This window comes from Oryctolagus cuniculus, chromosome 7 (genome assembly GCF_051225735.1).
Source record: "Oryctolagus cuniculus isolate XC-2025 breed Fujian yellow rabbit chromosome 7, ASM5122573v1, whole genome shotgun sequence".
Lineage (NCBI taxonomy): Eukaryota > Metazoa > Chordata > Mammalia > Lagomorpha > Leporidae > Oryctolagus > Oryctolagus cuniculus.
The window spans coordinates 128,358,489-128,824,543 of NC_142873.1; the positions used below are offsets into that span (position 1 = coordinate 128,358,489).

The following is a 466,055-nucleotide window of genomic DNA, read 5'->3' on the forward strand; positions in this document are numbered from 1 at the left end:
GGAGACCCGGGTGGGGCCCTGGAGACCCGGGTGGGGCCCTGGGGACCCGGGTGGAGCCCTGGAGACCCGGATGTGGCCCTGGGGACCCGGATGTGGCCCTGGGGACCCGGGTGGAGCCCTGGGGACCCGGGTGGAGCCCTGGAGACCCGGATGTGGCCCTGGGGACCCGGGTGGAGCCCTGGGGACCCGGATGTGGCCCTGGGGACCCGGGTGGGGCCCTGGGGACCCGGATGTGGCCCTGGGGACCCGGGTGGAGCCCTGGGGACCCGGATGTGGCCCTGGGGACCCGGGTGGAGCCCTGGGGACCTGGATGTGGCCCTGGGGACCCGGGTGGAGCCCTGGGGACCCGGGTGGAGCCCAGAGACACGGATGTGGCCCTGGGGACCCGGATGTGGCCCTGGGGACCCGGGTGGAGCCCTGGAGACCCGGGTGTGGCCCGGAGTCCCGGGTGGAGCCCAGAGACCCGGATGTGGCCCTGGGGACCTGGATGTGGCCCTGGGGACCCGGGTGGGGCCCTGGAGACCCGGGTGGGGCCCTGGGGACCCGGGTGGAGCCCAGAGACCCAGATGTGGCCTGGGGACCCGAGTGGGGCCCTGGAGACCCGGGTGGGGCCCTGGGGACCCGGGTGGGGCCCAGAGACCCTGATGTGGCCCTGGGGACCCGGATGTGGCCCTGGGGACCCGGGTGGAGTCCTGGAGACCAGGATGTGGCCCTGGAGACCCGGATGTGGCCTTGGGGACCCGGATGTGGCCCTGGGGATCCGGGCGGAGCCCTGGGGACCCGGATGTGGCCCTGGGGACCCGGGTGGAGCCCTGGGGTTCCGGGTGGAGCCCTGGAGACCCGGATGTGGCCCTGGAGACCCGGGTGGAGCCCTGGGGACCCGGATGTGGCCCTGGGGACCCGGGTGGAGCCCTGGAGACCCGGATGTGGCCCTGGAGACCCGGATGTGGCCCTGGAGACCCGTGTGGAGCCCTGGGGACTGACTCCCAGAGAGCAGGGTGTGGAGAGGAGTTGTGGGCAGGGTTAGCGTATCAGTCAGCTGCAATGGCTACAGTGTTTCCTGTAGGTACAATGGTGGCTCACTCTCCCACAGGCACCCGCCTCCATCCCCTGCAGCCTTGGAGCCCCACCCTCACATGGGAGACCAGGAGAAACACCTGGCTCCTGCCATCAGATCAGCGCGGCTGCGGTGGCCATTGGAGGGTGAACCAACGGCAAAGGAAGACCTTTGTCTCTCTCTCTCTCCCTGTCCACTCTGCTGTGGCCTGGGAGGTGGCCATCTTGGGAGGGAGGTGGTGGCCATCTTGGGAGACAGTGGCCATCTTGGGAGAGAGACGGTGGCCATGTTGGTAGTGAGATAGTGGCCATTTTGTGAGGGAGATGGTGGCCATCTTGGGAGGGAGATGGTGGCCATCTTGGGAGGGAGACAGTGGCCATCTTGGAGGGTGAACCCACGGCAAAGGAAGACCTTTCTCTCTGTCTCTCTCACTGTCCACTCTGCCTGTCTGCCAGAGCAGTCTGGCTGTGGGTGGAACCCGGGTCAGCCTGAGCTGGGGTCCCAGAGCCTCAGACTCAAAGACGAGCCCCAGGGAGCCATCGCTGGCGTTGCCAAAAGTCTTTCCCTTTGGAGAACTGACAGTTTAGACTACTGCCATTTTCCTCCAATAGGCCCCAGGGCGTGCAGTGCCTTTCCCAGTGGCGTGGACTGAGTCTCCCTGGCGACTTTGGAGCCGAAGCGATGGGGGCGGCCAGCATAGCGCCGCGGGGCCTCCAGCCCAGAGCCGCCAGGGGCAGCGGCCAAGCTGAGGGGAGGAGGAGGGGCGCAGCCACGGGAGCCATCACAGGAGCAGTCACTTCCTCTTCCTGTGGGCCCTGGGCCTGAGGCAATGTCGTTGTTTTATGTGACAGGTAGAGTGGGGGGAGAGAGAGAGAGACAGGAGAGAGAGAGGGGAGAGAGAGAGGAGAGAAAGGAAAGAGAGGAGAGAGGAGAGAGAGAGAAAGGAAAGAGAGGAGAGAGAGAGGAGAGAAGAGGGAGAGAGAGAGAGGAGAGAGGAAAGGAAAGAGAGAGGAGAGGAGAGAGAGAGAGGGGAGAGAGAGGAGAGAGACGAGGAGAGAGAGGAAAGAGAGGAGAGAGCGAGATAAGAGAGGAGAGAGAGAGAGGAGAAAGAGAGATAGGAGAGAGAGAGAGGAGAGAGAGAACCGCAAGAAGCTCCGGGCTTGGGGCGGCCCAGCTCTGACTGCTGCCGCCATTGTCCCCCCACTCTATCCCCCGAATTCCTGAGCCCCAGAGTCGCTAAGGAATGAATTCCCCCAACAGTTGGAATGAGCGTAGCAGCGCCCTCACCCCTGCCCCCCAGGCAAGCCTTTGGTTGTAGCCTCATGAGGCCCTCGGCCGGGCTTTGCCCGACTCACGGAGACTGGGAAGAGAAGTGTGCGTTGTCGCCCGTCACTGGATTTGTCTTATTTTTTTTCACACAGGAACGGAAAAGTAATGCAAAGGGATGGACACCACTCAGCCCCATTCCACTGCTTTATCTTCCTTTGCAGAGTGACAGTGAGAGAAAGAGAGACAGAGAGAAAAGTCTTCCTTTTGCCGTTCATTCACCCTCCAAGATGGCCACTGTCTCCCTCCCAAGATGGCTGCCGTCTCCCTCCAAAGATGGCCACTGTCTCACTCCCAAGATGGCTGCCACCTCACTCCCAAGATGGCCACTGTCTCCCTCCCAAGATGGCCATCTCACTCCCAAGATGGCCACCATCTCCCTCCCAAGATGGCTGCCTGAAATGAAGGTTTTTGGGTTTTTTTGCCCCACATTTCATGATTGTATCAGCCAATCCAGACAGAGGACGTAATTAAGGAACTATTTAATGACAACTTCTCTCGCAGCAGCCATCTTGCCCCCTGGCTTTCCGGAACATTCCAGATCTAAAATTCCTCAGATATTCCATTAACCTCAGCTCGCGGTGTTGCCCAGGAACCTGGCCATGATTCCTCACCGAAATCTTCCATGCGGTCAGTTTTTCATTCTATAAACACTGGCGAGAGCATTTGTGCCGACACAGCAGAATCCATGCCCCACCCCCCACCCCCGCACACCCATTCGCAACCCAAAACAGGAAAAAAACAGAATTAAAGACGTTGGATTCCTGGAACTTTGAGGTGGTGGCCATGATGGTCGGAGGTTGCACGCTAGGGAACCCCCCCGGGGGCGTGACTCCTCAGAACCTGGGGGAGGGTAGCTCAACGGCCAGGGGTGGGCTGGCTACTCGCGTGGGGGTCTCAGTTTGGGACCCCCCCCAAGAGCCAGTGACCGCTGACTCTCGTGAGGGTCTTGGTTTGGAATTGGCCCCCCCCTCGAATCCGGTGACCACCGACTCTCACGCGGGTCTCGGTCTGGAGTTGGCACCTTTGATTCCGAGTGAATGTTTGATGGTAGCAGGGCGGGGTCCACTACAGGAAGTTGAGACCCCGCCGAAGGCCCGCCTCCTTGCCTCTCCTTCCCAGGCTCGGTCAAGGCTACATTAGGGGGCAGCGGAGAACACAGAGAGAGAATCATTTAGAACCCAGGCGGCCACGTCTGACCACGTCTCCATGCAGTGTCTTCCCTTGCACAGGAGGCTGTGCTCACCGCTCGCGACAGGGAGGACGGTGGCTGCACAAAGCGGCTGCGCTCCGGCATCTGCGAGGCTCTAGGATTTGTCATAAAATAAGAAGAAAAACCGCACACACAGGCCGGTACCGCGGCTCAACAGGCGAATCCTCCACCTGGTGGCGCCGGCACACCGGGTTCTGGTCCTGGTTGGGGCGCCGGGTTCTGTCCCAGTTGCCCCTCTTCCAGGCCAGCTCTCTGCTGTGTGGCCTGGGAGGCGGCTGTCTTGGAAGGAAGACGGCGGCCATCTTGGGAGTGAGATGGAGGCCATCTTGGAAGGTGACTCAACAGTGAAGGAAGACCTTTCTCTCTGTCTCTCTCTCTCTCTCTCTCTCTCACTGTCTAACTCTGCTGTGGCCCAGGAGGTGGCCATCTTCGGAGGGAGACGGCAGCCATCTTGGGAGGGAGGTGGTGGCCATCTTGGGAGACTGGCCATCTTGGTAGTGAGATAGTGGCCATCCTGTGAGGGAGACGGTGACCATCTTGGGAGGGAGACGGTGGCCATCTTGGGAGGTGAAGCAACGGCAAAGGAAGACCTTTTTCTCTGTCTCTCTCTCTCTCTCTCTCTCTCTCTCTCACTGTCTAACTCTGCTGTGGCCTGGGAGGTGGCCATCTTCGGAGGGAGACGGTGGCCATCTTGGGAGGGAGGTGGTGGCCATCTTGGGAGACTGGCCATCTTGGTAGTGAGATAGTGGCCATCCTGTGAGGGAGACGGTGACCATCTTGGGAGGTGAAGCAACGGCAAAGGAAGACCTTTTTCTCTGTCTCTCTCTCTCTCTCTCACTGTCTAACTCTGCTGTGGCCTGGGAGGCGGCCATCTTGGGAGTGAGATGGTGGCCATCTTGGAAGGGAGGCGGCGGCCATCTTGGGAGAGAGACGGCAGCCATCTTGGGAGGGAGACAGCAAAAAATAAATAAAAAAAGATTATAAAAAGAGAAAAACGCCATTTTCGCCACTGCTCTAGACTCACACATTCTAGAATTTATTCACGACCAGGGGGTTCAACGGCTTCTCCTTCACAGCTGGGCGGCTTTTTTGCGGCCTCAATTGTGACCTTTTCTCATCCCCGCTCTATCTGCCGTTTGGTTGTGCAGGGGCTCGGCATGCGGTCAGCATGTCGTGCAAAGCGCCAAATCCATCATGGCCGTACCTGCGGTCTCCTTCATCTTGAGCAGCCGGTGGCATCCGTCTCGTGCTGTGCCAAACAGGGGCTCGGCAGGTGTGGCTGGGAGGAGAGGCGGCGGCGCTGTCAACCGCGGTGGACACACCCCTGCGGCCATAAAGATGGCTGCTCCGCGGCCGGGCAGCCCTGCTGCTCCCGCCGCCTCTGAAAAACGGCCTTCCTCTGGGTCCGCGAAGTCTTTCATGGAGTCGCTCAACAAACGCTCCCCTCGGCCAGGCTCTGCAATGTCCGGGGAGGCGGGGAACGCCGTCTGTTCTTCGGCCGGCGGCAAGCAACCTGCCACAGCGGCCAGGGGCACGCGGGGGGTGGGGCTGCCTGGCGGTCTGTGTGCCGCGGCCACTTCCGAGCCCTCAGTCGTTTCGGAAGAGTTTGTTTCGTTGCCCAAGTCTGACGAGGGCTTGGGGCTGTGAGCCCGTGGGACGGCTACATGTGCATGCCGTGAAACACAAAACAAGAACGGTTAATGGGCATGTCCCGGCACGCGGGGATGGGCGGGACAACGGGGCGCACGGCCGGCGCTGCGGCTCTCTGGGCTCATCCTCCGCCGTGTGGCGCCAGCACCCCGGGTTCTAGTCCCGGTCGGGGCGCCGGAGTCTGTCCTGGTGGCCCCTCTTCCAGGCCAGCTCTCTGCTGTGTCGCCTGGGAGGCGGCCATTTTGGATGTGAGACGGCGGCCATCTTGGGAGTGAAACAGCCATCTTGGGAGTGAGACGGCCATCTTGGGAGGGAGATGGCCATCTTGGGAGTGAACATCACAGGTCTATGGGGGAAAGGCTGAATTATTTGTCCAATGGTTTTAGAACAAGTAACTGATTTTCTTATAGAAAAAATTAAAATCAGATTCATAGAAAAAATTCCATATGAGAAAAAAAGACCCAAAGATGGAAAAACTCCAAAACTACTAGAAGAAAATACACTATGAAAGCCTTTTTTAAATAAGATAATATGTGCAGGGGCTGGCACTGTGGCATAGCAGGTAAAGCTGCTGCCCGCAGTGCTGGCATCCTATATGGGTGCTGGTTCGAGTCCCAGCTGCTCCACTTCTGATCCAGCTCTCTGCTATGGCCTGGGAAAGCAGTGGAAGATGGCCCAACTGGTTGGGCCCCTGCACCCAAGTGGGAGACCCGGAAGAAGCTCCTGGCTCCTGGCTTTGGATTGGTGCAGCTCTGGCCGTTGCAGCCATCTGAGGAGTGAACCAGCAGATAGAAGACCTCTCTCTCTCTCTCTCTCTCTCAGTCTCTGTAACTCTGGTTTTCAAATAAGTAAACAAATATTAAAAAAAGAAAAAAGTGACAAGGGAAGAACTAAGTCACCAGCTGCACTTAAAAAAAAAAAAGTTAGGCATTTGACCTCATCAAAATTTAAAAACTTTAGTATTGCAAAATATAGTAGAAGATTAAAAAGACATTAAAAAGACAAGAGACATACCAGAAGATATTTGTATTGCATATAATGAAGTAGTACTACCCAGAAGAAATAAGGTATTACAAATTAGGAAAATGTTTAACAATCCAGTGGGAAAAAAAAGATGTAATTAGACAATTAATAGGAGGACATTTGATGAACAAAAATACATTAAATGATGCTCAACCTTACCAGTAACTGAAGAAAAATAAAGAAAAACATTTATTGTTTACTAGACTGTTAAAAATGTGTAAGTCTGACACACTGCTTATTGGTGAGGATGTGCAGAAAATAGTACTCTTATTCAGTGCTGATGGAAGTTGGTTGTGGTAGGCAATATCCAACATGCTTCTGGTAATCTTTACCTATTTTTGTGTTAGTTTTGTATAATCTTCTCCAGCATTAAATCAGGACTGGCCTGATAGCATAAGAGTATAGTAGAAGTGATGGTATGTGACTCCTGAGGCTAGACCATAAAAAGCATTGCAGATTCTGCTTTGCTCTCTTGATTCCTTTTGGAGAAAACCAGCCATGTTGTGAAAATACTCATGTTGGGAGGGAACTGAGGCCAGCAAGGGCCAGCAATAATTTACCAGCAGTGTGAGTGAGCCACGTTGGAAGAGGATCTGTCCGTCTGTCAAATCTTTGGATGATTGCAGCTTCAGCCAATATGTGTAGCCAACTTCATGAGAGATCCTGAACCATAACAACACAGCCAAGCTGTTCCAAATTCCATACTCATATATACTGTGAGAGATAATAAACTGCTATTGTTTGGAAGCTCTAGGTTTTTTAAAAGAGTAATTTCTTTCTCAGCATAAGAAAACTGATGCATTGATCAAGCTACATTGCAACACACATTGGCAGCATTTAGTAAAACTGAAAGTGTTCATATTCCATAATCAGCAATTCCATTCTAGCTATATAACTGAGAATTCTGGAATATATGCATAAGGGGATCAAAGATGCTCAGTGTAGCACTATATGTTCATTGACGTAGTGTTGGTTGTAAGTGCTTTATACAATTCACATATATGAAATACAAAACAACTTTACTGGGGCCAGTGTTGTGGAAACACTGAGGTGGATAAAGCTGTAGCCTGCACTGCTGGCATCCCATGTGAGTACCAGATTGAGCCCTGCTGCTCCACTTCCCATCCCTGCTAATGGTCGGGAAAGCAGCTGAAGATGGCCCAAGTGCTTGGGCCCCTGCCACTTACTTGGAAGACCTCCTGGCCTCAGACTGACTCAGCTCCAGTGGTTGCAGCCATTTGAGGAGTGAACAAGTGGGGTGGATGGACTCTCTCTCTCTAAAACTTAGCCTTTCAAATAAATCTTTAAAAATATGAATATACAAAGAATATAACACCACAATAAAGTGGGTTTTCTCCCACGAATGCAAGGCTGCATCAATATTTGAAAATCAGTTCATGTAATCTACATAAAAACAGTCTGGAGAAGAAAAAAATAAATGATCCTACCAACTGATACAGAAAAAAGCATTTATTTATTTCTTTTGTATTTATTGAAAGGCAGTTATGGAGAGATCTTCCATCTGCTGGTTCACTTCCCAGATGACCTGAACAGCCAGGCCAAAGCCAGGAAGCAGGAGCTTTATCTGGGTCTCCCACGTGGGTGCAGGGGCCCGAGGACTTGGGCCACCTTCTGCTGCTTTCCCAGGAGCATTCACAAGGAACTGGATTGGAAGTAGAAATACCAGGATTCAAATTGGCTCTCATCACAGGCAGTGGCTTAACACTCTGTGCCACCATGCCAACTCCTAGGTAAGTATTCTTTTTTTTTGCTTTCTCATTTATTTGAGAGGCCGATAGAGAGTAGGCTCCTATTTGTTGATTGACTCTTCAAATGCCCACAGTAGCTGGAGGGCTGAAGCCAGGAACTCAATCCAAGTCTCCTATTTGGGTGGCAATTTCTTGAGCCCTCATTGCTGCCTCCCAGGGTGCACATTAGCAGGAAGCTAGAATCAGGAGCCAGAGGCAGGTAATAAATGTAGGCACTTCAATATGGGATGCTGGTATCCCAACAGGGATTTTTTTTTTTTTAAGATTTTATTTATTTATTTGAGAGGTAGAGTTAGAGAGAGAGGGAGAGAGAGGGAGAGACAGAGAGAGAATCTCCCATCTGCTGGTCCACTCCCCCTAAATGGTTGCAATGGCCAGAGCTGGGCCGATCTGAAGCCAGGAGCATGGAGCTTCTTCCAAAGCTCCCGTGCAGGCACAGGGGCCCAAGCACCTGAGCCATCCTCTGCTACTTTCCCAGGCCATAGCAGAGAGCTGGATCGGAAGAGGAGTAGCTGAGACATGAATGGGTGCCCATATGGGATGACAGTGCTGCAGGCAGAGGCTTAGCCTACTATGCCACAGCACTGACCTCATTTTATTTATTTATTTGAAAGGCAGAGTTACAGAGTGGGAGAGGCAGATGGAGGGAGAGAGAGAGAGAGAGAGAGAGAGAGAGAGAGAGAGAGAGATCTTCCATTGGTTCCCTAATTGGCTGCAACAGCCGGAGCTGCACTGATCCGAAGCCAGGAGCTTCTTCCGGGTCTCCCACGCAGGTGCAGAGACCGGAGGACTTGGGCCATCTTCCCCTGCTTTCCCAGGTCATAGCAGAGAGCTGGATTGGAAATGGAGCAGCCAGGACTTAAATCGGCGTCCATATGGGATGCCGGAACTGCAGGCGGCAGCTTTACCCGCAATGCCACAGCGCCGACCCAAATTTAACTCTTATGTTTAGGTAACATTTCTTCCTGTCAACTTTGCATGCCAGCAATTGATTAAATCAGAATAACATACTCATTGATTGAATGGAAATTTTTTTTAGTATCTTCCATATGCAGGCTTTATGGGAGGTGTTGGGGAGATGCCCTTACACAGAAATGCTTCCTGTCATCTAGTCAGCCAGATGGGCATTAAAGGAATACTCATGCCCCAAATAAACTCTGCTAAGTTCTGGGAGGAAAAAGGATGGTGTCATGAAAACCTATCAGTGTGGTACCAGATTCAAGGGGAAGTTGGGATCATGCTACATCGTGGTAATCCACTTACAGGTATTTACAGATAGAAATCCATTTACAGATATAAACAGGTGTTGAGTACCTATTACACTGAATAAGCACTCAATTTTAATTGTTTCTAACTCTTCTCAGTTGTTCGTTGAGGCACAATTACTAGCTTCCTTTTACAAGTGATTTAACTTAGTCAAGATTAGCATCACACAAGGAGCAAACGTGATTCAAACCCAATTCTTTTTAGCCAGTGCTCTTTAATTGTGAGATTGCAGCAAAACCAAACTCCTTGACCTCCACTCTGCCTCCCATCAGACTACATTCTTACTCTTACCTGATGCTACATTCTAGGACTCATTCATTTTGAAGGGCTACCTCAACTATAGGAACCCTTCTATCAGAGTTCTTGGAACACTTTAAAGTTGTAGAGATTAATTTGTCAGCAATTAATCTGAAATATGCTGAGTCTTCTGGAATGAGCAAGAGACATCTCAGTGTTTTCTTTATGAAGGAGTTAGTGATGAAGTTGCCATCCAGTAGCAGACAGACATGTTCCTCGCTGTCACCGAGTTTACCGTCAGTAGGGCATTAAATATAAAAGTATTTATACCGCTCTACTAGTAATGTAAATGTGAAGAAGACTGAGCCAAGTGAGGAAAATAAGACCTAATTTAAACTGGGGGCGGGGTATCCCAGAATTCTACCAAAACGCACACACAAAGTGTCTTGTTCTTGGGATGCAAGATGCTGAACCATCCGGAAAACCCCGCGAGGGTCTGCAGCGCCCCAGTCTGGAGCGAGGGCTGGAGCGACTTCGCCGGGTTGTGGTGGGGATGGCGGACGGGGACCGCTGACCTTATCCCACACTATGGCATGAGGAGCGTTTCCATGACTCGAACTTGCTGATTTTTGCCCTACAGTCTGCCTTCCTAGTGCATTTTTGCCAGAGCCTCGTTCTGCCGTCTCCCGGCAGGCCAGCCTACCGCAGGAGCCTGATTTTGAGTTTTCCTGTTCTTGGGGCTTGCGGCTCCTCGGAGGCTCTCGGCCTCGCCATTTCACTCGGTCACACAGTCCATCGCTCTCTGGCCAGGCTGCAGTCAGTCGCGCTGCAGGCGAGGATGCCCGGCGCTGCTCTCCTCCTCGCCCTTTCGCGGCCGGCCGCCCCGAGCGAGCGAGCGAGCGAGCGCTCGGCGCGCGCTCCGGGCCGTCAGCGCCTGGAGCGCGCGCCGCGGGCCCGCGCTCGCTCCCGCGCCTCCTCGCGCCCGCGGCGGCCCGGACGGCGCGCGCCGCCTCACGCTGGCCCTGAGGTCGCCGGCGTCGGCTCTCTGCGCGCGCACAGCGGCCCGGCCCAGGCTCCCCACTCGGGCCGGCGGGCTCGCGAGCTCGCTCGCCCCGCCCCCCTCTCCGGCGCCGCCGCCAGGCGCTTGCGCGGGGCGCGTGGCCGTGGCTGGGGTCTCCGCCGCCGCCGCCGCCGCCGCCGCCACCGCCGCCTCAGTCAGTCCGTCCGTCCCCAGCAATGGCGGAAGGCGGTGAGCGAGAGGAGCTGCTCTCGCCGCCGCCGGTCTCTCCGGCCAAGCGGCTGTGCTCGTGGCCCAGCCCACAGGCTCACCACCCTCGCGGTTCTCCCGGGGCGGCCCGCGGAGGGGCGGGAGGCGCCGGCAGCAGCTGCCTGGCCCCCGGGGCCCGCCCCCACCTGCAGCCCGAGTCCCTGCTGGACTGCGCCGCCAAGACGGTGGCGGAAAAGTGGGCGTACGAGCGGGTGGAGGAGCGCTTCGAGCGGATCCCGGAGCCCGTGCAGCGCCGCATCGTCTACTGGTCCTTCCCGCGGAATGAGCGGGAGATCTGCATGTACTCCAGCTTCCAGGACCGCGGCGGCGCCGCGGGGTCCTCGCCGGCCGAGGAGGGGCCGCCGCCACCCCCCGGGGCCGCCGCTCCGGCCGGCTCCGCCCCCGGGGCGGCCGCGGCGGGGACGTCCCCCGGGCTGGGCGCCGGGGCCGGCGCGACCGGCGGCGGCGAGGGGCTGCCGTTCCGCCGGGGCATCCGTCTGCTGGACAGCGGCTCCGTGGAGAACGTGCTGCAAGTCGGTAGGTGCCCTCCCGCTGCGCTCTGTCCCTGGCCGCCGCCTCTGCAGGTGCTTCCTTGCTGCTCCGTCGGCTTTCGGCCCAACTCCGTACCCCTGCCAAGGACAAACCAGTCACATCGAAAACTTTTCCTCGGCGTTGCTTTCAGGTTCACTACCGCTCTTCCCTCCGCTGGCCCTCTCCTCTGCCCCATTGGTTTTTTTTTGTTTGGAGAGCGACTAGGTGTCTCTCTCTCTTTCTCTCTCTCTCTCTTTTTTTACACTCTCTCCATTTCCCTATATGAAAGGCAATAAGGAAGGGGCGGCATACCTTTCGGGATGCAATAATTGAGGAAATGGCGTTCTTCTGATTTAAGTTTAGAAAGGAGAGGACGTCAGTGATCTGGAGCAAGCAGTATTAGAGTGTTTGAAGGACAGGCTGTCACGGGCAAATCTGTAGTGGTAGCTGATTGAATCTGAGTGTAATTAACTTTTCACGTTGGGGTAAAAAATACGACAAATCGCTGTGCATTGTAGAAAATTTTGATTGTCTGCTTTAATATTGTTTCCCCCTGGACCAGTGGTGCTTGGGAATCTAGGCTGCAGACTAACAATAACCGAAGATGGAAATGTGACAGCTTCTCTTCTCCACACCCCCACCCAAGGAAAAAAAACCCACACAATCTGGAGTGGGGGTGGGGTCTGTCTTCCTTGTCAGACTAGGGTAAATCAAAAGCTGGTCACGTTGGGTTTTTCAAATGCGTCTCATTTAACTAGTCTTCGTATTTGCTTTTGTTTTAGCTTTTTGTGTGCAGGAAGATGAAAAACGATTTCTTTCTTATTCCTTCTCTGGAGCTTCTAGTCAGTTTGTTAATCTTATTAAGTATATAAATACAGTGCTTCTGATTTGTGGAGTGGTTGGGGAAAGAGAAAAAATGACAGTAATTAACGTTGACTTGTTATGTGGAAAATTAAAACATTGATTTTTTTCTATTTGGATTATATAGTATTCTGGAAGTACATATTTATGCATTTTGTTGTATAATGTATACTCATTTATTGAAGAAAATACCGATTTTTGAAAGGAGTTGGAAGAAGGTGGTTTTTAGAATTAAAAACAAGCACAGGCACATGTACAAACCCCAGACATCCAGCTCTCTTCTTCCCAGGTAAAACCAACATATTTGGGTAATTTTTTTCTTTAAACTGTGCTACATCATGATGTTTTTTAGAAAGTAATCTGCTTGTGGTTGAGAATCATAGAATCCCTTGTTTCTTGTTGGAAGAACAGCATACCACCATTTGTTTTGCAAAGGTGAAATGCAGATTTATCCTGTGCCAGAATACATGACAGTAAATTGAGAAAGTTTTGCTCATTTGAAAGGGTTAGTTCTTTGTGTATTTGTATATATTTTTGAAAGAATGAATTGAATAAAAGGGTAATTAAGGTATGCAGCTTTAATGCTGAAATATTGAAAACATGAAAATGAATATATTTTACCCTAATTTTTCTGTGAGTTTAGATCCTTTTAAGATTCTTTAAAGTATTTTAAATTGAAAATACTTGTGTTTTTTAGTAAGAGATGAATTTGAAAGGATTTTCAAACTTTTGGGGACAAATGAGGAAAGAGTTTTGAACAGGTATCTGTTTTTAAAGAAACTCAAATGTTAAATTCCAAATGAAGATTTTGTAGGTTGTACAGATTATGATAATTGGTGTGTTTATGGGATGGTAGGCTCTTCTGTGATTTCAGGGACCTTGAGAAAATATACATATAAATATATTTTTCAGATTGACTTTGGATTTCAAATATTGATAGGAGAATGAATTACTCACTCTTAAGTATTGCTATTTGAGAACTAGGAGTTAAGTAATCTTTATTTTTTCTGACCTTACTTTATGCTAATAAGATTGGGAGAGAAGGATACTCCATTCTGTATCATTTTGAGTTTTGCATTTTAACACGAATCATCTTGTAATATGTATAACTAGAGATCTTCCCTCAGCTTCTAATCTTAAAATTGTGAGTATAATGACTTCATCTAGATGATAGGTTCTATAAAAGTGTTGCCAAGAGATGAGTGAGGAAGTGATTTGTATATAGTAAGATAGCAATCATGTTCTTCAGTTTATAATATCACTTCAACCTTGATTTAATTACTAAGCGGTGCTAATTAAGAATTCTGCATATTTCCTTACCAAGCTATATAATAAGTGCAGAATTGGGTGGTTTACTGAAGGCTGATGGTTTAGAAAAGGACAGTTGGCATATTTCTTTAACATTATCCTTTTAAATAAAAAAAATTGTAAGGGAATTTAACTGGAAAAGTGCAGCACAACACACAAGTTTTGAAAGAAAATAAATTAAAAATAAACACTTGTACAAAGAGTAGATAGATTAAATTCTGTAATTGCTGGGTACATTCCAGTGGAATCTGGTAATGGGAAGATACTGGTTGAAAAGCAATACTGTGTTGAAGAACATCAGATTTTGAATCAGATCTAAAACTTCCCCAATTTGCTGTAAATAAAACTATAGGTTTGTTATGCTCAAAGGATACATTTCTTTTCCATATTAGTACTGAATTGTAATAGTACTGAATTTTCCTTTTAAGAAGTGAAAATTGCACACTAGTCTTCTTGATATCTGTAAGCTTGAGGCGGTGCCAGTATATTTACAGTCTGTTCTTTTGGTGTTGTTGAGGTAATAAGAGTATAGATGTTTTAAGCAACTGCATTTTTAACCTGTTTAGAAGCCATAGAAATAGTGATGTGAACCTTGAGAGAATATTCAAGAGTCTGCAGATGGTCTCAGAATGGGACAAATGTAATTTATTACTAGTTTTAAGATTTTGACCCCTGTTTTTGCTATCTGATTTCTCTGTGTTTGGTAAGACTTGAAAGAGGCTTGTGCCTTTTCAGAGACCTGAATAGAAGGGTTAATAGTTTCCCTTTTTTAAATGCAGATATATTTATTTGTATATTTTGGTTTTTAAAAATTGGGTAAAGACATGCAGGAGCCTCTGCACCTGCTGTATCTTAACTATATAGATATCTACAAATTTTCAGTAGATTCTTATAGGTAGCTTACTAAATCTCCTGTTTTCAGTCCAAACATTTTCCAGTAAGCACATAATTTTCCCTTGGATAGTCTTTAATACTAGAGCCACAGTGCTGAGTACTACTTTGTGTGAAAGAGGTACAACTGCAAAGTCAATAACAATGACAACAATAATTATTGGTCAATTTCAGGAAGTAATCCATAACTTGAATATCAAGTAATAACTTTATGTGCATTTGTACATCATTAATAAAAGTGTGAACTTCTTATATAGTATAACTGCTGTGAAATGGCAGCAGTAACAAGCATTACAGTTGCTTTTTTTTTTTTTTTTTTAAGATTTATTTATTTATTTATCTGAAAGAGTTAGAAAGAGGGAGAGACAGAGAGATCCTCCATCCACTGGTTAACTCCCTGAATGGCTGCAACAGTCAGGGCTGGGCCAGTGCGGAGCCAGGAGCTTCTTTCAGGTCTCCCACGTGGGTGCAGGGACCCAAGGACTTGGGCCATCTTCTGCTGCTTTCCCAGGTACATTAGCAGGGAGTTGAATTGGAAGTGGAGTCGCTGGAACTCAAACCCATGCCACAGATGGCGGATTTACCCACTATGCCTGTAACAGTTGCTGCTTTTAATATGTAATTCATTTTAATCTATATTGTTCTGGGGTACAAAAGTAATCCACATCTCAAAAGATAATTAATGTGGGGAAAATGACTCAATTTATGTATGTGTGTGTACACACACACACACAGTCTGTCATAGAAGGCAGCTGCTTTCCTTTAAGGGATAAGTGGTAATCTTTTTTTAGTGTAGAAAGTTATCAAGTTTTCAATTACTTCTTTTTTTGAGCAGTGAGTTCTCTTTCTCCTCCTCTACTCCAACAGATCACACACAAACATATCTTAAAATTCAGTAAATGTTTTTGAATGAATGTTATGGATGGACTGATCAGTGTTGTCATACACAAACACACAGGAAGAACACTACATTTTTGGTATGAATCTGGTACTGGAAGACACAGGGAGAGTACTAGACTTGTGCATATAATAATGTTACTATGATAAGGTAATGTTAAGTAGTCATTAATGTTACAACATGTGTGTATCTTCTATGTTGATTTATCAATTTCTTCAAATGAAAGCCTACAGTTTAAGGTGAAAAGCCTAGAAAGTTATTTATGTCTGTGCAAAACAATTTTTTTCTCATTTAAACATTGGCTGTGAATAAATAAAGGCACTAGTGATGGGAATTATGGTGTAGCAGGTTAAGCCGCTGCTTGAGATTTCCATATGCCATATCAAAGTACGTGAGATCAAATCCCACCTCTGCTTGCTTGCTTGCTTGCTTTTTTAATATTTATTTATTTACTTGACAGAGGTACACAGAGAGAGAGGGGAAGGCAGAGAGAGAAAGAGAGAGAGGTCTTCCATCTGCTGGTTCACCCCCCAAATGGCTGTAATGGCTGGCTGATGCTGGGACTCAAACTGGCCCCCATATGGGAGGCCAGCACTACAGGCAGCAGCTTTACCTGCTATGCCACAGCGCCAGCCCCCTGCTCTTCTTTCAATCTAGTTTTTCTCTAATACACATGCTAAGAGGCAACAGAGGATGGTTCAAGTGGAGAACCCCGTTAGAGTTCCTGGATATTGTGGGCATTTGGGGAATGAGCCAGTGGGTGGAAGATGGATCTTTCTCTAAAAAATAAAAAATGAATAAATAAAACATTATAAAAGAAAGAGAAATAGACATTAGCAGTATCCTATTATAGTGAGGGTTATAGAAATATATACGACTATATGTATTAAACTAGATAGAACTGTATAATAATTCATTGTAAACTACTTTTTTTTGAGTTTTTTTTTTTTTTTTTTTTTTTTTTTTACAGGCAGAGTGGACAGTGAGAGAGAGAGACAGAGAGAAAGGTCTTCCTTTGCCGTTGGTTCACCCTCCAATGGCCGCCGCTGCAGCCGGCGCACCGCGCTGATCCTGGCAGGAGCCAGGAGCCAGGTGCTTTTCCTGGTCTCCCATGGGGTGCAGGGCCCAAGCACCTGGGCCATCCTCCACTGCACTCCCTGGCCATAGCAGAGAGCTGGCCTGGAAGAGGGGCAACCGGGACAGAATCCGGCGCCCCGACCGGGACTAGAACCCGGTGTGCCGGCGCCGCAAGGTGGAGGATTAGCCTATTGAGCCACGGCGCCGGCCATTGTAAACTACTTTTATGTGAATATCCTACCTTGTAATTTATTTATGGACTCATTTCTTTCCTGATATAAGCCACTTTGAGCCCATTATTGAGCTGGTTTGCTAAAGAAATCACACTAATTTTTATATTGCTTTAGCATATATGATCATATATGCTAAATTACTGTGTGATTGAGGTAATAATCATAGATAGCCAACTGATAACTTTTTTGGTTTTAAGTATAATTGTTCTCCTCCTCAGAATGTGTAATATGATTTTCCCTAAACTGGTATCCGATAAGTACTTATTAAATGAATGAGGAACTTGTCATGTAACTTAATATTTGCATAGTGTGGATGTATCTCTTGATTGATTATATATGACTGGAGGCTAGAAGATAGACTGGCATTTTGTGACTTAATTTGTGGATATTTTTGATTTCTGAAGTGCTACAAAGATAAAAATAATCTTGAAGTGTATTATTAATTAGTTCATTATTATTAGTTCATAATTATTCATTAAATGAGCATTTAGTCATTTGTTATGTATTAGACTCAGTAAATAATTGTTTACCTGTTTTTGGTGTGAGTCTTTCTAAAATCCTTTGTATTTGCTATCTTAGAGTACAAACCCATGTTGGACACTGAAGCCTAATGATATCTTGTCTTTATGTAGGGTGAGATTATAAACTGAGTAGGTACTTGATTCCGAAATCTTAGTCTTTGAAACCTGTGTTTGAAAAGTTCTGTGAATGCATATTTTTGGGTCATTTGCTTGTTTCTCTTTATTATAGAGTAATGAATGTGGTACTCAGTAGAGTATAACATTGTTACTTCTTTAAAAATAGACTATTGATGCAAAAGGTGAAGTATACCTCTTTTTAGAATTTTTCTTGCCTTAAGAGTAGTTGTCTAGACCGGCGCCGCGGCTCACTTGGTTAACCCTCCGCCTGTGGCGCTGGCACCCCGGGTGCTAGTCCCGGTTGGGGCGCTGGATTCTGTCCCGGTTGCTCCTCTTCCAGTCCAGCTCTCTGCTGTGGCCCGGGAGTGCAGTGGAGGATGGTCCAAGTCCTTGGGCCCTGCACCCGCATGGGAGACCAGGAGGAGGTACCTGGTTCCTGGCTTCAGATCAGCACAGTGTGCTGGTCGTAGCAGCCATTTTGGGGGGGGGGGTGAACCAATGGAAAAGGAAGAAAAAAAAGAGTAGTTGTCTATATATTTATTATTTATTTCTTACAGAAATGCAAATTAAAACTGAAGGAAATACCTACACTATGCACATAATAGAATAGCTAAAAATAAAAAGACTTGCAGCCCCAAGTACTGACAAGAATATGCAACAACTGGAACTTTCATACATTGCTGGTGAAATGCAAAACGATACATTTACTTTTGAAAATGATTTCTTTTTAAAAAACTTTTTAATAATGATTTATTTATTTGAAAAGAAGACAGAGAAAGAGAGAGAGAGAGAGAGAGAGAGAGATCAGTCTATCTTCCATCTGCTGGTTCACTCTCACAAATGGCTACAACACCTAGGTACAGTTGGCTGGGCCAACTGAAGTCAGGAACCTGGAACTCCATCCTGGTCTCCTGCATGGGTGACAGGGACCCAAGCACTTAGACCGTCTGCTGCTGCCTTCCTAGGTGCTCTGATATATTATGCCAGTGGTCACAGGCAGCAGCTTAACCCACTGCACCACAACTCTGCCCGGAACAGTTTCTTTCTTAAAAATTTGCTTATTTACCCTCCCTCCCTCCCTCCCTCCCTTCCTTCCTTCCTTCCTTTACAGTGAAAGAGAGAGACAGAGAAAAAGGTCTTCCTTTTTTGCCGTTGGTTCACCCTCCAATGGCCGCCGCGGCCGGTGTGCTGTGGCCAGCGCACTGTGCTGATCCGATGGCAGGAGCCAGGTACTTATCCTGGTCTCCCATGGGGTGCAGGGCCCAAGCACTTGGGCCATCCTCCACTGCACTCCCTGGCCACAGCAGAGAGCTGGCCTGGAAGAGGAGCAACCGGGACAGAATCCGGCGCCCCAACCGGGACTAGAACCCGGTGTGCCGGTGCCGCAAGGCGGAGGATTAGCCTGTTGAGCCACAGCGCCAGCCCAAACTATTTCTTATAATCATGCGCTTAATCATAAGATTCAACAATTTTACTCCTAAATGCTTACCTGATATGAATCAAAACTTTGGTTTGTATAAACACTTATATTTGAATATTTATAACAGCTTTATTCATTATAGTAGCAAACTGGAAACAACCCAGATGCCTATCAAATGGGTAATTGTCAAAGAGATTATTGTATAGTCAAGTAATGGAATACTTTTCAGCAATAAAAAGGAAGATGCCATTGATAGCCTAGCAACATAGGTGAATCTAAATAAAAAGAAGCCAGACATAAAAGACTACATATAATACGATTCAGTGTATATGAAATTTTAGAAAGGCAAAAGTTGGAGCGACAGAAGGTATATCAGGGGCAGGAATTGTGGCACATGGGGTTAAGCCACTGCTGGGGATGCCTACGTCCCATATTGGAGTGTGGGTTTGGGTCTTGGCTCTTCAGCTTCCAAACCAGCTTCTTGCTGATGCATCTTAGGAGGCAGTGGATGATACCCAGAGTGCTTCAACCCCTGCCACCCACATGGGAGACGTGGATGGAGTTCTGGGCGCCTGGCTTCTGCCTGACTCAGCCCTGGATGTTGTGGGCATTTGAGGAGTGAACTAGTGAAGGTCTCTCTGTCAGTCTGCTTTTCAAGAATATGAAAATAGGACTGGTGCCGTGGCTCACTTGGTTAATCCTCTGCCTGCAGCACCGGCATCCCATGTGGGCTCTGGGTTCTTGTCCAGGTTGCTTCTCTTCCAGTCCAGCTCTCTGCTATGGCCCGGGAAGGCAATGGAGGATGGCCCAAGTGCTTGGGCCCTGCATGGGAGACCAGGAGGAAGCACCTGGCTCCTGGCTTTGGATCAGCGTAGCTCCGGCTGTAGCGGCCATTTCGGGGGTGAACCAACGGAAGGAAGACCTTTCTCTCTGTCTCTCTCTCACTGTGTAACTCTGTCAAATAAGAAAAAAGAATATGAAAATGAATAAACAAACATTAAAATTTTCTAAAAAGAAAGGAAATTAGAACTAATGATTGGTAAAAGTGTTCTACATTATGATTTGGTGGTTACATGATTATATTAATTTGTCAGAACTTATCAGATATGTGCTTACATTAGTAAATTTTATGAATGTTAATTATACCTCAACAATTTGATTTAAAGAAAAGAATTGGGCCCTGCACCTGCATGGGAGACCGGGAGGAAGCACCTGGCTCCTGGCTTCGGATCAGCGCAGCACACGGGCCGTAGTGGCCATTTGCGGGGGTGATCCAACGGAAGGAAGACCTTTCTCTCTGTCTCTCTCTCTCTCTCAATAATTCTGCCTGTCAAAAAAAAAAAAAAAAAAAAGAAAGAAAGAAAGAAAAAGAAAAGAATTATGGTTTCTCATCTTGGCTTCAGATTTAACAAAAATAATAGTATTTAGAACTCACCCCAAATTAATTCAGAATCTGTTGAGAATGAGGACAAAATGTTTTTTTAAAGCTCTTAGCTAGTTTTATGGTTAGTGTCTAAGGTTGAGAAATGCTGCTTTAGAAAAATGATCATCTTTTTTAGTGTTATCAACATTTCTGAATTTATTGTTGGCAATCAAAGCATTATGTAATTCTTACTACACAAATGCTGTATACCTTGTCAACTTTCTTTTCTACTTGCATCTGCTCTGTTTCACCTATTTTAAGGCTATTAATGGATCTCAAAGAAATCTATTCTCTTATCATTTAAAAATTTTTTTCCGCTTGTATTTTGGAAAGCTCTTATTCCAAAGTATATAAATTGTCATTGTTACCATAATCAAAAGACACTTGAATTAGTGTAATGCCATGCTATAATTTTCTTCATATTTGTTCACTCATTGATTCATTTATAAAACTTGATATATTTTTTAATGTTCTGTGCAAAATACAACATAATTCCTATATTTAAGGAGTACACAATTTAATATAAGATATACATATAAAATAGCATTTAGCACAATGTTTTGAATAATAAAGGTAGTTACTATGGAGATTATGAATAGGAAGTGATTAACTAGGAAAATGGAGACAGTTGGAAATATTGTTCTACTTTAATATAATCCAAATTGTAAGGAATATTAAAATTACATCTAATACTTACAGTAGAGATTGAAAACACAATTTACTGCTTGCAAGTTAGATGAACCTTTCATGAGATTCCTTCTGTTTGAACATTTCATATGCCTGTAATACTCTAGTGCATAGTTGATTCAAAGAAAATATTGGTAGGCAGGAAGATGACAAAAGTATTCCATGTACTAATCCTTTTTTTTCCCTCTCAGAATAGGCCTTATAGATTTCTGGCTTTAGGATAGCTTTGTTACTGTCAGATAATAATTTTTCTTTCTTTTAAAAAGTTGTTGCTCTGATATAAAGCTAATCAGCAGAATAGCTTTTTGTCTATTCATTTGTTATATTGTTGTGGTCTGTAAGCAACAGGAATATATATTCTGTCTTTGAAAGCCTTGGTGACATTTTCCCCCTACTTATTCATGGTTTTATCAAATGGAAGCCTGTAGCATTAATAGATTCAGGAAAAGCTAGCGTATTCTTATTTTGCTTAAATCTATCAACACTTGATAAACTGACACAGCTGGCAAGCATCACCAGTATACATGGACATCATTAGTAATATAAAGTTCTTCCCCATGTTATGGCTCCTTATTGTGAAAAAAATTAAATCATACAAATCTTTTCTTTCACTCAATATTATATTATTATACTCTTTACTATTATGTGTATTTATCTACCGTGTGTGTGTGTACATACACACATTCATACCATCATATATATATGTGTGTGTGTGTGTGCGCATGCATGTGTGTATAAAATTTTGGCTTATTATGTCTCACTTTCCTCCACTGTGATTGGACTGAATAATGGTACTTACTTCATAGGTTGTTTTGTAAATTAAATTTGTCAATATGTAAAGCATTTAGAATGAGGCCTAGTACATATTAAGTATGTAAATATTCACTATTAACATACCTTTACCCAAGTGTATTGTGTATTGTTACCTTCCCTTCCTCAACCTCCAGCTCACCTCCAAGCCATTACAGTCTGATTTGTGCTTTTACTTACTGAGTTAAAATTGATCTTTTAAGGGTTAGCTAGTGACCTCATAATTCCCAAGCACTGCTATCCTTTTTTCAGTCTTCATTCTTTATGATTTCTGTATAGAATTTTCTGTAGTTTACTGCACCTTCCTATTGAAATGCTCCTCCCTAATTTTTTTTTTTAAATTTCAACTTTCTGGTTTTCTGTCTTCCTTCTTTCTCTGTTATCCCACAAAAATGGGATGTACCTTCTTGCTTCAAGTCTTCTAATTTAGCAATTTAATTTATTTTTGTTGTTTCAATTACTGTTTTATAAACATAAAATAACATGGTGCACCTGTTTAGTGTTATAAAATTTGATTAAAACAACTGTAGTCTCATTTTCAAATGAAGTATTAGAATTCTAGTTTTTGCAGCAGATAAAATCTGTGCTGCTTTGGTGATTGGGAATAGAGTCCAGAACTATCAGTTTGGCCATGTAGTACTTCCTTTTGAAAATCTGAAGCACTTCCAAGTTATTATTATTTTTATTTTTTTGACAGGCAGAGTGGACAGTGAGAGAGAGACAGAGAGAAAGGTTTTCCTTTGCTGTTGGCTCACCCTCCAATGGCCACCACGGCTGGCCCGCTGCGGCCGGCGCACCGCGCTGATCCGATGGCAGGAGCCATGTGCTTATCCTGATCTCCCATGGGGTGCAGGGCCCAAGTACTTGGGCCATCCTCCACTGCACTCCCTGGCCACAGCAGAGAGCTGGCCTGGAAGAGGGGCAACCGGGACAGAATCCGGCGCCCCGACTGGGACTAGAACCCAGTGTGCCGGTGCCGCAAGGCGGAGGATTAGCCTAGTGAGCCGCGGCGCCGGCCCCAAGTTATCTTAATGTTGAGATTCTGAGTCAGGAAATCTGCCTTAGTTTTCTCATCTGTAAAAGTGTCAGGTTTTTTGTGAGATTCTAAGTAAGCTAATATATGTGAAAGTACTTTGTAAATGTCGCTGTACAAATGATGTGATTGTGAAGTCTGCCTCTTTGGTTCTATCTCTGCAGTTTTAGATCAACAGTATATTTGCCTGCTCACAGGTATCTTTAAATAGATATTTACTAGGTACTCAAAATAAACATGCCCAACAGGAGTCCAGTTACTTGAGCCATCATTGCTGCTTCCCAGATTTTGCATTGGTGGGAACCTGGAGTCACGAGTCAGAGAGAGAAATTGAACCTAGGCACTCTGTTGTAGGACATGGGCAACTTAACCAGTAGGCTAAAGGCCCACTCATACTCATCTATTTTTAAAACTGCCATTTCCTTATCTACTTAGTTGAAATTAAAGTTTCCTTTGACTTCAGTCCTGGGCATTATTCAGTGTTTATTTATTGGGTGTCTTTGTGCCAGTGTGTGGGCTGGTCATTGGAAATAGAGCAGAGAATGAAAAAAAAATCCTACTTTCATAGGCCATACTTTTTTTTTTTTTTAAGATTTATTTATTATTTGAGAGGCAGAATCACGGAGAGGGAGAGACAGAGAGAGAGGTCTTCCATTGCTGGGTGGAAGTAGGTTGATCTGAAGCCAGGAGCCTGGAGCTTCCTGTGGGTCTCCCACATGGGTGCAGGGGCCCAATCATTTGGGCCATCCTCCATTGCTTTCTCAGGCCACAAGCCGAGAGCTGGATCAAAAGTGGAGCAGCCAGGACTCAAATTAGCACCCATATGGGATGCCAGCACCTCAAGTGGAGGCTTAACCTACTAAGCCACAGAGCTGGCCCCTGGAGCATACTTTTTAGTGAGAGGATAGATGGAGCACTTTTCCTTTTGAGCTTATGTTATAATATAGTGTTACAAGTTATTACCTCCCTTCCAGTCTGTGCTCTTCCAGGGCAAGCATTCTATCCTGCAATCTACTGGTATTCAGCACAACATCTAATAGGTTTTATAATGGACTTTTAAGAGGTTGTTGAAGTGAATCAAGAACATTATCTTGTTCATTTGTATAATTTTCAAAATAGTGATTCCCAGTCTTGACTGCTTTACAGAGTAATTTGAAGAGCTTTGGTAAAAGAAAGGTCTTAGGGCTTCACTTTTGGAAATTCTGGTTAACTAAGATTACCGTGGGGCTCAGAAACTGTTTGTGACAACTTTCCTAGGTTTAAATGTGTGGTAACCACTGCTCTGTAGTGTTTAGCACATTGACTTATATATAAAGAGCTTAGTAATTGTTGGCTGACTTGATTATTTTTTTTAAAAAAGATTTATTTATTTGAAAGGCAGAGTTACAGAGAGGCAGAGGCAGAAAGAAAGAGAGAGAGAGAGAGAGAGAGAGAGAGAGAGAGAGGTCTTCCATCAGTTGGTTCACTCACCAGATGGCCACAATGGCTGGAGCCTTGCCGATCCAAAGCCAGGAGCCAGGAGCTTTTTCTGAGTCTCCCATGTGGATGCAGGGGCCTGAGGACTTGTACCATCTTCTGTGTTGGCCCATAAATTGATTATTGATTAATACCATAGCTTATTCCAAACAGGATTTGGAATTTGTGGTCAAATTGAATTTAATAGATAGGCCAGATTCAGTAAAATTAATGTGAAAAGTCACTAAGCTCAGCAACACTATAATTTGCTAATATTAGTGAAAATCACTAGTACTGAATCTATCCTTTGATATTTTAGAATGCTAGTTCTTGGGGTGGGTGTTTGGCACAGCAGGTTTGTTGCCATGTCCACATCCCATATAAAATTCAGGTCCTGACTCCTCCACCACCAGTCCAGCCTCTTGCTAATGTGCACCCTGGGAGGCAGCAGATTATGGCTCAAGTACTTGGGTCCCTGCCACCATGTTGGAGACCCAGATGGAGTTCTCAGCTCCGTGGCTTTGGCCCTACTGCTGTGGGCATTTGGGGAGTTCAAGCAGTAAACCAGCTACTGGAAGATCTCTGTCTGTCTTTCTCACCCTCTGTCTGTAACTTTTCTCCCTGTCACTCTTTCAAATAAATATTTTTTAAAAAAAGCTTTACAATTTGCTGCTTTTCCTAATTAAATATTTCCATTCTATATATCTGATAAAGTCATCCTTTGTGCTACTTATCTAAATGCTGTATAAATTGCTTTTTTTGTTTCAAAAGAATGATGACTTGACATTATTATGCTATAGACAACTGAGTTTTAATTGTTTGCACTAGCAGAAATAAAATAATATGCTATGAGGTTACAGAACAGAGTAGGCCATAGCTGCTTCTTAATTGACTTTTTCTGTGGAATTGGATTTTTAAGGTTATGTTCCCTGGGAAATAGACACTCAGATGGAAATTTGCATCCAGAAGGTTTATTAGAGAATGCTTTTAGGATGAACATTTACAAGAGAGTATGGGAAACAAGATAGAGCAGAGAGATCAAATTAATACAATTGCAACAGGACTTTATTCAGTGCCATCGAGAGCTCTGGAGCTGGAATGGCACTTCAAGTTGTCTGGAATTGGATGTAGTCTGACCTGAAGGGAAGAGACATAACGTTGGATGGGGTGTGTTTCTTTATGTGGTAGAGATGGAGATTACCCACACAGTTCTTTAAGGAACTGCTTATTTCTGAGCTGTAGTCTGTCTCAGCTGCAGAGGTCACTGTCGTCTAAGATCAGCTTCCAAATGACTGAACATGGTGAGGAATATAAATGTCCAGCTCTTTAGCCTAACAAAGAACTCTGATAGGTAATACTAGCTCAGACAGCCAAACCTAGTTGGCTGAAAGGTGATGGGGGGGTGGGAGTGGGAGAGATGAAGAGGGAGGGAGGGACAGAGAGGTATCTTCCATCTTCTGGTTCACATGGCAGAAAAGCCAGGGCAGGACTAAGCCAATACCAAGAGCCTACAGCTCCTTTTGTGTCTTCCACTTGGTTGGCTGGTATGCAAATACTTGAGCCATCATCTACTGCTTCCTGGGATGCATTAGCTGGAAGCTGTATCAGAAGCAGAGTAGTCAGGGCTTGAATTGGTACTCTGATATGGAGTGTGTTTATCCTGAACCTTGGCTTAACCCTCTGTGTGTGTGTTTTAAATTTATTTATTTTGGAAGAATTACTGAGAGAGGGGGAGATCTTCCATGTGCTGGTTCACTCTCTAGGTGATGGCATGACAAGTTCAGGGCCAGGCTGAAGCCGGGAGCCAGGAGCTTTATCCTGGCTCAAATAAAAAAATGGAACCACTTTAAAAAGAGAAGCCAGGATGGAACTGGCATTGTGGCTAGCTGGTAAGTTACTATCTGTGATAGCGACATCCAGGTACTGGTTCGTGTCCTGGCTGCTCCACTTCAGCTCCAGCTCCCTGCTAATGACCTAGGAAAAGCAGCAGAAGATGGCCAAAGTGCTGGATGGCAAGGACCCAAACACCTTGGCTACCTGCTTTTCCTGGACCATTTGCAGGGAGCTGGATTGGAAGTGGAGCAGCCGGGACACAAACCAGGGCTCATACGGGATGCCAGCCGCACAGGCAGTGGCTTTACACATTTGCAGTGCCTGACTTCTTACTCTTCTCAATCTTCCTGCTGCCTTTCCTTCACAGGAAACCTCTAATCTGATCTCTAATAGGTATTAGGGTACTTCAGTAACTTTGTGTAAAATGGAAATCAAAAATAAGTTTATTTTGGTGCAAAAAGTTTTTAAATCTGTACATAGTTTTTTCATAATATGAATTTTCATGAACTATTTTTTTTTTTTTTTTAGACAGGCAGAGTTAGAGAGAGACAGAAAGGTCTTCCTTCCGTTGGTTCACCCCCTAAATGGCTGCTACAGCCAGCGCACTGCGCTGATCCGAAGCCAGGAGCCAGGTGCTTCCTCCTGGTCTCCCATGCGGGTGCAGGGCCCAAGGACCTGGGCCATCCTCCACTGCCTTCCAGGGCCACAGCAGAGAGCTGGACTGGAAGAGGAGCAACTGGGACAGAATCCGGCGCCCCGACCGGGACTAGAACCCGGGGTGCTGGCACCGCAGGCGGAGGATTAGCCTAGTGAGCTGCAGCGCCGGCCAATTTTCATGAACTTTTAAGAAAAGATTTATTTACTTGAAAGAGTTAGAGAGAGCAACCGCTTCCATCTGCTAGTTCACTCCCTAAATGGCTGGGGCCCATGCAGCCAGTACTCAAATTGGTGCCCATGTGGGATGCCAGCACTGCAAGTGGCCGCTTTTTTTTACCCACTACACCACAGCACTGGTCTCTCAAAAAGCTTTTTAAAAATGTATTTGAGATGGGGAGAGATAGAGACACAGAGAGAGAGAAAGAGAGTGCTCCCATCTGAATTTTCTCTGCAAATGACTGCAGTGGCCAAGGCTGGGGTGTGGCCAGGGCTCGGAGTCTATGTGTATGATAGGAACCCAATTACTTGAACCCATCACTACTGCCTTGGAGGATGCACATTAGCAGGAAGCTGGAGTCAGGAGCTGGAGCTGGGAATTGAACCCAGGTACATGGGCACCTTAACTGTGAGGATAAATGCCTATTCTTCCATGAACTTTTTTTTTTTATGATTTATTTATTTACTTGAAAGTCAGAGTTACAAAGAGAGAGAAGGAGAGGCAGAAAGAGAAAGATCTTCCATCCACTGGTTCACTCCCCAGTTGGCCACAACGGCTGGAGCTGTGCCTATCCGAAGCCAGGAGCTATGAGCTTCTTCGGGGTCTCCCACGCAGGTGCAAGAGCCCAGGGATTTGGGCCATCTTCTACTGCTTTCCCAGGCACAGCAGAGAGCTGGATCAGAAGTGGAGCAGCCGGGACTTGAACTGGTGCCCATATGGGATGCCCATATGGCGGCTTTACCTGCTACGCCACTGTGCCAGTCCCTTCCATGAACTTTTTTAAGTCCCTTTGTATCTATGCTAAACTCCATCTTGGTATCTATTTTCAGAAAACTGGACTTGTGATACTTTGAGTTAAGAGCAGCCTGTTAAGGAGGACATAACTGTGAGCTGTTCCTGAAGGAAGGATTGAGACAATGCATTCCTGTGACCCTTGAATTTTTTCCTTCTCCCTCCCTCCCTCCTTCCCTCTGTCCCTTTCTTCTTCTCTTTCTCTCTCCCCCTCCCTCTCTCCCTTCCTTCCTTCTAAAATATTTTATTTATTTTTTTTGAGAGGTAGAGTTACAGACAGAGAGGGAGAGACAGAGAGAAAGGTCTTTCATCCTCTGGTTCACTCCCCGAATGGCTACAGTGACTGGAACTGGGTCAATCTGAAGTCTGGAGCCAGGAGCTTCTTTCATGTCTCTCATGTGGGTACAGGAGCCCAAGCACTTGGACAATCTTCCGTTGCTTTCCCAGGCCAAAGCAGAGAGCTGGATTGGAAGAGGAGCAGCTGGGACTAGAACCGGTGCCCATATGGGATACTGGTGCTGGTGGAGGCTTAGCCCACTATGCCGCAGCGCTGGCCCTGTCTCTTTCTTCAATAACATTTATTTATTTGAAAGAGAGAGTGATGAAGGGAGACAGACTGAGAGAAAAAAATCCTCCACCAACTGGTTCACTCCCCAAATGACCTCAATGGCCAGGTCTGGACCAGTCAGAATCCAAGAGCCTTGAATTCCATCTATGCCTTCTGAACTCCATCTGGGTCTTTCACATAGATAACAAGTACTTGGACCATCTTCCACTGCTTTCCCAGGTGCATTAACAGGGAGCTGGATCAGAAGCAGAGGAACTGGGACTTGAAACAGCGCTCTGATATGGGATGGTGGTTTTGCAGGCAGCAGCTTAACCTACTGTGTCACAAAGCCAGCCCCTTGGATTCATTTCACCTAGTAAATTCATTTCACCTAATAAATTCTTTCTGGGAACAGCTCCTCCAAGATTCTATCATTTATTTTTCCAATAAAACAAGAGTAAGATTAGTGGATGAAAAGCTTTCAAAGGGTGTATATCTTTAAAATAGTCTCTTTTCAGCTATGCTAATAGAAATATATTGTTAGTAGAGTCCTCCAAGATGGCGGGATAGTGAGGGTGTGCACTGATAGTCCAGGAAAAGATAGTTTAATAAAAGTGGAGATACTGTAGTTTCAGGGAAAAGTTAGGGGAAAAAAACTGCAGAGGAAACTCTTCCAGAACTAGTGGGACATGGTGGACCTATGTGGAGGGCAAGGGTGCCCACAGCTCAGGACCCCAGTCATGGAGTCTATGCACCAGCGCTGGAAAGGGAGGTGAGGTGAAACCTCAGTAGCCCGAGACATTGGCAGGAAGAGCCTAGAGGGAATGAGGCTTGAAGCCCTGTTGGGAAAAGTTCACCAGGCTAACTAGAGGAGAGAAAAATAAATAAATAAAAGGGACCAGTATGGACACGAGTCTCTCTCTCCACTCACCTTATGAAAGCGAGTAAGAAAAAGAGCAGGCGCCATTTTGGACATATGTAAAAGCTGCGCCCACCATCAGCCAAGCAGAAAAACCTGACTCTGGTGGGGAGAAATAACAGGAGGTTAGGACCTAGTGAATGTGTGGAGCTAATGAACTGAGACTGTGAAAAACTGAGGGTGTGGGAGAGAACTCACGGAGTACCCGAGACATGAGTACTCTCGGGAGAGTACACAAACTCAGTAACCTTGGCAAATCGGTGGGAGACTGCAAGGAATTTGAGCTTACACTGAGATCTGCACAGATCCTTTGTGTGGTCCTTGGGGTAGAGCAGACGAATATTATACCCACACGGGCCAGAGCTCAGACATTGACTACCTTTAGTTCCACTCAGCTGTGAGGAATTACTTCCCTTCTGAATAAAAAAAAAAAAGAGAGAGAGAGAGAGAGAGAGAAAGAACAACCTGGGTGAGTCACCTTTGGCATACCCTTAACCCTGAAGAACCAAACAGAGCTCTCTGGCCACACCCATCACAAGCCTCTAAGGATCCATCAAAAACAGTCCACTTAATCTGGAGTCATAGTATAATGAGAAAAACCACTACAGCGAAGAAACCAAAGAATATCTCCACAATGCAAAGCAACAAACACAGAAACTGAGGAAACAAGAACAAGGAAGACATTATGTTGCCCCCAAATGAACAAGACACCCAATTCAAGATTATGATGAGACAGAAGAAATGCAAGATACGGATCTCAAAAAATTTATAAGAACATTAAGAAGTTCTCAAAAACAAATTCTTGAGCTAAAGAAATCTTTACTAGACAGGATAGAAATTCTCTCACGAAAATGAAATATTAAGGAGGAATCAAAATGGAATGAAGCAACTAGTAGAACATGAAACTGTGATAGTGATGAGAAATCATAATGAAATGAAGAATTCAACAGATCAAATGACAAACGCATTAGAGAGCCTTAAAAACAGAATCAGTGAAGCAGAAGAGAGAATATCGGACTTAGAAGACAGAGCACAGGATAGTATACAGTCAAACCAAAGAAAAGAAGAGGAAATTAGAAATCTGAAAAATATTGTCGGGAATCTACAGGATACTATTAAAAAAGTCAACATTCGGGTTCTAGGAGTTCCTAAAGGCATGGAGAGAGAGAAAGGATTAGAAGGCCTTTTTAGTGAAATACTAGCAGAAAACTTCCTGGGTGTGGAGGGGGACAGAGACATCCTAGTACAGGAAGCTGGTAGAACCCCTAATAAACATGACAAAAGAGATCCTCACCACGACACATTGTAATTAAACTCAACAAAGTAAACATAAAGATCCTAAAATGTGCAAGAGAGAAACGTCAGATTACTCTCAGAGGATCTCCAATTAGACTCACAGCAGACTTCTCATCAGAAACCCTACAGGCTAGGAGGGAATGGTGAGACATAGCCCAGATGCTAAGAGAGAAAAACTGCCAGCCCAGAATATTATATCCTGCAAAGCTCTCATTTGTGAATGAAGGTGAAATAAAGACCTTTCATAGCAAACAGAAATTGAAAGAATTTGTCGCCACTCATCCAACCCTCTAAAAAATGCATAAAGATGTGTTACACACAGAAACACGGCCATCAATATCAAAGAAGGTAAAGGAAGAAAACCTCCCAGTAAAAGATCATAGGAAGCTCAAAACATATACTAGAAAACATCTTTGGGAAAATGGCAGGGCAAAGTTACTACTTATTAATAGTCACATTGAATGTTAATGGCGTCAACTCTCCAGTTAAAAGACACAGACTGGCTGAATGGATTAAGGAATAAAACCCATCTATTTGCTGCCTACAAGAAACACATCTTTCCAACATAGATGTATGCAGACTGAAAGTGCAAGGTTGGAAAAAGATATTCCTGCCAACAGAAACAAACAAACAAAAAGCTGGTGTAGCCATATTAATATCAGACAAAATAAACTTTTTATTTTTAACAGGCAGAGTGGACAGTGAGAGAGAGAGAGAAAGAGGGAGAAAGGTCTTCCTTTGCCATTGGTTCACCCTCCAGTGGCCGCCGCAGCCGGCGCATTGCACTGATCTGAAGGCAGGAGCCAGGTGCTTCTCCTGGTCTCCCATGGGGTGCAGGGCCCAAGGATTTGGGCCATCCTCCACTGCACTCCCTGGCCACAGCAGAGAGCTGGCCTGGAAAAGGGGCAACTGGGACAGAATCCGGCACCCTGACTGGGACTAGAACCTGGTGTGCCAGTGCCGCAGGTGGAGGATTAGCCTAGTGAGCCGGGGCACCTGCCCTACAAAATAAACTTTTAACACAAAAACTGTTAAGAGAGACAAAGAGGGGCACTATATAATGATTAAGGGTTCAATTTAACAGGAAGATGTATCTATTATAAATGTATATGCACCTAATTACAGAGCACCGGTTTGTTTAAAAGATATGTTAAGGGACTTAAAGGGAGACTTAGATTCCAATACAGTAGTACTGGGGGACTTCAATATTCCATTCTCAGAAATGGACAGGTCAGCCGGACAGAAGATCAACAAGGAAATAGCAGATTTAATTGACACTGTAGCCCAAATGGGTCTAACAGATATCTACAGAACTTTCAATCCTACATTTAAAGAATTTACGTTCTTCTCAGCAGTGCATGAAACCTTCTCTAGGATTGACCACATACTAGGCCATAAAGCAAGTCTCAGCAAATTCAAAAGAATTAGAATCATACCATGCAGCTTCTCAGACCACAGTGGAATGAAGGTGGAAATTAGCAACTCAGGAATCCCTAGAGTGTATGCACACACATGGAGACTGAACAACATGCTCCTGAATGAACACTGCGTCATAGAAGAAATCAAAAGAGAAATCAAAAACTTTCTGGAAGTAAATGAGGATAACAACACAGCATATCAAAACTTATGGGATACAGCAAAAGCAGTGTTGAGAGGAAAGTTTATAGCAATAGGTGCCTACATCAAGAAATTGGAAAGGCACCAAATAAATGAGCTTTCTTTTTTATTATTTATTTATTATTATTTAATAAATGTGAATTTACAAAGCACAACTTTTGCATTGTTGTGGCTTCCCTCCCCAACCTCCCTCCCTCCCACAACCCTCCCTTCTCCCACTCCCTCTCCCATTCCACTCTTCATCAAGTTCCACCAAATAAATGAGCTTTCAGTGCACCTCAAGGATCTAGAAAAACTGCAGCAAACCAGACCCAAATCTAGTAGGAGAAGAGAAATAATTAAAATCAGAGGAAAAATCAACAGGATTGAATAAAAAATTACAAAAAATCAGCCAAACGAAGAGCTGTTTTTTTTTTTTGAAAAAATGAATAAAATTGACACACCATTGGCTCAACTAACTAAAAAAAGACCCAACTCAATAAAATCAAAGATGAAAAGGAAATGTAACAACAGACACCACAGAAATAAAAAGAATCATCAGAAATTACTACAAAGAGTTGTATGCCAGCAAACAGGGAAATCTTTCAGAAATGGATAGATTCCTGGACACATGCAATCTACCTAAATTGAACCATGAAGACATAGAAAACCTGAGACAGAAATTGAAACAGTAATAAAGGCCCTCTCAACAAAGAAAAGCCCAGGACCAGATGGATTCACTGCAGAATTCTACCAGAAATTTAAAGAAGAACTAACTCCAATTCTTCTCAAACTATTCAGAACAATCGAAAAAGAGGGAATCCTCCCAAATTCTTTCTATGAAGCCAGCATCATCTTAATCCCTAAGCCAGAGAAAGATGCAGCATTGAAAGAAAATTACAGACCAATATCCCTGATGAACATAGATGCAAAAATTCTTAATAAAATTCTCACCAGTAGAATACAACAACACATCAGAAAGATCATCCACCCAGACCAAGTAGGATTTATCTTTGGTATGTAGGGATGGTTCCATGTTTGCAAATCAATCAATGTGATGTACCACATTAACAAACTGCAGAATAAAAACCATATGATTATCTCAATAGATGCTAGAAAGCATTCGATAAAATTCAACACCCTTTCATGATAAAAACTCTAAGCAAATTGGGTATAGAAGGAACATTCCTCAATACAATCAAAGCAATTTATGAAAAACCCACGGCCAGCATCCTATTGAATAGGGAAAAGTTGGAAGCGTTTGCACTGAGATCTGGTACCAGACAGGGATGCCCACTCTTACCACTGCTATTCAATATAGTTCTGGACGTTTTAGCCAGAACTATTAGGCAAGAAAAAGAAATTAAAGGGATACAAATTGGGAAGGAAGAAGTCAAACTATCCATCTTTGCAGACAATATGATTCTTTATTTAGGAGATCCAAAGAACTCTACTAAGAGACTATTGGAACTCATAGAAGAGTTTGGTAAAGTAGCAGGATATAAAATCAGGGCACAAAAATCAACAGCCTTTGTATACACAGGCAATGCCACGGCTGAGGAAGAACTGCTAAGATCAATCCCATTCACAATAGCTACAAAAACAATCAAATACCTTGGAATAAACTTAACCAAGGACGTTAAAGATCTCTACGATGAGAATTACAAAATCTTAAAGAAAGAAATAGAAGAGGAAACCAAAAAATGGAAAAATCTTCCATGCTCATGGATTGGAAGAATCAATATCATCAAAATGTCCATTCTCACGAAAGCCATTTATAGATTCAATGCGATACCAATCAAGATACCAAAGACATTCTTCTCAGATCTAGAAAAAATGATGCTGAAATTCATATGGAGACGCAGGAGACCTCGAATAGCTAAAGCAATTTTGTACAACAAAAACAAAGCCGGAGGCATCACAATACCAGATTTCAGGACATACTACGGGGCAGTTGTAATCAAAACAGCATGGTACTGGTACAGAAACAGATGGATAGACCAATGGAACAGAATAGAAACACAAGAAATCAATCTAAACATCTACAACCAACTTATATTTGATCAAGGATCTAAAACCAATTCCTGGAGCAAGGTCAGTCTATTCAATAAATGGTGCTGGGAAAATTGGATTTCCACGTGCAGAAGCATGAAGCAAGACCCCTACCTTACACCTTACACAAAAATCCACTCAACATGGATTAAAGGCCTAAATCTACGACCCAACACCATCAAATTATTAGAGAACATTGGAGAAACCCTGCAAGATATTGGGACCGGCCAAGACTTCTTGAAAAAGACCCCAGAAGCATAGGCAGTCAAAGCCAAAATTAACTATTGGGATTGCATCAAATTGAGAAGTTTCTGTACTGCAAAAGAAACAAGAAAGTGAAGAGGCAACCGACAGAATGGGAAAAAATATTTGCAAACTATACTACAGATAAAGGATTAATAACCAGAGTCTACAAAGAGATCAAGAAACTCCACAACAACAAAACAAACAACCCACTTAAGAGATGGGCCAAGGACCTCAATAGACAGTTTTCAAAAGAGGAAATCCAAATGGCCAACAGGCACATGAAAAAATGTTCAAGATCACTAGCAATCACGGAAATGCAAATCAAAACCACAATGAGGTTTCACCTCACCCCAGTTAGAATGGCTCACATACAGAAATCTGCCAACAATAGATGCTGGCGAGGATGTGGGGAAAAAGGGACACTAACCTACTGTTGGTGGGAATGCAAACTGGTAAAGCCACTATGGAAGTTAGTCTGGAGATTCCTCAGAAACCTGAATATAACCCTACCATACAACCCAGCCATCCCACTCCTTGGAATTTACCCAAAGGAAATTAAATTGGCAAATAAAAAAGCTGTCTGCACCTTAATGTTTATTGCAGCTCAATTTACAATAGCTAAGACCTGAAATCTACCTAAATGCCCATCATCAGTAGACTGGATAAAGAAATTATGGGATATGTACTCTATAGAACACTATACAGCAGTAAAAAAAAAAAAAAAAAAAAACAAAAAACAAAAAACAGTGAAATCTGGTCATTTGCAACAAAATGGAGGAATCTGGAACACATCATGCTCAGTGAAATGAGCCAGTCCCAAAGGGACAAATATCATATGTTCTCCCTGATCAGTGACAACTAACCGAGCACCAAAAAGGAAACCTATTGAAATGAAATGGACACTATGGGAAAGAATGACTTGATCGGCCCTTGTCCTGACTGTTGATGTACAACTTAATACTTTATCCCTTTTAGTATTTTGTTCTACTTAATACTAGTGGTTGAACTCTGTAATCAACACACAGTTATTCTTAGGTGTTTAAATTTAACTGAAAAGTGATCTCTGTTAAATATAAGAGTGGGAATAAGAGAGGGAGGAGATGTACAATTTGGGACATGCTCAAGCTGACTTGCCCCAAATGGTAGAGTTAGAAACATGCCAGGGGATTCCAATTCAATCCCATCAAGATGGCATGTACCAATGCCATCTCACTAGTCCAACTGATCAATTTATGTTCACAATTGATCATACTGAGATGTCTAAGAGTCAAAGGGATCATATAAACAAGTCTAGTGTCTGCTAATACTAACTGATAGAATAAAAAAGGGAGAGAACGATCCAACATGGGAAGCAGGATATACAGCAGACTCTGGCAAAAAAAAATAAAAAAACAACAACAAAAAAACCACAACTATATGAAAGATCTCTGTGAGTGAGATCCCAGTGCAAAGAACTGGTCATCAAAGAAGGAGGTACCTTTCTCTGAAGGGAGGAGTGAACCTCCACTTTGATTATGACCTTGTCTAAATAAGATCGAAGTCAGTGAACTCAAAAAGCTTCCATAGCCTTGGCAACTCATGAGAAGAGCCTAGGGAGATTACTGGTGCCATAAACAAGAGTGTCAATTTGTTAAGTCAACAACAGGAGTCACTGTGCACTTACTCCTCATGTAGAATCTCTGTCCTTAATGTGTTGTACATTGTGAATTAATGCTATAACTAGTACTCAAACAGTATTTTACACTTTGTGTTTCTATGTGGGTGCAAACTGTTGAAATCTTTACTTAATATATGCTAAATTGATCTTCTGTATATAAAGATAATTGAAAATGAATCTTGATGTGAATGGAAGAGGGGAGGAAGAGGGAAAGGGGAGGGTTGCAGGTGGGAGGGAAGTTATGGGGCGGAAAAGCTATTGTAATCTATAAGCTGTACTTTGGAAATTTATATTCATTAAATAAAAGTTAAAAAAAGAAATATATTGTTAGTTTGAAACCATTCATCTGTCAGTTTAGACAGTAATTTACCCAAACATTTAAAATAGATTTTCAAGATACCTTGAGTAGACCACTATATACTGTTCTCTTAGAGAAAAAAAAATTGTCTGGTTGTTCATTTTTAATCTGACCAAAATGAAATAAATGTTCATTAAAATAAAAAAGATTAGTGAGTGAATTAGAATCTCTTGCACTGTAGCTAGTCTGCAGAGTACAGCTGATACTGTCTTTCTTCTCCAGTCTCCATAATTGCAGAGATTTGTAGATTGTCAATTACAAATAATTGTTAATTTGTAATTGTTAATTACAAATAATTAACTTAGCATTAGGGTAATTAGCAACAAAAGAAGCCGCTCAACCAAAATCTTACATTTTCATATTTTATTTTAGTGTTTCATGATCAAACATGTTTTCATAATTTATTTCATTTAGAACTCGAGTGGTACATGGTTTTCCAGTATCTATTCCCTATTACCTATTCACTTTGAAATTAAAATTGATTATCGAGAAAGAGCTGGATTTTAACCTATTGCAGTTATATAGCCATGTGGTAGATATGTCTTCTAGCCGGCCATCAAGACAAGTTAGCAATACTGGAGGATTTTATTAAGAAAGTCACCTTCTCTCTGCTTTGAATTCAAAGCTGTCCAGCGAGGCCTTAAAGACTAAAGTCTCAGCAAGTTCTTTCACTCACCGTGTTTTCTAGGTGCACCCATGTTGTGGCAGGTATCAATAACTCATTTCTTTTTATTGGTGAAAAATATTCCACTGTATGGATGTAATGCATTTTGTTTATCCATTCATCATTTGTTACATATTTGTTGTTTTCCTTTTTTTTTTTTTTTTTTTTTTTTACTGTGAATAGTGCTGTTATATGTGTTTTCATTTCTCTTGGGTATATACCTGTGAGTAGATTGTTGTGTCATATGATAACTACATTTAACATTCTGAGTCGCTTCCAGAATATTTTCCAAAGTGGCTCCACTATTTTTCAATCTTACCAGCAATGTATGAGTTCTGTTTCCTCCATATCTTTGCCAACATATGTTATTTATCATTTTCATTATTGCCATCCTCGTACAAGGGTAGGAGGAGTAGTGTTTACTTGTGGCTGGTTTTGACTTGTATTTTACCAATGGCTGATGATAAGTATATTTTCATGTATTCAAATCTCTGTATTGAGATCCTTTGCCCAGTTTTAAATTGGGTTATTGGTCTTTATATTACTGAGTTGTACGAGTTTTTTATTTTAAGCAGTAGTCCATTATCAGGTATATGGTTTACAAATATATTCTTACATTTAACCCCCAAATGCTCAGAACAGCTGGACATGGGCCAGGCTGAAGCTAAGAGCCATTAACACAATCCATGTCTCCCAGATGGGTGGCAGGGACTCCCAGAGTGTACATTGGTAGTAAGCTGGACTTGGGTGTGGAGCTGGGACTTGAACCCAGGCAGTCTAATATAAGATGCTAATATAACTGGTATCTTTTTTTAAAAAAGTTTTATTTTATTTATTTTAAAGGCAGAGTTAGAAAGAAATAAGGAAAGAAGGACAGAGAGGGAGAGAGAATCTTCCATCCACTAGTTGATTTCCTAAATGACTGCAATGGCCAGGTCTGAGCCAAGAAGAAGCCATGAACCGGGAGCTTCATCTGGGTCTCCCACGTGGGCCATCTTTTGCTGCTTTCCCAGGCACATTAGCAAAGATGTGGATTGGAAGTGGTGCAGCTAAGACCCAAACTGGCACCCATATGGGATGCTGGTGTTACAGGTGGTGGCCCAACCTGCTACTCCACAGTGCCAGACCCCCAACTGGTATCTTTTTTTTTTTTAAAGATTTATTTATTTGTTTGAAAGTCAGAGTTACAGAGAGGCAGAGGCAGAGGCAGAGGCAGAGGCAGAGAGAGAGAGAGAGAGAGAGAGAGGCTTCCATTCACTAGTTCACTCCCCAGATGGCCGTTAATAGCCAGAACTGTGCCAATCCGAAGCCAGGAGCCAGGAGCTTCTCACAGGGCTCCCGCATGGGTGCAGAGGCCCAAGGACTTGGGCCATCTTCTACTGCTTTCCCAGGCCATAGCAGAGAGCTAGGTCGGAAGTGGAGCAGCCGGGACTCGAATCATGGCACTGCAGGTGGCAACCTCACCTGCTGTGCCACAGCATCGGCCCCTCCAGCTAGTATCTTAATGATGAAGCTAAATGTCTGCCTCCGAAGATTTATTTTTAAAAAAGATTTATATATTTATTCGTTTACTTAAAAGGCACAGTGACAGAGAGAAAGGGAGAGATGGGGGTGGGAGAAAGGTTAGAGAGCAAACGAGAAAAAGAACTCCATCCCCAAAATGTATGCAACAAGCCAGGAGGCTGGAACTCCATCTGGGTCTCCCACATGGGTAGGAGAGTTCCCAAATACTTGGACTGTCATCTGCTGCTTTCCCAAGTGCATTAGCAGGGAATTGAATTGGAAGTCGAGCAGCTGGAACTTTGAACCAGCACTCTGATATTGAGATACCAGCATGACAAGTGGCAGCTTAACCTGCTGTACTATAACACCAGCCTCAAAGCTTTTAAAATTTTTTTAAAAATATTTGTTTATTTATTTGAAAGGCAGAGTTACAGAGAGAGGGAAACACAGAGAAAGACATATCTTCCATCTGCTGGTTGACTCCACAAGTGGCTTCAATGGCTGGGTTTTCTGCAGGTCTCTGATGTGGTTGCAGGGTCCCAAGCACTTGGGCCATTCTCTGCTGCTTTCCCAGACACATTAGTAGGCAGCTGGAATGGAAGTGGAGCAGCCGGGAAACAACTGGCACCCAAATGGGAGGCCAGCCTTGCAGGTAGCAGCTTACCCCACTGTGCCACAGTGCTTGCCCCCAAAGTTTTAAATTTTGATAAAGTAAGTTCATCTGTTTTTCTTTTTTTGTGTGTGTTTTTAAACAAATGGCATAGCTAAGAAACCATTATCCAAACCAAGATCAGGAAGATTAATTTCTGTGTTTTCTTCTAAAAGTTTTAACTCTTACATTTAGTCCTTTTTTAAAATTTAAATTTGAGGAGTGGAGAGACAGTGAGAAAGAGACAGGCTTTGAAAGAGAGTTCCCACCAAATGGTTTAATGCTTACAATGGCTGAGGCTGGGCCAATGCCAAAGCCAAGAACCATGATATCAATTCAGTTCTGTCATCACATGGCTGTATGGAATCCATTACTATTGCCTCTCTGGTTCTGCATTAGCTGGAAATTGGTGGCAGGAGCTTGGGCCTTGTGTTGATTCCAGGCACTCTAGAGTGGGACACATGCATCTTAACCCATGTCCTAACTGCTAGGCTAAATGTCCACCCCGTGTTCTATTTCAAATTGATATTTGTGGCATTAGAAAGGACTCCAGCTTCAATCTTTTGTATGTAAGTATCCAGTTGTCTCTATTATTTGTTAAAATGACTATTATTTCCTTGTTAAATGGTCTTGACATCTTTGTTGAAAATCAACTGATCATAGATGGACTTCAGTTCTATTCCATTGATCTGTATAATCTATTCATACGTGAGTACCAGTAATACACTGTTTGGATTCCTATTGCACTGAGTAAGTTTTGAAACTGAGAAGTGTGAGTCCTTCCTCAACTTTGTTCTTTTTCTTTTTTTTTTTTTTAATGTTTTTTGTTTGTTTGTTTTTTGACAGGCAGAGTGGACAGTGAGAGAGAGAGACAGAGAGAAAGGTCTTCCTTTGTCATTGGTTCACCCTCCAATGGTTGCCGTGGCCGGCGCACTGCGCGGATCCAAAGCCAGGAGCCAGGTGCTTCTCCTGGTCTCCCATGGGGTGCAGGGCCCAAGCACTTGGGCCATCCTCCACTGCACTCCCGGGCCACAGCAGAGAGCTGGCCTGGAAGAGGGGCACCGGGACAGAATCCGGCGCCCCGACCAGGACTAGAACCTGGTGTGCCGGCGCCGCAAGGTGGAGGATTAGCCTAGTGAGCCGCGGTGCCGTCTAAACTTTGTTCTTTTTCAAGGTTGACCTGACTATTCTGGTTCCCTTGAGTTTGCAAGTGAATTTGAGGATTAACTTGTCAGTATTTTACAAAAAAAGCCAGTTGAGATTCTGATAGGAGCTACATTGATATATAGATGAGTAGTTTCATCTCTATTAGTTCTATAACAAAAGTAGCACTGTAACCAATTACTACAAAATTATTGGCTTGAAACAATAGAGATTTAAAATTTTATGCTTCTGGAGATCAGAAGTCTGAAATATTGGACAAAAATCAAGTTGTAGGTAGACCTGTGTTCCATATAGAGGATCTTGGAGAAGAATCTTTCTGTGCTTTTTCTGCAGCTTCTAAAAGCTGTCTGTGTTCCTTGGCTCATGGCCCCTTCCTCCTTTTTTAATACCATATCATTCCAGCCTTTCCTTCTACTGTTGTATTTCTTTTTTATGACTTTAAACCTCTTGCCTTCCTCTTAAAAGGACCCTATGATTACTTTGAGCTCCCTCAGATAATCCAGGATAATCTCCACATCTCAAGAACTTTTAGTCACATCTGTGGAGTCCCTTTTGTCAGATTTTAGGGACATGGACATACTTGGAAATGAAGAAGCCAATACCATTTTTTTTTTTAAGATTTATTTATTTGTTTGGAAAGCAGAGTTACAGAGAAGCAGAGGCAGAGAGAGAGAGAGGTCTTCCATCCACTGGATCACTCCCCAAATGGCTGCAAGGGCCGGAGCTGGGCTGATGCAAAGCCAGGAGCCAGAGGCTTCTTCTGGATCTTCCAGCTTCCTGAGAGTACACAGCTTGAGAGTCAGTAGATGATGACTTAAGTGCTTGGGTTGCTGCTGTCCATGTGGGATACTTGGAATGGGTTCTGGGCTCCTGACTTTTGCCTGGTTCAGCTCTGGTTGCTGCTGGCATTTGGGGAGTGGACCAGCACATGGAAAATCTCTCTTTTTGTCTCTCTCTCTGTCCCTCTGCCTTTCAAATAAAATGAAAATAAATAATATTTTAAAATATTAAAAATCCTTAAAAACAAGGATTCAATATTTTTAAGAAAAATTTTTTTCTTTTTCAGTATCATAATTTTTCTATCTTCCTATTTTCTATATTGCTTATTATTTTGTGAAGAAGTTCTGGGAGTATAGGGAGTAATTGTGTAGTAAAATCGCTAATTGTAACATAATATGATAATTACTCTTTTTCCTCTTTTCTCTAGATCCTTAATTATTACTCTTTTTCTCTTTTGACATCCCTTCCTAAATAATTCAGATAGAACCTGGAAGAACAAGAGAGAAAAGGAAACAAGATGGAGAAAGGAGGAAGAGTAAGAGAGAAGAAAGGGGTTGTTGGAGCCCACTGCTGACTTTTGCAAAAGGGTGAGAAGGAGAACAGGGGAGTTCAGGTGAGGCGAGGAGCGTGTGGCCACAGTAGGTACAGGCTTTCTGAGCTGGAGCAGTGTGAAGATACTGACCTTTGGGAAGGGGCTTGCTGTGACCAGGGAAGCTTTGTTCCTTACCATAATTGATTCAGTAAAGTAAGTGGGGTTAATGGGAGCCAATTTTCTCATCTCAGAGGAGGGAGTTGAAATACAGAGAAGGAGAAAAGGAGAGTAAATCTGGGGTACTGGATTGTACTTGGAGATACCTATGTGAGCTCATGGTTTTTAATATATAATATGTATGTTTATATTCTGTTTGCTGAGAGCAATGACATTTCAGTAACTATAAGCATTACTAATGTCCAGATCTGTGTTTCCAAGTACTTTCCTCCACTAAAAGGAACTGGGTTTATTTTTTTTTCTTTTTGTTTGTTTTTGAAAAATGGCTGAATTTAGGGATAGGGCAGAGCAAGTACCACATGAGACTTGAACATCAAGGAATGGTGGCAGCATATCAAAAGATTAAGTTGGAAATTTTGTGATCATATTTGTACATGGGCTATTCAAAAAGTTTATGGAAAGTGCATATTATGAAAAAACTATGTATGACTTTGAAAGTTTTTTGTACCAAAATAAACATAACTTTAAATTTTCTGTTTCCATGAACTTTTTGAAGTCCCCTCATATAAGGTCAATGTAACTTCCCATAGATACTTTAATTATAGGAGGGCAGAGAGTAATTTTATAATGGGGAAGGCTGGCAAACATTATTGTGATCAAATAAGCAAGGTTAACGTCTTTTAAAAAATGTTTATTTATTTGAAAGAGTTAACACAAAAAGAGAAGGAGAGTCAAAGAGAGACGTCTTCCATCCTCGGGTTCATTCCTCAATTGGCTGCAATGGCCAGAGCTGCGCTGATCTGAAGCCAGGAGCCAGGAGCTTCTGCCAGGTCTCCCATGTGGGTGCAGGAGCCCAGGACTTGGGCCTTCTTCTACCTCTTTCCCAGGCCATAGCAGAGAGCTAGATCGAAAGTGGAGCAGCTGGGACTTGAACCAGCACCCATATGGAGTGCCAGCACTGCAGGCTGCAGCTTTACTTGCTATGCCACAGTGCCAGCCCCAGCAAGGTTAACTTCACCAGTTGTGGTACAAAGTGAAATTAAGTGCTACCTGATAGGATAAAATATGAATATAGCACCACTTCTATGATATTTTTGCCAAAGATGTATAACTAGAATTTAATTGAAATAATGAGGACATTATGTTGGGGAACATTCTTCAAAATAGGTGGCTTTAGACTTAAAAGTGTCAAAGTCATAAAAGTCAAGGATAGGGGTTGGCGTTGTGATGCAGAATTAAGCTGTAGCTTATGATTTTGACATTCCATATTGGAGTTTTGTTTTGAGTCCTGGCTGGTTTTCAGATCTAGCTTCCTTCTGATGTGACTGGGAGGCAGGGAAGATGACCCAGGTATTTGGGCCCCTGCCACCCATGTTGGAGACCAGGATGAATTTCCTGGCTCCTGGCTTTGCCTAGCTCAGACCTGACTATTATAGCCATTTGGGGAGTGAACCAGTGGATGGAAGACTTTCTTTCTCTCTCTCTCTTTCTCTCTTTCTGTCTCCCTCTCTTTCTGTCACTGTGCCTTTGAAATAAATAAATAGATCTTTAAAAAAAAAAAGTCAAGGAAAGACTACAGATGGTTGCAGATTGAAGGAGAGTAAGGAGCTATAAAAACTAAACAAAATGTATGACTTTGGGCAGAATCCTTATTGGAACAATTGACAAAATGTTTTGATGTTTTGGTGTTGATTTCTAATTTTGATTGTTTTATGGTTATGTAGGAGAACATTTTTTTTTTTTTTTTGACAGGCAGAGTGGACAGTGAGAGAGAGAGAGAGAGAAAGGTCTTCCTTTTGCCATTGGTTCACCCTCCAATGGCCGCTGCAGCCGGCGCGCTGCAGCTGGCGCACCGTGCTGATCCGATGGCAGGAGCCAGGTACTTCTCCTGGTCTCCCATGGGGTGCAGGGCCCAAGTACTTGGGCCATCCTCCACTGCACTCCCAGGCCACAGCAGAGAGCTGGCCTGGAAGAGGGGCAACCAGGACAGAATCCGGCGCCCCGACCAGGACTAGAAGCCGGTGTGCCGGCGCCACAGGGCGGAGGATTAGCCTAATGAGCCGCGGCGCTGGCTCTTTTTTCCCTTTCATTTTAAAGATTTGTTTATTTATTTGAAGGGTAGAGAAAGAAGGAGAGAGCTGTGGCTGTGCCACAATGCTGGCCTTAGGGAAATGTTCTTATTTGAAGGAAATATACATAGAAATATTCTGGGGTAATGAGGTGACATGTTGACAACTCACTCTTAAATGGCTCATAAGAAGTTGTTTTGTTTTGTTTTGTTTTGTTTTGACAGGCAAAGTTAGACAGTGAGAGAGAGAGACAGAAAGAAAGGTCTTCCTTCCGTTGGTTCACCCCCCAAATGGCTGCTACGGCCGGCACACTGCGCAGATCAGAAGCCAGGAGCCAGGTGCTTCTCCTGGACTCCCATGCGGGTGCAGGTCCCAAGCACTTGGGCCATCCTCTGCTGCCTTCTCCAGTCACAGCAGAGAGCTGGACTGGAAGAGGAGCAACCGTGACATAATCCGGCACCCCAACCAGGACTAGAACCTGGGGTGCCGGCGCCGCAGGTGGAGGATTAGCCTAGTGAGCCGCGGCACTGGCCCATAAAAAGTTTTTTATTTTTGTAAGTTTGAGATTATTTGAAAATAAAAGGAATACATATGACATTCTTTTTTTTTTTTTTTTTTTTTTTTTTAAGATTTATTTATTTGAAAGGCAGAGTTTCAGAGACAGAGAGGGAGCAATGCAGAGAGTGTTCCATCCACTGATTCACTCCCCAAACGACCATATGGCAGGAGCTTGGCTAGGCCAAAACCAGGAGCCGAGAACTTCATCTGGGTCTCCCACATGGGTCCAGAGGTCCAAGGATTTGGGCCATGTTCTGCTGCTTTCGCAAGCTGTTAGCAGGGAAGGTGGATCAGAAGCAGAGCAGCTAGGACTTGAACCAGTGCCCATATGGGATGCTGGCATTGCAGGTGGTGGCTTAACCCATTATACCATAATGCCAGCCCCAACGTTCGTTCTTTTTTTTTTTTTTTATTTTTTTTGACAGGCAGAGTGGACAGTGAGAGAGAGAGACAGAGAGAAAGGTCTTCCTTTGCCGTTGGTTCACCCTCCAATGGCCGCCACGGCCGGCGCACCGCGCTGATCCGATGGCAGGAGCCAGGAGCCAGGTGCTTTTCCTGGTCTCCCATGGGGTGCAGGGCCCAAGCACTTGGGCCATCCTCCACTGCACTCCCTGGCCACAGCAGAGAGCTGGCCTGGAAGAGGGGCAACCGGGACAGAATCTGGCGCCCCAACCGGGACTAGAACCCGGTGTGCCGTCGCCGCTAGGCGGAGGATTAGCCTAGTGAGCCGCGGCGCCGGCCCCCAACGTTCATTCTTGAATGAACTTAAATTAATAGTGAATACCCTTCCATTTACCTGTTTACTTTGAATTGTTTAATAGAATGTTTTCTTGACTTAAATTTCAAATCCCTAGTTATTTGAATAAGAATCATTTTTAGTGTTTTAGTTTATGTTCATTTTAAAGATTAAATTATTAATAGCATAAACGTATAAACACCTATAGTTCATTTAACTTCATTTTAAAGGATATTTTGTTTCTTGTTTAAAAGTTAAAATTTTGAAGTTTTTTTTTTTTTTTTTTAAATGCTGGTTATAAGAGCGGGCAGTTGGCCTTACAGTGAAGACATTAACTTCTCATATCTGAGCTCTTGAGTTTGATGCTTGCTTCTAGCTTCTGCCTCCATCTTTCTTCTAGTGCAGAACCTGGGAGGTGGTGATAGCTCAAGTTATTGGGTTCCTGTCACCCAGATGGAAGATCTGGATAGGTTTCCTGGCTCCCAGCTTTGGCCTCAGCCCAGCATTTGGCTATCACGGGCTTTTGGGAATTGAACCATTAGATGGGAGTTCTATTTGTGTTTTTGCCTCTCAAAAATTTTTTAAAAAGATTTATTGTTTATTTGAAAGGCAGAGTTACAGAGAGAGAGGTCTTCCATCCTCTGGTTCACTCCTCAAATGGCTGCCATGACCAGGGCTGGGCCAGGTTGAAGCTGGGAGCTAAGAGCTTCTTCCAGGTCTCTCACGTGGGTGCAGGGCCAACATCCCCGGCTGCTTTCCCAGGCGCGTTAACAGGGAGCTGGATTGGAAGTGCAGCAGCTGGGACTCTCACCGGTACCCATATAGGATATCAGTGCTTCAGGCTGGGGCTTTAACTCACTGTACCACAGTGCCAGCACCTCCCCCAATTTTTTTTAATATACAAAATAAGTATACTTTTCTTGGCTATATAAACTTATAGTGTTCTAATTTTTTAAAGGTTTAATAACAAGATTCTTTTATTTATCTTGTTATTATTTATCTTTATTGCCTGAAAGATTCATTCTTGTCTTCTGTGTTTCAACTATCACATTTTAAAGTCTGAGACTTTTTCCTTTAACTAAGTAGCAGGTGCTGTACTAGAACAATAACACCATTGTTGAGCCTGATATATTTTTATTTTCATATATTGCAGAACTTTTATGTATTCATTTAAATTAACCTTTTCTCCAGGGGTACAGATGATTTAAATTGGTGCTGATTATGTTTTTTTTTTTTAATATTTATTTTATTTATTTGAAACAGAGTTATAGAGAGAGGTCTTCTACCTGCTGGTTCACTCCCCAAATGGCTGCAATGGACAGAGCTGGGCCAATCTGAAACCAGGAGTCGGGAGCTTCTTCCAGGGCTCCCACTGGGGTGCAGGGTCCCAAGCACCTGGGCCATCCTACACTGCCTTCCAAGGCGCATTAGCAGGGAGCTGGATTGGAAGTGGAGCAGCTGGGACCCAAACCAGCACTCATATTGGGTGCCGGCACTGCAGGCTAGGGCTTTAACTTGCTGCTCCATAGTGCCAGTCCCTGCTTTGTTTATTATGGGATAATATTTTTCACAAAAAATTTAGCTCCAGGTGGTAATGCATCTGAAGTACTTACTGAAGTATAAAGTTTTGTGTTGACATTATCTTATTTGCTGCAGAACTATCCATTTTAGCAGTCATTCATTATCATGTTGGCAAATATACAATTCAAAATGTAAATTAGTAATTTTTTTCAGCTCTCTGAAAATTTAGCATAGTAAACTATTTCAGCTTAAAAAATTTTTTGTCCATTTCAGCTAAATTCACTAGTAGTATATCTGTAGTACTAATAGCTGTGTTATTTATATATATTTATTTATTATATACCATGTATTGTGCTTATAAATATATAATTCCTATTATAATAATAACTGCATAATTCAGTTGTTATGTTGCCTTTGGCCATTATATTTGCTATGATCAGTTAAATTTGGTACTTTATCTTCTTTTCTTGGGGCAAGTTACCTTTTTTTCAGAGAAAAGTACAATGATTAATACTTGTTCAACAATTATAGTAAAAAAAAAAAGTATAGAGTAGCCCCCAAACAGAATTCTGTTTGTTGAATTTCACAACCATGAATCACATTTTGGTTTTAGTACTGAAGGGATCATCTTTATTTTGAACATAACATCTAAGTTCAGATCCATATACATTCCTTTGATATTAGTAGATTTTCCTCTGTACTTTGGACATATGTGGAGTTGAGAAGATATTAGATAAAGTTTTTAGGTTTAAAAATTCATATAAAGAATTATGATTCTTTAAAGTAATTGGTAGTGAATAAAAGTGAATTGTCAATTGAATAGCTTCATTTTTTTCCAGTGAAACTTTTTATTTAAGGAATAAAAACTTCATGTATTTCATAAGTACAACTTTAGGAATATAGTGATTGTTCCCACCATACCTGCCCTCCCACCCACCCCACCCCCCCGCCACCTTCCTCTCCCATTCCCAGTCCCATTCTCCACTAAGATCCATTATCAGTTAACTTTATACACAGAACCAACTCTATACTAAGTAAAGAAGAGTTAAACAATTTGCATGAAAACAACACAACAAAAACTTGTTCCTCAACAGTCAAGGGCTGTTCAAAGTCATTGCATCTCAAAGTTAATTAACTTTTTTTTTTATAAGCTTAGTTAACTTTAAAAAAGCACTGAAGAATGATATATCTTTTTTGAGCACTCAGACATAACTTTAACTTATGGGACATAAGAATATCCTCCCCTTAATACACTAAAATGAAATAAATCTTTGAGAACAAGTTTTACTGTTAACACATAATACAACTCTTTGAGAACAGAGGTCCTATATGGGAAGTTAGTGCACAGTGACTCTGGTTGTTAATTTAATAATTAACACTCTTATGTATGACTTTAATGTTTACCTGAGGCTCTTGACATGAGCTGCCTAGGCTGTGGAAGACTTTTGAATCCAGAGACTCCTTCAGTATTTAGACAAGGTCATAAGCAAAGTGGAACTTCTCTCCTCCCTTCAGAGAAAAGTACCTCCCTCTTTGATGACCACTTCTTTCCACTGGGGTCTCACCCACCAAGGTCCTTCATTAGTAGGACATTTTTTGCCACAGTGTCTCGGCTTTCCATTCCTGAAATGCTCTTGTGGGCTTTTCAGTCAGACCAGAATGCCTTAAGGACTATGAATAGCTTCGTTTAAACCTCATTTTGGGGGGGTTGGTGCTGTAGTATGGCAGGTAAAGCCACTGCTTGCCATGCCAACAACCCAGATGGGTGTTGGTTCATGTCCTGGCTGCTCCACTTCCCATCTAGCTCCCTGCTGATAGCCTGTGAAGAGCAGTGGAGGATGGCCCAGGTGCTTAGGCCCCTGTACCCACATGGTAGACCTGGAGGAAACTCCTGGCTCCTGGTTTCAACATGACCCAGCCCTGACCCTAGCAGCCATCTGGGGAGTGAATCAGAAGATAGAAAATCTCTCTCTCTCTCTCTCTCTCTCTGTAATTCTGACTTTCCAACAAACAAATACATCTTTGAAATAAATAAGTAAAATAAGTATCTTCTTTTACTTTCTACATTTTTATAGAAATAGTTGTAGTTATAAAGTATTTTGTAAATATTTCACAAAAATAATTGATGGTCAAAAGGTTAAATTTCTTTAAAGGTTTATTTGTTTTTTGTAATTAATAAAAATTGGTTACAGTGATGTAATGTTCTATACAATATTTTCCTAGCATTATTCTTGATAATATTGGTTAATGTTCATTTTCACAAAGCCCCTTTGGCCATACATTATTTCTTTATGAGCTTTGTGGGGTTTGGAATGTAATAACATGACCTGTGACTTGTGAAATAGGCCAAACTATTCCTGAAAGAAGTGTAATAGCAGAGCTACAGCAAGAAAGACTTTTTACATGATTGATGGGCTGTGAAACTGTTCATTAGATGTTGATTTCTGAGACAGCATCAGTTTTAAATAGATTTTTGTCAGAAACATCATTGTAGATGATTCAAATTTAGTTGAGTTTCTGATCTTATAACAAAGAAATACCATACTCTAGTTTTTTTCAATAAAAAATTAAATTTTTGGTCATAGTTACTTTGGTATCATGCAGGAGCCTGTTGAAAAGGTGACAGAAATGTATATTTGGCATTTATTATGTTTTTTCATTTATTTTCATTTTATTAGAAAGAGAGAGAGATCTTTCCCATCTACTGGTTCACTCCCTAAATGCCCTCAACTAGCTAGAGTAGGGCTAGGCTGAAGTTAGGAACCAGGAAGTCAATCTGGGATGCTCACATAGATAGCAGGAACCCAAATACTTGAGCCATCATCTGCTGCCACTCAGGGTGAACATTAGCAGGAAACTGGAATTGGAAGCAGAGCCAGGACCCCAACCCAGGCACTCTAATATAGGATGCAGACATCCCATGTGATGACTTAACTGCTGATTTAAATACTTACTTCAGTAATTACTTCTTTTTTTTTTTTTAAAGATTTATTTTATTTATTTGAAAGTCAAGAGTTATAGAGAGAAGGGAAGAGACAGAGACAGATCTTCTGTCAGCTGTTTCACTTCCCTGATGTCTGCAATGGCTGCACTTGGGCCAGGTCAAAGCCAGGAGCCAGGCGCTTTTTCCAGCTCTCCCATGTGGATGCAGGGGCCCAAGGACTTGGACCATCCTCTGGTGCTTTCCCAGGTGCATTAGCAGAAAGCTGGATTGGAAGTGGAGCAGCTGAGACTAGAACTGGTGCCCACATGGGATGCCAACATTGCCCACAGCAGCTTAACTCATTACACCATGATGTCGGCCCCAGTAATTACTTTTCAATAAATATGTGGAAGAAGGTAAATTCAGTGCTGTGCTGAATATTGTAATTTTCTAGTCATTTTCTATTTAATAAGAAGTCATTTCAGAGCCTTTGTTTGAGTGTATTGCATGTCTTTCTAGGGGCTGGCACTGTTGTGTAGTGGGTAAAGCTGCTGCTTGCGGCACCAGTATCTCATGTGGGTGGCTGACCGAAGTTCCAGCTGCTCCACTTCCAATCCAGCTCCCCACTAATGTATCAGGGAAAGCTGCAGAACATGGTCCAATTATGGCCTCTTGCACCCACGTGGGAGACCCGGAAGAAGCTCCTGGCTCCTGACTCCTGGCTTTGGATCAGCCCAGCTCCTGCTGTTGTGGCCATTTGGGGAGTGAACCAGTGGATGGAAGATCTCTGTCTCTGTCTCTCCCTCTCTCTTTCTGTCTGTCTGTAACTCTGCTTTTCAAATAAATAAATAAATCTTTTAAAAAATATTTATTTATCTGAAAGAGTCACACAGAGAGAAGGATAGACAGATCGATCTTCTACCTGCTGGCCAATTCCCCAAATAGCTGCAATGACCATGGCTGGGCCAGCTGAAGTCAGAAGCCAAGAGCTTCATCCAGGTTTCCCATGTAGGTATCAGGGGCCCAATCACTTGGGCCATCTTCCTTGGCTCTTCCCAGGCCATTAGCAGGGAGCTGGATTGGAAGTGGAGCAGTCAGGACTCAAACTGGTGTTTATTTGGGATGATGGCATGGCAGGTGGCAGGTTTACCTGCTATGCCACAACACCATCCCTAATAAATCTTTAAAAAACAAAAAAACCTTTTCTTTCTAAAATAAATTTTAGAAATAAATAAAAGTTATTTTAAATTTATATAATTCTCAAATGTGATTCCATAGGTTTTTGCCTGAGATGAGAGAGAATGTGATTAATACAATTACTATTGGTTCAAAAAAAATTATTTCTTGGGGCCGGCACTGTGGCATAGCGGGTAAAGCCACTGCCTGCAGTGCTAGCATCCTATTTGGGTGCTGGTTCAAGTCCTGGCTGCTCCACTTCTGATCCAGCTCTCTACTATGGCCTGGGAAAGCAGTGGAGGATGACCCAAATCCTTGGACCCCTGCACCCACATGGGAGACCTGGCAGAAACTCCTGGTTCCTGGTTTTGGATCAGCACAGCTCCAGCCATTGCGGCCATCTGAGGAGTGAACCAGTAGATGGAAGACCTCTCTCTCTCTGTGTAACTCTGACTTTCAGATAAATAACTAAATCTTTAAGAAAAAAAGAATTATTTCTTAAAAGAACTTACATAGCTTTTTAGTTTTAAAAAATGACATAATTATTTATAAATTAAAATAATTGTATAAAAGTTTAGAGAAAAATATAAAAGTCATCTGGATATATTATTATATTCCAGAAAACTTTCCCAGAATGGTTGTGCAGAGAGATATGTGTATAACATTATGTAAATAGGCTCATAATGTGTGTTAATCTGTAGCCCTTAAAATTTTTTTAACTTTAAAGTGAAATAAAATAGCAGCCTCTCTCTTGTCTCTCCACAAGGTTGTTTCTAGTTCTGGTATTTTATCTGTTTAGAGGCATGGCGGTGGGGGGGCAGGGGGTGTTAAAAAGCAAGATAACATTTTTAACACAGTGTATATATGTGTATCATATTTTTTTTAATGAAGATTTATTTATTTATTTTAAAGTCATAGTTACAGGGGTTGGGAAGATTGATCTTCTATCTGTTGGTTTACTCCCTAAATGGCCACAGTGGCCAGGACTGAGCCAAGCTGGAACCGGGAGTTTGGCGTTTCATCTGGGACTCCCATATGGGTGACAGGGGCCCAAACACTTGGACCAAATTCTGCTGTTTCTTCCAGGCCATTAGCAGGGAGCTGGATCCGAAGTGGAAAAGCTAGGACCTGAACACATGCCCATATGGGATGCTAGTGTTTCAGGTGGTAGCTTTACCTGTTATGCCATAATCCTGACTCCTGAACATTTTAAGTGTTTTTTTTTTCCAATGCATATGGTATATATTAAGATAGGTGATTTGGAAAATGCTAAAGAAAGTATTTGGATCCTACCATCTAATACAGATTTCAGTACAGTAAAAGTTTTGCTTATGCAATGAGCCAGTTCTAGTCCTGGCTGTTCTTCTTCTGATCCAGCTCTCTGCTATGGCCTGGGAAAGCAGTGGAGGATGGCCCAAGTCCTTGGGCCCCTGCACCCACGTGGGAGACCTGGGTTAAGCTCCTGGCTTCCTGGCTTTGGATCAGCGCAGCTCTGGCACTGCAGCCAATTGGGGAGTGAACCAGCGGATGGAAGACCTCTCTCTCTCTCTCTGCCTCTCCTTCTCTCTGTGTAACTCTGACTTTCAAGTAAATAAATAAATCTTTAAAAAAACTTCTATTGTTAGCTTAGCTATGAAAGGTAATTGGGGTTACAAAGGTAGAATAGTTTGGATATGTTGAGAGTATGTAACTGTTGGAGATATCTGAATAGAAGAGTGCTGTGATGAGATGTATTATGAAACTTAGGGGGCCGGTGCTATGGCGCAGTAGGTTAATCCTCCGCGTGCGGTGCCGGCATCCCATATGGGTACTGGTTCTAGTCCTGGCTGTTAGATGATGAAGATGGCCCAAGTGCTTGGGTTCCTGCACCTGCATGGGAGACCTGGAAGAAGCTCTTGGCTCCTGGCTTCAGATTGGCGCAGCTCTGGCTGTTGTGGCCATTTGGGGAGTAAACTAACAGAAGGAAGACCTCTCTGTCTCTCCCTCTCACTGTCTGTAACTCTACCTCTCAAATAAATAAATAAAATCTTATTAAAAAAAAGAAACTTAGTCTGGCAGTTTTATGTCATATGAATTGCTTGGGAAGAGGTGGTATAGCCTGGTAATAATAACATGGGCCTTAGAATCAATCAGAGAAATTAGTGACCATATTCCAACTGTGTCACTCACTAGCTCCTTGGTCTTAAGGTTCATATCTTCCTTAAGTAATAAAATTGTTGTTTCTAATACGGTAGTAGTATCTGTCTCTTAGAGTTGTAAGGACATTTAATGAGTGCTTATTCCATGTCAGACTCTGTGCTAAATGTTTACATGTGTTATCTCATTTATATAAGATTATGTTTCCCAACCTTTCTGTATAGGTGGGTTTTGAAGAAGGAGTAGAGGACTTCTTCAGATGCCTTGATAGTTGGGGAAAGGAATGTAGGAAGGACATTCCAAGCAAAAGGAACTATTTGTACACATTGGAAATGTAAAAGAATGCATAAAAGAACCCATTGTGTTTAGGAATAATGAGTGTGTATGTGAAGGGAGCACATAAGAGATGAGAACTGAGAGTGGAAAAGTTAACTTGATCCAGATTATTAAGGGTCTTTCCTCTCTGTCTAAAGAGTTTGGGCTTTACCTTGTTAAACAAATAGCAAAAATTCAATTATTTATGAGAAGCCAGGCAGGTCAGGTAACCGATTGAATTGGACTGGGTAAGAACTGTGGTAAACTGGATATTGCAAATCACATATGCCCTTTCTTACCTAAATGTCTTTTCCTCTGTTCCGTCTGAGTTTTCCTATGTGAAAATTTGGGCCTAGTATTGGCTAAATTTTATAATTTTTAAAAGTGAAGCCAGATACTCATATTTGTAAATGTAAATTTTTTTGAAGATTTTTGTTTAAATTTATCTGAAAAGCAGAGTTACAGAGAGAGGAGGAGACAGAGAGAAATATATATCCTCCGTCCACTGGTTTATGCCCCAAATGGCCACTATGGCTGGGCCAGGCCAGGCCAAAGCTAGGAGCCTGGAGCTTACTTTGGGTCTCCCACGTGGGTACAGGGGTTCAAGCACTTGGGCCATCTTCTCCTGTCCTCCCATGCACATTATCAGGGAGCTGGATTGGAAGTGGAGCAGCCAGGTGTCAAACTGATGCCTATATGGGATGCCAGCATCACAGGTGGAGGCCTAACCTGCTAAGCCACAACACTGCCCCCAGTGTAAAATCTTATTTAAAGTATTATTAACATCCTGAAGTTATTGCTATAAAAATGCTGTTGTGTTAAACTTATTTTTTAATGAATCTCTGGAAGAGACAGAATGCAGCTAATTCTGGTATAGATGGGATTCAGTACAATTACGTGTGCAACCACATGTCATTTAAAATTTCCACATGCTATAGTGGGTGACTTAACATAATATGATTTCTTCACCTTTTTGTTTTCATTGTTACTTTCAGCTGAATTTCATATGATTTGACTACTTCTAGATTCAGCTTTATTTTACATATTGCTGAACTAGAATAAAAGCAAGACTTATTTATCTCTTCCCAGGAGTCCTAATTCTTTATGGTCTCTTCTATGGCAATGATTTGTTCCACTGTAAAAATTCATATTTTTATATAGTTTTGTGGTCTTAAGAATTTTAGTTCAGCTATTCAAGGCACCAACTGCTATATCATCATAGAACTAAAATCAGAAAAGGATGGAAGTAACAATTATTGAGGACCCTTTTTGTGCTAGACACATTGAAATTCATTATCTAAGTCATCACAACAACCCTAGAAATGTAAGTATTAGCTTTATTTTATGGATGTGAGAAAAGTGCCCACAGACATTACATACCTTGCTTAAACTCCCATAGCTAGTTATATATAGAGCCAACAGTTAAATCTAATTTTAGGGGTGGTTATTATGGCACAGCAGTTAAACTGCCACTTGGGACACCCATATCCCATATTTGTGTGTCCGGAATTAAGTTCCACCTCTGCTTCCAATCCAGCTTTCTGCTTCTGTGTACCTTGGAGGCAGCAGATGTTGGCTCAAATACTTGGGTTCCTGTCACCCACGTGAGAGACCTGGATTGAGTTTCTGGCTCCTGACTTCAGCCTGGCCCAAAATTGGCTGTTGTGGACATTTGAGAAGTGAGTCACCAGATGAAAGATCAATCTCTCTCTCTCTCTCTTTCCCTGTTTCTCTCTCTCTCCCACTCTGCCTTTCAAATAATTGAAAAAAATTTTAAAAATTAAAAAGCAAATCTAAGCTTATTTTATTTTAAAGAGTGGAATTAAGTAACACTTAAAATCTCTAAGTAGTACAGTCAATAAATACTTGACCTCGTGAGAAAATATTAGATAGTTGATATCTAAGATTGATATCTAAAATATATAAAGAATGTTTACAGTGCAGTAAAGGACAACCCAATAAAATATGGGCAAAAGATATGAACAGACATGTTACAAAAATTATGTACAGGCTGGCGCCACGGCTCAATAGGCTAATCCTCCACCTAGTGGCGTCGGCACACCGGGTTCTAGTCCTGGTCGGGGCGCTGGATTCTGTCCTGGTTGCCCCTCTTCCAGGCCAGCTCTCTGCTGTGGCCCGGGAAGGCAGTGGAGGATGGCTCAAGTGCTTGGGCCCTGCACCTCATGGGAGACCAGGAGAAGCACCTGGCTCCTGCCTTCAGATCAGCGCGGTGCACCAGCTGCAGCGCGCCAGCCATGGCAGCCATTGGAGGGTGAACCAAAGGCAAAAGGAAGACCTTTCTCTCTCTCTCTCTCACTATCCACTCTGCCTGTCCAAAAAAAAAAAAAAAAAAAAATTATGTACAAATGACTAAAACACATGGAAAAACACTCAACATTATTAATCATCAGGGAAATAGAAATTAAAACTACAATGAAATGTTACTGTATTCCCACTAGAGTGGCTAAAATTAAAAAGCCAAATATTGGTAAAGATGTAGAGCAAATAAACTCTCAGACATAAATTGTTGTTGGGAATATAAAATAATATAAGCACTTGAGAAAAGATGTATACATACACCTACCTATGACCCAGAAATTCCACTCCTGAGTATTTACCCAAGATAAATTAAAGTGCATCTCAACAATGTCAATTTAAAAAAAGCCTTGTACAGGAAAGTTCATAGCAGCTTCAGTCATAAATGTCTCAATATGGAAACAGCTTAGTTGTACATGAACAGGAGAATGGCTAAAGAAACTGGTATATACATATAATGAACAATATAATTATTCAGTTAAAAGGACCATACTCCTAATACACATGAACACCTTGAATACTCACATATCTTGAAATACTTGTATGCTGTGTGAAAAAGCATCATCACTCAAGATTACATATTATATGATTTAATTACATGAAGTTCTAGAAGGGGCAAAACTAATAAACAAATAGTTTAGTTAAACGATCCAACATGGGAAGTGAGATACACAGTAGACCCATAGAATGGCAGATGTCCTAAACAGCACTCTGGCCTCAGAATCAGCCTTTAAGGCACATGGATCTGGCTGAAAAGCCCATGAGAGTATTACAGGCATGGAAAGCCAAAACACTCTGGCAAAAAACAAACAAACAAACAAACAAAAAACCTAAATGAAAGATCTCCGCGAGTGAGATCCCAGTGAAAAGAACAGGTCATCAAAGAAGGAGGTATCTTTCTCTGAAGGGAGGAGAGAACTTCCACTTTGACTACGACCTTGTCTAAATATGATCAGAGTCGGTGAACTCAAAAGGCTTCCATAGCCTTGGCAACTCATGACAAGAGCCTAGGGTGATTACTGATGCCATAAACAAGAGTGTCAATTTGTTAAGTCAACAATAGGAGTCACTGTGCACTTACTCCTCATGTAGGATCTCTGTCCTTAATGTGCTGTACATTGTGTTTTAATGCTATAACAGTACTCAAACAGTATTTTTCACTTTGTGTTTCTATGTGGGTGCAAACTGTTGAAATCTTTACTTAATATATGCTAAACTGATCTTCTGTATATAGAGATAATTGAAAATGAATCTTGATGTGAATGGAAGAGGGGAGGAAGAGGGAAAGGGGAGGGTTGCAGGTGGGAGGGAAGTTATGGGGGTGGGGGAAGCCATTGTAATCCATAAGCTGTACTTTGGAAATTTATATTCATTAAATAAAAGTTAAAAAAAATAAATTTCTTAAATTAATTAAAGTAATTAAATATTAATTAAGTTAAATTTCATTGGTTAAATTTGATTAGATATGGTTAAATTTAAATTAGTTTAATAATAAATTAATAAGAAATAAGTAAATCTTTCAAAAAAAGACTTATTTATTTATTTGAAAGGCAGAGTTACAGAGGGGCACAGGAAGAGAGAGAGAGAGAGAGAGAGAGAGGTCCTCCATCACTGGTTCACTCCCCAAATGACTGCAATGTCCAGAGCTGAGCCAATCCAAAGCCAAGAGACAGCAGCTTCTTCCGGGTCTCCCACGTGAGTGCAGGGGCACAAGGACTTGGGCCATCTTCTACTGCTTTCACAGGCCGTAGCAGAGAACTGGATTGGAAGTGGAGCATCTGGGCCTCAAACCGGTGCCCATAAAGGATGCTGGCACTGCAGGCAGTGGCTTTACCCGCTGTACCACAACCAGGCCCCCTAGTAAAGGTCATATGCCAATTAGAATGTTAATTGCAGCTTGGAGAAGGAATTAGAATTAGGCAAAGGGTGAAGGCCAGGAGAGTAGGTTTTGAAAACTACAGCTATTATTGATGTGGAATAGTGGGTAACATGAAAAAAGTGTTTGATTGCAGGCATATTATAAAAAATAGTAGAGAGCCGGCGCCGTGGCTCAATAGGCTAATCCTCCACCTTGCGGCGCCGGCACACCGGGTTCTAGTCCCGGTTGGGGCGCCGGATTCTGTCCCGGTTGCCCCTCTTCCAGGCCAGCTCTCTGCTATGGCCAGGGAGTGCAGTGGAGGATGGCCCAGGTGCTTGGGCCCTGCACCCCATGGGAGACCAGGAAAAGCACCTGGCTCCTGGTTCCTGCCAGGATCAGCGCGGTGCGCCGGCTGCAGCGGCGGCCATTGGAGGGTGAACCAGCGGCAAAGGAAGACCTTTCTCTCTCTGTCTCTCTCTCTCACTGTCCACTCTGCCTGTCAAAAAAAAAAAAAAAAAAAAAAAAAAAATAGTAGAAATGGCTTGGTGATTAGATACTGGGTGGATGGCTGGTGAGGCAGCAGTTAGAGACAAGGATGAGTCCCAGATTTCAGTCCCTCGGTGGTGGTGGTGGAGGCTAGAGAAGGGCATGAATGTATTTAGATGGTTGAAGACTGAACCCAACCCAACACTACCTTCAACATATTGAATTGGAAATGTCTGTGAGACATCCAAGTGTAGAAAACAAATGGAATTTTGAAGGAAGAGGTTTGATTCAATGTAGGTATCATTAAGAACAGAGATTGACTGATAAAGAAGAATGCCTGACAGTATCGTGGGCCTAAATGCAGTTGGCAAACCTAGTTTTGTTTTTTAAGGTTTATTTATTTATTTGAAAGGCAGAGGCAAAGAGAGAGAAAGAGAAAGAGGTCTTCCATTCATGGTTCACTCCCCAAATGGTCATAATGGCCAGAGTTGCACCGTTCCGAAGCCAGGAGCCAGGAGCTTCCTCATGGATGCAGGGGCTCAGGGACTTGGAACATTGTCTACTGCTTTTCCAGGCCATAGCAGAGAGCTGGATCGGAAGCAGAGCATCTGGGACTCGAACTGTCACCCATATGGGATGCCAGCACTGCAGGCGATGGCTTAACATGCTATGCCATAGTGCTGGCCCCCCAAACCTAATTTTTAGTACCATCATTCAGCCTAATTGTGTGATTTTTATTCAGCTGTGTTTGTTAGTCTGGGTATAGACGTAGAGAAAGTAGATACTTCTGAGATTAAGGTTTTGCCAGCTGATTGTCAAATAAGGACATTTGAGGTTTTATGATATTGATGAGAGTAAATTAATATAATGGGATCTAAGCTGGATAATAATGATAATTTTATTATTATTTATTAAATGATAACTTGATGGTAGGCACCCAAGAGAGTGAATAGAGACCATTAATATGCTGGTTAGTATACTGAAGGTCCAAATGAGGTAGAAACATGGAATAACTAAGTAAGCACTTATGAAGGAGAGGAGTTAGGAGTGAGTGGGATATGAGTCTTAGTAGTTTCAAAAGTGGAACAGTTTGTGGTGGATACTAAGCTCTAGTAGGAATGGGAACTTTTTTTTTTTTTTTTTTTTGCTAACAGAGATTTGGATATTTATAATATCATTTGCAGGGCTTACAAAGTTACCAGCTTAAAAATTAGCCTGCTAGGGGTGGCCTTGTGGCGTAGAGGGTAAGGTCACCACCTGTAGTCCTAGCATGCTTCATGGGCACCAGTTTGTATCCTGGCTGTTCTGCTTCTGATCCAGCTTCCTGCTGATGACCTGGGAAAAGCAGCAGAAGATGGAAAGGTGTTTGGACTCTGGCCACCCACGTGGGAGATCTGATTGAAGTTCCTGGCTCTTGGCTTCGGCCTAGCCTAGCCCTGGCAGTTACGACCATCTGAGGAGTGAACCAGTGGATGGAAGGTCTCTCTCTCTCTCTGTAATGCTAACTTTCAAAATAAATAAATCTTTTTTTTTTTTTTTTTTTTTTTAAATATACTACTTGGGCCAGCGCCGCAGCTCACTAGGCTAATCCTCTGCCTGCAGCACCGGCACACCAGGTTCTAGTCCTGGTCGGGGCGCCGGATTCTGTCCCAGTTGCCCCTCTTCCAGGCCAGCTCTCTGCTGTGGCCCGGGAAGGCAGTGGAGGATGGCTCAAGTGCTTGGGCCCTGTACCCCATGGGAGACCAAGAGGAGGCACCTGACTCATAGCTTCGGATCAGCACGGTGCACCGGTCGCAGTACGCCGGCCACAGCGGCCATTGGAAGGTGAACCAACGGTAAAGGAAGACCTTTCTCTCTGTCTCTCTCTCTCTCTCTCTCTCTCTCACTGTCCACTCTGCCTGTCAAAAAAAAAAAAAAAAAAAAAAAACAAAACAAACAAACAAAAATACTACTTCAATTTTTTAAATTGAAATAGTAATTTTTAAAAAAATATAGCAGCTTTACCTTTGTTGGTTAATTTTTTTATTGAAATGAAATTCATAGAACATAATTCACTGTTTTAAAGTATACAATTTAGTGGCATTTGATTCATTCATAATATTATATACCATCACTTTCTAATTTTAAAATTTTTTTACCCCTAAGAATTCCCTATACCCATTAAATAATCATTCCCCATTTCTTTCTCCACCCATCCCTTGGCAACTTCTAATCTGCTTTTATTCTCTGGATTTGCTTATTCTGAATATTTCATATAAAAGAAATCATGTAATATGTGACCTTTCATGTATGGCATCTGTTTCTTAGTTTAATATTTTCTAGACTCATCTAAGTTATAAGGTGATCAGCACTTCCTTCCTATTTATGGCCAAATAATATTCTAATTGAATATACTACAATTTGTTCATCCATTCATCAGTTGATAGACATGTTGTTTCTACCTCTTGGCTATTAGGAATAATGCAACTATAAACATGTTTTTGTGTGGACATATGTTTTCATTTCTCTTGGGGATATACCTAGGGGTAGAATTGCTAGTTCCTATGGTAATCCTGTGATCAGTTTTTACATTACCAAAATGTTTTCCATAGTAGTGACATCATTTTGCATTCCTACAATTGATGTACAAGGGTTTCATTTTCTTCGTATCTTTGCCCAACGCTTGTTATTTGTGTTATTGTTAAGATAGCCATCCTTATGGGTGTGAAATATCTCATTGAGGTTTTGATTTGCATCTTCTTAATATATCTTTTCATGTGCTCATTGGCCATTTGTATATCTCTTTTACAGCTACTTTTCTATGGTAGTCTGAAAATTACTAGGTGGTTAATCTTTGTTTTAACACGGTCTATGGAGGAAAATGTACAAAGTACTGTTTTATGAAGAATATGACAAGTTTGAAATAGATTTATATAAAGATACCTGCTATTTTTCTGTAAAAACAGATGTTTAGTTCTATTTGTGTTCTGTACTCTTATGGATTCCATGGGTGATGAGCCTGTTATGAATAAATGAAGCAAAATTTAACTCACATAATACTCTTATGTAAGTCCTTTCATCCTCAGATCCTTGATTTTACTTGGTTCCCTAGTGCATTTTGTTGGGTAGTTTTTTAAAGACTATGTGTTCAGTCTCTATAAATATAGGTATTGTTATGTAACGTATGCACTAATGTGTAAAATTGCCTTCATCTACAAATTATAAATTTAACAGTGTATAGTATTTACGTATGCCTTATGTGAGCATAGTTAGCCCATAGAGATTTATGCTAAATTGTACACTCAGCTGATGACATTTATCTTTAAGTCTGAGAACGTAGTATTATTTTTCAGATTATTTTTAGATTATTTTACTGTTTTATAATAGTTATGTATTTTGAAGAGTTCTCTTTTGTCTCTCCCTTAAGTAGCTATGATCTTGTATGTTGATTCAAATTAAAAGGAGAAAAGTTTACTATAAATATTATAGGACAAGTACATAAGAAAAAGTATCTGTATTCATGGTATTATAGAACGATTCAATGTTTACCTTTGAGAAATGAGAGGCCACTAAATATTAGCTACCCGAGAGAGCCTATCACTATGTATAGCTTTGTCTGCTCCTTTTAGAGAAACTTCATGATGCTCTAGAATATGCAGTTACAAAGCTTTGGATCTCACAAAAGCCTGAATACATCTTTGATTGGTTATATATTAAGGGAAATAGCCCTCAGCGTGGTGCCAGACAAGTGTAGAGCCCAACCAGTTTGATGCTTAAGCAGGGAGAAGAATTCTATTCATCATTAAGAGGATAGATTGTAAAATGTTGTAATTATTTTGGCCTAAATTGGTTTCCAGCTATTTTTTTTTTTTCAATAAAACTTCTTTTCAAATTGTAAGGCAAGAAGACAGTTTTCATTTTGACGACCTTTCCTGCATTGTATTTTTCTTCAAGTCCTCCCGCCCTACCCTGTGGCCTACTCTGTTTACTGTTCCAATCTGAATCATAATGTGCATCTGGAGGGATCGTGGATCATGTGACTAACTGAAGTGTCTCTTGTCATTTATTAACACTCTTTCAATGTCTAATTTTGACATAGTATTTAGTTATATAATGAAGAAACTTGCTCCTGCTCTTGATGGCTGTAGGGGTTTGTGGGTATGTCGCATTATTTTTTTGCTTTTTTGTCTTTATACAATTTTTTTAAAAATTACAAAATGGAACAAAGAATGACAGCTATATTGGGCTTGACAGGGATCCTTTCACTTGAAGGACCACTCCTATAATGAATGATTTTTATTCAAGTGAATATTCATATATTTCTCTGATTCCAATTTGTATGAAATGACAGCCTGCAAACTGTGTTGTTGATTACAATCCCTTCACCTTCATTATCTTTTATGTCTATTTAAACTCTGGACTTGCCATTTCCATCTTGACCCTCCCCCACATCTCTCTGTGTTTTCTTTCATTGCAATTTTCTTCTTTTTCTTCTGTAGGCATTCACAGATTGTTTTTGGAGTTCATTAAAAGGGAGTGTGTTGTCTGGGCAGAAAATTACATTTGCATGCTTGAGAGGGACCTAAAGGTTTATGTGAGGTTTGGCAAGGATTTTCTTTTTCTTCTTCTTCATCTTCTTTTTTAATAGGTAGGAAGAAATGAGAAAAGGGAGGAATAACAAGGGATTTTTATAAAGGAGAAAAGTAAGAGATGTTGAGGTGATTTCTCCTCTTCTCACTTTTTTCATTCCATATTATATATGTCTGATTTTCTTTTTTTTTCCTGCATATATAAACCACTTGACTAACAATGGAACAGATTAGGAGCCTTTCTTAGAACTGTTTTTGAATGCGTAGTTGAATTCTACAAAGCAAAAACCTTTCCTATGATAGTAATTGTACATTTACAAGTGAAGCTGACAAGTTGTTATATTATATTATATTATATTATATTATATTATATTATATTATATTATATTATATATTCTTTTCCTTTGTGGTAATTGGAGTGGCTTTTTAGGAAAATAATTTCCTGAATTAATGAGACATTTCATCTAAACATATCTACATATAAGTTGAACCATGTTTTGAATTAGGATTTCCTACTTTGAAACTTTAGATTTTTAGATATAAATTTGAAGTTGGTGTTCATCTTTTCTTTTGTTAAAGGTGATATTATTTGTTATCCCGAGCATGTCATTTGTGCCCATTGGAACATCGGAAAACCTAGAACAGTTATAATAAAAAGGTTATATTTCACAGTAGTGAAAATGTAGGACTCAGTTAAGTTCTTAGTTCATACTGGAAATGTGGATAGTATAGGACTGAAGATGGTCATGTAAGGAGAGGGCAGGGAAGTCAGGGAGTAACTTTGTGCTTTAAAGAATATGCGTAGGAAACTAAGTTGATCTATCATAGAGCTTGTTAGTGGGATTAAGTGTTTTTTTTTTTTTTTAAAGCATGATTTATTAACTATTACTGCCATTCAGCAAATACTTTTTTTTTTTTTTTTTTTTTTTTTTGGACAGGTAGAGTTAGACAGTGAGAGAGAGAGAGACGTTGGTTCACCCCTCAAATGGCCGCCATGGCCAGCGCTGTGCTGATCCAAAGCCAGGAGCCAGGTGTTTCCTCCTGGTCTCCAATGTGGGTGCAGGAGCTCAAGCACTTGGGCCATCCTCCAATGAACTCCCAGGCCACAGCAGAGAGCTGGACTGGAAGAGGAGCAACCGGGACAGAATCTGGCGCCCCGACCGGGACTAGAACCCGGTGTGCTGGCCCCGCAGGTGGAGGATTAGCCTATTGAGCTGTGGCGCCAGCCATATTTCTAGAATTAATAGTTACCCAATAGTAGATGTATGTGAAAGCAAATAGTTTCAAGTGCTGAAAAAAAAAGTATGAAAAATACATTTGGGCTATATCATCAATATTTCATTCTCTTCATACTTTTATTTCTTCTTAAAAAATCTTCTCAACTCTGTTTCTGTCAACTATTGTATTTCTTTACTCTCCTTTGTAACAAAACTTCATTGTCTATACTTGTTAACTCGAATTTCTCTCCTTTTATTTTGTCTTAAACCTGATTCAACCAGTTATTTACCATACTATTCCAAATCAGTTCTCATGAGAGTCACCAGTGACCATTGGTAATTGTCATTTCTCAGTCCTTGTCTTATTGGCTATCAGCAGTTTTTTTTTTCTTAATATTTATTTATTTATTTATTTTTTGAAAGAGGTAGAGACAAAAAGAGAGGTGTTCCATCTGCTGGTTCATTCCCTTGATGGCCATGATGGTTGGATCTGCGCCGATCTGAAGCCAGGAGCTAGGAGCTTCTTCTGGGTCTCTGACGTGGGTGCAGGGGCCCAAGGACTTGGGCCATCTTCTACTGCTCTCCCAGGCCATAGCAGAAAGCTGGATTGGAAGAGGAGCAGCCAGGACTAGAACCGGTGCCCATATGGGGTGTTGCACTCAGGCCAGGGCTTCAACCTGCTGCGCCACAGCACTGGCACCTATCAGCAGTGTTTGGTACAGTTGATCACTCTTATCTTGATTCATTCCTTTTTTCACAGGGCTCCTAGATCAACACATTGTGTTTCTTTGCTACTTGCATCTTAGTCTCCTTTGTTCATTCTTCCTATTCTCTGACTGCCCCCCTCCCCACCAGCTGTAAAAGAAATAATATTTTTTAAATGTCACACAGTAAAACTGACTTTTAAAAATATATAGTTCTATAAATTTTAACACAAGTATAGTTTCATATAATTAATACCATAATCAGGATGCAGAATAGTTCTACCACTCCAAAAAACTGTTTTCTGCTCTCCCTTTGTAGTAACACCTGAAATGCCTGGCAGCCAACTGATCTATTTCTCCATCACTGTGGTTTTGTCTTTTTGAGAATGATATATAAATAGAATTTAAATATCAATAATAAGCCTTCCAAATGTTCTTTTACGTAGCATAATGTCTTTGATATTTCTCTTAAGCTGTTGTGTTTATCTATGGTTTGGTGCTTCTTCTTGCCAAGTAGTATTGCATTCTGTAGATGTAACACAAATTGTTTATCTTGTTAAAGGATGTTTGGGCTGTCTCCAGTTTTTGGCAACTGTGATTAGAGCTGCTGTAAACATTGACAACCAGGTTTTTGTGTTAACATTAGTTTTCATTTCTCTAGGGAGAAATCCCAGGAGTGGGATTGCTGGGTAATATGGTAAGTGTATGTTTAACTTTTTAAGAAATTGCTAAATGCTTTTCCAGAGTGCCTGTATCATTTTGTATTTCCACCAGCAATGCATGAGAATCCCAGTTGTTCTGCATCCTCACTAGCACTTGGAATTGTCAGTGTTTTTATTTTACCCATTCTCATAGGTATGTAGTGATATCTAATCATGATTTTAAGTTGCATTTTCCTAATAGCTAGTGATATTGAACATCTTTTTATGTTTTACTTGCCATTTCTATATTCTCTTTGAAGAAATATCCAACTCTTTTGCCTATTTTTAAATTGAGTTGTTTGTTTTCTTTTTGATTTTTAGAGTTCATTATATATTCTGGACACAAGTCCTTGGTTGGATATGTGTTTTGCAAGTATTTTCTCCCAGTCTGTGGTTTATTCTTTTCAATCTGCCTAGTCCTGGGTCAAAAGATTTGCTGTTGCATTTTATTCAAAAACATTTTATTCTTTAAAATTTTACATTTAGACTGTGATTCATTTTGAGTTAATTTTTGTACAAAATGTGAAGTTTAGGTTAGGACTTATTTTTTTGTTTTAACATATGGATATTCAATGTTTAGTATTGAATGTCCAATCTTGTATGTTAAAAAGACTTTGAATTATTCTATTAAATTGCTTTTGTATCTGTAAAAAATCAGTTGGCCATATTTGTGTGGATATATTTCTAGACTTGTCTGTTTATTTATTTATTTGTTTATTTTTATTTTTGACAGGCAGAGTTAGTGAGAGAGTGAGACAGAGAGAAAGGTCTTCCTTCCATTGTTTCATCCCCCAAATGGCCACTACGGCCGGCGCAAACTGCGCCAATCCAAAGCCAGGAGCCGGGTGCTTCCTCCTGGTTTCTCATGCAGGTGCAGGGCCCAAGCACTTGGGCCATCCTCCACTGCACTCCCGAGCCACAGCAGAGAGCTGGACTGGAGGAGGAGCAACCCGGACAGAACCGGTGCCCCAACTGGGACCAGAACCCAGTGTGCCGGCACCGCAGGCGGAGCATTAGCCTAGTGAGCCATGGCGTCGACCTTGTCTGTTTTATTGATTTATACATTTATCCCTTTCTATTGCCACTCTATCTTGATTACTTTATTAATCTTTTGTTTAATTTTTATTGATATAGAGAACAGACTTCTTGTATTTCATAGGTACAATTTTAAGACGATAACCATAGTTCCCTTCCTTTTTCCCTTCCTCAATCTCACTTTATTAATCTTTTAAGTTTTTTTTTCTTTAAATTTTTATTTATTTGTGTGAGAGAGATAGTCACACAGAGAGAGCACCCATCCACTAGTTTATTCCCCAAATGCCTGCCCTTGCCAGGGGCTTGAAGCAAGGAGCTTGGTACTCAGTCCAGGCCTCCCACATGGGCAGCAGGAACCCAACCACTTGGGTCCTCACTGTTTCTTTCTGTTGTCTGTGCTAGCCGGAAACTGGAATCAGGAGCTAGAGCCGAGGATAGCATCCAGCCAATCTGATCATGGGATTTAGGTGTCTCCAACTGCTAGGCTAAACACCCAACCCTATAGAAGTCTTCAAATTAGTATGATTCCTCTAACTTTAGTCTTCTATTTCAGAATTGTTTTTATTTGTAATTTTTTAAAATATTTTTATTTATTTGAGAGGTAGAGCCACAGACAGTGAGAGGGAGAGACAGAGAGAAAGGCCCTCCATCTGCTGGTTCACTCCCTAAACGGCTGCAACGGCTGAAGCCGTGCCAATCCAAAGCCAGGAGCCAGGAGCCTTCTCCCAGTTTCCCATGTGGGTGCAGGAGCCCGAGGACTTGGGCCATCTTCTACTGCTTTCCTAGGCCATAGCAGAGAGCTGGATCAGAAGTGGGGCAGCCGGGACTAGAACCAGCACCCATATGGGATTCCAGCGCCGGCCTCTCAGAATTGTTTTAATTGTTCCAGTTCCTTTGCCTTTCTATATAAGTTTTAAAATATACGTGTCGGTATTAAAATAAAAACTGCTTAGAATTTGATTGATATTGTATTAAACTTGCATATAAATTTTAGGAAAATTGAAAGCTTTACTATATGAGACTTCAATTCATGACACGATAGGTTTTGATCTTCCTGGATTTATTTCATCAGTTTTTTAGCTTTTAGCATATAGCTTCTGTACATACTTTGTTAGATTTATACTTAAATATTTTAATTTTTGAAAATAAATATTCTATAACTTGTTATTTAAAAAATTGTTTTCATTTGGATATTAGTAGAATTGGTTGATTTTGATATGATAATCCTTGTATTCCAGTCCCTGCTAAATACATTCTTAGTTTTAGAATTTTTTTGGTAAATTTGTTGGGAGTATCTGTGTAGACAAGTATGACCTATCTGAGTAAGTTATGCTTTATATCTGCCTTTGCAATCTCTTTGCTTTTTGTTACTGCTTCTTCCCGTGTTGTACCATCTAAGGCTTCTAGTATGATATTGAGTATCTTTTTTTAAAAAATATTTTTTATTTATTTGAAATGCGGAGCTACAGAGAGGCAGAGGCAGAGAAACTGAGAGAGAGAGACAGAGAGAGAGAGAGAGAGAGAGAGAGGTCTTCCATCTGCTGGTTCACTCTCCAGATGGCTGCAGTGGCTGGAGCTGAACTCATATGAAGCCGGCAGCCAGGAGTTTCTTCCAGGTCTCCCACATGGGTGCCGGGGCCCAAGGGCTTGGGCCATCTTATATAGCTTTCTCAGGCCATAGCAGAGAGCTGGATTGGAAGTGGAGCAGTTGGGATTAGAACCGGTGCCCATATGGCATGCCGACGCTGCAGGTGGTGGCTTTACCTGCTGTGCCACAGCACCAGCCCCAATAAATAAATATTTTTTTAAAAATGTGTTATGTTTCACTTTTATATTTGTATTGTGGTCATAATTTTACCTGCAGCTTTACCTGCTATGCCACAGTGCCAGGCCAGATATTGAATATCTTAACCTTGTTCCAGATCTGGGGAAGGAGGCATTGAGTCTTTAACCATTTTATCATTTTATATGATAATAGATGAATAGATAATAGATGAATGATTTCTTACTCTTTATCAGACTTATAAATTTTTTTCTTTTTTCTTTTTTATTTCTTGACAGACAGAGTGGACAGTGAGAGAGAGAGACAGAGAGAAAGGTCTTCCTTTTGCCATTGGTTCACCCTCCAATGGCTGCCACGGCCGGTGCGCTGCTGCCGGTGCACCGTGCTGATCCTATGGCAGGAGCCAGGTGCTTCTCCTGGTCTCCCCTGAGGGTGCAGGGCCCAAGCACTTGGGCCATCCTCCACTGCACTCCCGGGCCACAGCAGAGAGCTGGCCTGGAAGAGGGGCAACCAGGACAGAATCCGGCACCCCGACTGGGACTAGAACCCGGTGTGCTGGCGCCGCAAGGCGGAGGATTAGCCTAGTGAGCCGCAGCGCCGGCCATAAAATTTTTTCTGTTACTTGTTTACTAAGTATTCTTTTTAATTATGAATGGATGTTGTATTTATTTTATTTTAAAATTTTTAAAAATTTATTTGACAGATAGAATTAGACAGTGAGAGAGAGAGACAGAAAGGTCTTCCTTCCATTGGTTCACTCCCCAAATGGCTGCTACATCCGGAGCTACGCCAATCTGAAGCCAGGAGTCAGGAGCCAAGCGCTTCCTCCTGGTCTCCCATGCAGGTGCAGGGACCCAAGCACTTGGGCCATCCTCCACTGCCTTCCTGGGCCACAGCAGAGAGCTGGACTGGAAGAGGAGCAACAGGGACTAGAATCTGGCGCCCATATGGGATGCGGGCACTGCAGGTGGAGGATTAACCAAGTCAGCCACGGTGCCGGCCCCTGGACGTTGTATTTTATTAAGTGTTTTTTTTCTGTCAATTGGTATGGTCATTTGGTTGTTTTTCTTCTCCAGACTGTTTTTATATTAGATTACATGAATTGATTTTCAAATATTGAAGCAGCCTTGCATTCACAGGATAAAACTCACTTTGTTGTGGTGTAGTATTCTTTGTATATTTGTATTTTTTTAAGATTTATTTATTTATTTGAAATTACACATACAGAGAGAGAAAGAGAGTTTGTGTTCTTCCATCCAGTGGTTCACACCCCAGATGGCTGCAACCACTTGAATTGGACCATTCCGAAGCTAGGAGGTCTCACCTGGGTAGCAGGGGCCCAAGCTCTTGGGCTATCTTCTGTTGCTTTCTCAGGCACGTTAGCAGGGAAGTAGAGCAGCTGTGACTTGAACTGGCACCCACATGGGATGCTGGCAAGCATATTGGGGCTTTAACCTACTCCACCATAGCATCGGTCCCCTAATATTCTTATTTATTTATTTATGTATCTATTTAGGTCCAAAGTATGTTTGTGTGTCATAATATTATAGCCATTACAGCTTTATTTTGATTAGTGTTTGCATAGTATAACTCATATCTGTTTTTCATTCTCTTACTTTTTTTTAAGAGGTGGTGGCAGTCTGGGCCTGGCACTGTGGCACAATGGGCCAAGCCTTCGCCTGCAGTGTCAGGATCCCATATGGGCGCTGGTTTGTGTTCTGGCTGCTCCACTTCTGATCCAACTCTCTACTATGGGCTGGGAAAGCAGTAGAAGATGGCCCAAATGCTTGGGCCCCTGCACGTGTTTGGGAGACCCAGATGAAGCTCCTGGCTTCCAATCAGGCCCTCTCCAGCCATTGCAGCCAATTAGGGAGTGAACCAGCAGATGGGAAACCTTTCTCTCTGTCTCTCCCTCTCTTTGTTCGTAACTCTACTTCTCAAATAAATAAATAAAAATATTAAAAAAAAAAAAAGAGGTGGTGACAGTCTGCAAAGAGACTGCACTGCATACAGGGCATGTGTAAGGCTGGGCTTTTTTTTTTTTTTTTTTTTTTTTTTTTTTGAAAGAGTTACAGAGAGAGGTAGAGATAGAGAGAGAAACATCTTTCATCTGCTGGTTCACTCCCCAATGGCCACAACAACTGGAGCTGAACCAATCTGAAGCCATGAGCCAGGAGCTTCTTCTGGGTCTCCTATGTGGGTGCAGGGGCCCATAGACTTGGGCCATCATCCACTGCTTTCCCAGGCACATTAGCACGGAGCTGGATGGGAAGTGGAGCAGTCAGGACTTAAACTGGTTCCCATATGGGATGCTGATGCTGCAGGCTGGGGCTTTAACCTGCTGTGCCACAACATTGGCCTCATTCTCTTACTTTTATTTTTTTAATTAATCTATTTGTTTAAAGATTTATTTATTTATTTGAAAGAGTTACACAGAGAGAAGGAGAGGCACAGAGAGAGAGTTCTTCCATCCACTAGTTTACTCCCCAGTTGGCCGCAATGGCTAGAGCTGCGCTGATCCGAAGCCAGGAGCTTCTTCCAGGTCTCCCACATGGGTGCAGGGGCCCAAGACCTTGGACCATCTTGTACTGCTTTCCCAGGCCATAGCAGAGAGCTGGATAGGAAGTGGAGCAGCAGGAACTTGAACTGGCACCCATATGGGATGCCAGCACTTCTGGTGGTGGCTTTTACCCACTTGGCCACAGCGCCAGCCCTTCTCTTACTTTTTATTTTTATTTTTATTTTTATTTTTATTAGACAATTAGAGTTATAGACAGTGAGAGAGAGACAGAGAGAAAGGTCTTCCTTCCATTGGTTCACTCCTCTAATGGCTGCTACGGCCAGCGCTGCACCAATCCAAAGCCAGGAGCCAGGTGCTTCCTCCCAGTCTCCCATGCAGGTACAGGGACTCAAGCACTTGGGCCATCCTCCACTGCTTTCCCGGTGGCTCACTTGGTTAATTCTCTTCCTGCCGCGCCGGCATCCCATATGGGTGCCGGGTTCTAGTCCAGGCTGCTCCTCTTCCAGTCCAGTTCTCTGCTGTGGCCCAGAAGGGCAGTGGAGGATGGCCCAAGTGCGTGGGCCCCTGCACCCACATGGGAGACCAGGAAGAAGCACCTGGCTCCTGGCTTCGGATCGGTATAGCTCTGGCTTAGCAGCCATTTGGGGAGTGAACCAACGGAAGGAAGACCTTTCTCTCTGTCTCTCTCACTGTCTATAACTCCACCTGTCTAATAATAATTAAAAAATTAAAAAAAAAGAAATTTAGAAATGATGTACTTTAGTGTAGTTTTTTTCATATTTTATTTTTAAAATTCATTTAGCTTCTTGGATATATCATTTTAAGTAAATGTAGTAAGATTTTAGCCATCATTTCTTCAAATATTTTTTCTGTATCCTGCTGCTCAGTCATTCCACAGCTCACTGAGGCTCTATTCATTTTTTTCGCCTCATGTTCTGTGTTTTCAGAATGTCCTTAAGCAATTATTTTAGAGCTGTTCTAAATCCCCTTAATTTGTCCTTTTCTTTCCATAATTACTGAAAGATATATGTAATGGATGTACAATTCTAGATTGACAATTCTTTTGTGTCTAAAGACTTCGTTACATACTGATTAAATATTTTTGGCGGGGTCCTGAGTTGCAGTGCAGCAGGTTAAACTGCTGTCTGTAGTGCCAACATCCCATATGGGCACTGGATCGAGTCCTGGGTCCTCTGCTTCCCATCCAGCTCCCTGCTAATGGGCCTGAGAAAGCAGCAGAAGATGGCTCAAGTGCTAGGCCCCTGTACCCAATGGGAAGCCCAAAAGAAGCTGGCTCAGCCCTGGCCATTACAGCCATTTGGGGAGGGAACTAATGGATGGAAGATTGCTCTCTTTCTCTCCTTCTCCCTTTCTCTCTGTAACTCTGGCTTTCAAATGAATAAACAGATATTTAAAAAAATTTTTGGCAGGCTGGCAATGTGGCATAGTAGGCTAAACCTCTGTCTGTGGTGCTGGCATCCCATAACGGCGCCAGTTTGCATCCCGACTGCTCCTCTTCCCATCCAGTTCTCTGCTTGTGACCTGGGAATGCAGTAGAAGGTGGCCCAAGTTCCTGCACCCCTGTAGGAGACCTGGAAAAAGCTTCTGGCTCCTGGCTTTGGATAGGCACAACTTCAGCCATTGTGGTCATTTGGGGATTAAACCAGCCGATGGAAGACCTTTCTATCTCTCCCCCTCTGCCTGTAATTCTACCTCTCAAATAAATAAAAAATAAAAATAAAATATATTTTTGGCAAGGATAATTGGTAATAATAAATGATGTTGTATGTGATATCATGATACATAGTAAGAACTATGTATTTGGCTTTCATCATTGGTTTCTGACCAGAACTCCCACACAGGTGCAGGGGCCCAAGGACTTTGGCCATCTTCCACTGCTTTCCCACGCCATAACAGAGAGCTGGATTAGAAGTGGAGCAGCCAGGTCTCGAATTAGTGCCCATATGGGATGCCTGAGCTGCAGGCCAGGGGCTGTACATTTCTATGAAGATACAGTTCCATATTTCAGCACATAATCAGAATGTAAGCCAATCAAATCGGCATCTAGCCTTTCAATTTCCTTGTTTTCTTTGTGTTTGGAGCCTACCAGCTCTTCTTTTCCAGTTCTTTATAGAGTACATAGTACATTATTATGAGCCATAGTTGCCCACTGTACTATGGAATACTAGGATTTGTTACCTCAATCTGACTGTGTTTTGTTTTCCCAACCTCCTTCTTAACCCACTCTCCCCACCCTTCCCATCCTCCAGTAGTCACTGTTTTAAGTTTAGATTGACTTATTTTTTTTTAACTTCCACATAAGAAAGAGAATATAAAGTATTTGAATTTCTGTGCCTGGCTTATTTTACTTAAAATAATTATCTCCAGTATCCTTTGTAGTGTAAACAAGATTTAATTTTTAATGGCTGAATAATATTCTATTTTTATATGTGCTACATTTTTATCCATTTATCTATGAATGGACATTAATCTATTGTGAGTAGTGCTACAGTGAACATGGGAGTGCAGGTTTCTCTTTCAGATGCTTGTTTAATTTCCTTTGGCTATATACCCAGAGGTGTGATATTTGGTTTGTATGGTAGATCTATTTCTAGTTTTTGAGCACCCTCCATACTATTCTCCATAATGACTATATTAGTTTACATTCCTACAGGCAGTTGTGTATAGGTTCAGTTTTCCCCACATTCTTGTCAATATTTGTTACTTTTTTTTTTTTTTTTTTTTTGGACAGGCAGAGTTAGACAGTGAGAGAGAGAGAGAGAGAGAGAGAGAAAGGTCTTCCTTCCGTTGGTTCACCCCCCAAATGGCTGCTACAGCCGGCACACTGCGCAGATCAGAAGCCAGGAGCCAGGTGCTTCTCCTGGACTCCCATGCGGGTGCAGGGCCCAAGGATTTGGGCCATCCTCTACTGCCTTCCCCAGCCACAGCAGAGAGCTGGACTGGAAGAGGAGCAACCGGGACAGAATCCGGCGCCCCAACCAGGACTAGAACCTGGGGTGCCGGTGCTGCAGGCGGAGGATTAGCCTAGTGAGCCGCGGCGCCGGCCACGTTTTTTTCTTTTTGAGAATAGCTATTCTACTAGAGTAAAATGATACCTTATCGTGCTTTTGATTTGTGTTTCTCCAGGCTAGTAATATTGAAACTTTTTCATGTATTTGTTGCCTATTTGTATTTGCTCTAAGAACTATCTATTCAGATCCTTTGCCCATTTCTTAACTACATTGTTATTTTGTTGAGTTTTTCAAGTTCATTACATATTCTTCATATTAATCTTTTTTATTAAATTTTATTTATTTGAAAATCAGAGTGACAGGAGAGACAGAGAGAGAAAGAGATCTTCCATCTGCTGCTCCAGTCCCCAGATGGCTGCAACAGCCACTGGGCGAGACTGAAGCCAGGAGCCTGGAATTCCACTGAGTCTCCCATGTCAGTGGCAGGGACCTAGGTAGTTGGGCCATCTTTTGCTGCTTTCCCAGGCATGTTAGTGGGACCTGGATTGGAAGCATAGCAGCTGGGACTCAAACCAGCTGGCAACATAGGTGGTGGCTTAACTTGCTTTGCCACAGTACCATCCCCTCTGTGTATTAATTTTATGTCAGATGCTATAGTTTGCAAATGTCTTCTCCCATTCTATGTTTTCTGTTTACTCTGTTGATTGTTTCTCTTACTGTGCAGGTTGCTTAGTTTGATACAATCTCTTTTATCTATTTTTGCTTTTGGGGTCTTATCCCAAAAATCATTGTTTATGCCAATGTCTTGAGGTGTTTTACTTCTAGTAGTTTCATGATATGAGGTCTGACATTTAGGCTTTATTTTGAGTTGATTTTTGTATAGGATGAGAGGTTGGGGTGTATTAAGTTTTAAGTTATATATTGATACCCAGTTTTCCTAATGCCATTTAGTGAAAAGATTATCTTTTCTCCAGTTTTTTATTTCAAATACAGATGTGTGAATTAATTTCTGGAATCTTTGTTCTGTGTGTCTGTTTTTATGCCAACACCTTGATGTTTTGGTTACAATAGCTCTATAGTGTATATATATATATATATTTTTTTTTTTTTAAGATTTTATTGATTTGAAAGGCAGAGTTATGGAGAGAGAGGGAGAGACAGTGAGAGAAAGTTCTTCTATCCACTAGTTCACTCCCCAAATGGCCACAACAGCCAGGACTGGGCCAGGCTGAAGCCAGAAACCAGGAGCTTCTCCTAGGTCTCCCATGTATATGCAGTAGCCCCAGCACTTGGGCCATCCTCTGCTGCTTTCCCAGGCACATTGGCAGGGAGCTAGATTGGAAGTGGAGCAGCCAGACTTGAACCAGCAGTCATATGGGATCCTGGTGCTACAGGCAGTGGCTTATTCTGCTCTGCTACAACGCTGGCCTCCTGTAGTATGTCATAAAAATCTGGTATTGTGGTGCATTCAGCTTTGGTTTTTGTTGTTGTTGAAAATTGCTTTGGCTACTAGAGGTCTTTTATACTTCCATATGAATTTTGGAATTTTTTTCTATTTCGGCAAAGAATGATATTAGCATTTTTATGGCATTGAATCTGTAAATCATTTTGAGTTACAGGGAGATTTTAATAGCATTAATTCTTCCCACTCATAAACATGGAAAATTTTTAATTTTTTTGTGTCTTTCTACACTATTTTGTACTTTTCATTATAAAGGTCTTTTACATCCTTGGTTGAATTTACTATAAGGTAATTCTTTGTGTAGCTATTGTGAATTAATTTTTTTTATTTCTTCTTCAGTGAGTTCATTGTTATATAAAAATGGTATTGATTTTTCTGTATTGATTTTGTATTCTGCAACTTTACTGTATTTATAAATTCTAACAGTCACTTGGTAGAATCTTTAGGTTTCTCTCTATATAGAATTTTTCATCTACAAATAGGGATAATTTGACTTCCTTTTTTTCCTATTTACATACCTTTTATTTTTTTCTCTTTTCTAATGACCGGCTAAAGCATCCAGTGCTATATTGAATAAGAGCATTGAAAACAGACATCCTTTTAAAAAAAATATTTATTTATTTATTTGAAAAGCAGAGTTACAGAGAGACAGAGAGCAAGCGAGAGGGAGAACCTTTCTTTTTTTTTTAACTTTTATTTAATGAATATAAATTTCCAAAGTACAGCTTATGGATTACAGTGGCTCCCCCCGCCCCAATAACTTCCATCTCACCTGCAATCCTCCCCTCTCCTGCTCCCTCTCCCCTTCCATTCACATCAGGATTCATTTTCAATTATCTTTATATACAGAAGATCAATTTAGCATATATTAAGCAAAGCTTTCAACAGTTTGCACCCACACAGAGACACAAAGTGTAAAATACTGTTTGAGTACTAGTTATAGCATTAAATCACAATGTACAGCACATTAAGGACAGAGATCCTACATGATGAGGGAGAACCTTTCATCTGCTGGTTCAGTCCCTAAATGGCTCCAACAAACGGAGCAGGGCCAAGCCAAAACCAGAAGCCAAAAATTCTATCCTGGTCTCCCATTGAGTGGCAAGGGCACAGTAACATAGACCATCCTGTACTGATTTCCCAGGCACAGTAATAGGAAGTTGACTTGGAGACAGACTAGCCAGATCTTGAACCCGCACCCTGATATAAGATGCCAGTGTTGTAAGCAGCGACTTAACCTGCTATGCCACAGTGCTGATCCCTAGAGAAAGTATTCTTGATTGCCAGTTATTTTCTTTCAGAGATTGGATTTCATCATCACATTCTCTCCCGTAATATAAGGTTTCTGTTCAAAAACCTGCTGTTAATCTAAGTGACCTAATACTTTTCCCTTACAAATTTTATTTTATTTTTAAGTTTTTATTTTATTTACTTGAAAGGCAGAGAAACAGATCTCTCATCCACTAGTTTACTCCTTAAGGGCCCACAATAGCCAGGACTGGGCCAAACTAAAGTCAGGTGCTGGGTCTCTCACATGGATGGCAGGGACTCAACTACTTAAGCCATCATCTGCTGCCTTTGAGAGTGCATACTAGCAGGAAAACTGGAACTGAGAACAGAGCAAGTACTTAAACTCAAGTATTCTTATATAGAATGCAGGATTCCTAAGTGGTATCTTAACAGCTATACCAAAACCCACCCCTCTTGCAAATTTTAGAGTTCTCTTTGTGCTGTGTCTTTGAGACTGTGACTATTATATGTTGTAGTGAGGATATTTTTTGGTCATGTCTATTTGGGTTCCTGTGTGCCTTCTGTACTTGGATTTCATATTTCTCCAGATTAGGGAACTTTCTATTAGTGTTTCATTGAATACATTTTCTTTTTTTTAAAGATTTATTTATTCATTTGAAAGTCAGAGTTAACACAGAGGAGAGGCAGAGAGAGAGAGAAAGAGAGAGAGAGAGAGAGAGAGGTCTTTCATCTGCTGGTTCACTCCCCAGATGGCCGCCAATGGCTAGAGCTGCGAAGATCCGAAGCCAGGAGCCAGGAGCTTCTTCCAGGTCTCCCATGTGGGTGCAGGATCCCAAACACTTGGGCCATCTTCTACTGCTTTCCCAGGCTATAGCAGAGAGCTGGATTGGAAGTGAAACAGCCAGGACTCGAATCAGCCCCCATTAGATACATTTTCTAAGCCTCTTCTCTCTTCACTCTCATCAGTACCCACAATTGGAATGCTTTATTGTGTCTGCTCCCTCCCTCCCTCTCTTATTCCCTCCCTCCCTCCCTTCTTCCCTTCCTTGCTTCCTTCCTTCCTTCCTTCCTTCCTTCCTTCCTTCCTTCCTTCCTTCCGTGTACCCACTATGCCATGATGCACACCCTCCTCAACTGTATTTTTATTACTGGACTTATTGAGGTCTTCATTTCCAGGATTTCTGTTTGGTTCTTTTTAAAGATTCCATTGCTAAATTTCTCATTCATACCTACTTTGTTTCTTGATGTCATTCAGCTGGCTGTCTGCCCATATTCTCTTGTATGTCTTTGAACGTCCTTACAATCATACTGAATTCTTTTTCAGGCACTTTGTTAATCTCCTTTTCTTTGGAGTCTGTGCATAAAACTTTATTGTGTCCTTCATGGGCACATACTTCATGTGTTCCTATGTTGATATTTGTGCATCTGGTGGATTACGTTTTCTATCACCTTTTTTTTTTTTTTTTTTTTTTTGGACAGGCAGAGTTAGACAGTGAGAGAGAGACAGACAGAAAGGTCTTCCTTCTGTTGGTTCACCCTGAAAATGGCTGCTACAGCAGGTGCGTTACGGCCGGCACACCGCGCTGATCCGAAGCCAGGAGCCAGGTGCTTCTCCTGGTCTCCCCTGAGGGTGCAGGGCCCAAGCACTTGGGCCATCCTCCACTGTACTCCTGGGCCACAGCAGAGAGCTGGCCTGGAAGAGGAGCAACCCGGACAGAATCTGGTGCCCCGACTGGGACTAGAACCCGGTGTGCCGGTGCCGCAAGGCAGAGGATTAGCCTAGTGAGCTGCGGTGCCGGCCTTCTATCACTTTTTAACAAGTGGCTTTTGTGGTTAGAGTTTTTTTCCTGAAGATGTGTCTTCAGTTGTTGGATTAGTAGGCTATTTTGGCTTTATTTCCAGTTAGATGCTGTAGCCGCAACAAATCTTCTGACAGCAGTTGATCCCAGCAGCAGTGAGGGCATGGTGGTGCACCACTGAGACCCAGCATGAGTGCATAGGTTTTGGTAGAATCCTGTGGGGTACAGTCTAGGGATGAGGGGGCACTAGCCTAGAGTCCTGATGGGGTTACTTGAGTACCCATGTTAGTAGTGGTATGTATGGTTGGGCAGTAGTGCTGGCCCAAAATCTGGCAGGAACATACAAGTCCCTGCAGTGCCAGCCCCAGATTTCTTTGCAGTATCTTGACATGCAACTCCTTTTTCTTTCCTTGAGACAGTGACTTTTTCTATGTTATGCTGCCTGGGGTTGGAAGAGGAATGAATGAACAGTCCTGTGAGCTGCCTGTACTACAAAGCTAGATTACACCAGAGCCCACAGTCCTCAAGACTAGCACAGAATGGAATAGGGCCAGGTTCTGCTTTGCTAAATCCTGCCTGCTACTGAGGTAGGCGTATAGCTTGAGGTCACCATAAGCAATCAAAAATAATGCTGGACAACATGTAAGTCTAATTTGCTGGGTTCACAGGTCTCTACTTGGGAATAGGCCAAGTCTATGGGCTCTATCCACAGGCACTGTTCTAGGGACAGCAGTTGTTAATATTTACCCAGCGAGCCGGCGCCGTGGCTCAATAGGCTAATCCTCCACCTTGCGGCGCCGGCACACCGGGTTCTAGTCCCGGTTAGGGCGCCGGATTCTGTCCCGGTCGCCCCTCTTCCAGGCCAGCTCTCTGCTATGGCCAGGGAGTGCAGTGGAGGATGGCCCAGGTGCTTGGGCCCTGCACCCCATGGGAGACCAGGAAAAGCACCTGGCTCCTGGCTCCTGCCAGGATCAGCGCGGTGCGCCGGCTGCAGCGGCGGCCATTGGAGGGTGAACCAACGGCAAAAGGAAGACCTTTCTCTCTCTGTCTCTCTCTCTCACTGTCCACTCTGCCTGTAAAAAAAAAAAAAAAAAAAAAAAAAAATATTTACCCAGCGATGGTTAAATCCATCCAAGATATAGTCCTGTGCTCACTTTGATACCCTGCTCCCCAGTGACTGAAATCCTGCTCCTTGCTGTCTGCCCATTGTTGGGGGATGGGTGTGAAGGCAATCCCTTGGCTGCCCAGGCTGACACTAACCCAGGTTGCGGCTTAGTATTGCATCGATAGGGGCCTTGCCCTGTGCTATCTTGTGGATGCATGCCAAGCCCATGAGAGGTTGGGTGTCATGTAGGCTGAAACACTCATCTGTTCTGCCAGAGTACAGGTCTCTACCTGATGCAGGGGCATATCTATAGGCTGCATCTGTTAGAACTAGCTTGGGGCTGGTGCTGCGGCTCACTAATCCAATACTCCACCTGCGGCGCCAGCACACCGGGTTCTAGTCCCAGTTGGGGCACAGGATTCTGTCCCGGTTGCTCCTCTTCCAGTCCAGCTCTCTGCTGTGGCCCGGGAGTGCAGTGGAGGATGGCCCAAGTGCTTGGGCCCTGCACCCACATGGGAGACCAGGAGGAAGCACCTGGCTCCTGGCTCCTGGCTTCAGATCGGCACAGCACACTGGCCATAGCAGCCATTTGGGGGGTGAACCAATGGAAAGAAGACCTTTCTCTCTGTCTCTCTCTCTCACTGTCCAACTCTGCCTGTCCAAAAAAAAAAAAAAAAAAGAACTAGCTTGGGGATAGAATCCTTTGGGCTTTATCTCTTGCTGGGTCTCACTGCAGCAGGCCAAGCTCTGAACTTCCTAGCAATGTTCTCCAATGTCTGCTGGAGGTTGGGGGAGAAGTGGTGAAAGTGGTCCCTTGGCCAAAGGCTTAGTTTGCAGAAATTGACTCTTGGTTTCACTGTAGCGGGCCTGGTACTGAATTTTAAATCTAAGGTCTGGATTTTATTCCCTTTCTGTACCCTAAGTGGGAGATGTCTCTCTTCCAGCTCCACTAATTGGAGCAGGGACACATAACAACTTTTTCCTTCCTGCCTTCTTCAGAGAGTCTTTTCTTATTATCATCTAAAACCAGGAACTGTGGTCTCCTACCTGGCTTCCTTGACTCTTGGGAAAGTGACTTGATATGTGAATAGCTGTTCAAGTTGGTGTCTAGGTGGGGAGATTGCCAGAGCATTTTAATCAGCTGCCATCTTGCTCTGCCTCCTGCTGCCACTGTATTTAAAATTAAAGCTGAATGGGGCAGACATTTAGCCTAGCAGTTAAGACATTTGTGTCACACATCAGAGTGTCTCTCTGCCTCTCCAAAAATTTTTTAACTTACCTTCAAGCTCTTTATTCTTACCCCAGTTCTTTTCTTTTCTTCTATACTTCTACTTACCATCTTCGAAGATACTGAAGTTTACCTTTTTTATTGCCAGTCTTCTACTAAAATGGAAGCATTACAAGAATTGGATAACATATTTCTTAACAATTTATTTGAAGGCAACAGAAAGTACACAGGTGATGAGGCAGTGAGAAAAGGCATCAAAGTACCAGGGCAATGAAAATTTGTAGAGCTAATATCTTGTAGGAGAGAGAAGCCAAGGGAGGTGAACCCAAGATTTGGGACCACTGCAGTGATTTTGAAGTCAGTGGCAAAGAGGATGAGAAACTAAAAAGAGCTTTCAGTACTTTTGTAGGACTAAAAGGGCAAAAATTAGAGAGATGCTTACAAGGAGAGGCCTGGCAAACACCTCTGGTTTATGGTCAGAACCATGAAGAGCTACACTCTGAAAGACTACGGATGAATCAGAAATAGGTTAGTATTGAAAAGGACTGAAATCAAATTCTTAATCCTCTCAATCCTGATGGGCTTAAAATGATCCCCTCTTTGCTTAACTGCCTGCCAGAAAAACAGATCTCTGGAAGAAGGTAAAATGTTCTAGAGCTCAAATTATTTCTACAATTTTTCATATCCAATAACTGGAAGTTAGTAAAAAAATAGGCAATTATGTAAATAAACAAGAACTAACCACTCACCAAGCACTAAGAGGAAAAAAAAAAGAATAAAGTAAATAGGCTCATAGGAGGGCCAAACAACAGACATCACTTATCAGAGGTACACTATAAAATTATAAAACAGAGGCCAGCATTGTGGCACAGTGGATAAAGCCACTACTTGTGATGTGGGTATACCATATGGGGTCTGGTTCCTGTGCTGGCTGCTCCACTTCTGATCTAGCTCCTTGCTAATGTCCTGGGAAAAGCAGTAGAAGACAGTCCAAGTATTTGGGCCTCTGCACCACATCCAAGACCCTAATAGTGCTCCTGGCTTCCACTTGGTCTTTGCTGGCCATTGTGGCCATCTGGGGAGTGAGCCAGTGGATGGAAGACTCCCTTCCTCCCTCCCTCCCTCCCTCCCTTCCTTCCTTCCTTCCTCCCTATTTTTTTTTTTTTTTTTTTTGACAGGCAGAGTTAGACAGTGAGAGAGGCAGAGAGAAAGGTCTTCCTCGTCGGTGCCGCGGCTCATTAGGCTAATCCTCTGCCTGCAGTGCTGGCATCCCAGGTTCTAGTCCCAGTCGGGGTTCCGGATTCTGTCTTGGTTGCTCCTCTTCCAGGCCAGCTCTCTGCTGTGGCCCAGGAAGGCAGTAGAGGATGGCCCAAGTGCTTGGGCCCTGCACCCCATGGGAGACCAGGAGAAGCACCTGGCTCCTGGCTTCGGATCGACATAGTGCGCTGGCCGCAGCAGCCATTGCAGGGTGAACCAACAGAAGGAAGACCTTTCTCTCTGTCTCTCTCTCTCTCTCACTGTCCACTCTGCCTGTCAATAAAAAGAAAAAAAGAAAGAAAGGTCTTCCTTCCGTTGGTTCACCCCCCAAATGGCTGCTATGGCCGGCGCGCTGCACGAATCTGAAGCCAGGAGCCTGGTGCTTCCTCCTGGTCTCCCATGTGGGTGCAGGGCCCAAGCACTTGGGCAATCCTCCACTGCCTTCCCAGGCCACAGCAGAGAGCTGGACTGGAAGAGGAGCAGCCGGGACAGAATCTGGTGCCCCAACTGGGACTAGAACCCGGGGTACTGGCGCCACAGGCGGAGTATTGGCCTAGTGAGCTGCAGCGCAGGCAGAAGATTCTCTTTTCTCTCCCTTTTTCTGTAACTTTGACTTTCAAAATAAAAAAATCTTTAAAATAAAATATAAAACAAAAAGAATTATAAAACATTGTTAAGAGAAATGAATAAAGACCCAGAATGTTTGGTCTTTATTATGATGTCAGATGTATCCAAATTGATTTCTAAATTCAGTGCAGTCCCAATCAAAATTCCCAGCAGGATTTAAAAAATTATAGAAATTGGTAAGCCACGGGCCAGCATTGTGACATACCAGGCTAAGCCATTACCTGTGATGCCTGCATCCCATATGGACACTGTTTTTGAGTGTCAGCTGCTCTACTTCCAACCCAGCTCCTTGCTGATGTACCTGGGAAAGCAGCAGAGGATTACCCAAGTACTTGGGCCCCTGAACCCACGTGAGAGACCCAGAGAAGCTCCTGGTTTCTGGCTTTGGCCTGGACCAGCCTGGCCATTGCAGCCATGTGGAGAATGAGTCAGCCAATGGAAAATTTCTCTCTCTCTCTCTCTCTCTCTCTCTCTCTCTGTAAAGCTGCCTTTCAAATAAATAATAAGCAAATCTTTACACATAAATAAAGAGAGAGAAAGAAATTAGCAAGCTAAATTTATAATGCAAAGGCCCAGACAAGACAGTCTTGAAGAATAAATTTGAGAATTTAACCTGCCATATTCAAAACATATTCTAGATTTAGTGTGTGTATTTAAGACAGCATGATAGTAGCACAAGGGAAATAAGCCAGCATTGTAGAATAGAGTGTCTAAAAGTGAATTCACAAGTGATCACTTTTCACTTTTCCCACTGCAGAACTGTGAGTTAAAATAGCCCTTTCAAGAAATTATTCTAAATGAAATCAATATCTTTAAGGAAAAAAATGAATCTTGACACTATATATAACTATTAAATCAAGATTATAGATATAAATAATGGACTAAATCAGGAAAGTTTCTAGAAAATAACATAAACTATATTGCTGAAATACTGGCTCTTAGAGATGTAGAAATAAGCTCCCACTTTACCTGAGAGAGTATTAGAAATAGTCTTTCTGTGGCTGCTGCTGTGGCGTGACACGTGTAGCCATCTCCTGCAGCAGTGGCATCCCAAGTCTCAACTGCTCTACCTCTGATCTGGCTCCCTGCTAATGCTCCTGGGAGAGCAGTGGAGGATGGCCCAAGTACTCCATGCACCCTTGTTGGGAACCTGGAAGAAGCTCCTGGCCCTTGACTTCAGATTGGCCCAGCTCTGGCCATTGTGACCATTTAGGAGTGAACCAGCAGATGGAAGACCTGTCTCTGTCTCTCTGTCCCCTCCACCCCCCCATAACTGTGCCTTTCAAATAAATTAATGAATGTTTAAAGAAATAGTCTGTCTGTAGTCCAGGAGAATAAGTTGCCTTCTCTAGCCTATAGGTAGAAACACCATCAAGCATGAGATCCAGATTTGCACTTTCCAATGCTATGAAAGCTGTGAGCCAAGAACTACTGTAAAATTTGGAGAGACAATACTTGAAGAGATAATGCTTGTGGGTTTTCCAGAGTTGAAGACATAAATTCTCAAGTTGAAAGAACACAGAGTACTGAGCAGGAAAAATAGAAACAAAGACACATGGTAATAAATATGCAGGTCACACAATAAATGAGAAAACTGGCATTATAAAGAATCTCTGTCCCAAGTCTATTTTCTTGAAAATACTTTTTTTCTCCTACATCTTAAATTTATAAAGCTCATTGCCCTGAATCTCCAGCTCATTTCTTGAACTCTAGGATTTTTTAAAAAATCGTATCCATTCTAATATATTATGAAAAAATCAGTTCATGTGTATTATGTCACATCTCAAAACTTTTAACAATTTTTAAAAATGTTTATTTGAGAGGCAGAGTGACAGAGAGAGATCTTCAGTCTATTAATTCATTCCCCAAATGACCACAAAAGCCAGGTTTGGGACTTTATTTCTATATTAAGCAAATACGGAGAAATGTAAAAAAGTTCATGGAAAATGAAATTAAAAAATAAGTTTATTTGGGCCCAAAAGTTTTTGAAATCTGTGCGTATTTTATATAATACACATTTTCTGTGAACTTCTTGAAGTCCCCCCCGCATACTTGTAGGCTGCCATGTGCCAGTCACTGGAGACATAACAATGAAGATAACAATGAATAAATCAGATTCCCTCACTGTTAACTTATTTCAAGCAGGGGAACTTAGATAATAAACAGGAATGCAAATTTTATATTTATAATAAGAAATAAGCTGCAAGAAAAATAAAAGTAGATAATGGTTAGAGTTACTATGGAAAGGATTTTAAATTAGATTGCTAAGGAACAAGGTTTTTTTAAAGTAATTATTATTTATTTGAGCAAATGAGCATGCTCTCACATCATTTTCTTTCCTTTTTTTAAAAGATTTATTTATTTATTTATTTCTCTCTCTACCTGTCTCTTCCTTTCAAATAAAAAGATAAATCTTTATGGCCGGCGCCGCGGCTCACTAGGCTAATCCTCCGCCTTGCGGCGCCGGCACACCAGGTTCTAGTCCTGGTCGGGGCGCCGGATTCTGTCCCGGTTGCCCCTCTTCCAGGCCAGCTCTCTGCTGTGGCCAGGGAGTGCAGTGGAGGATGGCCCAAGTACTTGGGCCCTGCACCCCATGGGAGACCAGGATAAGTACCTGGCTCCTGGCTTCGGATCAGCGCAGTGCGCTGGCCGCAGCGCGCCGACCGTGACGGCCATTGGAGGGTGAACCAAAGGCAAAAGGAAGACCTTTCTCTCTGTCTCTCTCTCTCACTGTCCACTCTGCCTGTCAAAAAAAAAAAAAAAAAAAAAAGATAAATCTTTATTTTCAAAAAAGAAAAAGAAAGTGGATCAGCTGGGGCCAGCACTGTGGCACAGCAGGAAAGGCCGCCGCTTGTGATGCTGACATAAAATATGGGCACAGGTATCCAACATGGGTACCTGTGTGTATGTAAGTCCTGGCAGCTCTGCCTCTAACCAGCTCCCTGCTAATAGCCTGAGAAAGCAGCAGATGAGGGTCTAAGTACCTGGGTCCCTGACACCCACATGGGAGACCTGGATGAAGCTCCTGGATCTTGGCTTCAGCATGGCACAAGGGTGCTACTGGTTCACTCCCCAAATGACCACAATGGCCAGGGCTGGGCCAGGTGAAACCAGGAGCCAGGGTCGTCTTCTGGGTCTCACATGTAGATCCAGGAGCCCAAGTATCTGGACCTTCCTCCACTGCTTTTCCAGACATATTAACAAGGAGCTGTATCAGAAGTGGAGCAGCTGGGACTCAAACCCATATGGGATGCTGGCACTGCAGGAGGAGGCTTAACTTTCTATGCCTCAACACCCCAGATGCATCACTTTCTTTTTCTTTATTTTTTTAAAAGATTTATTCATTTTACTTGAAAGTCACAGTTACACAGAGAGAGGAGAGGCAGAGAGAGAGAGAGAGAGAGAGAGTCTGCATCCTCTAGTTCACTCCCCAGATAGCCACATAAGCCGGAGCTGCACCGATGCGAAGCTGGGAGCCAGGAGCTTCTTCCAGGTCTCCCACATAGATGCAGGGGCCCAAGGACTTGGGCCATCTTCTACTGCTTTCCCAGGCCATAGCAGAGAGCTGGATCAGAAGTGGAGCAGCCAAGTCTCGAACCAGCGCCCATATGGATGCTGGCACTGCAGGCGGCGGCTTTACCCACTACGCCACAGTACCAGCCCTAATGCATCACTTTCAATCCAGCTTCCTACTAATGCATCATGGGAAGCAGTTGATGATGGCGTAGTATTTGGATTCTGCCATTCACATGGGAAACCGGATGGAGTTCCAGGCTCCCGGCTTTGGCCTGGCCCAGCCCTGCGTGTTATAGCTATTGGGAAGTGAACCAGTGGGTGGAAGATTTCTCTCTCTCTCTTTCTCTCTCCGCGTTTCACATAGATGAAAATGAATAAATGAACATTTTTAAAAATGAGAGTATTAAAAGACATTGTTTCAGTATGATATATTACAATCCATAATCGATCTTTAATTATCAGTTCATGGAATAATCATTCTGTTTGTGGACTGTAGTTGTCATCAGAAAACTTGTTTCTAATTTCCTTTTACTTTACCTTCCTTATGCTTTGTACAATTTGCTTATTTCATTCCTCTGAAAGAGTTTGTGCAGAAAAAGAGATGAATGGAAATCAAATTAGATAGCTTTTTTTTTTTTTAATTTTACAAGGGGACATCAAAAATTTTATGGAGGGATGGGTGTCGGTTCAGTGGTTAAGTTGCCACTTAGAGACACCTGCTTCCTCTTTCTGAGTGCCTGGTCCAAGTTCTGGCTGCTCCACTTCCAGACTATCTTCCTGCTATTGCACATCGTGGGAAGCAGCAGCTGATGGCTCATGCACTTGGATCCCTGCCACCCACATGGAAGACCTAGACTGAGCTCTGGGCTCCTTGCTTCCACCTGGCCCAGCTGTGGCTGATGCAGGCATTTGGGGAGTGAACCAGTAGATTGAAGAGCCACCTGTCTCTGTCTCTCTCTCTCTCTTTCACTCTCTCTCTCTCTCTCTGTCTTTCAAATAAAATGAAACTAGATTTTTAAAAAGTTTAAGTTTCTGGAAAGTAAAATTAAAAGATAATTATTTTGATGCAAAAATTTTAAATCCATGCATATTTTTAATAACATACATTTTCTGTGGACTTTATATTTTTTGAGAGAGAATGAGAGACAGATAGGCAAAGAAATCCCCCATTTTCTGCCTCACTCCCCAAATGCCCAAAATGGCTGGGGCTGTATCAGGGTGAAATCTAGGAGTTGGAAACTCAACCCAGGTCTCCCATATTATTGGCAGGAACCCAACTTCTTGAGCTATCACTACTGCTTCCCAGGATCCATATTAGCAGGAAGCTGGAATCAGGAGCTTGAACCTATATGTCCTAGCTGGCATATAAACTGCTAAAAATGCCTGCCCCTTGTGAACTTTTGGAAGACTACTCTGTAAGTTCAAGTAATTTAGACTATAACTAAAGTTAGATTTTTTTTGAAGTGCCAGTGGTTTTCAGTATTTGCCATTTTAATATTCATTTCAGAGATAATTGAATTTTTATTATAAAGGGGAGGGTATTAGAATTTCAGATTATAAAATGGAAGTAACAGTGATCATTCTATATTTTTCATCTTCTCTGGTTGGTAAATATCAGTGTTGTATTATTATAAAATAAGAATAGGATAGATTCAAGCAAACATCAATATTGTAATAGCTCTGTTTTTGGATAGTGCCAATAAATGGAATTTTGATTTATCATTTTCATTCCTGTGTGTAATATTTTATTTTAAAGTATTATTTAAAAGGTTTCTCTTATTCATCTATGATCTGCCTAGGAGTTAAATGTGAATATGTTTGATAGACTTTCACTTGATAATCTTACTGTAGAGGCAGAAATTCAGAATAGCACTAATGTCATGAAGATGATTCAGCCACATCAACACCACAGTTTTTTTTTTTTTTAAGATTTATTTATTTATTTGAAAGTCAGAGTTACACAGAGAGAAGGAGAGACAGAAGGAGAGAGAGATCCTCCATCCGCTGATTCACTCCTCAATTGCCACAACAGCCAGAGCTGTGCCGATCTGAAGCCAGAAGCTTCTCCTGGGTCTCCCATGTGGTGCAGGGGCCCAAGGACTTGGGCCATCTTCTACTGCTTTCCCAGGCCATTGCAGAGAACTGGATCAGAAGTAGAGCAGGGGCCAGCACTGTGGGGCAGTGGGTTGACGCCCTGGCCTGAAGCGCCGGCATCCCATATGGGTGCCAGTTTTAGTCCTCGCTGCTCCTCTTCTGATCCAGCTCTCTGCTATGGCCTGGGAAAGCAGTAGAAGATGGTCCAAGTCCTTGGGCCACTGCACTCGTGTGGGAGACCTGGAAGAAACCCTAACTCCTGGCTTCGAATCCATGGCCATCTGGGGAGTGAACCAGTGGATGGAAGACCTCTCTCTCTCTCTCTCTCTGCCTCTCCTCTCTCTGTGTAACTCTGACCTTGAAATAAATAAATAAATAAATAAATCTTAAAAAAAAAATGGAGCAACCAGGACTTGAACCAGCACCCATATGGGATGCCAGTACTGCAGGCGGACCTTTGTCCATTACGCCACAGTGCTGGCCCCAACACCACAATTTATATTACCTAGATAACCTATTTTGCCATTTGCTAACACTTAATCTCTTAAAATGTCCTCCCTTAAAAACATGACTAATTTTAAGCCTGTTAAAATTTAATCTCTAAAGGAACTAATATTTACATATGAATTTCTCCTATAGCGTGCTTCACTTTTCATTAGAAGACCCTAGTACTCTAAACTTCTCTATGTGTAACTGTTCACAAAAGGCATGTAATATCTTCTTTTTGTGAAGGATGCTTTTGGATTCTGAATATTAGCATAATCAAGAATTGCATATACTTGTAGACTGAATGTGATTTACTAAATTTTTGGAAAATAACAGACTGAATTTAGTATGCTGCTGTATTCTTTTGCAAGTAAATTCACTTCTTTTCTAAACAACTGGAACCAGCAGCTAGATTACTTAAACAAAAGTTTTTACTTTTAGAATAGTTTTACATTTACAGAAAAATGGGAAGATAGTACAGAGTTTCCATAAACTTCACACCAGTTCCTTTCTTAATAATATTTTTCACCTGTATAAGACTTTGTTACAATTAAGGAGCTATTATTTACATTATTAATTAAAGGCAAACTTTATTCAGATTTCCTTTTACCTAACTTCCTTTTTCTGTTCTTGAATCCCATTCATGATACTAAATTACTTTTAATCATCAGATGTCCTTAGGCTCTTCTTAGCTGTGACAATTTGTCTAACTTTCCTTGGTGACTTTGACAGTTTTGATGACTATTAGATGTTTTGTAGAATGTCTTTCAATTGGGTTTTTTGTTTGTTTGTTTTTTTTTTTTTTTTTTTTTTTTTTTTTTTTTTTTTTTTGACAGGCAGAGTGGACAGTGAGAGAGAGAGAGAGAGAGACAGAGAGAAAGGTCTTCCTTTGCCGTTGGTTCACCCTCCAATGGCCGCCGCGGCCGGCGCGCTGCGGCCGGCGCACCGCGCTGATCCGATGGCAGGAGCCAGGAGCCAGGTGCTTCTCCTGGTCTCCCATGGGGTGCAGGGCCCAAGCACCTGGGCCATCCTCCACTGCACTCCCTGGCCACAGCAGAGGGCTGGCCTGGAAGAGGGGCAACCGGGACAGAATCCGGCGCCCCGACCGGGACTAGAACCCGGTGTGCCAGCGCCGCTAGGTGGAGGATTAGCCTATTGAGCCGCGGCGCCGGCCTCAATTGGGTTTTGTCTGATATTTTTCTCATGATTAGACTGGGGTTATGGGTTTTTGGAAGGAAGACTACAGAGGTAAAATGCCATCCAAGCTCATCACACTGTCAAGGGTATGGCTATGGGGGCTGTTAACATGATATTAACCATGATCACCTGGGTAAAGTAGTGATCAGGTTTCTCCACTGTAAAAGTGCTTTTGTAAAAATTTGAAATTCTTTTGCAAAGAAAATTACCTGTTCTCCCCTACTTAGTTATTCAATATCCATTTATTATTAATAGTGTGGATTCAAGGACATTTATTTAAGTATGGACACACGGACATATGATTTATACTTTAGGTTATAATTCAGTATTCCCTTGTTTTCCTGATCAAATTATTCCTTTTTTTTTTTTTTTTTTGACAGGCAGAGTGGACAGTGAGAGAGAGAGACAGAGAGAAAGGTCTTCCTTTGCCGTTGGTTCACCCTCCAATGGCCGCCGCGGCCGGCGCGCTGCGGCCGGCGCACCGCGCTGATCCGATGGCAGGAGCCAGGAGCCAGGTGCTTCTCCTGGTCTCCCATGGGGTGCAGGGCCCAAGCACCTGGGCCATCCTCCACTGCACTCCCTGGCCACAGCAGAGAGCTGGCCTGGAAGAGGGGCAACCGGGACAGAATCCGGCGCCCCAACCGGGACTAGAACCTGGTGTGCCGGCGCCGCTAGGCGGAGGATTAGCCTAGTGAGCCGCGGCACCGGCCAAATTATTCCTATTTTTAAAAATATTTATTTATTTATTTGAAAGTCAGAGCTGCATAGAGAGAGGAGTGGCAGAGAGAGAGAGGTCTTCCATCTGCTGATTCACTCCCCAGTTGGCCGCAACGACTGGAGCTGTACCAATCCGAAGCCAGGAGCCAGGAGCTTCTGGGTCTCCCTTGTGGGTGCAGGGGCCCAAGGACTTGGGCCATCTTCTACTGCTTTCCCAGGCCATAGCAGAGAGCTGGGTTGGAAGTAGAGCAGCTGGGTCTTGAACCAGCACCCATTTGGGATGCCAGGCTTCAAGAAAGAGCATTAACCCATTGCGCCACAGCACCAGCCCCATCCAGTTTTGACCAGTGGGACTTTTTTCAGTTAGACATATACCCTATCAGTATATCAGTTTCTTAGAGCATTTCCACCAAGTCCCTTTTTGATGCAGATCTTTCTTTTCATATGTGAGTCTTTTGCATTTGGTTTTCACTTTTAAAATATGCAGTTTCTCTGTGCAGTTTTACAAACATGATATTATTTTCATGTATTAAGAATTTGATATACCATTTGATATGTGAACTAAATTATAGAGTTAATATTAATGAAGATTGCTAGAAGGAAATATTAAATCTCCCATGCTCCTTTATGAACTGCAATATTTCTAGTTTGTCTAATAAGTTATATATTTTATTTTTAAATTTTGTTATTTAATAAGAAAATCTTAACTAAGATTGCACACCTTGGGAAGTCCATCCAAATTGAACAGTTGTTCAAGTGAAAAGTCTTGAAAAACATCTACCCCAAAGTAGTAAGTAAATGGGAGGCATAGGTAGGTACTATACCTGACAGTGGTAGTTGGTTGTTCTGATGATAGATTAACAGTCAAAGAAAAAGTAGATTATAGTTTTTCAGTTTTTTTAAATCAGGATTAAGTCTTAAACTCAATAGACATATATCTCTTTGAAGATAAAAAATGTTTCAAAAGTATTCAAGTCATGTCAATGTAAATCAACACAGTTGAAGCTGTTAAGGTATTCTCTAAGAATAGATAATGAAATATAAGATTTAATAAATAGTTTCAGCTCTTCATATAAAACTAAACTCTTAGAAAATATCAGTGACATGATCTAATTTTTGTGGAAAAAAATTAATATTAAACTTACCATTTAAGTCATTTTAAGTGTCTAGTTCAGTAAGGTTAAGTGTATCATTGCACAACAGTAGGCAAAACTTTTTCATCTCATAAAACTGAAACTATACCCATAAAACATTAATTTGCTGTTTCCCCTCATTCCTTGATAACCTCATTTCTACTTTTTGCTTCTATAACTTTTTTTTTTTTAGTTTGTGAAATGTTTTATTTCAGGATACTTTTTTAAAAATGAATAAAACAGCAATGATGAACAAATAATACAAAGAATTCCCATATGCCTCCTTACCCTATTACCCCATTAGCATCTCATATTAGTATCTGTGTCACAATTAGGAAGCTACACCTACTGTCCCCTATTTTTATTTTTTTAAATTTTCTAATAGAAAGCTTTTATTTAATAAATATAAATTTCATAAGTACAACTTTTGGATTATAGCAGTTCTTCCCCCCATACCTGCCCTCCCACCCCCAAACCATCCCACCTCCTGCTCCTTCTCCCATCCCATTCTTCATTAAGATTCATTTTTCATTATTTTTATATACAGAAGATCAACTCTATACTAAGTAAAGATTTCAACAGTTTGCACCCACACACACAAAGAATAAAGTACTGTTTGAAGACTAGTTTTACTGTTAATTCTCAGTATAACACATTAAGGACAGAGGTCCTACATGGGGAGCAAGTGCACAGTGACTCCTGTTGTTCACTTAACAATTGACAGTCTTATTTATGACGTCAGTGATCACCTGAGGCTCTTGTAATGAGCTGCCAAGGCTATGGAAGCCTCTTCAGTCCACAAACTCTGACATTATTTAGACAAGGCCATAACCAAAGTGGAAGGTTTCTCCTCTCTTAAGAGAAAGGTACATTCTTCTTTGATGGCCCATTCTTTCCACCGGGATCTCATTCACAGAGATCTTTCATGTAGATCATTTTTTGCCACAGTGTCTTGGCTTTCCATGCCTGAAATGCTCTCGTGGGCTTTTTTGCCAGATCTGAATGCCTTAAGGGCTGATTCTGAGGCCAGAGTGCTGTTTAGGGCATTTGTCATTCCATGTGTCTGCTGTGTGTCCTGCTTCCCATGTTGAAGCTATATTCAGATTTCTGAGGTATCTCAAAAGTGTATTTCATAGTGGCTTTACCAGTTTGCATCCCTACCAACAGTGCATTACGGTACCTTTTTCCTCACATCCTCACCAGCATCTCTTGTTTGTTGGTTTCTGTATGAAAGCCATATTGGGTCCGGCGCTGTGGTGCAGCGGGTTAACACCCTGACCTGAAGCGCCGTCATCCCATATGGGCGCCCGTTCGAGTCCTAGTTGCTCCACTTCCAATCCAGCTCTCTGCTATGGCCTGCGAAAGGAGTAGAAGATGGCCCAAGTCTTTGGACCCCTGCACCCACGTGGGAGACCTAGAAGAGGCTCCTGGCTCCTGACTTCGGATCAGCGCAGCTCCGGCCAGTGAGGCCATCTGGGGAGTGAACCAGCAGATGGAAGACCTCTGTCTCTGCCTCTCTCTCTCTCTCTCTGTAACTCTGACTTTCAAATAAGTAAATGAATCTTAAAAACAAAAAAAGGGCCGGCACCGCGGCTCAATAGGCTAATCATCTGCCTGCGGAGCCGGCATACCAGGTTCTAGTCCCTGTTGGGGTGCCGGATTCTGTCCCGGTTGCCCCTCTTCCGGGCCAGCTCTCTGCTGTGGCCGGGGAGTGCAGTGGAGGATGGCCCAGGTGCTTGGGCCCTGCACCCGCATGGGAGACCAGGAGAAGCACCTGGCTCCTGGCTTCGGATCAGTGCAGTGCGCAAGCCGTACCGTGCTGGCCGCAGCGGCCATTGGAGGGTGAACCAACGGCAAAGGAAGACCTTTCTCCCTGTCTCTCTCTCACTGTCCACTCTGCCCGTCTTAAAAAAAAAAAAAAAAAAAAAAAAAAAAAAACACTTTGTATTGTTTGAAAAAAAAAAAGCTATCCTTTTTTTTTTTTTTTTTTTTTTTGACAGAGAGTTAGACAGTGAGAGAGACAGAGAGAAAGGTCTTCCTTCCATTGGTTCACCCCCCAAACGGCCGCCACGGTCAGAGCTACACCGATCTGTTGCAGGCGCCCAAGCACTTGGGCCATCCTCCACTGCCCTCCCGGGTCACAGCAGAGAGCTGGACTGGAAGAGGAGCAACTGGGACTAGAACCCTGCACCCATATGGGATGCGGCGCCACAAGCAGAGGATTAGCCATGTGAGTCACAGCACAGCCCACCCCCCCTTTTTTTTAAAGAAAGCCATTCTAACCAGGGTAAGGTGAAACCTCATTGTGGTTTTGATTTGAATTTCCCTGATGGCTAGTGATCCCAAACATTTTTTCTTGTGTCTGTTGGCCATTTGGATATCCTCTTTTGAAAAATGTCTATTGAGGTCCTTGGCCCATTTCTTAAGTGGGTTGTTTGTTGTTTGTTTTGTTGTTATGGAGTTTCTTGATCTCTTTGTAGATTCTGGTTATTAATCCTTTATTGGCTGCATAATTTGCAAATATTTTTCCCATTCTGTTGGTTGCCTCTTCATTTTCCTGTTTCTTTTGCAGTGCAGAAACTTCTCAAGTTGATGTAATCCCAATTGTTAATTTTGGCTTTAACTGCCTATGCCTCTGGGTCTTTTCCAAGGAATCTTTGCCTGTGCCTTTATCTTGCAGGGTTTCTCCAATGTTCTCTAATAATTTGATGGTGTTGGGTCGTAGATTTAGATCTTTAATCCATGTTGAGTGGATTTTTGTGTAAGGTGTAAGGTAGGGGTCTTGCTTCATACTTCTGCATGTGGAAATCCAGTTTTCCCAGCACCATTTATTGGATAAACTGTCCTTGCTCCAGGAATTGGTTTTTGCTCCTTGGTAAAGTATAAGGCTCATCCATATTGTAACATGTGGTAGGATTTTCTCCTTTTTATTTCTTCTTTTTAAAAGATTTATGTATTTGAGAAGCAGAGAGAGAGAGAGAGGTCTTCCATCGCTGGTTTACTCCCCAGATGGCTGCAACATCTGGAGCTAGGCTGATCTGAAGCTAGGAACCAAGAGCTTCTTTGGGTCTCCCATGTGGCTGCAGAGGCCCAAGCACTTTCCTAGGCCATAGCAGAGAGCTGGATCAGAAGTGGAGCAGCTGGGATTCAAACCAGCCATATGGGATGCCAGCACTGCAGGTGGCAGCTTTACCTGCTACGCCACAGCTCCGGCCCCAGAATTTTCTTCTTTTTAAGTCTGTACAAATTCCATTGTATGTACAAGGGTACTTCAAAAAGTTCATGGAAAAATGGAGTCAAAAGATAAGTTTTTCTTGGTTTAAAAATTTTTGAAATCCATACATACAAGTAGGCACTTGATTGTAAGCATTTCAAATGTAGGGAAGTATCCTGAACTATAAATATAAATATTTGGAATTGTCAGTGCACAACCTGGGACTTCAATTTAAAATACACAATTCATAAGTATACTTGTGGACTTCACCATAACAGGACTCCCACTGTTGTGATTTAATCTTGGCTTTATTTTGGCTTAATAAGAATTATAGCTTTTCTTCTTTCTTGTAATAAAAAGCTAAATGAAAATACTTGCAGTGATGAAAAGCTAAGAGAAAGTACTTCTACGGTCACTAAAGGGTATTTCATTCTGCCATCCTAGCTCAGGTGTCGTTTGCCGCCTTGTATTTTTCACTGTCCTGTGTTTTTCCAATTTGAACTAAAAGGAAAGGAAAATGTTCTACTAATACATGCCCTGTTTCCCTAGGATTACCCTCTGCTCCTTTTTTCAGTCTAGGTGGAAATTCTCCTCTTCTGCTTCCTTTTCTTTGAAGGCCGAAACTGCTATAAAAGCTAGTTGGCATCAGACACAAAACATTATTCATTAACTTTTCTCTGAGACCCACAGTTCCTTCTAAGCCTCATTCTAATATATTTGAAGGACTGTCTCTTTCTTGTCTTTAATTATTTTAAAATACATTTGAACACAGTATGCACAATTTTTAAATAATTACTTTATATTTCATATTTAATTTAAAAGTTATTTTCCCATAGACATTATAAACGGTGATTCAGTTTCCATAACTAATTCCAAAGCTTTTTTAACTTGTGTCAAAATAGAATTTCATTTCTCAGTGACAGTACCTACATCCTTGTTTCTAGGACACAGGGACCTATTTCCCATGAGTTATTCTAGTATTGCATAGAAACAAGTACTGCGCCTAGAGGGCTCCAATAATTTAACTTTCTACACTAGCAGCTTATAATCACCGGCTATATGAGCTTAAAGGAATTTCAGATATTAAATAGTAAAATAATCAGAACTGCTTATTTTATGAGGGAGAAACAGGAAAGGCAAATGATTTCTCCATTGATGTCTCCCTGCACATCAGTGAAATTTGCATATTTTTTCTTATTTATTTATTTATTTATTTTAGATTTGTTTATTTGAAAGAGTTGCACAGAGAGGAGAGGCAGAGAGAGATAGAGAGAGGTCTTCCATCCACTGGTTCACTCCCCAATTGGCCACAATGGCTGGAGCTGTGCCGATCCAAAGCCAGGAACCAGGCGCTTCTTCTGAGTCTCTCACACAGGTACAGGGACCCAAGGACTTGGGCCATTTTCTACTGCTTTCCCAGGCCATAGCAGAGAGCTGGACAGGAAGTGGAGCAGCCAGGACTCAAACTGGTGCCCATATGGGATGCCGGTACTGCAGGCGGCAGCTTTTACCCACTACGCCACAGCACCAGCCCCTATTTTTATTTTAGAAATGTAAGATGTACAGTGTAATATTTTAATAATCAAATACCAAAGTGAAGTGATTGCTATTTAATTTGCATCCTGCTTAAAATCCTGGCAGAATATTTAGTATTGATCAAGATACAGTTCTGGGAAGCTTTCTGTGTCAACCCTAGCTCCCTTGGGTATAGCTGTTCACACCACTCTCATATTTCTCTCCCTATATATATTGGATGTAATTTTCTTACCAGTTGTTAGGTACAAGTGACTTTTGCAACAAGTCAACAAGCATCTCTATACTGTACTTGAGTTTGTTAATCTGTAAAATAAGAGTAGTACCTCATAAGATTGTTGTGAAGAGAAAAATTAGTAAATATGTATAGTTTGTGACAGTGTATAGTGCTTAGACATGCTATATAATTAGTAGCGATTATTTTCATTAATGAATTGTGATGTTTGACTTAAAAGCTTATCTTCCCCATTGGTCTGAGTTAATCAACTTATCAAGATCATGAATATTATATATTATTCAACTTTGTAAGCATTGTATGTGTTCTTATTAAACTTTTAATTTTGAGATAAGTGTAAATTCACACGCAGTTGTAAGAAATAATATATAGAGATCTCATGTGCTCTTTACTTAATTTCTCCAATGATAACACCTTTTAAAACTATAGTAGAGGGATCAGCACTGTGGCATAGAGAATAAAGCCACTGCCTGCAATTACGGCATCCCACATAGGTACTGGTTTGAGTCCCAGCTGCTCCACTTCCGATCCTGCTCCTTGCTAATGTGCCTGGGAAAGCAGTAGCAGATGGCCCCAGTCATTGGGCCTCTGCACATACATGGGAGACCTGGAAGAAGCTCCAGATTCCTGGCTTTGGATTGGCCCAACTCCTGCCATTGCAGCTATTTGGAGAATGACTCCAAATGTCATTCTGCAACTCTGCCTTTGAAATAAATAAATCTTAAAAAAAAAAAAAAGTTTGCTCCAAGCACTTTTAAAAAAAGAAAACATAGTAGAATATCACCTTCAGGATGTTGACATTGATAGAGTTAATATTCAAAGTATTTGAACCACCACAACTATCCATCATATTGCCCTTTTATAGCCACACTCACTTCTGTACGTACTGCTGTCAACCAACAATTGAGAAATACTATTTTTTATTCCTATAATTTAAAAAATATTATGTAAGTGGAGTGATATAATGTGTAACTTTTGGGAGTTCATTTTACTCAGTATAATTCTCTGGAGACTGAAGTTGTGTGCTACTGTTGTTGTGTTATTGTTTTTTTTATTGTTGAGTAGTATTCCATGGTATGAGTGTACACTGCTGTCCATTCATTGAAGGACATCTGAATTGTTTCCAGTTTTAACTATTATGAACAAAGCTCCTTTGAAGATTCATGTACAAGGTTATTTGTAAACAAATTTTAATTTCCCAGAATGCCCAGATTACTAAGTCATACAGTAGTTGTATGTATACTTTTTTTTAGAGATTTATTTATTTGAAAGGCAAAGGGGGCAGGGAAAGAAAGAGAGATGGAGAGAGTCCATACAGTGGTTTACTCCCCAAATGGCTGCAACAGCCTGGTCTGGGTCAGACTGAAGCCAGGAGCCATGTACCCTATCTGGGTCTTCCACATAGGTGTCAGGGGCCTAAGCACATGAACTATCTTCTGCTGCCTTCCCAGGTACCTTAGCAAGAAACTGGATCAGAACCAGAATAGCCAGGACTCCAACCAGCACTCCAGTATGGGATGCTAACATCATAAGTGGACACAATCTGCTGTGCTGTAGTGCTAGCCCAATGTATGTTTAAGAAACTAATGGGGCCGGCTCTGTGGTACAGCGGGTTAAAGCCCTGGCCTAAAGCACTACCATCCCATAAGGACACCGGTTCTAGTCCCGGCTGCTCCACTTCTGATCCAGCTCTCTGCTATGGCCTGGGAAAGCAGTGGAAGATGGCCCCCTGCACCCACGTGGGAGACCTGGAAGAAGCTCCTGGCTTCTGGCTTCAGATTGGCGCAGCTCCGGCCGTTGCGGCCATCTGGGGAGTGAACCAGCGGATGGAAGATCTCTCTCTCTCTCTGTCTCTACCTCTCTCTGTAACTCTATCTTTCAAATAAATAAAGTAAGTCTTTAAAAAAAAAAAGAAAGAAACTGCCAGTCTTTTTCCAGAGTGCTTTGACAGTTTACATTCTCACCAGCAATTTGCAGTTGGTTCAGTTTTTCCACATCCTTAGCAGTGTTTGCTGTTGTTGCCTTTTTTTTTTTTTTTTTAAATCATTCTGATAGGTATGTGGTAATACCTCATTGTGGCATGTCTCTTCATGTCTTTTGCTCATTTGCTAATTGGATTGTTTGCTTTCTTACTATTCAGTTTTTTTAAAAAGATTTATTTATTTATTTGAAAGTCAAAATTATAGAGAGAGAGGAGAGGCGAGGGGGAGAGAGAGAGAGAGAGAGAGAGAGAGAGAGAGAATGAACCATCCAATGGTTCACTCCCCAATTGGCTGCAACAGCCAGAGCTGTGCCGATCCGGAGCCAGGAGCCTCTTTCAGGTCTCCCACGTGGGTGTAGGGTCCCAAACACTTGGGCCATCTTCTACTGCTTTCTCAGGCCACAGCAGAGAGCTGGATCAGGAGTGGAACAGCCAGATCTCAAACCAGTGCCCATATGGGATGCCAGTGCTTCAGGCCAGGACATTAACCCACTGCACCACAGCACTGGCCTCCTTACTATTCAATTTTAAGAGTTCCTTATATAAATATGAAATAGTAGTAATTTGCTTGATATGAGGTTGGTTTTTTTTTTTTTTTTTTTTTACTTTTTAAAGGTTGACTTGATTTATTTGAAAGAGTTACAGAGAGAGGCAGGAAGGGAGGGAAGAAGAGAGAGCAAGAGAGAAAACGAGTAAGCAAATGAGTTGGTTAACTCCCCAAATGTCTAGTGGCTGGGCCTGGAACTCTCTCTGGGCTCCCACATAAGGGGCAGGGGTCCAAGTATTTGGGCCATCTTCCACTGCTTTCCCAGGTGCATTATCAGGGAGCTGGATCAGAAGTGGGACTCGAACTGATGCTCAAGTGGATGTCACCAAGGCCATGACTGTTTAGCTTGCTGCACCACAATGCCGGTCTGTGATACATAATTTTAAAATATTTTCTACTAGTCTGTAACTTGTCTTTTCAAGTCTTTTTTGGTTTTTGAAGATTTATTTAGTTAGTTACTTAGTTTAAAGGTAGAGTTACTGAGGGGGGGATAGGCAGAGCCAGAGAGAAGTCCTCAGTCTTCTGGTTCACTCCCAAAAATGGCCACAACGGCACTCCCCGAAATGGCTACAATGACTGGAGCTGGGCCAATCCAGAGCCAGGAGCCCAGAACTTCATCTAGGTTTTCTATGTGAGTGCAGGAACCCAAGCACTTGGACTATCTTCCACTGCTTTTCCCAGGCCATTAGCAGGGAGCTGGATTGGAAATGGAACAACCATGACTCAAACTGGTTCCCATATGGGGTGCCAATACTGCAGTGTGGTTTAACTTGCTACCCCACAGTGCCAGCCCCATCTTTTCATCTTATAAATAGGTTATTCAATATAGCAAGAGTATATTTTTGATGAAATCAGGCTTATAATATTTCCCTCTATGGATTATATTTTTGGTGTCAAATCTGAGAATTCTTTACCCAGCCCTTGATTTTTTTTTTTTTTTTTTTTTTGACAGGCAGAGTGGACAGTGAGAGAGAGAGACAGAGAGAGAAAGGTCTTCCTTTTGCCGTTGGTTCACCCTCCAATGGCCGCCACGGCTGGTGCGCTGCGGCCGGCGCACCGCGCTGATCTGAAGGCAGGAGCCAGGTGCTTCTCCTGGTCTCCCATGGGGTGCAGGGCCCAAGTACTTGGGCCGTCTTCCACTGCACTCCCTGGCCACAGCAGAGAGCTGGCCTGGAAGAGGAGCAACCGGGACAGAATCTGGCGCCCCGACTGGGACTAGAACCCAGTGTGCCGGCGCCGCTAGGTGGAGGATTAGCCTATTGAGCCGCAGCGCCGGCCAAGCCCTTGATCTTCTAAAAGTTTTACATTTTGCATTCAAGTCCATGATCCATTTTGAATTTTTTAAAGGCATAAGGTTGTAATTTTCAATACACAAATTCCGTCTGTTTTGTTAGGTTTATGTCTGTTTCTTTTTTTAGTGATTGTAGATAGTTTTATATTTTTAGCTTTGCTTTCTGCATGTCCATTGCCAATATATAGAAATAGAGTTGATTTTTATGTTTACTTTGTGTCATGTGACCTGGCTGAACTTAGGTAGTCATCTTTACTTTTTCAAAAAGAGTGATGAGAGCATCACTCTTGTCTGTTCTCTGTCATGGGCGAAAGTGTTTGTTTTTTTTTTACCATTAAATATTAACTATAGATTTTTATAGATGCTCATTATCAAAGTATTTTCCTCTATTCCTACATTTGCTATGAATTTTAGTGTGAATGTGTGTTGAATTTTGTCAGATGTTCTTGCTATATCAATTGCTATAACTGTGACTTATTTAACCCATTGATAGGATAAATTGCATTGAGTTTTAAATATTATATCAGCTTTGTATACCTGAAGTAAACTCTGCTTTGCCAGGGTGTACAGTTCTTTTTATATATTGTTGACTTCTAAGTCTCGTGTTTTGTTAAAGAGCTTATTTATGAGGGATACTGGTGTTCTGTATTTTAGTACTATCTTTTGATTTGGTATCAGGGTAATACTAGCTTAATGAAATGATTTGGGAAGTAGTCTGTTCTCTTACATTGTCTTTAAGAGATTGCACAGAGGGGTCAAGATTGCACAGAATTGATGTTAATTCATTTTTATTTGTTTTTTTAAATATTTATTTATTTATTTGAAAGTCAGAGAGAGAGGAAGAACTTCCATTTGTTGGTTTACTCTCCAAGATGGCCACAATGGCCAGGGCTAGGGCAGGCCAAAGCCAGGAGCCAGGAGCCAGGAGCTTTATCTGGGTCTCCCATGTGGGTGGTAGGGCTCAAGTACTTGGGCCGTCTTCTGCTTCTTTTCCCAGGGTGTTAGCAAGGAGCTGGATCAGAGGTGGAACACCCATTTCCACTAGGATCCGGAACCAGGCAAGGATGCCTGCTTTCACCATTGCTGTCCAATATAGTTCTGGAAGTTGTAGCCAGAACCATTAGGCAAAAAAAGAAGGAAAAGGAGAAGGAGAAGGAGGAGGAGGAGGAGGAGGAGGAGGAGGAGGGAGAGAGGGAGAGAGGGAGAGAGGGAGAGAGGGAAGGAAGGAAGGAAATCAAAGGGATACAAATTGGAAAGGAGGAAGTAAAATTATCCCTGTTTGCAGATGACCTGATCCTATATATAGGAGATCCAAAAGACTCACTAGGAGACTATTGGTGTTCACAAGAGAGTTTGGAAAAGTGGCAGGACATAAAATCAGCACATAAAAATCAATAGCCTTTGTATATACAGACATTATATGACTGAAAAAAACTTGTAATATCAGTACAATTCACAAAAGCTACAAAAATTTTAAATACATTGGAATAAATTTAACTAAAGATGTGAAAGATCTCTACAATGAAAATTAAAAATGTTAAAGAATAAAAGGAGACACAAAAAAATGGAAAAATCTTCCATGTTTATGGATTGGAAGAATTAATATCATCAGAAAATCCATACTACCCAAAGCAGTTTACAGATTCAATGTGATACTAATCAAAATATGAAGGACATTCTTCTCAGGTCTAGAAAAAATGATGCTAAATTCATATGGAAACACAAATGACCCCGAATAGATAAAGCAATGTTAAACAACAACAACAAAAAAAAGCAGGAGGCATCACATTACCAGGTTTCACGATATACTATAGGCCAATTACAATGAGAAGAGCCTGGTACTGGCACAAAAATAGACATGTAGACCGATGGAACAGAATAGAAATCCCAGAAATTAATCACACATCTACAACCAACTAACCTTTTACAAATGAGCTAAAATCATTCCCTGGAGAAAGGACAGTCTCTTCAACAAATAGTATTGGAAAAATTGAATCTACACATGCAGAAGTATGAAACAAGACCCCTACCTTACACCTTATACAAAAACCAATTCAAAATGGATCAAGGATCTAAATCTATGACCCAATACCATCAAATTACAATTTATGTAGAGGTAGGGGCTCAAAACTTACAATTGTTCTCTTCTTTATCCACTGTTGGACACAGATTGGTGGAAGGGAGAGAAATAGGGATGTTAGCTAAGATTTTACAAGTTTGCAAATAAGAACATAGATCAGAAGGCTGGCACTGTGGCTCAGTGGGTTAAAGCCATGGCCTGAAGCTCTGGCATCCCATGCAGGTGCCCATTCTAATCCTGGCTGCTCCACTTTCAATTCAGTTCCTTGCTAATGTGCCTAGGAAAGCAGCAGCAGATGGCTCAAGTCCTTGGGTCCCTGCACCCATGTGGGAGTCCCTGCAGAAGCTCCTGGCTTCTGGCTTTGGCCTGGCCCAGCCCTGGCCATTGTGGCCATTTGGGGAGTGAATCAGTGGATGGAAGATCTTTCTCTGTCTCTCCTCTCTCTCTCTAACTCTGCCTCTCAAATAAATAAATAAATCTTAAAAAAAGGAAAGAAGGTTGGTACGGTTCATTATATAATGACTTTGTGTTTATGTAGATAGAAGTTTTATATATCTCTATAGGCATTAAGTTTCATATGTTTCCACAAAGGTATAAATAGATATATGTACCTAGAAAATATTTTTAGTAAATATGACATGACTATATAAATATATCACTCAAATTGATAAGAAAATCACTAAGCCTAAAGTAACATATTTGAATAGCAAATATTTTAGAAGAAGAAATAAAACACAAAAATCACAAAAGAATATTCAAATTTGCTAGAAATCAACTGTTGACTAAACTTGAAATGTTGTCTCCCCACTAAATTAGTAAGTTAGTGGAATATATGTGTATAACATGCAGATGTGCACATATGTGAGTATGTGTACATATATATATATTCTACCCTGCCAGGTTACAAAAGTTTTATGAAGGCTAAAACTTTCTATGTAATTAATTGCTTTATACTGAGTACCCAGATTGGTGATTAAAACTGAGAATTTAATAAACATCTGTTGAATAAACAAATACTAGTGAAGTTATGGTGAAACTGATGTACCTTTTTTTTTCTGATGTAGCTTTAAAAGGAACATTTTCTGCTATTGTATCTTATTTACAAAATATTTAAGAATTATTATTTTATATATTTTAAACTTTTCCATTTTATAAACATAATAAAATGTGTATATGGATTCAGTTTTTTTGGGGGGATAAAACTTACTTATTCTGATTCTAGTTTATTTTACTGTTTTTTCTGTCCTTTATTTAATAATGTAGTCTACTGATTAACATATTTGATAACATGCCAGAGAAAATTGCTTTTAATGTAAAAATGTAAATCAAATAAAAATTCTGTTGCAAGTAAAAAAAAGAATTGATAAAGGTTGGCAGATTCTGAGGGAGATAGTTTGAGGGAATATATAAGAAGCTTAGCAGATTTGTTTTCTTTTTATGTGGAACAATGGAAAGAAAAAGGTCTTGAAAAATGGATGAGAATCAGAGCATGATCTGTGCCATGCTAATGAACTTGGACTTGATCTTAGGGCTATGAGGAGCCTCACAGATTTTTAAGAAGTTACATGATCATCATCTTGCTCTTAATGTAAAATACTGGAGAGAGGTTTTGTCCCGTGTGTCAGCGCTCAACAAATCGTAGTGAGTGCCAGGAATGCTAGGTTGAGTTGGGTTTTGAAACTGTGTTTGGGCTCAGAGGAGGGTGGTGACATGTTTTTCACATTTTTCCCATTCTTGAGCTAAGGGCTTGAAGACTAGTTAGGAGGCTATTGAAATATTTCTCACAAAGACGTTTGAGAGCCTGAGAGTACTAGCAGTGAGAATGAAGAGGACAGAACAGACTTGAGAATGTTTATATTTAAGAATAAAGTATCGGCCGGCGCCGCAGCTTACTAGGCTAATCCTCCGCCTGCGGCACTGGCACTCCAGGTTCTAGTCCCAGTTGGGGCGCTGGTTCTGTCCCAGTTGCTCCTCTTCCAGTCCAGCTCTCTGCTGTGGCCCAGGAGTGTAGTGGAGGATGGCCCAAGTCCTTGGGCCCTGTACCCGCATGGGAGACCAGGAGGAAGCACCTGGCTCCTGGCTTTGGATCGGCGCAGCACGCCAGCCATAGTGGCCATTAGGGGAGTGAACCAATGGAAGGAAGACCTTTCTCTCTGTCTCTCTCTCTAACTCTGCCTGTCAAAAAAAAGAAAAGAGAAGAGAAGAGAAAAAGGAAGGAAGGAAGGAAGGAAAAAAAAAAGAATGTAGTATCAAGAACTTGGTAATCAACTAGAGTTGGGGAAGAAGAGAAGAAGGGAGCTGATGTGGCATAGTGGGTAAAGCCACCACCTACGATGCTATATGGGCAATGGTTCGAGTCCCTACCGCTCCACTTCTGATCCAGCTCCCTGCTAATGGCCTGGGAAAGCAACAGAAAATAGCCCAGGTATTTGGGCCTCTGCACCCACATGTGAGACCCAGAAGTTCCTGGCTCATGGCTTTGGCCTGGCCCAGCCCTGGCCGATGATAGCCATTTGGGGACTGAACCAGTGGATGGCAGATCACTCTCTTGGTTTCTGTCTGTATCTCTCCTTCTTTCTCTCTATTTAACATGGACTTTCAAATAAATAAATAAAATATTTTTAAACAGAAGAAGAATATGAATACCAGATTTCTGAGTGAATGGTGATGTTACCAACTGAAATAGAAATCATTCTGTAAAATAGTATGAAATTGCCAGTTTTATGGGTCAGAAATCTCATATGATTCATCCTCTTATTGGAATACTAATGAGTTCAGATATAAGGAAGATGAGAATGGGACAAATGCCTATGGGCCTTAGGGGAGAATGCCCATTTGATAGTTATCTGTATTAATATGCAGCTCAATTAAGAGTTCTATTATATTATCAGCTTATAAAAGTATTTCAAAAAGTTTGTGGAGGGGCCAGCATTGTGGTGCTGCGAGGTAAGCTGCCACCTATGATGCTGACATCCCATATCAGAGCAATGGTTGAAACCCTGGCTACTGCACTAGGGATCCAGCTTACTGCTGATGCACCTGGGAAGGCAACAAAGGATGGCCCCAGTGTTTGGGCCCCCTACAACCCAAATGGGAGACCAGGATGGCATTCCTGCCTCCTGGCTTCAGCCTGGCACAGCTCTGGCTGTTTTGGCCATTTGGGGAGAGAATCAAGAGATGGAAGAACTTTCTCTCTATGTCCTTCCTTCTCTCTCTGTTGTTCTGTCTTTCATATAAATAGATAATTAAATGTTTTTTGTAAGTTCATGGAAGATGGAACTAAAAGAGGTTTTTTGGTACAGAAAATTTTTAAATCCATACATACTTGTATATGAGTGTTTCGATAAGACTAGAAAAAAAGTCAAGAGGCAGGTATTTGGTGAAGTGGTTAACTTGCTTCTGGAGATGCCTATATCCCATATCAGAGAGACTGCTTCACATCCTGGTGCCTTTGCTTCCAATCCAGCTTCCTGCTAATGTGTATCCTGGGGGACAGCAGATGATGACTCTAGTAGCTGGGTCCCTGCCACCCACTTGGGGAACCAGATAGAATTCCTGGCCCTGACTTCAGCCAGGCCCAACCCCAACTGTTGCTGGCATTTGGAATGTAAGCCAGTAAGTGGAAAGCCTGCCTGCCTGCCGGCCTGCCTCTTTTTCACTTTCTGCCTTTCAGATAAAACTAAACTAAATAAACATTTTTAAAAATGAGGGACTAGAGTGAGAAGTTAAGAGGGTCAAAAACAAAATGTGAAGAAATGCCAGTATTTAAAGAGTGGATAGAAGATAATTGTACAGAGAGAAAAATGGGGAATGGAGGTGAAGAATCACATATGAAGAAACAGATTTAGATGAGAGATAGCATGGAAATCTAGAGAGAAGAGAAGTTATAAAGAAGGAGGGGAGGGCTGGCGCCACAGCTCAATAGGCTAATCCTCCGCCTGCGGCGCTGGCACACCAGGTTCTAGTCCCAGTTGGGGCCCCGGATTCTGTCCCGGTTGCCCCTCTTCCAGGCCAGCTCTCTGCTGTGGCCCGGGAGTGCAGTGGAGGATGGCCCACGTGCTTGGGCCCTGCACCCCATGGGAGATCAGGATAAGCACCTGGCTCCTACCTTCGGATCAGTGCGGTGCGCTGGCCCCAGTGCGCTGGCCGCGGCAGCCATTGGAAGGTGAACCAACGGCAAAAGGAAGACCTTTCTCTCTATCTCTCTCTCTCACTGTCCACTCTGCCTGTCAAAAAAAAAAAAAAAAAAAAAAAAAGAAGAAGAAGAAGAAGAAGGAGGAGGAGGAGGAGGAGGAGGAGGAGGAAGGGGGGAATTGGTAACAGTATTAAATGCCACAAACAGGTCAAGTAAAGTAAAGGTTATCCAAATACTTTTTTACTTAGAAAGAGAGATCATTAGTGACTTTTGTAAATCTAATGAGGTAGAGTAACTAGATGCCAGATTACAGTTGATTGAAAAGTATAGGTGAGGGGCCAGCACTGTGGCGTAGTGGGTAAGGCCACCGCCTGCAGTGCCAGTATCCCATATGGGTGCCGGTTTAAGTCCCAGCTGCTCCACTTCCGATCCAGTTCTCTGCTATGACCAGGGAAAGCAATAGAAGATGGCCCAAGTCCTTGGGCCCCTGCACCCGCGTGGGAGACTTGGAAGAAGCTCCTGGCTCCTGGCTTCAGATCAGTGGCAGCTCCAGCTGTTGCATCCAATTGGGGAGTGAACCAGTGGATGGAAGACCTCTCTCTGCACCTCCTCCTTTCTCTGTGTAATTCTGACTTTCAAATAAATAAATAAATCTTTTAAAAAAGAAAAGTAGAGATGAAGTGAAGAATTGGTGATATTACATATAGAATAAAAATTTAAGAAGCTTTGTTAAAATTACATTTATTGGGGGTGGATGTTTAGTTTAGGAATTAAGATGCACACATCTCACATCAGAGTGCCTGAGTTCAGGACCCAGTTCTTTTTTTTTTTTTTTTTTTTTTTTGACAGGCAGAGTGGACAGTGAGAGAGAGAGAGACAGAGAGAAAGGTCTTCCTTTTTGCCGTTGGTTCACCCTCCAATGGCCGCCGCGGCCGGCGCGCTGTTGCTGGCGCACCGCGCTGATCTGAAAGCAGGAGCCAGGTGCTTCTCCTGGTCTCTCATGTCGGTGCAGGGCCCAAGGACCTGGGCCATCCTCCACTGCACTCCCGGGCCACAGCAGAGAGCTGGCCTGGAAGAGGGGCAACCGGGACAGAATCCGGCGCCCTGACCGGGACTAGAACCCTGTGTTCTGGCGCCGCAAGGTGGAGGATTAGCCTGTTGAGCCGCGGCGCCGGCCCCCAGTTCTTATTCTTGACTCCAGTTTCCTGCTGTTGTGGACTCAGGGAGATAGTGGTGATGGCTGAAGTAATTGGGTTCCTGCCATTTACGTGGGAGACCTGGATTGAGTTCCCAGCACCTGGTTTCACCTGGTGCAGCCCGACTGTCCCAGGCGTTTGGGGAGTAAACTTGTAGTTGGGCCCTCTCTCTTTCTTTTTATTTTATTTTATTTTGTTTATTTTTTTATTTGACAGGTAGAGTTAGAGAGAGAGAGAGAGAGCGAGAGAGAGAAAAGTCTTCCTTCCGTTGGTTCACTCCCCAGATGGCTGCTACGGCTGGCACTGCACCAATACGAAGCCAGGAGCCAGGTGTTTCTTCCTGGTCTCCCATTCAAGTGCAGGGACCCAAGCACTTGGGCCATCTTCCACTGCCCTCCCGGGCCCCTCTCTCTGTCTGTCTTTCTACTTCTCTTTCCCCCTCTCTCCCTCCAATAAATAAAAATAGACTAAATTTTACAATAATATTTATTGGTTTTTTAGTATAAGTAGGCACTGTATTAAGTACTAGGGATACAAAGATAAATGCAGTTGAGTTACTTCTATAATAATCTCTTTGAGAAAAGAGACAATCAGATCATTTTAGAGCAACATGAAATGTATATACAGAGTGATGGACAAGACATTTTGGGAGTACTGAGCGGGTGAGTGGGAGGGGAAGAGCATTCTGGGAAAGCTCCCAGGAATGAATGACACCAATGTAAATTTAGAGTTAATAAGAAATTCTAAAACAGAGAAAAGGAGAAAGTATTCTAAGCAGAAACGAAAGCATGAACAAAGAGATATAAGAAAAAAAAGCAACCTAGATTTTGTGGGAGAAGTGAAAGCAGTTAGGTGTAGTTGGGATATTCAACACTGAGAAGTTAAGATGCATAAGGCTGAAGAGCAAGTGCAGGTCACGGGTCAAGGGCCCCTTGATTTTCAGTCATATCCTGGAAGTGTGCAAGGAGTAATTCAATGTTTTTGCTAGGAAGTAAGATGTAAGGTTACTGTTTTAAATAAATTACTTAGGTGCTTCTGTGGTGAATAGATTTTAGGGGAAAGAGCCTTGAGGCAAGAAGACTAATTTCAGGGTTTTTACTGTAGTTTCAGCAAGAGATAATCAGTAAACTGATTAGAGAAGTGAAATTAGGGGTGGAGAAGAAAGAATGGAAGTGAGAAATAGTCATGACTTGGTAGATTGGGCATAGAGGACATGGGAAAAGAGAAATTTGGAATAGCTTCCAGATTACAACCATGAGTAGGACAAAGTCTTTTCCTTCATGGACCGTATAGTCTAGTGCTGGTGGGATCATAGGGGTGAAGTCTGGGTAGTTAATAGCAATTATAAAGTATAAAAAGTTCCATGGTAGTGAAAAATGTAGAATACAGTGGAAGCACATAGTAGAGACAGCTAAACTCTCTGGTATAGCTTCTCAAGAGAATAACATTTAGCTAAATATTGAATCGGTAGCCTGAGTTAGCCAGGCAAAGAGATTGGAGGGAGAGAACTTTCCTAGAGAAGAAAAAGCTTATGTGATGTCCTGGAAGCAAGACAAAGATAAAGTTTTTGTGGAACTGAAAAATGTTAGGTAAGCTGGCGCACTGAATTTTAGGAAGGAAGTGGGGCTGGTGCTGTGATGTAGTGGGTAAAGCTGCCACCTGCATCCCACTTGCATGCCACCTGCTGGTGTCCCATGTGGGCGATTTGAGTCCCAGCTGCTCCACTTCTGATCCAGCTCCCTGCTAATGTGCCTGCCAAAGCAGCAAGTCCTTGGGCCCCTGCACCCACATGGGAGACCCAGAAGAAATTCCTGGCTCCTGGTTTTGGATTGGCCCAGCCCAGGCCATTGTGGCCATCTGGGGAGTGAACCAGCAGATGGAAGATCTCTCTCTCTCTCTCTCTCTCTCTCTCTGGACCAGCACTGTGGCATAGCAGATAAAGCCGCCACCTACAGTGCTGGCATCTCATATGGATGCCGCCAATTCGCCAATTTGAGTCCCTGCTGTTCCATTTCTGATCCGTCTCCCTTCTGTGGCCTGGGAAAGCAGTAGAAGATGGCCCAAGCCTTTGTGATTGTCTCCATCTAGAAATTGCTGTTGGGGGCAGTGCAATGGCACAGTAGGTTAATCCTCTACTTGGTCCCATATGGGCACCAGTTCTAGTCCTGGCTGCTCCTCTTCCACTCCAGCTCTCTGCTGTGGCCTGGGAAAGCATTGGAGGATGGGCCAAGTGCTTGGGCCCCTGCACCCGCATGGGAGACCGGGAGGAGGCACCTGGCTCTTGGCTTGGGATTGACGCAGCTCCGGCCGTTGCAGCCATTTAGGGGGTGAACCAACAGAGGGAAGACCTTTCTCTCTGTCTCTCCCTCTCAATGTCTGTAACTCTACTCTCAAATAAATAAATAAAATCTTTAAAAAAGAAATTACTGTTAAATTTAGTGGTGTAATATACACTTAAATTTCCTCATTTTGCTTTTTGTTTTGGAGGTTAAGATAATCATCTTGGTATTTATTTATTTATTTATTTGAAAGGCAGAGATACAGAGAGGGAGAGACAGAGTAAAATTTTCCATCCTCTCGTTTACTCCCCAAATGGCCACAACAGCTGTGGCTGGGCCAGGCTGAAGCCAAGAATCAGGTACTCCATCTGGGTCTCTACTGGTAGCAGGAGCCCAAGTACTTGGGCCATCTTCTGCTGCTTTCCCAAGTGCATTAACAGGGAAGTGGATCTGAAGTGGAACAGCCAAGATTCTAACAGAGGCTCATATGGGATGCCAGTTTTGCAGTTGACTGCTTAGTGTGCCATGCCACAATGCCAGCCCCACAATTTCTGTTTTTTAAAAAAAATTTTTTTAAAGATTTATTTATTTATTTGAAAGGCAAAGTTATAGAGAGGCAGAGGCAGAGAGAGAAAGAGAAAGAAAGAGGTCTTCCAACTACTGGTTCACTCCCCCAATGGCCGCAATGGGCAGAGCTGGGCTGATCTAGCCTGGAGCTTCCAGGTCTCTGATGCAGGTGCAGGGACCCAAAGACTTGGGCCATCTTCCACTGCTTTCCCTGGCCATAGCAGAGAACTGGATTGGAAGCAGAGCAGCTGGGACTCAAACCAGCACCCATATGGATGCTGGCACTACAGGTGGCACCTTTACCCACTATACCACAGCACCAGCTCCCCCCCCCCCAATTTATTTCTTAATGGTTGTTCTGGAAATACTTGTGAGGTTAGTTACACTTTAAAGCCTTAATATAAATAAATCTTCAAGTGTGAATATCCTAAAAGGGATATTGATTCACAGCTGATTGTTATAGATTTAGAATAAGAATTTGGAAACATCTAATGCTGCAAATGTGAAGAATGATAATAGTATGAGTATTTTAATTAATATTTTTCTAGTGTTGTTTTCTATTTTATTTTGGCAAGGCACTGTATAACAGTGCAAGTTACAAATTGATAGCAACTGAGAACCCATGATACAGCACTTCATACTATACTCTATACTTTGTCATTCACATAAAATTGTTTGATGTAAGTTATGATCTCAGTTCAATAGTCTGTGAAAGTAAATAAATTGTTTTATTATTGTGCAGGGAGACTGAATGCTCAATAAGCTGATGAGCTGCACCATCCCTTAAAATTTGTAATGATCTTAGCCGGTAGTGTTACCCAGACACTTGTAATGCCTGTTTTTCTAGGTAGTATTGCCTCAAAGTTCTTTGCACCCATCTGCCTGTCTCTCATAATTGATAGTTACACTTCCTCAACTGCTGATTGAATACTTCCACCTGCATTTCTGCCTACCAAAGCCACTGTATTCTTGGTTATAGCCCTCAAAGATTCTGACCCTGAATGATTCCCACCTACTTTTTCACACAAGCTAGTGTAAATTGATGTGCCACTCTTTTATAAGAACTACTGGACATTTTTCCCATCTTTGCTGAATTTGAACAAGGCTACTTAAGTTAAAGCAGCCGGTCTTTCTGCATCACTGTATGTTCATACATCCCAACCCCACTGGTTTAAACAATTGTAGCTGATGATGGAGGGTGTAATCCCTAAGATACTTTTATGAAGCAACTGGGCAACCATATAACCAGGGCAAGTTTCCTATGATTTGACCCCTCAACTACCACATTTGGAACTATTTGCTAAACAGTCCTTTCTCTAGATGTTAGAGGACAGTTTTCCAGTAATTAGATACAAACCTTGTGCTGCATTACCCTAACTTCACCTTAATACTCCATTCTTTTGTACCATGTTCCTTCTGATAGAAGTCTTGGTCATGAGCATTAGTTATGAAACTTATAAAAATTCCAGTTATTTTTTCTGCCTTTTGAGCTTCCTTTGGCCTTTGAACAAATAAAGCACAGCCTGCCTTCTATGTAGTCTCCTGCTGTGGATCTCCAACTACTACATAATAAAATGACTTGAATTTACCCAGTGAGTCAAGAGTCAGGCATTTTGTTGTGTTTCCTTTGGGTGACTTAATTGTAAACAATCAAACTACACTAATACTCTCTGTATAGTTCCTCAAATTAAGATCTTTTGTATCTCTTTCTCTTTTAAGATTTATTTATTTTTTTTATTTGAGAGGTAGAGTTACAGAGAGAAAGAGGAGGAGACAGAGAGAAAGGTCTTCCATCCACTGATTCGCTCCCCAAGTGGTTGCAACAGCTAGAGCTGGGCCGATCTGAAGCCAGGAGCCAGGAGCTGCTTCCAGATCTCCTACGTGGGGGCAGGGGCCCAAGCACTTGGGCCATCTTCCACTGCTTTTCCAGGTTATTACCAGAAGAGCTAGATCAGAAGAGGAACAGCTGGGACAAGAACCAGCACCCATATGGGATATCGGCACAGCAGGCAGAGGCCTAGTGTACTGTGCCACAAGGCTGTGGCCCCTCTTTTGGATTTTACACACATTCTTCCTCCTATACAAGGAGGACGAGTAACATATATAACACTGAGTCCTGAATTTCTAACCTATCCCTTGGAATTTTTTGTGTTGCTAAGCACTAAATCTTTGCTGATGACACTGAACAGTATCATCCTTTTAAAAAGAGAAAAAAGAAAAACATAGCCCTAGACAGTCAAAGTCCATTACTGTCTTTTTTATTTATTTAAAGATTTATTTATTTTATTTGAAAGAGTTACACAGAGAGAGAAGGAGAGGCAGAGAAAGAGAGAGGGAGGTGTTCCATTGCTGGTTCACTCCCCAATGGGGCTGCAATAGCTGGAGCTGTGCCAACCCAAAGCCAGGAGCCAGGAACTTCTTCTGGGTCTCCCAAGTGGGTGCAGGGGCACAAGGGCTTGGGCCATGTTCTACTGCTTTCCCAGGCCGTAGCAGATAGCTGGATCAGAAGTGGAGCAGCCGGGACTCAAACTGGTGCCCATATGGGATGCCAGCACTGCAGGCTGCAGCTTAACCTGCTACACCACAGCACCAGCACCCTATTATTTTTTTAAATTGTCCAAGGTAGTTAGGTCACTACCACCCAAGTGGGAAACCCACACTGAATTCCAGACTCCTGACTTTGGCCTGACCCAGCCTTCACTATTGCAGACATTTGGGGAGTGACTTAGCAAATGGGAGAGCTCTCATTGTCTCACTTTCTCTCTGCCTTTCAAATAAATAAAATAATTTTAAAATATTTTTAATGCTACATGAAGTAGGACAGAAAAGAACAGGTATATGATTCCATTTTTATGTGGACTCTAGAAGAAAAGTTTCATAGAGACAGTAAGAGACTACTATATTTTGGGAAGAATGAAGATTGATGATTATTGCTTACTGAGTACAAAGTTTTTGTTTGGGATGATAAAATTTCTGTGTAGATTGATAGTTACACAACATTATATACTTAATGTCACTAAACTGTTCACTTCAAAGTGGTTAATTTTGTTATATGAATTTTACCTCAATTAACACAACAATTTCTTGAAAAAGGAAGGGAATAGGACTGAGATGTTATATGCTATGAGAAGAATGAACCTTAAAAACATTATGCTTAGTGAAAGACATAAAATGTCATATTTTATATGATTTCATTTATGTGAAATGTCAAGAATAGGCGAATCCACAGAGAAAGAAAACAGCAACTGAATTGTACACTTTTCTTTTTTTGGTTTGTTTGTTTATTGAGAGTCAGAGAAACACCCAAAGAGAGTGAGCTTGAAAGCACTCTCATCCACTGTTTTATTCCCCAGTGCCCCCACAAATGCTGGGGCTGGGCAGAGGATGGAGCCAGGATCCAGATACATACACAACCCAGGTCTCCATATGGTTGGGAGGAACCCAATTACTTGAGCCAGGATCACTGCCTCCCAGGGACTGCATTTTCAAGAAGCTGGAGTCAGAAACCAGAACCCAGAATCAAAACTAAGTAGTCTGATGTGGGATGGGCATCTAGCTAAAAGCTCATTCCTGAATTGTATACTTTAATGATTAATTTTTATGTTATTTGAAGTTTATCTCAATAAAACATCTTAAAAGAATATAAATTATAGGCCAATTAATATTTATAAAAAAGTATCAAGTTAATTCACCATATAACATACTAAAAAAGAAAAACCATATGACCATCTCAGTAGATTCAGAAAAAGCATTTGATAAAATCTGTTTTTTTTCATTTAAAACCCTCTACTTCTCCTCTTCCTTCTTGCATCCCTCTCAAACACTAGGACTAGAGTAGAACTTCCTCAGCCTGTTACAGTATATCTACAAAAAAATTACAGCTAACATCATGCTTCATGTTCAAAACCTGAGTGCTTTCTCCTCAAGGTCAGGAAGAAGACGAGAATCTGTGCTCTCAGTTTTTATTTAATGTTGTATAGATGGGTTCAGAGAAAATGGGAGAAAAAAATTAGAAACTATCAAATAAGAGAAAAGAAATTAGAAAATATCAGCATCTTTAATTTTGTACCAAAGGAGCAAAGAAACAGAGTGACGAATAGCAGAGGAAGTGGAGTCAATAGGAGATACTTTTTCTTTTTTTTTTTTTCTTTTTTTTTTTTTGACAGGCAGTTAGAGAGAAAGAAAGGTCTTCCCTCTGTTGGTTCACCCCCCAAATGGCCGCTAAGGCCGGCGCAAACTGTGCCAATCCGAAGCCAGAAGCCAGGTGCTTCCTCCTGGTCTCCCATGCGGGTGCAGGGCCCAAGCACTTGGGCCATCCTCCACTGTCCTTTGGGGCCACAGCAGAGAGCTGGACTGGAAGAGGAGCAACCGGGACAGAATCCGGCACCCCAACCGGGACTAGAAGGGGGGTGGGGCGGGGGGGGGGTGCCAGTGCCACAGGCAGAGGATTAGCCAAGTGAGCCAAGGTGCCGGCCGATACTGTTGCTTTTAAAGGTGGGAGAAATAATATGTTTTTTATTTTGGTGGGAATGATACAACTTTGTCATCGTGTAAATAAATCTCTGAGAATGAGGCCTTAAGATACAGGAAAGCAGAGCGAATACATTTTCCTTGACAGCGTTTGAATTACTGCACCTAACCATGCCTAACTTTGAGGTCAACCCACTTAAATTTCTTAATTAAATGAGCTAAGACATTCCTTTTTTTTGTTGAAGTAGTTTGAGTCGTATGACTCATTTTCAGCAGAGTCCTAAATCACCTTTTCTTTCCAATTTCAGGGTAGTCTCCAGACTACTTTTAAAGTCAACTTTCCCTGGTTTCTATTATTATTTACATTATTTATTTATTATACATACAATAATCTTCCTGCAGATGAATAATATCCAGCATTTTTGTACATTGAAAAAATAAATTATAGGAAAGCTTGGAAAACTTAGCTGCTATCTTGTATTTAATTAAAATATACTATTTTACCATGGTTTTATTTTATATAGCTCCATGTTGTATCAGAAAGCAAATGTTTATGTAATCACTGCCATAACAAGAAACACAACATTGCGAACTCCCTGTAAGTCTCATTCATGCCATCTCTCAGTCACCATCTCCTCTCTAAACAAATATAACCACTATTCTGGTAATCAATTTTTTGCTTTTCTTTATTTTGCTACATAAACACCATACTTTAAATTTGCATGTTTTTAACTCTATATAATGTAATCATGCTGTGTTCTTTTATATTTTCCTTATTTTCCTTAACATTATGAGATTTATCCATGTTGAGCATGATAATAATTTAGTTCACAAGTTATCATGAACATTCTCGCATCTCCAAAAGTTTCTCTCAGCGAGCTTCTATTCAGCTCCCCTTACTGCCAAGAGGCAACCACTGTTTTAATATGTTTTCTCTTGGATTCGTTTTCCTGTTCCAGAATATAATTTAAGTAGGATTTTAAGTGTGTGTTTGTGTTGTGCATTATGTTTGTGAGATTCATGTTATTTTGTGTATCAGTATATATTTTTTAAATACCAAGTGTATTTAATTATAAATCTACCATCGGTCCATTGTCTGAATTATTTCAGGTTTTTGGCTATTGTGAATATAACTGCTAATATATTTCTTATACAAGATTTGTTGAACTCATTAATTTTAATAATTTACCTGTAGATTCTTTTTGATTTTCTGCCTCCAAAATTACATCATCTATAAATAATGAGAGCTTTTTTCTTCTTTTTTAAAAAATTTTTTATTTGAAAGGCATTAGTTATTGTAAAACAAAAGGGTTTATCTGCCCACTTAATGTTCTGTTTTGCAGAATTCACTTACCTAATTTTTAAGTTGTCATAAAATCTTCAATGAAACTACCCCTCCAAAAAAAAAAAAAAAAAGCAAGAAAAAAGAATATAGGTAAATATATTCTAGGTAAATACCTAGAATGAATTGAAGCCTCTGATTCTTGCAATTGAGATTTTAATGTCTGAGATTTAGGTGTTTGATGTTTGGGAACCATCTAGGATATTGTACCAGCAGGTTATTGTTAAGCAGACTCACTTTAGGATAAACTTTTATTTTATATAAGCCTCATTTGTAACCCAATAAATAGATTAGAATCATTAAGGATAAGGACAGTGTGATGGAGACCCTGATAAGAGCTTGCCTAAAATAACTCAGCTAGTAAGTGGCAAGACCCAGACTAAAATATATAGGTTTTGATTTAAAGTATAGAGTACTCTCTGCATTATACCACAGCTTTATCTTCTTGTGCCTGAGTGTGTGTTATTTTGGAGGAGATTAGAGGTTTGGAGACCCTTGGGAGTAATATCTAGATAAGCAGTAATGAGAGCCTGAACTAAAGTAGTAGTGATGAGAATGGAAAAGGAGATAGAATGCAAATTTTGTTTTCTTTTTTGCCATTCCCTTTGCTATTTTTCTGTAGTTCTTACACAATCACATTACAGAAGCCTTTTGTTTAAACTTTGAATCCTGTTTACATGTCTCTCTCTTCAGATTATAATATGCTCAAGAACTATGTATTATTTATCTTCACTGTTCAACTTTAACACTGTTCCAAAGATGTTATTTCATTGTTCTGATGGTTAGCTGAGGGGATGAATGGATGGCTCATGGAATCATTTTCCGAGAATTTGTAAACTATGTGTGTGGGAGGCAATGAAGAGTACAAGTGTAGAACATTAGATCAGGGTTCAACGCTAAGTGACCTGAGTATTTTCTTCAGTAAGATCAGGGAAATCAGGGGAGCATAATTTTTAGGAGAAAGATGATTAGCTCAGTTTAGAACATGTTGAGTTTGAAGTTATATTCCTGAAAGATATCTAGTAGACGGTTGGAAATGTTGGAAATGTAGGTCTGGAACTTAAATTTCTAGAGCTGGCCTTCTGAGTATTATGAGTAAAGAAAAAAAATCATTGGAATTACTTGAAATAATCCTAGTTCTCACCATTATTTCCTTTCCTATAAATAACCTTGTAGTCTCCTGACTAATTTCTCTGCTTCTATTCCAATCCTTGTCTTCCAATCCATTCTCCACATTCTTATAAGAATGATCTAGGGGGCTGGTGCAGTAGCACACTAGGTTAATCCTCCGCCTGTGGTGCTGGCATCCCATGTGGGTGCCAGTTCTGGTCCCGGTTGCTCCTCTTCCGGTCCAGCTCTCTGCTATGGCCTGGGAGAGCGGTGGAGGATGGCCCAAGTACTTGGGCCCCTGCGCCCACATGGGAGACCAGGAGGAGTCTCCTGGCTCCTGGCTCCTGGCTCCTGGCTTTGGATCAGCGCAGTTCCGGTTGTACCATTTGGGGAGTGAACCAACAGAGAGAAGACCTTTCTCTCTCTCTCTCTCTCTCACTGTCTGTAACTCTACCTGTCAAATAAATAAAATTTTTTTTTAAAAAAAGAATGATCTAAAACATAGATCTGATCAGGTTACTTTCTATTTAAAATAAATTTTTAAAACCTGTATTATTTATTTGAAGGGAGAAGGACAAAGAGTAAGCCAGAGAGAGATCTCTGATTTACTTGTTCACTCCCCAAATGCCTGCAACACCAAGGCTGGGTCAGGCCAAAGCCAGGAGCCCAGAACTCCATCTAGGTCTCTCATGTGGGTGGCGGGGTTGCAAATACTTGAGCCATCATCTGCTGCCTCCAGGGGTACATATTAACAGGAAGCTAGGATTGAAAGTGGAGCTTGAACTTGAACCCAGGCACTCCAGTGGCATCTAACCACTACACCAACACACCCCTAAACCACCCCGACATAACTTTTTAATGACTCTTCCTTCAGAAGAGAATAAGACCATTGTTCACCTTTCTCTTCACACATACTCAAGGGTCACAGCATCTCTTAGAAATTAACTTCAAAATGACATTTCAATAGTTAAAAAGGTGACAAGAGAAACCAAGATGGTGGAATAGGGAGGGCGCTTACTGCTCTAGTCTAGGGGAAGATAATTAAAAAAATATGGAGAGAGTGCGCTCTCAGGGAAGAGTTAGGGAGAAAACAGCAGAGGAAACTCCATGCAAATTAGAGGGACACTGTGCCTCTATGTGGAGGATGTGGATGCATACAACTCAGGACCCTAGTAGCTGACAACCTCAGCACCAGCTCTGGGGAGTGAGGTGAGACCAGACTGCCACAGTCCAAGCCACTGGCAAGAAAGCCGCAGGAAGCGCCTGGCGTGAGTCAGACTTGGAGTCTTGTGGGGGACAGTATACCTGCCAACCTAGAGAGAAAGGTGGGGACACGTTTCTCTCTACCTGCTCACCCAGCACCAGTGTCCTGAAACTAGCCGAGAGAGGGCAGGTGCCATTTTGGACATATGTAACCACTGCGCCAGCTTGTGTCTGTGTGCCCAGCAACCAGCTAAGAGGAGACACCTGAGTCTGGAAGGGAGAACTGATAGGGAGCTGGGTGCCCGTGATGTGGGAGTCCTGTGTGCTGGGACTATGAAAACACTGGCTGCGTATGAGGGCGCAGGGTATGGCTAAGACTTTGGGCAGCCACTGTGGGTGGCTCCACATTCTCCGGACTCCCTGATTCCCTGGCAAGGATCATTGATATGACAGAGGACTGCACAGATCCTTTGAGTGGTTCTTGTGGCAGCATGAATGAATATTATACCCACTGGGGCTAGCAATCAGGCATTGGTCTCATTGGAGGAGAGGAGGTGAGTATGAGACTATGTCAACGGAGAGGATCCCCTCTGATTTAAAAAAAAAAAATTTACTGTGCCCAATTTGGGTGTCACCTTGGATACTCCCCTCACCCTGGAGCACTGAACAGAATCAATCCAGGATTCTATCCCTTGAAATTACTGTTGGGCCGGCGCCGCGGCTCACTAGGCTAATCCTCCACCTAGTGGCACCGGCATACCAGGTTCTAGTCCCGGTCGGGGCGCTGGATTCTGTCCCGGTTGCCCCTCTTCCAGGCCAGCTCTCTGCTGTGGCCCGGGAGTGCAGTGGAGGATGGCCCAAGTGCTTGGGCCCTGCACCCACATGGGAGACCAGGAGAAGCACCTGGCTCCTACCTTCAGATCAGTGCCGTGCGCCAGCTGCAGCGCGCCGGCCGCAGCAGCCATTGGAGGGTGAACCAACAGCAAAGGAAGACCTTTCTCTCTGTCTCTCTCTCTCACTATCCACTCTGCCTATCAAAAAAAAAAAAAAAAAGAAATTACTGTTGGAATATTACTGTTGGAATATTATATTCAACCCCAGCTTAAACAATCAACTTTTCCTCCTGTTAGAGTACAAAAAAAACTCTTAACTCCTGTACAAAATACAAGAAAAAGAGCTTCCTGGGGCCACCATAAAGATATAAGAGCTCTAACCCTGCTGATTAGAGGTTTATCTCTTTCGCCATTCATTCTTTTTTTTTTTTTTTTTTGACAGGCAGAGGTAGAGAGGTATAGACAGTGAGAGAGAGACGGAAAGAAAGGTCTTCCTTCCGTTGGTTCACTCCCCTAATGGGATAGGCTGGCACTGCGCTGATCCGAAACCAGGAGCCAGGTACTTCCTCCCGGTCTCCCATGCAGGTGCAGGGACCCAAGCACTTGGGCCATCCTCCACTGCCTTCCCGGGCCACAGCAGAGAGCTGGACTGGAAGAGGAGCAACCGGGACAGAATCCGGCGCCCCAACCAGGACTAGAACCCGTGATGCCGGCACTGCAGGCAGAGGATTAGCCTAGTGAGCCATGGCACCGGCCATTCATTCTTTCAGATGATTATTAAATTTCAGCAGTATTTCTATGGATAGTAACCTGGTTATTTTTCCCATTAGTTTTGTATGAGAAAAGATCATATACTTTAGTTGGCTTAATATGTTGGTGCAGAGACTGGATTCTACTATGTAGTCCTAGGCATTAGATTTTTATCTTTAGCTACCATTGAAGACTCTTAATAATATCCCTTACCTGGAAAAACATTGCAGACCCCTCTTCACCCACATTCTTCCCTTTGTGAACCATGGAAGGATGCTAGAATATAGATCTGAATTGGATGGAAGAACTCTTTGTGCAGCTTTTTTGTTTCTCCTACAGACTCCCTAATAAGCAAATTTAATTCTTAGAATTATAGAATAAAATTTTATTTATTTTTTGATATCTCTGTATTTTCTGAGCTCCACAATGCTTTAATTCTTAGATCAGGCTTGAGTACATTGAGCTTTCCCTCAAATCATGACTGTTTTAAAATAAATTTAAACTTGTTTTAAAGAAAAGAAGAATAAATCATATCCACAGAACATGAAATCCGTAAATGCCTACCTTCCAGTTTAGATTTTCTAAAGATGTTCAAGAAATCTTACTGAAGTAGTAGTATACATGAGGAGGAACATTCTATCTGTCAGTTCAGTTTCCTGCCTTTACTGTTAGAGCAACAAAGGAGTTGAAAGTCTCATAAGGAGCAGATTTTCAGCCTAGCAATTAAAGCATGGCATCTCATGTTGGAGTGCCTGGGTTCAGTTCCTTGCTTTGGCCTCTGACTCCAACTTTCTACCAGTGCAGACCCTGGAGGCAATGGTGATAAGCAATTAAGTTCCTGCCACCCACATGGGAGACCTGGGTTGCATTCCCAGCTTCTGGCTCCAGCTCCAGCTCAGTCTCAAGCACTGGAAACATCTGGGAGGTGGGCCAGCAGATAAGATCTCTTTCTCTTTCTCTGTTTGTCTTTGTCTTTCTACCTCTCAAATACATAAATTTTTTTAAAGATTTATTTATTTATTTATTTATTTGGAAGTTACTGAGAGAGGGAGAGACAGAGAGAGATCTCTGTCCACTGGTCCACTCCCCAGATGGCCACAGCAGGAACTTCTTTCGGGTCTCCATGCAGGTGACAGGGACCCAAGCACGTGGGCCATTTTCTGTTGCTTTTTCTATGCCATTAGCATGGAGCTGGATCCAGAGTGGAGCAGCCAGGACATAAACCGGTGCCTATGTGGGATGCCAGCATTGAAGGTGAGCCTTACTTTTATTTGCTATGCCACAATGTCAGCCTCATAAATAATTTTTTAAAGATTTATTTTATTTATTTGAAAGAGTTAGAGAGAGAGGTAGAGACAGAAAGAGAGAGGGAGAGAGGGAGAGGGAGAGGTCTTCCATCTGCTGGTTCACTCCCCAAATGGCTGCAGTGGCCAGAGCTGAACCGATCCAAAGCCAAGAGCCAGGAGCCTCTTCTCAGTCTCCCATGTGGGTGCAGGGGCCCAAGGACTTGGGCTATCCTCTGCTTTCCCAGGCACATTAGCAGGGAACTGGATTGGAAGCGGAGCAGCCGGGACTTGAACTGATACCATATGGGATACCAGTGCTTCAGGCCAGGGCTTTAACCTGCTGTACCACAGCACCAGCCCCATAAATAATTTTTTAAGTCATATAAGAACTGACCAATTGATGGGATTGTACAATAATCCCATTTTGATTCAAAAAGTTGCTGATATCAGAGACTTGTCCTATGAAGAACCATTTCTCAGATCTAATGGATAATGTGAATGAATTTAAAATTCTGAGTTGATGGCTGGCGTTGCGGCTCACTTGGCTAATCCTCCGCCTGTGGCACCGGCACCCCGGGTTCTAGTCCCAGTTGGGGCACCGGATTCTGTCCCAGTTGCTCCTCTTCCAGTCCAACTCTCTGCTGTGGCCCGGGAGTGCAGTGGAGGATGGCCCAAGTGCTTGGGCCCTGCATCCGCATGGGAGACCAGGAGGAAGCACCTGGCTCCTGGCTTCGGATCAGCATGGCCCGCTAGCTGTAGCGGCCATTTTGGGGGTGAACCAGCGGAAGGAAGACCTTTCTCTCTCTCTCTCTCTCTCTCTCTCTCTCTCTGTCTAACTCTGCCTGTCAAAAAAAAAAAAAAATGAGTTGAATACTTAATGAGAGTGTCTTCTGTCTGATTGATGTTTACATGGAATCAGATTACTGCAGTATATGGAAAAATGGTTTTGCTCCAGTTTCTAAACAAAATGAAAAGTATTGTCCTAATTGAATTTGTTTTGACATTCTTGCTACCCCACACAATTCAAGTTGCAAAGTGGAACAGAAGAATAAAGCTAGAAGGTGATATGAGGCCTTGACCTAAATACTATAAATGTTAAGAATGGTGTTCTTACTAGTACATGAACTTTTAAATAATGTTATGTGGAATGTGCATTCATCTCCATATTAAAAAGGCCAACATGGAAATAAAATGTCATGGAGTTTAGAAAATATGAGGATTAGGAGTGCCTGAAAATTAGTCTTTTGATTACTCTAAGAATTGATTACAGTTCATATGATATTTATGCATAGCCATTTTTCTTGAGATCATTTGAAGTTAGGCTATGGTTGAAGTGAGGAGATGTTTGAGTATTGAAATAAGGGCTTTACTCTAGCTAGAGTTATATTTGGAACCCTAACAGAATAATAATATTTTTGAAGTACTTACCATATGCCAAACACTATTCTAAGTGGATTATATGTGATATATATTATACAAAAACATTTAAATGTAATTGCAATAGATTCTGATGACTTGATTCAGTGTACAGTCTCACAGAAGTAACTAAATCTTTCTCCTCCTAGAAAAGAATTCCTAGGTAATTTTTATAATGCTTTAAAGTAAATCTGACTACTATGAAGCACCTCAAAAAAAATGATCACTCAATAATTTGGTTGATCAAAAATAGTTAGGCATATCCTTGTTCTTTTGAAAAGTAGTTCATTGTTTAGTTTTTTCTCTCCCCCACTGAGGTAAGCTGCTAAATAGAGCAGAGTAATTTCTGAAATAATTTTACAAATTATATGTTGCCCCTTTGTCCCTTTCAATAAATAACCCAGGTTGTAGATATTAGATATATATTTTGTATATATGCACACTATTTCTGCAGAGGACTGCTTGAGGAGTGTGTTTTTTTTTTTTTTCTAATCTGTGTTCAATTTGTGAACTGAGGAGGAGGCATGTAATCTGCAGTTATCCATCAGTATACAAGCTAACTTGTTCTGTAAGTCTTATGTACCAAAGAATAATTACCATAAAAATTAAATTATTGTTTTTGAAATAATTGTGTCTTATGAAGATTAGATTTTTCAATGGATTTTCCAGACAAATTCTTCCCATTTCATTTTTTCTCACGTAAGTATGTCTAAAATAGCAAAAATATCAGTCTTTTAAAATATACATTTAATTCCTTTATAGAGATCCAAGTATTGGAAAACCAGGTAATGCAAAGTTATCTCTGCAAGTGAATGCCTGGGCTAGGAAACCTTGTTATTCATTAATTGTAGCTGCTTGCACAGATGGAGAGCAGAGACCCCTGTGTGCTGAAGCTGGTGCTGAGAGGGTCTGTGGCTTTCCTTCATAGGTTAATACAAGGAAACCCTCTTGATTTGCCAGAGGAGCCTGGGAAGGGAGCAGATGGCCACAAGAAGGGCCCTCCAGCTTACTCAGCTGCTCTGAGAAGCTTAGGGTGACCTCTCTAACACAAACAAACCAAGTAGCTCTCAGGGTAATGGGGCAACATCATTTATATTCCCGAATAACAATACTGCTCCTCACTTCGCAATTTCTTGCACTCTCACTGGAGTGTGTGGGCGCCATCTGCTTCTTGAGAAGCCCTGGCCAGTTGGGATTGCTATTGAGATATCTTTGGGAATTGTGTTCTTTACAAATTACTTTCACGTGAGTCTGATAGGCAGCTAAGTATTATTATGTTCATTTGAATAATTAAGAAACTGAGGCAAAGAGGAATTCAGGCATACTAGAATCACAACTCCTGATCTCTTTATATCAGAGTAGTAGTCCACCAACTCATTCTAGTGCTCTTGGGTAAGGAGTAGCAACCCAGCTTTGAAGTAGGGCTTTCTAGAAAGGAAATGCATTATTTTGTAGGTTTCACTCGTACTGTTTTAAGTCTTCTTGTGGCTTCTGTTTTGCTAGGTGACAGAAAGGAGAGAGGGAGTGACTGCTCTATTTGCTGGTGTACTTCTGTGACCTTCCAGGAGATGAGCTTTGAGAAGGTCTAAATATTGTGTAGTCTCATCAAAACCAAATTTATTTAAGAGGAAACATTCTCTTTACAAGAGCTAGTTAATTCACATATTTGCATATGTATGTATATATGTGTGTATATTACATACATGTAGTACACATATAAGTAAAGTGAATATAGAAAAAAATTAAAAAACCTCAGCTCTCTTTTTCCCTGTCATTGGCTGAAATGACATCCATTTTCATGTATTAGCACCTGCCTAGGGACCTGATGAATCAAAAGAGCAATGAGCAAAGTGGTTTTAATTGCTTTAGACTTACTAGAGCCTCCCTTGCACTCTGAAACACAAAAGACTTTGAATGGTGTCAGAGGGCTGTACTGAGAAGTGCTTTCCTTTAGAACTCTGAGCAGATGATTCACTCAGTGTGCTGATGCATTGTCTTGTACAGATGAGTTCATGAGCTGTCGTCATTCCAACTGCAAGCACATTACTGAACTCCTGCGAATCTCAGTTGCCTTGAACAATTGTTGAGGAAACCAGGCAAATGTCAGCTTACTGACTTTTCATTAATGTAGGGCTCTGTCTTTATAGAATTGTACTTGACAATTACATTCATAAAATTTTATATTCGTAACTACATAGGAATATTTAGTATATTGTAGTGGTTAAGTGTACAGGCTCTAGAGAATACTTCTGTTCAAATCCCAGGTTGTGTGATCTTAGACAACTTCTGTTATCTCTCTCTGCCTCAGTTTTCTTATCTAAAAAGGGAGATAGCAACCTTGTGGGACTTCTATGAGGATTTAATTAGTTAATACATAGAAAGCATTTAAAACACTGGCACGCAGAAGTATCCAGTAAATGTTAGTAAAATGGCTCATATTTTATATTTAAAAAAAATAGGCTATAAAAATTGGCAGAAAAATAACAGCTGTCCATTTCAAGTATAAATATGAATTGTACAAAATAACACTTTGAGTTACTAGCTTTTATAGATTATTGTTACCTTGCTCACTATTCACTATCCCAATAAAGTCGTTTAATTACTGGCTGATTTCCTTTTAATCACAAAATTAGGAATTTTATAAGCATGCTTAATTTGTGAATCATAGCAATGAATATGTAAATTAAAGACTCAGTTTAGTGTTCATTTATTCATTATCCATAAACACTTATTAAGCCCTTACAATATGACTAATGAAAATGTAGAGTTGAAAGAGACATAACTCCTGGTTTCAAGGAGTTCACACTAGTGGAAAAGACAAATATCGAAATTATTAATTACATTGACATCAAGTGTGATTACAGAGGTATGACTAAAGAAAAATGAGAGCTTAGAAAGAAGCGCTTAACCAGTTCTCCAAGCAGATTAGGGAGGAATCCCAGAGTAAGTATCATTTGAGTTGAGAATTAGGGATGAGAAGAAGGTGAGAAGGCCTTGCCTGGGATAGGGAATGTCACATGCAAAGGCCTAAAGGCTCAGAAAATTGAGAAAACACATCAATGTCCAGAAATTGCAAATAGTTTAGTGACTAATGTGTTGAGAAGTGGGGCAGCAGGTGTGGCGTAGGGGACCAGTCTGAGGAGATGTAAAGAAGCCACGTCATAAGGTTTATTTAAAGATTTATTTACTTATTTGAGAGAGAGAGAGTTAAAGAGAGAGGGAGAGACAGAGAGAGCTCTTTAATCCTCTGGTTCAAATGGCCACAACAGCCGGAGCTTGGCTGATCCAAAGCCAGGAGCCAGGAGCTTCCTCCATGTCTCCCACGTGGGTGCAGGAGCCCGAGAACTTGGGCCATCTTTTACTGCTTTTCCAGGCCCTAGCAGAGAGCTAATTGGAAGAGGAGCAGCCAAGACTAGAACCAGCGACCATATGGGTTGCTGGCGGCCCAAGCAGAGGCTTTTTTTCTTATATTGTGGAAGATGGGTAGAGGGAATAAGACTTGGAGGCAGGAAGATTAACTAATCCAAGCAAGAAAGTATTATGCTCTTGAATGAGGCAGTGTTAGAGGAGGTGGTGGAGAAGACTAGAATGGACACATATTTAGGAAGCAGAATTCCCAGGATTTAGTGACATTTTGGATATGGAGCAGAGGAGCTTAGGATAAATCCCAGAGCAATGACTCTCTGCCTCTCAAGCCTCATGTATGACACTGGACCCCTTCCTGTTGTCTTTCCAATCACCGGTCTTTCTGTTCTTTGAATATTCCATGTTCTCCCTCTGCCTCAGCACCTCTACATATACTTTTCTCTCCCTCTCTCTTTATTTTTTCTACCTGGAGTCCCTTTTACCATTACTTTGCCAGTCCCCATCTTTTCACCTAATTAGTTCCTACTCATTTGATAAAATTCTGCTCAAAATGTTACTTTCTCAAGGAATTCATCTTTACCACCCTTGTCTCTTTGTCAGGTGAGGGACCTCCTTTTATATACCTGTCATTCTGCATTTTTCTTTCATAGTACTTAACACAATTAAAATTAAGTAATTATTGTTATTTAATTATTGTTCAATATCTGTCTCTCTAGCTAGAGTATCAATTCTTTTTTTTTTTTTAAGATTTATTTATTTGAAAGGCAGAGTTCCAGAGAGGCAGAGGCAGAGAGAGAGAGAGAGAGAGAGAGAGAGAGAGAGAGAGATCTCCCATCCTCTTGATCACTCCCCAAATGGTTGCAGCATCCAGAGCTTGGACAGCCAGAAGCCAGAAGCCAGGAGCCAGGAGCTTCTTCCAGGTCTCCCATGCAGGTGCAGTTGGCCCAGGTACTTGGGCCATCTTCCATTGCTTTTCCAGGCACATTAGCTGGATCAGAAGTGGAACAGCTGGTATGCCAGCACTACAGGCTACAGGCCTAACCCACTACGCCACAGGGCCGGCCCCAGCAGAACTCTTTTTAGCAGAACTCTTTTTAACCTATGAACGGCTCTTGGATTTTTAGCGATTTCTTGCTGATGTTGAAGTTCTCACATCTCTTTCTTTCTTTCTTTCTTTCTTTCTTTCTTTTTTTTTTTTTTTTTTTTTTTTTTTGACAGGCAGAGTTAGTGAAAGAGAGACAGAGAGAAAGGTCTTCCTTTGCTGTTGGTTCACCCTTCAATGGCTGCCATGGCAGGCGCGCTGCGGCCGGCGCTCTGCACTGATCTGAAGGCAGGAGCCAGGTGCTTCCTCCTGGTCTCCCATGGGGTGCAGGGCCCAAGCACTTGGGCCATCCTCCACTGCACTCCCGGGCCACAGCAAAGAGCTGGCCTGGAAGAGGGCCAACCAGGACAGAATCCGGCGCCCCGACCGGGACTAGAACCCGGGGGTGCCGGCACTGAGGTGGAGAATTAGCCTATTGAACAGCAGAGCCGGCCAGTTCTCACATCTCTTGCTGTACATTTTTAAGCACAGGCAGGCACAGTTAGGGATGACAAGCTGCTGGGGGATTAACTCATAGCAGGTATTTAATGGAAGGCTTTCTTAGAAACTGAGATGAAGGGGCCAGCACTGTGGCATAGCATCCAAAGCTGCCGCCTTCAATACTAGCATCCCTTTGGGCACCGGTTTGAGTCCCGGCTGCTCCACTTCCTGTCCAGCTCTCTTCTGTGGCCTGGGAAAGCAGTGGAAGATGGCCCAAGTCCTTGGGTCCCTGCACCTATGTGGGAGACCCAGAGGAAGCTCGTGGCTCCTGGCTTCGGATCAGCATAGCTCTGGATGTTTCGGCCATCTGGAGAGTGAACCAGCGGATGGAGGACCTCTCTGTCTCTCTGCCTTTCCTTCTTTCTCTGTGTAACTCTGACTTTTAGATAGATAGATAGATAGATAGATAGATAGATAGATAGATAGTAGAAACAAACAAACAAACAAACAAACTGAGGTAAATTCAGAGCTATTGTGATTTGTAGGGCAGAAGAGTCTGGGATATGATTTTATTATATTTCTCAACAGAGTAGAGGCCAGCAGGTAGGAATGCTAACTAAGCCACAGAATGCAAAGTTGAAATGAAACATTTTTCCTTTAAAGCAATGCTTGCTTTTTGTTATAGGGGAATGGGGATAGATTGGGGGGAAGTTGTTGGCAATGCACTGCTTGCTGCAAAGCTTAACAGGAGCTCCTTGAAAAGATTTGGCACTTTATTCAGGGCCTGCTTAGCAGTAAAACACTTGAGAACTTTTTTGTGTGTTTGTTTTGTCTTGTATATAAAGTGATGGGACCATAGAGAAGCAGCTGCCTGATTGCCTATTTTCCTTAGAAGGTCCACCATCCTTGACGTCTATGCATCAAAATGAAAAATGGTAGGAAAGAAGGAAATATGAGTGTTGACTAAAAAGAGATTTATTTTTTGAACTACAGAGTTACAGAGAGGTAGAGAGAGAGAGGTCGTCTATTTGCTGGTTCTCTCCCCAAATGGCTGCAACAGCCAAGCTGGCCGATCTGAAGCAAGGAGCTTCTTCCGGGTCTCTCACATGAGTGCAGGGACCCAAGGACTTGAGCCATCCTCTGCTGCTTTCATGGGCTCATTAGCAGGGAGCTGGATGGGAAGTAGAGCAGCCTAGACTCAAACTGCCACCCATATGGGATGCCAGCACTGCAGGCGGTGGCTTTGACCGGCTGCACCACAGTGCTGGCCCAGGGTGTTGACTTTTATGGCCTACTAAAGCTACTAGTAAACGCTGTGTGTTGCTTCCTTTTATCCCTGCTGAATCCCTCAACTTCCTAGCCACCCATAATTGTGAAGTGTGAACATATACAATGATAAAGAGACTGTCAGCCTCCAGTTCTTGAGAATATCTGGTATGTAGGATGACTTTACAGTATATGTAGGGAGTTTCTTATGTGTGTATTTTAGGAAAGTGTGGATGAAGAATTATCACAAAGTTGATATTTGGGAAAAAATTATGAAATAGTTGTTTTTCCCAAGAATTTTAAGCACTTTTTGTGGTCATTATTTCTATCATTTTTTTTTTTGTTAAGAGCACACATATTGGCCGGCACCGCGGCTCACTAGGCTAATCCTCCGCCTAGCAGCGCCGGCACACCGGGTTCTAGTCCCAGTCAGGGCGCCCGATTCTGTCCCGGTTGCCCCTCTTCCAGGCCAGCCCTCTGCTGTGGCCAGGGAGTGCAGTGGAGGATGGCCCAGGTGCTTGGGCCCTGCACCCCATGGGAGACCAGGAAAAGCACCTGGCTCCTGGCTCCTGCCATCCGATCAGCGCGGTGCGCCGGCCGCAGCGCGCCAGCCGTGGCGGCCATTGGAGGGTGAACCAACGGCAAAGGAAGACCTTTCTCTCTGTCTCTCTCTCTCACTGTCCACTCTGCCTGTCAAAAAACAAAACAAAACAAAACAAAACAAAAACAAAAAACAAACAAACAAACAAAAAAAGAGCACACATATTGCAGTCACCAAGCTAACCACTTTACAGGTTTCTCCTCATTGTTTTACAAATTTGGTTATGAAGAGTCAAAGAAATTGAGTCAAAATCTTGAATAATTAAAAGTGAAACACCTCCAATGAAATAGTTACCATAAATGACTTAAATACTTATTTATTTGAAAGAGTTACAGCGAGAGAAGGAGAGGCAGAGAGAGAGAGAAGGGTCTTCCATCTGCTGGTTCACTCCCCAATTGGCTGCAATGGCTGGAGCTGTGCCTATCCAAAGCCAAGAGCCAGGAGCCTCTTCCTGGTCTCCCACATGGGCGCAGGGGCCCAAGGACTTGGGCCATTTTCCACTGCACTCCCAGGCCATAGCAGAGAGCTGGATCAGAAGTAGGACTTGAACCTGGGACTTGAACCAGCACCCATATGGGATGCTGGCACTGCAGTGGTGGCTTTACCTGCTGCACCACAGCACCAGCCCCAAAAAGGAACTTTTTAAAGTCTCAGTAGAACAGAACCCAGTGATCAATACAAGCAGTACAAAGAAAAAGCAGGCATTGTGTGTCTCCTGATATGAAGCAAAAGAAAGTTATGTAGTGAACCTTGTGACATAATTTCAACAAAAAAACCTCAAACTGATCAAGTCTTCATAGCCAACTGTTATTATTTTTTCAATACATAATTGGGGTGCCAGGGAAGAAAGGGAACTTGTGTCTTCTTTTTTTTTTAAATTTTGTTTATTTATTTGAGAGGCAGACTCACAGAGAGAGAGAGACAGAGACGGAGAGACGGAGAGAGACAGAGAGGTCTTCCATCTGCTGGTACACTCACCAAATGGCCACAAGGGCTGGAGCTGGACTGATCCAAAGCCAGGAGCCAGGAGCTTCTTTCCAGTCTCCTACGTGGGTACAGGGGCCTGAGCTCTTAGGCCATCTTCTGCTGCTTTCCCGGGTCATAGCAGAGAGCTGGATCAGCACTCAAACCGGCGCCCATAGGGCTAGCACTGCATTGCAGCAGGTAAAGCCACCACCTGTGATGCCGGTATCTCATAGCGAGGCTAGTTCATGTTTGGCTGCTCCACTTCCAATGCAGCTCCCTGTTAATGGTCAGGAAAAAGCAGTAGAAAATGGCCCAAGTGTTTGTGCCCCTACCACCCACATGGGAGACCCAGATGGAGCTCCTGGCTTTAGCCTGGCCCAGCAGAGGCTATTGTGGCCATCTAGGAAGTGAACCAGCAGAAGAACGTGCTCTCTCTCTCTTTCCCTCCCTCCCTCCATCCCTCTCTCCCTGTCTCTCCCTCTCTTTAACTCTTTTAAAATAAATAAATATTTTTTAAAAAATAAAAAACTGAAATTTTAGAATTTTAATAAACCTGAAAGTTATTTCCTAACATATCTAGTTGTATTTTTTTTTTTTTTTTGACAGGCAGAGTAGACAGAAAGACAGAGAGAAAGGTCTTCCTTTACCGTTGGTTCACCCTTCAATGGCCACCGCTGCCGGCACGCTGTGGCCGGTGCACCGCATTGATCCGATGGCAGGAGCCAGGTACTTCTCCTGGTCTTCAATGGGGTGCAGGGCCCAAGCACTTGGGCCATCCTCCACTGCACTCCCTGGCCACAGCAGAGAGCTGGCCTGGAAGAGGGGCAACCGATAATTGTATTGTTTCACAGTTCATAATTCAGATAGTTAAATATGGTATCGACTGCCATGTAACACAATATTATACAAAGGCAGTGTGGTATAATAGAATATGGGTAGGGCCAGAGCTGCGGTGTAGCAGATAAAGCTGTCACCTGCAGTGCCAGCATCCCATATGGGCACCAGTTGAAGTCCTGGCTGCTCCACTTCCGATCCAGCTCTCTGCTATGGCCTGGGAACAGTAGAAGATGGCCCAAGTCCTTGGGCACCTGTACCAATGTGGGAGACCTGGAAGAAGCTCCTGGCTTCCGGCATCAGATTGGCTCAGCTCCGCCATTGTGGCAATCTGGGGAGTGAACCAGCATGGGGAAGATATCTCTCTCTCTCTCTCTGCCTCTGCCTCTCTGTAGCTCTACCTTTCAAATAAATAAATAAATCTTAAAAAAAAAAAAAATAGACTGTGGGCTTCAGAGCTAAACTACATGGGTGTGAATCCTGGCTCTGCCATGTACTAGCAGAGTAACCTAAAGCAAGTTACTAAATTGCTTTGTGCCTGTGTTTCCTTATATAATGGGAATGATGATAATAATATGAATTTTCCAGAGAAACATAATGAGTAGAATATATATATATATGAATATATGTGAGAGTACTTCAAAAAGTTCGTGGTAAATGGAATTAAACTATAAATTTATTTTGTGTGAAAACGTTTTGAAATTTTTGCATGCAAGGGTGTGGGGAGCAACTGGGAGCAACTTGGACTAGACTAAGTTACTGGAATTAAGACTTATTCTATGCATCTGCTTTCCCACAATATGGCGCTGGGAGAGGAGCAAACAGCTTCTACACAGCTGCCTCCAGTTCAACCAATAAGCAGCAGGACCTGCTCCTGATTGGAGGAGAGCAGCGTACTCAGCGTGTGGGTAGCAGAGTTGGGATTGGTGGAAGAGGACTATAAAGGAGGAGAGAGACAACATGCACCAGGAACATCTATCTGAAGGAACACCTGTGCAGCCCCCGAGAGAGCCGGCCGGCGGTGTGCCGCTCCCCCGCGGAAGTGGGGAAAATGGCAGGGGGAACTGCCCCTCCACGGAGGTGGAAGGGGTGGTAGCCAACCCGGGAAGAACCAGCAGCAAACCCGGGGAGGGCCAAGCAGACAAAAGAACAGTGCAGGGTCCTGTGTCGTTCCTCCGCGAAGAGGGGGAGCGACATAATGGTGCCGTGACTCGGATATGAAGCCTAGGCAGGGCTTAGTGTCATTCCTCCATGAAGAGGGGGAGCGACACAAGGGGTCTTCAAAAATTCAGAGATAGAAGACCTCTGTGTGTGTGTGTGTGTGTGTAACTGACTTTCAAGTAAAATAAATAAATCTTTAAAAAATATATATCTATTTTATCTTAAAGAGTTAGAGAGGGGAGGGGGGAAGAGAGAGATTGTCCACTCACTTCTTACTCCCCAAATGGTCACAACTACTACAGGAGTTCCTAACTTGTTTGGGGTTCCTTATTAATCTTTTAGACTATGACGAAAGCTATACTCCCAGTAAAACATACCAAGGTACAAACAACATTTTTCATATTAATTCAGGAGGTTTATGGACTCCAGGATTAAGAAGTCTTTCTAGATTGTGTGTTCCTTCGGAGCAATACCTGAGTTTATTGTCCTTTGTGTCTGTGGCAGGGCTATCAGTGTTTAGGAGATGCTTAGTAAATAGTTTCTAAATGGATTGAAATTCAAAATGCAAATCTTTAAATTTCTTATTACAGAATCAATAAACACAGTTTCTTTGTTTCCTTAGGCTTCCATCTGAGTGGTACAGTAACTGAGCCCGCCACTGCTTCGGAACCAGCAATGACTTACAAAGTTGCAATCAGCTTTGATCGGTGCAAAATCACTTCAGTGACATGTGGCTGTGGGAACAAGGACATATTCTACTGTGCTCACGTGGTAGCACTCTCACTCTACAGGATCCGAAAACCAGACCAAGTCAAATTGCGCCTTCCTATCTCAGAAACCCTCTTTCAGATGAATAGGGACCAGCTACAAAAGTTTATTCAATATTTAATCACAGCACATCACACTGAAGTTCTTCCTACTGCACAGAAACTGGCAGATGAGATTCTGTCCTCCAACTCAGAAATCAACCAAGTGAACGGTAATTGTAAAACATTTTTGTCAACAAAAATGTTCTTTTCACCACCACTGTTAAAAATCCACCCTTTTTACTTTATTGCCTTATTGCATGTTTAAAGGTTGAGCTATTTCTGGGGCTGTAATCACTTAACCTTACTCAGTTCATTCTATCCAGATGATCATGTGTTCTTAAATAAACCCAATTTCTATCTCATAAATATTTTGGCATAGAGTAGTGGTAGTATTCTATTTATTAACTTGAATGCATTACACAATTCTGATCATTATGTGATAATTCATCAGTCTGTACACACATCCTTATATTTATGGCTCAAAAAGGTGGAAAAAAATACTGAATTTTAGGTGGGTTTTCTTTATGCTTTAGTGTTTTTTCTACAATAAATATATATTTATAATTTTTAAAAGGATGTTTAAGAAAGAAATTGGTTCCTCAAACTTAGAGTCCTCTCGGGACAGGTCTTATAGTATAGTCTCAATGCTAATTTCTTTTTAATATTTATTTATTTATTTAAAAGGCAGAGTTAGAGGGGAGAGAGAGAGATCTTCAACCTTGTAGTTCACTCCCTAAATGTCTGCAACAGCTGGGGCTGAGCCAGGCCAAAGCCAGGAGCCTGGAATTCTATTCAGATCCCTTATGTGGGTTGCAGGGTCCCAAGCACTCAAGCCACTTTCTGCTGTTTTCCCAGGCATATTAGCAGGGGGAGCTGGATTGAAAGTGGAGCCACTGGGCCACAAACCAGTGCTCATATGGGATCCCAGCGTCTCAGGCGATGGTTTAACCCACTGCATTACAAGCCAGCTCCTCAATGCTAATTTAGACCTCAACCTCCACAGTGGTTTGTTTCATACTTATTTATAATGATGGCCTTTCCATTTTATCTTTACCTGTCACCATTTAGAATTCCAAGGAAGAATTCAGAATATAATGTTAAAGTGTCATTTACATTGACTAGGTCTATTTTACTGCTACTGAAGGTAAATAGTTTTGTACTCATCTCTTTTCATAAGATGACTAAAATATACAAACCAGTGGACATGTATAGGGACATTTAAATTTTATGTTATTTGTAAATGAAAGCAATTTTTAAAGAAAGATTTGAGAGCATGCTTTGTGATACAGCTGCTTGAGATGTCCTCATCCCATATCTGAGTGCCTAGTTCAAGTCCTAGCTCTTCTGCGTTTGATCCATCTGCCTGCAAGAACACATCCTGGGAGGCAGCAAATGATGGCTCAAGTACTTGAGTTCCTGCCACCTATGTAGGATACCTGAATGGAGTTTCTGACTTTGGTCTGGCCTCTCCTTGGCTATTGCAGACATTTTGGGGAGTGAACCAGTAGATGCAAAATATTCTCTCTCTCTCTCTCTCTCTCTCTCTCTCTCACTCTCTCTCTCTCCATCCCTCCCTCCCTCCCTCCCTCTCCCCTCTCCTTCTCTCTTCATTTCAAATAAATAAATACTTTATTTAAAAAAATTTTTTGTTTAAGATTTAGAGTAGCAACTAAAAAAGTATGTTTGTGAAATCCAGGCCCAGTTTATCTACTTAAAATGATTTGTGCTCTTCTTCATTCAATTCTAAATACTGTACCCTCTTCTATCTGACCTTTAAATATTAACATTTCTTATAGATTAATCTTAGGTTTTTAATTTTTCTTGTTTTACTTGATCTCTGTAGGCTGTCTCAGCTACATCCGTAACTTCAGATGTCATCCATATACTATGACTCACAGGTTTATTTCTCCAGCCCAAATCTTCTAAGCTTTAGACTCTACTCAACTATTTCACATTAACAAAATATCCTAAGATCAACATATACAAATGTGAATTTACGATCTTCCCCAACTGCCTTCTGGTGCCTTAACTCCATCTTTAGCTCAAAAATATTTGGAAATCCTTTGTTTAATCTAGTTTATCTCACTCCTGTCTCCATGGAGTACTGAAAACTAGAATCATTAGAGATGAGACTCTATGATCTGCATTTTGAACATAAACGCCAAGTGATTATTCTGTATATTTATATCCAAGCATTCTTAGACTGATGAGACTCTTGTCTTCACCATGGGAAAAGTGCATTATGCTAACTAATCTCATACTCTATATGGTATGGTAGGCCAAGAAAGAGTAGGATTTGGCTATATTCAGGTATAGCGTCAACTTACATTCAAGGAATCTGAAAATAGCCAGTGAATCACAGCAGTACAAGGGCTTTCAAAAAGTTCATCAAAAGTGTGCAATCTCTTTTAATTCCATTTTCCATGAACTTTTTGAAGTACCCTCACTTGAGGCTGGAGGCCAAATGTATAACTTTATAGTGAAGAGCACAAGCTTTGGAGAGAGACTAACAAACTTGTATGTATCCTGACCATAAGTTTTTCATTTGTTCAGATACCCTGTGTAAACTTTAGTTTCTTCATTTTAAAATTAGGGTAAATATACAATCTGATAGAATTGTTATTAAGGTTCCTTAGAATTTATTCAACAAGTATTTACTAAGTATCTACCATGTACCAAGTACTTTTTTACAAATATATCAGCAGACAAAACAATTTCTGCCCTCAAAAAGCATATATTATAGTGGATATATATATGAAAAATACTTAGCCTTTACCTTGAATAAAGCACTCAATACATAGTTATTAGCAAATATTTATGATAGGACATAGTATTTTTCCCACCTGAAGCTTAGCAAATATATATAATTATATAATATTTTCCCACCTAAAGCTTAAATCTAGATGGTGAGTGAGACATATATTTATTCATTCTGTAAATATTAACTCAATGCTATAATGAGCTAGGCACTATGAGTACTAAAATGAATCCCTGTTCTTAAAAATTTTCAATTTAATTGGCAATATGTTAAAGATGCACAATTCTAATATAAAACAAAATGCAACAGAAGGATATTGTTGCCTGTGTATGCTGAGCATATCAGCATGAGATGGGTACTTTTCAGGTGGCCTTAATATATGGCTAATTCAGTGAGAGGCTAAAAGAGAGCCCCTCCTGCCAAATGAACTAAGCAGTTTCTTGAACCTCAGCAATGTTGGCCTCTCTGTATACTGAGTTCTCAGTGTGGCCCTGATTGTAGAGCTGAGGCAGTTTTGTCAATGAGAATTACTGACTTTTGGCCAAAGAACAGATCAGAGGGAGCGGAGGGACGCAAAGGGAAAAGCATAAGTGAAGTCATAAGGAAATGTTGTTTACTTCTGGGATCACTAGTGTAAGAAAAGAGAAAACAAGACTAGAAATGAAAGATAGGACCTGAATATAGAGGGCCTTGAATACCAAGCTATAAGGCATTTGGACTTAATTTAGTAATACTATATCACTGAAGACTTTTTAAAAATATTTTATTCAAATCCTTTTTAAGAAAGATTTATTTATTAATTTGAAAGAGAGAGATCTTCCATCCACTGGTTTACTCCCCAAATGGCTGCAACAAAGCCAGGGGCCAGGAGCTTCATCCGGGTCTCCCACATGGATGGCAAGAGCCCAAGAACTCAGGCCATCTTCCACTGCTTCCCAGGCACATTAGCAGGGAGCCGGATAGAAAGTGGAGCAGCTGGGACTTGAACCAGCACCCTCATGGGATGCCATTGTCACAGGCAGAGGCTTTACCCACTGCAACACAATGCTGTCCCCCAACTAAAGACTTTTGAGCAGAGAAGTAGTATGATCAGAACTTTTTAGACTGAAGCGTGAAAAAAAAGGTAGCATTTTGTGTTCTTTATGTGGTATTTTGTGTTAATAAGTATTTTAGGAATGAAGGCTTCTTAATTCCCTGGAGATTAGGATACACTAGGATAGTCTAACAGAAGTATAGCTTTGTTGTAAAGATGCAGATTTCATTTAAGCAGCAAGAGGGAAACAAAAGGAAAAAAGTAGACTGCTCAAAACATAACGTGAATTTGTAACCTATTGCATGACTACACGAACAGAGTGTTGAGTTAGGGTATATTGTCATTTGGAGGCAGGTTTCTAAAAATCTGTCATAGGACTTTGTCTATAAGAGGGTGAGAGACAATTCAGTTACCATTCCAGAAATATCTCTGGAGTGCCTGTCTCATTACCAGCACTGTACTACACATGATTTAGCTGTGAATTCATCTAAGGGCTCAACTGTGAGCAAGGAGCTAGCAGACTGCAAGGGAAGAAGGATGTGCAAATAACTAACTGTCATTAGTTGAGCTATGAAAAATAGTTTGAGTATCTATGAAAATATATCATCCCGTATGCAACTGTGACTATGCTTTAGGAAGCAGTTTTATGATTAACTTTAAGAACATCATTTTTTATGCTCTAAGAAGTTTTTTAAAAGATTTATTTATTTATTTATTTGAAATGCAGAGAGAGAAGTAGGGAGAAATCTTCCATCCACTGGTGTACTCACCAAATGTCCACCATAGCTGGGGCTAGGCCAGGATGAAACAAGGAGCATGGAATTTTATCCTGGTTTCCCACATGAGTGGCAGGAACCCCAGTACCTAGGCCTTCCTCCACTGCCTCCAAGTTGCATCAGCAGGAAGCTGAATGGGAAGCGTGGAGTAGCTGGAATTTGAACCAGGCACTCCCATATGGGATGCAGCTGTCCCAGGTGGCCGCTTAGCCCATTGTGCCACAACTCAGGCTCCAAAGAAGATTTTTTTTTTTTATTTTAAAATACTATGTGGAGCAAACATTTAGCCTCACAGTTAAAATTCAGCTGCATTCCACATTGGAGTACTTGGGTTTGATTCCCAGCACTGGCTCCTAACTCCAGCTTCATGCCAATGCAGATCCTGGGAGGCAGCAGTGATAGCTCAAGCAATTAGGTTTCTGCTACCCACATAGGAGACCTGGATTGCATTCCTGGCTCTCAGCTTCAGCCACAGCCCAAACCTGGCTATGGTAAGCATTTTAGGATGAAGTAACAAACCAGATCCCCCTCTCTGTCTCTCTCTTTGCTTCGCAAATTTAAAAAAAAAGGACACTTTGAGGCACATTTGAATTCTGTAGAAAAACAAAATGAATGCCATCCTCCTAGCAAAAAAATGTTTTTGTACCATTTTCATGTTGTGTATGGAACATATAAAGGAATAACAAACTCAGATTCTCTTACTGTGTTGTCAGAACACAACATGGAATCACAGAATGCTTCTGAGACCAAATATGTGAGTGTTTTCCCCCCAAATACTAAGTGAAAATTCAGTTCTACAGTGGACACCATCTGGTTGTCTTCCAATTCTATTTGTTCATTTATTATTTGAAAGGCAGAGTTACAGAGAGGCAAAGATGAAAAAAAGAGAGAGAGAGAGGTCTTCCAACTGCTGGTTCACTTCCCAGTTGGCAGTAATGGCCAAAGCTGAGCCAGTCTGAAGCCAGGAACCAGAAGCTTCTTCCGGGTCTCCCACACGGGTGCAGGGGCCCAAGGACTTGGACCATCCTCCACTGCTTTCCCAGGCCATAGCAGAGAGGTAGGTCGGAAGTGAAGCAGCCGGAACTTGAACCAACACCTATATGGGATGCTGGTGCCACAGGCAGCAGCTTCATCCACTATGCCACAGCAGTGGCACTGGCCCCCTCTAATTCAATTCTGATGCTGTCTGTCTCTGTACCTGGAGATAGCATCCACTTACAGCCTGAAAGCTCAGTCCCACAAGACTGCCACCAACTTCTCATGCCAGTTGCAACCCCCAGGTTGTTTCATCTGTGCCTTTGACCAGCCAACTATAAATCAGTGTTCTCACACCCCCTCCTTGGGTTTGATTAATTTGCTGGTGTGGCTCATAGAACTCAGGTAGGCCGGCACCATGGCTCACTTGGCTAATCCTCTGCCTGCAGCGCTGACACCCCGGGTTCTAGTCCCAGTCAGGGGGCCGGATTCTGTCCCGGTTGCTCCTCTTCCAGTCCAGCTCTCTGCTATAGCCCCGGGAAAGCAGTGGAGGATGGCCCAAGTGCTTGGGTCCCTGCACCCGCATGGGAAACTGGGAGGAAGCACCCGGCTCCTGGCTTCGGATCGGCGCAGTGCTGGCCGTGGTGGCCATTGGGGGAGTGAACCAACAGAATAAAGACCTTTCTCTCTGTTTCTCACTGTCTGTAACTCTCTCTGTCTCTCTCTCACTGTCTAACTCTGCCTGTCAAAAAAAAAAAAAAAAAGAACTCAGGGAAATATTTTTCTTCAATTTTCCAGTTAATCACAAAGGATCTTACAAAGAATACATACGAAGTGATGCATAGAGGAAGGCATGTGGTAAGGGGCACAGAGGTTTGATACCCTCTCCTGGCATATGACCCTCCAGGAACCTTCACATGTTCTGCTCTCTGGAAGTTCACCATACTCATTACATAAGAATAGTTGAATAAATCATTTATCATTGGAAAACAGCTTAACCTCTGCCTCTTTCCTCTTCCAGGAGGCTGGAAGGTGAGGCTGACAGTTCTAGCCTTTAATCTTGCCTTGGTGCCCCCCCACTCCTAATCCTGAAGCTATCCAGAGATTGCCAGCCAACAGTCAGCTTACTGGCTAGCAAAAGGATGCATCATTGTGAAGCTTCCAAGGATTTTAGGAGTTATACCAGAAAACAGGGACAAAGACAAGTGTTCAAGTATATTTCACAATTTCCCATGTGTGTTTGCTCCTAGGCTTTTCTACCCAGGATGGTATTCATAGACTTCAGGAGAGAATACAGCTGAGACTTAGTGAACATGAAGTTAGTATTAGATCTCTCATATTTATTTAGGTCCACACAGTTGACAAAAACCACATTAAAGCAGAATAAGCCCATATTAAATTTGCGTATTCTTGTAAAATGTCCCTCTAGCTGAGTGTGCAGCCTGCAGACTCGGGGAACTCATTTCATTATCCCCATTTCTCACAGGTGCCCCTGATCCCACAGCTGGGGCTAGCATTGATGATGAGAACTGTTGGCATTTGGATGAAGAACAGGTGAAAGAACAAGTGAAGCTTTTTCTTTCTCAGGGGGGTTACTATGGCTCTGGAAAGCAGCTCAACTCAATGTTTGCCAAGGTAAGATATGAAAAGGTATTTTTAAAAAAAACTTTCTTAAGTAAACTGGAGTCACCACAATTCTGGCATCTTGCATTATATCTAACTTACTTGACCCTAGCTATACTGAGTGCTTGAAACCTGGCGAGAGGGGCTAATCAGAGCTGACCTGAGCGGACTGCATCCAGGGAGCCATACTCTCTCACCCTGGTGGTCCTGTTCCTTCTGCTCCAGTCCCTAATGAGTTAGCATTGCTGGGGTGTTTAGCAAAGAAACTATCTTCTCTCTGCTTTGAAACCAAGGCTAAACAACCAAGCCTTGAGGACTAGTTGCAAAAGTGTCCCTAAAGAGACTTAGTATTTTGAAACTGGAGAATCTCACAGCAGGCCTCCTTCATTTTTTTCTCCCACCCTTAACACCGTTAGGAACATAGTTCACTTACCATACAATACACTCATTAAAGTATGTAATTTAGTGGTATTTAAGGTGTGCAATTCAAATGTATGCAGCCATCACCACAGTCAACTTTAGAACATTTTCATCATCTGAAAAAGATGCCTTACCTAATACTCCTTTATATCTTTGGTCACATCATTCTCCTTCATTCCTAAAAGTCACTCATCTACTTTCTATCCCTTTGGATTTCTCTGTTCTAGACTTTCATATAAATGGATCACATAGTTTGCAGTCTTTCACAACTGACTGCTTGGATTTAGCATAAGGTTTTCTCTTTTTTTTTTTTTTTTTTAAGATTTATTTTATTTATTTGAAAGAAGAGTTACAGAGAGAGGTAGAGACAGAGAGAGAGAGTTCTTCCATCTGCTGGTTCACTCCCCAGATGGCCACAACAGCCAGAGCTGCACCGATCTGAAGCCAGGAGCCAGGAGCTTCCTCTGGGTCTCCCATGGGGGTGCAGGGGTCCAAGCACTTAGGCCATCTTCTGCTGCTTTCCAAGGCCATAGCAGAGAGCTGGATCGGAAGAGGAGCAGCTGGGACTAGAACTGGCACCCATATGGGATGCCAACACTTCAGGCCAGGGCTTTAACCCACTGCATCACAGCACCGGCCCCAAGCATAAGGTCTTCAAGGTTCATCTGTGTTATTGTAAATAAATACTTCATTCTTATGGCTGAATAATAGTACATTGTGTGGATATTCCACATTTGTTTATTCACTTGTTGGTGAACATTTAGGTTGTTTTTACCTTTTGACTATTATGAATAATACTATTGTAAATATTCTTTGTTTTTAAGATTTATTTATTGGGACCAGCATGTGGTGTAGTGGGTAACAATGCCATCTATGACGACGGCATTAAGACCCAGCTGTTCCACTTCTGATCCAACTCCTTATTAATGTGCCTGGGAAAGCAGCAGAAAATGGCCCAGGTGCACGGGCCTCTGCACTCATGTGAGAGAACTGGAAGAAGCTCTGGGCTCCTGGTTTTGGCCTGGCACAAAGATCTCTCTCTGTCTCTCCTCTCTGTAACTCCATCTCTCAAATAAATAAAAAAAAGTTTAACAACAAAATATTTATTTATTTATTTATTTGAAAGGCAGACTTACAAAGAGAAAGACAGGGAAAGAGGGATTTTCCATTCACTGGTTCAGTCCCCACATGGCCACAATGCCAAGCTGAAACCAAGAGCATGGAACTCCATCTTGGTCTCCTATGTGAGTGGAACTACTTGGATCATCTTCTTCTGCTTTCCCAGAAACTTTTTCTTTTTAACATTTACTTATTTATTTATTTGAAAGGCAGAGCTGTTTTTTACAGAGAGAGAGAGAGAGATCTTCCATCTGCTGGTTTACTCCCCAGATGGTAACAGCCAGGGCTGGGCCAGACTCAAACTAGGATCCAGGAGCTTCTCCTGGGTCTCCCACATGGGTGCAGGGGCCCAAGTACTTGGACCATCCTCCACTGCTTTCCTAGGCAAATTATCAGGGACACAATGCCAGCCCCATGTATAAATATTCTTGTATATGTTTCTCTCTTAGAGTAGAATTGAGGGATCATATGGTGACCTGTGTTTAACCTTACTGTTTTCTGATATGACTGCATCATTCTACATTCCCACCAACAGGGTATGAGGTTCTGATTTCTTCACATACTGGCCAACACTTGTTACTGTCTGACTTTTTGATAAGGGATATGAAGTGGTATCTTGTTGTTCTCAGATACTTCATTTCCTTGCCCTGCTCCCCTTCCTTTATGTCATGCAGTCACCAGTCTCGCCCCACCTTTTGTGTCAGGTTCGAGAGATGCTGCGGATGAGAGATTCCAATGGAGCCAGGATGCTGACGCTTATAACCGAGCAGTTTATGGCTGATCCACGACTCACACTCTGGAGGCAACAAGGAACAAGCATGACAGACAAGTGCAGGCAGCTCTGGGATGAGCTAGGTAAATCCTCATCTCTCACACAAGTGCTACGTCTTACCAGCCTGCCCTATGGCAACAGTGTTAGTGAATATTTCTCATCCATCATTGCATGAATCTTGCTAAGTCCAGTTGGTGGAAGATTTAGCTTCTACAGGGGCTGTGCAGAGTATTCTGACTCATTTTTGTTGCTTCTACAGCATTGTGCTTCATGATTGACATCAGCATTCTGTTCCAGGTGTTACTACATGGGAGCTTTGCTGAGAGAAAAACCTCTTCACTGTGCTTCTGTTGCATGGCTGTAGCCTGGCATTCCAAATACTCTGTTGTTTCCTTCCCTAAGTCTGTCCTTTTCTATCAATCCTAGTCAGCTTTCTTAGACGTACGACCGTTTCCAAGACGTGGACCCTCTATTCTTTCTCTGTACTCCTTAAGAATTTTTTATTTTTTTAAATATATTGGCTTCAGAGCTTACTTATATAGTGATCTCAAACTTATCTTCTTTCCACTCATCTGAGTTCTAATCCCTTATTAGCAGCTTCCCATTGACGATTTAAACAGAAATCCAAAATGAACTCTTTGGCAAAGAAGGTGGTATTGGCATTCCTTACTCTACCAAACCTACTGTTAAATGCTTATTTTTCCCCCTATATCCAGTCACAAACTTCATTGACTCCTTGACCTTTACATTGCAATTTAGTGTCAATTCTCACTTTTTATTTCCCATCACCACTAGCCTGATTGAAAACCTTGAGCATTTTAGATTAGTTTAGAAATATGGTTTCCTGAGTGGTCTCTATACTCTCCCCCATTGAAACAGTTCTGTTCTCTTTGATCGTTATTTCTTTTGACCATTCCCCAGTTTTGCAATGCTAATACTCAACTCTTCTCATTACTCTCAGACTTCCATACCGGAACTCACCATCCAGCCATTTAGGAGTTATATGGAAAATGTTCTAATTTTTAATATTCTGAAAATTTTATTACAGCTCCTTCATGTGTAGCTCACCCAGAAAGCATCAGCAGACTTTCTGCTCATCCAAAACACCACAGAACAATACAGTAGCTTGGAATTTTAGTGAGTTCTCTTGGACTGAAGCATATATCTTATAGTCTTGAGGCTGAGATCCTCGGGGATGAGACTTAATAACTTTGGATCTGTACTTGATTATTCTAAGGCTGGTAAGCCTAGGTTTTGGTTTACGTTCTTAGCCTTTTTAATATCATTGGGGAACTAATGGCTTTGGAGTTGCCAATAATAATGACTAGCTACATTTTTGAGTATTACTTTCCAGTTTTTGTGTTAAATATTGTTCTCACATTGTTTCATTTAATTCTCTTAACAACGATGTGAAGTTTTTGTGTATTTATTTCTAGGAAACATATGGTTACTTTTGGTAACAGAATAAAATAAGGAATTACAGAAAATTATCTCTGCCAGTGACACAGCCACACTTCAATATGGGAATAGAGTTTGTAGCTCCTTGTCCAACTCATTACAACCAAGTTTCTAGGGTCATATGACACAATGCATGGAGGCTTAGGAACTGCTTATGTATTCTTTCCTCAAAAGAAGTTGTAGGCCTGGGCTCCTTTCCATGGAGTCTCTTCCTTGTTTAGCATCTCCATGTTTTTAGATGAGAAATTAAGCTCAGAAAAGTTAACTATTTCCTTTAGGGTAACACAGCTCTAACACTGGAACCCTAATCTGACTCTAAGTCAAACATCCCCAGTAACATCTCCCTCAATTCTGTCTTGTTTTATCTTTTTTTTTTAATTGCGTACTCCTTAAGAATTTGAAGTTAGCCTTCTTCAGTCAGTTTCATCTGCAGCATGAATGTCTTGGAGTAATTTCTGTACCAATCACTAAATTATGCTGTGCCTTTGGGATAAAAGTAGATGAGAGTGAGTAAACAGAGCTGGCTCCCAGTACTTTTTTTTTTAAAAGATTTTTTATTTATTTATTTGACAGGTAGAGTTACAGACAGAGACAGAGACAGAGAGAAAGGTCTTCCTTTCATTGGTTCACCCCCTAAATGGCCACTATGGCCGGCGCTGCGCTGATCTGAAGCCAGGAGCCAGGCACTTCCTCCTAGTCTCCCATGCAGGTGCAGGAGCCCAAGCACTTGGGTCATCCTCCACTGCCCTCCTGGGCCACAGCAGAAAGCTGGACTGGAAGAGGAGCAACCGGGACTAGAACCAGGTGCCCATATGGGATGCTGGCGCCGCAGGTGGATGATTAGCCAAGTGAGGCACAGCACCAGGCCCCAAGCTCCCAGTACTTTTAAAGTTTTTGTCATATACTTGAGTTCATTATTAAAAGCTCTTTCTTCTAACATTGTCATATCTAAGAAGTTGGGCTATCAGCCTTCCAAGAAATCCTCATCATTCTAAGATACTGGTTCTCAAACTTTTCAGAATCACCTGGAGTATCTGTTTAAACAGATCACAGTTTCTGATTCAGTAGGTTTGGATGGGGCCTGAGAGTTTGCATTCTAACAAATTCATAAGAGATGCTGATGCTGCCAGCGCCAAGGCTCAATAGGCTAATCCTCCACCTGCAGCACCAGCACTCCGGGTTCTAGTCCCGGTTGGGGCGCCGGATTCTGTCCCAGTTGCCCCTCTTCCAGGCCAGCTCTCTGCTGTGGCCAGGGAGTGCAGTGGAGGATGGCCCAAATGCTTGGGCCCTGCACCCCATGGGAGACCAGGAGAAGCACCTGGCTCCTGGCTTCAGATTGGCACAGTGCACCGGCCATAGCGCGCCAGCCGCAGCGGCCATTGGAGGGTGAAGCAACGGTAAAGGAAGACCTTTCTCTCTGTCTCTCTCTCTCTCACTATCCACTCTGCCTGTCCAGAAAAAAAAAAAAAAAAAAAAAAAAAAAAAAAAAAAAAGAAAGAGAAAAAGAAAAAGAGATAAAAGAGATGCTGATGCTGCTGATCCCAAGACCACACTTTTGAGAAATGCTTCCCTAAAGGAAGCCCTTGTTGGGTCAGCGCTAGAGCACAGTGCATTTATGCCTCCTTAATGACTTTAAGAGCTCCTTACCAGTCAAAAGACCTGTTCACCTGGGGAGGGCCTAGGTAGAATTTGTAGGAACTACAAATATAGCAAAGAGAAACAGATTCACTACATTCAGTTCCTGAGCTAGAGAGAATAGAAGCAATCAGACATGAAATTTCCTCATCTACAAATCTGTTAACCTCTCCATTTCTATATACATAATCTTTGTCTTCTTAAAATCTGTACAGTGTCTCTGTTCCCATAGAAGGTCAGTTCTTACATATTTGCTCTGGGTTCTATCCTGTCTCCTCTTCTAAGAGCTTTCCTCTTATACTTATCTCTTTTCTATAGTATCATTAATTTTTTTAAAGATTTATTTATTTATTTGAAAGTCAAGGTTACACAGAGAGAGAAGGAGAGGCAGAGAGAGAGAGAGAGAGATCTCTTCCATCCACTGGTTCACTCCCCAATTGGCTGTAATGGCCGGAGCTGTACCGATCCGAAGCCAGGAGCCTGGAGCTTCTTCTGGGTCTCCCACATAGGTTGAGGGGCCCAAGGACTTGGACCATCTGCTGCTGCTTTCCCAAGCCATAGCAGAGAGCTGGATGGGAAGTGGAGCAGCCAGGTCTTGACCCAGCACCCATATGGGATGCTGGCACTGCAGGTGGTGGCTTTACCCACTACGCCACAGCACTGACCCCATATCATTAATTTTTTTCTCGATACTGGATCATTCCCACCAGGATGCAAATATGCTGTAATGTTTGCAATCTTGAACGTTTGAAAAAAGTTCCTTTGATCTCCAACTGCCCGCTCCAACTGTTACCTCATTTCTCTTTTCCCCTCCAAAGCAACACTTCTCAAAAAAGTTACCTACAGTCACTTTTCCATTTGCTCGCCTCCATTCATTTTTGAACCCAGTCCAGTGCAGTTTCCATTGCTCATAGCTACTCTACGGAAGTAACTCATAAAAACCACTAGTGACTTCCATGTTGCTAGATACAATGGTCTCTTCTCAGTTTTCATCTTTCTTAACCTTTTAGGAGTTCTTAATAAAATTAACCATACTCTTCTTGAAATTTGTTCTGCTGGTTTCTCTGATACCTGGTTTCCTGATTCCTGACTACTTTATCTCGATTTCCCTTACAAGGCTAATTGGCCTGTCCTCAACTCTTCTAAATATAGAGTACCTCACAGCACCCATTTCACTGTCTGCATTCTCTAAGTGATTATATTCAGTCACATGGTTTTAAATACCACCCACGTGCAGGTAAGACAGATTTATGTTTCTAGCCTTGACCTTTCCATTGAACTCCAGGCTGTGTTCTGCTGCATACCATTTCTGAAAAAAAAAAAAAAAAAATCTTGGGGCTGGTGCTGTGGCATAGCCGGTAAAGGTGCTGCCTGCAGTGCTAGCAACCCATATGGGCACCAGTTCGAGTCCGGGCTGCTATGGCCTTGGAAAGCACTAGAAGATGGCCCAAGTCCTTGGACCTCTGCACCCGCATGGGAGACTCAGAAGAAGCTCCTGGCTCCTGGCTTCAGATCAGTGCAGCTCAGGCCATTGCGGCCAAATGAGGGGTGAACCAGCGGATGGAAGACCTCTCTCTGTCTGCCTCTCCTTCTCTCTCTGTGTAATTCTGACTTTCAAAAAAAAAAAAAACTAAAAAAAAAAATCTCAAGCTTAGTATAACCATCAAAGAACCTTAATTTTCCTGCCAAAGTCTGAATTATTCTTATTGGCCCCAGCACAGGACACACCATCATGATATATCAGGTTGCTTAAGAAGAAAAAATACCAGATCATCCTTGATTCCCCATTTTCTGTTTTCTACAGTAAAACCAAGCCCTGCTGATCCTTAGAGGGGGAGAATTGAATGAGACAATATATATAAAGTACTAATGTTTAACTGAGAAGAATAAATCAGTGATAGTTATATTAAACATATACAAATTATATATAATTTTAACTTCTATAATAGCATTGCTTAGCATTCTTGATACTTTTTTTTAACTTGCAAAAAATATGCTTTTGAATGGTTTTAGCAGTCCATGAATGCTACTATTTGTAGGCAACTGCAGAATTTTTTGCTTAGACTCTTTCTTAGAAATGTGATAGTCTCTGGGGCCAGCACTGTGGCACAGCAGGTTAATGCCCTGGCCTAAAGTACTAGCATCCCATATGGGTGTCAGTTCTAGTCCCGGCTACTCCGCTTCCAGTCCAGCTCTCTGCTGTGGCCTGGGAAAGCAGTGGAGGATGGCAAATATCCTTGGGCCCCTGCACAGGCGTGGGAGACCTGGGTTAAGCTCCTGGCTCCTGGCTTCAGATCAGCACAGCTCTGGCTGGAGTAGCCATCTGGGGAGTGAACCATCAGACAGAAGACCTCCCTCTCTCTCTGCTTTTCCTCTCTCTGTGTAACTCTTTCAAATAAATAAATAAATATTTTTAAAAAAAAAAGAAATGTGATAGTCTCAGGGTGTTTTGAAACAAATTCTTGACATAATTAATAACACAGAAAACTCATTTTTAACTTGCTGGTGAAATTATTTGTACTTGCTTTCTAGGAAATCTTTTTAATATCTATATAACTGGAAAATAGAAACTCCTACATGACTAGAGTAACACATTCTTTTTTATTATTATTTTATGGTATCTTTCTGTTTTACTTTTTTTTTTTTTTTTTTTTTTTTTTTTGGGAAAGGCAGAGAGACAAGAGACAGAGACAGAAATGTTCCATCTGCTGGTTCACTCAAATGCCCACCATAGCCAGGGCTGGGCCAGGCTAAAGCTAAGAACCTAGAACTGAATCCAAGTCTCCCATGTGGATAAGTGGGATCCAAGTACCTAGAGGCAAAAATGGAGCTGGGACTTGAACCCAGACACTCCAGTATGTGATGTGGATATCTCAAGTAGCAGCTTAACCTCTGTGCCAAACACCGGCTCAGCATTTTGTTTCTTTGAGCCTTTCTCAACTCACCCAATCTGTTTTCTATTCCTGTTATCCTACTGATTTTATCATTCCCAAGGTCTCCAAGAATTCTATTTGCCAAATTTAATGGCCTCTTTTTGCTCTTCTTTTCTACTTGGGAATGTTAAATATGAAAATCTTTTTCTTCACTATAAGTAAAAAGTTCACTTTTATATTCTTGATTTATTTATTTATTTATTTGAAAGTCAGAGTTACACAGAGAGAGAATGAGAGGCAGAAAGAGAGAGGTCTTCCATCCACTGGTTCATTCCCCAATTGGCCACAGCAGATCCAAAGGCAGGAGCTAGGAGTGTCTTCCGGATCTCTCATTCAGGTGCAAGGGCCCAAGGACGGCCATCTTCTAATGCTTTCCCAGGCCATTACAGATAGCTGGATCGGAAGTGGAGCAGCCAAGACTCAAATGGGATGCCGGCACTGCAGGCAGCAGCTTTACCCGCTACACCACAGCACCGGCACCAAAAGTACACTTCTTCAACTGTAATAATAAGAGCAGGCATTTAGCACAGTGGTTAAGATGCTGCTCGGGACACTGGCAGTTCCACATTAAATCCAGCTTCCTGTTAATGTACACCCTGGGAGGCAGCAGGTAATGGCTTGAGTACTTGGGTCCCTGCCACTCATGTGGGAAACCTGGATTGAATTCTGAGTTCTTGGCCTCATCCTGGCCCAGGCCTAGCTGTTGTAAGCATTTGAGGAGTGAAACAGAAGAGGGAAGATCTCTCTCTCTCTCTCTCTCTGCCTTTCAAATAAATAAATACAGTTGCTTAAAACTAAAATAAATGTTACTAATACTATAATCCCCTTAAAAACCATTATTACATAGTATTGTTTCTTTTTTGTGGTACATTTTAAAAGTTGAACCAATAAAAATGAATCATTTTCAGTTAATATCTGAAATGGAGGCTAAGATGGCCTTTTAAAACTTTTCTATTTGATTTTGAGAGACTTTAAATAGTATCTGAATGTACCTCCATCCATGGATATAGCTCCATCCCAAAAGATGTTTAAATTAAGCACTACCACCACTTTTATTGCTAAGTTGAGGTTGAGAAATTATCTGGCACAGTCACATAGGCAACCCTGAAGAAAAAGAAGCAGATTTCCTTGAAAAAGAGGGTGATGTGATCAAAGAAACAGAACTCATTGATTATATGGAATGTGATCCTCTGCCACAGTAACAGAAACTCCAAGAAAGTGATGGGTTTTGACTTTTTAAAAAGATTTATATATTTATTTATTTGAAAGATAAGGTGTCAGAGACAGGGAGGACAGAGAGAGAGAGAGAGAAAGAGAGAGAGAGAGATCTTTCATCCACTGGTTTACTCCCTAAATAGCTATAAATGTTAGGGCTAGGCCAGGCTGAAGCCAGCAGGGAAGTCTAGATCTCTCAGATGAGAGTTAGGAACCCAAGCACTTGAGCCATCAGCTGCTGCTTTCCCAGGTGCATTATCAGGAATGCTGGATTGGGAAAAAAGAAGCAGGGACTCAGACTTACGATATAATATGTGGCTTATCTCACCATGCCACAATGCCTGTTTTGGTGTTTTTTTTTTTTTTTTTTATGTGTGATTTTTTTGTTGGTTTGAGAGAGACAGAGAGAGCGAGCGAGCTCCCATCTGCTGGTTCACTCCCGAAACGCCTGCAATGACCTAGGTTGGGCTGGATGAAGCCAAGAGCTGGGAACTTAATCCAGATCTCCCATGTAGGTAGTAAGAACGTAATCACTGAGCCATCACAGCTGCCTCCCTTGGTCTTCCCAGTTTCACTGTGACCTCTTAGAGCCAGCATTAGCAGGAAGCAGATATCAAACTCTGGCACTCTGATGTGGGACTCTGGCATTTTAACTGCTAGTCCAAATGCCTGCTCCATGAAAGTAATGGTTTGATCATAAGGTGACTACCAGTTCAAATCCAAGTCCAAATCATCATTTTCCTTGGAAAAAGAGAATACCAAGATTCTACTATGTGGTAGGTAATATACTAAACCCTTTACAAATGTTATTTCATTTAATTCTCAGTATTCCTACAGAGTAGGTGTTTTTATTATCTCAGTCTTGCAGTTGACATATTTGAAGGTCAGGAATTCCAACTAGACAAAATATGAAACATTTTCTAAGCACCTCCCTTTCAATCCCATCCTTGTACTAAATGCCCTTCCTCTAGGCTGATATTATACCCTAAACATACCTTAACACTTAATATATTCAAATAGCATTATGTTTATTCATCTGTCTCCCTTACTAGATAGCTCATCAAGGTAGCAATAGTATCTTATTCACCAGCACAGAGCTTTTGAAGGCTCTCAGTAAATTCTTATTAAACTGCAGATTTGAGTTCAGAATTCAAGCCTAAAGCTGCCTTGTCTCACATCACAGGCACTCACATCCGGATATCAAAATAATCTCTCTGCTTTAAGGAAGCTTTAGGATGGAAAAATAAGCTGGTTCTGAAAATCTTACCTAATTTTTTTTTTTTAATTTGGACTCTTTCTCTACCATCTAAAAGTGAAACTGAAACATTAAGGCTTATATAATCAAAGGAGAGATGTCAAGAATGTGGGTTGCTTTATTTTCCAGGGGCTTTATGGGTGTGCATAATTTTAAATCCCCACTGCAAACTGGAGGAAAAATCCTGTTGGCTACAGCAGCTGCAGAAATGGAGCGACCTGGATGTCTGTCCTCTGGAGGATGGGAACTATGGACATGAGCTGCCCAACATCACCAATGCACTTCCCCAGAATGCTAATCACAACTCAGGTGAGCCAAGTATCCTTTTAGACTCTTAGTGCCTGGAACTTCAAAAGGTGGGTAAAGCTCTAGAACAGTGGAGGCTGGACAGCTTTTTGGATGTCAGGATTGTCATCCTAAATAAGAAGTCTGTCTTTTTGTTCATCTTGAAATGCCAAACTATAAGGATAAGCTTTTGTCTTTGACATTGGGATGCTGTCCTCTTCCCCCTTCTGGAGTGTCTTAACAGTGCCTGGCATGATGATTCTTTACACTTCAGGTTCTTTATAAAGCCTAAAAGATCTTGGCCTAAGTTGGGGTTGGTTTTTGCTCAGAAGACCTAACTTAAGGGAGGGATAGAAAGCCTACCAAAAACAACTTTAAAAAGTATCCTGGGGCTGGTGCTGTGATGCAGTGGATAACGCCCTGGCCTGAAGCGCCAGCATCCCATATGGGAGCCAGTTTGAGACCCAGCTGTTCCACTTACGATCCAGCTCTCTGCTATGGCCTGGGAAAGCAGTAGAAGATGGCCCAAGTAGAAGAAGTCCTTGGGCCCCTGCACCTGTGTGGGAGACGGGGAAGAAGCACCTAGCTCCTGGCTTTGGATTGGCACATCTTTGGCTGTGGTGGCCATTTGGGGAGTGAACCAACAGAAGGAAGACCTTTCTTTCTGTCTCTCCCTCTCTCTCTAACTCTGTCAAATAGATAAATAAAATCTTTTTTTTTTTTTTTTGGCCAGGCAGAGTTAGTAAGAGAGAGAGACAGAGAGAGAGTTACAGTGAGAGGGAGAGACAGAGAGAAAAGTTTTCCTTCTGTTGGTTCACTCCCCTAATGGCCACTATGGCCAGTGCTGTGCTGATCCAAAGCCAGGAGCTTCTCCTGGTCTCCCATGCGGGTGCAGGGCCCAAGGACTTGGGCCATCCTCCACTGCACTCCCGGGCCACAGCAGAGAGCTGGACTGGAAGAGGGGCAACTGGGACAGAATCCGGGCCCCAACTGGGACTAGAACCCAGGGTACCGGTGCCACAGGTGGAGGATTAGCCAAGTGAGCTGTGGCGCTGGCCGTATTTTCTTTCTTTTTTTTTTTTTTTACGATTTTATTTATTTATTTATTTGACAGGTAGAGAGATAGTGAGAGACAGAGACAGACAGATAGTGAGAGAGAGAGAGACAGAGAGAAAGGTCTTCCCTCTGTTGGTTCACTCCCCAAAATGGCTGCAATGGCCGGAGCTACGCCAATCCAAAGCCAGGAGCCAAGTGCCTCCTCCTGGTCTCCCACGTGGGTCAGGCAGGCCTGCACCTGGGCCATCCTCCACTGCCTTCCAGGGCCACAGCAGAGGGCTGGACCAGAAGAGGAGCAGCCAGGTCTCGAACCAACATCCATATGGGATGCCAGCACCCCAGGCAGAGGATTAACCTAGTGCACCATGGCACCGGCCCTAAGAACTATTTTCAATTAACTTTTTACACATAAAATTAACTCTATACTACGAGTTCAACAAATAGTATGAAAAAAAATGTTCCTCACAGTCAGGACAAGGGCTGTTCAAAGTCATTGCAACTCAAAGTGTCAATTTCACTTCTGTCAATTACATTTTAGGTACTATATTAGTTATGACAGATCAGGGAGAACATATGGTATTTGTCCTTTTGGGACTGGCTTATTTCACTGAGTATCATGTTTTCCAGTTTCATCTATTTTGTTGCAAACAATAGGATTTCATTTTTTTTTTCCGATGAAAACACTCTTGTGATTTCACATGCCTCTCTAGCTACTGGTCTCTTAGGTGGTAGAACTAGGTGGTAGAATTAAGACAAATTATTCAAAACAATAGTATTTATTTAGTCTCCATTTCCTCTAATCTTATCCAGTGTATTTATTCCAGTCAGGCTTTCAGTCCCACTGAAAGTACTGAAACAGCTCTTGTTCTGGTTACTGATGCTAACCATTGCCTAATCTTGTGCTTAATTCTCAGTTGTAATCTTACTTGACCTATCAGTAATTTTTTTTTTTTTTTTGACAGGCAGAGTTAGACAGTGAGAGAGAGAGAGAGAAAGAGAGAGAAAGGTCTTCCTTCCGTTGGTTCACCCCCTAAATGGCCACCATAGCCGGCACGCTGCGCCGATCTGAAGCCAGGAGCCAGGTGCTTCTTCCTGGTCTCCCATGCGGGTGCAGGAGCCCACGCACTTGGGCCATCCTCCACTGCCTTCCCAGGCCACAGCAGAGAGCTGGACTGGAAGAGGAACAACAGGGACAGAACCTGGCACCCCATCCAGGACTAGAACCCGGGGTACTGGCGCCGCAAGTGAGCTGCGATGCCGGCCCCTATCAGTAATTTTTAACATATTGCTCACTCTCTCCTTGAAGCACCTTTGTCATTTGATTTCCAAAACACTACTCTCTCTTGATTCACCTTACTTCATTGACCCCTCCTTCTAAATATACTATCTTCCCCACTTCCCTACCTAAAAATGCTGTTATTCCCATGGCTTTAGTCATCAGGCTGAGATTCTTTCCCTACTCCTTTGGAGATTGCACTGTTTGAGTTGTTTCAATAATTATCTGTTCTAACAACTCCCAGATGTATCTATCTTGCTCAGACCTTTCCTCTCAATTCCATCCTTGTGTATTTAACTGCTTTTTTTTTATTTCTACTTACATGTATTAATAAGGATCTTAGCAGAATTTCTTACCCTCAAGTCCCACCCAAACTTATTCTTCCTGCAGCCTTTCCTGTCTGTCTATATATGGCAACTCTGTCTGTAAAAACCTTAAGGGCTGGCATTGTGGCACACTGAGTTAAGCTGCCATTTGTAAGGCTGGCATCCTATATTGGAGTGCCAGTTCAATTCTGGCTCACCCACTTCTGATCCAGCTTCCTGTTAATGTACCTAGGAAGGCAGTGGAAGATGACTTATGTGCTTGGGTACCTGCCATCCTTGTAAGAGACCAGGGTGGAGTTTCTGGTTCCTTGTTTCAGCATGGCTGAGCCCTGGCTATTGCAGCTATTTGGGGGATGAACCAGTAGATGAAAGATTTCTCTCTCTCTCTCTCTCCCCCTCTCCCTCACCCTTCCTCCCTCCCCCCTCTCTCTTTCTTCCTCCCCTCCTCTCTGTTCCTCTCTCTTTCTCCCTCCCTCTCTCTATTGCTCTGCCTTTCAAATAAATAAATGATTTTTCAAAAGAACTTTAGCATATTCTTCATTCTCTTTCTTGCTCATCCCAGATCTAATCAATGAACAAATCCTAGATAGCATTTACCTCCAGAATATATCCAGAATCCAACTACTTATCATCTCCACCACTTAACTACTTTGGCCAGCTACTGTCATCTCACAGATTATTGCTGTGGCCATGTAACTCCTTCTCCTGCTTCTGCCCTTCCACCTTATAATCTATTCTCAATACTGCAGCCAGAGTTGTATTTTTAAAATGCAAGTATCGTCATATTCCTTCACAGCCCACCAATAGTTTCTCATATCATTCAAATTCATCTTTCACTCATGGCCTCCAAGGCCCTCCATGACTGGCTTGCCAGTATCTCTTTGGCTCCATCTATGATTCTTCTGCTTGCTCATTCCATCCCAGCTATAGTGGCCCTCCTCACTGTCCTGAAACACTCCAAATATATTCCTGCCCCCAGGACTTGGTACTTGCTATTCCTCCTGCCTCTTAATTATCTATAAGGCTTGCCCCTGAGCTCCTACAGATCTTTCTTCAAATGTTATCTTTTTAAAAACTTTTCTATATAAGAAATAGCCCTAGAATATAGAGGGCTTCAGGTCTTTTTCAGCTTTTAATATGAATTTTGTGAAAGTCCTTAAGGTACTTAGACTGTAAAGTATCCTGCTATAAATGAAACAAGTTATGGATTGGCTAGAGAAATTATGTAGCTGCTTTTGTCTACCTCTGACCTCTATGGAAGCATTACATATCATCATGATTGAGCAGCTGGGTATCACTGCCTCTCCTGTCTTTCATGTGACTCTGGGTCCCAGGAGAAATTGGTCTTCTTTAGAAGGAGGAAGGCAGCCACGGCTCTATGCAGAAAAGTTCTCCCCATAGAGAGTACAGATACACTGAAAGGGGACCAGTGTTGTGTCTCAGTGGGATAAGCAACCACTTGTGACACCAGCTTCCCATTTTGAAGTGTCTGTTCACGTGCTGGCTACCTTGTTTTCAAACCGTCTTCCTGCTATTGCACCTGGGAATACAACAGAAGATGCCCCAAATACTTGGGTCCATGATACCCATGTGGGAGACCCAGATGGAGTTTCTGGATCTTGGCTTCAGCTTAGCCCAGCCCTGGCTGTTGCTGCCATTTTGGATGGATATCTCTTTCTCTCTGTCTCTTCCTCTCTCTATTACTCTGCCTTACAAATAAATAGTATCCAAGAGAAGGCAACATAAGAGATACCCAGACAGAAAGCAGAGTGGTTGCTCTTGCTACCCATATACTATTCTTCTGTCCAGCCACCTACCCTGAAGAAGACCCACTGATAGAACTTCAAATTATCCATCATAGGGGCAGACGCTGTAGCACAGAGGGTTAAGCAACAGCCTGCAGTGCTGGCATCCCATATCAGCACCAGTGTAAGCCCTGGCTGCTCCACTTCCAATCCAGCTCCCTGCTAATACATCTGTGAGGGCAATGTAGGTTGGCCCAAGTCCTTGGACCCCTGCACCCACATGGGAGACCCTGAAGAAGTTCCTGGCTCCTTGCTTCAGCCTGGCCCAGCCCCAGTTGTTGCAGCCATTTGTGGTGTGAACCAAAAAAGGGAGGATCTCTCTCTCTCTCTCTCTTTCTCTTTCTCTCTGTTTCTCCTTCTCTCTCTGTAACTCTGTCTTTCAAATAAAATAAAATAAATAAATAAATCTTTAAAAAAATGATCTATCATGTACTGCTGCATTTTTTCCTTTCCCCAGACTCCTTATCCAGACCAAGAAGAACAGTGTTCACTAGAGCCATTGAGGGCCGTGAATTACATTGGCAGGACAGCCACCTACAGCGAATAATCAACAGCGATAAATATACAGCTCCCGTCTGCCAGCGGGAAAGTGACAGACTACTCTTTAATTCTCAAGGCCAGCCACTGTGGCTTGGTAAGTCTATCCCTCTTCTATTTCAGAGCCTGGCCTTACCTTGTACCAGGCCTGACATCCTCGCAGTTACTAGCAACACCAGCTAGAATCTGTACAGTTTTCACACAGACCTTTTGCATCTTTACTAGGGACTTGGGGTATTTATTTGAAGCCTAAGCCATGTGCGTATGTTCTCAGCTCAGGTAGAGTAATCTTGAATAGGAATTCATATCCTGTCCCCTAAGCTTTGGGAGGGGAAAGGAGTTTAATACATCTCAAAGAGTACTAATAAAACCATTAGTTTTCAGTTCACAGGCTCTCTCAATCCACAATGACTGAGTGACATTGTATTCTACTCTGAAACTATATCTTTTGCTTAAAAAAAAAAAAGCACTAAGTTTGAAACTAAGTTACTTTCTGCTAGTGACTAGGACACAATCTGCATGTCACCAAGTTGTCTTCCTTCCTACTACCCATAATAATAGGATAGATCCATTCCATCTTGAGTTTAAATCCTCCTCTGAAACCTGTTCCTGACTGACTTCCTATCAGTCTATCCTTGACTTTATTACAGGATGCCCATTCCAAAATAGAAGTTCTTTTTTAAAATATTTGTTTCCTGAGTCTTGAAATAAATGACTTAAATTTTCATTGTCTTCTCCTAATTCCCTTGCCTCCATCCCCACCTCATATTTTTGTCTTTCTCAAGATCTTGCTAAATCTGAAGATGTGCCTTTTTCTTAAAAGCCTTACTAAACTGTCAGTTACTACCTGAAGTTCTCTCTGATAATCTTTCCTCTTCTCTAATCCAACACATTCGGAGAAAAGCTAAACAAGCATGTGAAAAAATGTACATATCAATGATCAAAGTTGTGAATTAAAACAACTTGATAATTAGTTTCTTTTGTAGGACAACTTACAAGGAGATAGGTACTCTTATATACATTTTACAGGTAGGAGTATAAATGCCTACAGCCTGGATTAGTCCATTTTCTGTTGCTATAATAAAATACCTGGGGCCAGCACTGTGGCTTAAGTAGGTTAAGCCTTTACTTGCAGCACCAGCATCCCATATGGGTGCCCGTTCGAATCCCTGCTGCTCCACTTCCAATCCAGCTCCCTGCTAACACGTCTGGGAAAGCAGTGGAAGATGGCCCAAGTGCTTGGGGACCTGCACTTACAAGGGAGACCCAGAAGGAGCTTCTGTCTCCTGGCTTCAGGTCAGCCCAGCTCCTGCCATTGCAACTATGTGGGGAGTGAACCACCTCTCTCTAACTCTCCCTCTCAAATAAATAAGTAAATCTTTAAAACAAATACAAAAAAAAAAAAAAAAAGAAAAAAGAAAAAAGAAAGAAAGAAAAGAAAAAACCTGAAGCTAGGTAATTTTTAAGGAAAGAAAGTTTATTTAGCTCACAGTTCTGGAGTTCCAAGAATATGGTGTAGGCTTCTGCTCAGTTCTCTGGTGAGGAGCTCATGGCAAATGACATTATAATGGCACAGCACATAGGGAAGAGATCACAGGGCAAGACAAGAAGCCAGAGAAGATTCAGGGACCAGGCTTGCTCTTTTGTAACAACCCAGTCTTACAGAAAACTAGCACACTCCACTAATCTCTTCCAGCAGTGAGCCCCTAATATCCTAATTATGTCCCATGAGGCTCTGCCTCTTTAAGGTTCCACTCACATCTTGATACCACTACATTGGGACCAAGCTTTGAAAATGTGACCCTTAAACAAAATGTATTTTATTTATTTGAAAGGCAGAGTTAGAGGGAGAGAGATCTTATATCCACTGGTTAACTCCCCAAATGACTGCAATGGCCAGGGATTGGCCAGGTTAAAGCGAAGAGCCTGGAACTCCATCCTGGTCTCCCATATGAGTGGCAAGGACCCAAGTACTTGGGCCATCTTCTGCCACTTTCTCAGGCACATTAGCAAGGAGCTGAGTCAGAAGTGGAGCAGCAGCCAGGACTCGAACCAATGCCCACATGGGATGCTGGCATTGCAGGTAGTGGCTTAATTCACTGTGCCACAACGCTGGCCCCAACATGAACCTTTGAGGGGCAAACCACATCCAAACACAAGCACAGCCTTTCTGAAGAGTATTTCAGCAATACCTATTTAAAGGCTTTAAACTATTTTCCTACCATTTACCCACAAATTCCATATCTAGGAATTTATCCTGAGCCTTAATTAATAAAAGCATGCATAAAACTAGGAGGTTCTTTAGAGGGAAAGGATGGGAAAAATTGGAAACCATCTAAGTATCCAACAATAGGAGACTGATTAATTCAGTAGATATATGCATCTTCAGTGGAATGATATATAAACATTTTAATGTTATAGAAGCATATTTAGTGATATGGAAAACTATTTACAATATGCTATTAAATAGAAAAGCCAGTTATAAAGCAATAATTTTATATTTTTCATAAAAATTAATGGAAAAGTTTGGGTAAATATGAAACTGGAAAGAGTAGTTATTTCTGATTTCTATCTTATATTTTGCTTATTTATTTTGAAAATTTCTGCAATTATTTCTATAACCTTTTTTAAGATTTATTTATTTATTTGATGGCCGGCGCCGCGGCTCAATAGGCTAATCCTCCGCCTTGCGGCGCCGGCACACCGGGTTCTAGTCCCAATTGGGGCGCCGGATTCTGTCCCGGTTGCCCCTCTTCCAGGCCAGCTCTCTGCTGTGGCCAGGGAGTGCAGTGGAGGATGGCCCAGGTGCTTGGGCCCTGCACCCCATGGGAGACCAGGAAAAGCACCTGGCTCCTGGCTCCTGCCATCGGATCAGCTTGGTGCGCCAGCCGCAGCGCGCCGGCCGCGGCGGCCATTGGAGGGTGAACCAATGGCAAAGGAAGACCTTTCTCTCTGTCTCTCTCTCTCACTGTCCACTCTGCCTGTCAAAAAAAAAAAAAAAAAAAAAAAAGATTTATTTATTTATTTGAAAGGCAGAGCCACAAAGAAATAGAGAGAGAGAGAGACAGAGAGAGGTAAGGTTTGGGTGCCCAAGAACTTGGGCCATTTTCCACTGTTTTCCCAGGCCATAGCAGAGAACTGGATCAGAAGTGGAACAGCCAGAACTTGAACCAGCACTCATATGGGATGTTGGCACTGCGGGCGGCAGCTTAACCTGCTATGCCACAGCACAGGCCGCTCTATAACATTTAAAAAAAATACATTTATTTTATTTATTTGAAAGAGTTACAGAGAGAGGTAGAGACAGAGAGAGAGGTCTTCCATCTGCTGGTTCACTCCCCATATGCCCGCAACGGCCAGAGCTGAGCCGATCCGAAGCCAGGAGCCAGGGGCTTCCTCTGGATCCCCCACATGAATGCAGGGGCCCAAGAACCTGGGCCATCCTCTGCTGCTTTCCCAGGTACATTAGCAGGGATATGGACTGGAAGTGGAGCAGCCAGGAGTTGAACTGGTACCCATATGGGATACTGATGCTTCAAGCCAGGGCTTTAACCTGCTGTGCCACAGCGTAAGCCCCTGCTCTATAACTTTTAACATTACCTTTAAAAGAAGTCACAAAATACACCATAAAGCTTGTTATAATTGCTCACCTATTTATAAGCCTTTGGTAGTCTGATACCACCAAGATATACCCAAATTCCTGGGGTTGGCATTCAGAGTTCTTTAATACATTCCAGGACTGGGTGTTTATTCTAGGAGTTAAGAGCCTATCAACACACCTGTGTCCCGTATCAGACTACCTAGGTTCAATATGACTCCAGCTTCCTGCTAGTGTAGACCCTAGGAGGTAACCGTGGGAGACTTGGATTGAGTTCTGATGTACAGCTTCAGTTAAGCCCTTTACTAGCCATTGCAGGCATTTGAGGAGTGAACTAGCAGGTAGTAGATCTCTCTCTTTCTCAAATAAGTAAAATTTTTTAAAACTTTCAACTCTTTACATTCTAGACCCTACTTTTCCAGACTATCTCTAACCATATAACTTAACTCTAGCTGCATGGGATTAGTATATATAATTAACATAATTAATTATAATCTGATGTTATATAGAATTCTTTTTGTACTTACATGCATTTGCTTACATGTTCCCTTTGCCAGGAATATCTTTCCCTGTTTGCCTCCTATTTAAAATTTTGCTTGTCCTTTAAAGCCCAGCTCAGAGGCCAGTGCTGTGACAAAGCAAGTTAAAGCCCCGGCCTACAGTGCTGGCATCTCATATGGGCACCAGTTCAAATCCTGGCTACTCCACTTCCAGACCAGCTCTCTGCTAATGTGCCTGGGAAAGCAGCAGAGGATGGCCCGGGTCCTTGGGCCCCTGCACCCATGTCGGGGATCCAGAGGAAGCCCCTGGCTCCTGGCTTCAGATCAGCTCAGCTCCAGCAGTTGTAGCCATATGGGGAGTAAACCAGCAGATGGAAGACCTCTCTCTCTCTCTCTGTCTCTACCTCTCTCTGTAACTTTTTCAAATAAATAAAATAAATCTTTTTTTAATTATTTTTAATTTTTTTTTTTAATTTTTTGACAAGCAGGGTTAGACAGTGAGAGAGAGAGAGACAGAGAGAAAGGTCTTCCTTCCGTTGGTTTGCCCCCAAATGGCCGCTATGGCCAGCGCGCTGCGCCAATCCAAAGCCAGGAGCCAGGGGCTTCCTCCTGGTTTTCCATGCGGGTGCAACACCCAGTCACCTGGGCCATCCTCCACTGCCTTCCCGGACCACAGCACAGAGCTGGACTGGAAGAGGAGAAACCAGCACAGACCCCGATGCTCCAACCGGGACTAGAACCTGGGGTGCCGGTGCCGCAGGCAGAGGATTAGCCAAGTGAGCTACGGCGCTGGCCGAAATAAATCTGTTTTTTTTTTTTTTTTTTTTTAAATAAAGTCCAGCTTAAATGTCACTTCTTTGTTTATTGTTTTGTAATTATCTGTTTATGTGTCATTTGTAAGCTCTTTGAGGGCAGTGACTATTTCTTTTTCATCATTGTACATCCTTTGTCCAGCATACTACCTGGCATATAATAAGTTTTCAGTAAATGTAGGATTAATAAATGAATAGGCTTTTCCCTTTGAGCAGTTACTTACTACCTCCACTGGGTTCCCATAGATGCTCACAAAGAATTACTACATTTTATTATATTATTTGTGGGTCCCTTTTTATACCATCCCACCATGTTGAGCCTACAAGGTAGCTCTTTTAAGGTAGCATCTATGACTTATTCAACTTTTTACATCCTTAAAGATAAAAACATAGCTTCCTAGTATATAGTAGATGTCACGTCAAATCCAAAGAACTGAACTGACCACAGACTGTGTTTATCAAGCAAACGATTTTAAATTTTAACCAGACTGAAATTTTTTTTCTTATCTGGCAGAGCATGTGCCTACAGCCTGTGCTCGGGTTGATGCCCTGCGTTCCCATGGTTATCCTAAAGAGGCCCTCAGACTCACGGTGGCCATTATTAATACTCTGAGGTTGCAGCAGCAGCGGCAGCTGGAAATATACAAGCATCAGAAGAAAGGTACAGTGATTAAGAGCCATCTACCCCCTTAGGCCTAAGTCTGATGAGGAGTCTCAGAGCACACAAGGCGCAGACCTTAATTTTCATTTCATTTAAGTATCAAAGAATGGCAAGAGCTAGGCAATTTCAAATCATTTCATCTGCCATGTAGAGTACCTCACTTGAACTTCATAAGTCCCAGTTTTCTCATCTATAAAACAGGAACAATAAACCTGCCTGCCTCTCTCACAGGGCAGTTGAAATACTCTCTAGGGTCTGGCCTGAGACAACTCTGTTTAAACTGTAAAGTTGTATTTAAGTACACACTGTCAGCTGCAAAATGACCTTAAAGAGGTGGTTGGTGAGCTTGTAACCAGTCCTATCAACCTAAGGCATGAAAATAAGGGAAGCTTTTCTTTTACCATCAAGGTCAAGGCGTAAGTGAGTCTGATAAGGAGACCCAGGCAGGGAAAGAGTAGTGTTTCTGTGTTGCTCTCTGAAACTTTGACCTGCTTGTTCCCAGAGCTGTTGCAAAGAGGAACTACAACCATCACAAACCTGGAGGGCTGGGTGGGCCACCCCCTGGATCCCATTGGCTGCCTTTTTCTCACTTTGACTGAAGCCTGCCGCCTGAATGATGATGGCTATCTGGAAGTGTCAGGTATGGGGTCAGCCTGAGGCAAGCTGCACTGCTCTTAGCAGCCCTTTTCTCCCCGCCAGACCGTGTTTTACCCTTCCTGTACCTTTTTGACCTTGTTGTCCAAACTGGGCCATCCGTAGATTTCCTCAGGCTTCCTCTTTTTCCTGCTTTGCTTTCCACCCTGTCTAGCCCTGTCCTACTTTCAGATTTTACCTTGCCAGACTTCCTTGCTCCCTTCAATTTCCTACGACAAATGACTATAGAGTGTGGTTCAAGGAGAATTAAAAGGGTGTAACAATTTCAGGAGTCAGAGCCCAGTGCATCAGAGCAGTCTGGAAGTGGGAGAGGACTTCCATCAAGATTGTGTGTTTCCCTTGCAATTACATAATACTTTCTGATTTCCTTTGAACTTTCTCCCACATCATAGTTTTGTACCAGTTTTACAAATGAGAGATAAAGAGTAATCTAACAGAGTTTCAGAGTAGCCAGAACTAGATAGAAGCAATTGATTCTTTCCTTTATGACATCACTATATCATATACATACATCTGCTTCACTGTTTAATATATTATGCTTTATTTACAAATGAGTATCTCTGACTATACTATCATCTACTAAATCAGAAATTATGACTTACCTATATTTGTGTTCCTAGCACTTAGTATACCACCTGCCATGTAATAGTCTTACATAAATACTTAAGGGATGGTTGAAGGGAAAAAAAAAAAAAGAAACCAAGACTCTGGCTTGTACCTGTGTTCTTTTCCTGAAATTGTGAATTCAGTGGTGAAACATAGACATTATAAATGGATTGTAAATGGATGGATTCAGATTTCTCTGAGTACAGATATAAAAGGTGGTCCCCAAACGAGGTGGGCTGCTCTTATCTTTCCTCTCATCCCCTGCAAAAGGAATAGGCATATTTGGTCTGTTTCATCTGCACAGTGACATTTACATCTTGAGAACTTGAGGTTTATTTGTTCAAAACTGACATATACTTAACTTCTCCCAGATGTCAGGCCCTGGAGATAACTGGAGCAACAAGATAGTCTCATACTTTGCAGGGGCAGGGAACATCTGGCCCATGCATCAAATAATGCCTCCAAAATCATTTCATCTGGCCCTGCCAAGGCAACTGCAGGCAGGACTCAAAGTTCAATAAATCTGTAGCAGGCTAATTTTTAAGTTGATAATTTTGTATGGCCCATGAATGATGTTATAAATACCCAGATGACCCTTGATAGAAAGGAGGTTTTCCACCATTGCGGGTATTCACACCCTAGTGAAAGAGACAGACAAAAATCAGATAACTATGACATTCCGTAATATACTAGCAAAAGATAAGATTTTATATTTCCCCTACTGGCCTAACCACCTCTATATTAGGAAGGAGGTAGGTAGGAATTTTTGTGATTCTCTGTTACCTTTTCTCAGTATATTTTTCTTAATGCTCTGTGGTTCTGATTCAACTTTCCTGTACTATTGACCTGTTGCCCTCAGATATGAATGAAAGCAGACTCCCTATGTATCAGCATGTACCTGTGGCTGCAGGCTGCTCAAACAGCAATGAGTCCTATCTCTCCTTGGCCCTGGAAGTTGCTCTGATGGGTATGGGTCAACAGAGAGTGATGCCCGAAGGCCTCTATGCACAGGACAAGGTGTGCCGTAATGAGGAGCAACTCCTGAGCCAACTGCAGGAACTGCAACTGGATTATGAGTTGGTACAAACACTGAGGAAACAGTGCATCTTACTGCTGGAAGGTAAGTAGAGAAGGGGTATTGTCAAGATGTCTTTGACCTGTGACCCTGGGCTGCCTCTTTAAAAAAAAAAAAAAAATTTTTATTAGAGAGGCAGGGAGAAAGACAGAGCTCACATTGGCTTGTTCACCTCCTAAATGTCCATAATGACCAATGGGAGGACTCAAGGCTAGGAACTTAATCCAAGTCTTCCACATGGGTGGCAGGAACCTAAATATTTCAGCCATAAATAATGCCTCCCAGGGTGTACATTAGCAAGAAGACATTGGAATCAGGAGCTAGAGTTGGGGATCAAACCCATGTACTCCAATATGGGAGGTAGGCATCCTAGCTGGGGTCTTAACTTCTAGGACAAGTGCCTGTCCTTGGGCTACCTCTTTATCAGAGCGTAGGCACAGCCATAGCCGTAGGAACATTTATGACATTAAAGTGTACCAAAGGTTTCTATAGCTAACAAACACACAAAGGATCTTGGGGGCTCTCATCTCCAGACTGATGAATGGAAGTATACTGATAAATGACTAGCTGGCTTATCTTCTTCCTGCAGGAGGCCCTTTCAGTGGTCTGGGAGAAGTCATCCACCGAGAGAGTGTTCCCATGCATACCTTTGCCAAGTATTTGTTCTCAGCTCTGCTGCCTCATGATCCAGACCTGTCCTATAAATTAGCCCTACGTGCCATGAGGTGGGTAGCTCTTCCCCAGCCCAGTTGCCTCCACCAAAGCAGAAGTCTCCAGTGCTCTTTTTCCTTTGCTTATCTTTCTACTGTTTTCCTCTGTTAGTTCTGTGGACCTGCCACCAAGCCTGCTTTAAAGTGACTCGGTTATCTTCAAGTGATCATTCATGGATTCCTTGTTAGGGACTCTCTTGTCTCCCTGTCTATGCTTGTGGTGGTCTAAGGAGCCCCTGACATGCTAATAGATACGAAACACCCAAGGCCTGAGTCTCCTTTCTCTGAGGCCAGTTAGACAGCATGGGAGGGGTTTGAGCTCTTCCATAGCTCAACTGAGTCATGGTCTTCAGACACAGATATCCAGAGGAATTTAAGGGAAGTAGAGATAAATATGCTTACCCCAAGACTTAAGCTATGGGCATCTTGTTTCCAAACTAGAATAGGATCCCTGGTTAAGGCAGATAGACCTCTGAGGTACAGCAGACCATACAGAAGAAGAATTACAGTTAGACCATAAGGCTGGGAGAAACTCCTCAGCTAAAACCGTAAATTTCTTGACATGTATTTCTTATATACTTTATTTAAAAAAAAGATTTATTTATTTTATTTGAAAGAGTTACAGAGAGAGAGAGAGAGAGAGGACAGACAGAGAGATCTTCCATCCACTGGTTCACTCCCCAGATGGCTGCAATGGCCAGAGCTGAGCTGATCTGAAGCCAGGAGCCCAGAACTTCTTCTGGATCTCTCACGTGGGTTTAGGGGACCAAGCACTTGGGCCATCTTCCACTGCTTTCCCAGACCATAAACAGAGCTGGATTGGAAGAGGTGCAGCCAGGACATGAACTGGCACCCATATGGGATGCCAGCGCATCATGCTCAGTCCACTGTGCCACAGCACAAGTACCTTGAACTGTCTTTTAAACCTTTTTGCAGTAGGGACTGTTCAGCTTGAGTTCTGCAAGTGCCTATATACTCACCTCATATAATGTACAATAATGGATTTAAAAGCCTTCAAAACTCTTAGTTAATCCTTTCATCCCCAGTTCCTCCCCAGAAAAGAGCAAACTTTTCTAAGATGACTCAGGATGGCCAGAGTCTGGATTATAGCTGATGACTCTTCCTGGATCTTCTAGGTTACCTGTTCTAGAAAACTCAGCTTCTGCAGGCGACACTTCTCATCCTCATCATATGGTGTCTGTGGTGCCCAGCCGTTATCCTCGCTGGTTCACTCTTGGACACTTGGAATCACAGCAGTGTGAACTAGCTTCCACCATGCTGACAGCTGCCAAAGGTGAGTATAGGTAGACCTTGGCTCCTGCATCCTCACTGTGCCTGTCCACACATGGCCTGTCAAAGGATGGCTTGCAGTCTTGTGAGAAGAAAGGCTGTATCTTCTTCCTCAGCCATTGAGAATGATAGGGGGAACCTCATATTGACTGCTATCGTTAGAAGAGCACCTGTGTCCAAGCCAAAACTTTGCCTTAATAACTAATTGTAGGACCATTATGAGTTTTAAGAGGATTTCTAAATAGAATTTTTATATGATAAAGTTCCATATGATAAGTTTACCTTTGTGAGCCTTATTTTCAAAGTCTAGAAAATGAGGTTCATTGCCAATTACCTGTCAGCCTCCCAGGGACTTTGGAATATCCTATGAAGAGATGTTTAAGATAGAACTGCATTACCTCTGATAGATATGAGAGCTTGCAATTTTTCCAAAAGGTGTGCAATACAGAGAGATACTCAGGCCTTTAAGTTTACATGCATCTTTTTTTTTTTTTTTAAGATTTATTGACTGGGGCCAGCGCTGTGGTGTAGCAGGTAAAGCCACCACCTACAGTGCCGGCATCCCATATGGGCACCGGTTTGAGTCCCGGCTGCTCCACTTCCAATCCGGCTATTTACTATGGCCTGGGAAAGCAGTGGAGGATGGCTCAAGTCCTTGGGCCCTGCACCCCATGGGAGACCAGGAGAAGCACCTGGCTCCTGGCTTCGGATCAGCGGGGTGCGCCGGCCGCGGTGCACCCGCCGCGGCGCATACGCACCGGCAGCAGCGGCCATTGGAGAGTGAACCAACAGCAAAAGGAAGACCTTTCTCTCTGTCTCTCTCTCTCACTGTCCACTCTGCCTGTCAAAAAAAAAAAAAAAAAAAAAGAGTTGTAGGCTCCTGGCTTCAGTCTGGCACAGCCCAGCTGTTGCAGGCATTTGGGGGGTGAATCAGTTGTTGGGAGTATGCTCTTTGTGTGTGTGTATGTGTGTGTGTCTCTTTTTCAAATAAATAAAACAAAAAAAAAGTAAATAGAGTAAGATAGTATATTACAGAAGACAGTATGAAAGCAGATTCTTCACTAAAAACCAATGTAAACCAAAAGACAATTGAGAAAAATCTTTAAAAGTACTTAAAAACAAAATTGTCAACCAATTTATTGTATACCATTAAAAATATCTCTCAGAGCCAGTGCTGTGGCATAATGGGTAAAGCCACCACCTGCAGCACTTGCATCCCATATAGGTACTAGCTCAAGTCCTGGCTGCTCTACTTCTGATCGAGCTCCCTTCTAATGCACCTGGGAAAGCAGCAGAAAATGGCCCAAATGCTTAGGCCCCTGTAGCCATGTGGGAGACCTGGATGAAGCTCCTTGCTCCTGGCTTCTTCCTTGGCCCTGCCCTAGCCATTGTGGCCTTTTGGGGAATGAACCAGTGAATGGAAGATCTCCCTCCCCCTCTCCCTTTCCTTCTCTCTCTGTAACTCTGCCTTTCAAATAAATAAATAAATCTTAAAAAAAAAAAAAAAAAAAAAAAAAAAAAAAAAACTCCCAGAAAACAAAGATAAGTAGTGGGCATTTAGCGTAGCTGTTAAACACAACCACATCCCACACCACAGTATCTGGATTCATTTCTTCATCCAGCTTCCTGATAATACAGACAATGGGAGGCTACAGTGACAGCTCAAGTAATTGGGTTCCTGCCAGCCATGTGGGAGACCTGGATTGAGTGGTGGCTCCTGGCTTCAGCCCAGGCTATTGCAGGCACTGGGGAGTGACCCAGCAGATAAGAATTCTTTGTCTGCTGCCTAGACTCTGTCTCTTGTTCTCTCTGCCTCTCAAATAAATAAATGCATTTTTAAAAGATTTTATTTATTTATTTGAGAGACAGAGTTACAGACAGTGAGAGGGAGAGACAGAGAGAAAGGTCCTCCATCTGTTAGTTCACTCCTCAAATGGCTGCAACCGCCGGAGCTGCGCCAATCTGAAGCCAGGAGCCAGGTGCTTCTTCCTGGTCTCCCATGTGGGTGCAGGGGCCCAAGGACTTGGGCCATCCTCCACTGCTCTTCCAGACCATAGCAGAGAGCTGGATTGGAAAAGGAGCAGCCGGGACTAGAACCGGTGCCCATATGGGATGCTGGTGCTACAGCGCCAGCCCCAATAAATACATGTTTTTAAAAAAGATTTTAGGGGCCCAGCGTCGCAGCTCAATAGGCTAATCCTCCGCCTGCGGCACCGGCACACCGGGTTCTAGTCCCGGTCTGGGCGCCGGTCCTATCCCGGCTGCCCCTCTTCCAGTCCAGCTCTCTGCTATGTCCCGGGAGTGTAGTGGAGGATGGCCCAGGTCCTTGGGCCCTGCACCCCATGGGAGACCAGGATAAGCACCTGGCTCCTGGCTTTGGATCAGCACGGTGCGCCGGCCACAGCGGCCATTGGAGGGTGAACCAACGGCAAAGGAAGACCTTTCTGTCTGTCTCTCTCTCTCTCACTGTCCGCTCTGCCAAAAGAAAGAAAGAAAGAAAGAGAGAGAGAGAGAGAGAGAGAGAGAAAGAGAGGAAGAGAGGAAGAGAGGAAGAGAGGAAGAGAGGAAGAGAGAAAGAGAGAAAGAGAGAAAGAGAGGAAGAGAGGAAGAGAGGAAGAGAGAAAGAGAGAAAGAGAGAAAGAGAGAAAGAGAGAAAGAAAGAAAGACCTAAAAGGATAATACTGTATGATTCCACTTATACAAGTTACCTGGTAACAGCCACAGTGAAGAAATATTAATGGGATGTTTATATGGCCTCAGAATATCTCTCCACAAAATACTGACTGATCATAAATTAGGGAAAAAAGTGTAATTTACTATAGCTTAGAGAAACCTAGTAGACATCACTTTAATCAGTGGTCACAGTTAATATCATAAGTTCATTGAGGCCAGTGCTGTGGCACAGCGTGCTACCATCTGCAGTCCAGCATCCCATATGGGCAATGGTTCGAGTCCTAGCTGCTTCACTTCCATCCAGCTCCGTGCTAATATGCCTAGGAAAGCAGCAGAACATGGCCCAACTCCTTGGGCTCCTGCACCCACATGGGAGACCTGGGAAGCTCCTGGCACCTGGCCTAGCCCTGGTTATTGTAACCATTTGGGAAGTGAACCAGAAGATGGAAGATACCCCTCTGTATCTTCTCTCTGTATCTCTTTCAAATAAATAAATAAATAACATCTTTTTGAAAAATTTTTAAATTTTGTATAGACAGAAAGTGAAATAGACTAGCATCAAAATAGAGGAGAAATTCAAAGAATAAAGAAACTGGGATGATAAATTATTTAATGGATACAGAGTTTCTGGGGTGATGAAAAATTCTAGAAATGGACAGTGCATGGTTATTCTGTATTGTGATTGTAGAATGGATAATGGTGCAACATTGTGGTTGTACAATTTAATGTCACAGAATTATACTCCAAAATTGTTAAAACTGGAGGTGAGTGTTTGATGTAGTGGTAAAGATACCACTTGTAATGCCCACATTTCATATCAGAGTGCCCAGATTTGAGTGTCAGCTCTGATTCCTATTCCAGCTTCCTGCTAATGCTTATCCTGGGAAGCACCAGGTCGGGTGGCTCAAGTACTTGGGTCTCTGCCACGCATGTGGGAAACCGGAATGGATTTTGCACTCTGGTTTTAGCCTGACCCAGCCCTGGCTGTTGCAGGCATTTGAAGAGTGGACTAACAGATGGAGGATAGATCTTTCATACTGTCTGTCTGTGTCTCTCTCAAATAAAGTAAAAATAAATGAATATTTAAAGGTTAAAATCAGAGCAAGAGTTTGTTGTAGCAGTTAAGGCACTGGTTGAGATGGCCACATCCATATCATAGTGCCTGGGTTTGATACCTACCTCCAGTTTCTGATTCCAACTTTCTGCTATTGTGGATCCTGGGAGGCAGCAAGTGATAACTCAAATACTTGGGTCCCTGTCACCCAAGTTGAAGACCTAGATTGAGTTCCAGGCTCCTTGCTGTGAACTGGCCCAGCCCTAATTGTTATAGGTATTTGAAGAATGAAACAGCAGTTAGAAGATGTATATCTGTATCTGTCTGTCTGCCTTTCAAATAAATAAGTAAAAACTTGTATTTATTTGAAGAGCAGATTTAGAGAGAGGGGAAAAGAGAGAGAGATCTTCCATCCTCTGGGTCAGTCCCCAAATGGCAACATCAGCCAGGGTGTGCCAGGCTGAAGCCAGAAGTTTCATCTGGGTCTTTCAAGTGGGTGGCAGGGGCCCAAGCACTTGGCCATCTTCCGCTGCTTTCCCAGGTGCATTAGCAGGCATCTGGATCAGAAGTGAATCAGCAGGGCTGGCACTGTGGCATAGATCAAGCATCCGCCTGCAATGCCTGTATCCCATATAGGCTTCAGTTTGAGTCCCAACTGCTCTACTTCCAATCCAGCTCTCTGCTGATGGCCTGGGAAAGCAGTAGAAGATGGCCCAAGTACTTGGCCCTCTGTACCCATGTGGGAGACCTGGAAGGCACTCTTGGCTCCTGGCTTCAGATTGGCCCAGCTCCAGCTGTTGAGGCCATTTGGGGAGTGAACCAGAGGATGGAAGACTGACCTCTCTCTCTCTCTCTCTCTCCCTCTCCCTCTCTCTCTCCCTATGCCTCTCTGTAACTATTTTTTTTCTTCTTCTTCTTCTTTTTTTTTTTTTTTTTTTGACAGGCAGAGTGGATAGTGAGAGAGACAGAGAGAAAGGTCTTCCTTTTGCCGTTGGTTCACCCTCCAATGGCCGCCAAGGCCAGTGCGCTGCGGCCGGCGCACCGCGCTGATCCGATGGCAGGAGCCAGGTACTTATCCTGGTCTCCCATGGGTGCAGGGCCCAAGTACTTGGGCCATCCTCCACTGCACTCCCTGGCCACAGCAGAGAGCTGGGCTGGAAGAGGGGCAACCGGGACAGAATCTGGCGCCCTGACCGGGACTAGAACCCGGTGTGCCGGCGCCTCAAGGCAGAGGATTAGCCTAGTGAGCTGCAGCGCCGGCCCTCTGTAACTCTTTAAATAAATAAATAAATAAATAAATCTTTTTAAAAAAAAAGAGAGACTGCCAAATAATTTCTCAGAGGCTGTGCCATTTATATTACCACCAGCAAGCCCAGCTCCGGTCATTGTGCCATTTGGGGAATGAACCAGTAGAAGGAAGACCTCTCTCCCTGTTTTCCCTCTGTCTGTAACATTGCCTCTCTAGTAAATAAATAGATCTTTTTAAAAAAAACATCAGCCAGGACACCAACCAGTGTTCTTATGATATGCTGGTGATGTAGGCAGCGGCTTAATGCACTGTGCCTCAACACCAGCCCAATAAGTAAAAATGTTTCTTTTTTTTTTAATTATAGACTAATTTCTCATGAACATAGGTGAAAAAGTTATAAATAAAAATTTTAGCTTATTGAATTTGATCATAGATAAAAAAGATAAGTACATCATGGCCAACTCAGGCTAGTCCTAGATATGTAAGGTTGTTTTAACATTAGAAAATCAGTCCCTGTAACAGACCATATTAATAGAGTAAAAAAAGAAAACTCTTAGGACCGGCATGGTCATGCAGTGGGTTTATCCCCTTGGCAAAGCTAGTGTCCCATATCAGAGTGTCAGTTTGAGTCCTGGCTGCTTTGCTTCCAATCCAGCTCTCTGCTGTGGCCTGGGAAAGCAGTAGAAGATGGCCCAGGTGATTGGGACCCTGCACCCAAGTGTGAGACCTCAGAGAAGCTCCTGGCTCTTGGCTTTGGATCGGTGCAACTCTGGCTTTTGCGGCCATTTGTGGAGTGAACCAGCAGATGGAAGACTGACCTCTCTCTCTCTCTCTCTCTCTCTCTCTCTCTCTTTTTTTTTTTTTTTGACAGGCAGAGTGGACAGTGAGAGAGAGAGACACAGAGGAAGGTCTTCCTTTGCCGTTGGTTCACCCTCCAATGGCCGCCGTGGCTGGCGCGCTGCGGCCAGCACACCACACTGATCCGATGGCAGGAGCCAGGTACTTATCCTGGTCTCCCATGGGGTGCAGGGCCCAAGTACTTGGGCCATCCTCCACTGCACTCCCTGGCCACAGCAGAGAGCTGGCCTGGAAGAGGGGCAACCGGGACAGAATCCGGCGCCCCGACCGGGACTAGAACCCGGTGTGCCGGCGCTGCAAGGCGGAGGATTAGCCTAGTGAGCCGCGGTGCCAGCCGTCTCTCTCTCTGCCTTTGCCTCTCTGTGGCTCAGCCTTTCAAATAAATAAATAGATTTTAAAAAACAGAGAGAAATGAAAGGGCAACAAAGGAAAAATAGACAGGTAGGACTACATCACTATAAAGCTCTTGCCCAACATAGGAAACATTCAGTAGAGTGAAAAGGCAACATAAAGAATGGAGAAAATATTTGCAAATCATCTATCTGATAAGGGGTTAATTTTTTAAATATATAAGGAATTCCTACAGGTCGATAGCAAAAGAAGGGGGAAAATAACAGCTTGATTTTAGAATGGGCTAAGAATTTGAATAAATACTTCTCCAATGAAGATATACCATCATTAATCATCAGGAAAATGCAAGTCAGAATCACAAAGAGAAATCTCACAGCTGTAAGGATGACTATTATGGGAAAAATGCAAGTATTAATAAAGCTGGGGAAAAATTGGAATCCTTATTCACTTTTGGGAATGCAAAGTGGTATAGCCACTATAGAAAACAGTATGGCAGTTCCTCAGAAAACTAAAAACAGAACTGTTATAGGATTCATTTATCCCACTTCTGATTTAGTCATCCTACTTCAAAAGAATTGAAATTAAGAAACTTGAAGAGATATATTCATTGTGGCACTATTCACAATAGCCAAGAGCAAAAACAGCTTCAATACCCATTGACAGATGAATGATTTTTTTAAAATGACTATACATACAATAGGATATTTTTCAGCCTTTAGAAACAGAAATCTGGGGCTGGTGCTGTGGCATCTGCCTGCAGTGCCAGCATCCCATATGGGTACTAGTTCATGTCCCAGCTACTCCACTTCTTCTTCTTTTTATTTTTTAAGGTTTATTTATTTATTTGAAAGGCATAGTTACAGAGAGGCAGAGAGAGAGAGGTTCTCCATCCATCATCCATATGGGATGCTGGCAGTGGTTTTACCCGCTACACCACAGCGCCAGCCCCTGCTCCACTTCTGATCCAGCTACCTGCTACTGTGCCTAGTAAAGCAGTGAAAGGTGGCCCAAGTGTTTGGGCCCCTGCACCCATGTGGGAGACTCGGAAAAAGCTCTTGACTCCTTGCTTCATCTCAGCCATTCTGGTCATTTGAGGAGTGACCCAGCATATGGAAGGCCTCTCTCTCTTTCTGCCTGTGCTTCTCTGTAACTCTTCCTTTCATATAAATAAATAAATCTTTTAAAAAGAGAGAGAGAAGAGAAGCTAGTCACAAAGGGCCATGCATTAGATGATTCCATTTACTGATACTTCTGACTTATAGTAGGGTTGTGTCCCAATAAGCCCATCATAAATTAAAATTATTAAAAGTATAAAATATATTTAATGTACTTCTTAAAATTTAAAAGTCTTCTATTTATTTTATTTGAAAGGCAGAGAGACAGAGATCTCCCATCCACTGGTTCACATTTCCAAATGCCTGCAACAGCTGGGATGGGGCTATCCCAAAGCCAGGAGCCAGGAACCCAATCCAGGTTTTCCACTTGAGAGACAGGGACCCAGCTACTTGAACCATCCCCTTCTGCCTCCCAGGGTGTACATTAGCAGGAAGCTGGAATCGAGGCTAGAGCTGGGAGTCAAATCCAGGCACTCTGGTATGGGATATGGATGTTCTAAGTCATGTCTTAACAACTGTGCCAAATTCCTGCCCCCTTTTAACGTATTGCTAACTGGCAGACATCATAGCTTAGCCTAGCCTACCTTAAATGTGCTAACAGTTACATTAGCCTACATTTGGGCAAAATAATGTAACACAAAGTCTGTTGTATAATCAAGTGTTGAGTATCTCTGGAATTTATTGAATACTGCAACAAAAATGGAAAAAAATGGAATGGATGTATGGGTACACTTTCACACCACTGTGAAGTTGAAAAGTCATAAATCAAAGCATAAGTTGAATAATGTTTGTATATTAAACATCCAGAGTAGCCCAATCTATATTGACAGAAAGTTGATTAGTGGGGTGCCAAGGGTTGGGGATAGTGGATTAAAATAGAAGATGAATGGTAAGGATCCAGAATTTCTGTTGAAGGAAATGAAACATTCTAAAATTGATTGTGAGCCGGCGCCGTGGCTCACTAGGCTAATCCTCCACCTTGCGGCGCCGGCACACCGGGTTCTAGTCCCGGTCGGGGCGCCGGATTCTGTCCCGGTTGCCCCTCTTCCAGGCCAGCTCTCTGCTATGGCCAGGGAGTGCAGTGGAGGATGGCCCAGGTGCTTGGGCCCTGCACCCCATGGGAGACCAGGAAAAGCACCTGGATCCTGGCTCCTGCCATCGGATCAGCGCGGTGCGCCGGCTGCAGCGGCGGCCATTGGAGGGTGAACCAACGGCAAAAAGGAAGACCTTTCTCTCTCTGTCTCTCTCTCTGTCCACTCTGCCTGTCAAAAAAAAAAAAAAAAAAAAAAAAAAAAAAAAAAATTGATTGTGATGATAGTACACATCTGAAAATGTTCTAGAAGCAAGTTGTGCGTATTAAATGGATGAGTTATATCTCAATAAAACTATTTTAAAAAGAGAGAAAGGCAGACATTTGACCTAGTGGTTAACCAGTTAGGGCACACCTGTCCCGTATCAGAATGCATGAGTTTGAGTCCCAGTTCTGCTCCTGATCTGAGCTTCCTGCTAATGCCTACCCTGGTAAGCAACAGGTGATGGCTCAGATAGTTGGGTCCCTGCCACCATGTTGAAGATTCAGATTGAGTTCCAGCTTCTGGCTTTGACCTGGCCCCAAATGGCCACAATGGACAGAGCTGAGCCAATCCAAAGCCAGGAGCCAGGAGCTTCTGGGTCTCCCACGTGGGTGCAATGGCCTAAGCATTTGGGCCATCCTCCACTGCTTTCCCAGATGCATTAGCAGGGAGCTGGACTGGAAGTGGAGCAGCTGGGACTTGAACCAGCACCCATATAGGATGCCTGCCAGCTTCACCCACTAAGCCACAGCACCAGCTGTAAAAGTATCAATTCTCAGTAAATGTTACTTATACTGCTAATTTACACTGGGATTACTTTCCCATAAACCCAATATAAGTTGAAAATATTAAAATAATGCATTTACTATACTTCTATGTTGAAAACCCTATGGAATCTATTTTAAAAACTATTAAAACTAATAATGAGTTTAACAAATTTTCAGGACATGATCAGTATATATAAATCAGTTGTGTTTCTATACAAGTGTATTTCAAGGATTCATGGGAAAATTGAATTAAAAGATAAAAGTTTATTTTGATGCCAAAAATTTTGAAGTCCATGCATAGTTTTATCATACTCTGTGTTTTCATGTTTTGTTTTGTTTTCTTTTTTTTTTTTTTTTTTTTTTCGCCAGGCAGAGTTAGACAGTGAGAGAGAGAGAAAGGTCTTCCTTCCGTTGGTTCACTCCCCTAATGGGCTAGACTGGTGCTGTGCCGATCCAAAGCCAGGAGCCGGGTACTTCCTCCCTGTCTCCCATGCGGGTGCAGGAACCCAAGCACTTGGGCCATCCTCCACTGCCTTCCCGGGCCACAGCAGAGAGCTGGACTGGAAGAGGAGCAACCGGGACTAGTACCCGGCGCCCCAACCGGGACTAGAACCCAGGGTGCTGGCGCCGCAGGCGGAGGATTAGCCAAGTGAACCACAGCGCTGGACTCATGAATTTTTTGAAGACTCCTCATGTGCAGGGATTTCAAAAATTTTTGCAGCAAAATAGCTTTAATTCCATTTTCCACAAACTTTTTTAAAGAACTTTCATATCAGCAACAATCAGAAATTAAATTTTTAAGAATTACCATTCATAATAGTATCAAGAAAATACTTGAGAATAAATCTGACAATAAATATGCAAGACTTTATAATGAAAACCATAAAACGTGGCTGAGAAAATTTAAAAACCTGAATAAATGGAGAGACATATACTGTGCTTGTGGATTGAAATACTCAGTATTGAGATATTGGTTCTCTGCAAATTGAGCCATAGGTTCAATGTAATCTCAATCAAAATCTCAACAGACTTTTTTTAGGTAGAAATTTATAATATGGTAACACAAAAGACTGAGGAATGGCGAAAAACAACTTTGCAAAAGAAGAATAAAGTCAGAATTCTAATACTGCCTGACTCTGAGACTCATAATAAAGTTGTCATAATCAGTACGTAACTTGGTATAAACATAGACAAAGAATAAAGTCTCAAAACAAACCCATACGTATGTATTTTGATTAAGAGAGAAAGCCAATTTAGTTGATAAACAGGATGGTCTTTTCAACAAATGATGAACCATATAAAAAAATTAACTCCTAATGGATCAAGGACCTAAACATAAAAGCTGTAAAGAACTTTTTGAAGAAAATATAAGACAAAACCATTTTAATTTTAAGTTAGAAAAGATTTCTTAGATATATATAACTAACACTAGAAGCACAATTTATGAAAGAAAAAATTAGTAAATTGGACTTGTCAAAATTAAGAACTTAAACTCTGAAAAATCATTGTTGAAAATGAGAATATGAGCCAGAGACTGGAAGAAATATTTGCAAATCACATATATCATGTAAGTCTTGCTTCCAAAATACATAAAGAACTGTCGAAGCTCAATAATGAGAAAATGAGCAATCATTTTTTATGGTCAAAGATCTGAACAGGCTGGCACCGCGGCTCACTAGGCTAATCCTCCGCCTGTGGCGCCAGCACCCCGGGTTCTAGTCCTGGTTGGAGCGCCGGTTTCTAGTCCAGGTTGCTCCTCTTCCAGTCCAGCTCTCTGCTGTGGCCCGGGAGGGCAGTGGAGGATGGTCCAAGTGCTTGGGTCCCTGCACCCGCATGGGAGACCAGGAGGAAGCAACTGGCTCCTAGCATCGGAGGCAGTGGTGGCCATTTGGGGAGTGAACCCACAGAAGGAAGACCTTTCTGTTTCTCTCTCTCCTCTCTCACTGTCTAACTCTGCCTGTCCAAAAAAAAAAAAGATCTGAACAGATCTTTGCACTAAAGATGACATTCTGGTTAAAATAAACAAAAAGATGCCCAATATCATCAATCCTTCAAGAAAGGAGTTAAAACCACAATGAGAAAATGGCTAAAACTTCAAAGACAAAAAGAACTTGACCATAGCAAGAGTTGACAAGGATGTGAAACATGTGGAACTCTCACACCCTGCTGGTGGTGATATAATTGGCACAGCCTCTGGGAGATCATTTGGCAGTTTCTTTCTTTTTATTTTTATTTATTCATTCATTCATTCATTCATTTTTGACAGGCAGAGTTAGACAGTGAGAGAGAGACAGAAAGGTCTTTCTTTTCTGTTGGTTCACCCCCTAAATGGCACCGTAGCTGGTGCGCTGCAGCCTGATCCGAAGCCAGGAGCCAGGTGCCCCCCACCCCGGTCTCCCATGTGGGTGCAGGGCCCAAGCACTTGGGCCATCCTCCACTGCCTTCCTGGGCCACAGCAGAGAGCTGGACTGGAAGAGGAGCAACCGGGACAGAATCCGGTGCCCCAACCGGGACTAGAACCCGGGGTACCAGCACCACAGGTGGAGGATCAGCCAAGTGAGTCATGGCGCTGACCTTTTTTTTTTTTTTTTTTTTTTTTTTTTTAAAGATTTATTTATTTGAAAGGCAGACTTACAAAGAGACATAGGCAGAGAGAGAGAGAGAGAGAGAGAGAGAGAGAGGTCTTCTGTCTACTGGTTTACTCCCCTAATGGCCACAACAGCTGGAGCTGAGCCAATTTAAAGCTAGGAGCCAAGAGCTTCTTCTGGGTCTCCCATGCAGGTGCAGGGACCCAAAGACTTGGACCATCCTCTACTGCTTTCCCAGGCCATAGCAGAGAGCTAGATCAGAAGTGGGGCAGCCAGGACTCAAACCGGTGCTGTATGGGCTCACCGGCCCCAATTTGGCAGTATCGTAAAAAGATACCTATCCATAGGATCCAGCCATTCAACTCCACCCATAAGAAATGAAAGCTTATGTCCATACAAATACTTGAACATGCATGTTCATAGTAGCCTTATCTTTTTTTTAAGGTTTATTTACTTATTTTGAAAGTCAGGGGGCTGATGCTGTGGCATAGCCAATGAAGCCGCTGCCTGCATGCCGGCAACCCATATGGGTGCCGGTTCAAGTCCCAGCTGCTCCACTTCCCATCCAGCTCTCTGCTATGGCCTGGGAAAGGAGTAGAAGATGGCCCATGTCCTTGGGCCCCTGCACCCACATGGGAGACGTGGGAGGAGCTCCTGGCTCCTAGCTTCAGATCAACTCAGCTCTGGCCATTGCAGCCAGATAGGGAGTGAATCAGTGGATGGAAGACCTCTCTCCCTCTCTCTCTCTGCCTCTCCTTCTGTGTGTAACTCTGAGTTTCAAATAAATAAATAAATATTTTTTTAAAAAAAGAGAGAGTGCACAATCTTCCATCCACTAGTTCACTGCCCAGATAGCCTCAATGGAGCTTCATCTGGGTTTTGCATGTGGGTGGCAGAGGCCCAGACACTTGGGCTATCTTCTGCTGCTTTTCCCAGGCCATTAACAGGGAGCTGGATTGGAAATGTAGCAGCTGGGACACAAACCGATGCCCATGTGAGATGCTGATGTAATGGCAGCAGCTTTACTTGCTATACCACAATTCCAGCCCTGCAGCCTTATTTTTAAGAAAAAAACTGGAAGCAATCCAGATGTCCATCAATAAATGGAATAGATAAACAAGCTATGATATAATCATACAATGGAATACTACTTGGCAATAAAAGCACGGGATGAATCTCAGGCTAATTATCCTAACTGAAATAAACCAGACCAGAGAACAGTACATGTTGTATGAGTCCATTTATATAAAATTCTAGAAATACCGCACTATCGTAGCAGAAAGCAGATCAGTGATTTCCTAGAAATAGGAATTGGACCAGGTTAGGATGGAAGTGAAGAGTTTGTTAAAGAGTCACAAGTGGGGATGATATATACATTCATCACCTTGGTTGTGGTGATGCTTTCTTGGGCATATACATATATTGAAAAATGGTATCAAATTGTGTTATAAAAATTCATATTTTAAATAAATATTGATAATTTTATATCAGGTTACAACTCAGTAAAGCTGTAAATAAATATATAATGATATAACTGCTTATAATCCATTGAATAGGACTCACTGAGTTCAATTTTTATAGGCATCCATGAATTTTTTTACTAATACGAATACCAACTGGTAAGTGTGTAGGGAATGATGAAATGAGAATAGTGCATCTGAAAACCATATAATACTAAATTCAGCTACAAAATATCAATGGATAGTAAAGCTAGCAGGTGAACACTTGATATAAGGAATGAGATATTTACATTGTCTTAAGGTCTCTATCCACAAAGTGCTTATAAATTGTAATGACAAAACGTGTAACTTTATGGCCGGCGCCGCGGCTCAATAGGCTAATCCTCTACCTGCGGCGCCGGCACACCAGGTTCTAGTCCTGGTCAGGGCGCTGATTCTGTCCCAGTTGCCCCTCTTCCAGGCCAGCTCTCTGCTGTGGCCAGGGAGTGCAGTGGAGGATGGCCCAAGTCCTTGGGCCCTGCACCCACCTGGGAGACCAGGAGAAACACCTGGCTCCTGGCTTCGGATCAGTGCGGTGCGCAGGCCGCAGCAGCCACTGAAGGGTGAACCAATGGTAAAGGAAGACCTTTCTCTGTCTCTCTCTCACTGTCCACTTTGCCTGTCAAAAAAAAAAAAAAAAAAAAAAGTGTAACTTTACCACAGAGAAACCTGGCAGACATCACTTTATTTGAGTAATCTCTGTTAATATCCTCAATAATGGCAAGTCAAATATCATTTATCAACAAATAGGAAACAATATAAATTCAGCATTAATTATGTAAAATTACAACCAAAAATGCAACCTACAGCTAATCACGAAGAACATCAGGCATACTGATAATGAATTACATACTATAAAATAACTAGTCTGCAAAAGTGTCAAGATCATGAATGTCAAGGAAAGAAATTTTTCCAAGCTGAGGAAGACTAAAAGATGCATGAAAAAATACATGATCTTATACAAAATTCTTTTGCTATAAAGGACATTATTGGGACAATTGGTGGAACTTGAATGGGTCTGTGGTAGATCGTAGGTATATATCAATGTTATATATCACTGTTAATTTCACGACTTTGATGGTTGTAAAGTGGATATGAAAAAATAGTGTCGGAGCCTGTGTTGTGGCACAGCAAGTTAAGCCACTACTTGTGGCACCAGCATCCCATACCAGAACATGACTTGAGTCCTGACTGCTCTGCTGCCTATCCAGCTCCCTGTTAATATGACTGGGAAAGCAGCAAATGATGGTCCAAGCTCTGGGGGCCCTGTTACCCATGTGAGAGACTTGGATGGAGTTTCTGGCTCCTGGCTTTGGCCTGGTCCAACCCTGACCATTGCAGCCATTTGGGGAGTGAACCAGGGGATAGAGAATCAATATATCTCTTTCTCTGTGTGTCTTTTTCTCTCTCTTCTCCACACACACGAACACACTCTGTCACTCTGCCTTTCAAACATATAAATAAATTTTTTTTAAAATAGTGTCATTGTCAGAAATATATGCTACAGTATTCAGGAGTGATGGAATATCAAATTAGTTACTTTCAAAAAAAAAAAACAAATTAGTTACTTTCAAATGGTTCAAAAGGAATAAAAGATCTCTGTACTGTTCTTGAAACTTGTAAGTTTGAATTTATATAAAATAAAAGGAAAATTTTCGATAAAACATTGTGTTGCTATAGATGTGGAGAAATTATTGTTCTTTTATTTTACCAATGGGATTATGGATTGGTGATTCTTTGTGGTAATTTGACAGTGTCTATTAAAATTAAAACACACATCCTTTGACCTAAAAGTTTTACTTCCAGGATTATCTTACCAATATGTGTGTATAGATGTATAAATGATATTTGTACATGGTTACTTCAACATTGTTAGTAATTGCAAAGTATTTGAAAATTCTAAATATCCATCAACAGGAGACTGGATAAACCCATTACTTCAGATCCAAAATATCAGAATCTGAAAAAAATGAAAACCTAAACTTTTTTTTCCATAAATTTGACAGTTTTAAATCTAACCTCAGCTGACATGAGGAGTTGGTTGTTTCTGAATAGTTTTACCAGTCACAGACACTTCTACTATTCACATATATTGTGTGGCCTTTTAAAAATTTTATGATATTGATATCTTGTCAACTTAAATTTAAATTCTCTGTAAAAATAACACAAAAATCAGATGTATGTCTGTGGGTAAAAAGAAGAAAAGGAAGTTTCTGTCATTATCAGTAGCACAGAAAATAGGGTTACTGCCAAAGTTTGATCATATATATCTTACTTAATATAGTGTGGAAATTAACACCACATATGACTTGAGAAAAGTAGATAAACTATTAAAAGTTTTACAGGAACAACAATGATCAAAACTAATGACGCCTAGGGAAAATTTTCAGAGAGCAAAAATGAAGATATTGATATAACCATGATTGAATGGATTCAGTAGTGAAGCAAACTGAATACACCACTGACTGGTTTGTTGGCCACTAAACACTCTAGAATATGCCATGAATGCTTGAGCATTTAGGGTGAGTAGTGAATGTCAGAAGACTGGCTACAGAAATTTAAGAAGCATCATGGTATAAATACAGTATCCCCACTACTGGGTATATATACAAAAGAAGTAATATCAGGGATGGGCATTGTGGCACAATGGCTTAAGCTGCCAGTTGGGACACCCACATCCCATATTTGGAGTGCTGGTTTGAGTCCTGGCTACTCTGCTTCCACTCCAGCTTCTTGTAGATGATAGCTTAAGTTCTTGGGGTTTCTACTACCCAGTGAGAGATTCAGTTAGAGTTTGTGTCTCCTGGCTTCAGCCTATCCCAGGCCTTACTGTTGTGGGCATTTGGAGAGTAAACTAGCAGAGGGAAGATCTCTCTCATTCTCTCATTCTCACTCTGTCTTTCAAATAGTGAAAAGAAATTTTTTAATGATTTAAAAATGAAATCAGTATGTTGAACAGATATTTGCACTCCCATGTTTTTTGCAGCAACATTCTCACTAGCCAAGATAGAGAATGAAACTAAATGTCTGCCGGCGCCGCGGCTCACTAGGCTAATCCTCCGCCTAGCGGCACCGGCACACCAGGTTCTAGTCCCAGTCGGGGCGCCGGATTCTGTCCTGGTTGCCCCTTTTCCAGCCCAGCTCTCTGCTGTGGCCAGGGAGTGCAGTGGAGGATGGCCCAAGTACTTGGGCCCTGCACCCCATGGGAGACCAGGAAAAGCACCTGGCTCCTGCCATCGGATCAGCGCGGTGCGCCAGCCACAGTCTGCCGGCCGCGGCGGCCATTGGAGGGTGAACCAATGGTAAAGGAAGACCTTTCTCTCTCTCTCTCTCTCACTGTCCACTCTGCCTGTCAAAAAAAAAAAAAAAAAGAAAAAAAAGAAAAAGAAAAAAGAAAACAAAGAATTCTTCAGTTCATATGAAACCACGAATAGTGAAATAAGTCTTGAGAAAGAAGAACGAGCTAGAGGCATCAGACTTGATTTCAAGTTATATTACAAGCCTATAGTAAACAAAATAAAGTATGTAAAAAAGACAAGTAGACATTTCTTCAAAGAAAACATACAAACGAACAATAAGCATATGAAAATCAGTTCAATGTCAGTATTAATCATGAGATAAATGCAAATAAAAACCACAATGAGATATACCACTAAGATGACTGTTAATCAAAAAGTAGAACAGATTTTGGGGGGGTATGGAGGAATTGAAACCCTAGTACATTGAGGGTAGGAATTAAAGTGATGCAGCTGCTGTGGAAAAATAATTTGGTAGTCCCTCAAAAAGTTGAGCAGAGAATTACTATGAACAAACAATTCCATTACTAGGTATGTACTCAAAAGAATTATAAACAAGGGCTCATACATACATGCCAATATTTCAGAATTTTGCAGTAGCCAAAAGTTGAAAACAACCCAGGTGTTCAGCAACATAAGAATAGATGTACACAATTGTGTTATATACATACAGTGGAATATTACTCAGTTGTAAAGAGAAATGAACATTTTTTAAGATTTATTTATTTATTTGAGAGAGAGGGGGGAAGAGACAGAGATTTTCCATCTGCTGGTTTACTCCCAAGTGGCCACAATGGCCAGGGCTGGGCTAGGCCAGAGCCAGGAGCTTCATCCAGGTCTCCTATGTGAATGGCAAGGAACCAAGTACTTGGCCATGTTCCACTGCTTTCCCAGGAGCAATAGAAGGGAGCTGGACCAGACGTGGAGCATCTGGGACATGAACTGACACCCATATGGGATGCTGCCCAGGCGGCAGCTTAACCTGCTATGCCACTAAACTGGCCCCGGGAATGAAATTAATTCTAATACATGTTATATGGAATGGTCTTTAAGATAAGTGAAATAAGCCAGATATAAACAAACAAATATTGTATTGTTCCATTTATATGAGGTGCCCAAAAAGTAAACCATAGAGACAGAAAGTGGATTAGGGGTTACTAGGGAGTGCAAGAGAGAGGCAATGTAAAACTTGCTTAATAGGTACAAAGCTTCTGTTTGCAACAATGAAACATTTTTGAAAATAGTGGTGTTTGTACAACCTTGTGAATATGAATAATGCTACTCAATTGTACACTTAAAGTGGTTAAGATAGCAAATTATATATACATATGTGTGTGTGTGTGTGTATATATATATACTTTTTATTTTACAGTGTCACCTAGATAGAAGAATCAGTAAAGAGACAGAGTGGGGCAGGTATTACAGTGCAGTAGGTTAAACTGCCACTTGGGAAACCTGTATCTCATACTGAAGTGCCTCAATATAATTGAGTAGTTCCAGTTACTCTTCTTCTGATCTAGCTTCCTACTAATGTACACTCTGGGGTGCAGGAGATAACAGCTCAAGTACTTGGTTCCTGCTACCCACATAATTAACTTGGATAGAGTTCTTGGCTCTTGACTTCATTCTGGCCCAGTCCTGACTGTTGCATGCATTTGGGGAGTGAACCAGCAGGTGGAATGTCTCTCTCTTTCTCTCTCTTTCTGCCTTTCAAATAAATAAACTTTAAAAAGTAGGGGCTGGGGGCCAGCACCATGGCTCACTAGGTTAATCCTCTGCCTGCAGTGCTGGCATCCCATATGGGTTCCAGGTTTAGTCCCGGTTGCACCTCTTCCAGTCCAGCTCTCTGCTGTGGCCTGGGAGGGCAGTGGAAGATGGCCCAGGTGCTTGGGCCCCTGCATCGGCATGGGAGACCAGGAAAAGGCACCTGGCTCCTGGCTCCTGGCTTCTGATCAGCGCAGCGCCAGCCGTGGCAGCCATTTTGGGAGCAAACCAATGGAGGGAGGACCTTTCTCTCTGTCTCTCTCACTCACTGTCTATAATTCTACCTGTCAAATAGCTAAAGCCACCACCTGCAATGCTAGCACCCCATATGTGTGCCAGCTTGAGTCCTGGCTGCTCTACTTCTAATCCAGCTCCCTGCTAATGTGCCTGGAATAGCAGCGGAAGATGGCCCAAGTCCTTGGGCCCCTGTACCCATTTGGGAGACCCAGAAGAAGCTCCTGGCTCCTGGCTTCTGGCTTCAGATCAGCCCAGCTCCAGCTGTTGCAGCCATTTGGGAAATGCACCAGCAGATGGAAGACCTCCCTCCCTCCCTCCCCCCGACCCCGTGTGTGTGTGTGTGTGTGTGTGTGTGTGTGCGCGCGCCTCTGCCTCTGCCTCTCAAATAAATAAATAAATCTTTAAAAAGAAAAAAAAGTTAAGAGATGGGTCAGTGTCGTAGTGTAGCCAGTAACGCCACCACCTGCAATGCCAGCATCCCATACAGGTGCCAGTTTGTGTCCCAGCTACTCCACTTCCAATCCAGCTCCATACTAATGGCCTGGGAGAAGCAGCAGAAGATGGCCCAAGTGCTTGGGCCCCTGCCACTCATGTAGGAGTCCTGGAAGAAATTCCAGGCTCCCAGCTTTGGTCTGGCCCAGCCCTGGCCATTGCAGCCATCTAGGGGAGTGAACCAGTGAATAGAAGATCTCTCTTTGTCTCTCCCTCTCTCTCTGTAACTCTAACTTTCAAATAAGTGAATAAATAAATCTTAAAAAAAAAGAAAGAAAAAGTAAAGGGACAGTGTTAAGCAAGAAGAACCAAAGTACAAATACTGACTGAACTTCACTGGACTTCATTTTTATCCTAGTATCATTAGGCAGATATTTAACTTCTCTGTAATTGAGCTTATATGTTTTACCTTTACAGGTATTTTATTTTCTAATGAAAATAGAGACTGGGGCTTTAAACATTATATATGCTGTCAACACTCTGGCCCTCTGTTCTGTTCATATTATACCAGCTAGCTACACTGAGAACAAGAAGGTCTAGAAAATGATACTCTCCCAGCAAAGTATACATACTAATATAGACAGTTTGTTATTTCACCCTCTTTCTTTTTTTTTTTTAAAGATTTATTTATTTATTTTAAAGTCAGAGTTACACAGAGAGAGGGAGAGAAGGTCTTCCCTCTGCTGGTTTACTCCCTAGTTGGCTGCAACGGCTAGAGCTGCATCAATTGGAAGCCAGGAGCCAGAAGTTTCTTCTGGGTCTCCCACATGGGTGCAGGGGCCCAAGGACTTGAGCCATCTTCTACTGCTTTCCCAGGCCATAGCAGAGAGCTGGACAGGAAGTGGAACAGCTGGTTCTCGAACTGGTGCCCATATGGGATACCAGCGCTTCAGGCCAGGGCGTTAACCCACTGCGCCACAGCGCCAGCCCTGATTTTCACCCTCTTTAAAATTATTAAAGATGTATTTATTTGAAAAGGTAAAGTTAGAGGGTGAGACAGATTTTCTATCTACTGGCTCACTCTCCAAATGGCCACAATGGCCAGAGCTGGGCCAGGCAGAAACCATTAGCCTGGAATTCCATCCAGGTCTCCACATGTGGCAGGGCCCAAGGACTTGGTCATCTGCTGCTTTCCCGGGCATGTTAGCAGGGAGCTGTATCAGAAGTGGCACATTCTGGACTCAAACCAGCACTCATGAGATGCTGGCATCACAGGCAGCGGTTTAACTTGCTGTGCTACAACACCAGACGCTAAAATTATGGTTTTGTTTGTTTGTTTGTTTTGACAGGCAGAGTGGCCAGTGAGAGAGACAGAGAGAAAGGTCTTCCTTTGCCGTTGGTTCACCCTCCAATGGCCGCCGCGGCCGGCAGACTGTGGCCGGCGCACTGCGCTGATCCGATGGCAGGAGCCAGGAGCCAGGTGCTTCTCCTGGTCTCCCATGGGGTGCAGGGCCCAAGTACTTGGGCCATCCTCCACTGCACTCCTGGGCCACAGCAGAGAGCTGGGCTGGAAGAGGGGCAACCGGGACAGAATCTGGCGCCCCGACCGGGACTAGAACCCGGTGTGCCGGCGCCGCTAGGCGGAGGATTAGCCTGTTGAGCCATGGTGGCAGCTAAAATTATGTTTTAACTACAGATTTCTTCAACAAAAAGTAAAGAGATAATAAAAGATATACCATGCTAACACAAAACAAAATTGGAGTACTTAAAATAATTTCAGACGAGGCAGATTACAGAATTGGAAAAGAGGGATAAAGAGTTGGTTCCCTAAAAAGACCTAGCAATCCTTAATGTTTATGTATCTAACAACAAAGCATCAAAATACATGAGGCAAAAATTGGTAGAACTGCAAAGAAAAATAAACAAAACCACTATAACAGTTGGAGAATTTAACACAGGCCTACCTATAGTGGGGAGTGAACTAGCGGATGGAAGACCTCTCTCTTTGACTCAAACCGGCACCCATATGGGATGCTGGATCTTCAGGCCAGGGCGTTAACCTGCTGCGCCACAGCGCTGGCCCCATCATCTTAATAAATTTTTTTTTTTTTTTTGACAGGCAGAGTGGACAGTGAGAGAGAGAGACAGAGAGAGAAAGGTCTTCCTTTGCCGTTGGTTCACCCTCCAATGGCCGCCGCTGCAGCCGGCGCACCGCGCTGATCCGATGGCAGGAGCCAGGATCCAGGTGCTTTTCCTGGTCTCCCATGGGGTGCAGGGCCCAAGCACCTGGGCCATCCTCCACTGCACTCCCTGGCCATAGCAGAGAGCTGGCCTGGAAGAGGGGCAACCGGGACAGAATCCGGCGCCCCAACCGGGACTAGAACCCGGTGTGCCGGCGCCGCAAGGTGGAGGATTAACCTATTGAGCCACGGTGCCGGCTCCATCTTAATAAATTTTTAAAGATTTATTTATTTACTTGAGAGGCAGAGTTACAGAGAGAGAAAGGGAGATACAGAGAGAGAGGTCTTCTAACCACTGGTTCACTCCCCAAATGACAGCAACAGCTAGAGCTGGGCTGAACTGAAGCCAGAAGCTTCTTCCAGGTTTCCCACATGGGTGCAGGGGTCTGTGCACTTGGGCCATCTTCTACTGCTTTCCCAGGCCACAGCAGAGAGCTGGATCAGAAGTGGAGCAGGCAGAACTCAAACCAGCGACCATATGAGATGCCAGCACCGCAGGCAGGTGCCTAACCTACTATATAACAGAAATGGCCCCATTAATAAATTTAAAGGGATGGCTGGTGCCGCGGCTCACTAGGCTAATCCTCCGCCTAGCGGCACCGGCACACCAGGTTCTAGTCCCGGTCGGGGTGCCGGATTCTGTCCCGGTTGCCCTTCTTCCAGCCCAGCTCTCTGCTGTGGCCAGGGAGTGCAGTGGAGGATGGCCCAAGTACTTGGGCCCTGCACCCCATGGGAGACCAGGATAAGTACCTGGCTCCTGCCATCGGATCAGCGCGGTGCGCCGGCCGCAGCACGCCGGCCACGGCGGCCACTGGAGAGTGAACCAACGGCAAAAGAAAGACCTTTCTCTCTGTCTCTCTCTCTCACTGTCCACTCTGCCTGTCAAAAAATAAATAAATAAATAAATAATTAAAAAATAAAATAAATAAAAAATAAATAAATTTAAAGGGAAGGGTTGGCACAATGGTGTGTGAGTAAAGCTGCCACCTGCAGCACTGACATCCCATTATAGGTGCTGGTTCTAGTCCCAGCTGCTCCACTTCCAATCCCGCTCTCTGCTATGGCCTGGAAAAGCAGATGATGGCCCAAGTCCTTGGGCCCTTGCACCCACGTGGGAGACCTAGAAGAAGCTCCTGGCTCCTGGCTTCCAATTGGCGCAGCTCCAGCTGTTGCGGCCAACTGGGGAGTGAACCAGTGGATGGAAGACCACTCTCTCTGCCTCTGCCTCTCGGTAACTCTGCCTTTCAAATACATAAAAAGAAAAAATAAATACTCTTCCAAAAAAAAAAGAAATTTAAAGGGATACAATTAATTAAAAATGTACTCTCAGGCCACAGTGAAATTCAACTAGAAATTGATAACAGAAGAAAACCTGGAAAATCCCTAAATATTTGGAGATAAAACAGCACATTTTGAAATAACACATGGATCAAACAAGAAGTCTCAAATTTTAAAATATTTTGAACTACATGAATTAAAATATAGCTCACCAAAATGTGTGTGATATGCAAGCGATGCTTAGATGAGAATCTATAACATTGAATGTACATGTTAGAAAAGAAAGATTTCAGTGCTATTGTTGTGGTATAGCAGGTAAAGGCACCACCTACAACGCCAGCTTCCTATATGGGCGCTGGTTCCAGTCCTGGCTGCTCCGATCCAGCTCCTGGCTAAGGAAAATGGCCCAAGTGCTTGGGCCGATGAACCCACATGGGAGATCTGGAAGAGGCTTCTGGCTTCTTTCTGGCCCAGCCCTAGCTGTTATGGCCATTTAGGGCGTGAAAGAGCAAATGGAAGATCTCTTTCTGTTTCTGTCTCTCCTTCTTTCTTTGTAGCTCTGCCTTTTAAGTAAATGAAATGAATCTTAAAAAAAAAAAAGATTCCATGGGGCTGGTGCTGTGGCATAGTAGATAAAGCCACTGCCTGCAGTGCCGGCGTCCCATATGGGTACTGTTTCAAGTCCTGGCTGCTCCTCTTCCAATCCAGCGCTCTGTTATGGCCTGGGAAAGCAGTGGAAGATGGCCTAAATCCTTGGGCCCCAGCACTTGTGTGGGAGATCTGGAAGAAGCTTCTGGCTCCTAGCTCCTGGCTTCAGATCAGTGCAGCTCCGGCCATTGCAGCCATTTGGGGAGTAAACCAGCAGATGGAAGACCTCTCTCTCTCTCTCTCTCTCTCTCTCTCTCTCTCTCTCTGTCTGTCTTCCCCCCTCTCTGTGTAACTCTGACTTTCAAATAGATAAATAAATCTTTAAAAAAAAAAAAAGATTTCAAATCAGTAACCTTCCGCACTAAGACAATAGAGGACAGTAATATAAGTAAAGCTTCCACGTTAAGAAAATGGAGAAGGAAGAGCAATATAAACCTAAAAAAAATCACAGCAGAAATCAGTAAAATTGAAAACAGAGAAATAATATCAAAAAAAATCAATGAAAGCAAAGCTATTTCTTTGGTTGGGCTAACCAAGAAAAAAGAAAGGAGACATCAGTTATTGATATCATAAATAAAGGAGGTAGGGGTTTGGTCTAGTTAGTGGCTGAGAGTTTTGCATCCTGGATTTGATTGAGACTCTGGTAGGTTTGATGCACCCTCTTGGGAGACCAACATTGAGTTCCTTTAGGCTCCAGGCCTGGCCTGGAGCTGTTGCAGGCATTTTGAAGTGATCCAGCAGGTAGGAGTGTGTTCTCTAGCTTTCACTAATAAGTGGCTGTGGCAAGGTTGCAGTATATAAGGTTAACATACAAAAATCAGTTGCTTTCCTATATGCCAGCATTGAACAAATGAAATTTGAAGGTAGAAAGTTCCTGGGCCATCATTGTGCTACAACAGGTTAGGACTTTGCCTGTCACACCAGCGTTCCACATTAGAGTGCTGGTTTGATTCCTGACTGCTCTGCTGTTTTTTGCTTTTTTTTTTTTTTTTAAGATTTATTTATTTATTTATTTAAAAGGCAGAGTTAAAGAGAGAAAGAGACAGAGACAGAAATCTTCCATCAGCTGGATCACTCCCCATAGGGCTGAAGTGGCTGGGCCTGAAGACAGGAGCCTGGAGCTTCAGGGGCCCAGTCACTTGGGCCATCCTCCACTGCTTTCTCAGGCACATTAGCAGGGAGCTGTATTGAAAGTAGAGCAGGTGGGACTTGAACTGGTGCCCATATGGGATCCCGGCACTGCAGATAGCCCCTAGAAGACTGTTGTCAACATCAGTTCTTCATATTTATAGATGCTGTATAATTCCAATTAAAATCTCAGCAAATTATTTTGTAAATATCAATAGACTTTTTGCAGGTCTGATACTACTCAACCTAGATGCTTATTATAAAGGGACAGTAATCAAGACAATGTGGTAATGGTGAAAGAATAAACAAGTAGATCAATAGAAGAGAACAGACAGAAGTATTCACATACTTATAGTTAATGGACATGAAGCATCAAAGGACAGTCTTTTAAACAAATGGTGCTAGAAGAGCTGGACATTGACATATAAAAAATGAATATAGAGACATCTGACACCTTCCACAAAAACATAAAACCGTAAAACTTCCAGCAGATAACATTAGAGAAAATCTAGGTGACCTTGGATATGGCAATGCCTTTTGAAATTTAAATTTTATTGAGTTATTCATTTATTTAAAAAGCAGAGAGAGTGTGTGTGTTCCTGCTTGCTGGTTCACTCCCCAGATAGCCACACTGCCAGAACTGGGCCAACCCTGAGCTTAAAGCCTGGAACACAGTCCAGGTCTCTATTGTGAGTGGCAGGAACCCAATTACTTGAGCCATCACTCCTGCCCAGGGTCAGCATTAGCAGGAAGCTGGAGTGAGGAGCAAAAGCTGAATATTGAACCCAGATACTCTGATAGGAGATACAAGCATTTTAACATGCCTCTTAAACCCTAGGCTAAATTTCCATCCCTGGCATCAACTTGGTTTTTTAATGTATTTTAATTTATTTAGAGACAGAGGCCAAGATAGAGATCTTTCATCTGCTGGTTCATTCGTGTCTGCAATAGCCAGGGCTGGGCCAGGCCAAAGCCAGGGGCCCAAAATTTAACCTGGATTTCCCACATGAGAGGCAGAAACCCTGCTCCCTCCCACGGTGCACGTTAGCAGAAAACTAGAATGGGAAGCAGAGCCAGAATTTGAATGCAGACACTGTGATATGGGCTGTGGCCTCACAAGCAGCATCTTAACAGCTACAACAGGCACCTGCCACAGCTTTTTAGAGACAACACCAAAAGCAAAAAAAAAAAAAAAAAAAAAAAAAAAGTTGGAATTCATTAAAATCACCATCTTGTGCTCTGTGAAAAATAGTTAAAATGAAAACACGAGCCACAAATTTGGAGAAAATATTTGAAAACCATATCTGATAAAGGATATGTTTCCCAGATATACAAAGAATTCTTTGACTCAAGAATAAGAAATCCCAGTTTTTAAATGGGATAAAGATTTTAAGAGACACTTCACCAAAGAAGATACACAGATGGCAAACAAGTATATGAAATGATCAACATTATACTCATATGTCATTATGGAATTGCAAATTTTTTAAAAAATGATTTATTTTACTTGAAAGTCACAGTTACACAGAGAGAGAAGAGGCAGAGAGAGAGAGAAAGAGAGAGAGAGGTCCTCCATCTGCTGGTTCACTCCACATTTGGCTGCAATTAGCCAGAGCTGTGCCAATCTGAAGCTAGGAGCCAGGAGTTTACTCCAAGTCTCTTAGGCAGGTGCAAGGGCCCAAGGACTTAGGACATCTTTTACTGCTTTCCCAGGCCATAGCAGAGAGCTGGATCAGAAGTGGAGCAGCCACGCCTCGATCTGGCACCCATATGGGATGCCAGCACTGCAGGTGGCAGCTTTGCCCGCCACTCCAGTGCTGGCCCCTGGAATTGCAAATTAAAATAACAGTGAGACACCACTGCACACTATTAGAATGACGGAAATCCAAAATGCTGACAGGAATATGAAGCAACAGGAATTCTTATTCATTGCTGGTGAGAATGCAAAATGGTACATCCACTTTAGAAGGCAGTTTTGCAGGTTTTCTTTCTTTCTTTTTTTTTTTTTTTTTTTTTTTGACAAATCTAATCATACTCTTAACATATGATCCAGCAGTAATGTTCCTAGATATTTTCCCAAATAAGTTGAAAAGCTACATCCATATCCATAAGTGTCTGGTAATAATAAAATTAAAAAGGAGCGAATTCCCCAACATGGGAAGCAGTCCACACAGCAGAATTGTCATAGAATGACAATTGTTTTAAGTAGCACTCTGACCTCAGAATCAGTCCATAAGGAATTCTGGTCTGGCTGAAAAGCCCACAAGAGCATCTTGGAAAGCCAAGACACTGTGGCAAAAAATGTCCTACATGAAAGACATCCATAGGTGAGACCCCAGTGAAAAGAAGTGGTCATCAAAGAAGAAGGTACTTTTTCTCTGAAGGGAGGAGAGAACTTCCACTTTGCTTATGGCTTTGTCTAAATACTGACAGAGTTTTTAGATTCAAAAGGCCTAGGCAGCTCATGTCAAAAGCCTTGGGTAGCTGGCGCCGTGGCTCACTAGGCTAATCCTCTGCCTTGCAGCGCCGGCACACTGGGTTCTAGTCCCGGTCGGGGCGCCGGATTCTGTCCCAGTTGCCCCTCTTCCAGGCCAGCTCTCTGCTATGGCCCGGGAGTGCAGTGGAGGATGGCCCAACTACTTGGGCCCTGCACCCCATGGGAGACCAGGAGAAGTACCTGGCTCCTGCCATCGGATCAAGCGCGGTGCGCTGGCCGCAGCGCGGTGGCCATTGGAGGGTGAACCAACGGCAAAAGGAAGACCTTTCTCTCTGTCTCTCTCTCTCACTGTCCACTCTGCCTGTCAAAAAAAAAAAAAGCCTTGGGTGATCACTGACATCATACATAAGAGTGTTAATTGTTAAATTAACGGGAGTCACTGTGCACTAACTTCCCATGAAGGACCACTGTCCTCAAAGTGTTGTATTATACTTATGTCTAAGTGCTCGCAAAAGATGTATCATTCTTGGGTGCTTCTTTAAAGTTAATTAAGTTTCAGGGGCCGGCGCTGTGGTATAGCAGGTAAAGCCACTGCCTGTAGTGCCATGTCCTGGCTGCTCCACTTCTGATCCAGCTCTCTGCTATGGCCTGGGAAAGCAGTACAAAATGACCCAAATCTTTGGGCCCCTGCACTCATGTGGGAGACCCAGAAGAAACTCCTGGCTCCTGGCTTCAGATCAGCACAGCTTGGCCATTGCGGCCAATTAGGGAGTGAACCAGCGGATGGAAAACCAACCTCTCTCTCTCTGCCTCTCTTTCTCTCTCTCTCTGTAACTCTGACTTTCAAATAAATAAATAATTTTTTTAAAGTTGTTTCTTAAAAAAGTGAAATTAAGTTCAAGATACAATGACTTTGAACAGTCCTTGTTTCAACTGTTGAGGAACAGTTTCATGCAAATTGTTGAACTCTTTACTTAGTATAGAGTTGGTCTTCTGTGTATAAATTTAATTGAAAATGGATCTTAGTGGAGAATGGGACTGGGAATGGGAAAGGGAAGAAGTTGAGGGGTGGGAGTATGGGTGGGAGGGCAGGTATGGTGGGGAGAATCACTATATTCCTAAAGTTGTACTAATGAAAATTCATGAAGTTTATATTCCTTAAATAAAATGTTTCTTGGGGAAAATAAATAAATAAATACTAAGCAAGGGAAAAAAAGGAGATAAAGAAGGGCACTATGTAATGATTAAGGAATCAATTCAATAGGAAAATGTGACTATAATAAATGTATATGCACCCCAAAAAAAAGTTCTTGGAAATTGTGTAACGTGAAAAAACTATACATGGATTTCAACATTTTTGTTCCAAAATAAATTTATCTTTTAACTTAAAAAAAAAGAAAACTTATATCCACAAAAAACCCGCACATGAACATTTGTAGCATCTTTATTCATACTTGCCCCAAACTAGAAGCAACCAAGATATCCTTCAAAACCCTTCAGAAGATGAATGGTTGAACACGAATAAGATGTTAGTAACAAAGTATGTGTATGAAGCCTCTGTACTTTTTTTTTTTTTTTTAGTTTTCTGTAAAACTAAAACTCCTCTTAAAGCATAGTCTATTAATTTTTAAAAAATTATTTTTAAGATGGCAGAAAGGGGCCAGCACTGTGGCATAGCACCTCGGAGGGTTCAGTGGTCACAGCTTTCCCACACAGAAGGGATGTAGCATTCAGAAATAATGAATTGACAACTGCTAATTCAACCAATACCTGACTGCTTAGGAAACTTTAAAATAGACCCTGTCCCTGTCCCTTCTCTCGGCCCTTATAGGAGACACTCTGAGGCTCCGAACAATTCTGGAAGCAATACAGAAGCACATCCATTCTTCCTCCCTCATCTTCAAGCTGGCCCAGGATGCATTCAAGATTGCTACTCCCACAGATAGTAGTACGGACAGCACCCTGCTCAATGTGGCCCTCGAGCTGGGGTTACAGGTATGGGGTAGGAAATCCCTGATTTCAGCCTATGGCATAATGACAATTCTCAAAAGGTAAGATCCCTGGGGGACTGAACATGGACATGGGCTAAACCTGGCTCTTCTGTGTCTCCAGAACACAAGTTCTAGGCTAGGCAGAAGGTAGGACTTTAAAAATTGAGCTCCATTTTGAAGTTCTAGCTAAAAGCAACGTCGCTTTAGGCTCCATGGGGCCCCTGTATTCTCTCTACCTCTCCATTCCTGCAAGTCAGATAAGGTGTGGACATCAGGACTTTGTTGTAGATCATCAGAAAAGCCTCCTATTCGATTGGTGGGAGGGATGGAGCAGAAATTAAACCTGTGTCTCCTGCTCATGGCAGAGGCTGCATTTGAAGTACGGAAAAACCCTCTGCCGCATAAACGAATGACGGTGGGGCTGGGGACGGGGAAGTCGCAGCAGCTGAGCTTAGCCCAGTGGCAACGCCCCTTTCTCACACAGGTGATGCGGATGACCTTATCAACCCTTAACTGGAGACGCCGGGAGATGGTGCGATGGTTGGTGACCTGTGCTACAGAAGTAGGTGAGTTTCCCACCTCCCCCTATGCCAGGGACAAGAGTTTCAATGCCTTACTCTTGAGACAGGACAAAAAGAACTTAGAGCTCTCATATTACTATTCTCATGGCTTAGGCGAGGGTAGGATGCTGGTAAGGGAACGTGGCCTCTGTTCAGCCAGCCTAAGTTCTGCCCTCCCTGCTTGGACCATAGCCCAATGCCAGCATGTCTGAGAGGGTGACTTTTCCCCAGCAGTGCTCTTGTGCTCCCCTGAGCCCAATGGTTTGATTCAGTCCCTCTCAAATCCCACACAACTTGAAGGTTCAGATCCCTTCTAGAGTCCAAAGCGCTAGCACAGAACTCTACCCTCGGAAGCCCCACTTGAGCTAGAACGCCAGGCAGACCTGCTACCTGGGGCCTGGCAGCGAGCAAACCACAGGCTCTACTGCCACATCCTTGTGAGGGCTAAGGCACTGCAGAAACCTTCGGCCAGCCCGCTACCTGGGAAAGAAAGGTTTAGGAAGAGACCCCAGATTAGATCTGGCCATCCGGGACGCTCCCCTTGCCCTGGTTTGCCTTAGATCATCTCAAGCCTGCTAAGGAGAAGGGAGGACACATCTCTACAGGCCAAGTTCAGACCCTGCATGATAGTCTGGGCAGACCTGGATTGGGACCCAGATGGCCACAGCTGAGCTCAGGCTCTTCCCGACAGGTGTGCGGGCCCTGGTGAGCATCTTGCAGAGCTGGTACACACTCTTCACCCCGACTGAGGCTACGAGCATTGTAGCTGCCACAGCCGTATCCCACACCACTATCCTGCGCCTCAGTCTTGACTATCCACAGAGGGAGGAGCTGGCCAGCTGTGCTCGCACGCTGGCCCTGCAGTGTGCTATGAAGGATCCTCAGAGCTGTGCCCTGTCAGCCCTTACACTCTGTGAGAAAGACCACATCGCCTTTGAGGCAGCCTACCAGATTGCCATTGATGCTGCTGCCGGTGGCATGACCCATTCCCAGCTGTTCACCATTGCCCGCTACATGGAGCTCCGTGGCTACCCGCTGCGTGCCTTCAAGCTGGCCTCCCTAGCCATGAGCCATCTTAACCTGGCCTACAACCAGGATACCCACCCCGCCATCAATGATGTGCTCTGGGCATGTGCCCTCAGCCACTCTCTGGGCAAGAATGAGCTGGCGGCCCTCATCCCCCTGGTGGTGAAGAGTGTGCACTGCGCCACAGTCCTGTCTGATATCCTGCGGCGCTGCACAGTGACTGCACCTGGCCTGGCCGGCATCCCAGGCCGCCGCAGCTCTGGAAAACTCATGTCCACTGACAAGGCTCCGCTGCGCCAGCTGCTGGATGCCACCATCAATGCCTACATCAACACTACACACTCACGCCTGACACACATCAGCCCCCGCCACTACGGAGAGTTCATCGAGTTCCTGAGCAAGGCTCGAGAGACCTTCCTGCTGCCCCAGGACGGCCACCTGCAGTTTGCCCAGTTCATCGACAACCTCAAACAGATCTACAAAGGCAAGAAGAAGCTGATGCTGCTGGTGCGCGAGCGCTTTGGCTGAGAAGGCAGATGTCTCCCCGCAGGGCAGCCTGAGCTCCCAGATACGTCAGGTCAGGCCAAGGACCTGGAACATTGTCCACCCTGAGAGATTTCTGAGCACTTGTGGCTGAGGCCAAAGGACCACAGGGCTAAAGACAGAGAGAGTCTAGCTGTAGCCAATATGTCTGCCTTGGCAAGCTTTTCACCACAGCCCACTGTTCCTGGAGGAGCTGGGCCCTGCAGATCCATCAGAAACCCCACAACATGCCACCTCACGCCCTATATCCTGCGTGTCCTGGGCATTGGCCCTCCCCCCCTTGGCAAACACAGAACACTGTTCCATCTCAGGGATTGCTTAACCAGAGAAACAAGCATTTATGGTACTGTAAATACTATAGTATATGTGTTGCCAATTATTGTAAAGTTGTAACTATTTATAATTCCGTTTCTGATTTGATGGGCACTTGAAGTAGCTGTGGGTGGGAGGTTAGGCCTGTTTTCTGAGGAGACACAACCATTTCTCAGGTTTCCCTTGTAGAGTGTATGCTATTGGTAGCAGAAGAATGAGGGTGGCAGGGAAGAAAATGGCCAGTTGGAATAAATCCCAAGTCCAATCTATGCAGAAACCCCAGCCTGCTGATGAGACATCTATAGCCTGGTGGTAGGTGATGGGCATAGGCCAGGACTGGACTTGACTTTCACCTCATGAAGCTATGAAGACACTGAAGCTCCTGCTCCTGCTTCATACAGCTTCTCCAAGAGCCTGCTGAGCCCCTGAGAAACAAGTGCAGGGAGAAGACGAAGGTTTGGGAAGCTGCTGAGCTCATACTCATCTACTCTGACCACCTTTGTGTTAGAGAGCATCTGGTTTCATGTGTGTATGTGTGTGTGTGTGTGTGTGTGTGTGTGTCTATCTTCGTGGCTAAGTTGTTGGTATTCATTTGGCCTTTCCCTTGCTAAGTTTTAGCCTTAGAGGGCAAACCCCTAGCCAACAGCCACACTCTGCTATGTTCCTGCTACTTCCTGACCCCTGTGCCAAGCCTGGCTAAGTACCTGGGTCTATGTATGTAGATATATCTGTGCATGCCAGTCTGTATATGCACATATATCTTGATGTGTACTTGTTACTTTTGTGCCCAAGTGTGTGTGAATACATGTGTGTGCTGTACCATGGGTTTCAGGGTGACATATACATGTGAGAATGCCTATCTTGTCTATGCGTTTTTAATGTGTATGTGTATCTAGGCACACATGGGGGCATGTGTATCAACATATTTGTACCTGTGTGATGCCTGCTCCCCAGGGATCTGTGTGTGTGTGTGTGTGTGTGTGTGTGTGTGTAACTGAGGGTATTGCTTCATGTAGGTATGTCTGTGTAGTTCTGTTTGAGCATCTGCATAAATGTGTCCTTTTTCCTTTTGCCAGATCTCTCCTTCATTCCTGTTAGTCTCTCTCACCAGCTGAACATTGGTTCACCATCCCTGTGCCTCCTGAGGTCACCATTCTCTCTTGTTTAACAAGCTTCTGAGCACGCCTCCCTCTGCCCTGAGACTGACTGCTTTAGTGCTACAGTTCCTACCCTATCCTTGCTTTCTTCCCCTGTCTTTCTACCTCAGACTTCCTTTGCCTGCTTTTGTCACAGTCCTGTTGGTCACTGATTTGGAGGCTGGGGCTGGTATTCATTTGGCCTTTCCCTTCCTAAGTTTTAGCCTTAGAGGGCAAACCCCTAGCCGACAGCCACACTCTGCTATCTTCCTGCTACTTCCTGACCCCTGTGCTAAGCCTGGAGTTGTTTTAGGAGGTAGTTAAGATATTTGAATGAGTCAATTGGAGACCAGTGTCTTGGTGTTTCCTATTTCCTGTCTTAGTTCCTGAGTTGGGATGGGGCTTGATAGAGAAGGGGTGGTATAGCTAGAGTGTGAACTAAGGACCTGTCTGCTTTTTCCTTTGTTTGGTAAACTCTTTATGTCACCTTTTTTATTGCAAACTGACCAGTAAGTTGTATTTGCTGTTTGTGGCTACTGGAGTCTTACTGTCCAGCCAAGGGCCCCTACAACACCTCAGCCCAATGGGTTGGTCAAAAAGACAAGCCACTCCCATTTCTGTATCACAATTGCCCCTTTTTTAGCAAGTGTGTGAACTCACAGTGCTTTTCTATGAATAAATCATGGGTCACGTTTTCTAAAAGCAGATATTGTGTTCTCTCAATGAATTAGGCCTTCTCTCCCTTCTGCATTGCTCCAGCGTGGGTGGGGCGTTGACTCTGCCTACAAGGAGATGTAGACAGACAACTGAAGCCACATGAGACCCCTCTCTAGCGCTCACTGTTACCTCAGAGCCTTGTCTTAGGAAGTAGGTGCTATTGCGATGGCAGAAACCCCACGATCTGAAATAAACAGAAGATAATGTTCCTAAGATAACGCAGTGCCACCCTGAGCTGCCAGAGGGCTTCTTGGCTTCAGTGGCCATCTTACCCTGGTGACACACTAGTCTAAGGCTCCAGCCCTAAGCAGTCTCGCTGAGTCTATGTCCTTCCCATCTTTTGATCTCTCCCTCTCACTTAGAGCCCATCTTGGTTCCCAGGCCTCTCTGAAGTGTTGTGAACACTTCTGTACCCCTTTTGGGTCTGCTCTCCTCTTCCACAGATATAAAATTCTATCAAATTCACCTTTGTATGGTGTGGGAGCCGCCCCACCTCTTTCCTTGCAAATGTACAGCCCCAACCAGGAGGAAGCTGTACCCCACCCCCTGTAGCTCTGGGGCTTGGGTATATGAGAGCCAGGTGGTGGTGAGAACCCTGACGTTAAGTGCTAATATCTGAGCCCGAAGACTTACGGGAAGGATGCAGAGGAAAGCTCAAGGAAGGAGCACACGCTAAGAAGGAACTAAGGATCAGGGCACGAGTGTTTCATAAAACCCAACTCTGGAACTTTTATTCTCTGGAAACATCAAGTGGTACTTGAGGAGAAAGGTGTACACTCAGTTCTGTCGAAGTAGACGTGAGTGTCTGTGCACGGCATCCACAAAGGCCCCCACATGTTCTGGGTCCATGTCAGGATAAAGCCCATGGCCAAGGTTGGCAATGTAACGTTGTGGCCCAAAGCCATCCAGCATCTGCTGTACCAGCTGCCCGATCTCCTCCTGGGGGGCCAACAGGGCACTGTTAACCGAGTAGGCCGGCAAGCCTCTCCGCGCTGTACGTAACAGGGACACACACACACTGAGCTGCTGTCACTCGTTATTCACCCATTCCACAAAGCGTACTGGAGGCTAGCATGAGCCAGGCATTAAGAAAACACAAATCAAAATAATAAAAACGTCTGCCTTCCTAAGACTTAGATTATAGAGAGTAGAGGCGGGAACAGACAGACATAGTAAAAATGCACACACAATACCCACAACCATATCTATAGCCATAGGAGTACACAGACAAGCTCACAGACACTTAAAACAATGGTTGTTACCTTGGGTGCATATAGGGCGCAGGGGTCCAGGTTGCCCTGCAAGGTCACTGTCTTCCCCACACGCTCCCTAGAAGCAGAGCCAGTGCCACACTGTAATAACTGCCCTATGGCAGCTGCTCCCCCTGCTCTACCTCCACCCCAACGATGCACTCCATCACTCACCGGGCTTTCTTGGGGTCCACTGTCCAGTCAAGCCCAACTACCTCGTACCCAGCCTGTGCCAGCTCCTCCAGTGCAAAATGTCCATCCTTAGCAAAGATGATCTGGAGGAAAAAGAGATCTGAGGACACACAGGGCTCTGCTACACCCACTGACCTTTCTTGGCTGTACTTCTGCTGCCCTCCAGTGGTCAGCAGGCCCAGCTTGCCTCAACCCACCCAGTCCTTACCATGGGCACTGGTGCCAGGCCTGCCTCCTGCAGTCTGGCCTTCACTTGTTTAGCCACATCACGGATGTAAGGCAGTGCAAATTTGTTGAAGAGCTGTGGGCCTAGGTGCCCTGCATGGGACTCAAAGAGCTGCAATGCCTACAGTTAGGAGGTAGTGAAAAGAAATATAGAACACACAAACAGAAAGCATCTTAGGTTTCACATATAGAATGGCCTCAGTTTTCTCCCAAGTGACTTTTATCCCAGATGCTGCCTGAACCTATAAAGCCCAGTTCCAGTCAAATAGTGTTGCCTCCTCCAGATCCCAGCACTGGTTTGGTCTGAACACAAGAAGCATCCACACCCTCCTGCCACTGTCAAGGTGGGATCCACCAGATCACTGGAGGCAGCCATCTTCATGCCTGGCACGAAGATGTGTCCTCTTAGCTTTAGGAGACTGTTGCTTCGGGTCCCGTTGACTGAACCCCAGCCTATCTGTCTCTCTCTCAGGACTCACCTGGGCACCAGCAGCCACTTGTCCTACCAGATAGGGTACCAGAGCATCCGTGAGGATTTGAAGCAGCTGGTGACTGGCCTGAGGTCTTTGGTAGAGCCAGCGTTTGGCCTGAGACATGGTGCTTGAGCCACCACCCTCAATCATGTATGTCATCAGAGTCCACTGCGGAAGGGTACAAAGAGGATGTCACAGGTGCAAGACACGTCCTTCCCGTGCCTGCACCAGAACTGTCAGTGACCTCCCCCTCCGCAGTCCCTGCCTGTCTCACCCACCGGGGCACCAGCAAAGCCAATCAGTGGCACACGTCCAGCCAGCCGCTGTCGGGTAAGGGTGATGGCCTGGAACACGTAGCCCAGCTCAGAGGCCACTGTTGCTGGATCCCGTAGGCGTTCTAGGTCTTGTTCTTCTCTGATTGGCTCTGGGAAACTGGGTCCTTTGCCAGGTACCATGGTCACCTCCATGCCCAGTGCCTGGAGGGGAAAGAATATCTGGGTCCTCAACCTGGAACTCCAGGAGGTTCTGCTCAGCCCATTCCAGGAGGAAAGGAAAACGAGAATATGATTCAGCCAGACTCCATCTGTTAGCCTTAGCTTACCCTCTGTCCACTTCATAGGGTGATTGTTTATCTTGAACCTTCACTGAACGGATAGGACTTCCAGAGTCCTTTCCCTGTTTTTACCCATTCCAGGATCAGTTTTGAGTCGGTACCTGGGGTACAACAAGGATGTCGGAGAAGATAATGGCGGCATCCAGAGGGAAGCGACGCAGTGGCTGCAGGGAATTGGAAACAAGTTGCTAGGTGACAAGCTGAGGGCATAAGTCCCTCCCTCTTTTCTGGACCCCTCACCTGCAGAGTCAGTTCACAGCAGGCCTCAGGAGAGCGACAGGTGCTGAAAAAGTCCTGGGCAGCCCGCGTTTCCCTAAACTCTGCAGACAGGAGAAGGAAGACAGGGCTCAGTACTGGGGCCCGCTAGCGCCTTGCCCTACTCAAAACTCGCCCTCCAGTTTTACACAGATGCCCGAGTCCTGGCTCTGACCTGGTAGGTAGCGGCCTGCCTGCCGCATGCACCAAACCGGAGTGTAGTCTGTTTCCTCTCCCCAGGCTGCACGGAGGAACGTGTCATTCTTCAGCTCCGGAAACCCCTTGGGTCTGGCGGTCAGGTGGAGGTGGGGATAGTGTCAGTATGCTGGGCTGGGGGTTGGGGAAGGCGCTGGCTTTTAAGGCGGATTCAGTCTGGCACCGCTATCTGCCGCCTCCAGGCCAGTCCCCAAGCCATGGCTCCCCGCCCTCTGTGCCTATCGGGCGCTGCACAAGACGGTAGCAAGGGTCCCCACTGGGGCCTCTCTCCTACACGCAGTCCTCGTTCCCGACCTCAAAGCAACCGAAGGGAATTGGGAAGAAAAGATGAAAGCCCAGCAGGAATAGTTTGAGGGAGGCGGACCTTCGGACAAGAAATTTGTAGGAACCGGGGTGGCAGAGGGCTGGTGCCAGGGCCAGGAGCCTCCGACTGGCGGACGAAGAAGGCCCAGCGTTGACGATCCCAGAATAGGGGTTCTAGTTGGAAGTCCTAGGATAGCCCCTGGAATAAAAGTCTGGGGGACACAGTCCGGCAAGGAGATCCCAGGAATGAAGGTCCCTGCGTGGTTGCAGGATTCAGACTACTGGCGTTCTGGTTTGCTAGGTTCCCAGGGAATGGGGAATATACAGGTTCCTGAGTTGGAAGACTCAGATCAGAAGCCCCGCTAGCCGCACAGCCTACTTCAGAGAACTCACCCTAACCCGTTCGTCTCCATGGTATGTCGCAACTGCGAGCGCGTTCGCCTCTTGAACCTTAATAAGAGCAGACAGGCAGTCCAGGCTCCGCCCCTTCCTGAAGCGTCCCGAGGGCGTCGCCATTTTGGACGCCACGTGATCGGACTTCAGTGACAGTTCTGGGGCTGCCCCGGCTACCGCCTGTAGGACCCTAACCATTTTCCACCGTAAAGTCCGCTGTAGCGACGAAACACCAAACGTCCAAAGGCACGAGCTCCGCTAAAACTAGTTCTTACTGCTGGTGTCAGAAATGTGTTCATATCTGAGAGTCTGGAAATCCTGCCAGTTTGACCCAGGCCTCACTGTCATTTCCACTGCCCACGAGTCTAAGAATCTTATCCAGCCAGGAATGTAGCAGACGGTGCAAAAGAGGCTGTACACAGAGAACTGAACTCCTCTTCTGTATACTTCCGTTACCTACTCAGAATTGAGCACTGTGGTCGGTGCTAAGCGCGTCAGCCCCAGCTGGAGCCCCTTTAAGGAGTTACAGACTGATGAGAGACCAGACATCTGCAATCACATCAAAGTGGATACTGATGGGCAGTTTCTTGGGATGAGGCGTAACAACCAGAATTTTTCAAAAGCCTAAACGGGTCAGGACTCCTGTCAGTTGCCGGAGAAAGGGTCACCCCACTTTATTCAGCAGATTTGTACAGGTGCTTCTGGTTGTGATAGGACTCGCTGAGGACTGGAACGCGAAATCAGGAACTCTTGAGAACCAGAGAAATGTCTGCTAAGATGATCCAGTCTAGATGGTGACTTGCACGGGATAGAGGCAGTGGAGAGCAAATGGTAGTAGCACTGGAGATGGAGAGAGAAAATTTCATCAGGTCGCAACTCTGAACTTGATTCTGGTTGGCTGGGGAGGGGACACAGAGGTAGGGAACATTCTGGGGTATGAGTACCCAGGACCCCGCGGAGGTGCGCTTAGTCTAGAAATTACGGCAAAGGCTGTCGGTAGGCGGGGCAGGGCGTGGTGGGAAGCGCAGCCTGAGGTCGCGGCTGCAGCTCGCCGACTGGCGCGTCCCTCTGCTCGCCTCTCCCGGCTCGCCTCCGTCGCTTCGCCATGGCGGGCCCTGGCCCGGGCGCGGCACTAGAGTCCCCGCGGCAGCTGCTGGGCCGCGTGCGCTTCCTGGCGGAGGCAGCACGGAGCCTCCGCGCCGGGAGGCCGCTGCCGGCAGCGCTGGCTTTCGTACCGCGGGAGGTACTCTACAAGCTTTACAAGGACCCGGCGGGACCGTCGCGCGTTCTCCTGCCGGTGTGGGAGGCGGAGGGCCTAGGGCTGCGTGTGGGAGCCGCGGGGCCGGCCTCCGGGACTGGCTCCGGGCCGCTCCGCACCGCCCGCGACAGCATCGAGCTCCGGCGCGGCGCCTGCGTGCGCACCACCGGCGAGGAGCTATGCAACGGCCACGGGCTCTGGGTGAAGCTGACAAAGGTGCGCTCGGGCCTGCTGGGACCCCGCAAGAGACCCGCGGGGCCAGGGAAGCCCCTGGCTGTTCCTTCCCCTCCCCCATATTAAACTGGCATTGCGTTCAGTGCACTTTGCCTCGGGCTGGGCAGGGCGGCCAGCGGAGCAGTTCCCTGATGGCTGTCCCCGTCTGGCGCACGCCGGCAGGAGCAGCTGGCGGAGCACCTGGGCGACTGCGGGCTGGACGAAGGCTGGCTGCTCGTGTGCCGCCCGGCAGAGGGCGGGGCCCGCCTCGTACCCATCGACACTCCGGACCACCTCCAGCGGCAGCAGCAGCTCTTCGGCGTGGACTACCGGCCGGTGCTCAGGTTCTGCACCTGAAGGGGCAGGGGAGCTGGGAACTCCTGGCACGTCCTGGAGCACGGGCTATTGGAGAAGAGATGGCCAGAGCAGGAAGGGGCGGGGTCTGCAGGGGGCTTGGGTGGGACTTCTGGAGGTGTGGAGATAGAGTTTTGGAAAAGGCTTCGAAATCCGGAGATGGTGTTCTGCCGCCTGCTGATGCCTCCCCATCCCACCCCCAATTCTGTGCCCGCAGGTGGGAACAGGTGGTGGACCTGACATACTCGCACCGCCTCGGATCGAGGCCTCAGCCGGCGGAGGCATACACGGAAGCTGTTCAGAGGCTACTGTGAGTGATCTGGGCAGGGGCGGGGAGGAACGAGCCCAGGTCTGGTCCCAATCTTAATTAGGGGCTTGGGATTGCTTAGCTATGTGCCTCCGACGTGGACCTACGAGTGCGACGAGGACCTGATCCACTTCTTGTATGACCACCTGGGCAAGGAGGATGAGAACCTGGGTAGCGTGAAGCAGTATGTGGAGAGCATAGACGTTTCCTCCTACACGGTGGGTGCTGGGACTCCTCCCACTCCAGGCAAGATGTAGTCACAGCTCAGGGCTAGATCCAGAACCCCCACTTCCTGGCCAGAGCTACACCAGAACGCCCACAGGCCACACTCCAGCCAGCTCCTCATCTTGGGAGTCCTATAGGAAACCCGCCCCACCCCAGCCCATACCAATTTCCCCTTGAGCCTAACTCCACTGTGCTTTCTGTCTTGTGCTCCCTGGCCCAAAGCACGTACCCAGTCAGGGTGCTCACTGACTCCACTTCTCTGTCCAAAACCAGGAGGAGTTCAACGTGTCCTGCCTGACAGATAGCAACGCAGATACCTACTGGGAGAGTGATGGCTCCCAGTGCCAGCACTGGGTACGGCTTACCATGAAGAAGGGCACCATTGTCAAGTATGTAGGCTCTGGGCAGGACTGGGGGGCAAGCCACACGCCTGTGGGTAAGCAGACGTCAGGTGCACACTCTGACCCCTCAGGAAGCTGCTCCTCACAGTGGATACCACAGATGACAACTTTATGCCCAAGCGGGTGGTGGTCTATGGGGGCGAAGGGGACAACCTGAAGAAGCTGAGTGACGTGAGCATTGACGAGTGAGCAGGCCTACCTGGGATGGGAGGTGGGGCATGGTCCTGCAGTGGGGCATGGCTGAGCTTAAAAGCCTGAGTTTGGGTGGGACCCCAGAAGTCCTTGAAGGCCTGAGGCAGCGGTCTGAAGTGCCTCACATCCATCTCCTCAGGACCTTGATCGGGGATGTCTGTGTCCTGGAGGACATGACCGTCCACCTCCCAATAATTGAGATCCGCATCGTGGAGTGCCGAGGTGGGGCTTCAGGCTATAAGGGAGCTCCAGTGTGTAGATGGGGTCGAGCTGGCAGTTTGGAGAGGAGGGGCTAGGCCTGGAGCTGGGTAATGGCTGAACTAACTCCAGAACTTGAAGCGCTGGGGCTTGAGCCAGGTGGGAGGTGCCAGCGATAAGCTTGCCTTAAAGCCATAGCGGTGGTTGGGCTCTCCTGGACGAGGAACTGAGGTAGGGCCCTCAAGCGTTGAATGTTGTGATGGTGGGCAGAGGAACCAGCAAGAATGTAGAGGTGAGAATTTGGTACTAAGAGGGGATCCCAAAGGTGCCCAGTTTCTAGAGGATAAGGGGACACATGAAGGAGCCCTTCCCCGTTCTGAGGGCCCAGGGGCGGTAGGCACATTAAATGACCTCACTCTGACCCCTCTCCCCCAGATGACGGGATTGACGTTCGTCTTCGAGGGGTCAAGATCAAGTCATCCAGACAGCGGGAACTAGGGTTGAATGCAGACCTGTTCCAGCCGACCAGTCTGGTGCGATATCCACGCCTGGAAGGCACTGACCCGGAAGTACTGTACCGCAGAGCTGTCCTCCTGCAGAGGTGGCTGTGCTCCTGGGCCTACCTCCGCCTTCCCCACCCTGTGCCTTGTGTGTCTGCATGGAGGAGGTCCCCAGGATCTCACAGAGCGGGCTGTGGGCCCTGCCCTCTCCTGTTGGGAAGTTGGGAGTCTTCCTTCCATGCCAAGCTCTTCAGCTGTGGTTGCCTTTACTCACCGACCACAGGTTCATCAAGATCCTCGACAGTGTCCTGCACCACTTGGTACCAGCCTGGGACCACACTCTGGGCACCTTCAGTGAGATTAAGGTGAGCACAGCCAGTGCTGGTCTTGGCAGTCGGCTTCCTCTTCCTTCTCATGTAGCTGTCTAGTCTCAACAGCGAGTCCCTAAAACCTACGCTAGGACTGGACCCTTGCTGGGTCTGAGAACACTGGAAGAAAGCCAGGCACGAGTGGTCAAAATCCCAGCCGAGTGCGTGGCGTACACAGGGGCTGAGGGAGGGGACATGACAGATGGCAAGGCAGGCTGCCAGAAAGGTACATACTGGGAGTCCCCCACAGCTCAAGAAGATGAGACGTGTGCGGGTAGGTGTTCGTGTGACAGGAGGACGAGGCTAAGAGGGTAGGCAGGAAGCAGGCACTGTAACTGAGGCCCAGGCGCTAAAGCAAGGACTTGGTTAGTAGAGCCACAAGAAAAGCTATTAAGGTATTAAGTGAGGTCAGATGTATTATTTCACATGGCTCCCCCTGGTGGCTGGACTAAGAAAGGGCATGGTGGCAAGGAAGGCAGGGACCAAGCTTGGGCTGGAATGGTAGAATTGGGTCCAGGGATACAGGCAGGTTCCAGGGCCTGGACAGAAGCTGACTGCACACCGATCTTGCTCTGCACCTCTCTCACCAGCAAGTGAAGCAGTTCCTACTGCTGTCGCGGCAGCGGCCTGGCCTTGTGGCCCAGTGCCTGCGCGACTCCGAGAGCAGCAAGCCAAGCTTCATGCCACGCCTGTACATCAACCGGCGCCTTGCCATGGAACACCGGGCCTGCCCTTCTCGGGACCCTGCCTGCAAGAACGCGGTCTTCACCCAGGTCCGGACCATGTGGAGTCAGACTGATGGAGGGGCAGTTAAGGGCCTTGGGGGCTGAGCCAAAAGGGACCTGACAGGGTCTTGACACGGCTCCCTTCCCTGGCCCTTCCCCCAGGTTTATGAAGGCCTCAAGCCCTCTGACAAGTATGAAAAGCCCCTGGACTACAGGTACGGGCCTTGCTCAGGGCGCACGTGAACACACACAGACCCACACACTGCTCCTGGTGCCCCTCACCATTCTTGCTCTGTGGCCCTGCTCCTGGCTGCTCCTGGGGCGGTGAATCTCCCTGAGCCCTGACCAGCATGATGGAAAGATCACCTCTGCTTCCAGGTGGCCCATGCGCTATGACCAGTGGTGGGAGTGCAAATTCATCGCAGAAGGCATCATTGATCAAGGTGAGGCCCTGAGGGAGGGCGGCAGGTCCTGCCCGTCGCCCTGTTGGAATGGCAGGGGCTTCTAGGGCTGCCACTTGAGGAGGACACGAGTGTGAGTACCCGCCGAGGGCGCCTGTCGTTTCAGGTGGCGGTTTCCGGGACAGTCTGGCAGACATGTCAGAAGAGCTGTGCCCCAGCTCAGCCGACACCCCTGTGCCTCTGCCCTTCTTTGTGCGCACGGCCAATCAGGTAACCTCCCAGGTTGTTTCTGCTCTTCTGTCTCTGCAAATCCAGACTGAGCTAGCAAAGGGAGCAGAAGAGGGAGGGGCTGCCCAGTGAACCCGCCAAGCTAACAAGGAGAGGAGCAGCCATTGGACATTTGGGGCGAGGGGGAGGCATTCAGGACCCCTAATGGAAGATAGGCAGCTGGGGCAGGGAAGCAGTCGTCCCATGCCGTGCTAACAGCTCTGTCTCTGGGCCAGGGCAATGGCACTGGCGAGGCCCGCGACATGTATGTGCCCAACCCCTCCTGCCGAGATTTTGCCAAGTATGAGTGGATTGGACAGCTGATGGGGGCTGCCCTGCGGGGTAAGGAGTTCCTGGTGAGTAGCCTCATCCACATCCTAGCGAGCAGGAGGAGAGTCAGCAAACCCGGGCCGCTCAGGGTGGGCAGGCGGTGGCATGTGTTTGTCACACAGGTCCTGGCTCTGCCCGGTTTCGTGTGGAAGCAGCTCTCTGGGGAGGAGGTGAGCTGGAGCAAGGACTTCCCAGCCGTGGACTCTGTGCTGGTGAGTAGGGTCTGGGACCAGTGTTCGCTCTGCCCTGTCCCTAGAGTTCGTCCTCGCCTGGGCTGTCCTGCACCCTCTTCTACCATACACCTGCTCCCTCTCCAGTCCCATCTACTCCCATGGCTTTAACTACTGTCTCTATCACGATAAAGCCCTGACCGCCAGCCTCAGCCCCTCTCCTAAGCACAGGGACCCAGATGCACCTGCATCCTGGGCATTTGTTCCAAGGCAGCACCTCTGGCTCAGCGCTCTTCCTCGGCTCCCCAGTCTGCTGCCCTCCGTGGCTCCCTGTCTCAGATGGCATTGCTCCCGCTTCTCCCCATGCCAAGCTCCCAGGGTCACCTTCACTCTTCTCCCTCCCTCTCCCCTCACATTCTGTCAAGTCTCCCTCCTGGTCTTTCCACACGTCCATCTCACTACTGCCCCCTACTTCAGGCCACCTTTCTGACCTAACCACTTACTATAGAAGCCAGCGTCCCTGTCTCCGTTCCTCCCACCTGGTCTCCATGCAGCCAACGTAATGACTTCCCTGACCTTGTTTGAACTCTCAGAGGGCTCTGTGAAGGCCTCCGTGGTCCCTGTGTCCCTAGCCCCTTGGTTCACATTCAGACTACAGCCAAAGAGATTCCTCGGACCTTTTGCTCTAACTTTCTCCAAGATGTTCTCTGTCTTCCTGTAAGACTCAGCCAGCTCCCAGGCATCATTATTTAGGTTCAGCCTGGTGCCTTTCCTGGTCTCCACGTGCGGCATCCTCACACCCATTGCCTGCCTGAGGCTGCCTTGCCCGGCTCTCTCTGCTGCTTCCCCGAGAGCACCTCAAGGAAAGACAGGGAGTGTGTCTACAGCGAAAGGCTGATCTCCTTGCCTCTGTCCCCTTGTCTCCCAGGTGAAGCTCCTGGAAGTGATGGAAGGAATGGACAAGGAGACATTTGAGTTCAAATTTGGGAAGGAGCTAACATTCACCACTGTGCTGAGTGACCAGCAGGTGGTGGAGCTGGTCCCCGGGGGCACAGGCATCGTGGTGGGCTATGAAGACCGCTCTCGTTTCATCCGACTGGTGCAGAAGGCACGCCTAGAGGAGAGCAAGGAGCAGGTAGTGCGTGAGGGCCGGCGGATCAGAGAGCTTTGGACCTTCTTGAGCCCCAGCCCTTAGTAGCCAGAGCCCAGCCCGACAGGCCATCAGAACCTATCCTGGAAACTCCGGCCCCCACCATCCTGTGTCCCACGTTACTGCTTATCAGAGGGCTGCAGATGCCCACAGTATAAGCTGGGAGTTGTGCCCTCTTCCTCAGTCAGGCATCCCCCCCTACCACCAGGTGGCAGCCATGCAGGCAGGTCTGCTAAAGGTGGTGCCACAGGCTGTGTTGGACTTGCTGACCTGGCAAGAGTTGGAGAAGAAAGTGTGCGGGGACCCCGAGGTCACTGTGGACGCTCTGCGCAAGCTCAGTGAGTTCCACACAGAGGGGTGTGTGGGGCCAGGACAGGGCCGCGCAGGAGCACAGTGCGGGAGGGTGGGTCTTGAGGACTGGGATGGCTGAGACCTAAGAAGGAAGTCTGGTCCTGTCTCCTCCAGCTCGGTTTGAGGACTTCGAACCATCTGATACACGGGTGCAGTATTTCTGGGAAGCACTGAACAACTTCACCAACGGTCAGTGCAGGAGGGCGGGGCGCCACTTGCAGGACAGGGGCAGGGTAGAAGCTGCAGAACCTCCCCTACTGCTAGCATACACGCTGATTTCCTCCTCGTCCATCCAGAGGACCGGAGCCGCTTCCTGCGCTTTGTCACGGGCCGCAGCCGCCTACCAGCACGGATTTACATCTACCCAGACAAACTGGGGTGAGTGCGGAGGTGGGGTCTGCAGGTGCTGCAGCCGGCCTCCTGCACAGACATAAATCATCCTACTCTGTGTCCCTGTCTACCTCCAGCTACGAGACCACAGATGCACTGCCTGAGTCTTCCACCTGCTCCAGCACCCTCTTCCTGCCACACTATGTCAGGTGAGTTTTCCTAGGCTCAAGCCAGGGGGCAGGAGAAGATGGTGTCCTTGGTGGGGGAGGACTTCTGGCACAGAAGTGTACAGGCTGGAGGCCCATCCCCCTGGGAGTGGTGAAGGGGGCTGAGCAAGACCTCAACCCCGCAGTGCCAAAGTGTGTGAGGAGAAGCTCCGCTACGCTGCCTACAACTGTGTGGCCATCGACACCGACATGAGCCCTTGGGAGGAGTGAGGCGGTGCCTTGGGATAGCGTGGGCTGGCAGCATTGCGCCTGCCCAGTCCCACTTGGCTTCACCCAGGGCGAACACCCCTGCCCTGCACCAGTGACAGCTGCCGCCTGATGTGAGCAGACGCCTTCAGAAACCCAGAACCTGGCGCCTTGCTCCTGTGTGTGGTTGGAGTTGACACTGGCGGTGCAGCCCCGCAAACCCACAAGCCCTACTCGTGCTGGGACTTGCTTCCCAAGGTGTTTAGCCTCCACCGGAGGAATCTTCCAGACAAGCCCAGCACAAGCTGCCAGGCCTGAGCTACTTGAAGGGGGCTGCCTAGCTCCCCACCTCGTGGACTTAGCTTCCATTTTTGGCTCCACCTCTTTTCTCCTTTCTTCTGGCTTCAACTGTGACTCAAAACTAAAAACTCTGGATGGTGATGCCAGCGGCTCCTGAGCAGGGGTCAGGATGGCTAGGGAGTGATGGTCATCCCCCGTAGTCGCCTGCTCACGAATAAAATGGCTGAGCGCCACCTCTGTCACATACTGGTTTTTCTCCCGTTCCCTCATAACCGAGGAGTGAGCTCTGCCCTTCCTCCAAACCGGTCTCAACTGACAAAGTGTCGCCACCTGCCCTGGCTCAGAAGCTATGTCCATTCAACATGAAACCCATCACCACTACCCCACAGTCACTCCTGCATCACCTGCAGCCTGACTTCCCGTCTGCTGTTTTTTGCACAGTTTAAGGCCAGTTATATCCTCTCTGAAATGAACAGTTCCCCAATATCCAACTCAAAAATAAAGCCTATTCTGCACGTTCCTGCCCCAGCCCTGCGCTCGAGGGCCTCTGGGACATGCCTTCAGAAGAAGGCCTTACACATGGGAAAGTTGAATAAATGAATGAATTCATTCCTTCAGAATGTTTTTTGGCTCATAGGGTCTGTTTATTGGGCTCTGTGCTAGGCACAGGAAGCACACAAGGAAATTGCTGTACGCCAGAGAGCTAGAGAAGGCTCTTCCAGGACTTCTGGGCTCTGCTGGGGGAGCCAAGGAGAAGTGTGTCAAGTTTCTTGGTGACAGACATTCAGTGGAGCTGAGCATGGACTTAAAGACGATCCTGCTCAGAAAGGGAAGAGGAGGGGAGGCCTGCCCTAGCATCACTCTGGGATGCGTGTGGCTTTCGATTTTGAGGATGGGAGGCCGCTTTTGGAATCAAGTGGGTAAAAGAATTTCATAACAGAAGGCAAAGTTAGCTGGCTGACAGCCAGGGGGAGCCCACCTCACTGCCACTCCCCAACCTACGTGCAGCTGCTACCCAGCCAAGGTGCAGTGTGTAAGGACCAATCACCGTGAGGGATCCCGTGTGGGTACAGTTCCTCCACTGTGGGCAGGCACAGCTCAAGCACAGCCCCGGGGTCCCAGCTGTCCCACCCTTGCAGCTGTTCCCCGCGTTGTCCTCTAGGGTGAGCCCTGACACTGTCCTGGCCGTGAGATTTGGGAAGTGGCGCTGAGCCCTTCTCTGTGCCGCGCTCACCCTGAAGCTGGAGAGCTCCCCCAAACACAGCTTAGGACCCCAGCTCAGCTTCCCCAATGGCCCCCATCCTGTGCCTGCCAGGCCCCTTCCCGACCACCCAGGGAACTGAGAGTTAGAACCGGAGACCTCCATTCTCAGCCGGCTCTGCTGTTCCCAGCAATCTCTCGCCGGTAGGGGGCGCACCTTTCCTGTCTCTGTCCTTTGCCTGGAGGAGGTAGCTTCCAGGCCCGGTGCTGGCCTCGTCTTCGTGGCCTGTTCGCTCCTGCAGTGTATGTTTTGTAGTCTTTTTTGCATTTAACTGATCATTCATTCAGTAAACAAATATGTATCCAGCACCTGTTTCAGGCACCGTTCTAAGTGCAGGGATAAAACAGTAGCTAATGCAGAGATAACTTCTGCCTTCGTGGTATTTAAACTAATGGGAGACACATATAGCAAACCAAATAACCATAAAGACTACATTTAATACCATCTGTGTAAGATCTAAAAAGGAAAAATGCACATACTAGTATCATATGATCAGGGGTCAGAACAGGATCATTCTAACCAGTGGGACCTGATGAGATGCTGAATTCCTAGGGAGACTGGGGATTTAGCTTGACGTGACTGCAACCATCTTGGACATAACCATCATCTTGCCCTCCAGCTGCCGCAGGTGTTCCTGGAGGTCATCCTCAGCACTATGACAGGGTTTAAAAAAAAAAAAAAAGTCCTTAAGATTACCTGCCAGGCTTGTCTTGCCGGGCCAGACCTTGGGATGTCCCTTATCTAACGTCTGAAATGTTGCTTCTTTTCAAAGGCCAGGTGCTGGAACGGGCATTTTGTGCAGCAGTTACAGCACTACTTAGGATGCCTGCATCCCATATCAGAGTGCCTGGTTGACTCCAGTCTACTCCTCTTCTCATCCAGCTTCTTGCTATTGCATGCCCTGAGAGATAGAAGATGAAACATCAAGCACTTGGGTCCCTGCCATCCTGGAAAGAGATCCTGATTATCCTGATTGAGTTTCTGGTTGCTGGCTTCAGCCTGGCCCAGCCCTGGATGTTGCTGGCATTTGGGAAGTGAAGCAGTGAATCAAAGCTTGATCTCTAGCTCTGCCTTTCAAATAAAATAATAACTATAATAATAATAATAAAATAGGGGCTGGCAACATGGTGCAATAGTTAAGCCACCACTTGGGATATTCGCATTTTGTATCAGAGTGCCTGAGATCAAGTCAGCCTCCTCTTCCAATCCAGCCAACTGCTAATGCACACCATGGGAAGCAGTAAGTGATGGCCCAAGTATTTGTGTCTCTGCCATCTGTGTGAGAGACCTAGATGGAGTTCCTGGCTCCTGGCTGTTGTGACCATTTGGGGAGTGAACTAGCAGATAAAAGCAAGCTCGCTCGCTTGCTCTCTCACCTTTTCAAATAAATAAACACTTTAAATAAATAGTAGAAGTTCAGGTGCACTCCAATTAGCCACAGACTGCTTCTATCTATAAAATACTTTTATCTTGCTTGGTGCCACAAGGATCTGTTGTCTTGTAGCCACCCAACACCTCACTCTGTCCCTAAGTATTCCACAGTAAATTGCATTCTACCGCCCTCCTCAGTCTCCCAGCCCCTTCCAGCCAGTTGCCATAAATATTGTCTTATACAACTTTTGCATTACCTATTTTATTATTTCCTTGGAGTAACTTCCAGAAATCACTATCAAACTGCTGACTTGTCCTGTGGTAAGGATAAATTAATTTTTCACTCCCCTTAGTATCTATTTCCTAAACCCTTAGCACCTATAGGCATTAACATTTAATATTTTAAACAATTTGATGTCCTGAAAAGTGGCATGATTTTTATTTTAATTTCCATTGCTTTATTTACTATATTGTCAGTTTTCTTTATTAATTAGCATTTGTGTGTTTTGTTCATTTTTATTGGTAGATTTTATTTTTCCTATTGATTTATAACAATCTTTGCATAGTATTAAAATAATAAAAGCTTGAGAGTAGGCATTTAGCCTAGCAGTTGAGACACCCACGCCTCACAATGAAGTACCTGGGTTTGATTCCCAGCCCCAGTTCCTGTCTCCAGTTTCCCACCAATGCAGACCCTGCAAGATGGCAGAGATGGCTGAAGTGTTTGGGTTCTCACCTCATACATGGGAGACCTGGAACACCTTTCTGGCTCCTGTTTCTGAGCTGGGCCCAACCCCAACCATTGTGGGCTTTTGGAGAGTGAACCAGAGGAAGAGGATGGAAGCTGTCTTTCTCTGTATGTTTGTCTCTGTTTCTCTCCTTCTGAAGTGAACAATTTTCAAATACAAGTTTGACAGTGACTGATAACCCTCTTAGTGCAAAGCAGTGTGCTAAGTGCTTGCTTTATTATCTTGTTTATCTTCTCAACAAACCTATGAAATACTGTTATTATGCCCCTTTCTAGATGCCCATTTCTAGAAACCTAGTGAAAAGAGGATTTAAGTAGTTTGCCCAGGATGGGTAGTAAGTGATGACGCTAGAATTTGAAGAGGGTCTGTTATCTATAAACTCAATCTAGGTCTCACATGGGTGGCAGGGATGCAAGTACGTGAACCATCATCTGCTGCCTCCCTGATGCCTATCAGCAGGTAGCTGGATTGGAAACAGAGTACCTAGTACTCCAACTAGGCCCTACAGTGTGGGATGCAGGCATCCCCCACAGTGACTTAACCACTGGTCCAACGGCTCTCCCCCAGATTCCACCTTTAAAAAAATATTTATTTATTTGAAAGGCAGAGTTACAGAGAGACCTTCAGATCTTCCATCCACTGATTGATTCCACAGATGACTGTAATGGCCAGGGCTGAGCCAGGCCAAAGCCAGGAACTCCATCTGAGGCTCCCACATTGGTGCTGGGGCTCAAGTACCTGGGCCATCTTAGGCATTAGCATCCCTGGGTGCATTAGTAGGGAGCTAGATCAGAAATGGAGCAGCCACACAAACTGGCACCCATGTAGGACGCCAGTGTCACAGGCTTAATCCACCATGCCATAATGCTGGCCCCCAGATTTCCACCTAAAATAAGGATAATTGTAATGCCTCCCTCATAAGGTTGTTTGTGGTGTATAAAGAAACTAATTCATGGGATGAGTGTTGGCTTAGTGGTTAAGACACTACTTGAGATGTCTGTACCTCACATCAAATTACCTGGGTTTGAGTCCTGGCTCTATTTCTGATTCCAGCCTCCTGCTAATGTACACTCTGAGAAGCAGCAGGTGATGGCTTGAGTTCTTGGACGCCTTCCATTCACATGGGAGACCCAGATTAGGTTCTAGGTTACCGGCTTTGGCCTGGCCCACCCCTGGCTGTTGTAGGCATTTGGGGAATGAACCAGTGAGTTGAGGATCTTTCTCTGTCTCTCTGGCTTTCAAATGAAAATAAAAATAACAATTTTTGTTCCAAAAAACTCTGCCACTGTCAACTATAAATTATAGGGAAATATAAGAGAAACAACAAAAGTAATAATTATTTAGTGGACTGTGATATAAAGCATTAGGAAAAATGGGGATTAAATTGCTTTCTTTAATGAAAAATCTTAATGAGAATACTTTGAAAAGAGCTTGCCTCTTTTTTCTTGTGGTACATCTTATAATTTGCAACAAGCAATTTCTCTATGCCTTGAAAAATTGTCACATTCCTTTCTAAGTTTGTATCAGGTAGTAACATTTTATTCTCTATATTTTCAGTTTCATGAATTCCCTTAATGTGAAGGTTTTTGCTGCCATTGCTTCTTTTGGGACATCCTCATCCATTTTATTAACACTTTCTTCATAAATGTAGATAAGTTGACTAAATTCCTCTGGCTGCATACCCACGGTCCATCATGACAGCAGGGTCAGCATTCCCACAATCAGCTATTTTTTCTCTAACCCCATCTACTCTCAATTTTAGTTCCACTTCCAGCATTATCATTTTTCATTTCTTTGCTGCACTTTCATTTTGTTGACCAATTCTTTTTTAACCATTTTTGTAAATTGCCATGTGCTTGTATCACTGGACGACAAGGAAGCAATACAACTATACTCTTTAGTGTCTGTATAAACTGAACAAAGGATGAGCAATGACCAACAGATTTTGAAAGAAATGACATGGTTTGATCACTGCTTATGATGCACATCTAAAAAAAAAATTTGACAATTTTGACAGTATTCTCATATGAAAGAGAGTGGTTTTGGAGGACTTTACTCCACCATTTTTACTAATGTCAGCTACTCCTTTTGTATTTGCTTCTAAAGTTACTAAATAGAAAGTTTAGAAAGATTTAAATCAAACACAAGCCCAAAATCTCCATAGCCTCTATAAGACTTTAAGACCATATAGTGGCCGGCGCCGCGGCTCACTAGGCTAATCCTCCACCTTGCAGCACCGGCACACCGGGTTCTAGTCCCGGTCGGGGCGCTGGATTCTGTCCCGGTTGCCCCTCTTCCAGACACAGCTCTCTGCTGTGGCCAGGGAGTGCAGTACTTGGGCCCTGCACCCCATGGGAGACCAGGATAAATACCTGGCTCCTGCCATCGGATCAGTGCGGTGCGCCGGCCGTGGCGGCCATTGGAGGGTGAACCAACGGCAAAGGAAGACCTTTCTGTCTGTCTTTCTCACTGTCCACTCTGCCTGTCAAAAAACAAAAACAAGAAGAAAAAAAAAAAAAAACACCATATAGCTTTCAGTGTGGTGTTCTCCCTCTCCCCACCATTTCTTCCTGCCCAACTTTTTCTTATTCCCAAAGTACATTTTACCTTTTAATATACTGTAACTTTACTTGCTTATTATTTAACTTCAAGATTTATACTGCCTTCCTGCTAGAATGTAAGGTCCATATGGGCTGGATCTTTATTTTGCTCATCAATGCATCCCAAGAGGCTAAAACTCTCCTTAGTACTTGGTATATAATAGGCACTCAATAAATAGTTGCTAAATGAATAAAGGCTGGGTCTCCAAAACCATATTTTCCAATTTAAAAAACACAGGAGAAAGATCAGCCATCTGGAAATTTTTGTTTACAATAAAGTGAGGGAAAAGAACCCGATTGATTAAATCACATAAACTGGCCCATCAGTTTAAAATATGAATCCAGATCGTGACTATTAAAACCACCACCAATGAAAATTCTGCATGCTTGAAAAGAAATATTGAAGTCCTAGGTGGTGAAAATTCTTTCCATGCTCTTTATATTAAATGCTGTAGCATTATTTGCTCTCTAACTTACCATGACTCTACTAGGCAAGAACTGGGTTTATGAACAAAAATAAGATATAAATATTTGAGATCTGCCATTGACTGCCAAAAAGTAGAGTTTCTCTTTTCAATTTTGTCTTTCACTCAGCATGCTAAAAACAATAATTCCCTATTTCACTGACAAGTCCACAGCCAAAAGGAGTAGATGAATATTGTGATGTGGCCAGCAAATTCCCAAAGAGAGCATCTAGCAGACTGTGGGAAGAATATTTGTGAGCCAAGGCCCAACTTTTGAAAGGTTTCTTTTGTCTCCCACAGTTTAAAGTTTGCCCTTCTTAAATATTCCCTCCCCTTACTACCCTCCCCAAGACATAAACACATCCCTTGGGTAAAAATTGAAAACAATCACTGTGAACAGAAAACAAACATTATAGATTGCAACTTACATTTAATAAGAATTTACTAGGTATTTCCTGTGAACTTAACAAATAATAATAATAATAAGCTTGAGGCTAAGCATGAGGGATAATAACATGACTTGACTTAATGAAAAGAAAAGGAGATGTCAGTGACCTAGGCTCTCAGCCCAGTTTTCCCATCACCAAATGGGGAGGCCAAAAGAAAATTTATGAGACATTCTCAGTTCATTTCAATTCTATTCACATAGCACATACCAGGTCCTGTGCTAGATCTTGGGGAGAGTGGAGCTAAAGCTAAATAAAATAAAGCTTTTATCCTCAAAGGGTTCCTACTGTGACAGAGATGACATGAAAAAGGGAATGACCATTTTTTATTTAAGGTGAGTGGCATAATGTATGTACTAGAAGCAGTGGGAGCCAGCAGAAGGAACCAGTGAGTTCCTTCTCTTTTGCAAATAGAACTTGTTTTATTTCAATAATTGATCCATTGTAATCGCTGAGGCCACTGTGTGGGGACAAGAGAGGGGGAACTTTATTTCTTAGTCTCTTCCTCATTGGACAGAGCCTTGCTGGTCTCCTCTTTTCTTGGCATGAAGGCGCTCTTCATGGTTCTTGTGCACTTCCTTGGTTTTAGACCTACAGTCCTTAGCCAAGAGCTTCTCACAGGCCCCATCTGCCTTCTGTGATTACTTCATTTTTCTCCTGAGGGTCGGGGGTGGGGTGAGAGGAGGCAGGGAAGCAGGGGAATAGTTCAAGAAGGACAAGCTCTCTAAACTGTGGAAGACAGAACACATTTTTCAAAAGTTGGGCCTCGGTTCACAAATATTCTTCCCACATTCTGCCAATGTCTACCTCTTGAGAATTCACTTGTTTTTAAACATGTTTTCCCTTCACTGTCAGCAGAGGTTATGATAGGCATGGTAGCCAGTCTTCATAGATCCCCAGTATCTTCTGAGCAGCTGGCACAGAAGTCACATCCTTCTCATTCAGATTACCTGTCTGGCATCTGAGCACTGGGGGTGCCCTTTCATTACCCGTCCTGCAGGCCAAGATGACTTTCCAGGACCGAGCCTGGAATGGAAAGTCACAAGCTTGCAGATGATCAGTCCACCTTTGATCAGCTTCCAGATCTGCTGAGAAGAGCTGCCTTTGGTGATTTCATTGGTCATACTGAGTTCCAATCAGACCTTCTTTTTGTCACAGAGGAGGAGGACACTAGAAGCAGCCTCTTTTGAAATCTGGGCTCATTTGACTTCAGACAAGGTGGCAAAAGGCTTAAAGTCTTTTTAAAAATAATTTTAATTTATTGTGTTACTTATTTGAAAGGCAGGGAAGTAGACAGCAAAATATCCTCATTCTATATAATATATATAAACAAAAGCTTGCAATAGTTGGGGCTGGGCCAGGCCAAAGTGAGGCCTGGAATTCAAGCTGAGTCTCTCATGTAAGTGGCAAGAACCCATCACCTGCTGCCTCCCAGGGTCTGAAATAACAGAGAACTGGAATCTGAAATACAGTAGCCAGACTCAATCCTAGGCACTCCAATATGAGATGTGGGTATCCCCAAAAGCATTTTTTAAGTTGTTTTATTTGAAATGTTCTATTAGGAACATTTTATTATTATGATGTCAATTTTGATTCATACTTTTTAAAATAATGAAGCCACTTTTAAAAAGCAAGAAATCAGGAATTGAACTGAATACCAGCAGCATTTGAACCACTGTGTCAAATGCCTGCTCTCCATAAGCCCTTAAAGTGTGCTCTATGGACGACTGGGAATCCCTAAGGCTCTTGCAGGGCTCCTGTCAGTAAATCTTAACCCTCGAGTACACAGCTTTTTAATATTCTGTGTGTTTACTCACAGAATACAATGCATGCAAAAGTATAATAGTATTCTCTAGGAAAAGCTCTTGTGTGATTGAGTTTTGATTTGAACTTTAAAAAAAAATTATTTATTTTGGAAGTCAGAGTTACAGAGAGAGGGAGAGACAGAGTGAAAAAGAGATCTTCCATCCACTGGTTCACTCCCCAGATGGCTGCAATGGCCAGTACTAGGCCAGACCAAAGCCAGGAGCCAGGAGCTTCATCTGGGCCTCCCACATGGGTGGCAGGAGGCCAAACACTTGGGCCATTTTCCATTGCTTTTCCTAGGCCATTAGCAGGGAGCTGGATCAGAAGTGGAACATCTGACACAAACCAATGCCCATATGGGATGTTAGTGTCATAGTTGGCGGCTTTTTACCATCTACATCACAACCCCAGAGGGGCTCCCTTGCCCCATTTTGAACTCTTTTCATGGAACACTGTATTTATCTGAAAAAAAAAAAAAAAACAAAACTGAAAATTATGGCTAACAATATATCAAAATAAACAAAGTGAGCCAGTCGCTTCAAGGAAATCCACTAACAGAATTTTGCTGCCAGTGATAATATGTGAGCTTTCAAAAGAAAATTAGAATTTTGGAAAATTTGCATTAGTCATCATAAAGCTTATCAGCTTTCTAATGTTTAAGAACATTTCTGATGAGATTGGTGGTGCTATTAACAAATGTGATTTTTTTGAAGATTTATTTTATTATTTATATGAAAGAGTTACACAGAGAAGCAGAGGCAGAGAGAGAAAGAAAGGTCTTCCATCTGCTGGTTCATTCCCCAGTTGGCCGCAACAGCCAGAGCTGTGCTGATCCAAAGCCAGAAGCCAGGAGCCAGGAGCCTCCTCTGGGTCTCCCACGCGGGTGCAGGGCCCAAGGACTTGGGCCATCTTCTACTTTCCCAGGCCATAGCAGAGAGCTGGATGGGAAGAGGAGCAGCCGGGACTGGAACCGGTGCCCATATGGGATGCTGGCACTGCAGGTGGTGGCTTTACCTGCTACACCACAGTGCTGGCCCCTTTAAAATATTTTTATAATGAATCAGTTTGGGGAAAATCTATGTAAGTCAGTGAAACAGTATCTTACAAATGATCAATATACCAACCATGCAAACCATGCATGGGTTAAAAAAAGAAACATTCAAAGTACAATTATTGTTGTGACAGAATATGAAATGTTTATTGATGTAAGTTCAGATTCTATGTTGTAACAGGCCTTTAATAAAGTATGACTTACTAAGTTTTGATATAGTATCAAAGAATACCTACAATTATCTGAAAAGGCTATTAAAATTTATCTTTTCCAACTGTGTATCTGCGTGAAGTCAGATTTTCACCATCTAACTGAACCAAAACAACGTATCAATTGACAGAAGAATCCAGCTGTTTTAGGACATCAAAGAGTTTTGCAAAAAGGTGTGATAATGGCATTCTTTTCACAAAACTTAACATTTTGAAAATAATGTTACATTTTTTTCATTGATATGTTGATGTTACCAAGCAGTGGCTTTATTGTTTTTTGCTTTTATTGATTTGAGAGGCAGAGAGAGAGAGAGACAGAAACTGAGAACTCCCATCTGCTGGTTTACTTATCAAATATCCCCAGTTGGGAACTCAATCCTGTTCTCCCACATGGGTGACAAGAAATCAACTACTCAGTCATCACTGCTGCCTCCCGGGGTCTGCATTACCTACCTGAAAGTGGAGTCAGGAGCTGGATCCAGGAACCAAACTCAAATACTCCATCCAAGGTGGGATGCAAGTGTACTAGCTGGGATGGCTTAATCGCTACACCAAATGCTCACCCCTACCAACCACTATTTATAATTGGAATTGTCTATGTGTGTGTGTGTGTGTGTGTGTGTGTGTATAAAATTATCTTTTTAAAACTACATATGAGAACATGTATATTATTTTCATTTTTGAGGTGAATTACTGTTTTAAATTTCTGGTTGAAATTTTTAATATAATAAATGCTAGTAGATATAATCCATATAAGCAAAAGCTCTTTGGGGTCCTTAATCATTTTTAAGAATGTAAAGGGTCCAGAGACCAAAATGTTTGAGAATTGCTCCCCTGTTCCACTTCTGATCCAGCTCCCTGCTAGTGCTTGGGAAAGCAGCAGCAGATTGTCCAAGTGCTTGGGACCCTCACCCGAGTGGGAACCCAGATAAAACTTTTGGCTTCAGTCCCCTGCTTTTGTGGCCGTTTGGGGAGGGAACCAGTGTATCAAAGACCTCTCTCTCTCTAACTTTTATTTTTATTTTTTTAATTTTTATTTATTTATTTGAAAGTCAGAGTTACACAGAGAGGCAGAGAGAGAGAAAGAGACAGAGAGAGAGAGAGAGAGAGGTCTTTCATCCGCTGGTTCAACCCCCAACTGGCCGCAATGGCTGGAGCTGTGCCGATCCGAAGCCAGGAGCCAGGAGCTTCTTCCAGGTCTTCCCATGCGGGTGCAGGGGCCCAAGGACTTGACCATCTTCTACTGCTTTCCCAGGCCACAGCAGAGAGCTGGATTGGAAGTGGAGCCGCGGGGACTAAACCGGCGCCCATAGGGATGCCGGGGCTTCAGGCCAGGGAGTTAACCCCTGCACCACAGCGCCAGCCTCTATAACTTTGCTTTTCAAGTAAATAAAATAAGTCTTAAAAAAGAAAAGAAAGTTTTTACCCAAGACATGCACCCGACTCTTCCTCTTCAAGCCACTGTTCAGCTCACTTTCCCAGGGAGGTCCTCACTGACCTCCGTCCCTACTCCCAGGATGGCTGGGTCCTCGGGTTAGGATGTTCTGGCCTGCGAGGGCATCTGATGGGTTTTTTCGCCACTAGTCAAAAGTTGTGGCACCCAAGGGCTCTCTTTTCACGGAGTCGTAGTTGGGGGCCAGCTCCTAGAATAGGAATTCTGAAGGAAGAGATGGCGACTTGTTCCATCTGAGCTCCGACAGGGGCACGCACTAGCGTGGTGGTCTGTGAAGGGACGCCAGGGCCCAGAGGCGAAATCCAAACCCGGGCAGTAGTCTCTGGAGCGCTCCAGGCGGCAGCATCCAGCATGGCGCCGCCTCCGCGCCGCCTCCTCTCAGCTCGCCAGGGGCCTCTTTAATTCATCGCCCGGCGCTCGTCCCTTCTCCCTGGTCTGCCCTGCGCGTCCCATCGATCTGCTCGGCCATCGCGCGCCTGCGCCCTTAGGCTGTCAGTCAGAGGCGGCGTGGTGAGTGCTGGGAGCGGTGGCTGCACGCCGGGAGCTGAGGTACAGCTGCGCTTTCTGCCCTCCCAGGCCGCGCACGAGCTGGCTAACCCGGGTGAGCAGCGCCGTGAGGGCCAGAGGCCCTTCTTCATCTGAGGGAGGCGGGCTCGCCGAGCCGAACCGAAGGGAACGGGGAGGGGGGATGTCGAGTCTCGAGGTCGCCAGCCCAAGTCCCTGCTCGCCTCGGCCGGGGAGCCAAGTGTCTGAGCTACAGGGGAGGTTGGGGAAAATCCGAGCCAAGCACCATGTGCAACAGCGGGACCGAATTTCGGGGAGGGGAGGTTTTGTTCCTAGTCAGGATGAGCAAGCACCAGACCCGGGACCGGGACCATACGCCCGTACTACCGTGGCTGGGCTCTCACTTTGGCCCTTCATTCATTTCTTCAGGCTGCCTTTGGTCGTTTGGGTGCAGGGCAGTGAACTACAAAGAGGAATAGAGGGCGGCCCCTGCGCTCGGGCAGCGGACAGCGAGCTGGCAGGCCAGTTAGGAGGATGTACCGTGCTTCTCTGGGTAAGCCGCGGGAGGCAGCGAGTGCCGAGATCCCGGCGTGCCTGAGACGCCTCGCACGCCCTTTGGAAAGCTCGGGCGGCCAGCGAGCGAGACGCCTTTCCTGGACTCTCGGCACCCAGAGGCCTGGCAGTGATACCGAGAGACTTGACCGTCTGCCTGATGTCACGCTTAGTTCTGCTCGTGATGCCTGTTCTTGATTCCTAGGCTACCTTTCTTCACCCGCAGCCTCCTTGAGGGAAGCCTCAGTGGCCAGTGGCCCGGGTGCTAGTGCCCCTCTGCGCAAGTCGGAACTGAGCGCTTACACAGAGCTCTTGCGAGGTTCACAGAGCCTCACTTCAGAAACAGTAATTGAGTGCCTGGCATCTGAATGAGAATACAGTGATGGGGCTCACGCAGTTCTTTCCTTAAAGGAACTCTCAAGTAGACATTTAAGAATGTCGTTCTTAAGTGGACTCTTAAACATGTATGTATGTACGGTGCAGCCTGTACAGGCTGGAGGCAATCTGTTCACGGTAGAGGAGAGGCTTCTAGGAGGAAGGAGTCGCTTCTACCAGAGGACTTGGAAGCGTTAGCAGTGGCTTCGGAGGCAAGATGATTCCTTAAAAGTTTAGTGGTTGATATCCAGGTACAGGAGAAAGAATCCCTGGGGAGCAAGAACAGCAATGCAGGGAGAATTCTGAAACAGCATGGTTCAGCTGGCACAAGAGGCTTTCCTTGATCTAGCCTCTGTCTGATAATACCAAATACTCATGGTGCTTGTCCTGAGAGAGACATTATTTTATGTACTTTATGTAGAACAAGTAGCGTAATCCTAACAACAACTCTGAAGTAGAAACTGTAATTATCTCTATCTTATAAAATGAAAAAAAAAAAAAATGAGGCACAGGAAAGTTAGGGAGCTTGCCCTAGTTCACACAGCTAATAAATGGTAGTGCTAGAATTGAAACTCAGGCGGCCTGGCTCTGGGATCTGTAACTTAACACTAGCCTTCCCTCTAGGAACTGAGGACACTGGGAGTTTTAATGGCAGACCCTCCCCACCCCAGTCACACCATCTTTGAGTGGCAGAACTAGAACTCAAACTCAGATGTTTTGACTCTTAAGGGTCCACAAAACTTTTAATAATATCTGATGTGATTAAAGTTATAGAATGCCAAATTGAAGTTTAATTCCATCAGAGGTAATACTGGCTGGAATAAAAATGATCATATCTAAACAGTAAATATTGCAAGTGAGACATCATTTTGTGCCTTGAATGTCCTCAGCGTTAAGTGCTATAGCCAAGATATTGATGTATGGAGCCTAGGACTGATTATAATTTTGGTAAAAGTACATTATTTGCCAATTTGGTGTTGAATAAATTTCCTTTTTCTGAATATTACATTTTTTAAAGATGTATTTATTTGAAAAGCAGAGTTACATGGAAACAGAGATCTTCCATCCACTGGTTCACTCCCCAACAGCCAGTGCTGGGCCAGGCTGAAGCCAGGAGCCAGGAGCTTCTTCCAGTTCTCTCACGTGCATACAGGGGACCAAGCACCTGGGCCATCCTCTGCTGCTTTCCCAGGCACACTGTCAGGGGACTGGATTGGAAGTGGAGCAGCCAGGAATTGAACTGGCACCCATATTAGATTGCTGGCATTGCAGGCGGCAGCTTTTACTCACTACACCACAATGCTGGCTCCCCATTTTGTACTCTTATTAAAATAAAAATCAAATCAGAATACTTTCAGTTTATTTTTTTTAAAGATTTTATTTATGTTTATTTGAGAGGTAGAGTTACAGTGAGAAGGAGAGACAGAGAAAGGTCTTCCTTGTGTTGGTTCACTCCCCAGTTGGCTGCAATAGCTGGAGCTACGCCAATCCGAAACCAGGAGCTAGGAGCTTCTTCCAGGTCTCCCATGCAGGTGCAGGGGCCCAAGTACTTGGGCCATCTTCTACTGCTTTCCCAGGCCACAGTAGAAAGCTGGATTGGAGGAAGAGCAGCTGGGACTAGAACCAGCGCCCACATGGGATGCCAGATCTGCAGGTAGAGGATTAACTTACTGTGCCATGATGCCGGCTCCTTTCAGTTTCAGTCAATATGGATTTGTGATCTTTTACCATGCCTATGTTCTGTGGTAACTGCAAAAATCAATTTATTACCTTGATTTTGATAAAAGGAATTAAAAATTTTGTCTTTTTCTGTAATTGGGTTCTGCAAATATAGTTCAGATACAAACCCACATTTGAGTTTATAATTAGGGGTAATGTTGGGGCTTTGTGGTGTAGAGTATAAAGCCACCACCTGTGATGCCGGCAATCCCGTATGAACGCTGGTTCAAGTTCTGGCTACTCTGCCTCTGATCCAACTCCCTGCCGATGGCCTGGCAAAACAGCAGAAGATGGCCAAGTGCTTGGGCCCCTGCCACCCATGCGGGAGACTCAACTGAAGCTCCTGGCTTCAGCCTGGCCCAGCCTTGGCCATTGGGGCCACTTGGGAGTGAACCAGTAGATGGAAGATCTCTCTCTCTCTCTCTCTCTCTCTCTCTCTCTCTGTAACTCTGACTTTCAAAAAATATATCTTAAAAAAAAATTAGGGGTAATGAGAAGACTAGAGCAGATGGCTAAATTGTTGGAGGCACCTTAAGGTCATTTCCTACTTTTCAGAAGGCTACCATGGTTATGTTTCTGCTGGTAATTTAAGTCATACATTTTTAAATGTTTTCAGCAATTTCACCTGTCAGAAGCCTACTCGATAAACTGTTACTTCTTCAGAATCAGCTCAAGCCTTGCCTTCCTGTAAAACCTTCCCTGTGTTTTCTAGGAAGATTTAGGTTTTCCCTTCCCTGTATTCCCCCTGCAGCTTGGATGTATCTCTGCCATGGCACTAAAGGTAGTATATTATAATTTACTGAATTTGTCTTCTCCTAATTATGAACAAATCAAAAGCAAGGCCGGGTTTTTTTTTTTTTTTTTTTTTTTTCAATCATATCTGCCTACTTTTACCAAGGATGGAGCTGAGGGTATGTGTTGGTTAAAGAGAATGAAAAGATAGAATTGGAAGTGATGCATTTGATGTAAGTGGATATGAGTACCATAGATAAAAATGGTTAGTACTGTGTTAGCACTTTGACTTTTGCTATATCTTTTTTTGTTCATTGTTTTTTTCTGTGCTTCCAGTTTGTAAAAATGGAGTTTCAAGCAGTAGTGATGGCAGTTGGTGGGGGATCTCGGATGACAGACCTGACTTCCAGCATTCCCAAACCTCTGCTTCCAGTTGGGAACAAACCTTTAATTTGGTACCCATTGAACTTGCTTGAGCGTGTTGGATTTGAAGGTGAGCTGTGACAATGAGATGTACTCATAAAACTTTTAGGATGTTTGATCCCAAAGATTTGTCAGCATTATGAGGACAAGAGAGGATGAATGAATGAAGACAAGACTCAAAATTGTCTGGAGACTGGCCCTTTTACATCAGGAACATAGCTATACTCTATTGCTATTGAGAAGATAGCTGGTCTTCACAATGACCCGAGGTAAACACTGACATGATATCAGAAAGAGTAGATTAGGAATCTGAGTGCCTCCTAGTCATTGCTTGTTGAGAATCTTTTATGTTCCAAGTAATATATGAAATACAGGGGCACAAAATCAAAAAGGCAGCTCAGACCCTAACTTCCAGAACCTTAAAGTCTTTTAGGAAGAGATCTCTTTATTTTCTGCATAGGTGACTGAGTAGATAATGATGCCATTAACTAGGAAAAGGAATATGAGACAAGGAATAGGTTTTGTGTGTGTGTGTGTGTGTGTGTTTAAGATTTATTGATTGAGGCTGGCGCCGTGGCTCACTAGGCTAATCCTCCGCCTTGCGGCGCCAGCACACCGGGTTCTAGTCCTGGTCGGGGTGCTGGATTCTGTCCCTGTTGCCCCTCTTCCAGGCCAGCTCTCTGCTGTGTCCAGGGAGTGCAGTGGAGGATGGCCCAAGTGCTTGGGCCCTGCACCCCATGGGAGACCAGGATAAGCACCTGGCTCCTGCCATCGGATCAGCGCAGTGTGCAGGCCGCAGCGGCCATTGGAGGGTGAACCAACGTCAAAGGAAGACCTTTCTCTCTGTCTCTCTCTGTCTCTCACTGTCCACTCTGCCCGTCAAAAAAAAAAAAAAAAAAAAAAAAAGATGTATTGATTGATTGATTTGAAAGCGAGACTGACATCTACTGGTTCATCCCTCAAATACCTGCAACAACCAGGGCTAGAGCAGGCTGAAGCCAGGAGCTGGGAACTCCAAGGCTTTATGTGGGTGGCAGGAACCCAAGTACTAGGCCACCATCTGTAGCCTCACGGGGGCATTAGCAGGAGGCTAGATTAGAAGCATGGAGTAGCCAAGACTCAAACCAGGTGCTCCAATATAGGATGTGGGTGTACTAAGCAGCAACTTAACACACTATATATCTCAACGCCCAACCTGGAACAAGTTTGAATTAATATAATGGGCTCAGGGCCGGTGCCATGGCGCACTAGGTTAATCCTCTACCTGCGGCGCCGGCATCCCATATGGGTGCTGATTCTAGTCCTGGTTGCTCCTCTTCCCATCCAGCTGTCTGCTATTGCCTGGGAAAGCAGTAGAAAATGGCCATGCACCCTCATGGGAGGCCAGGAAGAAGCACCTGGCTCCTGGCTTCAGATTGACGCAGCTCTGACCATTGCGGCCATTTGGAGAGTGAACCAATGGAAGGAAGACCTTTCTCTCCGTCTCTCTCACTGTCTAACTCTGTCAAATAAATAAAAATAAAAAAAATATAATGGGCTCATCTTTGGCCACATTGAATTTGAGGTATCCTATAGTTAGAACAAATCAGAGTGCATATTGGATATGATAAATTAGAGTACCAGATCCTTTGTTCCCAGTCTTGTGATCCAGTGTTTATTCTTCATGAGAGTTTACCTTCCTGAGACAGACTCATGCACATTTCTGTGCAGTAGACAAAATGACATTGTTGTTAATAGATACGTTCTGGGCACAAGCACATGACTCGGTGGTTAAGTTGCCACTTGGGAGGCCTGTGTCCCATATTGGAGTGCCTGGTTCAAGACCTAGCTCTTTTGCTTCCAATCCAGCTTCATGGTAAGGTGCATCATGGAAGGCAACAGATGGCTGCAGTGCCTGGGGCCCTGCCATCCACATGGGAGACCTGGATATAGTTTTAGGCAGCTGACTTAGGCCTGGCCCAGTCCTGGCTGTTGTGGGCATTTGGGGAGTGGATCTGCCAGTGGAAGATCTGTCTGCCTGTCTTTCTGTCTTTAAATAAAAATGAAAATGAATAAATAAATTGTTTTGAAAGAAATGTTTTTGAAGAGATTTTCTTTTTAGAGCTCAGTTTCACAGGTGAAGGAGATTGTGACACACTTGATATACTTTAAAATGTCATACTTTAGGGACCATCACTGTGGCATAGTGGGGTAAAGCCACTGCCTGTGCCACTGGCATTCCATATAGGTGCCGGTTCAAGTCCTGGCTGTTCCACTTCTGATCCAGCTCCCTGCAGTGGACTAGAAAAAGCAGTAGAAGATGATCCAAACATAGGAGACCCTGCCATCTACCCAGGGAGACCCAGATGAAGCTCCTGGCTGCTGACTTGAGCCTGGCTCAGTTCAGCTGTTGCAACATCTGGGGAGTGAACTAGAAGGTAGAAGATCTCTATGTCTTAAAAAAATCAGACTTTAGTAAGTTTTATGGATTTTTTCACCTGTGACTTTGCCTTTTACTTTTACTAGGTATCTTTGGTTCACATTTGGGAGTGCGCTTTTGTGGTGTGTTTAATACCTACATCATGGAAGATTCCTCACTGAGGCTCAATCAAAATTTAGGGGGTAGCTACTAAATGCAAAATCTGGAGTTTGGTAGCTGTGTTCACTCATTTCATATTGTTTATTATTTTATAAAGGGAAGTTAACATAGCCCTACTTAGCATTTTTTTTAAAGATTCATTTATTTATTTGAAAGACGGAATTACAGAGAGGCAAAGAGAGGGAGGTAGGGAGGGAGAGAAAGATGTCTTCCATTCTCCAGTTCACTCCCCAGATGGCTGCAACTGCTGGAGCTGAGTCAATCCGAAGCCAGGAGGCTCTTCTGGGTCTCCTAGGCGGGTGCAGGGGCCCAAGAACTTAGGCCATCTTCCACTGCTCTCACAGGCCATAGCAAAGAGCTGGATCAGAAGTGGATCAGCGGGGACTTGAACTAGCACCCATATGGGATGCCAGCACTGCAGATGGTGGCCTTACCCGCTATGCCACAGCACCAGCCCCAGCTTTTAAAAGTTAATTAACTTTTGATTATTTCAAAGCCAGAGGTTTTCTGTTTGCTGATTCACTCCTCAAATGCTAACAACAGCTGAGGCTGGGCCAGGCTGAAGCCAAGAATCTAGAACTCCATCCAGGTCTCCCTGTGGATGGCAGGGACCCAAGTACTTGAGCCATCACCTGCTGCCTCCCAGGGTGCACATTTCCAGGAAGCTGGAATTGGAAGCAGAGCTGGGCCTAGAGGCCAAGCACTCCAATATCGGATGCAGGCATTCCAAATGGTATCTTAACTGTACCAAATGTTCACTCTGCTGCTTAGCTGATGTCTCCCTCTACAAAGAAGAATCGTGAGCCAATTGATAGACTGATTGTCCCATATTTGCAGTTACTTCCTTCATTCTGTACCTAAAATGTCCTCTCTAACCTATGGAATATCACCTTGCCAGCATCCCAAACAGCGTGACTTGCCTTGTCCACTTTGCTTCTATCATACTTTATTTTTCTATCATAGCACCTTTCAAGGATTGTTCTATACTAAACTTGGTGACATGAGAGATTTTGTGATCTCCTAAGAGCAGGAACTGTGCCTAATTCATCTTCCTAATGTCAGCATTTTACATACAACAGGTACTTAAGGAAAGTTTGTGGGACTTGAATTTATCATGGCCTACCTCAAAGGCCACCTCTTCTAAGAAATCTTCCTTAGTTAATCCTTTCTTATCTAATTTTCCATGTTAAGTTTCTTGAGAATAGGAACCATGTTGAGTTAATTTCTGAATTCTCAGTGCTATTTGTCCTTTATATATTAAACTATTTGCATTTGTTGGATGAATGAGCAAGTTAATTACTAAAAGAAAGCAGACTGGGGAGAGAAGAAAGAAAGGAGGGGAAGTTAAATTATGTGAAAGAGAGGATGAAAGAAAATAAAGGATGAAAATAGAAAAAAATTATTCAGTAAAAGGAAGGGATAATTGTGATCTGGAGCAGTATCATGGTCTGAGTGATAATTATTAAAGAGATACTAAAATCAGCTCTCCAACATTAGCACCACGTGCTATATTGTAGTGGGTTACAGTGTATCACCAAATGTCCATGACAAAACCTCGTTTTCTCATTGGTTGATAGCTACATGGATAAAGTAAAGACATCTAATTTGTGAAAATTGCCTCTTATTAGAGTCCGTTGTAATCACTGGTGGTTTCCTGGTAGGAGATGGTAGCTCTTTTTTGAAATGTGACCCCATTTGTATGGGTTTTTTAAAAGATCTAGCTATCTATCTATCTATTTGAAAAGCAGAGCAACAAAAATAGATTAATCTTTCATAAGCTGATTCACTTCCCAAATGGCTGTAATAACCAGAGCTGGACCAGAATGAAAGCAGGAGCCAGAAACTCCATCCTGGTCTCCCACACAGGTGATGGGCCCAAGTACTTGGGACATCTGCTGCTTTTCCAGGACTTTAGCAGGGATGCTGGATCAGAGGTAGAGCAACTGGGACTTGGACTGGTGCTCACATGGGATGCCAGTGTCACAGGCAGCAATTTTAACATGTTGCATCATAACACTGGCCCCCAAGTTTCCTGTTTATAAAATGACATTGTAAGAATTGAGAGGATGCATGTAAACACATTAAAAATGCTCAGTAATAATAGCAGCTATTATTATATGCAGAAATAGACCAAATCTAATTGAAAGAGTGAAACCATTTTCTAAATGAATGAGCTTTTGTGTTTTTCTTTCTTTTTTTCCTTACATGCTATAGAAGTCATTGTGGTTACAACCAAAGATGTCCAAAAGGCTCTATGTGCAGAATTCAAGATGAAAATGAAGCCAGATATTGTATGTATTCCTGATGAGGCTGACATGGGAACTGCAGATTCTCTGCGCTACATATATCCAAAACTTAAGGTAAAAATTGTTGACTTTTATTTTTAAGATTTATTTATTTATTTGAAAGTCAGAGTTACGCAGAGAGAGGTCTTCCATCCACTGGTTCACTCTCCAATTGGCTGCAACGGCTGGAGTTGCGCCGATCCGAAGCCAGGAGCCAGGAGCTTCTCCCGAGTCTCCCACGCGAGGGCAGGGGCCCAAGGATTTGGGCCATCTTCTACTGCTTTCTCAGGCCATAGCAGAGAGCTGGATCAGAAGTGGAGCAGCCAGGTCTCAAACTGAGGCCCATATGGGATGCCGGCAGGGCAGGCAGTGGCTTTACCCGCTACACCACAGTGCCGGCCCTGACTTTTATTGTTTATTGAAGATAAATAATATTGTATTTTCCCAGTCAGTTTATGAAACTTTAGATCACGTATTTTGTTGCTCATATACTCTTCAAGTGTTTTTGGTTTGATTATTAGTAAAGATTTAGACTTCAGTTGGTATAGTTAATGGTTTTCTTTCTTTCTGTTTTTAAAGATTTATTTTTATTTGAAAAGCAGAGTGACAGAGAGTGGAAGAGACAGACAGAGAAAGAGATCTTCCATGCACTGGTTCATTCTCCAAATTCGCCACAACAGCTGGGGCTGCCCAGAACTCCATCCTGGTCTCTCATATGGGCGACAGGGCCCCAGATATTTGAACCATCTTCCACTACTTTCCAAGGCACATTAGCAAGGAACTTGATCAGAAGATCAGCCAGGTCTCCAACTGGCTTGCTTTCTTTCCTTTTTTTTTTTTTTTTTTAAATTAATTAATTTATTTGAAATAGGTACACAGAGAGAGGAAGAGACAGGAGAGAGAGACATAGAGAGATCTTCCATCTGCTAGTTCACTTCCCAAATGGCCATAACAGCTGGGGCTTGGCCAGGTTGAAGCCAGGAGCCAGGAGCTTCATCCAGGTTTCTCACATGGGTAAAGGGGCCATCTTCCACTGCTTTCCCAGGTGCATTAGCAGGGAGCTAGATCAGAAGTGGTACAGCTGGGACTTGAACCAGCAGATGCCAGCACTGCAGATGGCAGCTTAACCCGCTATGCCAGAGCACAGGCCTTTAGACAAATTCTTTTTTTTTTTTTAAAGATTTATTTATTTGTTTGAAAGTCAGAGTTACACATCGAGGAAGGAGAGACAGAGAGGTCTTCTATCCGTTGGTTCACTCTGCCTGTCTGTGGCTTGCCCTTTCACTTTCTTAATATCTTTCGTTGACCAGAAGTTTTACATGTTGGTGAAATTCAAATTACGTTTGCTTCTGTGATTATTGCTGTGGTGCTGGCATCCCATATCGGCACAGTTTTGTGTCCTGGCTGCTCTATAGCTCTCTGCTAATGGCCTGGAAAGGCAATGGAAAATGACCCAAATGCTTGGACCCCTGCACCCACTTGGAGAGACCTGGAAGAAGCTCCTGGCTCCTGGCTTTGGATCAACCCAACTCTGGCTATTTTGACCATTTTGGGAGTGAGCCAGCAGAATGGAAGACCCCTCTCTCTCCTTCTCTTTACCTGTAACACTGCCTCTCAAATAGATAAAACAAAAACAAAAACAAAAAAAACAACTGTCACCCATATGGAATGCTAGCATCAGGCAGCCATTTAACCTGCTGTGCCACAATGTCAGCCCCTGGTACTATCAGCTGTCAGCTATTCTAGGTACTTGTAACTTTTAGAACAAGCTTGTCAGTTTATACAAAAAGGCTTTCTGGGGTTTTGGTTGGAAGTGCATTGAATCTGTAGATCAATTTGAGATCTGACATCTTATTATTGAGTTTTGCATTTCTTTAAAATGGTATATATGTTTAAGTTTCCTTTAATTTCTTTCAACAGTGTTAATAATTTTCATTCTGGATGTTTTGAACATGTCTTGGTAAATTTGTTTTATTTCTAGCAAAATGTTTTTAATGATATCATAACTGGAATTTTGAAGTCTATTTTTCCATTGTTTATTACTTTGGAATAGAAATACAGGTTTTTTTTGTTTTGTTTTGTTTTGTTTTTGTTTTTTTTTTTTTTAATTTTTATTTTATTTTATTTTTGAGAGGCAGAGTGGACAGTGAGAGAGAGAGACAGAGAGAAAGGTCTTCCTTTTGCCGTTGGTTCACCCTCCAATGGCTGCCGCGGCCGGCACTGATCCGATGGCAGGAGCCAGGTGCTTCTCCTGGTCTCCCATGGGGTGCAGGGCCCAAGCACTTGGGCCATCCTCCACTGCACTCCCGGGCCACAGCAGAGAGCTGGCCTGGAAGAGGGGCAACCGGGACAGAATCCGGCGCCCCGACCGGGACAAGAACCCGGTGTGCCAGCGCCGCAAGGCGGAGGATTAGCCTAGTGAGCAGCGGTGCCAGCCAGGTTTTTTTTGTTTGTTTGTTTTTGTTTTTTGTATTTGACTTGATAACTTGTGTCTCTGTTAAATTGTATTCTTTTATTATTTTCTGTATATATCATCATTTCTACTGAAAATTAAAGCAATATTATGTCTTTTTATTCTTTATAGCCATTTCCATTCACTTTATGGCCTCCTTTTCTGCTTTCCTATGCCTTAGATTAGAGTAGAGGCTCCATAATTATTGGATGTGTTACTTTCTGGAGTGCAACTGCTTATTTATTTAGAGGAGATACAGGGAATTTCACTATGTTAATGAAAAAATTCTTTTCTGGGACAGAAGCCAACTTTATTAGGGAGCTTGGAATTTTTTTTCAATTTTTATTTTTTGACAGGCAGAGTGGACAGTGAGAGAGAGAGACAGAGAGAAAGGTCTTCCTTTTTGCCGTTGGTTCACCCTCCAATTGCCGCCATGGCTGGCGCGCTGTGGCCAGCGCACCGCGCTGATCCGAAGGCAGGAGCCAGGTGCTTCTCCTGGTCTCCCATGGGGTGCAGGGCCCAAGCACTTGGGCCATCCTCCACTGCACTCCCTGGCCACAGCAGAGAGCTGGCCAGGAAGAGGAGCAACTGGGACAGAATCTGGCGCCCTGACCGAGACTAGAACCCGGTGTGCCGGCACCGCAAGGTGGAGGATTAGCCCAGTGAGCCACGGTGCCGGCCAATTGTTAAAAATTGTAAAATTCACATAACAAAGTTTACCATTTTTTAAAATTAAATAATCATTTAAAATATATTTATTTATTTGAAAGGCAAAGTTACAGAGAAAAGAGAGACAGTGTGAGCTGGAGAGTGAGCTTCCATCCGCTGGTTCACTTCCCAAATGGCTGCAATGGCCAAGACTGGGCCATGCCAATGCCAGGAGCCAGCAGCTTCATCCAGGTTTCCCACATGGGTATGGGGCCCCAAAGACTTGAGCCATCCTCTGCTGCATTACCAGGCACGTTAGCGGGAAGCTGGATTAGCAGTGGAGAGGCCAGGACTCAAACTGGCGCCCTTATGAGATACTGGTGTTGCAGGTGGCAGCCTAACCCACTACACCGTAATGCTGGTCCTAGTTTATTATCTTAACTTTTTTTTAAGTGTACTGTTCAGTATACTAAATATTCATAATGTTATACATTTACCACCTTCTGACTCCATAACTTCCATTTTTTTTTTTAATATTTATTTTATTTATTTGAAAGGTAGAGTTACAGAAAGAAAGGAAGAGGAGCCAGCACTGTGGTACAGTGGGTTAACGCCCTGGCCTGAAGCATCGGCATCCCATATGGGCTCTGGTTCGAGACCCAGCTGCCCCACTTTCAATCCAGGTCTATGTTATGGCCTGGGATAGCAGTAGAAGATGGCCCAAGTCCTTGGGCCCCTGCATTCATGTGGGAGACCGGGAATAAACTCCTGGCTTCGGATCAGCACAGCTCTGGCCGTTGCGGCCAATTGGGGAGTAAACCAGCGAAGGAAGACCTCTCTTTCCTCTCCTCTCCTCTCCTCTCCTCTCCTCTCCTCTCCTCTCCTCTCCTCTCCTCTCCTCTCCTCTCCTCTCCTCTCCTCTCCCTGTGTAACTCTGAATTTCAAATAAATAAATAATTTTTTTTTTTTGACAGGCAGAGTGGACAGTGAGAGAGAGAGACAGAGAGAAAGGTCTTCCTTTTGCCGTTGGTTCACCCTCCAATGGCCGCCGCGGTCAGCGTGCTGCGCTGATCCGATGGCAGGAGCCAGGTGCTTTTCCTGGTCTCCCATGGGGTGCAGGGCCCAAGCACTTGGGCCATCCTCCACTGCACTCCTGGGCCACAGCAGAGAGCTGGCCTGGAAGAGAGGCAACCGGGACAGAATCCGGCACCCTGACCGGGACTAGAACCCGGTGTGCCAGCGCTGCAAGGTGGAGGATTAGCCTGTTGAGCCACGGCGCCGGCCAATAAATAAATATTTAAAAAAAAAAAAAGAGAGAGATCTTCCATCAACTATTTCACTCCCCAAGTGGCCACAATGGCTGGGGCTGGGTCAGGCTGAAGCCAGGAGCTAGGAGCTTCTTCCAGGTCTTCCACGTGGGTACAGTGACCCAAGTACTTGGACCATCCTCTGCTGCTTTCCTAAGTGCATTAGCAGAGAGCTGGATTGGAAGTGGAGCAGCTGGGACTCAAACTGGCACCCATGTGGGATGCCAGCGTTGCAGGCAGTGGCTTTACCCACTACACCACAGTGCCGGCCCCAACTTTCATCTCATAAAACTGAATCTCTAAACTCATGAAACAATGACTTCACCCTTCCCCCAGCCCTTAGCTACCACCATTCTTTCTTTAAAAATTTTTTTAAATTTATATATGTATTTATTTTTATTTGTTTGAAAGAAAAAGAGACATCTTCCACCCTCTGATTTACTCCCCAAATGCCTGCGATATCCAGGACCAAGCCAGGTCAAAGCCAGGAGCCTGGAACTCAATCCAAGTCTCCTGTGTGGAGGTCAGGGACCCAAGTATCTGAATCCTTCAGAATGAACACTAGCAGGAAGCTGGAATTGAAAGTAGAACCAGGACTTGAACCCATGCACTCTGATAATGAGATGCTAGTGTCCCAAGCAGTGTCTAAACACTGTCAGATGCTTGCTACATACTTTCTGTGACTTTGTCTTAAGAATTTCATAAAGTAAAATCATATATGTCTTTTTTTTTTTCAAATAGAGATTTGTCTTTGTCAGTAATACCCATCCTCTTTGAAGGTAAAAAGAGATGACATGGAATTCTGTGACATGCAAGGAAGTGAATTTCTCGTGTTTTAGTCTCTGTCTCATTTCTGTTTAGATGTAACATGAAAGTCAGCTTGGACCTTGTACTTTTTAGTTATGCTAAACTAAAACAGTCAGAATGAGTTCAGTATGAGATTTTTTAACTGATAAAATTACTTATTTCACTTTTGAATTTTTGCACTTTTCCTGATAATTCTGTAGCATGAGTAGTTTCAAGTGAGCTTTTCAGATCCTAAATGCATCCTAATTATAAGCTTTAAGATAACATGAACATGCATTTTACTAAAAAACGTACTCTTGTATATATGTATTGGAGAGGAATGGGTCCTATAAAATTTCTGTGAAAAACTGTGATCAACCCAATCCTGAGAGTTTATCTGGAAATTGGAAGTGTCAAAAGGCTACCACAGAAACATACTCTTAACCAAATCTTTAGCTTGAAAAAAAATTCTAAAAATATTCTAAGGGTGGTATATAGTTTTATAGTAGCCATGGATTTTCAACAACTGGATAGTTTCTTTGGATCAGCCGGCCCTGATGATGAACAGCGTTCCTGGAAAAGTGTCATCATCCTGCACCCTTCCTTCCTCAGGCCTTGGTCTTGGTTCCAAAAGTGACGTCAGTGAGGTTGTAAGATCCATGACCTTCAGGTTGATGTTATCCTCTCAGGCAGCAAGACTGACAAACTCTGGGATCTTAAGAAGGAAGTGGAATTTTTGTTGGAAATCAAGAGATGGGTTTTGTCATCTGGTTTATATCAAAGTCTGCTGGCTCACCATTCTCAGAAATAAACTTTCTTCTGGATTAGGAAACTTCATCAAAAGACTTGGAATATACTGGTTTGGAAAGTTTCTTCAGTTTCTCCTGGTTTTGAAGTCCCCAGCCTTATAGTGGAATGAGGTCCATTGGAGGCAGATGAATTGGCCTTGGGTGAGGAATCTGGTATTGCAGTCCAGTTTCAATCCTGGCTGTACATTTATCTGTACATTGTTTAAGCCCGTCTATGATTGTGAGATTTTTGTTTTTCTAGGGCAGCATTCATTGGGCATGTACTGTGTTTCCTTAATAGTGTCTTGCATCTGCCCTGTGGCTACTTGCCATTTCCTCGTGAGCCTGAAAATGTAGCAGCAGGGACAAAGAACTTCTTTTCACCTCATAATTGTCGTTCTGCATTAACCTGCTTTCTCCCACTCACAGAAGCGCCACAGTCCCCAGCTAGTTGGGAAGAGGCAGAGCCCAGTATTTGTCTTTCTTGTGACTAGTTTTTATTTATAAGCATAGCATCCTCAAGGTTCATCTAGAATTTCCTTCCTATTTAAGGCTGAGTAATTCATTTAATATAAATACTATTGCTGTGAATGTAGATGTATAGATATCTTTTTGAGTCTTGCTTTTAGTTCTTTTGGATATAGACCTGGAGTACAATTGCTGGATTGTATGGTAACTCTTTATTTTAATTTTTTAAGGAACTGCCATACTATTGTCTACAGTGACAGTACCATTCTGTATTCCCATTAACAGGGAACAAATGTTCCAATTTCTCCACATCCTTGTTGACAATTGTTATTTTCCAATTTTTTGAAAAAGATTTATTATTTATTTGAAAGGCAGAGTTACAGAGAGGCAGAGAGAGAGAGAGAGGTCTTCCATCCACTGGTTTACTCCTCAAATGGCCATGATGGCTGGAGCTGGGCTGATCCAAAGCCAGAAGCCAGGAGCTGCTTCCAGGTCTCCTATGTGGGTACAGGGGCCCAAGGAGTTGGGCCATCTTCCACTGCTTTCCCAGGCCATAGCAGAGAGCCAGATCAGAAATGGAGCACCCGGGACCCGAACTGGTGCCCTTATGGGATGCTGGCACTGCAGGTGGCTGCCTTAACCACTAGGCCATAGCGCCGGCCCCTCCTTTTTTTTTTTTGACAGGCAGAGCGGACAGTGAAAGAGAGAGACAGAGAGAAAGGTCTTCCCTTTACCCTTGGTTCACCCTCCAGTGGCCGCTGCGGCCAGCGCACCACGCTGATCCGAAGCCAGGAGCCAGGTGCTTCTCCTAGTCTCCCATGGGGTGCAGGGCCCAAGGACCTGGGCCATCCTTCACTGCCCTCCCAGGCCACAGCAGAGAGCTGGACTGGAAGAGGAGCAACCGGGACAGAATCCGGCGCCCTGACCGGGACTAGAACCCAGGGTGCTAGCACCACATGCGGAGGATTAGCCTAGTGAGCCACGATGCCGACTACCTACAATATTTTTTTAAAATAGCCCTTTTTTTTTTTTTTAAAGATTTATTTATTTATTTGAAAGTCACATAGAGAGAAGAGAGGCAGAGAGAGAGAGTGGTCTTCTATTTGATGGTTCACTCCCCAATTGGCTGCAACAGCCGGAGCTGCGCCGATCCAAAGCCAGGAGCCAGGAGCTTCTTTCGGGTCTCCCACATGCGGGTGCAGGAGCCCGAGGACTTGGGCCATCTTCAACTGCTTTCCCAGTCCATAGCAGAGAGCTGATGGGAAGCGGAGCAGCTGGGACTAGAACCGGCGCCCATATGGGATGCCGGTGCTTCAGGCCAGGGTGTTAACCCGCTGTGCCATAGCGCTGGCCCCTATAATAGCCATTCTAATAGGTGTGAGATAGTATCTCACTGTAGTTTTTATTTCAAAGACTTTAGGATTTTTAGTGGTCATCCCAGTGCCTGTTTTAGCTACTGTCTGAAAATTTAGGGTAGAGGTGTAAACTTTCTTTGCCCTCTAATTGCTAAATTTTAGAAATGTTACTTTTGCTCTACCGTAGAATTAGAGATACTGGGATTCTCCTGTAAATGAGTTCCTTTAACTCTTAGGGGCTTGAACTACCAAAAGGACAGTTTTCCAAGTTACTGCCTTCTCTTATGACTTGGATTGTTCATTCCTTCCCCTTCCCCTCCCTCTGCACTGTTTCTTTTCTTTTCCTCATTTTCACTTAGTTTCTATTTCTTTTCTTTTTCTTTTTTGTTTTCTACTTTTACACAGCATCCCCCCCCCCTTTTATTTTTTGACAGGCAGAGTTAGAGAGAGAGAGACAAAGAGAAAGGTCTTCCCTCTGTTGGTTCACCCCCCAAATGGCCTCTGTGGCCAGTGCGCTGCGCCAATCCGAAGCCAGGAGCCAGGTGCTTCCTCCCGGTCTGCCATGCAGGTGCAGGGCCCAAGGACTTGGGCTATCCTCCACTGCCCTCCCGGGCCACAGTAGAGAGCTGGACTGGAAGAGGAGCAACCGGGACAGAATCCGGCACCCCAACTGGGACTAGAACCTGGGGTGCCGGCGCCGCAGGCGGAGGATTCGCCAAGTGAGCCACGGCGCCGGCCACACAGCATCCCTTACATGCAGTCCTATCCCTAGGCTTTCTACGCTGTGACTTGAACAGCAAGTCTTTGCTGTCTTTGCTTGGTTTTCCCTACAGAAATCTTAGCTCTTAGTTTGCTTTCCAACCTGGAATAGAAGGCAACAAAGTTAACCTGTGGAGGAATGTAAGTAGGCTTCCAAAAATCTTGGGAACAAAGTAAAACCTGAGCTAAGCCAAAAATCAGAACTATCTAGCTGGGATAAACATAAGCTTTGTAAGAGAAGCAATTCAAAACAGTTGAAGAAAGTGAGGCAGGGGCCGGCAATATGGCAGTAGGTTAAGCCTCTGCCTGCAGAGTCCTGGCTGCTCCACTTCCCATCCAGCTCCCTGCTAATGACCTGGGAAAGCAGTGGAAGATGGCCCAAGTGCTTGGGCACCCGCACCCGCATAGGAGATCTGGAAGAAGCTCCTGGTTCCTGGCTTCGGATCTGCCCAGCTCTGGCCATTGCAGCCATTTGGAGAGTGAACCAGCAGATGGAAGACCTTTCCGTCTCTCTCTCTCTCTCTGTAATTCTGCCTCTCAAATAAATAAATAAATAAATATTTTAAAAAAGAAAGAGAGAGAGAGAGAGGCAACCTGCCTAAGAAGACAGTTTGTCAATGTTTGCCGAGGGATATCAGTGTCTCTCTAAAGGAGAAAGCTGAAAAAATAAAAATAGAGAAAGCTGTATACGTATGCTGTGCCATGGTTTAAAAGCAGTAACCCTTTGAGCTCATTTGTTTCTCTTCCCTTGTGCCCACAAAAGAGCTACCTAAACATTCCTTCTGTTTCCAGTAAGATTTTAGGTAAGATAAGGACATTCCCTTTGAAAGTTCTGGGTTCTTACATGCAAAAATCCATCCTGTGTGCTTATAGGATAGTGAAGCTGGATACCATATTTGCTAAAATACTTTTTTTTTTTCAACTGAAAGACATACATTTTATTTAGTTTTATCCTTCTGGTATCATTTTTCTACTTTTTGCTTTATCTAACTCCACAACTTTACTGATTTTTTTTGGTTCTCACTTTTTATTTCAGCTGCTCAAATCTCTTTCTCTGACTTATCAAGAGATTATTGATTCATTCATTCTCCCAAGTCCTGGGTGAGTGAGCTCCATTCTTATAATTGGCACTGATAATATAAACATTCTTAGATTTCATATTTTCTCCCTAATAGTGTTTCATTTTTGTTGATGAATCAATCTGTCTGAACTCATTCTGTTAGGAAATGTTTATTAAGAGTCAATTAATAATGAAATAATTACTATTTGTTAAGCACCAGTTGTGGATCAGATATAGTTATTGTTTTAACTTTTTATTACAGAAATTTAAACTTGTACAAAAGTAAATAGAGTACTGCCCATGCATCTGTCATCGAACTTTTTTTTTAAGATTTATTTATTTATTTATTTGAAAGGCAGAATTGCATAGAGGCAGAGAGAGAAAGAGAGAGATCTTCCATTTGCTAACTCACTCTCCAGATGGCCACAACTGCCAGGGCTGGGCCAGTCCGAAACCAGGAGCTTCATCTAGGTCTCCTGCATGGGTGGCATGGGCCTAAATACTTGGGCCATCTTCTGCTTTTCCAGGCCTTTAGGAAGGAGTTGGATCAGAAGTGGAGCAGCCAGGACTTGAACTGGCACCCATATGGGATGCCAGCATGACAGGCAGCGGCTTTATCTGCTGGGGGGCAGCACTGGCCCCAGTGTTACCCAACTTTAACATTTAACAACCTGTGGAAAATCTTTCGTCTGTATCACCACCAAGTTTCTTCCGCCCATGTCCTTTTTTTTAGATATTTTATTAAAATACAGTATCTCTTATTTTCTTTTGATGTACATCCCACATGTATTACTTTATATATTTTTATGAACTCTACCCAGGTCTCCCACATGGGTGGCAGGGGCCGGAGTACCTGAGCCATCTTCACAGCTTTCCCTGGCAAATTAGCAGGGAGCTGGCTAGCGAAGCAAAGCAGAGAGCAGGAACTTAAACAGGAATTCATATGGTATGCCAGCTTTGCAGATGGCAGCTTAACCTGCTGTGCCTCAACACCAGCCCTAGATGAAGGGTCTTAAACTTAAGGCACCTTGGGGCTGGTGCTGTGCCACAGAGCTCCGGCCGTTGTGGCCATCTGGGGAGTGAACTAGCAGATGGAAAACCTCTCTCTGCCTCTGTCTCTGCCTCTCTGTAACTCTGCCTTTCAAGCAGAATGAATAAATTTTTAAGTTTTTTTTTTTTTTTAAAGTATCTTAAAACTAAAATAGGGGCCAACATTGTGGCACAGCAGATAAGCATTTGCTTGCAGCCCTGGCATCCCATGTGGGCACTGGTTCATGTCCTAGCTGCCCCACTTCCAGTCCAGCTCCCTGCTGGTGTTCCTGGGAAATGAGTAGAAGATGGCCCAAGTGCTTAAGCACCTGCATCCACATTGGAGACCTGGAAGAATCTCCTGGTTCCTGGCTTTGGCCTGGCCCAGCCCTGGTCATTGGTGGCCATTTGGGGAGTGTGCCAGCAGATGGAAGACTTCTCTGTCTTTCTCTCTAACTCTGCCTTTCAAATAAATAAAATAAATCTTTTTTTTTTTTTTAAAGAAAAGGCTATGGGCTGGTGCCATGGTGCAGTAACTCACTCACTCCCCAGATGACCACAACTGCCAGGCCTCTCAGTATAGCATTTAAAAGCCCCAGTTAAGGGCCAGCACCATGGCTCACTTGGTTAATCCTCTGCCTGCGGTGCCAGCATCCCATATGGGCACCGGGTTCTAGTCCCGGCTGCTCCTCTTCCAGTCCAGCTCTCTGCTGTGGCCCCGGGAAGGCAGTAGAGGATGGCCCAAGTGCTTGGGCCCTGCACCAGCACGGGAGACCGGGAGGAAGCACCTGGCTCCTGGCTTCGGATCAGTGCAGTGCGCCGGCCATAGCAGCCATATGGGGGGTGAACCAACGGAAGGAAGACCTTTCTCTCTGTCTCTTACTGTCTAACTCTGCCTGTCAAAAAAAAAAAAAAAAAAAGTGTCAAAGTCTCAGTAAATGGATTAAGTAACTGAAAGATTGAAAGAAAATGTCTACTAGGTACAGCCAGATAGCACACGTCCTGGTGAAGATTGAATTTTCTTTGGAGAGTGCAGTAGTGAAGTGGTCTAGAACATGGTAAAGAGGAGTTGGGAGAACACTAAGTGCCCTCCAGAGGACCATCAAGGGAACATTGCTTGGATCTGCTTGTTGAAGAAAAGGAGTATTTCATGAATGTGACTTTCAAATTGAGTCTTGCAGGAAAAATAGGAAATTGTGATTGTGGGGATGTAAGGAGGGATAGACATTTCTTTTTTTTTTTCCCCCAAAGATTATTTATTTATTTGACAGGTAGAGTTACAGACAGTGAGAGGGAGAGACAGAGAGAAAGGTCTTCCTTCCATTGGTTCACCCCCGCAAATGGCCGCTACAGCTGGAGCTATGCCGATCCAAAGCCAGGAGCCAGGTGCTTCCTGCTGGTCTCCCATGCGGGTGCAGGGCCCAAACACTTGGGCCATCCTCCACTGCCTTCCCGGGGCCACAGCAGAGAGCTGGATTGGAAGAGGAGCAGCCGGGACTAGAACCTGGTGCCCATATGGGATTCTGGTGCCGCAGGCGGAGGATTAGCCAAGTGAGCCACAGCGCTGGCCCATAGTGGGAATATGGTAGAATAATTCCTGAAAAAGAATAAAAATTTTGATAAATCTTGTACTTTTATTTATTTATTTATGTTTTTATGGGGCCGGCACTGTGCCATAGTAGGTAAAACCACCACCTGTACTGCTGGTATCCCATATGGGCACCAGTTCTAGTCTGGCTGCTCCACTTCCGATACTGCTTTCCCAGGTGCGTTAATAGGGAGCTGGATTGGAAGTGGAGCCGCTAAGACTAGAACCAGTACCCATTTGGGATGCCGACACTGCAGAAGGTGGCTTTACCACCATGCCACAGAGGGTATTTTTAAACACTCCAGATTTTATGATCTGAAGGCCTCAGTGTAAAACTTTTAATATACTCCCCAGAAATCAATTAAATAATTAATAGTATTTTTGATTTATGAGTGGCAGCCTGAATTATGTACACTTAAGGTTTTATTTGATCCTTTTTTGTTTAATGTTGAAATATTTGGGGGAGAATAGAAAGATGGAAAATGGGGGACTGAGAAGGAAAAAAGACCCCTGCTTTGCAGTCACAGCTGATTATTCACACAGGAACTGGCTCCAGCCTTTTGAGCAATTCTGAAAATAATTACATTTGCAAGATTTTTATAAACGAGTACATTTGAGAAATTTTTTACTTGAAGATAGTTTTTGTTCTTAGAGACTGCCCTAGAGAGTTGACTTACTATCTGATTCTAATTAATAATACGCAAATTTTATTTTTCTCAGAGTTACCTGGAACATTGGCTCTGAGGATCACAAGATCTTTATATTTACAATATGTGTCTCAATTTCTAACTCACACAGCAATCTTGAAAAATGGTTGTTACTATTCTGTTTTGCAGTTGAGAAACCTGATATTTAGAGAGCTTGAATAGCCTGCCCAAATCCCACACCTGGTGACTTGCTGTGCCACAGTTAGACCCCAGCCCTGGGGTTTTGAGATACATGTGTTTATCCCAAATGCCCATGTTTTTTTCACTCTATTATATTGCCTCCAGAAGTAGCCCTTGTAATCTTATATCCATATAATAATACTTATAATATTCTTATAATTCTTACAATGGTAGTCTGTCTTGTTATTCCATCAGTAGCCCTTATATATACTCTGGATCTTTGGTTTGGAACAGATTTGTGTTCACGTCAGCAGCACATATACTAAAATTGGTTTAGGACAAGTTTAATTGGTCTGGTGTTTCAAAATTACTTTTTCTCTTTTGAGTCGGAGTGATCCATGTATGTAGAATTTTCTGTGTAGGTTAGATAGTTGTATGTATATAACTCTTTAAAGGTATACAATTCACTGCCTCTTGGTATGCATAGAAGAATTCATCAAATTTTTTTTTGTGTGTAAAACATGCGGATAGTCCCTGACTTACAGTGGTTTGATTTACATTTTTTCAACCTTGTAATAACACAAAAGTGACACACACACTCAGTAGAAACCATACTTTGATCTTTTCCTGGGCTAATAATATGTGATACAATCCTATAATGATGCTGGAGAGCAGTAGTGAGCTTCAACTTAGCCATGTGATTATGTGGGTAAACACCCTATATTCTATAGTGTACTGTGTTACTAAGCTATGCTGTTTGTCAGGTTAAATGTATTAAATCCATTTTTTAACTATGATGTTTTCAACTTCTCATGGTTAATTGTTGGGATACAACAACATTGTGATTTGAGGAACATCTGTATTTAAAAACCAGCAAATCTAGGTCTGGCATTTGGCATAGCAGTTAATGTGCTGCTTAGAATGCCCACATCCTGTATTGTGCTGTGTTCAAGTCCTGGCTCTGCTTCCAATTCTAGTTTCCTGATAATGCTCACCCTGGGAGACAGCAGTGATGACTCAAGTACTTGGGCCCTTGCCACCCACATGAGAGACCCAGACTGAGTTTTGGGCTGCTGGCTTCAGCCTGGCCCAGCCCAGCTGTTGTAGGTATTTGGGAGTAAACCAGTGGATGGAAGATCTATCTGTCTCTGTTTCTCTGAGTTTCTCCTCAAACCTCTTTCTCTTTCTCTGTCTCTCTGCCTTTCTTTCTTTCTTTTTTTTTTTTCTTTTTTCTTTTCTTTTTTTGACAGGCAGAGTGGGTAGTGAGAGAGAGATAGACAGAGAGAAAGGTCTTCCTTTTGCTGTTGGTTCACCCTCCAATGGCCGCCATGGCTGGTGCGCTGCGGCTGGCGCACCGCGCTGATCCGAAGGCAGGAGCCAGGTGCTTCTCCTGGTCTCCCATGGGGTGGAGGGCCCAAGCACTTGGGCCATCCTCCACTGCCTTCCCAGGCTACAGCAGAGAGCTGGCCTGGAAGAGGGGCAACCGGGAAAGAATCCGGTGCCCCAACCAGGACTAGAACCCGGTGTGCCGGTGCCACTAGGTGGAGGATTAGCCTATTGAGCCACGGCGCCGGCCCCTCTCTGCCTTTCAAATAAATAATTTTTTAAAGAAACCTGACAAATCTCTTTTAACAGTTTCTACTATTCTCTTGCAATTGTGCAGCTGTTGCTTGTTGAAGATCTTTCTCTTAGTGGGAAGGATTCTAGTCTTGTAGGATGATTTTCTATTTTATGTCTAGAGCTGTGTGAGCAAGAAGCCTAGTTAAGAAATGTTACAGGGGCCAGCGCTATGGCACAGTGGGTTAATGCCCTGGCCTGAAGCACCAGCATCCCATATGGGTGCCAGTTTGAGAACCAGCTGCTCCACTTCCCATCCAGCTCTCTGCTATGGCCTGGGATAGCAGTACAAGATGGCCCAAGTCCTTGGGCCCCTGCACCCGTTTGGGAGACCTGGAAGAAGCTTCTGGCTCCTGGCTTCGAATTGGCACAGCTCTGGCCATTGAGGCCATCTAGAGAGTGAACCATCAGATGGAAGACATCTCTCTCTCTCTCTCTCTCTCTCTCTGCCTTTCCTCTCTCTGTGTAACTTTTTTTTTTTTTTTTTTTTTTTTTTTTTGACAGAGTGGACAGTGAGAGAGAGAGACAGAGAGAAAGGTCTTCCTTTTGCCGTTGGTTCACCCTCCAATGGCTGCCGCGGCCGGCGCATCACGCTGATCCGAAGGCAGGAGCCAGGTGTTTCTCCTGGTCTCCCATGCGGGTGCAGGACCCAAGTACTTGGGCCATCCTCCACTGCACTCCTGGGCCACAGCAGAGAGCTGGCCTGGAAGAGGGGCAACCAGGACAGAATCCGGCACCCCGACCGGGACTAGAACCCGGTGTGCCAGCGCCGCAAGGCAGAGGATTAGCCTACTGAGCCACGGCGCCAGTCTCTGTGTAACTCTTTCAAATAAATACATAAATCTTTAAAAATAAAATAAAAAAGAAAGGTTACAGTCTATGATCAGTACATAATGCAAAGCTGTCTGACTCTTTGGACATTAAACCTGACCTACAGTACAGTTGTTCCTCTAACTGGTGTATGCAGCCATTGGTGCTGTTTTTTTTTTTTTTTTAATTTTTGTTTTATTTATTTAAAAGGCATAGTGATAGAGAGAAAGGTCTTTTATTCACTGGATCACACCCCAAATGACCACAGTGGTCAGTGCTGGGCTGGGTCAAAACCAGGAGCCCAGAACTCCATCCAGATCTCTGACGCGGGTATCAGGGGTTCAAGTACTTCATCCTCTGCTGCTCTTCTAGGCACATTAGCTGGGAGCTGGATCAGAAGCAAAGCAGCTGGAACCTGAACTGGAGCTATGCTATGGGATGCCAGCATCACAACCAGCACCTTAACCTACTGTGCTGTAAGGCTGGCCCCAGTGCTGTTTCTGTGTTTCACAAACAGAGTGTTATTATTCCTTAGATAAGTGTTTTGAGAACAAGGTAGTGAGGTATATTTAAGAAGCTTGCAGACTAAATCTATAATAGAGTCTTGTAGCCTATGTTTAAATCAGTTTTCTTATATTGCAGGTCTCATTGCTTCTCTTAATTTAGAAAATTCGAAGTTGATTATTCTGTTTAATCTAGACTGGAATCTTTCTTTGGCCTCAGGCAAACCTTATTTGCCCTCTGCCTCAGTTTCACAACCAAGAAAATAGGGATAATGATACTAACACACTAGTTAGAGGTTTAGTTATTTAAGTCCTTTGATGTAGAAAAAGGACTATTGTTATATGCCTTATGAAAGAGCTAACATGCTACAACAAAGAACAAACTATGCCAATAAAATCCCCCTTCTGGAGACAGCTTATTAGAATGATTGAGCATATATGCTATTTTTAGATGTTCAAAAAGCTAAATGCAAGTTATTTTCAGTTGAGTGTTTGATGTGTTTATCAAATTACAAATCTCTGTCACTCTCTCCTGGAACCTTTCATTTTGCCCCCAAGGATTTGTTTTTGTTAGATTTCTATCTGCTTGAAAAGAGTGACTATGATTTGGTCAAGGGAAGATCTGAGAACTTGGCCTCAACTTGCTTAGAGACTTTATTAGTGGCAACTTTCCTTCTCATGACTGCTTTGGTGGGCTGTGGTTGCCTAGGAGGGCCTCAGTGTGTCCTTGATGATGGCTTCTTTGAGCCTGCTGGTGGCAGAGTGAAAAGCCCAGGAGTTAGGGCACAAACAAGTTGAATGCAGGAATTTTAGAATTTTTTTCCCTCTGTGTTTGTTTTCATCTACTTGAAAGGCAGAGAGAGAGAGAGAGAGAGAGAGAGAGAGATCTTCTATCTACTGGTTCATTCCCCAAATGCCTGAAATAGCAAGGAATGGGCCAGACCAAAGCTAGAAGCCAGAATCTCCATCAAGGCCTCGCACAAGGGTGGCGGGAACCCACACTCTTGAGCCATCATCCTCTGCCTCCCAGCATGCATTAGCAGGAAGCTGGGTGGGAAGCAGAGTTGCTAAGGCTTGAACTGGCACTCCAGTATGGAATGCAGGCCTCCCAAACAGCGGTCTAATCTCAACGTCCATACCACCCCCACTAATTTTTTTTCTTCAGGAAATTTCTATCTGCAGACTGGAAGTATTTTCATCTTACCTTCTCACAGACCACTATTTGTTAAAACACTGGTCCCTAATGAAATTACTACAATCACCACCTAACTGTTCTACTGATTCTGATATCCTGCTATAAGTCTTATTTTCCATATGGCAGCTGAAGTGATCTTTTCAAAACATAAATCAGGGGCCAGCACTGTGGCCACTTGCAGTCCTGGCAGTTCAAGTCCTGGCTGCTCTATTTCCTATCCAGCTCTCTGTTACGGCCTGGGAGAGCAGTAGAAGATGCCCCAAGTACGCGAGCCTCTGTACCTGCATGGGAGACACAGAGGAAGCTCCTGGCTCCTGGTTTCGGATCAGCCCAGCTCCTTCTGTTGTGGCCATTTGAGGAATGAACCAGCAGATGAAAAACCTCCCTCCCTCCCTCTCTCTCTCTCTCTCTCTCTCTGCCTTTGGCTCTCTGTAACTCTGCCTTTCAGATAAATAAATAAATCTTTGAAAAAAAATAGGTAAAACCATAAATCAACTGATGTCACTCAATAACCACCAAAAATTTCCCAACATAGAATAAAATCTAAACTCTAAATCCTTCCTATGATCTATAAGTTCCTTAATGATGTGATCTAAATCTAACTCCCAGGCCTTGTATACAACCATTCTATTACATAATTACTGTGTTCCAGTCACCCTGGTCTTCTTGCTGCCTCTCAAACATGCCATTCTCATTTTTACCTTTGAGTATTTGTACTTGCTATTCTTTCTGCAAAGAAAATATCTTTAAATGGTTGTTGTAGCCATTTGGGGAATGAACCAACAGATAGAAGATCTCTCTCTCCGTCTTTCTTTCTCTCTCTCTCTCTCATTCTCACTCTGCCAAATAAATAAATAAATAATTTTTTACAGAAAAATAATTTGAAAGGAAGAGAGACAGCCAGACAGCCAGAGATAAAGCTCCTATCTACTAGTGTATTCCCTAAATGCCCTCAACAGCTGCAGCTGGGCTCTGGCAGAAGCCAGGAGCCAGGAACTAGAAATACAATCCAGGTTTTCCACATAGGTGGCAGGAACCCAGCTACTTGAGCCATTACTGTTGCCTCCCAGGGACTGCATTAGCAGGAAGGAGCTGGAGCCAGGAATTGACTCCAGGTACTGTCACATGGGAGGGCCAAATGCCCACCCTAGATTTGTTAATTTCGTCTTAAAAAATGTTTGGTGCTTCTGTTTTTGTGTTGAAATAACAAGTAAAGCTACCAGTTAAAAGTGAGGAAGAGAGAGGGTATTGAAGTTTTAAGCAAGGATGAGAATATGTGAAATCATCTCAGAGTGTGAAAGTGGACTGGGAAATGTACTGATGGGTAGTGCAGCAGGTCCTCTTGATGTGTATTACCAGTTTAGAAGGAGATTAGCCAATACTAATGTGCATGTTTTTCCATCCATGTTCAGACTCTTGAGTTTAGATGCAAAGTGGATAGGTAGAATATAACTAAGATTGAGGCTTTCCATAGTAAGTACAAGGAATGAGAGTAGCAAGGAAGGCAATGATGTGTGTGAGGGATTAATTATAATGATGAACCATGTAAGCTGAGTAAATGAGACCACCAGGGGAATGGGGCTGTGAAAAATTGTGAGAATCCTAATAGAAACAGAATTACTGGAGCCAGAGAGCCAAAGTGAGTGAGTGAGTTGGGAAAATACGAGAAGGTAGTGGTAAGAGAGTAAGATATAAACTTCCTGAGGATAGGGATTTTCCACTGCTATTTCCCTAGCACCTGACATAATGTCTGCACATATTAGGGGCTCAATATATGTGTGTTTTATGAATTAATAGAATATTTAAAAATAAGACCTGGAAGTAGTGCAGTTACTGGTAATGCCAAAGAATAGGATATAACAAAGTTGTTGAAAAACTAAGATGAAATGAAGAAAAAAAATTTTAGAAGTGAAGAGATAAAGGAACCTCAACAATAAAGAGGTTGAAATCATTGAACTAATAATAAAATGAAAGTAAAAGAGAAAATAATGCTAAAGTCTTTTTTTTTTTAATCTTAGATTATGGGGGCTGGCACTGTGGTGTAGCGGGTAAAGCCGCCGCCTGCAGTACCGGCATTTCATACAGGCACCAGTTCGAGTCCTGGCTGTTCCACCTCCAATCTAGCTCTCTGCTATAGCCTGGGAAAGCAGTACAAGATGGCCCAAGTCCTTGGGCCTCTACACCTGCTTGGGAGACCTGGAAGAAACTCCTGGCTCCTGGCTTTAGATTGGCTCAGCTCCGGCCGTTGCAGCCAATTGGGGAGTGAACCAGCAGATGGAAGACCTCATTCTCTCACTCTCACTCTCACTCTCACTCTCACTCTCACTCTCACTCTGCCTCTCCTCTCTCTGTGTAACTCTGACCTTCAAATAAATGAATAAATAAATCTTTTAAAAAATCTTAGATTATGGGACCAGCATTGTAGCAAAGCAGGTAAAGCCACTGCCTGGGACACTGGCATCCCATATGGGCACTGGTTCTTGTCTCAGCTGCTCCACTTCCAATTCAGCTCCCTGCTAAAAGCCTGGGAAAAACAGCAGAAGATGGCCAAGTGTGTGGGCCCTTGCTACCCATGTGGGAGACCTGGATGAATCTCCTGGCTCCTAGCTTCAGACTGGCCTAGCCCTGGCTGTTGTGGCCTTCTGGGAAATGAACTAGAGGATAGAAAACCTCTCTCTCTCTCTGCCTCCCTCCTTCCCTCCCCCCAACTCTGACATTCAAAATAGATAAATAAATCTTTAAAAGAAAGTAATGCTAGTCCTTTGGGGCTAGTGTTGTGGTATGGTGGGTTAAGCCTTCATTTACTATGCCTGTACCTATATCACAGTGCTAGTTCAAGTCCCAGTTACTCCAGTTCTCGTCCAGCTTACTTGTAATGCTTCTGGAAAGGCAGTGGAAGACAGCCCAAGTATTTAGGGCCTGCCACCCATGTGGGAGACCAGAATGGAGTTCTTGGCTTCTGGCTTCAGCCTGGCACAAACTTGACCGTTTCCGCCATTTGGGGAATGAACCACCAGATGGAAAATATCTCTCTACCCTCCTTCCTCTTTCCCTCTCTCTTTTTCTGTTGCTCTGCCTTTTAAATAAATATTTTTTATTTAGTCCCCTGTCCTACTTCCTAATATTCTTACCTGTAAAAGCAGTCACATTGCTTTTATTCTCTATGTCTAAATAACATGTTTAAATTGTTACTTCTCAGATTTTATGTATTAGGTACTACCTATTGATTCCCTACTATGAAGGATGAGAATTTTGCTCCTCATAATATAGTTATATTGTAATTTTGCAAGATCAATATTTGTTGTTTATTTGACAATATAAACTATTGAGCCATGTAGCCAAAAATTATTCTTTACCCACACAGTTTTTTTCCTGCAGTAATAATGGTCTTGTCTTTTTGTTTGCTTTATCATCTATGAACCCCTTTTTTTTTTTTAAGATTTATTTTATTTATTTGAAAGACAGAGTCACAGAGAGAGGTAGAGACAGAGAGAGAGGTCTTCCATCCGCTGGTTCACTCCCCAGATGGCCACAACAGCTGGAGCTGCGCTAATCCAAAGCCAGGAGCTTCTCTAGGACTCCCACATGGGTGCAGGGCCCAAGGACTTGGGCCATCTTCTACTGATATCCCAGGCCATAGCAGAGAGCTGGATCGGAAGTGGAGCAGCCGAGACTAAAACCAGCGCCCATCTACCAGAGAGAGAGAAATCTTCTATCCACTGGTTCACTTCCCAAATGGCTGCAAAGACCAAGGCTGCATCAGACCAAAGATAGGAGCCAGGAACTCCATCCAGGTCTCCCTCAGGGGTGGCAGGAGCCCAGGAACTTGGACCATCCTCCACTGCTTTCCCAGGTGCATTAGCTGGGAGCTGGCTCAGAAACAGAGCAGCTGGGACTCAAACTGGCACTTGTATGGGGGATGCCTGTGTCTCAAGGTAGTGGCTTAACCTGCTATGCCACAACACCAGCCCCTCCCTAAGAATTTTTTTAATTAATTAATTTTATTTGAGAGACAGAGAGAGAAATTTCCTATCTAGGCTAGAGGCCCACTCCTGGGAAATCCCCCACCCATTTTTATTTATTTTCATTTTTATTAGAAAGTATTTTTATTAGAAAGTAACAGAGACCAAGATCTTCCATTCCCTGCTTCACTCCCCAGATTCCCTCAACAGTCCCAGGAGCCAGAAGCCCAGAACTCAGTCTGGGTCTCCCACATGGATACAGGGACCCAACTGTTTGAGCCATTACCTGCTGCCTCCTAGGGTCTGCATTAGCAGGAAGGGGAGATTGGACTGAAACCCCAGCCATCTGATATAGGATGTGAGTGTCCTAAGTGACAGCTTAACTGCTAGGTCAAATGGCCTCCTCAGTTTTCAAAAAATCATTTTGTTTATGATTCTTAATTTTTTTTTCTGAACAACTTGTGATTCCTTTTCTTTATTTTTTTCATTTAAGTTTAATACATGAATTGTGCATGTCAGCTATTGCTTTGGCTTTTTTTTTTTTCCCCTTTTGAAGTACTTCAATTTCCCCAGAGAAAATTATTACACTCTCCTACCTGAAAGGTAAATATCTGGCTACTGTCATTCTTGAAGACAGGTGGGCTGGAGAGTTTGTCAGATCCTGTATGCATATTCTCTTAAATCCTACTTTTTTGTTTATTTGTTTTTTAAAATTTTATTTTATTTATTTGAAAAGCAGAGTTACAGAGAGAGAAGAAAAGACAGAGAGAGAGGTCTTCCATCCACTGGTTCACTCCCCAAAAGGCCACCACTGTCAGGGCTGAGCCAGGCCAAAGCCAGAAGCCAGCAGCTTCATCCAAGTTGCCAATGTAGGTGCAGGGGCCCAAGGACTTGGGCCATCTTCCACTGCTTTCCCAAGTGTATTAGCAGGGAGCTGGACTGGATATGGAGCGGCTAAAACGCGAACCAGTGCTCACATGGGGTGCTGGCGTCACAGGCAACAGCTTAATCTGCTGCGTCACAAAGCTTGCTTTTTTCAATATGGGGAATTCCCTCTTCCTGCTCCAACAGTGATTATTCCCTATTCTAGATTCCTCTTTTCAGCTGTCTGCCTATTTGGGATTTGTGCAGTAGTTGAACAGGAGCAAATGAAGAAGAGTGGCCTTTTGACCAGTCATCTTTATTTAACTACCTCATCCCCACTAGTTTCTACTGTAATCAGTTTCTGAGCCTTTTTGGGGTCTGATGTAACTTAAGTTGGTTCTGTTTTCTTACCACTGACTTAGGAGTCATTTTTTCAGTGTTGTCTCCTACCATTCTTCCTATTTTTGTTGGCTTATGCCAATTTAAACATTATTTTCAGTATTATTTTGGTAATATTTGGGGAAGAAGCAAATATCATTATATATCTTCTGTCTACTATCTTTCCTAAAAATTTTATAATCTCTAATGAAGAACAAGTGATGGGAACGGCACTATGGTGCAGTGGCTTAAAGCCCCAGCCTGCAGAGCTGGCTTCCCATATGGGCACTGGTTGAGTCCTGGCTGCTTTTCTGATCAGCTCTCTGCTATGGCCTGAGAAAGCATTAGAAGATGGCCCAAGTTCTTGGGCCCCTGCACCCATGTGGGAAACCCAGAAGGAGCTCCTGGCTCCTGGCTTAGGATCAGCTCAGCTGTGGCTGTTGCAGTCATTTGAGGAGTGACCCAACAGAATGGAAGACCTCTCTCTCTCTGACTCTACCTCTTTCTGTAACTCCGTCTTACAAATAAATAAAAATAAATCCAAAAAAAAAAAAAAAAAAGTGGTGAAAGGAAATTCAGTAGCTGACTATAGCAAAGAAGACAAGTAGGTGATATTGTTTGTCATCAGGCACTTCAGATGACCTGACCAGAGAGGATAGAGGAGAGAAATGGTATGGAATGACAACGAGGAACAAGGAGGATACTTAGTCTTCTTCTGGGCCCTCTGCTTGGAGGACAGTATAAGGACAGAGAAAATGCCCTAAACCATTTGTTAAAAGTAAGAGTTAAAAGTAAGAGTGATAGGCTGGTGCCATGGCTCACTAGGCTAATCCTCCGCCTGCGGCACCAGCACTCCGGGTTCTAGTCCCAGTCGGGGCGCCGGATTCTGTCCCGGTTGCTCTTCTTCCAGTCCAGCTCTCTGCTGTGGCCCAGGAGTGCAGTGGAGGATGGCCCAAGTGCTTGGGACCTGCACCCGCATGGAAAAGGAAGAAGCAGCTGGCTCCTGGCTTGAGATCGGCACAGAGCACCAGCTGCAACATGGGGCCGTAGCGGACACTTAGGGGGTGAACCAACAGAAAAAGGAAGACTTTTCTCTCTCTCTCTCACTGTCTACTTTGCCTGTCAAAAAAAAAAAAAAAAAAAAAAAAAAAAGAGTGATAGACTTTTTTTTTTTTTGGACAGGCAGAGTGGACAGTGAGAGAGAGAGACAGAGAGAAAGGTCTTCCTTTGCCATTGGTTCACCCTCCAATGGCCACTGAGGCCGGCGCATTGCGCTGATCTGAAGCCAGGAGCCAGGTGCTTCTCCTGGTCTTCCATGCGGGTGCAGGGCCCAAGGACTTGGGCCATCCTCCACGCACTCCTGGGCCATAGCAGAGAGCTGGCCTGAAAGAGGGGCAACCAGGACAGAATCCGGCGCCCTGACCGGGACTAGAACCTGGGGTGCCGGCGCCACAGGCGGAGGATTAGCCTATTGAGCCGCGGCGCCAGCCAAGAGTGATAGACTCTTAGGACCTTATAATCGGGAAGGATTGGGATGGCATTGTGGTATTGCAGTTTAAGCCCCCACCTACAATGCTAGCATCCCAAGTGAGGGCCAGTGTGAATTCTGGCTGCTCTGCTTCCCACCCAGCTCCCTGCTGATGTGCCTTGGAAAGCTGCGAAAGATGGACCAAGTGCTTGGGCCCTTTCCCCGACATGGGAGACCATGATGGAGTTCCTGGCTTCTGGCTTCTGGCTTCTGCCCAGGCCAGCCCCAGACATTGTAGCCATTTGGGGAGCAAACCAGAGGATGGAAGATCTCTCTTGCTCTCTTTCTCTAACTCTGCCTTTCAAGTAAATAAATATTTTTTTAAAAAAAAGGATTAGAAAAGGTCTATAAAGACCTCTGATCAACTCTTTACTCTGAACAAAATCTATTCTTGAGTGATTTCCCGTGGAGATTATGCTAGACTGTGTTTGATGACTTTCAATGGGAGTATCCATGAGGTTCTGTAGTAGAAAACTTTTTCTGATATTGAACTACTCAGTGCTCCTTTTGAAGTTCTACTTAGTGTGGGGAGCAACTCGGACTAGACTGTTACTGGAATTAAGACTTATTCTATGCATCTGCTCTCCCACAATATGGCGCTGGGAGAGGAGTAAACAGCTTCTACCCAGCTGCCTCTCACCAACTTGACAAGCTGCAGGAGCTGCTCCTGATTGGAGGAGAGCGGCGTGCTCGGCGTGTGGGCAGCCGAGTTGGGATTGGCGGAGGAGGACTATATAGGAGGAGAGAGACGGCATGGTGGTGTGGGTTGGTTGGAGAGTGCGTTGGAGAGTTCGTGGGGAAGTTCGTTACTTCGTTCTTTCTCATTTCTCTCTACTCATTCTTGCTTTGGGAGTTTGCTGTTTACTTATTCTTACTTTACTATAGAAAGGACTTGTAAAAAAAGGGAACAACAAGCGCCCGGTCCGGTGCGGCTCCTCCGCATGCGGAGGAGCAGCAACTTAGGTTTTTTTTTTTTTAAAGATTTATTTATTTATTTGAAAGTCAGAGTTACACAGAGAAGGAGAGGCAGAGAGAGAAAAAGAGGACTTTCATCTGCTGGTTCACTCCCTAGTGGCCACAACAACTAGAGCTGCACTGATCTGAAGCCAGGAGCCTGGAGCTTCTTCTGGGTTTCATACATGGGTGCAGAATAGCCCAATGACTTGGCTATCTTCTACTGCTTTCCCAGGCCATAGCAGAGAGAGCTGGATTGGAAGTGGAGCAGTAAGGGCTCAAACTGGCACCCATATGGGATACTGGCACTGCAGGAGGCAGCTTTACCTGCTACACCACAGCACTGGCCCCTATTTTGTTTTTATAAAGATTTATTAATTTATTTGAAAGTCAGAATCACAGAGGAGAGGCAGAGAGAGAGAAAGAAGTCTTTCATCTACTGGTTCACTCCCCAATGGTCACGACGACTGGAGCTGTGCCAGTCTGAAGCCTGGATCCAGGAGCTTCTTCTGGGTCTTCCACGTGGGTGCAGGGGCCCAAGGACTTGGGGCCATCTTCCACTGCCTTCACAAGTACATTAGCAGGGAGCTGGATCAGAAATGAAGAAGCCGGGACTCAAACTGGTTCCTATGGAATGCTAGAGCTGCCTGTGATGACTTTACTCTCTGTGCCACAGCACTGGCCCCTAAAGTTCTACTTTGAATCGTATTCTGTCTTTTCGCAGTCAAAATACATTATCTTCCTGTTCTTGTGGCAGCTATTGAGTTATTGGATCCTCACGTTCTTTTCTCCTAAGTATCTTCAGTTCCCATTATTTGTAGATCCTTCAGCATCCTTGTAACATCCTGTGTCCCCTCTGATTTTTTTTTTTTTTTTGACAGGCAGAGTTATAGACAGTGAGAGGGACAGAGATAAAGGTCTTCCTTTCCGTTGGTTCACCCCCCAAATGGCCGCCATGGCCAGCATGCTGCGCTGATCCAAAGCCGGGAGCCAGATAATTCCTCCTGGTCTCCCATGCGGGTGCAGGGCCCAAGGACTTGGGCCATCCTCCACTGCCTTCTCGGGCCACAGCAGAGAGCTGGACTGGAAGAAGAGCAACCGGACAGAATCCGGCGCCCCAACCAGGACTAGAACCCTGGGTACCGGCATCCCAGGCGGAGGATTAGCCAAGTGAGCCGTGGTACCAGCCCTCCTCTGTGATTTGTCAGTGTCTCTTTCAGAATGTGTTTTTCAGAAATATTGCTTGTTCAGTGCAAGTAATAGTGATATTATTATACTTTGTCATCCTGGGGCCATTTTTATGAGTTTTATCTGTTTCAGTAAAAACAAAGTTCCTTTCACATGATATTTAACACTTTTTTAGGCATTATATGTTTTCAGTATATCTTGAGGCTTTTTTACACCCAGTATGATTTAGCTTTAAACAGTAATATGCATGACTAAATTTAAATGTCATGTGAGCAAATTTAAAGAAGGCCTAGATTCATTTAGCGCACCACTGTGCTTCGCTGTGTTTTGTTTTTTGTTTTAGTTTTTGGAAGGCAAGGTGATGGTAGAGGGGCAGATCCCATAGTATTTCTGAGCTGCTGTTTTATACATAAAATAGATTTAGTTATTTAATATTGTAGAATTGTGAGAGGGGCCAGCACTAAGCCCTTGCCTACAGTGCTGGCATCCCATATGGGCGCCGGCTTGAGTCCTGGCTGCTCTACTTCTGATCCAGCTTCCTGCTAATGTGCCCGTGAAAGCAGCAGAGGATGGCCCAAGTCCCTGGGCCCCTATACCCACATGAGAGATCTGGAAGAAGCTGCTGGCTCCTGGCTTTGTATTGGCTCAGCTCTGGCCATTGTGGCCATTTGGGAAGTGAAACAGCAGATGGAAGATCTATTTCTCTCTGTTTCTATGTCCCTCTGTAACTCTTTCAAATAAATAAAATAAATCTTTAAAAAAACTTGTGAGAATGAAATGAAGTATGCTTAAGACTTTTGTAAGCAATAAATGCTGACTAGTTTTAACTTAGTGACTTTTGCTATCAACTTAAAGACAGCATAGCCTTAGAGAACCAGTGTAGCTGAAAGTAACAAATAGTGTGTAGCCATTGGTTCCAAATTGCAATCCCTGTTAATTAGAACCCTGAAATTACTCTCATTGTACTCCCCTCTTCGCGGAGGAACGACACAGGACCCTGCGCTGTTCTTTCGTCTGCTCGGCCCTTCCCGGGTTTGCTGCTGGTCCTTCCCCGGTTGGCTGGCAATCCCTCCACCTCCGTGGAGGGGTGGCTTCCCCTGCCACTTTCCCCACTTCTGCGGGGGAGCAGCACACTGCCGGCCGGCTCTCTCGGGGGCTGCTCAGATGTTATCCGGATGTTCCTGGTGCATGTTGTCGCTCTCCTCCTTTATAGTCCTCTTCCACCAATCCCAACTCTGCTACCCACACTCCGAGCACGCTGCTCTCCTCCAGTCAGGAGCAGCTCCTGCAGTTTATTGGTCGAACTGGAGGCAGCTGTGTAGAAGCTGTTTACTCCTCTCCCAGCGCCATATTGTGGGAGAGCAGATGCATAGAATAAGTCTTAATTCCAGTAACTTAGTCTAGTCCGAGTTGCTCCCCACAGGATTTTTGTGCCTGACTTCTGTGATTAACTGATAATTACCATATATCCATACATGGATTATTACTTTTTAAAAATTCAAGTTTAATTAAGTGTACTAAACATTGAAATTATACCTAATGTGATTTTATTTAAACTTTTTTTTTTTTTTTTGAAGATTTATTTATTTTATTTGAAAGTCATAGTTACACAGAGATAGGAGAGAGAGAGGTTGGTCTTCCATCTGATGGTTCACTCCCCAATTGGCTGCAACAGCCAGAGTTGCGCCGATCCGAAGCCAGGAAGCAGGAGCTTCTTCCAGGTCTCCCACGCAGATGGAGGGCCCAAGGCCATCTTCTGCTGCTTTCCCAGGCCATAGCAGAGAGCTGGATCGGAAGTGGAGTAGGTGGGTCTCAAACCGGCACTCATGATGTGGGTGTTTCAGACCAGGGTGTTAACCTGGTGCTCCACAGCGCCGGCCCCCCCCAGTATGATTTAATCTTTCATGATGAGTCCCAAGGTAGATGTGAGACTCAGACCCTTAAGATCAATGTTGTTAATACCTTAACCCAGGAAGTAACTCTAGATAAAAAACTGTCAGTTGCATCATAAATAAGAGTGTCAGGGCTGGCGCCGTGGCTCACTTGGCTAATCCTCCGCCTGTGGTGCCAGCACCCTGGGTTCTAGTCCTGGTTGGGGTGCTGAATTCTGCCCCGGTTGCTCCTCTTCCAGTCCAGCTCTCTACTGTGGCACAGGAGGGCAGTGTAGGATGGCCCAAGTGCTTGGGCTCTGCACCCACACGGGAGACCAGGAGGAAGCACCTGGCTCCTGGCTTCAGATTGGCGCAGCAGTGCGCTGGCCGCAGCGCGCCAGCCGTAGCTGCCATTTGGGGGGTGAAACAACAGAAAGGAAGACCTTTCTCTCTCTCTCTCTCTCTCTCTCTCTCACTGTCTAACTCTGCCTGTCATAAAATAAATAAATAAATAGGAGAGTCAATTGTTAAATCAACAACAAGAGTCACTGTGCACCTGCTCCCCATGTAGGATCTCTGTCCTTAATGTGTTGTACTATGAGAATTAACAGTAAAACTACTAGTCGAACAGTACTCTATATCTTGTGTGGCTGTAGTCTATTGAAATCTTTACTTAGTATATACTGTTTATCATCTGTATATAAAGATAATTGAAAATGAATCTTGATGAAGAATGGGATGGGAGTGGGACAGGGAGATGGGATGGTTGCATGTGGGAGGGAGGTTATGGAGGAAAAAGCCACAACAATGTAAAATTTGTACTTTGTAAATTTATATTTATTAAATAAAAAAACTGTCAGTTGATCTTTGACATCATACAATTTTATGCCATAAAGAGCTTTAGAGATGATTTGGCCCTCTCACTGTATAGATTAGGAAATTGAAGCTCAAGGAGAGATTAGCTCACTCAAGGTGATAGGTGGTATTAATGGCAGAAGACACACTTTAAATTATTGGTTGCCTTTTTCTCTTCATGAACTCCATTTTATCACACTCTTTAACTACCTTCTGTTAACCTTTTCCAAACTTTCTGGTTCACAAGTAAACTGGACAATACTTCTGTGCCTTGCTGCAGTATAAAAATCAAATTCAGGAAGAAAATATCTTTTGTAATTGTAGGAACATATTCTATGGTCTTGAGGTGTTTATTTTACTAGACTATTGAGGTAATGGTGTTTTTATCCTGTGGTGCATTTTTCTCTAATTAAAAAAAAATATGGCCAGCTCCGTGGCTCACTTGGTTAATCCTCCGCCTGCGGCGCCAGCAACCCGGGTTCTAGTCCTGGTTGGGGTGCCGGGTACTAGTCCTGGTTGCTTCTCTTCCAGTCCAGCTCTCTGCTGTGGCCCAGGAGTGCAGTGGAGGATGGCCCAAGTGCTTGGGCCCTGCACCCGCATGGGAGACCAGGAGGAAGCACCCGGCTCCTGGCTTCGGATCAGCACAGTGCCGGCCTAGGTGGCCATTAGGGGAGTGAACCAACAGAAGGAAGACCTTTCTTTCTGTCTCTCTCTCACTGTCTATAACTCTCTTACCGTCTCTCTCTCTCTCTCTCTCTCACTGTCTAACTGTGCCTGTCAAAAATAATTTTTTAATAAAAAAATTAAAAATATTTAATTGCTTAACATAAATTCAGTATAATGAGTTATTTTATAGTAAAGATTTGATTTGACAGTTAAAAAACGCCCTTGTTTTTCCTGTATTCCAAATCGGTACATTTGGAAATTAAATCACATATATCTAAATTCTGGAAGAGAAGTGATGAGTGCTTTTATAGAGAACTCATTTTAGCAGAATTAGAAATTTACATATTCTCAGATACTTCTTTTTGAGTTTCATAAAGCAAAGATTAATAAAATCCCTCTATATAGGAATAGATTTCGTTCTTAACCTAAAGAGGAAGCCTTCCTTTGAGAAGATAAATGAACTATAAATATTAGAACTGTAAATATTGAGCCTCCATATTCAAATTATAAGCCTAGCATATCATTCTCCAGCCATGCATGCTCTCTAGGACAGCTGCATCTGGTTTCCTTTCTTTTCAGACATCTCTGCCTTTTTCTGTGGTTCATTCCCTGCTTTCTTCCTATAGGGAACTGCAAAGTTACCTCCGTGGCCCCGTGCTACTGCTGAATCATCACCGACTATGCAAAGAGGGAACAACTTCTGTCAGAATGTAGGCTGTTTGTAAACATGGATATTTTGATCTTCAAATCAAATTAAACAAGAAGGGAGTTAACAGGAAGAGTACTGACATGTATTGATGCTTACTTGCCAGCACCAGGTTGAACACTGGAGATGCAGACAGAAGAGCCAATAGAACTCAAAATCTAGAGGAAAAAAAAACAATGTAAGCCAATTAGCAATTTAAGGTCTGTGATGGATCAGTAAAGGCTTTGTCTCTAGGCGAGATAATATAGATTATGGGACCAGTGCTGTGGTGGATTGGTTAAGCCACTGCCTAAAGCGCTGGCATCCCACATAGGTGCTAATTTGAGTCCCAGCTTCTAATCCAGCTTGCTGCTAATACACCTGGGAAAGTAGCAGAAGATGGCCCAAGTACTTGGGTCCCTGCCACCCATGTGCGAGACCTAGAAGAAGCAGTAGGCCATTTGGGAAGTGAACCAGTGGATGGAAGATTTCTCTGTCTCTCATTCTCTGCCTCTGTAACTCTGTCTTTCAAAAAAAAAAAAATATATATATATATACACACATATATATATTCAAATACACGCATATACATACACATTATCCTTTCTAGAAATTGTGACAGGAATTGAATCTTGATATATGAATATGTAATGTGATGGGAAGAGAGAATAAGTAATAAATTCTTGACTGTTTACTCTGTCAAGTTAAAATTGGAGTTGTGGGCCGACGCCGCAGCTCACTAAGCTAATCCTCCGCCTTGCGGCGCCGGCACACCGGGTTCTAGTCCTGGTCGGGGTGCCGGATTCTGTCCCAGTTGCCCCTCTTCCAGGCCAGCTCTCTGCTGTGACCAGGGAGTGCAGTGGAGGATGGTCCAAGTGCTTGGGCCCTGCACCCCATGGGAGACCAGGATAAGCACCTGGCTCCTGCCTTTGGATCAGCGCGGTGTGCCGGCCGCGGCGGCCATTAGGGGAGTGAACCAACAGAAGGAAGACCTTTCTCTCTCTCTCTCTCTCTCTCTCTCCACTCTGCCTGTCAAAAAAAAAAAAAAAAAATTGGAGTTGCGGAGGGGAATTGTGGTGAAAAGGCTGAATTAGGTAGGTGGAGTCATACTTTGAATGTCATGCTAAGGAATTTGAACTTACTCCTCTTATTTATTTATTTAATTTTTTGACAGGCTCAGTTAGACAGTAAGAGAGAAAGGTCTTCCTTTTTCCGTTGGTTCACCCCCTAAGTGGCCACTACGGCCGGTGCGTTGCGGCCGGCATGCTGCGCCGATCCGAAGCCAGGAGCCAGGTGCTTTCTCCTGGTCTCCCATGCAGGTGCAGGGCCCAAGGACCTGGGCCATCCTCCACTGCACTACCGGGCCACAGCAGAGAGCTGGACTGGAAGAGGAGCAACCGGGACAGAATCCGGTGCCCCAACCGGTACTAGAACCTGGGGTGCCGGCTCCTCAGGCGGAGGATTAGCCTATTGAGCCATGGAACCGGCCAAACTTACTCCTCTTAAAGAATGATCTTCAAAGTGAGATGTTCTCAGAGCCATTGAGTATATAGGATGGAGTACTAGAGAAAAATATTAGAATTTTTAGTTTTTAAAATTTGTCAAGGACTTGGGCCATCTTCTATTGCTTTCCCAGGCCATAACAAGAGAGCTGGATTGGAAGTGGAGTAGCCGGACTCAAACTGGTGCCCATATACATTGCAGGCAGTGTCTCCACCTGCTACACCACAGAGCCGGCCCCTGTATGTTATATAAAGAGGGTATTATATCATTATAATGATTTAGTATTTTAAAATGATTTTTTTTTAGATTTTATTTATTTATTTGAGAGGTAGAGTTACAGACAGAGAAAGGGAAAGATAGAGAGAAAGGTCTTCCATCCACTGATTCATTCCCTAAGTGGCCACAATGGCAGGAGCTTGGATGATCTGCAGCCAGGAGCTTCTTCCAGGTCTCCCACATGGGTGGCGGGGGCCCAAGCACTTGGGCCATCTTCCACTGCCTTCCCAGGCCATTAATGGGGAGGTGGATCAGAAGTGGAGCAGCCGGGACTCAAACTGGCACCCATATGGGATGCCAGTGCCGCAGGTGAAGATTTAACCTTCTATGCCAGAGCACCGGCCCCCAAAAATAAATTTTAAGAATAGCTGGTGACAAGTTCAACTCTGTGTGTTTGGAGAACACTGTTGTGGGGTGTGTTTAAGCAGGGAAATAAAATAAGAAGTGAAATTTGGAGTATGGATTAGAATAAGGGAAAACTAGAGTGAGACTGGAATGTTAGAACCTGACTAGGCAGTACAGTAGAGATAAAGAGGAAGGCAAGGGCATGGGAGACCAGGAGGAAGCACCTGGCTCCTGGCTTCAGATCGGCGCAGTGCGCTGGCCACAGTGCGCCAGCCATAGTGGCCATTTTGGGGGTGAACCAACGGAAAAAGGAAGACCTTTCTCTTTCTCTCTCTCTCACTGTCTAATTCTGCTTGTCCAAAAAAAAAAAAAATGGAGAGAGAGAGAGGAAAAAAGAAAAAAGAGGAAGGCAAGGAGACCAGTGAAGTGTTAGGGTTATAGATTGATTAGGAGAGGGAGGACTTGAGTCCTGGACTGTGTGGTCATATTTCTGTCTTCAGAACCTGGATGGCAATGACAGTATGATTGAGGTAAGGAATGCAGGAAGGACATTTAGCTCTGAGCCCAAGGATTATCAAATTTCTTACTTATAGACTGAGCTGGTCATTCCCTCCTCTACCTGCTGCCCTGACCTCAGTGAAAACAAAGTGGCAGTTGTATCTTTGCTGTGTACTTTGGGAACTACAGACTGGGAGTCTTTTACAAGCATTTTCTGCCAAAACGGAACTGATGAGGTCTCTGTCGCAGTTAACCATTGGAAGTTTGTTAAAGCACACAAACTACTCTGGGGGATTGGATTGAAACTGGACCACATAGGAAAAATGTAAATTGTGACCATTCACAGTCACACCAAGTAGCTGAATTCATTAGTTCCATATGGGAAGGGGTGGAGCACAGAGTGGTGATTTGGACCATAGCCATTGTTTGTGGAAGTGCTGGGTGGATAAAAGCATGGTAGTTACCTTGCCCTGACAGTTTTTTTCCAGGGAAATAAGTGTGTTTTTCTTTTTCCTTGCCGTAGGAAATCGTTTGCCAGATTGTGTTATTTATAACAATCTGTCATGGAACAGCTGCCAGGAAAAGAAAAGAGGCTATTCCCAGTAGCTTTCCTCACCTCCCACCCCACAACTACCACCACACACACACACACATCCGGTTTTCTGATTTAACTTTTGGGTTTTTTTTTTTAACTCAAGTTTTACCCAGTGGTTTTGGCTTGATCCAAAATATTCTTGTAATGAGATATTTCTGGGCTTTGCCATAGCTTGGTAATTGGGTTTTCTGTGCTTAATTTGTTTGCTTTAGTCAAGACTAACTGGCAATAGTTTAGATTTTGAATTCCTGGGTATCTTGATTCCTCTTCAAACACTGAAGTGCTGCCTACTCTTGGAGACCACATAAGTTTCTGTCTTGTTAATAGTGCACACAGGGCTGTTCTTCAAAACTGTGCTTTTTATCCTTGACATTGCCCTTCTCTAGAGGAGCAGGTTTATAGTGAGGCATACTGAGGACTGTTGCTGTAGTGAATAGGGAGGTCTTGGAGATTCCACCTGGTCCTTGTGAAAAGGTATATTGTTATTCTTAGAAAAGAACCAAATACACAAGGTACCTGAGGGTTAGCTTTTCCGTTTTCTATGTATGGGCTTCAGCTAGGAGAAGGCAATTTACATTTGTGTGCTTTATATTTTTAGAATAAAGGTTAAAACAATGGTAATTCTATTGTATTTTTATGAAATGTAAAGAAATTCAGGGAGTGTTATGAATGTGTAACTTTGATTTAGTTTTCTTTTTAGGCTTCTACCTCTTCCAGGATCCAACTTTTGGAAACAAAGTACATTGATCAGACAGCAAAGACTTTCTTTGGATGAGGTGGAGTTACAAAGAGCATGGGAACATGTTTGGTCTCAGTGAATCTTATGTGATGCATTCTCTGGGAACAGAGGCAGAAGCACCTCCATCTGTATCCCACCCACCCCACTCTTTCAGACCAGTGCCTTTCTTTATACCCTGAGAACAGATGGCAAACAGACATTGAGAGGAGGGGTCTGTTCCTTGTGATCCTTGGGGGTTTTGAATTAGTTTAGCAAAAAAGTCATCTAAATGAGCCTACAGCCTGTTCACAATTATTCAGGACTTGTTCTGCATTTACTGTACTGACAGATTTAAACACTTTGCAGATATTGAATGATAATGGCATTTATTTTCCAAAACAACATTGTCACCATTTCAGATGCATCTGCACTGGAGTCATGTCTTCACTCCGGGGTACACTTAATAACTCAATTTATTATAGAACAATCATCTTGCAAAAATGTAATTTTTTTAAATTAGAGAAACTTAGAAAAACGTGTTTTTTTTTTTTCCTCAGCAAACTGTCATTTTCATTACAATGAAATGGGAAAACGTGTGTACTGCTGTGGTGACAGTTGTGTGAATGTCTTTAGTAATAGACTGTGTCCTTACTTTCTAAGCATTGTTATAAGAAGTAGGATTCTGCAGGCTGTTTCTTCCTTAGCCTGCCTGTATGTGGTCTGATTTGTTAATGTTTGGTGGTTCCTGGATGTAAATTGCAGGCTTAGAATTTTTTTTCCCTGAAAAGATGTTTATAGGAACATTTTTTCCTTTTTTAACTTTAGAATTTCAATTCAAAAAGAATTAAGAGAGCTTTAAGCAGAAGCATAGGAAAATATCCAAATTTGAATTTTTAAAAGAATTTATTTGAAAGGCAGAGTGACAGAGAGACAGGAAAAGATAGAGAAAGAGGTTGGATCCTCAGGTTTATTCCCAAATGCCTGTAACAGCTAGGGCTGCGTTAGGCCAAAGCCAGAGGCTCCATCCAGATCTTGCACATGTGTGGTAGGGACCCAAGTACCTGGGCATCATCTGCTGCTTTCCAGGGGCACTAGCAAGAAGGTGGATCAGAAGCGGAAGTGGATAAGGACTTGAACCCAGCCACTCTGATCTGGGATGCAGGCACCTCAAGTGGCAGCTTAACCAGCTGTACCACAACAGCTACCCCTGAACAACTTCTAAGAATTTATTTATTTGAAAGGCAGGGAGAAATAAACAGAGAAAGTGCTTCTATCTGCTGGTTCACTGCCCAAATACCTTCAGTAGCAGGGGTGGGGTTGAGCCAAAGCCAGAGTCAGGGTCTCCCATGTGAATGGTAGAGACCCAATAACTTGAACCATTGCTTTTGCCTCCCAGGGTCTGTATCACAGGAGCAAGCTGGAATCTAGAACTAAAGCAGAGACTCACACCCAGTTACTCTGATATGGGAAATGGGTGTCTTCACTGCTAGGCTAAACACTTTCTGCTTAACCTGCAGAAGCCTTCAAAAGGAATTGTTTAGGCTGTAAGTAATGAGCTTTATGTAGGAAATAATGGTGAATACAGAGTCTGTGTTCACAATAGAAATTTCAGGCAGTAAGACAGTCATTCTGATAGTTGAGTCACTTTCTGAGCAAGTAAGATTCTGCATTACTAGACCATGAATTGAAATCCACTCAAAGCAGAAATCTTAATTTTAAATTAAATTAAAACTTTTAGAAAGTTGGGATCTCATAAAAAACTTTTCATGTATGTATTCACTAAGCCTGAATAACTTAATCCCCCCTCCAAGCTTTTTAAGGTGATAGAACCTGTTTTCCTAGGCAAAGTTTATATAGAAGTCCAGAAAATAAGATTAATAAAAGAGGACTTGCCCTGGTGATTTAGGAAGGGCAATAGGAAACAGGCATTCCCTGAGGCACTTCTGGGAAACTATAAATGGGGTGTTGAGAAACAATAGTTATAGTTGTATTAGATTGTAATTTAGAGGCAGGTATTTGGCCTAGGGGTTGACACCTACATCCCATATTGGAGTGCCACGGTTCAAGTCCTGGCTCTGCTCCCAATTTCAGCTTCCTGTCAAAGCACATTCTGGGAGGCAGCAGATGATAGATCAAGTAATTGAGTCACTGCTACCCACATGGGAGACCTGGATTGAATTTGTGGTTCCTGGCTGGCTTGGCCCAGCCCTGACCATTGTGGACATTTGGAGAGTGAACCAGTAGATGGGAGCTCTCTGTGAATCTGTCTCTGTTTCTCTGCCTCATAAATAAATAAACCAACAAATAAATAAATTTTTCTTTTACATTTAAATGACAATGTAAGTGATTTGTTTTCCAGGGTTTTTTTTTTTAATATTAATTTTTTTTGTTTGAAAGGCAGCGTTAGAGATTTTCCAGCATCTGGTTCACTCCAGCAACAGCCAGGGCTGGGACAGGCTGAAACCAGGAGCCAGGAATTTCATCTGGGTCTCCCTGTGGGTGGCAGGGGCCCAAGCTCTTCGGCTGTCTTCCACTGCTTTCCCAGGTGTGTTAGCATGGAACCAGATCATAAGTACAGCAGGCTGGTGCCGCGGCTCAATAGGCTAATCCTCCGCCTGCGGCGCCAGCACACTGGGTTCTAGTCCCGGTCGGGGCGCCGGATTCTGTCTGGTTGCCCCTCTTCCAGTCCAGCTCTCTGCTGGCCGCAGCGGCCATTGGAGGGTGAACCAACAGTAAAAAGGAAGACCTTTCTCTCTGTCTCTCTCTCTCACTGTCTATCTCTGCCTGTCAAAAAAAAAAAAAGTACAGCAGCCAAGACTGGAACCAGCACCCATATGGGATGCTAGCACTATTGGCAGCAGCTTAACCCACTATGCCACAGTGCCAGCCCCTAATTGACTGTTTTTGAGCTTCTTTTTTTCTGTATATTTGTGGTAACATAATGGCAGAAGGTACAGGTAGACATTTGTTTAAAATATAGTAAGTAGGCCGGCGCCGTGGCTCACTAGGCTAATCCTCCGCCTTGCGGCGCTGGCACACTGGGTTCTAGTCCCTGTCAGGGCGCCGGATTCTGTCCCGGTTGCCCCTCTTCCAGGCCAGCTCTCTGCTGTGGCCAGGGAAGTGCAGTGGAGGATGGCCCAAGTGCTTGGGCCCTGCACCCCATGGGAGACCAGGAGAAGCACCTGGCTCCTGCCATCGGATCAGCGCGGTGCGCCGGCCGCAGTGGCCATTGGAGGGTGAGCCAACGGCAAAAGGAAGACCTTTCTCTCTGTCTTTCTCTCTCACTGTCCACTCTGTCTGTCTATATATATATATAGTAACTAGGGGCAGGCATTGCAGTATAGCAGGTTAAGCTGCCACTTGGGACACCTGCATACATATTGCAGAGCCAGTTCTATTCCCAGCTATTTCCAGTTTGTTCCTGCTAATGCATTTGGGACACAGCAAATGATTACGTAAGCACCTAAGTCCCTGCCTTCCACGTAGGAGACCTGGATAGAGTTCTGGCTTCTGGCTTGAACCTGGTCTGGCCCCAGCTATTGTGGCCATTTGCAGAGTGAACCAGTAGATCAAAGATATCTTTCTCTGGGGCCGGTGCTGCGGCGTCGGATAAAGTGCAGCCTGCAGTGCAAGCTTCCCGTATGGGTGCCAGTTCAAGATCCAGCTGCTCCACTTCTGATCCAGCTCTCTGGTATGGCCTGGGAAAGCAGTAGAAGATGGCCTAGGTCCTTGGGCCCCACACCTATGTAAGAGTCCTGGAGGAAGCTCTTGGCTCCTGGATTTGGACTGGCACAGCTTCGGCTGTTGTAGCCATCTGGGGAGTGAATCAGCGGATGAAGACCTCTCTATCTCTCTCTGTCTGCCTCTGCCTCTGCCCTTCTGTAATTCTGCCTTTCAAATAAATAAATAAATCTTAAAAAAAATTCTCTGTTTCTCGTTCTCACTCTGTCTCTCTGTGTGCATGTGTGTGTCTCCCTCTGTCACTCTGCCATTCAAATCAATCCATAAATAATTTAAAAAAAAAATAAGTAGACTTGCTTAACACTCACATTTAAAATTTTTTTTTTAATTTGAAAGGTAGAGAGAGAGAGAGAGGTCTTCAATCTGCTGGTTCGTTCCCCAGATGGCCACAATGACTGGAGCTGCGCCAATCCAAAGCCAGGAGCCAGGAGCTTCTTCTGGGTCTCTCACATGGGTGCAGGGGCCCAAAGACTTGGGCCACCTTCTACTGCTTTCCCAAGCCACAGCAGAGAGATGGATCAGAAGAGGAACAGCGGGTTTGAACTGGCACCCATATGGGATGCCGGCACTGCAGGCTGTGGCTTTATACACTACACCACCGTGCTGGCCCCAGCCATTCACATTTAATACTCCAGGTTCCAGAATAGGGCCTGGCTAAGCATAGAGTAAATACTCAATAATGTTAGATAAATGAGCTATTGCAAGTGGCAATTCAGTTTCTGTTTAAGATTTCTAATGATAGGCAACTCATTACCTTACAAAATTACTCTTTTTAACAAGCTTTCTTTTTTTTTGAAAGGCCAGATGACAGAGAGAAAGAGGAAGAAAGAGGGATCTGCCATCTGCTGGTTCACTCCCTAGATGGCTACAAGGAAACCAGGAGCCTGGAACTCCATCTGGGTCTCCCACATGGGTAGCAGGGGCTCAAGTACTTGGGCCATCTTCCACTAATTTCCCAGGCACATAAGCACAGAGATGTATTGGAAGTGGAGCAGCTGAGACACAACCCAGTGGTCTTAGAGAATGTCAGCATCCCACACAGCAGCTTAACCCCTGCACTGCAATGCTGGCCCACTGACAGAAAATTTTATTTTTGTTAACAAAAAATTAACATAGAAGCCAAAAATACTTTTCATATTTACATTAGTTTTGCTTTTGTTACTCAGTTAAAATTTTGTTCTTCCTGGGGCTGACATCGTGACATAGCTGCAATGTACTGTTGGCATCCCACATGAGCACCTGTTTGAGTCCCAGCTGCTGTACTTCTGATCCAGCTCCCTGCTAATGCACCTGGGAAAACAGCAGGTGATGATGGCCTAAGTGAATGGGCCCCTGCCATCCATATGGGAGACCTTCCTGGAATTCCTGGCTCCTGTCTTTGGCCTGGCTCAGCTTTGGTAATTGTAGTCATTTGGGGAGTGAGGCAGCAGGTGGAAACTAACTAACTCTCTCTCTCTCTCTAACTCTGCCTTTAAAATAAAGAAAAAAATCAAGTAAATCTTTTTTAATTTTTTAAAGATTTGTTTATTTATTTGAAAGGCATAGTTACAGACAGAAAGAGAAAGAGACTGAGAGAGAAGTCTTCTATCCATTGCTTAACTTCCCAAATGGCTGTAATGGCTGGGGCTGTGCCGATCGGAGCCAGGAGCTTCCTCCAGGTCTCCCCTGTGGGTGCAGGGGCCCAAATACTTGGGCTATCTTCCACTGCTTTCCCAGGCCATTAGCAGGAAGCTGGATGGGAAACAGCCAGGACTTGAACCAGCACCCATACGGGATGCTGACCCTACAGGCAGAGGCTTTACTATACAGCACTGTCCCCTGCAAGTAAATATTAAAAAAAAAAAAAATTGGTTCTTCCTTCAGACTGCGAAGTATTTGAAATGTGCAACTATTTGTTCCCTACTCTATCCTGTTGACTCTCTCTCCTATAAACACAATTTTTTCCAACTAAGCATCTTTCAGCCACCATGTTTTTTGCCTCTTTCACCATCTTAGCAGTACTGTTTGATTTATCAAGGCTACTCTTAAAATGTGATACATCAGATAATACCTGGTACCCAGAATATTGAGTACTAGACAGACCTAAATTTATGGTATCTAAGACCTAAAATTAGATCTGTTTAGACCACATCACTGTGGATCAGAACCTTAAATGGACCTTCAAACTAGCAAAGCTGTATTTCTTTAAACATCATTCAATAATATAGGTGTTTTTTTTGTTTTGTTTTGTTTTGTTTTTGACAGGCAGAGTGGACAGTGAGAGAGAGAGAGAGACAGAGAGAAAGGTCTTCCTTTGCCGCTGGTTCACCCTCTAATGGCCGCCATGGCCGGCGCATCGCACTGATCTGAAGGCAGGAGCCAGGTGCTTATCCTAGTCTCCCATGGGGTGCAGGGCCCAAGGACTTGGGCCATCCTTCACTGCACTCCCGGGCCACAGCAGAGAGCTGGCCTGGAAGAGGGGCAACCGGGACAAAATCCGGCACCCCGACCAGGACTAGAACCCGGTGTGCTGGCGCAGCAGGTGGAGGATTAGCCTATTGAGCCGCGGTACCTGCCTAATATAGGTTCTTTTTTACAGAGAGGCAGAGGCAGGGGTTGGGTCTTCTATCTGCTGGTTCACTCCCCAGATGGCCACAATGGCCAGAGCTCCACCGATCCAAAGCCAAGAGCCAGGAGCTTCTTCTAGGTCTCCCATGCGGGTACAGGTGACCAAGGATTTGGGCCATCTTCTACTGCTTTCCCAGGCCATAACAGAGAGCTGGATCGGAAATGGAGCAGCTGGGACTCTAACCAGCTTTTATCTGCTATGCCATAGCACCTGCCCCAGAACCTAGGATTCTAAAGATGCCTCAGAGTCTGTCCAGTAAGGTTGACCAGACAGAGGTAGAGATTTCAGACCCTCCAGCAGCATAATTCAATTAGAACAATCCCTTCAATTTTACTTGTCTTGCTATAAAAAAGATTTGAGAAGTATTATATGATTTTTGTGCTTTTAACCCACCATAGATTTATCCTGTGATCAATTATGTGATCCATTGTCTTTTGTGATATTAATTTTCCCTCTTCCTTCTGATAGACAGATGTTCTGGTCCTGAGCTGTGATCTGATAACAGATGTTGCCTTACATGAGGTTGTGGACTTGTTCCGAGCTTATGATGCATCACTCTCCATGTTAATGAGAAAAGGCCAAGATGGCTTACTACCAGTTCCAGGGCAAAAGGGGAAAAAAAAAGCAGGTATGGAAGATTGGAATTTGATTTATTTGTTTATTGGATTCTCATAATTCTTATTATCATTCATGCTTTCACTAAAAAAAATTGTATTGAGAACCTTCCATCCACCATAGACATAATTGCTTGAAATTGATTGCATTACATGAAGACAGTCCTTGACTTTAAAATGGTTATAACCACTGATTAGATTCTATAATGTCTTTGTTTTTTTTTTTGTTTTTTTGTTTTTGTTTTGTTTTGTTTTTAAGTTTATTTGAGAGGTAGAGTTACAGACAGTGAGAGGGAAAGACAGAGAGAAAGATCTTCCATCTGCTGATTCACTCCCCAAGTGGCTGCAAGGGCCAGAGGTGAGCTGATCCAAAGCTGGGAGCCAGGAGCTTCTTCTGGGTCTTCCATGCAGGTGCAGGGGCCCAAGGACTTGGGCCATCTTCTACTGCTTTCCCAGCCACAGCAGAGAGCTGGATTGGAAGAGGGGCAGCCGGGAGTAGAACCTGTGCCCATATGGGATGCTGGCACCGCAGGCTGAGGATTAACCTAGTGTGTCATGGCGCCAGCTCCTGTGAACTACTTTTTATAGCTGAACTTGTGATCCAAAAGCTTTTCCTGGTATGATATGTTTTTTCCTTGGAGTTCTTCTTTGGAAATAATGCATTCTTTAGGTTTTGCTTAGCCAGGATTATGTAATCCATTATTCTGTCATTATTATATTAACTTAATCTTTTATATTTATTAAAAACTATGGCTTGGCCGGCGTCGTGGCTCACTTGGCTAATCCTCCACCTGTGGCACCGGCACCCCGGGTTCTAGTCCCAGTCAGGGTGCCGGGTACTAGTCCCAGTTGCTCCTCTTCCAGTCCAGCTCTCTGCTGTGGCCCGGGAAGGCAGTGGAGGATGGCCCAAGTGCTTGGGTCCTTGTACCCGCATGGGAGACCGGGTGAAAGCACCCAGCTCCTGGCTTTGGATTGGCGCAGCGCTGGCCATAGCGGCCATTAGGGGAGTGAACTAACAGAAGGAAGACCTTTCTCTCTGTCTCTCTATAACTCTCTGTCTCTCTCTCTCTCTCTCTCACTGTCTAACTCTGCCTGTCAAAAAAAAAAAAAAAAAAAACTAGCTATGGCTTATTAATATCTTAGTGCTTTCATTCTTAGTATTTTAACAGGCTGGCTTGTACAAGGGTATTTCAAAAAGTTCATGGAAAATGGAATTAAAAGATACTTACTTTGGTATAACAACCTGCTGGCTTGTTTGCTCTTTCCCCTATTGAACTGTAGAACACTCCCCCACCCCTGCTACCACCCCTCTGCTTCTGCCTTTTGTGTCTCTGCCTCTCAAATAAATAAATAAATCTTCAAAAAAAAAAAAAATCCTGAGCATAGGAGTCTGAGCTGTAGTTAGATTCGTGAGTAGGTATATCAAGAGCTGATGAGCTTATAATGATTTCAGCAATTTGAATCTAGCAAACTAACCATTGTCTATTTATGTTTAGAAGTGGTTTCAAGATTTTTTAAACTGACAAATAATAATTGTGTGTATTTGTAGAGTACTATGTGATGCTTTGATATATATCTATATTATAAAAGGATTTAATCAAGCTAATTAATATATTCAACACCTCAACAACTTAGCATGAAAACTATTCCTTTAGCAATTTTGAAATATACAATATATTATTATTAGTGATGATCGTTGTCAGTGCAGAAGATCACCAAAACATTCTTCCAATCTAACTGAAATCTTATACAAGATTTTCTAAATAGGAGCTGGTATTGTAGTGCAGTGAGTTAAGTTGCCTCCTGCAAAGCTGGCATCCCATATGACTGCTGGTTTGAAACCTGGCTGCTCCACTTCCAATCCAACGCCCTGCTAATGTGCCTAGGAAAGTAGCAAAAGATAGCCCAAATACCCCACCACACACATGGGAGACCCAGATGGAGTTCCATGTTCCTGGCTTCTGCCTGGCCCAGCCTTGGTGGTTGTGGTCATTTGAAGAGTGAACTAGTGGATAGAGGATCTCTCTTTCTCTCTCTTCCTCCCCTTCTCACCCTTTCCACATCTCCTCCTCCCTATTTGTGTTTCCTCTTCTCTCTATAACTCTGCCTTCATCTTTAAAAAGAGGTGGTTTTCTAAATAAATAACCTGGTAGAAGGCATGAATTAACATTGGCACAGGCTTTAGAGTTCAAACTGTGTGGGTTTAGTACTCAAAAACTGTATGATCTTGGGCAAATACCCAGTCTTTCTGAACTTCATTTTCTTAAGCTGTAAAATCAGTCTAAATCGTTTCAGGATTTTTATGAGTCTTAAACAAGATGTTTTTAAAGCATGTAGCCTACTACCTGAAATAGATTGTAATAGCATTGTAATTTGGCCCTGTAGCCTAAAAAACCACATACAATAAATTTGTAAGCATTCCATATCATGTAATTATTAAATTTTATGTAAAATAACAATGCTTTCAAGACTACAAACTATCATTTTTTTTTTTTGCATATCCACCATAGTAGCTTGTAAGTCTAAAGGGAGGGGCCTGCGCTGTGGCACAGGGGTTTAACGCCCTGGCCTGAAGTGCCAGCATCCCATATGGGCCTCAGTTTGAGACCTGGCTGCTCTACTTCTGATCCAGCTCTCTGCTATGGCCTGGGAAAGCAGTAGAAGATGGCCCAAATCCTTGGGCCCCTGCCCTCGCGTGGGAGACTCAGAAGAAGCTCCTGACTCCTGGCTTTGGATTGGCGCAGCTCCAGCCGTTGTGGCCATTGTGGAGTGAACCATCAGATGGAAGACTTCTCTCTCTTTGCTTCTCTCTGTGTAACTCTGATTTTCAAATTAATTAATTAATTAAAAAAAAAAAGTCTAAAGGGAAACCAGTAGTGACAGTGTAAGTGTGTAGAACAGCCTCTTTGGAAGGATCATGTGTAACTTTTTCTGGTAACTCAAATAGGCCCTATTTCCTAATATATTTTAAAACTAGTTTTTTTTTTTTTTTAAAGATTTATTTATTTATTTATTTGCAAGGCAGAATTACAGAGAGAGGGAGAGACAGAGAGAGTTTTTTCATCCACTAGTTTACTCCCCAAATGGCTGCAGTGGATGGAGCTGGGCCAATCCAAAGCCAAGAGCTTCTTCCAGGTCTCCCTGGTGGGTACAGGTGCCCAAACACCTGGACCATCTTCCACTGCTTTCCCAGGACATCAGCAGGAAGCTGGATCAGAAGTGAAACAGCTGGGATGTGAACCGGGACCCATATGGGTTTCGGGTACCACAGGAGGGGGTTTAACATACTATGCCACAGTGCTGCCCCCCTAGCATATTTTAGAAGGTTCCAACGTCTCAGGAAAAAGTTGTATAACTTAGAAGTATAGAGACCCATACACCAATCCACCTAAGGTTGTACAGGCAAATGGGATCTGTAAACTGGCAGACCCCATTTCATGGTATTTGCAGCAATAGATACCATTACTGAAATACAAGACCTACCACTTGTCAATATTTAGCCATTGTACTCCATTGCTTGATATATCTGTTGAATTAGTGGTTGAGAGATTAGTTTAGTGCACTTACTGAGAATGTGTTTTGCCAAGTCCTGAACTAGGCACCGTGATATATATGTATATATGTATATATGTATATGAGGGGAAAAACAGTATCTCCACACCCTCAATGATCCCTCCCCAGTCATAAGGCATTTTCAGAAACTTGAAACCTAATGGATAAAATTCAAGAAACTGATCTTGAGAAAAGTTTGCCTGGTATCTGTAATTTTTTTTTTTTTTTTTTTTTTTTTTTGAGAGGTAGAGTTACAGACAGAGAGAAGGAGAGACAGAGAGAAAGGTCTTCCATCTGCTGGTTCACTCTCCAAATGACCACAATGGCTGGAGTTGGGCTGATCCAAAGCCAGGAGCCAGGAGCTTCTTCCCGGTCTCCCCGTGGATGCAGGGGTCCAAGCATTTGGGCCATCTTGCGCTTTCCCAGGCCATAAGCAGAGTGCTGGATTGGAAGAGGAGCAGCCATGACACTAACCGGTGCTCACATGGGGTGTTGGCAGTGCAGGCGGAGTCTTAGCCTACTGTGCCTCAGTGCCGGCTCTATATCTATAATTTTTTACATTCACAAAAATCATTGAAGACAATACACATAAATAATATTATGATACTATACGTCTTAAATTCGCACTAATGTATAAAAATTTCCATTTATTATATCTTGCTTATTAGAAAATAAGATTTTTTTCTTAATTTCAGTGAGAAGATATATTTATTTTGATACATTGCAGATAATGTTTACTGAGTGGCATTTTTTCTGTATGTTACTTTGTGCAAGTGTTTGATGGTATTATGATTTCATGATACAGATTGTTGTCTTTACAGTTCCCCTGTGTGTCTTACAATATTTAAACTAGAAAATGTTCTGGGAAACTTTTATTTATCCCATCCATTTCACTGCAGTGCTTTTCAAACTTCTCCCCAGTTCTCAGGGAGTATATCCTTGGTCCAGACTAGAATTAGTACATATCAGTGTGCTTTAGGACCACCTGAGTGAAAGCTCGCACTTTGCTCGTCAACTTACTGATCAGCTTAGTTCTCCCTGCACTAACAGAAACTGACAGGCAGTTATAAGCCTGTATTTCCTTCTTTTTTCTTTCTTTCTTTTTTTTAAGATATATTTATTTGTCTGAAAGGTAGAGTTACAGAAAGAGAAGGAGAGACAGAGAGAGATCTTCCATTTGCTGGCCCACTTCCCAAATGGCTGCAGCAGCCAGGGCTGAATCAGGCTGAAGCCAGGAGCCAGGAGCTTCATCTAGGTCTCCATGTGGGTGCAAGGGCCCAAGTACTTGGGCCATCCTCCCCTGTTTTCCCAGGCACGTTAGCAGCAAGCTGGATGGGAAGTGGAGCAGCCTGGATATAAACAAGCCCCATGTGGGATGCCAGTGTTGCCATCAACGGCTTTAACCCACAATCCCGGCACTAGTCTGTATTTTTTCTTTTGCTTCACCTTCTTTTATTTATTCCAAAGGTGTACTGCAAAAAATAAAAACAGAAAAGCTTTTATTCCTGCTTGAGGTCCTGCTCTAGCTGTGTTCTTTTTTCAGTCCAAATTCTACCTCCCACCCCCTGTAACTGTTTTTTGTTTATTCATTTTTCTTATACAGAAGAGACTTGAAATCCCTGCATACTCAGAACTGAAATTCTTTTGCTTGAGGGAGAATACACAGGAGTGAGTTCAAATATGCTAGACTTCATAAATCACAATGTGATAACTATAATAATAGAAGCATATGCAAAATAGAGGGAGTAAATAATAGCTCACTCAGTTATAGGAAAATTTATTTAAAGACATCTTTGGTAAGATAAAAGTTAGCAACCTGTTTATGTGAAGACAGGGTAGTTGGTTTAAAGTCAGATCCCTATTTTCAGATGTATTAAATATGAATTCAGTCTTTGAATTTAGGAAATTTAGGAAATACTATAGTCAAATGAAAAATCTGTGTTAAATTCTACATGAAAAACAAATAAAATCAAGATTTTTTTTCTCAAGTTGAAATACAGTGAATAGGGCCACATAGTTTTTGGTTATTTTTTTAAAGATTTATTTATGGGGCCGGTGCGGTGGCATAGCGGGTTAAAGCCCTGGCCTGAAGCGCCAGCATCCCATATGGGTGCCGGTTCGAGTCCCAGCTGCTCCACTTCCAATCCAGCTCTCTGCTGTGGCCTCCAAAAGCAGTGGAAGATGGCCCAACTCCTTGGGTCCCTGTACCCACATGGGAGACCCAGAGAAGCTCCTGGCTCCTGGCTTCGGATCAGCACAGCTCCGACCATTGCAGCCATCTGGGCAGTGAACCAGCAGATGGAAGACCTCTCTCTCTGTCTCTACCTCTCTCTGTAACTTTGTCTTTCAAATAAATAAAATAAAACTTTTAAAAAATTTTTAAAATAAAGATGTATTTATTCATTCAAAAAGCAGAGCTACAGAGAGGCAGAGGCAGAGACAGAGATCCTCCAGATGGCCACAATGGCTGGATCAGGGCAGATGAAGCCAGGAGCCAGGAGCTTCCCCCAGGTCTCCCATGTGGGTGCAGGGGCCTGTGCACTTGAGCCATCCTCCACTGCTTTCCCAGGCCACAGCAAAGAGCTGGATGGGAAGTGGAGCAGCCAAGACTTGAACTGCAGGTGGCAGCCCCACCCACCACACCACAGCTCTGGCCCCGCATGTAGTTTTATTTACTAACTTTTTTTTAATCTGTATATGGCCTGGTAGCATTTTGTGGATAGTTATTCAGGATCATGTCATTAGTAAATGGTACAGCCAAAACTTGAACCCATGTCTCCTTTTTTCAATTTAGTCTGTTTCTTATCAAAATTTTACATGCCCATAATTGAAAGAGTAATGTAATTATCAAAGGAATATTATAATAAATAGCAGTCTCCTCCCTATCTATCCTCACCTCTGTAAGGCAGCCACTGCCAACATTTTAAGCTAACTTTTTGGCATTTAACTCTTTTTCTCCAAATAACTTATTTATATTTGCTTTATTTTTTTTTAGTTCTGTGAATTAATTATTGACTTTCTACTTTGGAACTTAAAGGTTTAGTTCTTTTTGTTTGTTTGTTTGTTTTGACAGGCAGAGTTAGACAGTGAGAGAGAGACAGAGAGAAGGGTCTTCCTTTTGCCATTGGTTCACCCTCCAATGGCTGCCGCAGCCGGTGCACTGTGGCTGGCGCACCACGCTGATCCAAAGCCACGAGCCAGGTGCTTCTCCTGGTCTCCCATGGGGTGCAGGGCCCAAGCACTTGGGCCATCCTCCACTGCGCTCCCGGGCCACAGCAGAGAGCTGGCCTGGAAGAAGGGCAACCGGGACAGAATCTGGCGCCCCGATCGGGACTAGAACCCGTTGTGCCGGTGCCACAGGCGGAGGATTAGCCTATTGAGCCCCGGTGCCGACCTTATTTCTGTTTTACCACACACTGCACCCCTGCTACACATATGCAAACTTTTAGTCTCTTCATCTCCTTAATATAGTTGTTAATACTGTATTATTAACTAAATATTTAATGTTGGTATTATTATGACTATATAAATACTATTCACAGATGAGCTTTGTAATATATGATTGCTTTTTATCTTCTTGTTTTTCTCAAATCTATGTTGGTTTTTGTTTGATTCAAGCTCCTGACCCAGTTGTATGAATTTCCTTTTGTTATAAAAAACACATTAGCTGTTCCCTCAGTTTCAAATTCTTTTTTTTTTTTAAAGATTTATTTATTTTATTTGAAAATCAGAGTTACACAGAGAGGAGAGGCAGAGAGAGAGAGAGAGAAGTCTTCCATCCAATGGTTCACTCCCCAATTGGCCATAATGGCCAGAGCTGCGCCGATCCGAAGCCAGGAGCCAGAAGCTTCCAGGTCTCCCACATGGTTGCAGGGGCCGAAGGACTTGGGCCATCTTCTACTGCTTTCCCAGGCCATAGCAGAGAGCCGGATTGGAAGTGGAGCAGTCGAGTCTTGAACTGGCGCCCATATGGGATGCCGGCACTTCAGGCCAGGGTGTTAACCCGCTGCGCCACAGCACTGGCCCCATCAGTTTCAAATTTTTTATTTATTTATTTAATTTTTTTGGACAGGCAGAGTTAGACAGTGAGAGAGAGAGACAGAGAGAAAGGTCTTCCTTTTCCATTGATTCACCCCCAAATGGCTGCTATGGCCGGTGCGCTGCGGCCAGCGCACTGCGCCGATCCAAAGCCAGGAGCCAGGTGCTTCCTCCTGGTCTCCCATGCAGGTGCAGAGACCAAGGACTTGGGCCATCCTCCACTGCCCTCCTGGGCCACAGCAGAGAGCTGGACTGGAAGAGGAGCAACTGGGACAGAATCCGGCACCCCAACCAGGACTAGAACCCGGGGTGCCGGTGCCGCAGGCAGAGGATTAGCCAAGTGAGCCGCAGCGCTGGCCAGTTTCTTTTCTTTTCTTTTCTTTCTTTTTTTTTTTTTTTTTTTTTTTTTCCTGCCAGTTTCAAATTCTTGAAGATACCTCTCCTGGAGCTTGCATAATCTGGGTTAGTTGCTTTGCAGAGCTGTCATTTTAGGTTCATTCATTGTCACATGTGGAATCTCACATCTTCTTAGTTTATACTCACATTTTTTATGGAACAAGATTTATTTGTTTATTTGAAAGTCAGAGTTACACAGAGAGAGAAGGAGAGGCAGAAAGAGGGAGGTCTTTCATATGCTGGTTCGCTCCCCAGTTGGCCGCAGTGGCCAAGCTGAGCTGATCCAAAGCCAAGAGCTTCTTCCAGGTCTCCCATGCAGGTGCAGAGGCCCAAGGACTTGGGCCATCTTCTACTGCTTTCTCAGGCCATAGCAGAGAGCTGGATCAGAAGTGGAGCAGCCGGGACTTGAACTGGCACTCATATGGAATGCCAGCGCTGCAGGCAGCAGCTTTACCCACTGTGCCACAGTGCTGGCCCCTCTGGTAGCCTTCTAAGATGGAGTTTGTTAAAAGTGAATTTTTGAGCTGTTTTGTGTGTGAAAATGTCTTTCTTCTCATCTTTTTCTGATGCTTGGACTATATATATAATCTTCTCTTGGGAATCGTGTTCCCTCAAAAATTTGAAGATATGATTTTACCATCTTCTGTTAAGTCAAATACCATTTTGATTCTTAAATCTTTACATGGGGACTGGAGCTGTGGGTTGGTAGCTTAAGCCTCCACCTGCAGCACTGGCTTCCCATATGGACACCAGTTCAAGTCCTGAATGCCCCACTTCCAATCCAGCTCTCTGCTGATGGCCTGGGAAAGCAGTGGAAGATAGCCCAAATGCCTGGGCCCCTGCAGCCACATGGGAGACCTGGAAGAAACTCCTGGCTCTTGGCTTCGGATCGGTCCAGCTCCAGTGTTGCGACCATTTGGGGAGTGAACCAGTAGATGGAATAATCTCTCTCCTTTTCTATCTCCCTTTTTCTCTGACTCTCAAATAAATAATATTCTAAATCTTTACATTAGACTTTTTTTTCTGGAAGATTATAGGAATATTTTTTGTTTGCAAAGTTCTCTAAGTGAGGACACTTAAAATCTACTCCCTTAGTAAGAATATAATACATTGTTATTAAACAAAGTTGCCGTGTTATATATAACAGAACTCTTGAACTTACTCCTCCTATGTAGCTGAAATTTTATTTCCTTTGACCATCTCTCTAACTTTTTCTAGTTTCTTTCTCTTGTTTTACTGTGATGGCCAGAATCTCCAGTACAATTACATATATAAGTGTGGTGTTACTGGCATCCTTTTCTCATTTCTGACTTCAAAAAGATTATTTTCAGGATGGTATTTTAACACAATAGGTTGCTCCCACATAGGATGCCCACATCACATATTGGAGTGCTGGTTCATGTCCCAGTTCCTCTGCTTGTGATCCAATTTCCCAGTAATGCATCCTGGGAGTTATCAGATGATGGTTCAAGTGCTTGGGCTCCTGCTGTGCATGGAAGGGAGGGAGATCAGAATGGAATTCTGAGCTGCTGTATTCAGCCTGGCTTAGTACTGGCTGTGTGGACATTTGGGCAGTGAACAAGCAGATGGAAGATGTCTTCTCTGTCTCTATTGCACTGCCTTTGAAGTAGATGAAAATAAATTATTTTTTTTAAAGGGGATTATTTTGGGGGCTGGCACTGTGACATAGTAGAGTAAGCTTCCACCTGCAGCACTGGCATCCCATATGGGTGCTGGTTTGGGTCTTGGCTGCTCTACTGCCCATCCAGTTCCCTGCTCGTGTGCGTGGGAAAGCACTGGAGAATGGTCCATGTGCTTGGGCCCCTGCACCCACATGGGAGACCAGGAAGAAGCTCCAGCCATTGTGGCCATTTGGGAGTGAACCAGTGGATGGAAGACCTCTGTGTCTCCTCTCTGTCCGTAACTCCACCTCTCAAGTAAATAAATAAATCTTTATTAAAAAAAACAAAGGGGGTATTTTTAAAAAATATTTATTTATTTATTTAAAAGGCTGAGTTATACAGAGGCAGAGAGAGAGAGAAAGAGAGATCTTCCATCCACTGGTTCACTCCCCAAATGGCTGCAACAGCGGAGCTGGACCTATCTGAAGCCAGGAGCCAGGAGCTTCTTCCAGATCTCCCACACAGGACATGGGTGTAGGGGCCCAGTACTTGGGCCATCTACTGCTACTTTCCCAGGCACATTAGCAGGGAGCTGGGTTGGTAGCAGCTGGGACTGGAACCAGCACCCTTATGGGATGCGAGCATCACAAGCAGAGGCTTTACCTGCTATACCACAAAACTGTCCCCACTCTTTCTGCTTTTTACCCACTGTATTATTAACTTTGCTCTGATAACATTTCATTTAGGATCTTCATAATTTTTTTTTTTAATTTTTTGACAGGCAGAATTAGTGAAAGAGAGAGCTAGAGAGTTATAGACAGTGAGAGACAGAAAGGTCTTCCTTCCATTGGTTCACTCCCCTAATGGCCGCTACGGCCGGCGCTGCACCGATCTGAAGCCAGGAGCCGGGTGCTTCCTCCCGGTCTCCCATGCGGGTGCAGGGGCCCAAGCACTTGGGCCATCCTCTGCTGCCCTCCCGGGCCACAGCAGAGAGCTGGACTGGAAGAGGAGCAACTGGGACTAGAACCCAGCGCCCCAACCGGGATTAGAACCCAGGGTGCCACAGGCAGAGGATTAGCCTAGTAAGCCATGGCACCGACCAGATCTTTGTAATTTTATTTTTAAGATTTATTTCTCTCTGTCTCTCTCTCTCACTATCTAACTCTGCCTATCAAAAAAAATATTATTCATTTATTTAAAAGAGTTACACAGAGAGAGGAGAGGCAGAGAGATAGAGAGGTCCTCCATCCGATGGTTCACTCCCCAATTGGCCACAACAGCCGGAGCTGTGCCAATCCGAAGCCAGGAGCTTCCTCCGGGTCTCTCACAGGAATGCAGGGGCCCAAGGTCTTGGGCCATCTTGTACTGCCTTCCCAGGCCATAGCAGAGAGCCAAATTGGAAGTGGAGCAGCCGGGACTTGAACTGGCGCCCATATGGGATACCGGTGCTTCAGCCAAGGCATTAACCCGCTGCGCCACAGCGCCAGCCCCCGGATCTTTGTATTTGAATAATGAGTGAATATGCTTGTAATTTTCCTTTCTCATAATGTCTTTGTCTGGTCTTGGCATCAGGATCAGACTGGCCTCATAAAATCAGTTGGAATTCCCAGCTCTAAACATAGTACCTGTCACAGGGTAGGTGCACAAATATAGTTGTTGGTTGAATGAATGGATAAGAAGAGACAGAATTATTAGTGAGAGAATTAAAATCAATTAGGAGGGAAAAAAGTATGAATAGCAGGGTATGGCAGAATTTTTTTAAATGGAAGTGCATAGTTTTGTCTGCTTTTTAACCTTATTTGTGTAGTCTTTCTTAGGATGGGCATTGTCAAGTTACCTACTCTGCAGCTAGAGTGGAGTTTACTTTGTTAAAATAGAACAGAAAGAACCCTTTCCAAGTTTCTATGATCTGTATTATATTCTGACGTCCTAGTTACTATGATAGCTACAAAGAAGCAATACAAGGAGGAGGTCCCAAGAAGGAGAAGAGTACTACTAAAGTAAAACATAGGTGAAAAATTGGATGATTGGAAATTATTGCTCCTGGGGCATTCATTGGTTCAACGTTTTGTGAGCCTAAGTTCTTGGGTAGGATAAGTGCTCCAAACTATATCCAAAAATAACATCTCTGTGTTTCTTTTTTTTTTTTTTTTTTTTTTTTATTGACAGGCAGAGTAGACAGTGAGAGAGAGAGACAGAGAGAAAGGTCTTCCTTTTTGCCGTTGGTTCACCCTCCAATGGCCGCCGCTGCAGCCGGCGCACCGCGCTGATCCGATGGCAGGAGCCAGGATCCAGGTGCTTTTCCTGGTCTCCCATGGGGTGCAGGGCCCAAGCACCTGGGCCATCCTCCACTGCACTCCCTGGCCATAGCAGAGAGCTGGCCTGGAAGAGGGGCAACCGGGACAGAATCCGGCGCCCCGACCGGGACTAGAACCCGGTGTGCCGGCGCCGCAAGGTGGAGGATTAGCCTATTGAGCCACGGCGCCGGCTTGTGTTTCTTTTCTAAATGGCTGGCTCATAATCAGACTTTTTTTTGTAAACTTTGTTACAGTCTCAAATTTCCATGCAATAGATGAACTGATCTACGTCAAAGCTGCTGTGTGGCCATTTTAAATTCGCTGCAAAATTTAGTTTTAAGTTGGCAGTAGTTGCTCTTCCTTCTTTGGATTTCACTAATCTTGGTTATTGGGAGAAAAACCCCAACATATAACTTTTTATGATAGCTACTGCCTATTCAGATTCAAACATGACATATTGTAAAATGAATAGATTGACAATCCTACGTGCTTTCAAGTACCTGAGCTAAATAAATGTGTTATGTAATTGAGTGATAAGTTGGTTCTGGGTATAAAGGCCAACAGAGAAGCATGTTCTGTTGTATAGTAGCCATTGGCTGTCAATAGGAGGCAGATAAATTCATCTTTACAGATAACATTCTCCCTGGAGTTAAACTTCTGTTTTTCCTAAGTAAAAGGTGTTAAAACATTGCTTTGATTGTTGTGAGGAACAAGTGAGAGCATACATTTTGTCAAATTTCCTTAACTTAAACATTTTACTTAATGTTTAGTTAATACTATTAAATACGATTAAAATGTTTTACAAATTAAAATACTATTAAAATGCTTTACAAATATTAACTCATTTAACTCTTATAACAAACCTGCGAGGTAGACACTACTTCCCCATTTTATAGATGAAACTGAGAAGCAGAAAGGTTAAGTAACTTACTCAAGCATAAATTAGTAATCAGCTGGAATTCATAACCCAGGTGGTCAGCCTTTAGAGGCTCTATGTTATGCTACCTCTTTGTGAATGTGTTTTATAAGTCATAAATACTGTGCAGATGTTAGTAGCACATCTTATTAAATGTCCACTAGATGTTATGGGAGATAGAAAGGAATCATAAGTCTACCCTTGAATAGCTTATAATCTGGTTGAGGAAACAAAATGTAACACAAAAAAAATAGCAATAATGTGGTAGTCTGTGTAATCATTGTCTACCAAAGAATTCTCCACATTTGATAAAATAAGCACTTTTTAAAAAATATTCACTCATTCATTATCATCTATTTGAAAGGCAAGAAGAGAGATTGATCTTCCATCCAGTTTACTCCTCAAATGCCCCCAACAGCCAGGACAGGCCAGACCCAAGCCAGAAGGCCAGAATTCATCTGGTTCTCCCACATTGATGGAAGGGGCCCAAGCACTTTAAAAAATTTTTTTATTATTTGTTTTACTTGAAAAGCAGTTACAGGGAGAGAAGAAGAGATGGAGAGAGAAAGATAGCTTCCATCCACTGGTTCACTCCCCAGATGGCTGCATCTGCTGGGGCTAGGCCAAGCTGAAGCCAGGAGCTTCATCAAGGTCTCCCATGTGAGTGCAGAGACCCAAGTATTTGAGCCATATTCCACTGCTTTCCCAGGCACATTATCAAGGAGCAGGATTGGAAGTGGAGCAGCTGGGACTCAAATGGCACTCATAAGGGATGTCAGTGCCACAGGCAGCAGTTTAACCTAATGCACTACAACGCTGGCCCTGTGCCCAACCATTTGCAGCATCATCTGCTGCCTTCTCGGATACATTAGCAGGAAGTTGGATTGGAAGCCCCATAGCCAGGACTCAAAATGGCACTCTGATTTGGGATGCAGGCATTCCAAACAGCGTTTAACCATCTGCCACAACCCACCCACCAATTTTTTTAATATCTCAAACATTGGATAAAATCTAGTGCATCATAGACATATACTTAATAGTTAATGTTTGTTGAATATGAATTACTTTAAAATATACAGCATCTTGACTGCCCCTTACATGAATAATTTCACACTTAAGAATGTTTAAAAGAAGAAAATACAAAGAATTGACATGCTTTGTACCCAGATACCTCAAATGTTAATATTTACTTCATCATTCTCTTTATTTGTAATATCCGAGGCAATTTGAAAAAGTTCCTGAAAAGATTGAATTAAAAGATGAGTTTGTTTTGCTACAAAAAAAACTAGAAGCCCATGCATAGTTTTTCATTATATGCATTTTTCATGAATTCTTTGAAGACCCCTCATATGCATGGTTTGTCTCTTAAAACAGGAAATTATATTGGTACAGTACTTGAATTTATAGACCTTATTTATTCAGACTTCACCAGTTATCCCAATGGCCCTTAGAGCAATAAAAAAAAAAATTAACTACATGTGTTTTAAACATTGTGATATGTGATACATAACACTCATCACGACCCCTCTCATCTCAGTCCTATATTTGGCTCTAACAACAGTGTGATCAGAGTCCCCTGTACCCTGAGTTAATCATGCAGGTGAGGCAAATGCCCTTATTTGATTTTCTTTTTTTATATGATTCAGTGGAGCAGCGAGACTTCATTGGAGTGGACAGCACAGGAAAGAGGCTGCTCTTCATGGCTAATGAAGCAGACTTGGATGAAGAGCTGGTCATTAAGGGATCCATCCTACAGAAGTAAGCCCTAGGGTTTTTCTTTTTGGCAGTTCTCCTTGTCTTAAAACAAAATAAAACCACCCACTATGGGAAAGAGGCAATGAAAACTAGATTATACTGTGTGAAATTGACAAAAGTATTTGGATGTTTTTCCCATAAGACCGGATAAAGGCTTTTCTTCAGTACATAAGCTTAGCTCTTGCTGTATCTTTTCTTGCCAAGGTAGAGTGACATCCTACATATGTTTAGGGCAAAGCACTGTGGAAAGAACAGAACTGTCTTTCTGACAGTTATAGAACCTTCTTTTTATTTAAAATAAATTAATAAACATAAAATTCATTTTAAAATGAACAGTTTAGTTGTGTTAAATTTATTCACATTGTGGTAACACAGATTTCCAGAACTTTTTCATTTTGCAAATTTGAAGCTCTATACCCACTAAATAGTAATTCTCCTTTTTTCCTCCCCATAAATGTCTGGTAACCACCACTAGATTTTCTGTTCCTAGGAATTTGACTACTTTAGATACTTCATAGATGAGGAATCATAATATTTGTCTTTGTTACTAGCTTATTTTATTTTGCACAATGTCCTCAAGATTCATTCATGTTGTAACAGGTGACAAGATTGTCTTTTTAAGGCTGAATAATGCTCCAGTATATGTAAATACCACATTTTGTTTATTGATGGACATTTGGGTTGCCTCCTCTTTGGCTGTTATGAGTAGTGCTACAATGAATATGAGTATGAAGATACCTCTTCAAAACTTTCAATATTTTTGGATATATATGCAGAAGTGGAATTGCTGGATCAGATGGTAGTTCTAGTTTTAATTTTTTGAGGAACCTCCCTACTATTTTCCCATAGTAGTTTCACCATTTTACAGTTCCACTAACAATGCTTAAGGATTCCAGTTTTTCTGCATTCTCATCAATACTAGTTATTTTCTATTTTTTGATAGCAGCCTTCCTAGTGTGTATGTAGTCATATCTTTTTTTTTTTTTTGGACAGGCAGAGTGGACAGTGAGAGAGAGAGACAGAGAGAAAGGTCTTCCTTTGCCGTTGGTTCACTCTCCAATGGCCGCCGCGGCCAGCGCGCTGCGGCCGGCGCACCGCGCTGATCCGATGGCAGGAGCCAGGTACTTCTCCTGGTCTCCCATGGGGTGCAGGGCCCAAGCACCTGGGCCATCCTCCACTGCACTCCCGGGCCACAGCAGAGAGCTGGCCTGGAAGAGGGGCAACCGGAACAGAATCCGGCACCCTGACCGGGACTAGAACCCGGTGTGCCGGCGCCGCTAGGCGGAGGATTAGCCCAGTGAGCCGCGGCGCCGGCCTGTAGTCATATCTCATTGAGAACTTCCTTTAAATTTTTATTTGATCATTATTGTTAAAAATGAAATACATATACATTTCTGTGGCTTTAAGTGCAATATTTCAACACATATACACAGCAGAAACCAATCAAACCAGGTAACCAACCATTCCTTTTCCTTATTTTTTCTTTGTGTTTGAAGCCTACCAACTCCTATCTTCAAAGGTATCCTTTATTTATTTATTTATTTTTTAAGATTTATTTATCCCTGGGTTCTAGTCCCGGTCAGGGCGCTGGATTCTGTCCTGGTTGCTCCTCTTCCAGGCCAGCTGTCTCCTGTGGCCTGGGAGTGCAGTGGAAGATGGCCCAAGTCCTTGGGCCCTGCACCCGCATGGGAGACCAGGAGAAGCACCTGGCTCCTGGCTTCGGATCAGCCACAGCGGCCATTGGGGGCTGAACCAATGGAAAAGGAAGACCTTTCTCTCTGTCTCTCTCTCACTGTCCACTCTGCCTGTCAAAAAAAAAAAAAAAAAAAGATTTATTTATTTGAGAGGCCAGAGCTGTGGCATAGTAGGTAAAGCCGCCACCTGCAGTGCCGGCATCCTATATGGGTGCCAGTGTGAGTCCTGGCTGCTCCACTTCATTTTATTTTCTTTTCTTTTCTTTTTTTAAGATTTATTTTGTTTATTTGAAAGACAGAGTTACAGAGAGAGGTAGAGACAGAGAGAGAGGTCTTCCATCCACTGGTTCACTCCCCAGATGGCTACAACTGCTGGAGCTGCACTGATCCAAAGTCAGGAGCCAAGAGCTTCCTCCAGGTCTCCCACATGGGTTCAGGGGCCCAAGGACTTGGGCTATCTTGTACTGCTTTCCCAGGCTATAGCAGAGAGCTGGATTGGAAGAGGTGCACCCAGGACACTAGAACTGGTGCCCATATGGGATGCTGGTGTTTCAGGCCAGGGCTTTAACCTGCTGCGCCACAGCACCAGCCCCCTGCTCCACTTTCAATCCAGCTCTTTGCTTTGGCCTGGAAAAGCAGTGGAAGATGGCCCAAGTCCTTGGGCCCCTGTACCCACGTGGGAGACCTGGAAGAAACTCCTGACTCCTGGCTTTGGATCAGCACAGCTCTGGCTGTTGTGGCCATTTGGGAGTGAACTAGCGAATGGAAGACCGCTTGCTCTCTCTCACTCTCTCTCTGCCTCTCTGTGCAACTCTGACTTTCAAATAAATACATAAACCTTTTAAAAGATTTATTGATTTGATATAGTGACAGAAACAGAAGAAGAGACAGAGAGAGGGACAGAGCGATCTTTCATCCACCGATTCATTCACAAATGGCCGGAACAGCCAGGGCCGGGTTGAAGCAAGGAGCCAGGAGCTCTATCTGGGTCTCCCACGTGAGTTGCAGGAGCTCAAACACTTGAGCAGTCCTCCACCTCCTTCCCAAGCACAATAGCTGGGAGCTGAATCAGAGGTGGAACAGCAGCCAGGACTTGAACCTACCTTCTTTTCTTTTCTTTTTTTGAACCTACCTTCTAATATGGGATGCTGGCATTGCAAGTGGCTGCCTAACCCACTGTGCTATACTACCAGCCCCCAAATAGAGTAGTTAAATTAATAAAACTTAAAAAATGGTGACAAAGAAAGAAATAAGATTGTGGTGAGAACTAAAAGTGGACTCCCAGTTCTACCCTGTCACCTCTTCCCCCAGAAGCCATACTGATATGTTAATGAAATCCTATAAATCTTTGCTAATGTTTCCAAATCTGAAAGAAACAAACTAAGTACGTATCATTAGCTTTGTCTTCTTCGCAGAAACAAAGGAAGAGCTACTGTGGTGTAAATGATGAAGTGGGAAAAATGGACAGAGAGGCCAGGTATAATAAAACAAATTTAAGCTTAAATAATGAATAGGTGAAATAAAATCAAGCTGGAGAGAATTCCTCCATAACAATTGCTTCCTATTTATGTGGAATAAACCAAAAACGTTTTACAAAATCTCAGGAAAGAAAAATATTCTAATAAAGACTCTACAATACCTTAGCTATGTTCCTTAAATTTCTCCTGTCCCTCCCACTCATGCCATTTCCTGAAGCCATAGGAAAATATTTAGAATTTAAAATAGTGCTCACGTGGCTAGTTTCCTATTCAGGAGGATGACAGACGTGTATCAAAACAAATAAAACTTCTGAGCAAAGCTGTGATTCAAGCATGAACAAGATCAAAAGGTTTAGCATGTCAACTGTACATACTATAGCAAACAAAATTAAAGCAAGAAAAATGCCCTGTAAAAGAGCCACCTATCCTGAGAAAAAAAGAACTCAAAAAATAAGAGGAAGGGGCTGGTGTTGTGGCACAGCAGGTTAAGCCACCACTTGCCACTCCAGCATCCTTTATTAGAGTGCTGGTTCAAGTCTAGGCTGCTTTACTTTTGATCCAGTTTCCTGGTAATGCTCCTAGGAGGGCAGCAGAGGATGGTCCAAGTGTTCAGGTCATGGCCACCCACATGGGAGACCCAGATGAAGTTCCTAGCTTCTGGCTGCAGCCTGGCCCAGGCCTAGCTGTTGCAGCCATTTGGGGAATAAACCAGTGGATGAAATATCCGTGTGTGTGTGTGTGTGTGTGTGCCCCTCTCTCTCTTTCTGTCACTCTGTCTTGCAAATAAATAATAAATAAATGGGGACCGCTGCTGTGGCATAGTAGGTTAAGCCTCTGTCTGTGGTGTCAGCATCCCACATGGATGCCAGGTCATGTCCTAGCTGCTCCACTTGCCATCAAGCTCCCTGCTAATGGCCTGGGAAAGCAGTGGAAGATGGCCCAAGTGCTTGGGCCCCTGTACCCATGTGGGAGACCCAGAAGAAGCCCCTGGCTCCTAGCTTTGAATCAGCCCTGCTCCATCTATTGCAACCATTTGAGGATTGAACCAGCAGATGGAAGACCTATCTCTCTGCCTCTCCCTCTCTCTCTCTGTACTCTGCCTCTCAAATAAACAAATAAATATTTAAAAAATAATAATAGTAAATCTTTTTTTAAAAATAGAAGGAATTTGCTTATAATTGTAAAACAACTTATTTAAACATAAAGAGTACAGTAATGATAAAACAATAAAATGAAATAAAAAAGAATATTCTAGATCTAAAAAGGCAAATGGAGGACCAAAAACTCAATTGCAGCTTTTTAATCAATTTTAAAAAGGGGAGCTGGCATTGTGGCAGAGTGGGTTAAGCTGCCACTTGTGATGCCAGCATCTCATATTGGAGCACTGGTTCAAGTCCCAGCTACTCCATTTCTGATCCAACTTCCTGCTAATGTGCCTGGGAAAGCAGCAGAGGATGGTCTCAAGTGCGTGGGCCCCTGCCCACGTGGGAGAACTGGATGGAATTTTAGGCTCCTGATTTTGACTTGGACTAGCTCTGGCTGTTGCAGTCATTTGAGGAATAAACCCAAAGATGGAAGATCTTTTCTCTATCTTCTCCCTCTCTTGTCACTCAGCTTTTCAAATAAATAAATAAATCTTAAAAAAAAAAAAAAAAAAACGTTTTAAAATAGTATGGGACAGAATAAACACCATTGAACATTGAAAGTCAAATTATTGACAGAGGAATTTTTTTTATATGAGTGATTTAGACAAAAAAGAAAGTGGTCAAAGAAATTTGAGAGATTCAGCTCTGCAGCACCAGCATCTGGAGAGTGAACCAATGGTGGAAGACCTTTCTCTCTGTCTTTCCCTCTCTCTGTAACTCTACCTTTCTAATAAATAAATAAATAGATAAATCTTTTTAAAAAAAGAAATTAGAGAATCTCATAGAAATGAAAGAAATGATTCAATGTGATCAATGTCTCTAAGAACTGAACATGTAACCCAAAAATATATTCACAGATATAAAAACTTCTTGGTAAAATAATTTTATTTAAGGATTTTAATATAAAGAAAGATATGAGAGCTAGGTAAATAAGATGTCTCCTAAAACCCCAATAAAATATTAATAAAGAGATTTTAGAATACTATAAATCTAGTAGGCTAAAGAAAAGGAAAAAATGAGACAAACAAGAACAAAATCTTGGAACAAGAGAACAGGACAAGTTAGCATTCCTGAGAAAGCTGAATGCCAAGCCAGCAATAGAGAAGGCAGGGGTTCAAACTGGTTTGTACTACAGAACTCTTAAGAGAATCAAGATTCAGCAGCACCAAGTCCTTCTAGGGATGAGGCTAAAAAAGTGATGAAAGTTGGTATCAAAAGTTGTTAAATCCTCAGATTTCTTCCCCTAAACCTTACAACTGTAGCAAAAACTCAAGACTTAATAACTCTGAAGAAGATAAAATAGAGAATTGGGGTATAAGGCGGAGATGAGGTTAGAGGAAAATGGAGGAATAAATGAATGTATGTCCTAAGGTCCTCACTTTCCTTCTGCCACTTGACTTCTAAATACAAGCAGCCAGCCCTGCACTTCAGTCAAGGACATTAGATGATTCTTGCCTATCATAGTCACGGTCTAAGGAGAAAGACATCAGAGTTCTCCAAAAGATGACCTGGATCACTCAACAGTGAATTTCAAAGTTGACAAGCCCAACTATGCCTGCATGGAAGGAGTTGGGAGGGAGGGGGTAGTATTTAGCCTGAGGTTAAGATGCCCATTTCCCATATCTGAATACCTGAGTTGGATTCCCAGTTTCAGCTACTACTGACTCCATCTTCTTGCTAATGCAGACCTTAGGAAGCAGCAGTGGTGGCCCAAGTAATTGGGTTTCTGCCAAGTGTGTGAAAGTCCTGTATTGCCTTCCTGACTTTAGCCATGACCCAGCCCCAGCTGAAGGCATTTGGGTGGTGAAATAGCAGATGAGAGTCTTCTGTCTCTTTATATCTGTGTTTGTGTGTTTCTGCCTTTCAAAAAATAAACAAATATGTTTTTAAAAGGAAAGAATGAAATGAGCTGGATTTTTAGACAGCAGAAGCAGTACATAGCAAAATGGATGAAATTTTTTAACTCTGATAGCAATGAGAAGATCTTATAAACTCCCAGAGAAGTGGGAGGGATTTTGTATATAAAGGAATTTAAAAAGCTTTGAACTTTTTTTTTAAGCTGTTTGGTTTGTTTGTTTGAAAGTCAGAGACATAGAGAAGTCTTCTACCATTGGTTCACTCCCCAAATGGCTACAATAGCCAGGGCTGGGAGCTAGGAACTCCATCCAAGTCTCCCACGTTGAGTGGCGGGGAATCAAGTACTTGAGCCATCATCACCTGGCTTCCCAAACATGTAAGCAAAGAGCCAAGTGGGAAGTGAAGTCTGGGACTCAAACATACACTCCAGTATGGGATGTAGACATTTCAAGTGGTGACTCAACCGGCTATGCTACCCTCTCTAGCTTTAAATTTCTTTACAGCAACCCTGAAAACTAAGCATAAAACAATTGAGAAAGAGAAAGACACAGAATATAGGAAAAAGGGCATCCAATTAAGAGAACTAAGGTGACTCCTGGGATGATGATAAAGGGAGATTCTGAGATACCAGGTGTGTACCCCTTAGAGATGGCACCCAGACCAGAGCAGAACAGGTTGAAAAGCTTTGGGGATGTTTTCTTCAAGGTAATCATATTTCCTTTGATGAAAATGACAGAATTTGGGCTGGCGCCGTGGCTCAATAGGCTAATCCTCCGCCTTGCGGCGCCAGCACACCAGGTTCTAGTCCCGTTCGGGGCGCCGGATTCTGTCCCGGTTGCCCCTCTTCCAGGCCAGCTCTCTGATGTAGCCAGGGAGTGCAGTGGAGGATGGCCCAAGTGCTTGGGCCCTGCACCCGAATGGGAGACCAGGAGAAGCACCTGGCTCCTGCCTTCGGATCAGCACGGTGCGCCGGCTGCGGTGGCCATTGGAGGGTGAACCAACGGCAAAAGGAAGACCTTTCTCTCTGTCTCTCTCTCTCTCACTGTCCACTCTGCCTGTCAAAAAAAAAAAAGAAAGAAAGAAAGAAAATGACAGAATTTTTGATGTGTCTCAACATTCTGAAGGAGTTTTTTTTGGTATTGGTGAATGGTTTGAGTTGATGTATTGATAAACACTAGAAAACTTCATAACAAGATAATTATTAATGACAAGGCTAACAAAAATGTGCAGAGAAAAATTATTAGTTACTGAATGGTTCAGCTGTAACTAATGTTTATATAAACATAATAATGCAGTCATTGACTTGATCTAGGCAAAATTATGGTATAATTATTTTGGAATGATAAAGGGGTTAGTGTATTGAAGGTATGAGGGAAGAAAAGACGTGTATCTTCCCCTTTCATAGTTAATAACTAATACCTAGAGCTAAAGTCATAATAACTTAAACATTGATTATTGAGTTAACTACAGTACTGAAGCAATTATATTGTATAAGCTCTAGGAAGTATGAGTGTATATGGTGGCAACAGAGTTGGTGATGAAAGAAAGTTAAATCCTATTTCCATAGTGGGAAATCAACAGGCAATTGATGAAATGAGAAAAAAAAATATATCAATAAAAAATGCTACTGATGATATTAATAGTAAATGGAAGCACTAAAAGAGTTCAAAGTAGATACCTATGAGAAAATGAATAGGAAAGAGACCGAATAAAGTATAATACAATAAAACTTCATGAGGGGGTGGTGTTGTGGTACAGTACATTAAGCAGCTGCTTGCAATACCAGCATCCCATGAGTGCTGGTTCAAGTCACTGCTGCCCCACTTCTGATCCAGCCCCCTGCTAATGCACCTGGGAAGGCAGTGGAAGATAGCCTAATTACTTGAGCCCCTGCCACCCACATGGGAGAACTGGATGGAGTTCCAGACTCCTGACTTCAGCCTGGCCCAGCCCCAGCTATTGTGGCCATCTAGGGAGTGAATGAGTGGATGGAAGATCTTTCTCCTGTCTTTTCCTCTCTCTGTGTAACTCTTTCAAATAAATAAATAAATCTTTAAATTAAAAAAATTAAATATAGTTTAAAAGTATAGTATGTTCCAAGGAAATTTGACCAGATGTATCCTTCAGGGATAAAGGAAGAATTCTTCAAATATCTAGCAGCAAAAAGACAAATATTTTCTTAAATGGAAGAAAAAATGAGGCTTATTTCTGAGGTCTTCAGAACATACAATACCACAGGAGCAATTTCTACAGAATTCTCAGGAAGAATCATTTAAACTTAAAAGCAACATCAAGTTGTTCTCCTACATGAAAGGACTCAAGAATGGCATCTTTGAGCTCTTCTTAGAAGCAGGGACAGGAGTGGGGGGAATCCGCTTCTTGATTGTGAAGGCAGCCAAGAATTGAATCAAAATAAATCAGTAGTAGAGTAGCCATGGTCATTGTGTATAGAACAGATACAAAACAATTATAGGAATTATGGCTGCAGAAATGCCCAAATTTGGCATAGTAGGCTAAACCTCCCCCTGCAGTGCTGGCATCCCATATGGATGCTGGTTCATGTCCTAGCTGCTTCTCTTTTGATCCAGCTCTCTGCTGATGGCTTGGGCCCCTGTGCCCGTGTGGGAGACCCAGAAGCTCCTGGCTTCTGGATTTGGATCAGCCCAGCCCTGGCTGTTGGGGCCATTTGAGAAGTGAACCTGCCAGTGGAAGATCTTTCTCTCTGTCTCTCTTTCTGTGTCTCTATAACTCTCCCTCTCAAATAAATAAGTAAAATCTTAAAAAAAAAAAAAAAAAGGGAGCTGTCAGAACAGGAACCGGTGTCCATATGGAATGCAGGCATTGCAGGTGGTGACTTAACCAGCTATACCACAGTGTCAGCCCTTGGGATGAATTTTTCATAAAGCAAGTGTGATGTTTGTTTTTTAAAAATTAGAGGAACAGGCATTTGGCCTAGCAGTTAAGACATACTGAAGGGGGCCAGTGCTGTGGCACAGCAGGTTGATGCCCTGGCCTGAAGTGCCGGCATCCCATATGGGTGCTGGGTTCGAGACCTGGCTGCTCCACTTCTGATCCAGCTCTCTGCTATGGCCTGGGAGGGCAGTGGAACATGGCCCAAGTCCTTGGGCCCCTGCACCCACATGGGAGACCCGAAAGAAGCTCCTGGCTCTTGGCTCCTGGCTTCAGATCGGCACAGCTCCAGCCATTGCGGCCAATTGGGGAGTGAACCATCGAATGGAAGATCTCTCTCTCTCTCTCTCTCTGCCTCTCCTCTCTCAGTGTAACTCTCACTTTCAAATAAACAAATAAATCTTTTTTAAAAAAAATACATAGGTAAAATACCTGCATTCTTTATTGGAGTGCCTATGTTCAATTCCTGGCTCTAACTACCATTTGGGCTTCCTGCCAGTGTAGACCCTAGGAGGCAGCAGATGATGGCTGAAGTACCTGGGTCCTTGCCACCTAAATATGGGAGCCCCAGATTGAAATCCAGGCTCCTGGCTTTGGCCTTACCTAGTCCCAGCCATTTTATGCATTTGGAAAGTAAACCAGCAAATGGAATATTTCTCTTTCGCTCTCCCTCCCTCTCTCTCTCTCTCTCTTGAAAAAAAAAAAAAAAAGAAGAAGAAGAAGAAGAAGATACCCAGACTTAAATACAAAACAAAATAAAACATGTGTACTGTCTTGGATAGTAAGAAGCCTAATGACGTAAGGAGAGTTGGATGTTGACTTTATTATTTCTAAAGATACAGTCCAATGGATGAGAACATTGCCTTTGCTTTTGGGAAGTGAGTAGCCTTTCCTGATTTAGTGACCATGGCACAGATTCCTGCTGGGGAGAATCTTTGCTGAAAGACCCTAAGTTGCTCAAAATGCTTTCTGCAATGGAAGTGGCCAATGATCTTTGTTGGATTATTCATTTCTTTCTTACCATTAGCAAGAGCAAACTTAACATAATTCTAGACCTTTCTAATTCTGTTTAATTTTTATGGTGCTTTTAAAAATAAGCTTACAAATTCTTAATCCATCTTCTCTTAATAGGTGAAGCTTAATTTTGTTTCCCTTAAGTATGGCCTGGACTTAATGATTTATTTCTAGCTACTGTCTTTGGTGTTCACTCATGCTCTGGTTTTTTTATTTTTATTTTTTTAAAATATTTTTATTTATTTGAAAGTCAGAGTTACACACAGAGAGGAGGAGAGGCAGAGAGAGATAGAGGTCTTATGTTGCCTGCTGGTTTACTCCCCAATTAGCTGCAATGGCTAGAGCTGCGCCGATCCGAAGCCAGGAGCCAGGAGATTCTTCCTGATCTCCCACGTGGGTACAGGGACCCAAGGATTTGGGCCATCTTCTACTGCTTTCCCAGGCCATAGCAGAGAGCTGGATCAAAAACGGAGCAGCCAGGACTTGAACCGACACCCATATGGGATGCCGGCACTGCAAGCGGCGGCTTTACCTGCTACGCCACAGTGCCAGTCCCCTCTTTTTTTTTTTTTTATAAAGATTTATTTTTACTTATTTGAAAGGCAGAGTAATGGAGAGGGAAAAATGGAAAGAGAGAGAGATCCATCTTCTGTCAACTTGTTCACTCCACCAATGGCCACAATAGCTACATAAGGATGGGCCACACCAAAGCCAGGATCCTGGAACTCCATCTGGGTCTCCCATTTTGGTGGCAGAGGCCCAAGTACTTGGGCCATCCTCCACTCCTTTTTCAAGTGTATTGGCAGGGAGCTGGATTGGAAGTGGAGCAGCTGGGACTTAACCTAGTGCTCTAAAATGGGGTGCTCTCATTTTAAGCAGGGGCTTAACCTGCTACACCACAATGCTGACCCCACCTCATGCTGTTTCACCCTTTTATTTTGGGAAAGCTGACATGGCACAGCTCTGGGGAAAAGGGAGCTAGCTGCCATGTCTTGAGGATACTCAGGCAGGATATGAAGAAGCCCATGTGGTGAGGAACTGGGGCCTGCCAGCAACCATGAGTGTGAATTTAGAAACATATCCTGAGGCCTGTCAGCAGCCAGGTTGAAAGTAGTTCCTCTTCCTGTCAAGCCTTAAGATGAGTACAGCTCCAGCCAACAACTGGACTGCAACCTTATGAGAGGCACTGAGTCAGAACCACCCAGCTGGACCACACCCTAATTCCTGAACCACAAAAATTGTGAGATAATAGATGTTTGTTGTTTTAAGCCTCTGAGTTGAAGTAATATGTTACTCGGGAATAGATGACTAATAAAATTCTAAACTTCTAGGCTTTCAATCAAGAGTGTCTTAGAAACAAATTAAAAGATATCTTAGAGAAAAGAAAATCTTGTGCTCGTGCAGCACCAATCTTTTCAGTCTTAGTTTACTGCCCACATATTGTGGAAGCAGGGAAGCTCACATGGCTGTAAGGTGCCTTTGTTGAGATCCTGGACAAATCACTAGCTCAATCCAAAACATGAAAGCAATGAACAGTCATCCTTTGGTCTTATTGATCTTTGGTTTTTTTTTATTTACATATTGTCAACACATGGTCCCATAGTTCTTTTTTTTTATATACCTACAGAAGGAAAGATTGGTTTATTCTAAGTTCCTGAGAAAAGCAGCTACCTCTTAACCCACTGTGCCCATTATTATAGTGTGATAGGCATAGAGATGTATTACTAGGCCCCCTTTAGGAAAGGACTTGCTGCTCAGCTGGGAGTATGGTCAGCAGATAGCCTTTACCTCTCACCAACTTTCCAATCTGCCTCATCTGCAAAGAGTTACGTTAGCTGAGGTCATACGCTCGCCGGGGCAGCCTGCATTCCCTGACTGAAGGAGGCAGAGATAGAAAGGCCCTGCCACTCTGGCAGGCAGTCCTTGCTCCAGAACTCCCTGCAGTGTTGGCTGAGGCTTTACAGAACCTGCATCTCTTCAAATATTTCCTCTGCCCAACACTGATTCCTCTCTCTCCTTCCAGAGATTTAATCCCTAATAAACATTTTACACACCAGATTCTGTCAGTCTTCTGGAGAATACAGCCTTCAACACAAGGTAACATGGTTTTTCCCTATGGTTTGACTCCCTGGTAAAAAGCACTTTTTTCACCTTTGAGGTGACTGCTCTTTGAATTACAGAATTAAACTGCAAAGATGATTAAATTGTTTCTTTCTCTGAAAGCAGACATGTTGTGTAGGTCTCTGCATGTATAATAACTATGACGAATGTTATCTAATAATGTCTGTGCCTCCTAACTCCTGAGCATATTTTAAAAATATATATATCCATTCAATCAGAGCTTTTCCAGCCTCACAGTATTAAAAGCATTGATTTTTTGTCTGCCCATCTCACAAAACCAGTTTTTCTCAACCTGAGGAGGATTTTTAAAAATACCAGTACTTGAAATGCACCTCCAGAGAATCTGACTTAATTGAGCTGGCATGGGATGAGAAATTCTTTAAAGTTCGTTGGGGAATTCTAACATACCAAGGTTGAAAAAACACTGTACTAGGCACTGCTGTTCAAGTTTGCTAAATTTGTGGTCCAACAGCATTCTGATAAACAGATAGTCATTTGGTCTATCAGGAAATTTTGGTTTCCCAGGAATGAATAGAAACAGTAACGAAAGTGGATACAGCACCTGATTCTCATTCTCTAAGAGCTGCAGGCCATGGCCATAGTGGAAGGAGGAGCCCACAAGGGCTCCAGCTTGTGTAAACAACATCTGTTCAACACCAGAGATGTGTTCCCAAGACCAAATAAACCCTAAGTACTCAAGTGGCAGCCCACTAAATTTTCGGTGTTGGAGTCAGACTTAATGATACGGTTAACGTTTTGAGCATTCCAGGCTGTGATTCTAGAGAATTAAGTGACATTTTAGTTAAACTACTTAGCTGACTATTTATCTCTCTTATAAGGACCCTTGTGATTACATTGCCCCTCCTTAGGATAATCTAGGGCAGTCACCATGTGCTGAAATTCTTAATCACATTTACAAAGTCCTTTTTGTCATATAAGGTAACATATTCAGAGATCCTAGGGACTAGCATTTGAATACCCCCAGATTGATTTGTTTATTTATTTATGTATTTATTTGAAAGGCTGAGTGACAGAGAGTGAGGGAGAGACAGACAGAGCAATCATATGCTGGTTCCCTACCCAAATGCCCTCAACAGCCTGAGGTAGGCCGTGCCAAAGCCAGCAACTCCATCACACCTTCCACGTGAGTGGCAGGAAACCAAGTACTTGGGCCATTATCTGTTGTCTCCCAAGCACATTAGTAGGAAGTTGCATCAGAAGCATGGAATAGGGGTGGGCATTGTGGTACAGCAGGTTACACTGGTGTGCTCACCCCTGGTGAGAGTACCGGTTTGAGTCCCAACTACACTGATTCCAATCCAGCTTCCTGCTAATGTGCCTAGGAAGGCAGTGGAGGGTGGGCTAAGTATGTGGGCCCCAACCACCCAAGTGGGAGATCCTGATGGAGTTCCTGGCTCCTGACTTCAGCCTGGCTGAGCCCTAGCTAATGCGGGCATTTGGGGAGTAAACCAGATCTCTCGTTTATTTCTTTTTCTCTCTGCCTTTCAAATAAAAAATTTGGCTTTTTTAAAATATTTATTTATTTATTTGAAAGAGTTACAAAGAGATAGAAGGAGAGGCAGAGAGAGAGGTCTTCCATCCCTTAGTTCACTCCTCAATTGGCTGCAACAGCCGGAGCTGCACCTATCCAAAGCCAGGAGCCATGAGCTGCTTCTGGGCCTTCCACACAGGTGTGGGGGCCCAAGGACTTGGACCATCTTCTGCTTTCCCAGGCCATAGAAGAGAGCTGGATGGGAAGTAGAGCAGCCGGGACTCGAACCGGCACCCATATGAGATGCTGGCACTGCAGGCGGCAGCTTTACCTGCTACGCCACAGTGCTGGCCCCAATAAATAAGTCTTTATAAAGAAGAAGAAGCAATAACAGCAATAGCAGCAGCATGAAGTAGGGAGAACTCAAACCAGGCACTCCCATATATGGGATGTAGGTATCCCAAAAAAGTGTATTAACCTACTGTGCTACAATGCCAACTCTAAGATATGAACATCTTTAAGTGATTAGTTTCCTGACTGCCACAATCCTCTTATTTTTAATATAGTTTTCAATAGCTGTATAATAAGCTGTCATATGAATATAAATTATTTAATCATATCTGGTTTAAATTAAACTATTTCTACTTACCTGCCACTTGACTTTTTTTAAAGTCTGGTTTATTGAGGCATTATTTATATAAGTAAAATTTACTTTTTTTTGTATACATTTCTGTATATTTGAGAAAAGTAGGTGCAAATGTATCGCATGACTGCAGTTTCCAGAAGTTGTATCCTTTCCCACTAACTCACACTCAACCTTTAGAAATTTGTTAAAATTTTACACTGAAATTTTCTTAACCATTTGTATGGCAGCCACATCTTCCTTCCATGCTGTGTTATGGTTGAATCAATATTCATTTCTCCTTAGAGGCTCTTTTCTGATATTTCTGGCAACTTGATTACCCTGTAAGTTAAAGGAAAGTTATGATTTTATAAATCATTCCATTTTTCCTTACTGTCAAAATGGATACAACTTTATTTTCAGCTTTCTGTATCCTAGGTGGAAGACTGAGAAGGCCTAACATTGATTTTCTTTTTAGTGTATAACAGCTTTGCTGAGATGTAATTCACACATTTTACCTACCCATTTAAAGTTCCTGATTTGTTGGTTATAATAGATTCATAGAGTTATACAACCTTTACCACAAATTTTAGAGCATTTTTATTACTCCAAAAAGAAATCTGGAACCCATTATTACTCCCTGTTTCTTCTAGGCACCACCCCTACCCCCACCCTAGGTGACCACTAATCTACTTTCTGTCTCTATTGATTTGCCTATTCTAAACATTTTATATTCATGTGACTGACTTCCTTAATGTGGCATGATGTTTTGAAGGGTTATTCATATAGCACATGTCAATACTTCATTCCTTCTTATTGTTGAATAATATTCCATCATTGTGGATAAATCATATTATCCAACATGTTAATATTAACACTTGATTTTAAATCACCTTCATTTTTCCACCAGGGACTCATTTAATATTTCATCATCCAGAATTTTGAAGGATACCCAAAAAAGCATAAAGTACATTTCTTCTTTTCATTTTTTAAAAGATATTTATTTGAGAGGCAGTTACAGAGAATGGTCTTCTACCTGCTGGTTCATTCCCCAGATAGCCCCAACAGCTAGAGCTGGGTAGATCCAAAGCCAGGAGCTTCTTCTGGGTCTTCCATGTGGGTGCAGGGGCCCAAGCACTTGGACCATCTTCCACTGCTTTTCCAGGCCATTAGCAGGGAGCTGGATCAGAAGTGGAGCAGCAGTACTCAAGTCAGTGCCCATATGGGACGTTGGTGCTGCAAGTGGAGGCCTAACCTACTATGCCATAGTTCCAGCCCCAACATTTTTTTCCTCAGACAACTTCTGAGCATATTAGAGAGACAGGACCAGTACTATAAAAAAGTAACCACATTACCATTTGTTGAGTTGTTAGGAAAAAAAATACATAAATATTTCAGATTGTTAGATTTTTTGCAAAATCATAGTTCTCACAATAAGTGGGAAGTTTTGTTTGCTAACAAATGTGGTAGTTAATTGATTGCAAAAGTAGTGATAAGTTAGTGAGATAATTTTACTTTTTTAATGCTTCATGGGTTTAGAGTTGTAAGTGTGCTCTTGAGTTCTCGGGAAGTTGTTCATAAGTTCATATCATATTTGGTTTATGATAAACTCAGAAAAAGAATGCATTCTTGGTATCTCTGGTGTCAGAGGACTATGACATCAACTGTCATTTCTTATCAAAAGAACTTTCTCCATATGCTTGTGTTTGCAGTCTGGGTGCTGTCAAAAAGTTCATGGAAAAAGTGTATTATGAAAAACTGCATGGGTTTCTCTTTTTTTTTTTTTTAATTTTTTTTTTTATTTTTTTTGACAGGCAGAGTGGACAGTGAGAGAGAGAGACAGAGAGAAAGGTCTTCCTTTGCCGTTGGTTCATCCTCCAGTGGCCCCCGCGGCCAGCATGCTGCGGCCGGCGCACCGCGCTGATCCAAAGGAAAGAGCCAGGTGCTTCTCCTGGTCTCCCATGGGGTGCAGGGCCCAAGCACCTGGGCCATCCTCCACTGCACTCCCTGGCTACATCAGAGAGCTGGCCTGGAAGAGGGGCAACCGGGACAGAATCCGGTGCCCCGACCGGGACTAGAACCCAGTGTGCTGGTGCCGCAAGGCGGAGGATTAGCCTATTGGAGCTGCGGCGCCGGCCACTGCATGGGTTTCAAACATTTTTTGGTACCAAAATACACCATGCTTTAATTCTGTTTTCCATGAACTTTTTGAAGTGCCCTGTAAACTCTCTCCCCTAGTCTCCCATGCTAGGGTTTACTTCTTTCTCTTGAGCGATCATTGCCATCAGAGGGAGCTTGCTTTTCCTGGGACATCAGGAAATGATGATGGTAATGATGATGAACATGGCAATGATAACAATGATGACGATAATAACAACTATAATTTTTCAAATGTTGTGCCAGGCACTGTGTTTTAAGTCTTTGTATAATCCTTTGTATAATCCCATGAAGTAAATGTTATTATTATGCCCATTCTACAGATGAGGAAACGGAATCATCAGGATTTAATTAGAAATGAGAAATCTCAATACATGTTTGAATGAATGGGAAATTACCTAGTGACTAGTCATTATTAAGTGTCTGAAATTCAGGACTTTGGCACTTGTAATGAATGTCAGGGTATAGAACAAGGGTTGACAAACTTTCTCTGAGGGGCTGGCGCCGTGGCACAGTAGGTTAATCCTCCGCCTGCGGCACCGGCATCCCATATGAGCACCTGTTCTAGTCCCAGCTGCTCCTCTTCCAATCCAGCTCTCTGCTGTGGCCTGGGAAAGCAGTAGAAGATGGCCCAAGTCCTTGGGCCCCTGCACCTGTGTGGAGACCGGGAGGAGGCTCCTGACCCCTGGCTTCGGATTGGTACAGCTCCAGCCATTGTGGCCAACTGAGGAGTGAACCAACGGAAGGAAGACCTTTCTCTCTGTCTCTCCCTCTCACTGTCTGTAACTATGCCTCTCAAATAAATAAAATATTTTTTAAAAAAAGCTTTCTCTGTAAAAGAGCTAAATAGTAAATATTTCAAGCTTTGCAGGCATTTGTTGCATTTATTCAACTCTGCAGTGATAACACAGAAGCATTTGTAGGTATGTAAGAAATCAGTGTGACAGTGTACTAATAAAACTTTATTTACATGTTGAGCAGCAATGTAGCCAGTGTTTGATGCAGCAATCTAAGCCTCTGCATGCGAACACTGGGATCCTATTTGAGTCCTGGCAGTGTCACTTCCTATCCAGCTCATTCCTTACTAATGGACCTGGGAATTGCAGCAGAAGGTGGCCTGAGTACCTGGGCTCTGCTACCCACATGGGAGACCCAGTTGGAGGTCTCCCATGGCTTCTGCCTGGCTCATCTCTGCCTGTTGTGACCATTTTGGGGGAATGAACCAGTGGATAGAAGATTGCTGTCTCTTTGTGTCTCTCTGTGTAATTCTACCTTTCAAATAAATAAATAAATCTTAAAAAGTAAGCAGCAATAGGCCAGCGCCGTGGCTCAATAGGCTAATCCTCCACCTAGCGACGCTGGCACACTGGGTTCTAGTCCCGGTCGGGGCACCAGATTCTGTCCCGGTTGCCCCTCTTCCAGGCCAGCTCTCTGCTGTGGCCCGGGAAGGCAGTGGAGGATGGCCCAAGTGCTTGGGCCCTGCACCCCATGGGAGACCAGAAGAAGCACCTGGCTCTTTCCTTTGGATCAGCGCGGTGCACCGGCCGCAGCACGCCGGCCGCGGGGGCCACTGGAGGGTGACCCAACGGCAAAGGAAGACCTTTCTCTCTGTCTCTCTCTCTCACTGTCCACTCTGCCTGTCAAAAAAATAAAAAAAATATGATTTTGTTTATAGATGTTACTAGAATATAGACTGCTACAGCTAGGAAACCATTTAGGTCAGTCCCATATACTTCAAAGAATGATGTTGAATGCCACAGGAAGAAAGGAGTGTGTTAATATCATAGCTAATGAGAATAGTACTGGGCATTTTCTGTTAGTTCATGCTTTTCAAGAACACATCCTTCAGGGCCGGCATTGTGGCATCAAGGATAGAGCTGCGGGGCCGGCGCCATGGCGCACTTGGTTAATCCTCCACCTGCAGCACCAGCATCCCATATGAGCGCCGGTTCTAGTCCCGGTTGCTCCTCTTCCAGTCCAGCTCTCTGTTATGGCCTGGGAAAGCAATGGAGGATGGCCCAAGTGCTTGGGCCCAGGCACCTGGGTGGGCCAAGTCTTCTAGGTCCCCCGACCTAGAAGAAACTTCCTGCTCCTGGCTTCGGATAGGACCAGCTCCAGCCGTTGCGGCCATCTGGGGAGTGAACCAGTGGATGGAAGACCTCTCTCTGTCTCTATCTCTCTCTGAACTCTGTCTTTCAAATAAATACATAAAATCTAAAAAAAAAGGGGGGGGGGGATAGAGCTGCATGGATACCTTTTCAAGTCCTGGCTGCTCTGCTTCTGGTACAGCTCCCTGCTAATGGCCTGGGAAAAGCAGCAGAAGATGGTCCAGGTTCTTGGGCTGCTGCTGCCCACGTGGAAGACCCGGATGAAGCTCCTGACTTGTGGGTTCAGCCTGGCCCTACTGTGGCTGTTGCGCCCATCTGGGAAGTGAACCCACAGATGGAAGGTCTCTTTCTCTCTGCCTCTTCCGCTCTCTCTGTAACTCTTTCAAATAAATCTTTTTAAAAAAAAAAAAAATCCTTCAAATGACAAATGTCACCCACTTTCCTCCTTTGGTCAAGTCACTGGTTTGGTATTTAAGGCAGAAGACTTTATCTTTGAGGCAGAGAACTTTATCTCAAACAGTTCCTTAGCTTTGGTGGAAGATAAGATTATGCGTACAAAAGATTAAAAAGCAGTAGCAAACAATGTCAGATACTGAACAGTGATGGTTAACAGTGTTTTAGGAATTGAGAGGAAGTATCAATCATAGGGAATGAGGTGGTCAGAAAAACAATAGAATAACTTGGATGTGAAGAATAGATTTAGAGGGTCCTGTGCTGTAGTGAACCAGGTGGGGCTTCTGCCTGTAGTGCAGGCATCCCATATGGGTTCCAGTTCTAGTCCTGGCTGCTCCACTTCCTGTCCAGCTCCCTGCTTGGCCTGGGAAAGCAGTGGAGGATGGCCCGAGTGCTGGGGCCCCTGCACCAACATGGGAGATCCAGAGGAAGCGCCTGGCTCCTGGCTTCGGATTGGCCCAGCTCTGGCCATTGCCTCTGCCTCTGTCTCTTTGTGGCTCTGCCTTTCAAATAAATTAATTAATTAAAATGAAAAAGATTTAGATCATATATGGAAAGGGGCATAGGAAGCTGAATACTGTGTGAGTAGAATGCTTTGAGCAAATGTAGAAAGGCAGGGTGTGCAAAGCTAGGTAGGAGCTGTAAACAGGGATGTTTGGCCTGATGAAGTGTCCATGTTGGGAAGCACTAGACAATGAGGCTGGAAAGTTAAGTTGGTCCAAAAACAAAGGGCCTTCAATAGTAGGACTTTATTACTAATTTTAATTTTTTATTTACTGAAAGGCAGAAGAAACAGAGATCTTTCATCTGCTGGTTCACTCCACAAATGCCTACAAAACCAGGGCTAGGCCAGGTGAAAAGTCAGGAACTAGGAACTCAATCTGGGTCTCCCATGTGGGTAGCACAGACCCAACTACCTGAGCCTTCATCTGCTGCCTCCCAAGATGCTCATTAACAGGAAGCTGGAATTGGGAACAGAGCCAAGACTAACCCAGGCCCTTCAATATGGAATATGGGTATCACAACCAATATCTTTTCTTTTTAATGTTTATTTATTTGAAAGGCAAATTGACAAAAAGGAGATAACTTGCATCCACTGGTTCACTCCCCAAATGCCCAAACAGCTAAGTATAGACCAGGCCAAAGGCAAGAGCCTGTAACTCCATCTGGGTTTCCACCTGGTGGCACAGAGCAAAGTACTTGAGCCATCATCTGTTGCCTCCCGTGGTGTGCATTGGTAGGAAGCTGGCTTAGAAGCTGAGACTCAGTCCCAGGCATCCAATGTGAAGTGCAGCATTTAAAGCAGCACCTCAACCTGCTGCACTCCAGCACCCCACCACCACCAAGTGGCATCTTAGCTACTATGCCGAACACCCAGCTCCCAAGTAATCATTAAAGACTTTTGAGAGGGGAATTGATGATTCAAATTCAGAATTCTGAAAAGATAACCTGACAGTAATATGTAGGACAGATTGAAGGTGCAAGACTTTATTTAAAAAAAAAAAAAAAATCTTTTTAAAAAATTTATTTATTGGGACCAGTGCTGTGGTACAGTGAGTAAAAGCCATGGCCTGCAACACTGGCATCCCATATGGGTGCTGGTTCTAGCCCCAGCTGCTCCACTTCCAATCCAGCTCCCTGCTAACGCACTGGGAAAGCAGTGGAAGATGGCCCAAGTGCTTGGGCCTCTGCACCCATTTGGGAGACCCAGAGGTAGCTCCTGACTCCTGACTTTGGACGCGCTAAGGCCCGGTCATTGCTACCATTTGGGGAGTGAACCAGTGGATGAAAGATTTCTCTTTCTGCCTCTCTGTTTCTCTCTGTAACTCTGACTTTCAAGTAAATAAATAAATCTTTATTAAAAATGATTTATTAAAAAGAATTTATTAATTAATTATTTATTTACTTGAAAAGCAGAGTAATAGAAAAAGAGAGGGATCTTTCATCCCTGGTTCACTCCCTATATGGGTGCAACAACCAGGCTGAAGTCAGGAGCCAACAATTCCATCCAGGTTTCCTTGTGAATGGCAGGAACTCAAATACTTGTACTGTTTCTCGGGCACATTAACATGGAGCTGGAGCAGAAGCAGAGTAGCCGGACTCCAATCAGCACTGCAGTATGGGATGTGGGCATCTGAAACAGTGGCTTAACCTGCCTCAAGGTAACAAGACTTAAAAAAGTATCACAGTGTTACAGTGCTGAGTTTACAAGACTCTGAAGGAATTATGTCCTTTGGAATACAAAAAGGTCTAATTGTGATTAGTATTATGCTATGAAACAAAGGACCTGATTCATTTATGCATTCATCAAGCACTGATGTTTATGCTTTGTTCTGTTAGAGTCGGTAGTCTTAGACGTTAAGTTCTTAGAAGCTAGAGGCATAGGTCTCTATAGTTCCAAGAAAAGGGTGGAGACTCTTCTGCTTTCACTTTAGCCTCTCTGGGAACTAGCTTATGGCTCCATATGTGGAGTAAGGATCACTGTATCACTTAATCCCAGTGATCATTGACCAAGGGAGCAAAGTTTGGGCAGAATGAGAGCAAAGATGGACATAGTTAAAAGTTGAGGTGGAAATAAAGAGCAGGTGACTATATACTTTTCCTTCATGGATGTTAAGCTCAGGGCCTTGGCTAAGCACTGATGCATGATCTTCTATCAGTTTCCTAAGACTAGGTTGCATTTTTGGTTGTTGGCAGATTCAGGATCATTGGTGTGTGGTTGTATAAGAAGGTCAGCTGGCTGGATAAATCATCAGTAAAAATGTTCCCCATTCCTATGACCCTCTGGGGCATTGTGCTCCTCCTGCCTTGTTGAGATGATGGTCAAAAGCTAATTAGACCCAGATTTTTCAAGAACTTTTGAATATGAGAATACAGTATTTCCTTTTTTTCCCCTTGTTTTAACTGAATTTCCAAAGGTGGGGGCTAGTTCCTTTTGGGCAAACACCAAAGTTACCTTGGAAAAGGCCTTTGTGTATATAGGAGAACCAGAAACCTCTTAAAAGTTTTCTTAATTTGTAATTGTAGGAGAAAAAACAGTGATGGAATGTACCTCCCATCTTTTTTTTCCTTTCTGGGAGAGAGGATAATGTATTTGTTTGATTTCAGAGATGGTTTTTTGTTGGCCTCATATATATTGGGTCCCAAGAAATATAGGAGCAGGAGTCCTACTAGGCCTGTGGTGAGAGACGATCTCTCCTGCACTGGCCTGGTAACTTTACTTCAAAGGGTCCAGATTCTTGTGAACCCACTGGATTTCGGTAAAGACAACACCTTTCCCACATGTCTAATTTGTACATTTCTGACTGGGAGAAGCATTACATGTACTGGAGAAGAATATTGCTGATAAAACTAGTATGGTACTGGAAAGTCAAGTCCAGAGAATTTGGAATCTAGTCCTGAGACAAACCAGCTGTGTAACCTTGAGCAAATCACTTTTGTTTCTCTACACCTCAGTTTCCCCAGCTGAAATTGGCTTAGTTCTTTAAAGACCTCTCCCTCCAGCTCTAAAATTCCTGTTTTGTTTCTGATGGACATGTGTTTTTAATAGTTCATAAGTAAAAGATATGTGTGCCAAATACTTAATAAGAAAATCATGTAGCTGTTCCCCAATGCTTTTTTTTTTTTTTTTTGAATTCTAGTCAAGGTTTTTTACTGGAAGAATAATGAAAATATTAAAACAAGTTTCTAAAGGATATCTTTTAAACTGGAATAAAATGTTCACAAGTTCCTTTTGTAAGATTTAGACATTTATATCTGGGGAAACAAGGACTTTAGTCAAGACCTCAAAGATCATGGCCAAATGTGTGTTTCTGGGACAACAGATGATGAGAGATGGTTTGAACTCTTGATTATTTTCCCAATGGTGTGGAAAGTGTTGAAATTAATACACCACCCCCACCACCAGCCCCACCCCCGCCCACTGTTACTAACCCTAATTCCTAAAGAAGTTCTCTGATTTGCAGCTTGTGATGGGGTGGCAGAAGAACTTATGGAAGGCAACGGTCACACACCTTCCCCAAAGTATCTTGTCTGCCATAGACACTGAATGTCAGGGTATAGAATAAGAGTTGACAAACTTTCTCTGTTGTTTTTACTCCTCTATACTTTTAACTCATTTCTACAAAATAATATGGCTATAAGAAAACCCCCATTTCAGTATCTTTTATGTGTTTTCTTTAGGGCAGGCTATAGACGTCAAAGGAAAATCTTGCTTCCTGCCTGGGTGGGTAAATATGTGCTGCTGAGTCCTGATCGTTTCAGGGCTTCTACAGTACAAATTTGGTTTCTTAGCTTTCCTTATGGTTTAAGATTCGGTTTCCTTGAATATATTAAATCTGTTACTGCCATCCTTCTTTTCTCCAGCTTCCAAAGTTTTGTCTTTTTTTTTTTTCTTGTGTTCTTTATCTTTGTGGGTTAATGTCTTTAAAACAAACTCCTTTACAGAAAGGAGTAGGAGTTTAATGCCTATGTTTAATCTACCATCTTTACCCAGAATCCTGTTTCCTTCATTTTAGTCTCATTATATCTTTCTAGTTCTTTGCTGCCCCTCTTCTTGTCTCCCTTCTGTCTTCCCTTACCCCTTTTCCCTCTCCATCTATTTCTCTCCCCTCATTTCCTTCTTTATCCAATCTAGACCCTATGCCTCAGGCATTGCCCTGCATACCCCTACCATTGTCCTTTGGCTATAAGTGCCTTTCCAATCTCAACTTTGGATCACATTGACTATCTACTTTGTGTAGTACTGTATCAGCTCTATTAAAATCTTCAGGAGAAATATTATGCAATGGTGTAAATTGGCATCACCATAAATTCATACTTCTAATCTTATCTGAATCCTCAGAACCACTTTTCATTCTTATACCTGTCCTGGGCCAGCTTGCCACTCCTTTCAGCAACTGTTCTCAACCACCATTACTCACCTGCCAGAGAATGATCCTGCCTCTCTTCTTTTCTCAGAGAAAATCCTGGCTGACAGAACGATTTTCTCAGTTATACTATCCCCACATCTGTCTTTACTCAGACTCACCTTCAGTTCATTTCTAGCCTTACAGGAAGACATTTGAGACCAATCCCTTTATTTATGCATTTTACTCCATTCTCTTCTGAGAACTCTAGAACCTTAGTCCACTAATTTTTCTAACACTGTCCAGAATTTTCAGCATTTTTGTTTTGTTTTTTCTTTTTATAGAATTTTCAGCTTTGTTCTCTACTCTCTTCTCTAAACCTATAAATACTTGCACATTGCTTATAGAATAAAGCACAAATTCCTAAGGCCCTCAGTCATCAAACCATGCTTCCTTACCTCTCTAGCCTTAGAGCTCACCATTCCTTTAATACATCTTCGTACTCTATTTTTTTTTTTTTTTAACAGGCAGAGTGGACAGTGAGAGAGAGAGAGACAGAGAGAAAGGTCTTCCTTTTGCCATTGGTTCGCCCTCCAATGGCCGCCGCAGCCAGCGCATCGCGCTGATCCGAAGCCGGGAGCCAGGTGCTTCTCCTGGTCTCCCATGTGGGTACAGGGCCCAAGGACTTGGGCCATCCTCCACTGCCTTCCCGGGCCACAGCAGAGAGCTGGCCTGGAAGAGGGGCAACCAGGGCAGAATCCGGCGCCCCGACCAGGCCTAGAACCCGGTGTGCTGGCGCCGCTAGGTGGAGGATTAGCCTATTGAGCCACGGCACTGGCCAACATCTTCATACTCTACACTCTACCATATAGCACCTCCTGGAGGGGGTGAGAGGCATTCCAGACCTCTCCATGTAGCTATGGAAACTTGCTAATAGTTCTCTGACTTCTGCATTCTTTTTAATGTCTCTGTCCTTTTACCATTTTTGGTTTCCTTCAGCCAAAGTAAGGAATGACTGTTCTTAGCTATGTACCTGCTCTTCTTTCAAGACTTGGCTCAAATATCACTTCTTTTTTTTTGGACAGGCAGAGTGGACAGTGAGAGAGAGAGAAAGGTCTTCCTTTGCCGTTGGTTCACCCTCAAATGGGCGCCGTAGCTGGCACACTACAGCCAGCGCACCGTGCTGATCCGAAGGCAGGAGCCAGGTGCTTCTCCTGGTCTCCCATGGGGTGCAGGGCCCAAGCACTTGGGCCATCCTCCACTGCACTCCCTGGCCACAGCAGAGAGCTGGCCTGGAAGAGGGGCAACTGGGACAGAATCCGGCGCCCCGACCGGGACTAGAACCTGGTGTGCCGGCACCGCAAGGTGGAGGATTAGCCTATTGAGCCACAGCACTGGCCAAATATCACTTCTTTATGAAGCTCTTTCCACCCTAGCAGAATCATGCTTCTTCCTTGGTGCTCCCCTGTGTACTGTGGAGATTTCTGTGATGATATCTGTAACATTTTATTGCTCTGGATTATAAGTTACATAAGGACAATGATTTTATTTTGCCTTTTTAAAAAAGATTTAGTTTTGGGGCTGGTGCTGTGGTGCAGCGGGTTTAAAGCCCTGGCTTGAAGTGCCGGCATCCCATATGGGCGCCATTTCTAGTCCTGGCTGCTCCTCTTCTGATCCACTTCTCTGCTATGGCCTGGGAAAGCAGTAGAAGATGGCCCAAGTCCTTAGGCGCCTGCACCCATGTGGGAGACCCAGAGGAAGTTCCTGGCTCCTGGCTCCTGGCTCCAAATTGGCACAGCTCTGGGCATTGCGGCCATCTAGGGAGTAAACCAGTGGATGGAAGACCTCTCTGTCTCTACCTCTCTCTCTAAACTCTGCCTTTCAAATAAATAAAACTAAATCTTTTAAAAGATTAATGGAAGAAGATGCAAAGTCACTTTATAAAAAGATGTATGTGGGGCCGGCACTGTGGCTTAATGGGTGAAGCCTCTGCCTGCAGTGCCGGCATCCCATATGGGCGCCAGTTCAAGTCCCGGCTGCTCCACTTCCGATCCTGCTCTCTGCTATGGCCTGGGAAAGCAGTAGAAGATGTCCAAGTCCTTGGGCCCCCGCACCTGAGTGGGAGGCCCAGAAGAAGCTCCTGGCTCCTGGCTTTGGATCGATGCAGCTTCGGCAGTTGTGGCCAATTGGGAAGTGAACAAGCAGATAGAAGACCTCTCTCTCTATCTCTCTCTGCCTCTTCTCCTCTCTCTGTGTAACTCTGACTTTCAAATAAACAAAATAAATCTTAAAAAAAAAAAAAAAAAAGATGTATGTACAGGGAGGGGAACAGTTGTGGCCATGAGACATTGTAATAATCCAGATGAGAAATAATGATAATTTGGGCCAGGATATTGATGGTGGAGATGGAGAAAAAGTGATAAATTGGACAGGGATTTAGCAGCTAAAATCTGAGCACCAGACTGGAGGAAAATTAATGTTTCAATTTTCACCCGTGTTCTGTAAAAAGTGGCAAATCTTTTTTTTATTAAATTTTCAGGCATAGGTAGCTTGAAGGAATGACAAGAGAAACAGCTCTCTTTTCTGAGTTTGTCTTTGAGTAGGAGCTTTGTCTAGGGCACCTCCTGGAGGGGTGAAAGGTAGAGTTTCTGATTTGAGAGGGAGGAAGGAGGAGTAGCTGAGTGATCCTGCCTGGGAAGGCTTTGATGACTCCTTTATTACATGTCACACTTGCAGTTCACATCAGCCTATGTGAGAGTTAGTGTTTTTTTTTTGTTTGTTTTTTTGTTTTTGTTTTTGTTGACAGGCAGAGTGGACAGTGAGAGAGAGAGAAAGGTCTTCCTTTGCCGTTGGTTCACCCTCCAATGGCCGCTGTGGCCAGCGCACCGCGCTGATCCGATGGCAGGAGCCAGGTACTTCTCCTGGTCTCCCATGGGGTGCAGAGCCCAAGCACTTGGGCCATCCTCCACTGGAAGAGGGGCAACCGGGACAGAATCCGGCGCCCTGACCGGGACTAGAACCCGGTGTGCCGGCGCCGCAAGGCGGAGGATTAGCCTAGTGAGCCGCGGCGCCGGCGAGAGTTAGTTTTGTGTATCAACTTTGCTAGGCTTTAGTGTGCTAATCTAAGTTGCTATAAAGGTAATTATAAATATAATCAATATCAACAATCTTGATTTTTTTTTAAAGATTGGTTTATTTATTTGAAAGGGAGAGGCAGAAAGAGAGAGAGAAAGAGAGGTCTTCCATTCGCTGATTCACTTCCCAAATGGCCATAACTGCCAAAGGTGGGGTGATCCTAAGCCAGGAGCTTCTTCCAGGTCTCCCATGTGAGACCCAAGGACTTGGGCCATCTTCTACTGTTTTCCCAGGCCACAGCAGAGAGCTGGGTCGTAAGTGGAGCAGCTGGGACTCAAATGGGCGCCCATATGGGATGCTGGCATTTGTAGGTGATGGCTTTACCCACTACATCACAGCACCCACCCACCCAATCTTTATTTTATTTTATTTTATTTATTTATTTTTTGACAGGCAGAGTGGACAGTGAGAGAGAGAGATAGAGAGAAAGGTCTTCCTTTGCCGTTGGTTCACCCTCCAGTGGCTACCGCGGCGGGCGCACTGCAGCCAGCACACCGCGCTGATCCGATGGCAGGAGCCAGGTACTTATCCTGGTCTCCCATGGGGTGCAGGGCCCAAGGACTTGGGCCATCCTCCACTGCACTCCCTGGCCACAGCAGAGAGCTGGCCTGGAAAAGGGGCAACCGGGACAGAATCCGGTGCCCCGACTGGGACTAGAACCCAGTGTGCCGGTGCCACAAGGCGGATGATTAGCCTAGTGAGCCACGGCGCCGGCCTATTTCATTCTATTTTTTAAAAAATTTATTTATTTACCTGAAAGTCAGAGTTACACAGAGAGAGTAGGAGAGGCAGAGAGAGAGAGAGGTCTTCTATTCGCTGGTTTACTCCCCAGCTGGCCACAACAGCTGGAGCTGCACCGATGTGAAGCCAGGAGCCAGGATCCTCCTCCGGGTCTCCCACGCGGGTACAGGGGCCCAAGGACCTGGGCTATCCTATATTGCCTTCCCAGACCACAGCAGAGACCTGGATCAGAAGTGGAGCAGCTGGGACTCAAACTGGCACCCACATGGGGTACCAGCACTGCAGGCGGAGGCTTCACCCATTAAGCCACAGTACTGGCCCCCAATCTTAATTTTAAGTAAGAGAGACTATTCTTTTTTTTTTTTTTTTTTTTTTTTTTTTTTTTGACAGGCAGAGTGGACAGTGAGAGAGAGAGAGACAGAGATGAAAGGTCTTCCTTTTGCCGTTGGTTCACCCTCCAATGGCTGCTGCGCTGCAGCCAGCGCACTACGCTGATCCGAAGGCAGGAGCCAGGTACTTATCCTGGTCTCCCATGGGCTGCAGAGCCCAAGCACTTGGGCCTTCCTCCACTGCACTCCCTGGCCACAGCAGAGAGCTGGCCTGGAAGAGGGGCAACCGGGACAGAATCCAGCGCCCCCACCAGGACTAGAACCCAGTGTGCTGGCGCCGCAAGGCGGAGGATTAGCCTTATGAGCCGCGGCGCCAGCCAAGAGAGACTATTCTGATTAATATGAATGGTCCTTATCCAATCAATTGAAAGGTTTAAACCTGACTGAATCAGATAACTGATTCCAAAATGAAACCAATTCAGCAAAGGTTCTATTCTTTCAAGACTTTCTCTCTTTCCTCCTTCCTTTCTTTCTTCCATTCTTTCTTTCAAGATTTAGTTTATTTATTTGAAAGACAGAATTACAGAGAGAGGTAGAGACAGAGAGAGAGGTCTTCTATCCACTGGTTCACTCCCCAGATGGCCACAATGGCCGGAGCTACGCCAATCCGAAGCCAGGAGCCAGGAGCTTCCTCTGGGTCTCCCACATGGGTGCAGGGGCCCAAACACTTGGTCCATCCTCCACTGCTGTCCCAGGCCATAGCAGAGAGCCGGATCAGAAGAGGAGCAGCCAGGACTAGAACCAGCGCCAATATGGGATGCTGGTGCTTCAGGCCAGGGCTTTCACCCGCTGCACCACAGCACCAGCCCCCATTCTTCCTTCTTTCCTCCCTCCCTCTCTTTCTTCCCTTCTTCCTCCCTCCCTTCCTTCCTTCCTTCTTTTCTTTTTTCCCCAAAGAGAGAGTTCCTAACTGCCACCAGGTCTGGGCCAGGAACTCAATACAGGTCTCCCACATGGGTGACTGGAACTCAATAGAGCAAATGCCTCCCCAGTTCTGCATTAGCAGGAAGCTGGAGTCAGGAGCCAGAGCCAGGCATCAAGCCCAGGGGCTCCAATCTGAGACAGAGGCATCTTAACTAGGTATTTGAAAGGCAGAGTGACAAAGAGGGAGAGGGGAGAGGGGAGGGAAGGGTACCTTCACTCCCCAAATGGCTGCAGCAGTCAAGTCTGAACCAAGCTTAAGCCAGGAGCCAGAAACTACAAACTGGTTCCCACATGGGTTGTAGGGCCTCAAACACCTGGGCCATCATCTGCCGCCTTCTCGGGTGCATTAGCAGGAAGCTGGATCAGAAGTGGAGCATCTGGGACTTGAAGCAGCATTCCTGTATAGCATGCTGGCATCACAAGCAGTGGCTTAACTGACTGTACCACAGCATGTGCTCCTTAACTGGCATCTTAACTGCTATGCCAAAGACCCACCCCCAGGAACACTTCTGATAGCAATTTTTATATCAATCAGAGAAGTAGAAATACTATGAGTGATACAGAATAAAGGATTTATGAATATTATACAATTGTGGAAACTGATAGAGTAGCATAAGCATGCTGTTATTTCTGTGTCTTGAGTTGAATCTGCAATCACCATTAGGCAGGCAGATTAAAGAGTCAAAAATAAATTAATGTGGACAAGAGCAAAAACAAACAGGGACTCAGAAGGACACATCAAACCTGGAAGGGCAAAGTGAAACTCCACAGCTGTTTCTTACTACTTTCAGCCTCATTGTTGTGGGTGATCTGCAAGAGACTAGCATCCTTTCTCATAGAACTACACAGTACTTGGCTCAGGACTCAGTAGAAATTGAAGGAAGATATATAGCAGAATCGGGAAGACTGTAGGTCTTGGTACTAATCCATACCTTCTAGAAGAAGTAGCATATCTGTAACATGCTCAGGTTACCACAGTGTTTGGCACCATTCATCAACATTCATAGCATAAAAATGTGGCTTCAGCCTTACTTACCCCTTCTGAATCTCATACAAAATCTCTCTTATGGCCATGACTAACTCAGAACCTTTCAGGGAAAGGAATTTTGCAAAACATTTCTGGCTCAGCTAAGTTAATATATACAAAGGCAGCATACCATGTGTATTTATTTCTTTAAAGTAGTAACTTCCCTTGGTTCTCTATAACTTGAGAGACAAAACCCAAACTCCGTAGCATGGCATCTTAGAAACCTGTCCTTGGGGCTGGCGCTGTGGTGCAGCAGGTTAATGCCCTGGCCTGAAGCGCCGGCATCTCATATGGGTGCTGGTTCTAGTCCCAGCTGGTCCCAATAATTTTTTTAATGACAAGAAAATGCTCATGGGGGCTGGCGCTGTGGCGTAGTGGGTAAAGCCGCTGCCTGAAGTGCCCACATCCCATATGGGTGCCAGTTCAAGTCCCAGCTGCTCCACTTCCGATCCAGCTCTCTGCTATGGTCTGGGAAAGCAGTAGAAGATGGCCCAAGTCCTTGGGCCCCTGTACCCATGTGGGAGACCTGGAAGAAGCTCCTGGCTCCTGGCTTCAGATCAGCACAGCTCTGGCCGTTGCAGCCATCTGGGGAGTGAGCCAGTGGATGGAAGATCTCTCTCTCTTTCTCTCTTTCTGCCTCTCCTTCTCTCTGTGTAACTCTGACTTTCAAGAAATAAAATAAATCTTTAAAAAAAAAAAAAAAAAAACTGTCCATGATCTGGCCCCTGGCTACTTCTCCAGCTTTAACCATTATTATAATCCTGCTTTTTTTTTTCATACTGCTTTGCCTTTGTATATGTTGTTCCCTCATTCTGAAATATTGTTTTTTTTTCCCGATGCACACTTTTTTTTTATCCTGTAGAACCAACCTCACGTCTCATCATCCTATGAAATCTTATCCTATGCCAATTTTCTTAAACAATTCATTGCATCCTCATCTGTACTAGCTCCCTACATTATTTTGTATGTGACAATAAACCATAATGTTTTTTAACATGTAATCTTCTCTATCAGATTGGCCAAAGGAGGCCTTGGCCCATAGTCAGCTCAGGAGACTGTACATGTTCCTATCCTGTCCTCTGTGCACTCTTGTCCTCAAATTTTGAATTCAGTTTGGAAAAAGTCACTTGTGCAACCACATGAACTGTCAAGTCACACTCAATTCAGATCACTGGAGACTTTCTTTCCTACTTCATTGGGCCACTGTGGACTGTCTCAGCATGCATATCATTTCTCCCACTGGGCCAGAAATCACTCAGGTCCCATTTATAGGAGTCCTGACTAATATGTCCACACAGAATGTCTGGAGGAATTTCAGTTTTTAGACATGCAGCTACCATAAACTTCCTCTTTGCCTATCAGTCTTTTCTTACCCACTCTTCCAGGAACTGAGCATTATACAATGAGCGTGTTGGGGAATAGGATTCCCAGTTGTCCTTTGCTATACTTATACAACAAGCTGGATTAAAACAACAACACCGTTCCTTCTGCACGTGGGATTGGGGAAAAAAGGAGCAAACCTGCAGAACATTTGATATTGCCCTGAAACTAGGGACCTTTTCTCTTATTCTGTAGATTTTTAAGGAAATGGGGATCTGAAATCCTTTGATATTGATATTAATTAAAGGGATCCAGACCTTTTTGTAGAGTCATTAAAAGCTTTGGACATAGAAAGTATTAATTTTGTGTTTCATGGACATATTTCCTTTTTTCAGAGCTAGCTTTTTTTTTAAGATTTATTTATTATTTATTTGAAAGTCAGAGTTACACAGAGAAGAAGAGGCAGAGAGAGAGAGAGAGGTCTTCCAACCACTGGTTCACTCCCCAATTGGCCACACAACTGGAGCTGCACCAATCCAAAGCCAGGAGCCAGGAGCTTTTTCCTGGTCTCCCACGCGGATGCAGGGGCCCAAGGACTTGGGCCATCTTCTACTGCTTTCCCAGACCATAGCAGAGAGGTGGAGCAGCTGAGACTCAAACCAGCACCCATATGGGATGCCAGCACTGCAGGCGGTGGCTTTACCCGCTACTCCACAGCATTGGCCCAGGGCTAGCTTTCTAAACCGCTCCTACTATATTTCCTAGCTCTATAGTTCTACAGATGTTTGTATATGTTGGTGGTACACATATCTCTATGTTCAGTTTTCTTTAAACTGTAGCAAAGCTTAGAAAAGCCTAAGCATCTGTAATCTAGCATAATCCTGAAGTCTGTTCTACAGCTTCCCCGTAGATCTTTTTAAAAAAAAAAATTCAAAACACAGAAGGAGAGGCAGAGAGAAAGAGATTCTCCATCTACTGGTACACTCAAATGGCCATCACAGCCAGGATTGGCCAAACCGAAATGAGAAGCCAGAAACTCTATCCAAGTGTCCCAGTGGGTGGCAGGGGCCCAAGCACTTGGACCATCTTTCACTACTTTCCCCAGGCACATTAGCTGGGAGCTAGATCAGAAGCAGAGCAGCCAGTATACAAACTGGCACCCTGCTATGGCATGCTGGCATCACAAGTAGTGGCTTAATCCTCCACAACACAGTGCCAGACTCCCTGGAGATCTTAAAGTTTTGTCCCTGACACAGTACTTCAAATTGTGATATTAGGAGCAGATTTGGGTAAATAAATACTGAAACATAAAGATAACTTGGTCCTTGAACTTCCCAAAGCAGGCAGCTGTCTCTTTGGGGAAAAATTTTTTTTAAAAGATTTATCTATTTATTTGAAAAGCAGAGTTAAAGAGAAGCAGAGAGAGGTCTTCCATCCACTGGTTTACTCCCCAGATGGCCACAGTGGCCGGGCTGTGCCAATCCAAAGCCAGGAGCCGGGTGCTTCTTCCCGGTCTCCCATGTGGGTGCAGGGGCCTAAGGACTTGGGCCATCTTCTGCTTTCCCAGGCCATAGCAGAGAGCTAGATTAGAAGTCAAGCAGCTGGGACTCAAACCATATGGGATGCCAGCACTGCAGGCAGCATCTTTACCCACTAGCTCACGGCACTGGCCCCAGGGGAACATTTCTTTTTTCTTTTTTTTTAGATTTTTTTTATTTACTTATTTGAGAGGTAGAGTTACATAGAGTAAGAGGGGGAGAGAGAGAGAGAGAGTCTTCTATCCACTGGTTCACTCCACAAATGGCCACAACGGCCAGAGCTGAGCTGATCCGAAGCCAGGAGCCAGGAGCCTCCTCTGGGCTTCCCACACGGGTGCAGGGGCTCAAGGACCCAGGCCATCCTCCACTGTTTTCCCAGGCCATAGCAGAGAGTTGGCGGTGGCTTTACCCACTATGCCACAGCACTGGCCCCATAAATATTTTTTAAAAAATAAGGAGATGATGTAGAGCCGGCGCCGTGGCTCAATAGGCTAATCCTCCACCTTGCGGCGCCGGCAAACCGGGTTCTAGTCCCGGTTGGGGCGCCGGATTCTGTCCCGGTTGCCCCTCTTCCAGGCCAGCTCTCTGCTATGGCCAGGGAGTGCAGTGGAGGATGGCCCAGGTGCTTGGGCCCTGCACCCCATGGGAGACCAGGAAAAGCACCTGGCTCCTGGCTCCTGCCAGGATCAGCGCGGTGCGCCGGCTGCAGCGGCGGCCATTGGAGGGTGAACCAGCGGCAAAGGAAGACCTTTCTCTCTCTGTCTCTCTCTCTCACTGTCCACTCTGCCTGTCAAAAAAAAAAAAAATAAAAAAAAATAAAATAAGGAGATGAGAAAGAACTTTCATGAAGATGCTTTAAAAACCATTGATCTTTGTAGTTAAAATAGTAAATGCTTTCTTTAGTTCTTTCCCAATGCTTACTTCATGTGTGCAGTCTTTATTTATTCTAATGTTATTAATAAGAAATAATTCTTCCAATTATTTGATCTACTGGTTTGTTCCATAAAAACATGCTTTATTACCTTCAAAAAAATTTTTAAAGGTTTATTTATTTATTTTAAAGACAGAGTTACAGAGAGGGGAAGACAGAGAGAGAAAAATCTTCCATTCACTGATTCACTCTCCAAATGGCCACAAGGGCTGGAGCTGGGTAGGTTGGAAGCCAGGAGCTTCTTCCACGTCTCCCACATGGGTGCAGGGGCCCGAGTACTTGAGCCGTCTCTGCTGCTTTTTTCAAGCCACTAGCAGAGAGCTGGATGGAAGTAGAGCAGCTGGGACTCAAACCAATGACCACATGGGATACAAGCATCACAGGCAGCAGGTTCACTGGCTATGCCACAATGCCAGCCCCTTCCTCAAAATTTTAAACTTCACAAATTCAAATTCTAAAATCACCAACTTTATTTTTTTAAAGCACAGCTGTAAAAATAACCCAAAAATATTCCTTACGTTCCTAATGGCTTATATTGTCTAGAGATTTCTAGAATTTTACTTTTTGTCCATTATATCTGACTTTTCTAAGATCTTTTCTCTTATTTTAAAAAACTTTTTAAAAAGCACTTTCAAATTCTTTTTATAGTAGTTAGAGAAGAAAAAAACCTGTGAGGAATTTTCAAATATTTTAGTCTTTATTATATATAATATCATCCTGGCCTGGAGCAGTAAGCCAGTTACCCAGATTTCAGTAGTACTTTTTTGAGGTTTTTGTTTTGTTTTATTTGTTTCATTTTAAAATATAAATCTTTAACATTATTCAAAAGAAATAGAATTAAATAAAGAAACCTCCCTTTTGGCAACTTAAAAGCTGTCAGTGTTCCAGTCCTAAGATATATATTCTCTATACTATACTCTGAAAGAACAACAACAACAACAACAACAACAACAAAAATCTGAAGTCATCCATCTCTGTTTCTTCATTATATTCCAGATTTGTGAGTGGTACACCATAAGCTTATTTGATAAATTACTTCTGGAGTATTAAAATCCCATGAAAATAATTTTCTTTAAAACTGTAAGCCAATCAAAGATAGTCAATTAAAATACACAGCAATTAGGCAAATACGTTAATGTGACCTAGTTTATTCCTTTATTTGTTTATTTGGCCACTGCTTATTGTACATTTAGTCTGCAGGAGGCACAATGCTAAAGTACTAAGGCTATGAAAATTCTCTACTGAATTTCATTCTGTTTGCAGAAAGACATGTAAAGAGGCAGTCACACATTACCTGATAGATGTGAGCACCAAGTATTGTGGGAGCACAACGTGGATTTTCAGTGAAGGATTCCTGGAGAATATATATCTTGAATGAATCCTGCTAAATAAATAATAGAGGAGTATTCACAAATTTTATTTAATCTTCTATGAAGATGGAATCATATGCCAAATGCTAGAAGTAAAATTATGGCTAAAGTGTGGCCTGAAGAAATTAAGGACCAATATGGCCAGAGCAGAGGCAATTCGAAGCCAGGAGCTACTTCCAGGTCTCCCATGTGGCTATAAGGGTACAAGCACTTGGGCCATCCTCCACTGCTTTCTCAGGTGCATTAGCAGGGAGCTGGATTGGAAGTGGAGCAGCCAGGACTTGAACAGGCACCCATATGGGATGCCGGCGCTACTTTAACTCCACTGCAACACAGCACTGGCCCCTCTCTCTCTTTCTGTCTCTGTAACTCTGTCTTTCAAACAAATAAATAAATATTAAAAAAGAAAGCCCCCCCTCCTTTTTTTGAAGATTTATTTAGTTGTTTGAAAGGCAGAGTAACAGAGAGAGAGAAAGAGACAGAGAAATCTTTCATCTGCTAGTTCACTCCCCAAATGGATGCAGTGGCTGGGGTTGGGCCAGACTGAAGCCAGGAGCCAGGAACTTCTTCCTGGTCTCCCATGTGGGTGCAGGAGCCCAAGGACTTTTGCCATATTCCACTGCTTTCCCAGACGCATTAGCAGGGAGCCATATGGGAAGTAAAGCAGTCCATATGGGATGCTTAATCCACTAAGTCACAGCACTGACCCTAGGAGAACACTTTTTGTGTGGTAAGATCAGAGCTGGAGTCTCCCATCCTGAGTTTTCAGTGAAGTGTGGAGAGCATGGTTCTGACCTTTATAAACTTCCTGCTGCCTACTTCCTGATAATAGAAGTGAATCTCTGTTGCCAGATTCTGAGCTTTTTCTTTGTTGTTCTCTTTGCAGGCACCCTAGAATTCATTTCCACACAGGTCTTGTGGATGCCCATCTCTACTGTTTGAAAAAATACGTCGTGGATTTCCTCATGGAAAATAAGTAAGAAAAAGGGAGGTAGAGTCAAGCCTATGGCACTTAACCAGCTACCTTGTGACTTAGTTAACATTTTAAAACTTCACAATGTTAATCACTAGTTTATATAAAATGTACAGTTGGTTCTCACCATTGTTTTAGAAATGAAATCCTATTATAAGCACAATGTTTTGTCTATACCACAGAGTACTCTTTTTTTTTTTTTTTAAATTTTTGGGGTCTATGTTAAAATAAACCAGGAAAATATTTCTGCATGGTTTCTTTTTGTTTGTTTGTTTGCTTGCTTTTTAAGATTTATTTGAAAGGCAGAGTTACAGAGAGGCAGAGGGAGAGAGAGAAAGAGAGAGGTCTTCCATTTGCTGGTTCACTCCCAAATGGCTGCAATGGCCGGAGCTGGGCCAATCTGAAGCCAGGACCAGGAGCTTCTTCTAAGTATCCCACGATGGTGCAGGGGCCCAAGGACTTGGGCCATCCTCCACTGCTTTCCCAAGCCATAGCAGAGAGCTGGATCAGAAGTGGAGCAACCAAGACTTGAACTGGTGCCCGTATGGGGTGCCAGCTCTCCAGGCGGAAGCTTTACCCACTACACCACAGCACCCATCCCCTCTGCACAGTTTCATGCTCTTGTTTACTTCTTCTGCAAGGTGAGCTCCCCTCCATCTGCTATTTTTCTCTAGGTACATGTCTTTCCCCAGTCAGTTATTCTATAGATGAGTCCTCTTAGCAAAGGGCCAGAGACTTACTACGGAAGAGGGAAAAAGAATAAAATTCCCCACATTAGAAAAGAAGCATACCTCACTGAGGGATCTTTCATTAATATAAAGATAAGCCAAATTTGACGTTTTTTCTGATTTTTGCTCTGAGAACAGAATTTTAGACATTAAATACTTTCCAGAGTCTGCGTCTGGTAGACCACAAGACTTGGGTTTCCAAAGAGAAGTTTCCTTTAACAACTGATCTCAAGGATTTTGGATAAGAAATAGAACTGGGGCCATCGCTGTGGCATAGAAGGTTAAGCTGCCGCCTACGGTGCTGGCATCCCATAAGGACAACAATTCGAGTCCCAGCTGCTCCACTTCCAATCCAGCTCCCTGATAATGGGCCTGGGAAAGCAGTGGAGGATGGCCCAAGGGCTTGGACCCCTGCACCCACATGGGAGACCCAGACACGGCTCTGGCTCCTGGCTTCAGATCCACCCAGTTGTGGCCATTGTAGGTATTTGGGGAATGAACCAGCAAATGGGAGATTCTCTCCCCTCCCCTCTCCTCTCTCTGCCTTTCATATACATAAATAAATCTTAAGAAGAAGAAGAAATGGAACTGGGGACAGGTGTTGTGGCAGCAGGTTAAGCTATCATTTGCGACAGCTGCATCCCACATTGGAATGCCTGGTTGGAGTCCCAACTACTGTGTGCTTCTGATCCAACTTCTTGATAATGTACTTGGGAGGCATCAGATGATGGCCTTGATGCATTTGAGTCCTGCTGCCCACATGGGAAACTTGGATGGAGTTCCTGGCTCTTGGCTTCAGCACGGCCTAGTCTCAGCTGTTTTGGCCATTTGGGGAGTGAACCAGTAGATGAAGACCTCTCTCTCTGCCTCTATCACTCTGCCTTTCAGGTAAATAAATAAATTTTAAAAGAAAATGTACCCTTAGAAGAACAAATGGCAAAGATTTGATAACTGCATAGAAGAGAAGCAGGTAGTTTCTGTTGATGACTGCTGCCTTTAATAGCACTGAGGACTGCAAAGTAGGCACCACAGTAGCAAATTCCTTCAGATCAGCTGGGGAAGGAATCTGAAAACCTGAATTTAAATGCTAACCTTGCCCTTGGCTGTGGACTTGTGTATATACATAAATATTAAAGGGAAAGATGATTGTTCTCTGTGCCCATATGACCTTCTTTGCAACATTCTAACCCTCACCCCCCAAATCACCCGCTAAGTTCCTACAAGGATGCCCATGTATATGAGTCAATAGAAAAATGAATTATTTGGACTCCTAGAAAGTTTTCCAAAGGGTTGTTGTTTCTCTGTTTCCCCTCCCCAGTACGCTGTTATCACCTCTGACTTGTTTTCTTTTTCATTCCATCAGCGCTTATTTATTAGACACCTTTTATGATGCAGGCATTGTGGTAGCCTATGGGGCAATGGTGAATAATCACACATGGCCCTGACCTCAGGAATTTGCAGTCTAAGCTCCGTGATGGATTATGGAGATCTTTAGATAGCAGGGAAATTTGCTACCAAGATTTAGAGAGTAATCCAAACCCTGTTTTCCAGTTTCCAGTATAGATTTATATATATTCCAAAAATGACATTAATTCTTGTGCATTGCAGCATTTATTTTTTACTTCCAAATGAAAATGAAGACATATGCAATAAGTTGTGACCTTAAACTATTTATTTAAAAGGCAGAGTGACAGTGGGGCAGAGACAGAAAGATCTTCTATCTTTCATTCACTCCCCCAAAAGGCCACAACATCTGGACCTGTGTACCAGGCTGAAACCAGGAACCCAGGAATGTATCCAGGTCTCCCACATGGGTGGCAGGGGCCCAAGTGCTTGGGCCATATTCTGCTCATTTCCCAGGCACATTTTCAGGGACCTGAATCAGAAACAGAGCATCTGGGATTTTAACTGGCACTCTGATAGGATGTCAGCACTGCAGCTTAACCCACTTCACCACAATACTGGCTTGGAAACTATTAGGACTCTAAAAAAATAAAAATAAAGACAGAGGCCTGTGTATTCTGGTGCAGCAGGTTGCTGTCTGTGACACCGGCATCCCACACAAGCACTAGTTTGAGTCAGTTGCTCCAATTCCTATCTAGCTCCATGCTAATATACTTGAGAAAGCAGCAAAAGATAACCCAAGTACTTGGGCCCCTGCCACCTGTGTGGGAGACCCAGATGTAGTTCCAGGCTTCACTTCAGCCTGGCCCAGCCCTGGCCTTTGGGGCTATTTGGGGAGTGAATGGAAGATTCCCCCCCCCCCCGTAACTCTGCCTTTAGAATCAATAAAATAAATCTTTTTAAAAAAAAAAACTTCAATATTATTATCACATCTAAAAAAACTAACAATGCTCCATTAATAATATAAAATGGGATTATAACTTTTGGCATCTGGATAAGCAGGCAATTTTGCACCATAGCTAGCCTCATTCTGCCTGCTATAGCTTATCTGTAACTCAGGTGGCCACTATCACTCCAAGTGCAGTGGTATGTGCCCTGAAGACACTTGAAGTTGATTATCTGGCTGTGGATCCTGGCCAGGAACTCCGCCAAATGGGACTTTCCCAGAGCCTGCTGCAATAGACAGTGGTACAGAGTCTGATATCACACTGCCTCCCCATCTCAAGATCTGTTAAAGAGACCCTCAATTCTTTTTTCTTTTCTCCTATCTACCTTCACATCTTAGAGTTGCCAGAATCAAAGGACATATATTGAACACTGATGGGGATGGATGTTTGACACAGTGATTAAGACACCACTTGGGGTCTCTGCCTCTCAAATCAGAGTGCCTGGATTTGAGTCCCATCTCCATCCACTTCCAGTTCTAGCTTCCTACTAAAGCACACCCTGAGAGGCAGCAAGTGATGGCTCAGATACTTGGGTCCCATGTGACTACTGCCTTCAACTATCCTAGCCTGGCTATTGCAGGCATGTGGGAAATAAACCAGCAGGAGAGAGGTATTACTCTTGCTCTCTCACTCTCTCACTCTGCCTTTCAAATAAATGAAAACAAAATTTTTCATAAAATAAATTTTAATTTTTAAAAGAAAATTGGAGGGGGCTGGTGCTGTGGCATAGTAGGTTAAGCCTCCACCTATGGTGCTGGCATCCCATATGGCTACCAGTTCATGTCTTGGCTGCTCCTCTTCCAATCCAGGTCTCTGTTCCTAGCATCGGATCAGCTCAACTCCAGCCAAATGGCTCAACTGCAGCCATTTAGGGAGTGAACCAGCTAATGAAAGATCTCTCTGTCTCTCCCTCTCTCTGTCTGTAACTCTGCCTCTCAAATGAATAAATAAATCTTTAAAAAGAAAAAAAAAAAAAAAAGTAAAAAAGAGAATCCAGAAGAAGCTCCTGGCTCCTGGCTCCTAGCTTCAGATTGGCCATTGCAGCCATTTGGGGAGTGATCCAGTGGATGGAAGACCTCTGTCTCTGTCTTTCTCTGTAACACTGCCTCTCAAATTAATTAATTAATTAAAAAAAAGAGGGGGCCAGCACTGTGGTGTAGGGGGCTAAGCCTCCATCTATGGTACCAGCATCCCATATGGTACCGAGTCCCAGCTACTCCTTTTCCAATCCAGCTCTCTGCTACTTCCTGGGAAAGTAGTAGAAGATGGCCCAAGTGCTTGGGCTCCTGCCCCCATGTGGGAGACCCAGATGAAGCTCCTGGCTCGTGGCTTCGGATTGGCCCAGCTCTGGCCATTGTGGCCATTTGGGGAGTGAACCAGAGGATAGAAGACCTTTCTCCTTGTCTCTTCCTCTCTTTGTCTATAGCTCTACCTCTCAAATAAATAAATAAAATCTTAAAAAAAAAAAAAAAAGATGAAGCCCATGAGAGTATTTCAGGCATGGAAAGCCAAGACACTCTGGCAAAAAGATCTCTGTGAGTGAGATCCCAGTGGAAAGAACAGGTCTTCAAAGAGGGAGGTGCCTTTCTCTGAAGGGAGGAGAGAACCTCCACTTTGACTATGACCTTGTCTAAACAAGATAAGAGTCGGAGAACTCAAGGGGCTTCCATAGCCTTGGAAACTCATAACTGTTGCATAGGGAGATTACTGATGCCATAAACAGGAGTGTCAATTTGTAAAGTCAACAACAGGAGTCACTGTGCACTTACTCCTCATGTAGGATCTCTGTCCTTAACGTGCTGTACACTGAGGCTTAATGCTATAACGAGTACTCAAACAGTATATTTCACTTTGTGTTTCTATGGGGGTGCAAACGATTGAAATCTTTACTTAATGTACACTAAACTGATCTTCTGTAAAAAAAAAGAAATTATCAATTCCCAACTTGACTCTCACTGGGATTAAACATGACAATAGGTCTGATCTGATTTCATCATCATTTAAAAAATCATCTATTATTTTTCACTTTATGTTTCTGTGTGGGAGCAAACTGTTGAAATACTTACTTAAGGTATACTAAGCTGATCTTCTGTATATTAAGATAATCGAAAATGAATCTTGATGTGAATGGAAGGGGGGAGAGGGAGTGGAAAGGGGAGGGTTGTGGGTGGGAGGGACGGTATCGGGGGGGAAGCCATTGTAACACATGAGTAGTACTTTGGAAATTTATATTCATTAAATAAAAGATAAAAAAAAATTGCAAAAAAAAAAAAAAAGATGAGAAAGGCATTAAATTGAAAAAAAGAAAAAGTTAGAAAGTTGGCAAATTTTAATATATACATATATTTAAATTTATTTGACAGGTAGAGTTATAGACAGTGAGAGAGAGAGAGACAGAGAGAAAGATCTTCCTTCTGTTGGTTCATTCCCCAAATGGCCGCCATGGACGGCGCTGAGCCAATCCGAAGCCAGGAGCCAGGTGCTTCTTCCTGGTCTCCCATGTGGGTGCAGGGCCCAAGCACTTGGGTCATCCTCCTCTGCCCTCCCGGGCCACAGCAGAGAGCTGGCCTGGAAGAGGAGCAACCGGGACTAGAACCCAGCGCCTATATGAGATGCCAGCACCACAGGTGGAGGATTAACCAAGTGAGCCATGGCGCCGGCCCCAATATATTTAATATATTAGAAAAAGTAGGGAAAATTAGAATGGTAACTTGAAGACACTTTTTTTTTTTTTTAAGTTTTTTGTGTTTTTATTTATTCGAAAGGCAAAGTAACAAAAAGAGATAACATCTACTCACTGGTTCACTCCTCAGATGCCCATAACAGCTCTGGCTGGGCCAGGCTAAAGCCAGGAGCTTGGAACTCTGAGTCTTCTGTACGTGGGTGACAAGGACTCAAGTACTTGAGCCATCACCTGGTACCTTCCCAAGGTGTGTGTTAAGAGCTGGATCAGCAGTTCTCTGCTAATGTGCCAGGAAAACAGCAGAGGATTGCTGAAGAACTTGGGGCCCTTGCACCCACATGAGAGACCTAAAAGAAACTCCTGGCTCTTGGCTTCAGCCTGGCCCTACCCCAGCTGTCAGGGAGTGAATCAGTGCATAGAAGATCTCTCTGTCTCTCTCTCTCTCTCTGACTTTCAAATAAATAAATAAATCTTTATTTTAAAAAAAAAAAAAAGAAGAAGAAGAAGCTGGATCAGAAGCAGAGAACTTGAACCCAGGCAATCCGATATGGATGTGGCATTTTTATGCCACAACACTGGCACCTTCTTTTTCACATTTTTTAATTTATTTATTTGAGAGACAGTTCTCATCCACCAGCCTACATCCCAAACACCTGCAACAACTAGGACTAACCCAAACCTAAACTGGGAGCCTGAACCCAATGCAAGTCTCCCTCTGGGTGACAGAAACCCAACCACTTGAGCCATCACCACTGCCTTCTGGTGTCTGTACCAGCAGGAAGCTGGAGTCAGGAACCAGAGCCCAGCATTAAACCCAGGCTTTCCAGGATAGAACACAGACATGTAACTTTTGGCCAAAAGCCTACCCCGAGGGACATCCTTTATTCCTTGCTGGAATAATGGAGGTCTTTGAGAAGTTGTGGGAGATGAGATTGATTAGGTTGGTGCTAAGTAGCAGCAGGTAGAAAGCCTTGAAAGCTAAGTAGGGAGTTACAGATCTTTAAACAGATAGTCTTTTTTGAAACAAGCAATGGTGCAATCTGGCAGGAGAACATAGACCATTGTGCATGGGAAAGATGTTCCTTCAAAGTAAGTAGACCTTTATAATAATCTGGTCATCAAATGATGATTCCTAGGAATGGAAAGATTAAACCCAGTAGATACAACTTCAAGAAAAGACTGCTTTTACAAGCCTCTGTTAATATTTTACCTTAATAATGTAACATACTTATGTTCTTTGTGTGGAAAGCTTCATGGTTTCTTCAAAGTCAAACTTATTTTTTTTAGTTGTTTACATATTTACATCCAACACTGAAATTCTTTGAGAATTGATACCTACCTAGATTAGTAAGGCATTCCATATATGCCTGATGATTGGGAGGAAAGGAGATGTAGTAACAGATAACAGAAGTAATTTAGTATATCAGTGGTAAAAGAATAGGCAAAAGATTTCTGCAGTTGACTAAGCAGGAAAGCTACAGGGAGAACTGTGGAGAGAAAAAAGTCTGTACTGTCTTTCATGAGAAGTTTAGTAATTGAACTGTATACTTATGTTTTAGAAATTTTCTTTGTAGTCCACCTCTGAATAAAATGAAATACATGAATGTTCCAAATAATGTCTTGAACATTTTGATTCAAAAATATGTTTCTAAAGCCAGAGCTTGGGGTCGGCACTGTGGTATAGCAAGTAAAGTGGCTGCCTACAGTGCGCCTAGAAAAGCAGATAATCTGGCCAGCCGTGGCTCAATAGGCTAATCCTCCGCCTTGCGGCGCCGGCACTCCGGGTTCTAGTCCCAGTTGGGGCGCCGGATTCTGTCCTGGTTGCCCCTCTTCCAGGCCAGCCATCTGCTATGGCCCGGGAGTGCAGTGGAGGATGGCCCAAGTGCTTGGGCCCTGTACCTCATGGGAGACTAGGAGAAGCACCTGGCTCCTGGCTTCGGATCAGCGCAGTGCGCCGGCCACGGCGGCCATTGGAGGGTGAACCAACGGCAAAAGGAAGACCTTTCTCTCTGTCTTTCTCTCTCACTGTCCACTCTGCCTGTCTAAAATTTAAAAAAAAAAAAAAAAGAAGAAGAAAAAGAAAAAAGAAAAGCAGATAATCCAGCTCCCTGCTGGTGTGCCTGAGAAAGCAATGGAAGATGGTCCAGGTCCTTGGCCCCCTGCACACACGTGGGAGACCCAGGCTTCAGATAGGCCCAGCTCCGGCCGTTGCAGCCATTTGGGGAATTAACCAGCAGATGAAAGGTCCCTCTCTGTGTAACTTTGCCTCTCAAATAAATAAATGAATCTTTAAAAATGAGAGAAAAGAAAGCCAAAGCAGAGTTTAGATTGAGTATTGCAACTGTGATATCACTTATGCTGAGTAGTGAGTCAAAGGTTCTTCATTCTTTTAGGATTTCAGCAAGGTCTTAGAAGCCCAGATATTGGTCCAACTCTGTTTGCCTTAGTAGGAATTGTTCCAAAAGAGACACCTAAGTCAAGACCCTAGATGAGCATTGGCCCTGTGAAGGACTCAAGCAAAATGCCAACTCTCTGAGCTAACACCATGAGAGACAGGCAGTTTACACCAGAGCTATTTCTGATTTCCTTTTACAGAAACCCAGAGAAATTTGTCTTTCTCTCCCTTACCCTAGCCTGCTAAACCTGCTAGCCCTCTTAAGATAGAGGATGGGGTGGGCCTTGTGGTACAGTCGGTTAAGCCCATGCTTGAAACCCACATCTCATAATGGAGTAACTGGTTCAAGTTCCAGCTGCTCCACATTTCCAATCCCCCTTCCTGCTGATATGCCTAAGAAGGAATGAATGGTGATGTAAGTACTTGGATCCCTGCCATGCATGCAGGAGACCCAGATGCAATTCCTTGCTTTGGCCTGGGCCAGTCCCAGCAATTGTGGGCATTTAGGGAATGAACCAGTGATTAAGATCTCTCTCTCTGTTTCTTTCTCTTTCTCTGTGTGTGTGTATATATATGTCTCTCCCTTTCAAATAAATAAAAATTAGGGGCTGGCACTGTGGCTCAGCAGGTTAATGCCCTGGCCTGAAGCGCCGGCATCCCATACGGGTGCGGTTCGAGACTCAGCTGCGCCACTTCCGATCCAGCTCTCTGCTATGGCCTGGGAAAGTAGTGGAGGATGCTTGCACCCATGTGGGAAACCTGGAGGAAGCTCCTGGCTCCTGGCTTTGGATCGGCGCAGCTCCGGCCATTGTGGCCAATTGGGGGATGAACCATCAGATGAAGACCTCTCTCTCTCTGCCTCTCTTCTCTCTCTGTGTAACTCTTTCAAATAAATAAATCTTTAAAAAAAAATAAAAATTAAATACATAAACTTTTTTTTAAAAAAAGAAATTATTGTCTGAAAACAGTAACCAGCCTGGATGTTACTCCTGTAGGAAGCTTTATCTCATTTTTTTCTTCTTTACCTGTACTCTTGGTTTTTGTGTTTTTTTGTTTGTTTATTTGTTTTTTACAGGCAGAATTAGACAGTGAGAGAGACAGAGACAGAGAGAAAGGTCTTCCTTTTTTCCGTTGGTTCACCCCAAAATGGCCCCTACGGCTGGCACGCTGAACCAATCCGAAGCCAGGAGTCAGGTGCTTCTCCTGGTCTCCCATGCAGGTGCAGGGCCCAAGGACTTGGGCCATCCTCCACTGCCTTCCTGGGCCACAGCAGCTGGACTGAAAGAGTAGCAGCCAGGACAGAATCTAGTGCCCCAACCAGGACTAGAACCTGGAGTGCCAGGGCCGCAGGCGGAGGATTAGCCTAGTGAGCCGCTGCAGCGGCCTACTCTTGTTTTACCATAATGCTTTTCTGTGCTTATCTTCATCGAGCATAATTAAGCATTCCCTTTTCTGATCTTGTATAATCTTCAATTATTATGTGCATCTCATTAAACTATATTTACATGTCTGTCTTTTTTTTAAGATATTTATTTATTTATTTGCAAGGAAGAGTTATAGACAATGAGAGGGAGAGACAGAGAGAAAAGTCTTCCATCTCTGGTTCACTCCCCAGTTGGCTGCGACAGCTGAAGCTGAGCTGATCCGAAGCCAGGAGCCAGAGCTTCTTCCAGGTCTCCCACACAGGTGCAGGGGCCCAAGGACTTGGGCCATCTTCTGCTACTTTCCCATGCCATAGCAGAGAGCTGGATCAGAAGAGGAGCAGCTGGGACTAGAACCAGCACCCATATGGGATGCCAGCACTGCAGGCGAAGGATTAACCTATTGTGCCACAGCATCAGCCCCCTTTTCTATCTTTTTTAACCCCTTGAGGACAAAATCCATTCTCTGGTGCACCTTTTGATACATAGTAAATGCAAAATCAACCAAATTGTTAACTTCATATGACAGCACAAATTTGCCTATTTTATTTCACTGTTATATCCCCACTGCCAAGAATAGTGTCTGGGCCAGAACCACAGCTCACTAGGCTAATCCTCCACCTGCAGTGCCGGCACCCCGGGTTCTAGTCCCAGTTGGGGCGCCGGATTCTGTCCTGGTCGCTCCTCTTCCTGTCCAGCTCTCTGCTGTGGCCCGGGAGTACAGTAGAGGATGGCCCAAGTGCTTGGGCCCTGCACCCGAATGGGAGACCAGGAGGAAGCACCTGGCTCCTGGCTTCAGATCGGTGCAGCACACTGGCCATAGCGACCATTTGGGGGGTGAACCAACAGAAGGAAGACCTTTCTGTCTGTCTCTCTGTCTCTCTCACTGTCTAACTCTGCCTGTCAAAAAAAAAAAAAAAAAAAAAAAGGACATTGCCTGGCACAGGGTGCTGAGTAGTAAATTAAATTAAGAAAATGTTTGTTGGAGGGTGAGCATTTGTTGTGGTGGTTAAGACTCCACTTGGGACTCCTGCCTCCCTTATCACAGTGCACAGTTCCACTCTTGAGTTCTGACTTCCTGCTAATGCACACCCTGGGAGGCAGCCTGTTATGATTCAGGTGGTTGGGACCTTGCCATCCACATGCATGACCCAAACTGAGTTTCTGGCTCCTGGCTTCATCCTGACCCAACCGCAGCTGTTGTAGGCATTTTGGGGAGTGAATCAGCAGATGGGAGATTCTCTGTTCATTTGTCTCTCTGTCTTTTAAATAAATATAATAAATAATTTTTAAAAAATTTAAGTTTATTGAATTTACCTAAGCCTAGGATGTCTCTCTAACCAGTAGAATCTGAACATGTTTTTGATTCTCAAGCCATAGATAGCAACTTTGAATTTTTAAAAAATATTTATTTATTTATTTATTTGAAAGGCAGAGTTACAGAGAGAAAAAAAGAAACAGAGATTGAAGAGATCTTCCATCTGCTGGCTAACTCTCCAAATGGCTGCAAAAGCCAGGACTAAGCCAGACAGAAGTTAGGAGCCAGGAGTTTCATCTGGGTCTCCAACATGGGTATAGCAGCCCAAACACTTGAGCCATCTTTGGCTGCTTTCTCAGGCTCATAAGCAGGAAGCTGGATCAGAAGTGAAGCAACTGGGACTCAAACCAGTGCCCATATGGGATGCCAGCATCGCAGGCAGCAGCTGTCCATTACGCCAACAGTACTGGCTCCTGAAATTATTTTACTTTATTTTATTTTATTTTAAGATTTATTTGTTTATTTGAAAGGCAGAGTTACAGAGAGAAAGAGTGAATGAGAGAGAGAGAGAGATCTTCCATCCTCTGGTTCACTCCCCAGATGGCCATAATGGCCGGAGCTGTGCCGATCCAAAGCCAGGAGCCAGGAGCTTCTTCCAGGTCTCCCACACAGGTGCAGGGACCCAAGGACATGGGCCATCTTCTGCTTTCCTAGACTATAGCAGAGAGCTGGATTGGAAGTGGAGCAGCCGGGACTCGAACCGGCGCCTATATAGGAAGCCAGCACTGCAGGCAGCAGCTTTACCCACTATGCCACAGGGCCAGCCCTGGAATTATTTTCTTTTTTAAAGATTTATTATTTATTTGAAAGTCAGAGTTACACAGAAAGAGGAGAGGCAGAGAGAGAGAGAGTCTTCCATCCAATGATTCACTTCCCAATTGGCTGCAATGGCTGGAGCTGCACCAATCCAGACTCAGGAGCTTCCTCTGGGTCTCCCACACAGGTGTAGGGGCCCAAGGACTTGGGCCATCTTCCCCCACTGTTTTCCCAGGCCACAGCAGAGAACTGGATTGGAAGTGGAGCAGCCGGTACTCCAACCGGCGCCCATATGGGATGCTGGCACTTCAGGCCAGGGCGTTAACCTGCTGTGCCACAGCGCCAGCCCCCCCTGAAATTATTTTCTTAAAGAATCTATCATCAGTATTTTGCCAAGAAGCAAAAAGGGGTATCACAGAATACTGTATATCAAATACCTACCTTTTAAGTCAGTACCTTTTAATCTAAGTTAATTTCCTGTTTACCATTCTAGATTGTATCTACTTTCTTTGAAGGCAAAAAAGAAAGAAAAAAGCAAAGCCTGAGAACAAAGCATAGGGTTAACTTAGCAATTGCCTTTCTTCCCAATTACAGCTCTGCTGAGACAAGAGGCAAGAAAACCAAAGCTTTTAGTCTTCCTGCTCTGTAGATTTGAGTTCCAGGCCCTATAAAAGTAGATTTTCTGTTCTGCCTCATTCTCAAGTATTTAATCCTTTGAAGAACTGAATTGAAGTGGAACACATTTAGGGGATTTTAAGTCTTTTAATTTGCTTACAAAGACGTAAAAGCCAGAATGCAAAAGTAGCCAAATGTTTTCCTTTTGCCACAGGCATCGTTTTTAGGCTCCCCTCTGGAAGTTTTTGGCCACAAAGAGGACCTGATCTCAGATCAAGACAAAAATGCTGAAAATATCGAGTCTGGCACTAATAATTTTGTGTTTTTTCAAGTGTTTGATTTTAATGTCATATTAATAATACAGAAACATATTTAGAATTCATTAGATTTCCAAATCAGGAAAGCTCTATCTACAAAAGTCAAAGGAAAGTATTTGCCAGCTATCTGGCCTAGAAGGATGATATTCAATCATTTACACGTTTTCTCATTCATTTATTCAAATACCTATTTAGCACAGACTACATATTTACTGATAGAGAAACAGTAAGCATAGAATTGTAAATCTCATGGAAAGTACTATGGTTGAATTAAGCACAGGATATTAGTGTAGTAGAAAGAGCCATAGGCGCTGCGGCTCACTAGGCTAATCCTTCGCCTTGCAGCGCCGGCACACCGGGTTCTAGTCCCGGTCAGGGAGCCGGATTCTGTCCCGGTTACTCCTCTTCCAGACCAGCTCTCTGCTGTGGCCAGGGAGTGCAGTGGAGGATGGCCCAAGTGCTTGGGCCCTGCACCCCATGGGAGACCAGGATAAGTACCTGGCTCCTGCCATCGGATCAGCGCAGTGTGCCGGCCGCAGCGCGGCAGCCATTGGAGGGTGAATCAACAGCAAAGAAAGACCTTTCTCTCTGTCTCTCTCTCTCACTGTCCACTCTGCCTGTCAAAAATAAAAAAAAAAATAAAATAAAAGAAAGAGCCATAGGCTTTCAGATAAATGTGAAGTTCAGCTCAATCAATTATAAAAGCTATATTAGCCTTCAGCAAGATAGTTAACCTCTTTTAGCCTTGATTTCCTCAGTTATAAAATAGTACAATAACAACTATCATGAGAATTTGAGACAACATACTTCCTCGCATACACAATACAGATTTAAAAGAAAGTACATATAACTATCTTTACTATGTAAACATGGAAGCCTACAAGAATTTTGAAAGGCTTCCAAAAAGAGAAGATATTTGAGAGAGATGTTATGGTTCAATAAATTTTCACAAAATGAAGTCACTCACCTTTATAAGTACTGTACTCAGGTCAGAAAATAGAACAGGCATATTAGCAGGGAGTTGAATGGGAAGTGGGGTAGCTAGGACTCTAACCAGTACCCTTAGGGGATGCTGGTGTCACAGGTAACAGCTCAACCTCCTGGGCCACAACACTGGCCCCAAGATTTATTTGATAGAGTGGTGGTGGGTGCAGGAGAAACACTCAGAGAAATTTCCCATCTAACAGTTCACTCTCCAAATGGCATTGGCTGGTCCAGGGTGAAGCCAGGAGCCTAGAACTCCATCCAGCTTCCCATTTAGGTGGCAAAAGCAGCAGAAAATGACCCAAGTGTTTGGGCGTCTTCCACCACGTGGGAGACCCAGGTGAAGCTCCTGGCTTTGATCTGGCCCAGCCCTAGCCATTGTGGCCATCTGGGGAGTGAACCAGCAGATACAATCTCTCTCTTTCCTCCTCACCTCTCTCCCTGTTACTCTGCCTTTCAAATAAATAAATAAATCTTTTTTTAAAAAGTTCTTACATTTACACATTTGTCTGTATGATATTATGTTATATTGGTATATTATTATGTTGTTGGATGTTTGTTCTCTATTGTAATAAGTAACAAGAGGAATACTTTTAAAAAGTTATTTTATTTGAAAGTCAGAGAGAGGAGACAAAGAAAGATCTTCCATCCATTGGTTCACTCAGATGGCTGCAACACAGGCTGGGCCAGGCCAAAGCCAGGAGTCAGGAGCTTCTTCCAGGTCTCCCACATAGGTGGCAGGGGCCCAAACCCTTAGGCCATCTTCTGCTGCTTTTCCCAGGCCATTAACAGAGAGCTGGATGGGAAATGAAGCAGCCGGGACACAAACTATCACCCATGTGGGATACCAGTGTTACAAGCAGTGGTTTTACCCACTACGCCACAATGTTGGCCCTGGAATACTTTTTTTTTTCAAACATCCTCTTTCATAATGTGATTACTTCATTCATTCAGCAAATATTTAGTGAGCATAGTGTGTTTCCCTTGGGACAAATTTATAGAAATAGAATTACAGGGTGAAATAATACAAACATCTTCATCTTTTGCTACATATTGCCAGATGCTTTTCAGAAAAAATTTTACCAGTAATCATCCCTCTGACTTGGCTGTATGAGAGTAACTATTCTCAAAATATCTTTATCAGTATGAGAATTACTTTAAATCTGCTAATATAATTAGAAGAGAATTGCATCCTATTTTAATTTTTGTTTATCTGAAAATATTTTTATGCTTATCTCTATAATCCTTTGTCCTATTTATGGCAATTATTATTTTTATTATTGTTTTAAGACTTATTTATTTGAAAGGCAGAGTTACAGAGAGAGGGGGGGAGAAATAAAGAAGAGATTTTCCATTCAGTGGTTCACTCCTCAAATGGCTGCAACAGCCAGGGCTGGGCCAGACCAAACCCAGGAGCCAAGAGCTTCTTCCAGATCTCCCATGTGAGTGCAGGGGCCCAAGGATTGGGCCGTCTTCTGCTGCTTTCCCAGATGCATTAGCAGGGAGCTGAATTGGAAGTGAAACAGCCAGAACTCAGAACCAGCACCCATATGATTCCAGCACTGCAGGCAACCTAACCCATTTATGCCACAATGCTGGCCCCTATTATTTTGTCTTTTTTTGGTGGGCTGGGTTGTTGGTTTACAACTGGTTTGTTATTCTTTGTGATTCCTTGAGAAGTTATAATTTCATAAGATGAGACAGGTCTTTCCAGAAAGTTTATGTGTAAGAGGGAAGAAAAGAAGTAAGGTTAGCCATGGTCAGGGCACTATATCCAGCTGGTGGCCTTCAGGCCCAGGGTCAGGTTGTTCACAATGGTCAACAGTAGCCTGCACCACTTCTTGACACAGCTTCAAGCTGCTTCCATTTGGACTAGGAAGCAGGGAGATTACTTGTGTCCTCCATTATGCTACTAAACCAGTTGCATTGTGGGAATTGACCTAATGCTGAGCTCCAGCAAAGATGAGTGGGACCTGGCAGGACTGCTTCAAATCTTTTTCCAGGCACTGATCTCCTTGAGCCTGTGTGCCTGAAGGAACCCTGTGCCAAAGCTTGTTTGCTTGCCTCTTAGAGTGACATTTCTGTTTGATCCAGAATGTAAGTGTCATGGCCCTGAAACCTCCCAGCTGTCCATGTTTTGTAATTTCTTCAAAGGGAACTGATTTTTGTTTTTCAATGGCAGGGCCAAGGAACTTTTGCTAACAACACTGGTTTGGAGTATTAAAGGGAGAGAAAAAGAGCTAAGAGTAAATGTTGTTTCATTCTGTGTATTCATATGGAAATTTTTAATCTCTATCAAAGGATCAGGAGAAAAATCACTTTGAAATTCAATACAAGGGCTCCCAGCTTACACAAAAATTTTGAAAGATGTTTGGCTTGATCCTTTAAAAATGACAAAAAACATGGATTGTATAGCTCCAGGGTTCATAATTTTTCTTACCCTCCTCAGCCTCTATCTTGCTTCCTACCTACACTCCATCTGTGTGGTCCTGTGTTAGCATGCAGAGCTTCTTTGAATGGCAGCTAAGCAGGGTGATGGGATGGGAACTATGCAACAGCAGTCAGGTTTATAGAACTGTCTGAACTGCTATACTTTAACCCCTCTGTCAAACCACATTATCTCTTCTCTCAGAATCAGAGTATCATACCTGGCTTCCCTGGCTTCAGTCCATTTATTCAAGTCCCTCTTTCCCACAACTACTAGAATTACCTTACTAAGAAACAAAACTGTGTTACTTTTCTGCTTAAAACCATTGGCTTTTCAGACCAGACTTAATAGACTGCCACAGAAAGCTTCCCTGATCTGGCTCCCTTGCCTACCCAATCAACTTCATCTCCTTCTACCTTTCTCCATCCAGAAACTCATACCAGGCCAATGGCCCACTGAATTATGAATTTCTTAAAAGCAGAAACAGTATGTTTTTAAAGCCTAGCACAGTGATTTACATATGGTAGATGCTTTGCAAATGCTAAATAAGATAATTAGTGATTTAAAATTCTAACAAGGCACAGTGTGAGAGAAAACTGAAAAACATGGTAACTCTCACTCCCTGTTCTAAGGATCAGGTCCTTTCTTCCCCTGTTATAGATACCTGGTCACTTACACCCAACATCCTGTCTCAGTACCCACTAGAGGGGCTGGCGCTGTGGCATAATGGGTAAAGCTACCACCTGCAGAGCCAGCATCCCATATGGGCACCAATTTGAGGCTGGCTGCTCCACTTCCAATCCAGCTCTCTGCTATGGCCTGGGAAAGCAGTAGAAGGTGGCCCAAGTCCTTGGACCCCTGCATCCTTCTGGGAGACCCAGAAGAAGCTCCTGGCTCCTGGCTTTGGATCAGCTCAGTTCACGCCATTGTGGCCATCTGGGGAGTGAACCAGCAGATGGAAGACCTTTTTCTCTCTTTCTCTGCCTCTGCCTGCCTGTAACTCTGCCTTTCAAATAAATAAATAAATCTTTGGGAAAAAAAAATACCCACTAGGACACACAAGGCCTCCTGGGACCCAAGAAGGCCAAATGAAGGAGAGCTGCAAAGCTTTTGGCCAAGACTGCTTACTACTTAGATTTGAATGATTTTAAAATACTGCAGGCTTTTTTTCTTGTTTCTCTTTTCTTTCCTTTTTCCTTCTGGGAGTTCTTCTACACATTGGCATTTGATCTAATCTTCTGTAAGTGCCAGCCTAGACTGATATGATTACATGAAAGTAAATTGGAGTTCACTTTGTTGTGGGAATTCTTTGATAGCCATTGGTAAATAGATACAACTGTTGTAAAGTAAGGGCACCCACTGTTTTAGTAAGTGGGAGCATTAAATCTACCTGGGAACTACTTACTCATTAAATTGGGTTTTAAATTTGCAGAAGGTCTGAATCAGTAGTACCACAGAAGCTAAGATGAAAGACAGGAAACCTAAGAATAGCCTAAAAGTATAAAATTTGATAGCTTGCATAAAGAAGAAACTCACTTGTATGCTTCTACTACAGAAGGAATATAGAATAGAAATTTGTGCAGTTATTGTCTAACACAGCTATTAGCATTAGAAAAAATTTTTAAATCCTCATTGCCATAGTAGATGAAAGGGGGAAAATATCATTAGCTTCAGAGATGAAAAAATTTTTAAGGAAATTCAATATTTATTTATTGATAAAGCTCTTTATAAGTTAAAAATAGAAGGGAAGTTCCTTAACCTGATAGGCGTTACCTTCAAAACATCCATAACAATTATCTTTTTTATTAAGCTTTATTTGTTTGTTAAAATGGCAGAATTACAGAGAAGCGGAGGCAGAGAGAAAGAGAGAGAGGTCTTCCATCCACTGGTTCACTCCCCAGATGGCCACAACGGCCAAAACCGCACCAATCCAAAGCCAGGAGCTAAGAGCTTCTGCTAGGTCTCCCACACAGGTGCAGGGCCCAAGGACTTGGGCCATCTTCTACTGCTTTCCCAGGCCATAACAGAGAGCTGGATCAGAAGTAGAGCAGCCAGGACCCGAACTGGCGCCCACATGGGATACCAGCACTGCAGGCAGAGGCCTTAACCACTATGCCACAGTGCTGGCCTCTCCAATTTTTTTTTTTTTTTTTAAAGATTTATTTATTTGAAAGAGTTAGAGAAGAGAGACAGAGAGAGGAATCTTCCATCTGCTGGTTCATTCCACAGATGGCCACAGTGATTTGAGAATTGCCAGAACCATTTCACATTTTTTTAAAAAAAGATTTATTTATTTGAAAGGCAGAGCTACAGAGAGGCAGAGAGAGAGAGAGAGAGAGAGAGAGAGAGGGACAGAGAATTTTCCATCCTCTGGTTCACTCCCCAAATGGCCAAAATGGCTGGAGCTGAGCCAATCAGAAGCCAGGAGCCAAGAGCTTTCTCTGGTCTCCCACACGGTGCAGGGGCCCAAGGGTCCATATGAGATGCCGGCACTGCAGGCAGTGGTCTTTACCCACTAAGTCACAGCGCTGGCCCTCCATTTCACATTTGATCTCTACCAGTCTCAAGGTGGCATAACAGAATTTGGCTTTTCCTTGGATGCACAGAGTTTTTAATTCCAGTAGACCCAGGCAGTCAGGTTTCTGATATTTGGTCACTCTTTCTTCCTAGGTCAATCACTTCTATCCGGAGTGAACTGATTCCATACCTAGTGAGAAAACAGTTTTCCTCAGCTTGCTCACAACAAGGACAAGAAGAAAAAGAAGAAGACCTAAGGAAAAAGGAACTAAAGTCCTTAGGTCAGTGCCTGGGTTGGTGCAGTAAGAGGCAGGCCCAGCCCAAGATGTCTGTCTCAACGCAGCAGATTCTCATCTAGCCTACAGAGCAAGACGGGCACCCCACTCTGTGACCTCTGGATTAGCTTGGTCAAGGAAATCCTTTTACTGTGTTTTCAGGGACAAATTAATCATGCCTCTACACTCCTCCACAAATTTGTAGCTCATTTTGTCTTTAAACTCAGCCATTTCTGTCAAGGGAAGGGATATGAAGGAATGTACAATTAGAGACTAACCATAATGTCTCCATTCCAGGACCAGGAGATGAGATGTCTGGTTTGCTTTCATATCCCTAGTCCCTGGCCCTGTTCTGGGTTCACAGTATATATTCTGAAAAAAATATTTTTCAAATAAATGAAGAGACATATAGTATAGTTAAGATCACTGGACTTGGAATACAGACAGACCTGGGTTTGAAATGACTCTGCCTCTTATCTGCTGTAACCTGATGCAGGATACTCAATCTTCCAAACTCCAGTTTTCTTATCATGAAGTAAAATATTTCAAATGGCTATTGGGAGAATTGAAAGACTAGAACCCAGGTACACTGCCTGTAAGTTCTATGCTGTTTATTTCACAGCATAGCCACCTATTATGGTAATAGTGACTGGCAGCACAATGCCAACATGACTGGTCTCTGAATCCTAGACACTAGCTTGTGCTATTTCATGATTGACAAGGGTCACTTATTTTTTTTTTCCCTAATAGTACTCAATTATGGTCAAACTTACTTTTAGGACCTCTTATATCACATAATATTTCAAACATACTGGAAAACACATTCCCTCTTTTCATTTGACTTATTCATTAAGGACTTAGTGGGATTTCCCCAGAGTCTGTGCTTCATGGTTGAGTGCCAGGAACAGAACTATTAGCTGTCCCCTCTTTCGAAACCTGACAGTCTGCATCCTCCTATTAACTCATGGTCATTTAATTGCTTGCTTTGTATGTTTGTTCCGAAGATATTTATAGTTTTATAAAAGAAGCCAATACACTGACCTTGGCTCCCTATGATGCCTGCTGGAATGCTTGTCGAGGAGACACATGGGAAGACTTGTCCAGAACACAGGTCCGCTGCTATGTCCACATCATGAAAGAGGGGCTCTGCTCTCGAGTGAACACGCTGGGACTCTACATGGAAGCAAACAGACAGGTGAGAGGATCAATTTAGAAGAGGAACTGTGGGAGTCAACATTGTGGCATAGAGAGTTAAGCCACCCCCTGCAATGCCAGCATCCGTGTGGATGCCAGTTAGAGTCCTGGCTGCTCCACTTCTGATCCAGCTCCCTGCTAATGCACCTAGGAAAGCAACAGATGATGACCCACGTCCTTGTGTTCCTGAGCCCATGCAGGAGACCTGGATGAACTCCTGGCTTCTGGGTTTGGCCTGGCCCAGCCCCAGCCGTTGTAGCCATCTGGGGAGTGAACCAGCAGCTGGAAGATATCTTTGTCTTTCCCTTTCTCTCTCTGTAACTGTGCCTTTCAAATAACTCTTAAAAAAAAAAAAAAAGAAGAAGAAGAAGAAGAATTGCGGGAGTTCCAGTCCTAGAAACAAACTGAGCCTTTTGTCTTATTTCTTCATTAGGTACATGATAACTTATTCAGAGTCTGTCTTATTCCAGTGGTTGAACAAAATCTGGCATGTCAGGGAAAAACTATTGAGCTACTCAGGTGTAGCAAAAGGAAAAGTGGAGGGCCTAGTTCTTGGTGAAAAGGCCTCTGTGGCTGCAAGGAAAGGCTAAGATCTCCAGGAAGGTTAGCTCTGGGTTTAGCAGCTTCTGTCTTCTATTCAGAACGGGAATATCTACAGTACTTATTTCATAAATAAGCAGATAAGTGCTGCATAACCATTACTTTGATGAGGTAAACATATACACACAGAAGAGGCTTCCCCAAGAAGGTGAAGGAGCATAGTATATAGTGGCCAGATGGCAAAGCATCAAGGAATGAATGTCTAGGAAAACAATTGTCCAGAAACAGCATTAGTGAGATATAAACTCTCCTTTTAACCCTGCAGTTCATGAGAGACAATGAACAGCTTCCAATGAAGGGCAAGCAATGCCCTCAAAGACAAGCCAGGTCATAGTGAAGGCAGTGGATGGAGAATGGGACAGAGGCTGAGAGAGTGGGGAGCTCTTTGTGTACAGTGGACATTGGAGGGAGGTTTTAGGAGGGAGAGACAATGACATCAGAAACAGGAAATGCAGAGCAATAAAGGGTTGAGATAACAGCAAGAATAGATAGATAATTGAGGGAACTACATTGGGGTGGCATTTAAGAATAACAGGGTTGAGATAATGAAAAGATTGGTTGTTGGCATTTTTCCTGGTAGAATTCTATGAAAACTATTATTGTAGTTGTAAGTTGGAGAAGAAGTGGGTTATATAAGAGATGTTGAAAATTAGGATTGGAGGCCAGCGCCACGGCTCACTAGGCTAATCCTCCTCCTGCGGCACTGGCACCCCGAGTTCTAGTCCCAGTTGGGGCGCTGGATTCTGTCCTGGTCGCTCCTCTTCCTGTCCAGCTCTCTGCTGTGGCCCGGGAAGGCAGTAGAGGGTGGCCCAAGTGCTTGGGCCCTGCACCCGAATGGGAGACCAGGAGGAAGCACCTGGCTCCTGGCTTTGGATCGGCACAGCACACCAGCCACAGCGCACCAGCCTTTGCGGCCATTTGCGGGTGAACCAACAGAAGGAAGACCTTTCTCTCTGTCTCTCTGTCTCTCTCACTGTCTAACTCTGCCTGTCAAAAAAAAATTAGGATTAGAACCCTGAAGAAAATCTGGGTCTGGAATCTTCAGGACCCACAGCAGATAGTGAGTAGCCTCAACCTCAGACCTCAAGCTGAATTGGTTTTAGATCCAAAGGAATTCCAAGCCAGAAAGAAAATGAAAAGATCACAGATAGTCCCATGTTCTTCCATGAGTAGAGTCTGTCAGGCTGATCTAAAAGCAGGTTCATGGGCAGCCTGAGACTGGAGGAATATCATCTCAAGTGCCATCCAGGGCTACGCAGCAGCCTGGCCCAATAGAGGAGATCTCAGGACTAGAGGCTGGGGTCTTAGACCTCACATACCACTGTAGCCAGTGTGGCCGCCACATACAGGGCTCTGACCAGTACTCTACCTATACTGGAGAATCACAGAAGAACATGGGTGCCTTTTCAAGGTCTGTTCTGGTTGTGGAATTTGTCTGACATTGCTCCCATTGTCACCTCCTGCACAGCCACAACTGTCTAGGAGGTGAGCAGGAAACCAGAATGACCATGATCAGAACTCAGGCTATTCTTTGTCCTTTTCAGGCCTCCTTTCCCAAGAAGTGCTGTGTGAATATCTCAAAGGCTTGTCTCACTGCCTCTTAGCTGAGGGATGTGGCGTTTTCACAGAACATTCTCAGCTGAGATGGTTAGGGCCATCTTGAAGCTGCTGTATAAACCTATGGAAAATGCAGCCATCTCTGGAAGCAATAGCTGAGAACTTCCTATTTCTCTGATTGAACATTAGGTTCTACATAAAAAGGTATTTTCAGGTGTTTTTCTGGTCTTTAGTAACCAAATCTTTTTCTTTCTTCAAGGTGCCCAAATTGCTGCCTGTTCTTTGCCCAGAGGAATCACTGGTTCATTCATCAGCACAGATTGTGAACAAACACCTGGTAAGTGCTAGCATGGGCAGGGCAGGCATGGAACATTCTCTGAGGGCATTGAAATATGTCCTTGAAAAGCTAGATTGAGATCATCAAGCCCTGAACCTCATTAGACCCAGGGAAATCCCAGCTGGGTTCTGGTAATAAACTTACTCAAAAATACTATGTGATAAGGCAGCCGTCATGGCTCAGCAGGTTAAACCACCAAGGAGACAGTGGATGATGGCTCAAGTACTTGAGTTCCTTGCCACCCACATGGGAGACCAGGATGGAGTTCCTTGCTCCTAGCTTTGACCTTGCCTAACCCTGACTGTTGCAGGTGTTTGGGGAGTGAGCCAGTGGATGAATGATCCCCCCCCCCCTTTACCACTTTGCCTTTCAAATAAAATAATTTTATTTTTTAAAAAGATTTGTTTTATTGATGTGAAAGAGTTACAAAGAGAGGTAGAAACAGAGAGAGAGGTCTTCCATCCGCTGGTTCACCCCCCAAATGACTGCCACAGCTGAAGCTGAAGCCAGGAGCCAGGGGCTTCCTCAGGCCTTCCATGTGCGTGCAAGGGCCCAAGGACTTGGGCCATCCTCCACTGCTTTCCCAGGCACATTAGCAAGGAGCTGAATTGGAAGTGGAGCAGCCAGGACTTTAAACAGCACTCATATGGGATGCTGGCACTGCAGGCCAGGGCATTAACCCACTGTGCCACGGTGTTGGCCCCTCAAATAAAATAAGTTTTTTTAAAAATTAAAATAAAAGCCGGCGCTGTGGCTCAACAGGCTAATCCTCTGCCTTGCAGCGCCGGCACACCGGGTTCTAGTCCCGGTCAGGGAGCCGGATTCTGTCCCGGTTGCCCCTCTTCCAGGCCGGCTCTCTGCTGTGGCCCAGGAGTGCAGTGGAGGATGGCCCAAGTGCTTGGGCCCTGCACCCGCATGGGAGACCAGGAGAAGCACCTGGCTCCTGCCATCAGATCAGCGCGGTGCGCCGGTCGTAGCGCGCCGGCTGCGGCGGCCATTGGAGGGTGAACCAACGGCAAAAGGAAGACCTTTCTCTCTGTCTCTCTCTCTCACTGTCCACTCTGCCTGTCAAAAAAAAAATTTTTTTTTGAAAGAATACACTTGGGCAGGTGCTGACCTATAAGAACAGGTCCATGATAGTACTGGGACTCAGACACAGGAGCTTTCAATCTCTGTCCCTCTTCTTACCATGATTTAAGCATTCTGTTCAAGAGAGCACATCTGTGCATGAGTATGTACGTATATGTCTTTTGTTTTCTTGACAAGGGAGGGCCTATGCTTCAGTATAGGTTTGAGTTGTTTCAGAAATGTTGTGTGACCTTGTGGCCCCAAGAAATACTAATGATGGTACTTCTTACTGAAGTGTCTTTATGGAACGATTCTGTTAGCTTAAATGATATACAGGATGATTTGCATTTGGTTGAGATGAATAGATAAGGTTTTCTATTTGCCTTTTCCAGGTTGGAGTTGACAGCCTTATTGGGCCTGATACACAGATTGGAGAGAAGTCATCCATTAAGCGCTCTGTCATTGGTTCCTCCTGTCATATAAAAGATAGAGTGACTATTACCAATTGCCTTCTCATGAACTCAGTCACCGTGGAGGAAGGGTATGTTTCCCGATATGCTGACTTGAAGCAAGCCTGCTGGTACCATTAGGAGGCTGAGGGAAAGAAGGGGAAAAAGTTGAAAGATGTAGTAGCATACAGGCCCTTTGAAGCTTTGGTTTTGCCTCCAAAATGACAAGATATCTCAAAGTATTTCCAGTGCCATTCTCATACATGTAACAATTATGGTCCCGGGAGAAAGCTGCCTTCCCTTGCCTTGGTGTGTACTTGGTGAGGATGATCACAGTAATGAGCCACTGGCAGTGCTAGAATAACACTGCACCAGTGCCCAGGGCTCACCTTCCCTTACCTCAGTATCCCAGCGCAGCCCTGAAGAAGGTAGAGGAGGAGCTTTAGCCACACACTGCTGTTGAAGGCAATTTCTCCAGGTTGTGGAGACTGTTCTTCATTGGAAGACACTTTAGAGTGTTATAAAATCTTGTTTTATCAATAGCCTGTACTGGGAATAGAATACTTGAATGGTGTTTAATGAGCTTCTTTGTGTGGACCTCAGGTTTTTCAAATGTACAAAATGCAAACATAAGGGCAGCATTTAGGGCAGTGATTAAGCCACCACTTGAGGTTCCCATATACTGTATCAGAGTGTGTAGATTTGAGTTACAGCTGCACACCAGATTCCAGCTTCCTGCTGTTGTGCATCCTGGAGGCAGCAAGTGATAACTCAAGTAGTTGGGTTCCCTGCCACCCATGTGGGAGACTCGAGTTGAGTTCTCACATGGGGAATGAACCAGTGGGTAGGAGGTACGTCTCTCTCCCTTCTCTCCCTCTGCAATAAGATTGTAAACAAACACAGAAAAAAAATCAAGCATAGTTTATGAAAGAGAGGAAGGATATTACCAGGTAAAGATTTTCAGACTTTTTATAAAGGAAACTTTCTTAAGATAAACCTTGTGTAAAAACTCAGTATTTGCCGGCGCCGCGGCTCACTAGGCTAATCCTCCGCCTAGCGGCGCCGGCACACCGGGTTCTAGTCCCGGTTGGGGCGCCGGATTCTGTCCCGGTTGTCCCTCTTCCAGGCCAGCTCTCTGCTGTGGCCAGGGAGTGCAGTGGAGGATGGCCCAGGTGCTTGGGCCCTGCACCCCATGGGAGACCAGGAGAAGCACCTGGCTCCTGGCTCCTGCCATCGGATCAGCGCGGTGCGCCGGCCGCAGCATGCGGGCCGCGGCGGCCATTGGAGGGTGAACCAACGGCAAAGGAAGACCTTTCTCTCTGTCTTTCTCTCTCACTGTCCACTCTGCCTGTCAAAAAAAAAAAAAAAAAAAAAAAAAAAAAAAAAAACTCAGTATTTAAAATCATTGGAAAAGCAGTTACTCCTATATACAGTGGTGAGGAGTTACGTGTCTCTCTCTCTCTTTTTTTTTAGATTTTATTTATTTAATTGGGAGGTAGAGTTACAGACAGAGAGAAAGATCTTCCATCCGCTGTTTCACTCCCCAAATGGCTGCAAACAACCAGAGCTGGGCCAATCTGAAGCCAGGAGCCAAGGGCTTCTTCCAGGTCTCCCACGCGGGTGCAGGGGCCCAAGCACTTGGGCCATCCTCTGCTGCTTTCCCAGGGTATCAGAAGAGGAGCAGCCAGGCCAAAGGCAGAGGCTTAGCCCACTACACCACAGCACCGACCCCATTTTTTTAAAAGACCAAAAATACTATATCATATATTTCACTCCTGGCTTTAGCCTGGACCAGCCCAACTGTTGCAGGCATTTGGGTAGTGAACCAAAGGATGAGAGATCCCTCTCTCTCTGCCTTCCAAATAAATAAATTTTAAAAATAGAAACCAATAGAGGAAGAGCAGATTAGCAGGGAGGGAAGTGGGGAAATTATTCTACTTGAGACAAGTTGAATATATGACATTGTGTATGAAGCCTTAATATACAGGCCTAAAGCTCAGGAAACTTGTGTTTGAAGTAGGCTTTTGAGAGTGATCAGCATAGAGGTGGTAAATGAAGTTGTGGGAGTGGGTGGGATGGGGGCTGATTAGATTATTCTAGGAGAGTGTGGCATGAAAAGAAATCAAGACACAACCAGAGATATAAAGGTAAGGGGATGACAACTGATAGATGAAGGCCAGGTTTCTAATTAGGGAAATAGGGTATATAGTGGTATACTCATTGAAATGAGGAAAGGTTTGGGAGGAGCAGATTTGTAGGGAAATGAGGTCTGTATAGGGCACAAGAGGTTGGAAATGCCTCTAGGACATCCAGGTGTGTGGAGGTATCTGGTAGTCAGTTTGTGGTTAAAGGTTAGAAGTGGTCAGACCCATGGCCGGCGCTGCGGCTCACTAGGCTAATCCTCCGCCTAGCAGCGCCGGCACACCGGGTTCTAGTCCCGGTTGGGGCGCCGGATTCTGTCCCGGTTGCCCCTCTTCCAGGCCAGCTCTCTGCTGTGGCCAGGGAGTGCAGTGGAGGATGGCCCAAGTGCTTGGTCCCTGCACCCCATGGGAGACCAGGAGAAGCACCTGGCTCCTGGCTCCTGCCATCGGATCAGCATGGTGCGCCGGCCGCAGCACGCGGGCCGCGGCGGCCATTGGAGGGTGAACCAACGGCAAAGGAAGACCTTTCTCTCTGTCTCTCTCTCTCTCACTGTCCACTCTGCCTGTCAAAAAAAAAAAAAAAAAAAAAAAAGAAGTGGTCAGACCCAGAAAACAAATGTGGTATTCTCCTATTTTCCTGTCTTCATCTTTCTTTCTCTTCCAAGCCCACCCAGCCTTGCGCCTGTGGATTAGAGTATGAGCTTTAGGTCAGATTGTCAGACTGAATCCTGGGTCTGTCACTTACTAGACACTTAGAGAACTGGCCTTACCTCTTTGTGCCTGGTTTTCTCACTATAAAGTGGAAAAGGAGGTGCTCATTTGGGTTAGTGGTAAAGATGTGGATTAGGATACCTGCATCCCACATTGGAGTGCCCGGATTCAACTCCCAACTCCAGCTTCATGCTAGTGCAGACCCCAGGAGACAGCAATGATAGCTCAAGTAGTTAGGTTCCTGCCAACCATGTTGGAGACCTGGATTGAATTCCCAGCTCCTGGGTTTGACCTCCTGCTCATTGTGGGCATTTGGGGAGTGAACCAGCAAATGGAAATGCTCTCACTTCCTCACTGTCTCTCTCTCAAATAAATAAATAATTTTGTTAAAATGGGGTAAAACTGAACAGCTCATAGATTTATTGGGAGTACTAAAGTGGCTTAATAAACATAAAGTACAGGCCAGCGCCGTGGCTCAACAGGCTAATCCTCCGCCTTGCGGCGCCAGCACACCGGGTTCTAGTCCCGGTCGGGGCGCCGGATTCTGTCCCGGATGCCCCTCTTCCAGGCCAGCTCTCTGCTGTGGCCTGGGAGTGCAGTGGAGGGTGGCCCAAGTGCTTGGGCCCTGCACCCACATGGGAGACCAGGAGAAGCACCTGGCTCCTGCCTTCGGATCAGCGCGGTGTGCCGGCCGCAGCGCGCTGGCTGAAGCGGCCATTGGAGGGTGAGCCAACGGCGAGGGAAGACCTTTCTCTCTGTCTCTCTCTCTCTCACTGTCCACTCTGCCTGTCAAAAAAATTAAAAATAAAAAAAAAAACATAAAGTACTTTGAATAGTGCTTGGCTCATAGACTATTGCTATTTTATATTTAATTATTATTTATCTCATTTGACAAAGATGGCATAATGCCAATGTCCTGATAAAGAATGTCTCTATTATATTTTATGAGTATTAAAGAAGACCTCTCATGACCTTTAGAATCAAGTTTGAAGGTGTCTTATTATCTGTTTTCAACACTAAGTCCTAGAATTATCAGTGTGAGATGAGGTCTCCAAAGTCATCCAGCTCAACTGCTGCATTTTTATAAATGAATAAATTCTGGGATTGAAGGCTTTTCTTTTCTTGTGCCTCTGCAACTCCATATCCCTTCCCAGACTCCCGTATGAGACTGACCAGCATCACCATTTTCTTGTAAAATAGAACCACACTTAGCTTTATCCATTTGATCACATTTCCAGAATAACTCATGAAGCTTTGTAGCTTTCACAGTCTTGCATCTTGACTTTCCCTGTTCCTTCTACTTCACAACCCCTCACTCGCCCTCTCTGAGTGGGAAAAGGAACAACTCATCTGGCACAGCATTACAGTCCAGTGTTGGTGTCCTAATTGATCTGTAGAAATTTGGTGATGAAACCATAGCACTTTATAAACTGCAGCTCACTTATGTGAGAAAAGTAGTTCAGAGAAAAAGTCTGCATATCCAACAGTCAATTGCTGTTATGAAGGAGGCATAATCCCAGATGACCTGGAGAGTTTTCTAGCTTAGGGACCAGTAAAAGGCTCAGATGGCTGCTGTTACTACTTTTCCAACTAAGAAGGTTGAGGTAAAGCTCTAAGCAGCCTACATGGGGGTAATAACTAGGAAAGTCATTAGAGATTACCCAATCCTGCAAATTAGCTCCTGGTGATAAGATCAGATATCCTGCATCCCATATGAATTTTTTCCCATTACTTTGGGGTCATTTAGTTTTAATTACTTCTGGTAAATTTGAGAAAGGTAATTAAGTTGCAGTCATGTGGGACTTGATTACCCTGCTGCTGTTAAATCTGGACTGAGTGTCAAAGTAAGGAAATAAATTTGTACAGAAAAGAATTTCTCATATTCTTGGTCTGCTGGTCAGCATTGGCTGGGGGGAAGTGGATGCCAAGACCTTCTGGACACCTGCCTAAGTTCCTCAGGGCCTGAAGGATGCTATTAGGACCACCCTGAGGAAACTGTAGACAGGACTATGCAGAGAAGGCTCCTGCCTGTCTGTCTCATTTCTGCCCTTTATATGACAACTGATGCTCAGGAATTCAAAGCTAGTGAAAACTTAGTTGTCAAGGCTTAGGTGTCAATCCAGTGTTCTGCATCTCTGGTTCTCTGGTCCTAAGCAACCTCTGCATTCCCCCCAGTCCAAGGCAGATGACTCAAGCAGCAGTTGAGGTAGCACCTTTGCTTGCAGGCATGCTGCAGTCAAGTTTTCACCCAGGTTTGCCCTGCTTTCTGCATTAGTGAGTGCAGCCTTCAGTGCCAAACAAGATATTGCCGCTTCTCCTTGTTAGCTGAGTGTACCCTTCAGCTGTACTCAAATGACTGACCTGCCTGTTGGGCCCTTACTTTGCTACTCCCCTTTATTCCTGACATTCACTCTGAACTGCCTCTCCTCAGAGGCCTTTACCTCTAGAAATCCTCCCAGTCTTTCAGGGTCTAATGCCTATTCCAACTCTTTTTTTTAAATTATTATTATTAATTAATTTGGGGGCCAGCATTGTGGTATCACTGGTAAAGCTGCCAACCTGCTATACAGACACCGGCATCCCATATGGGTGCTGATTAGAGTCTAGGCTGCTCCACTTCCAGTCCAGCTCCCTGCTAATGTACCTGGGAAATCAGCGGAAGATGGCCCAAGTGTTTGGGCCCCTGCACCTACATGGGAGACAAGGAGGAAGCTCCAGGTTCCTGGTTTCCAGGCTCTGGCCATTGTGCCCACTGGGGAGTAAACCAATAGATGGAAGATGCCTCTCTATGTCTTTTCCTTTCTCTGTAACTCTGCCTTTCAAATAATTAAAGTAAATCTTTTAAAAAATTTCATGGGGCCAGTGCTGTGGCGCAATAGGTTAATCTTCCACCTGTGGTGCTAGCATGCCATATGCGTGTCAGTTCTAGTCCTGGCTGCGCCTCTTTTGATCCAGCTCTCTGCTACAGTCTGGGAAAACAGTAGAAGGTGGCCCAGGTCCTTGGGCCACTGCACCCGTGTGGGAGACCCAGAGGAAGCTCCTGGCTTCTGGCTTCAGATCAGATCAGCTCCGGCCATTGCAGCCATTTAGGCAGTGAACCAGCAGATGGAAGACCCTTCTCTCTCCCTCTCACTGTCTGTAAACTTTTACCTCTCAAATAAATAAATAAAATCTTTAAAAAATTTTTTCATTAACTTGAGAGAGAAAGAACTGCCATCTGCTAATTCACTCCCTAAATACCCACAGTAGGTGGGTGGGAAAAGTGGCACCTGAAACCCAGAGGCAGTAATTCAATCCAGTTCTCCCACATCATTGGTAGGAGTCCAATTACTTGAGCCATCACCATGCCTGCCCATATATTCTGGCTCTTGATTTGCCCATACTGCCTTCTAAATTATCTTAAGCAGAAATTATTTGCCCCATCTCTGTGCTCCCTGCACTATAGCACTCTGTTCTAAAATATAGAAATGCTTCTCATATACCTTTGTATTTTCTAACTCCTTAACATTACACTATTTTATATACTAAATACCTTGTAAATATTTTCTGAATGAAAAAATGGAGATCCCTGATTTAATCTCCCACCCTACTTTAAGTGCGTATCTGTGAAAAGATCCCTGTTTTTTTTAAGATTTATTTATTTATTTGAAAGTCAGAGTTACAGAAAGAAGAGAGACAGAGAGCAAGAGATCTTCCATCTGCTGGTTCACTCCCCAGCTGACTACAACAGCGAGGGCTGGGCCAGGCCGGAGCCAGGAGCTTCCCTTGGGCCTCCCACTTGGATGGCAGGGGTCCAAACACTTGGCCCTTCTTCCACTGTACTCACAGGCGCATTAGCAGGAAGCTGGATTGAAAGTAAAACGGCTGGGACTAGAACCAGTGCCCAGAAGGGATGTCAGCACTGCAGACAGCAGCTTAACCTTCTACGCTACAGTGCCAGTCCCTTACCCAGATTTTTTAATTATTTTTACAACTTTTCTTAAGGTATAACTGTCATGAAAGGTATAATTGGCATACAAGAAATCGCACATAACTTCAAAGTGAACAATTTGGTGCCAGCACTGTAGCATAGCGAGTTAAGAGAACTGAGAGGGGGAACATCATTGATATATCATTGCTATAAAAGCATCAGAAGTATTCCAGACCTCATGACATGTGTCACCCACCAATCCTGTAGAAAACTATTTGAAGACATAATATAGGCAAGTCAGAATGAAATGTTCTAAACTGTTAGCAAATGGGTAGTTTAAGCTATAAACAAGAACCCTCTTAAACATAAAATTTAGTCTGTATAATTCAAGTTACAAAAAACATAATTGTTAAAAGAATTCTGTCCATGTTTCTTCAGTCATACAATCTTTTTTTGTTTTGTTTGTTTTTAGTCACACCCTTAAAAATACCAAATTCTTAAATTTTGGGGATGATTCCTTGAATTTAAAGAGCTCCTAGGGCTTTTGATTCATTTCCTATGTTTAAACCTTTTGTGCTGAACCCATCTTCTTAAATGGAAATTTTCCAGTTCCTCGAGATGTTATATATCTTTGCTTTGATTTCCTCCAACTTCCTCTCTTTCTTAGTCTCTGTTAAGGGATTAGGAAGGAGACAAATTTCACCTACACCATTGTATAGCGAAGGGAGTCCCACAGAACAAAAGGGAGGAAATTTTCAGTCTACTCGCTGGAACCAGTACATTTTAATGTAGAAGACCCAAAAACAAGAGTGACCAGAAACAGGGAAAAGGTGACATATTTCTCAAAATCACTGCATCAATTAGCCTGGATAAACCTCACAAATGTGTTAAAGGGGGAAAGCAAGCTTCAGAAGGTTACATGAAGATGGCATTTGTATAAATGTTTAGGGCAAGTAAAACAGTATGTTATCTGCTAAGTATATGTGGTTAAAAAAATGTTTATAAGTGGTAGAGACCGCAGTCAGAAGTGGTTACCTCTTGTATGGGAAGGAAGAAAACGTGATCAAAGAAAGATGCACAACAAGTTGTGCTGTTTTTTTCTTAGGCTATTTATACAATATTATATATATTTATATATATTATATTTCACTGAAAATAATATATGGTTCTTCATCTAGAGAGACAAACGTTGGGCTAAGGTCAGGAGACTCCTCAACATCTGGAAAGATCTGCATAACTCAGTATGATCTTTGAGCTGAGGTGGTGAATTGGCCTAAAGAAGATCTTAGTCACATGCATAATAAAGCCACATGTATCTCTAGTTCCATGTTTGTCTTTCCCTAGGGTTATGAGTGGGTTTAAAAGCCTGCCAACTGGGGCTGCTGCTGTGGCACAATGAGTCATGCCCCCACCAACAGTGCTGGCTTTGGCGGTTCGAATCCTGTCTGCTCTGCTTTTTTTTTTTTTTTTTTTTTTTTTTTTGACAGGCAGAGTGGACAGTGAGAGAGAAAGAGACAGAGAGAAAGGTCTTCCTTTTGCCGTTGGTTCACCCTCCAATGGCCGGCACGGCCAGCACATTGCACTGATCTGAAGCCAGGAGCCAGGTGCTTCTCCTGGTCTCCCATGCGGGTGCAGGGCCCAAGTACTTGGGCCATCCTCCACTGCACTCCCGGGCCATAGCAGAGAGCTGGCCTGGAAGAGGGGCAACCGGGACAGAATCCAGCACCTCAACCGGGACTAGAACCCTGTGTGCCGGCGCCACAAGGCGGAGGATTAGCCTAGTGAGCCGCGGCGCCGGCCTGCTCTGCTTTCGATACAACTCCCTGCTAATGTGTCTGGGAAAGAAATGAAAGATGGCCCAATCCTTAGGTCCCTGCACCCACATGAGAGACCTGGAAGAAACTCCTGCTCCTGGCTTCGGTCTGGCCCAGCCCTGGCTGTTGCAGCCATTTGGGGAGTGAACCAGTAGATGGAAGATCTGTCTTTCTCTCTCTGTAACTCTTCATTTCAAATAAATAAATAAATCTTAGAAAGAAAGAAAACCTGCCAACTAATCCCCAAAGAAAAAGAAAACCTGCCAGTTCTGAGTTACTGAGAAGTTTTACGGCCCTTTCCTTAGTCAGCAGCTGAAGCAAGAGCCCACGACAGTGGAGACTCATTTGCCACTATTTGGGCTTGAGCCTCACTAAGCCTTACTTTTCTTGTAAAAATTAGAATACCACCATCTCTGCAGTTATAAAATAAATATAAAATGCTTTGTGCAATGATGGAGACATTAGACATTAGGTACAGTCTCTGTGAGTTCCCTTTCATCCCTGGAATAAACTGAAGAAAGTACTAACAAAAACCAGGAGAAAGAGAATTTGGAGACACTCTTGCTCCCACAGCCTGGGCTTCCTCTCATTAGGTGTGCTATGGCCAGTGTTTTGTGCCTGGCTACACAGTGATCTTACTGCAGACCTCGGTGTTTTTCTCTTGGCCTCCTATCCACTGGAGCATTGTGGTTTTCAAGATAATTTCCTAGGGCTTGCATCTTTGCTTAAAATTTGGCCCCACCAAGGAGAAATGAGGGCCAAGTCTCCATTAGTCTTTGCCACCACTATGCAGCTTCTTAGAGAACATAGCTAGGCATTAGCATAACAGAGTCCCTAATGCCAGGCTGACAGTTAAGACTAGGATGCAGGGCAGGAGTTTGGCACAATAGTTAAGCCATCACTGGGATGCCCACATTCTATAACAGAGTGTCTGGGTCCAAGTTCCAGCTCCACTCTCCATTCCAGCTTCCTGCTAATGAATACCCTGGGAGGTAGAAGGTGATTATTCAAATAATTGGGTTCCTGCCACTTATGTGAGAAAGCCAGATTGAGTTTCTGGCTCCTGGCTTTGGCCTGGTCCAGTTCAACTGTTGTGGGTGTTTGGGGGAATAAACCAAAAGATAGGGTATCTCTCTGTGTCTCCCTGCCTTTCAAATATAATTGATTAGGTCGGCGCCACAGCTCACTAGGCTAATCCTCCGTCTTGCGGCACCGGTATACCGGGTTCTAGTCCCGGTCGGGGCGCCGGATTCTGTCCCGGTTACCCCTCTTCCAGGCCAGCTCTCTGCTGTGGCCCGGGAGTGCAGTGGAGGATGGCCCAAGTGCTTGGGCCCTGCACCCCATGGGAGACCAGGATAAGTACCTGGCTCCTGCCTTTGGATCAGCGCGGTGCGCCGGCCGCAGCGCGCCGGCCGCGGCGGCCATTGGAGGGTGAACCAATGGCAAAAGGAAGACCTTTCTCTCTGTCTCTCTCTCTCTCTCACTGTCCACTCTGCCTGTCAAAAATAAATAAATAATTGATTAATTAATAATTTCTTTTTTACTTATTTTTTTTTTTTATTTGACAGATAGAGTTAGACAATAAGAGAGAGAGACAGAGAGAAAAATCTTCCTTCTGTTGGTTCAGCCCCCTAAATGGCTGGAGCTGCGCCAATCCAAAGCCAGGAGCCAGGTGCTTCCTCCTGGTCTCCCATGCGGGTGCAGAGGCCCAAGCACTTGGGCCATCTTCCACTGCCTTCCTGGGCCACAGCAGAGAGCTGGACTTAAGAGGAGCAACCGGGACTAGAACCAAGCGCCCATATGGGATACCAGCGCCACAGGCAAAGGATTAACCAAGTAAGCCACGGCGCCGGCCCCCAAATTAATAATTTAAAAATAAATAGGGGCAGACATTTGACAGTGGCTGGGGACACCCGAATGCCATATCAGAGTTTCTAGTTCTAGTCCAAGTTACTTTGTTTCTAATCTAGCTCCCTGCTAATATATATCCTGGAAGGCAGCAGGTGATGGCTCAAGTGCTTATGTCCCTGAGACCCATGTTGGGGACCCAGATGGAGTTCTAGGCTACTGTGTTCAGCTTGGCCCAACTGCAGTTCTTATGGGCATTTGGGGAGTGAACTAAGGGATGGAAGATCTTTCTCTGTCTCTCTACATTTCAGATAAAATAAAAATAAATAAAGAGTTAAAAAATAAATAACTTGGGGCTGGTGCTGTGACGCAGCGAGTTAACGCCCTGGCCTGAAGCGCTGGCATCCCACATGAGCGCTGGTTCTAGTCCCGGCTGCTCCACTTCCAATCCAGCTCTCAGCTATGGCCTGGGAAACCAGTAGAAGATGGCCCAAGTCCTTGGGCCCCTGCACCTGTGTGGGAGACCTGGAGGAGGCTCCTGGCTCCTGGCTTCCGATTGGCGCAGTTCCGGCCGTTGCGGCCGATTGGGGAGTGAACCATCAGATGGAAAACCTCTCTCTCTCTCTCTGCCTCACCTTCTCTCTCTGTGTAACTCTTTCAAATAAATGAATAAATCTTCATAAATAAATAAATAAACAAGGAAGCAAAAAAAGAAAAACAGAATTGGCACCATTATTTTCTTGGACTGTAGGAGGTCACCTTCCCTGCCTCTTAAGGCACTGAGCAGAAAAGGTTATCCTTGCTGTGGATTGGCAGTCTGGACAGGGCTTGTTTGATATAGTCTCATTTGTCCATCCCCTCTAGCATGAGTAGATACACAGACTTCCAGTAAATTCTTGGATTTAAAAACATATATATTTCTGAACAAGGGGGAAGCTATATTCTATTGAAATTTTTCCAAGTACCTTAGCCTTACTGATAGAGGTGATTTGTGATCCTGAGGGACAGTTGAGGAAATGAATGGTCAGAAAAGAGCTTTGTCCCAAGTCCATCTCAAAGCTTTATATAGATCCACTGATAAGCCTCAGGAAAGCCACCAGCTTCCCATCAACCAACCCACTTTTCTCTGTGTGCTACAGTCTGAATGTGATTTGGCCACTGAACTCAAGCAGATGTATTAAACCCCAAAGTCATAAATTAATTATAAGATGGAAATTTAATACAATTGTTGATTTAGGAGGTAGACTTAGTGGGAAGTCCTTAGGTCATTGGTGGCACGTCCTTGGAAGGTAATTCTTTTTTTTTTTTTTTTTTTTTAAGATTTATTTTTACTTATTGGAACGGCAGAATTATAGAGAGGGAGGACAAGAGACAGAGATTGATCTTCCATCTGCTGATTCACTCTCAGAATGCCTGTAACAGCCAGGGATGGGCCAGGCTGAAGCTAGAAGCCTGAAACTCCATCTGAGTCTCCTGCATGGGTGGCAGGGGCACAAGTACTTCAGTCATCTTTCACTGCTTTCCCAGGTGCATTAGCAGAGAGCTGCATTGGAAGTAGAACAGCTGGGACACAACCAGCTTAACCTGCTGTGCCACAATGCCAGCCCCCTGTAGGTAATTATTGCAAGAAGTGTGATTATAAAATCCTCAGTTAAGTTCAGCCCAGACCCTTCCTTGCTCAATTCTTTATTCACTCTACCATTGCCATCTGCCACTTTCACCAGATGTCAAACCAATGGGACCACCCAGTATTGAACCTCCAAAATTATGAGCCAAATATATTTTTTCTCTTTATGAACTTAGTTGCCTCAAGCATTTTGTTGTAGTAACAAAAAACTGACTAATACAGTATCACATCTGCAGATTCTGCAGCGGTAGTTTATGTGTCTCAGGAAGAGCTGCACATAAAATGGATGATACAAGCAATGTGGTAGGTTCTTTAGGACCTCCATCAGACCTGCTAAACGTAAGGAAAACCAGGATGTCCATTGTTGTGAAAATCTAACCTTAGTCATCCCAGCTTCTTCCTTCCAGAGAGGGTTTCCACTTAAATCCCAGATTCCAAAATAGCTGTTTAGTAGTCTCTAATTATGGCTATTTGAGTTTCTGGCTGTTTCTTGTCTGCTGTTTACCTCTTGCCTGGTTCCAAAGCATATATTCTTAGGCATTTAAACTACTGAGTCGGAAGTATACCCTACCACCTCCTTGAAAAAATAAATGAGACTTTTCAGTGATAAGCCATAGGCAGCTTCTTCCCAGGAACCTTTTTATCTAAGACCTTCTATATTTCCTTATTGTCCTTTTTGGGGAAATTCTTCCCCAAGGAATAGGAATCACCATAACAGTTGATTGTACTGCTTTGCAAGTTAAACACGGTAGAAAGTTCTGGAAGTTCCCTTAAAGCCCACCCACTGAGTGTATACTGAGTCTGTGCCAAAAACCAAGCTGGTACTGTCTCTGCCCATCTCTAGCTCATACCACAGAGGTACTGTGCTGGCCTTTTGCTGCTTTGTGACAGATTTTAACCTTCTAGAAGAATAGCAATAAAGAGGAATCTGGAGTGCCATAAAGTTTTAGACTTCTATTTTACATTTTACTAAATTTTTGGTATTTGAGGATAATCATTTTTAATAGCCTGTGCATCAATGTTTTCAGTCCTTGGAATGTCCTCTTTTCTGCCCTCCATGACTCCTGATTTGTGTGAGAGTTTTTCCTTAGTTGGTTTGGTTTGTTTTGTTTAAACCATGCTCATACCCTTCCTATACTCCTCTCTCCGACTGCGTATTTTTGACTCTTCTCAGTTCTGACTCAGGGCTACTAAGTATTCCCTTGTTAGGACACAGCTAGCTGCTTCCACGGAGCCATCTCAGGTCAGAGAGCAACTCAGCAATTCCAGGCTTCCTTCAGTCTTTTCTCCTCTTAATTTCTTTATATTGCACATTGATTCAATGTAGGGATTCTAGAGTCGAGCAGACCTGGGTTTGAATTGCTCCCTAGCAGCTGTGTGGTTTTGGGTAGATGGCTTAACTTCTCTGTATCAGTTATTTCATTTGCAAAAGGTGATTGCTGTTTGTACCGTATCAAAGGTAAAAATGGTACCCCCAGAATCATTAGAAAGGTTTTTTCTAATTAAAAAGGTAAGGCTCCTTCCCCAAATCTACCAAAGTAATTAGTAGGGCCAGGAAAGTGAGGGTGATTTTGTTTGTTATTTTTTATACTGCCTGGTGATTTTTCAGGTGAAATGGCTATATTTATAAAAGTGACTCCTGGGGCTAGCATTGTGGAGCAGTAGGTTAAGCCACCACTTGTGACGCGGGTGTCCAATATCAGAGTGCTAGTTTGAGTCCCAGCTTCTCTAATTCTGTTGCAGCTACCTGATTATGCACCTGGGAAGGCAGGGGAAGATGGCCCAAGTATTTGGGCCCCTGCAACCCACATGGGAGACGTGGATGGAATTCCTGGCTCCTGGCTTCCATCTGGCCCAGACCTGACTGTTTCATCCCTTTGGAGAATAACCAGTGCATGATGGAAGATCAGTCTCTCTCTTTCTTGCTTTCACTCTCACTTTGCCTTTCAAACAGATATGTCTAAAAAAAAAAAAAATCACTCCTATAATATGCATAGAATATTTAGCACAGTACCTGGATAGAGTAAGTGTGCAATTAATATTAGTGGTGATTTTCTGTTTTTTTAAAAGATTTATTTATTTGAAAGAGTTACACAGAGAGAGGAGAGGAGAGGCAGAGAGAGAGAGAGAGGTCTTCCATTTGCTGGTTCACTCCCCAGTTGGCTGCAATGGCCAGAGCTGTGCCGATCCAAAGCCAGGAGCCAGGAGCTTCTTCCTGGTCTCCCATGTGGGTGCAGGGGCCCAAGGACGTGGGCCATCCTCTACTGCTTTCCCAGGCCATAGCAGAGAGCTGGATTGGAAGTGGAACAGCTGGGACACAAACCAGCACCCATATGGGATGCCAGCAATGCAGGCGGTGGCTTTACCTGCTACACCACAGCGCTGGCCCCTGTGGTGATTTTCAAAAAGACCTCTCCTTCCACATGCCAGTTTTCAGGAACCAAGAAGGTACTCTTTTTTTTATTAATTTACTTATTTATTTATTTTAATCTGAGAGACAGCTCCATTCTGTTGGTTCACTCCAAATGCCCACAACAACCAAGACTGCTTGAGGGGGCTGGCACTGTGGTGTAGCAGGTAAAGCTGCCACCTGCAGTGCCAGCATCCCATGTGGGCGCCTGTTCAACTCCTAGCTACTCTGTTTCCCGATCCAGCTCTCTGCTATGGCCTGGGAAGGCAGTGGAATATGGCCCAAGTCCTTGGGCCCCTGCACCCACGTGGGAGACCCAGAGGAAGCTCCAGGCTCCCGGCTTCACATCAGCCCAGCTCCATCCATTGTGACCATTTGGGGAGTGAACCAGCATATGGAAGACATTCTCTCTCTCTCTCTCTCTCTCTCTCTCTCTCCTTTGCCTCTGCCTCTCTGTAACTCTCTGCCTTTCAAATAAATAAATAAATCTTAAAAAAAAAAAAAAAAAAAAAAAAAAAGACTGACTGGCTGAGGACCAGAATGAGAAACTGGTAATTCAAGCCCAGTCTCCCATGAGGGTGGCGGGACCTCAGTTACTTGAGCCATCACTGCTGCCTCCTAAGGTCTGTGTTGGTAGGAAACTGGAGCCAGAAGCTAGAGCCAGAAATCAAACTCAGACACTCCAATGTGGGAAGCAGGCATCTTAACCACTAGGCTGACTACCCAGTCCCAAATGCTCTTTAAATACCTTCAGATGCTAAGAGTCAGTGGTGCTGCTCTTCAGAGTATGTGTTAGGATCTGGAGTAGCCTTTTATGTGGAATGGTGCATTTTAAAAATATCCTTTTTTTTTTTTTTCATTGAATGAGTATGATCTTAATTAGCCAGAGTCTGTGGTGGGAGCTGTGGGGAACCCATTGTTTCAATAATTGCTTTAAGAAGACTTGTGATTTCTGAGCCTCAGATGAAATTAGGTATATATTCCTAGGTGAAACAGGTCAGGGACCAGCCTCGGCTTCACCTCCTGACCAAAGGAGGAAAGGTTAGATGGAATTTTTACCTCTGAGGCTGGGGCCCCTAAAGAAGTGAAGTCAGAGTATCTGATCATTTCAGGTCCTGGAAAAAAACTCATTATAAGCATATCCCAACTCCAGGCTTCTCTAAAGCCATGTCTTTCCTTGACCTGCCATTCAGTCTTCCAGACTAAATGGCTGTTCTTGGCCAGGGAAAACCTGAACCTCGAGCCAGTGGTGGGAGGATGGTGATGGGAGCGGTGGCCACCCTCTTACTTGAGTGCTTTTTTGCAGGAGCAGCATCCAGGGCAGCGTCATCTGTAACAATGCCGTGATCGAGAAGGGAGCAGACATCAAAGACTGCTTGGTTGGAAGTGGCCAGAGGATTGAAGCCAAAGGTAATCCAGAGCCCAAGTTACAATCACAGATACCCTTTGTTACCCTGCCGCACTAGCACAGCTAATGCGCTGTGCTCCATGATGAGGATAAGGGAGGCAAGCATAGGCATACACTGCAGATGACAGCATAAATTGATGCAACCAGCTTTGAAGAGCCCCTAAAACCTTGACTTAATCAAAATTTCAAGCCTCACCAAAATCTCAAACTTTGATTTGATCAAGAAGTAGATGAGGCTGAAGATCAGTAAAAAGAGCTGATTCCTTTTGAGATTATTCCTAAACTTTAAACAGCATAAGGTTGGAAGCTGCTGAAGTTAGTAACCTCACCAATTCTGTAGAAGCAATGTCATTTTCCTTCTCTTTGGTAAACAGACACCTTCTTCAGTATTTTTCCCCTTCCCTTTTTAAAGTCACATATCAAAGCAAAATTCAGACTACAATATGGCTGTTTAGTGCTGTGTTGTCGTTCCTCCTGCTCAAAGTAAGGTTGTTTCTTAACTATACCTGTCTGTTCCACCTCTGTAGCAGCCAAAGATGCTTGGTCTCATACATGTTAAGAAAAAGTCATGTATCTCCCTTTTAAGCTTTAGAATCTAACAGACCTAGGTTCGGATCTCAGCTATGCAACTCACTGGATGTGTACCAGTTTAAATTTTTAATCTCTAAATCTTAACTAGAAAAATTTGGACAATATTGCCTATGTAGGAGGCTTATTGTGAGGATCAGTTACAGTGGAACATTTGGTTTTTGTTTTATTTTTTTAAGATTTTATTTTAGGGCCGGCGCCGTGGCTCACTAGGCTAATCCTCCGTCTTGTGGCGCCGGCACACCGGGTTCTAGTCCCGGTCGGGGAGCCGGATTCTGTCCCGGTTGCCCCTCTTCCAGGCCAGCTCTCTGCTGTGGCCCGGAAGTGCAGTGGAGGATGGCCCAAGAGCTTGGGCCCTGCACCCCATGGGAGACCAGGAGAAGCACCTGGCTCCTGCCATCGGATCAGCGCGGTGTGCCAGCCGCAGCGCGCTGGCCGCGGCAGCCATTGGAGGGTGAACCAACGGCAAAGGAAGATCTTTCTCTCCCTCTCTCTCTCTCTCTCTCTCACTGTCCACTCTGCCTGTAAAAAAAAAAAAAAAAAAAAAAAAAAAGAAGAAGATTTTATTTTATTTATTTGAGAGAGAGAGTTACAGACAGAGAGAGAGAGAAACAGAAAGATCTTCCATCTGCTGGTTCACTCCCCAAATGGCCACAACATCCAGAGCTGGCTGATCAGAAGCCAGGAGCCAGGAGCTTCCTCTGGGTCTCCCATGTGGGTACAGGGGCCTGAGTACTTCTACTGCTTTCCCAGGCCATCGCAGAGAGCTGGATCGGAAGAGGAGCAGTCAGGACTCGAACTGGTGCCCATATGGGATGCCAGCACCACAGGCAGAGGCTTCACTCGCCATGCCACAATGTGGCACCACAGTGAAATGTTTTAAGGAGTATACCCTACTCCTGGAACATGCTAGGGGGTCTTAGAGTTCCCACATACACACCATGCTCTTTTATCTCTCCACTCTTTGCATGGGATCTTTCTTCCTGAATTTCTTTTCTCAAAGACTCTGCCTAAGGGTTCTCTCCTATAGAGCCTTTCCTAACTCTTCCCGTGACTTACGCAGAACTGAACATTCCTTCCCCTGCGTCCCTGAACTTTGCCACAACTTTATCAAAGTATTCATCGCACTTACTGACAGTTATCTGTGAGTTTGTGTTCCCTACTAGACTGAGATTCTCAGGGCGAAGCCATCTGTAGCACTCAGAACAGCTGCTGATGGTGCTAGAAGCAGGCAGGCAAGCAGTGAATTTTGCATCCATAAAGCATACTTCAGGGGATTTCTGGGCAGAAAGTCAGGGTTCCAAGAAAGAACTCTATGAGATGTTTGCAGTTATCATGAGATGGGCTTCAGCATTTCCTGTACCTTCTGACTTAGTAACTAGCACTATGAAGCTACTTTTTAACAGAGACTCCTGAATGGTTCTTCTGAAGGGGAGGGGTAGCCAGGGAAGTCATCTGGGCTCTATACTGAGAACCTTACAACTCCTTACTCTCTGTTCTCTTCTGGAGGGACCAATGCCTACAACACAGTAGGCACTGCCTTCCTGCCACAGGTGCTCCCTGGCCAATCATCTGTTCCCACTGTCACTGTAATAACGGAAGTTATTGAGCCATATGGAAAAAGCAAATTCCTAGCCACCAATGTAGCACTCAAGCCCTGTTATTACAGAAGACCTTGACAGACATCCACTAAGGTTCTTACCAGCAAAGAGCTGAATAGATGGCAAAGTCCCTGCCAGTGTTTCTCACATGGAAGAATTTCAGGAAAATTTCAGTAAATTAGATCCTAATTTCTAATATTAAGAAGTTCATCCTAAGAAGTAATACTGTCCAAATTCTAAGCATTTTTGTATTAGGGTTTGTTTGTTTATTTATTTATTTGAAAGGCAGATTGACAGAGAGAGGAACAGAGATCTTCCATCTATTGGTTCACTCCCCAAATGGCCTCAATGGCCAGGGCTGGTCTAGACCAAAGCCAGGAGCCCAGAGCTCTATCTGGGTCTCCCAAGTGGGTGGCAGAGGCCCAGCTTGGGCCATCCTCCACTGCTCCCCCAGGCACATTAGCAGGAAGCTGGATCAGAAGTGAAACAGCAGACACTTGAATCAGCACTCTGATATGGGATGCCAGCATTGTAAGCAGTAGCTTAACCCACTGCGCCACAGTGTCAGCCCCTAGTTTCCAGGCATATTCATTCATACCACAGACTCACTAAATCCATAGCAGTCCATTTTCCCAAAACTGTGTCTCTTATAATCTCTTGGCCTCTGGGGCCAACATTGTGTGCAGTAGGTTAAGTTGCCACCTGTGATGCTGGCATCCCATATGAGTGCCAGTTCAAGTCCCTACTTCTTCACTTCCCATCCAGCTCTCTGCTAATGTGCCTAGGAAAGCAATGGAAGATGGGCCAAGTGTTTGGGCCCCTGCACCCACATGGGGGAGACCTGGATAAAGCTCTTGGCTCCTGGCTTCACCCTGACCTAGCCCTAGCCATTGCAGCCATTGCAGCCATTGCAGCCATTGCAGCCATTGCAGCATTAGGGGAGTGAGCCAGCAGATGGAAGACCTCCTCGCCCGCCCCCCGCTCTCTCTGTAACTCTGAATTTCGAATAAATAAATAAATCTTTTTAAAAAAGCTATTTTATAACATCTCTGGCTTTTCTCACTCCACCCAAACACTCAGTTGGCAAAAGTCTTGACAACAAAGTTAGACCTTTTGCTCAAACAGTGGAGAGGCCACAGCCCAGAGTCAAAACCTGAACTCTGCTGGATCTCTTCCCTATGACCATAGGGATTGCCTAGGCCTTTGGCCATGATAGTCGACCTGATATAGGTCAAGAGTTTGACACATACTTGATGCAGATTTCTTCTAATTTACTGACTTTCCATGAAATTGTATCTACCTTCAACATGCCAGATATAGTCTCTCTCCTCTAAATCCCAGTGAGCAAGGCCTCTCTTACCCCAAAGCCAAGAACAGATAAGAAGGAAAGGGGGAGGACAAGCCAGAAAAGGCTCAAGTGTTTATTTGGAACCTGGCGGAGCAGAAGAAAAGGTTGTCTGCTCTAGGCAGGCACCTCGTTCACTCCCTGGTCTGCAACATGAAGGTCCAAGAATGTTAGTTGGAACTGGAATCGTCTTCAGAGCAGCCCAGTTTCCCTGGAAAATAGAAAGAAACTAAATGAAAAAAAGAGCAAATGTCAGAGTCTAGATGCAAGGTGATGAGGCTAATTCATAACTATGGAGGGAACAGGGCAAAGATGCTCTTTGGAGGCACCCTGGGAAACTAGACAGAGAAACATTTCTTTTATTCTTTTTTGGTCAGTCTTATTTCAGGATTGGAGCCTGGTTGACAATCACACTTCAGGGGCAACCACCATCCTAGGAAATTTAGCAGCCTGGGCACTTTCTGAGCCTCCTTCCCATTCCACTCACTAAGGAAGCAAATGGCTATAAAGTATATATACTCCCAAGGCAGGACTACACAGGCCAGACCTCACCTGGTAGCTTCTTTCTTTTTTTAAGATGTATTTATTTATTTGAAAGGCAGAGTTACCACGAGAGAGGGAGAAAGAGAGAGAGAGATCTTCCATCCACTGTTTCACTCCCCAAATGGCCACAGGAGCTAGAGCTGAGCCAGGCCAAATCCAGGAGCCAGGAACTCCATCCCAGTCTCCCACATAGGTGGCAGGGGACCAAGTACTTGGGCTATCTTCCATTGCCTTCCCAAGTGCATTATCAGAGAACTGAATCAGAAGTAGGGCAGCCAGGACTCGAACTGGCGCTCATATGGGACACTGGCATTGCAGGAGGCAGCTTAACCTGCTGCACCACTACACCAGCCCCTCTGTAGCTTCAGTTTAATACTTATTAAAGCTCTGTGGTGGACTCCTTACATCAATTATTTTATTGAGTCCCCACAACTTTTTTTTTTTACATTTATTTAGTTATTGGATTGAAAGACTGAGTGACAGAAGGGAAAGACATCTTCCATCTGCTGGTTCACTCCCCAAATGGCCACAATGGTTGGGGCTGGGCCAGGCCAAAGGCAGGAGCCAGGAATTCCTTTTGGGTCTCCCATTTGTGTGTAGCAGGGACCCAAGTACTAGAGTCATCATCTGCTGCCTTCCCAGGCACATTAGCAGGAAGCTGGATTAGAGCAGAGCAGCTGAGACTCCAACTCATGCTTCAATATGGGATACCAGTATTGCAAATGGCAACATAACCTGCTGTGCCATAATGCTAGCCCCAACAGCTTTTTTTTTTTTTTTTTTTTTTTTTTTGAAGGCAGAGAGACAGAGATTTGCCATCTGCTTGCCCCCTAGGGTATACATTTAGCAAGAAGGAAGCTGGAATTGGGAGCAGAGCTGAGACTTGAACCTAGGCATTTTGAATGGGATACAGGAACCTTAACCATTACACCAAATGCCCACCCCTGAGATACACTCACACATACACACACACACACCTTTGTTAGGAATCTAAAGCCAAATGTATGAAATAATTTTCTCAAGTCAGAAAAATACTACTCAAAGTCAAATTAGAATCTAATTCATTTGACTCAGAATCTTTTTCTTGCCTACCTCTTTTATTTCCTCCCACATGAGATTGCCTCTAACACTGTGCCAAAGCAGCAAACTTTGTGAAGGGACTAGACTTAAGTTTCTCTTCTTGTTGGAGGAAGAGAAATAGTCCTACAGGTACTCTGGACCCCTAAGCTCCTTTGCTGTAATGTACCACATGTCAATTATATTCTCTTTTACGAGGAGACTAGAGGCCTTCTCTTCTAGATATGTTCTTTGTTCTATACCTGTGTTCTCATATATACCCCAAAACCATACATTCTTAAAATAAACTTTTTTTTTTGGACAGGCAGAGTTAGACAGTGAGAGTGAGAGAGACAGAGAGAAAGGTCTTCCTTCTGTTGGTTCACCCCCCAAATGGCTGCCATGGCCGGTGTGCTGCGCCGATCCGAAGCCAGGAGCCAGGTGCTTCCTCCTGGTCTCCCATGCGAGTGCAGGGCCCAAGCACTTGGGCCATCCTCCACTTCTTAGGCCACAGCAGAGAGCTGACTGGAAGAGGAGCAACCGGGACAAAATCAGGCGCCCAACCGGAACTAAAACCTGGAGTGCTGGCACCGCAGGCAGAGGATTAGCCTAGTGAGCCGCGGCACTGGCCAACAATAAACATTTGATTACTGCCTACCATTCTAGGTACTGGTGGGCTAGGGGTGTTAAAAATGAATAAGGAGGGGCCGGCGCTGTGGTGTAACGGATAAAGCCTGCTGTGCTAGCATCCCATATGGACACTGGTTCAAGTCCCGGCTGCTCCACTTCCGATCCACCTCTCTGCTATGGCCTGGGAAAGCAGCAGAAGATGGCTTCTGGTTCCTGGCTTCAGATAGGTGCAGTTGGAAGTCTTACATCCAATGGGGAGTGAACCAGCAGATGGAAAACCTCTCTCTCTCTGCTTCTTCTTCTCTCTCTGTGTAACTCTGACTTTCAAATAAATAAATAAATCTCAAAAAAAAAAAAAAAAAAAAAAGAATAAAGAAGGACCAGCACTGTGGCGTGGTGGGTAAAGCTGTCACCTGCAATCCTGTATCGGCACTGGCTCAAGTCCCAGCCACTCTACTTCCAACCCAGCTCCCTGCTAGTGCACCTGGGAAATAAGTGGAAGATGGCCCAAGTCCTTGGGCCCCTGTATCCACGTGGGAAACTCAGAAGAAGCTCCTGGCTTCAGATCAGCCCAGTTCCAGTCATTGCAGCCATTCGGGGAGTGAACCAGTGAATATAAGATTCCCTCTCTCTCTCTCTCTCTCTGCCTCTCTATAATACTATGTTTCAAATAAATAATAAATAAATCTTTAAAACAAGAAAAGAATAAGACTTGGGGCTGGCATTCTAGCATAGTGGGTGAAGCCACCGCGTGCAATGCTGACATCCCATTTGGGTGCCAGTTCATGTCCTGGCTGTTCCACTTCTGATCCAGCTCCCTGCTAATGGAAAAGTAGTGAAAGATGAACCAAGTACTCGGACCCCTGCCACCCACATGGGAGAACTAAACAAAGCTCCTGGCTTCTGGCTTTGGCCTGGCCCAGATTCAGCCATTGTAACCATCTGGGACCAGTGGATGGAAGATCGATACCTCTCTTTCTCTCTCTATCTCTCTCTCTCTCTCTCTCTGTGTAACTCTTTCAAATAAATAAATCCTTCAAAATAAACAAGTGAAAGAGTAAGACTTGCTGCTTGCTGTCCACTTGCTTATATTTATTTTAAAGGCATAGTTACAGAGAGAAAGAGAAATCATCCATCCACTGATTTACTCCTCAAATGGCCACAATGGCCAGAGCTGGGTCTGTCCAAAGCCAGGAGCCAGGAGCCTTTTCTGGGTCCCCCATGTGGATGCAAAGGCCCAAGCACTTGGGCCATTTTCCACTGCTTTCCCAGGCTCATTAGCAGGGAGCTGTATTGGAAGTGGAGCTTCCAGAACTCCAACCAGCATCCATATGGGATGCCAGTGCCACAGACGGTGGCTTTACCCACTATGCCGAAATGCCAGCCCTAGCACAAGTCTATTCTTAAAGGAAGGAATTAAGGCTAAATCTGTGGGGTTTTTTTTAAGATTTATTTTATTTATTTGTAAGAATTACAGAGAGAGAGAGAGAAAGAGAAAGGAAGATTATCTTCCATCTGCTGATTCACTCCCCATATGGCCACAATGGCCAGGTCTGGGCCAGGCTGGAGCCAGGAGCCAGGAGCTTCATCTGGGTCTCCCATGTGGGTTCAGGGGCCCAAGCACATGGGCCATTCTCTGCCACTTTCCCAGGCACACTACCAAGGAGCTGGATTGAAAGTGAAGCAGACAGTACTCAAACCAGGGCTCATATGGAATGCTGGCATTGCAGGTGGTAGTTTTACCCACTATGCCGCAGTGCCAGCCCCAAGGCTAAATCTTGAAAAAATTGTCTCTTTACCAAATATACAAAGAGGGAAAATTCTTTTAAGCAAAGGATAGCCATGTGAGCAAACACCTAAAGGCAAAATAGTCTAGTCTGTTGTGCAAATCATTTGGAAAATCTAGAGAATAGGGTACAAGGGAGATGCAAGAAAAACAGAGCTGGAAAGGTATATGGACAGGTGACAGATCTGAAGTCTCAGTGTTTCCAAAGCCTCAGCCAGACACCCACTTTCTACTGACACAGTACAAACAGACCCAGCATCTCTCACTATCAAACTTGGTCCCATCATTAAGCATCTGCATTTTGCTGCACTAAAGCCTTTTTGGGGTAAAGTAGGACCTCAGAAAAAGCCAAATTATTCTATTTTGTTATTTATTATTGTTAATCTCACAATTAAGCATTATTATAAATATATCCATAGAGGAAAAAAACATAGTTGACGTAAAGTTTGGTGCTATCCATGGTTTCAGGCATCCTCGGAATGTCTTGAAGGACTTACTGTATTTCCCCTGCTGTTGGAACATCTCATCTTCCTTTTAGCCCCATTTCTTCTCACTCTCTTCCCCGCATTTCCTGTCCTCTGAGCACACCACAGTATTTCATGTCCCTATTTCTTAAATCGCCGTGTCTTTGCTCATGCTGTTTAACAGCCTAGAATGCCTTCTCTTTGATCACTGCCTGGAAAACTTTGCTCACCCTTTTAGACCCAGTTCCAATTCTCCTCCTGTGTAAAACCTCCCCAAAGCCGAGTACAGAGATTCAGTCCAGTCCTCCTGTGTAGGAAGAAGCTTTGGCACATTATATTCCTGAGAACTTCTCAAAAGCAGAGTTACAGTTGAAGAGGATAACTGTTTGTGAATACAGAATTAGAAGGAGCTAGATTTGAAATGACATCTTTCATTGCCAGTTTTCAGAAAACCTTTTCCTTTTCTTTTGTAGCTAAACGAATGAACGAGGTGATCGTGGGGAATGACCAACTCATGGAGATCTGAGTTCTGAGAAAGGAACACTCCTTTCCTTTCGGCCCCCAAAGCTACAGATGTTATCTGGCCCACCTATTTGATTCTGTATTTATTTCAATAAAGAAGATCTTCCAAAGACATGTTGACTACTGACAGAACAGTCCCAAGCTTCATATCATAAGGGCTGCAGATATACACAGTGTGTGTTTATGGGTCCTGTGGTACAGACCATCCAGAGCAAGCATGGGGAACAGAAAAGACGCAGGGCCTCGCTCTTGTATACCAAGGGTATCAGCTGGGATGCAGCTAGCAGTGGGAAAGCTCCTAGAAGGGCTGCCTTCTGACTGACTGATATTACCCAGTCCACCTAGTCCACAGCATCACTCAGCTACTTCCGTCCCTGACCCCAGTCAGGCCTTCAGGCCTTCTAGACTCCGGACCTAGCTGCCGGCAGTGCCACACCTGAACATCAGTTCAGGAGTTGTTATTCTTTGCTCCCACCTGCTACACAGATTCCTAGCCCCTCACTGCACCTCTCCATTCACTTATCTTGGCAGCCTCTAACCATTTTCTCCAGTTCAACTCTTGTCCCTTGGAGGCTCTTAAAGCAAGCAGAAGGCAACCCCTGCCATGCAAACAAGCCTGGCCCCGCAGGTTTTGATGGAGACAAGGGCTTGGAGATCCATGGCCTGAAACCATGGTCTGAGTCAAGCCAGACCTGTCGCCCAGCCTGGCAAGGAAGAGCCAGGAACCTATACCACGGTTTGCCATTCTTTCTGATTCTTCTCAGCTGCGTTCCTTTATATCCTAATTATACAGACTCTCCTGCTTCAGATAATTGCGGAATCAGATTTCCATATCCATAGCTCTTCTGGAGTCCTGTCCTCCTTCCCTCTACCACCCCTGCTCTCAAACACACACATACACTCTGCTGTTGTGTGTACCCTCCCTGTACTGCGTTTACAACCTCCAGGTGTTTGGTGGAAGATTAAAGTGGCTCCTGGGGTGAGATTTCACCTCCTAGAATTTTCAAAGTAAAGGTTTCTCTTGATGTCCTCACTGTGGGTGGCAGTAATTATAAAGAATGATTTGAAATACTGGTTTCTACGTTGCTTCAAAAATCTCATGGCTCTCAAGTTCACTTAAGTAATCTTGCCTGATCTTAGTGTTGTTCTCATTGAACTTGTGAGAGACTAGATGAGCATTCCTACCCTGGGGGAGCTCCACCTCCACCAGCCTTCTTGGGAGCTCTGGAGCTCCACATTCCTCCCACTGGTAAGGATAAGGATAAAAAGTTTGCCCTGATCAGGGGCAGGGGAGGGAGAGAGCTGAAAAGGCCCAGCAGAAGGGATTGAAACCGATAGGGCTGAGGGGAGGGAAAGATAAAGAATTGAAGTTATGCCCATGAGGATCCCCTTTGGAGCTAAACTGAAATTTGTGGGATCCAAATAGTGCTGGAGACAGAGTCCTGGTCTGGATGGAAGGAGACTTGACCTCTGTAATGTTTTCTGGTTTTGATCAAATCACTGCCTCTCCTCTGACCCTGTTTCCCTGTCTGCAAAATGAGAGTTAGATGGGATGACTCTTTTTTTGTAAGGATTTATTTTTTATTTATTTGAAAGGCAGAGTTACAGAGAGAGACAGAGACAGACTTTCCACCCATTGGTTCACTCCTCAAATGACTAACCACCAGGGCTGGGCCAGGCCGAAGCCTGGAGCTAGGAGCTCTTCCTGGGTCTCCTGTGTGGGTGCAGAGGTCCTAAGCCCCCCTGCATTCCCAGGCACATTAGCAGGGAGCTAAATCAGAGGTGGAGCAGCCAGTACTCCAACCAGTGCCCATACGGGATGCTGGCATTGTAGGAGGCAGCTTAACCCATTACACCACAACGCCGGCCCTAAGATGGGGTGACTTTTAAAGACCCTTCCCAGTCTCAAGTTTTATCACCTTTCACAGTGCTTTCTGGCCCTGAGGGCCCCCTATGCTCCTTGACCACAGAAAGGGGATAAAGCTGGGTAGGTTTTGAGGAAGAAGTGAGGTAGATTGAACTCCCAGACCCCTCCTACAACCCATCCTCTCCTTCCCCTGAGGGTGAAGTAGAGGAAAAACCTGTCCTCTGCCTTCCTCTTGTACAAACCAATCCAGCAGCTCCTGCACCAAGGAATGAAGAAAGCTGGAGAAAACAGAAAAGGTAAGGGTTCCCCAGGGGATGGCCTTGCTCAGTTTGAGTTCCAGGTGGAAGCAGCCCCCAGCACAGGACACTGGTGCTCATGTCTCTAACAGAATTCCCTGGGTGCCCAAGATGCTTAGATTTTTCTTCTCTGCTCTATTTGTCTTTCAGAGGCAGGGACAGTTTTTATTTATTTAATCCACTGGCCGGCCACTCTCCAGGGAATAGAAGCCAAAAAGAGCCAGGCAGAAAGAAGAGTTGGTAGGGTCTGCCCAGCCTGTCCCAGTGATGGTTGATGTAGGGAGTGGGGGGAAGATAGGGGGCCTTCGATGCCAAATCAGGAAGAATTCTGGGGAGGTGCTGAGAAATAGGGTTCCAGGAGCTTGCCAGGTTAGATAAAATTTGATGCTATCACTCCAGGAACACACCCCCAGATCCCCCCCCAACACACACACACACACACACACACATCCTTTCACAATAGTAACACCTTTCCCTACCTGCTGGCAAGAGCTTTCTGAGCCCGTAAGGGAACTGACTGCCAAGATTTCTCTCCAGGCTTTTCCCAAGGCCAGATGCCGAACTTCTTCCTAGTGCTTCATTGCATTACTGTTCCCATCCTCAGTGGAGAGAGAAGGAAATTATGTTGAGATATCACCCCCAGAGCAATCTAGGGGCCTGCATTCTCAGTTTAGGGGCGGTCTGTATTTCCAGAGAATTGAAGGGAGTATGCTTTATTTATCCACAGCCATCCTTATACCTAAAGAGACACATAAACCAGGCCTTTGTTTATGTTTTCTAAATTGCTAAATGTGTCTGAGGAGAGGGGAGGGGCTGTGGGAAGGACCACCCAGACAGAAGGTCTAGAAAGCTGAGCTCTGATGGAGCTCTCTGCTGACTGGGAGGGAAAGAGGCTGGGCAGGAGAATACAATCTGTTTGGCCAGGATGACCTGTCCTTGGCCTGAACTGTCCACCACCACCCAAGAGGATTGCGTCAGGGACCATTCTGCCAGGGATAAATAGGGCCATGAGGCTTTGGTTCTCCTCCCTCCCTCCCCCACACTAAAGGTAAAAGCCCTTCTCCAATCTCTGGTTGCAGCCTCTGGCACCAAAGATTTAATAGGTGCTATTGGCCTTAAGCTTCCTCCGGGGAAGAAGCATGTACTCCCAGGCTTGACCCTTGAATGTAATAGGTGGGGGTATGGCTTCCCAGGGTCCTGCTTCCCTCCTCAACACTTCAGCATCGTTTACTCTCCCTGGCCCAGATAACAAAAGCCAGCAAAAAGCAAGTAAGACTCCTGAAGGAATGCCAGGGAGAGTAGACCTGCCCTGGCTCCTCCACAAACTCCCACATGCACCCTCCCCTGAAGCCAGACTGGTCCCTTCTCCCAACACTAATATGTTAAGAGTGTACTCCACCTTATTTTTCCTGGCGCTGTTCAGCCATGTATATTATTTTAGAGATACGTGACTTGTCCAAGTTCTTACAGCCAGTAGCTGAAAGATCAAACCTTGAAGCATGTCTTCCTTTTATAGTCTGTCATCCTCCCACCTCTTCCATCTGATTTGGGGAAACTCCCTGAGTACCCTCTGCCCACAGTGATTTCCCCTGTGGTCTCTGTGCTCCCCCTCAGGCTATGAGTTCCGAAAAAACAGGTACCCTGCAACCCTAGAGCTCAGCAAAGGGGTGGACCTATAAGGGACCCCAAGATGTGTTTATCTCATGAATCAGTAATTAGTTTTAATCCTTGTGATGATTAATTAGCTTACTTTTCTCCTTTGTTGTTCTTTAAAGGATATCTCTGGTTTGGGCCCAAAACACACCCAGGTCTAATGGAAGTGACAGTGAAGCAAGCTGTTCCACTATGAAGCAGGGTATTTGTGGAGAGAGGATCCTCTGTATCCCTTCCTATAACTGGGGCCTGTGGCTTGAGCCCTGGCTAAGTTCAGCTGGACTTGAAATGATTTTGCTGGGGAGAAGAAATGTCAGTTTGGAGCCTGGAGCAGCCAGAGGGCTCGAGGCCCTCAGTCGAAAGTCTGGAACTTCAGACCCATTTCTCCCAGCCTGGTCTTTGGACTACAAAACAAGAAGAGGTTTCCTCAGTAGACAAGCCCTGCCCTGGAAGCTGCCATAGGAATGGGGGACGTTGCTAAAATTCTTAGCCATGGTGGAAGCAGGGTCCCAAGACCCAGGTGATTACAGCTCTGTTTCTCCACAGAGCTTGCAGAGTCTGAGAAGAAGGAAAGCAATTCTGCATGTAATCCTGAGGACATCCAGGACTGATTTCTGGCCCTTGCCTGTCTTTAGCTGTAGCAACAGCAGCCTAGGAACTCAGGCTATTTCAGAGGCTCTTCCTAGTTCCAGAGACCTGCTGGACATGTACCTTCTTTATCCACAGCAAGACACACTCCTATGCCAGGGAGGAAGAAAGTACTGTATACAGAGGCTGCTTTTTATGTGCACTTACTACTTGGCCGGCAGCATCATACCCGTATTAGTTCCTCCACAGACATCTCGCCGGAGGAATAGATAAACAGAAGTGACAAACTATTAGGTATTCATCCTCTCAACCTAAAGGTTCCCTTGACCCAGGACCGAGGCTCAGGGGATGATGCAAATTCTCAGTTTTTCAAAAGCAGTTTGGCAGTGTGTAGCAAGAACCATAAAAATGTTCATCCTGTTTGACCCAAACAACCCCATTTCTGGGAATCTGTCTCAAGGACATTCTTCAAATGATTGATACAAAGACTATGTAGTAACATGACATGTTTATGATGTAATGATAAACAAAGAAGTGTGGAAGAATTGACCAAGAATTTCACCAGAAGTAATAGCAGTTGTGTTCAACAAATAAGGAATCCATTGGAGATTATTTCTATTTCCCAAATGTTACATACTGGAGTATTGATTTTACCCTACTCTGCCACTCCGGGTTTTTCAGTCAGGGGCCAGTGTTCTAGTGCAGCAGTTTAAGCTGCCACCTGTAACACCAGCATCCCATATCGGAGAGCCAGTTCAAGCCCTGGCTGCTCCACTTCTGATACAGCTCGCTGCTAATGCTCCTGGGAAGGCATCAGAAGATGGTCCCCTGCCACCATGTGGGAGACAGGGATGGAGTTCCTAGTTCCTGGCTTTAGCCTGGCCCAGCCCCGACTGTCATGGCCATTTGGGGAGTGACCCAACAGATGGAAGAACTCTTTCCCTCTGTTTCTCCTCATCTGTCACTCTGATGTTATTTCTTTTTCTTTTTAAAAGATTTATTTATTGGGCCAGCGCCGTGGCTCACTAGGCTAATCCTCCGCCTTCCGTCCCCGGCACACCGGGTTCTAGTCCCGGTCGGGGCGCTGGATTCTGTCCCGGTTGCCCCTCTTCCAGGCCAGCTCTCTGCTGTGGCCAGGGAGTGCAGTGGAGGATGGCCCAAGTCCTTGGGCCCTGCACCCATGGGAGACCAGGATAAGTACCTGGCTCCTGCCATCGGATCAGCGCGGTGCGCCAGCGGTGGCGGCCATTGGAGGGTGAACCAATGGCAAAGGAAGACCTTTCTCTCCGTCTCTCTCTCTCACTGTCCATTATTCTGCCTGTCAAAAAAAAAAAAAAGATTTATTTATTGGGGCTGGTGCTGTGGCCCACAGTGCCAGCATCCCATATGGGTGCCGGTTTTAGTCCCAGCTGTTCCACTTCCGATCTAGCTCTCTGCTATGGCCTGGGAAAGCAGTGGAGGATGACCCAAGTCTTTGGGCCCCTGCACCCATGTGGGAGACCTGAAAGTTCCCGGCTCCTGACTTCGGATTTGCGCAGCTCCTGTTGTTGCGGCCAATTAGGAGGTGAACCAACAGATGGAAGACCTCGCTCTCTGTGTCTCTGCTTTCTCTGTGTACTCTGACTTTCTTTAAAAAAGATTTATTTATTTATTTATTTGAGAGCCAGAGTTACAGAGAGGGAGAGACAGAGAGGTCTTCCATTGCTGGTTCACTCCCCCAAATGGCTGCAATGGCCAGAGCTGGGCCATCAGAAGCCAGAAACTTCTTCTGAGTCTTCCACATGGGTGCAGGGGCCCAAGCACTTGGGCCATCTTCTGTTGCTTTCCCAGACGCTCTAGCAGGGAGTGGGATCGGAAGTGGAGCAGCTGGGACTCGAACTGGTGCCCATACAGGATGCCAGGACTACAGGCAGAGGCTTAACCTACTATGCCGCAGCGACGGCCTCATGTTATTTAATTTTTATAAAAATATTTATTTATTGAAAGGACAAGGGCAGGAACGCATGGAACACGGTGTATTTAGGACTGGAAGGAAGACTGGGAGATTGGGAGGGAGAAGGCTTTAGTTGGATCATGTGGGGCCTGTGCTCCAAGTGGCCCGCGTGCTCTGCAGCTCTCAGAAGATTTGCATTTTACAGAAGTAACTCTGGCCTCAGCCGAGACGGCGGACTAAAGGCAGCAGGAATGGATGCGGAGAAGAGTGGAAAGTTAAAGCTTTACGTTTTGGTTGGGTTGGGAAAAAGGACCAGCAGACAGCCTTTCTCAGCACGGCCTCGCCTGACATACTTGGCCAGCGCCACTCGTCTCCGGGATCCCCCCCTAACCGCCCCATCTCCTCCAGGAGGGCCCAGCGGGCAGGGAGGCGAGGCTAGGGGTGGCCCTGCCTGGGTGGTCTCCTGCCCCGCCCCCTGCGGCGCTGTTACCTAGCAGCGGATCCGGCCCCGCGGCTCCGGGTAATTTGCGGGCCCCTCAGCCAATGGGAGGGCGGTGCCCCGGCCCGCTCCCTTTTTCTGGGGCTCCCGCCGCCTCCCCGGCACTGCTGTCGCGACCTCGAGCTAAGCTCAGCGCCGCGGGCCGGCCGTTCTGCCCGCACGCGGAACCGAGCGGGAGGGCGCGGAAGCGCCGTGCGCTCCTCCGTGTCGCCACCGCTGCGCGCTCGCCCGTCCGCAGCACCCAGCGCCCTTTCCGCTCCATTCAGCCCCCACGCGGGGCCGGCGGTACGCGGCCAGGCCAGCGTATGGGAGCGCTCAGATAACGCGGGTTGGGGGCGCCCGCGCCCCCTATCCCCGCCAGCATGGCCCGACCGCCGCCCCCTGGCTACACGCCCCCAGCTCGGTCCGCAGCACCCCAGGTAAGTAGGAGGGAAGCTGGAAGAAGGAAGAGTGGGGCCCGGAGTGTTGCTGGGGCCTTTACAAGGTGCCTTAACTTGCCTTGTGCCTTGCATTTAGTGTCTGCTTGACGACAGGTGAGAGTTAGCACTGCCACACAAGTTGTGTGTGTGTGTGTGTGTGTGTGTGTGTGTGTGTGTGTCTCTACCTCTCCTTGAAATCTGGCCAGTGGGAGGGATTGTGTGTAGGGTTACCTCTGTGCCCACCTGCCAACAGAGCTGTGTGTGTGTGGCCTACTTTCAGAAAGGGGGTTCACGCCTTCCTCAGGTGTATGTTGGTGTGGGAAGCAGGAAGTTGAATCTTCCAAGTTCGGGCCTGTGTCTGTGTAGGTGCTGCCTGTCTTGCATACAGAAATCAAGACGCTAAGTGCTTGGCAGAGGGCATGTGTAGGGAGAGAAGGGGGGATTTCGTGCATTGTTACCCTAACACCTGGCTGATCCGTCTCTTTCTATCCCAGATCCTAGCTGGGAGCCTGAAGGCTCCTCTCTGGCTCCGGGCTTACTTCCAGGGCCTGCTCTTCTCTCTGGGCTGCGGGATCCAGAGACACTGTGGCAAAGTGCTCTTCCTGGGACTGTTGGCCTTTGGGGCCCTGGCACTGGGTCTCCGCGTGGCCATTATTGAGACAGACCTGGAACAGCTCTGGGTAGAAGGTGAGTTGTGGACACTCCATAGCTGCTTGGGTGGTGAGCTGGTTACTGAGCCCTGGTAGGCCTGACCTTGGGTCCGGAGGGGCAGGTGCCAGCCAGAGTGCCAGCCAAAGTACTGTCCGTGTGCATATGCCAATGGTGGAGTCCTGTTCAACAGGATTTGGAATATTTAGTTGGTTTACAAAGGCAGCTAAAACCAGACCCATCCTCTAGTAGCAAGGCAAATAAAAATACGTGCTGGGAGAGCTATAATATAAAGCAAAGTAGAATATGGGTATGTTGTGTGGGAGAAGAGAGACCACTGGAGCCCATGGGAATCAGAAGTGTGAGGTCGGGAAAGCTGGGGGACGTGAGTCAGTGGTCTGGCCAGGCCTCCAGGGTCAGGGCCCATGAACCGCAGGCCCCATAAACCAGTTAGCGGAAAAGCAACACCGAATATGCGTTGAGTCAACAGCCAGCGTTAGACAGGTTCCAACCTCACTGCCTAATGGAAGCTCTAGATAATTCCTTGTCCATTCCAGGGCGATTCCCTGCCCTCCTGAGGCCTGGTTTCAGATGACAGCCCTTTGTCAGTCAGACTCCGCCCAGTTCTTCCCTGGGAAATTTGCATTGTGGGCTCCCCTGGACCTCCCCGAGCCCTGGCCCATACCCAAAGGCAGGGCCCAGGTTGGAGTCTCACACCCTTGAGTTATTTCAAATGCTGGCAAGTCCTAGGATCCAGAGCAGATGTTTCTTGGAGCCTGCCTGCCTACTGGGCTCCCACACCCCATCTCCACCCTACCCCCAGCCCTCCACAGACTCACACGTTCACACTCTAGGCCAGCCCTGGGGTTCAGAGCAGATGTTTCTGCCTGCCTACCTCCAGCCTCAGAACACACATGTACATACTCGCACATAGACATATCCCCACCCACACCACTGCTGCCTGGGTGGTCCCAAATGACTCTTGGATTTCCTGCCACAACAGAGGCAGGCTCCCTCCCCTTCCTCCTTCTCCACTCCCCACCTCTTCCCGTCTTGAGTCTTGAACCTCTGTGTTTCCTCATCCTCTCCAGCACGCCAGGAGAGGCCAGACCCCACTCATTTTCTGCTGTTGTTTGGTGGAGGTGTTGTAAGAGGGTGGTCACCAATTCCTTTACTTTTGTCTTAGATTAGCTGAGAGTTAGGTGAAAGCAGTGACCTTGACCTGGTCTTCTCTACATCTGTAGCCAGGCCTTGTTTGTAGTAAGGCTTTTCCGCACAGTGCCTGCAGCAGTGAGGAACTGATAGGGGGAGGGCTGAATGCTGTTCTCTGTTCCTTTGGCATTTTGCTAATACAGGAAGCAGGGGAAGAAGCTATCAGAGTTCTGGGCCAGAGTTCAGATCCTCCCCCATCTGCCTTGTAAGAATTGGAATGTGACCATCTTTCCTGCTCAACCAAAAGCTGAAGGCTCAGGGGTAGATTGTTCTGTAAAATAGAAACCACAACCTGTAGTCCAGCTGGTACTTCCAAGAACACTGACAGAGACAGTAGGGAACCGGAGCTGTCCCTGAAGATAAGGAACAGCCAGCCCTTCTGTTTAGGTCAGAAGTGGCCGTGTATCCATTGGTAGAGACTCTGACACCCAGAGCTAAACCCTTGGGAGTCAGCCTCCGCTCCTCTTGTCACCTAATGGGTTCCCAGACTCTTCCTTCTTAGCACCTTTCCTGACAGATACCCCTCCCCCTGCTGCGGCTGGGGAGACACAGTCCTGATGGTACCCTTCAGCATGCTTCCAGCCACGGGAAAGAAGGGCAGGGAGGAGGGGAGAAGAAAGCGAGACATTCATTTATTAGCCTCTGTGACAAGGAGCTTGGCGGTAGAGAAATCCCAGCGGGTTAGTTCAGCAGCAGCTCAAGGACATCGACAAGGACTCAGGTTCATTCTTTCTCTGCGTGTCCGTCGTTTGTCCTCAGGCTTATCCCAAAGGGGCTGCTGTAGTGGCAGAAAAAAGCAGCCATCCCTGTCCAACAACCACTTTAGAAAGCAAGGAAAAATCTACCTGAAGCTCTCTAGCCCCCTTCCCGTTTGTGCTCTTTGTCAGGATTGTATGGCATCCTCTGCATAACGCCTTCACTTGTCAAGGGCTATGGAATTACAAGGATTGGCTTAGACTAATCAAGTTTCACCCTCTGATGCCGGGGCGCTATAGCCAGCTGTCCTTAACCACAAGGCCTTTGAGAAAATGGCCAACGGTACCAAGACCTGTTAGAAGGAAGGGAAGGAGGTGACAGACCTGTCAATGGCACCACAACGCCCCCCTGTGGTGTGGCACAAATCTGGCCACATCAGTCCCCTGCTTGGAGCCCTACCACCAATTCCCACCAGATTCTGTAAGTCTCCAGGATCAACCATAAGCTCCATAGCATATTTTCTTTTTTAAAAAAAGTTTATTTTTTGTATTTATTTGAGAGGTAGATTTACATAGTGAGAGGGAGAGACAGAGAAAAAGTTCTTTCATCCGCTGGTTCACTCCCCAAACGACAGTGGAGCATCTGAGACCAGAACCAGTGCCCATATAGGATGCTGGCACTGCGGGTGGCGGGATAACCTAGTGTGCCACAGCGCCCGCCCCATAGCATATCTTCTAGGCCCTGCAAATTGGACTCTTACTTCTCCAGCATTGTCTCTGGCTCCTCTCTGGCTCACTGTTAGCACTGAGACACCAAACCTTTGTCAGTTCCCTGCACAGAACACACCTTTTCCTGGCCTCTTCCCCTCATTATTCACAGCTTGGCTCCAGAATACATTGTTAGGTGATAAAAATGTCAAGTCATCCCACTCCGCTTCTTATAACCTACCATGAATCCCTACAATAGCTTTCAGACCTTGACATGGGAAATTTCTGGACCAAAGGTTATGAGCATGCATATTGCAGTATTGCTTGACCCCAAATAGTGCACCAAATGACACTCCCATAGTGGATTAGCATGTATTCCTGTAGCCCAGGAGTGATAGCCCAGCTATCAATTTTTGATTTTTTGCAAATATGACAGTGGCTAATTTGTTGTTATTTTAATTTGCATTTATAGAATTACCTATAAGGTGGACTTCTTCCCTATTGGATAACCAACTATATTTTCCCTTTTAGAAAGGCTCAAAAGTCTTAACAAATGTGCTGATTTTTATATTCTCTCTCCCCTCTCCCTGGTCCTTCCCCATTCACCTATGTTCTTTTTTTTTTTTTTTTTAAGATTTATTTATTTATTTGAAAGTCAGAATTACACAGAGAGAGAGAGACAGGTCTTCCATCCGCTGGTTCACTCCTCAATTGGCCACAACAGCACCAATTCGAGGCCAGGAGCCAAGAGTTTCTTCCAGGTCTCCCACATGGATGCAGGGGCCCAAGTGCTAGGGCCATTTTCCACTGCTTTCCCAGGCCACTGCAGAGAGCTGGATCGGAAGTGGAGCAGCTGAGACTTGAACCAGTGCCCATATGGGATACAGCACTGCAGGCGGCAGCTTTACCCACTACGCCACAGCGCCTGCCCTTTGATGTTGTCTGTTTCTTCCTCTTGCCCTCTCGTCAGGTCTCTCTGGTTCTGTCCTTCTGTGCCCCTTCCACTCTGCCATCCCCTTTACATGTGACAGCCTCTGGCCTCGGCTGGGGAAAGCAGCCCTGCAGTACAGCCTGGAAAAGCAGTGGGGAGTAGGACAGAGTCCGGGAAGGCGGAATTCGACAAGGAAGGGGACCAGCGTGGCTGTGCTTCCGAGGCGAGGGCCAGGAGTGGGACTTGGGTTGGCGATGGGAGCGAAGGGGCAGCCAGGGTTTGGGGCTGTCTTGAGTGGGGAGATTATGTGGATTTGAAAAAGGAATTGGAGAGCATGATGTCCCGGGCGGGGCTGGAGTCTCAGAGAAGCAGTGCATGTGCATTCAGGTCCCATGACCGAAAGGAAGAGGCCCCCAGGCAGGCAGGAGCAGAACTGGGTCTCACACCAGACCAAGTTCACAAAGCCTCCAGGGTGGATTTGGCTCTGGCCCTCACCCTCCACAAACCACAGCTGAGTCATATCCCCTTCTAACATCCCACCTCCCCCAGGCTCAGCTTAGAGCATGACCCCAGGGCAGGCACAATGCAGGACTTGAGAGACGCTAAGGTCAAGGAGACGGGCAGCCCCAGTCGATAGGGAAGCTGGTGAGAGGGGTCTAGACCCTTGGCCCACTCTTTTTCACCTCTGCCAGGGTCCAGGAGCTGGTTCTGGGTCCTTCTGGCCAGAGTGGAAGCATCATGAAAGAGTCTGATCCTCCCCTACCTGGGCCACTGCAGGGCCATATCACCCTGCCCTCCCACTCCTGCCCTGTTCCCAGAGCAGTGTGCAGAAAGGTGTGTGGATGAAACCACTGCCCGGGCCCCTCTGAGCTAAAGTTGCACTCAAGCCTTAGACCTGTGCTTGTCAGCAACATGGCCGCTTCGCTGAGGGCCCTCCCTAGCCCCCACCAGAGCAGAGGGCCCGCGTGCAGGCTCCTAGCAGCTGCCCTAGCTGGCTAGAGTCCTAGCCCAGGCTCACCTCACGCTGATTCTCACTTTTAAGTGTTTATCCCAAACTTGGCGAACCTGGTTCATGATTAGACTCAAGACCACTCATACAGGGCAGGCATTCGGCCTAGTGCTTAAGCCATTCACATCTCGTACTGGAATGCCTGGGTTCAGTGCCTGGCTCTGGCTCCTGACTCCAGCTTCCTACGAATGCAGACCCTGGGAGGTAGCAGTGATGGCTCAGGTGACTGGATCCCTGCCACCCATGTGCCTCCCGGCTCCCAGCTTCAGCCTGGCCCAGTCCCCAGCTGGTGTGGGCATTTGGGGAGTAAACCCAAATGAGAGAGCAAATGGAGCGCTCTCTCTCTGCCTCTCAGATAAATAAGTAAATAAATAAGGAATCCATACAGCCACACAGTTGAAGCTTCTCTGTGTCCCTGGCGAAGCTGCAGATGCTGAGAGGGGCAAGAGGCTGGGGAATCAGCCTCCTCCTGTGTGGAGGCCTCGGGGGTTAGGATCGCACCGCCCCCAAAGCTCTGAGCCACCTGGGCCCTCTCCCCCCAGCTTTCTCTCTTTGCTCTGGCAGTAGGCAGCCGGGTGAGCCAGGAGCTGCATTACACCAAAGAGAAGCTGGGAGAGGAGGCCGCTTACACCTCCCAGATGCTGATACAGACCGCCCGCCAGGAAGGGGAGAGCATCCTCACGCCTGAGGCACTCAGCCTCCACCTCCAGGCAGCCCTCACTGCCAGCAAAGTGCAAGTGTCACTCTACGGAAAGTGAGTGTGGCCGAGCCCCCGCGTGGCTGGCGGCGAGGCGCGCTGTGGCCGTTCTCTTCTGCTGATCTCCTGTGCCCTGGCTGTTGCAGGTCGTGGGATCTGAACAAAATCTGCTACAAGTCAGGAGTTCCTCTCATCGAAAATGGCATGATTGAGCGGGTGAGTCTCGGAGGCTGCGCTGGGAGGGCTCAGAGGGACTCCAGGGGGTTGAAAGTCACGGGGGATCGCAGGGGCGTCCCACGAAGCTTGTGGGGAAGGGAGCCCAAGGACAGCACTGACGTGGCCCGGGGGTCTCCGGCAGATGATCGAGAAGCTGTTCCCCTGCGTGATCCTGACGCCCCTCGACTGCTTCTGGGAGGGAGCCAAACTCCAGGGCGGCTCTGCCTACCTGCCGTGAGTGCTGCCACAGCTGTCCTGGACCCCGCTTCCCCCCCCCAGAGGCTCCCCCGCAGGAGGGAGGGGTACAGGAAGGAGGGTGATGGAAACCCCCAGTCCTGATTACCTCCCTGGCAGGTGTCAGAACCTGGGCTGCCCCAAGGCCCTCTCAGCTCCCCCTTCTCAACTCTGAAACAGGGGAAGACCTGTCTTACTTAGACAAAACAGACATGAAGATGTGTAGGATCCGAGCGGGAAGGATCCCCAGAGAGAGATTTTATTGGGCGGGCGAGAGGGGATTAGTTAGGTATCAGGTAAGCTGTTACCCTGGCCAGAAGGAAAACCTACTGCAGGCAGGGACCCCCTGGTTGTGTATCAGAAGCAGGGTAGACAGCCCGGAACTCGGGGGCTTTCTGGGCCCTCCCCTGTGTTGGGTGTGTCTGACCTGTTGTCCACCTCGGCCCCTGCATCCAGCCACAGCTCACTGCTGCAGCCTGGTGGGCTGATGCTGCCTGGCAGCTCCGCAAGGGGCAGGGTGGGGCGTGGCTTGGGCCCCACAGCTGCAGTCTGGGTGGTGGGTATTGATCCTGGGCCCTCACCGACCCTGGGCTCTCCCCCAGGGGCCGCCCTGACATCCAGTGGACCAACCTGGATCCTGAGCAGCTGCTGGAGGAACTGGGCCCCTTCGCCTCCCTTGAGGGCTTCCGGGAGCTGCTAGACAAGGCGCAGGTGGGCCAGGCCTACGTGGGGCGGCCCTGTCTGCACCCAGACGACCTCCACTGCCCACCCAGTGCGCCCAACCATCACAGCAGGCAGGTGGGTCCCATCCAGGTCTGCCGTGGAAAATGTCTTCCTCCCTCGCCCTCGTCGTAAAGTCCTCTGCTCTGTGAGGGCTGGTTGTGCTCTGTCCTGCCCCCCGTTTCCTGGACATTGCTAGTCCCCTGGAGGATCCGTTCACATTCAGGTCTCCTAAGAAACCCTCCCAGTGTGTGTCAATCCCTTTTTCCTTTGCTGAGCCCAGACAAAGCTGAACTTTATCCAAATGGACTTGGTCAGGGAAACTAAGGACAAAATAGCTGAGCAAGACTGTCATACCTGGTTTCCCACGTTTCTGTGCGGCCCTGGGAATGTCCTTGGCCCAAAACCCACCAGAGTTGTGCCAGCTGCTCCCGGCAGCCTGGTTCCAGGCCTGTGCGCCCTCTTGTGGCCTCTTGTCCCCAGGACACTGGCCGCTCACTCTTAAGCAAGAGACTGGAGAGCGCAACTCTACCCTTCAGGCCTCCTGAGCTCTGGGCCAGGCATGGATCCCGAGGGGGACAAGCCCAGGGCACTGAATATTCTTTTTATTTTTTTTAACTTTTATTTAATAAATATAAATTTCCAAAGTACAGCTTATGGATTACAGTGGCTTTTTCTCCCCCATAACTTCCCTCCCATCTCCCGCTCCCGCTCCCATTCCATTCATATCAAGATTCATTTTCAATTAGTAAATGTAAATTTACAAAGCCAGGGCACTGAGTATTGAAGCCTTCCCCTGCCCCTCTGCAGGCTCCTAACGTGGCTCAGGAGCTGAGCGGGGGCTGCCACGGCTTCTCCCACAAATTCATGCACTGGCAGGAGGAATTGCTGCTGGGAGGCACGGCCAGAGACCCCCAAGGGCAGCTGCTGAGGTAGGGCCCCCCCTGGGAGGTGGGCAGGGAACCCTGCGCCTGGGACTCCAGCGAAAGCCCCCCTGCACGCCCCCTCCTGGGCGCTCCGGGCCAGCCCCAACCCGTCATTCTCCTGCTGCCCGGACCAGGGCAGAGGCCCTGCAGAGCACCTTCCTGCTGATGAGCCCCCGCCAGCTGTACGAGCACTTCCGGGGCGACTACCAGACACATGACATCGGCTGGAGCGAGGAGCAGGCCGGCACGGTGCTGCAGGCCTGGCAGCGGCGCTTTGTGCAGGTCAGCCAAGCCCAGCGAGGAGGGCTGCCCTGGGGCTGCCGCCACCTCCCGTCCCCTCACGTGCACCCTCTTTCTCCAGCTGGCCCAGGAGGCCCTGCCCGAGAACGCCTCCCAGCAGATCCACGCCTTCTCCTCCACCACCCTGGACGACATGCTGCGAGCGTTCTCGGAAGTCAGCGCCGCGCGCGTGCTGGGAGGCTATCTGCTCATGGTGGGGCCCGCCCCCAGCTCCTTGCTCCCCGCAGCCCAGTGCCTTCCCTGGGAGCCCCTGGCTGAGACCGCGTCCTCTCTCCCCACAGCTGGCCTATGCCTGCGTGACAATGCTACGGTGGGACTGTGCCCAGTCCCAGGGTGCTGTGGGCCTTGCCGGGGTGCTGCTGGTGGCCCTGGCCGTGGCCTCAGGTCTCGGGCTGTGCGCCCTGCTCGGTATCTCCTTCAATGCTGCCACTACCCAGGTACACGAGGGCTATGGAGCAGACTTGGGGGGCGTGGCCGGCTGCACAGCGCCCCCAGCTGCCCACCCCTCTGCCCCTCCAGGTGCTGCCCTTCTTGGCACTGGGCATCGGCGTGGATGACATATTCCTGCTGGCGCACGCCTTCACAGAGGCTCCACCCGGCACCCCTCTCCAGGTGAGGCCCTTCCAGCCTGACCTCCTCTGTAGCAGTTCAGCCGTGGTGGTTAAGAGCCTCTTGGTTCAAAAGATCTTGAGCTGTTAATTAAAGAAAAAAAAAATCTCTGTGCCTGTTTCCCCATCCGTAAAGGCGGAAACAACAGTGCCCGCATCCCGTGGGGATCAGTGCGATCCTTCACGCTGGGTGTTCGGATCGGCCCATGACACATACGAGCTACTCAGCACGTGCCAGCTGCTGTGTTCTTGCCCCACCTCAGCCATCCCTGGTCCCTGAGCCTCCCCTTCACCCTGCCTTGAAGACCCAGGGTCCCCCTCCCCTGTGTTCTGAGGGCGTGTCCCTGCTGTGTCCCGGCAGGAGCGCACAGGTGAGTGTCTGCAGCGCACAGGCACCAGTGTCGCCCTCACGTCCATCAACAACATGGTCGCCTTCTTCATGGCTGCCCTGGTTCCCATCCCCGCCCTGAGGGCCTTCTCCCTGCAGGTGAGGCCTCATGCGTGGGCGGGCTGGGGAGGGGGGTGGGCGTCCAGCAGGGGGCGTGCTTCACCCAGCCATTGTGCCCCTCCTGTCTGCCCCCCCAGGCAGCCATAGTGGTTGGCTGCAACTTTGCAGCCGTGATGCTTGTCTTCCCAGCCGTCCTCAGCCTGGACCTGCGCCGGCGCCACTGCCAGCGCCTTGACGTCCTCTGCTGCTTCTCTAGGTACTGCCCCGACCCCACCCCAGCCTGTGCCCTTGCCAGCATTCAAGGCATCCACCTGTCATGCATTCTCTCTGCCTCTTCCAGCCCCTGCTCTGCTCGAGTGATTCAGATTCTGCCCCAGGAGCTGGGGGACGGGACAGTACCGGTGGGCGTTGCCCACCTCACCACCACGGTTCAAGCCTTTACCCACTGTGAAGCCAGCAGCCAGCATGTAGTCACCATCCTACCTCCTCAAGCCCACCTGGTGCCCCCCTCTTCTGACCCACTGGGCTCTGAGCTCTTCAGCCCTGGAGGATCCACGCGGGACCTTCTAGGCCAGGACGAGGGCACGAGGCAGAAGCCGGCACACAAGTCCCTGCCCTGCGTTCGCTGGAATCTTGCCCATTTCGCCCGCTATCAGTTTGCACCCTTACTGCTGCAGTCACGTGCTAAGGTGAGACTGGATGGGGCAGAGCAGGGGCTCCGCGTCTGGGCCCCAGGGAGGGAGAGGGCCCTGCCCCCAGCCGGGAGCTGGAGAGCCTGGGCCTCCCACTTAGTCGCCCTTCCCTGCAGGCCGCAGTGCTGGTGCTGTTTGGGGCTCTTCTGGGCCTGAGCCTCTACGGAGCCACCTTGGTGCAGGACGGGCTGGCCCTGACAGATGTGGTGCCTCGGGGCACCAAGGAGCATGCCTTCCTGAGCGCCCAGCTCAGGTACTTCTCCTTGTACGAGGTGGCCCTGGTGACCCAGGGCGGCTTTGACTACGCCCACTCCCAACGCGCCCTCTTTGATCTGCACCAGCGCTTCAGTTCCCTCAAGGCTGTGCTGCCCCCACCTGCCCCCCAGGCGCCTCGCACCTGGCTGCACTATTACCGCAACTGGCTGCTGGGTGAGAGGCAAGGAGACCAGTGGGGGAGGAGGGAGTACAGGGAGAAGTTCGCTGGGGCCCCAGGCTCACTGTGCCCTCTCCTGCTCTCCCCCAGGAATCCAGGCTGCATTTGACCAGGACTGGGCTTCCGGCCGCATTACCCGCCACTCATACCGCAATGGCTCTGAGGACGGGGCACTGGCCTACAAGCTGCTCATCCAGACTGGGGATGCCCAGGAGCCTCTGGATTTCAGCCAGGTTAGGAGAGGGGGCTGGATGGGCTACGAGCGCAGAGGGACCCTCAGCCTCGTGGGCCCAGGCCTTCATCCCCCTCTGCCTCTGCAGCTGACCACAAGGAGGCTGGTGGACAAGGAGGGGCTCATCCCACCCGAACTCTTCTACGTGGGGCTAACCGTGTGGGTGAGCAGTGACCCCCTGGGGCTGGCAGCCTCCCAGGCCAACTTCTACCCCCCACCTCCCGAATGGCTGCATGATAAATACGACACCACCGGGGAGAACCTGCGCAGTGAGTTCTAGGGGGAGCTCGGCGAGAGCTTTGGCTCCAGCCACCCCGGCCCTGCCCGACCCCCCAGCCCTGCCCATGTTCCCTCTGCTTATCCCGCCCCATCCCTGCTCTCCCCTCCACAGTCCCTGCAGCCCAGCCGCTGGAGTTTGCCCAGTTCCCCTTCCTGCTGCGCGGCCTCCGGAAGACTGCAGACTTCGTGGAGGCCATCGAGGGAGCCCGGGCAGCGTGTGCAGAGGCAGGCCGGGCTGGGGTGCGCGCCTACCCCAGCGGCTCCCCCTTCCTCTTCTGGGAGCAATACCTGGGCCTGCGACGCTGCTTCCTGCTGGCTGTTTGCATCCTGCTGGTGTGCACCTTCCTTGTCTGTGCCCTGCTGCTGCTTAACCCCTGGACAGCTGGACTCATCGTGAGTACCGCAGGGGAGGGGTTGGAGGGACCCAGCGGCACCCCCGCCTCGCCCTGCCCATCAGCCTGCTGGGAGCCCTGGGTGAGTCCTGCCCTCCGCAGGTGCTGGTCCTGGCGATGATGACCATGGAGCTCTTTGGTATCATGGGTTTCCTGGGCATCAAGCTGAGCGCCATCCCCGTGGTGATCCTCGTGGCTTCCGTAGGCATCGGTGTCGAGTTCACAGTCCACGTGGCTCTGGTGAGCGCAGGCACCAGGGAGGGACGGGTCAGGTGACTCGGTCTTCAGTAAGTGTCGCTCAGGCACCTCTGGGAGCTTGGTACTGTGTAAGACCCGGGGCTCTGATAGCGGCGCAGTCTTTGCCTCCAAGGAGCTTGTACTCTAGGGGGTAGAAACGGACGACAAACATGCAGACAGGTAAATAAGCAGCCATTGCCACAGAGAGGAGGGAGCTGAGGGCTCTGTGGAGTGGCTTAGGACAGAAAGGAAGGCTTTTGAATGAGATTGCTGTAAAGGAGATCAGAAAAATGCGATGGTAGCTGGTGCCAGCATGGGCTCACAGGAGAGACTACGAAGACCAAGACGCCAGAACTGAGAAGGGCCCGGCCTCTCCCAGAGCTGTGTGTTCTCTGGCAGAGGAAGGGGGTGGGCAGACCAGCTGCCAACGGCCACACACACCTGGCTGGACCCCCTCCCAGCGCCCCTCACCCTCAGAGAGCCCTCTTACGATTCTAAGAGCAATAGATACACCCCTCAGCAAAAAGGGCTCATGTGCAGAAAAGCACAAAGAATCGGAAATCTTTCAAAATGGACCCCTAGCGCCCTGGCATCCGACGTGTGCAGGAAAAGGCCTGTAGGAAGTGTTCTAGGCTCGAGGGCCGCAGTCCCTCCTGCAGCTCTGCCCTTGTGGGGTGAACTCAGCCACAGACAAAATGCTAGTGGGTGTCAGTAAGACTTTATTTACAGAAACAGGTGATGGGCTGCCATGCACCTGCCACATTCTGGACGTCTCTGGGGCTAAGCTCACGGGCCACATGGGTACAGCGTTACCTAATGGACTCCTGCATGCCTCCTACACCATTCCCATGAATCGTTTCACCTGGCCTTGCATAGGCCAGGCAGGGGTGAGCCCTGGGGACGTGGACGAGCTGGCCGTGATTGGCAGAGTAGGCGTTCCAGAACCACTCTGTTCCCCTAGGGCTTCCTGACAGCCCAGGGAAGCCGGAACCTGCGGGCTGCCCGTGCCCTGGAGCACACATTTGCCCCCGTGACCGATGGAGCTGTCTCCACACTGCTGGGTCTCCTCATGCTTGCTGGTTCCAACTTCGACTTCATCGTAAGGTAGGGGAGGGCTTCGGGCACCGAGACAGGGCCTGTCCCCACCGGCTTCAGGAACGGCCCCCGCTGACTTCCACCCCCCCACACCAGGTACTTCTTCGTGGTGCTGACAGTGCTCACGCTCCTGGGCCTCCTGCACGGACTTGTGCTGCTGCCTGTACTGCTGTCCATCCTGGGCCCACCCCCAGAGGTGAACATACCCTCCCCTGACCCAGAGCCAGGACAAAATGTCCTCAGTGGCCTACAGTCAGGGCTCAGCTCCCCTAACCACAGCAGGGCCGCCAGCCGCCTCCTTCCCCCAGACACCAAGCTCCCGCCCCTCCACCTCCTGGCTTCTTCATGGGATTCACCTGAGCCTTCTAGGACCCAGAGCAAAGTGCAGTGTCTGCACCTGCTGGCATCAGCTCTCAGGTCCTGCTGGAGACCAGCAGCGAGCCCAGCCTCCCACAGTCATGGCGATCAAAGGGAACGTGCGAGGGGGCTCTGTAGCACAGCAGCCCCTGAGCTCACTGGGGTGGGTCTCCCCTTAGGTGATGCAGATGTACAAGGAGAGCCCGGAGGCCCTGAGCCCCACAGCTCCACGGGAAGGCGGGCTCAGGTGGGGGATATCCCCCACCCTGCCCCAGAGTTTCGCCAGAGTGACTACCTCCATGACCGTGGCCCTCCACCCACCTCCGCTGCCTGGTGCCTATATCCACGCCGCCTCTGACGAGCCCACTTGGTCCCCTGCTACCACCCCAGCTGCCAGCGGGCCTGGCAGCCCCAATTCTAGAGGACCCTGTCCGGCCACTGAGTGAAGGAGCGGCTGAAGTGAGGAGACCCTGCCTGGGCCACGGCAAGCCACCAGGAAGCGCTGTGTGGGGTACTGGATGCAGGCTGACCCCCGGAGGGCCCCGCTGCTGCTGTCTGCATCGCTCCGACCCGGCCATCACAGACCTCCCTGATAGCCCTACACAGCACCCGCCCCTGAGCTGCGGGCAGCCTGTGTGCCAGTGTGCTGGGTCGCGGTGAAAGCCGGCGCTTCAGGCTGCAGGGCGGTCCTGTGCCCCCACCCCCGCACACTGCTGCCCTCCCAGCAGAGCGAGCCGGAGGGAGGGAGGGGTCCTTTCCACCCTTGGCCAGTCCTGGCCTCCCACTGCTCGGCGACTCCCGGGTAGGCTCTATCCCTGCCCGTTTCCTTCCACTTAAGTTATTTATAAAGATGTTTATTTTTGTAATATCTATAGATGTTAGCTCTGCTGAAAGTTTTATTTTTAAAAGAGTGAAATATATTCTATGAGACCTCATCTCAGGTGACTGTGTTGAACAGAGTTAGAAGTTTGCAAGCGAAGATTAGATTTTGGAGGTGGCTTATGGTGACCAGGGCCCGAGGTCCTGGGGCTTTTGTAGTTCCGGGTGGGAAGGCCCACATTCTGAATATTTGTTGTGACTCCGAGTCCTCAAGATACAAAATGGCACAGGTGACTCTGTTGTCAAATCCTGTGTGACTTTCACAGCCTTCGTTCTCCAGCCCTGCCCACCTCTGCAGACTCCCTGCCACCTTCCTGCTTCATCGGTCCAGGGGCAGGGGCACAAGGGCAAAGCCTCGACAGGTGGGAGAGGAAGTGAAAGCAGATGGGGAAGGTAGAGTTGATGGGGATCACCCAGTCTGGTGGGGAGATTTCAGGAAGTCCGTGCACCAAGGGAAAGCAGCCGTGGCCCAGAGCAGACTCCAAGGCATCGGCCTCCGCAAGTCAGCTGTCAGCCCAACCCTGGGTGGCGTATGTGGACCGGATGGGGGAGGTGTCCAGAAATGGGGGTGTCAGCACCCAGTGAGGACACTGGGTTTAAGCTGTTTTTGAAAGCTCAACAGGCCGGCTCCGCAGCTCAATAGGCTAACCCTCCACCTAGCGGCGCCGGCACACAGGGTTCTAGTCCCGGTCGGGGCGCCAGATTCTTTCCCGGTTGTCCCTCTTCCAGGCCAGCTCTCTGCTGTGGCCCGGGAAGGCAGTGGAGGATGGCCCAAGTGCTTGGGCCCTGCACCCCATGGGAGACCAGGAGAAGCACCTGGCTCCTGCCATCAGATCAGCGCAGTGCGCTGGCCGCAGCATGCCGGTCACGGCAGCCGTTGGAGGGTGAACCACCGGCAAAGGAAGACCTTTCTCTCTGTCTCTCTCTCTCACTGTCCACTCTGCCTGTCAAAAAAAAAATAATAAATAAATAAATAAAAAACAAAAAGCTTACTACTCTTGAACCAGTACTAAATACCTAGAAAGCCTTAGAAGAAAAGGGCAGTTGGTTTAGAAGCTGGCACGGGGGTGCATCTCGCACGCCCTTGGAAGTGGAGGCTGCATGTGGGTCCAGGAGAACTTGGGTCACTACAGAGCTTTGCAGTGGAACAGAAGCCAGAAGAGTGCAAGAGATCAGCTCACGCGCTGCAGACTCCCCGGCCTCACCTCACTGAGCCACAGTGTTGTCGTCTGTGAAATGGGATAACTGGGGCCTCTTTTGGAGGGTGTTTTATTTTTTTGTTTCAGGATTGTAAATGAAATAATTTATGCAAGAAATGACCTAGCATCTCAAGGGTGCTTTCTGTTTTTGTATTTTTTTTTTAATTGGTACAGATGAAGAAAGTTTCTGCTCTGGTTGCTTAGGGAACAATATGGAAACGGGGGTGGGGAGTATGGTCTGAGGTCCTGGAGTGGCAGCTGCCAAAGGGAATTGTAGGTGGCACAGTGGGTTGAAGCGCTGGCATGCCATATGGGCACCGGTTCAAGACCCAGCTGCTCCATTTCTGATCCAGCTCTCTGCTATGGCCTGGGAAAGCAGTAGAAGATGGCCCAAGTGCTTGGGGAAGAAGCTCCTGGCTCCTGGCTTCAGATCGACGCATCTCCCGCCGTTGCGGCCAATTGGGGAGTGAACTATCAGATGGAAGACCTCTCTCTCTCTACCTCTCACTGTAACTCTATCAAATAAATAAAATAAATCTTATTTTAAAAAGGGGGGGTGGGGATTGTAGGCTTTGGGTGCTCCGAGTGCTTGCAAGGCCCCCACCCTGTGTGGCCCCTCGCACTACTCAGCTGCTGACCTCAGCACTCTGCTGCGGCTCCCCTTCACTGGCAAGATCAAACCCCAAGTTCTGTTCAGGCCCGCCTGGATCGAGTTCTGTCGATCCCCCAAGCCTCAGCTCTCAGGAGACGGCGCCAGACTCCGCCCTCCTAAGCCCACCCACATTGCCACACCCAGTCTCCCTTCTGCAGGCTCCAGACTTTCAACGGTCTTCATCTGCCTAATTCCGCACGGGCCGAGCCCTCTGCCCCCTTGGCCTCTCCCCGAATCGTCCTTGGAGTTGAACTGGGTGCCGTCTCCTCCCGGAGGGGTGTGTTGTGCCTCCTATGCGGTCTCCTACTGCCCCCGAGGGTCCGTGCTTGGCCGTCTCCCTAGGTGGGAGCGCCCTGCGAGTCATGAACAGCAGGACTGAACCCTAACAATCGGGGTTGACACGCATCCCCGCCCCTGAAGGGAACGGCCCCCCGCACCTCTCAAGACAGACGGGCGTGGCCCGGGAAAAGGAGAGCAGCGGCTCAGGTGTCCCCGCAGCCCCGCCCCCTCCCGCGGCCGGGACCGCCTGTGATTTGCATACCCATGCTGCACCACGGAAAAACGACTCTTCCCAAAGCCTAATTTTCATTCCCCTGAGGTGCCCCCCGACTAGAGTAGGCATGGAACTGTTAGAAATATTTGTACAAGTAAACTACATGCAGGTCGCGCGTACCCGCCTACGCATTCCACAACCGTAAGTGTATTAAGTGAAATCTCTCTTTAGGATTGTGGATGCCCCACCAGTTCAGTATACTCTGGTTTCTCTTCAGATCGTATAAATCTTTCGCCTTTTACTAAAGATTTCCGTGGAGAGGAACAATTTGAGTCGTTTACCAATTTTTTGAGGCTCTGCTTTTTGCAGGGCTGCTTTTTCTCTTGTTAAAAAATAGAATTCTCTAGCTGGTAAGGTTCTCTTGATGTGACTTCCTTGGGGTTGCACAGTAAGTCTGATCTTAACCCAGCACGTGAGAGTGCGTCAGAGTAAGGCTTCTTCCAGCCTGGGGTAACATTCAAGAATATTCAAAATACCATACCAGTTATCATATTTAGGGGTGAAGTTATCCGTGGTCCTCCTTCCCCAGACCACTCTTTCCCTGTCTCCCACCTCCTCCACCCGCCCCAATTCTCCTAGAGAAACCAAATTATTTTTAAAAATATGTCCAGTCACATACACCACTCTCCTGAACAACAACAACAAAAACCCTGCAATGTCTTTTGCCAGGATACCCACGTCCCTTCTCAGATCCTAATGTTATCTCCTAATGTTATCTCATCAGAGGTCTAAACTACCCTGCATGAAACAGCCCCATTCCCACTATGTGGTTTTTAATCTGCTTTATTTTTTCCATAACACAACTACTCTGAAATAATGCATCTGTTGGTGTACCTGAGTGAGTGCAAACAAAGGAGTACCACACATTGATAAAATTCGATGGTCCTTTATTGCTGGCGGTAGAGTGGGCTCATGCCCTAAAAAACCCTCGACCCCAAAACCCAAAGTAACAGGGTTTATAAAGGCAAAAGCCCCAAAATCAGGAGGGGAATACATGGTTGCTAGGATCGGGGAGAATACATGGTTACTGGGGTCAAGCTGACCTAAAACCCATGTGAAACTAGTATCAATTATAATCTTGACCATACCAGTTACAATCTTAACAATTTCAATTATAATCTTGACATTAATCCAGGTATTGGTTTTAATCATACGTAGGACATAGACAAATTACATTTTTATCATTAACCCAGGTGCAGCCTATCCACTTCCAAGCTTGAGCGATCATGCTAGGGGGTTTCTATGCTCTGCCAAGCGTAATGCAGTGGACTGCTATTGTCCGACTGTTTTAGATCATAGTTTCAGACCAGAGCCTCACGGTGTGGGGGGTACCTTCCCAGAATGGAATCTCAGGTTCTCCAAAATGGAATCCCTACTGTCAAGGTGCTACTTCACTATTTCCTTACTCTTTTCCTGTTATTTCTTTCTCCCTAGGATGTAAGCTCCATGAGGCTACTTAGCTTTTTTTTTTTTTTTTTTAAGTTTTATTTATTTATTTGGAAGAGTTATAGAGAGAGGTCTTCCACCTACTGGTTCACTCCACAGATGGCTGCAACAGCCGGAGCTGGGCCAGGCCAAAGCCAGGAGCCAGGAACTTCATCTGAGCCCAAGCATTTGGGTCATCTTCCACTGCTTTCCCCAGGCTTATTAACAGGGAACTGGATCAGAAGTGAAGCAGCCAGGACTCGAACCTGCACCCTTATGGGATGTAGCTTTTACCTACTACACCACAATGCCAGCCACTTGACTTGTTTTCTGATATATTCCCTAAATCAATGTCTTGCCCATGAACACTTGTTACTTACTTTCTAAACATATATACAGTATTTAATCTGTCTCATTAAAGGTCTATGTGCTTTAAAAAAATTAGTTTCATTTTCCTGACAACTCTACTTAACTTAAATGGACTCTATTATCTCCATTTTATTTTATTTTATTTTATTTTTTATTTGACAGGTAGAGTTAGAGAGAGAGAGAGAGAGAGAGAAAGTTCTTCCTTCCATTGGTTCACCTTCCAATGGCCACTACAGCCGGCACTGTTTGGATCTGAAGCCAGGAGCCAGGTGCTTCCTCCTGGTCTCCCATGCAGGTGCAGGGACCCAAGTATGTGGGCCACAGCAGAGAGCTGGACTGGAAGAGGAGCAACTGGGACTAGAATCCGGTGCCCATATGGGATGCCAGCACCGCACGTGGAGGATTAACCAAGTGAGCCACGGCTCTGGCCCCAAAATAGCTTTTTGAACTGAGTGAAGCCACTTAACCTATGCCTCACTTCCCTTGTTTATAAAATGGAGATAATAGGATCCGGGCCCCTGCACCCGCATGAGAGACCAGGAGGAAGCACCTGGCTCCTGGCTTTGGATCGGCGCAGCACACTGGCTGTGGCGGCCATTTGGGGGTGGTGGTGAACCAACAGAAGGAAGAACTTTGTCTCTCTTTCTCACTGTCTGTAACTCTACCTGTCAAAAAATAAATAAATAAATAAATAAGGCTGGCGCCACGGCTCAATAGGCTAATCCTCCGCCTAGTGGCACCGGCACACCGGGTTCTAGTCCCGGTCGGAGCACCGGATTCTGTCCTGGTTGCCCCTCTTCCAGGCCAGCTCTCTGCTGTGGCCTGGGAGTGCAGTGGAGGATGGCCCAAGTGCTTGGGTCCTGCACCCTCATGGGAGACCAGGAGAAGCACCTGGCTCCTGCCATCGGATCAGCGCGGTGTGCCAGCCACAGCGTGCTGGCCGCGGCGGCCGTTGGAGGGTGAACCAATGGCAAAGGAAGACCTTTCTCTCTGTCTCTCTCTCTCACTGTCCGCTCTGCCTGTAAAATAAATAAATAAAGCTATTTTAAGTAGCGGAGCTCCAAGCATCCTGGCTCCAGAAGACTGACAAGAACTTTTCTTCTGCCCTCCCACCTTTTTTTTTTTTTTTTTTTTTTTTTTTTTCTTTAAGATTTAGGCAGAGTTACAGAGAGTCAGAGGCAGCGAGAAAGAGATCTTCCACCCACTGGTTCACTCCCCAGATGGCTGCAACAACCAGAGCTGGGCCTATCCAAAGCCAACAGACAAGAGTTTCTTTCAGATCTCCCATGCAGGTGCAGAGGCCCAAGCACTTGGGCCATCTTCCACTGCTTTCCCAGACCATAGCAGAGAGCTGGATTGGAAGAGGAGCAGCCAGGACCCGAACCAGTGCCCATATGGATGACAGCATTTTTACCCACTACACAGAGCATTGGCCCTCTAACCTTTGTTTTAACAAAAGGAATCAGCTATACTTGGCGTACACTGTACTTTTTCCCCCAAAAAGCATGGAAATTGTGTGTGTGTGTGTGTGTGTGTGTGTGACTTATTTATTTGAAAGGCAGAGTGAGAGGGAGAGGCAGAGCACTTCCAACCGTTGGTCACTCCCCAAATGGTTGAGATGGTTGAGGCTGGGCCAGGCTGAAGCCAGGAACCAGCAACTCCATCTTGGTCTCCACAAGAGTAGCAGGGCCCAGTTACTTTGGCCATCGTTTGCTGTCTTCCCAAGCGTGTTAACAGGAAACTGGATGTGAAGTGGACCAGCCGGGGCTCAAATCAGCACTGGATATGGGATGCCTTTGTCACAAATGGAGGCTTCCTGCTACGCCACAACTCCAGCTCCATCTTTTTGCTTTGTAGGAACACACCACACTTCAGCCAGTCCTTTATTACAGACATACAGTTTATATTCAGTTTTCGTTATCCAAACAATGCTGCCTTGAAGTGGTACCACTAAATGACCACATTTTCAATGTGGAGAGAGAATACCAAATAACCATCTTTAATCTGTGTGCAATAGATTTTTTTATAAGACCCCTGAGTCAGAAATCTAACTTTATTTTTTCCTAAATAGACTACTGCCCCTTTTAGATTGATGGTATCTTGTTTTACAACTCCTTTAAAACTTTTTAATGGAAATAAAGTGGCATTTAAGTAAGGAAATAAAGTCATTCACTTGACATTTTCAGAGCACCGATTATACAATAGAGACTGACAAGCAAAAAATGAACAAGGCACACTCCGGGCCCTAGGGGTTTTTCCCCAGAGAGAGTTAGGTTCTCAGGAAGACAAGATGTATGACGAATGCGAGAGACCAGCTTTCCATGACTAAATCGGGGCCAGAGGACTAGCAGTACCTCCAGGATAAATGAACTTTTGTAAAGGTAAGGGCGAGGAGTTGCTAGTATTTAGTAACCGCTGGTAGTTTTGAGTGTCCTGACGGTGAACTACGTTTGTTTTTGGTCTGGAGAGCACGGGGAGGCGGAGGGACTTAATCAAGGAAGCAGAGTTGACGGAATAGCACAGATCTGGCTGCAGCGTGGGAAACGGAGCGAGGCGGCGCTGGAGTGAGGACAGAGACTGAGACGTGGGAGGAGGGCAGCCGGAGAACTGGACCAACTGGAAAGGTGGCTTAAAAGGTGGGAATGGCCCGGGGCAGGTGTGCGAGCTTAGGCAAGGATGAGATCCTGGTTTCCGGCAGGGGCATCCACGGACATCAGAAACACGACCGGGGCAGAGATGAGGAAAGACGGGACGCTCGACTTTGCACTGAGCCCATGGGGTATTCAGGGAGAGAGGAGGCCGCGCTGAAAAGGGACGTGAGTGTCGTCAGAGTAGCCGGGCGCACGAAGGTGCCCAGGCTTGGGGCATAGGGCAAGGGAGTGGCGCGAAGGAGATCCAGGCTTCCGGGCGTCGCCCCGCCTCGCGGGGAGGGGCAGCCAAAACCCGCCCCTTACCGTCCCGCCCTCGTCCCCCTAGCAAAGAGCGCACGCGCGGCCGAGACGGCCCTTCCGGCACGCCGCTCGCGGGGTGTGCTGGGAACGGAAGCGCTCCGAGCGCCGAGCATTTCGGGAGCTGTAGTTTGGCAGGCCGAGTCGCGCAGACCCAAGAGTCCTCGCAAGTCCCAGCCTTGGGTCACTTGAAGGGCAGCTCCAGAAAGCGGTGATGCGCCCGAGGAAGGGTGCCTCTCCGGCGGCGGCACGGAGCGCCCCGGGCTGGATCTCCTCTCCGCAGAGCGTGGCACTTCCACGCCTCTACGATCTGCTCCACCTGCAGGGGAATGCCGGTCACCGCGGAGCTGTCTACCCCAAGACCCCGGACCGGACTGCGCCCCCGCCCCGCACCTTGTCCCCACGCTGCTGAGTAGAGCTATGCCAGGGTCCCGGCATCCGCACCGGAATGAGAGGCTCCCGCCGGTTCTGCTCCTCTAAGGCGCTCAGCTCCGCCGGGGCCAGCAAGGCCAGTCTCAGCTCTCGCACCACCGGAGCCGCCACCTCAGCCACCGGCCGCTCCAGCACCGCCTGCGAACCAACGCCGGCCCTGAGCCCGAGCTGCGCGAGAGCACCTGCCCCGCCGCCCTGAGCGCTTCCTGGGCACCTAGGCCGGCCCCACTCACTGCGCCCACGCGCGCCCAGCTCCGGGCAGCCCGAACCAGCTCAGCCTCGTCCACGCAGAGCATGTCGCTGCGCAGCAAGGGCAGCAACGCTGAAGCCGACAGCTCCAGGAAGCCGCGAGTCCGGAGCACTTCCTGCGGAGTGCATGGGTCAAGCGGGAGCAGAACCGGGTGTGTGGGGTTAGGAGGAAGAGGATGGGAAGCTGTACCTGGCTGTGGGCCTCTATGAAGGCTATGCAACGCTCCTGCAGTGGTCCCAGGCCAAAGGTTACAGCCACCTGGGAGCAGAATGAGGGAGGGCAGACTGGAGACTGCAGAGGCCACACAGCCCAGCCCTCTACCCTGGAAACCGCCACTGCAAGACTGGGCCCAGGGCACCCCAGGAAACTGGACCCAGGGAAGCCTCGTCCCACCCCGTTTCACATGTGCATATGCTAGCGGGTGCTACTGGACACCATGCGTGCCCTTCTCCTCCCCCTCAGCTGCGAACCACAGCCAGCCCTGAATAGAAGACCAGCAAAGACCTCCCACCCCTTTACTCCCGGCCCCTGACCACGCTGATGTACACAGGACTCCACAGATCCGGGTGCAGAACTGATTGCAGAAGCATCCTCAGAACACCCCTGCCTCCTCCGTCACCCAGGTGTTTCCAGGAAACATGGAGAGTCCCAGGCTCCTGGCACCTGGGGGCCAGCTCCACATGCCGAGAGCCTGGTTGCCCAGCAACACCCACCTGCAAGGCCTCACAAACCAACTCCACATCCAGCACCTTCATCACAAACTCCAGGCACAGCTGGGAGCAGAAAGGAAAGTGGGTTTTATGGACGTGTCCCTGCTCTAAAACTCAAGTTCCATCCCAGGAGCGCGAGCAGGCTCTGGAGAATGAGCCCCCCAGGCTGCAGCGGCCTGGCCCCTGCCGCCCTCCAGGTAGAAGGCGGCAGGAAAGAGCCAGGACCTGAGACCTGGCACACGGCAGCAGCTTCCCTTCTACCACATTTGCCACTAATCACACCAGCTAAGAGGCATAAAAAATTCCCCTCTCCCTTTCTCGGGACGCTGTCTCCTGTTTACTCCCTTCTTGACTCAAAGTCACGTCTGTTTCCCAGAAACTTGACTTTCATTCCCAGTGTCCTTTTCCCCTCCTCACATTCAGCAAGGTACTCGGTCGTGTCGGTTCCACCTGCCCTCTCAGAGCCACCCTCCTCCCGGGCCTCCCTGCTGCCCCCTGCCGGCCACAGCATCTCGTGACCGCTTCACTCACCACCGCCTAGCGCCTCCCATCTCTTCTAGCCCCTCACCCCAAATCCTCAGTCCCTTACCTGAGACCTTCAGCGACTCCACTGCACGGACTGGGGCCTGGTGCCCTCTTCTCACACCCCTAGCACTTAGCTTCATCTGTCACGCTTCTGTGTTTTTGTGCATCTACCTCCTCTCTGGAGAACAGGGGTCAGAGCTGACTCACCCTTGGACCTACAGCACCAGCTGAAAATACCCTCCATGCGCCCCCAGCACACACAGGACATGCACAGATCCTTTTGGAAACAGGTGCAGACCCACGCCCTGTTCCCACCGTGAGATAGCCACTCTTTTCTCTGGATGGGCACACATTCCTCTCCAGACCAGAGTGTATGTGAACTGAGCCTGTGACGGGCAAGGGAAACAAGACCGGGGCCTGGCACAAAAACCTACCTCTCGCAGTTCCTCTAGCCCGTACTCCACAGCCGCGGTCAGCACCTCCAGCACCTGCAGAGTGCATGGTTGGGGGAGCAGAAGGGAGTTCCCCGTGGCCCTCAGCCCACAGCGCGACAAGCAAACTCCTGCCTCTCCCACCCGGGCCCCTGCTCAGTGGGCTCACGGAGTGACGCTGCAGCTGGACACTGTTGGTATACAGGAACTCCAGCACGGCCAGGAAGGCCTCAGCGGGCACCGTGCCCAGCACCACGGGACTAGGCACCCCAGAACTCGCTCCTGCTCCCAGAAGTCGCTGGAAGAAGTTGCATCTGCAGGCCAGCAAGCAGCGGTGGGCAAATACCTCCTGCTGCTCTTGACCGACCACAAAGCAGACATCACTGTGGGAGAGAGAGGCAGGGGTGTGGGGGAAGGGAGGCCAGAGGCCAGAGAGCAGCTTGGGCTTTGCCTTTGTTGTCTACTCTGGGCCTTGGTTTCCTTATCTGTAACAAAGGCCATGGGGCTCAATGCTTCCAGCAGGAGGTGCAGATACTAGTTCTAGACCCAGTCCAACCCGTGGTAGCCCAGGCAAGTGACTTCCGGTCTTTGCATCACTGCTGTCTCACCCGTGAAGTGGGACGGGACTCCCACGCCTCGGGTCTCAGGAGGTGGCTGCGCTTGATCCCTGAAGGTGCACCAGGGCTGATGCAACCAAGACGATCCCCCACCCCCTCCTCCCCAGTCGCAGTTTCAGGGGAAGCAAAGCTCCCCTTGGCTCTCCTCCGCTGGCTGCAAACTCAGCTTTTTTTTCAGCCCTCCTCCAGGCAAAAGAGTGGGTGTGGGGCGCCTAGTGTGCTCGACTACAGACAGATACGGCAGTGATGCACTGTCATGAGGCCAGACCACATTTTCCATCTTCGTGATCACTTCCTGCCCCAGCCTCCGGGCCTCTGAATGAGGTCGGGGGCAGGGGGTAGGCGTTGAAGCCTCCTACTTCCAGCTCCAAGAACCGGCGTTCCCACCACTCAGACCAGACCGCGACCCCCAGAGAAGCAGCTTTGGCAGTCACCAACCCTTGGGGAAGCGTCCGGACTGGAGACAGTGACAGCTGAGAGCTGCATTCTAGCTCTCCTGAGTAGCCCTGCCCCCCCTCCCCCCCCAGGCTCTCAGACACGCGGAGCGTCTGGGGCGAGCCAGGAGCAGTCAGCACTCTTGAACTACTTCCTGTCTGGGACTCTGGTCAATCGCTCGAGCTTTGTTTCTCGTGTGCAGCCCCGGGTTTCCAGAACACAGTCATCTGCTCTCTGCCTCTCCTAGGAGGGAAGCCCCCCCCCACCCCGCCCCGGGCTGTGGTTGATGGGGTGGGGGGTGGCGCACGTGTGAACTGAGTCACACTCCATCTCTCAGGGAGCCAAGAGCTCTTTTCCCCTCGGCCAGAAGCTGAGATCCAGAGAGAGAAGGCCGTGGCCTGAGCCCACACTGCCCCCAGGGCGCAGGGACTGAGCCAGCAGTCACCTGAGCTCCTCACAGACGAGCTCACCAAGGGGGAGGGGCCAAGTGCACATTCCCTGCCTCTTCTTCACCCAAGACCTCCTCAGAGCCCTCTAGGGAAAGTCCCCAGACGGGACTGCCCCTCACCTGTATTGGGGGTTGTTGATGAGGCTTCGGAGCGCTGTGGCGAAGGGCGCAGCCTCCCCGTGCACGAGTCCTGGGGTCTCCATTGGGGGGACAGGGCAGGAAGCAGCTGGTGTGGCCGAGGAGGTCTGCCAGGCCCTAGAGCGGCTGAGGAGCCGAGAAAGGCCCGAGTGGGAGGGGGAGACGCTTGGGAGGCCTGTTTGCTAGGAGGTTGGAGTTTAGGGACAGAGGGCAGGTTCCTGAAGAAGGCATCAGAGGCCGGTGGAGGAGGCCAGAGGCTCAGCGAGAGGGGCAGACACAGAGAGGGGCCCAGAGAGGCTGAGGATGGAGCAGTCTGCGGTCTGGGGAGGAGACTAGCAGCCGATGAGGCCCAGGCTGGGAACCTGCCCAGGCAGCCACAGGGTGGGAAGCCCGTGGTTTCCATGGAAACCGGAGCTAGGCCCGGGAAGAGGCCCCGCCCACCTCCCCGCAAGCCCAGGGAAAACTGGCCCGCCTTAAAGCCTTGAAACTGCCCGCCCTCCCAGCCCTCCCTTCCCCACAGGCACACCGGGTCAGGATCCGGCCAGCTCAGCCTGGGAAACCCCCCTCCGTGGGGAAAATCCTCATCTCACAGCCGGCTCTCAGGATGCAGATTTGGCTTTTTGGGGGAGGGGCCATCCTGTTCCTCCAGAGGGGTCAGGTGAGGAGGTGTCAGCGCCTCTGGCATCCCTGCGATGCACTGCTGGCTGGCAAGGGGGAGGCAGTAATCTAGACACTGGAGCACATGAGAGGTGTGGCCAGCTGGGGACCAGTCCCAGGACACTTGGGTCATCAAGGGTCAGGAGACCAGACTCGGGTTCACCATGGAGTCAGGACTGCGTCAGGCCTGGCTCCAACCAGCTGAGCCAATGGCTTCCCCTCCCCCCCACACAGCCCAGAAGTGAGGAAGTCATCCAAGCCCCACCCTAGCTCTGCGCCTGGAGCGGAAATGCTTGTCCTCATTGAGGCTGATGGGGAGAAGATACAACCATGACGCACGCCTTCCTTTCCTGTGGGCCTGGATCATGGATTCCTGAGCAGCCGCCCCCGCAGCCTCCAGGGCTCCCCTTCGGCCAGGCTTCTGCGACTCATTCACATCTTTCAGCCATTCCGCGGGGGAAATGGACAGCTGCTCAGCCCGCAGCAGGAGGTCCCCTTTCCCGCTGGGCCCCTCAAGGCTCCCTGTCGTGGTGGGGTGCTCGAGCCCCAAGCCCATGCAGCTCCCTTCTTCCCCACGGCTCAGTGCCACGCCACGCTCAGCAAGGGCCTGGAGTAACAACGCTCTCAGGTTGTACCAGCAGGACAGGAGGGAGGGGCAGTGGGCGGGAGGAGCGCTTGCCCCAGCAACGTGTGGCAACTCCACAACACAAGCCCTTTTCCTCCTACCTGCCGGTCAGGCCAGCCAGGCGGCTGTGCAGCCAGGAGATAGCTTGGAGGCCAAGGGCTGTGGGTGACTCAGGTGCCCGAGGGAGTTTCGGGAGAAAAGGCCAGAACAGATCTAAAGAGGTGGCGCTCAAGGCAGCAGGTGGAAGGAGCTTCCTGAGTCACCAGCCCCCAGTCTCTTCAGGGGGTGATGGTTGCACCAGCCATCTGAAAGCAGGTAGGGGTGCAGGTAGGATGACTGCACTCAATAACCCTGGAGCTAGAAGAATCTGTGGGCTTCAAAGAATTGGGTCTGTCCATTCCTCCTGTGGAGGGGTCAGGGCACCACTCGCACTGACCAAACCGAGTCAGATGGTGGCTACACTTCCCCTTCTCCCACTAGGTGGGAAGCAGAGAAGGAAGGGTACTTCGGGCTCACCTGCTGACCTCCATAGAGTCCGAGGGACAGTGTGGCTCCAGGTTCACAGTCTGAGCAGCGTCCCTCCCCTCGCTTACGTCCCTAACAGCCCTTAACGCTCTAACACCTAGGAAGCTGCACGGCCCAGCACTGCTTGATCCACTGGTTCCAAAAACACAGGTAAGGAGGGGAAGGGGGACTGAAACCCTTGACATCACGGGTAAAGACGGGGTGGTGGAGAAAGATGGCCACGCCGGCCACCCTAAGTGTGGGTCCTCCAGTCCACAGACCCATGGCTGCCAGGCCTTTGCCCACCGGGTGCCAGGAGGAGGAGACTGCCAAAGACCCCGGGCCGAAACCAGTGGCAGTGAGGCCCCGGGGCCGCCTGCCCAGCATCGATGAGGACCGACCCACAGGTGTTGGCCCAGCTTCCCGCCGTGGCTCCGTGCTGGGCCTAGCCGCCTCCTTCTCACGCCGCAGCTCGCTGGCTGGGCCAGGCACAGGTCCTGGAGGCCGACGACCATCCCTGGGCCCACTGCCCCCTCTCGGCTCACGGGTTGGCTTCTCCGGGTTGCCTCTGGCACCTGCCCGGCGCGTGGCACCCTCGCATCGCAGGGAGCCGGTGCCCGGGGAGCGCTGGGAGGTTGCACGTGCACAACGGGCCCTGGAGGCGGCGCTGGCGGCCAGGCTGCAAAACACCTGCTACTCCGGCACCGAGGCGGGGCGGCTAACGAAGGAGCTCTGCGACCAGGTGCGCGTGCGCCTGCGCGAACTCTGCCCGCCGCGCTACAAGCTGGTGTGCAGCGTGGTGCTGGGGCCACGTGCCGGCCAAGGTGTGCACGTGGTCAGCCGCGCACTCTGGGACGCGGCCCGCGACGGCCTGGCCTCCGCCACTTTCACCAATGCGTCACTCTTCGCCGTGGCCACCGTCCACGGGCTCTACTATGAGTGAATAGGCCTCCAAGTTCTGCAAAAACAGTTTATTGTCCCAGGAGGGCCCCCCCTGGGGCTCACATCCCAATAAATAAATGTTAATAAATAAAAGTGGTCCATAAATAACACCCCCTAGCCGGGGGCTATGGCTCAGGCTTTTGGAGAGAGGCGGGAGTCATCAGGGACAGACCACCCCCAGCTCCAGTAAAGCTGGTCCCTGATTCCCTGGGGGATTCAGCCTAGAGCACCCCCCCCCCCAGTGAGGCACCAAAGGGACAGAAAGGGCCACAAAGGCAAGGGCCAGGGCCATACGGGCACAGGCCTCAGGCTGGACAGTTTGGCTCACGGCCCGCTCTGCAAGTTAGGGCCTAGGCTGGGCTGCGGTCCCTGAGCAGCCGCAGAGCGTAGCGGAGTCGCTGCCGCAGGTCGGGCGAGCAGCCCAGCTGCCGCAGGTGGGAAGCGAGGTAAGTACAAGCACTGCGATTCCGGGCCACAAAGGTTACAAGCAGAGGCTCCCAGCCACTGAGGATCAGCTTGGTGTGGTCCCCGTAGAAGTTCACCTGTGCACAGCAGGGGGACACCGATCAGCGCCTAAGCCCCGGGCCCAGTTTCCACCCCGCAGGTCTTGCCCCCAAATGCAGGTTAGGCTCTTACCTGGACAGTGCCATCACTAAACAGCATGAGCAGGGCCTGATCCGTCTTGACCCACTGCAACAGCAAGGGCGGGGCAGGCACCTCCACCTCTTCCACGCTGGGCAGATCTCCACCCTGAGAGCGGGGGCGGGCAGGTCACGGGGCTGACGTGAGTCGGGCCCCTTCCCCACTGATGCTCCCTAGCCTCGAGCCCGACCCCGCCACCCCCGCCCCAGAGGGGAACCAGAAGGGATGAGGAGGGTCCCTCCGCGGCGCCGTCCCCAAGGCCACACACCTTCATGAGGTGCTGCTCCATGTACGAGGTGAAGTACCGCAGGACGCCCAGCTGCGGCTGCAGGGCCCGGGGCACGGCACCCACGGAGAAGGAGAAGTGCTTTGTGCTCGTGGGGTTGTAGTGCACAGTCCTGGAAGGGTAGAGGCAGAGGTCAGGAACTCGGGAGTGCCCACCAGGGTAAGGACAGCAGCCTGCACACGAGGCACCCCCGGCAGCACTTACTTTCTGTTGGCTGACAAGGCCATGTGAGTGCCATCGTTGAAGAGCACAGCTACGCGGCGGCTGGACAGCTGATACCCAAAGCCAAACTTGTTGGAGTAGTCAACCCACTTGCTGACCCACACAAGAGGCTCCGGCTGGGCCAGAGGGGCCGGGTTCTGTTCCGCTGTCAGAGAGGAGGGCGTTAGGACCTGCTTCTGACTTTCCAGCCAGATAACTCCGGCTACGGTCCCCGGGTACCAGACCCAGCCTTACCTGGGGGCATGAAAGCCACACAGTTTCTCAGGGCACAGAGGGCTGACTCCACCACCGTGGCCACGGTCAGACCTTCTTCAAACCCTGAAAGGAACAAGCAGTAGGGTGTCAGCATTCACCCAACCCCCCACGGATGCGGGCCACGTCTCCCTGTCCGTCCCTTCCCTCTGGCCTTGGGCTCAGCCCCAGCCACTGCTAGCACTTCAAGCTCCAGAGCCCTCACCATCTCCGCTGCTCGCCGGCGTCCCACGGGGGGAGCTGTCTTCACCCGCTGTCTCTACCAGGCTGACGGGAGGTGGGCCAGAAGCTGCTGGAGCCTGGAGGGTTACACAGGGGAAGGGAACGAGCTAGGTCCCCAAATCCAAATCCTTGAGCCCATGGCCCAACCCCGCCCTGGCTCCCAGGGCACCGCAGGTCAGCTCTGCCTGGCTAATGAGACCCAGCCAATTAGGCCACCATGAGGCGAGCTGCTTCCCCAGCCTCTTTTATTCCAGGCTTCCGTGGGCTGCTGGGGTGGGGGTGAGTCAGGGCAACGGCGGCCATGTGAGTTGCTCACCTCGGGCCTGGCATCCTGGTGGCCAATGGATGTGCGCACAAGGCCGCTCACCAAACAGGAGACTTCATCCCGCTCCTCAGGATGGTTCTTGTCTGGGGAAGAAGGCAGCTCCTCAGACTCCCGCCCTGCGCCCCTGCTCCCCGCGGGGTGCCACGCCTGCTCCCTCATGCCCGCGGCCTGTGTGACAAGCCACTCTGTACCCTCAACCTACGGACAGCTCAGACTCACTCTTATTCTTCTTCCTGCCAAAGAGGCTCTTGGTGACTTTGGCAAACAGACTCCTAGCCGGATTGGGGGGTGTCAGGTCTGGGACTGTCACGCAACTGCTGACGGGGAGCCGGTCGGGGGTGTAGCCCTGGAAAGAGGAGCGCCGCCGTGAACAGAGAAAAGAGGCTCCCGGGCCCTGTCCCCCCTCCCCGCCCCTATTTGTCTCTGGGAATGTGGGCTTCGGTGTCTGGGGAACCCACAGACCTTGGTAAAGAAGTCATGGCGCAGGATCTGGTCGATAGAGGGGCGGTCTCGGGGCGAGGCCCGCAGGATGGCGGCCAGGAGCTGCCGGGCAGGCAGTGAGAGGCTGGCGGGCAGCGTGTAGTGAACCTGCTTGATGCAGCGGTACGTCTCCTTCAGGTCAGCCGTCTCAAAGGGGGGGCTCCCACACAGCAGAGTGTACCTGTGGGGCCGGGCAAAGGGTAAGGGGGAGGGCACACCGCACCCCTGTGCCCACCCCCGTCTCTCCCTGGCACTCACATGACACAGCCCAGTGACCACACATCTGCCTCAGGGCCATGACCCTGTCTCAGCAGTACTTCTGGAGCCACATAGTTGGGGGTGCCACAGATGGTCCTGGAAGAAGGTAGGGAGGAGGAGGGGGAGGCTCAGCCCCAGCCCCACAGCCCTCCCTGCCCCCGCTGCGAGTCCAGACAAAGCAGCTGCCTGTCACCAAAGGCCAGAGAACTCCTGCTTGTCCTGGGACAATGGATGCTGGGGACGGCAGCTGAGTCCCCGCCTACTCTCTTGGCCCAGCTGCTCAGCTGCGCTATGGGACAGGCAGAGGCCCTGACCCCCAACTCAGCCCCCTCCTCCACAGAGGGCCTGCTACAGCTCCCTTCCCCTCCCCCACTCCCGTCTGTCAGACACCCTCCTAAGGTCTGCGCCACACACACCAACACCAGCTGTCACATCGCCCGTAAACACTCATCTGCCCCACATGCTACGTGTGTCATGCACGCCCAGTCACAATGGCCACAGGACGTCACGTCCCACCATCCCCACGCTCTCTGTCTCACACATACAGGTCTACACTGGCACCTTCCCCCATCCACACCCAGGGTCAGCCACACACCTCTGAGAGTCCTGGCACCTCAGACGCAGGGCCACCAACCCCCTCTGTGTTTGTCATGCACCTCCCCAGTCACAGCGACCCAGGCTGCCACCTCCACCTTCGCACACAAACAACCCCATTACCCTTTCCTCGTTTACCACCAGCACACACCCGGCCGTCACACTGCCTCCCACGTCCATACGCACAGTCTGCCACACACACTGATCTGTGTCACACACAGACTGTGGCCACCCCTCCCATCAAACACTTACTTCTTCCTCTGCTCTGGCGGTTCCAACCGAGCTGCCAGCCCAAAATCCCCCACCTTGAGTTCCATGTTCTCGGTGATGAAGAAATTTCCTGGACAAGGACAGAGAGGTGTGTCAGAGCCCTCCCTCGCTTCCTCCCCAACCCCCCATCCTTGGGGCCCAGGAGCCTCACCCAGCTTGAGGTCCCGGTGCAAGATGCCTCGCTGGTGCAAGTACTTGAGGCCGGAAAGAATCTGCCGCAGGTAGTAGCGAACCTCCGGCTCCAACAGGGTGTGTCGGGCCTTCCAGATGTGGGCCAGGGACTGCAGAGAGCCACTGTCTTAGCCCACCCCACCCCACCTCCGCCCGCCCCCAGCTCTGAGTCTTAAGACCGCCCCCCCACCCGCCGTCCCCCTGCCCCATCCCCGCCAGAATCACCATTCCTCACCTTTCGACTGCAAAGCTCCAGAAAAATGTATATGTTGTCAGCATCCTCAAAGTGGTGCGAGAAGCGCACGATATGGCGGTGCTGCAGGTCTCGGTGCAGTTCAATCTCGTTCAGGATCTGCGATGGGGGTGCGAGGCGGTCATCCTCCCGAGGTTCCCACGCCACCGACCCCACCCCTCGGCCGCCGGGCCCGGACCCACCTTCTCGCGCTGATGCGGCTTGGCGACACGACTCTGCGGGATGACTTTGACCGCGTAGGCGCTGCCGGTCTCTGTGTCCGTGGCCTCGTAGCAGCGGGCGAAGCCCCCCTATGAGGAGAGGCCATCAGGCCGGGCGCTCCAGGGAAGGCGGATCTGGCCCGCAGGCGTCCCCGCGTCGGGTCACGCGCCCCTACCCCGCCCGACGCCGGAAAAGAGATCGGCGGAGCCCCCTCCACCCCACCCGCATCACGGAGAGCCCCCGACCCACCTTGCCCAACAAGCGGCCTTTGAAGTAGGTGCGGCCGCTGCCCGGGTCGGTGATGAGGCGCCCGGGGTCCGGCGCCGGCCGCCCGGCCAGCATCTCGGGCTCGGGTCTGGGCGAGGCACTCTGAGGCGGCCCGGGTCCGGCGGGGGGCGCGGGCGGGGCGGCCGCACGCGGGAAAGGGCGCGGGGACAGGAAGCCGGCGGCAGGCTCCATGCGGACAGCGCGACGCAGCGCGGCCCCGGCTTGCTCTCCGTTCCGCCCGGCCCCGGCCGCGCGTGGCGCTGCCTGGATTTGCTACGCTGCGCTCGCGCCTGAGGGAGCCCGGCGTTTTTATCAATGAACGCCTGTCCCCACCCCGGCGTCTCGTCACCGACAGCCCCGCCCCTTCCTGGCCGCGAGTCCCGAGAAGCCACGCCCCTTGCCGGCCTTGCGTCACCTAAAAGCTCCTCCTCCTACTCGACGCGCTTCGAGGCCCCGCCTCCCGCCCACCCTGTAAAGCATGCACTACCCTGCCGGTCGCCAGGCAGGTGCCAGTGGCGGGCTAACTGAGGCTTGTCTCCCCGTACACCCCTCCCTGGCCGCGTCCCGCTAAAGGGTCCTCCTTCCTTTCCATATTCTTCGGGGTGGGCACTGAAGTTGCAGTGAGGGGCAGGCATGGGCGGAGTCTCCAGCGGGGATGGAGAGCCTTATTTCTTCCAGGGCCATTTGGTTACCTATAACATCTTTACAAAATGATCAGCTTAAAAAATATCCTGCTGTTGGGGCCTGCATTGTGTCCTGGTGGGTAAAGCCCATAAAGCTTTCCATATGGGCACCAGATATGGGCACCGGTTCCAGTCCCGGCTGCTCCACTTCTGATCCAGCCCTCTGCTAATGGCCTGGGAAAAGCAATGAGAAAATGGCCCAAGTGTTTGGGCCCCTGCCATCCACGAGGGAGACCCGGAAGAAACTCCTGGCTTCACTGTGCTCATCTGGGGAGTGAACAGCAGGAGGAAGATCTCCCTGTCTCTCCTTCTCTCTCTCTAACTCTGACTTCCACATAAATAAATAAATCTCTTTAAAATTAGCCTGCTATAGATTTATTGAATTTAGAGTCTACCTGCTGATTGTCTTGGCAGGGCCAGATCAAATTGCTTCCTGAGCTTAACCACTCACCCCAGGCCGGCAGGGCGTTCCCCACCTGTGATAGGTGGATCACACTGGGACCTTGGATGAGGAGGCTCTAGCTTTCGTCTGGGTGTGTCAGGGCGTGTCACCCACATTACCCTTACAGCATTCAGTACCTAGAGGTCCCACGCCTGGGCCAGGCCAGCCGGGCCAGGCCAGTGCTGCCCCCTGTAGAGAGTGACAGGAATGGCACACTCTGGAGCCGAGCTTGGAAAGTGGAGGGAGACAGAGATCTGGTTCCCTCCCTAAATGGCCACAGCAGCTAGAGCTGGGCCAGGTTGAAGTTGGGAGCAGGAACTCCATCCTGGAGTCTCACATGAGTGGCAGGGGCCCAAGGACTTGGGCCATCCTCAGCTGCCTCTCCAGGTGCACTAGCAGGAAGCTGAATCGGAAATGGAGCAACTGGGATTCCAACCGGCACCCATATGTGATTCTGATGTTACAGGCAGCAGCAGCTGGTCCTGGGGCCGTCTGGAGTCAGACCCCGCTTGGTGCCCACCTTTCCCAGGGCCAGAGACAGAGATGGGGTCTGAACTCCTCTGGAGTGTTCGTGCAATGACCACAGCTCCTCTCAATTCTGTCCTCACCCTGTACCATCCAATCAGTTGCTAAAGTCAACTCAGCCCTCAGGGATTATCGAGGGCACCAGCCAAGTGCCGGGCACTTTCCCAAATAAGACTGGACAGGGTTGCCCCCTCATTTAGTCCACATTCTACGTGATGGAAAAGGGCAATAGGCAGGGACATAAACAGGGTAATTGGAGGTTGTGGAGTGCCGTGAAGGAAGTAAACGGAAGAGTAGCCAGCAAAGTCAACAAATACTGGGTACCCAACTCCTGCCAGGCATCTCCCCAGCGCCTGCGCTGGACCACAGCCTCACCGCCTGGATGATCACCACACACCTTGCTGCCCTTACCTCTGTTTCAACCCCTCCATGTGCTGTTGCAGAAAGCCCACCCAGTCACCCATCAGACCCACAGGGGCCTGTTTCTCCAACCACGTCTGTCACAGCCCTCAAGGGAGACCAGAGCGGCCTGAGGCCTGGAGAAAGACAGTAACATCCAGGAAGCAGGGGGAGGAAGGAATGGCCTGGCGGGCCTTCAGTGTCATGCTCAAGGCAATCGTTTTCTAGGCGGATACGATCGGGATGAGGCTAGGGCAGATCTCTTGGGAAAATGAGGCTGAGGCAAAGGAGCATTTTAAAAGACATATTCAGGCCGGCACAGGGGCTCACTAGGCTAATCCTCCGCTTGTGGGGCTGACACCCCGAGTTCTAGTCCTGGTTAGGGCGCCGGATTCTGTCCCGGTTGCTCCTCTTCCAGTCCAGCTCTCTGCTGTGGCCCGGGAAGGCAATGGAGGATGGCTCAAGTGCTTGGGCCCTGCACCCACAAGGGAGACCAGGAGGAAGCACCTGGCTCCTGTCTTTGGATCAGCACAGCGTGCCGGCCGCAGCGGCCATTTGGGGGGTGAACCAACAGAAGGAAGACCTTTCTGTCTCTCTCTCACTGTCTAACTCTGCCTGTAAAACAAAAAAACAAACAAACATATTTAGGCTTCTTCACAGGATAAGCTGCCACCTGCCACGCCAGCATTCCATATGGGCCCGGGTCCAGTCCTAGCTGCTCCACATCTGATTCAGTTCCTTGCTAATGCGCCTGGCAAAACAGTACAAGATGGCTCAAATCCTTAGGCCTCTGCACCCACATGGGAGACACGTATGAAGCTCGTGGCTCCTGGCTTTGGCCTGACACAACCTCAGCCATTGTGGCCATTTGGATAGTAAACCAGAGGACGGAAGATTCTCTCTCTCTCTCTCTGTAACTCTGCCTTTCAAATAAATAAAATAAATTTTTTTTAAAAATTTAGGGACCAGCACTGTGGTATAGAGGGTAAAGCCACTGCATGTAGTGCCAGCATCCCATATAGGTGCCAGTTCCAGTCCTGGCTGCTCCACCTCCAATCCAGCTCCCTGCTAATGTGCCTGGGAAAGCAGTAGAAAATGGGCCAAGTACTTGGGCCTCTTGTATCCACGTGGGAGATCTGAAGTTCCTGGCTCCTGGCTTCAGTCTGGCCTGGCTCTGGCTGTTGCAACCATTTGGGGAGTGAACCAGCAGATGGAAGATTTCTCTCTCTCTCTAACTCTCTCAAAGATTTATTTATTTATTTGAAAGTCAGTTACACAGAGGAGGAGAGGCAGAAAGAGAGAGGTCTTCCATCCACAGGTTCACTCCTCAATTGGCCGCAACGGCCAGAGCTGCACCGATCCGAAGCCAGGAGCCAGGAGCTTCTTCCAGGTCTCCCACATGGGTGCAGGGGCCCAAGCACTTGGGCCATCTTCTATGGCTTCTATGGCTTTCCCAGGCCATAGCAGAGAGCTGGATTGGAAGAGGAGCAGCTGAGTCTTGAACCGGTGCCCATATGAGTTGTCGGCGCTTCAGGCCAGGACATTAACCTGCTGCGCCACAGTGCCGGCCTCTAAATAAATCTTTTTTAAAAAAGGAGAGAAGAGTTGCTAATGGTTACAGTAGCCCTTTCATAAGTACTGTGTGCCATTCTAGTGCTTTATCCTTCTCTATGCTTAGGTAATATCATCCCCACTTCCTCATGGGGAAATTAAGCACAGAGGTTAAGTGTCTTGCCCAAGGTCACAAAGCTTGATGACCTGGTGACCGTGGTGAAGCCAGTTTGGGGAATCTGGCAGTCTAGCTCCAGACTCCATGCTGTTCTCTGCTCTGTCAGCTTTGAGGTGAGAGAGGGACTGGAGGGCGGGACCTGCGAGGGAGGGAGAGACAGAGCTGGAGGAGGAGAAAGCAGGGTGGGGCAGGTGATTTATGGGCTGCATGGTTCCCTCTCCTGGACCATAAAACCAGGGGCAAGGGGACCTGTTGGCTGGAAGGGGAGATAAGGTGATTCATCAGGGAGGGGCTGGATGGGCTGGGGACCCTGCCCTGACTCAGACAGAGGCGTCAGGTCCTGCTCCTCTGTCCCTGGCTCTGTGGGAAATCCAGAGTGCTGCCAACAGGCGGAGGGGTGGAGACCACAGATGGGGGTGGGGCAGGGTGCAATGCAGCCATCTGGGTGGCCCTGGGAGAGCTGTTAGGGAGACACGGTCACCCCAGAACACTCTAAGAAGCTAAGCATCAGGGCTTGGGAAGAAGCTTCATGGCCATGTGGGTGAGACTCAGAGCTGTGATCCCATATGGTCACTGGTTCAAGTCCCAGCTGCTCCACTTACGATCCAGCTCTCTGCTAATGCACCTGGGAAAGCAGCAGATGACCCAAGTGCTTGGGCCTCTGTGCCCACGTGGAGACCCTGAGGAAGCTCCTGGTTCTTGGCTTTGGACTGGCCCAGCCCCAGTCGATGCAGCCATTTGGGGAGTGAACCAGTGGATGGACGATCTCTGTCTGTCTCTCCAGAACTCTCTGTAACTCTGCCTTTCAAATAAATAAATGCATCTTTTTAAATAAGTTAGTGGAAAATGGAATTTTAAAAAATTCATTTGGGTGTAAAAATTTTCAAAATTCATGCATATGAGAGCTCTTTAAAAAAGAAAAAAAGAGAAGGGGAGCGCAATGAGACGGAGAGAAGGAGAAGGGAAGGAGCTTGCCTGTTCCAGCCCCGCCAGCCTCACTGAGATGATCAGACCCAGCGCTGTCGCAAAGCATCTCACAGGCCGGAGGGAGAACTCCCGGTCAGCACCGCTCACGGCCGTGTGGCTGATGGCTGCAATGGAGGAAACCTGGAGGGCTCCGAGGAGTGACCTGAGGGAGTTCATCCCAGGTTCCCGGAGGCTGCTCTGGACTTGAATGGAGCCATTGAAGATGCAGTTAAAGCCCTGGCCTGTGGCGCCGGCATCCCATATGGGTGCTGGTTCTAGCCCCGGCTGCTCCTCTTCCAATCCAGCTCCCTGCTAATGCGCCTCAGAAGGCACCGGAAGATGGCCCAAGCCCTTGGTCTCCTGCACCCATGTGAGAGAACCAGAAGACACTCCTGGCTGCTGGCTTCAGATCAGCCCAGCTCTGGCCATTGCAGCCACCTGGGGAGTGAACCAGTGGTTGGAAGACCTCTCTTTCCATGTCTCTACCGCTCTCTGAAACTCTGTCTTTCAAATAAATAAAATAAATCCTTTTTTAAAAAATGCACTGGGTCAGAGGCTGGTGACCGGGGTAGAGGTGGCGGAGTCCCGCCCCTCCTGGGATTTTACAGATGACCTCAGCACTGGGAGGAACAGGAGCTACTCAGTTCTTTTCCCACTTTCAGATTCTACTTCTTTTTAAAAATTTGTCTTGGGACCAGTGTTATGGTGCAGATGTTTATACTGTCTCTCTCTCTCTCTTTTTTTTTTTTCTTTTTTTTTTTTTTGGACAGGCAGAGTGGACAGTGAGAGAGAGAGGCAGAGAGAAAGGTCTTCTTTTTGCCGTTGGTTCACCCTCCAATGGCCGCCATGGCCAGCGCGCTGTGGCTGGCGCACCGTGCTGATCTGAAGGCAGGAGCCAGGTGTCTCTCCTGGTCTTCCATGGGGTGCAGGGTCCAAGGACTTGGGCCATCCTCCACTGCCTTCCCGGGCCACAGCAGGGAGCTGGCCTGGAAGAGGGGCAACCGGGACAGAATCCAGCGCCCCGACCGGGACTAGAACCCGGTGTGCCGGCGCCGCAAGGCAGAGGATTAGCCTAATGACCCGTGGCGCCGGCCTAAACTTTCTCTTGCAAGGCTGGCATCCCATATTGGAGCACCATTTTGAGTCCTGGCTGCACTGCTTCTGATCCAGCTTCTTGATCATGCACCTGGGAAGGCATGGAAGATGGTATAAGTGCTTGGGCTCCTGCCACCCATGTGGGACATCAGGATGGAGTTCCTGGCTCCTGCTTGCAGCTTCACTCAGACCTGGCTGTTGCAGCCATTTGGGGAGTAAACCAGCAGATAAAAGATCTCTTTCACTCCCTGTTTCTCCCTCTCTCTGTTGCTCTGCCTTTCATATTAATAAATAAATCTTTTTTTTAACGGGCTGGGGTGAGAGAGGGAGATCAATCTTCCATCCACTGGTTCACTCCCCAGAGTTCACTCCACTCTGGCCACAATGGCCAGAGCTGGGCTGATCTGGAGCCAGGAGCCAGGAGCTTCTTCCAGATCTCCCACATGGGTGCAGGAGCCCAAGCACTTGGGCCATCTTCTGCTTTCTCAGGCCATAGCAGAGAGCCAGATTGGAAGACCAGTTGGGACTAGAACCAGCGCCCATATGGGATGCTGACACCACAGGTCGGGGATTAACCTATTGTGCCATAGCACCAGCCTCAATAAATAAATCTTTTTTTTTTAATTTTTTTTTTTTTTTTTGACAGGCAGAGTGGACAGTGAGAGAGAGAGACAGAGAGAAAGGTCTTCCTTTGCCGTTGGTTCACCCTCCAATGGCCGCCGCGGCCGGCGCGCTGCGGCCGGTGCACCGCGCTGATCCGATGGCAGGAGCCAGGAGCCAGGTGCTTTTCCTGGTCTCCCATGGGCGCAGGGCCCAAGCACCTGGGTCATCCTCCACTGCACTCCCTGGCCACAGCAGAGAGCTGGCCTGGAAGAGGGGCAACCGGGACAGAATCCGGCGCCCCGACCGGGACTAGAACCCGGTGTGCCGGCGCCGCAAGGCGGAGGATCAGCCTAGTGAGCCGCGGCGCCGGCTATATTAAATAAATCTTTAAAAAATTTTTTTTCGGGGCCAGTGCTGTGGAATAGCAGGTAAAAACCACCTCCTGAGCCGGCGCCGTGGCTCAATAGGCTAATCCTCCACCTTGCGGCGCCGGCACACCGGATTCTAGTCCCGGTCGGGGCGCCGGATTCTGTCCCGGTTGCCCCTCTTCCAGGCCAGCTCTCTGCTATGGCCAGGGAGTGCAGTGGAGGATGGCCCAGGTGCTTGGGCCCTGCACCCCATGGGAGACCAGGAAAAAGCACCTGGCTCCTGGCTCCTGCCATCGGATCAGCGCGCTGCGCCGGCTGCAGCGGCGGCCATTGGAGGGTGAACCAACGGCAAGGGAAGACCTGTCTCTCTCTCTCACTGTCCACTCTGCCTATCAAAAAATAAAAATAAAAATAAAAAAAAATAAAAAAAAATAAAAAAAAAAAACCACCTCCTGCCGTACTGGCACCATAAGGGCGCCAGCTCAAATCCCGGCTACTCTACTTCTGATCCAGCTCTCTGCTGTGGCCTGGGAAAGCAGTAGAAGATGGTCCAAGTCCTTGGGTCCCTGCACCCACGTGGAGGATCTGGAAGAAGCTCCTGTCTCCTGGCTTTGGATCAGCTCAGCTCAAGCTATTGCAGCTGTTGGGAAGTGAACCAGCAGATGGAAGACCTCTCTCTCTCTCTCTCTCTTCTCTGACTTTGCCTTTCTGTAGCTCTGCATTTCAAATAAATGAACTAATCTTTAATTATTATTTTTTTTGTCGAGGCTGTCACTGTGGCATAGTGGCTTAGCCACTCCACCTGTGACACCATATGTGCACTGATTTGTGTCCCAACTGCTCCTCTTCTGACCCAGCTCTCTGCTTATGGCCTAGGAAAGCAGTGGAAGATGGCCCAAGTGCTTGGGCCCCTGCACCCATGTGGGAGACCTGGAAGAAGCTCCTGGCTCCTGGCTTTGGATCGGCACAGCTCTGACCATGGTGGCCATTTTAGGGAGCGAACCAACAGAAGGAAGATCTCTCTGTCTCTCTCTCTGTAACTAGCAGCCTCTCAAATAAATAAATTACATCTTTAAAAATTGTTTTTATCTTTTTTTAAAAAATTTATTTTATTTATTTGAAAGACAGAGTTACAGAGAGGGATAGAGACAGAGAGAGGTCTTCCATCCGCTGGTTCATTCCTCAGATGGCCACAATGGCCGGAGCTGCACCAATCCGAAGCCAGGAGACAGGAGCTTCTTCCAGGTCTCCCACGTGGGTGCAGGGGCCCAAGGACTTGGGCCATCTTCTACTGCTTTCCCAGGCCATAGCAGAGAGCTGGATCAGAAGAGGGGCAGCCGGGCCTAGAACCGGTGCCCATACGGGATGCCAGCGCTTCAGGCCAGGGCTTTAACCCGCTGCGCCACAGTTCTGGCCCCTTGTTTTTGTCTAAAAATTTATTTTATTTATTTATTTGAGAGGGAGAGAGAGAGAGGGAAATCTCCCATCTGCTAGTTCACTCCCCAGATGCTTGAAATAGCTGGAGCTGGGCCAGGCCAAAGCCGAGAGCCAGGAACTCTGTCCAGGCCTCCCAAATGGGAGACAGGACCCCAAGTACTTGAGCCATCACCTGTTGCCTCCCAGGGTGCACATTATGAGTAAGAAGCTGGAATCAGGAACTGAGTCGGCACTCAAACCCAGGTACCCTGACCAATGTGAGATGCAGGCGTCTTAACCTCCAGGCCAAATCTTTGCCTCAGGCTCTACTTCTACTCTTATCAGTACTTTGACATGATTTCTTCCAACAGATTAAGAAACTGAGGTCTAGACATAGAAGTCATCAGTTTCCTGAGCACTCCAAGTTGTCAAAACTGGACACAAGGCTTCAAGTGGTCTGCATCCATGCCCTGAGTTCCCAGGTCTGTGGCTTTGCTAGCCCTGTGGCATGGTGATGGGGGCGGGGCTTCCTCAGGACCCTGGGAACATGAACTAGAAGCTTGGCGCTGTGGCCAGTGCACACGACCCTGGCCCCAGAGCTGGAGCCTTGGCCAGGCCCCCTTGGGCCACTTGTTGCCTTGGAAGCCCCTCAGCTTTGGTTTGAATCCTGCCTCCAATAGGTCTCCACTGTACCTCACGGGACGTCATTTCCTGCTGGGATGCTCATCTGTAAGACGGGATGCCTCCTAGGGCTGTGCTGAGGATAAGGATGATACAGCAGGGTCCTTGGCACCACGCCTGTCACGTGGCCAGTGCTGGGTCATCAGCACAGCTGGCATTATAACAGCTCACCATCCATCTGTGTTCTCACCTGGAGCTTGGGACATGAAGCCTTGTCACCCCAGCTTGAAGGACACGGTGTTGCCTGTGTGAGCTGTGGAGTCAGTGCAGGTGGCACTTTTGCCACTCAAAGGACAGCCCAGCCCTGCTTGAATAGGGACCCACACCCAGTTCCCAGGACCAGGGGAAGCTGGGTGACAGCCTTAATCAATCCATCATTGATAGCCTCTGTCCAGCCTAACTTTATGGACCCAGGAGGTACTTAAGTTTGGGACGTGAAGGCCAGCCCAGGTCTTTCACAGCGCGGGCTGCAGCTCAGAGCAGGTAGGCTTGTATGGGGTGGGCGTGTGTGTGCCCCTGGGCTGTGGGAGAATAGACAATCGGCCTCCAGAGCAAGGTCCCACGGAACAGGGGTGAGTCTGGGCTGGAGTCGGGGCTGTTGTCCTCAGCAGCTCAGGACATGGCTACCCCTGGGTGTGCAGGTGGAAGGGGAACTTGGGGAAGCTCAGGCACGAGGTCTCAGCTCTGCTTTGCCCTGCTCAGTCCTGGCTTACTGTGGACAAGGTGTTCTGCAGGGGATCCAGGGTGCTCTGTCTGCTCTGCTGACTTGGGGTGGAAGCTGGGGTGTGCATGACCCAGCTTGCCTGGTGATGGCAAGGCAAGCTAAGGAGACGGATGGCGCTTGTGACTTTCTGCCCCAGGCCCCCAGCACCATGACGGTTTCATATACACTCAAAGTGGCGGAGGCCCGCTTCGGTGGCTTCTCTGGCCTGCTGCTCCGATGGAGGGGAAGCATCTACAAGCTCCTGTACAAGGAGTTCCTACTGTTCATGGCCCTGTACGCAGTGCTCAGCATCACGTACCGGTAAGGGCGGGGCACAGGGCTAGCTGGCGGGGGGGACGAGGCTGCCCACCTCCCTCCTACCCAGGCTGACCTAACCTCCCCTCCCCTCCCCAGGCTGCTGCTGACCCAGGAGCAGAGGCAGGTGTATGCGCAGGTGGCCCGATACTGCAACCGCTCCGCAGACCTCATCCCCCTGTCCTTTGTCCTGGGTAAGCCCCCCTGCTGGCTTGCCCTGAGAGCCCCCTCCCGTCCTTCCTGACCTTTGGGTTGAGCTGGCCGCTCTGAGGGTCAGAATGACTCAGCCGAGCAGCCAAGCAGGCGCTGGAGCTGGGTGCCCGGTCCAGGGCTTCCTGCCTATCGCTGGCTGGACTCTCAGGCCACACAAGGCACAAGACACACGCTGGGCTGATGACCTCACTCTGGGTACTGGAGGGGAGCTGCAGAGAGGTGACAGACCCCTCCCCCACATCGTGGGAGGCAGGTCTCCGAGTTAACCATTATCTGGCCTTGAACTCCCACTTCCCTTCTGCCAGGGGAAGTTCACACTCATCCCTTCTGATCTGGCCTGGCACGAAAGGGCGGGCGGTGTGACCAGAGGAAGAGGTCCCAGTGGAGCTTGTCCCACCCCCACCCCACCCCCTTCTTGGCTTGGACCTGCCCCCGGGCTGCGGGCTCCCGACCAGGGCATTCTGACACCCCTGCCCTTCATGCTCCCTTCCTGGCCCCACAACCGAAACGGCGCCCCGCCAGGCTTCTACGTGACTCTGGTGGTGAACCGCTGGTGGTCTCAGTACACAAGCATCCCGCTGCCGGACCAGCTGATGTGCGTCATCTCGGCCAGCGTGCACGGCGTGGACCAGCGCGGCCGCCTGCTGCGCCGCACCCTCATCCGCTACGCCAACCTGGCGTCCGTGCTGGTGCTGCGCTCCGTCAGCACCCGCGTGCTCAAGCGCTTCCCCACCATGGAGCACGTGGTGGACGCAGGTACGCAGCGCTGGCGGAGCCCTGGAGCTGAGGCCTCCCGGGCAAGGGGAGGGTTTGAGCCCATCCGGCCAGGAGGCGCTCTTGGGATCTCCAGCGGCGAGTCTGGCCCCGTGGGTGTCTGCCAAGAGAGGGGAGCCGCTGGCGCTGGCGGCAGAGGACACATCTGCACCCATCCACGTGCCTCGTGCAGGTTTCATGTCCCAGGAAGAGAGGAAAAAGTTTGAGAGCCTGAAATCTGACTTCAACAAGTACTGGGTCCCCTGCGTCTGGTTCACCAACCTGGCAGCCCAGGCCCGGAAGGATGGGCGAATCCGAGACGACATTGCTCTGTGCCTGCTTCTGGAAGTGAGTCCACCTAGCGCCCGGCCCCTCTGCCCTCTCCTAGCTTTGCAAAGGACTAACAGTTTTAGTACTTACGCTTACACGGTGCCAACTATGTAGCACACACTTTTGGATGCACTGTACCCTTATTGATTAATTTAACCCTCACAATGATCCTTGAGCTAGATAATAGATACTATTATCACCCCCTTTCACAGATGAGGAAAGCGAGGCCCAGGCCACTGACAATCTGGCTCCCGGGTCTGTGCGTGCGATCGATCGTGTGCTGAATGCCCATCTCAGACCCAGCAATCACACCTCAGAGCGGATGGGCCTCCAGGCCCGAGCTGCACCCAGCTGTGCCAGGTGCCCTGTTCCCTTCCCATTCTCCCCTGCTGACTTCCTCTTCCTGCTCTCCCACCAGGAGCTGAACAAGTACCGGGCCAAGTGCAGCATGCTCTTCCACTACGACTGGATCAGCATCCCCCTCGTCTACACCCAAGTAACTGCCTCTCACCTCCCCAGGCCCAGTGCGTCCTGCATGCCCTGGGCTGTGTGTGAGACTGAGAATTAGATAGGGTATTTGCCCTGGGTCAGTTCAGTCCCATAAGGCACTGGACAGTCAAGGCATCAACATCAAAATCTTCCTCTACCCCCAGCAAGTTGACGCTATTCCCCACAGGTGCTGCTGCATCCTGTTATATGTTGTGGGTTTTTGGTTTTGTTTTCATTTGAGAGGCAGAGAGAGCTCCCATCTGCTGGTTCACTCCCTCAAATGCCTGCAATGGGCCCCAGCAGGGGCCAAAACTGGGAGCTGGGAATGCAATTCAGGTTGCCCACGTTGTCGCTAAGAACCCAAGTACTGGAGCCATCGCTGTTGCCTCCCAGGGTCTGCCTTAGCAGGAAGGGAGTCAGGAGCCAGAAGTGGGGGCTGGCATTGTGGTGCCGCAGATTGAGCCACTGCTTGCTCCGCTGGCATCCCATTCTGGGGCTCTGGTTCGGCCCCAGATGCTCTGCTTCCCATCCAGCCTCCTATTAATGCCCCTTGAAAGGCAGTGGAGGCTGGCGCCGCAGCTCACTAGGCTAATCCTCCGCCTTGCGGCGCCGGCACACCGGGTTCTAGTCCCGGTCGGGGCACCAGATTCTGTCCCGGTTGGTTGCCCCTCTTCCAGGCCAGCTCTCTGCTATGGCCAGGAAATGCAGTGGAGGATGGCCCAAGTGCTTGGGTCCTGCACCTGTGTGGGAAACCAGGAAAAGCACTTGGCTCCTGCCTTCGGATCAGCGCAGTGCGCGGCTGCAGTGCGCCGGCCGCGGCAGCCATTGGAGGGTGAACCAACGGCAAAGGAAGACCTTTCTCTCTCTCTCACTGTCTACTCTGCCTGTCAAAAAAAATAAATAAAAAAAAAAAAAAAAAAAAAGGCAGCGGAAATGGTACAAGTGCTTGGGCTCCTGACACCCACATGGGAGACCAGGGTGGAGTTTCTGGCTCCTGGCTTCAGCCTGGCTCAGACATGGCTGTTGTAGGCATTTAGGGAGTAAACCAACAGATGGAAGCTACCTTTCTCTTTTGCCTGACTCTCCCTCACTCTATCGTTTTGGCTTTCAAATAAGTAAGTAAATCTGTTTTTCTTAAGAAGCCAGAAATGGACATCAAACTCAGGCATTCCAGTATAGGACACAGGCATCCTAACTAGCGGCTTAATCAACCGCTTAGCCAAATGCCTATCCCCGTTACCTGTTCAGCTACTTGTCTGCCTGCCCCCAGGTCCTCAGAGCAGGGATGGCATTTCTGTCTGTCCCACTGCATCATACTCGGAGCCTGCCTCTCCCTTCCCCAGGTGGTGACCATAGCCGTATATTCCTTCTTTGGTCTGTCCCTGGTTGGCCGCCAGTTTCTGGAGCCAGAGACAGGGGCTGCCAAACCTCAGGAGCCAGGCCAGCAGGCAGGGCCAACCCTGGGAGACCCGGATATGTACGTGCCTCTCACCACTCTGCTGCAGTTCTTCTTCTATGCTGGATGGCTCAAGGTAGCACTTGGGATGGTGGCCCACTCTGTAGACACACGGGCACAGGGCCCACCCCCAACCTTGGGGGATGAACGTGGGGCCTGACGCAGACGCATCCCTGTCCCTGCAAACCACAGGTGGCTGAACAGATCATCAACCCCTTTGGTGAAGATGATGATGACTTTGAGACCAACCAGCTCATAGACCGCAACCTGCAGGTGAGGGCTGCTGGATCTGTCAAAGGTCTGGAGCAGCTCCTTGGCTGTCTCTCCCTGCCAGCTCTGTGTAGGTGTGCACAGGAAAGCCCTTGTGAACCGCCGCGTGCCCCTCTGCTGGCCCAGGTGTCTCTGCTGTCTGTGGACGACATGTACCAGAACCTGCCCCCAGCCGAGAAGGACCCCTACTGGGACGAGGACCAACCGCAGCCTCCCTACACTGTGGCCACGGCGGCCGAGACCTTGCGGCCCTCCTTCCTGGGCTCCACCTTCAACCTGCGGTGAGCGCTCCGCGCTGGCCTAAGCTGCCCGGGGCCCCTCACCTCCTGGGGCACTAGTGACTGGGTCCCTCCTGTGGCGGGAGCCCGTCTCGCTCAGTCCGCTCTCTCGTCCGCAGCATGAGCGACGACCCTGAGCAGAGCCTGCAGGTGGAGGCGTCGCCGGCGTGCGCTCGGCCCGCCACGCAGACCCCATTGCTTGGTCGCTTCCTGGGCGCAGGAGCGCCCTCCCCGGCCATCAGCCTCCGAAACTTCGGCCGGGCGCGAGGCGCTCCTCGGACCCCGCACCTGCTACGCTTCCGGGTAGAGGAGAGCGGCGACCTGGAGGCCCCTGACCGCATCGAGGAGGAGGAGGCGGCTGAGTCCGGAGAGGAGACCCCGGAGCCCTGAGGGCCGCCCAGTCCGCTTCCCTCCACCTTCGGGGCAGCTCTTCCTGTGTGCCTTCAGGGCCGCCAGAGGCAGGGCTGGGGTGTGTCCGCTTTGGTGGGAGAAGGCAGGATGGGATCCTTGGAGGAGGTGAAGCCAGGACCAGAGGCCTGGGCAGGCACGGAAGACTAGAGCCCAGGCCGCAGCTCGCTCCCTCGGCAGCTGGGCACCCGGTGATTCTCTGAAGGTCCGCGGAGAGGCTGGGCACCCCCCCTCAGCCTTTCTGAGGTGGCGGATTTGGGATGGCGCTTACGATTTTCCTCTGTATCAATTTCTCTGGTGGGGCCGCACTGTGGTGGAGTTCCGGCTGCTCTCTGCTATGGTCTGGGAAAGCAACAGAAAATAGCCCAAGAGCTTGGGCCTCTACACCCACGTTGGGGACCGGGTAGAAGCTCCTGGCTTTGGACTGGGCCAGCTTCCGCCATTGTGGCCATTTGGGGAGTGAACCAGCAGATGTTAGACACCTCTCTGCCTCTCAAGTAAATAATAATAATAACCAATGCCTGGAATATGCACCTTCCTCATCCTGATAACCTCACAAGACTGGTCAGTGTGTGCTGGGGGACTTTTGCTTTATCTGTAATGGTCAAGGTTTTTTTTTTTTCCAATGAGAATATATTCATTTATCACTGTTTAAAGCAGGGGTGAGGGGATGGAGAGAGAGGAAGGGGCGGCGCTGTGGCCTAGCAGGTAAAGCAACTGTCTGGGGCAGTGGCATCCCGTATGGGCTCCCGGCTCCTCCGGTTGATTCCTGGCTTCCTCACTTGCGATCCAGCTCCCTGCCATTGTGCCTGGAAGAGTAGCTGGAGGATAGCCCAGGTACTTGGGCCCCTGCACCTACACAGGAGGCCCGGAAGCAGGTCCTGCTCATGAACCAGCAGATGGGAGCTCTGTGACTCCACCTTGAAAAAAACTGAATCTGCAGGGCCAGCATCCCATACGGGTATGGGTTCAAGCCTTGCCTGCTCCACTTCCATCCAGCTCCTTAATGGTCTAGGAAAAGCAGTGGCAAAAGGCCCAGATGTTTGGGCCCCTGCAACTATATGGGAGACCTGGTTGAAGCTCTTGGCTCCTAGATTCGGCCTGGCAGTCCTGGCCATTGTGGTCACTATCCTCTTTCAAATGGCAGGCATATGCTACCCTTCCCATAGTTTCACGATTTCTCCACTCCCACCAACCGAAAGGCCAGAGGGGCGCTTAAGAGGTGGATGCACAGCGGGTTTGCACTCTGGGAGGACTGAGACTAATGCTGGCTCTGCCTGGTATTTGTGACCACGGGGTCCTGTACATTTCTAAGCCCGTTTCCATGTCGGTAACCAAACAGTAGACCTCCACAGTGATGACCATCCAGGCAGAGGGCATTTCTGTTTTTGTTTTTTTTTTTTCCTAGCAGGTTTTATGCTCAAATTAGAAAACATAAGTATAGGGAGGCCAGTGCTGTGGCATAGTGGGTAAAGCTGCCACCCGCAGTGCCAGCATCCCACATGGGCGCCGGGTTCTAGTCCCAGCTGCTCTATTTCCGATCCAGCTCTCTGCTATGGCCTGGGAAGGCAGTGGAAGATGGCCTAAGTCGTTGGGCCCCTGCACTGGTGTGGGAGACCTGTAGGAGGATCTTCGGATTGGTGCAGCTCCAGCCATTGCGACCAGCTGGGGAGTGAACCAGTGGATGGGAGACCCCTCTAACTCTGCCTTTCAAATATTTAGGCAGAGAGATTGAGAGGTGTTCCACCAGCTGATTCACTCCCCAACTGGCCTCAACTGCCAGAGCTGCACCAATCTGAAGCCAGAGCCTCTTCTGGGTCTCCCACACCAGCACAGGGGTCCAAGGACTTGAGCTATCTTCTACTGCTTTCCCAGTTGATAGTGGAGAGCTGGAGCAGAAGTGCAGCAGCTGAGACTTGAACTGGTGCCCATGTGGGATGCCAGCACTGCAGGTGGCAGCTTTACCCATTATGCCACAGCACTGGCCCCAAATAAATCTTAAATCTTACCACAAAAATGAGCTAACACTATGATGGCGAATGAAGATCAGAGTGTGGGAAACAGGGCCCAGGTCTCCCTATAGCCGGTGAAGGTTAGGTTGTGTTGGTCCTTAAGGATAGCTTCTAAACTCAGGAAAAGCAGTGGAAAATGGCCCAAGTGCTTGGACTCCTGTAACTACTTGGGAGACCCAGAAGCTCCTAGCTTTGGATCAGCTCTGCTCTACTGTGGCCATTTGGGGAGTGAACACTGGATGAACACCCCTCCCGTAACTGATTTTCAGACCACTTATGAGCCAAAGTTAAAAACTTAACCAAGGTGGGGCATCTCATGTTAGCATGTCAGTTTGAGTCCAGCTGCTGTTTTTGATCCAGCACCCAGCTGATGCACCTGGGAAGCAGTAGGGAATGGCTCAAGCACTGGGGTTCCTGCCACCTGTGTGGGACACCCAGATGAGGCTCCTGACCTTGGCTAGCCTCTACTGTTGGGGCCAGTCTGCAAAGTGAATCCACAAATAGATCTGTCATTCTGCCTTTTTAAATAAATCTCAAGGTAAATAAAAACCTAACCAGTGGTGCCAGCAATCCTACACAGCAGGTTAGGCTGCCCCTTGCAAAGCTCCAGGGAAGCCCATCTGGGTAGCAGGGGACCAAGTATTTGGGCCATCTTCTACTTTCTCCAGCACATCAGTAGAGAGCTGGATTGGAAGTGGAGCAACAGCCTTGAACAGGCATACATGCAGGGCTTAACCCACTGTACAACACCAGCCCCAAGATCTCCTACATGGGTGGCAGAGTTACACATTTGGGCCACTTTCCTGTGCTTCCCTATGCACATTAACACAGAACTGGACTGTAAGTGGAGCAGCCAGGATCTGAGCTGGTACTGATAGCTACTATGTGGGACACTGGGGGACCCCATGTCACAGTGCCAGCTCAAGTCCCTGCTGCTCTGCTTCCAAACCACCTTCCTGCTGTGAATCCTGATAGGCAGAAGATGGTGGCTCGAGTGCTTGCATCCCTGTCATCATGTGGGAAAACTGGATGGACTTCCTGGCTCTGGCTTTGGCCCTGGCCCAGCCCCTGCTGTTGCAGCCTTGTGGGGGAGCTAACTACCATATGGACTGTTACTCCACCTTTCAAGTAGATGAAAAAAAAAAAATATATATATATTGTTGGGAGGGCTCTCATAAGCCTGCTGGGCATGCATCCCACAGCCCTGCTCCCACTGTAATCCAGGGAGAAATATCCTCCCCACCGTGCAGACCCCGCCCACACTAACAGTAAGTATGGCCCACAGGAGATAGAGCTGAGGCCAAAGGGGACTCCAGAGTGGGCCGGGACTGGGGCAGGACAGCAGGAGGGGGGAGGGAATACCAGCTATCACCAGCACAAGGATCCAGAGTAAACATTCAAACACAGACATAGGAAATAGAATAAACACCTTTATTACACGGTGGAGGACTTATTTGCCTTTCCGGGCCTTGATTTTCCTCAGATAGAACTCCAGCTCCTTGCCTTCTAGTACATAGCCATCTGCTCGGCCACACTGGCCAGGTCTTGACGCAATGCACGCTGGAATGAGAGCATGTGGTCCTTAGGAAAATGACTAGGTAGCTCCCCTCACATCATTCTAACCCCCTAAAAGCCCACGTCGGTTCAAATACCCAGGAGGCAAAAACGAAGCCCACAGTCTCCTCAGGTGTACTTTATCCTCACTTCCAAATCAGTAGCAGAACTGGACAAAGTTCTCATCACGGAGACAACCCCTGAGCCTGCACATGCATTTCTCAAACTCCTCCAAGCTCCACCTACAGGCCTCGGACCTCCCCACCCAGCATTTCCACGTGTGCATTCTGTCTTCACACCCTCGCAGCCGACGGAGCGGTACAGAGGTAAGGCGGGGGCACCCCCGCCCACCACACAGCCATCTCACCGAGCAGCTTGCCCTGCTGGAACTGCTCCTCCAGCAGACTGCTGATCTTGGCATTCTTCTTCCTTTCGTCGTATTTCTTCTGAATCTTCTTTGATCGTTTTTTGTTTAAAATTTCTTCCTCCTCAGGAGTCTGAACATAAGGGACACAGGTGGATTAGCCCAGGGAAGGAGGGCCCCTAGGGCCTTCGGGAACCCCACATCCCGCCTTCCTCAGCACTCAAGGCTTTCATCTCTCTCCCTTCAGTAGCAGAACTGGACAGAGTCTCATCACAAGGCAGCGACCCTCCTCCTCCTCCCCATGCCCACGCGAGGGACCACGTACCAGCTTGGCCCCCTTCTTGCGGCCCAGGGGCAGCGCGTAGTGGGACTCGTACCACTGTCGGTACGGCGTGCTGTCTATAAGCACGATGCAGTTCTTCACCAGGGTTTTGGTGCGGACCAGCTCGTTATTGGAGGCATTGTAGACAACATCGATGATCCTCGTTTTGCGGGTACAACCTGCTCACAAGGGAAACGCGAATCAGGTCGTGGGAGGAAGCCCGAGGCCCACTGGCCTTGCCCCACACCTCCTCAGGCTCTCTGCCCCTACTAGGACCCGAGAAGCAATGGAACAACAAATCATCTCTCACAAACTCTCCCCCAGGGACGCTTGGTAAACAGGCTAGCATCTGCCCGAGCCTCTAAGGACAGGGCAGTCTGCACAGAAAGAACTCTCACAACCACCTCAAGGCCTTTAGGCAAGGCAAGTTCAAGTGAGCTGGTCTAGGCCAGGGTGTCCTGCTAAAAGCACTTGGTTCCCACCTCCTCCAGAAGGGCCTCACTCACACTCGGAGCCCCAGGAGAAGTTCCCCACGTCCAGCCGCAGGGCCCGGTACTTCTTATTGCCTCCTCGAACTCGCACGGTATGTATCCGCCGGGGGCCGATCTGGAAACAAGAGACAGGATCCAAGTTGCCAAGACAACAAGCAAGGGACTGGGAAGCTAGGGCTGCAGGGAGGCACCAGTCAGTGTAACTATGACAAGTCCTTGCACTGGCAAGTGGCACTAAGTGACCAAGACGGCCACCACCACGCCTAAGGATACTCTTTCATCACTCCAGTTTCCTCCAAGTTGAAAATCTGACCCCGAGCACCGGAAGCAGAAACAGCAGGCCTATAACTCCCCGAGAAGCCCACCCCTCCAGGCACCCTTCACGTCTTAGCATTTAGACCCAAGGGTGTTGGCACAGGGACTACATTCCCACTTCACGCACCAATCTCACCACCCGGCCCACCAGCCCCACGCTGAGACCCCCACCCCGCCACTGCACGGTACGGCACGCGCACACCCACCTTCGTGTTGGCAGCCGGGCGGCCCAGCTCATACTTCCGCTTCTTATGGTAGGGCTTTCTTTTGCCCCCAGTTTTGCGGCGCTTGTGCCAGTTGTCCCGAGAGATGCCTGTATGTGGGAGCGGGGACGGAACCTTGAACCACAGGGACTCGGTGCCGGCGGCTCGCGCCCTCCAGACCCCCGCGACGGGTGGGCCGCCCGCTCAGCTCTCCAAGGTTCGCCTCCCCACGGCGCAGTCGGGAGTTTGCAGCATTACCGAGGTGTCATCATACACGTGCGGCCCGGCCCCGGCACTCCGTTCCCGCGGCAGCCATGTTGATGCCGCTTGCAGCCCACAGCCCGGAGCCCTTGAAGCCCGTGCTACAGGCCTCGGCGGCCAAAACCCAGTGGCCACGCTTCCTGATACCTGTTTGTAGCCAGGGATCGGGGTGCCCTTATTCCCATTTTGGCTGCGAGGCAGGATGGCGCTGGATTGACCGCAACCGCCTTCCCCAGTCCCAACACAGAGAAACACTCACCCATCGCTCGGCGGCGCTGGCTGGAAAGAGAAAACGCAAAGCGTCACGGTCCGATTTGTGAGACGCTGCCCCGCCCCTTTTACGTCTTTTCCGGGCGCCGAGGAGACGAGGTTGGAGCCGCAAGGCGACGCGAATGACGTGTGCGACACTGCAGCCTCTCCAGTCCGCTCTGTGTTCTCTGACCTTGGGAGCTGCGGCGCGGGAGGTCGCGACGGTTTTTTTGAAATAGGATTTACGGCACGGGCTGCAGCCGAGCCGGGTTTTATTTACGTTTTGAAAACTCGTTTCAGAGGCTATTATAGTAGTCTAAGGTGAAAGGTGGATGTGGCTGCGTTTGAAAAGAGTGCAGGGGCCGCCGCTGTGGCGTAGCGGGTAAAGCCGCCGCCTGCAGTGCCCGAATCCCATATGGGCGCTGGCTCAAGTCCGGCTGCTCCTCTTCCGATCCAGCTCTCTGCTATGGCCTGGGAAAGCAGTGGAGGATGGCTCAGGACCTTGGGCCGCTGCACCCGCGTGGGAGACTCGGGAGAAGCTCCTGGCTCCTGGCTTCGGATCGGCGCAGCTCCGGCCGTTGTGGCCAATTGGGGAGTGAACCAGCGGATGGAAGACCTCTCTCTCTCTCTCTGCCTCTCCTCTCTCTGTAACTCTGATTTTCAAGTAAATAAATCTTAAGAAAAGAGTGCAAGGGGGGTGGGAGAGATGAAGTGAATGGTGTGATGGAACGATGACATAAGCCTCAGCCATTCTCCCTTATTGCCCAAAATAGAGAAACACTGAAATGCATTCCTTGCCTTAACTCAGTTGGGTCTCACCCTATTGCCTTCATACCCCACCCCTTACAGCCACCTGAAAGACCAGTTCCAGGAATTCCCCTCTGCCTGCTGCCCCTACCCCACCCCCATCCCCAGCCCTCCTAAAATATAAACTCCCAGCCTCTGGGAGTCGGGGCCTTCTGCCACGTGTTCCATCATGGGCACCTGGGCAGTTGGTCACCCACCTCCACGGGTTTATTTTATCTGAATAAATTCGGTCTGGCTGTAAATTCGTACACTGCCTCCTCTCTATGCTGCGCCTCTTAACATTTTGGTGCCTCGTGTGAGGAGGCACCAATCTGCAACTCTTCCTAACACTTGGGCTATTTTCCACTGCTTTCCCAGGTCATAGCAGAGAGCTGGATCAGAAATGGAGCAGCCGGGACTAGAACTGGCGCCCATGTGGGATGCCAGCGCTGCAGGCAGTGGCTTTACTCGCTACGCCACAGCACCGGCCCCCTGGCGATCGTTAATAAAAGAAGTCTGGGCAGAGATGTTACTTTGGGTAAGGTTGCTAGGTAGAAAGTGTGTGTGTCTAAGAGGGGCTGAAGAAAATGGGAGTTTTTGTGTGGTTGCCTGAGGAAAGATACAGGGAAGTGGGCCTTGGAAGCACACCAGCATTTGCACATCAAAAGTCTTCCCCGTCCATTGACCTTGTTGGGGGGTTCCAGCCCTCTCCTGGAAGAAGCTTTAGGGGAGTGTACCCACCCTATACCCGGGGGCTGGCTATTGGTTCCAACATGAAATTCTGGGAGGAATTTCAGTTATGCAGGCCCAGGGGGCCCTTCACCCACCCAGAGATATCCTAGGATATCCTAGGGGACACTCCCTCCTAGGGAGGGAGGGGAAGAAACCAAGGACCCACACCCATACTGATAAAAACTCCAGTCCAAAATGGACTGCACGAACTTCTTCCCTGAGACACCCTCTGGTGTGTCAGGTGTATTGCTCTCTCTCTCTCTCTCTCTCTCTCTCTCTCTCTCTCTCTCTCTTTTTTTAAAGATTTATTTGAGGGCCGGCGCCGCGGCTCACTAGGCTAATCCTCCGCCTAGCGGCGCCGGCACACCGGGTTCTAGTCCCGGTCGGGGCGCCGGATTCTGTCCCGGTTGCCCCTCTTCCAGGCCAGCTCTCTGCTGTGGCCAGGGAGTGCAGTGGAGGATGGCCCAGGTGCTTGGGCCCTGCACCCCATGGGAGACCAGGAGAAGCACCTGGCTCCTGGCTCCTGCCAGCGGATCAGCGCGGTGTGCCGGCCGCAGCATGCCGGCCACGGCGGCCATTGGAGGGTGAACCAACGGCAAAGGAAGACCTTTCTCTCTGTCTCTCTCTCTCACTGTCCACTCTGCCTGTCAAAAAAAAAAAAAAAAAAAAAAAGATTTATTTGAAAGCCAGAGTTACACAGAGAGAAGAGGCAGAGAGAGAGGTCTTCCATCCGCTGGTTCACTCCCCAGATGGCCACAACGGTTGGAGCTGCACCGATTTGAAGCCAGGAGCCAGGAGCTTCCTCCAGGTCTCCCACGCAAGTGCAGGAGCCCAAGGACTTGGGCCATCTTCTACTGCTTTCCCAGGCCATAAAAGTCTCTCTCTCTTTTTAAAGATTTATTTTATTTATTTGAAAGACAGAGTTACAGAGAGAGGTAGAGACAGAGAGAAAGGTCTTCCATCCGCTGGTTCACTCCCCAGATGGCCGCAACGGCCAGAGCTGTGCCAATCCAAAGCCAGGAGATTCTTCTGAGTCTCCCACATGGGTGCAAGAGCCCAAGCACTTGGGCCATCTTCTGCTGCTTTCCCAGGCCACAGCAGAGAGCTGGATTGGAAAAGGAGCAGCCGGGATTAGAACCAGCGCCCATATGGGATGCTGGTGCTTCAGGCCAGGGCTTTAATCTACTGTGCCACAGCGCCGGCCCTTGGTGTATTTCTCTTCATTAAACTTTGCTATTTTGAGGCCAGCACTGTGGCATAGCAGGTAAAGCCACCGCCTGCAGTGCTGGAATCCCATATGGGCGCCTGTTTGAGTCTTGGCTGCTCCATTCCAATCCAGCTCCCTGTTGTGCCCATGTGCCCATGTAGGAGACAAAGATCAAACTCCTGGCACCTGGCTTTCACCTGGCCCAGCCTTGGCCATTGCAGTCATTTGGGCAGTGAACCAGGAGAAGGAAGATCTCTTTCCTTCTCTTTCTGTAACTGTCTTTTGACACATGATGCATTATGCTTTTGAATTTTTTTTCCAAACACTTAAAAGTGTAAAATCCATGCTTAGTGTTAGTAAAATGGCACAGTCTTATCTATGGTGCAATCTACACCCTTGACACCATCCTAGCTCTAGCCCCCGCTGCCATTTGCTAGAAGCTAGGTGACCACATGGCCCAACCACTGGTGTCAGCCCCACCCCCATCCTAATGGGATTTGCTGGTCATACTTCCCTGCTAACCCACCCCCCCCAAAGGTTTAAGAGGACCTGTTCCTGAACACATGGCTCTTTTCTCTCCATCTCCTGATCTTTTTCTTTCTGGTCTTTCTGTCTCTGTCTCTCTCAATCTCTCTTACGCTCTCCTCCCTCTTTTCCTTCTTCGCCCCTTCCCTCCGGTCTGTCGGTTTTCCCCCAATAAACCCTTTCCCTTACTCTGGTGTTTGGTGTGTTTTGTGGCAGCCTTAGCCTTAGCTCTTGAGCCCAGTCAGAATACAGTAGTTTACCAAACTGATATGAAGAAATGAAAGAAGGGGCTGGCACTGTATTATAGGAGTTTAAGTCTCTGCCTTTGGCCAGCGCCGTGGCTCAATAGGCTAACCCTCCGCCTTTGGCGCCAGCACCCCAGGTTCCAGTCCCAGTCAGGGCACCAGATTCTGTCCGGTTGCTCCTCTTCCTGTCCAGCTCTCTGCTGTGGCCAGGGAGTGCAGTGGAGGATGGCCCAAGTCCTTGGGCTCTGCACCCACGTGGGAGACCAGGAGAAGCACCTGGCTCCTGGCTTTGAATCAGCTTGGTGCACTGGCCGCAGCATGCTGGCTGCAGCAGCCATTGGGGGGTGAACCAACGGAAAAAGGAAGACCTTTCTCTCTGTCTCTCTTTCTCTCTCACTGTCTAACTCTGCCTGTCAAAAAAAAAAAAAAAAAAAAAAGTCTGCCTTCAGTGCCAGCATCCCACATGGGTGCCGGTTCAAGTCCCCGGCTGCTCCACTTCCAATGCAGCTCCCTGCTAATGCACCTAAGTGCTTGGGCCCCTCACCCTCGTGGGAGACCCAGAAGAAGCTTCTGGCTTCGACCTGGTCCTTCCTGCCCAGGCCGTCACAGCCATTTGGGGAGCGGATGGAAGATCGATTGCTCTCTCTCTCTCTCTCTCTCTCTGTATCTCTGCCTTTCAAATAAATAAGTAAATCTTAATAATAAGAAGAAATGCAAGATCGGGGCCCAGATCCGAGTGTCAAGAATTCAAAGCAAGATAGAGAAAAGAAGCTGGCCAAGAGACAGAGGAGCAATTAGTGGCATGAGGAACGCCAGCAGAGGGCAGTGTCAGGGTCTGGTACTGCTGGGAAGTCTATTAAACTGAGGGCCAAGGGGCGAGCACTGGGGCACAGCAGGTTAAGCTGCTCCACTTCTGAGTGATCCAGCTTCCCGCTAACGTGCCTGGAAGGCAGCAGATGGTGACACAAGTACCTGGGTTCCTGCCACCCATGTGGGAGGCCTGGATGGAATTCCTGGGTACTGGCTTTGTTTTAGCCCACCCAGTCATGACTGCTGGGGGCATTTGAGGAATGAACCAGCAGATGGAAGATCTCTCTGTCCCCTAACCTCCACCCCCTCCTTCACACGCTCTTTCAAACAAGTCCTTTTAAAAAGAAGTAAATAAAAGATTTATTTATTTGAGAGGCAGTTACAGAACGAGAGGCAGAGAGAAAGGTCTTCCACTGCTGGTTCACTCTCCAAATGGCTGCAATGGCCAAAGCTGGGCTAATCTGAAGGCAAGAACCAGGAGCTTCTTCTGGGTGTCCTCTAGGGGTGCAGGGACCCAAGTATGTGGGCCATCTTCTGCTGCTTTCCTAGGCCATAAGCATAGAACTGGATCGGAAGAAGAGCAGCTGGAACTTGAACCAGCGCCCATATGGGATGCTGGCACTGCAGGCAAAGGCTTAGCCTACAATACCACATTGCTGAAAACAGTGGTTAGATGCCACAAAGTGGGTGGCAGTCAGCGCCCTAACTGTATATGTGTTGTCAGGCCTTAGGGTCTTTTCCATCCTTGTCAAAGGGAGTACTAATCTTCTTATCCAGCTCTCTGCTATGGCCTGGGAAAGCGGTGGTAGATGGCCCAAGTCCTTGGGCCCCTGCACCTGCATGGGAGCCCCAGAGGCTCCTGGCTCCTGGCTTCAGATCGGCACAGCTCTGGCCATTGCGGCTGATTGGGGAGTTAACCATCGGATGGAAGATCTCTGTCTCTCTGCTTCTCCTCTCTCTGTGTAACTCTTTCAAATAAGTAAATGAATCTTAAAAAAAAAAAAAAAAAAGGGACATTAAGGGGGCCGGCGCTGTGGCGTAGAGGGTAAGGCCTCTGCCTCCAGTGCCAGCATCCCATATGGGCGCTGGTTCACGTCCCGGCTGCTCTACTTCTGATCCAGCTCTCTGCTGTGGCCTGGGAAGGCAGTGGGAGGTGGCTCAGGTCCTTGGGCCCCTGCACCCATATGGGAGACCCAGAAGAAGCTCCTCCTCCTGGCTTTGGATCGGCACAGCTCTGGCCATTGCAGCCAATTGAAGAGTGAACCAGCGGATGAAAGACCTCTCTCTCTCTGCCTCTCCTTCTCTCTCTGTGTAACTCTTTCAAGTAAATAAATAATTGAAAAAAAAAAAAAAAAAAAAAAAGAACATGAAGAAAGGGGCTTGTGCTATGGCGCAGCAGGTTAAAACCCCGGCTTGAAGTATTGACATCCCATATGGGCACCGGTTCTAGTCCCGGCTGGTCCAAGTCCTTGGGCCCTTGCACCACATGGGAGACCCAGAAGAAGCTCCTGGCTCCTGATTTTGGATGGGCTCAGCTCCGGCCGTTGCAGCCATTTGGGGAGTGAACCAGTGGATGGAAGACCTCACTCTCTGTCTATACCTCTCTGTAATTCAAATAAATAAAAATAAAAAAATTTTTTTTAAAAAAGGACATTAAGAAAAACAATTCCATTTGCAATAGCACCCAAAAGAATAAAACACCCAGGAATAAACTTAGCCAATGAAGTGAAAGAATTGTACAGTGGCCGGCGCCGCGGCTCACTAGGCTAATCCTCCGCCTAGCGGCGCCGGCACACCGGGTTCTAGTCCCGGTCGCCCCTCTTCCAGGCCAGCCCTCTGCTGTGGCCAGGGAGTGCAGTGGAGGATGGCCCAGGTGCTTGGGCCCTGCACCCCATGGGAGACCAGGAGAAGCACCTGGCTCCTGGCTCCTGCCATCGGATCAGCGCGGTGCGCCGGCCGCAGCGCGCCAGCCGCGGCGGCCATTGGAGGGTGAACCAACGGCAAAGGAAGACCTTTCTCTCTGTCTCTCTCTCTCACTGTCCACTCTGCCTGTCAAAAAAATAAAAAAAAAAAAAAAAAAGAAAGAATTGTACAGTTAACACAGATGTTTAACACAGCAGCTTAAGTAGCTACCTGGGATGATGCCCATATCCCATTATTGGAGTGCCTGGTTCAAGTCTTGGCTACTCCACTTCCTGTTAATGTGCACGCTGGGAGGTAGCTGATCATGGCTCAAGTACCTGGATCCTAGTCACCTATATGAGAGACCGGGATGAAATTCCAGGCTTCTGGCTTCAGCCCAGTCTAAACTTTGGGCCAGACCAAAGCCAGGAACCAGGAGCTTCTCCCAGGTCTCCCATGTGGGTAGCAGGGGCCCAGAGACTTGGGCCATCTTCCACTGCTTTCCTAGGCACACTAGCAGGGAACTGGATCAGAAGTCGAGCAGCCAGGACTCCAATATCCTGGCACCCATATGGGATGGCAGTGCTGCAGGCTGTGGCTTAACCTACTGTGGCACAGTACTGCCACCCCCAGCCTGCCCTAATCTTGGCTGTTCTGGATATTTGGGGAGTGAACCAGCAGATGGAAGCTCTGCCTCTCAAATAAACAAGTGAATCATATGTGTGTGTGTGTGTGTGTGTATGCTGCAGTGTCATCATCATCACTCTCCTCTTCAAAATCTGCATCTTCCTCGTCTGTGAGAGGGTCATCGGCATCGAGGTTGGCAGCAGGAACCTGGTCTAAGCAAGGCTTCTTCGAGACTGAAGAGGAAGTTGTATGTTCCCAGGTTGGACGATCCCTATTTTTCGCTCTCTCTCTCTTCCAGCTCTCTCCTGAAGTCCTGATTACAAACCGCTTCAGGGGGCATCCTGAGTAGTTTGCCTATATTTTACCTTTGTATGGGAAGGTAAGTCTTGGCTGGAATACTGCTTTGAGAATTGGCTCAAATCACCTTCCCCTTTTCCTCTTCCACCTCCTGCAGGTTCAGAAGTTGGTCTGGCCGCTGTCGTCATCTTTGATGCTAGGCAGACGTCTGATGCTACACCCACAGAAAATCATACAGATGGTATTGTGCCTCATAGCTCCTAGTATACTTAGTTTTTCTAACTCAATAGTTACCAGTATTACCCTCATTTATCCACTGTTTCTATGGTCACAGAACTAGGATATCACTCTGCAGAGTGATAAGCTGTGCCGTTCATCTCCAAATTGCTCTGTTCAACTAGTATTCCAACTGGAGCAAGCAAGGAGCTAACTGGGCAGGGCCTAATAGGTCACGGTAGGGCATTCAGAATTTATCCTTTGTGCGAGAGAAAGTTATTAAAGGGTTTGAAGCAGTGGGCTAACTTTTATAGATTTCTCTGGGGGCAGCCATCTGGTATAGCAGTTACATTGCTTGGGACACCTGTCTCTTACCAAAGGTCTTGGGTTTGAATTGTCTAAGCTTCCAATTCCAGCTTTTGCTAAGGTGCATCCTGAGAGAGTGATGATGGTTCAAGGACTTGCATTCCTGCCACGTGAGACCTGGATTGAGTTTCCAGCTCCTGGCTTTGCCTGGGCAGAATCCTATACTGGAGTGCTAGTTCAAGTCCTAGGTGCTCCACTTCTGATCCAGCTCTCTCTTTATGCACCTGGAAAAGCAGAAGATGGCCCAGTGCTTGGGTCCCTGCACCCATGTGAGAGACCAGGATGGGGGTCCAAACTCCTGGCTTTCGCTTGACAGTTGCAGAAAATTTGGGGAGCAAATTAGTGAATGGAAGATTGCTCTGTCTGCCTCTCTGTCACTGTTTTCAAATAAAACAAATCTTAACAAAACTCAAGCAGGGAGACTAATTAGGGACTATGTAGCATTTTGGCTAAGAGGTGGTCAGGGCAGGGTGGTGGCATTCTTTAATCCTAACTGTGGATTGATAGCTTCATTTTACAGAAGGGGGCGGGATTGGGTTTTGGAAGCTTTTTAAATTTAAGGTTTATTCATTTATTTGAAAGGCAGAAATATATAGAGAGAAGGAGAAAGAATCTTCCACCCACTGGTTCACTCCCCAAATGGCCAAAATGGCCAGGACTAGGCCAGGCCAAAGTCAGGAGCCAAGAGCTTCTTCTGGGTCTCCCATTTGGGTACAAGTGCACAAGGACTTGGGCCATCTTTCTGGAAGGTTTTTTAAGGTCACAGAGATGGTGTCATTTGTCAAGCTTTTGACTAGGCCAAATTTCTCAATCCAGAAATTCAAATGTAATGGCTCCTGAAACTAGTAATTCTCTCACCAGGAGGTAGACTGTCCTTGTTTCACAAAGGAAGCATCAGGCTGAGGGCCAGAACCTGGTGCGCTGACCCCCATGTTCCCTGGAGTTTCGGCGGTAGCGCCCCTGCCCATATCCCTGACTGAAGCCTCCTGACCAGGCACTTGATTCCATGGCTCCTAGCCTTGAAACTAGTGGTCTCATTACCATTCAGTACTTCCTATTCTGTACTTGGAATGTGGAGTCTTCCGGTTTGTAAACTGCCCCTGCCCTGTGCTTGGCTCAGACAACTCGCCAAACTTTTCATTTTTTGAGATCAAATTGGTGTGGTCCTTCAGATCCTTGTCTGTCCAGCAAGTCAAGTGCTTTCTTGTTAGTTAGTGTTCCCACAGAATCCTTCAACCTGTCTTGAGTAGACTCTAATAGGCAGAGGGCCATCTCCTTTTTATAGTCCCTTTCTCTAGGAAAGGGCCCAGAGCCTCCTGAGTGTCTAATCAAACAGAGGAACATGTCAGAGTGGAGGCTTCAGCCTGTCACTGAAACTGCAGGGGTAGTACTGAGCCAGCACTGCCCAGAGGTCACGCTGCGGTCCTGTCCTGTGTCCCAGAAGGCTCAGACACATCCTAGACCCTCCCCCTACACCACTCAAAAGGCTGATTTTTTTTTCTTGCTTTATTGTGAGACACATGAATAAACACACAAAACAGCAGGGATCCTCTCGGGCCTTAAAAATAGCAAGGAAGGAGGAAGTCCCAGAAACTTTTTGTTATTATTTTTTTTTCAGTTAGAAGACATAAGAGCCTGGACCAAGAGTGTGGAAAGCAGGTCGGCGTCAGCAGAGCTGAACCCCAGCTCCTTCTCTGTCCCCAGGGAGCCCGCCCCCACACGCAACACACAGCAAGTAACTAGGGTGTCCTCCTTGCTTGCCCCCTTAGGGGACAACTGAGGAAACAGAAAGTAGCATCCGGTGTCACTCTGACCCCTCCCCAGCTGCCCTGGGACCTGTGCCCCCATACTTGGCATTTACTGACACCCATCCCAGCTCAGACCTGGCCAACCCACCGGTGCCCAGAGTTTGCCGAGGAGGGTGTGAAACAGATCTTTTATTTGCAGTTGTCACTGGGGCCGTTTCTTGCTGCTTATCTGTCTGCTGGCCTGCTCTTCCAGCTGCATGGCCACACGCAAAGCCTTGATGACATCTGGAAGGAAGGGGCAGTGAGACACATGGGGTTAGCGGAGTCCCAGAGGCCCCCATTCACTCAGAGCAGAGCTGCCACCACCACTTTGCCTGGGAGCCACAGAGGCCACCATGGTCCGCTGGCACCCATCCAGCCGCACCCACCTCGCAGAGCCGAGAAGTGCTTGGCTTGCTGGGCCAGGGCAGATTCCGCTTTGTTCACAAAAGTCTCCAGGTCATAGTCTGGCTGCTCGGTCATCTCGGAGAGCTCAAGCCAGCCTGGTCCTTGCTGCAACGACACAGGAAAGACCCTACCAACTCAGACACAACCAAGCGACTTCTGCACATCATTCTTGAGGCTGTACATGCAACACAGATGCCTGCACAAGATGCCACCCCTCAAGGGTCAGCGTTGTGGCATAGCGGATAAAGCAGCTCCACTTCTGACCCAGCACCCTGCTGATGAGCCTGGCAAAGTAGCCAGAGGATGATGCAAGTACTTGGGCCCCTGCACCCACACGGGAGACCTGAAGAAGCTCCAAGCTTCAGCTGTGTGGACATTTGGGGAGTGAGCCAGCAGGTGGAAGATCTTTCAAACTAATTAATCCATCTTAAAAAAAAAAAAAAAAAAAAAAAAAAAGCCACTCCTCTGTCCACAGCCCATATCCTGCCTCCTCCTGCCCCTCTCTCCTGGGAAATCCTCAGCATGATCCATACTCTTCCTATTCAACTTGTCTCTAACCCCTATGTTGAATGAATGGCATTGTTGTTCTTCATGCCCAAGCCTGAAATCTGAGTGGCAGCTCTATTCTTTCACCTTGCTTGATATCAAAACCTGCCAATTCCATTCCCTAAATAGTTCTTGGGTCTTATCCCATGGCCAAGCACACATGGTCTAGGCACCAACATTTCTCTGGGATTCTTCCCAACTATTTCCTTACTTCTTCCACCTTTGCTCTTCCTTTCTAGTCCCCAAACCAGGACCCACACTGAGGCCACAGGAATGCATCCAAAGCTCTGACACAACCGTGTCACCACTCTGCCAAACTTCCTCCAATGGCTTCTCCTCTCAGTAATGAAGTCTGGGCACTTGGCATAAACTGCATAGGCCCTGCTGACCTTGCCACAGCGCTGACACTCGAGGGCTGTGCCAGGGTAGATCCCCAGCCCCTCTCCCAAGAGGGCCACCTCCCACCTGTGTGATTTCCTTGAGCTCTTCCACCGCCCTCTCTTCCAGCTCCCTGATCTGAGTCATGGCTTCATTAAAGCTGGACATCTGGGAAGACAGTTCATCCTCTTCACTGAAGAACTAAGGGAGCCAAGAGAAAGACAGTGTGGCCCAGTCCCCACCTCTGCAGGCCCCATTTCTGTCTTGCCTGTCCCCGCCCTGCCCCTTACGTTGCTTGCAATCCGGGCCCCCTTAGAGCTGGCTTCCATCTCTTCTGTTTCCATCTGAGTTAGCTTCTCTCCGCTGGGCCCACTGTGGGGACTCAGTTCCTTGACCCTGAGGAAACAACAGCTCTGGGACCCCACAGCAGCTCCCTGGCACCCACCACAGGAAGGCAGCCCTACCCGGGATATAAGGGGGTGGAGGAGCACCTTTGCCTTCAGCCAGGGAGAAGCCGTGTAAAGATGAAGCCGGTCTGGTTAAGAAACAGACATGGCTGACTCACCAAGGCCCAGGGAGGAAGGGACAGACCTGGCATCATGGCTGAAATCCCAAGCCTCGGATTTCTGAGTCACAGGACACAGCTGACACTGAGGTCCCCAAGCCTTCCCCCTTCCAGCATTGCCATTCCCTTCCCCGATGCCAGCCCCCATCCTACCTGGCTATAGGTACTAGTACCTGTCTGCATATCGGAGTGTGTTTAAAGTATATTCACAGGAGCTTATGCCCGGTGAGATCATGGCAATCTGCCAAAGAGGGAAAGGATGGTTAGAGGCTGAAGATCCCAGGGTGAGGGCACTAGACACCCTGCGCCCAGAGCGGCTGCCGAGACCCACAGTTAGATGAGAGCACTCAACAGCACCCAGGCTGTGCATACCCAGCTGGTAGGGAGGCTGTTCCCTGGAGGGAAGGGAGGGTAGACCTCACCTTGAAGGGTTTGGGGATAAAATGGGTGGAGGATGAAAAATCATTCAAAGCTGGAACCTCACGCTTTGGTCCGTTTTCTAGGCTGAAACCCAGTGAGCCTGAGGGAAGCCATGCAAGACAGGGCTTGGCTCTCCTGCTTACTTGGAGGCTTCTGAATTCTGAAACTCCCTTCTCACTAGGTAAGAGAGGAATGACCCCCACACCACCGCCACCAAGAGCTGCACCTACACTCAGTAAAGGAGGTAGATCCTTTCCTTCACACGTGGGTGGGCAATGAGGTGGGTGCTGAAGTCAGGTTAGAGCCTGGACTCCCCAGGCAGCCAGGTGCTGAGCCTCCTGCCCACGGACAGAACGAAATGTCTCTTTGGAAAGCAACTGTTTCCTCCTGCACCATCACCTCCAAAGCTACTGCACTCACCATGCAAGTCCTTGAGTTTTCCCCGATAAAGGAGTCCCTGAGCACCTGCGTCAGCTTGCTCTCGCGGAACGGGGTATGAGCCTTGTTCTGTCCCAGGGCCCTGATGCACTCCTGTGGAGTGAGAGCAGCAACAAGTGAGGTCCCTTCTTTCCTCCTGTGTAACCGCTCCCTCCCTTCCAGCAGAACTCCAAGGTAGCCCCTGCACGCTCATTCCACTACCTTCAGGGCCAGGAGACTCTTGTTAATTTCCGCACCCTCCATGCGGGTCTGCCGGTCAGCGCTAGAAGTGTCAGCACCTCGCTCATTCCCTGCCAGATCCACCAAAGAGAATTTGCCATGCATTCTCCCTTTGGCTCGAAGAAGAATCTGGAAGCAGGCATGGGACCGGGAGGAGTTGGAGTTGGCAAATGTCTGCCCAGAGGTCCTATAGCAAGAGGGCAAAGAAAGGCTATGAGCTTTTGGGGTCACCAGGCACCCCAGAGTCCAGGCCACCTCAGTCTCTGGTGAGGGAGGGACCTGGCAGGACGCTAAGAAGTCCGAAGTTCCTGTCCCGGACTTCACGCCGCTCTGCTTGGGCAGCAGCTCTCCCTCCAGACTAATCTGGCCTAACACATTTTCTTGACAGCCAGAATGGATTCAGTGTGAGGGCCTTGACCAGACCGGGGGTTCGTGTGAACTTGCAGAAGGAAAGCAGTGTCCTGTGTCACACAGAGGACACGCAGGGAAGGGGAGGGGCTGTAATGAACCATCTGGTAAAGCTGACGGCCCTGCAGGGGACAGCACTCCTCCAGGGCCTCCGCAGCTGCTCAGCACCACTGTGGGCCATGCCTAAGGCCTTGATGGCGGTGTTCCCTACTTCTCATAGAGGAGTTATGGCTCCATTACTTCCAGCCAGGAACAGACCTAGAGCTCCTAACTTCCACCCCAAAGGGATGAGAGAACAAGGAAAAACCCAGAGAAGTCAGGAAACATGCCTCCAAGGTAACAGCCTGCAAACGAAGCCTGCTTTGGTAAGATTAAAGCACTCTCAGTTCTGATGAGCCCTGGCCTTTATAGCCTTTACCAAGCTGGGGGGAAGCCACACTGTAGAAGCAGAAATGGGCTCAGGGCTAGCCTGCCACCTGAACCATGCGTGATCTGGCCTGTCCTCCTCCAGTGCTCTGACCTGCAGGTGCTGCCCATGTCGATCATCCTGATGACATCATCAGCGGAGTTGACCAGGTGCTCCTGCAGCCCCACCACCTGCACCTGTTGCTTGCCATCTTCCAGCACACGCAGTTTGGCCTTCTTGTTGAGCAAGTCGAACAACTGTGCCAGACAGGAAGCAGGAGGCTGAGACCATAGTCACCCTACCCAACTCCTCCCTCCTACAGAGCCCGTGGCAGCTGGACAAGGACAGAGAGAACCCAAGCTGACAGATCCCAGTCCAGCAGAGCGCATCTGCTTGGATCTGAACCAAGCTGCCTTGGTTTGAAGCAGCTCTGCTACACTATCAGCTGTGCCAGCTTCGGCAAGTTATTTAACCACTCCAGCCTTGTTTCTCATCCGTGAAGTTGAGACCACAAAGTGCTTCAGATAGTGCTTAGCATACGGTACCTTAATATGATAAATATTAGCTACTTTTAATACTCAAATCTTGCTCTAGGAAAAACAACTCTGCAAAAACCAACACACTGTTAGGAAGGAGAGAGAGATGTATAGGAGAGGAAGGGGCAATTAGGAGAATTAATAAGTACAATCAGGGAAGCAGGTGACGGAGAAGGTGGGTCAAGGGATGATGGTGCACCCAGGCAAACCCCCATCTGAGAGGGAGCCCTGAGGAGTCGTCCTACTATTCCTGTTGATGAAACTATCCGATAAAATCCTCTACTCATGCAGGGCAGGTGGTCCATCAGAAGTTTGACAGCTAACAGGTTGTTGGGCTTCTACCAACTTCTAGCAGAATTCAAGGTTTTAGAAAGTCAGAAACCCCAACAGCATAAACAAGGAGCTCCTTGCCAGCCACCTTTCCATTGTAGATCTCAAAGAATGTCACATAGACTTCCAGGCCCAGGTTTCGGTAGCGAGGCTGATTCTTCAGCAGGAAGACATCTCGGGCTGAGAGAGAGTGAGCCTGGATAAGTAAACAACCTGCCTTTCTGTGCCCAACCCCAGTGCGACAGAACGCAATACCTACAGGCCATGGCGTAGATCCCTTTCGATGCATTCTGGGCTTTACCAGCTAGGTCTCCACCCATAGTCTGCAAAAGGAAGGGGGAAAAGACCCTTGAGGGAACAGGCGCTCAGTGCAGCAGTTAATACGCTGACTGGGACACCAACATTCCATTATCAGAGTAAGCAGGTTCAAGTCCTGGGAGGTTCTAGCTTCCTGCTAATACACAACCTTGGTGGCAGCAGATCATGGCCTAAGGGCTTGGGTACCTGCCACCCACTTGAGAGAGCAAGTTTAAATAAGTTCCTAGGTCTCAGGGCCAACATCGTGGCATAGTAGGTTAAGGTGCTGCCTTTGATGCCAGCATCCCATAAGGGTGCCAGTTTGAGTCCTGCCTGCTCTGCTTCCAATCCAGCTCCCTGCTAATGGCCTGGGAAAAGGAACAAAAGATGGCCCAAGTGTTTGGGTCCCTGCCACCTATGTGGGAGACCTGGAAGAAGCTCCTGGCTCTGGATTGGCCTAGCTCTGGTCATTGCAGTCATCTGGGGAGTGAACCAGTGGATGGAAGATCTCTCTGATCTCTGTCTCTCTCCCTCTCTCTGTGTAACTCTTTCAAATAAATAAATAAGTATTTAAGTTCCTAGCTCTTGGCTGTTCTGGGCATTTGGTGAATAAACCAGCAAATGGAAGTCTCTCTCTGCCTTTGTCACACACACACACACACAAGGCCCTTGGTTCAGGCCAGAATTTACTGGTTTCACTGCAACAGTGAGACACACTGTTACAAGCCAGGAGGAGGCTGGATTTAGATCGACCTCAGCCCACCCCGCATCTGCTGTGGTGAGAGCATATGGAGCATCCGCACTGAATTTCTGGAAGCAGCTCCCTGTCCTCCAGGCCCAGTGCTGCACCACAGGAAGGCTCTCCCCGTCCAGCCCTGAATACTCACATGTGTCTTGCCACTTCCTGTCTGGCCATATGCAAAGCAAGTTGCTTTTCCCCCTTCAAAAATTGTCTGTACCAGTGGCCTTGCTGTGAATCTAGGAGGAAGGATGCAGAGGAGGGTGAGAGTATTTGTGGAGCCACCCCTCAGTATCTGCACGGGATTGATTTCAGGACCCCTACCCCACAACCCGATGCCAAAATTCAGTTACTCAAATTCTTGTATAAAACGCCATAGTATTTACATATAACCTATGCATATCCTCTCCTATTCTGCAGCTCATCTATATTTCATAATACCTAACACAATGTAAACTTTATATAAGGAGTTGTCACACTGTATAGCTTAGGAAGCAGTGACAAAGGGGGAAAACCTGTGCATGTTGAATACAGATACATTTTTTCCTGAATATTTTTGACCCATGGTTGGTTGAAGTCATGGATCCAGAACTTATCAATACAAGGGCCAGTGTTGTGGTGCAGGTTAAACCAGCACTTGTGAGACAGGCATCCTACATTGGAGTGCCAGTTCTAGTTCCAGCTCCTCTGCTTCCAGTCCAGCTTTCTACTAATGTACCTGGGAAGGCAGAGGAAGATGGCCCAAGTACTTGAGTCCCTATCACCCATGTGATAGACCCAGATGGAGTTCCTGGCTCCTGGCTTCAGCCTGGCAGTCATGAGCCAGATGTGGCCTATGCCTAGTGTGTCAAACTCTGCTCCAGAACTTTCTGTGATGATTGGACAGTAGCCACTGTGCTGTCCAATAGTAGCCACTGCCACATGTGGCAACTGACCAACTGAAATATGGGCAGTATAAATAAGGCACTGGAATTTGAATTTAAGTTTTATTTAGATTTATTTAAATAGTCATATGAGTCTAGTGTGTGTCTGAGCAGAGCTGAGGTTCCCTGAACCTATTAAGTCCAATGGGAATAGGGGTAGCTGGTTTAGACACCAGGAGGACCCTTGGAGCCTGTGCAGCCCAGCCTCAAATTGTACTGGATAATACCTCACTCGTGATCCATTCACTAAAGCTGCAGAAAGGGATGTGACAAGTACAAAATGGGGCTGTCCTGGGGCTAGAAGCCAGAGCTTCTAGCACTGACCCCAGAGAACACGAGAGGCCAGCAAGGGGTTTCAACTCCAGGGTGTCTGTGCATAGTGTTACCAAAGTATCCTGCATCTAAAAGTGAAAAGTGTCAGCGAAGGACACAAGGAGAAAAAAAAAAGACTAACCTGTAGACAACTTCATTTGAAACTGTTTCATCAAATGCAAAGTCAAAGCAGAATGCTTGGTTCTCCAGATACTTTGTTAAGTCCACTTTTAATCTGGGTTCGTGTACCAAGACAAGACACTTGCTAGGAACGGAAATCACATCAATTTCCTTCTTGGCCAATTCTGCAGAAAGAGAATTTTAGGAGGGGCTTGCCGGACGCAGAGGGACTCACGTGACAGCATCTTTCTGACAACTGCTTCCCTACCTTGTTTATTCAGCGGGCGTTTCCTAACGCAGACACATATCCTGTGCTCTTCAATCTGCAGGGGGAGAGGAGGCCATGAGCCAGCAGAGGGCAGAGCAGAACCAAAAGCAAGCTTGTTCGTGATAGTCGGCTATGCATTTTATGAAGAACTAGGAGAGAGGAGCTCACAGGTGATGGAAATGCTAGTCACTGTGATGAGACCAGTACATGCTGTATAAGTATCCTGATACCACACGGTGCCCATAAATATGTACAATTAGTATATGCTAATGGAAGTATATAAAACCTTCATGGGATGTAAAAAATATTAGAGTTCTCAAAATTTTTAGAAAGAGCAAGTTTGTCCAGACGCCCTCCTCTCTAACCCCTCATCTAGCCATTACGGGTCAAGATCTAACACTAGTACCCTTGCCTCTCCCATTAGCTACTCTCGAGGACGAGGTATCACTCATTATTTTCCTAGTTTCCCCACTCTGTTATCTATAGGAGGTCTCAGAACTACTTTCATGGTCATTAGTAAAAATCTAGCCAACCTCATGTAGTAGGCAGGGAGTACAGTTCAAGCCCTCCCTTCTGGGCCTCATGAGCTCCAGCCTTCAAAAAATTCACAAGTGAGTGAAGACTCCTGGACTTCATTCCTGTAAAGGTAAGTTTCCTGCCCCTCAGTTGGATACCTACGCAGGGAAGAGAGGTACAAGTCCTTTGAATTTACTTACAGGATCGGTCACAGTAAGTGGATGACATTCCAAAGTAGCCCGAAATTCTTTAATCATCCGGGCAAATTCCCAGTTTGGAAAGCTGGTGTCGTACTCCTGTTGGAGACAATAGCAAAACAGGGCAGACTGTTAAGCTGTAAGTGCTCTTAGGCCTCAGTGCAGCAACAACAGCTCTTGAGCAACTTCATGACTAACAAAGCTGCCACCTGGCTCTGGGCTGAGCGGCCAGGTACAAAGCCCTGGGGACCAGAGTTTGGCAGGAGGCCCAGGCATGCACCAAACCACCCTGAAAGTGGACTAGGGCTGCTCTTCACATCCTAGGAGGCACAGCAACAGGCAGGATACCCTCAGAGCAATTAACCCAACTAAGGGGACTCCACTGCCTTCTTCCCCCTGCCACTGCGCATATTCACCACTTTGGCGAAGGTGGAGGAAAGCGGAAAACTACCCAGCACCCCTCTGGTCATGGAACCATGTGATGGGCTTGCTCACAGGACAATCAGCATTAGATATTCCTCATCTGAGGGCTTCAGAAAAATTTTTGACTATAGTATTTGTTCCTGAATCCTGATGAGAAACCAGTTAAACTTTTTGGATATCAGAATTGGAGCCTTAGAAATGCCAGGGCCCAGGGCCAGCATTGTGGCATAGCAGGTAAAGCTGCCACCTGCAACTCTGGCATCCCACATGGGCACCAGTTCAAGTCCTGACTGCTGCTCCACTTTTGATCCAGTTCCCTGCTAATGGTCTGCGGAAGTGGAAAATGGCTCAAGTGCTTGGGAATGTGCACTCACATGGGAGACCTGGATGAAGCTCCTGGCTCCTGGCTTCAGCTTGATTCTGCCCTGGCCATTGCAGCTATCTGGGGAATAAACCAGTGGATGGAGGCTCTGTCTCTCTCTCTCTGTATAACTCTTCCAAATAAATAAATATTTAAATATATAAATACATTTAAATAATGAATATACCTAAATTTAAATAAATAAATAAATGCTGAGTCCCAGGGTATTTGGCATAGTAGTTTATTTATTTATTTTCAAAGATTTATTTATTTATGTGAAAAGCAGAGTTATGGGGGTAGGGGAGACAGAGAGATCTTCCATCTGCTGGTTCATCCCCAGATGGCTGCAATGGCTGGAGCTGAGCTAATCTGAAGCCAGGAGCCAGGAGCTTCTTCCAGGTCTCCCACGTGGGTGCAGGGGCCCAAGTACTCGGGCCATTTTCCACTGCTTTCCCAAGTGTATTAGTAGGGAGCTGGATCAGAAGTGGAGCAGCTGGGACACAAACCAGTCCATACAGAACAAACCAGGACTGCAGGTGGTGGCTTTAATCCCTATGCCACAGAGCAAGACCCTTATTTATTTATTTTTAAAGATTTATTTATTAATTTGAAAGGCAGAGTAACAGAGAGGAAGAGATACACAGAGATCTCCCATCTGCTGGTTCACTTCTCAAATGCCAACAGTTAGGGCTGGACCAGGCTGATGCCAGGGGCCAGGAACTCCTTCTGGGTCTCCCATGTGGGCTGCAGGGTACCAAGCACTTCAGCCATCACCTCCCAGGATGCATCAGCAGGATAGTCAGAATAGTCAGAATGTAAACCAGCACCCTGATATAGGATGCGTAGCTGGTACAGTGGTTTAGGTTGCTGCTTGGGATGCCCACATACCATGCTGGAGTGCCTAGTTTGAGTCCTGGTTACTCTGCTTCTGATCCAGTTTCCTGCTAAACGCAAATCCTGGGAAGAAGGTGATGGCTCAAGGACTTGGGTCTCTGCCACCCATGAGAGATGCTTTCAGCCTGGCCCAGACCAGGCTGTTGTGGGCATTTAGGGAGTGAACTGGTAGATCTACGATCTATTTCTCTGCCTTTCAAATAAAATGAAATAAGTTCAAAACTTAAAAAATAACAACAAAAGAATGAAATGCTGAAGCCCAGTTGTGTCTCTGCTGCCCGTAAGATTTTTAGCTAAGAATGTATGTCTTATAACCCCCCTGCTTTAGCTTCCCAAGAAAGGTACCTGTGCCCGCTTTATTCTCATTTCAGAGTTCTGGGCCCTCTTCTCTTCTCGCTTGTTCTTCATTCTTTCCATTTCCTTCACAAGACATGATTTCCGTCGAACTAGAGAGGAAAGAAAAGGAAGCTCACTCTTACCTGTCTAGGCCAGCCTGACGTCTCTGCTGTGACCGAGTGCTGGGGCTTTAGCAGCGACAGGCCTATTCTAGATCCTCGAGTGCAAGGAGAAGAAGTAACAGATGTGACTTCTGGATGAATGAATCCGCATGGTAATATCTTGGCTACTGTGAAGTCAGAGCAGTGACAGCAGCACTCCAGTTTTTTTTTTTTTTTTTTTTGACAGGCAGAGTGGACAGTGAGAGAGAGAGACAGAGAGAAAGGTCTTCCTTTACCATTGGTTCACCCTCCAACGGCCGCCGCGGCCGGCGCGCTGCGGCCGGTGCACCGCGCTGATCTGATGGCAGGAGCCAGGAGCCAGGTGCTTTTCCTGGTCTCCCATGGGGTGCAGGGCCCAAGCACCTGGGCCATCCTCCACTGCACTCCCTGGCCACAGCAGAGAGCTGGCCTGGAAGAGGGGCAACCGGGAAAGAATCCGGCGCCCCAACAGGGACTAGAACCCGGTGTGCCGGCGCCGCTAGGCGGAGGATTAGCCTAGTGAGCCGCGGCGGCGGCCCAGCACTCCAGTTCTAACCCAAGCTCTTGCTATGTTTCTGTGGCTATTTTTTCAATAATCAAAAAGAGACGAAGGTGGGCATTTGGTCTAGTGGTTAAGACATTAGTTGATACCTGTGTCCCAAATTGAATGCTTAGGATTGATAGCCGGCTCTGGCTCCTGATTCTAGCTTCCTATTCAAGCAGACAGATCCTGGGAGGCACTAGTGATGACTCAAGTGGTTGGATTCCTGCCACCCAGATGGGAGACCTGTATTGAGTTCCCTGCTCCTGGCTTCAATATCCACGCTCCTGAGTCACAGTGGGCATTTGAGGAGTGAACAGTGGAGAGGAGCTTTCTCTTTTTCTGTCTCTCAAATAAACAGAAATTTAGAAGACAAAAAACAGGTGAGAAGGCACCTGTTTGGTTTTGATAGTCATTCTCAGTTGTTCCTCAGGTGACAGCCAAGACTTTAGCTGTGACAACACTGCAACTGCATCTGACAGCTCCTGCCCAATCTTTTACCCCTTGAGAAAGACTGATTCCACAGGTACAGGAAACTGTGTCCCCATGTGACAAACAGGGTTTGAACTCAGGCACAGAATGGTAGCCACCTGTCCTGCCTTGGGACAGCACAGCAGGCAGCTCAGTGTGTCTACCTGGGTTCACAGTGTTTGCAGAGGAGCTGCCTCGGTTGGAATGCACTTGCTCTTCCACCTCCTCGCTGACCATCGTCAATGGTATTTCCGCCACTGCAGGGCAGGAAGGCCTAGGGGGGCCAGCTGTGGGGGAACAAGAATCAGTGGAGAAGCAAGCAGATACACTGCAGCTGTCCTCATCTGACCCTGGTGGGTGCTGGGCCAGGAAAACCACTGCCTCAGCAGGGGTTCAGGCGCTTAAGAGTACAGGCAAGGCCTGAGCCTTCCCCTCACTGCAACCCACACCCCAGACCCGACTGTCCTGTCTGCAAGGGCTGGCTCCGCGGGTCAAAGTATCACAAAGGGTGTGAGAACACCTCAGAATGGGCTTTGCCATGAAGGGAAAAGGCCTTTAAGGGCCTGAACTCTTTAGACTTGACCCAAGCAGGGGCTCTCAGCCCAGGCAGGCCTTTCCACCCCTCCTACTGAACAGCCAGGCCTTTCTAACTTCTGCAAAGCCTCAGGAACCCAGGTGGTTAACAGATTGAAAAGCCAGGGCTTATAGGAAACCTGGGCAACAACTAATCACACTGACTCAACGCAGAAAGTACAATCCACAATGCTTCATTAATTCCTCTTCCATTTACCTACATCCTATTAGATGAATTTGATACATGTAAAGTATGATGATTATGCATCTTATAAAATCTGCAACTACTTTACATATCTACCAAAAACTGATAAACACTTAAAAATATTTTTTAAATTCCACTTATATAAAGCACACAAAAACAAAAACCTAATTTATGTTATTAGAGTTGGGACTGTACATACCCTTGGGACAGTCATTTACTGGAAACATGCCTGCAGGTAACTGGGAATGCTTTTTTTTTTTTTTTTTTTTTTTTTTTTGACAGGCAGAGTGGACAGTGAGAGAGAGAGACAGAGAGAGAAAGGTCTTCCTTTGCCACTGGTTCACCCTCCAATGGCCGCCGCTGCAGCCGGCGCACCGTGCTGATCCTGGCAGGAGCCAGGAGCCAGGTGCTTTTTCCTGGTCTCCCATGGGGTGCAGGGCCCAAGCACCTGGGCCATCCTCCACTGCACTCCCTGGCCATAGCAGAGAGCTGGCCTGGAAGAAGGGCAACCGGGACAGAATCCGGCGCCCCAACCGGGACTAGAACCCGGTGTGCCGGCGCCGCAAGGTGGAGGATTAGCCTATTGAGCCACGGCGCCGGCTCATTGGGAATGCTTTGATCTGGGTGTTAGTTACATGGGTGTGTTCAGTTTGTGAAAACTCGCTGATCTATGTTCTCAGTGATATGTGTATATATACATATACATATGCACACGCACGTGTGTGTAAAATCTCAATTAAGTATTTAAGGAGTAAAATGAGATGATTTCCAAGAAAGGAAGCAGTGCTGGTACAGCAGAGGAGTAGAGGAATCCTACGGCATTCTAGCACAGGGGCAGGGCAAAGTGTGAGGAGCCTGCTCCAGGGTCTCAATCAGGGACAGCACATTCACTACTCACCAGGTGCTGAAAACTGCTTGCGAGAGTTTGCAGACACAGGAAGCTCCACTTCCATGTCATTCTCCTGAGCGGCGATGCACACCTCTGAGACAGTGGACATGCGAGTGGAGCGGCTCCGCAGACCTGGAGAAGGAGGCCGACATGCAATCACTGTGGCTGTGGCCAGAAGGGGGAGTTAGGGGCCAACCTTTAAGGCTCTGCACACAGTGAGATGGGTCCTGGCCATGAGGAAAGGGGCCCACCGACTTCCCATCCTTCTTCCCAAGGAAAGTAAATATTTACAAAGAACAAGTCCCTGTAACTCTTAAACTTAATTTTCCATATTCTGAAAATCTAGGAGCCCTTGAGGGCAGATAGAAGCATCTGCCTTGGGTACACGGATGGACCTGAGATCACTTCTGAACAGATCTATTCCAAGACTTTTGAAAAAGCATTTTTAAGCTGAACATTAGCAATACCTACCACTGTATAAACCACACTCCCATTCCTCAAAGCAGTATTATACAGTAAATATCTGTATTCCTGTCTCATGCACAAGACAGTAAGTTTCAGAATCATGAAATAACTTGTCTAAATGTCACTCAACTAGTAAGTGCCAGAGTCAGGATGTGAACCCAGGGCTGTCAGATTACAAAGTCTAGGCTTTTCCCACTGCTTCAGGATGCTCCAGACCCGAGTCCCAGCATTAGAAATCCCTGGGATCAGCTGCTATGATTTTCTGCAAACTTAAAAACACGGCTTAACTGAAACAAACAACTTAGTTATACTTGAATTCTTATTAATTTTACAAGTCTAATAACAGAGGAACAATGTGTCACTTATAAAATATATCATTATAGGCCGGCGCCGCGGCTCACTAGGCTAATCCTCCGCCTTGCGGCGCAGGCACACCAGGTTCTAGTCCCGGTCGAGGCGCCGGATTCTGTCCCGGTTGCCCCTCTTCCAGGCCAGCTCTCTGCTGTGGCCAGGGAGTGCAGTGGAGGATGGCCCAAGTGCTTGGGCCCTGCACCCCATGGGAGACCAGGAGAAGCACCTGGCTCCTGCCATCGGATCAGTGCGGTGCGCCGGCCGCGGCGGCCATTGGAGGGTGAACCAATGGCAAAAGGAAGACCTTTCTCTCTGTCTCTCTCTCTCACTGTCCACTCTGCCTGTCAAAAAAGAAAAAAAAAGAAAAAGAAAAAAAATATATATATCATTATAAATTTCTGTTTGAAAACAGAACCTGTGGTATCATACAGGCAAACATTAACTTGTCCTGAATTTCTAAGTGTTATAGGTTTAGACCAATGGCTCTGTATAGATGGTCCCCAACTTGCAATGGTTCAACATGATTTTTCAACTTAACAATGACGTGAAAACAATACACATTCATTAGAAGTTGAATTTTGATCTTTCCCAGGTTAGCAATAGTGATATGATATTCTTTTACAATGCTGGCCAGTGGCAGGGAGCCCAAGCTCCCAGCTGTGTAACCATGAGGGTAAACAACTGAGACCTCATAGTGTATTGTACTGTGAAACCACGGTGCTCCATAGGTTAGGTGGATTAAATGCACTTTCGTTTTTTAAAGATGTATTTGAAAGGTAGTTACAGGGCTGGTGCTGTGGCATAGTGGCCTAAAGCCTCTACCTGTAGTGCCAGCATCCCACATAATATTTAAGCCATCTTCTGCTTTCCCAGGCCATAGCAGAGAGCTGGAATGAAAGAGGAGCAGCTGAGAGACAAGTCCTCCAACTGCTTGCTCACTCCCCAATCGGCCGCTACGGCCGGAGCTGTGCAGACCCGAAGCTAGGAGACAGGAGCTTCCTCTGGATCTTCCCATGTGGGTGCAGGGGCCCAAGGACCTGGGCCATCTTCCACTGCTTTCCCAAGCCATAGCAGAGCGCTGGATTAGAAGTGGAGCAGCCGGGTCTCGACCCTGTGCCCATATGGGATGCTGGCACTGCAGGCGGCAGCTTTATCTGCTACGCCACAGCACCAGCCCCAAGGAAATGGATTATTACAATGTTCCTATTTCTCAAATGATTTGTGTTGACTAATCTGTATATAATTTTTTTCCCATTAAAAGGAGTTATGTGGAGTGGACATTTGGTACAGTGGTTAAGATGTCACATCCCATATTGAGTACTTGGGTTTGAGTCCCTGCTCTGATTCCGAACCAGTTTCCTGCTAATATGCATCTTGGGAGGCCGGAGAGAATGGCTAAAGTACTCTGGTCCTTGCTACTCATATAGGAGGTTCAGATGAAATTCTGGATTCCTGGTTCTGGCCTGGCCTAGCCCTGGCTTTTGTGAGCATTTAGGAAATGAGTCAGCACATGGAAGATTTCTGTCTCTTATCTCTCTGTTGCTCTTTCAAATAAATAAAAATAAATTTAAAACACTTGGGACTAGCATTGTGGTGCAGTGGGTTGAGCCACTGCTTTTGACACCAGCATCCCATAAGAGTGCCAGTTCAACTCTCCACAGCTCTGCTTTTGGACCCAACTTCCTGCTAATGTGCCTGGGAAGGAAACCTGGGAAGGTCCCAAGTATTGGGACCTCTGCCACCCATCTGGAAGAACAGGATGTAGTTCCTGGCTCCTGGCTTCAGCCTGGCTGTTCAAGTCATCTGGGGCACAAATTAGCAGATGGAAGATCTCTCTGTGTTGCTCTACCTTTCAAATTAAAAAAAAAAAAAAGAAAGAGAGCTGCGGCTGCGGCAATATCTCTTGGGGATATGCACATGGAATGGGACTGCTGCCATTTCATCTCTCGAACAGGCCCTGAAGAAGCAATCAGCAATAGGGGGTCAGCACCACACCACCCAGACTCTTGCAATGGTGCCATCTTCCACCCAGGGTCCTCAGAACCTAACACTCCAGACCTGTATTCTCTGGATCCCTGAAGTAGCTGGATCATGTCGGGCAATGACAACTGTGAACTGGGCTATGCATAGGCTCACTGGCCTGCAAGGCACTGTGGGCTTTTTCTTGGGCAGTTCGTGCCTTTAGCCGCCCTCTATAGGCACAGTCTATCACAGTCACAGGTTTGGGCTGAGTGCTTCTGTATAGTAAGTCCAACCTTCTCTTAAGATTCTTAAGAGGCATTGCTGTTATTCTCCTGTCCCGCCTCCATATCACCATCACCTGGCTTCTAAATGGCCCAGACTTAACACCTGCTTTCTGCAGCCTCACTCTAAGGCGTACTGTCCCCCTGAGGAAGTTAGGCCCTAGGTAGGTGAGCTCGCCAGTGGCTGATTCCCACTCTCCCAAGCATCAAGCTCTGGATTCTACAGGAAAGGCTTCTAGGCCAGCTAGCAAACTTCCCAGAACACCAGTTCCCTTAGAAGTTGGCCCAACAGCTATAGGTTGGATTCTCCCTGAGAAAGACGCTGGGAACACAGGACAGAACTCTGTTCACACAGAAACCACCTGGGAGAGTGAACAACGAATCTGCTCCACATTTCCAACTCTAAGCCACAGGAGCTTTATTCCTGCTACAAACTGCATGACAATAACAAGTAGAAATCCACGTACCTTCTTTTGGAGCAGGAATTTTGGAGTTGACTGATCTGCGTTTTTGTTTCTGGAAAACAAAACAATATATGTCTCATTGATTTTTAAAGGCATTTCCTGAGCCAATGTGCTGTGCTGAAGACCCAGGCAGGCCCAGAGAATAAATCAGCAAAGAACCAATATGTGAAGTGAATCCTCTGGGCACTGGCTGCAGCCAGATGTGACACTACCTGGACTGTTACATTTTCCTGCAGGGGCAGATTGTCCTTCGGGTGTAAGGGAAGAAGCTGTAAGAGTTCTGGGTTTATTGCAGCCACATCATCAAAATCAATCTGCAATGAGAAAGTAAAAGCCTCAGTGAAACAACACAGCTTGTTCAATCCAAACACATCTCCACAACCAAGGAGAATCCCTAGAACCAGACTCGACCAACTTCAAGTTCCATTAAGCACTAATAACTATAAATAAACGGTTACTCCTTAGAAATGGTTTACCATCTAGATGGATATAGGTTTCTGATTTCCAAGCCAACGGGAGATGTCAGTAATGAAAATGAGGTGGAGAGGAAGGCAGACAGGCAGGCACTCTGGTAGTCCACGGTAGATCCAGGCCACTTGGCTCCCCTACTGTTCTGTTGGGCAGTGGGATCCTGCAGGGCACAGTCCCCTAACTGGCTGACACAGAGCAGGAAACAAGTCGTAACTGTCTGATGATGATAGTCAAAATGGAGGGCCCGGCCCTTCAGGATCTTATGGGCAGGGACAAGTTCCCGACAGCTGCTACCTAACCTAAGCCTACCTACATTTTCTACTGGGCCCAGAAACACAGCTTTCTGCTCATGCCTTATTTCCTGTTTATGCCTGCAATGAGGTCACAATTCCAGGTTTACATCATCAGAGTCCTGCAACCCTCTGGGAACCACTCAGACTTCACCAGTGTAACTTCACAGCAGGTTCAAACACACCAAAATTAGTCCCAACTTGGTCTGTTTACCTTTCAAAACGTAACAGAGGTTGAGTATGCACTCCAGGAGGAGGCTTTTACCTCCTGTATATGCAGCCTGTATTCATTAACTGGTCTCTTCAGTTACCAGCACAGCTAAGAGTATTGTGCAAGGGGGAGATATTCAAAGACAGATAAAGACATCTATCACTGGGGCCATCATGACACCAACATCCTATATGAATGTTGCTTCAAGATCCGGATGTTCCACTTCTGATCCAGGTCCCTGCTAATGCACCTGGGAAAGCAGGGGAAGATGATCCAAGTACTTGGGCCCCTGCCAACCACTTGGGAGACCCAGATGGAGTTCCAGGCTCCTGGCTTTGGCCAGCCCAGCCCTGCTCATTGCAGTCATCTGGGGAATGAAGCAGCGACAGAAGACTTCTTTCTCTCTCTCTGTAACTTTTTGGACAGCGACGGACACTCAGTATACATACCTCCCCCACTTCCAAACTCCAAACTCCAGAGACATAAACGACTCACGAGACCAGGGTTCTCGCCCTTATTCTGATATCATCTGGTTCTCAGGTTGAGGAATAAGGGAGAGCATCTTAAGAAGGGGGAACATGAGTTGTGAGTGTAAAGACAGCAAGGCAGGGTGGTGAGCTGTCCCATCTGCCAGGTTCAGGACACTTTGGAAGAGTGTATGGTACAAAAAAACAAAAAAAGGTGGATGGGATCAGATTTTTTTTTTTTTAATTTTTTGACAGGCAGAGTGGACAGTGAGAGAGAGACAGAGAGAAAGGTCTTCCTTTTGCCGTTGGTTCACCCTCCAATGGCTGCCGCGGCTGGCGTGCTGCGGCTGGCGCACCGCGCTGATCCGATGGCAGGAGCCAGGTACTTCTCCTGGTCTCCCATGCGGGTGCAGGGCCCAAGTACTTGGGCCATCCTCTACTGCACTCCCTGGCCACAGCAGAGAGCTGGCCTGGAAGAGGGGCAACCAGGACAGAATCCAGCGCCCCGACTGGGACTAGAACCCGGTGTGCCGGCGCCGCAAGGCAGAGGATTAGCCTAGTGAGCCGCGGCACCGGCCGGGATCAGATTTTGAAAGGGCTCTGAGGGGGCCAGTGTTGTGGCACAGGTCAATCCCATATGGCATCCCATTTGGGCGTTAGTTCAAGTCCCAGCTGCTCCTCTTCTGATCCAGCTCTCTGCCATGGCCTGGGATAGCAGAAGATGGCCCAAGTGCTTGGGCCCCTACACCCACATGGGAGACCTGGAGGATGCTCCTGGCTCCTGGCTTCAGATTGGCTCAGCTCCGGCCATTGCAGCAATCTGGGGAGTGAACCAATGGATGGAAGACCTCTCTCTCTCTCTCTCTCCTTCTCACTGTCTGTAACTCCACCTCTCAAATAAATTAATACATTCTTGAAAAGCAGGGTGGGGGAGGAGGGCTCTGAATGCCCTGCTAAGATTAGACTATTTTCCCAAAGGCAATATTTAAGCTAGGGTGAGACACAATAGGAAATACATTCCTAAACAAACAACAAAAACAAAGAAGTCACAAGGCACTGTGAAGAGCTTGTTTAAAGAATTTTGGGAACAGATCATGGAAAGCATTCACTCCTTGTATTTCTGAGCTATGCCACCTGCACACCTACCACAGGCATTATGCTCAGCAAGTCCTTACATGTGCTGTCTCCTTAGGCTCTGTGAAAGACGGTTCAAGACTCTTATTCACCCCTGTATTCCTGGCACACAACATACTGTCTAGCATTTTGGAACCAGTCCAAAAGGATTTAAGTAAGTTCTCCTAGCAGCCCTAATAGGTAGACATTACCATCTTTGCTTTATAGATGAGGAGACACTTTCTAAGAGAGGCAGAGCATGCCTGCGAACACACAAACAGCTGCACGAGAATCCAGGCTTTAACAGTGACATTTTCACCACACCACAATGTCTCTAGAACATCAATGCTTGTCACAGCTCTCCTCTCTTCAAATTCCTCCCAGGGCTCCCCACTGTTTTCAGAAGAAAATCTAATATCTTAGTGTCGGAGAGAAAGGTCCTCTAGGTTCCTTCTGTACCTGTTTTGCTGAGCCAAGCATCCTGAGCCTTCCACTGCCCACAGCCTTCTTCACCCACAGTCCCCGCAGGTGCCATCTTGCTGCTTCAGCTAAGCTTTCACGGCCCAGAAACCCAGCCCGCCCTCAGCGAGCTCCCAGCTCCGAGCCGCTCTAGCACTACTCATCGGCACCATTCCTCATGACCTGACTTCTGTTCGCTGTTTCACAAACTGAGCTACTGATTTCACTCTCCGGATGATACCACGGGCAGTGTGCATTCAGAACCGAGCGTGGGTGAACGCGGTTTTTGGATTCTGTGCAGCCTGCGCTCTGTGAATACATCAGAATCTTCTGACTGCTTCAGTTTAGAGCAGGCTTCACTAAACAAAATCCCAGTGCACGCAAGGAGGGCTGTTTTTCAGATTAGGGAAGACACGCAGCATCAGAAATTGGGCTCTCAGAGGTTCTTCCACAGATTCTTTACACAGGAAGATATTAACTGTGGTAGACGTAATCATCACACCTACCTCTTTGCCCTTTGTGGTACCTCCTTCTGTCCACTCCACTGAAATGCAAGATTTCTCCAAGCTCACAGTCCTTATGACGGCACTGTGTATCAAGCCTAAAACACAGAAAGACCAGAGTCACCCGCCTGCTTCCTAACGGCTTCATTTTAAGGATCGTACAGACTCCCAATGTTAACTTGGACAAAGAGGCAGCTGAATTTTTTTCTTTTTTAAGCACCAAGAGACAAATCTGGGACTTCACCCTTAGACATCTCACAGTGAGGTAGGCAGGAAACAGGTCTTTAAATGAGTTGCATGGGATAAGGCTTCACTCCCACTCAAAAAGAGAACCCTCAGGGTACAGGCATTTAGGCTCGCAGGTCAGATGTCTGCGCACTACATCAGAGTACCTGGCTTTATTTATTTTTTATTGACAGGCAGAGTGGACAGTGAGAGAGTGAGAGAGACAGAGAGAAAAGTCTTCCGTTGCCGTTGGTTCACCCTCCAATGACCGCAGCGGCCGGCGCACCGCGCTGACCCGATGGCAGGAGCCAGGTGCTTCTCCTGGTCTCCCATGGGGTGCAGGGCCCAAGCACCTGGGCCATCCTCCACTGCACTCCCGGGCCACAGCAGAGAGCTGGCCTAGAAGAGGGGCAACTGGGACAGAACCCGGCTCCCCGACTGGGACTAGAACCCGGTGTGCCGGCGCCGCAAGGCGGAGGATTAGCCTAGTGAGCCGCGGCGCCGGCCACGAAAGAGTTTCTGATCAACGTGAGAGTCAATTCAGTCATGCGAACTGCGCTGAACACAACACTGAGGATCCGGACATCTCCGACCACTCTCCTAAAATCAGGAAGATTGCACCTGTCTGAGCCGCAGCAGCTGCGTAGCCGCAAGAGCACCGCATTACACGCTTCCCAAGAGCAAGGATCTTGTCCGTCTTGTTGATTCTGAACACCACTGCCTGACACACTGCAACTCACCAACTTCTGTCGGAGTAGAGGGGCCACAGAACCGATATCCCCAAAAAAGCGCGGAAGTTTCAGGGGAGAATTCTGGAAGGGAACTACATCTAATTTCAGCCCTAATTTAATTTCCCTGGCAGGTCCAATGACCACGGAGAAGCTCCGCCCACTCCCGGAGTGCAGGGACCCCAAACCAGCACAGAGGTTTCTACCCTTACGTAGGGAAGACCGACTGCCAGTGTAGAAACTCCGACCCTGCATTTGCGGGGAAAATTCCCAACAGCGTCTCGGGGCCCTGCCGTTTGAGAGCAGGGTAGTAATTTCAGTCCTCTCTGTTCATAGCTCCCCATGGCCTCGGGACCCAGCCCCTCACCATTACTGCGTTGGATCTTGATGGTGAGACCGGGAAACAGGCGCGCCGGAAGCGATGACTCCATGGGCATTCGGAGGTCCTCCAGGAAGAAAAATGCGAAATGCCAAGAAATCACAACTCTGCTAAACCTCCGAATTCGCAAACCGCCGTAGTTTAAACCCCGCGCGCCAGCGTCCCTGATGACGTCACATGCTGCGCCAGCCTCGCTTCCGCCAGTCAGCGGTGCCCTGCGGGGCCTTGTGGGATATGTAGTTCCCAGCCCGTTTGCCGGCGCTCGGGACAGCCTGTTCGTCTAGCCACACCCGCGAGCGCTGTGCCTGCCGGGAATTTTGCCGGAAGTTGGCGTGAAAGCGCTGTTCTTGCAATGAGTACCGCGCCCGTGCCTCTCTGACGGGTGTGTAGTGCTCGGTGTTTGAGAGTGAGGGCTCCGTACCCTACAGCCATGGTTCAGATCCTGGCTTGTTCAGTTGCTAATTCAGGCTCTGCTAATGCGCCTAGGAAAGCAGAAGACGGCCCATGTATTTGGGTGCCTGCCACCCCATGGGAGACCAGAATGCAGATCCTGGCTTCAACCTGGTCCCAAACTGGCCGTTGCAACCATTTGGGGAATGCACCGCTAGATGGAAGATCTCTCTCTCTCTCTCACTTTGCCTTTCAAATAAATAAATAAATCTTTTAAAAAGTTATGGGAGATCATTGGTTTATTGGACTCCTGCTCTAGGCACCAGTGGCCAAACCAGAATTGAGTCACTTATGCTGAAGTTCAGTCACTATGCTGAAATTAAGTTGTTTATCTGACTTCCTAGAAATCGGGAGGGTGAGAGATGAGATAAGAGCCAAATCCCATGACAAGCCAGCTCTCCCTGTCATGATAAGTGACTTTCAAGGTTAACACTCACAGTGAAAGTAAGTTTGAAACAACCAATCTGGTTTTTGTTCTAATTCTGCTTTCCTCAGCCTTCTCTGAGGGTAAAAACCAACCTCCCAGGGCAAGCATTTGGTCTGACAAGCCCCTGGGTGGAACCTCTGCATCCAATTACTGAGTGCCTGGGTTCACATCCCAGCTCCGCTCCGGCTTCCAGCTGCCTGCTAATGCACGCCCTATTGGCAGCAGGTGATGGCTCAGTTAGTGAGGTCCTGGCCACCTATGTGGAAGACCTGGATGGGGTTTCCCGCTCCTTGGCTTTGGCCTGACCCAGTACTAGCTCTCGCTGGCATTTGGAGAGGGAACCTGCAGATGGGAACTCTCTTTCTGTCTCTGTTTGCCTCAAAGAAGAAAGAAAACCAGTCTCCTCGCTTAGCTCAGTGCAACAACTCATTCTGTTTTATGGAAATAAAGTGTTGCCTGATTCTAGAATCACAAGTAAAAGACAATTGAGGTCTTTGTATTTTAAAAAGATGCATTTATTTTACTTGAAAGGCAGTCACACAGAGAGAGGGAAAGGCAGAGTGATATCTTCCATTCGCTGGTTCACTCCCCAAATGGCCCTAATGGCCAGAGCTGGGCTGGTCCGAAGCCAGGAGCTTCCTCCAGGTCTCCCATGTGGGTGGCAGGGGCTCATGCTCTTCAGCTGCTTTCCCAGACACATTAGCAGGGAGCTGGATCAGAAGTGGAGCAGCCAGAGCTCGAACCAATGCCTTTATGGGATGCTGGTGCCACAAGTAGTGGCTTAACCTTCCATGCCTTAATATTAGCCCTTCAATTGAGAGCTTTAAATTTCTTGTAATTTGGTCTGCTAACACAAATAAATTGCAAATTGTGGTCAGCAGTCTGTGGAAACTGAGAGCTAGAATAATGAGAAAAATGGTGGAACCAATTTTACTTTTTTTTTCTTTTATTTATTTATTTAATTAATTTATTTTTTTTGACAGGCAGAGTGGACAGTGAGAGAGAGAGACAGAGAGAAAGGTCTTCCTTTGCCGTTGGTTCACCCTCCAATGGCCGCCACGGCCGGCGCACTGAGGCCAGCGCACCGCGCTGATCCGATGGCAGGAGCCAGGAGCCAGGTGCTTCTCCTGGTCTCCCATGGGGTGCAGGGCCCAAGCACTTGGGCCATCCTCCACTGCACTCCCTGGCCACAGCAGAGAGCTGGCCTGGAAGAGGGGCAACCGGGACAGAATCCGGCGCCCCGACCGGGACTAGAACCCTGTGTGCCGGCGCCGCTAGGCGGAGGATTAGCCTAGTGAGCCGCGGCGCCGGCCTATTTATTTATTTATTTATTTATTTTGACAGGCAGAGTGGACAGTGAGAGAGAGACAGAGAAAGGTCTTCCTTTTGCCATTGGTTCACCCTCCAATGGCCACCGCGGCAGGCGCGCTGCTGCCGGCGCACCGGGCTGATCCGATGGCAGGAGCCAGGTGCTTCTCCTGGTCTCCCATGGGGTGCAGGGCCCAAGCACTTGGGCCATCCTCCACTGCACTCCCGGGCCACAGCAGAGAGCTGGCCTGGAAGAGGGGCAACCGGAACAGAATCCGGCGCCCTGACCGGGACTAGAACCCGGTGTGCTGGCGCCGCAAGGCGGAGGATTAGCCTATTGAGCTGTGGCACCGGCCCCAATTTTATTATTTTTTTAAAAATTGTGTTTTAAAATTTTTATTTGGCCGGCGCCACGGCTCACTTGGCTAATCCTTTGCCTGTGGTGCCAGCACCCCGGGTTCTAGTTCCGGTCAGGGCACCAGATTCTGTCCCGGTTGCTCCTCTTCCAGTCCAGCTCTCTGCTGTGGCCCGGGAGTGCAGTGGAGGATGGCCTAAGTGCTTGGGCCCTGCACCCCATGGGAGACCAGGAGAAGCACCTGGCTCCTGGCTTCGGATCGGCGCAGCACTCCGACTGTAGCAGCCATTTGGGGGGTGAACCAACGGCAAAAGGAAGACCTTTCTCTCTGTCACTCTCTCACTGTCCACTCTGCCTGTAAAAAAAAAAAAAAATTATTTATTTGAAAGGCACAGAGTCAGAGAGAGAGAGAGAGAGAGAGAGAGAGATCCTTCATCTACAGTTGCACTGCCCAAATGCCCACAACAACCACAGCTGGACTAGGCCAAAGCCAGGAACCCAGAACTCAATCCAGGTCTTCTACATGGGTACCAGGGACTCAAGTCCCAGCTCACCTACTTCCAATCCAGCTTCCTATTTAATGTGCACCCTCGGAGGCAGCAGATGAAGGCTCAAATACTTAGATCCTAGCTACCCACATGGGAGACACTGATTGAGTTCTGGACTCTAGGCTTCAGCCTGGTCCAGTCGTAGCTGTTGTAGGTATTTGGGGAGTGACCCAGCAGATGGAAAATGTCCATCTGTCTTTCTGCCTTTCAAATAAGATGAAAATAAATACAAATTTTTAAAAATAAGTGTAATAAATATATTCAAAAATAAGAAGGGATGTCATTAATGTAAGGCAGGAACAAACAAGAATCCATTGGAAAT

At 46.0% G+C, this 466,055-nt stretch overlaps 11 protein-coding genes, 1 long non-coding RNA gene, 7 other non-coding genes and 1 pseudogene across 47 annotated transcripts; 8 read left to right on the forward strand and 12 right to left on the reverse strand.

The window, feature by feature from the left end:
- The first annotated feature begins 10,535 nt into the window (after window positions 1-10,535).
- ZSWIM5 (zinc finger SWIM-type containing 5) lies at window positions 10,536-199,292 on the forward strand. Of its 4 annotated transcripts, XM_051857851.3 has the most exons (15): window positions 11,245-11,345; window positions 64,957-64,992; window positions 132,986-133,342; window positions 140,201-140,349; window positions 142,581-142,731; window positions 151,274-151,453; window positions 156,350-156,526; window positions 161,854-162,000; window positions 162,503-162,640; window positions 164,120-164,380; window positions 164,925-165,060; window positions 166,182-166,339; window positions 194,854-195,017; window positions 195,498-195,579; window positions 196,265-199,292. In XM_051857851.3, exons 3-15 carry the CDS (start codon window positions 133,039-133,041, stop codon window positions 197,125-197,127), a joined length of 2,910 nt encoding a protein of 969 aa, XP_051713811.3. In that variant the 5' UTR covers window positions 11,245-11,345; window positions 64,957-64,992; window positions 132,986-133,038; the 3' UTR covers window positions 197,128-199,292. The 4 variants fall into 4 exon arrangements, with proteins under 4 accessions (XP_008263572.5, XP_089156896.1, XP_051713811.3 ...); XM_008265350.5 differs by lacking the exon at window positions 64,957-64,992 and having other exon boundaries at window positions 10,536-11,345; XM_051857849.3 differs by lacking the exons at window positions 11,245-11,345; window positions 64,957-64,992 and adding an exon at window positions 121,163-121,199.
- A 719-nt stretch (window positions 199,293-200,011) lies between these two features.
- On the reverse strand, window positions 200,012-203,263 carry UROD (uroporphyrinogen decarboxylase). Of its 4 annotated transcripts, none has more exons than XM_002715141.6 (10): window positions 203,228-203,263; window positions 202,491-202,603; window positions 202,301-202,380; window positions 202,162-202,224; window positions 201,726-201,923; window positions 201,454-201,615; window positions 200,958-201,095; window positions 200,732-200,832; window positions 200,570-200,636; window positions 200,012-200,246 (listed from the first exon to the last, which is right to left on the reverse strand). In XM_002715141.6, the coding sequence occupies exons 1-10, from the start codon at window positions 203,245-203,247 to the stop codon at window positions 200,085-200,087; spliced, it is 1,104 nt and encodes a 367-aa protein (XP_002715187.3). In that variant the 5' UTR covers window positions 203,248-203,263; the 3' UTR covers window positions 200,012-200,084. The 4 variants fall into 4 exon arrangements, with proteins under 4 accessions (XP_002715187.3, XP_089156905.1, XP_089156904.1 ...); XM_089300779.1 differs by having other exon boundaries at window positions 202,049-202,224; XM_089300778.1 differs by having other exon boundaries at window positions 202,491-202,645.
- A 956-nt stretch (window positions 203,264-204,219) lies between these two features.
- On the forward strand, window positions 204,220-212,304 carry HECTD3 (HECT domain E3 ubiquitin protein ligase 3). 2 transcript variants are annotated; one of them, XM_002715142.6, is made up of 21 exons: window positions 204,220-204,701; window positions 204,882-205,042; window positions 205,270-205,362; window positions 205,442-205,577; window positions 205,858-205,973; window positions 206,057-206,170; window positions 206,317-206,399; window positions 206,811-206,976; window positions 207,159-207,240; window positions 207,834-208,016; window positions 208,131-208,183; window positions 208,347-208,411; window positions 208,536-208,639; window positions 208,873-208,992; window positions 209,089-209,178; window positions 210,065-210,271; window positions 210,495-210,624; window positions 210,752-210,826; window positions 210,934-211,015; window positions 211,105-211,176; window positions 211,320-212,304. In XM_002715142.6, the coding sequence occupies exons 1-21, from the start codon at window positions 204,333-204,335 to the stop codon at window positions 211,402-211,404; spliced, it is 2,586 nt and encodes an 861-aa protein (XP_002715188.1). In that variant the 5' UTR covers window positions 204,220-204,332; the 3' UTR covers window positions 211,405-212,304. The 2 variants fall into 2 exon arrangements, with proteins under 2 accessions (XP_002715188.1, XP_089156897.1); XM_089300771.1 differs by having other exon boundaries at window positions 204,252-204,701; window positions 206,074-206,170.
- An 11,196-nt stretch (window positions 212,305-223,500) lies between these two features.
- Window positions 223,501-372,630, forward strand: EIF2B3 (eukaryotic translation initiation factor 2B subunit gamma). Of its 8 annotated transcripts, none has more exons than XM_089300773.1 (13): window positions 223,589-223,691; window positions 227,309-227,465; window positions 232,188-232,333; window positions 241,858-241,922; window positions 273,154-273,313; window positions 287,767-287,878; window positions 324,035-324,124; window positions 342,788-342,915; window positions 343,914-344,104; window positions 346,520-346,597; window positions 348,058-348,206; window positions 363,882-363,985; window positions 372,470-372,630. In XM_089300773.1, exons 5-13 carry the CDS (start codon window positions 273,247-273,249, stop codon window positions 372,520-372,522), a joined length of 972 nt encoding a protein of 323 aa, XP_089156899.1. In that variant the 5' UTR covers window positions 223,589-223,691; window positions 227,309-227,465; window positions 232,188-232,333; window positions 241,858-241,922; window positions 273,154-273,246; the 3' UTR covers window positions 372,523-372,630. The 8 variants fall into 8 exon arrangements, with proteins under 8 accessions (XP_089156898.1, XP_089156899.1, XP_089156900.1 ...); XM_089300774.1 differs by having other exon boundaries at window positions 223,589-223,639; XM_089300772.1 differs by lacking the exon at window positions 241,858-241,922 and having other exon boundaries at window positions 223,501-223,600.
- LOC149125724 (LYR motif-containing protein 1 pseudogene) lies at window positions 238,166-239,019 on the reverse strand (annotated as a pseudogene).
- On the forward strand, window positions 364,406-364,537 carry LOC127482553 (small nucleolar RNA SNORA63). Its single transcript, XR_007918027.2, has one exon. It is a non-coding gene; the product is annotated as a small nucleolar RNA SNORA63 (small nucleolar RNA).
- On the reverse strand, window positions 367,562-375,443 carry LOC103350199 (uncharacterized). The gene is made up of 2 exons (XR_518282.5): window positions 375,161-375,443; window positions 367,562-367,728 (listed from the first exon to the last, which is right to left on the reverse strand). It is a non-coding gene; the product is annotated as an uncharacterized LOC103350199 (long non-coding RNA).
- A 4,014-nt stretch (window positions 375,444-379,457) lies between these two features.
- On the forward strand, window positions 379,458-393,777 carry PTCH2 (patched 2). Of its 4 annotated transcripts, XM_051857844.3 has the most exons (23): window positions 379,458-379,773; window positions 380,268-380,460; window positions 385,541-385,730; window positions 385,820-385,889; window positions 386,032-386,123; window positions 386,726-386,921; window positions 387,654-387,775; window positions 387,904-388,051; window positions 388,131-388,262; window positions 388,351-388,506; window positions 388,589-388,681; window positions 389,039-389,164; window positions 389,263-389,381; window positions 389,466-389,814; window positions 389,934-390,070; window positions 390,159-390,253; window positions 390,341-390,483; window positions 390,571-390,751; window positions 390,874-391,154; window positions 391,256-391,393; window positions 392,352-392,494; window positions 392,582-392,681; window positions 393,022-393,777. In XM_051857844.3, the coding sequence occupies exons 1-23, from the start codon at window positions 379,717-379,719 to the stop codon at window positions 393,286-393,288; spliced, it is 3,528 nt and encodes a 1,175-aa protein (XP_051713804.3). In that variant the 5' UTR covers window positions 379,458-379,716; the 3' UTR covers window positions 393,289-393,777. The 4 variants fall into 4 exon arrangements, with proteins under 4 accessions (XP_051713804.3, XP_002715724.3, XP_051713805.3 ...); XM_002715678.6 differs by having other exon boundaries at window positions 389,934-390,246; XM_051857845.3 differs by lacking the exons at window positions 390,874-391,154; window positions 391,256-391,393; window positions 392,352-392,494; window positions 392,582-392,681; window positions 393,022-393,777 and having other exon boundaries at window positions 390,159-390,246; window positions 390,571-390,708.
- Window positions 393,778-396,322: 2,545 nt separating this feature from the next.
- LOC127493776 (U5 spliceosomal RNA) lies at window positions 396,323-396,438 on the forward strand. The gene has a single exon (XR_007924320.3). It is a non-coding gene; the product is annotated as a U5 spliceosomal RNA (small nuclear RNA).
- A 3,363-nt stretch (window positions 396,439-399,801) lies between these two features.
- BTBD19 (BTB domain containing 19) lies at window positions 399,802-405,197 on the reverse strand. 5 transcript variants are annotated; one of them, XM_002715144.6, is made up of 8 exons: window positions 404,836-405,197; window positions 403,385-403,598; window positions 403,219-403,272; window positions 402,263-402,322; window positions 401,739-401,807; window positions 401,533-401,664; window positions 401,312-401,437; window positions 399,802-401,186 (listed from the first exon to the last, which is right to left on the reverse strand). In XM_002715144.6, the coding sequence occupies exons 1-8, from the start codon at window positions 404,916-404,918 to the stop codon at window positions 401,052-401,054; spliced, it is 873 nt and encodes a 290-aa protein (XP_002715190.3). In that variant the 5' UTR covers window positions 404,919-405,197; the 3' UTR covers window positions 399,802-401,051. The 5 variants fall into 5 exon arrangements, with proteins under 5 accessions (XP_002715190.3, XP_089156907.1, XP_069934691.2 ...); XM_008265355.5 differs by having other exon boundaries at window positions 400,903-401,186; window positions 401,261-401,437; window positions 404,836-405,056; XM_089300781.1 differs by lacking the exon at window positions 403,385-403,598 and having other exon boundaries at window positions 404,836-405,169.
- Window positions 405,198-405,805: 608 nt separating this feature from the next.
- DYNLT4 (dynein light chain Tctex-type 4) lies at window positions 405,806-407,674 on the forward strand. 6 transcript variants are annotated; one of them, XM_089300785.1, is made up of 3 exons: window positions 405,806-406,138; window positions 406,762-406,810; window positions 406,912-407,674. In XM_089300785.1, exon 3 carries the CDS (start codon window positions 406,923-406,925, stop codon window positions 407,580-407,582), a length of 660 nt encoding a protein of 219 aa, XP_089156911.1. In that variant the 5' UTR covers window positions 405,806-406,138; window positions 406,762-406,810; window positions 406,912-406,922; the 3' UTR covers window positions 407,583-407,674. The 6 variants fall into 6 exon arrangements, with proteins under 6 accessions (XP_089156911.1, XP_089156909.1, XP_089156908.1 ...); XM_089300783.1 differs by having other exon boundaries at window positions 405,824-406,138; window positions 406,740-406,810; XM_089300782.1 differs by lacking the exon at window positions 405,806-406,138 and adding an exon at window positions 406,311-406,450 and having other exon boundaries at window positions 406,740-406,810.
- PLK3 (polo like kinase 3) lies at window positions 407,596-412,351 on the reverse strand. Its single transcript, XM_002715146.6, has 15 exons — window positions 412,007-412,351; window positions 411,739-411,846; window positions 411,539-411,655; window positions 411,284-411,413; window positions 411,115-411,202; window positions 410,269-410,364; window positions 409,993-410,191; window positions 409,750-409,876; window positions 409,522-409,613; window positions 409,189-409,282; window positions 408,966-409,049; window positions 408,714-408,876; window positions 408,492-408,621; window positions 408,218-408,331; window positions 407,596-408,123 (listed from the first exon to the last, which is right to left on the reverse strand). Exons 1-15 carry the CDS (start codon window positions 412,214-412,216, stop codon window positions 407,932-407,934), a joined length of 1,944 nt encoding a protein of 647 aa, XP_002715192.2. The 5' UTR covers window positions 412,217-412,351; the 3' UTR covers window positions 407,596-407,931.
- Window positions 412,352-421,354: 9,003 nt separating this feature from the next.
- Window positions 421,355-426,666, forward strand: BEST4 (bestrophin 4). The gene is made up of 10 exons (XM_002715680.6): window positions 421,355-421,414; window positions 421,792-421,955; window positions 422,049-422,143; window positions 422,685-422,918; window positions 423,109-423,263; window positions 423,664-423,741; window positions 425,078-425,266; window positions 425,383-425,463; window positions 425,587-425,741; window positions 425,858-426,666. Exons 2-10 carry the CDS (start codon window positions 421,804-421,806, stop codon window positions 426,126-426,128), a joined length of 1,410 nt encoding a protein of 469 aa, XP_002715726.5. The 5' UTR covers window positions 421,355-421,414; window positions 421,792-421,803; the 3' UTR covers window positions 426,129-426,666.
- A 2,902-nt stretch (window positions 426,667-429,568) lies between these two features.
- On the reverse strand, window positions 429,569-431,958 carry RPS8 (ribosomal protein S8). Its single transcript, XM_017346355.4, has 6 exons — window positions 431,928-431,958; window positions 431,411-431,517; window positions 430,905-431,004; window positions 430,402-430,577; window positions 430,080-430,209; window positions 429,569-429,718 (listed from the first exon to the last, which is right to left on the reverse strand). The coding sequence occupies exons 1-6, from the start codon at window positions 431,929-431,931 to the stop codon at window positions 429,609-429,611; spliced, it is 627 nt and encodes a 208-aa protein (XP_017201844.1). The 5' UTR covers window positions 431,932-431,958; the 3' UTR covers window positions 429,569-429,608.
- On the reverse strand, window positions 429,837-429,906 carry LOC127493827 (small nucleolar RNA SNORD38). The gene has a single exon (XR_007924365.1). It is a non-coding gene; the product is annotated as a small nucleolar RNA SNORD38 (small nucleolar RNA).
- On the reverse strand, window positions 430,285-430,354 carry LOC127493828 (small nucleolar RNA SNORD38). Its single transcript, XR_007924366.1, has one exon. It is a non-coding gene; the product is annotated as a small nucleolar RNA SNORD38 (small nucleolar RNA).
- On the reverse strand, window positions 431,078-431,180 carry LOC127493829 (small nucleolar RNA SNORD46). The gene has a single exon (XR_007924367.3). It is a non-coding gene; the product is annotated as a small nucleolar RNA SNORD46 (small nucleolar RNA).
- LOC127493822 (small nucleolar RNA SNORD55/SNORD39) lies at window positions 431,605-431,684 on the reverse strand. Its single transcript, XR_007924360.1, has one exon. It is a non-coding gene; the product is annotated as a small nucleolar RNA SNORD55/SNORD39 (small nucleolar RNA).
- Window positions 431,959-436,879: 4,921 nt separating the features above from the next.
- Window positions 436,880-437,002, reverse strand: LOC127493872 (U6atac minor spliceosomal RNA). Its single transcript, XR_007924409.1, has one exon. It is a non-coding gene; the product is annotated as a U6atac minor spliceosomal RNA (small nuclear RNA).
- Window positions 437,003-441,224: 4,222 nt separating this feature from the next.
- KIF2C (kinesin family member 2C) lies at window positions 441,225-462,913 on the reverse strand. Of its 3 annotated transcripts, XM_002715148.6 has the most exons (21): window positions 462,634-462,913; window positions 461,317-461,411; window positions 458,012-458,113; window positions 457,803-457,851; window positions 454,286-454,408; window positions 452,774-452,896; window positions 451,467-451,567; window positions 449,447-449,542; window positions 448,731-448,785; window positions 448,485-448,647; window positions 447,256-447,346; window positions 446,331-446,394; window positions 446,160-446,251; window positions 445,320-445,462; window positions 444,374-444,578; window positions 444,155-444,265; window positions 443,488-443,555; window positions 443,040-443,145; window positions 442,837-442,950; window positions 441,807-441,930; window positions 441,225-441,663 (listed from the first exon to the last, which is right to left on the reverse strand). In XM_002715148.6, exons 1-21 carry the CDS (start codon window positions 462,701-462,703, stop codon window positions 441,581-441,583), a joined length of 2,178 nt encoding a protein of 725 aa, XP_002715194.3. In that variant the 5' UTR covers window positions 462,704-462,913; the 3' UTR covers window positions 441,225-441,580. The 3 variants fall into 3 exon arrangements, with proteins under 3 accessions (XP_002715194.3, XP_008263578.3, XP_089156913.1); XM_008265356.5 differs by lacking the exon at window positions 452,774-452,896 and having other exon boundaries at window positions 462,634-462,855; XM_089300787.1 differs by lacking the exon at window positions 461,317-461,411 and having other exon boundaries at window positions 462,634-462,772.
- Between the last annotated feature and the right edge of the window lie 3,142 nt (window positions 462,914-466,055).

What these genes read in the sequence shown, in the direction of transcription:
- EIF2B3 (XM_089300772.1), top strand. Translation starts at nt 227,318, where the DNA reads ATGGAGTTTCAAGCAGTAGTGATGGCAGTTGGTGGGGGATCTCGGATG. An exon ending in AAGGGATCCATCCTACAGAA is followed by an intron (nt 287,879 to 324,034) that starts GTAAGCCCTAGG and finishes TTCTCTTTGCAG; the next exon opens with GCACCCTAGAATTCATTTCC. An exon ending in AAAGGAACTAAAGTCCTTAG is followed by an intron (nt 342,916 to 343,913) that starts GTCAGTGCCTGG and finishes TTTGTTCCGAAG; the next exon opens with ATATTTATAGTTTTATAAAA.
- BEST4 (XM_002715680.6), top strand. Translation starts at nt 421,804, where the DNA reads ATGACGGTTTCATATACACTCAAAGTGGCGGAGGCCCGCTTCGGTGGC. An exon ending in GTGCTCAGCATCACGTACCG is followed by an intron (nt 421,956 to 422,048) that starts GTAAGGGCGGGG and finishes TCCCCTCCCCAG; the next exon opens with GCTGCTGCTGACCCAGGAGC. An exon ending in TCCCCCTCGTCTACACCCAA is followed by an intron (nt 423,742 to 425,077) that starts GTAACTGCCTCT and finishes TCCCTTCCCCAG; the next exon opens with GTGGTGACCATAGCCGTATA.
- PLK3 (XM_002715146.6), bottom strand. Translation starts at nt 412,216, where the DNA reads ATGGAGCCTGCCGCCGGCTTCCTGTCCCCGCGCCCTTTCCCGCGTGCG. An exon ending in AGCCGCATCAGCGCGAGAAG is followed by an intron (nt 411,656 to 411,738) that starts GTGGGTCCGGGC and finishes CCCCCATCGCAG; the next exon opens with ATCCTGAACGAGATTGAACT. An exon ending in ACCAGGATGCCAGGCCCGAG is followed by an intron (nt 409,283 to 409,521) that starts GTGAGCAACTCA and finishes GTAACCCTCCAG; the next exon opens with GCTCCAGCAGCTTCTGGCCC.
- PTCH2 (XM_002715678.6), top strand. Translation starts at nt 379,717, where the DNA reads ATGGCCCGACCGCCGCCCCCTGGCTACACGCCCCCAGCTCGGTCCGCA. An exon ending in GGCGGCTCTGCCTACCTGCC is followed by an intron (nt 386,124 to 386,725) that starts GTGAGTGCTGCC and finishes GCTCTCCCCCAG; the next exon opens with GGGCCGCCCTGACATCCAGT. An exon ending in CCCCAAGGGCAGCTGCTGAG is followed by an intron (nt 387,776 to 387,903) that starts GTAGGGCCCCCC and finishes TGCCCGGACCAG; the next exon opens with GGCAGAGGCCCTGCAGAGCA.
- RPS8 (XM_017346355.4), bottom strand. An exon ending in CTTCTCCTGGGGCTCCGAGT is followed by an intron (nt 430,578 to 430,904) that starts GTGAGTGAGGCC and finishes CCTTGTGAGCAG; the next exon opens with GTTGTACCCGCAAAACGAGG. An exon ending in CCAGCAGGGCAAGCTGCTCG is followed by an intron (nt 429,719 to 430,079) that starts GTGAGATGGCTG and finishes CTCTCATTCCAG; the next exon opens with CGTGCATTGCGTCAAGACCT.
- KIF2C (XM_002715148.6), bottom strand. Translation starts at nt 462,703, where the DNA reads ATGCCCATGGAGTCATCGCTTCCGGCGCGCCTGTTTCCCGGTCTCACC. An exon ending in CAAGCAGTTTTCAGCACCTG is followed by an intron (nt 452,897 to 454,285) that starts GTGAGTAGTGAA and finishes GTTCCCCCACAG; the next exon opens with CTGGCCCCCCTAGGCCTTCC. An exon ending in TGAGAATAAAGCGGGCACAG is followed by an intron (nt 449,543 to 451,466) that starts GTACCTTTCTTG and finishes TGTCTCCAACAG; the next exon opens with GAGTACGACACCAGCTTTCC.
- BTBD19 (XM_070078590.2), bottom strand. Translation starts at nt 404,918, where the DNA reads ATGGAGACCCCAGGACTCGTGCACGGGGAGGCTGCGCCCTTCGCCACA. An exon ending in AGAGAAAAGAGTGGCTATCT is followed by an intron (nt 402,330 to 403,103) that starts CACGGTGGGAAC and finishes CTTTCCTTTCTG; the next exon opens with CTCCCAGCTGTGCCTGGAGT. An exon ending in GGCGGGAGCCTCTCATTCCG is followed by an intron (nt 401,187 to 401,311) that starts GTGCGGATGCCG and finishes ATTCCCCTGCAG; the next exon opens with GTGGAGCAGATCGTAGAGGC.
- ZSWIM5 (XM_008265350.5), top strand. Translation starts at nt 10,778, where the DNA reads ATGGCGGAAGGCGGTGAGCGAGAGGAGCTGCTCTCGCCGCCGCCGGTC. An exon ending in AGAAATCAACCAAGTGAACG is followed by an intron (nt 133,343 to 140,200) that starts GTAATTGTAAAA and finishes CATTTCTCACAG; the next exon opens with GTGCCCCTGATCCCACAGCT. An exon ending in TTAGCCCTACGTGCCATGAG is followed by an intron (nt 165,061 to 166,181) that starts GTGGGTAGCTCT and finishes TGGATCTTCTAG; the next exon opens with GTTACCTGTTCTAGAAAACT.
- UROD (XM_002715141.6), bottom strand. Translation starts at nt 203,247, where the DNA reads ATGGAGACGAACGGGTTAGG. An exon ending in GCTGTGAACTGACTCTGCAG is followed by an intron (nt 202,225 to 202,300) that starts GTGAGGGGTCCA and finishes AATTCCCTGCAG; the next exon opens with CCACTGCGTCGCTTCCCTCT. An exon ending in GCCTGGCACCAGTGCCCATG is followed by an intron (nt 200,833 to 200,957) that starts GTAAGGACTGGG and finishes TTTTTCCTCCAG; the next exon opens with ATCATCTTTGCTAAGGATGG.
- DYNLT4 (XM_089300785.1), top strand. Translation starts at nt 406,923, where the DNA reads ATGGCTGCCAGGCCTTTGCCCACCGGGTGCCAGGAGGAGGAGACTGCC.
- HECTD3 (XM_002715142.6), top strand. Translation starts at nt 204,333, where the DNA reads ATGGCGGGCCCTGGCCCGGGCGCGGCACTAGAGTCCCCGCGGCAGCTG. An exon ending in AGTGACGTGAGCATTGACGA is followed by an intron (nt 206,171 to 206,316) that starts GTGAGCAGGCCT and finishes CCATCTCCTCAG; the next exon opens with GACCTTGATCGGGGATGTCT. An exon ending in AGAAGGCATCATTGATCAAG is followed by an intron (nt 208,412 to 208,535) that starts GTGAGGCCCTGA and finishes CTGTCGTTTCAG; the next exon opens with GTGGCGGTTTCCGGGACAGT.